The sequence below is a fragment of the Xenopus tropicalis genome, chromosome 4, assembly GCF_000004195.4.
Source record: "Xenopus tropicalis strain Nigerian chromosome 4, UCB_Xtro_10.0, whole genome shotgun sequence".
NCBI classification, from domain to species: domain Eukaryota; kingdom Metazoa; phylum Chordata; class Amphibia; order Anura; family Pipidae; genus Xenopus; species Xenopus tropicalis.
This window is the reverse complement of record NC_030680.2, coordinates 43513461-43989360: the sequence shown is the minus strand read 5'-3', so window position 1 is coordinate 43989360 and position 475900 is coordinate 43513461. Positions and strand designations below refer to the sequence as shown.

General features: G+C 40.0%; 6 protein-coding genes and 1 long non-coding RNA gene across 14 annotated transcripts in view; 5 read left to right on the top strand and 2 right to left on the bottom strand.

Moving 5' to 3' along the window:
• The window catches only part of heatr3 (HEAT repeat containing 3), a 33924-nt gene extending 30494 nt beyond the window's left edge, over nucleotides 1–3430 (top strand). Inside the window, 3 exon segments of the mRNA NM_001011439.1 lie at nucleotides 865–1008; nucleotides 2054–2230; nucleotides 2423–3430. Coding sequence (NP_001011439.1) covers nucleotides 865–1008; nucleotides 2054–2230; nucleotides 2423–2545 — 444 coding nt within the window. The 3' untranslated portion in view covers nucleotides 2546–3430.
• Nucleotides 3431–41727: 38297 nt separating this feature from the next.
• Nucleotides 41728–99868, top strand: tent4b (terminal nucleotidyltransferase 4B). 4 transcript variants are annotated; one of them, XM_018093478.2, is made up of 12 exons: nucleotides 41729–42784; nucleotides 63847–63970; nucleotides 64104–64150; nucleotides 65525–65645; nucleotides 66458–66565; nucleotides 68066–68194; nucleotides 75944–76157; nucleotides 76435–76561; nucleotides 83038–83141; nucleotides 84506–84678; nucleotides 87115–87306; nucleotides 93243–99868. In XM_018093478.2, exons 1-12 carry the CDS (start codon nucleotides 42321–42323, stop codon nucleotides 93417–93419), a joined length of 1980 nt encoding a protein of 659 aa, XP_017948967.1. In that variant the 5' UTR covers nucleotides 41729–42320; the 3' UTR covers nucleotides 93420–99868. The 4 variants fall into 4 exon arrangements, with proteins under 4 accessions (XP_004913601.1, XP_017948967.1, XP_004913600.1 ...); XM_004913543.4 differs by having other exon boundaries at nucleotides 87112–87306; XM_002937373.5 differs by having other exon boundaries at nucleotides 41730–42784; nucleotides 87142–87306.
• A 17985-nt stretch (nucleotides 99869–117853) lies between these two features.
• On the top strand, nucleotides 117854–121654 carry LOC100485864. The gene is made up of 2 exons (XM_012962256.3): nucleotides 117854–118149; nucleotides 118239–121654. The coding sequence occupies exon 2, from the start codon at nucleotides 118482–118484 to the stop codon at nucleotides 121560–121562; it is 3081 nt and encodes a 1026-aa protein (XP_012817710.3). The 5' UTR covers nucleotides 117854–118149; nucleotides 118239–118481; the 3' UTR covers nucleotides 121563–121654.
• A 12326-nt stretch (nucleotides 121655–133980) lies between these two features.
• On the top strand, nucleotides 133981–264830 carry adcy7 (adenylate cyclase 7). Of its 5 annotated transcripts, none has more exons than XM_012960538.3 (26): nucleotides 133981–134413; nucleotides 175890–176382; nucleotides 189063–189260; nucleotides 196812–196973; nucleotides 198871–199020; nucleotides 211175–211320; nucleotides 212750–212861; nucleotides 224536–224663; nucleotides 233701–233859; nucleotides 235302–235434; nucleotides 236270–236458; nucleotides 237867–237910; nucleotides 238874–238954; nucleotides 239117–239189; nucleotides 241045–241142; nucleotides 243585–243669; nucleotides 244617–244754; nucleotides 244839–244910; nucleotides 248660–248817; nucleotides 251788–251875; nucleotides 257058–257216; nucleotides 258998–259144; nucleotides 259223–259327; nucleotides 260861–260975; nucleotides 261514–261638; nucleotides 262862–264830. In XM_012960538.3, exons 2-26 carry the CDS (start codon nucleotides 176209–176211, stop codon nucleotides 263006–263008), a joined length of 3186 nt encoding a protein of 1061 aa, XP_012815992.1. In that variant the 5' UTR covers nucleotides 133981–134413; nucleotides 175890–176208; the 3' UTR covers nucleotides 263009–264830.
• A 1655-nt stretch (nucleotides 264831–266485) lies between these two features.
• brd7 (bromodomain containing 7) lies at nucleotides 266486–303182 on the bottom strand. Its single transcript, NM_001008007.1, has 17 exons — nucleotides 303021–303182; nucleotides 302469–302671; nucleotides 300736–300871; nucleotides 299366–299420; nucleotides 295591–295735; nucleotides 292489–292599; nucleotides 291833–292014; nucleotides 290633–290762; nucleotides 290101–290176; nucleotides 283889–283987; nucleotides 280178–280313; nucleotides 275434–275545; nucleotides 274768–274882; nucleotides 272605–272748; nucleotides 271315–271458; nucleotides 267931–268908; nucleotides 266486–267645 (listed from the first exon to the last, which is right to left on the bottom strand). The coding sequence occupies exons 1-16, from the start codon at nucleotides 303091–303093 to the stop codon at nucleotides 268844–268846; spliced, it is 1926 nt and encodes a 641-aa protein (NP_001008008.1). The 5' UTR covers nucleotides 303094–303182; the 3' UTR covers nucleotides 266486–267645; nucleotides 267931–268843.
• Nucleotides 303183–303206: 24 nt separating this feature from the next.
• On the top strand, nucleotides 303207–327183 carry LOC116410369. Its single transcript, XR_004222335.1, has 3 exons — nucleotides 303207–303503; nucleotides 325340–325473; nucleotides 326496–327183. It is a non-coding gene; the product is annotated as an uncharacterized LOC116410369 (long non-coding RNA).
• A 19934-nt stretch (nucleotides 327184–347117) lies between these two features.
• Nucleotides 347118–373713, bottom strand: nup93 (nucleoporin 93kDa). Its single transcript, NM_213714.1, has 22 exons — nucleotides 373706–373713; nucleotides 369608–369799; nucleotides 368772–368889; nucleotides 365484–365546; nucleotides 365184–365312; nucleotides 364418–364492; nucleotides 364149–364241; nucleotides 363546–363685; nucleotides 358721–358853; nucleotides 358268–358425; nucleotides 356167–356332; nucleotides 353891–353984; nucleotides 353607–353798; nucleotides 353055–353181; nucleotides 352686–352758; nucleotides 352559–352603; nucleotides 352045–352161; nucleotides 349768–349886; nucleotides 349540–349657; nucleotides 348054–348137; nucleotides 347725–347853; nucleotides 347118–347316 (listed from the first exon to the last, which is right to left on the bottom strand). The coding sequence occupies exons 2-22, from the start codon at nucleotides 369784–369786 to the stop codon at nucleotides 347206–347208; spliced, it is 2463 nt and encodes an 820-aa protein (NP_998879.1). The 5' UTR covers nucleotides 369787–369799; nucleotides 373706–373713; the 3' UTR covers nucleotides 347118–347205.
• Nucleotides 373714–475900: the final 102187 nt, after the last annotated feature.

The following is a 475900-nucleotide window of genomic DNA, read 5'->3' as shown; positions in this document are numbered from 1 at the left end:
TAAGCTTATGTGTCATTGCAAAATATTAAGTGGAAAATGAGACACGCATATCATAGAAGCTGATGATATAGGGCTAATTATTAAATTCTGATACAAATTGCTCTGAATTGCTGTGTAATGAGAAATTTAATTGCCTTGTATTGTGACTTGTGTTGTATTGTATATATGCTGTACACTGTGAGTAAGTCCCGAAGCTCAGATAAATGGCAGTTTAGAGTATGTGTTTTGTATCAGCACCATCAGTTAGAGAGCTCTTCCTGATAATTCCCATGTTTGCTGTGAAATGAAGGAGCAGTAAGCCATGCAGACTGACAGCGCTGTCCTTAGAAAAAAAACTCCTAGTGCGCACTGGCTCCTACTGTTGCTCTTTCAGAAAGGCTCTCCTCTTCAACTATCCTATAGTCAAAGAGATAAAGACAGCTTATGAGGAAAAGGGGGCGAGTCTTCACGCTGTACCAGGAAGTAGAGGAAAGGAGCTGGAGATTTCAACTTATAATTCAGAAACCAGATCAGACTGAATGCAGGGACAACTGTATGTTATTCTGGGGGTTGTTTTAGAGAGAGAAAAGAAAGGTTGACTTAGGCTGTAGTGTTTAAAGAATATGTGTATCCGGAAAGGGCTTCATTGCATAGCATGCTCATTTTGAATTGTTAAGCAGTATATTTTCTGTATTCTTTTCTACTTCATCCTCTTAAGATAATGCCATGCCTGACTGTCTTCTGCCTGCATTTAAACCCAGCTGAAGAAACAGCCAGTCTTCCACCTGTGTTTTAACACAGGCAAAGAAATAGCCGCATCTGGCATTATTCTTACAGCTTCCTAAATTCTTCATTATATAATTTTATTTTAATGCTTTATTGCAGTGTATGATGCCAGAACAGATCATGAGTCTCTGTGAAGTTTGTGTTCAGAGTAAAAACACTAGTGCAAGAGTGAATGCAGTCAGTATTCTTGGTATCACGGGTAGTGTCTTGGCTAAGACTGAAAACACATCAGATACATTAAAGGTAACCGCTTTTTAGAAAAATGTTTGAAGAATAATTCTGGTTAAGGAAAATGTATTTGTTTTTTAATGTTAAGAATTGTTCACATAAATACAATTCAAAATTGATATAACAGGCTTTTAAGGTTATAATTTTTCATAACACCTTGGCACTACAGGTCACATGGGAGCATGGCGACATCACAAACCTAGGCTTGCCCTTAATCTTATTGGTCAGCAGCAGCTTAGTTCTTATTGGCTGTGTACATTAAGCTTTACTGTTACTTTTTGTTACTTGATCCCAAACATGTTGGCAGCTTTAATCCGCACTTGTATCATAACCATAAGTCTATAATATAGAAGAACCGCTACTTCCTAAACATCTTGAACAAATGGGAGGAAATATGACTAGATGTGGACATACTCAGTTGATTCTGAAATTTCTGCTGGCACTACTCAGGATTACATGCAGATGCAGCCCTGTGTTGTTGCTCTGATCACATAAATTCAGTTAAGATGAGCAGTGGCACACAGGGAGATTAGTCCCCACATGGGGTGGCATATGAATGTAAATCGCCAGTGGGATGGCATACGCATCGCTGCGCTGTCCTGAAGTAGCCCGAAGTTGTCTTGAGAGGAATCTTTGGGCGACTTCGGGACATCGCAGCAACTCATATACCATGCGACTTACATTCTAGCCGGTGGGATGGCATTGTGGGGAGAGTAGTTGCCTGCGACAGCAAAGATTTGTATCACTGCCCTTAAGTGTCTTAAAGAGGCATTCTTTACCTATGAAAGTTTATATCCATTTGCTCTGTCTCCCACCACCAGTAAACATGGGAATAAAAAATCATGCTGTTGTCTTGTACATACATGTGTGTACTGTAGGAAAACCCCTTTAAAGTACACATTGGGAGAAAATCAGTGGTACATCATAAATAATTTATAGTGAAACCAACTTGACATGGATACTTTAGGTTAAATATTAATTTAATAGGCATTATTGGTAAATATAAAACCAAAATTATTCAAAACATTCAGGCATACTTAATATAATCTTTTTTTTTTAGGCAATTGGATCCTTGCTTCTTGGAATTGCTGCTAATGACTCCTCTCTAGTGGTGTCTGGGGGTGCATTAGATGCACTTATTGATGTATTTGCAGATGGAGAAGAATCTGAAAAGGCTGCATTAGAAATAAGTTTACTCCAGGAACTCGGAAAAATCCAGCCAGTTTTTAAAACAAAGGTATGCAAGACTTTCATTTTCCATTTTGTAGGAGTTTGATGTTGGTGGCTTTATACTGTTTAGAATTGTGTTTTATTTTAAGCACATCTACAAATAATCTTATGTTGCTGGGGTTTTTTTTTTTATGGCAATTATACAGCTTGTCCATCATAACCCTTAAGACTGACTTAATTTAATTACTTTATCAAACAGATACGAAAGGATGGAAGAGAAAAATACAACATGGATCAACTGTGCGTTTTGGATAACGTGCGAACAAATCTGAGGCGATTTATATCTTACCTTGAGAGCGTAGAGAAAAAGCACAGATCATGAGACTGCTGGGTTATCTATCTATATATATATATATATATATATATATATATATATATATATATATATATATATATATATATATATATATATATATATATTATAATATATATATATATATATTATAATATATATATATATATATATATTATAATATATATATAAAATACATATATATAATATGAAATATTCGTGTGTGTGGGGGGGCTTATAAATGTGTGTGTATATAAAATTTAAGGTAAGAGATTTGGAACTTGCCTCAAAACCCCAACTCCTAACATCAAGTGATGTTAATGTTTTTTATGTACACAAACAACTGTAAAATCCAACAACTGAATATCTCTGAAAATCTGACAATTAATTACATTACATATTTTAGGAGATATTCAGTTGTTGGATTTTACAGAACTTATTATCAACTACAGGCAGGGCCACCATCAGGAAGGGATAGGCTGAGGTTGTCAGTGTGTCCAGGCTGTTGTGAAAGAGGTTGGGCTTCCTGTCAGAAGGGTGTAGTTTTAATGAACCCAGAGTGGATTTGAGCAGTTTGGACACATTGGGAGCATAGCCATGCAGGCTGTACACTTTACCCTAACCTTGAGAGGCTTGTTTGCCTGGAAGAAATGATCCTAGTGTTTTGTTCCTATGCAACAGAATGCTCATTTAAGTGAGCATTAAGTGAGAAATTGTTGGAAAATCTTTAAAGCAAAGAGGAATTGCAGCTTTAACGCTTTTCTTCAACAGCTGGCTAACAGAATATCCATCTGTTACTCTTTGTATCAGTATTTTTAGCATTTTGATTGATGTGCTGACATCCTAGGGTTGTTACAATATAAAATCCCGTATTTATGAAAATACTTTGCCAATAAAATATTTATAATTCCTTGGCATGTTTTATCACATTAATGTTTCTTGATCAAGGTCTAAATTAGTTCAAGACATGAAAGCCTTGCTGAGAGTGGCTTGATCGGTGATGTGCATGCACATATTCTGCGGAAAGCATACATTGCTTCAGCATGAAACAAAGTAAGGGCAGGATTTTATGACTGCCAGCCCATAGGCAGTTCATTATAGTTGGTTTTTTTTTCCTTTGGCAGTTATATTAAACCCAATAGAATGAGCCATGGTTAATTTTGTTAGGCAGACTTTTTAGTCTTTCTGTTGTGGGTGGTTCACAGAAAAAGCCACTTCAGCTCCCAGAATCCATCAATTTAAGATGGAACAATGCGAGGAAAGGGAAAGGTGTTTGTTTCTTTTTTAAATAAGCTCAACTGAATGTCAAAAAGAGGAGGGTACATTTTTTTTTTTATTGATTTTGCATATAAACGGGTAGGGATACAGAAGGAAAAGGGGGGGGGGGGGGGGGGGGGGGATTACAGCCATAGTTGAGTTTTACATTTCATATTTACATACGTGAGTTTAATTAGAGGGAGCATTTTATTAACCAGTTCTATCCACCCAGTTTTTTTTGGGTGGCAAGAGGGCCATTCATTTCATGATCATCATTTTCTTTGCAAAGTACAATAATGATCGTAACATAATTCTGGCATAATTGGTGGGTATGAGCTCGTCAATAAGCCCTAATAAGCATATTTCAGGTTGGCATAGCGGAGGAAGGGCTAGGGTGAGGAGGGTACATTTTTACTTTAAAAAGTGAGGGATATATTTCACTTTAACGGGGCCTCCCTTGCAAACTTGAACTGACATTGTAGGTAAGATTTTTGCTTAACAGAAAAGTTCATTCAGCGCCGTTATTGTGGTATAAGACAATTGATTGCAGCTCCACCCTTATCAAATCCAGTAACGTCTGTATAATGTTTTAAGTGCACACATGCCCACACGTTAAGAACAAAATAAATTGCAAGTGCTACTGCCAACTTCGTATGTGCAAAAATATAAAGTTAGGTACTAGACTGTAGATGAAAGTATCCTTTCGATAGCAGGATCTCCCACTCTCCAGATGATCATCTACTCTCCAGGAATTAAGTATGTGGTTATGTACGTACTCCAAATGAAAGTAATGCATGTGAATTTTCTAACCTGCCAACTCTTTCACAAACTGAGCCCCCAGACTGCGGATAATTTTGTAACACCCCCTAACTGAACAGAGACCCCCCGAAATCTTTTTGGCAAGTACTCGTTCTGACAAATTAAACATGGGTAAGGACATCTTTCAACACCAAACTACAAAACAACAAAGCTTTCCTAAACTTAGTGATTTCGATAACATTTCTGAATATCAATTAAAAATGTTTGCAATTTGCTGCATTTACACCATTTTTTACAAACAATGACATATCTCAAATATGGACACCAGCAGTCTTCTGAACAGTACGATGCCCAATATGCATAGATATACAAAAGTATGTGGTTATCAATGGAACCCCAATAAAAGTAGTGTAAATGCAAACAGAGCATTCAGCTGCATATCATATGTCATAAGACTCCCTAACTGTACAGAGAGATTTTTGAAAAGTACACATGACATCCAACAACAATGCGTGTTACAAAGTGTAAAACTGCAATAAAAAATTTTTTACAATACAATTAGGCAAATCAATGAAATAATTATTATGTTACAGTGTGGTTAGTGGCGGCTTTTGCTATACGTAGGTACATTCTTGGCACGTGCTTGGCAGATAAAGACATTTTCTAAAATGTAGTATCTATGTTCTTGGCAGGGAAAGGGTTAAGGATACTGCTATACAATTAATATACAGTACCTTATATTTTACATGTTGGAAAATGATCCTTACTCCAACACCCAGGAAATTTGAAGAGGTTACACATAATACACAATATACTGTAATAGGCAGGCAAAAAGGACCATGCTATGGTCCCCTCTAGCAAGCACATGGCAGCCTTAGACAATATGGAAACAGCAAGAGAGCATGTACAGAGTTGACAGCAGGGACAGAGATCCCCTGGAATGCAAGGTTGGTAAAGTGCAGGAAAGGCTGCACTAACTGCAGGTTCCCATAAGTGTGTCAGTAAGGGAAGGATTTTACTCTCCTTGCACTTTAAGGCCATAGGTTCCAGTTCCAATAGGCTTTCACAGTAGTTAGTGAAGAATTAGGGCCCAATTAGGCATTTAAATTCTTTTACAGGGACCAGAAGGTTCATTAGTCAGGCCCCTCCTCTTATCACAGGTTAGATCCCCAGGATCCAGAGCCTGTTAGTCAATCACTCCTGCTTGGCTAGTGGCCAAGTTCTATCCATGAGGAGAACCAGGACTAAATATTGGACACTATAATCCCATGGAACTTGGATTGCAAGTTTAATATACTGGATCTGATGGATGTTACACCTTGGATTACATGCACAACAATCAGTTCTGAACTGTGTTATATGTGGTGCACCACAGGGGTTAATAAACTGTGTTACTGTATTGCTTTGTTCTTTTACTTGTACTTGTTTTTTATGGTTTTCATCTACAGTGAAAGGTTCAGCTGAGAAAACATCATGTTTAGTTAGACCAAGACTAGTGCTTTGCACAAATCTTCTGGAGAAGCCCTGGAATCCTCTATCCCCCTAGTGGAAAGAGCCTTAACATTTGAAGGTGTTGACACTGATTTAGCTTTGTAGGCTTTGAGAATGCAGAGTTTTATCCACCTTGCAATTTTTTTTTTTTTTTTTTTTTTGTTAACATGTTTTTATTTTGGTTTTCAGTTTCAAACAAAGAAGAGAGAAACAAAATAAATAAAAGGTATACAGTTATAATCTTTAACCAAATTACAGAAACAGTTGATAGGGTATTAGTTTTATATATATGATACAACTGGGTTAATTACAATGTTATTTTTAATTGTTAAATATCACACCGTAAATAAGCGAGTCAAATGTAACATTTAGTTACTTCTGTGGTAACATAGTAACATATTAAGTTGGGTTGAAAAAAAAGACATACGTCCATCAAATTCAACCATAATGCCTATATATAACCTGCCTAACTACTAGTTGATCCAGAGGAAGGCAAAAAAAACCCATCTGAAGCCTCTCTAATTTGCCGCACAGGGGAAAAAATTCCTTCCTGACTCCAAGATGGCAATCGGACCAGTCCCTGGATCAACTTGTACTAAGAGCTATCTACCATAACCCTGTATTCCCTCACTTGCTAAGAATCCATCCAGCCCCTTCTTAGTTATATAATGTATCAGCCAGCACAACTGATTCGGGGAGGGAATTCCACAACTTCACAGCTCTCACAGTAAAAAATCCTTTCTGAATATTTAAATGGAACCTCCCTTCTTCTAAACGGAGTGGGTGCCCTCGTGTCCGTTGGAAGGACCTACTGGTAAATAAAACATTAGGTTATTATATGATCCCCCTTATATATTTATACATAGTTATGTCACCTTAAGCGCCTCTTCTCCAGTATAAACAAACCCAACTTGGCCAGTCTTTCTTCATAACTCATGTCCCGTTTGAGCACTGGTGTTCGCTTCTCGTCTGATTTTCTCTGGATATAACGGTCTGTTTCCTGAACTAATGGGTTTTTTAATCGCAATTCTTCGTCATACCATGTAGTATTTCTGAAGGTGTATCTTGTGAGTTATCTTATTTGTGGGGGAAGAGATCTTATATAGTTTGTTCATGTGTTGAAAAATGTATCTTTTATTTTTTTTGGTGGTTGTTTCTAGCCAGTCTATATGAAATGGAGTTTTTGTTTAACCAGTGAGAGGGGTGGTGGTGGTATTGTGGTAAGCCAGTCGTGAAGTTCTGGCCTTTTTCAGCTTTTCCAATTGTGATTTTGATGTTAAGGGCAGCAAGTTATTATACTTTTTGTTGTTTAACTATATTCAAGTAGATTTTCAGGTATCTTGCTATGTAATAGCTATTGTTGAAAATTACTAAATATAAGTCCCTAGTTGGCACTCCATTTTTTTTGTTTTTTGCAGTTTCAGATGTATAACTGGTTTGATAAACCTGTTTACAAAGGGTTTGTAATACCACCCTATTCTTATATTGCCCAAAATTGTGGATCCTTAACTCTTAAGGGTAGGCAGACTGTGATTTTTTCTTTTTGTCCAACCCTGCCTATAACTCCATTACTGCTTCTTTTTTTTTTTTCAATTCTTTATTTTCCAATTTTTGTATACGGGAAAGGGTACAGAAGGAAAAGGGGAGGGTATGGGGAGGGGAACATTGTTATTGTACATCTTTTTCGTTTCTAACAATTGAGTTTCTAGCAATAGCATTCAACAAGTCATATCTACATATTCACTTATACAGTAAGAATTCTATATGCAATTTTCCGTAAAGTCAAGAGCTGATCTGAATGACCGAGATCAAATAACCATTATAAAGAGTTTAAATAATTTAACCACGGTGTCCAAATATTCCAGTAGTGTGCACTTTTATTATGTATCATACATGTTATTTCCTCCATTTGTCTAATGTCATTTGTGTTATTTAGCCATTCGGTAAAGGTGGGTGCCTCTGTGGATTTCCACTTTCTTGGGATTAGGGATTTAGCTGATTGTAATAGATGAAGGGTAAGTGGATCTGATACTAGAACGTTTTTACCTGGATATATATTCAGTAGTATTGGGGCCGGTTCTTCTATGGTAAAGTTGAAATCTGTAACTTGATTTATAGTGTGTAATATGTCTGACCAAAACTGTTGTCCATTACTGCTTCTTCAGTAGGGTTCTGGGCATCACAGTTAGTAGTTTTGCACTACGGCAGAAAAATCCCCCATACTTTATAAGAAGTAAAAGGTTTATGTACAACCAGCAGTGTGGTGATGGAAGGCTTCTAAAATTCCTGACTTGCTTCTCAATTCCCAAGCTGAACAACTGATCCTTGATCCAGTAATTTAGGATGTTAAAGAAGTCTGCATGAATGGTCTACTGACATCTGGAAAAAATCAGAGAACCAGCCTCTACTCTACCCTGATTTTCTCCAGTACTCTTGGTATTAGTGTAGGGACAGAAATATATATACATTAGGGGAAAGTTTAAAGGGGAACTATCATGAATGGGAATTTGCTTAAGGGTGAAGAAACTCTGAGCTACTAGTAGCAGCTACTTTTTCACGGCTACTACACTCCAGAAAATACCTTGCCATAGACAATACTGAAAATTGCCTCTACTTAATTGTCTCTACATGTGTTTATCAGTAAATGATTAGCATTGTCTATTTTAGTAGCCATGACAAATGGCTGCTACTAGTAGCTTTGTGTGCCTTCACCCCACACCTAGAATTTCATTTATTGATTATTTATGAGGGAAACATGAAAAAGCTACGTATCACTTGCTTTTTTGAGCAGCAACAATCTATTTTTAAATAAATCCTTTGCCCACCAACAGGTTTCCCCATAAACATGTCTCTGTGTTTTTCTTGAATCCCTATGGTGAATATTGGGGGGTCTCCTATGCATCATTTAGCTTGGGGTGACCAATTGTGTAACAGGGTTATTAAAACTGCAGGAGGGGCTGGTAAAAATGGCAGGTTGGGGTAAAACTGGGGTGGTGTTGCTGACACAGGGCTTTAGTTGAAAAACTAAATGGGTTAAGATCTCTGCAGGGAGTTGAGTCGGTTCTGCTGCAGAACATAATTGGTTAATATGTACCTGATGGGGCCGAAACATACAGGGAGCCATAGATACAGATATGAGGGCACCCTTCCTGCTATACAAGTATCCCTACTGAACTCTAATGCCAACATCATATATAATACCCACAGGGCACATATCCAGTACATGCGCATCAACAACAACATGTATAATTCCAACAGGACACACAGCCAATGTATATAAAATACCAACATCATGTATAATGCCCACAGGACACACAGCCAGTGTATATGCAGTGCCAACACCATGTATAATGCCCACAGGACACACAGCCAGTGTATATGCAGTGCCAACACCATGTATAATGCCCACAGGACACACAGGCAGTGTATATGCAGTGCCAACATCATGTATAATGCCCACAGGGGACACAGCCTGTGTATATGCAGCACCAACACCATGTATAATGCCCACAGGACACACAGCCAGTGTATATGCAGCGCCAACATCATGTATAATGCCCACAGGACACACAGCCAGTGTATATGCAGCATCAACATCATGTATAATGCCCACAGGACACAGAGCCAGTGTATATGCAGCGCCAACACCATGTATAATGCCTACAGGACACACAGCCAGTGTATATGCAGCGCCAACACCATGTATAATGCCCACAGGACACACAGCCTGTGTATACGCAGCACCAACATCATGTATAATGCCTACAGGACACAGCCAGTGTATACGCAGTGCTAACACTATGTATAATGCCCACAGGACACAGTAGAAAACGGGCACATTTCATGACTGATGCCCTTGAACACTCAATGAAGGAAAAAAGAAGAGTAAGTTGGTGCCACAATGCTAATTTGGGGCTGAGAAAGAAGCATGCCAGACAAAGAAGGTTATGTGAGGTGGAAGGGAGTTATTAGAATAGCAGTCAGGGAAACAGTGAGTTCATAGGGACGGCACTGTGGATTTAGAGAGAAGGTGGCTTATTTATCAAGAGGTTAATAGAGCCATGTCTGGGGGCTGAGCCAAAAGAGGCTGCGTAAATGTGTAGATTTACTGTGGGCGACTAATCTCCCAGTGTGTGCCTTGTGGTAGGCAGGAGAATAGCACCCAAGTAGGAGAAACCCTGCTTAGCTCTTATGAGACTTAGGCTCTATTGCCTATTGGCACCTACACACTGATATAAAAACTAAAAAAATTACTAAATAAAAAATTTGTTGGTTCAAGAATAAAAATCTGAATCGGTGAGAGAATTATTTGCAAAGTAAACTGTAATTTAGAAATAAAAATACTTCGTAAAGATCAAGACAGAATCCTTTTTGTAGTATAAATGTGGTGCCAACTAGTATGTATTCTGCAACTTTTTTTTCTCACATAAATTTTCTTTTTTCTCTTTCTCACTTCTACACTTCTTATTTGCACACCATATTCTTACAACTGCAGCTATTTTCTCCAAATACAGTAGAGTCAATGGGCAAATTTTCTTGGCAATTTTTTTTGTTGTGGCGAATTTACACCCCAGTTTCAGGAATAAGTTTGCCAATGGCGAATTGTAGAGTTTCACATTGAATCCCTCCCTGGTGAAAACATTCACTCATCACTACGTAGTGCCAACACCTTTCTTTGGGTGTGAGCTCTTTTAAATTTCAGTTCATAACTAAGGGTTAGAGGAAAAGGCGGGCAGATTATGCATTAAGGTATCCCATCTTGCTAAAATACAAACATTCATTCGGCTCTAACCATGATAAATGCCAATACCGAAAAGATATTCCCATTTAAGCCATCATATACACTCGATATTGAGCACTCAAGGGGACTGTATGGGGTCCCTACACAAACCAATCACTGACCAATTGAATTAACTGTGCTGCTAGCAATGTGGGGTTGGCTACTGACTCACATGAGTTTTATTACGCTAAGCATAGACTTGCTCTACTTGGCACATCGTTCCTATCAATAGAAGCTGAAATACTAAATGACTAGATTTTCCACAACATATCTAGCCAGGACCAGAGGTGTCAGCCGGAAATTATCCAATCAAAAGCAATTAATTTCCCTAGACTTAGCATGCACACAATGACCTGTCCTCTGGTCTCTCCTACCCACCTACCTGCACTCCTGTCCTCTGGCCTCTCCTACCTACCTACCCACCTGCACTCCTGTCCTCTGGCCTGTCCTACCTACCTACCTGCACTCCTGTCCTCTGGCCTCTCCTACCTACCTACCTGCACTCCTGTCCTCTGGCCTCTCCTACCTACCTACCTGCACTCCTGTCCCCTGGCCTCTCCTACCTACCTACCTGCACTCCTGTCCTCTGGCCTCTCCTACCTACCTACCCACCTGCACTCCTGTCCTCTGGCCTCACCTACCTACCTGCATTCCTGGCCTCTCCTACCTACCTACCTGCACTCCTGTCCTCTGGCTTCTCCTAACTACCTATCTGTTATTCTGTCTTCTGGTCTCTCCTACCTACCTACCTGCTATCCTATAATCTGGCCTCTCCTACCTACCTACCTGCTATCCTGTCCACTGGCCTCTCCTACCTACCTACCTACCTGCTATCCTATCCTCTGGCCTCTCCTACCTACCTACCTGTACTCCTGTCCTCTCCTACCTACCTGCTATCCTGTTCTCTAGCCTCTCCTACCTACCTACCTACCTGTACTCCTGACCTCTCCTACCTACTAACCCTGCTGCACTCCTGTCCTCTCCTACCTACTTACCTTCCTCCTGTCCTGTCTTCTGACCTCTCCCACCTACCTGCTATCCTATCCTCTGGCCTCTCCTACCTACCTGCTATCCCATCCTCTGGTCTCTCCTGCCTACCTACCTGCTATCCTGTCCTCTGGCCCCTTCTACCTACCTACCTGTACTCCTGTCCTCTCCTACCTACTGGCCTCTGGCTTCTCCTACCTACTAGCCTACCTGCTGTCCTCTCCAACCTACCTACTAACCTACCTGCTATCCTGTCCTCTGGCCTCTCTTACCTACTAACCTACCTGCTATCCTGTCCTGTGGCCTCTCCTATCTACTAAGCTATCTTCTATCCTGTCCTCTCCTACCTACTAACCAACCTGCTATCCTCTCATACCTACTAACCTACCTGTTGTCCTGTCCTCTGGCCTCTCCTACCTACTAACCTACCTGCTGTCCTTTCTCTGGCCTTTCCTACCTACTAACCTACCTACTAACCTACCTGCTGTCCTGTTCTCTGGCCTCTTCTACCAACTAATCTATCTGCGGTCCTGTCCTCTGGCCTCTCCTACCTAGTAATCTACCTGCTGTCCTGGTATCCATATAATGCAATGATCCATGTTGCTGATATTGGGCCATAAAATGGCTCTGCAGGGAAGTTATAATTGCCCCGGGAGCAGCCAGGTACCTACTGGCTGCAGCCGGAACCAAATGCACATTGCGTGTTAAATTCCATTATAGATTACCCCAGTAATCACCCCCTTAATATAAACCTGCTCCAGTCATGGTTTCCTGGGCAGGGGTTATCCTATGAAGGCAAAGGAAAATGGCCAAAGAGCAGCTAACTGATTCTTGGTCACGGTTTCCCCCACAGCTTCGGGCACCGTTTTAAACATTACCTGCTGCTCTCTTACCCGTGTACTAACCCTGTGGGTTCTGCCAATCAGCTGGAAGGGGCTTATTATTTCCTGACAGATTCTGCTTAATAGGAAATGTATATAGCCCGGGAAACCAGTGAGAAAAATTCAATTATTTCTGTGGATGTGTTACCCTAGGAAGTCACTTTTACTGAATTGCTTAGAACAGGGGAATCTCTATGCTGCTAAAGTTTTATGGTATCTCTCTGTACAGGCTATGAGCAAACTTAGGCGGCTCTTCCTGCTGAATTGTGCTTAGTACAGGAGGATATCTATGGTAGTACAGTTTTTATGATATCTCTCTGTACAGGTTACTTGAAAACCTAAGGGTTGGGGTCAGGCGTGTTTTTTTTTTTTTTTTTTTATAGTTTTTGAATGATTTGCCTTCTTCTTCTGCCTCTTTCCTGCTTTCTGAAGTCAGAAGACTATTGCTCCTTGAGGACACAGTCTTATTCTTACTCTTTCCTATTTATATACCTGTCTCTTATCCAAACCACTGTCTGGTTACTAAGGTAATCTGTATCCTAGCAACCAGATAGCTGCTGAAAGTAACAACTGGAGAGCTGCTAAACAAAAACTGAGATAATTAGAAAACTACAAATGATAAAAAATGAAGACCAATTGCAAATTGTCTCACAATGTTACTCTCTACGTAACACCTGTAATGTTTTACGGGACAGGATTGGGAGTGGATTATGGCTTTGAGGGTTAGGGAATATTCCGGTTTGGGGTCGGGTGTGGCTAAAGGATTTGCAGGTTACAGTCAGCTCACCTAGACTAGCTTTACGTACTCTACAACTTCCAGCCGGTTAAGGAGGGCTATCAGCACCAAATCTTTTCTATTACCCCCCACCATCACAACTTACTGTGGCTCCGAACTGGGCCAAACCATCCCTGACACATGGGGCACCCGTCCCCCCTTGTGGCACAAATAATGGGCTCCATGGAGGAGCCAAACAATCTGCTTTGCAGAGGCACTAGATATCCTACAGAATATTTGCCGCTAATATAAGCAAAAGCCTGGCAAACAGTAGTGCCGTACTACCCTAGAGCCCAACAATACTGCTTGGGATATACCCCACTGTGGCGTAACCGGCACATAAACACCTGAGTAGTACAGGCCCCACAGCTGTGGGATAGAATAGAAAATTACATACTTAACTGATTCAACAGAGAGAGAGGCGAAATTATGTTGTTCCAAGATCTTAAATCTAAGTTTCCTCTCCCCAACAAAATTCTTAATACCCCCCCACATCTGTCCTAAGGCAACCCGACAAGCTCATTGGGTGGTTCTATGGGGGAACCGATATCTTATTTGCCCTCAGACTTACCTGTTACCCACAACGCACCATCAATCCAAGAAAGAATACAGGCACCACTCTTGTCTTACTTGTTCTGTTAAGCTTTATTGTTAATAAAGAATGGCATTTTTGGGGTTAAGGGGGGTATGTGGGGTTGGGGCAGAATGGCATTTGTGGAGTTAAGGGGGTATGTGGGGTAGAGGCAGAATGGTATTTATGGGGTTAAGCGGGGTATGTGGGGTTGGGGCAGAATGGCATTTGTGGAGTTAAGGGGGTATGTGGGGTAGAGGCAGAATGGCATTTGTGGAGCTAAGGAGGGGTGGTATGTGGGGTAGGGGCAAAATGGCATTTGTGGGGCCCACTGGTCACTGGCGCCATTATAAGAGCATATATCAGGCAAAGGGTTGGGAGGGGCATCATGGAAAAGAGCAAATAGGTTTCTTCACTCTCACTCACTCTCTCTCTGTCTCTCTCTAACTCACTTTTTATGCCAAAGAGGACTGAGTGACTGGCATAGGGGGAGTAACCTAATAAGGGTTCCCTGTGATATGGGGGTTTGTGAAGCATGCACCGCATATTGTGTTACTGGCATGGGTCTGGGTGCAGTGCCACTTCCTGTTTCCCAAGATGCAACAGAGTCTACTTACTGTAGATAATAGTTCAAGGCCCAACAGCCAAGCAGCCCAGATTTGTGCTGCTGCCCCAACGATCTGCCCCCTGACTAGAAGAAACCTACCCCCCATACATACCTGTATATACCATTTCCCCTACTAAAGACAAAGTCCGGCCTATTGTTGAGGCTGAGTGTCAGAGTGTCACCCCCATCTCTCCCCACTATTCAGGCTAAGGAAGGGACACTCTACAAGTTAAGGACCCCCCCTTACACAGACTTAGCAACAGTGGTAGCAGCAGTGAGTGAAACCACGGCTGATGAATGAGCGGATCTTTCCAACAGATATGGCAGCACAGTAGTAACTGGTCTGACTCAATAGGCCACACGTACAAGGCAATGATCTGTGTACAGAATAAGCTATGTATGTATTGCACATCTAAGGGCAAACAAAGCCTATATAAACCTCGCTCATCAACAGGGTACACTTTACCTTTAACAGCAGCGCCTGTATAGTGATGATAGATGACTTCAAACCTAGGAATGTGACAGTTGGTACAGTCCGTTTGTTGGCATTGTGGTGAGAGGTAAGCATGCATCTCCTCTGATAGATGTTTTGCCTAAAAACTCTTATTTTAGCTAAAAAAGAGGGGCAATAGTTGGGTGACTCCCCCTCCCCAGACTAGGGGATGTTGCTCCTGTCACCGATTTTAGTGAATTTGGAGAATTTTCCCCTAAAATGGGCTTTGCAGGTGCCTTTACTCTTAGTGCTGGTTGGGAGACACAGACCCAGGGTTTGGCAGTTATGCGGGGCTGCCAGCAAATATACACATACACCCCAAAAAAAGTGTAACATTTGGGGAACCCCTGTGCCACACCATAAAATACTTTTGTTCCCGGTACTGACAGGCTCCTAAGAGTTTTGCCCCTCTGCCCCCGGGTATCTGCCCTGCCCTTACTTACCAACCTTAACGTGTAACTGAATGTAAGGCAATAAATGCCAATATTTTTTCCTTTTACAGAATAACATTTATTGTAAGGCTCATGCACTCTCCCGGCTGTGGGGGGCAATAGGGTACATGGCAGTGGCAGTATTAAATAAAGCAATATTTAAGGGCTACTCCTTAAAGTTACCCAGTAATACAGCCCTATAGCCTAGTTGCCCCTTGAGCACTTACTGTCCCATGTCACATTCCTATTTGCTATTGCAACTGCACTTTTGCATTTGGGTGCCTATGTTAGTAAATGAGCCCTAGTATCAATTTAATCCCCTAGGCACCACATGGAATCCCAGCCTGAGTGTCAGTAAGCGTGAGATTTGAAGGGAACACTTTGAATGGGGCCCCTGATCCAATGTTGCACCTTAAAAGGGTAAATGCATTATCCGTGAAGCTGACTTGTCCTTTTTATTCCCTTCTCTATACAGATTGCTGCAGTGTGTGACGCAACATCGTTGTGGTTTGCTGCTTTACAGGTTATCCTGCCCTCCCACCCCTTCCTTCCTTCCGCCCAAGCCCCCGCCCTCCCACCCCTTCCTTCCGCCCAAGCCCCCGCCCTCCCACCCCTTCCTTCCGCCCAAGCCCCCGCCCTCCCACCCCTTCCTTCCGCCCAAGCCCCCGCCCTCCCACCCCTTCCTTCCGCCCAAGTCCCCGCCCTCCCACCCCTTCCTTCCTTCCGCCCAAGCCCCCGTCCTCCCACCCCTTCCTTCCGCCCATGCCCCCGCCCTCCCACCCCTTCCTTCCGCCCATGCCCCCGCCCTCCCACCCCTTCCTTCCGCCCATGCCCCCCGCCCTCCCACCCCTTCCTTCCGCCCATGCCCCCGCCCTCCCACCCCTTCCTTCCGCCCATGCCCCCGCCCTCCCACCCCTTCCTTCCGCCCATGCCCCCGCCCCCCCCTTCCTTCCCCATCCCCCCTCCCCCTTCCTTCCGCCCATGCCCCCGCCCTCCCACCCCTTCCTTCCGCCCATGCCCCTGCCCTCCCACCCCTTCCTTCCGCCCATGCCCCGCCCTCCCACCCCTTCCTTCCGCCCATGCCCACGCCCTCCCACCCCTTCCTTCCGCCCATGCCCCCGCCCTCCCACCCCTTCCTTCCGCCCATGCCCCCGCCCTCCCACCCCTTCCTTCCGCCCATGCCCCCGCCCTCCCCTCCCACCCCTTCCTTCCGCCCATGCCCCCGCCCTCCCACCCCTTCCTTCCGCCCATGCCCCCGCCCTCCCACCCCTTCCTTCCGCCCATGCCCCCGCCCTCCCACCCCTTCCTTCCGCCCATGCCCCCGCCCTCCCACCCCTTCCTTCCGCCCATGCCCCCGCCCTCCCACCCCTTCCTTCCGCCCATGCCCCCGCCCTCCCACCCTTCCTTCCGCCCATGCCCCCGCCCTCCACCCCTTCCTTCCGCCCATGCCCCCGCCCTCCCACCCCTTCCTTCCGCCCATGCCCCCGCCCTCCCACCCCTTCCTTCCGCCCATGCCCCCGCCCTCCCACCCCTTCCTTCCGCCCATGCCCCGCCCTCCCACCCCTTCCTTCCGCCCATGCCCCCGCCCTCCCACCCCTTCCTTCCGCCCATGCCCCCGCCCTCCCACCCCTTCCTTTCGCCCATGCCCCTGCCCTCCCACCCCTTCCTTTCGCCCATGCCACCGCCCTCCCACCTCTTCCTTCCACCTAAACCCCGCCATCCCACCCCTTCCTTCCGCCCAAGCCACCGCCATCCCACCCCTTCCTTCCGCCCAAGCCCCCGACCTCCCACCCCTTCCTTCCATGGCCCCACCCCTTCCTTCCACCCAAGCCCCTTCCCACCCACCCCTTCCTTCCACTCAAGCCCCCCTTCCCACCCCTCAAACCCCCGCCCTCCCACCCCTTGCTTCCACCCAAGCCTCTGCCCTGAGACCCTTTCCATCCACACAAGCCCCTGCCCTCCCACCCCTTCCTTCCACCCAAGCCACAGCCCTCCCACCCCTTCCTTCCACCCAAGCCGCCACCCACCCGCCATAATATTTGTAATTGTAATAATAATAACATTTTCTAATTGGGACCGCAGGGGTCAGTCCTTGGTCCTTTGCTTTTTAACTTGTTTATTAATGACCTGGAGGTGGGCATAGACAATACTGTTTCTATTTTTGCTGATGACACTAAATTGTGCAAAACTATAAGTTCCATGCAGGATGCTGCCACTTTGCACAGCGATTTGAAAAAACTGGGCAGCAAACTGGAAAATGAGGTTCAATGTTGATAAGTGCAAAGTTATGCACTTTGGTAGAAATAATATAAACGCAAACTATCTACTGAATGGTAGTGTGTTGGGGGTATCCTTAATGGAGAAGGATCTAGGGGTTTTTGTAGATAACAAGTTGTCTAATTCCAGGCAGTGTCATTCTGTGGCTACTAAAGCAAATAAAGTGCTGTCTTGTATAAAAAAGGGCATTGACTCAAGGGATGAGAACATAATTTTGCCCTTTATAGGTCCCTGGTAAGGCCTCACCTTGAGTATGCAGTGCAGTTTTGGGCTCCAGTCCTTAAGAAGGATATTAATGAGCTGGAGAGAGTGCAGAGACGTGCAACTAAACTGGTTAAGGGGATGGAAGATTTAAACTATGAGGTGAGACTGTCGAGGTTGGGGTTGTTTTCTCTGGAAAAAAGGCGCTTGCGAGGGGACATGATTACTCTGTACAAGTACATTAGAGGGGATTATAGGCAGATAGGGGATGTTCTATTTTCCCATAAAAACAATCAATGCACCAGAGGTCACCCCTTTTGATTAGAGGAACGGAGCTTCCATTTGAAGCAGCATAGGTGGTTTTTCACAGTGAGGGCAGTGAGGTTGTGGAATGCCCTTCCTAGAGATGTGGTAATGGCAGATTCTGATAATGCCTTTAAGAGGGGCCTGGATGAGTTCTTGAACAATCAGAATATCCAAGGCTATTGTGATACTAATATCTACAGTTAGTATTAGTGGTTGTATATATAGTTTATGTATGTGAGTGTATAGATTGGTAGGTGTGGGTTGTGTGTGCTGGGTTTACTTGGATGGGTTGAACTTCATGGACACTGGTCTTTTTTCAACCCTATGTAACTATGTAACCCCACCCTCCCAACCCTTCCTTCCACTCAAGCCCCTGCTCTCCCACTCCTTCCTTCCAAGCCCCCACCCTCCCACCCCTTCCTTCAACCCAAGCCTCCGCCCTGAGACCCTTTCCATCCACACAAGCCCCCGCCCTCCCACCCCTTCCTTCCACTCAAGCCCCCACCCTCCCACCCCTTCCTTCCACTCAAGCCCCCACCCTCCCACCCCTTCCTTCCACTCAAGCCCCCACCCTCCCACCCCTTCCTTCCACTCAAGCCCCCACCCTCCCACCCCTTCCTTCCACTCAAGCTCCCACCCTCCCACCCCTTCCTTCCACTCAAGCCCCCACCCTCCCACCCCTTCCTTCCACTCAAGCCCCCACCCTCCCACCCCTTCCTTCCACTCAAGCCCCCACCCTCCCACCCCTTCCTTCCACTCAAGCCCCCACCCTCCCACCCCTTCCTTCCACTCACAGTATTCTGTAGAAACTACTGTTGGGTTTCTGTGGTTGTACTCTACCTCTGTTCTTTTATACCATTTTGTATATTTTGAGAAATTTCTCTGAATTTGCAAGCTGCATTAATTGAGGTAATCTCAAAGGATATCCAGCTATGGTTCAATCTGTCATAAGGTGGGGTGGTAAAGTAATACCCCAGCCACGCATAAAATTTGCTCACATACGGAGCACTGGGGACGGGACGTGCAGAAAACTTCAGCACATCCCATCCCCAGTGCTCCTTATATGAACTATAAGGATGTGAATGCGTGCCATCCTGAGGGAGAAGAGGGGCAGCCTCTGGGCTCCCTAAAGGGAAATTCGGCACTGGCTTCAATTGGTGCATCCCCTTACTATATAATCATCCTAAATTTGATACCTATCCTTCTGATTACCTACAGAACACGTATTAGTATATATGACTGCCAATTTCATCTGTAATGCCAACAGAAAATATCAGTATATATACAGTGCCAATTTCATTTGTAATGCCCACAGAACACAAAAGAAAATATTTGCAATGCTATCTTCAGTTTTAATGCCCACAGAACAAATGAAACACCAACTATATAATTATTGCCACATAACACATGAGAAAAGTAGTGCCAGTTTCATGATTAATGCAATTAACAAGAAATATGACAGACATTGGGGGTAAGTTTGGTGGGGTAGTTGGGGGTGATAATACAAACTGGTCAGAATAATTGGTAATTAATAAGAAGGCAACTGGGGTCAGCAAATCCCAAGGCTGGTGCATGCGCAGTAGGGTGAAAATGCAGACTTTCTTGTTACTTTGACTTTTCACTCTGCGCATGCACCAGTGGCACAAAGACAGAAGAAGGGAAGGGCAAAACCCCGCAACAGCATAATGTCCCAAAAAACAAACACCTTCACTTATAACCAGGTCCCAAGTCTCTGGTTCCTCCCAGCGTTCATCTGTTATTAATGCTGCCACCATTGCCTGCGCAAAAGCAGAAGAGGAGATGAAGGAAAAAATAGAGTGGGCACACCTGGAAGCAGAAAGAGCGCGTCTGGAAGCAGAAAGAACATGCCAGGAAGCAGAGCGTAAAATAGAAAGTGGTCGCCTAGAAGCATTTCTAGAGAAGTTCAATATAGAGAAGGAGGCTGCAGCAGCCACAGCTGAAGCAGAAGCTCTAGAGGCAATCATTTACCCTGACAGCGAAAGACACAGCAGGATGCCAGATCTGGAGACTGAGGCCCAAGACCCAATACAGCGCACTTCTGAGTATGTCCACCAACACTCCAAACAGGACACAGATTCTTTTTCAGCACAAGACCAAAACAACACGCTACCCGGGAGCCAGGCCAAGATTGCTACGTGACTCAACAAGTCAGCAGCGAGTCACAAGTCCACCAAAGAGACATTGCTGCGCAAAGTGATCTTGCTTACTGCAACACCTATGTCAACCAAGCACCTAAATCTATGGGTAACCCTCCAGCTGCCTCCTCTGCTATGTTAAAGCGGTATGTCACAAATCAGCATAAAGGAGAACCTCCAGACAGGTATGATTACACAACACCTTCTGACTATAACACTCATCCACTTACCTACCCTAGTGCCAACCAGGCCACAATGGACTTTGCCAAGTTATTTGCCTGGCTTGAGCTAATCACTAAAGGACTTGTAAAGTTTAATGACCACCCAGAAGGCTTCAGAGCCTGGCATTCCTCCTTTCAAAACACTATCAGAGACTTAGACCTATCATACAGAGAGGAGATAGACCTCCTAATTAAATACTTAGGTACTGAATCCGCAGAGCATGCCAAAAGGATCAGGGTGATCAACAGAAACCACCTAGAGACTGGTCTCAAAATGATCTGGCACAGACTTAACGAATGTTATGGCTCAGCTGAGGTAATTGAGAATGCACTTTTCAAGAGAATTGACGATTTCCCTAAAATATCTAATAAAGGTTACCAAAAACTTAGAGAATTAAGTGACTTGTTAATAGAACTTCAAGTAGCCAAATCTGAAGGTGATTGCATTCCTTGAAACAGCCAGGGGTGTTAACCCCATTGTGCAAAAGTTGCCCTACAACTTGCAGGAGCGCTGGATGACACACAGGTCTAGGTACAAAGAAATGCACAATGTTCCTTTTCCTCCATTCACTGTGCTTGTGGACTTTGTAAGCCAAGATGAGAAATGATCCCAGTTTTGACCTTAGTCTACCACATACCACTCCTTTAGCACTTAATGCTCGCAAAGCAACAGTAACAGTTCACAAAACTAGTGCTTCCTTTCTAGTTTCTTCCCACAGATCTGCTGTTCCTACACATGAAGAGACAAGGACCAGAGACCCTGGTAAGCAGTGTCCCCTGCATCAAAAGCCTCATCCTCTCCTGAAATGCAGAGCCTTCAGGGAGAAGTCCATAGAAGACCGCAAAGCCTTCCTAAAGGACAACAACATCTGTTACAAGTGCTGCTCATCAACAGCTCACCTTGCTATGGACTGTAAGGTCAGTGTAAAATGCACAGAATGTGACAGCACACATCATAATACAGCTTTACACCCTGGGCCAGACCTCACAACAATGGCGCCAGCAAGCATGGTGGGGAGGAAGGTGACACTGCTACAACTACACCAGAGGTCAGTTCACAATTCCAAGAAATTTGTAAAGAAGCAATAGGTGGCAAATCCTGCTCTAAAATCTGCCTTGTCAGAGTATATCCAACAGGCCACAAAGACAGACCAGTTAAGCTTTACGCAATAAGCAACAGATCTCTGTTGCTCATTGCGTAACCAGGGCAGATTAGAGTGGTTTTTGATTCCAGTTCTAAGTTCAAAGGTGTCTCCCTAAATGAAGTTCTCCTAACAGGCCCTGACCTCAACAACAAACTTCTGGGAATACTCCTTCGTTTCCGCAAAGACTTCTGCCGTTGGATAGCTGACATTCAACAAATGTTCCAATGTTTTCTTGTAAGAGAGAAAGACATAAATTTTCTGAGATTTTTCTGGTACAGAGACAACAATCCTTCCAAAGACATCACAGAGTACCGAATGAGGGTACACATCTTTAGCAACAGTCCTTCCCCTGCAGTTGCAATCTACGGGCTCAGGCGCTCTGCTCAGTAAAGTGAAATGGAGTATGGGTCAGATGTCGAGCAATTAGTTGAAAAGGACTTCTATGTAGATGACTGCTTAAAATCCTAACCTTTAAGTAAAGCTGCAATCAGTCTTCTCAAAAAGGCACAGGAATCTCTTGCTTGCTCAAACCTTAGGCTTCACAAAAGAGCTTACAACAGCAAAGAAGTGATGCAAGCCTCCCCCTCTCAGGACCATTTAAATGATCTAAGAGACTTAGACTTAGGAGCAGACTCTTTACTTGTTCAACTGAGCCTTGGATTTCTGTGGGACTTACAGTCTGATACCTTTGCCTTCCAAGTAAATGGGGAGGAAAAACCCTTCACTCACAGAGGTGTCCACAATAAATAGCCTATATGATCCATTAGGATTTGCTGCTCCTGTAACTATACAAGGTAAAGCACTTTTAAGAGACTTAACAATGGAAACATCTGACTGGGATGCTCCACTGGCACCTGATAAAAAGAATCTGTGGGCAGAGTGGAGAAGTTCTTTGACAACTCCTTCCAGTATCCAGGTATCGCGCCCATATGCCTTAATATCTTCTACAGAAATACAAAGCCAAAAACTGTATATTTCCTCTGATGCTTCTGTTAGCCTTAGCTGCTGTTGTCTACATTAGAACTGTGGGCATCTATGGACAATGTCACATTGGGTTTGTTATGGGCAAAGCAAAGCTTGCACCAATTCCAGAGCATACCATACCCAGACTGGAACTTTGTGCTGCCGTTCTAGCTGTGGAGCTAGCTGAACTTATTACAGCTGAGATAGGCATAGAACTCAAAGAGACTGTTTTTTACAGCAGGTTTAACAGATTCTCAAGTTGGAAATCACTTGTCCAAGCTATCACCTGTCTGACCCACATAGCTCGCTCCTTCAACCACACCTCATTTACAAATGTAAGTAGCTGCAAAGGATGGCATCACTGTAAAAATGTCTACACAGTAGCAGAACTTCAGCAATCAAAGAATGTAAATCTTCACACTGTACAACACAAGATTTATTATAAAGAGATCAACTGCATTTCAGAAGACAAACCTGTTTCCTAAAGACAGTGCTTTGAGAAAACCTGACCCATTCCTTGACCAGAATGGCCTATTAAGAGTAGGAGGATGTCTGAAAGCTGCAGAAATAGAGTTTGAAGAGAAACATCCTCTGATCATTCAAGAAAACCATCACATTGCAACTTTGCTTGTATGTCATTATCATGCTCAAGTCAAACATCAGGGCCGACTATTTACAGAAGGAGCTTTACGGACAGCTGGTTCGTGGATAGTTGGAGCAAAAACATGTGCGAATAGTGCAATTTTCAAGTGCATTACTTGCCTAAACTCTGTGGGAAGCTACAAACAAAAAAGATGGCTAATCTTCCTGCCGACAGACTTAGCCAAGACCCACCTTTCACCAGTGTTGGCCTAGATGTATTTGGTCCCTGGTCTGTTTCCACACAACATACTAGAGGAAACCATGCAAATAGCAAAGCTGGGCTGTCATATTTACTTGTATGACCATCACAGCTGTCCATATTGAAGTCACTGAATCAATGGACACTTCGTTTCATAAATGCCCTCAGACGATTCATTGCAATACGAGGCCCTGTGAAACATATTTGCTCTGACAGGGGCACTAACTTTGTGGAGAGATACCTAGCTGATCAGGACTGCACCTGGACTTTCAACCCACCTCACTCTTCTCACATGGGTGGGCCTGGGAAAGGATGATTGGCATAGCCAGGAGGATCCTCAACTCCATCTTCTTGCAAGTAGGAACTGCAAGGCTCACCCATGAGTCTTTAAAGGACGAGGAATACCTAAGTCACTTGGGGGTGCCAAAATGTTAGGCACCCCCAAGTGACTTAAATCGCTGACCTTGTACCCCGGGCTGGTGCCCCTGTTAAGAGAGAACAGCACCAGCCCGGGGTAGCTGCGAGCGCTTCCTTCTTCCGCGTTGGCATGCTGCGCATGTGCATTAGAGTGAAAAACCAGCTTTAACAACAAAGTCGGCTTTTCACTCTAATGAACCGGCCCAAGGAATTCGCCACAGAAGAAATGCGGAAGAAGGAAGCGCTTGCTACAGGTACCCCGGGCTGGTGTGGCACCAGGGGCACCAGCTGGGGTACAAAGTAAGCGATTTAACCCTTTAAATGCCACAGGACGTAGAATCTACGTCCTGGGTACCAAAGTGCCACAGGACGTAGATTCATCAAACTGTTCAGTAGACCCCTGGTGTTCATACTTAGAGTGTTTTATGTTGGTACGTTACAAAATGTGGGTGTACATAATGGGGCAACATGCAAGCTTTGTGACGATTTTCAGAAATGTCACATAAACCGTTCTGTTTAGCATAGCTTTGTAGTTTGGTAGTTTGCAGTAGAAAGTTGTATTTACCCACTTTTGTTTTGTCAGAATGTGTACTTTCGGAAAATATATGGTTTTCTAGGGTCTTTGTACTGTTAGGGGTTCTTATGCCACATAATACACATACCGGGTGCAAAATTTGTACGAGCTGGAGCGTCTTTTCAGAAAATATATGGTTTTCTAGGGTCTTCGTACTGTTAGGGGTTCTTATGCCACATAATACACATACTGGGTGCAAAAATTGCATGAGCCGGAGTGTCTTATGTGAAAATTCATATGCACTATTTTTATTTGTGTGCCCCTGTACGGCACGTAGTTTGGCCAATATATGCATATAGGGCATCAAACTGTTCAGTAGACCCCTGGCGTTCATATTTAGAAAGTTTTATGTTGATACGTTACAAAATGTGGGGGTACATAATGAGGTAAAATGCAAGCTTTGTAACGATTTTCAGAAATTTCATAAAAACCGTTCTGTTTAGCATAGCTTTGTAGTTTGGTAGTTTGCAGTAGAAGGTTGTATTTACCCATTTTTGTTTTGGCAGAATGTGTAATTTCGGAAAATATATGGTTTTCTAGGGTCTTTGTACTGTTAGGAGTTCTTATGCCACATAATACACATACCGGGTGCAAAATTTGTACGAGCTGGAGCGTCTTATGTGAAAATTCATATGCACTATTTTTATTTGAGTGCCCCTGTAGTTTGGTAAATCTATGCATATAGGGCATCAAACTGTTCAGTAAACCCCTGGTGTTCACATTTAGAATGTTTTATGTTGATACGTTACAAAATGTGGGGTACATAATGTGGTAAAATGCAAGTTTTGTGACGATTTTCAGAAATGTCAAAAAAACCGTTCTGTTTAGCATAGCTTTGTAGTTTGGTAGTTTGCTGTAGAAAGATGTATTTACCCATTTTTGTTTTGTCAGAATGTGTACTTTCGGAAAATGTATAGTTTTCTAGGGTCTCCTTACTGTTAGGGGGTCTCATGGCACATAATGCACATGCCGGTAGCTTATATTGCAGCGTATACACTTTGTATGCACTAACTTCCTTTTGGGGTCTCTAAATGCCAGATACATTGGTGATCCTATACACAATGGGCATCAAACTGTTCAGTGGACCCTTGGCTTTCATATTTAGGATGTGTTTTCTTGGTACCTAATGTTATGTGGGAGATAAGGTGCTTGAAAGTGGAAGATTTGATGTGATTTTCAGGTATTTCATCAAAACTGGCAATTTTGGGAAAGCATTGCAACTCTGTAGTTTGGAGTAGAAAGACATGGGTACCAATTTTGAATTTGTCCGAATGTGTACTTTCCAAAAATATATGGTTTTGGGGGGGCCAATGTATTTTTTTGTGTTTTTACCCCACAGAAAATGCAGTAAACGTGATTAATTTTCAGTAGCTAAAGAGACCTCTGGGGCAATTTCTATGCACTAACTTCCTTATGGGGTCTCTAAATGCCAGATACATTAGTGATCCTATGCACAATGAGCATCAATCTGTTCAGCGGACTCTTGGCTTTCATATTTAGGATGTGTTTTCCTGGTACCTAATGGGGGAGATAAGGTGCTTGAAAGTGGAAGATTTGTTGTGATTTTCAGGTATTTTATCAAAACCAACAATTTTGGGAAAGCATTGCGACTCTGTAGTTTGGAGTAGAAAGACATGGGTACCAATTTTGAACTCGTCCGAATGTATACTTTCCAAAAATATATGGTTTTGGGGGTCAATGTATTTTTTTGTGTTTTTACCCCACAGAAAATGCAGTAAATGTGTTGAATTTTCAGTAGCTAAAGAGACCTCTGGGGCAATTTCTATGCACTAACTTCCTTATGGGGTCTCTAAATGCCAGATACATTAGTGATCCTATGCACAATGGGCATCGAACTGTTCAGCTGACCCTTGGCTTTCATATTTAGTATGTGTTTTCTTGGGACCTAATGTTATGTGGGAGATAAGGTGCTTGAAAGTGGAAGATTTGATGTGATTTTCAGGTATTTCACCAAAACTGGCAATTTTGGGAAAGCACTGCGACTCTGTAGTTTGGAGTAGAAAAACATGGGTACCAATTTTGAATTCGTCCTAATGTGTACTTTCCAAAAATATATGGTTTTGAGGGGTCAATGTATTTTTTTGTGTTTTTACCCCACAGAAAATGCAGTAAATGTGTTGAATTTTCAGTAGCTAAAGAGATCTCCGGGGCAATTTGTATGTACTAACTTCCTTTTGGGGTTTCTTTATTCCAGATACATCAGTGATCCTATGCACAATGGGCATCAAACCGTTCAGTGGACCCTTGGCTTTCATCTTTAGGATGTGTTTTCTTGGTACCTAATATTATGTGGGAGATATGATGCTTGAAAGTGGAAGATTTGAGGCAATTTTTTAGAATTTTCATAATTTTTTATAGAAAATGCTAAATTCAGTAAAGCATTGCTGTTTGGTACTTAGGAGTTGGAAGACATAGTTACCCATTTCGGATTTGTCAGAATGTGTACTTTTCAAAAATATATAGTTTCCTGGGGTAAACCTAATGTTTCAGGATTTTTGGCTTTGGAATCTAAAGTATGCAGTATTCTGCTGTAATGCTTTGAAAATTTAGTAATTTACTGCTGGGAGTTCTTGATCTATAGAAGTCAGAAATCTCAATAAAACTATTCATATCAGGTATTGGCATGTTCGGGAGACATGAGGCTTTCCAAATCAGTTGAATTTTTGTCCATAAAATATGTTTCTGGTATAAATCCCTATATCATGAAAAATAGCATTTTTTCTTTTTTTTTTGTATTTCAAGTTCTAAATCTTGTTCCAGAAGTGGAAATACACAAAACCCTGCCCCCAGTAAAAGCCCCTAAATTGAGAGAGCACAGAATGTTTACAAAACGTCTGGCACTGAGGGGAACCGAAATGTCAAATTCTGCTGGCACTTAAAGGGTTAAGTCACTTGGAGGAGCCTAAAATTTTGGCACCCCCAAGTGACTTAGGCTTTCCTTATTCTTTTAAAGACTTATTTTGGGACAGATGGAGAAAACAATTAATTTCTACTTTTACAGCCACGGAACAAATGGCAAACTGCCAAACCCAATCTTAAGCCTGGTGACATTGTTCTTGTGAAAGACTGCCAGTCACAAAGAAATGAATGGCCTTTAGGTCTTGTTGCCAAAACATTTCCCAGTGAGGACAGAAGAGTCCGCAAAGTTGAGGTTCAAATCTCCAAACAAGGAGAATCCAAATTCTTCCTCAGACCAGTATCTGAACTGACCCTGTTGCTATCTCCTGAGGAATGAAGTGGTGGCATCTATAGATACCAGACGGAGAGTGTCATGTCTCCAGCATAGCTTCCATCATTTTGTTGTTTATTGTTGCTCATTAGCATTGAGCTCTGCTGGCTGTTTGCTGTAAATGCAGTGAAACATTTTTTGTGGGGCCTTTGACCCTTTGGAACCACCATACTCCCGACATATGACCTATTACAGTTCATTGTGGGAGTCCAGACTCCATTTTGTAGCCCATGCTGTGGAAGAAGCACACTACATCCACCTTCTCCCCCATGGTAGCATCGCTGATTCACCACACTCATTTTCCATAATCATCCAGTAAAGTTCAACAGATTTCACCCTTGGTCTCTTTATTGGAGTGTGGGAAGGTTTAGCTGTATGTCAAGCTACACACTACCTCAGAGGACAGAACAGTGCCTTCTTGATTTCTATATCTAAATTCTCATTGGTATTTCCCAAAGACCCTTGTTCATATTCTAATAAGATTTCATCAATCAAGGGAACAATTAGGGGCACATTTACTAATCCACGAAACCGAATGGGAAAAATTTGGATTGGAAATGAACATTTTGCGACTTTTTCGTATTTTTTTCGATTTTTTCGTCGTTGTTACGACTTTTTCGTAGCCGTTACGACTTGCGTGAATTGTCACAACTTTTTCGTAGCCGTTACGATTTGCTCGTATATTGTCACGACTTTTTCGTATTGAGCGTTCGGAAATGGCGGGCAAACCTTTCAGACTTTGCATGATTTTGGAAGCCTCCCATAGGACTCAATGGCACTCTACAGCTCCAACCTGGCCCAAAGAAAGTCACGATACTGAAGCTTGAATGAATCCAAAACTTGCGTACTCGGCGCAACGGCTACGAAAAAGTCGCGACAATTCGCGCAAGTCGTAACGCTACGAAAAAGTCACAACAATTTACGAAAAAGTCGTAACGGCTACGAAAAAGTCGCGACAATTTATGAAAAAATCGCAAAATACCGATCATTACGAAAAAACCACATTCGGCCGCTTTTCGGACGTTCGTGGATTAGTTAAAGTGCCCCTTAGTCAATACTTTTTCCCACTTATTACAACCAATGTGTGGGATGGGGAATAAGTGTCTCTAGAAACAATTCCATGCTGTATGTATTTCTTAAGGCTGGCCACCTCCCAGCAATTCTTAATTTGTTGCCTATTAGGGATAGGCGAAATGATTTGTGCAGCGGAAAAAATTGCAGCGTGACAGTTAACTTTGCTTTCTATGATGCGTGTGTCTGCATTTAACGTGTGTGTCAACAGAATGAAGCATGTGTTAAAAAAAACCTGTGCATGTGTCAAAAGCTGACACACGCATCATAGAAAGCAATGCCCACGTCTAAGGAAGTGACATGCGGCAAATTTTACTGTAAATCATTTTGCCCATCCCTATTGCCTATAAGTCTTGGTAATCTTTCAAAAAATTCCTTTGATATCAAAGGTAGAATTACTAGAGGGTACAAAATTACCCTTAAATGCATCATCTGCCTTCTTTTGCCAATCACCTAAATAGAAGCTTGGGGACTCACTGCTGACATGAACCCTGCTTGAGCATGCGCAGTTGAAGCTGATATCCTGATAGCCCCAACTGCGCATGCTCAAGCAGGGTCTGTGTCAGCGGTGAGACCCGAAGCTTCTACGATTGAACAGAAGATGGCGCCTAGGTACACAGCTGCGCTGCTCTGCATTTTTAGGTTGGGGTTTGTGACAGGGGCAGTTTTTTAAGTTGCAGAGTATGCGATAAGGGAGAGGTGAGGGGGGTCGAGGCAGGCCATTTAAGGGGGCTTTTATAGTTGGGGTGGTGTAGTACTTCTTTAAGATTCAGCTAGCTTGAGCACATGAAATAAATGACTGAGTGCTACGAGCAATAGCGTGAAAACTTGGAGTAAGTATGGGTTGATGGCGTATGCAGCTGGGGGGGGGGGATAAAAAGCTGTTTGGGCAGCAAATTGGGGTTAGGGACAGAAGCACACCTATCATTAAACCAATTAATTTAGTGTCTAACGAATTGGTTGATTCACTGTCCCTGGTCAAAACTGGGAGAGAAACAGGTACAGCACATGTGCACCTACTGACTGTATATTTCTACCAATTATTTTAATGTATAAAGAAAAGGATTGTGTATTCCAAAGTAAACTACAGGTATAATACAGTCAATTAAGAATCAGATTGTTTTTAATGGTTTTGATTTCTTTTTTCTTTAGCCTATTTCATTTCTGTAAATATAGATTTTTAATTGATTTCCAATAAAAGTTAAATTTTAGCTATAGGCACAAAACCTTATAGTTATAGCCTTTTGTAATGTATACAGTGGCAAACACCATGTGCTTAGCATCATATTAAAATGTTGTGTGAGCCATGAATACTTTCTAGTATTGTTCATGTGAAATAGAGAATCATCTGAAAAAGGATTTCCAAGGTGGAATTGTTTCCACCAGAGAAGAGACACTTTTGATAACTATGTTACAAATATATAACAGACCAAACACTAAACTCTTTGATGCTTTAATAATCAGTAAATTCTTACAAAATACACAAGAGAGTGAGATTAGAAGAAAAGGTCTTCCATCTTAAAAAAAAGAGGTGCCTGGTCCAGACGGTCTAACCTACAAATACTACAAACTATTCCTAAAAGAATTACTTCCTACTATGTTAGACCTCTTTAATGGATATTTGCAAGGAACACCAATCCTTAAAGAAACACTGAAATCCTACATCACAGTAATCCCAAAGGAAGGAAAAGATCCCACTTCCTGCACAAATTATAGGCCTATCTCCCTTCTGAATTCAGATTTAAAAATATTTACTAAAATCTTGGCAAATAGACTAAATCTAATTTTACCACGACTAATCCACTTAGACCAAGTGGGATTTGTGAAATATATACAACCCGGAGATAACACCCGACAGGTGATAGATCTTATTGACAGTCTGAATAGAGGAAGGGAGAAGGCCTTAATATTAAGCTTAGACGCCGAAAAGGCATTTGACCGTCTGGAATGGGGTTTTATGTTTGCCACTCTGGAGACCATAAAATTCCAAGGCCCATTTCTCCAGGCACTCAGAGCTCTGTACTCCCATCCTACAGCAATAGTTAAGACAGCAGGACTTCTCTAACAACCACTCCCCATAACAAATGGAACACGACAAGGTTGCCCACTGTCTCCTTTTTGTTTTATGTATAGAACCCCTAGCCACTCAAATACGATATAACCCAAATATCAAAGGAGTGACAATTAAACAAAAAGAGTACAAAATATGTCTATATGCGGATGATATCCTTCTAACAATAACAAGACCGCTATTATCTCTTCCAAATCTGCATCAATCAATAACTACATATGGACAACTATCAGGGTACAAAATTAACAATACCAAGACAGAAGCCTTCCCACTACATATTTCAGCCCCAAGATTGAAACTGCTCCAGATTAACTTTAACTACAACTGGCAGAAAGACACTTTGAAATACTTGGGCATCCACCTCACGACCTGCTCCGACACCCTATACAAACACAATTTTACCCCAATGTGGAAACGTCTGACAACAGAACTTAACACCTGGCATAGCTACAACCTCTCGTGGTTTGGTAAAGTAGCAACAATAAAAATGAACTTGCTACCTCGGCTACTATACCTCTTTGAAACCTTGCCAATACCAGTAGCAAAAACTGCACTTAAACACTTTCAAAGCAAATGCCTTAGATTTAAGTGGGGAAGGAAAAGACATAGGATACGGATACAAGTATTACAAGCAAAACGCACACAGGGAGGTATAGGATTCCCCAACTTCTATAAATATTATCTAGCTTCACACCTCAGACAAATAACCTACTGGAACCAAAAAACGGCACACACCAAATGAGCAGAAATCGAAATATTACAGATAAGCCCAATACACCTAGCAGCCATATTATGGTCTGGAGATATGAAAGGGGACATAGGACCACTATCTAAACCAGCTCAGTTTAACCTTAAGCTATGGTTTTCAAAAGATAACCTATTAAGACTTAAGCTTACGACATCCCCATAGACACCTTTTCTATATAACCCAAGGTTTAGCCTAAGAATGGAAAAACATTTTATTAAAATCTGGGAACATACCAAAACATTCCAGATTCAACAACTATTTGACTGGAAAACACACAAATTTATGGATAAGACAGAACTAACACAATATCACCACCTCCAGGGTCTAACAGCATATATGTACTACCAATTACGACACTATGTTGGTTCCCTGTGCCCAAAGCTGCAAAAACGAGGACCGACAAACTTTGAATATATCTGCCTACAGTCAACACCACAAAAAGGTATAATCTCCACATTATATAACATCCTTATACACCAGGATATAGAAAACTCATTGCATCCCTATATGGTGCACTGGGACACAGAGCTTGGCATCCACATAACATTAGAACAATGGGAAAAGATCTGGACAGTGGCTTCTAAAACCTCTATATGCACCACCCTAAAGGAGAACTTATATAAAATAATGTTTGAATGGTACCATACACGGTTCCTTCTCCAAAAGCTCTTCCCAGGAACAACGTCCACATGTTGGCGCTGCAACCATGACTCAGCCACGATATACCATATATTCTGGACTTGTCCGGTAATATCAACCCTATGGGACAAAACCACAGAAATCCTCTCAAAAGTCACCTGCCTCTCCTTGCAGAAAGACCCACTATCATACCTCCTAGGACTACCATTGCAAGGAATAGGCAAACGGACACAAAAGGAGGTACAAAGCAGGGGCGGGCCAAGCCGACCGGGCGCCCTAGGCAACCCGGTCGGCCAACTCCGCCCACCTCCCCGCCCCCCCGAACGGTGCATGCGCGCCACAGCACAGGAGGTGGTGCAGGGGGGGCGGGGCGATTAGATCGGTCATTGCCTCTGCCGCTAATGACAAGTGGCGGAGGCAATGACAAAGTAGCACTAGGGGTAGGCAGGAGAGGCTCCTGCCTGGCGCCCCTCAATCGTTGCGCCCTAGGCAGCTACCTCTTCTGCCTACCCCTAGTTCCGGCTCTGGTACAAAGTACATTACTAGGGACACGCTGCCTAATAGCAGCTCACTGGAAATCTCCCACAATGCCAACTATACCTGAACTGATTAACAAGATACAGCATATATGGAACATGGACTACCTAACGGCCATACTACATGATAAAGCATTGCCTTTTTCAGAGAACTGGTTTCTATGGGACTCGTACTATGGTCAACTACACAACCATGTGGATATAACTTAACTTGTGGCATGAGCATGGGGCAACCACCAATAAGACTGTAGACCCTAAAGTTAATCACTCTTACCCATTGAATGCAGGCTAAACGACTATGTGGAACCCTTGCCAACACTAGCTACAAATAACGAAAGTAAATATGTATACCTCACGTATTACTCTTTGCCATTTAACATACGCATTTCCTATAACCTCTATGAACAAATGTACTTACTTAACTTTAAAAATTGATATTGTACCTCTATAATGACTGTATAATGTCTTAACTTGTTTTTCTCTGAAAATAAATAAAAATATAGTTCCAAAAAAAAAAAAAGAGGTGTTTTACATTTAGAGTTGTTGAATTATCTCCCTAAAATGATTGTACAGGTACTAGCAGATTCACTAGATTGCTTTAAGATTGCCTTTTGAGCGAGTGAGAAAATACAGATTTACTGAATTTTAACTCTTAGTACAAAGGTGACTTAAGGGACTTGTCTGCTTCTCCTTTTGCACTGATGCAATCTAAAAAGTTCAAAACAGGCTGTCAGCAAGTTGGATTTATGGCTCTGAATTATTAGGATGCATGAGTGCTATTAAACCAGCATTTGTGGATGCAAAGTTGGTGGGAAGGACATAAAGGATTAATTCCTTCAATTCCTTAAGTCAATGCTGTCCAACTGGCGGCCCGCAGCCCTCCTCTGTGTGGCCCCCACCTGTCTGATTGCTGTGACTGCTTACCTTTGTGTAAATTTTAAATGGTATCAGTACTGAGATTAACTGCATTGTTAACACATCAGATTCAGGCTGTAAACCCCTGTATTGTTTAAACATTTAATCCCCTGCACTGTTCACTGTTCAACCATTTGGGTTTTTGCTGCACTACCACCATTAATGTGGGGATGGGTGGGTGGTTTGAAGTGGGTGCATTTTAAAAAAGGGGAGTGGTCAAAACTGGCTTCCATTATTGGCTGTCCACCACACAGGCCAGAAAAATTCTGAACCTTGCTACCACAAAAGTTGGACAGCACTGTCTTAAAGGACATGTAAAGCCTATATTTGCCTACAATGTATATCAGTTGGGCACCTCTCCCCCACCCAAATGGCATAATTTATACTGCATATATCCCCTCTGCTTGCCAGCACCATCACATTTACTAAAGCAAATAGCAGCTTTCATCCGGTGGCCATTTTTCCTCTGATACATAATCAGATACATTTAAAGGGGACCTGTCACCTTAAGAAATAATTCCAAATTGTTTTCTATTGTGTTTGTCAAGCAAAATAAACTTTACTTACACTGTATAAATTATTTTAATTTTATTTTCTTCAGCCTTGGAATTCACAATTGCAGCAAGCAGGCAGGCTCCATTTTGTGGACACTGTTATCAAAGCAGGCATTGCAACCTGCCAAAATCTTGTTTCTGTGCCTGTATGGGGGACCTGGTGCCCATATCCATGCACTGGTTACACAGTTACATGGTGAGGAGGGAGGGGGAATGTGAGTAGTGCAGCGACATCTAAAAAGTTCTGAATTGAAAGTGAAAGTAACTCTCTGCTCTCTGAGGCGGGGCAGGTAAGATATGATTGACAGGTGGGACTTTTAAATGGTTTTATTATGGGTATGGATGTGTTAATAAAAAAATGATTTGGGGTTTCTTGTTTAATTTGAGCAGGGCTTTTATTAAACAGATTTTTACGTCTGGGTGACAGGTCCACTTTAAATCTGCAAACAGCATACACAAACAAAGACCCTTATTCAGCATACATTTCATCAATAATACAGGCTCACACATGCAAACTGTCTTTGATAAAAGTTCTGCTTTGTTTGAGCTGAGTTCAGGAGAGGAGGTTAAGAGAAAAAAATTGAACCAGCCAGTTGTAGCTGAGTTTCTATGGGAAACAGCAATGCCATCTTTTCACTGGCTGCTAGGCTGGAGGGTGTGTTTAGTAATCTGAGCATGCCCACAAGCCAACAGCCAAAGCAAATTCCTGAGAGGGGGCTGAGTGGGTTACAGGAGAAGAAGGAAATCTAAGTAAGGGCTCTGGCACACGGGGAGATTAGTCGCCCGAAATCGCAGAAAAAGACTCGCGTGTGCCATCCCGCCGGCGACTTACATGTTCGCCAGTGGGATGGCGGGTCATGACAACTCGGGGAGATTAGTCGCCCACGAACATGGAGTTTTGTCGCGGGCGACTAGTTTCCCCGTGTGCCAGAGCCCTAATTAAAGGAGAAGGAAAGGCAAAGTCACTTGGGGGTGCCAAAATGTTAGGCACCCCCAAGTGACTTGAATCGCATACCTTTTACTCCGGGCTGGTGCCCCTGTTCAGAGAGAACAGCACCAGCCCAGGGTACCTGGAGCGATGCGTTTCCTCCTTCTGGCTTTGTTTCGCTAAAACTTACACATAGGCGCATGCGCAGTTAAAGTTCGGCTTTTCACTCTACTGCGCATGCATGCGCGAGCGATACAGGAAGGAGGAAGCGCTGCAGCTACCCCAGGCTGGTGCTGTTTTCTCTGAACAGGGGCACCAGCCCGGAGTAAAAGGTATGCGATTCAAGTCACTTGGGGGTGCCTAACATTTTAGCCTTTCCTTCTCCTTTAAGGGGACACTGCAGCCTTAATATTATCCTCTGGACAACCAGTGTGGCAGGTATTTAATGATTTCAAAGAGGCTGTTCACTGATTAAATTTTTGTGTGTGGGGTTTACATGTCCCTTAAGTAATGGTAATGACCTCTGATTTCTGGTTTACAGAAGGGATATTATCAGCTTTCTTACATCGAAAGAAGCTTTATGACTTCTTTTATCCTTTCTCACCCAAATCTTAATGGTTATTTGTTTCGTTGCCCTCTTAAAGTCAGAAAAGGTTTTCCCCCTTTTGAGGCAAATTGGAGCGGCTTCAGATGTATATTTTTCACGTTCCCCTGGATTAGCGGTTACACTTGGACAAAAAGCTTACCATGATGTACCTTTTTTCAGTTCAATTAAAGGAACAGTAACACCAAAAAATGAAAGTGTTTTAAAGTAATTGAAATATAATGCACTATGGCCCTGCACTGTTAAAACTGGGGGGTTTGCTTCAGAAACACTACTATAGTTTATATAAATAAGCTGCTTTGTAGCCATGGGGGGAGCCATTCAAGCTGGAAAAAAGGAGAAAAGGCACAGGTTACATAGCAGATAACAGATAAGACACCATTGTATTCTACAGGGTTTATCTGTTAGCAGCTACTGTATATAACCTGTGCCTTTTCTTCTTTTGAATGGCTGCCCCCATGGCTACACAGCAGGGTTTATATAAACTCTAGTAATGTTTCTGAAGCAAATACAAAACGTTTACCAGTGCAGGGCAGCAGTACATTATAGTTTAATTTCTTTGAAATATATAAATGTTTTGGTGTTACTCTTCCTTTAATTTGTTACATTCAAATCAACAAAACAAGTGTAAAGGTATATGAAATCCAAACAATACAGCAATTTTGCCTGATAAAGGTGGGGTGTTTCTTGCTAATGAGTGAATCAAAATTTGATGTTAAGGGCAGGGCCACTTTTACAGGCAAGGCGTGGACCTGTGTGGAGCTACACGGAGCGGTTAATTTGTATAATTTGCACTTCAACATTTGCTCTGTGTAGTTTTACAGAGGCTGATACCATGCCTGTGAATGGAGTCACAGGAAGGGCCACTTTCACAGGCATGGCGTCCTCCTGTGTGGAGCTACACAGACTGGTTACCGTATATACTCGAGTATAAGCCGATCCGAATATAAGCCGAGGTACCTAATTTTACCTAATAAAACTGGAAAAACGTATTGACTCGAGTATAAGCCTACGGTGGGAAATGCAGGAAGCTGCCATACTAAATATCAAGTACTTGCCATCCTGCTGTGTGCGCTCCCATCCTGCTGTGTGTGCTCCCATTCTGCTGTGTGTGCTCCCATCCTGCTGTGTGTGCTCCCATCCTGCTGTGTGACATGACTTGTGACATTGTTCTGGGTTTACTTTTCAGTTAAATTTGTTCATTTTCATAAGTTAGACTAGAGTTAGGGAAGTGAGCCTGAGGGGTGGGTAGAATTAGAGAAATGAGCCTGAGAAGAGAGTAAGGAAAACACACATGGGTTAGACACAGGGGTGCAAGCGCAACGGATGCTGGACACAGGGGTGCAAGCGCAACGGATGCTGGACACGGGGGTGCAAGCGCAACGGATGCTGGACACAGGGGTGCAAGCGCAACGGATGCTGGACACAGGGGTGCAAGCGCAACGGATGCTGGACACGGGGGTGCAAGCGCAACGGATGCTGGACACGGGGGTGCAAGCGCAACGGATGCTGGACATGGGGGTGCAAGCGCAACGGATGCTGGACACGGGGGTGCAAGCGCAACGGATGCTGGACACGGGGGTGCAAGCGCAACGGATGCTGGACACGGGGGTGCAAGCGCAACGGATGCTGGACACGGGGGTGCAAGCGCAACGGATGCTGGACACGGGGGTGCAAGCGCAACGGATGCTGGACACGGGGGTGCAAGCGCAACGGATGCTGGACACGGAGGTGCAAGCGCAACGGATGCCGGACACGGGGGAAGTTGTGCTAGCGCAACGGATGCTGGACACAGGGGGTTGGGGGATGTGCGAGCGCAACGGATGCCGGACAGTTAAGGTACATGTCAGCAACACCTGAGGAATACTCGAGTATAAGCCGAGGGTGGCTTTTTCAGACCATTTTTGGGGCTGAAAAACTCGGCTTATACTCGAGTATATACGGTAATTTGCATAATTTGCACTTCAACATCTGCTCTGTGTAGCTTTACACAGGCTGATGCCATGCCTGTGAATGGAGTCAAGAAAAGGAGCACATGACCCTGGGATCTGCTTTTCTCTGTCTGGGTGAAAAACACAGGCAGAGGAAAGCAGAGATTTGCTTCATGTGTCCCTGCCATAGAGGTTTCAACCAGAGAGCATAGTAGAAAAGACTGTATAGAAGAAGATTAATTTTACAAAATATGGGCGAAATTATAGTACAAGGACACACACATTCTAAAATTGCATGTCCTCAATAGAACAACCAAACATTACCTTGAAGCAATGTCAGGAGAATTTGTTAGGCGCAGCTGAAGTTTAACAAATAGTCAGCCTTTTCACTATTTTTCATCCACTTTAGACATGTTATGTGTGCTTGCTCACTTGTTACTAGGACAGACACCCGCAGCACTGAGGACTGAGCTTGGAGATTCAACTGTCAAAATCTCGCCAGTGCTCCATGTGTATGTAGGAGCAAAAAATTACAGATGTGGCCCTAGGCCCGGGCCTTTGTGGCCTTCCCACAAATATGGGCCTCTAAGTACTCTTGAATATGTTGGTGCTTTTTAGTATATAAAAATATAATTTGGGTAAAAACTAGCATTAGTTAAAACCTGCAGGTCTGCTTTAAAAACTGGAATTTTGGCTCTTAAATTTTTGACTCTTTTTGCCACTTTACAAACCAAAAGAAGTACTGACAAAATGTGCCTAATTATAACACATGTTATTAACAAAATTACATAGTATTAATTTTACAAACCGGATTCCAAAAAAGTTGGGACACTAAACAAATTGTGAATAAAAACTGAACACAATGATGTGGAGGTGCCAACATCTAATATTTTATTCAGAATACAACATAAATCACGGAACAAAAGTTTAAACTGAGAAAATGTACCATTTTAAGAGAAAAATATGTTGATTCAGAATTTCATGGTGTCAACAAATCCCAAAAAAGTTGGGACAAGTAGCAATAAGAGGCTGGAAAAAGTAAATTTGAGCATAACGAAGAGCTGGAAGACCAAATAACACTAATTAGGTCAATTGGCAACATGGTTGGGTATAAAAAGAGCTTCTCAGAGTTGCAGTGTCTCTCAGAAGCCAAGATGGGTAGAGGATCACCAATTCCCACAATGTTGCGCAGAAAGATAGTGGAGCAATATCAGAAAGGTGTTACCCAGCGAAAAATTGCAAAGATTTTGCATCTATCATCATCAACTGTGCATAACATCATCCGAAGATTCAGAGAATCTGGAACAATCTCTGTGCGTAAGGGTCAAGGCCGTAAAAACCATACTGGATGCCCGTGATCTCCGGGCCCTTAAACGACACTGCACCACAAACAGAAATGCTACTGTAAAGGAAATCACAAAATGGGCTCAGGAATACTTCCAGAAACCATTGTCAGTGAACACAATCCACCGTGCCATCCGCCGTTGCCAACTGAAACTCTACAGTGCAAAGAGGAACCTATTTATAAGCAAGATCCACAAGCTCAGGCGTTTTCACTGGGCCAGGGATCATTTAAAATGGAGTGTGGCAAAATGGAAGACTGTTCTGTGGTCAGACGAGTCACGATTCGAAGTTCTTTTTGGAAATCTGGGACACCATGTCATCCGGACCAAAGAGGACAAGGACAACCCAAGTTGTTATCAACGCTCAGTTCAGAAGCCTGCATCTCTGATGGTATGGGGTTGCATGAGTGTGTGTGGCATGGGCAACTTGCATGTCTGGAAAGGCAGCATCAATGCAGAAAAATATATTCAGGTTCTAGAACAACATATGCTCCCATCCTGACGTCATCTCTTTCAGGGAAGACCCTGCATTTTTCAACAAGATAATGACATTTTTCCAGACCACATTCTGCATCAATCACAACATCATGGCTGCGTAGGAGAAGGATCCGGGTACTGAAATGGCCAGTCTGCAGTCCAGATCTTTCACCTATAGAGAACATTTGGTGCATCATAAAGAGGAAGGTGCGACAAAGAAGGCCCAAGACGATTGAACAGTTAGAGGCCTGTATTAGACAAGAATGGGAGAGCATTCCTATTCCTAAACTTGAGAAACTGGTCTCCTCGGTCCCCAGACGTCTGTTGAGTGTTGTAAGAAGAAGGGGAGATGCCACACAGTGGTGAAAATGGCCTTGTCCCAACTTTTTTGGGATTTGTTGACACCATGAAATTCTGAATCAACATATTTTTCCCTTAAAATGGTACATTTTCTCAGTTTAAACTTTTGTTTCGTGATTTATGTTCTATTCTGAATAAAATATTAGACGTTGGCACCTCCACATCATTGCATTCAGTTTTTATTCACAATTTGTTTAGTGTCCCAACTTTTTTGGAATGCGGTATGTATTTGGATATAAAGTAATCCGTGGCTTCTTGAATCTGGCCTAACCAATGCCATCCCATTCCCCAGGGACCACATTGCTAGTGCGGAAATTACAGTTTTTAAAGTTAACAAAAGAGCGGCTTTTTACTGCCTCTGGTAACCTGTGGGCATGACCTCTGAGGCAAGTTTCTCAGCTTGCCTCATTGCAGGAGCACCCCTGCATTTACAGCTGCTCCTATGTTAACTATAGCTCACAGTTAAATACTGTGTAGGTCAGGCAGGGCTGCCATCAGGGGGGCACAGGGGGGATAGTCATCCCGGGCCTGGGCGTTCTTTACTTTTAAAGGGGGCCCGGCTGTGCTACAGTTTTTTGACTAGCTCGGCCCCCTTTAATCTATTACGGGCCCTGTCATCAATACTTGAATCCGATTGGTCGCGTCCCGTGCGTACGTGTGACGTCAGTACACATGGGGCGCAACTTTATAAAAGGGCCTGTCTTCTTTCCCGTGGAGACACAAGTGAGAAGGAGTTGTTCGGGAAGTATCGCTGGAGCCGCCGCCAGAGGAGAAAGACCCTGGAGGAGGCACTGTCTAACGGGGGGCACTGTCTTTTGGGGGCATAGAGTTAGGGGGGGCCCTGTATATGGGGGCAATTGGGGGCCCTGTCTTTGGGGAGAATTGGCCAGCATAGAGTTAGGGGGGCCCTGTGTATGGGGGCGATTGGAGGCCCTGTCTTTGGGGGGAATTGGCCAGCATAGATTTAGGGGGGCCCTGTGTATGGGGGCAATTGGGGCCCCTGTCTTTGGGGGGCACACTGGCCAGCATTGTAAGGGCGGGCCCTGGGCACAAATGTATTGGGGGCACACTGATGGGAGGGGCCATTGTGGGAGTAGCCCTGAGGGAGGGGCCCCGTGATTTCTGATGGTGGCCCTGAGGTCAGGCCATGTATATAGCTACCACTTGTAAACACAGCTTGGTCCTTTGGACCCAACAATATTTGCACATAGTAAGACTGTACATTTATTGCAGCATGTTTCCCAAGTCAAGTACAATGGCAACCATTTATTTAGAGAAACAAAGATGCAAAGGAGAAATGTTAACATTATGAGAAAACAATGCCGATAAATATCTACATTCCAGCATTGGTTACAGTTTTACCGTAACATTTCAGCTCAGTTGCCGGTCTTTTTAGTCAGCAACTAAAAATCCACGGCATTGCATAGTACTATTTATACGGTGTATGCAATCCCGTTGTTCGGTTGGATATTGTTAACTATGAGTACAGTTAATGTGAAAAATGAAACAAACTTTATCCTTAGCCTATAAGTATCAGATCAAAGCCTAGAAGAATCTGATTACGGTTGCCTTTTCTTTTGCCCCGCCTGTTGGTTAAGCTTCTATGTGGGGCTTATTGATTAGGAGGCGGAACAATGTAGCGCTCAGCTACCTTTAGATTGGCCCGCCTTTTGTGGGTTGGGCCGAAATTGAAGATTGGAGCATGTGCAGTAAGTAGTTAGAGGGAAGAGCCGCCATTGTTGTGCCCGGTGTGACAGTGGCAGAGATCAGGCTTGGCATGGGGACTACCGTATGAAGACGGATCTTAAAGCCCACGACGCACGGTGAATGGGGAGATAGTATTAAAAGAGTACAGGTCTGGGGTAACCTGTAGTCGTAGGCATTAGTTGGAGAGGAGGGTGCTGTCTGAATGCGAAGCGGTTTCGAACAGTTTGGAGAAAAACGGTTGTGAGAGTGTACACCACGGCCTTTAATTGAGAGAAGTGCCCATAAAGGAGAACTTTGCGGTTAGGTAACCCTATAGGGGACCAGGAGGGGCGTGTTAAAGCAGGGCATTTGTACCAAGACCGGAAAGGCAGGAAGCCATCGGGTTGAAGTGTTTGGTGATTTTGGACTTTGCACAGAGTAGCTGTATTTCGGGAGTAGAAGGGACTCACGTTTGTTAGGGCTGGGGTAAGAGGCATTACAGAGAGGGTAACTGCCCCAGGGGTGGTAGTTTGGGGGGGGGGGGGGCAGGTTCCATTTGATGGATCCTCGGATCGCCTGGTTTCAGCCAGAGCAGCTAGGCCCCTCCAACAGCCTGTGGATGCAGATCTGGGAGACCACGCAAGGATTGAGGAACCTCTACTTTAACCATAATAGTCCGGCCTCCCCCACACATAGCGCATCTTCCAGCAGCTCCTCGATCTGTGAGACCAACACAATGTACAGGGACAGCGGAACAGCTCAGAACAACCAGTCCTTGGGGGAGCAAAGAGATTACATCCCAATAGAGACCACCAATAATAACAACAACCAACTGCTGAGCCAGAGCCCTGGGGCGTGGGGGAAAGGACATGACCATATAAACAGGAATAAGAGAAAACGGGATAACAAGGCAAGTACTTTCGGACTCAACTGCCTTCTCCAATGTTCAGCTGGGAGCAGTGTGGTGGGGCTGTACAACGGGACTCCATGGAAAACACGAACATATAGTGAAGAGGTCATAGGGTGAGTATCAAAATGTGTGCCCCTCTGTACATTTAATGTTGTTCTCAGACTTATACGGTTGTTTAATTTTGTACTTTTGGATTAGGGAAATGAAAAAGAGGAATTGTGTTACATAATCTGCCTTTAATGTTGGTTCTGATGCTAGTGACACAAACACATTGTGACCCTGAACAAATCATTTAAACTCCTGTCCTGGTATACATAGTGTATCTATCATAACTGCCTTGATCTCTGTAAAGGCACTAATTTCTCTTCTCTTCCACTTATCTCTAGCTTAGCCAACACTGCTACCTATAGGATACTAATGCTATCAGAGTAGTTAGTGTATAATCCAAACGAGATATTTAAATTATAGCAATGTCCTGTACAGGATGAACCTAAAGTGATATGTGTGTATATATAGCATACATATGTATGTTTACAGATAATAAACTTTCTATAGGTAGCCTCCCCTTGTGGTGGACACTGGTTATGCAAGTTGTGGCCTCTAAATATGGGGGAGGGCTTATCATAGAAAGCTTTTTAATGTCCATTAATGACATAACTGTTTAAGTGGAAATCTGCTGGCCATAGTCACTGTTGAAATAATGTTAAGTTTGAGTTATTTCAGTTGTTGTACTATTAATTTTTTATCTGTCGTGAAATAAAGGACATAATCGAATTAAACTTTTTAACCATGTAAAGCATACCTATTTTTGAAGAAAAAAAAGTTTTGTACGTACCCCTAGAATCCGTGTGATGCCAAACCTGGTGCTCTTGGCCGGTACTCCTGTTATTATTAAACTGCATTGGCCCAGGTACCTGCAAGCAAGTTTTGCCTCCATCTTCGTGGTCCTGGGGCCAATGTACGTGCAGTGGCGTGAAAAGGCTTTTTTTTTTTTTTTTTTAAGTTCTACTTTTCATTCTACTGCGCATGCACAAGCAGGGCAAAAGAAGAAGTATGTGGATTGCTTACTCACAGGTACTCTGGACCAGTGCAGAACACCAACCTGGGTTATCAGGTAAATGATTCTAATCACTGGGGCAGGCCTGGCAATTTGTGGGTTCTGGCAAATGCCAGAGGGGCTGCTGTAAGATGCCATAGACAGTCACTATTTAGTGAGCTGCTGGGTTGGCTGTATTGGCTTCTTTGCATTTTATATGCCACGGCCTACTTTGAATCCTGGCCTGAGCCTGCATGATGGGGGGGGGGGGGGGGGGGGAGTAGTGCCTAACATCCCCCAGCGATTGTACCTTTCCTTTTACTTTAATTTTTTTCAAAGACAGTAAAGCCTCTTTTAGCATAATACTGAACAAAATAACTTTTTTTTTTTAAGTTTTAATCCCATTCTTACTTGTCCGCTATACAGAGATTTTAAGTAAACAAAAGTTGTACAGGTCTCACACAAATTTATCAAAAAAGCAATATTTTTTTAATCTTTATTTTCCCATCAGCAAAAGGTATTAGTGAATCCAACTCAAACCGCTTGTGTTTCTTCTTGAGATCTATACTTTTAAAAATATCATTTGATACCTTTTGCTGATCTCCTGGGGGATTAACCATGGAGTGAATGGTGATCTCACCCTGCTGCTCGATCAGAAGAACTTTTCTATAGAGGAAGCTAAATGTGAGAGAGGATAGAATAAAATGGTATGCCCTATACTATTGGAAATTTGATATTTCCAGTTAAATAGGTTATAACTTTCCTTGTCCTTTAAAATTTCTAATATCTTAAATAATGGGCCTTTCCAAATTCATTTGATGTGTTTGCTATGAAGGTTATTTATTATCTAAACATTGGCGACTGATTCCATTTTATTCATCCTTTTTCAACCCATGTCTTTTAGCACAGATGTTTGCTTTTTTCAAAGTAGCACTTCTTTATTATGCCATTAATACATTTATTTATCTTGCATTTAAGTAAAACCACACCTTTCTGATAATTGCATACATCTTCTGCTGCCACTCAGATCAAATGATCTTTTAAAAATTGCTTTGTTTGCATTTCTCCATTTATACTGTTTTCAGTATCCCCCTATTGCAAGATGTCACCCAGACATAAAAAAGCTTTACAATAAAAGTCCTTTTTATATTAAACATGAAACCCAAATTCTATTTATTTACAACACCCATACCTGTAAACTGATTTAGAAATCTGAGCTGTCAATCATATTTTGCCCTCCCAAACTCTATACCTCAGGCATAGAGGTGAGGCAGTTGGTTATTTTTACTTTCTGTTTAGCACTTCCTAGATGTCACTGCATTCCTCACATTCCCCCTTACTCCTTACAGTTTATAATTGTGTAGCCTGTGCATGGGTATGGACATCTGGTCCTTAACAACAGTGTCCACAAATTGGCACCTGCCCATTCTGAGAGTAGAAATAGTGTTTCGATTTCTGCAGAAAAGAAACGGTCACTTGAAAAAACAGTGTGACTCAGGCTTTTAGTATTATGGTGACTGCATAGTTCACTTTGTGAATGTTATAATAAATTTAATCCAATTGCTGCACATGAATACATGAACTACATTAAAACTCACACATGTATGTGCACACATTCACATATAGGTATGAGATAAGGGTTTTTTTTTTATGAAGCACTGTACCTTTGTGACTGATTAAAAAAAAATGTTACAAAACACAAGAAGATTGTTATGCAGTTAAAGAGAACAAATAAAAATATAAGCTCAGTCTCATGAAAATGATACCTTCTAAGTATAATCTATTTAAGATTACAAATTCCTGAAAAGAAACAATTTAATCAAAAATAAAGGATACTTATCTTAAATGAGAAACATAGGGATATGACATTGCTTCTAGGTATTCACCATTTTTTATCTATAATAATTTTAGGCATCCTGCATTGCTTGCTATGTTTTATGCATCATTTGTATAATCGCACCGCCGCGTATGCCATCCCACCGGCGATTTACAATTTCGCCGGTGGGATGGCAATCCGGGGAGATTAGTCGCCCGCGAACAGGTAGATTTGTTGCGGGCGACTAATCTCCCCGTGTGCCAGAGCCCTTAGAGTTTACATTCATGGTTGGAAAAGTAATTATTAGATGTTCAATAGTAGATAGGTGCACATTACCAACTTATAGTTAGAAGCCCATGATATGCCTGGAGGAGTATGTGTTACATAGACATTGTTATTATTAGTAAAATGTAAAAAGTACCAACATTTTCCACAGCACTGCACAATAAATTTAACATACAGATTACATACAAAAAAAACAACTGATACAAGTGGTAATGTGGCTCTGGCTCTAAAGTGCTCAATATCTAACATACAACACAATATAGGACCCAACCAGACCCCAATTTCCATAGAAAAATTGTAAACACGGTCAACAAAAACGATCAGTTACGATTAAAAGTTATCCTTAGATATCACTGTGTAGACACATGTCAGCAGTGGTTTAAATTTGCTTCTGCTAAATACTAAGGATTCATAAAATCCAATGAAGGGTTGAAAGTCAGCTGAATCCTAGATTCTATACATTCCTGGTCTTTTTGTTTTTTTTTGTGTTGTCAGTGGAAAGCCAACTTGTGGAAGTTCCTGGATTTTAATGGTCTAATTCTCACTGGTATCAGTTTCAACTAATTCATGTAACTTTCGTTCTTTTGGTTAAAATATTATCACCACCTTTTATGGAATTCTTGGCATCTTTACTTTCCCTGGGGCACAACATGTTCATTTACATGGCTTTATGTGGCTAAGCCACTTTTGCTGTTCTATTCAGCCTTTTACAATGGGTCTGGCACCTATGAGTATATCACTTGCATTTCAAGAACCTCCTCAGTCTTTTTGCCCAGTATTGAAGCTTCATCACATTTCCGTTGGTTATTATTTAAGGAGTAAAGAAATACATAATTTCAGTTTATCAGGAGATGCCACACAAATCCACAACTTAAAGGAACAGTAACCACAAAAAATGCAAGTGTTTTAAAGTAATTAAAATATTATGTACTCTTGCCCTGTATTTGTAAAAGTTGTGTATTTTCTTAAGAAACACTATATATGCTATGTTGTACAATGGTGCTCTACGGAGCTTATTTATTATCTGCTTTGTAACCTGTTATTTAGTCTTATTTGAATTTAAATAGCTACACAGCAGCTTTGTTTGTATAAACTGTAGTAGTTTTTGTTAAGTAAACCTACAACTTTTGCCAAGCTAAACTGGGGTGAATCCTAGGGCTAACGACTGGATTATAAACTGTGGCCTATGGAGACGCGGAAGATGAGGCCCACAACGAAGCACTGATATACTCCTCATCTGATGGGATTTCTAAACATGATTCAAACAAATAGTTTAGGAGGGCACACCACAATTGCTAAAGCAAAAATGGCTTTAAAGTAGTGCTGGGCGGTATACCGCCATATACCGAATACCGTTTTTAAAAAAAAAAAAAAACTGATATTAATTTTTTAAATACCCCCATACCGGTGTAGATCGGGGTTGCGCCCCGTGACCTAGGGAAGGACCCTTAGCAACTGTGCAACCCCCCACACCGGGTACCTTTATCCTGCTGTTCTCTCAAGAGAAAACCCAAAGTGCAACGGAGAGTGGCTCCCGGACACAGCCAGAAAGAAAATCTTTTACTGTTCCGTTACGAACAGGAATGCTTGAGCGCTGGCTGCGAGGAGCAGTATTGCTGAGGGACCGCTCCTCCCACACCCAGAAGTAGCGGCGCAGTGTGAATAGAATCCTAAACCAAAGCACGAGATTTTGAATATTTCCATTGTAAGTGGCTATAGTTCTATCAGGGCTTTGTCCGCTAAAGTAAGTAGTGATGGCAGTATCGCTGTACAGTATAAGGCAGGAGAGTGCAACCTGTGGCTTCTATAGTTCCCAGACTTGTAATGAAGCAGCCTGAGCATCATTGGTGTTAAGAATATACTGTCCTTACTGGCCTGGCCCCACACTCTAACATGGGGGAATGTATTAAAAGATGCAGTTTGCCGCTGGCGTAGTAACCCTTAGCATCCCAAAGGGGGGCCAACGTTGCTGGGGATATGTTTAAAAATAATATGGGTTAGTAAACCTGGGCAGGGTGGAGAACATCTTTGTGAACAGCTGCATACCAAAAAAAAAATACCGTCAAATACCGTGACACCGATATAATTTTGAAAAATACCGTGATATAAATTTTTGGTCATACCGCCCAGCTCTACTTTAAAGGAACAGTAACACCAAAAAATGAAAGAGCTTTAAAGTAATAAAAATATAATGCACTGGTAAAACTGGTGTGTTTGCTACAGTAACACTACTATAATTTATATAATAAGCTGCTGTGTAGCCCCGGGGGCAGCCATTCCAGCTGGAGAAAAGGCACAGGTTACATAGCAGATGACAGATAAGTTCTGTAGAATACAATTGTGTTTTATCTGCTATGTGCCTGTGCCTTTTCTCCTTTGAATGGCTGCCCCCATGGCTACATAGCAGCTTATTTATATAAATTATAGTAGACTTTCTGAAGTAAACACACAACTTTTACCAGTGCAGGGCAGCAGCACATTATATTTTAGTTACTTTTATACACTTTCATTTTTTGGTGTTACTGTTCCTTTAAAACAAAGACAGCAAAAAGGAGAAATAGTGTGCAAATGAGAATCTGTTCCCCAAGCCCACACAGGGGCAAACAGAATATTAATACAAATCAATCAATTACTCAATGCACACCTACTAACCACAAAAAGCACCAAATGGTATGTTTAACATATAATGGTCTTTATATGGAAAATATTCACAGAACCGTAAATACAATTACAATGCATAATATACATACCACCAGTTGGACAAAATGCAGAATACAGAAAAAGCTGACACGTGTGGATTGAGAGAACCCAACGCTTCGGAACACTGTCCTTTGTCAAGGGAATTCTGTGAATATTTTCCATATAAAGAGCATTATATGTTAAACATACCATTTGCTGCCTTTTGTGGTTAGTAGGTGTGCATTGAGTAATTGATTGGGGATTTTTAAACATGCCCAGTTTTTAATCTTTTTATTTATACATTTTTCAACAATAAAGGTAATAGAAAGCTAAAAGACAACAAGAAAAGAAAAAATAATATAAAAGAAAAAGGGAACATAGTAGGTAGCATTACAGTAAAACTGTTATGTGATTTGAATGTAATTTTATGTTTAACATCAGTTCTAAATATTACATCCATTAGAGACGGTAGCTTGATATGTGCAGAAGTAAATGAAAAAATGTAAGCAAGACTTTCCCTAATTTGTATTTCACTTCAGTCTGTAGGCACAATATTGTCTTTTTTTGTACTTTGTACTTTGGACCAAATTTGTCGAAATGTTTTTTTGGACATCTAGTGTGTCATCTAAACCAAACGGATAGGTAAGACCATATTTTGTATGTAAATAAGTCTTTGATACAAGGGGAAGAACAGAGGCAAGCCAATTGAGGGCAATCGCCCATCTAGCAGCTGCATTTTCTTATGAAGTAGGCAAAAGAGAGCTGATTCAAGGTTAAGTTCCACTTGAGTATTAAAGATATTTGTGGCTAATTGAAATACTTGAGACCAGAAGTTTTCCATGATGGGGGATTGCCACCATGTATGTAAATAAGTTCCTAAATTTCCACATCCTCTTGAGCAGTGCTGTCCAACTTCTGTGGTGCAGAGGGCCAGAATTTCTCTAGCCTACATGGTGGAGGGCCGCTAATGGAAGCCAGTTTTGACCACTCCCCTTTTAACCACATCCATTTCAAACCACACCCATTTTATCACAATGGTGGTAGTGCAGCAAAAACCCAAATGCTTGGTCCTCACTGCGGGGATATCAATTATATATGTCATATTAAGACATATGCCTTAAATCCATATGCCTCCTCCACCTCCCCTGTGGATAGCACAGCAACCCCCAGCACATAATTACACACCTTAGGGGCCTATTAATGGCTATTTCCAACTGCTAACAAACTCCCAGAACAAACCCCTGCCAGGTTCACCTCACACGGGCAGCATAGGGCAGGCAGAGTATGGCACACATAGGCAGCACTCTGCCTGCCTTATGCTGCGTGTGCCATACTCTGCCTGCCCTATGCTGCCTGTGTGTGCCATACCCTCCCTGCCCTATGCTGCCTATGTTACAACAGAGGCCTTACCGCACACCCTAGCTCTCCAAGTTTGACCGCCCGGTGCACACTGCCGCATCTTTTTCGCAAATAAAGATTCTTTAATAAGGAATTATTTTCCTCTAGCCCTGAGTGCCATCTTGCTTTTTGTTTTTCCTATGCTGCCTATGTGCCATACTCTGCCTACCCTATGCTGCCTGTGCGTACCATGCTCTGCCTGCCCTACCCTGCCTGTGTGCCATGCCCTCCCTGCCCTATGCTGCCTATGTGCCATACTCTGCCTACCCAATGCTGACTCTGTGTGCCATAAACACAGGCAGCATTGCTCAGGCAGTACATACAATGTCTGAGGTGTGAACAACCTCCCAGAACAAACCCCTGCCAGGTTCACCTCACACGGGCAGCATAGGGCAGGCAGAGTATGGCACACATAGACAGCACTCTGCCTGCCTTATGCTGCGTGTGCCATTCTCTGCCTGCCCTATGCTGCCTATGTGCCATACTCTGCCTACCCTAGGCAGCATAGGACAGGCAGTACATACAATGTCTGAGGTGTGAACAGGAGAACAATGTGGTTGATTGCAGCCTGAGCCTAGGGTGTGAACACTGCAGGGGTGAACAATGCAGGGATTATAAAGTGTGAACAACACGGGATTACATTTTTAAACAATACAGGGGGATTACAGCGTAAATCTCAGGTGAGACATAAAATCAAAAAAGCAAAAAGGAATCAAGCAGCTCCAGGCAGCATTTGAAAACTGCAGTGAATTTTAATGGCAGTGTCAGCACACTACATGTTTCGGGCAGAGCCCTTTCTCAAGTGTACAAGTACAAAGCATTGTGGGATTAAATACCTTCATGTGAAACAAACAAGCATTTCCCCAACCCTTCTTCTTAAAGTGACGGTCAGTGTCCTTAGTGAGTTCATTGTAATCTATTGGTGAGTTTGACCATTATCAGAATACTTTCTTGTGAAACAACAGCCTTTCCCCAGCCTTCCTTCTTAAAGTGACTGTTAGTGTCCATTAGTGTCCTTTTGTAAATCTGCTATAATCCATTCATAAATAACAAATCGGATACAAGATTAATCAGGGATACTGCATAAAACCAAGCCTATCCTCTGATATTGTTATTAGCAAAACATTTCAGAGAACAAAGGTACTGCCAACAGGGCCTACCTAGGGATGCACAAACATGCAGCATTATTTAAAGTGGACCTGTCACCCAGACATGAAAAGCTGTATAATTAAAGTCCTTTTCAAATTAAACATGAAACCAAAATTCATTTTTATATTAACACATTTAAACCTATTATAAATGCATTTAAAAATCCCAGCTGTCAATCATATACTGCCTTAGGCATAGAGGCGGGGCAGACAATTACTTAAACTTTCCATTCAGCACTCACATTTTCCCTACCTTCTCACCATCTAATTGTGTAGCCAGTGCATGGGCCTGGGCATCAGGTCCCCCATTCTGGCACATACACAAGATTTTGGGGTGATACAAAGCTTGCCTTACTAACAGTGCCCACAAAATGGCAGCTGCCTGCTTGCTGTGATTGTATATTTCCAAGACTGAAGGAAACAAGATTTATATAGTATGTGAAGTTAATTTTGCTTAACAAACACAATAGAAAAGAAATTGGAATTATTTCTTAGAGTGACAGGTCCCCTTTAAATAGCAATTCATGCCATGTACCATGCATGAAAGTATAACTGATTAGTAGGTTGCCAGCAATTTAACTATTAACTCCTGTATCAAAATACAATGGGATTATATTACCTCACATGGCAGGAGTTCTGTGATCAATTTCAGATCTAGCTGGCCATTAATACCTTTAGATTTGCTGCAAATGCACATTTTTTTAAATCTCAGGTGAGAACCATGCAGGGGGCCAGTTAATCTCGGTACTGATACCATTTAAAGACTACTCAAAGGTAAGCCATCAAAGCAGCCAGACAGATGGCCTGCGACCCCCCCTCTGTTTGGCACCCTATCAGTTGAACAGTACTGCTCTTAAGCATAAAAGTGAAGCAGTTTAGGTAATATACCTTTTGTAAGCTGTCTCTTTAATACTTACATTAGGAGACAGTTTGCGTATAGCTGTCCTGACCTTAGGCTACATTTCTTGTGTGTGTCTCCAAGTTGTAGATTTGTTGACCATTGAGTCATATATTAGCATTCAGAGTTAGGTGGTGGATCTATCAGTTGATTACAGATCTATGAAATGGAACCAAGCGTATGTAAAGAATGTTGGCATGCCATTTCCATTGGTGAGTTTTGAAGTGTAGCCACTTAAGGAGCTTGTGAATAGAAAAAATGTGAGGTTTATAGTGGAATCTTTCAGTTTCTGGAATTTGTGCCTCGTCTGGTAGATTCTGGAAAGATTTGAGGCCGCCATGAGTTAAGAGTTTATGGAGTATATGATAGCCATTTTGCTGTCCATCAAGTAAATTGAGATGGGGTGAGTCCGGGAATGAAGTCTGGGTTGCCCACAATGGCTTGCCTGTTACTATTTGGTTTCTGTTGAAACAATTGAGATTTTAATGCATACCAAAAAAAAAAAAAAACTATATAAACACACACACACAGCGCCTCCCATTTTCTAAACGCTACTGCTTTTTACAGTTTTAGGGGTACAACACCCAAACTCTCCACACTTCTTCGCCGCTCTGAACACCCAATTTTTCCATTCCCATACACCCCTCAACCTTGAATAACATAATAATGGGGTCATCCCGAACGAAACTGAAATTTTGTTGGATGACCCCAAAGTGGGAAGGGCCATCAACAGCCAATCAAATTTAACCCCTTGACCTTTATGGGGAAATTGAAACTGCTGCCAATCTTACAGCTTTGAGGCTACACTGCCCAAACTTGAATCACATAGTCGTGGGGTCAGCCTGAATGAAAATATGATTGTTGGATGCCCAAAAGTGGGTGGAGCTGTGAAGAGCCAATGAGATTTTGCGGAAATTTAACCTGCTGCCATTCTCGCAGTAATAACACCAGGGTCCCCAAACTTAACAGAGTTAGGCACCAGGTAACTGCGGTTCAAGGTTAGAAAATGTGGGTGGAGCCACCAACAGCCAATCTGATTTTACCTATTTACTTTCAATGGGGAAATTCAACCTGCTGCCATTCTCACAGTATTGACACCAGGGTCCCCAACTTTTCAATGTTGGTCACTAGAGGCTGCAGTTTTGAAAAGTGGGCGGGCCACCAACCGCCAATCAGATGTCACTTGTTGACTTTCAGTGGGGAAATTTAAATTGCTGCCATTCAGACACTATTAAAACCAGGGTCCCCAAACTTTGCACAGTAGTTTATACTATATAACTTTGGTCCAAGGTTAGAAAAAGTGCGCAGAGCCAACAACAGATCAGATTTCATTCAGTGACTTCACATTTTTCAACCCAACATGAAATTTGTTCTCAAACTTCTCTTTCTAGTTTCGTATTGCAATAGGTAAGGTGCGGAACAAATATAATATTTTGGGAAGTACTACCGTATGTATAGCTATAGCAATAAGGCCAGACCAAGATATCCGTAGTTTGTCCCAATCTGTAAGGAGACGGACAACTTGTTGATATTTTGATTTGTATTTATGTATATATAAGATAGTTTATGATTTAGAAAGCTTCATTCTGAGATAATCAACTCTCTTGTCTCTCCATTGAAGGGGAAAATTCAGTTTTTGCGGATTCCTTTGCAGCTGTGGGAGGTTTAAAGGAAGAGCTTCAGATTTATTTCAATATACAGAGATTCTGCGAAATTTATCTAGTATTTCAAACAAATTAGGGAGGCTTGTCACGGTTTTTGTAATGGTAAGGCAAAGGTCGTCTGCATATAAAAGGATCTTATGTTCTGGATTTCCTTTTTTATAACCTGATACAGCTAGGGAATTTCTTATCAAGTGAGCAAGTGGTTCTATCGCTAACACATAGTAATGGGGAGAGTGGACACCCCTGATGAGTCCCTCTATGAATTTTGATACCCAAGGAACGCATACCAGTTAGTGTAATATAGGCCATAGGGTTAGCATATAAAGTTCTTAAAGGAAAACTATACCCCCAAACAATGTAGGTCTCTATAAAAAGATATTGCATAAACAAGCTCATATGTAAAGCACTGCTTCATTTAAAAAAAAAAACCATTTTCATAAAAATGTACATTTTTAATAGTATGTGCTATTGGGTGATCATAAATAGAAAATTGACAATTTAAGAATTAAGCGCCGCCTTCTGGGATCATAGGATTCACAGTGCACACAAACAAGCCAATGCACACAAACTGCTAGGCCCCATCAGCCAATGAATGGACGGAGTTCTGCCTTTTGTTCCCACAATACTTCCTGTTATAGTTAGAGCTGCATCACTTCCTGTCAGGTGATCTCTGAGGCAGCACACAGCCCATCACAAAATGGAGGATCAAGGGAAAGGATGTAAATATTTACTGATATATATATTCCAGTTTGGTGGGATTAGGGTATAGTTTTCGTTTAACCCTTTCACTGCCAGCCGTTTTGGTTAAAGCGTATTTTGTATTGCCAGACAGTATTTGAACATTTTGCACTGTTTCACTTTAGGGGCCTTTCCTCGGGGGGACTTTTAGTTTACCCAGGAAAACAATATATTGTTTTTTTCAGGACAAACTAAGCTTTCAAAATATGGTAGAATTTTGGTGTAATTCCAATTCTGTAACAAGATATAGGCTTCCAAATGTCTAAAAATTTAAAAAAAATCATATTTTTCATAATATAAACACACATACCAGAAACAAAAATGATTTTGTGCACAAAAATACAACTGATTTGGAAAGTCCCATGTCTCCTGAATGTGCCAATACCAAATATATATAGTTTTATGGAGAATTCTCACTTGTATAGGTCAAAAACTCCCAGCAGTACACTACCAAATTTCCAAAGCACTGCTTCACAAAGCTGCATACTTAAGATTTCAAGGCCAAAACTTCCACTAACAGAAGGTTTATACCAGAAAATTACACATTTCTGGAAAGAACTGATTCTGGGGAATCCAGAGTAGGCACAATTGTCTGTCTACTCCAAACTACCAAGTCACAATGCTTTCCTAAAGTTATAGGTTTTTATCAAAATTTGTGAAGTTTTAAAAAAATTGCTTCAAAGCTTCGAGTCTATAGTATCTTATCTCCTACAGGTCATAAAGTAACCAAATAAAACACCCTAAATATGAACGCCAGGGGTCCACTGAACAGTTTGATGCCCAATATGTATAGGTTTACCTAAGTATGTGGCATGTAGGCCCCCCTATGATCTATAATTTCTGTCATTTTAGCTCCTGCAAAATCAACACATTTACATCATTATATGTGGGATAAAGCTAGTAAAAAGTACACTCACTCCAGAAAGTCATATATTTTTGGAAAGTACACATTCCCCCGAATCTAAAATGGGTACCCGTGTCTTTCTACTCCAAAGTACCAAGCCGCAAAGCATTTAGAAAGTTAGCAATTTTGATGACATTTCCAAAAATCCGCTCAAAGCTTCCACTTTGCAGCATCTTATCTCCCACATAGCATTAGGTACCAAGATAAAACACCCTAAATTTGCACGCCAGGGGTCCACTGAACAGTTTGATGACCAATATGTATAGGTTTACCTAAATATGTGGCATGTAGGGGCCCCAATGGGAACATACCCCCATATGATGTATCATTTCAGCTCCTGCAAAATCAACACATTTACATCATTTATGTGGGATAATGCTACAAAAAAGTACGCTCACCCCAGAAAGCCATATATTTTTGGAAAGTACACATTCCCTCGAATCTATAATGGGTACACATTTCCTTTTACTCCAAAGTACCAAGCCGCAAAGCTTTCCTAAGTTTGCCGATTTTTATGATATTTCAGAAAATCGCCTAAAAATGTTGCAGTTTGCTGCATTTATCTCACACAATATCTTGCGTACAATGGCAAATCACCCCCAATAGGAACACCAGAGGTCTACTGAACAGTTTGATGCCTAATATGCATAGATATACCAAAGTCTGTGGTGTGTACTGACCCCAAAATGAAAATAGCGTATATGGATTTCTAGCCTGCCAACTCAGCTTTTGCATACAGAGCCCCCTGTCAGCGTATTATGTGCTGTAACACCCCCAAACTATACAGAAAAACCCGGAAAACCATATATTTTTGGAAAGTACACATTCTGACAAATCCAACATGGGTAAAGAGTCCTTGCTACACCAAAGTACCAAGCCGCAAAGCTTTCCTAAAGTTAGTGGTTTTTATGACATTTCAGAAAATCGCCTAAAAATGTTGTGATTTGCCACATTTATCTCACACAATTTCTTGCGTACAAAGGCAAATCACCCCAAATAGAAACACCAGAGGCCTACTGAACAGTTTGATGCCCAATACGCATAGATATACCAAAGTCTGCGGTATGTACTGACCCCAAAATGAAAATAGCGCATATGGAATTCTCGCCTGCCAACTCAGCTTTTGCACACAGAGCCCCCTGTCAGCGTATTATGTGCTGTAACCCCCCTAACTATACAGAAAAACCCAGAAACCATATATTTTTAGAACGTACACATTCTGAGGAATTCAAAATAGATAGTTATTTTTCTACACCAAAGTTACACATGGCAAAGCTATGCTAAAAACAGATCAGGAATACTAATACAGGGATAAAAATGCAATAAAACCACAAAAATTGTGCAAATTAGTGAAACAACAAAATAAGTTACACAACAGCGTAATTAGTGGTCAGAATATCTTATCCAATAGACACTCTGTCATAATAAACAGTTTTTAAGGAAAAGAAACTAAAAACAAAGTGGTAAAAAAAAATAAAAAATTAAAAAAAAAAAGTATACATGTGTGTGCATGTGTAAAAGTTGTGTGACAGTGTGTAAGTGTGTATATGAGTGTATATGAGTGCATATAGGTGTATATAGGTGTATATAAGTGTGCAAAAAACAAAAACAAAAAAACCCCGCAAAAAACAGTAAAATTGTGTGCTGTATGTGTGTGTACATGTATGTAAGTGTATGTAAGTGTGTATAAATGCAAAAAAAATCACCCTTTATTACATTACATTAACATTTATTTATAAAGCGCCAACATATTCCGCAGCGCTGTACAATAAGTGGGTTACATACATTGGACATACAGAGTAACATATAAAGCAATCAATAACCGATACAAGAGGTGAAGAGGGCCCTGCCCAAAAGAGCTTACAATCTACAACCCTTACCTGTCTTCAAGTTTCCCTGGTCCTGGTGCTGCAGTTCTGCCCTCCATCTCGCGTGGGCGGCGCTGGAGAGGAAGCAGGAAGCCGGCAGTAAGCAGCAGACGCGATGCGTCTGCTGCTTGGGGGGGAGGCCCTGCGACGATCGCGTTTCGGGGCCGGCCTGACAGCCCCCCTGGCTCGTTGCCCAGGGGGCTGTCATGCTTTAAAGCTCTCTGTGGAAGCGACACATGCCGCTTCTGCAGAGAGTATGTTTACGTCGTTGGCATTTAAAGGGTTAAAGCATCGAGCAATGCACCATCTATATTGTATCTAGGTAATACAGAAAATAGGTATTTCCAGGACACCGTGTCAAACACCTTGTGAATATCTAACATTAATGTCAGCAATGTAGACCTGGAGGTATTTGCATCAGAGATAATACTGATATTTCTGTGTGTACAGTCGGTGGTCTGGCGGCCCGGAATAAAGCCGCATTCGTCAGGTTGTACCAAATGGCTGAGATGTTTTGACAAGTGGGTAGCTAAAATCTTGGAGAATAATTTAATGTCCACATTAAAGGAACAGTTCAGTGTAAAAATTAAACTGGTAACATGGATAGACTACGCAAAATAAAAAAATGTAATATAGTTAGTCAAAAATGTAATCTATAAATGAACAGGAGTGAATAGATGTCTAACATAATAGCCAGAACTCTACTTCCCCCTTTCAGCTCTCTAACCTCTTAGTCAGTGACTTTAGGGGGGTCCACATGGAACATAACAATTAAAGTTAGTTTGTGAGCACGCAGGTCAGATTCATATCTAGGGAATTGGCAAGAGTATTCCTTGACTTATATATTGATATATTGCATGTAATAGAGTGATAGCCTGTGTCTTGTCAGAGTTTTTTTGCAAGCAGACAGTCTGGTTTGTCCTTTAATTTAAAGAGTCTTTCCTTAGACAAGGGGTCCCCAAACTTTCTTTTTCATGAGCCACAATCAAATGTGAAAAAAATGATGCGGCCCAGTGGGTTTCCTGCAATGGTACAATATCTGCTTTCAGTTTTAAATCTTACATTTTATTGGGCTATTAAGACCATTCACATTATCTGTCACTATAGTAACTATCATATGCAATAATGAGTATGGTTGTTGCTGATGTACTATGTTTAAATTATTTATGGCATTTTGCAAGGTTAATGGAACCATCTGTGTTTGTTGCTGCCATCAAATCATTAAAACATTCAAATTTATAAACATAACAAAAACTTTAGCAGTGCCTTAGGGAAAATAAGTCTCAGGTAGGTTGAAGTTGCAGGAAATATCAATCCTTTTGTAGTGTCGAACCTGTGGTCGGGACCGGGAAGAATCAGGTGTGAGTAAAGGACAGGCTCAGTGGTGTGGCATCCGAGTGCGCCGGTAGAGTTTTATAATCCAGTGGATTTAAAATAAATAAATATTGCAAATGTGAGTGGTTCATTTTGTAAGTTGACCTCCTGATGATGTAATGAAGCAAGTGTCCGATTAGAAAGATCAGGTAGTGACCATGGGGTCGGGACATTTCTTAGATGATTGTTTACGCTTGTTGGCTTTCTTTTCTCACAGGGACTGTAATGGTTGTTCTTTAGTGTGTGGCAGTTTCGGTGGAAAGTTTGTCATCATCGTCAATGCCCAGAAAGTGGAGTGACTGGCCTTACATTGGATCTGTAATTGTGTAGAGGACTCCATTTTTCGAGAAACCCCAGCAATATTTGAGTCCCGCTTGTAAGCGTTGAATGACTGGCACAATTCTCTGCGTTTCTGCAGAGTTGATGGTGCAATATCTGGAAAAAGTTGTATGGGGTTGTCATCTAATTCCATTGCTCTGTGGGTTCTGACAGACCATAACAGGTCTTCCTCAGTTTTGTAATAATTCAGTTGTCGCCTGGTTTTGACTGGAGGGCTCTGTGGACCCTGTCTATAATGAAAAACTCGGGACTGTATTCTGGTAATAGCTTGGAGAAAAGCGGTTCCAGTAAATTCATTGAGATCTGTATATGATTCCGTAACGTTCAGTATCCAGAAATTATTCCTACGTTATCTGTTCTCCAAGTCTTCTGTATGCAGCTTGAGAGCTAACTGTTCTTTCTCACGATTCTACCTGTTGCTATAATTTGTTCTGGGTGTTAAGCAAGTTGTCGTATTTCGACTCTAGGGTGTCTGTACGGGTCCCTAGTGATATCTTTAGATAGGTCTGCTATTGCAGCTTTTATATCTGCTTGAAACAAGCTGGTTGTTTATGAAATAGATCAAGACTTGCAGCGAAATCACCTTTAGTAAGGCTTGATGTGTTTCCTGCAGCTTTGCGCCAGGGTCCTTAGATAAAGCCATCTTGGGATTTGCAGTTATCTTGCTGTATACGTTAAAGGAACAGTAACACCAAAAAATGAAAGTGTATAAAGGTAACTAAAATATAATGTGCTGTTGCTCTGCACTGGTAAAACTGGTGTGTTTGCTACAGTAACAATACTATAATTTATATAATAAGCTGCTGTGTAGCCATGGGGGCAGCCATTCAAAGGAGAAAAGGCACAGGCACATAGCAGATAACAGATAAAACACTATTGTATTCTACATAACTTATCTGTTATCTGCTATGTAACCTGTGCCTTTTCTCCTTTTTCCAAGCTTGAATGGCTGCCCCCGTGGCTACACAGCAGCTTATTATATAAATTACAGTATTGTTACTGTAGCAAACACACCAGTTTTACCAGTGCAGAGCAACAGTGCATTATATTTTTATTACTTTAAAGCTCTTTCATTTTTTGGTGTTACTGTTCCTTTAAAAGTATGAGCCGACATCTTTCTGGCTAGCACAGTGTTTGTTGCTTTTTTTGCAGGCCTAGCAGGGGCCTAAGTACATGGGCCAATAAACTGCCAGCTTGGTCTGGAGAGACATTGGGTAGAAGCTGGCCAAACCAGTATGTACTTTGCTTGAGTTTTTCTTTGTGTATGTGTAACGAGAGCCTTAACGAAACATGAACACCAGTGGTTGTTCAAAATAATATTACATCATTACTGTTCTCAATGTAGAAGCCTTAAGAACCACCTCGTGGCTTCATTCAGAAGTAAAGAAGTTAATAGGCAGTACATACAGCAGATCTCAGACCTTTGACATCAGTCAGACAGACCGAAACGCTGGTGATATATTTATATGCACTGCTCCTCCACTGACTCATACACTGAGAATACAGCGAGCAAGAGCAGGAGCTTCAAAGCTTCCCTTCTCCTTATGGTCCTCACATGTTTCCATGGCAATGGAACAGCTTCAGTTAAAGCAGGCGGGGGCAGAGAGGTCAGAGATCAGGTCGGCTATGTCATGTGACCTGAACATCATTTCTAGAGTAGGGAAAGCTAAGGCAGACGTGTGCATGTGCAGGACTCCACAGAAAAGAAATGCGCGTGCCCTAAATAGTAAGTTTAGACATGTTCTGCTAAGTGTACCTCTGCTGCAGTCCAAAAAATCTACTATTTAGGGCATGCGCATTTCTTTTCTGTGGAGCCCTGCACATGCACACGTCTGCTTTAAAACAGATTACACTGACATAATAACTTACAAATTTCAGGAAAAAACTAGAAAGGGAAGCTTGAGAACAAACTTCATGTTGGTTTGAAACTGTTGTTCCACCCAGTTTTTCTAACCTTGGATCACAATTATATAGTAAAAACCACTGGCAAAGTATGAGGACCCTGGTTTTTAGGGCTCTGACACAAGGGCAGATTAGTCGCCCGCGACAAATCTCCCTTGTCCCGGGCGACTAATCTCCCCGAACTACCATCCCACCGGCGAAAATGTATGTCGCCGGTGGGATGGCACACTCTGCGCAGGCGATTACGGCAAATCGTCTGCGCAGCGTGTGCCATCCCACCGGCGACTTACATTTTCGTTGCAAATTGCAAGCTGCAAGCATATTTTCAGTTCTCTCAGTATAGCCCTTAAAGGACAATAAAGTCAAAATCTATTAAGCACACTTTTAAATAGTACTACTATTGCTGTGTAAAAACACTATATTTCTGGCTTGCCTAAGATTAAGATTAACAGAGATACACTTACTACAAACTACATACTTGTTTCAGTGAACGGCGCCGCCATCTTTAAAAAAGGATGCCATACCCTTTCCCTCACCGTCTCTACTGCGCATTCGTCCCCAACATCGTGCGACTTTGACCAGCTCACAAACCAACTGCCCGCACCTGCAGGCACCCACCCACCAGTGTGCAGAGCCACCCTGTCCGAACTGTTTGCGCTGCCCGCTCCCCCTTCCCCCACCATCACTTGCCTGTCCTGCTGCAGAGCTGCCACCAACTGCCCCATCCCCCCCACTCCCCGCACCTGCCGGCACCCACGCCACCAACTGCCCCCCCGCACCCACCCACCAGTGTGCAGAGCCACCAGCACCCCCCCGTCTGAACGGTTTGCGCTCCCCCCTCCCCCCATCAGCACTCTCCTCTCCTGTCCTTCCTGCTGCTTCCACTTCAAATGGGCCGGCTCGCCGCTGTACGCGCTATTTATATAGTGCGGACACTTGCCGGTCTATCTGGGAAGGAGAGCACACCTGCTTGTGCTGCTGAAGAGGGACGTGTGCGCATGTGCCGCCAATAGTCCTGGTCACCAAGTCCGTGCAGGAGCGAGGCATTATGGGAATCCTCTTTACCCAGCTCAGCGTTTTTTTTTTCCTGTTTGGCTTCTGATCATCTGAACAGTGGCAATTTGGGGAGGTTTAAGGGCACTATTGAGACAACTGAAGGTATGCCTGCAGCTTGAGATTAACTCTTTACTAGCCTTTCCTTCTCCTTTATGTCTCCCCATATTTTTCCCATTCAGATGATCACATCTGAGGATACATTTTGATGCACCAATTGGGATGGGTCTCAATGGTGCATCAAAATGTATCACTAAACCCAGTTTTACCTAGGTTTTATTAGAATGCTGAATTAGCTACACAAGAAGATATGTTAGATCTTGTATTCACAAACATTCAGCATGCCCATAAGGCAGTACCATTTTCTTATATTGGGCAATTGGATCATATTTCTATATTGGTTTTTCCAGATTATAGAACAATAAATAGTCATTTGTGTAAGAAGTGAGAACCTGGATACAACCTAGAACAGCACCCTTATTCTTTTAAAATAAAATGCTGTTATTGCATGCTTTCAGGCCATTACAGAAACATTTCAGGCCTTATGTGTGGCCCTTTATCAAACTTAATAACAATTGAACACCTTCCTCTTTACAGTGGATATAGATACATTTACAATGGAGTGTATCAAAAAGAGTGTATCCATTATTGTATCATTACAAAACAGACAAATATATTGGATAAAAAAAAAAAAAAAAAGCTAATTTACCTCATATTAAAGAATTTGAAAGACCTCCAATAAAAGTTAGGGCAGTTGTTAGGTAAAATCTGATATGAGCTGTGAACTTGTGGAATTCTCTCCCTGAATCAGTCGTACTGGTTTAAATCAATAGGTAGCTTCAAGATGGGGTTGGATGGCTTTTTAACAAGTGAGGGAATATAGGTTTATGGAAGATGGCACAGAGAGAGAGAGAGAGATTCTTCAGAAGGGTTTTTTTTGTTTTTTTTTTTTGTTTGTTTTTTAGCAGTTAGGCAGGTTATGTATAGGCATAAAAGGTAGAAAATGTGTTTTTGTTTTTTTAACTAACTTACTATGTTACCAAAAAATGAAAATGTTTTAAGGTAATTAAAATATAGTGTACTGTTGTCCTGCACTAGTTAAAGCTGTGTGTGTGCTTTAGGAAAAACTGCTGTGTAGCCAGGGGGCAGCCATTCAAGCTAGAAAATAGGAGAAACGGCACACCATTGTATAAGGCCAGCTTTAAGGAGGTTTAGTTGAGGCAAAGTAAAGTTTAGGGTACAGGTATAGGACCCATTATCCAGAATGCTCAGGACCAAGGGTATTCTGGATAAGGGGTCTTTCTGTAATTTGGATCTACATACCTTAAGTCTACTAAAAAAATCAATAAAACATTAATTTAACCCAATAGGATTGTTTTGCCTCCAGTAAGGATTATTTATATCTTAGTTGGGATCAATTACAAGGTACTGTTTTATTATTACAGAGAAAAAGGAAATCCATTTTAAAATTCCGAATTATTTGATTAAAATGGAGTCTATGGGAGACTGGGTTTTCTTAAATTCTGAGCTTTTTGGATAATGGGTTTCCGGATAAGGGATCCCATACCTGTATAGGTAAAAATTTATGGAGTTGGAGTTTTTGTATTTTCCTTATGTTTACCAATAAAGGTTCTTGTCACAAGCAGTACTCCTGATGTAGGAAACTGTTTTTAAAATAGACCCTTGCACTTATGGGAGCGTCTCTATCTTTCAGGGGATCTTTTGTTTTATTTATCTTTCTCCATAAGGGAACTGCATATGCCTGTACTACCTCAAGTATGAATTCCCTCCTTACATGTAAGATTGAGACTTTCAATTGCTGTCCTAATAAAATGGTTAAGAGTTCTAACATTGCAACACTTCATATTTGTAATTTTGTGTCTTTATGTATCTAAACAAAAACATATTAAAACTTTAAAGTTTTGAACTGTTTTTGTTTTTGAGCCACTGTTTCCTGTTACTTTTATAGTCTACCACATGTTTACTGATTCGACAGTGCTGACCATGGATTTATAAATGTTCTTATTAGTTTAATGTGTTTAAAGTGATTTTTGTATTGAAATATTTCCACAGGCTTCATGAAGAAATAATGGACTTCTACAAGTACATGTCCCCTCGACCCGAAGAGGAGAAGATGCGAATGGAAGTTGTAAATCGAATTGAAAATGTCATTAAGGAGCTGTGGCCTAATGCAGATGTGTGTATTTAATGGAGTACTTTTGTAACTTATACAATTTTAGTAAAATAAAAACAAGAAGTTAAAAATTTAGTAGTATTTCTTAGTTTGAAAATAGATTTCATGTATCCCTTCTTTTATATATTTGTTTTAGGTGCAGATATTTGGAAGTTTTAAAACAGGACTTTACTTACCGACAAGGTAGGAACATTACTTTAAAAAAAAAAAAAAAATCTTAGCGGTACGGGATCCCTTGTACGTTTGTTAGTCATTCGTAAATGTAAGTTAAGTTGAAAGCATTGTGTGTCTTACTACTCCCTTCTTTGAGTTTCTTAATAGAGCCCCCCCATCCAAGACAAAAGTGCTAGTATTTAGTTGTTTTTTTATTACATTGTTTATGTAGTCTGACAATTTGGAATGGTAATAGGACAGACAGTTGCAATACAATTTACAAATGTTACAAAATCACTCTGTTTTCCTCCCCTGTAGTAAAAAGTTGATTAGGTTGAGATTTTCTTTCATTTTGCAAAACAAAAAAATAATTTGCTGGATATCCCCTTTACATCATTCAGCATTAAAATTCTTATAATTTATCCATAAAAACACAGCTGAACTTGAGTTCAGCTGAACTAAATTTGTAAAGCTCTGGATAACTGAATGTAAACAATTTCATCACAGGTTATGCAATTTAGTTAATCTTTCTCTAATTTAAATATGCAAGTTAAGGTGGCCATACATGTTGATATTCTCTCGTTTGGCGATCTTCACCCAATATGCCCACCTAAGGTGGGCAATATCAGCCTAATTTTAAATTACAAGGGCGGGCACAGGTGCCGTGGGCAAACATTGCCCAATCAACACCTGGCTGATTTTCAGCCAGATATTGATTGGGGATGCTACATGCATGGGCCCATAAGCTGTGGAATTGGACTAAACGACTCAAAATGCCTTTTTAAAGGGGACCTGTCACCCTAAGAAATAATTACAAATTGTTTTCTATTGTGTTTGTCAAGCAAAATAAACGTCATTTACACTATATAAATTATTTTAAACGTATTTCCTTCAGCCTTGGAATTCACAATTGCAGAAAACAGGCAGGCTCCATAACACTGTTAAGGCAAGCTGTGCACCCTGCTAAAATCTTGTTTCTGTGCCAGTATGGTGGGACCTGATACCCATATCCATGCACTGGTTAAACAATTAGATGGGGAGGAGGGAGGGGGAATGTGAGGAGTGCAGTGACATCTAAGAAGTTCTGAATTGAAAGTGAAAGTAACTGTCTGCCCCACCCCTATGCCTAAGGCATAGAGGCGGGTCAGGCAATATATGATTGACAGCTGGGACTTTTAAATGCTTATATAATGGGTATAGATGTGGTAATAAAAATATGACTGAGTTACATATTTCATTTGAAAAGGGCTTTTATTATACAGCTTTTTTTATGTCTGGGTGACAGGTCCACTTTAAGTGTTCATTTTTTGGCAGAGTCTTTAATAACCCTTTTACCATTTCCAGAAATAAACAGAATTGCAGAAAAAGGCTTAACCACTTACATTGCTCCTTTTCTACTTCTAGTGATATTGATCTTGTCGTGTTTGGGAAGTGGGAGAATTTGCCCCTCTGGACTCTGGAGGAAGCACTAAGGAAACACAAAGTAGCTGATGAAAACTCTGTGAAAGTTCTTGACAAAGCCACGGTGCGTTGGAATTTAGTACATGTGACTTGTACTCTGATAAACTTTGGTCACTCTTTATTGCTGCATTGCAAGTTGAAGTGACTCCCCCCCCCCCCCCCCCCCAGTAGTCAATCAGCAGAATAATGTGAGGTTAAAAAGACAACTGCTTCCTTTTAGCAACCTGTATTGCTAAAAATGCTCTCATTTCTGCCAGTGGTAGATATGAAAATAGCACTCAATAATAAACACCCAAGATCAGCCAGGAGAAAGAAAAGTATATCTAAATGCAGTTGCATTGTGAAGTGCAGGCAAGTCATTTTCTAGTTTTCTGTGTTTTGTTTATACCAGTTTTGTTTAGTCTAGTTTTGTTTCATGGTCTCTGGAAGGATTTATGTTTTTGGCAAGTAATTTTCTAGTTTTTAGTGTTCCAGTTTTGTTGAAAGCAACCAATGGACAATGGACCATGGACCGTTTAAAACCACAATTAAAGTAATAACTTTATTTCTGTAAGTTAAGCCAAACCGTGACAAATTAAATACTAATATAAACAACTAAGAAATGGTAGGTCTATTACTGCAATTAAAAGAGTAAAATGTATCTGCACACAGAAAGAGTAAATGCAAAAATAGAATTTATTAAATACAAAATCACATCATAAGAAACACATCTGTTTCTTATGATTTTATTTTGTATTTAATAAATTCTCCGATAGCCTTTGTTTCTTATGATGTGATTTTGTATTTAATAAATTATCTGATAGCCATTATTAGGAGTAACACTTTACAAAGTACCTGCATATTTATTAACTATTTATTGCCTTGTATCTCTTTCAGGTACCAATTATTAAGTTGACAGATTCCTTTACTGAAGTTAAAGTGGACATCAGTTTTAATGTACAGAACGGGGTGAAAGCAGCACAGCTTATCAAGGATTTTATCAAGGTTGACTAATTAATACACCTTTTCTATGCGTGCAGTGCTTAAATTAGGGTGAAAAAATAGAAGGATGCTATGTGCACCATGTGCAGAGCAGCTTGCCAAAAATACCCCCACCCCCACAATTATAAGCCCCACCAACAACACTCCCCACTCCCATTTTAAAGCAACACCATTACTATATTTTTTCTATCTACTGAACAGTTTTATGCCCAATATGCATAGATTTACCATGTGTGTGCCATATAGGGACCCAGAAATAAAAAAAAAAGGCATACAGATTTTCCTGCCTGGCAGTTCACCCTGCCTGTGTATTATGTGTCATAACACATCATAACTCCAGCATATTTTATATTACCCCACGTTATTTAAATATATCATCCTCTCACTGTTCCTCAATCTCCTCTCCAATCTACCTTAGTCTAGGGTTTGCTATATTTTCTGATTTTTTTACTGCTCTCTATAACCTTTTCTGATTCATCCACCTTCACATCCGTTCATTGTAAACTGTCTTATTTCACTTCTTAACTCTTTTCTATCATTTTATTCTGCTAGCCACCCATCTTGTCATTATTCACAATTTCCTCTTTCTCTGCTTTCATTTATATATTTTAATTTGCTCCCTTTTCTTATTTTAATTCAGTCTCTAATTCAGGCATAACTTGCAGCACAGCCATTTTCTAACTTTCTGCAGCTTTTTGGTTTTTTTTTTCATTGTGTAAGTAGTAGTACAACCACATGGGCTTTGTATAGGCAGGAGGGAGGTTCAGAGTTCATTTTTCAACCTGTCCAATTCCTGTGTAGCTCTGTCATGATTTACATTTTGAGAAAAAAAGATAAGCTGTAGCTGCTGCCTTTGGAAGTTAGAAAATCCCAGCGCTGCAAATTAGTGCTTAAAAGTTTGTGAACCTTTTAAAATTTTCTATATTTTTATAGCAATGTGACCTAAAACATCATCTGTCCTAAAAGTAGAAAACCCAGTGAAACAAATAAATCAAAAATTATATTTGGTCATTTATTTATTGAAAAAAAAAATATCCAAAATCTGCATGTGGCAGCAATAACTACAACTAAACTTTTGCACTGTTACAAATTTTACAGCTGAATTTCTCCTACACTGTCCCCTTCTCTGCTTCTTTCCCTACCTCTCAGACTATTGCTCCTCCTCCTAACTTCCTCTACCTTTTTCCTTTCTCCCAACCTACAACATTATTAACACATAGCACTTATATTCTTATTAAAATGAACAGTAATCCCCAACAACCCCATCTTACACATATATTGTTTTTAACCCATCAGCAGATTCAGACTGTGGTCTCCAGTGTGGTTACCATTACTGTCAGTGTCTGGCTACTAGAGAATGGCAAATCCTAGCTCATAAATGAGTACTAAGTCACTTATATTGTCTCAATTTTGGAAGCAAAAAGCTTTATTTCACATGTATGTAAATTATGCTAATTTGATCATTTTAAATAAGAATTTTTTGTATTTTTTTCACATTTTTAGAAGTATCCAGTTCTTCCATACCTTGTGTTGGTTTTAAAGCAATTCCTGTTACAGAGGGATCTTAATGAAGTGTTTACTGGCGGCATTGGCTCCTACAGTCTTTTTTTAATGGCTGTCAGCTTTCTGCAGGTGAGGTGGCTATTATAATTTTAAATAACTATTTAGGGGCATTTTAAGTAAAATAAAAAATATTTAATATGGCTTAATACAAAACCTCATTTATATCCCACCAGCCGAAGACAAGTTCTTTTGGGCAGTGCCCTCTTTACCTCTTATATCAGTTACACATAGACTTAAAGGATGCCTAATTTCATGTCCCAATCTTGCAGTCACAAAAAGTTTCTAAAGTTTGCAGTAGGACAAGTACATATTAAATTCATACCTTCCATTCAGTATTTCTCAGTTTTGCAATGACAGTCACCTTTGGAGACTAAGTAATGAAAGGATTGCAATCACTACTTACACAACATCCTGATCACAACAAAAACAGAGGAAGAGGCAAACAAGGTTATCAGTGTCCTCCAGACTCATGAAGAAATTATAAACAGAGGAAAAAAGCAATCTGTCATCAACAAAAACTCCTTAAGGGCTCTGGCACCGCGGAGATTAGTTGCCCGCGACAAAACTCCCTGGTCGCGGGCGACTAATCTCCCCGGATTGCCATCCCACCGGCGAAAATGTAAATTGCCGTTGGGATGGCATACGCGGCGGCGCGATTTCAGTAAAATCGCGCAAGTTGCCTCGAGACAAAACTTACGCGATTTCACTGAAATCGCGCCGCCGCGTATGCCATCCCACCGGCGATTTAAATTTTCACTGGTGGGATGGCATTTCGGGGAGATCAGTCGCCCGAGACACAGGAGATTTGTTGCAGGCGACTAATCTCCCCGTGTGCCAGAGCCCTAAGGGCTATGATCCAGACAGACTTAAATCAAGTAAATATATATTGGCAGACAAACAAATGAAAGTGATTCAAGCAATTTCAGATTTTATGAAAGGTAGGTAGTGTCATCAGTGCCTAAAAATTCATAGATTAATGTTATTTATGATCCAGATGGGCCAGGTGTAGACCTCTTTAAGCATTTTTGCTAATGAAACTATTACGAATGGAGGATGCCTCACAACTAGGTTAAGTTATTATGAGGGACTTCAATTATCCAGAAATTGATTGGACTAATGGGATGGCCAATTCAGAAAAATCTAGCAGGTTTGTAAATATTCAAATTGACAACTTTTAATTTCAGGCAGTCCAAGAACCTGCTAGGAATGATTCTCTTGTGGACTTGGTTTTAACTAATAATTCAATTGCTTGGGTGAGTGTCATGTTGGAGCAGTAAGGCTCCATAGATTTTAAATTTTCAATTTCAGTCTGGTTAAAATCCACATTGGAGGGAAACCCTTCCCAGTAGGGGGTAATTCACAAATATCCCCTAAAGACACAACCAGGACTGTGGAAGGTGACAACATAAACAACTTCATCAGACAATGCGGGACCAGCCCGCTGGGGCAGGAAGCTGGGGTCTTTGATCTGTTGATCAAAGAGAGGCAAAGTGTGGACCCAAGAACAGCAGGGGGGTGCAGCTATCAGAAAATATGGATTATAGAAATGGATCCATATCTCCGCTGCTTTAGGGTCCACATCCTCATAAATCACATAGGATTTATGAGGAAGCCGCAGGCTTCACAATGATACGAAACAGGGGCAGCCTATACCCCTCTCTGAGCAGGAATGGGTTCTGGGGGACTGGGACATGAGACCCCCCTCATGTTTGGTATCATTTTGATCGCCCATATATAGGTTAAAACAATTCCCTACTTTCATAATAATATTGAGTACTGGCAAGTACCAATATTATATGAAAAGAAACTGGCATGAGAAGTACAGCTCTCGAAAGAGGTGGGTGGGGACCACCCAAAGGGGCCATGTGACCAGTTCCTGGGCACTCCCTCCTCATGCATACGGTAATGAGGGAGGGGCCCAGTGGAGAATAAAAGCACGCATGCCCAAGTATTCTTTAGCTCATTCTGGAGGCCGCAACTTATGCATATAATGTTGGGGGATGGGCTCAGGACTTTCAACCTCTTGCCTCAGAGGGCACAGGATATTCGGTAACGTACTTAGGATTTCTCTGTGTTTTTATGCCCATTTATTTTATTGACTGTTTTGCATGTATGTTTCTCTTTTGTAACATCTTTTTGAAACTGCACTGTTTACCCTGGTAATATTAAATATAAAATTTAATAAGTTATGTCGTTCGGCTCTATATCAATTCCCATGTGCCTTGTATGACTGCTCAGGCCTAGAAGTGTACTAATTGTTTGGTGGTGTGTATGCTATTAGTTAGTGGACTGTCAGTAGGACAGTGTATATGCAAATTAACCGTGGCTGTTGGTGTGTGTGTGGAAGTAGTAGAACTATACCTCACAGCAGTAAGAAAGTTTGTGTGCTATATATTTCAGTAATTGGGTTTCTATCGCCTGTTAATGATAGATGGTGGCAGCGAATAGTTATTTGGGGCAGAGGTGTATTTGGGGGTGCTTGATGTTAGTCTAACCTGGGTGAAAGGTGACTGTGTGTAACCCCCTTGTACCCCGTCCCGGTGTCAGGCGTGTCTCTCGCAGTGGCGTCTCCCTGACAATGAGCATTTAAGCAAGTGATCATAACATGAGATTATGTATCAACTTTCCCCAGTTGATACATTCAAGAGATTCCCTTGTACTGGCAAAGTTTGCACATCTAAAGTTTAGTGTTTTAGTTACTACCTCAAAGGCTGTGACAGACTCGCGGCAACTAATCTCCCCGAAATGCCATCCCACCGGCTAGAATGTAAATCGCTGTGGGATGGGATATGCGGCGCCGCAACGTCACAGAAGTTTCCTCTCAAGGCAAACGCGGTGCTGCGTATGCCATCCCACCGGTGATTTACATTCTAGCCGGCGGGATGGCATTTCGGGAGATTAGTTGCCGCGAGTCTGTCACAGCCTTTGAGGTATTAACTAAAACACTAAACTTTAGATGTGCAAACTTAGCCAGTACAAGGGAATCTCTGAAATGTATCAACTGGGGAAAGGCCTTTCACATGATTAAACACAGAAGGAAAATGTATTATCTTTAAAACATTGCTAAGCAAGTATACAGGTCAGTATATTCTTTTAAATATGTAAATAGTAAAAACATGAAGCAAGAATGGGTGGGATTCTTGTCACAAGGGGTCAGTTGGTTGATGGGAATGCTTTTATGAATGCCTTGGATGATTTCTTGAACAAGGCTATTGTGATCCAAATCAACAATTAGTATTGATGTTGGTATATATATGTATGTGAGCGTATAGATAGGTCAGTATGGGTCTGTGTGTGTGGGGTTTGCTTGGAATGGTTGAACTTGATGGACTTTGGAGGTTTTTCATGCCAACTTAACTGTGTAACTATATATGAAAGTTAAATATTCACATTTACCCTGCTAAGGGAGATCTCGTTTTCTCAAGATGTGAAGGAGAGCACCTCAAAATCCAAACTTGACTGATGCTTCAGGGTGCCCACCTAGGAGATTCCTCCATTTAAGAAAAGTGTCACGCAGAGGGAATTCCATCAAACATATAGATTTTAGAGTAATTTAAAAAACATTTTATCCTTCGGACATATGCACATACAAAAATATGAGGGCACTAGAAGTCTTGGTTTCTCCAATTCTTCAGTGGGCAAAAATGTGTTAGAAAGCCTTGCAGTGATCCACCTTTTAGGAAAAGAGAATGTAAAAGTGAATTATCAGGGTCAGGAACCATAGCTTTAAGAGAGTGGACTCAAGATGAGGTTGTATTCCAAATGAAGGCAGTAAATGTAACAGCAAATGTCAGTAGGCTTAATTTATGTGTTAAATAAATGGAATACGACAAAGCAGATGTGACTGCAATAATTTCATTTTTGACCAAGAATGCCCTGGTTTTCTCCTCTGAATAGCCCTGGAAGATCCAGTGATTCCAAACTATACAGGTTGGCTAATTCAAGGTTCTCTTTAGCACCAAGTTAAGAGGCGGAAACTAAGAACTAATTCTGCAGGATGAAATAGTAGAGTTGCTTTTGAATTCAAGAAAAAACTCTTAAATCAAAGCAATTACAAAGTCTGGGTCAAATTTGCTGAATTTGCTCTGAGCAAAAGGAATTTCACTTGGTGGCCTCAGCATCATTGCTGATAGAATTGCTATCTCAGCCACAACGGGGAAAAAACTGGGCAATGGATCCTTTGATATGGATAAGACCATTCCCTTGGAACATTCTTACACCCTGGAGTTTACCTTTTTGTTCTGAATGTTTTGACAGAACCTCCTTTTGAACCTCTAGAGAAAATGGGACCATAACAATCTCATACAACAGCCTTTCAAGATAAATTTATGATGAGACCAACTTTTAATTAATAAGATAATGGAAAATACAGTGAGGAACACAAGTATTTGAACACCCTGCGAGCTCTCCCACTTGGAAATCATGGAGGGGTCTGAAATTCACATTTTAGGTGCATTCCCACTGGGAGAGACAGAATTTAAAAAAAAAAAAAAAATTCAGGAAATCACATTCTACGATTTTTAAAAAATGTATTTGTATTGCACTGCTGCACATAAGTATTTAAACACCTGAGAAAATCAGTGTTAATATTTGGTACAGAAGCCTTTGTTTGCAATTACAGAGGTCAAACGTTTCCTGTAGTTCTTGACCAGGTTTGCACACACTGCAACAGGGATTTTGGCCCACTCGCACACAGATCTCTATATCTGTCAGATTTTGGGGCTGTCGCTGAGCAACACAGGGTTTCAGCTCCCTCCAAAGATTTTCTATTGGATTTAGGTCTGGAGACTGGCTAGGCCACTCCAGAACCTTGATATGCCTCTTACGGAACTACTCCTTGGTTATCCTGGCTGTGTGCTTCTGGTCATTGTCATGTTGGAATACCCAGCCACGACCCATGTTCAATGCTCTGACTGAGGAAAGAAGGTTGTTGCTCAAAATCTCACAATACATGGCCTCATTCATCCTCTACTTAATACAGTGCAGTCGTCCTGTCCCCTTCACAGAAAAGCACCCCCAAAGCATGATGTTACCACCCCCATGCTTCACAGTAGGGATGGTGTTCTTGGGATGCAACTCATCCTTTATTTTTCCTCCAAATACGGCGAGTGAAGTTTAGACCAAAAAGTTCTACATTAGTCTCATCTGACCACATGACTTTCTCCCATGCCTTCTCTGGATCATCCATATGGTCATTGGCAAACTCAGATGGGCCATGTAATGACTTGAGCAGGGGAACCTTCCGTGCAATGCATGATTTGAAACCATGACGGCGTACCGTTCTACCGACAGCGACCTTTTAAACTATGGTCCCAGCTCTCTTCATGTCATTGACCAGCTTCTCCTTTGTAGTTCTGGGCTGATTCCTGACCTTCTTTATAATCGGTGATACCCAACGAGGTGATATCTTGCATGAAGCCCCAGTCCTAGGGAGACTGACAGTCGTCTTTAGCCTCTTCCATTTTCTAACAATTGCTCCAGCAGATGATCTATTTTCACCAAGCTGCTTGGCAATAGCCCCGTAGCCCTTTCCAGCCTTGTGGAGGTCCACAATTGTCTCTGGTGTCTTTTGACAGCTCTTTGGTCTTGCCCATGGTAGTAGTTGGAGTCTGACTGACTGTGGGGTGGACAGGTGTCTTTAAAGAGCTCAGACTGATTGAGTAGAGTAGAGGTGGACTATTTAAAGGCAGAGTAACAGGTCTTTGAGAGCCAGAATTCTTGCTGATTGCCAGGTGTTCAAATACTTATGTGCAACAGTACAATACAAATAAATCCTTTAAAAACCATACAATGTGATTTCCTGAATTTTATTTTTAAATGCTGTCTCTCACAGTGGGAATGCACCTACAATGTGAATTTCAGACCCCTCCATGATTTCTAAGTGAGAGAACTTGCAAAATCGCAGGGTGTTCAAATACTTATGTTCCTCACTGTGTGTAAGCTGATATCCTTCATTCCAAAGGCTCTTGAGAAAGGGCATGCACCACAAGAAAAACTCTTGAGCTCATGGACTATAGCCATTTTACACAAGCATTGGCAGGTTCCTGTTTGATGGAAGCCAATGTGACATTGTAACCAAGAGACTGTTCATTAAGGGCTCTGGCACTCGAAATGCCATCCGAAATGCCACCCCACCGTCGAAAATGTTACCTTGAGAGGAAACTTCCACGATCTCACTGAAATCGCTCCGCCGCGTATGCAATAGCAGGCGACTAATCTCCCTGTGTGCCAGAGCCCTTAATGAAGAAGGAACAGTCTCTTGGTTACAATGTCACATTGGCTTCCATCAAACAGGAACCTGTCGCCCGTGACTAATCTCTCCCCGTTCGCGGGCGACTAATCTCTCCCTGTTCGCGGGCGACTAATCTCTCCCCGTTCGCGGGCGACTAATCTCTCCCCGTTCGCGGGCGACTAATCTCTCCCCGTTCGCGGGCGACTAATCTCCCGTTCGCGGGCGACTAATCTCCCGTTCGCGGGCGACTAATCTCTCCCCGTTCGCGGGCGACTAATCTCTCCCCGTTCGCGGGCGACTAATCTCTCCCCGTTCGCGGGCGACTAATCTCTCCCCGTTCGCGGGCGACCAATCTCTCCCCGTTCCCAAAATCGCCGAAAAAAACTCGCGGCGGCTCGATTTTGGGAAATCACGCCGCCCGCGTGTGCCATCCCGCCGGCGACTTACATGTTCGCCGGTGGGATGGCGGCTCATGGCAACTTGGGGAGATTAGTTGCCCGCGAACAGGGAGTTTTGTCGCGGGCGACTAATCTCCCCGTGTGCCAGAGCCCTAAGACTACATTGTACCAAAACCAAAGGTCACTTTTCCATTCTAATCTTTGACCCATTGTCTGCGTTTGATATGGTTGACCTTTCCATTCCTATGCAAATTCTGTATTTACTTGGTGTTTATAAGGGTTCTGGCACACGGGGAGATTAGTCGCCCGCGGCAAAACTCCCTGTTCGCAGGCGACTAATCTCCCCGAGTTGCCTACCCCTGCCATCCCACCGGCGAACATGTAAGTCGCCGGCGGGATGGCAGACGCGGCGGCGCGATTTCGCAAGTCTTTTTCGACGATTTCCTGAAGTATATATATTTGTTAAAAAGCGTGTATATAGTAGTGAGTGTGTGACACTTACTTGGCAAGGCAGGCAGCGTCACAAAATGTAGATTTTACCTATTCTAAGAGCTTTTTATCCAGAGAACAGTCCATAGCACTTAAAGGAGAAGGAAAGCCTAAGTCACTTGGGGGTGCCAAAATGTTAGGCACCCCCAAGTGACTTTAATCACTTACCTTGTACCCTGGGCTGGTGCCCCTGTTAAGAGAGAACAGCACCCGCCCAGGGTAGCTGCGAGCGCTTCCTTCCACGCTGGCGCATTAGAGTGAAAAGCTGAACTTTAACAAGAAAGTCGGATTTTCACTCTAATGCACATACGCCGGACCAGGGATTTCACCACAGAAGAAAAGCGGAAGAATAAAGCGTTCGCTGCAGGTACCCTGGGCTGGTGCAGTTTTCTCCTAACGGGCACCAGCCCGGGGTACAAGGTAAGCAATTAAAGTCACTTGGGGGTGCCTAATATTTTGGCACCCCCAAGTGACTTAAACTTTCCTTCTCCTTTAAATTGTTGATTATTGGACACTGGTTACAGACAAACACTTATTTATATTTTTTTTTCTTATTAGAGTAATCCCATCATATAACAAGTTGAGTTTTTGTGGATAATGTTAGTGGAAACGGAATTTTCCTACAATACATAGTAACTTAGATTGATAAACCAAAAAAAGGAAACATCTAAAATTTTAATTGTATTGTATGCCTTACAGTTGCACCCAAGAGAAGATGCCTGCAGTCTAGATGCCAATTACGGTGTTCTGCTTATAGAGTTCTTTGAGCTTTATGGAAGGCATTTCAATTATGTGAAAACTGGAATTCGGATAAAAGAAGGGGGATCATATGTAGCCAAAGATGAAGTGCAGAAGAATATGCTTGATGGCTATAGACCATCCATGCTGTACATTGAAGATCCATTGCAGCCTGGTATGAGTTCAAAAAGTATTGATAGATTTTGTATTGTTTTCATATACTGCTTGACTGTTATGTATGTAAAAGGGATCTGAATGCTTAACAAATAAATGTTATTATAACATTTATTTATTTGCAAAATACTGTAAACAAGATATCTTTTATAAAGATTTTTATATACTGCTTATCCATTACATTATTTTAGAAAAATTAAATCTTGATTTTGTAGTAAGCTACTTTTCAGGAATTTATGACCTGCAAATTTATCAACTCGTGTTTGTGCTCCTTTAAGGAAATGATGTTGGCCGAAGTTCTTATGGTGCCATGCAGGTGAAGCAAGCATTCGACTATGCATATGTTGTCTTAAGCCATGCAGTGTCACCGATTGCCAAGTTTTATCCCAACAATGAAACTGAAAGGTATGTAGTAAGGTAGTAAGTGCTTGATAGCAAAATATGCTATGTATGAGTAAGGTTTTCACTTGTACTGGGATAGAGAACCGGTTGATGGATAGATTACAAAGTGGCAACTGGAAAGGGAAGTTTGAGAACAAACTTCATGTTGGGTTGAAAAACATGAAGTCACTGAATGGGCTCTGCCCACTTTCTCTAACCTTGGAGCACAGTTATATAGTAAAAACCACTGTGCAAAGTTTGGGGACCCTGGTTTTAATAGTGTCTGAATGGCAGCAACTTAAATTTCCCCACTGAAAGTCAACGAGTGACATCTGATTGGCGGTTGTGGCTCCACCCCCATTTTCTAACTCTGCAAAGTTTAGGGACCCTAGGATTAATAGTTACAGAACGTCAGCAGTTAAAATTTAAACCAATAAAAGTCAAAGGTGAATTGTGATTGGCAGTTGATGGGTGTGCTTTTCTAACCTTGAGTCAAAGTCACCCAGTGACACAGTGGGCACCCTGGCATAAATAGTGTGAGAATAACAGAATTTTAAATTTAAATTCAATGGATGAAATCTGATTGGCTGTTAGTGGCCCAACCCACTTTTCCTATTTTTGAACTGCAGTCCCCCAGTGACCAACTTTGCAAATTTTGGGGACATAAAAATTGTGGGACTGACATTTTACACTTCACCATTGAAAGTAAGTAGGTGAAATGTGATTGGCTGTTGGTGGCTCCACCCACTTTTTTTTTCCAACTTTGAACAGCAAATACCCAGTGACTAACTCTGGAAACTGTAACAACCCTGGAATTAATACTTAAATAATGGCATCAGTTTAAATATAAACCAATGAAATCTAATGGGTAGAAATGGATTTGCTGTTGGTGGCTCCTCCCACTTGTTAAAACCTAAAAATGCAGTCCCCTAGTGACCCTGGTGTTAATACTGTGAGAATGGCAGCAGGTTGAATTTCCCCATTCAAAGTAAATAGGTAAAAGCAGCTGTTGGTGGTTCCACCCACTTTTTCTAACTCTGAATTGCAGTTACATGGTGACTAGCTCTGCAAAGTTTGGGGACCTTAGTATTAATATTTAAAGAATGGCAGCAGTTTAAATTTAAACATGTGAAGTCTATAGGTGAAATCTGATTGGTTGTTGTTGGCCCCACCCACTTTTCTAAACTTGGAACATAGTCACCCAGTGACAAACTGTGCAAAGTTTGGCAACCCTGACATTAAACATGTGGGAATGGCAGCAGTTAAAATTTCCCCACTGAAAACAATGGCAGCAGTTTCAATTTCCCCATTTAAGTCAATGGGTGAAATTTGATTAGCTGTTGTTGGCCCCATGATTATGTTATTCAAGTTTGGGGGGTGTAGCTTCAAAGCTGCAAGTGTGGCAGCAGTTTGAAAATCTTCCCTTTCAAAGTCAATTTAAAAATTGGGGTGTTCAGAGCGGCGCCACAAAAAGACGGGGGGGCAGGATCACTTAGAAAAGCACAAGCAACCTGCTCCACTATAGGGCGAAGAAGTGTGGGGAGTTTGGGTGTTGCACCCCTAAAACTGTAGGAGGAGTAGCGTTTAGAAAATGGGGGGCGCGAAGAAGAAGAAGCGGAAGAATAAGCCAAAGTCGAAGAACAGTATGTTGGGGTTTTCAACCCAACACAATAAATTAAACATTTTTCTAATTGGACCAGTGTTGTTAGAGGTCAGTGTTTGGTCCTTTGCTTTTTAATTTGTTGTTTAATGACCTATAGGTGGGCATTGAAAGTACTATTTCTGTTTTTGCTGATGATAATAAATTGTGCAAAACTTAAAGTTCTGTGCCACTTTGCAGTTTGGTGAAAGTAGTGTATAACTTGCATTTATATCAAATAGTAGTGTTTTGGGAGTATTCTTAACTGAGAAGGATCTGGGGATTTTTGTAGATAACAAAGTATCAGTGCAGTGTCATTTCGTGGCTACTAAAGCTAATAAAGTGCTGTCTTGCATAAAAAAAGGACATTAGCTCAAGGGATGAACACATAAATTTGGTAAGGCCTCATTTTGACCTGTATAGGTCCTGCTCTAAAAATCTGCATACTTTTTCGAGACACATATTTCAATATTCATAGGTTTACCCCAGGAAAAAATTTTTTGCTAAAAGACACTTTCTGTTAAATCCAAAATGGAAAACTGTTGAATTGTTAAAAATGTGGATACATTTACCAAATATGTCTCATTTCAACTACTGCAAATTCAACATAGTTATTACACTTTATGTGAGTTAAAGCCACATAAGTTTACTACAGGAATCCATATATAGAAAATTATTTCACGACTGGCACACCGTATATAAAAAAAAAAAAATCACAACTTTATTGCACATTGAATTAGTCCAACGTTTTGGTCATCAACAGGACCTTTTTCAAGAATTGAGATATGGTAGATCTTAAATCATTAACATTTTTGGATACTACTGTCTGCGTGAGGGATGAAAGAACATATTTATTTGTGAGAGTGTTATTCATATTTATTTGTGTGTGAGAACTACGTACTTCACGCATCCCCGTATTCAGGTACAGGTATAGGGCCCCTTATCCAGAATGCTCGGGACCAAGCGTATTCCGGATAAGGGATCTTCATACCTTAAAATTCGGAGCTTTCTGGATATCTGATTTCCGGATAACGGATCCCATACCCGTATTATACATGTCTTAGAGTATGCAGTCTATCTCATTAAGTGCCCGTGTGGGCTGCTGTATGTAGGTGAGACAGTGAAAGCCATTTAAGACAGAATACCCTATATACTCGAGTATAAGCCTAATGTCTAATAACTTCTATTTGTGAGAGTGCATCAGGGTAGACTTACAGTTTGTGCAGGTTCACAGGGGCCTTATGCAGCTATGGAGAAGCCATCAATCGCATTTGTGCAGTGTGCACTTACATCTTATGAACCCGTGTTGTGTGTGCTCCCAGCACATGAATCTAGCTGTCCCTGAATGAAAGCCAATTGCAGTTACAGTGCCATGTAGTTTCTAAGTACCAGTATTTTGATTTATTTGGTTATTAAGCTGCATCATATATTAGGCTAAAGTACAGATTTATATGAGGGTGTGCATATGGTCCTTTAGAGAGCCTCAACATTCCCCAACTATGCCAAACGGCTGATTAAGCTCCTACTAAATGCCTAGTTATAATCCCCAGAGGTATAATCCCCAGCCTTTCATGCTAAAAGTAAGAAATATTTCTTAATAAACGCACAAACAGTGAATCATAGAAACAGGAAGCGTAACATTTAGTAAATCAATAATCCTTTACCTGAATAGCTTTGTTCTAAGTGTAGAGGCTGCAGAAGGCACCTGGAATAGTTGCTTTGCAAAAATGAGGAAGACTTAGGTAAAGGTTCTGTTGTGGAATATCCGTGCAGCTGACAGAGATTAAAACCGCATTGCGTGCGCGCGTACACAGGCACACATGTACCTGTAACGCCCTTTCTGTCATATCACAGACGCTGTCAGACTCCTACACGCAGATATTCCAAAGCGCTTCTCTGATTGGCCACTTGTTGATTCCCTGTACTAAGATGGCGATGTGCTTGGTCTTGCAACTCCTTGCCTGGCAAGGATCGTGGGGGGATGAAGGGAAACAAGCATTTTGTACAAGCTGGACTGTAGACCAGAGCCATTTGTACGCCTTTATATGCTGTTAATGTTTGAATACAAATACAGGTATAGGACCCGTTATCCAGAATGCTGGGGACCAAGGGTATTTCGGATAAGCAGTCTTGCTCATGCCAAGTCTACTAAAAAAATCAATAAAACATTAAACCCAATTAGATTATTTTGCATCCAGTAAGGATTAATTACATCTTAGTTGGGATCAAATACAACGTACTGTTTTATTTTTACAGAGAAAAGGGAAATCAATTTTAAAAATCTGAATTATTTAATTAAAATGAAGTCTATGGGAGACAGGCTTTCTGTAATTTGGAGCTTTCTGGATATCGTGTTTCCGGATAAGGGGCCCATACCTGTATGTATCTTTAATATGGGCTTTTATTCTTTGTATATGTAATGTGTTGAAATAACAATCATATTTGGCCATACTATATCTAGTGTTCTGTGGAAAGCGCTAAGGTAAAGGAAGGGTTAATTTATTGTGTTGAAGTGGGAGGGTGGGGCTGAGGGTGAACTTGAGATTTAAAAGTATGACTGTGGTTTTTAATTATTGTGGCTTGAGAAAGGAGCAGGAAGCTCTGAAACCATGCCTTTGTATTTTTCTACAATTTTTAACAATAAAGTGACTAAAGCGCACAGGACTTTTTGTTGATTGTTGATATATATGTTATACACTGCTCAAAAAAAATAAAGGGAACACAAAAATAAGACATCCTAGATCTGAATGAATGAAATATTATTATTATGATTATTAAATACTTCATCCTTTACGTAGTTGAATGTGCTGACAACAAAATCACACAAAAATTATCAATGGAAATCAAATTTATCAATCCATGGAGGTCTGGATTTGGTGTCACACTCAGAATTAAAGTGGAAAAAAAACACTACAGGCTGATCCAACTTTGATGTAATGTCATTAAAACATGTCAAAATGAGGCTCAGTAGTGTGTGTGGCCATGTGCCTGTATGACCTCCCTACAACGCCTGGGCATGCACCCACACAAATGGCTCAGGTAGTGCAGCTCATCCAGGATGGCACATCAATGCAACCTGTGGCAAGAAGGTTTGCTGTGTCTTTCAGCATAGTGTCCATAGCATGGAGGCGCTACCAGGAGACAGGCCAGTACATCAGGAGACGTGGAGGAGGCCGTAGGAGGGCAACAACCCAGCAGCAGGACCGCTATCTCCGTCTTTGTGCAAGGAGGAACAGGAGGAGTACTGCCAGAACCCTGCAAAATGACCTTTGGTGGGCCACAAATGTGCATGTGTCTGCTCAAACAGTCAGAAACAGACTCCATGAGGGTGGTATGGGGCCCGACATCCACAGGTGGCGGTTGTGCTTACAGCTCAACACCGTGGAGGATATTTGGCAGAGAACACCGAGATTAGCAAATTAGCCACTGGCACCCTGTGCTCTTCACAGATGAAAGCAGGTTCACACTGAGCACATGTGACAGTCTGGAGATGCCGCTGGAAAATGTTCTGCTGCCTGCAACATCCTCCAGCATGACCGGTTTGGCAGTGGGTCAGTAATGGTATGGGGTGGCATTTCTTTGGAAGGCCCCACAGCCCCCCATGTGCTCGCCAGAGGTAGCCAGACTGCCATTAGGTACCGAGATGAGATCCTCAGACCCCTTATGAGACCATATGCTGGTGCGGTTGGCCCTGGGTTCCTCCTAGCAAGACAATGCTAGACCTCATGTGGCTGGAGTGTGTCAAGACGAAGGCATTGATACTATGGACTGGCCCGCCAGTTCCCCAGACCTGAATTCAATTGAGCACATCTGGGGCATCATGTCTCGCTCCATCCACCAATGCCACATTGCACCACAGACTGTCCAGGAGTTGGTGGATGCTTTAGTCCAGGTCTGGAAGGAGATCCCTCAGGAGACCATCAGCCACCTCATCAGGAGCATGCCCAGGCGTTGAAGGGAGGTCATACAGGCAGATGGCCACACACACTACTGAGCCTCATTTTGACTTGTTTTAAGGACATTACATCAAAGTCGGATCAGCCTGTAGTGTTTTTTTTTTCACTTTAATTTTGAGTGTGACTCCAAATCCAGACCTCCATGGGTTGATAAATTTGATTTCCATTGATAATTTTTGTGTGATTTTGTTGTCAGCACATTCAACTATGTAAAGGACGAAGTATTTAATAAGAATATTTCATTCATTCAGATCTAGGATGTCTTATTTTTGTGTTCCCTTTATTCTCTTGAGCAGTGTATATTTTTTTCTTTACCCGTTTTGAATTTGGAAGATGGTATACTTTCTTTACCCCACCACTTGAAAAAAGTGTTTTTTTGTTTTTTTTTAGTAGAAGCAAGATTTTATTTATTTTTAAAATATTGAGTTACAGTGTATTTTATCGATCCGTATCCTGGTTCAATTATAAACCCTATCTTCCAAAGATCCTTATGTGCCAAGATCAGACTTACTGAAAATGTATGCTAAACAGTTTTATGCCTAATGTATGCAGGTTTAACAAAATAAATGTCATGTAGAGGCCCTAAAATAAAACTGCTTTGATGAATCAGACAAACAAACTCTGAATGCTTAGTCAAACTGAACACATACAATACTATCCAGTCCTGTTCATAGCATTACAGTCCCATAAATAATAATGTCTAAAAATATGAATTTTTCAGGTTTGCATTTAGATTCATTGAAAATGTTCAGTTTATCAGAATGATCTATCTGTATTTGAGTTTCTGTTGCTGTTAACTGGCCCAATAAGTGTTATAGTCCCTAATACATTTCTAGATAGTTGATTAGTTTTTTTTTTTTTTTTTATATTTGACAACCTCATGAAACATTTATTTCCTTTTTCAGCATCCTGGGGCGTATTATTAGAGTAACTCAGGAAGTTGTTACTTACAGAGAATGGATATCTAAACACTGGGGGCAGAAGATGAAGTCTGAATCTGCTTACAATGGTAAGTCCTTCTTAAGATATCTGAAATACAGATATGTTTCTTTCATCTCTCTTTAAAGGGATAGTGTCGTGATTTTTATGGTATACTTTTTATTTGTAAACTACACTGTTAACATAGCAAATAATTAACTTTACTATTTTAAAATGTTATGCTTGCACCAACAAATGTATTTTTTTTTCAGTTGTAATATTGGTGTGTAGGCAGCCAACTCAGTGCATTCTGCCTGAGAAGCTAGTAGTTTTGTACATCTGGACACTGCAGTTTTCTTTATTACTATTTTCAGAACATGCCAAGCTCTTCTTTCTTGCATGGAGATTGTGAGGGAAGTCAAGTCACAAATTTTGTGTTGGCTTTAAATCTAGATTTTGATTTGCTATTCCAGGATGTCAACATTATTCTGTGCACTTCTTGTACAGTTTTGACTTTATTTTTGCTTTGTTTGTTTTTTTGTTTTTTTTTTGTTGCTGTAATGCATAACTTCACTCAGGTTGCTTGCAGACTATATCAGATTTTCTTCCAGGACTTCACTATTTTTTTGCTGCAATCATTTACTTTGCCATTTTTTCATAAAGATGTGTGATTAGTAAAGAATTTGGTAAACCATTTATGTGTATGCATTGTTTCTCTAGTCTGAGCCACTGACTCTCTTGTAAATCCTTTAAAGTTGTTGGCTACCCTTACTTGCATGGACATTCACTTTTGATTTACAGCCATACTTTTTATTGATTAACTGTTCTCTTGCAGGATTTGAAAAGGCAAAGATTAACAGGAACACATGTCAACAGAAACTTTTTTTAAGGTTTTTATTTAATCCAGCATTTCAGTTCCATACTGGAACTTTTGTCAGTGGTCTCCCCCCATTCCGTCTGTCCAGTCCTACACTCACTCTCATCTGATTCATTATTAATTCTACTGCTGCATTATACATTTTACAAAGGGACTGGATTTTACCTGCTACTTGCTTGCTTTCAAGGTTAAAAACCCCAAATGGTTGCCCTTTTATTTGCTCCACTGGGATCACCTGACTGTAGCTGGAAAGGGTGGGAGCTGACCATATGGAGCTAACCACTACTCCTGTATAAACTATAGCAAAAAAAGGAGAAATTTTGCTCACCACTACATTTATACTAGATCCCATTCTCACAGTAATTAGAGATAGATAGTGCCATTTTTTTTTCCTCCTAATACAGGCCAGTGATATAAATTGGGATAAGCTGATGGAAGTTATTCTAGGTTGGACTGGGTGGAAGATCCTTTTATACTCTGGTGTGTTGTTCTGGCATTGCTAAATAATCTGCAGTCTAAATATTGTTATATTATGAATATAGTGTTTTACAATGCATATAATCTGTCTTCTTTTCTAGGAAATGAGGTGACGTTGATAAATTTGGACAAATGCAACAATAATGTGACTGAAGAGAACACTAATTCAGGACAGGTTAAGAATAAGATATCAGAAACACTTTGCAAACACTCCTCAAACTCTTCTGGTCCTCTGTCATCTTCATCCTCAACGCTTTCAAGCTCTAGTGATGTGGTAAGATTATGTATGATTGTTGACACCATGTTATTTTTGTTTTCTTTTAATTTTAAGCTATTTAAATCTATTTTGCACTTCACTTCTGCCACCTCTTAGGCCTAAAGCAAATGTGGGATTTCCTCTGCCAATATAAAATACTGGTCTGTGCCATACCAGTCCAATTTATTTAGTGAATAAATGCAATATGCCAGTCACATTGTGTGCAGTGACAAGCAGATTGTTTCTATTTTTGTCATTGCACATAAGAGATAAGTGTGAACAGGTGTGGAACTGATTGGCCTTTTGAAAAAAAGCCACGTGTGCCATATGCCTTATGGTTGCACTGGTTACTTTTTGTATTTCATGTGGCTTGTTTTGAAAAATTATAAAAACAAACTTCATTATGTAGCTCCATAATAAATATTTGATTATTACAATGTTAAAGCACTGAATCATTTATTTTAACAAAAGAAAGCACTCAAATGTTTATTATTCTCTCTGTTAAGAATTTATTGGTAGAATTAAATTTCATTTTTTGAGTGATTCATGCAAATTTCTGGTTTGTTAAAAAAAAACAAAAAATCCCCAAATGTAGATTTTAAAGGAAAAGTAACACTAACATTTTTTAAGTAAAAATATCTATTCTACCCTTCTCCAATAATTGCCCTATCCTTCCCAGCATTTATTATTTTAAATTCTTTATTAGAAAATACCTTGTAAAACGTTGCATCTGGTCACTTCAAATACAGCGATACAGCTATCCAGAAGATGCAGAATCCACTATGCGACGAACGATCAATGGATCAAATCCTAGATTTCCTTCTGTATAGGAAGGAGTTGGGCTAGGATCGATCAATCAATTGTCGCATAGTGAATTCTGCTTCTTCTGGATCTCCGTATTTAAAGTGACCGGAAGCAACATTTTACAAGTTATTTTCTAATAAAGTTTTTAAAATAATAAACGCTGGGAAGGATAGGGCAATTATCAGAGCAGGCTAGAATAGATTTTTTACTTAAAAAATGTTAGTGTTACTTTTCCTTTAATCTTAATCACGGTTATAGCTATGTAACAATTTGCACCAAGTCTCTTAACTTTTGGAAAATGACTGGTTAATCTTCCTAGTAAATCTAATTTTTGAATCCAAAGAAAATGCTTAAAAGAGGAGTCTAATTAAAAAATATTTTTGCATTATGAAAGAAAATGTACCTTCTAAGCAGCTTTCCAATATATATATAAATTTTAAAAATGTTCTGTGGTTTTAAAATTATAAATGTGATTGTGTTTGAAAGCAATGTGTGTTTATCCCTTTTTGTTCTCTGTGATCTACTAAAACAATGACCATTAAGTTGGCCATACATGCACCGTTATAATTTTGTATGATTTTTGGACTGTATGTGGGCTCCAATTTATCATCCCTATAATTTTCATATAAAATCTGTGCATTGACTCAAAGGAAGAAAACATAATTTTGCCTCACTTTGAGTCTAAAGTGCAGTTTTGGGCTCCAGTGCTTAAGGATATTAATGATATTAATGAGCTGGAGAGAGTACAAAGACGAGCAATTAAACTGGTAAAGGGGATGGAAGATTTAAACTATGGCTGTCAAGGTTGGGGATTGTTTTTCCTATAAAAAGGATCAGTGCACCAGAGGCCACTCCATAGGCTACCTTGAAGCCTATGATTAAGTAAGCATGGAACCCGTTAGGCGTTGTATATGGGGTGTAAGTATATTTTAATGGATTGCAATAAATAAATATTTTTATAACTTGAGCATTTATGCAGGCTTATATATTTAATGGAATTTTTCCTTTTTGACCACTAGAGAATATCCTTGCACTGGTGCATGTTGTTAGTTTATAGTATATAATATATATTCAATAATTTCCTTATAAATTGACCTTTCTTGCTTTGTTTTATGTATGTGAGTATAAAGATAGGTCAGTATAGGTTTGTGTGTGCTGGGTTCACTTGGAAGATTTGAACCTGACGGACTCTAATAATTTTTTTTAGCCCTATGTAACTATGTATTGAGTATCTTACAATATCCTTGTGGAACCTATGATGCATTTACAGGACTTCACTTTGGTAGTTTTTCTCCAGGTCATTAAACCAATTTAATTAGCTGGCTTGCAACATTGTTTTAGGAGTGCAGAAATTTTAAGCAGACAGAAAACACTGCCTTTAATTGCAAATATATTTTCATATAACACTAACTTTTTAATGTGTTTTTGGAAAGTTTCTTAGAATTACATTTTCTTGCAACACACACAAATTGTTTTTTGTAGATTATGAAATAAGTTTTCAATACTTATTTTCCAGTACATTAATATGTTTGAGATATGCAGTATTTTAACATATTCCGGGTAAAGGAACACTTGTCCTGTACACTTAGTAATATGCAGCCCACTTTGCCTGCTGTCCTTGCATGACACACCACGTGTCTTCCATAGAAGAAAGTCATTAAACGTCTGTGCATTCAGGACTCAGACGGAACTCCATTCAAAACTTCGAAGCAGCCAAGTTGCAGGCAAACCAGTGACAGCCGAATGGGCCATCAGGAATCCTGCACAAGCTCCTTGCAGCCCAGTGGCAAATCGCAAACTATCCAGAGCATCAGCTCTTCAAACAACAGCACCAAAGCCCAGGTGTGTAGCAATAAATACCAAAATACATATAAATTACTGTAAAATGACAGTTTGGAAAATGTTTAAATGTTTTAAATTTCTAACTTATAAAGTGATGCAATAAAGTTAGCCCCCTTTTTCCCCCACCCCCCAATTACAGAGCTGGGGTTTTTACAAATCAGGACACTAATAAAAAATCATTATAGCCTTTAAAGTCTCAACAGAATAATCCCTTTAAGGTCCCATCACCAAATTAATGTGTATTTTGAGTAGGTCATTCCCTGTCCTTGATTACCTTCTTTTTTTCACTCTATTTTTTTAAAGGCTGATTTTTATTCATTTTAAACGTTTATAAGACCAAGAGTGTAGAAAGAAAGAGAAAAGAAGCAAAAGGGGCTAGAGAGTAAAAAGTCATTTTATAGATGTAGCGGGTAATTCTAGCCTAGAAGACCAGATATTTTCAAATATCTGGTTTATATAGTTCCAGCTGTGAAGTTGATTAGGATAATCCATTTGCATAGTAATGGAGGTGATGGGCCCATCCAGTGTAAAGCGATAGTTTTCTGGACTTCAGGGCAATCCCTTAAGGCTATTTAGTAGAATCAAAAGCCTTGACAGTATTGTGAGACACTACTAGTCTAGACCCGTGCAGTATTTGGAATTAGGAATAATCTAAGGATGAAACTTGTCGATTTAGCTGGCATGAATCTGGTTTGATCCGGTTGATCTCAGATGGAAACTACCTTTTTTGCCAGGAATTAGCTAGGATTTCTATTTCCATAGTAAGTAATGAAATTGCTCTGTACAAGGAGCACAAAGTTGTATCTTTTCCAGTTTTAGGGATAACAACAATTGTTGCTTCTGAAAATGATTTAGGTAAAGAAAAGTTCTCAAAAGCATATGACAAAGTTTCATGCAGCTTTGTTCTCGATACTCAAGATACTGTATAAATCGAATACTATTTTATAATAAAGCCAACTGGGCCTGGGGATTTACACAAAGGGAAGGACATAATAGTTTCAGCTAATTCAAACTGGGTAATAGAGGAGTCCATATACTTGGTTTGAGCATGTGAGAGCATCCGTAGGGGTATCGTGTTAAGATAGTAATGAAGGTCTGTGTTGGGGGGAAAAAAAAGTACTCTGGGTAGAAATGTTATCTCTCAAACTTTTGGTAAAAGATTTGGGGAAAGTTGTCTATTCTGGAGAAAGAATGGTGTGCTGCCAAGTAGCAGGAGAATTCCTGACTAGTAGGTCATTTCCAGTGCCACACATCTACTAAATTGTATTCTGCAGGCGAGTTTTGTTTTTTTTTGCTAATTTTGAAGTAGAGGTTGTGGTTGAAGCCAGCCTATCTACGGATGGGTTAAAACAAGCTTTAAAATCTCCCATAATACATATTGAGGCGGAAGGTAATTGAAGCCTGAAAACTATAGGCCTGTTAGTCTGACATCAGTAGTGGGAAAGCTTTTGGATGGGGTATTAAGGGATAGGGTACTTGAATACATTGCAAATCACAATATTATAAGTTTGTGCCAGCATGATTTTTAGGCGTAACATATCTTGCCGGACTAATTTAGTCGCCCTTTATGAGGAGGTGAGCAGGAACCTCGATGCTTAAATGGCAGTGGATGTCATCTGGCATTTTGGTTTGATACAGTACCTCACAGAAAGTTCATGATAAAGTTGAGGAATATTGGCCTAGAACATATTTGTAATTGGATAAGAGAACTGGTTGAAGGATAGATTACAAACAGTGGTGGTAAATGGAACATTTTCTAATTGGGCCAGTGTTGTTAGTGGAGTATCGCAGGGGTCAGTCCTTGGTCCTTTGCTTTTTAACTTGTTTATTAATGGCCTGGAGGTGGGCATTGAATATTTTGTTTCTATTTTTGCTGATGATACTAAATTGTCCATGCAGGATGCTGGCACTACAGCATCTACACTACACTACAGAGTGGGCAGCAAATTGGAAAATCAGGTTCAATGTGGACAAGTGCAAAGTTATGCTTTTACTGGAGAAGGATCTGGGTTTTTTGTGGATAATAAGTTGTCTAATTTCAGGCAGTGTCGTTCTGTGGCTATTAAAGCAAATAAAGTACTGTCTTGTATAAAAAAGAGAATGGCACACACAGGCAGGGTAGGGCAGGCAGAGTATGGCACACACAGGCAAGGTGTGCTATTCTCCGCCTGACCTGTGCTGCTTGTGTGTGCCATTCTCTGCCTGCCCTATGCTGGGGGCCAGTTAATCTCACTACTAATACCATTTAAAGCTAATTCTCGCCGATCCCCTGCATCGCAACAGGCTTTAGAAATGCTTATTGTGGCTAACTGGGAATTGGCAAAGTGAAACTCCTAAACCATTTAACCAAATAACTCAGTTATTTTTTCTTCTTCCAACTCCTAAACACCACCTGCCAGTAATTTTTGTTTGTCTACGTTGAGACAAGTGGGGGCTAGCTGCAACCCACAGTTCACCTAAGCAGCTCTATGTGTTACATAACTTCATCAGGGCCATAGGTGATGGGCACCTTCAATCAGTTGTTAATATACACCATGGCTTTGATAATATGGGCAAACTAATAGTTTATGCTGTCCCTGATGTAACTGTCATTTTACACTGATGGCACTGCAGCATATTTATTGGATAGTTACATAGTTACATAGTTACATAGGGTTGAAAAAAGACCTGTGTCCATCAAGTTCAACCCATCCAAGTAAACCCAGCACACCTAACCCACACCTACCAATCTATACACTCACATACATAAACTATAAATACAACCACTAGTACTAACTGTAGATATTAGTATCACAATAGCCTTGGATATTCTGATTGATCAAGAACTCATCCAGGCCCCTCTTAAAGGCATTAACAGAATCTGCCATTACCACATCACTATCACTCTCACTTTCACCAACTGATAAATATGCTTTAAATAATCTTATAGATGGTGTACTTAAAAATGCACACAGATTCATTCTGATTGTAACTTAAACAAGAGTTAATAGTTACACTTAATTTTGCAGTTGACCTTAACTAAAAGTTGCCGAAAGTAAATATGTGGATATTTGTGGCTGTAGTATGAATCTCCTTAGTGGAGATGGGAGTGGAGTACGGGCAGGGCCCAACAGGGTTGGGGGTAGCATTTTTTTCCTGGTAGCCAGGTGGCCCAGTCTGACTCTTAATATCACAGACCAGTCACACTTAAAATATATCACCAGTGTGAATAAGCAAATGAATTCTGCAATATAGGAAGAAATGGTTTCATTGGCTCTTTGATTTCTTTTATAGAATTTAAATATTTGCAGAATGTATGGCAGATGGTGTTGAAGTAAAAGGCGCCTTTAGCATTTTTAGTAAAAAGTCTGTTTTTGTATTGGTTGGTGCATTAAGTGAATGAATGATTGCAAATGCATTAGCCACACAGACAGTGAGCAGAGCAGCACTTCCCAGCAGGATCACTTTTTGCATACATTTTCCCCTGTGTCTGGAGTGGATCCCACACAAGGCTATCTTTTAGATTGGAAGCTCTTACCTTTTGTATGAGAGGTGTTTTTGTATGTAATTTTTACATTCATTATATGCACATATTTAGGGTAAGGCCCCACAAGGTGGACTTTTTCTTGCAACCACTTGTTCTCAGATTACCCAGCTACCTGAGAGATAGTGGTTATTTAATACACACCCTTAAGTCCTTTCAATGGGAATAGGGCATTTACCAATATAAAATATCATCTCAACCATCACAGCACCTATAATGAGAATGTAATTATTTTTATTCTGAAAGCCATCAAATTTTTGCTAACACACAATTTTTTTCCTTTTTGATAGAAAGTACTATTTAGGGCTCTGGTACACGGGGAGATTAGTCGCCCGCGGCAAAACTCCCTGCTCGCGGGCGACTAATCTCCCCGTGTGCCAGAGCCCTTACAGAGCCAAGGAACAGCTATGGGAGCGAAATTCGCTCCTTCTTACACCAACCTTTTTTTTAGGTTGGTGGGAAGAAAGGCACATATTTCATAATAATGCATATCACGAGTATATCCAATACTATGGCCGCTTCATAGATGAAATCATTATTATATGGTCTGGGACTACCTGTCAATTCAAAGAATTTCTCACTATTTTCAATACTAACACTTACAATTTGAAATTTAGATTTAAACTTAATTGGAATTATCTTAACTATCTTGACATAACACTATCCACTAAAGGTGGCCATACACGCACCGATATTATCGTACGAAACCTCGTTTCGTACGATAATCGGTGCGTGTATGGCATGTCAGCGAGCCGACCGATATCGCAGGAAGCTGCTGAAATCGGTCGGCTCGCCGATCGGCCAAGTTAGAAAATTTTGATCGGGCGCCATAGAAGGCGCCTGACCAAAATTCTCCCTTCAGAGCTGAATCGGCAGAAGGAGGTAGAAATCCTATTGTTTCTACCTCCTTACCTGCCGATTCAGCCCTGAATGGTGTGTGGCGGATCTGACGATGTTTCGTGCGACCGACGGTCGTACGAAACATCGTGAGATCGCCACGTGTATGGCCAGCTTAAGAATGAACACATTATTACCACCATTTTCCGCAAAGAATGCTCTGCCAACACAATTCTAAATGCTAAGTCCAGTCACCCTAAACATCTGATACAAAATATACCATTTAGTCAGTCAGTCAGTTAAGTTTGAAGCGTATCTGTTCTAATGAGGATGACTTTATTGAAAAATCAAATGAATTATTTAAAAGGCTTAGCGAGAGAGGATATGCACAGAATATTTTGAGTCAGGCGTTTAAAAGAGTAGCCGCAACTAATAGAGAACATCTCTTTAGAAGATATAAATCCAATAATGTTAATGTTGCTTCTTTAGTTGAAAAAGCCAAAGAAAGTATACGAGACATGACAATAGAACAAAAAAGATGTCTCTATGACTTTATCTTGCATTCTCACTTATAGCCCTCAGTTCAATATAATTAAGAAGATTATAGATAAAAACTTAATTATTCTCAAGACTGACCCCACATTGAGATCCATACTAGAAAAAGGGCTCAAGTTTGTACCCAGGAGAGCTGAAACCCTGGGAAACAAACTATCCCCTAGCTTTATTCAGTCAATGTTTGGTTGTGGTTCCACAAGATGTATTACGTGTAATTTTGTTACTAAAACTGAAAGTTTTCTTCAACTGTTACAAAAAAGAGTTATTTTAGTAAGCATTACATAAATTGTAATATCAGCCATGTTATTTATCTCCTAACATGTACAAAATGTGGCAAACAGTATGTGGGCCAAACTAGCAGAAAACTAAAAGAATGAGTTTGCAAACATGTTCTAAATATTACGCATGATAAATCTAATACATCAGTAGTATAAATCTCCTTAGTGGAGATGGGAGTGGAGTACGGGCAGGGCCCAACAGGGTTGGGGGTAGCATTTTTTCCTGGTAGCCAGGTGGCCCAGTCTGACCCTTAATATCACAGACCAGTCACACTTAAAATATATCACCAGTGTGAATAAGCAAATGAATTCTGCAATATAGGAAGAAATGGTTTCATTGGCTCTTTGATTTCTTTTATAGAATTTAAATATTTGCGGAATGTATGGCAGATGGTGTTGAAGTAAAAGGCGCCTTTAGCATTTTTAGTAAAAAGTCTGTTTTTGTATTGGTTGGTGCATTAAGTGAATGAATGATTGCAAATGCATTAGCCACACAAAAGATACTCCAGGTAAATATTTAAAAGAACACACTAAATGTTACCGGTGGCAAAAAATGTTTGTGTGCCCAGTGATGTCCTAGTCATGGCTGCTGCTGAAACACAAGGCAGATGGCAGCAGATTGGCATTTAAACCACTGTTTGTGACATTACCTCAGATCAATTTTAGGTAATTGCAATTTATTAAAATAACTTTTTCATTGAATAATTATGAGTAATTATTTAATTTCAAACTTTTCCTTTTAGCATGGAACAACCAGATTATTTCGCTCCACTTCATCCAGCAAAAGTTTCCAGGGACATCCCAACACAAGCCAAGGTACATCAGTGCCAAGCCGGCACCCACTAAGTGGAAAAGCACAACATCAGCAATATCACAGCAAGAAGCGCAAGCACAAGCGGGAAACAGACCTGTGTAGATAGCTGCTTTAGAGACTTAGAGACAGACTTAAACATCTGCATTGTGCCGCAGAACAGTTAGTTACTGGGCCTTCTTCCTCCCAGAAGCTGTTGCTGTTCAGACTTTGTTTAAGCTTCTCATTTGTTTTGTTTATTTTTGTTTTTCATTTTCCCAGCTGGCCACAGAATGGATCATGAAGAATTGCAACCACAAAAAAGAGTGGGGGGGGGGGGCTAAAACAAAATAAATAAAAACTATAAAATAGCTTGCTCATTTGAAAAAAAAGAAACATACTGGGTAAAACCATAATATATTTGCACTGCCTATTGGCGTCACTATGCTGATTTGTAGAAATAGTGTTTGTTGGGTGACAGAACAAAAACAAAAAAAAAAAGTTAAAAAGGGGGGGATGGGTTATTTTGCAGCATGGTTTAATTTTAAATTTAAATATTCTACTATTTTATTGTGCATCCTGAAGGAAAATACTTTTTTTGTATTGGTGCATTTGCTTTTTACAAAAACAAAAAACTTAAAGGTTGTGTTATTGGACTCAGGACCAATGAGTTCACATTGGTAACCCCCTTCAATTCAGAGTTAGCCCCAAAACGTTGTCATACAAATAAACCGTTTTTAGTGCAAAATAAAAAAGATGAAAGTTTCTCAAATAGAACATGCTGATGTTTGCACACCTGTCTTTGTATAACATGGATGTGTTTGCAAACCTCTGCTAAAACAGATATATTGTATAGACATTGTGTTTTATAATTTCACTGTTGCAGAGTTTACTCTGTTTACTTGCAAACTACAGTACCTTGGGTTGGTAAACTTGAAACTTTAAAGTGTTATATGGATACACAGCACTGTAAAATATTTACTTAAAATTATTCATACCCAAGATAATTTTGTTATCTATGAAATCCAAAATAATTACTGGTGTGTTAAAGGTACTGGTCACAATGTATATGTCTAGTTAATACTCTAATATTTGAAATTCATAAATCCCATGTTCTGTCTCTCACACTTTCTCCCAATGTGCTCCTTGCATATTGTTTTACCATTCATTTGGGTTTTTTGTGTTCATCCTTTTCATCCCCATTAATTCAAAATATCTTAGTGTTCCAATATTTAGATTTTTTTTACATGTAACTTTCAAAAGATTTTACCCTCATTTTCATGTTATCCGCTTTTAGCAGTAAATGTGACTCTTGTCTCAACAACATTTTTCAAACCAAAATTCATACATTGCCATAACAGGCATTTGCTAGGTGAACCTCTATTTGGGGCAACCCTTAGAGTAATGTCCTTGTTGACCTTTCAGTGACAGATGCCTGAAGAATAAGTGTAGGTTATTTTAATGCTTTATTTGGTTTGTCACCCACAAGTTTTTCTGACCTTTGAAGTCCAGTTTGAAGATTGTATATCTTGATACTGGGATTATAGGTCTTGCTATTGTTTTTGTATCCAATATCTATAGCAGAAAAGGTAGGGCATATAATGCATTACACTAATGTACTAGGGGACTTTTGAAGCCTATGAGCTTAAAATCACTTTCCTCTTAAAACTATTGAAAGCCCATCTGTCTTGCTATGGGATATTTTAGAATGTAGTTCATTATTGCTAAGAAAAGCATTTCTAAATGCAGTTAGTAAAAGATTAAAGATACACCATATTTACTTTGTGTATTAGTCCTTTCTCACACCCACCAAAGCTGTTTGTCATGTCATTCTGTACAGACAGTTTCCTGGCTTGCTTCCTATTTGGTATTGGCAGCCCAAGAAGTAGTAGTGCTTACGCTTTGCAAGTATCCTCTTCAGTATCATTATATGTAGCACTTTTCGGGTTTGTTTTTACCATTTGTTGTGCTGTTTACAGTGCTATTTACTTGTTGCTGAAAAGACTGTCTTGACTCTAGAAACATGCATGCATCTAGATGTGTCAAGAATAGATTTGCTTTGCTTATTAGTACCCTGTGTCTAATTGGAATGCCCTGTCTTCCTGTTGCCGGACCTACAACTGCTGGAAATTTTACTTGACGTGTATCTTCAAAGTTAAGTGATCCTTAGCTTACAACTGTCTCCCATTATCTTCTTAAGGGTAGTGGCACACGGGGAGATTAGTTACCCACAACAACAAAGATTTGTCACGGGGCGACTAATCTCCCCGCAATGCCATCCCACTGGCTTTTATGTAAATTGCCGGTGGGATGGCATATGCGTCGCTCGAAGTTTTCTCTCATTTTCTAGCAACTTCGGGACATCGCAGTGTCGCAGCTGCCATCCCACCAGTGATTTAGTTGTGACTGGAAACAAAGTTAGAATGTTGGTTAGTGGCGAAGACATAAGTTCAGATTTACTCTACAAGCAGCTGCCTGTTGCTATACTAAACATGCATGTTTACATTAGGTTTAAGTAGTAGTATAAGCTTTCTTTAGCTTCCCTAGGTTAGGTTGGAGTTTCTGGTGCACCCCTCCCTCTATCAACTTCCCTGTGATAGTGCAGTTGTACTGCAGTAATGTTAAGAAGCTTAATTGGGCCATGTTTTCAGTATACTCCATTTAATGTTTTTAATTATTTTGTGCCTGCAACTAGCACATGCCTTACTGCCTGGACAATACATGTTATCCTAAGCAGATTTCTGCATGGTGCAGGGCCACCTGCATTAGACTCAAATACTTAGCTGCTAAAGTTTTAACAGATTATATATCTACAAAAATGTTTTATGCCACTAATGAAGAACGGAGGGGACGGGGGACTGGACACTAGTTAGGTTACTGGATACTAAATAATTTCACCAGCTTTTTAAAAAAGCAACATTTAATATTGCCAAAACCACACAAATGATACAGCAAACAATAGCAAATATTGCACTAGTTTGTTCTTGGACATTGAGTGACATTGAGGTGCGCTGATCCCTGTTGCTGCTTCCCCTGGCCGCCAATGTCCTCCCCTAATGCGTTTCACTTACGTGCGTCCGGGGATGCAGCCAGAAGGGGCACCTTGGGGGGGTGCCAGGGCACCGGGGGTGGTAGCCCCAGTGGGCCCTACACCACCCAGTCTGACCCTGCTATTTTGCATGTGTTTATAAAAATGTATGTAGTTACAGACATAAAGTATACACATTGATAAGAAAATAGACAATTTCTTGAAATTCCTTATTTTTTTTAGATGTTGTCTTTGGTAAGAAGTAGCCAATTGTTAAGGTCTTATGAGGGTAAGGGCCTTGCAGAGAACATTGTTTATCACTTGATAAGGTGATGATGTCCAAACCACAATTACTATTTAATTTGTTCCTAAGTCTTAAAGTTTATTATATAAAATATATAGCATTAACATTTGCAAATATGTTTTGTTTTTTTGACTCCCTGATTCCAGCAGTAGTTGTTTACTACTTTTCACTTCTAAAATTAACAAAATATGTAATTTTTTCAGGGTTGGCAAACATTAGCATTTGTCAAAAAAATTTGCAAAATAGCGAAAATTTGCAAAAACTCATTGAGGTCAATGGGTGTTTTTTTTTTTTTTTTTGTGGACATTGAAGTCCATGAATTATGTAACATGCAGTGCTGCATGTATGTATGTATGTATGTATGTAATACATACAAGCGCACTCGCAAAAAAAAAAGGCAAGAAAGTCCCAGGTGCTGCCGCAAAACATGAATAGCATGTAGAACACAGAGCACTCATGGGACTTGAATTATGTGCAAATATTTAATGGTGTAAGATGACGTTTCAGTCCTATTCAGCCACTACTGACTATTTCAGTTTGTTTGGGGAACGGTTTGTGATGTCTTGATAAAGGCCCTCTGTGAAGGACCGAAACGTCAATTTACACCATTAAATTTTTGCTCATAATTCAAGTCCCAGGAGTGCTCTGTGTTCTACATGCTGATATATATACGACACTCTGCACTTACCTTTTATCAATATATATATAGGACATTACACACATTTTGTGCATTAAGCTACCAAGCTATGCCCTCCCCTTTAAGCAAAACAGGGATTGTTTGTCCATATATTGCAATATACGTCAAGCTGGCCAACTACATTTCTTATCTCTGATATGGCCAGTTCTATGCTCACTTTTATCTGACTCACTAAGAATTCAACTGCTTCAATATACATTTTTATATAAAAATCTATTTTTTCCTAAATGAACAAAATTGAAAATTCTTCTAACATTTAATACTAGCTATTTAAGAGACGATTCTGCATGTCTGATTCCGTTAACTTTAGAGAGACAAGGATATATTGGGGTAATTATTTAAATCTATGTTTGTTGCTGGTTCCTCTTTTGGGGGGGTGGGGGGTTGTTTTTTCTACTAGGAAATTTTTATGTTAGTTAAATCAGTAGCAGTGGCACACAATACATTTTGATTACTGCTATTTTATTGGGAAACAAAATAAAAGCTATCATGCATGGCTTATACAATATGGGAAAACTGAGTTGTCTGAAGGTTTTACCTAATATTATTTTTATTTTATTTTTTTTTAACAAGCAAGCTCTTAAAAATAATGGGAGCATTTCAGCCTTGGCAGTGAAAATGGCCTTTATTCTATTATCCTAACATAGAAAACAAGTACCAGAAAAAAAAATGTAAATGCAAAAATAGAAAGGTTTAGTACTTGACGTTTCGGTCTCACACAGAAACCTTCACTTGACAGATTATTTCTATTTATGTAAAAAGTATTTTAAAGCCACAACAGTTCTCCAAATATTTATTTTGTTCTAAGTAGCATTGCACCTTTACAAAATTATATATTTATTTTTCATGTATCAAAAGTAAACTTAGCCATTTAAAATGAGGAACATTCTGGCAAGCTTGTTAAACAGTTGTGTTTGTGGGAAGATTATCTTGATTCCTTTGGAATCTACAGTTTACCTTACTTTATGGTTATCATAAATTTATCAGGATTTAATTTTTTTTTAATTTTCCTGAAAAGCTAAAAATCACCTTGAGGTAAATGGAAATTGTGATTTAATAAATATATACATCTATATCTATATATGTATACACTTACAAATGTGTTTTTTATTTGTTACTTCTGATAACCAGCATTGTGTCAACTGCATTTTTAAATACTTTGCAAAACTTTATTTAGCCACATTCATCATTTATCCTGCCACCAGGCTTAAACAGTAACTAAGCATTCTAAAATATATTTTTCTGTACAATTTAGAAAAAAGTTTTCAAACTTTTACTTGCCTTATGCTTCTTCATTGTACATTTTATCTCTGTATATCACTTGATCACAATTGACTCATTTTATATCCTTTTGCTTTGAATTACCTTTGTGAACACTTTTGTGAATTGAGAGGGGAGGGTAATAAAAGTTTAAAAATGGTTTTCTTCCTCTTGCCTATATATATATATATATATATATATATAATATATATATATATAAATATATATATATATATATATATATATATATATATATATATATTTGTTTTTAGACATTCTATTTGTTTTCATTAAAATACTTCAATTATTATGTTATTTAATCAACAAAAGTGTTTTGTTTCCTCAACAAATGTATCTAAAGGTGGCCATACACATTGAGATCCACTCATATAGAGAAGATGAGGATGCCAAATGACAAGTGAATCTTTTCCTGATATGCCCACCTAAGGTGGGCAATATAGGGCTAATTAGATCATTTGGCCTAGGGCCAAGTGATTGAATTATGATCTGTATATAAGCTGTCGCAGCGAGGACCACATCAATGAGCCAAGGCGATCCCCAATTTGAAAGGTAAAATCAAACCTGTTTGACAGACTCTTTTCCAATTTTCTTAACAAAATAGGCAAAAAGTATTTTAAACACACATCCTATGCATTGCATTAATGTTGATGCAGTTTGTGAGCATGCAGGTCATATTCAAATTAATACTAAGTGAACAGTTATGTCCTACGTAGCTAGGAAAGCAGAGTTCTGGCTATTATGTTAGACACCTGCCCATTCCAGCCTTTATAGATTACAGTTTTGGCTAAAACCTAGTTTAATTAAATTAAAGGCCAAGACCTATTCAGTTTTCCCCCAAAGAGATACACTGTATATTTTCTCCAAAAAAGCAAGGGCAGTATTTACTTAGTGAACAGTAAAAATATAGACAAATGAAATACAAAGCACACATTGTGTGCAGTTATCTCTGTTTTCAACATAAGCATTAAATTGGATAATTTGGGGGGATTTCACAAAAGTGGTAACATTTAGAAGTGGAAATAAATTTGTCTGATTTCATGCTATATTTACAAATCCCTATCTCTGCTTCTGTGAATTTGGTTTTTTGAAACAGTTTTTGTCTTTCGTATGACTTTTTAGCTCTTCCTAAAGATGTCAGTGTGCCATCTGGTGATTTTCGGCTGTTGACTGTTAACCCATTAAGTGCCAGCAAACTTTGAGTTTCATTTGCAGATGTTTTTTAAGTTTCAAAGTTTATAATTATTAAATAAAGAAATACAATAAAATGTCCACCACAGTTGCAGCAATGTCTTATACATACAGTCATAATAAAACATATACAACAAAATGTGACTTAATATGTGCTGATAGTGGATTAGGGAAATCAGAAAAAATAGAAGGAAGAAAGATAGGAACTCAGGAGAAAAGTTGAGAAATATGAAATGGGGAGAAACAGGAAATCACTGGAAAAGCACATTAAAGGAGAAGGAAAAAGCTGCACTGAGTCCTCTATCAAAAGAAACAGCATTCCTTGTTTTTTTTTTTTTGTAAACATGTTCTTGGAGTATCTGACTTCCTCTCTCAGTAAAATCCTTCATTTCCAGGGCCAGAGTCTGTGCAGTTCTCTCCCCTCTCCTGCCCCCCCCCTCCCTTAAGAATGCTAAGAACTCCCACCCCAATCCCTTAGGAATCTGAGCTGTAACAGCTAGAGCTATACAGCAGGAAACCAAGCTAAAATGGCAGCTGCAGTCTTAAGCAAACAGAGAAAGATTCTAGGGCTCTTTACTCAGGTATGATAAAGCTTTCTGCAGAATAAATAGTGTTCTAGGTGGCACTAATGTGGTGAATCTATTGGCAGTAAAATGCCAAAACTTTCCTTCTCCTTTAAATAGTACACCAATATAGTACAGCATACATGTAAAGCAAAAACGACTGCATACAGTGGCTTGCAAAAGTATTCGGCCCCCTTGAACTTTTCCACATTTTGTCACATTACAGCCACAAACATGAATCAATTTTATTGGAATTCCACGTGAAAGACCAATACAAAATGGTGTACACGTGAGAAGTGGAACAAAAATCATACATGATTCCAAACATTTTTTACAAATAAATAACTGCAAAGTGGGGTGTGCGTAATTATTCAGCCCCCTGAGTCAATACTTTGTAGAACCACCTTTTGCTGCAATTCCAGCTGCCAGGCTTTTAGGGTATGTCTCTACCAGCTTTGCACATCTAGAGACTGAAATCCTTGCCCATTCTTCTTTGCAAAACAGCTCCAGCTCAGTCAGATTAGATGGACAGCGTTTGGGAACAGCAGTTTTCAGATCTTGCCACAGATTCTCCATTGGATTTAGATCTGGACTTTGACTGGGCCATTCTAACACTTGGATATGTTTTGTTTTAAACCATTCCATTGTTGCCCTGGCTTTATGTTTAGGGTCGTTGTCCTGCTGGAAGGTGAACCTCCGCCCCAGTATCAAGTCTTTTGCAGACTCCAAGAGGGTTTCTTCCAAGATTGCCCTGTATTTGGCTCCATCCATCTTCCCATCAACTCTGAGCAGCTTCCCTGTCCCTGCTGAAGAGAAGCACCCCCAGAGCATGATGCTGCCACCACCATATGTGACAGTGGGGACGGTGTGTTCAGAGTGATGTACAGTGTTAGTTTTCCGACACACATAGCGTTTTGCATTTTGGCCAAAAAGTTCCATTTTGGTCTCATCTGACCTTCTTCCACATGTTTGCTGTGTCCCCCACATGGCTTGTGGCAAACTGCAAATGGGACTTCTTATGGTTTTCTTCTTGCCACTCTTCCATAAAGGCCACTGCTTTGTGCAGTGCACGACTAATAGTTGTCCTATGGACAGATTCCCCCACCTGAGCTGTAGATCTCTGCAGCTCCCCCAGAGTCACCATGGGCCTCTTGGCTGCATTTCTGATCAGCGCTCTCCTTGTTCGGCCTGTGAGTTTAGGGGGACGGCCTTGTCTTGGTAGGGTTACAGTTGTGCCATACTCCTTCCATTTCTGAATGATCGCTTGAACAGTGCTCCGTGGGATGTTCAAGGCTTTGGAAATCTTTTTGTAGCCTAAGCCTGCTTTAAATTTCTCAATAACTTTATCCCTGACCTGTCTGGTGTGTTCTTTGGACTTCATGGTGTTGTTGCTCCCAATATTCTCTTAGACAACCTCTGAGGCCGTCACAGAGCAGCTGTATTTGTACTGACATTAGATTACACACAGGGGCACTCTATTTTGTAATTAGCACTCATCAGGCAATGTCTATGGGCAACTGACTGCACTCAGACCAAAGGGGGCTGAATAATTACGCACCCCCCACTTTGCAGTTATTTATTTGTAAAAAATATTTGGTAATCATGTATGATTTTCGTTCCACTTCTCACGTGTACAGCACTCTGTATTGGTCTTTCACGTGGAATTCCAATAAAATTGATTCATGTTTGTGGCTGTAATGTGACAAAATGTGGAAAAGTTCAAGGGGGCCAAATACTTTTGCAAGCCACTGTAATTCGGTTAATAAATCAATTTAAATCGATCAAACATTTGTGGCTATCTAAATGTAATTAAAAGTTCTCAGACTTTAAGGATTTTTTGTATATCAAGAAGATTGCTAGTAAGTAAAACATTGGTCTACATTAAACTTCAAAACGTCTATCGATTAATGTGCCTGCCAGGATCCATTGTGTTGGCCTGGGTGCAGGCACATGGAGTGGATTTCCACACGTAATCCAGCAAAGATCCGCTCCATGTACCTGCATCCGGGGCAATGCAGTGTGCACAGGCACAATAATAAGCTTTTTGAATTCTAGGGCGAATGAATGCAGGATAAGAATCCCCCCTGTGTGGCAGGAGCCTAAGAGTTTGAATGTACTTCCTATGGGAATGTCCCATCAGGTCAGGTGCAGTACATCCCCTGTAGGGTTTGCTCCTGGCAATTTAGCTTTACGGTTTGGAATCAAATACCATCTACTTAATATGTATGTGGTTTCCTGCACTAATTACAGTAATGGAGCTATGAGCCATGTTTGTGATCATATCTTGACATTCTTGGTCCTTTGTGGCAGACGGGGAGATTAGTCACCCGCGACAAATGTTTATTGCCACGGGCGACTAATCTCCCCGCAATGCCATCACACTGGCAAGAATGTAAATCACTGGTGGGATGGCATACGTGTAGCAACAATTTGCCAAAGTTACCCGAAGTTGCCTTGAGAGGAAACTTTGGGTGACTTCGGGAAAATGTAGTGATGCATATGCCATCCCACTAGCAATTTACATTCTTGACGGTGGGATGGCATTGAGGGGAGATTAGTCACCCGCGGCAATGAGATTTGTTGCGGGGCGACTAATCTCCCCATCTGCCACTGCCCTTAGAGTTAAAAGATTGGAGCAGACTTGGCATTAACATATTTCAGAGAGACAGTAGGATAGGTATTACATAGTTACATAGGGTTGAAAAAAGACCAGTGTCCATCAAGTTCAACCCATCCAAGTAAACCCAGCACACCTAACCCACACCTACCAATCTATACACTCGCATACATAAACTATAAATACAACCACTAGTACTAACTGTAGATATTAGTATCACAATAGCCTTGGATATTCTGATTGATCAAGAACTCATCCGGGCCCCTCTTAAAGGCATTAACAGAATCTGCCATTACCACATCACTAGGAAGGGCATTCCACAACCTCACTGCCCTCACCGTGAAAAACCACCTACGCTGCTTCAAATGGAAGCTCCGTTCCTCTAATCTAAAGGGGTGACCTCTGGTGCGTTGATTGTTTTTATGGGAAAAAAGAACATCCCCCAACTGCCTAGAATCCCCTCTAATGTACTTGTACAGAGTAATCATGTCCCCTCGCAAGCGCCTCTTTTCCAGAGAAAACAACCTCAACCTCGACAGTCTCACCTCATAGTTTAAATCTTCCATCCCCTTAACCAGTTTAGTTGCACGTCTCTGCACTTTCTCCAGCTCATTAATATCCTTCTTAAGGACTGGAGCCCAAAACTGCACCGCATATTCAAGGTGAGGCCTTACCAGGGACCTATAAAGGGGCAAAATTATGTTCTCATCCCTTGAGTCAATGCCCTTGTTTATACAAGACAGCACTTTATTTGCTTTAGTAGCCACAGAATGACACTGCCTGGCATTAGACAACTTGTTATCAACAAAAACCCCTAGATCCTTCTCCATTAAGGATACCCCCAACACACTACCATTCAGTAGATAGTTTGCGTTTATATTATTTCTACCAAAGTGCATAACTTTGCACTTATCAACATTGAACCTCATTTTCCAGTTTGCTGCCCAGTTATCTAATTTTGTCAAATCGCTCTGCAAAGCGGCAGCATCCTGCATGGAACTTATAGTTTTGCACAATTTTGTGTCATCAGCAAAAATAGAAACAGTACTGTCTATGCCCACCTCCAGGTCATTAATAAACAAGTTAAAAAGCAAAGGACCAAGGACTGACCCCTGCGGTACTCCACTAACCACACTGGTCCAATTAGAAAATGTTCCATTTACAACCACTCTTTGTACTCTATCCTTCAGCCAGTTCTCTATCCAATTACAAATATTATGTTCTAGGCCAATATTCCTTAATTTGATCATTAACCTTCTGTGAGGTACTGTATCAAACGCTTTAGCAAAGTCCAAGTAGATGACATCAACTGCCATTCCAGCATCAAGGTTCCTACTCACCTCCTCATAAAAGGCGACTAAATTAGTCTGGCAGTATTGTGAACTGCAATGTATTCAAGTACCCTATCCCTTATTACCCCTTCCAAAAGTTTTCCTACTACTGATGTCAGACTAACAGGCCTATAGTTTTCAGGCTGAGAACGGGATCCCTTTTTAAATAATGGCACCACATTAGCAATCCGCCAGTCTCTCGGCACCATGCCAGACCTCAATGAATCCTGAAAAATTAAGTGAAGAGGTTTGGCAATCACAGCGCTCAGCTCATTTAATACCCTGGGATGAATCCCATCCGGCCCTGGACCTTTGTTTACCTTTACATGTTCAAGTCTCTTTTGAATTTCCTCCCGAGTGACCCATGCGTCAGTAGCTAAATTACTAGAACTGGGCATATTACAAGGGAAGCCTTCGTTATCTGGCTCCTCAGATGTATAGACAGATGAAAAATAAGAGTTCAAAATTTCTGCTTTTTCCCCGTTCTCATCAACCAACTTACCCCCCCGTGATAATAAAGTTCCCACCCCTTCTTGCTTCATTTTTTTACTCACATAATTAACAAAATAATTTTGGATTCTTTTTACTCCTAGCTGCAATATCCCTTTCCATTTCTATTTTAGCTTGCTTGATAGCTTTTTTGCATGCTTTATTTGCTTCCTTGTACCTGATGAAAGTTTCTGCTGTCCCAGCTAACTTGAATGCCCTAAAAGCACGTTTTTTCTTACCAACCTCGACAATAACACTTTTATTCAGCCATAAAGGTTTTGCTTTGCAATGCCTCTCCTTGCTTACAAGGGGGATATACTGTTGTGTATACCTACAAAGCAATGTTTTAAAGATGTTCCATTTTCCTTCTGTGTCTAACCCCATGAAAAGCCTTTCCCAGTTGACACATTGCAGAGATGCCCTTATACGGGCAAAGTCTGCACGTCTAAAATTGAGCGTTTTAGTTACTCCCTTATAGCGCTGTCTCTGCAGCATTATCTCAAAGGAGACCATGTTGTGATCACTGTTCCCCAAATGCTCACCCACACAAATTTTAGAGATGAGTTCATTATTATTATATATCACCAGGTCCAAAATAGAGTCATTCCTAGTGGGTTCTTGAACCGCCTGAAATAAAAAGTTGTCATTTAGCATATTTACAAACCTACTAGCTTTTTCTGACTTAGCCACCCCATTACTCCAGTCAATGTCCGGATAATTAAAGTCCCCCATAATAACAACTTGACCCAGTTTTGAAGCCTCCTCCATTTGCAACAATAGCTGGGCCTCATCCCCCTCATCTATTCGGGGTGGTTTATAGCATACACCAATGATCATTTTCTTTGTGACCTTCAGCCCTACTGAAATTTCTACCCAATATTAGTTCCTTTTTCTATTAAAAAAAAAAAAGTCATAACTGTGCCTATAAAAGTTCTCAATCTGGGATGTTCTAGAAGGAATATCCAGCTATTATCGTGCAATATAAAATGATGGATATGAGTCCCCCTCTCTATCCATCACTAAAATGAAGATTTGAAACCTAGAGAAAACTGGCTTGGGTAAAGATGGAAAGCCATATAGAAAGGATAGGGAAAATTAACTTTTTTGTGCTAAGCATAGACATTTCTTAACCTACACAAATTGAAAGCATGCTTTCTATAATTTAGACAGTAGGTGTTGCAGAAGAGCTTAAGGGTGGGTTGTGAATAGAGAATAGGAGTATAGGAGTGTAATTTATAATGCTGAAACAGAAAAAGAATACCATGAATCTAAACAATCTAAAAGGTGAATCCCTGTAATTAAGAACACTAGGGGGCAGATTTACTAATCCACGAACGGACTGAAAGCGTCCAAATGCGTTTTTTCGCAATGATCGTTTTTCTTCGTCCCCGTCGCAACTTTTTCGCGAATTGTCGAGCCTTTTTCTTGGCTGTTACGACTTTCGCGAATTGTCGCAACTGTTTCGTACCCGTCGCGAAAAAATCGTACTGTCGCGCCGAGTACGAAAGTGCTCAATGCAAAAAAGTCGCAACAATTAGCGAAAGTCATAACGGCTACGGAAAAGTCGTGCCAATTCGCGAAAGTCGTAACGGCTACGAAAAAGTCGCGGCAATTTGCAAAAAAGTTGCGATGGCGCCGAAAAAATCGCTGTACGTTTCCAATCTGATTTTTTCCCATTCGGGATTTGGATTTGTGGATTGGTAAATCTGCCCCTAGGTGTCATAGGAGTTTGTTTCAAATATGTTATCATGGGAGGGCCTATGATTTGGTAATATTAATTTTAAAGTTAAAGAAAGAGCTAAATTTAACGTTCCCATCATTCCCCATTCCAATATGTGAGCTGGACAAGTGGAATGGATCGCCTGGTTTGCCTGTTCCTTCCAGAACACTGTAGGCTCCCAGACCATACTGCAAAATCCTTTGAACTTGAAGGGAAACTCACATTTTTAATTATTTCTTTTGTACCTCTACCACACAGTAGAAAGAAGTATTAGCTAAAAAAATGGTTTTAAACTTTTAGGGGCACATTTACTTATCCACGAACGCTCCAATTGTATTTTCCGTGACTTTTTCATTGCTTGCACGACTTTTTCGCAAAAAAATCAGATCGGTTTTGTCGCTGTTTACAATCGTTCGGTATAACAATTTCGGTACTTTCGGATCACCAATACAATATTATCGCGACTAATATGATTTTTTCGTAAGTATTTTCGTGATATTTGCGATCTTCAGAAATTTTTGTTTCCAAACTGAATTTTTCACATTCAGGATTCAAACTCGTGTTTTGATAAATTTGCCCCATAGAGTTAAAATGGTTGCAGCAATCAAACCCATACCATTGCACTGGTATGAGTAAGACCACGTACAGAGAAATAATTTTAATGGATGTAGGCACAGGTGAAACAAGGAACAAGTCTCACAAATCAATTATGCTAATACTAAAAAAAAGCTCCCAACATAGAAAGGAAAGGAAAGTATGAAAAAAGTATGTTTCGTGCTTGGTAAAATAGATAACTTGGTGGTGATTTTTTCCAAAAGGTTGTCAGTACCTGATAAATGGGCTTGTGAGTGTGGACTGGTTGACATATTTAACCGTATGGCTCCATGGTAAAAGAATTTTGGGTGATAAATTGGACTGCCTACAGTCTAGAAGTGTCACTTATTAAAATCATTTGGAGAATTAATGTTAACATTGTTAACATAGAACATCTGCTGAGCAGTTTGATTACCAAAATGCATAGATTTGCTAAATTATGTGGCGTGAAGGAGCAGCAAAATGAAAATATGCTTCACAAAACTTTCATGGGCAAAAACAAGCAACCAAAAGCATAGCAGCATGAAATAAAAAATAACATTGAATTAAAACAATCAATTAAATGTGCAGGGTTTTATGCCAGCGAATAATGCTGCTGATTGTTAGAAATGATGTTACTCCCATTGGCAATAAAACTTTTTAGGTTATCATAAAAAAAGTCAAAAAAATTATTTTGTATACTTGAAAAATATTGTGTGTGTAAGTAGGCATGAGTGCTGTGAGTGCCAACCCCCCCCCCAAGATTGTATGAAATTATATGTGCGTGTGTGTGTGTGACCCCCATAACTTAACCTAACCCCCATATGTAATAAAAGGCACTAAGTTTGCCCAGGCGCAATAACCTGTGGCAAACAAAAAGATGTTTGCTGTTAGACATTTGACCAGTAAATTCTACCTGCTGATTTATTGCTATGGGGTTACTGCTCCTGGACAAACTTAGTGCCTTTTGTTACATAACCCCCCTAAGCCTTAGGGGGTTATGTAACAAAAGGCACTAAGTTTGGGCCTAAGGGCTAAACTACAAGGGAGATTTGTGACCCAGAAAATCTTGTCATGCAACAGTACCAAATTTTGTAGTATCCTACAAAACCTAATCCTCACAGAGACAATACAAGTCGGATCAGATTAAGTCGAATGGAGTGTTTTGTTCCTGTATCTTATTTCAAGTTAAGTGCAGGAAAATGCGGCATGTGGCATCTAAAAAAATACATGGAAACACAACCCTGAACCCTCAAAAACACAACCCTGAACTAACTGGCTTATGCATTTAGATGGCTCAAACTTGCATCCCAAATGCGTGGCTAGCACACAAAACAATGTTCATGTGTAAGAGTCCTTACAGTGAGCTTAACTCCATTTTGATAATGTCGTTTGGACTTTTTTGTTCAACCTTTTTGGTACAAGACAAATTCGCAATTCTGGTACTTTTATTGCCCTGCAGAAAATTAATAGTTTCTGCTCTTACTTTTCGTTGAGCTTTTCTAAAGACTTTTAGGGGCAGATTTATTAACTTGTTTCTACTAAAACCAGTCATTATTAAAATATTTGAATTCAATAAGCACAAACAAATTAACTTGTGAAATGAAAAGATTCTGACGAATCCAAAATGGATAAATGTCTTCTCCGAACTGCAAGGCTTTTCTAAAGTTAGCAGTTTTACATTTCAGAAAATCACCTCAAAGCTTCCATTTTGCAGCATCTTTTCTACCACATATCATTAAGCACAGAGATAAAAACATTCAAAATATGACCACCAGGGGTCTACCGAACAGTTGTATGCCCAATATGCATAGGTTTAACTAAGAATTTGACATGCAGGGGCCCCAACACCGTATATGATAAAACATCCTAAAAATGAATGCCAGGGGTTTACTGTGTTACTGAACAGTTTGATGCCCAATGTGCATAGGCTTACCCAAGTGTCTGGCATGTAGTAACAACATACTATACCTGGTGCATACTAATTTCATGGCTTACTTCAACTACTTCATGAACAGACTGCCTGTTTTATGTGTGGTAAAAGAAGAAAAGAAACATGTCCTCACACATCGACTGAGAAGCTGCTGACTCTGAAAGGGCCAAATGGGCAGCTAATATCTGTGTATGAGCATCTTTAGATATACTGCAATTAATAAAAAGCTTAGCAACAACATAAACATACTTTGCATTGCTTGATAAAAGATAGCAGTACCCATACATTTGCCCCTGAAAACCATATATTTTTATATACATATTCTATCAAATTCAAAATTGGCAAAGACCTATTTCTTTGTTAAACTACCAAACTGCAAAGCTATGCTAAAGGCAAATCAACATAAACTATAGATCAGTGCCACAAGTTATGGATAAAACAAATAACAGAACCAAGCAATATTACACTATGGGCATTGTCCCTGCTTTTCAGGGCAAGGGTGCACCAACCATATAACCTGCTTGTCTTTACCTGCGTTTTGTAGCCAGGAGGAGAGAAGCAGATCCACTCCTATATGCTTTGGGGTTTAGCTGCACTGTTATGGCCTGAGTGTAGCTAAACCCAGCACAGCTTTGGCCTGAGTGCAGATAAACCAAGCAGAGCAGAGATTGGTCCGAGATTGTTTTTTGTTAGGATAATGGTTCAGTATCCCAGTTGCTGATAACAGTGAGCAATTTGCTTGTTAAAGGAACAGTAACACCACAAAATTAAAGTGTTTCAAAGTAATTCAAATATATACTGTTGCCCTGCACTGGTAAAACTGGTGTGTTTGCTCCAGGAACACTACTATAGTTTATATAAATAAGCTGCTGTGTGGCCATGGGGGCAGCCATTCAAGCTGGAAAAAGAAGAAAAGGCACAGGTTACATAGCCGATAACAGACAAGACACCATTGTATTCTACAGTGTTTATCTGATATCTGCTATGTAACCTGTGCCTTTTCTCCTTTTGAATGGCCGCCCCCATGGCTACACACCAGGGTATTTCTATAAATTGTAGTAGTGTTTCTGAAACAAACACACAACTTTTACCAGTACAGGGCAAAAGTACATTATAGTTTAATTTTTATTTTCATTTTTTGGTGTTACTGTTCCTTTAAAGAATAAGGATTTCCCCTGTGTTAATGTCTGCAGGGAAGGCACCAGTTATGCAGAGCTGCTGTTTTCTGTGTATAACCTTGGCCTTGACTAAGAATCTGAATATCCCCTTGTTGCTTCTGTGAACTCCTGTGTATGACTTGGCTTCCCCTTGACCTTGCTGCGTAATAGGAGAGAAAGGGAGGGCTGGGCTGGGGCAGAACAAGTATAACCACAGTTAAGTTTAAAACAGTAACAGGTAATAGCTTAATTGTATGGTAAAGCAGATGCCAGTTATTGCAGTGCCAAGGGATTAGAATCAGAGTCAGGGCCAGGCTGGGTCATAACCAGTGAAACAAATTGAAAGCAAGGTCAGGGTGAAGCTGAGTCGTACACAGGAGTTCACAGAAGCAACAAGGGGATATTTAGATTCTTAGTCAAAGAGGCCAACGTCATACACAGAAAACTTGATAATATTAACACCAACTACTGCACAGAATCTATCCCAGGGTTGGTGTACTGTAGCTGAGTATGCTGCAAAATTCACGAGGTGGGTGGCAGATATCATCTGGTATGAGCCCAGAGCCCAGAGGTTTCATTTTCAGATGAAATTATAACCACCAGGTGTACCAAAGTTCATAATAAAAAGTTTTAAAAAAGTCCATTATCCTTATGTACCTATATTAATCAAAAAAAGTTTAAAAGCAAACAATCAGGACCCTAAGTACACCAGGGGGTACAGCGAGCACATTTAATACATTATTAATACTTTTTTAATATATTCCTCAAAGGCTTGCTTACTTCCATAGTAGCTTCGTTGTTCAATTTTACTCAGTTAGTATTCCCTAGTTTCTACATGTAAATTTATGAAGCTTAATTTCTACATTTACCTTCTCTGGTAGTTTCAAGATGAAGCTGCGTAGCTAATTAATACTTCTGTACCTGCAAGTGAACACCATTGTTAGTAAATTGATTTACAGTATTCACAGACAGGGTTGGAGATACCAGACCACATGGGCACTTCAAAAAGTACACCAAGGAGTAGGATTTGCAGGTAGCATAAGCTTGTAATGGGACTATATGTGCTTTAGTTGGATGAGTTATTGAGGGCCCTTTTATCATAGAATTACAACAATTACACCCCAAGCAAGGGAATGTACCTTTTTTTTTTTTTAGGATTCCTAAGAACCTACCCCTTTTGTTCAAATAACATCAGAGTGCATATCTTTAAGTGTACACTCTGTCCTTTAGCTGAATAAGGGGGATCCTTAAACAAGGTCCCAAATCATTCTGCATTAAAGGCCAATCTCCCTAAGCTCCCATTGCCTCCTTAACGTTGCTCGTGGCACAGGTAATATCTATGAGAAAATTACCTTGGAAGTACTCGCCCTCAACTTTTCATCTAGTTTTTTTAAATCGTTCTAGAGGACCTTCCCCCCTCCTCTAACATTATCCTTGGTACCTATGTGTACCAAGACTGCCGGGTCATCCCCAGCCCTTCCCAATAATCTGTCTATCCATTCCACCACATGCTGAATCCTAGCAAGCAACATACAGTTCAGAATGTAGGGCATGTTCCCAACTGTCTCAATTTTCGCAGGACAGTCCCAATTTTGACTGCTCAGCCCGCAGTCCTGGATTCTTGCTAAAAAGTTCCTTATTTCCCTTTGACCTCCTGCACTGAACACTAAAAAAGATACAATGTTTCTCAACTTAATTAAAAAAGCAGCTTTTGGCAGAGAGACCAGAAAACTAAACATGCTACACCTGCACTTAGATACAATTGTAACCTAAAAGTTAAACAGGTCTCTTGGGGGGTCTCTTGAGACTTGCAGCTTAAAGGGCAATTTCACCTCCATTAGCAAAACTGTAATATCACATAAAACAAGACCTCAAAACCCCTCAAAATGTGTTCAAACTTAACATATAAATAAACTGCCAAATTTTGTAAAATGGGAGTGGTATTTAGGGGGTGTGGTTGCAAAAAATGGGTGTGGCCAAAAATTTATTTTTGTCCCTCTTTACATTTTTCAAATGTTGGGAGGTACGATGTAGGGTCTTTGCGACAAATTACGCTATCCACCTTTCTATTAATTGAATCCCCTATAACTTCCCTTCCTAGCACTACTCCCCCCACCTGTATTAAAGGAACTGACCCTCAGAGTGCTCTGAGTGACAGCCTGCTCGATACATGCCAGTTCAGAGCTCTCCTCCCAAGCATCTTCACCAAAAATGGCAAATCAGTTGGTTTGGACAGCCTGTGGATCAGCCCCCCTACCCTTCCTTCCCCTACTTCCCCCCCCTTTGACTGTTACAAACTTGTCTCAGATTTTCATATTTACATGTTGTACTTTATTGGCTCATAGGAAGACCACTCCCTTTCACACTCTAACATAGGGGCAGATTTACTAATCCACAAACGGACCAAAAACGTCCGAACACGGTTTTTCGCATTGATCGGTATTTTTGCAATGTTTTCGTCGCCATCGCGAGTTTATCGTATGTCCCACGATTTTTCCGTCGCCGTTATGACTTTATCGTATATTCTCCACAACTTTTTCGCCGCCGGCGCAAAAAAATCGGATTGGTTTTTCCGCCGTTTACATTTTCTCAATATGGAAAAATTGCGACGGGGACGGAAAAGTCACGCAAAATACGATAAAGTCGCGACGGCGACAAAAAAATCGCGCAAAATATGAAAAAAACTCGAAGGCGACGAAAAAGCCACAAAATTTTCCTTTTTCCCATTCAGGATTCAAATTCGTGGATTAGTAAATGTGCCCCATAGTGTTTGCATGGCCTGCATCTGTTGAACCAGGTGGATATTCCACTGAGCCTGGGATCAACAAAGCCCCAGTAAAGCCATCTTACCCCAGAGGGACTATTACCTTTGGAGAAGTCGGGGAGCAGGGACCCAGTAAACAATGAATAGTAAGAACAGATTAGTTCTTGTCATAGAACTTTCTAGGAAAATGAGATAGTCAGCCTTATTTAGCTTTCTGGCTGGAGCTTTCTGAACAGCAGGAGTAGTCTCCTTTACAGGCTCTGCTGCCTTAGTATAAGGACCACAGTACTAACAAGGGTATCAGGCATAGTCTTCTCCCTGACCCACATCTGCTGTAGAGGATCCGGTCTATTAAGGATATAAATCTACTTAACCCAGCTGGTTCTCCATAGTGGTGCATCATTTGTTACTGCTACATTGTGTGTCTACATACCTGCCATTCCATCTGCAGTTGTATTTACTGCATAACCCTGTGGATTATCTGTCTTAGACAATAAAACTAGCTCTGTTCTGTTTTGCTGCATGAACCTTCTGACATCCTTTTTTTCAGTTACTTTGCACACTGCCAAGTGAGTTGTAGTTGCACTACCTCCCCCTTGATCTTTCCATGTAGCAAAAGCACATCCTGTGTGTCCGGTGTACATCCTGTGAGTGTACCCCATGCTCTATAGCAGTGATCCCCAACCAGTGGCTCAGGGGCAACATGTTGCTCACCAACCCCTTGGATGTTGCTCACCAACCCCTTGGATGTTGCTCTCAGTGCCCCCAAACCAGGCAGTTATTTTTTAACTTGGTGGCAAGTTTTTATTTGATTTACTACCAAATAAAAACCCCTGTAAGCTGATAGTGTGCACAGAGGCTGCCTGATTGCCAATTTTAGCCCTTATTTGGCACATCCATGAACTTTTATGGTGCTTGTGTTGCTCTCCAAGTCTTTTTTACATTTGACTGTGGCTCACGAGTAAGAAAGTTTGGGGACCCCTGCTCTATAGCCTATCTAGCTGGTCTTGTCTGTATTTCAGCCAAAAAGGGGTTACAAACCCATAAATTCACAGATTGGATTGTGCATTGAGATAAAAATTTTGAAGCAAAAAATATAAATTTGGGGTTAAGGGAATACTAGTCAACCTATGGGAAACATTTCCATATAAAAAAGCAGAAAAGGCATATGTCACTCTATCCTTATAAACCTGTTCAGCTGATGTGTTTGGGATGAGTGGGTAGCCAGGAGTACTAATAAATAGAAGCATCTCCCACAAATAACATCAGACCTGCTACAAGGAGAGCAGTAAAATCACGATTCAGAATCAAAATCCGACCAAACGTTGGGACAGGTTTCAAGCAAGGGATGCGGATGTTGGCTTAGGCAGCAATCTGCTTGGTCAGGAATGGAACCAAGAGAGAAACACTGAGAAAACAAGAAGTAAGGAGCAGGAATCAGAATACACAGGATCAATAAGAAAGCAAGAAAAACACCAATAAGAATAAAGTGTAAAGAACAAAGTGTTCAGTGCCCTTAAAATTGCACTGTCCAAGTACTACAGAGATAGGTGCCAAGTGTGGTCTGGCATTAACAGGGCTGTGGAGTCGGTAGATAAATTCTCCGACTCCGACTCCAACTCCTCAGTTTCTGATACTCCCGACTCCGACTCCACGACTCCGACTCCTCTGTTTTTAATATGCTAATGCAGTGCTGTCCAACTGGCGGCCCACTTTAAATGGTATCAGTACTGAGATTAACTGCATGGTTCTCACCTCAGATTCAGGCTGTAATCCCTCTGTATTATTTAAACATCTAATCCCCTGTACTGTTCACACCTTTTAATCTATGCATTGTTCACCCCCTGCATTGTTCACACCTCCTGCTCAGGCTGTAATCACCCACATTGTTCGTCTGTTCACACCTCAGACATTGTAAGTACTGCCTGGCCAATGCTGCCTGTGTATAGTATGGCACATAGGCAGCATAGGGCAGGGAGGGTATGGCACAAACAGGCAGCATAGGGCAGGGAGGGTATTGAACACACAGGCAGCATAGGGCAGGGAGAGTATATGGCACACACAGGCAGCATATGGCAGGCAGAGTATGGCACACACAGGCAGCATATGGCAGGGAGAGTATGGCACACACAGGCAGGGTAGGGCAGAGTATGGCACACACAGGCAGCATATGGCAGGCAGAGTATGGCACACACAGGCAGCATATGGCAGGCAGAGTATGGCACACACAGGCAGCAAATGGCAGGCAGAGTATGGCACACACAGGCAGGGTAGGGCAGAGTATGGCACACACAGACAGGGTAGGGCAGAGTATGGCACACACAGGCAGCATATGACAGGCAGAGTATGGCACACACAGGCAGGGTAGGGCAGAGTATGGCACACACAGGCAGCATATGGCAGGCAGAGTATGGCACACACAGGCAGGGTAGGGCAGATTATGGCACACACAGGCAGAATATGGCAGGGAGAGTATGGCACACACAGGCAGGGTAGGGCAGAGTATGGCACACACAGGCAGCATATGGCAGGCAGAGTATGGCACACACAGGCAGGGTAGGGCAGAGTATGGCACACACAGGCAGAATATGGCAGGGAGAGTATGGTACACACAGGCAGGGTAGGGCAGAGTATGGCACACACAGGCAGCATATGGCAGGCAGAGTATGGCACACACAGGCAGGGTAGGGCAGATTATGGCACACACAGGCAGAATATGGCAGGGAGAGTATGGCACACACAGGCAGGGTAGGGCAAAGTATGGCACACACAGGCAGCATATGGCAGGCAGAGTATGGCACACACAGGAAGGGCAGGCAGAGTATGGCACACACAGGCAGCATATGGCAGGGAGAGTATGGCACACACAGGCAGCATAGGGCAGGCAGAGTATGGCACACACAGGCAGCATAGGGCAGGCAGAGTATGGCACACACAGGCAGGGCAGGCAGAGTATGGCACACACAGGCAGAATATGGCAGGGAGAGTATGGCAAAGGCACACACAGGCAGGGTATGGCACACAGGCAGCATATGGCAGGGAGAGTATGGCACACACAGGCAGGGTAGGGCAGAGTATGGCACAAAGGCAGCATATGGCAGGGAGAGTATGGCACACACAGGCAGGGTAGAGCAGAGTATGGCACAAACAGGCAGCATAGGGCAGGCAGAGTATGGCACACACAGGTAGCGAAGGGCAGGCAGAGTGCTGCCTGTGTGTGCCATATACTCTTTCTACCCTATGGTGCCTGTGGGAGGTGAACCTGGCAGGGGTTTGTTCTGGGAGTTTGTTAGCAGTTGGAAATAGCCATTAAATGGTCCCTAAGGTGTGTAATTATATGCTGGGGGTTGCTGTGCTATCCACAGGGGAGGAGGAGTCATATGGATTTTAGGGTGTGTCTTAATATGACATAATATAATTTTTTCACATATGAATGATGGTTGATATCCCTGCAGTGAGGACCAAGCCTTTGGGTTTTTGCTGCACTACCACCATTGTGATAAAATGGGTGTGGTTTTAAGTGGGTGTGGTTTAAAAGGGGGAAGTGGTCAAAACTGGCTTCCATTAGCGGCCCTCCACCATGTATGCGCGAGAAATTCCGGCCCTCGGCACCACAGAAGTTGGACAGCACTATGCTAATGTATTTTATACATCCAGGAAGGGGCAGGGGGGAAGGGGCACTTAAAACACGACTGAACTGATAATAAACTGATAGACAATTTTATCTATACTCCTACTTCTAATGATTTCCCTAGAATCCCATAGTCATGTTTAAAGTTTAAGCTAACGTACAGCTGAATTACAGCAGTTTTTCAAATGTTTTAAAGCTTCAGTCTCAAACTATGGACTATCCATTCCCTTCACGTATACAGGTATTTCTAGTTATCAGTGAGAGTTAGGCTGGGTTCCCAGTGGAACCCGACGCAGTGGAGCTGCCGCACCGTAACTGTGCGTTACGTCCCATTTAGGGAAGCATACAGTCAATAAAAAGCTTCATGGTCACTCAACGTGTTCGTTTATGCACTGTGTGCATTGGGCTTTATTCTTATAGCAGAGAAGTAATTAATTATGACTGTTTGTGAATTGGGACATTTAAACTTGCTTTATTTTTTATTTTTTTTATTCCCATTTAAATTTAGTAGGAGTCGGAGTCGGTTCATTTTTTGCCGACTCCGACTCCGACTCCAGGTACCCAAAATTGCCTCCGACTCCGACTCCTCGACTCCGACTCCACAGCCCTGGGCATTAATCTGTGAGAAGGGCGCAAGTTCATGAGTACAGGTTATGTTTTTGCATATGAATTCAGAAATTAGGATGGACCATAGAGCAGATGTGGAGAACCTGAATACCTTGCCCCATTTGCATCGCACTGGTCACAGGGCAGATGAGGTGTAGTACACTTACGTCGTTTTTCCAGAATTTAAGTACTTTTTGTGCTGCCTGTATTTACGTTCACTAGGAACTTTGAAAATGTATTTTTAATTTACTAATACTATTACTGCTTTATATCTATTTATGACTAGTTTTTCTGTTAAATGGTGTTATTTCTATGACATTTATTTTGATTACACTTTGTACATGAACACTATATTGCAAAATTCACTAACACAGGCACGGGTAGTGAAAAGTGATCATTTTAACTGCACTACAGTTTTCAACAGAAGAGGGTGCTCCTCAGCAAGTTATGAAATACATGCTGAGGCTACGCTTCCTATCTTTCCTGTGCTGCTAGCTAGAATGCATCCACTTTTAAACCCTACAGTGGATGAAGAAGCACTTGAAAGGGGTATTGCACATATTAAAGCTCATTTACAAAGCATGTGCAAAAGTTATATGCAGTATGCCATGTTTTTATCTACAAAGCACTATTTCCCAGAATCCTAACATAATTGTAAATGCCTGTAACATAGAATGCCAATACACATTAGTTTTTAAAGATTTATGTATTGTGCTGTTTATACCTTATCTGATGCCAATTTAATGTTAGATTGTAAGCATTAATATTAGTTCAGCTGTTATGTGCTGCCACCTAGTGACCCCCTTTGGGATAGTTGTCCATATGTTAATTATACACATCATTCAAGGTTAAACCTCCCCCTAAAGTTCACAGGAAGTGGAAGTGTATCCATCTTGAGCACACACAGACAACTCACAAGAAGAGGGACAGACCCTAGGATCCTTCACCCTTACACAGGCCCTGGTTACATAACCGTCTGTAAGTAAGATGCTAGGTTTCCTGTATGTGTTTACATGTGTGAATATGTTGTACAGGTTGTGATGCAATGTTATTATATTGTTTTACAGTTTTACAAAATAAACTCTTCATAAGGATAAAGCATTCAAGTTATTCAACTCACAGAGCAGTCTGAGTATTCTTTGCTGAGTCTTATGTGGAGTGTGTTAAGCTGGCTGGTTAACCTATATTACGCAAGGCACAGTATAGTGTGGAAACAGTACAGTAAAAAGACGGTTGCAGCAGACCTGTATACAGAAGCGACTGCATCCTAAACATGAGTCTGAGATCGGGGAAGAAGTATATACCTGAGGATGGGCCCCCCCATGAGACAGCATGGCAGGGAGAAAGCTAGCACCCAGCAAGATGAGTTACGGTCACATGCGTCCAAATCATCTAGGTCTAGCAAGATGTCTGCAGCGAGTTCCCTAGCACTCAAAGCACGAGCAAAGGCAGAGGCCACACGTGTACAGCTAGCCTTTGCAGAAAAAGAAGCTAATGTGAAAAGAGAAATCGCAGAAAAACAGGCTAGCATGAATAGAGAAATGGCAGAAGCAGAAGCAGAGCTGCAAATTCTGCAGTGTCAGAGAGAAGCTGCCGCAGCAGCAGCTGAAGCTGCGGTCTACATAGAAACATATTCATCAGAAAGTGAGGGAACCCATGAAGGCCCAGAAATGCCGGAGAAACCTCTTTCCCCTGCAGAACGTGCAAGTGAGTACATTCAGCGGGTTTCTAGTATGCCAACCACTGAACGGTTGATTAAAACTGAGCCAGCAGAAGTATATAGGCCTAAGCCGGCAGCAGTTACAAGTACACCAAGGCAGCACTACAGCGCCAGTGACGTCAAACCAGTTAGAAAATATCCAGCAGAATACCCAAGAGACAGAATTCAGAGTTTCCCATTGCCTCAGCCTAAAGATTGTGCGCCTGAGCAACAATGCATACAAGATATCACTAAATATCTGCTACGCAAAGAAGCAGTTAACTCAAGCTTCATCAAGTTTGATGACTCCCCTGAAAATTACTGGGCTTGGAAGTCCTCCTTCCAGAATGCAATCAAAGATTTGAACCTTTCAGCCTCAGAGACGCTTGACCTGATGATAAAATGGCTAGGTACAGAGTCAGCCGAACATGCAAAAAGTATGCGCAGAGTGCATTTGTTCAACCCTTCAGCAGGACTTGATATGGCTTGGCAGAGACTAGAGAAAAAATATGGCTCACCTGAAGTAATTCAGCGAACATTACAAAAAAGGTTAGATGCCTTCCCCAAGCTGACCAACAAAGATGCCAAAAAACTAGAACAATTGGGAGATCTTCTTCTGGAGATAGAGTGTGCCAAAGAAGAGGGATATCTGAGAGGTTTAACATACTTGGACAATGCTATTGGTCTTAATCCCACGGTGGAGAAGCTACCATACCACATGCAATTAAAATGGGCATCTGTCGGAACCAAGTATAAAGCAGAAACAGGAGAAGATTTTCCCCCTTTCTTTGTGTTTTCCAGGTTTGTGCAGCAACAAGCACAGATGAAGAATGACCCCAGCTTTGCCTTTTACAGCAACCGTGATCAATCACCTAAACCTGAAAGGCCTTACAGATACCACGGTAAGACCTCTGTGTCCACACACAAAACATTTGTCCCTACAGAAACCTCACATTCTCAAACCAGCAGCAAGGAGGGCAGTATAGAGAGCCCTGATAGACAATGTCCAATTCACCAAAAGCCCCATCCTTTAAAAAGGTGTAAAGGATTCAGAGGCAAACCTATAGGTGAAAGAATGTATTTTCTCAGACAGAATGGTATCTGCTTCAAGTGCTGTGAAACCACCAAACACATAGCCAGAGACTGTAAAATATCAGTGAAGTGCTCAGAATGTGGCAGTGAGAAACATATTGCAGCTTTACACCCTGACTTACCTGCGCCACCAGCAGAGACTGTACAAGCCAGGACAGATCACGGCAGGGAGCTTAGTGACAACTCACCTCCTCCAGTTATGTCTAAGTGCACTGAAATCTGTGGCACAGGCAAGAGCTTCCGATCATGCTCTAAAATATGTTTAGTGACTGTGTTCCCCTCTGGACAAAGAGAGCGAGCAGTGAAAATGTACGCAGTCCTCGATGAACAAAGCAACCGATCTCTTGCAAAGTCAGACTTTTTCAACATCTTCAACATTAAAACTACTGTTGCTCCATACACTTTAAAGACTTGTGCAGGCGTTACAGAGACTGCAGGCAGAAGAGCCACAAATTTCATTGTTGAATCCTTTGACGGGAAAACACAGCTCCCTTTACCAGCATTAATAGAATGTGATATGTTACCAGATGACAAGGAAGAAATCCCTTCTCCAGAAGTAGCTTATTACCATCTCCACCTCCGTCCAATTGCTAACCTCATACCAGCTATTGATCCTGAGGCTTCCATACTTTTGCTCTTAGGAAGAGACATTTTACAAGCACACAAGGTGCATGAGAAAATCAATGGTCCCTTTAATGCCCCCTACGCACAAAGACTTGAATTAGGATGGGTAATAGTAGGAGAAGTTTGCCTGGGATCTACACACCAGACTAATAGAGTCAGTACCTTGAGAACATCTGTGTTGCCGAATGGGCGTACCACCTTGTTGAACCCATGTCAGAACAGGTTCACAGTCAAAGAAAGTTTTGATAACCTAACGCATTTCAGTGACTCTTCTGTGTGCAGCCAAGAAGACATCAGCTTCAATCCAGAGACTGATAAGCTAGGAACAACAGTGTTTCAAAAATCAAAGAATGATGACAAGCAAGCTCTATCCATAGAAGATCAAGTGTTTCTTCAGATCATGGACAAAGACACCTATCAAGATGACAGCCACAGCTGGGTTGCTCCATTGCCTTTTCGTACACCCAGGTGTAAATTGCCTTCCAACAGAGAGCAAGCCATGGTACGTCTCGCCTCACTTCGCAGAACTCTGCATGGTAAGCCAGGAATGAAAAGAGACTTCACAGAGTTCATTAAAAAGATGCTGGACAATGATCACGCTGAGATTGCAAGACCACTGGAACAAGGTAAAGAACACTGGTATCTGCCGATGTTTGGCGTTTACCATCCACACAAACCTGATCAAATAAGAGTTGTATTTGACTCCAGTGCTGAGTGTGAAGGTGTCTCTTTAAATAATGTACTGTTAAGTGGCCCTGACTTAAACAACACATTGTTAGGGGTTCTCATACGCTTTAGGAAAGAACCTATTGCCTTTACAGCAGATGTGCAACAGATGTTTTACTGTTTCTTGGTGAGAGAAGACCACCGAGATTATTTACGTTTTCTGTGGTACAAGGACCATGACATAGACAAAGAAGTAGTTGAATATAGAATGAGGGTCCATGTCTTTGGTTGCTATATACTGCATGCGTAAAGCTGCTCTGACAAGTGCAGAACAATTTGGACAAGATGCCAAACACTTTGTGTTGAGACACTTCTATGTAGATGATGGACTTGCATCTGCCAGCACCCCGGAGATAGCGATTGACATTCTGAACAATGCAAAACAGATGCTGGCAGAATCTAATCTGAGACTTCATAAAATTGCATCAAATAGCACACAGGTCATGAACGCCTTTCCTGCTAATGATAGAGCTAAAGACCTCAAGGACCTCTGCCTGGGTACAGACACCCTGCCCCTTCAGAAAAGTTTGGGACTGAGCTGGGACCTAGAAAGAGACTCTTTCGTCTTTCAGGTATCTTCCGAAGAAAAACCTTTCACTAAAAGAGGAGTCCTGTCTACAGTGAACAGCCTCTACGATCCTCTTGGGTTTGTAGCACCTGTAACTATAAAGGGTAAGGCACTAGTTCGTGAACTGTCATCTAAAAAATGTGATTGGGATGCATTACTCCCACGAGAAAAACTACATGAGTGGCTTCTATGGAAGGAATCCTTGCAAGCTTTGGAACACATAGAGATACCCCGGTGTTATGTGTCTACTCCTCTGTCAGCAGTAAGTAGAAAAGAACTGTATGTATTTTCAGATGCATCCAACACAGCGATAGGTGCTGTAGCCTACTTGAAAACAATTGATGTTTGCAATAAGTGTTCGGTTGGATTTGTTATGGGAAAGTCTAGGTTAAGCCCCAAACCAGCACACACAATTCCACGTCTGGAACTATGTGCGGCTGTTCTAACAGTAGAGTTGTACGAGCTCATCAGAGATGAAATAGATAAAGACTTAGATGCTGTGCGATTCTTTACAGATAGCAAAACTGTACTAGGTTACATCTGCAACACCTCCAGAAGGTTTTTCTTGTATGTTGCCAACCGAGTGAATAGAATCAGGCAAGTAACCCATCCTGATCAGTGGGCTTATGTGCCAACAGAACAAAATCCTGCAGACTATGCTTCAAGGCCTACAAAAACTATTCATCTGCAGAATTCTATATGGTTCTCAGGCCCTCCATTTCTCTACCACACAGACAGAGAGGAGTTAGGCAATTCAGCAGAAAATTACCCACTTATAGAGCCTGAAGCTGACCCTGAAATTAAACCTACAGTTGCAAGCTTCAACACCAAAGCTTCTGACACCTTCCTCCATTCACATGTCTTTGAGAGGTTTTCTGACTGGATGTCGCTGTGTAAGACTATTGCCAGACTTATCCATGTAGCTAAGAGTTTCCAGAAAGAGCTGAGCAATATACACTGTAGAGGTTGGAAATGTTTCCCAGAGAAAGTCAACTCAGAGGAGATCTCGCAGTCTAAAGCTACAATAATCTCTTCCGTTCAGCACGAATATTTTAAAAAAGAGTATACATGTTTAAGTGAGCATAAAGCACTTCCAAAGCAAAGTAGGCTTAAGAAACTCAGTCCTTTTATTGATAGAAATGGACTTTTGAGAGTGGGTGGCCGATTGTCCTTTGTGGCACTGACTGAACAAGAGAAGCAGCCTGTCATTATACCTCATGATCATCATATTGCCAAATTGATTGTGAAACATTACCACAATAAAGTGGCACACCAAGGGCGTCACATAACAGAAGGCGCAATCAGAGCTGAAGGTTTCTGGATCCTTGGCGGCAAGCGTCTGATATCCGCAGTGATCTACAAGTGTGTCATCTGCCGTAAACTGAGAGGGAGATTAGAAAGTCAAAAGATGGCAGACTTGCCTGAAGACAGAGTGACTCCTGAACCACCATTCACCAGTGTAGGCATTGATATTTTTGGTCCATGGTCAGTGGTGACCCGCCGCACAAGAGGAGGTAGTGCTGACAACAAACGCTGGGCGGTTCTCTTTACATGTCTGTCAACAAGAGCTGTACACATTGAACTGATCGAAACTATGTCAGCTTCCAGCTTCATCAATTCTTTAAGGAGATTCTTCTCAATTCGTGGTCCAGCAAAGTTGCTCCGCTCTGACAGGGGAACAAACTTTGTAGGAGCTTGTAAAGAATTAGACATTTGCATAGCTGACTCAGGAGTACAAGACTATCTTCAGAACAGAAGATGCACATGGATTTTCAACCCTCCACATTCATCTCACATGGGAGGTGCCTGGGAAAGATTGATAGGTGTAGCCAGGCGTATTTTGGATGCAATGTTACTCCAAGATAAGTATACACGTCTAACCCATGAGACTTTGAGTACCTTTATGGCAGAAGTTATGGCCATTATGAACGCTAGACCTCTGGTACCAGTCTCTTCTGACCCCGACAACCCCATGGTTCTTACTCCTGCAATGCTCCTGACTCAGAAAGTGAACTCTTTGTCAGCCCCTTTTGGTAAATTTGAAACAACAGGACTTCATGTAAAACAATGGAAGCAAGTTCAAAATTTGGCTGATACTTTCTGGAAAAGATGGAAAAGAGAGTACTTGTCCAACTTGCAAAGCCGCAGAAAGTGGACCCAAAATCGCCCAAACATCCAAGTGGGTGATGTCGTGTTAGTGAAAGACAGTCAAGAAAGCAGGAATGAATGGCCTGTGGGACTCATCATCAACACTCTGCCAAGTAGAGATGGCAGGGTTAGGAAAGTGGAAGTAAAGATTGTCAAACAAGGGACTGCCAAAATGTATACAAGGCCAATTTCAGACATTGTTGTTCTTGTTTCTGATAATACTTGAATTGTGTTCTGCATAGCAGTAAGTTATATAGTGGCACATTGAAATATGCCAGGCAGGGAGTGTGCTGTTTATACCTTATCTGATGCCAATTTAATGTTAGATTGTATGCATTAATATTAGTTCAGCTGTTATGTGCTGCCACCTAGTGACCCCCTTTGGGATAGTTGTCCATATGTTAATTATACACATCATTCAAGGTTAAACCTCCCCCTAAAGTTCACAGGAAGTGGAAGTGTATCCATCTTGAGCACACACAGACAACTCACAAGAAGAGGGACAGACCCTAGGATCCTTCACCCTTACACAGGCCCTGGTTACATAACCGTCTGTAAGTAAGATGCTAGGTTTCCTGTATGTGTTTACATGTGTGAATATGTTGTACAGGTTGTGATGCAATGTTATTATATTGTTTTACAGTTTTACAAAATAAACTCTTCATAAGGATAAAGCATTCAAGTTATTCAACTCACAGAGCAGTCTGAGTATTCTTTGCTGAGTCTTATGTGGAGTGTGTTAAGCTGGCTGGTTAACCTATATTACGCAAGGCACAGTATAGTGTGGAAACAGTACATGTATATTGAATTCACATTTTTATGGCATTGTTGTAGGTTCAAATGGCGTGTAGATAGAAATGACTTAAGGGTTTGTTCATTAGGTAGCAGTTTTTTACATGTGTATGTGCAACAGGCAAAGAGAGCCCTAGAAGTAACACCATCCCAAGGCAGGTGCAGAAGAAACCAGAAATTAGGAACAAAAAATAACATAGTAACATAGTAAGTTGGGTTGAAAAAAGACATACGCCCATCACGTTCACCCATAATGCCTATATATAACCTGCCTAACTTCTAGTTGATCCAGAGGAAGGCAAAAAAACCCATCTGAAGCCTCTCTAATTTGCCGCAGAGGGGAAAAAATTCCTTCCTGACTCCAAGATGGCAATCGGACCTGTCCCTGGATCAACTAGTACTAAGAGCTATCTCCCATAACCCTGTATTCCCTCACTTGCTAAGAATCCATCCAGCCCCTTCTTAAAGTTATATAATGTATCAGCCAGCACAACTGATTCTGGGAGGGAATTCCACAATTTCACAGCTCTCACAGTTAATCCTTTCCGAATATTTAAACGGAACCTCCCTTCTTCTAAACAGAGTGGGTACCCTTGTGTCCGTTGGAAGGACCTGCTGGTAAATAAAACATTAGAGAGGTTATTATATGATCCCCTTATATATTTATACATAGTTATCATGTCACCTCTTAAGCGCCTCTTCTCCAGGGAAAATAAATAAATAACAATGAAGACCATCTGCAAGATACCTCAGAATATCACTGTCTACATCATCCTAAAATGTTGCCTTTAAAGGTGAACTACTACCCCTTTAATTTCTTCAGCAGAGCATACTGCTGCTTACAAAATGCATTACCTTTATTTTGAATTGTGGTCTACCATTTGCACTGATGAATTATAATGATGTAAACAGGATTATTAAATAAATTAAAAAAATATGCAGCTCTTGGCTTGGCAGTGATTGCAAAGGCTAGAAGAATGTAATATAAAAAGTTATATATGTAGAATATATAGGCAAAAATATACAAAATTTTGGGTACTCATCTACAAGAAATAAATAGGTTAAAAAATCAAGCTTCTTCTAAAAAGACAGGAAGCCAGCCTAGCTTGTTCAATGAGATTTAAATTGCAGTATGGCATGTATTTATATTGATTAACATCATGTTATTGAGCAGTATTTTTATACTTACTTGGTTATAGTTTCCTTTAAGGCCTAACATTTGAATAGGCCCCTCCTTAGATCATTGAGGGGTGCTATACAAGAAGTAGAATGTATGTGAAGTAATAAATTGATATATTGTGGACAAGCACCATTTGTGAGACTCTAAGGTAAAGTGCAGTTTATTTGGACTTTGTCCACCCTTAGATCATAACAAGATTACAAAACAGATGAAAAATTTGCATTTTTAACAGTTCAGCCACAGTTCCAAGAATACCTAGGGCAAATATCTATTCAAATCGTGTTCTAACTGACCTTTTGGATAAACTTCTATGAGTATCTAGAAAAGCATACAGACATCCAACCAATATATGACTGAAAAACCCTAGAGGTAAGGTATCGCTCCCAGAAGTCGCTGAGACAACAGATGTTGGAATTAAGAACTCAGCACTTGGGAAAAAAGGGAAGTGGCATTGGACAAATACATCAGAGGCCTCATTTGCCAACCCAAACGCAGTGTGCAAAGTGTAAAAAAGGCTGCTAACTGCACTTCAATTGGTAACGCAGAGACCTGTGGACTATGGTAAATTAAAAGATGATACATGGGGTAATGTATAAAAAAGGCTGCTAGTTTTAGGCATGTCCTGATAATTGGGTCTTTTAACTACCCATATATTGACTGGAGCAATAGTACTACCCGGACACTTTATGGAAAGAAGTTTATAAACTTGTTAAATGCCTATTTTATACAACAAGAGTGGTGAGCCAACAAGAAAGCATGTAGTAGTAGAACCCTGGGTAATAGTGACCATAATATTATTTCATTTAATGTTTGTTGCAAAAGCAAATTTTCACTTAAAGCAAGTTTCCACTAAGAACACAGAAATGGTTAACATTTAAAGGAGAAGGAAAGGCTAGTAAAGAGTTAATCTCAAGCTGCAGGCATACCTTCAGCTGTCTCAATAGTGCCCTTAAGTCTGCCCATATTTCACCTGTTCAGAAGATCAGAAGCCAAACAGGAAGAAAAAAAGCTGAGCTGTGTAAAGAAAGTTCCCATAATGCCTCACTCCTGCACAGACACCCAGACCAGTGTACATGCTCAGTGTGTAAGACTATGAGTCAGCTTCCTGCTGATTGGCTAAGATCCACATTCCTAAGGGGGGGAGCAGGAAAGAGCAGAGAACAGAAAGCTGTGTGTCTGTGGCACAGGAATTACAGACACAACTAATCTTTTTTCAGAGAAGTCAGTGCAGCATTTCTGTGAGTGCTTATGGCTGTATTTACATAGACCTTTCTGATAAAGCTTACTTTCCTTCTCCTTTAAAAATATATATGGGACTGGCCTATGTGGCTTAATAGACAATTAAGGAAGCATGAGAAAAGCATTTAACTCCAAATCCTTTTCTATCAAGTTAATTGAACAAAATACATTTTACTTATGGTATATAAATTATATAAATATTGTTAACTTCAGTCTTGGAATTCACAATTACATCAAGCAGGTAGGCACCATTTTGTGAACACTGTTATAAAGGCAAGCTTTGCATCATCCCAAAATCTTGTGTTTACATTTGAATGGGTGACCCGATACCCTTGCACAGACTACACAATTATAGACGTGAGGAGGGAAGGGTAATGGGAGAAGTGCAGTGAGATCCAGCACTGGATTTGTCTTCCGGGCACCCCGAGGCCGAGGAGGCCAGTAGCAGAGATCTATTGTGTGCAACTAACTCACTTCCATGGGACATTAGCTTTACATAATTTGCAGAAAACTCATAAAAAAACATTTTGTTTAGGATAGCTTTGCAGCTTGGTAGTTTGAATTTATACGTTTTGGATTTGGCCTTTCAATTGCCAAAAATATATGGATTTATGTGGTGTTCTTACTGTTTTGTGAAGACAATATGTATGCATATTATATGTCAGCCATGAAACATTGTATATACTATTTTGGAGTTTCTTAATGGCACATACTTTGGTATTTCTAAGCATACCAGGCATGAAAATGTTCAGAAAACACATGGCATTCAAATTTAGGATGTTTTATCTTGGTATGTAAGTATATGTGGGGCATATAATGCTATAAAATGCAAATACTGAGATAATATTTAAACATTTTATTTTAACTTTAAGCTTTGCAGTTTGAAGTAGAAAAACATATTTATCCATTTTGGTTTTATATTAATATATGACACTATTTTATCTCAGCACATTATTAAAATTTTAATGGTGTTATACAACTATGTATACAGTTTATAATAATATTTGTAACTGGCTTAATGTTGATATAATTTGATTCTGCCACAAAAGTACCCATGCAGTTCAGGGCATCATTCTCAATTAAAGTCTTAATAATTTTACTTTCTGGCCTGCACTGGGTTGAGCCTCCAAAACTTCCATTACCTCAAATTAACCAACAATTTGCTACTATTTCCTGGGTAGTGTGAACCCTTTCATGGTTCTGCATGGAAACAAGAGGGTAAATGTTAAAGCTGCGGTGAAAACTGTGGATAAAGTAGCATATGCTGAAAACTAAGTTAAAGATCCTGATTTTTTTAGAATCCATATGGCTGGCATTAATATGCAAAAATAAATATGCATACAGTTTTCCAAATAATTGGCAGTGAACACTCATATATGGCAGTTCTGGCAGTTCTGGGCGGCTTTGCATATAGTTTTGTCTGTTATATAACTTGCACAATGCTGCACATCGGGGAAACAACTGAACTGTGTGGACTGCAGTATAGTGTGATTACAAAAATATAGCAACAAAATAGTACATAATTTATTCAGTGTATTGGAACCTATTGCCATACAGATTAAGATAAAGCAGTGTGACTTCACGTATAACATTATTTAGTTCAAAACTTGCACACTCTTGCACAGGAGAGGAGCAACTGCACATAAATCTACATGGACTGTAGTGTAGTGCAGTGTGACTATTCATACAGCACTCATTTATCATGCAATTTTTACAATGCAGCACATACGCACGTTATAAATAGTAATATACTGATAAGAATAATCATCAATATAGTACACTTATTGAAATGAATGCAGAGATTGCTCAGCTAAAGCTGGAATTGTATAATGCTAAATATCCTAAAACAAGTTAATTCAGTATAAATTCATTCATTACCCTTATAAAACTTCAAAAAATGGGTCAACAGTTAGAGGTTGGGTGTCTGAGATATCAGGCATCAGCGACATTATTTCTGCATTTAGCATGGTACTGCCCTCCAATACAGAACTTTGACGGTGAGGTAACGAAATACCTGGCGGATAACCTGGCACTACCGAATGTCTGTTCTCCAGAGATTTGTTTATTAGGCTTAGAGGAAGATCTAGTACCTTTGACCAAGGCTAGATTACTCATAAGAGTAACATTGTACTATGCCAAGAGCCTAGTTGTAATGAGCTAGATGGAAAAAATGCCCCGACGGTCACTCAGTGGGACAATTTAATTAACAAAACTCTCCCTTCTTTTAAGCTCATTACCTGGCCCAGACAAATTCAATAAAATATGAAGCCCATGGCTTGATATTAACCTACTTGAGCTTTTTGATTGTGGATATTAACCATCGCTGACTGAACAAACCCTATACCAGGATAGAATAGTATTTGCACATCGTATGAACACAAGATAGTATAATTGCGTTGTGTATTACTTCGATGATTACCAGTCCCTTTTTGAACTGTATCTTGGAGACACCACATACTAATATTTGTTAATGATTGTGAACCATGTTCGTTGTATGTTCTTTTTTACTTTTTTTTTAAAAAAAAAACAAAACAAAGACTTAAAAAAAGCTACAATGGCCAATATTCTGGGTTTAAAATATGATAGGCTCCTTCTGCAGTCTTATTGATTGTAGATCTAATTTTGTGGTACTGGTTGATAACATGCTAATATGTGTATTACTTATGCTATTTATATCTAGTAGTTTTCAGTCAAAAAGGGTGTTGATGCCACAATATGTGTTTTATTAGTATCTGTTTAAGCTATATAAGTTTATAATATATATGCATCTGTTTATTTATTTGTTTGACTGCAATAGCAATCGTTTCTATTTGCTGTTTTTTTCAGTCTAATATGTCGTTCTTATATTTTTCCACATTACTTCACCTCCCTCCATATACCTGTGGGTTCCCTTAGAAGTAGCAATAAATGTTGCCCTTAGTTCCAAGTGTAAAGGTGATCACTGGAAACATTTTGTTCTTAGGTGAACAGGTTATAAACATGACAGCACAAGGCATGAATCTGGTGCAAATTGTAGAGCTGGCTTTCCTAGGAGGCTTGAAGTAGTGCGGACAGGCCAAACTAAGCGCCAGTGGAAGATTTGGGGAAAATGGCTATTAAAGGACATGTAAAGCCTACATTTGCCTACAATGTATATCAGTTGGGCATGTCTCCCCCACCCAAATGGCATCATGTGTACTGCATATATCTCCTCCTCTTGCCAGCACCATCACATTTTCCTAAAGTAAATAGCAGCTTTCACCCGGTGGCCAATTTTCCTCTAACACATAATCAGATACATTTAAATCTGCAAACAGCATACACACACACACAGACCCTTATTCAGCATACATTTCATCAAGAATACAGGCTCACACAGGCACAACTGTCTCTGATAAAAGTTCTGCTTTGTTTGAGCACCTAAAGCTGAGCTCAGGAGAAAATAATTGAAGCAGACAGCTAGAGCTGAGTTTCTATGGGAACCAGCAATGCCATCTCTTCACTGGCTGCTAGACTGGGGGGCGTGTTTAGTAATCTGAGCTTAGAACAACTGAGCATGTCTGGCAAGCCAGAAATCAAAGCAAATTCCCCAGGGGGGGGGGGGGTAGGCGAGTGGGTTACAGGAGGAGAAGGAAAACTAAGTGATTAAGGGGATGCTGCAGCCTTACTATTAACCTCTGGACAACCAGTGTGGCAGGTATTGAAAGATTTCAAAGAGGCTGTTCACCGATTAAATTTTTGTGTGTGGGGTTTACATGTGCTTTAACTCTCCAAGATACTCCTGTAAGCCCAACTGCCATTTTAATTATGGTGGGATTTAGAGTGAACATTTATTTACTATCATAGATATTCTTGGGGGTTTAAACAAAAAAGTTTAAAGATGCTGCCCAACTACATCTCTAGGGAGACATATACATTAATAAATGTTGCATATTTCTCCTGTGGGATCAGAGCAGTACTGCTATTTATGTGATTGTATAAAGCTAGCCATAAGAGGCACATTTAAAGGAGAACTAACCCCTACCCATTCTCAGGGATAATTTTATATTTCATTACTATCCTTCATTACTGGAGACTGTATGTTTTAGCCTGGGCTTTACCAGTGCTTTGTAAAGAGGAAGAATTACCCCTTTACCCCCAAGGTGTGAATCTAAACTTTTGTTAATACAAGACAATATTATGCTGGCCCTTTTTACTGCTGACTGGTAATGCTTGCTAGAGGTAAGTTTAAAGGAGAAAGAAAGGTAAAAACTAAGTAAGCTTTATCAGAAAGGTCTATGTAAATACAGCCATAAGCACTCACAGAAACGCTGCACTGACTTCTCTGTAAAGAGATTTGTTGTCCCTGTTTTCCTGTGCCAGAGACATGCAGCTCTCTGCTTTCTGCTCTCTCCTGCTCCCCACTCCCTCAAGAATGCTAAGAACTCACTCCCCCCCTTAGGAATGTGGATCTGAGCCAATCAGCAGGAAGCTGACTCATAGTCTAACTAACTGAGCATGTTCACTTGGTCTGGGTCTCGGTACAGGAGTGAGGCATTATGGGAACTTTCTTTACACAGCTCAGTGTTTTTTCTTCCTGTTTGGCTTCTGATCATCTGAATGATTGAAATATGGGGAGACTTAAGGGCACTATTGAGAGAACTGAACGTATGCCTGCAGCTTGAGATTAACTCTTTATTAGCCTTTCCTTCTCCTTTAAAGTACCCCTCAGTAAAGGATTTGTCTACCTTTACCATTACAAGCACATGTGGCTTGGAAATTTTTAAAACCTAAATGCATAACTTTACATGTATCAACATTGAATCTCATCTGCCAGTTAACTGCTCAAGGTGGCCATACACGTGGCGATCTGACGATGTTTCGTACGACCATCGGTCGCACGAAACATCGTAAGATCCGCCACACACCATTCAGGGCTGAATCGGCAGGTAAGGAGGTAGAAACAATAGGATTTCTACCTCCTTCTGCCGATTCAGATCTGAAGGGAGAATTTTGGTCAGGCGCCTTCTATGGCGCCCGATCAAAATTTTCAAACTGGTCCGATCGGCGAGTCGTCCGATATCAGCAGGTTCCTGCGATATCGGTCGACTCGCCGACATACCATACACGCACCGATTATCGTACGAAACGAGGTTTCGTACGATAATATCGGTACGTGTATGGCCACCTTTAGCCTAGCAGTTTGTCCAGATCCAGTATGACACATCAGTCAAAACTGATTCAGGATGTGGATTTAACTGCACATGCTCCTCCAAGATCAGTGTCAGTGGTCTAACAGAGGAGTATCAGAAGACAGAGTAGATGGCCCCTTTTTTTTGGGGGGGGAGTGCTAGAGTTAAATTTTCCCTTTAAATTTTAATTTTGCTCAAAGCTATACTATCATTCGGCACCCACCCAGTTTTACCACTGTGCTAGTAATTATTTGTGTGCAAGCCCATATTTGTACAAAATGCATAGTTTATAATACACAGCAGGTGTGAAGCTATTCCAACGCTATTAAACATAAGCTCCCACCATCCAACCAACAGATTGTCAGATTTAAGTGCGCACTGACAGGGCTTCCTTTCTTATATCACAGTAAGAATTTCTGTGTGTGTACTTTGTACTCAGCCACCTTTGTATGAATTGAAGTAAATCTGCTGTAAATAGTTTTTCTGTATATTGTCAAGGGTCAAAGATCCATGTATTATCATGAAAGGTGGAATGATTACTTAATTCCACCATTAGAGGAAGCCTGATTTTCTGCAGAGACAATAAATGAAATAAGTACAGCTGAGCAAGACAGAGCTTTTCCAATTTCTTCATATTTTGTGTCATTTGCACTATATTAAGAGCAAAGTTTTTTACTGACAAAGGATTAACAGATTGTACATTTCCAACATCTTCTACTGTGTGTGTTGAAGGGGTAGTACACCCCATTGTTCAACATGACTTCAATGAATAGTGCTTGCTCCAAACAATATTGCTTTGCCTATTTTTTTGTCAGGACAAAAACTGTTTTTTACAGGGAAATTGAAGCTACTCCAATTTTGGTGCTTGAGAGGCAGATACTTAGATCATCAGTGCACAATTAATCATCCTGCATAATGGACTTCTGCTAACAAAACAGTCATAAGAACTGTGAAAGGGAAAGGTTAAACACTGGTATTCTTATTATCTGTCTTGCAAGAACCAGAATTTATGGACAAATGTTAATATATTCAAATACCTTACTGGAAGGATTATCTGCAAAGCCTGGTTCATCACCATGCTGCTCATATGGCAGGGTCACAAACAGATCAGATCTTTGTCTAATTTGCCAAATATATATTAACACCATTGATAAACATTTAACTGTAGGTTCACAGCTATTCATCCTGTGACTGTCCAACTTTTATTTGCCTGCATTTTGTTGAGTACATTTTTGTGGCAAAATAACACAGTGACCACTATAAACGAACTTTTCATCCGTGCCACCTGTAAAATGCCAAGCTCTGTTTATATATAGTTTTCTTAGGCTCCATTAAGACCCTTCCGGGACCTGCCGCGGAGAGGTGGAGAGACAGTTCTGCAATCCAATAACTGCATATAAAAAGTTCTTTTTTACTCATAGACTGTATACATTTCCTAAACACAGGGATCATATATTAAATTTGTCAGCCAAAACATAGCTAAATGTAATCATATTCCCGGAGCCCAACAGCGATTATGTACATGCGTCCTCGCTCACACGTGCTGCGATTTCCTGCCGGAGGCTGGCTCTACCCACCCCCTCCCCCTAGGCTGCTGGCAATATCTTCTCAGCCACAGACGCGACTATAGTCAGTGGCCGGGACCAGACTACCCAAAGCCACAGACTTGTTTTAGGGGCTAAATGCCCTTTACACTGGATTGGTTTCCTCCACAAGAATTCCTGGCGCAGCGCTGGTGCAGGAGAAGCTGACAGTATTTTTAAACCCAGCCTTAGCAATCGCCGGCAAAGGACCGGCACCAAGGATTGTGAGGGTATTTGAGGTCCAGAACCCAACCACAACATAGACATCAGGGTAGCCTAAAAGTAACCTTGGATGTTGCCTGAACTTTGCAAACCCCCTCTCCACGACGGTCTAAGAATTAATTATAGTAACTGAAGGACTGCACGCACCTCCAACCCTAGAGACAGACATTCTACGGCGCAGCTATCAAGACGAATAGCACCCCAAGCATGGTACACAAGGTAAGAGTTCGGATGCAGCAGTCTTTGGTACAGGAACATCACCCATGACTAGAGCCTTCACTAAGCTCCAGCTTAGGTAACTGACAGTTTTATTTCCTGGATACAGTTGAAAGCACAGTTTAGAATTAGATTTTGGGTGAATATGTATTTGCTGTACTAAATATCTGTGAAATTAATATCCATACAACATTCGTTCCTTATATCTGTACTCAAAGTTTAGACCCCCAAAGGGGAATTGAATTGGAAACGTTTTATAACAGGTTTACTAGGGATAGGTGCTTGGCTTTGTTTCTTTAAAGTACAATTTCGTGTTACCAGTGTAATTCCATATGTTTAAATTGTGTAAAAAAAAATTCTGTTATATATTGTGAAAATGTATGTCATGCAAAATCCAGTTTACTTATTGACTGGTTAAAGGTTTGTCATAGCCTGTGGTGTTTTATTGATTCAACTTTTCCCAATGAAAACTAGTTCTGAGTGTAACTATCCCATATCTAGACTCATCTCTTACATTATTAAATACATTTTAGCCTGTATATTTAAAGGGCTCCTCCATCCAAAAACAGTTTTTCAAAATTAATAATATTAATTACACATTTTCAGTGGTTATAAAGTTATTTGTAAATGTAGTTGGTACTAAAAGCAGTATCTGAAACAATGTAGCAGAAGCCAGCTGATTAACAGACAGGCTCGGATTTGTACACAGGCAGAGAGATTGAATCTGCTCCTGTGTGTAGCTCTGCTGACAGGCACAGTGCCGGCCTGAGTGCAGTTAGACAGAGTGGATATCGATTTGAAAATGCAAGCTTTTGTCTTTTTGTAGCTTCACTGGACACTATGCCCATCAGTGAGATCTTTTATGCCCTTAGCCTTGCAAATAAGTTAACCGTTTAAAATTGTAATTAATGTACCCTTGAAAGTTAATATTTTCTTCATTATGCAAAATAGGGCGGAGGACCACTTTACGTAGCAGGGGCCATCTATTGTAGATTTCCTTTCAATCTATGCAATTGGATATGTCAGAGTGAAAAAAAAAATATTATTGTTTAAACACTGTTTCTACATAAGTCCAACTGAATAAGCTCATGTCAAAAAAGAGGGGTATATTTTTCCTTGTAACTTTTATTGTCAGACCGATTTTGAATATTTTGTGCTTTTTCACTTTAGGGGCATTTCTTTGGGGAGGAGGGGCTTAAAAAACACTAGATTTTTTTCAAGGCAACCTGAGCTTTCAAAATATGCAATAATATTTGTGTAACAAGATGCATGCTTAATGTTTAAAGAATCGACAGGCCCGGATTTGTGGCAAGGCCACAAAGGCCCAGGCCTAGGGCAGCATGCCACCCAGCTTCTGCTTTTAATTCAGGTCTGAGTCACTGGGGAGGTGCGGGAGACCTAATAGTCTTTAATGCCCCACACACCAATCCCTAGTGCCAGATATCAAATTTCTGCGCTGCATTACGAATCCGGCCCTGAGAATGAAAGTAAAAACTCTTATTTAAAATAAAGACATTTATCAAAAAACATAATTTATATTATGCATGAAGATACAACTGATATGAAATTCCCATGTCTCCAAAATATATAAATACCAAATATTTATAGTTTTAAAGATTTCTGACTTGTATAGGTCAAAAACGCAGTACCCAACCAAATTTCAAAAACCCCACTCTAGAAATCTGCATACTTTAGGTCTTAGGGCCAAAAAATCCACCAATGCTAGGTTTATTCCAGGAAACCATATATACCCAATACATATTTTTGGAACGTACACATTCTGATGGTGAAAATGTTTTATACACCAAACTAACAAGCTGCAATTATTTTTTAAAGTTTTAATTTTAGAAAAAACTTCTGAAATTTTTGATAAATCACCACAAAGTTTTTGGTTTACAGGATCTTATCTTCCACATGTCATTAGGTACCAAGATAAAGCATGTTAAATCTTAATGCCTTGCCATTAATGACTTATTGCCCAGGGGGCTGTCATTATTCCTAACCCTCTCCACCACTGGCAAATGTCACTGGGTGAAACATGTATAAGATACATTTTTGGCAGTTAGAGCTTTCACCTGCCAGCACATAGGAGCTACATGCTTGGCAAGAAAATGTCTAGGACCTATAGCTATGTATGGTTATTAAAAGAAAAGACCAACAAAGCCTTGAATTAACAGCATTTTGAGCTCCCCAGCTTTTAAAGTGAATTGAAAACCCTGGATTTGCTCATCATCCTTTCAATAAGCAGGACAAGGCACAATCGCAGCACAAAACTTTTACTTTGACTGTGGGGGGGGGGGGGGGGTGGTATTGTTGACCTCCCTCAGAGAACGAACTTGCTGCAAATTGCCCCAGGTCTCATTACCTTTAATAGGGATAGTGATACATACGTTAATACTTCCCCTTTACAAAGCATTTGTAAGGCCCCATCCTGAATAAGAAGTGTAGTTTTGTTTTTCAGTCCTCAGATGGAATATTAAATTTGAGAAAGTTCAAAGAAGATGGGCTAAGCTGGTAAAGGGTGTGGAAATTCTCACTTTTGAAAACATGGGCACATTGGGATTGTTTACACTAATAAAGGGAGGAATATGACAACTAGCAATAAATATATAAGTGGGCCCTATAGTGAAAATGATTTTTTACAGTGAAAGCTATAAAGTTGTCCTGTACTGGAAAATACATAAGATAGACTTAAGAAGGCTCTGGATCTCTTTTTAGCAATTAAGGAGTCACATGGTTAGTAAAAGGAACTCTTATTATTCAGGCATCTTTTTACTCTGTTTCAAAATGCAGTTTGTTAATCTAGCAGTTAGGCAGGTTCCATTAAAACAACTTGAACTTGATGGGCCTGTTTCTTTTTCAACCTCAGCTACTATGTTACTATAAAGTTAAGAAGAACAGATTTTTTCAAAACTAACCACAATGTTGATGGTATTTTCTGTCAGGCTGAGAAAAGCAGTTTTGCTTCTCTTCATGTGCCTGCACGCACACGCAGTGGAGTGTTGTTTAGCTTGGCTTAAAAACACCTGCATATTTTTTGTTGGTGGATATCGGCTGCGTGTGCCTGCACCCAGGCGGATTCAGGTCCTCTGGGTGCAGTCATAACTAGAACATTTTTTGAGCGTAGGGGTGGATTGTCAGCCTTTGCTTATCTTCAGGCTGACAATGCACCCAGTGTGGCATTGAACTATAAATGATTTGGGAATTGATAACATTGTGCCATTTTCAAAAAGGGATTCTGTTCTCAGCCAGGAAACTACTTACCTGTTTATCATCTTTAGTAGGAAAGCTTATAGAGGGTGGTAATAAGAACTAAAGGTCCCCATACACATTGAGATTCTCTCCCTTGGCGAGATCGGCAAGTGAGCCGATCTTCACCCGATATCCCCACCTACAGGTGGGCGATATCGGGGAGCGTGTAGGTAAAAAAAAAATAATTTGATCGTTTGGCCCTGGGGCCAAACAATCGAATTATATTGGCAGCAATGGGGCAGTCGGTTCGGGGACCGCATCAACGAGCCGATGCGGTCCCCGATCCGAATGAATTTTCTAACCTGGCCGATTTTAGGCCAGATATCGGTCTGGCAGGCCCCCCTTTTTCCTGCCCCTACACGGGCCGATAAGCTGCCGAATAGGTCCAAGGGGCCGATATCGGCAGCTACTATCGGCCCGTGTATGGGGCTGCATTTCAAATCAGATTATTGTAAATATGTGTCAGTGACAAACGAAAAATAGTTTAGAACAGCACTATTTGTACAGTCATGGCCGAAATTGTTGGCACCCCAGAATATTTTCCAGAAAATCAAGTATTTCTCTTAAATAAAAATGAAACACTATGGCAGGAGACCCAGGAGGACCCCACTGCTGACACAGAGACATAAAAAAGCAAGACTACAGTTTGCCAAAATGTACTTGAGTAAGCCACAATCCTTCTGGGAAAACGTCTTATGGACAGATGAGACCAAGACAGAGCTTTTTGGTTAAGCACATCATTCTACTGTTTACTGAAAACAGAATGAGGCCTACAAAGTACCTACAGTGAAATATGGTGGAGGTTCAATGATGTTTTTGGGTTGTTTTGCTGCCTCTGGCACTGGGTGCCTTGAATGTGTGCAAGGCATCATGAAATCTGAGGATTACCAAAGGATTTTGGGTCGCACTGTAGAGCCCAGTGTCAGAAAGCTGGGTTTGCGTCAAAAATCACCCAGAAATGGATGGCAACAAAGCGCTGGAGAGTTCTGAAGTGGCCAGCAATGGGTCCAGATCTAAATCCCATTGAACATCTGTGGAGAGATCTTAAAATTGCTGTTGGGAAAAGGCGCCCTTCCAATAAGAGAGACCTGGAGCAGTTTGCAAAATAAGAGTGGTCCAAAATTCCTGGTGAGAGGTGTAAGAAGCTTATTGATGGTTATAGGAAACGACTGATTTCAGTTATTTTTTTTTATAGGGTGTGCAACCAAATATTAAGTTAAGGGTGCCAATAATTTTTTTGAGTTTTGTGTGACATTATGTCCAATTTGCTTTTTTTCCTCCCTTTTTAAACATGTGTATAGCAAAACATGTGTTACTGCAATACTTTTCTGTGAGAAATACTTGATTTTCTGGAAAAATTTCTGGGTTGCCAACAATTTGGGCCATGACTGTATTTCTTGTTTAAAATGCCTTTAATTCCAGCAACGTTTCAGGCCAGGTGTGGCCTTTTGTTAAGCTTCACCTTCCTTTTTATACCCTTGTGCACCACCCAGTGGACACAACCTTGTATATAGCAATATAGCAAACCACACAGTGTATCAAAAACAATGTATCAAACAAATAATATTTCCATCAGTATCAATTTTTCATCTTTAAGTGTTCTTTAAAATGCAGAGCAACAAAAGTCCATATTACAACCTGTAAAAAGATAAAAGCATAATAAAAACCACATAGAGGAAATTTATCTAAAAATAGGTCTCATATTCTTTGTTTAACCCCAAAGGACTCAATGTTTCTAATTTTCGTATCCAGAAGACTGCCCTATAAAGTAGTTCCTTCAATCTGTTTCTTCCTCTCCGCCTCAACTCAACTGTCTCAATGATTTGAAATTTGAGTTGATTTACTCTATGTCCATACTCAATAAAATGGTCTGCTACCGCCTGGTTTTTTTTACCCGTATTTATTGCTGATTTGCGTTCCCTTATTCGTTCACGGACCATCCTCATTGTCTGCCCAATGTATGCCAGTCCACACAGACATTTGATGACATACACTGCATACGTTAAGCCGCTTGAGTATCTTCCGCGAATCTTAATTGCATTACCTCTCCTGGAGTGGTAAAAAACACCCCCAATTGTACATTAGAGCAACAATTACAATTATAACACAGAAACATTCCTTTTTTTCCTAGCTATATTCTCTTTGGTGCAGTTTTCAGCAACCAAGCACACTAAGGGGCTGATTTACTAATCCACGAACGGTCCGAAGGCGTCCAAATGCGTTTTTTTCTTAATGATCGGTATTTTGCAATTTTTTCGTAAATTGTCCGACTTTTTCATAGCCATTACGACTGGTTCGCAAAATGTCGAAAATTTTTCGTAGCGTTACGACTACGAAAGTTTCGGATTAATTCAAGCTTCAGTATTGTGACTTTTCTTGGGCCAGGTTGGAGCTGCAGAGGCTTCCAAAATCATGCTAAGTCTGAAAGTTTTGCCCACAGTTTAAGAGCGCTCAATACGAAAAAGTCACGACAAGATACGAGCAAATCGTAACGGCTACGAAAAAGTCACGACAATTCGCACAAGTCGTAATGGTTACGAAAAAGTCGCGACAATTTACAAAAAGTCGTAACGGCAACGAAAAAATCGCAAAAAAAACGAAAAAGTCGCAAAATGTTTGTTTTCCAATCTGAATTTTTCCCATTCAGATTCGTGGGTTAGTAAATCAGCCCCTAAGGGTATTTCTGTAGAAGCACCATGGAGCAATTATCATCTTCTTCTTCCCTTTTTTTATTTATCAATAACCCAGTTGTTAATGCAGTCACTTGCCTCCAGGGACTGGAGATTTTCTTGAAAAAATGTAATTTTTATATAGCAAAGGGCCATCCCCTTAAAACTGCCACCCTAGGCACGAGCCCTTGGGTGCCTATATATAAATACAGTCCTGGCTGTAATTTTCTCTTTTCATTTGCTGATGATTCTGATTTTTTTTTTTTTTTTAAAAAGTGGTTCAAGAGCTAAACTGCATGGGACATTTTGTAGGATTTGTTGAATCAACACATCCTACAATTCAAGTGTAGAAGCATAGAATGAGACATAAAAATATGATGTGTAAACTACATTTGCCATCCAGCTATATATAAAGCTAAATAATTAAAAAAACACTAATAAAAAATAAAGACCAATTACTAAATGTTTCAGAATAGCACTTTCCACAACATACTAAAAGTCAATTGAGAGATGAACTACCTTTTAGATTTTGTAATTCATTGTGCAATTTAAACGAATATGAATGCACATTTCACATGTGGGGAAAAAACCTCAACTGCTACATTAGGTCATATATCTAAAATTAGAATCAGGTGCAGCAGATCAGGTGCTACTGAACTAGAACTTTGTTAGATCCTGGAGGAACCTGTTATTTAAACCTCAGATGTTGTTTCTCTTTGTTGAAGACTGGAGCTCACCTGAAAGTGGACATTGCAACATGACCCTAAATATTTGTCATACGGCAAAAGTTACACTGTTACTGGATCCCCCTGACTTGAGACCCAAAATAAAGTAACACGTCTGTAACTCATTGTCAGCACGATAGCTGCTAGGCTGACTATTGAAACTATTGTAACAACTCACAGCTCGGCTCCCAGGTGCAGCTGATGGCTTGCAAGGGACTGAGGGGAGAGCGAGAGGCAGCACCTGGAAAGTAGGGAAGCCACAGAACAATGCGTCCACATGGGCCCCATCAGGAGCAACTAGAAGCGGCTAATGCGGCATTCAGGAACTAGGCACCGAGTGCAGGAGGAATAGGGGCACGACAGGAGGCACAGGTACTAGCTGTGTGAGCGACAAAGGAGAGGGCGCGCAAGGGGTTTAAGAAACCTATGCCTGACGCTGATAAGCTGCGTGGCCAGTGCATATAATTCCTAACCAGCCAACCAACAACTCACCCTACAGTCTTGTATTCACTGTAATATTGCTAATATTACAGTGAATACAAGGAGCGGCTAAAAAAATAAATAAATAGTGTTTTGGAATGGTCAAGCCAATTTGAACCAGATTTAAATTCATCAAACTGCTGTGGGGGCTTTGAAACGGGCTGTTCATGCAAGAAACTCCTCAAACAATTCCACAGCTGGAAAAGCTGAAAAACAATTTTGGGCATTTCTTAATAGCTTAATAACAGAATGTCTTAAAGGAGTACTGTCATGGGAAAACATGTTTCCCCCCCAAAAAAAACACATCAGTTAATAGACCTTCTCCAGCAGAATCCTGCATTGAAATCCATTTTTCAAAAACACAGATTTTTTTAATATTTAATTTTAAAATTTCACATGGGGCTAGCCATATTCTTCATTTCCCAGGTGCTCTGATAAACTTCAGTCAAACTTTACTGCTGAGCTGCAAGTTGGAGTGATATTGCCCCCCTCCCAGCAGCCGATCAGCAGAACAATGGGAAGTAAGCAGCTCCCACTAGATATCAGAATAGCACTCAATGGTAATAAATCCAAGTCCGGCTTGGGACTCCTCAGCTAGAAGAGATTGTGGCTCTTGTGATTGGCCAGCTCTGCCAAATAAGAAAGCATCCTCCAGAAAAATGTCTGGAGGATGCCTGTGGAGATATTTTGTCTACTGCTTCTGATCAAATGGAATCTGTGATGTCTTGGATGATAGATACCTCATCCAGTTCCATGGCTAACATGGTGGCTCAAGTCACAGATAATGTGTTAAAGAACATAAAATCCTCACAAGCTGAGAGGAAGAGAGATATCCTATCCCTTAACAGAGATTTGTCAGAAATCTCTGATGGTGAAATTTCTGAATCATCAGAAGAGAGCTAAGAGGATTTAGTTAATTTTCTGATTAAGGCTATAAGACTTACACACCCTTGACAGCCCAGAACCTGGAACCTCTAAACAGGACAAAATGTTTTGGGTTTTTTTTAATAGTCAACTTTTATTGATTTATTTATTTATTTTAAAAACAAAGTGATGCTTACGCCTTCCCACCTGAAGGCATCTCTGGGAGATAATTTGCCCGCGGTAACCAAGATTTAACCGCGGATGACTTATCTCCCTGTGGGCTATGGCCTTAAATGCTAATTTCTAATCAGTGCTACATAAAAAATGTGCTTCCTTGACTTCAGTAAGGTTGTTTTTTTTTAAATTAAAGGCCCCCATACACAGGCCGATAGAAGCTGCCGATATTGGTCCTTTGGACCGACTCGGCAGCCTATCTGCCCGTGTAGGGCTGAAATGCAGCCCCATACACGGGCCGATAGTAGCTGCCGATATCGGCCCCTTGGACCTATTCGGCAGCTTATCGGCCCGTGTAGGGGCAGGAAAAAGGGGGGCCTGCCCGACCGATATCGGGCCAAACGATCGGATTATTATTTTTTTTTTTTTAACTTCCAGCTTCCCGATATCGCCCACCCGTAGGTTGGGATATCGGGGGAAGATCTCGCCAAGCGAGCGGCTCTTACCGTGTATGGGGACCTTAAGTCATGAAAAACGTGAAATTGTGTAAAAGAAAAAACAGGCAGTTGTTTAAATATTTGCTCAAATGACTGAATAGCTGCATTGTTTGTGTCAGATTTATGAGGACTGGTGCGTGGATTTGTTTGCCTGAAACCATAAAACAGAGTTAACCAGTACTTTAGAGTAGAACAGTATAATGTGGCCTATCACTGGAAATATTTAAAGGAACACTTACAGTAATCTAAATACTTCATGGCCAAAAATATGTGGACACCCCTTGTTATAAGGGCAGTTTACCTTTCAACCTTTTTCAACATTGGTTCAGTGAATAGGTGTTTTGCTAAAAACATTTTGCATATATTTTTCATTAGGAAATATAAATGTTTTAAATATGTCACATCAGGGCAGTAACTAAAATTGAAACTAATTCACATAATATGTCCCTATATGTACAAGAACAGTTCTATTAAAGTTGAAATCTGACAAATTGTTTTGTAGGAAGAGTCTGCATCAGAGGCGTAACTAAAGAGGCTCCCCACAGGATAAAAAAAATTATGAGCAATGTTGGAGTGCTCTACCTGTTACCACAATACTGTTTTAGGTGCCAGGTGCTAAACAGTCTATATGCCCACCTGCCCAAGATCCAAACAAGCCATAAGAAAGTCCAAAATTACTGTAGCTCACTGATCCTTCACTGTTATTTCATAAAGTGATTTATTGGCTCACAATGTTTCAAGCCTCTTTGGGCCTTTTTTTTGAAGCCTGAATTTATACACTACGGGGCCCATTTATCAAAGTACGATAGCTTCCGAATACAAAAAATTTTTTCAAAGTTTTCGTACTGTGCGTATTTTCGCCGTTTTTTTCCGCTAATTTGCATTACTTTTTCGTACTTTGCGACAAAAAGCGCAACAATTTGTGCGACAAAATTGTATTTTTTGTAAGCATTTTCATGACATTTCCGATCATCAAAAATTATCGTATCTAATCCGAATTTTACCCATTTCAGGATTTGAACTCGTACTTTCATGAATTAGCCCCTACGTGATGTGTTAAATAATGTAAGATAAGTCGCCCGCAATTAATCTCCTCTATCGGTGGTGACTAATCTCCTCCAAATGCTGATGGTAATGTAAATCACAGGTAGTAAAAGATAAGTAAGTCTGGGAATCACATTCATATGAAAGTAAGAAAAGTGATACAACTCATAAGAAAGAGATGGTGCATTTTTATGGTGAATTTTTTTTTAAAGATGCATTCAAAATTTTAAAGCATTAGGCACAATACATTTTCACTACGTGCCCTGGGGTTAATAAAAGTGTGTATTGTATTTTTAAGTACAATCAGCAGGGTTCAAATGCCAGGATGTTATACTGCAGATTAGCTGTCAGATGATCATACAGTACATATCACTGGATTTGTGCATATATTGGGCCTCCAAACATACTAGTGTGAAGTCTGGTGATTTCAGCTTTGGCTTTGTGCACCCATTCTGCTTGACTTTTGTCTTTGTTGCATAAAATATGTTGTGCAGAGGAAGTTCTTAAGATGCAGAAGATGAAACCGATAGTACATGTTAGGGCGGATCTTAGCAAGACCACTAGTCAAGTCAGCAGAGTAGGCTTGTTTTCAGAAGACAGCTGTACTCAGAGCACAAATGTTAAAGGAGTAGAAAACGTGCCTTCAGGTAATGGATTCCTTTATGCATATTTATCCTGTAAATACACACATACAAGCTTACATATTTGTTCTTCCTGTTAATTCAGTTTTGTGTGTCAGTCTCTCTTAATATAAATACATGTCTAAACCCATCATCGGAATTCATTCCTCAAACAGATTCTGCAATGGTTTTTTAAAACAAAATTTTGGGGTTTGGTTTTGCTATATTTTTGTCGGTTGAACTGTTATTGAGACATTCCCTTGCTTTATAAACTGCAGCTTGTATTATCCTTAGCCTGGTGCAAGTTTAAATGGGTGGTTCACCTTTAAATCAACTTTTAGTATGTTATAGAATGACCACTTTAAAGCAACTTTTCGATTGGTCTATATTATTATTTTATTTTTTTATAGCTTTTGAATTATTTGTCACCTTCTTATAACGCTGCAGCTTTCAAATGGGGGTCACTGACCGTGGCAGCCAAAAAAAAACTATTGCTCTGTAAGGCTACAATTTTATCTTTACTATTCATATACCAGTCTTTCATTAAAACCGCTACCCGGTTACTGAAACACCTAACTTAAAAGCTGCTGAACAAAAATTGGAATGATTAAAACATAGCAAGTAAAAAATAAAGACTAATTGCAAATTGTTTTAGAATATTACTCTTAACCTCATACTAAAAGTTAACTCAAAGGTGAAAAACACATTTAAAGAAATGTATTTGATGTTTTTATTGGTTATTATGAATTCATAATGGTGTTCTAAATTCTGATTCTAAATTCTTCCTTAATCTATTGAGAAGCTATATATAGCTTGCAAATAAGAATGTCATTAATCCTAAAATGTAACTGGTTCAAAGTAAAGTGTCAGAAAAAAGGGGTAAGAAAAGAGCAACTGAAAATCTCAACATGTCTTTGCAGGTAGTGAGAAATGTCTGTATTGTAAAAAAAAAAAAAAGATATTGATATAGTATGTGTGTGTGTGTATATATATATATATATATATATATAAGGATTACGCATCATGACAGTCCCTTTGCATAAAGTGAAATCTCTTTCAGCATTTATTTTATAGTTTTGTTCTTTACTTGTTTATCTTGATCATCAGCAAATAAAAAATAGTGATGGCATTCATCCCTTCTCGAGATAGCAATGTAAACCACTTGCATGCTTGTTGCTTAATAATTTGAAACAACATTTTGATATAGTTGTATTCTAGTTTTAGTTTATTTACTGCTGCCCAATTTACTGTCCATGAAACAGAATTACTTCAAAAACAGCCAGTAATGAAAGGGTTATCATGCCCTGGTGGTAAAAAGATAGCAGAAGTTAAACAGGGAACAACACATATATTCATGCTGGGGTGTGTCTCCAAAGGAAGTTATTGTGGGCCTGTCACTGAGAAGAACATGCAAAGATGCATTCATAACAGGGATGTATAACCTGTAGCACTCCAGTTGTTACTGGATTTAACTCCAAATATCCTCTGAAAGTCAAAAGCAGCACCCAGGTTAATGGGAAGGTTTAACTAATTCATGGAGAACCGGGAATACAAATGAATTGATCCCTGAAAAAACGTTTAGTATGCCAGAATTACTTTATCTTTAAATATTTTAGTATTTTTTTTTTTTTGTCTTTCCTTCAAAATACCATCTGGCTCCTAAGATTTGTGATTCTTTTATGCACTGTACAGGCTATGTTCTGTAGCTCTGTTCTCTGGCTTGTGCTAGATCTGCCATTTTAAGGTGACCAAAAATAAAAACAAAAACTAAACTATTACTCTTGTAGTATGCGTTGCTATTCAGCACATTTTGTCACCCAATCCACTTCCTACTAGGCGTATACAGATAGTAAATCACTCAGAATCCTCCCCCTTTCATTCCTATGATAATTACTTGCATCTGCAGGTGCACTTACAAGTCAGGCCATTATCACTTGAAAATGCATTACCCACCATTTTCAAAGGATACTTGCTTGCACTATGCGTGCACCTCCGTGTGCAGGCAATTACACATGGAGCATTTTGCTGCCTGCATCAAATTGCCTTCAATGTAAATTTCTGTGGTTAAGTAATTCAAATCTCATAGAATTTCTACGTGATGCAAAGAAGAAATAAAATTCAATGGGGGGATGCCAAATGTTTTCTCTTTTTCTGCTTCTATTTTCTTTGACCTTCCTGGGCAGCTGCATGCACAGTAGAGTGTAAATGCCATTTTTTTTATTTTTTTGCTTAGAGTACAGATTTTTACTTTACTGTGCAAACAGGTGTTAGGTAAAGGGCTCCTTTGCACCCTGCACCTGCTGAGCACTTCCTAACTTGGAGTAATGAATAATGCACAAATTGGCGGGAGGAACAAAATTAAAATGGTGGCCTACTGTCAGTAAATGAGCCCTCAAATGTCCTCTATGTGAAGCATCACTCAGACTACTAGTTGTGCAGAACCAGGCTTAATAACTTTAAACCACAAGATCTATTTTAAGAATTTTGTATATTTTTCTTAACCCAAACTGCAGACCATTTTAGATTTATCCGAAGTTTGTCAGACTGGGCATGGTGTTGTTTCTGACACTTGGCATTATTATGTGTTTGCATGTGATTTACTGGGCACAAGTTTGATGCATCCCACCTTGAAATCACCGCCAGCTTGAAGTTCACTTTTAAATTTAGCTCAAGAGTCACAGCTACACGTGATTCAGAGGAGTAAGTGGGCAGACACCCTGGTGATGAGCTGCAAGGAGCTTCTTTGGATGCAGGTACCTTTGATGAATAGCATCAAAACATGCAACTGGTGACATCCATATTTTCATGATAGCACTTGTGGTTGAAAATGAGCCCTAATATCTCTATTCTACATTCATATTATTGTCAATTTAAGAATGAGACAGTTAATCCTCCAGTATGTTTTTGCTAAAATGTTACTCCTGTTGTTTCTGCATTAGTTTAGTCATATTTAAAAGAGCACTTCACCCCCACCTATACGTATGTATATTCACGATTTCAAACAGGATGCCAAAAAAATCTAGCTTTTTAAAAGAAAAGTTTTGTTAGTTTGGTTTCCTTAAAGGAGCAGTTCAGTGTAAAAATTAAACTGTGTAAAATAGACAGACTGGGCAATATAAAAAATGTTTAGTTAGGAAAAAATGTAATCTATAAAATGCTGAAGTGAGCAGATGTCTAACAAAATGGCTAGAACACTTTTTTTCCTGTTTTACAGCTCTCTAAACTGTTAGCAGTCAGTAGCCTTGAGGGGGGGTGGGGGCAAATGGGACCTTAGGCTGATGCCACACGAGGCATTTTTACGATGCGTATTTTCTAATTTTATCAGTGGCTAAAAAACGCCCGATATCATCATCCATAGAAATAACTTGAAAAGACTCGAAGCAAACCACACAATGCGGAAATACGCTAGAAAACGCCTTAGCACAGATTTTTCAAGCGTTGGCTGAAATACGCCAGTATTTGCAAAGCAAGTTATTCCTGTGTATACACAAAGGCAGCTGCCAGACCTAGCTGAAATACGCAGCATTTTTTTACTATTTTGCACTATTAGCACCATGGAAACAGGATTTGCTACGTCACCAGTACTAGGCTGAAAAACGCCATAGTCAGGGGCTGTGTGGCTTGTGCGACGTTTTTAGGTTGAGAAAAAACGCAGCGTAAAAACGCCACGTGTGGCATCAGCCTAACTGTTCAGTTAGTTTGTGAGCATGCAGGTCAGATTCACATGCAAACTAACTGCACAGTTATGTCCCCCCTAAAGTCACTGACTGAGAGGTTAGAGAGCTGAAAGCAGGAAGTAGAGTTCTGGCCATTATGTTATACATCTGCTCACTTCAGCCTTTAAAGATTACATTATCAACTATATTACAAATATTTTTATTTTGTGCAGCCTGTCTATTTTACCTAGTTTCATTTCTACACTGAACTGTTCCTTTAATAGTGAATTAAAAGGGATCTTTAATTTTTTACATTCTAATGTTTTCCAAGTGAAGCAAGTAAATCAGGTTGCCAACTTTCTAAACTTATAAAACTTATCAGTTAATGCATTTCTTGGCAGCACTGAAGAAATTGCAGCAACTAATGTATCAGATTGTAATAGTTGCTGTGTTATAGATTATTCAGTTGGAGCTGACCTTAAAGTATCAATTTGTGTATTAAATTGTAACAGTTCAGAGAATCCATGGCCTCACATCCTTGCATTTACAAAACACAGACATTTGAATGTGGGTCTGTTGAAATGCATGTCAAATATGTCAATGCATGAATTTTAATTCATAGGTATTTTCTTTTAAAAGCTAAAAAGCAAATTCTAGTTTTGGTGAACTTTGTTGTAGTCTTATCAAAATCCTAAACAAACAAACAAACAAATCCTAAACAAGGCCTGAGCTTTCAGAACATATATGTTATAATTATATTAATAAAGTCCTCTACTGCAGTGGAGGCAGCAGTGCAGTGTCTTGTGGGGCTGATAGGCACGATCGGTAACCCAAAACCCAGAACAACTGCCAAGGTCCTGGTCACAGCTCACACTTCTGCCTATAACAGCCACTTTTGGCTTCAGGTGGAGCCCTCCGCTACTCAGGTGCCACCAGGTCTTAAAGTGAGAGGACCAGGGCAAAGGTTCTGATGGAACAAGATTGTTGAAGGAGGACTGAGGAAGCCTACTAGAATCAGGAAGTCTGGGTCAAAACCAGAACAGCAGTACAAAATCACGATCCAGAAGAGCAGTCAAACAGGCAGTCCAGATGGAATTCACTCAAAGTCAGGATACAGGCAAGGGTCAAAAACAAATGGACAGGACCCAGAAACTTTGCTAGAAAGACCTATAATGGGCAAAGACTGAGTGCAGAGCAGAGGGTTATAAAGGCGGGTTCATTGTTAACATAGAGCACCAGATTAACAACAGGTGAAACTAACCATGCCTACATGAATATACAAGGGTACCATAGTATGGAAATAGGTGTCTGCTCAAATAGAGCAGTGGTAAAATATACAGCACAGCAACCTGCGGGTCACTGGTTCAAATCTAGGCAGGATGCTATGGCACCGTTTGTCAGGCAAACAAAAGATAAACTAGTCATATAAAAAGTAAGAACATTGCTCTTAAAATATATTTTGTTTGCAGTTGCTTTAAGACAAAATTGCATTTACATTTACAGATTAATAATGCCCAACTCAAAGCATCTAATGAATTTCAATATATTTTACAGTATTTCCAGTGTCTGATATACAAGTCTCACCAGGGGGTATAACTAGACAGTTACACTCTAGGGCAAGAATATTTAGGTTCTCCTATTTCACAAATTACTGAAAAACCATTTATTTTTCACATATTTATGTGTATATACTGTATAAGTAAATGAGGCTGTACAGCTGTCCCTGCTACACCAAAGGTAGCTCTGCCTCAGTGTAATTAAACCCTGCACACTGTATCGCCTTTATTTATTATTTATGTTCTGTGATTTAGACAGCGGCATTCTAACACAATTTTAAATTTCGGTTTTGTGGTTTTTAAATTATTTATTTTATTCTTGTAGTTTAAACTTCTATGTGTCTGCTAGAGTTTAATTACTCTTGCAACTAGACAGCATTTGAATATTTAGTACACACGGTAGTGCTCTTACAAGTATTTTTGTGTGTATAATGTGGTTAAGTTGTTGGTTTGATTACATTAACTAACTCATTCCATTATAGTCTGCCTGTTTTTTTTCTTGTGCATTCCAATCGCATTTTATTGCAACCATGTTTCATTGTGCTTTAATAATACAGTAACATAGAGAGATGCACAAAACTTAGCGGCATTTGCATTTGATGAACTCAGCATTTATATTTAAACTTACAAAAAAGAGACTTTAAGCCCAAATCCCAATTTACTTTTTTTAATGTTTTCAAATGTTATAAAAAAAATATTCTTAATTCAGTGGTTATGCCAAATCCAGTATTTGGTTCTTATGTGGCCTTCATGTTTTCTAAATAAGTTTGTAGGTTTTGTACCGAATAAAAAACTGTTAAAATCCATCATTAAAGGCATCCTGTTATAGCTCTTTATTTCACCCTTGAGGGAGACATGAGGTAGGTCAGAACTATCCTATTAGAGGAGAGGAGTGGAGTGCAGTATACCAAAGGATTTGTATGGCTTGCAGCATGTCTGAGAGGTCTATAGACCGTTTTAAACGTTACATAATATTAACTGGGTGCAGGCCGTGAATGGAATGGAAAATTCTAGTCCTTATATAATGTTTTGCATTAATAATTCACGGTCTACTGCTTTTTAAGATAGTTACATTTTAATAAAGAACTGAGCCCTGTTTAAGGGGTGGATTATCTTTAAGTTAACTTTTAGTATGTTATACAATGGTTAGTTCTAAGATACTTTTCAACTGATCTTCGTTACTTATTTTTTTATAGTCTTTAAATTATTTGCCTTCTTCTTCTGACAAGTTTTCATAATAAACATACACAAAACAAATTAATTTATTGTTTTCTTTTTCATGTAAAGAGAAACATCACAAAGCAGAGAGTTGGCAAAATAACAACATAAGTAACACCTGTGTTGCAGCTGGGTTCCACATTGTGCGGTTAAACAGGAGTTGCAGTTTTATGTTCTGCCATTGGCAGTTGTGTGGTGCAATTTTAAGGTAGTATTTTTGGCCTTAAGTGTGTAGAGCCATGAATAATTGTGGATCGTTTTCATGAGCTAGCCATGGTAACCAAATCTTGTCATAGGCTTTCATATATTATTTTAAAATATAAGTGAGCTTTTAGCTTATGTCAATGTTTATTATTTTGCCTTTTTATGAAGCTCAGTGGTAACTCTGTTTTTTTGCAATTGCTAGCTATTATCAACCTAGCTGCCAGGATATGCTGTTCAATCTTTTTGCCGAGTTTGTAAATTTTTGTGTTTTTTTTCCCCAGTAGCATAACTGAGTCTTTGGGGAATTCTGGTATACAGCACAGAAGGCGAGTTACAGAGTCCCACCCACTCACTTACAGAGGTCACTCACGACTCTGTAGTCCCACCAGACATGGTTACTTCATCTGCATATCCTTTAAAACATTGTGGGTTGCAAGTGGGGTAAAGTTTATGCAGTCTTAAGGTGGCCATACACGGACCGATTTTTTACTTACAAACGACCGATTCCCGAACGATCCGATGCTATCGTTAAGTTATCGTATAGTTGGTGGTGTACGAACGATCGTCGGCCCACTAAACGAGCCGACATTATCGTCCCCAAAATCGATCGGCCAGGTTTAAAAATTTTGGTCGTTTAACGATAAAATCTGCCAGTTGGTGTGAGTGTCAGACATTTGTCTTTCAACGATTGTTCTCTGCGCATGTCACGATTGCCAGCAGCGGAAGTCAACGACATCGATCGTACGTAGATGTACGATCGTAGGTATTTTACGATAATGATGCGACAAAATCTTTCCCGAATTATCGTTGCCCGTGGATGGCATATCGTATGGGAACTCGATCGCCATACGATCGTTTGTCGATATAATCGTTCATCGCACAACGAGCGAAATCGCCTCGTGTATGGCCACCTTTACTGGGACTAGGTGTGTTCTGTGTAGAATTTTTATTGATCTTTCACTTATGGTCACACAGGTACTTCCTTTGTTAAGGTGCCCATACACGGGCCGACTATAGCTGCCGATATCGGTCCCTTGGACCGATTCGGCAGCTAATTGGCCCGTGTATGGGCAGAACAGAGCTGCCTGGCCGACCGATATCTGGCCTGAAATTGGCCAGATCTCGATCGGCCAGGTTAGAAAATCCGGTCGGATCGGGGACCGCATCGGCTCGTTGATGCGGTCCCCGAACCGACTGCCCCGTAAGCTCAAATGCCCCAGGGCCAAACGATCGGATTATTTTTTTTTAAAGCAGCTTGCTACCCGATATCGCCCACCCATAGGTGGGGATATCGGGTGAAGATCCGCTCGCTTGGCGACATCGCCAAGCGAGTGGATCTTATAGTGTATGGGCACCTTTAGCAGTGAGGCTGCATTGTGACCATTGTTATGTTGAGAGAGTTGTGTTAAGATCCCTCTTGCGTTTTAGCATATGGTTAGGTTTTTTGTTGATGGGGGAGGGTTGGCTAAGCATCTTGTAGACTAGGCTCAAGGTTCTGGGGGCTAATGGAGTTTGACAACATATGAGTTCTAAGGCTGATGGTGTGTGAGTGTTACGTTTACAGCGTTTTGCTTGTTGTTGTAGCCAAAAGTTTTATATCCAGATTAAGCAATGAGATCTATAATTTCTTGGGGATAATTGATCCTTATTGGGTTTGGGGATTACTGAAATCTTTGTTTCATTAATTTCCGGAGGGAGTGGATGGCCTGCGGTGATATGTTGGTAAAATTTGTGTAAGTGGGGGACTATAATAAATATTAGAGGGAGGAGAACCCGTCCGGGCCTGGGGCTTTGCCTGGTTTCAGATTTTAAATTGTACATTCAAATTATTGATGTGTAATAGTGCTCTCCAGTATTTGTTTAATTTCTGCTATGAGTAGATCTGGTGAAAATCTTTTTCTATAGCTGTGGTTTTCTTTACATTAATAGCACTGTATAGTCATTGGCAGAAGGCCATGAATGACGCTGTTATTTTATCAGGGGTAGTAGATAGTCTGTCTGGCTGCCTTATCTTGTATATTGGGTTTCTATTGTTATGGGGGTTTAGAAGTTTGGCTAGCATATTATCATGTTCATTTGCATATCTGTGGGTTGTTCTGTTGATCGCTTTTTCTGTAACTACAGTTTGACAAACTCTTCACTTATGCTTTGTTTCTTCAATGAGTTTTCTAGTGCTTGTTTTAGGGCTGTGATTCCTAACCAGTGGCTCATGAGCAACATGTTGCTCCCTAACCCCTTGGATGTTGCTCCCAGTGGCCTTAAAGGAGGTGCTTATTTTTAAATTCTTGGCATAAAGGCAAGTTTTGGTTGCATAAAAAACAGGTGTACTGCCAAACAGAGCCCCCTATAGGCTGCCATTCAACAGAGGGGCTACCAAATAGCTATCCACAGCCCTAATTTGGCTTCCCCATAAACTTTTAATGCTTGTGTTGCTCCCAAACTCTTTTTATATTTGAATGTGGTGCACTGGTCAAAAAGTTTGGGGACCCCTGTTTTAGGATGTTGTTCTACTGATCCATAGTGAGAGATTTTGCTCACTATGGATTTGAAAAAGAGGAGGGGAGAGACTGCAGGTGCGTATGTAGAGAGTATGATGTAAAGTTGGTCATACAGAGTGCCCTGTAATATGATATATTGCCCCTGGGTGTCTGGGGTCACCTTGTGATGACAAATGGAAAGTTATTGTAGAGAAATATATTTTGTGTTTGCTTGTTGTAGATGAAAGGAAATGTCTAGTATTGTGCGTATAAAAACATTTAAGGTAAGAGTTTGTGGTGAAATGTACGTATCTCCTGTAGACACAGTATGTCTGGAGAAGAGTGTTGAAAGGTCTGAAATGCTGCTCGTTTTTTGGGCGGGAAGTTGAAAAATCATTTTAATTGACATTGTATACAGTCGAGAGTGCACTTATTGTTACCATTTGTGTAGAACCGAAGTGGTGTCTCAGCTTCTTGCTTGGCTTTTACTTGTAACCACGCTCACAGTAGCATCAAGTTAGCATTTGGGAACCCAACCATTTGCCTGTAACAACAAACAGAAAACATTAGAAATAACTGTTAGGAACAGTGAATTAACTCTCGTAGGTGAGCACTAAAATGGTGTGGTCTCCTTCCACTTTAAGAAGAGGGGGTGCAGCAACATCCTGCTGCCACAATTTTGTATAAAGGACTGGGGGACTATTGCCCACTGTTGGATTGCAGAGGTAAGATTGGCACTATATTTTACCATCTAATATTGTCTGTGGTGTTGTGTACTATAGGAAGTCTGTTGGGTTAGGGTTAGGCTTGGGGTGTCTGAGTGTCCCGTAGTAGTATGGTGATCATGGTGTTTCCATTGAGGGCGGTCACCCTGGGTCTCCAGTGGGTTTTGGGTGAAGTAAATAGCACAAAAATACTGGCACAACAGGACTTGTTTAAGTGGGATAAACCCTGCTGATTTTTAATAGTAGCAAACCATATAACATTTCGGGGGCATGCCCCTGGAGTGAAGTATTCTTTGTGTGAGTTGTGCTTTGTGGGGGTCATTTAGGCAGTGTACTGCTGTGACTGGTTTCATCGTTTTGATGATGTCTGCATATAGTTGCATATTTGTGGCGGAGTTTATCCTTGGCCGTGGTGCTGGGGCTACTTTTAGTGCCAGGTTCCTTATCTCCATGTGATGTAGTTTGAGTACAATGTCTCTAGGGAGACTGGGATTGCATGGGCAGCCTAGAGCCCTATGTATTCTTTCTATATGCAGGTGTAATTTGGGGTAACTAGGTATTAAATAGTGAAGTATCCCTTTGATCATTTGGGTGAGGTGAGTAACTCATTCTGGGACCTCTCTGACTCTTAAGTTACCTCTTCTGGAGCAGTTCCAGGTCTCTTATTTAGCAAGTGAATTCAGTGATGGCTGCAGAGAGTTCAGTTTTAAACAACACCGTTTGGTGTACGGCTTGCGTCTCTGCTGTGAGTGGTGGTGATTTGGTATTGGAGTCTTGTTCTGTGCATGCAGTTAAAGATGGTGGCTGAGAGCTTTATGTTGTGGGGCGCTGGAACATCCGAGGCGTCTGCAGCTGTTGCTTGAGTTTGGAGTGTTTTTCTTTATAGGTTTGGGCGGAGTACTCCACTTATTGTGGCTTTTTATTGCGGCACGGTGCAGAGCTATTACAGACACATCCTGCCTGCTCAGCTTCGCCCATTTGCCCCCTTAAAATAATATTTTTGAACTATTCTGAAACAATTTGCAGTTGGTCTTCATTTTTGTTTGTGTTTTTTTTCAATGATTTCATTTTTTCATCAGCAGCTCTTTTTGGAATTGTTTTTTGGAATTGTTTGGTTGCTAAGGTCCAGTTTAACCTAGCAATCAGGCAGTGGTTTAAAAGAGAGACAAGAATGTGAATAGATGAGGGCCGTAATAGAAAGATAAGTAATAAGAAGTATAATTTACAAAGAAATTTTAACCACACAGAGCAATATTTTTTTGGCTAGTGGGGCCAGTGACCCAATTTGAAAGCTGGAAATAGAAGAGGAAGGCAAACAATTCAAAGACTATAAAAAAACCAAAAGAGTAGGACACTGTCCCTGTTGGTGACAGGTATGTTTGGGTTCAAAATCATGCATAGTTTCCATGTAGAAATATTCCTGTCATGGCATTAAACATACTGCTTATTTTAGATTTGGCTCTTCTCCAAAAGAATATTGTACATATAAATATTCATTAATTGAAGACTTAGCAGATTTAATTTATTTGTATTTGTAATAGTTGTTGAAAGCAACTCTTAAAACTGTGTAGTTGTCTTTTGTCAGGACAAGCTGCGCAGTAAATAAAAATGGCCTGACAGATACTGCTTTCAATAGCAATACCATTTAAAATCCTTTAAGTATTTTTTATTAAATCATTCCATTGCTTGCTGAATGTTTATTCTTTTAACAATCGTTATGAACAACTTATAATATTGGATGGATCTACAATTTTAGTACAGATATGGGACCCATTATCTGAAAACCCTTTATCCAGAAAGTTCTAAATTACAGGAAGGCCATCTCCCAAAGACTCCATTATAAGAAAAAATTCTAATTTTAAAAAATTATTTGCTTTTTTTTTTTTAACAGTACCTTGTACTTGATACCAACTAAGATATAATTAATCCTTATTAGAGGCAAAACAATCCTATTAGGTTTATTTAATGTTTAAATGATTTTTCAGTAGACTTAAGATATGGAGATCCAAATTGCAGAAAGACCCCTTATCCGGAAAGCCCCAGGTCCCAAGTATTCTGGATAACAGGTTCTATACCTGTAAGCCTATTTACCATTGCCGTGCACATCGATAATTTAGTGCACTCCTGTGTTTTAGCATCCAAGAGTGTTTATGTATTTAAGTAGAAGTTACTGTTTGTAAAGAGTCTGGCATTTAAGTAGTTAATAAGTTGTCTGGGTCTTCCTTTGATTTCAGTTACATTTTCAGCTTCCGCTTTTTTTTGTGGTTATTACTTTTTACTGACAGTGAAATTTGCTTCATTCTCAACTAATTCAAGTTAATTTGTGAGAGTGTACTGGCAAATAACAATGCTGCAAGTAGTTTAGTTAATTATAAGTGGGTTGTGAGGATCCTTTATTTTTGGAGCACTTTTCTGCTTTGCAAGCTTTTAGTGCTGCTTTTTTTTTGTTCACTTTAGGCTGATACCAGACTGAGCATATGGCGTATATTTTAGGCAAGCAGAAAACCACTTGCTGAAAATAGTGCTAATACGCTCCTACCTGTGCCTGCACCCGAATGAAAGAAATACGCTCGGGTGCAGGCACATGTAGCCAATATCTGCCGAAGATACGAAGTCTCGCGTTTTTTGGTGGATATCTGCTACACGTGCCTGCACCCAAGCGGATTTCATTCATTCGGGTGCAGGCACAAGGTAGGTGATTTTTAAAGTAGCGGGGCGTATTCTCTGCAAGCCGAAAGACGATTGCTGAGAATACGCCCATGTGGCATCAGCCTTACAGAATGTTGTCTTCTATGTCTCTCAAAAAGACTAAAGCTGGCCATACATGTTAAGATTTTTAACAGATCTTTGTAAAAACAGGACCAGGCTTATCCATTTCCACCTTTAAATTAAATTTTATGTTGTAGGGAGTGCTATTCTGAAAGAATTTGCATTTGGTCTTAAGTTGTTATTTGTGGTTTTTGAATTATTTAGTATTCAATTTAGTATTTAATTTTAATATTTAGTATTTAATTTAGTATTTAATATTCAGTAACTTTCCAGTTTGGAATTTTAGCAACTGTGGTATAGGAGAATAGGAGTCTGAATAGAAAGATAAGTAATACAAATTAACAATAAAATTAAATTGAAGCCTTAAAAAAACAGAGGTTTGAAAGCTGGAAATAGGGTTGCCACCTGTTCAGTTTTGACCGAGACAGTTTTGCTTTCCTTAGGCCTGCTTGGGTCTCAACTGTCTGTTCAGTTTTCAGCCTTGTGAAACCCGAACAATAATCTGAACAATAAATGAAAAACATTTAAATACTGAGGTTTTATTTTTATTAAAGAATAAGTAAACCTTTTTTTTTCTATTAATAAAATTACTCTAAACAGCTTCCCAGAATTGCCTACCTTTGTCCCTCTGTTCTTTCTGACCTGTTTCCTCAGTGACAAGCTGCTCTCTTCCTCTCCTTCCTTGTTCAGAGTGAAGCTCCGCCCCCACTTCCTGTTCAGGTCTCTCATCAAGAAAAAAAACCCTGCTAATGCACAGACTGGCTCCTGCTGCCTCCAGACATGAGCAGAAGGCTCTCCACTTCGACTACAGGTAGTCGATGTAATGAGAGACCTGAACAGGAAGTGGGGGCGGAGCTTCACTCTGAACAAGGAGAGGAATCCCCTAGCTTTATTGCCCCATCCTCAATACCATCAGCCCTGCCCCCTTCATTCGGGTTTAGCCACTGGCAAAGGTGGCAACCCGAGCTGGAAAGAGTCAGAAGAGGTAAAAAAACAATTCAAAATCAATAAAAAAATAAAGACAAGTTGAAAAGTTGCTAAGTTCTGGTCATTTTATAACTTTTAATACTAAAAGTCTACTTAAAGGTGAACCACCCCTGTTACTGAAAATAGTAAAAAGACAACAAATCAGATATTGAAACTGAAAAATTGTTTTGTTTTATGCAAAATATATGCATTTCAATTTGATGCCAGTGACCCATTTCAATAAAGTTGGGACAGGTGCATGTTTACCACTCTGCACTATTCTATTCTTGCCTGATACAGTATTTCAGCTGCTGAATAGTTTGGGGTCTCCTTTGTTGTATTTTTTGTGCATTTTTATAATGCACCAAATGTTTAGGCCAGATTAGAACCTGAACTTGTGCAGAATTTAGGCATTGTCTTGCTGAAATAAGGAAGGCCTTCCCTTCAAAACATTGGATGGGACCATATGTTGCTCCAAAACCTGTATATAACATCTTTGCAGATGTGCAATCTATCCATGCCATGTGCAGTAATGCACCCAATATCATTATCGAGGCAGGCTTTTATACTAATACTGAAAATAAGTTGTATGGTCCATCTCATCTAAATTTTTTTAACACTTTTATTAATCATACCACGGGACAGTTTTCCACTTCACCTCAGTACTTGAAACATACCTCCCAACATTTGAAAAATGAAAAGAGGGACAAAAATTTGGTGCAAACAGCACGGAAAATATTTGGCCACGCCCCAATTACCACACCCCTTTTTTTTTCAAAAAATACTCCTTTTATATAGTTGAAATGATGGGATCAGGCGCAAAATGTGCTATACCTTCATACTGTACTACATAAAGAAAACAATATAGCAACTCCTACATATAAAATACAAATATAGAGAGAAGGCAGTCAGTTATAAGTGAGTTATAACAGTGGCGTAGCGTGGGCTTTCGTCGCCTGGGGCCGACTGGAAATTTGCCGCCCCTCTATTTAGTTATTCTTAAAAAAAATAGACAAAATAAAAAAAGCAGCATTAAATTTTTTTTTTTTTTTTATTGAATTTGAAATGCGGTGCGCATGTCATAATTGTCAAAAGTGGATTCAGCTGTGCGTCCGTGGCTGCCCATGGTGGCAGGGCCGCCATCAGAAATCACGGGGCCCCTCCCATCAGTACAGGACACACAGACATAAAAAGTATTAGGGTCACCCTACCACAGTGCCCCCTAACACTATGCTGGCCAGGCCCCCCTAACGCTATTCTGGCCACGGTCCCCCCATACAACTGCCCCATAGACAGTACCCCCATACACAGTGCCCCCAATTGCCCCATACACAGTGCTCCCCACACACATTGCCTCCAATTGCCCATAGAAAGTGCCCCAATTTCCCCATAGACAGTGCCTCCAATTGCCCCATACACAGTGTCCCCATAGACAGCCCCCTCCACACAGTGCCCCCAATTGCCCTTAGACAGTGCCCCCAATAGGAAGTGCCCCCATACACAGTGCCCCAATTTCCCCATACACAGTTCCCCCATAGACAATACCCCCCAAAGACCTTGCCCCCCCCACAGAAAGTGCCCCCATACACAGTGCCCCAATTGCCCCATACACAGTGCCCCCAATAGGAAGTGCCCCCATACACAATACCCCACAAAGACCTGGCCCCCCCCATGGAAAGTGCCCCAATTTCCCCATAGACAGTAGCCCCCACACAGTGCCCCCAATTTCCCCCATAGTACATACCCCCAACAGACCATCGGCGGCGGCTCCTTCTCTCTTACAGGCAACAGGCGCTTCTATAAGGTTGCGCCTCGTCGCTGACGTGTGACGTCATACGCACGGGCGCAACCTTATAAAAGCGCCTGTTGCCTGTAAGAGAGAAGGAGCCACCGCCGCCCCTTCTGATACGCCGCCCGGGGCCATGGCCCCCTCGGCACCCCCCTCGCTACGCCACTGAGTTATAACTATGTACCAGTTTTGCCCCCTTCATACACAGTGCCCCATAGACAGTGCCCCCAATTGCCTCTATAGACAGTACCCCCCATAGAAAGTACCCCCCATACACAATGCCCCCATAGACAATGCCTCCCCAAAGTTGTTGTCTTCTTTTTCGTCTCCTTCTTCTGCGGCTCCTTATGCGGCTCCTTGTGCGGCACAAGGAGCAGGAGCGCCTGGTTTCAGCCAGCGCATATCACTGTCCTGGATAGTTCAATGAATGTCCCGCATTTCTGCAATCTATAATGGAAATGCTGGACATTGAACCATCCGGGACAGTCCCACGTAAACAGTTGGGGGGTATGCTTGAAATGAACTAGGGCAGAAAGAAGGCAGGAGTGTTTCTGGGTCATATTTATATATAGGTGTTTTTTTGCATGGTAGCATTGTGGATGAAGCGATAAACTGTGTTGACAGACAGTGGATTTCAAATGTATTCCTGAGCCCATGCAGTGGTTTCTACTACAGAATCCTTTTTGAAGTAATGTAATGCCTTTCATTTTAGGAGTAGATATTAACTTTCTATAATAATCACTGACGTAAACCCATCAAATTAGTAAAATATATTGTAGTACAGTGATGCAGTGGGTACTGATGCCAGATACTCAGGCATGCCCTCGCACTATAACACTGGCACTAAAACACAACATTGGTTTGTTTCCCAGCTATGCAGTTTTCATGAGGGTTCCACTGTTACTAACTAGTTTGCGCATGCACATTGAGGGGGGGGCCCCATTGCGGCGATCAACGGGGGCTGCCTAGAGGCGCCCGGAAGATAAATTCGGGGCTGCCCATTATCCAGAATGCTCGGGACCAGGGGTATTCCGGATAAGGGGTCTTTCCATAATTTGGATCTCCATACCTTAAGTCTCCTAAAAAATCAATAAAACATTAATTAAATGCCATAGGATTGTTTTGAATCCAATAAGGATTAATTATATCTTAGTTGGGATCAAGTACAAGGTACTGTTTTATTACTACAGAGAAAAAGGTAAGCCATTTTAAAAGTCTGAATTATTTTATTAAAATAGAGTCTAAGGGAGATGAGCTTTCTCGCTAACGGGTTTCCGGATAAGGGATCCCATACCTGTATTGAAAAGTTGCTTAGAATTTTGTTTTCTTTTTTTAGGCAAAAAATTACATTTTTGGTTAAATTGTCCTTTTTGATATTGGGAACCAAGAGTTACTTGCTGATAAGTTAACCTTGGAAGAGTGGCGCCATCTCTTAGAAGGTGCATTACATTCCATCACTTATCACCCTGGTTTCAAGAATAGAAAAGCAGGAGCTCTTTCTAGAAGGTTTCTCCCTGAAGACTGTCTCCGTGAAGACTACAACCTGATTTTTACTTCTAGTTGGATTATCGCTTCTCTGAGCAGACTGAACATACAGAATCTGAGAAGCAAACTGTGGAAACAGTCTACTGCTCCTCCAGAAACTCCCATTGGCATGGCCTATATTCCTCCTGAACTCCATCTCTCTGTTCTACAACTGACACACTGTTCTAAACAAGTTGGTCATCCTGGAGTAAAGAAAAACATGGATTTTTTTAAATTGGCTTGTATGGTGGCCACCCATACAGAAAGATATCAGAGACTTTGTCACTTCCTGTACCATTTGTGCCTCCTCTAAGTATAGTTACTTTTTACCTTGTGGTCTTCTGCAGCCCATACGAGTTCCCTCCTGACCCTGGACACATTTGGCCATGGAATTTATCATTGAATTACCTCCCTCTCCTGGCAGTATTGTAATTTGGGTGTTTATTGACTACTTCAGGAAGATGGTTTACTTTGTCCCTTTACGCAAACTCCAATTTGCTATGGAACTTTTCCAGCTATTTGTTCAATACATATGTCACCTCCATGGCTTTCTAGTGCAAATTGTCTCTGTCAGAGGCTCTCAATTCGTCTCTAAATTCTGCTGCTCTTTCTGCCAGTCCCTTGGGGTTAGTCTTCAATTTTCTTCTGCATGCCATCCTCAGTGTAATGGAGCTGCTGAAAGATTTAATCAAGCTTTGGAACAATTTCTGAAATGTCACGTTTCTCTCTGTCAAGATGACTGGTCTGATCTACTTCCTTGAGCTTAATTCGCCCATATCAATGCAACCCATGCATCTACAGGGAGATCTCCTTTTCTTTGTGTTTATGGTCAACATCCCTTAGCTTTCCCCTAGAATTTTCTTCTGTCCGATGTCCCCACTGCAGATGATATAGTAACCCACATGTCTGCTATTTTGATTACTACCAAGGCACGTTTGGAGAAGTCTACCCTTGTACAGAAGAACTATGCTGATAGGAAACGCAAGCAAGCTCCTTCATATTTTCTGGGAGACAATTTCTCTACCAAGAACAATTCTCAGAATCTCAGGATTCCCTCTACCAAATTAGGACCTAAATTCATCAGCCCCTTCCCTATCATCGAGATTATCAATCCTAAGGCCATTCGCCTTCAACTTCCTCCAGAGATACGGTTTCCTAATGTGTTTTATGTGTCTCTTGTCAAACCAGTGATTTTCAACCAATTTTCCTCAGGACAGCGACCATCTGCTCCTACTATTGTGAAAGGAGAAGAACAAGAATACAAGGTAGAAAGAATTCTTGTCTCTAGAGTTTCCAGAGTCTTACAATTTCTGATCTTTTAGTTCAGAAGAGTGTTCTTGGGTCAAGCACATGCTCCTTGCCTCATTTGAGACCTCTATAAATGGTTTATTCAAAAACCTGGCAATGGTCCTGTGCCCCCCCTTGGGGAAGGGGGTACTGTAACAAGCACCACAGGGCATGCTGCTGGATACACGTTTCCATGGCAATATGTCCTCCAAGATGGTTGCGCCCATAGACGTCATGTGGTTTCCCCGCCGACGGAACACCGCTGCATGCCAGTGTGGGACATCATCACATCATACTTTGGTGCCACATTCAAAATAAAAGGATGGTTACTACCCAGGTTCTACATCTGTGTGTTCCTGGGTGCACTTTTCTTAGAGTTCTGGTGCTCCTTCTGCATCTATCTTTTACCTTATCTGTGTGCTGGCTTTTTCCTTGGTCCCGACTCCTTCCTAATAGCAGTAAGGCTTGACACACGCCCTCTCTTGCACTGCTCTGTACTGCTGGTTTCCTCTTTTAAAATGGTGCTTTAACTCATTCCCCCTTACATGGTTTATAAGTGGCCCTTGCCTATCTGCTTGCCTTCTCTGCACTGGGGGTTGAAAAGTTAATTTTGCAAGCAGTCTTGGCACAGATCTTTTACATTTTTGCAGAAAAAGCAAGGGCCACACAAGTAAGGGGGAATGAGTAAAAAGCATAATTTAACAAAATCAAGCAGCACAGATTAGTGCAGGAGGGTTTTTTTGTATTGCAGTGGAGGATGCTTATTGTATAGTCACATACCTAAACATGAAAGAAGGCAGCAGCACAGTGATAACCAAGCTGTTAACTCTGACCCTGATTGGTCATTTGGTATATGAATAAACAGCAGAAATTTCAGTGGAATAAAAACAACAACATTTATTGGCTCAAATTAACAAATCAACAAAAAAACTAACATAAAGCATACTATACCAAACAATGGATAGAAAGAGGTCAAATTGAGAAAAATGGTCTGAAGGACATATAGGCACATTTTGTTGAAGAATACAATTCTGGTAGGACCTCAGCCGTGTTACTATCCCCTTAATGCAACACTGTCTTATTTGGAAAACCAGGCAGGAAGTTTTGACCCGGACAGTCCTTCTGAAAACCGTGTTGTCCAGGTCACATCCGGATGGGTGGCAACCTTAATAGCATATAAGATCAGATTTGGTGTACACTCAAAATATTGTGCTTTTGCTTGCAGTTGCATTACAAGATACTGTGGCATTGACAAATATGTCCAGTGCCTGCTGTGAAGTTCAGCCCTTTATATCTGAACAAAAAAACTCTCAAATCTGCAGGGTGAGCATTCAGTGTATTATGTTCTTGGCATCAGAATATAAAATGTTAAATGCATCAGGTTTTAGTCTCTTCCTTCTAAAATCATTGGTAAAGCAATTAGCAAATGACAGTAGAAATGTACTCTACCTCTTCAGATCCTGGATACAAAGCAGGTTGCTAATACCTTAGTACTCAGTCTGCTCTTCCTTATCATTATAAGACAAACTATAAAAACCCAAAAAAGTATTATTTTTTTAATTAAAAAGAACAGTTATTAAATATAATAAATTTACAGAAAGCAAACACTTTTTTTTAAAATCTGACAATGGAAAATTCTATTCAATATCCAGCTTGTACACACACAGCATCCAATGGATTTGCAGCCAAGTGGCACAAAAATAACCTAACATATGTATGTATGTATAACTTTATTTATAAAGTGCTACAAGCATGTGCAGCATTGTACAATCTTAAAATATACAACATTACACACAGGGAGGACAAGTGTTATAATAAATACAACAAATAAGTGTAAATAGACAGAGATTAAGTGCCATGTGGTTTGAGACACAGTAGGAAGGAGATCCCTGCCCCATAGAGCTTACAGTCTAAGTAGTTGGGTAACATAGTTGGGCACAAATTCGAAGGCAAGAGTGCACAAGGTATGGGCATTTGTCCTTAAAGGAGAATTAAAGTATAATAAAGAGTTAATCTCAAGATGCAGGCATACCTTCAGTTGTTTCAATAGTGCCCTTAAGTCTCCCCATATTTTACCTGTTCAGAAGATCTGAAGCCAAACAGGAAGAAAAAACGCTGGGCTGTGTAAAGAAAGTTCCCATAATGCCTCACTCCTGCACAGACACCCAGACCAAGTGAACATGCTCAGTTAGTAAGACTATGAGTCAGCTTCCTGCTGATTGGCTCAGATCCACATTCCTAAGAGGGGGGGTGAGTTCTTAGCATTCTTGAGGGAGGGGGGAGCAGGGAAGAGCAGAAAGCAAAGAGCTGCGTGTCTCTGGCAGAGGAAAACAGACACAACTAATCTTTTGACAGGGAACTCAGTGCAGCGTTTCTGTGAGTGCTTATGGCTGTATTTACATAGACCTTTCTGATAAAGCTTACTCTCCTTTAAGTCCAGGAATAGACAAAATAATGTTTAATTGCTCCAAAAGGAAGAATCTTGGTGTTCCATATGGAGGTATTCAGGGACAGAGTAAAGAGAGTTACCTTAACACTTGAACATGTTAAGGTAAACAAAGGTCCACGACCAGATGGTATTCATCCCAGGCTACTAAACAAGTTCAGCTCTGTGGTTGCCAGAGTAGTGTGTTGGGGGTATCCTTAATGGGAAAGTTATCTAATTCCAGGCAGTGTCATTCTGTGGCTACTAAAGCAAATAAAGTACTGTCTTGCACAAAAAAGGGCATTAACTCAAGGCTGCTCCCCTTTCATATCTCGCCCCCCCCCCCCCCCCCCCCCCACGTGCACATGCGCACAAATCCGGGCCTGATACTGTATATACACAGTATAAAAAAATAACAAAATAAAAAAGCTGATTAGTAACTTATACAGAAAATTTGTACATAGCAACTCAGAAACCAGTGCAATTAGCATCAGAATTTAACAATTAGCCCTGTAGCATCAGCTTATATTACAGACCAGCCTCATTTTCTGCTTGGCAATTTACGAAGACCCCTATGCTTAGCTTCTTAACAGCTACTCAGAGCACTCTGAGCATGTGAGTGTCGTAGACACTTTCTAAGATGGGGGCTCCTGTGACGAGTTTAAAGTCCTTAATTATTGCTGCTATTGCAGCAAACTTTAGGCTAGTGCAGTAAATACAGTATATAAAAGATGGTATTTTAAACTATATTCATTTATAGGGTTTAGTTCTCCTTTAAGGATATTAATGCGGGGGACACGGCACAGTGTCCGACCCCTGGACACCTTACCACTGCTGCAAGTTCCGGTGGAGGTCAACTTTAGGGTGAAGACACGCAGAGCTACTAGTAGCAGCTACTTGTCATCGCTACAAAATCAATAATGCTGATCATTTACTGATAATTGGCTCTTCGTGTGTTTCGCAGAGGCAATTCTCAGTTTTGTATTTTGTATTTTCTGGTGTTAAGTAGCCGTGACAAGTAGCTGCTACTAAGTAGCTCCTTGTGTATTCACCCTTACACCACTTCATCTGATACTGGATTGTTTGCTCCTTGTTACCCATAAAAGCCCCATACTCTGTACAAACAGTTCTTGTGCTGAGGAGCAGGGTTCTTAAGCGATAAAACAATGTGTTTTGGTAAAACGTGTGTTTAACAAAGTGCATCAGTTTATAGCGCTCCTCCAGCAGAATCCTGCATTAAAATCCATGTTTCAAATGAGAAAACAGATTTTTTTATATTTAATTTTGAAATTTTCATGGGTCTAGACGTGTTCTTAGAATAGCAATCGGTAGTAAAACCGCCAAGTCCATCCATGACTCCTCTGTTTACATTGAGAAGTAGAAACAAAAGCTTACCTAAAAGTGTTGGCTCTTTCTGAAAGCACAGTTATAAATATAACTACATTTTTATTATTGTTTCTAGAATAACAAATAATAGAATTAACTAGAAAGGGAAGTTTGAGAACAAACATGTTGGGTTGAAAAACGTGAAGTCACTGAATGAAATCTGATCTGTTGTTGGCTCTGCCCACTTTTTCTAACCTTGGACCACAGTTATATAGTAAAAACCACTGTGCAAAGTTTGGGGACCCTGGTTTTAATAGTGTCTGAATGCATACCTCCCAACATTTGAAAAATGAAAAGAGGGACAAAAAGATTTGGTGCGCGCAGCGCGCCAACATTTTTTGGTCACACCCCAATTACCGCACCCCATTTAAAAAAAAAACACTCCTTTTATATAGTTGAAATGGCGGGATCAGACGCAAATGTGCTATACCCTCATACTGTACTACCTAAGGAATACAATGTAGCAACTCCTAAATAAAAATATGAAATACATATATAGAAAGAAGGCAGTCAGTTATAAGTGAGTTATAACTATGTACCAGTTTTGCCCCCCAATACACAGTGCCCCCAATGGCCCAATAGACAGTGCCCCCCATACACAGTACCCCCCATACACAGTGCCCCCATAGACAGTACCCCCCATAGAAAGTGCCCCCATAGACAGGGCCCCCCATAGACATCACAGACAGTAGCCTCCATACACAGTGCCCCCATACACAGTGCCCCCATACACAGTGTCCCCATACACAGTAGCCCCCATACACAGTGCCCCCATATACAGTAGCCCCCATACACAGTGCCCCCCATACACAGTAGCCCCCATTCACAGTAGCCCCCATACACAGTAGCCCCCATACACAGTATCCCCCATAGGAGCTCCGCCTTTGTCTGCTGCTTTACTTCTTATGCGGCTCCTTGTGCAGCGGTGACAGGCCCTTTTATAAGGTTGTGCCCCGTGCGTAACCTTATAAAAGGGCCTGTCGCACTGCACAAGGACAGGCATAACAAGCAAAGCAGCAGAAGAAGTCGGAACTTTCGGGTCCAGCCAGCGCATCCTGCTGTGCTGGATAGTTTAATGAATGTCCCGCGTTTCCGTAATCTATTACGGAAATGTGGGACATTCATGGAACTATCCGGGGACAGCGGGATGCGCTATAAAAACCGGGACTGTCCCGCAAAAAGCGGGACAGTTGGGGGGTATGTCTGAATGCCAGCAATTTAAATTTTCCCACTTAAAGTCAACGAATGACATCTGATTGGTGGCTCCACCCACTTTTTATAACCTGGAACTGCAGTTACCCAGTGACTAACTCTGCAAAGTATAGGGACCCTAGGATTAATAGTTACAGAACGGCAGCAGTTTAAATTTAAACCAATAAAAGTCAATAGGTAAATTGTAATTGGTGGTTGGTGGGTGTGCCCACTTTTTCTAACCTTGAGTCGAAGTCACCCAGTGACAAACAGTGGGCATCCTGGCAGAATGGCAGCATTTTAAATTTAAATCAATAAAATTCAATGGATGGAATCTGACTGGCTGTTAGTGGCCCAACCCACTTTTCCTATTTTTGATCTGCAGTCCCCCAGTGACCAACTGTGCAAAGTTTGGCATAAAAATTGTGAGACTGACAGCATTTTACACGTCACCATTGAAAGTAAATAGGTGAAATGTGTTAACAACTCTGGAATTAATACTGGCATTAGTTAAATATAAACCAATGAAATTTAATGGGTGGAAATGGGTTGGCTGTTGGTGGCCCTACCCGCTTGTTCTAACCCTGAATATGTAGTCAGCCCGTGACTGACTGTACAAAGTTTGGGAACCCTGACATAAATAGTTTAAGAAAGGCAGCATTTTAAATTTAAACCAAAAAAATTCAATAGGTGAAGTGCAATCCCCTAGTGGCCCTGGTGTTAATACTGTGAGAATGGCATCAGGCTGAATTCCCCCATTGAAAGCAACAATTAGTTGCTGGTGTCTCCACCCACTTCCAACTCTGAACCGCAGTTACCTGGTGACTAGCTCTGCAAAGTTTTGGTGAAATCTGATTGGCTTTTGGCGGCCCCACCCACTTTTTCTGACCTTGAGTACGAAGTTACCCAGTTACTGACTGTGCAAAGTTTGGGAACCCTGGCACCTAAACAATAAAATTCAATAGGTGAAATCTGATTGGCTGTTGGTGGCTCCGCCCACTTTTTCTTACCTGGTACCTAACTCTGCAAAGTTTGGGGACCCCGGTGTTATTACTGTGAGAATGGCAGCAGGTTGAATTTCTGCCAAATCAATAGGTAAAATCTGATTGTTCACAGCTCCACCCACTTTTGGGCATCCAGCAATCATCATATTTTCATTCAGGCTGACCCCATGACTATGTGATTCAAGTTTGGGGGGTGGAGCCTCAAAGCTGTACGATTGGCAGCAGTTTTAATTCCCCCATTCAGGGTGACCCCGTTATTATGTTATTCAAGTTTGGGGGGTATAGCTTCAAAGCTGTAAGCGTGGCAGCAGTTTGAAAATCTTCCCTATCAAAGTCAATGGTAAAATTGGGGTGTTCGGAGCGGCGCCACAAAAAGACGGGGGGGGGGGGCAATCGCTTAGAAAAGCACCAGCAACCTGCTCCGCTATAGGGGAAAGAAGTGTGGAGAGTTTGGGTGTTTCCTTATTTTCTAAATTGAAAGTTGGTTTTAACTGAGAATTTCAGTTGTCTGAATACTTTTAACTAAAAATGTGTCTGGATACTTTTGGCCCTAGGAGCTTATGTAATATAAGGTACAATGTTTACTACGGGTCTAGTCGGGGTTAGACTGGGGTATCCAAGACCACTGGGACTGTCATCTGGGGACCCCCACCCCAGTTGCAATGTCAAACCCCCTCCCCCTGTTGTGTACCACACTTACTCTTTGTGGCCACAATGGGGGGAAGATGCGCTACCTGTAGTTGTTGGAGGGAATGGTTCTGGTTTGGTAAAGCCCACCAGATTTTTTCCTAGTGCCCCGCTGGCCCAGTCCAACCCTGGGTCTAGTCACCTTCAGCAGTCAACTGCCAGTTATCATTACATAGCATGTTTCCATATCCAGTGCATACCTCTTAGCATTTAAATTATTAATGAGTAGGTTACTTTCTCTGGTAAAAATACCGGCGTTCACTATTTTTTCACTATTATTAACATTGGGATCAAGAATCATTGTTACCTGCCAGAACAAATTAGGCCAGGCCCCAGGGCCGGAACTAGGGGTAGGCAGAAGAGACAGTTGCCTAGGGTGCAACGATTGGGGGACGCCAGACAGGAGCCTCTCCTGCCTACCCCTAGTCTGAGAAACGTTTCACTTCGCTTTGCATCGCACATCAGGGGGTGCGTGATGCAGGTGCAGGGGCGAGGTGGACGACCGGGTTGCCTAGGGCCCCCAGTCGGCTCAGCCCGCCCCTGCCAAGCCCCACTCCCCCTCAGTCACCCCAGAATGCCTCATCCACTCACAAATAGGGTTGCCACGTTTCTGAGAAAAAATACCGGCCTTCTTATATTTTTATCTTTTTTTTTTTCTCTCAATAACATTGTCATCAGGCATCATTTTACCGGCCAGGTGGTAACCCTATTCATAATTACAGTTTGCTAGTGCACCCAGAGTTTCATTTTCACTTATAACATTTGCCTTTTCTCAAAGCAAAACTTTTTAAACCGTGAATAGCTAAAGCAACAACGCACACAGAATAATAATAATGCTTGCTTGAATGAGACTTTTCTCATGTAGTTTTTTTTAACTGTTGTCAGAAATACAGAAATAAACAACTTTCAAAAGTTAAAATATTTCACAAAAGACATTTTTTTGTGTTTGAGGAGGAAGACCTTTACTGGAAATCTACCAGCCTCTTTCATTGTTTTTTTTTTTTTTTAACGCAAGGGTTTGTGGGTTAGATTCTACCACAGAAAGGGTTAACTCCTAGATCTCACCAGTTCTTTGTTAACTGAACATACTCTGTTACCATGGAGGGAGGGAAAGCAGCTTAGAAAAGAGGGGCGGTTAGGCTTTCTCTATTGTTCAAATGTGCTGCTTCTTTTTACACTCACTTATTGCTCTGCGGTCCAAATCTTCAGTTTTAGCTGTTTTTTTTCTTTACCGTCTGTGTCTCTGACTAAGATCTCTGAGCCGCAAACATACTTATTTTCATTAGCAGGGACACCGTTTTAATACAGGAGTTCCTGTTTCAAGTCACATTTTCTATTTTCTCACATAGTGTAATAATGTTTAGGGCAGGCCTCAATAATTGAAAGCAGAACTAAAGTATAGTCCTGCTCATAAAGTACAGCGCTTTGTTTAGGGCATCATTGTGTGTGCCCTTCCCCCCACGGCATTGTGAAGGAGGATGTTTGCAACAGAGAAACCTGGAAGATAGTTTTGTGTGTTGAGGAGGGAGAATGTAAAACAGCACCATATTTGTTGTTGGGGCGCCCCAAGGCTGCCCCCATTTGCCGTATGTGAGCAACATTGCTGTGCGGCTTGGGCGGCATGCCGCCCCTGCATTTGTGCCTTTGTGGCCTTGCCACAAATCTGGGCCTGTGTGAAAATGTACGCCATTTTTTCCCAGGCCTTTTGTTGCTTTTAAAAAAGTGACTTCCAATCAAATCCAACCCAGTCTTCCAAATAATTTTTAATTGTCTTCTTGTTGTCTTTTTCTAGGGTTGCCACCTCTCCTGCCTGGGAACTCAGGGCAGGGAGGCAGGGCGTGATGTCACAGGGGAGAGGCAGTGACATCACAAGGAGGGCTGCAACGTCATGGGGGACAGGCTATGACGCCAATCGGCATGTCAATCTTCGAGAATCCTACCTGGTTTTCCAAAAACCGGGCAGGTAGTTTTCACCTGGACAGCCCTACTGAAAACCAGGCTGTCCAGGTCAAAACCGGACAGGTGGGAACCCTATAATTTCCCTAGTGTACTGTGAAAAAACTCTTTCACAGGATTGCTAGACCCTTTACAATTTCTCTAACTGGGTCTTTTTTCCCTGATGAAAGCTGTGTATTTTTTCAAGTGTGCTGGCACCCAGCTAAAACCAGGATGGCAGGAAGCTCTGCAAAAAGGAGCACATTCACTCAGTTATATGAAATTAAAAATAATGTATCAATATGTATTATATATGTAATTAGTAGTTGAGACTAAGGGCAGAGGCATATTGAGCGGATTATCCACTTTCCTCAATTTTTGAAAATGATTTCCTTTTTCTCTGTAATTATAAAACAGTACTGTCCTTGTACTTGATCCCAACTAAGATATAATTAATTCTTATTGGACGCAAAAAGTCATATTGGGTTTATTCAATATTTAAATTATTTTTTAGCAGACTTAAGACATGGAGATCCAAATTATGGAAAACCCCAGGTCCTAAGCATTCTGGATAATAGGTCCCGTACCTGTATTACAATTGACACTTTTCTTTGAAGGACAGTAAACTTTAATGTATCATTTTTTTGTGCTTCCTTTGTCTGGATCGAATTGTCTTTAAAAAAATCTGACACAAACGATTGTATCACAGTGCAGTACTAGCAGGCCATTGGAGTGAGAACCAGTGAGCTGATGCGTTCTTCTCTCTGATGGGATTTTTAAACCTGCCCAACCTGCCCCATACATGGGACAATAAGCTACTGACACTCATCTGTCAGCAACTTTTATTGGTCCATGTATGGCCATTTTAAGTGCTAAAATACACAGGAGATTTTGATATTTGAGATTTTATCTGACCCCCCCAAAATTGGCATGCTACAACATGCAACAGCACGAGATTTTGTGGGATTCTACAAAATCTGATCTTCACTTCTGTAATGAAATTCAGATCAGATAAAGTGTGATGGTGCGAGTTGTCCATCAATGTAATTTAATGAGAAGAAAAAGCCACCATCAACTGTTATTATGTTGGATGCAGACAGAGTGCTGTGTTCTAGGCCTGGATTTGTGGGCAGGCTACAAAGACCAGGGTCTAGGGCAGCAAAGACTGGTGAGGGGCTGGGGGAGGAGGTTCAAATGTGGGCGGCAAGGGGGCCTACAGGCACAAAAATTTTAAATTCAGCCCTGCCTTCTTTTACACATCTTTTTACAAATCTTTTACACATCAAATCTTTTTTATCCATCCTAACTGCATTCAACAAATTCCCTTCTGTAATTTAATTATTTAGAGAGTTATTTTGTTAATTTTTTTTCTGACTATTACATTAGACATTCATTCACTCCAGTCTTTATGTACTATATTTTTGGCATTTCTATTTTGCATGGCCTTTCTGTTTGCCCACGCCCAGCCATTCAGCCATTATGTACAGTCAACAAACAAACCCCTAACTATACGCCCTCATCAAAATGGAGACAAAACAGTTCACAAGTTGTCATAGCAATACCTGCACACAATTAAACAGTGTGTACAGTGCTACATGTGTAAATCTAATAGATCCGTTTCGGTTAAAAACAAGATATATTCTAATTGTGTCAAAGAAACCCATACATAGTATACATGGAGAACATTAAAATGTGAACCAAATGAAATAATATGTATAAAGATAAACTCTGCTGATATCTGGCTTTATACATATTTTTATTGGGTTCATATTTTGATATGCAAACAGTCTCATTAAAATATATCTTTTTTTTACCTAAACTAATAATTTTACTTTACTATTAGATTCACACATGTAGAGTAAGACGGGATTTCTTGTGATTTTGAAAGAGTGGGCTCTAACTCATCTTCTTGGCAAAAGGAGCCCTAAAAATATATTTGATCTGTCATTCAAAATCAAACTCCCAACTGCTGCGTGATGAGAGAAGGTGATTAAGTGGGGATAGTAAAGAGTAAATTGATTATTTTAGAAATGGTCCAAATTTAAAAATATATCTAGAACATTTCTCATCTTGGTATGATAAAGATAATATTCCATTTTATTTTTATGATCTCATACCTCACTTGAAAATTGTAAAGAGGGACAAATAAAATGCTGTGCCCATTTTGCAACCACACCCCATAAATACCACTCCCATTTTACAAAATTTGCCAGGTTATTTAAAATTTGAACACATTTCTGGGGTTTTGGGGTCTTGTTTTATGTGCTATTACAGTTTTGCTAAAAAAAAAGGTGAACTTGCCCTTTAAGCTGCAAGTCTCCGTTTCCCCAAGAGACCTGTTTAGCTTTTTAGTTACAACTGTATTTAAGTGCGGGTATTGCTTGTTAATTAAGTTTGAGAAACATTGTATCTTTTTTAGTGTTCAGTGCAAGAGATCAAAGAGAAATATGGGACTTTTCAGTAAGAATCTGGGACTGCAGGCTGAGCTGATAAAATCTGGACTTTCCCATTATGTATGATTTTAAAAACCACATAGATTTGATATGTTGTGTCCAGAATGTTTTGGGAAGGGCTCTATATTGTAAAGAGTAAATTGATTATTTTAGAAATGGTCCAAATTTAAAAATATATCTAGAACATTTCTCATCCTGGTATGATAAAGATAATATTACATTTTTATTTTTATGATCACATACCTCCCAACACTTGAAAATTGTAAAGAGGGGCAAATAAAATGCTGTGCCCATTTTGCAACCTCACCCCATAAATACCACTCCCATTTTACAAAATTTGCCAGGTTATTTAAAATTTGAACACATTTCTGGGGGTTTTGGGGTCTTGTTTTATGTGTTATTACAGTTTTGCTAAAAAAGGTGAACTTGCCCTTTAAGCTGCAAGTCTCTGTTTCCCCAAGAGACCTGTTTAGCTTTTTAGTTACAACTGTATTTAAGTGCGAGTGTTGCTTGTTAATTAAATTTGAGAAACATTGTATTTTTAGTGTTCAGTGGAAGAGATCAAAGAGAAAAATGGGACTTTTCAGTAAGAATCTGGGACTGCAGGCCGAGCTGCTAAAATCAGGACTTTCCCAATATGTATGATATTAAAAACCACATAGATTTGATATGTTGTGTCCAGAATGTTTTGGGAAGGGCTCTATATTGTTTCTGAGTGCAAGGGATTCTTAACCTATTGGTCAGCCCCATACTAGACTAGCACAACTCCAGTCGACAACTGAAACCTGTAATTCAGAATTAAAAGGTTATATATTATGCCTTTGAAATTGTTCTTAGATTGTGAATGGGATTCCCAGAATTATTCTGAGCTATGTTCACAAAAGGTTGAGAAATCCTCATATGTCATGTGTTTGAAGCATGCATTTGCTTGTACAAATATGGGATCTGTTATATGAAAACCCATTATCCAGAAACCTGTGAATTACAGAACGGCTATCTCCTTATATATCACCAATAAATCAAATAACTGAAAATGTTTCTAAATGAATTCCTTTTTCTCTTTAATAATAAAACATTGGCTTGTACTTGATCCCAACTAAGATATAGTTACTTTTTATTGAAACTTATATTAGCATATGCCAATGCAAAAAAACTGAAAAAATATTTGACGCAGCATGCCTTGATGTAAATTCCCATGAAAAAATTGTTAGTAAACAAATACAAATAAGCACACATAAAACAACTTGAAATATTACTAGAATGTGACCAGACCAGCAACAACTAAAAGCTAGGTTTGGGCAGGTTGAACTTAATAACTTCTGTCTTAGGCCTCAAATCATAATGTAGTTATGTCAGTCTTATAACCTTTTACAATGTTGTGTACAATACACTGATCACGGTGGTGCTCATTTATAAACACTTGGCAGTGTATTGTACCAGTACAGCAAGTCATAGCAATCAATCTGTAACTACCTTGAAGTGGAAAGTTATAAAACGAAGACTATCAAATGGTCATATTGTCAACAAAAAATTCTATTCAGCAGAATAGTTGCATCCTATATGTGATGGTCACAGAACATACAATGAACAAGGGTCCTTTTTTAAGAATCGCAACTGATGACAACCAGATGGTAGATTCACTGCAGACACAGTACCTGCACCTGATGGGTTCATAGATAACACAGGTAGAGTAGTAATGCAGCTGTAATATGTCTCACATTCTCTTTTAAAGCTATATATTAGAGTATTCAGAAGATAATATTTATTTAACATAGAAAGTGAGACATATTTTGGTTATTCTATATGTATGATATGTAGTCTCCTATCTTTAATATTTTTAAATGGTGGGAGAAAAATAAATTACTATCTGATCTTAAACCTCCTTTTTGTTTCTTTTCACAGACTTCAAAGAACACAAAGCAGCCAGTAAGATTACACCGTGTAATGCTGTGTGATAGAAAGCTGCCCCCCTCTTTACACTAACAGGATATCACTCAGGCACAGCTTTGCCTGCTTGCAGTACTTGATAAGCTGCACATGTTTTCAGGGGAGGGACCTGATCTTACCTTACCCCAGCTGCAGACTTCTCACGGCGGATGGAGCCTTACAATGTGAATCGAACAGACAATCCACAAAATCCAGGGGCTTCAACAATCTTAGATATTTCCTATGTGCTGTAAATATTGGGAAAGCAGGAAAAGAGAAGCCTGGTGAAATTAAAATGCCATCCAAAGGGAAGTATTTTATTAATGACAATGAAGACTGGATGATTAGCCCTTCGCTTTATGAAAAGTACCAGTGCATTAGCCAACATTACCCCCTGCTGCTCATCTTACTCTTTGTGGTGGGGGCATCTTGTGTAACTCTGATTGTCCTCTTCTTCACATTCAGTCAAGTGAGTGAAACTTAATTTGCACGCTTTGTTTTCTCTTTCAATGGTCTATGTTGTAGCTTTTTCTAGAGTTAGCTAGGTGCTTGATTTTTGGACTTCACTGAACCACAAGTGGTTAACTGTATAAATTACCAATACAATGTTATACATAGGATTCTTCATAAATTAAGTATTTAATATTTCCTAGATAAACTCTGTAAGCAGGATTAGGATACTGCCCTAGTCTGCCGTTAAATAGTTTAGCAGCACTTTGTCTCATCTTGTTTTGAGACGGGGGTCCTGAACAATTGGTGGATTGCAAATAGGTGCTGGAAACTTGGAAGTAAACTCTGTAGTGTGCAAGGTGGTGAAAGGTACCAGAGTTGCAGGTTTGCAGCAGCCGTAGTAACTTAAGTTTGCTACCACTGTTATTTGGGGTAAGATGTTAATCCATCACATTCATACACAAAGGTAAATTTTATCAGGAGCCAGTTACTCTTCCTGTACATTATTGGAGTATGGCAGGAAAACACAGTACCCAGAGGAAACCCAAGCAGAAATGGCGATAGCATACATTACCAACATTTCTTTGGTGTATTTCTGATGCAACAAAACAGAATAACAGCCACACAATGGTTCCCAAGGGGACATTCTGACTGCAGCCTCTCTGGCATACAATATAGCCCCATAAAAACAACTCATTCTATTTCTTAATGACAGCATAAATGTTCTCTTTGCACTTGTGCACCATGTTGATAAAACTAATTTTGGATTTGGAAGTTTTAGTTTTTCAAGCGATTGCTATAAAAGTCATGAATGCAAAACTTGCAGCTACCTCACTGACATCAAAGCAACTGAACTGAAACTTATTCTGCCAGTATAATAAAAGGTTAAATGAATATTTGTAAGAGAATTATATTTAAAAGTGTTCTGGAAGTGGGACTGCTTTAAGTAAATCAATTATGGAGAGGTACCAAGGGAAACATGTACAGTAGATAATAAACTTGGCTGTAGCAAGCAATGCCAGTCAGCAACTGCATGGCCAAACAAGGTTTAAACTGTATTAAAAGGTTTATAGATTTGCAAGAGAAGGGGTCATTCTTCTACTTTACAAAACACTGGTAGGGCCATACGCCATACAGTTTTGCTTTCCAGTGCTAAAACAGGGTATTATATAAAACAGTACCTTGTACTTAATCCCAACTAAGATATAATGTAATCCTTATTGGAGGCAACACAATCCTATTGGGTTTATTTAATATGTAAATGATTTTTTTAGTGGAGGTATGGACTTCCAAATTATAGAAAGACCCCTTATCTGGAAAATACCAGGTCCCAAGCATTCTGGATAACATGTCTCATACCTGCAATGGATATAGTAAGTCTTTGCTATAAAGGAGAACAGGGGCTTGGGGGGAGGATGTTAAAAAAGGGGTTATATCCCTTTTTACCAAGTGAGAAGATAGAAGGGCTACTAAAAATAGCTCTTAGTACAAAGTTGATCCAGGGATTGGTCACATTGCCATCTTGAAGTCAGGAAGAAATTTTGCCCCACTCTGAGGAAAATTGCAGAGGCTTCAGATGTTTTTTTGCCTTCCTTTGGATCAACTAGCAATTAGGCAGGTTTCACTTAGACATTAAAAGTTGAACATGATGAGAAGGTGTTTCTTTTTTTCAACCTACGTTACTATTTTACTGAGTTTTGCACATAATGCTTATTCTAGCTAGCATGTACTTGTTTCTACAGGCTATGTTTTGTCCTCATAATGAACTGTAAATCATTAGGTACTTTTAAAGCTAATCCTTTCTAAGTAAAGCTGCTTGAATGCAGATTTCTGATAGGCAATACAAGCATTGTTTGTCTGCTACTAGTTTAAATCTACCTGGGTCAAGTACAGTGCCGGACTGGTCCACCAGAATACCAGGAAAACTCCCCGTGGGCCCAGGTGTCAGTGGGCCCTCCTGCTCCTGACCATTTGGCCTGCTTCATGGTCATTCCTAATTTCTGAATGGGAACAAAGAGGAGAAATAGATGGAAGAATAGATGCTAGCATATAAATAAAAGAGACTAGGAGAATAAAGAGATGGAAAGGAGGAAAAATAGTTTGGAGAGTGGGCCTATGATCTAAGGTTCTCAGGTGGGCCCCTGGGGTTCCAGTCCGACACTGGTCAAGTAGGAGTTTAAGGGTGAAGACAACACCAAGCTACTTAGTAGCAGGTACTAGTCATGACTACTAAACACCATAGTATACCTTGGTATAGACAATATTGAGAATTGCCTCAACTAAAACACATGTAGAGACAATTATTAGTAAATGATCCGCATTGTCTATTTTTGTAGCCATTACAAGTAGCTGCTAGTAGTAGCTCAGTGTATCTTCAACCTAAGAGTTAAGTATAAATAAAAATAATTTAAAGGTGCTGCTAATACTGGGAAAACCAGATCTCAGCTGTGGCATAGTTATAAAGCTGTGTTAAAAAAAAAAAATACATCAAACAATCAAAAACACCATAGTAGTTCATGTAAAATCATGCTTATTTATAAATTGTTCTGCAAACATGTAACCAAGCATAACATATTGGCATTAAAATAGCTGTAAAGGTTCATTTGTATCGGCCACACACCGTAATAAATAATGCAATTATAAATAAACATTATATAGCTTCTGTATACTATACCCATATCTAAAGTTGCAGTTCAGCTTAATCTCTGAAATACTAGATATGTGGTCAGTAAAAACAAACCCCCTAGGTAGTAAGTATTGTTGTCAGTGCCAACAACCCACTGCACTAAAAAAAAAAACTAACACTTTGTTACTTTATAGTTTGGTCTGTTAGACCAAACGTTAGCATATTGCATTGTTATATACCTTGCCCTTTTTTCCTGCCTGCAGTAAAGAAAGGGTTCAGTCTCAAGTGCTTAGCTATTCCCTACATTAACAACTCTATTTTTTGATAGAGTATTGAGTGACATATTAATATTTGCTAGCCCATAAAAATAATATACTGTAAAAGCCAAATGGAATTTTGTGGTCAAAATATCAGCAACAGTAGGCAGTCAAGGGTGGTGATTGGTTTCTGGCTTACAAAACTCTTTCCCTCCCTTCCTTGATTTACTACCATCTCATGCAAGAACTATGACATTGCTCAACACTTCAGGAAGTGAATCAGTGGTCATCATTTCAGTTCTGAAAGGGAGTATGAGTCAGCTGTGTGCCTGCTCAGAAACCTATTGTGGGTGTTGGTGCATGACTAATTTGTATTAGAATTATAGATACTGTAAAGAATAAATTAAAGTATCTCTCAAATTGATACTCTTTTACATAGTAACATGGTAAGTTAGGTTGAAAAAAGACGTATGTCCATCACGTTCAACCATAATGCCTATATATAACCTGCCTAACTGCAAGTTGATCCAGAGGAAGGCAAAAAAATCCCATCTGAAGCCTCTCTAATTCCTTCCTGACTCCAAGATGGCAGTCGTACCAGTCCCTGAATCAACTTGTACAAAGAGCTATGTCCCATAACACCGTATTGCCTCACTTGCTAAAAAGCCATCCAGACCCTTCTTAAAGCTATATAATGTATCAGCCAGTACGAGGAAGGGAATTTCACAACTTCACAGCTCTCACAGTAAAAAATCCTTTTATCAGTAAACTTTTGCCATGATAAATGAGAAGTATCTTCCTCCATATTTTATTATTAAATTAATCATTCCTTGTCAATCTGTTGGTGTCTTTGTGTCTAGAAATGCTGCGAGCACATGAACTCTATGGTTAAAAGTTTTTAATCAATGTTTATTGAAAAATATAATGGAAAGGATATGGCTGAGTGCTTAGAACCATAATATGAATTCTATGATATTACAGAGTCATTACTGACAGAGATAAGTGTGTGCAGTGGGTGAATGTAAGCAGCAGAATGAAATGGTAAAATTCTGAGAAATGGCTCTTAGACGTGGTTCTGAGTAAATATTTGGGGACTTTTGTTAGTGCAGCTGGTGTCTAAGCTCACTTCATTCCACCCTGACAGATTTCTTCATTATGTATTATTTAGAAACTCCCCAGTCTGTTGTGTTGCTCTGAATTGTTTATTTGTATAATATAAAAATACTTCTAAAAAGTATTCTCATATTCTCAACAGCATGCACAACTCATAAGTCATGGAAGCATTAATATAGCTATTTTTATGTATTCAAAAGCATCTGCATACTTGTTAGTATCGATATAATTCTGAAAACCTGGTGAAAAGAATGATCTCTTAAAGGAGCAGTTCAGTGTAAAAATGAAACTGGGTGAAATAGACTGCACAAGTTAAAAAAAATTTTTACTGACTAACTAAGAGGTTAGTGAGCTGAAAGCAAGTAGAGTAATGGCCATTATGCTAGACATTTGCTCATTCCAGCCTTTATAGATTACATTTTTGCTTAAATAACTATATTGCAAAAATAATTTATTTTGCGCAGTCTGTCTGTTTTACCCAGTTTCATTTCTACACTGAACTGTTCCTTTAAGGTGACAATAAAATAGTGACATTATTTTTGGAATAAGTGTAAGGAAGATACTTTATTTGAATGTAGGGAGAATTCTGTATTTGCATAATTTTTTGTTTAAAGGGCTTGTGTAACGTACTAGTTAGGAGGGAGCCAATGCGAGCAAAGGTAAGGGAGCGCGCCAGACCGGCAGAGCACCTTACAGCTTGATTTAAAGGAGAAGGAAAGGCTAATAAAGAGTTAATCTCAAGATGCAGGCATACCTTCAGTTGTCTCAATAGTGCCCTTAAGTCTCCCCATATTTCTCCTGTTCAGAAGATCTGAAGCCAAACAGTAAGAAAAAATGCTGAGCTGTGTAAAGAAAGTTCCCATAATGCCTCACTCCTGCACAGACACCCAGACCAAGTGAACATGCTCAGTTAGTAAGACTATGAGTCAGCTTCCTGCTGATTGGCTCAGATCCACATTCCTAAGGTGGGGGGGAGTGAGTTCTTAGCTTTCTTGAGGGAAGGGGGAGTAGGAAAGAGCAGAGAACAGAAAGCTGCATGTCTCTGGCACAGGAATTACAGACACAACTAATCTTTTTTCAGAGAAGTCAGTGCAGCGTTTCTGTGAGTGCTTATGGCTGTATTTACATAGACCTTTCTGATAAAGCTTACTTAGTTTTTACCTTTCTTTCTCCTTTAAGAAGTTAAATTTTGTTGTTTTAAATATTTGTTGTTATAGACACTTAAAGCTCCTGGATGGAGAAAACTGGAGAAAGAAAAGAGAAAATGATTAGATATTTTGGTCAGGATTAGTTTAACCTGTACTATTAGGTGTTTAGGGGAAATGCATAATCCCAATCTCTTAATTCTCACAGGCAAAAAAATAACGATGCACATTAAGGTTAGCATCACTTACAATATGTGCAGTTGGTCCTTTAAGGTAAAGCACACTTGAGATAATAAGGAACAACAGACAAAGCAAAAGCAGGAAGAATAAAGACTGCACACCAACAGTCATTACTGGTGGAAAACAGATATAGAAGCTGCAGGAACAAATCTTTTTTGGACCATATAAGAAGCAATGTATACCCTGCTGTTCATGGGCAGAATAAGTATATACATTTGGTAAACTTTTAACCCATCTGATATTCTAACTATTCTTCCACCTAAAATGTAGCAGATTCTGTTTGACATGTTGCTGAATATCTTTAAAACTAGTTAATTACCCTGGATGCTTGGCATAATTGCGGATTTCTAAATGTATTGACTAATTTGCCACACCATCCACCTGTCAGGGTTTTTACAGTGCTATGTTTGTGTTTTCTCTGTTGGGAAAGAAAGTACTTGGTCCAGGGTCAGACTGGGGGGAGCAGGGCCCCCCAATGGCCCCCGCTGACTTCCCGGTGCCCCGGTGGCCTAGTCTGAAGCTGACTTGGTCTGATATCAGCCTAAACTAAACTGCACCGTCCAAGAAAAACATATTGTGATCTGAAAATCTAGGTGCTTGCAGTCCAGTGCTCCTTATCCATCACCTGATCAGAAATGGCAGCATTTTAATTATTTTTGTTGTCAGATTTACTGATTCCAAGGCTTGGATTTGTGGCGAGGCAGCCATTGGGCGCCCCAAACTAAATCCAGCGCTGCTGATTAGCTGACTTTCCTGCCTGAGTTTGTTTAATCTCCTGGTTACCTGCCTATGGCAAAATAAAGTCTTGATCCTGATTTTAACACCAAAAGGACCGTACAATTGGGCCACTGACTTTACTGAGGAAGCTTAATCTTGAGAAGACTTTGCACAGTATGGTTGCACACTTGGAGATCTTTTGAAGCTTGAGAGTCACCTAGGGCAAGTTCTGTAGGCACAACTGACCCGACTGTCACTCCACAGCCTTTTATAGCTACAAGGGAACAACTCTGTAGCTACAGTGTGTGCGCTTGTGTTCGTGAGAATGCATACATGTACATGTTGGCCCCATATGAACACAATACACTTACATAAATAGCTGAGAGTGTAAACTAAACATATATTTTTGGTTCCTGAAGAAGCTTGGCGAATCTCCACGTGAAACGTATTGAACAACCTACTCAGTAAAGCTGTATACATCTGCTAATTTGTGAGTAGCCATTTGGTGGCAATTTTATTCATTTTAATGAAAAACTTTATTACACTATTTTGCAGTCCTGTTTGTTCCATGTGTTGCTGCCCTTTTGGAGTTCTGCAGCAGCCTTGATGGTGAGAGGCCGGGCGTAACATACATTGTTGTTATACACCTTGAGTACCGGTTGCATCTGGTGATTGTTTGACTTACTGGGTGCAATTTTCAGTCACTTTGGCACTTTTCTTTTGTTTTTGGCATTTTTTTTGTCAAAGCCAAAAGGTTTTATGGTTATATTTCAATATACACTTTAAATACTATACTATGTCTGTGCGCTTCCTTGTAATTCTATTACACCGTTTCACAATCAGCACGTTTAGTTTGAGTGAGCCACGGTTGGCTATTTTGTTGGTCCTGGACATGTAGCTATGCAGTGTGCTATAACATTTCAAACTCAGTCTGATTTTGAACTCTGAATTATTTGATAAATTAAAAAACAATTTGATGCCCAAATATATTCCTAACTAGTTCAAATTCAAATTCAAATTTTATGTGTCACATACACAGTCATACACATTATGATATGCAGTGAAATGCTTAATTGACCTCAAATTAGAATAATATAGAATATAAGAGTTAAGAATAAAAGAATAAAATAAATGAAACACAATTATGTAATAATTGAAATGTATGTAGTGCAATGTAGAACCATGGCCAAATAGTTGGCATGATAATGTGCAAGAGTTGCAGTTCAACTTCGCAGTTAGAGAATGGAATTGCTCAAATTGGACAAAGATAAATAATGTGGCAGATTCCAGTCTCACTTTGTAAACAACTCCAATGCCAAGATTTAGATGGGGGATTTCTCACATGGGTGGTATTGAACTCTCCCCATAAAGTTACACTTGATACCTGCTTTCTATACAATTCCAGATCTTCTGTATTGATTCTGGAGGTATAGGGAATTTCATGGACTTTTTCTTTGCCACTGCTCCATTTTTCAAGCAAACTCATGAGATCATGAGTATCTTTTAGAGGGTGATACTCAAGTGGGCAGAACTTTGCATTGTGGAAAAGGGCCACTTTGTTCAAAGAGACCTTTGTTCTTTTTTTGTCTGTTTAAAAGCAACTTTATTTGGGGCTTTATGGTCAGTTTTTTTTGGATCTTCAGCCCACCTTTTATGCCTATGATGAAGTGGAATCTGATTGACGAGGATAATTGTGTTGATTTCTTTGTTGATGAGGAATGATTTGGTGAGATTTAAACAGCTCTCTCTTCTAAGGTCAAGGTCCAAACTGCCATCAAGCTGCCATCTGCTCCCCTGCCTCTAGTCAAGCCACTGTCTGCACCTATGTCTCCAGTCAGGCTGCTGTCTGCTCCAGTTCTGCCTTCAGCTCCAGCCTCTGTGCCAGCAGTGCCCTCTAAAGCTCCATCCTCTGTTTGAGCAGTTGTGCCTGTTCCAGCCTCTGTGCGATTAGTCGTTCCTACTCCAGCCCTGGCCTCTGTGCCCAGGTAGGGACTCAGAAGTCTTTTCAAGCATGTTGTTGTGAACTGCTGTCTTCCTTGTTCCTGAGTCCCTGCCTGGTTCCTTGTTCTGCTCCAGTACCCATTTATGTCTCAGGCTTTCACTTTCCATTCAGCAAATCCTATGTCGCAGTGCTTTTCATATTCCCCCTTCCACCTTACAGTGTATAATTGTGTAGCATGCGCAGTTGCATGGTCATTAGGTCCTGCATTCAAGCATTCAAAGATTCTGGGTAATACAGAAGTTGCCTTAATTATAGTGTCTACAAAAGGTGCCTGTCTGCTTGCTGTTATTGTCAAGTCTAAGACTGAAGTAAATAAGATTTACCCTGCACAGTGATATTAGACTTTTAGGCATGTCTTGGTTTCTCTGATAATGCAAGAGTAGCAGGGAGATTATATAAAAAGGCAGGTCATGGGGAGGTTTAAGAAATTCAGGATAGAAAAGGTAGGATTTTCCAGGCATTTGGGCTCAACAGGGTTGGAATCAGAGGGCATTTCAAATTTACCAGCAAGCATATTGCCAGTAAATTTGTACGATCAGCTCTGGCCTCGGCAGCCTTAAACCATGTTGTAATGAAATTGCATATTGGCTTTTTTTGCTTGCATTGCAGCTTTGAATATTTATCCTAAGATGAGTATGCAACCACATTTTATTTACTTTGCATCACTTCCCCTAGCTTCTCCACGCTGTTTTTTCATGTTAGATTCTGCTCCTTTGCTCGCTGCTGCACTATGAAGAATGTGAGCAAGGAGATTAAAGGGAGAGTTGCTTTGGCAACACAATGTCATAATCCTTATTTGTTGAGCAAAGAAGACACCCAGGAAAGAGAGGTCAGTTGACGGTTGGGTGGGTCACATGACCTGAGCATCATCGATAGTCCGAGAGACATACATGGATTAGTGTGCATGCCCAGGGCACTCTGAGGATTTACTGTGCATGCCTGTGCCCTGAATTGAAACTATTCTGAAAGATAAGAAAAGTACACATTGAACTTCTCAGTTATTTTGGAAAAGATTAATGGTTCAGAAAGACACATAAGGTCTTAATGGTAATCACTTGTGGTAATTGTTATACAGTATATGTTAAATATTCCCTTTTTCTGTAATAGTAATACTGTACCCTGTTGTTGGTAGATACATGTTAATAGCAAATCATTTTTTGTTGTTGTTGATTTAATGTATTTTGATCCAAATTATGGAAAGTCTTCTCATCCTGAAAACATACATTGTTCCTGTAATACAAAAATCCGTACACTGACTGTTAGCTGTTAATCTTACCCTGTGTCATACCATACCTCCCAACATTTGAAAAATGAAAAGAGGGACAAAAAGATTTGGTGCGCACAGCGCGGCAAATTTTTTTGACCATGCCCACTTTTGTGGCCACGCCCCAATTACCACACCCCATCCAATTTTTTTTCAAAAAATTCTCCTTTTATATAGTAGAAATGGCAGGATGAGATGCAAATGTGCTATACCCTCATACTGTACTACCTAAGGAAAACAATATAGCAACTCCTACATATAAAATACAAATAGAGAGAGAAGGCAGTGAGTTATTAGTGAGTTATAACTATCTACCAGTTTGCCCCCCCATACACAGTGCCCCCAATAGCCTAAAAGACAGTACTACCCATACACAGTGCCCCCATACACAATGCCCCCCATAGAAAGTTCCCCCCATACACAGTGCCCCCAGTTGAGACAGTCCCACCCCATACACAGTGCCCCCAATTGAGACAGTCCCCCTCCATACACAGTGCCCCCAATTGAGACACTCCCTCCATACACAGTGCCTCCAATTGAGACAGTCCTCCCCAAAACAGTGCCCCCAATTGAGACAGTCCCCCCCATACACAGTGCCCCCAATTGAGACAGTCCCGCCAAAAACAGTGCCCCCAACTGAGACAGTCCCCCCAAAAACAGTGCCCCCAATTGAGACAGTCCCCCCATACACAGCGCCCCCAATAGAGACAGCCCCCCCATACACAGTGCCCCCAATAGAGACAGCCCCCCCCATACACAGCGCCCCCAATAGAGACAGCCCCCCCATACACAGTGCCCCCAATAGAGACAGCCCCCCCATACACAGTGCCCCCAATAGATACAGCGCCCCCAATAGATACAGCCCCCCCATACACAGTGCCCCCAATACAGACAGCGCTCACTTCTTCGTCCCCAGCGGCTCCTCGGTGTATGCGGCTCCTTCTGCGGCGGTCCCAGGCCCTTTTATAAGGTTGCGCCCGTGCGTAATGACGTCACCCGTGCGCAAGGGCGCAACCTTATAAAAGGGCCAGGGACCGCCGGAGAAGAAGCTGCATATACTGAGGAGCCGCTGGGGAGGAAGGGGCGCCAACGCATCGCGCTGTCCCAGGTAAGTCAATGAATGTTCCGCATTTCTGTAATTTATTACGAAACTTTCATGGAACTGTCCGGGACAGCGGGATGCGCTCTAAAATCCGGGACTGTCCCGCGGAAAGCGGGACAGTTGGGAGGTATGGTCATACCATGAATGATTCATTTTGCTGCAAAAAGATTTTCATAATACTTTCTGTGATCTGGGTATTCTTAGTTTGATTTCTTCAGTGTAGTTTGATGAAAGGGTTACTCTTAGCCTATCCATCAGAATTATCTTCCATGGTCCTGCTCTGTGGGTGTTGAGATATCTGAGTGCCGCCCCCCCCTCCCCCCGCACTGCGTAGAGGTCCCCATTGCTCCATATGGGAGAAAAATGGCAACACTTTGGTGCGGTGGCATGGCACCCGCCAATTTTTGTGCCGCCCTAGGTTAGCATTAGAAAAGTGACATTCTCAAAAATGTATCACTAATGAGCTAAGCTATGGAAGGGTTGTTTTGAGCGTATTATGATTCATAAAAATAAGATAAATAAACTGGGTTATAGGGTTGCCACCGTTTGATGGCCTTAAATCCGAGCAGGGGATGGGGAAGTGACATCACTGGGAAGGGACATGACGTCATGGGAGGGGCTATGATGTGGGGATTGGCCAATTTCCTCATCAATTTTGGAGACTCCTACCTGGTTTTACCAATTGGAAAAACTGGGCAGGCGGTTTTGACCCCGGAAAATCAGGCTGTCCAGGTCAAAATTGGGCAGGTGGCAACCCTGCTTGTGTTTTTTAAACATCTTATTAGTGGCATTTGAAGTGATGATAAACTTTATGTGCAGGCAGAGGGCTAATCACAGCTTCCTACTGTAGAAATAGCTAAGTATGCAGTGTTAGTCTGCCTTTATTTTTTTTACCAGACGTTTGTAGAAAAATTAATATAAACTGTACTTAAAAATAGGTTATATTTTGTTTAAATCTCTGTAGAATTATCTTCCCAAGTAAACATTCTGCTAGCCTGTGCTGGGAATCAGTCAGACAACACTATGCTTGATGAGACTGAGAAAAGAAGTCCTGGGTAGCTGTCGGTGTTGAGTGAGATGGTTTACTCCTTCACTGACCCATGTACAGACTGTGTTTAATGGTTTAACCACTTCACTTTTTCAGCTTGTATTAGAAAAGAATAATGTCTCATTTGTGTTTTGTTTTAAAATCCCCTAAAAAATACTCTAACTGGACCCCAGACTAACATGCTTTTCTGCCTGCATTTAGTCTCTTGTGGTTTCTAAATCACAAGACGCTCAGTTGCAGCTCTTTCAGCCACTTCCAATGCTAGTGTGTTTTTGAGCTCTCCTCTGTTTGATGACAAAGAAGGTCAATGGGGTGTCTACTGTGCATGCTTGCTTATTCCTCCCTCCAAAATGCCTTTCCAACAGTAACTAAGTGAATCTCTGGTGGAAAGGCATACACATTGCCTTGTTTCTCCTCCTGCAGGCAACTTCCTGTGGATTCGGAAAAATAAACAACATGTGTGCCGTTTCACGGGAGATTCACGTTGTTGCCAGTGGAAAGGCATTTCAGAGAGATTAGTTGCCCACGGTAGCAGAGTTTTATTGGCGTTGAATAATCTCTCAGTGGGGCAATAGCCATAGGCTGATGATGCGTGTTGCAGTTTTTCCATTAGCTGAGAAAACTCCAGTCTGTTCTGATTTGGCTGTCATCCATCTATCAATGCACACATGTGGCGGATTTCAGACTGAAAATGTACACTAGCATGTTTTTATGCTGAAATCTGCAATTAGGAGCAATGCCAATGGGATGTAGTACTTGTTAGTGCTAACTGAACACAGGGTAGATTGGAATGGACTGCTGTTTTCTCCAAGCCACATGTGACATTTACCTAAGGCTTTCATTCATCTTTTCAGATGTTGGCCCTACCCATAGGCAAACACAGGGTGGGGTCACAGACCAGACCAGACTATACAGACCAGAGACATACAGTATAAAATGTTTTATAATTAAGCTTTTGCGTGACAATTTTTAGTAATGTAGAATCATGGTAACCTCCTGTTTGCTTGTTAGGTTATTCAGTAGAAAAAATGCAACAATGTAATTGAGTAAAAATCAATCAAAGCAGTGTAATTGCCTGTGTGACTTTAATGATGTAAATACTTTTTGTTATTGTCCTTTATTTATATAACTAATTTTCTATAGTATTGTTGTGATGTTTATGGAGATTTTGTCTTTCTTTTCTAGGAGCCTTTTAGACACCTAGCATTTATAATCACAGTATTCGTTGCCCTGGTAGTATTCTGTGCTCTGTATATCTTGGTGTATACAGAATCATTTGTTCAAAAATGGCTGCGTGTGTTTTCCCTTGTGATCTACATATGCCTCCTGACCATCGGATATGTGTTAACATATGACTCTTCTGTTGTCCACGCTTGGGATCAGGTAATCAGATTTCATAATTCCATATTAAGCTCTTCTCACAGTAAATAATTAATTGACCGTTTCTTTTACTTTCTGCTCTTAAAACTAAGGGGCAGATTTACTAATCCACGAATCCGAATCCCGTATGGGAAAAAATCGGATTGGAAATGAACATTTTGCGACTTTTTCGTATTTTTTGCGTTTTTTTCATCGCGACTTTTACGTGCATTGTCACGACTTTTTCATAGCCGTTACGACTTGTACGAATTGTCGCGACTTTTTCGTAGCCGTTACCACTTGCGCGAATTGTCGCGACTTTTTCGTAGCCGTTACCACTTGCGCGAATTGTCGCGACTTTTTCGTATTGAACGTTAGTAAACGGCGGGCAAACCTTTCCGATTTTCACGCAAGTCGTAACAGCTACGAAAAAGTCGCGACAAATTACGAAAAAGTCGCGATGGCGACGAAAAAAATCGAAAAATACTGATCATTATGAAAAAAACGCATTCGGGCGCTTTTGATCCGTTCGTGGATTAGTAAATCGGCCCCTAAGCATTCTTTCTTTTAATTTTTCTTTGAGGAAATAATAAAAACAATGCTGAATTATTTTGTATAGCTTTTATAAATTTAGTATTACAGCTTTAAGTTGATAGCCGTACACAGGCAAATATTGTTTGAGCATAAGGCCTTTTTTATCAAAATGGCAGTTTATTAGCTATGTATAAGACATAATATCCTTTTTTGTCAGCATTGTCATTATTTTACCAGCCATGTAATTCCACTAAACAGTGACCACATGAAACTAGAGTTTGAATGTTAAGATCAGCCCCATTTAGGACGGCACATTGGTGCTGAAATGATCTTTTTTACAACTTGACAAGACAGATATTCACACATATGACCAGCTGCAGTCTTACAAATCATGCCATTATCTCAACCCTTTTTATTAAAGCCTTTTTTATTACCAAATGCAGCCCTTATTACACTTGTATTGTTCTAATTAAGGATTTCCTCAAGCACTCCTTGTGTCTCTTCTAACTTTCTGTGTAAGTTGGTCTGTGTCTGCCACCAAGAACAGTAAATAATGGCTCGGTAGCATGCTCTATGGGGGTGCCCCTTACCTTGGTTGCTGAAATACCCTGATCCGATTCTGGCTGTACGCTTGCTTTAATATAGTACAGTTATGGGCCTGTGATACAGAATTCTCAGGACCTGGGGTATTCCATTGTATATTTATACCGTAAATCTACCAAAAAATCATAAAATTATTAATTATACCCAATAGCATTATTTGCCTCCAATAAAGGTTAATTATTTCTTAGCTGGGATCAAGTACAAGGTACTTTATTGATATTACAGAGAAAAGGTAAATTAGTTTAAAATTTTTTAATTATTTGATTATCTGTAAGAGATGGTGTTCCCATAATTCTGGACCTTTTGGTAACAGGTTTCTGGATAACGGATACCTGTACTGACAATTTTGTCATTAGAGCCAACTGATTCATAATTAGTATCTTTTTCTTGTTTAAACAATTCAGGAAATACAGGAAGGTCATTTATTGTATAAAACAGTCCTCTGTGTGTCATTTTCATGTAATGTCTTTTTTTGAGGCAAAAAAAGTATGCAAGATTACTGTTATATATATGTGTGTTTATATTAGACTTTATTAGGGGATTGCACCTGTTTTTTACAATATTAACTCTATTAACTCTATCGTATAGTAAGTATAGATACACAGTGATTAATTGCCATGTGGAATGAGACACAGTAGGAAGGAGGTCCCTGTCCTATAGAGTTTACAATCTAAAATTATCAAGAAAGTTCTGAATTATGAGAAGGCCATCTTCCATAACAGCTTATTAAATAAATAGCATTTCTTGTACAGGTATGAAATCCCTTTTTACGGAAACCCATTATCCAAAGAGTTTAAAATTATGGGAAGGCCATCTCCCATAGACTCCATTTTTTAAAAACTCTTTATTTAAGTTTTCAACTTAAAAAAATATATTTTTTTGACAACATGAACAAGGGGGAAAGGGAAAGAGAAAAAGGAAACTTAAATAGTAAGAGAACAAATGGCAGTAGGCTAACAGTCTCATATTCCCCCCTTAGCCAACCTCTCTATTGGTAATTATCTCTCGACCAACTAAGGGGGGAATATGAATCAATCAGTTGTTTTCAGTAGGTAAGTTACCCAGGATGACCAAATATTATTATGAAGCTCAATCTTATCAGTCTAAGATAGCTGATAAGTAGTGCATGGATAAATTTAAGTCTGTCTTTGACCATTGTTATGGAGAGAAAGGGGGATAGCCAATGTAAAGCTATAGCCCATTGGGTACCAGCCAAAATTTGTGCAATCAACATGTGTCTTTTGGAGGGAAGGGTAGGGTAAGGGGCTAATAATAATGCAGTTTCTATGGTAAGGTGAATAGGTGTGAACAGAAGTTGTGAGATAAAGTGGGACACTTCAGACCAAAAAGCAGAAACAATTGGGCAGTGCCACCATGTATGCAGATAGTCTCCTCTATCGGGGCACACTCTAAAGCATGTAGGAGAGCAACTAGGATCAATTGCATGTTTTCGTGCGGGGGTGAGGTACCAGCGATATCCATAGACTCCATTTTAACTAAATAATTATAATTTTTAAAAGCGATTTCCTTTTTCTCTGTAATTATAAAACAGTACCTTGTACTTGAGCCTAACTAAGCCACATTAATCTGAATTGGTGGCAAAGCAGTCCAGTTGGGTTTATTAAATGTTTAATTTTAGATGGGGTTTTTGCCTTCCTCTGGATCAACTAGAAGTTAGGCAGGTTATTTATAGCCATTATAGTTGAACGTGATGGATGTACGTCTTTTTTCAACCTAGCTTACTATGTTACTATGTAATAGACTTGAGCCCACAAACCTTAGATGGGGAACCAATATGAATTGGGCCTTTTTACCTAGTTTATAGTTTGTTTGTATGTAAATTGGTATTTTCAATGTATACACAAATTTATTGTACTGGCATTGTGTTTCTTGAACAACTCTTCCCTACATTGCCCTCTTGAAGGCATAACCCAAATCAGATTTATTTTCTCTAGAAATGAATCTTTCTCTTAGCTCGTAGGATTTGTCTGTAGAAGATACAAAAGTCAGTACAGATTCTTCTTAATTTTCTTAAGAACAAAAGTCAGGTATTTGTTTACTTTTGGATATTATACCCACAGTTTTTGCACACTGAGTTTTCAGTTTCCAGCAACATGTTTCAATCCCTTGGATATTGCTCCCAGTGGCCTTAAAGCAACTCCTTATTTTTGATTTCCTGACTTCAAGCTAAGTTTTGATTGCATAAAACCCAGGAATACTGCCAAAAAAGCTTTATTTAGGCTGCCAGCCCATATAGGGGATACAAGAAGCTAATCAGAGCCTTTATATGGCATCTCCCAGGAACTTTTTTCATGTTTGTATTGCTCCCCAACTCTTTTTACAGGTTTGAAAGGTTGGGGACACCTGGTGAATTCCATCAGGCCCTGAAGTCTTTTTCACATTAAGTTTTCTTAATGTGAGTATCATGTCTATGTATTTACAGAGTGGGGGTCATTTCTAAAGTTCGCACAGCGCATATTTTCTTTGCAAATGGTTGTTTGCGCATGTTTTCCCCTAAATGCTTATACCTTGCACTGCTGTGCCTGTCTCTCCTTTTTTTGCAAATCACAGTGAAATGTGAATCGTACATATGAGATTGTGATTTGCATGAACATGCACATTTATTATGCGTAAATATAGCGCTGAATTTCTCTTTGCGAATATAAAATTGCAATTTGCAAAATCAGTTTAGCACATATTTTTCTGCCACTTAAGCTGTGGCGTAACTCGGACGCAGAGTGTGCACAAAAATATTTGCAATTTGCGAATATGCCATATTTAAAAAGCTCTAAGGACATTCGCACTGTGAATAAAAACTTTGACGTTTGAATAAAAACTTTTTACGTTTGACCATATATATATAAAACTATAAATATAAACACAGTCAGGGCAAATATGTTCACTGTGTGAATAATTCTGTGCTGCGCAAATTTTATAAATGATCCCCAGTGTGTCTTGTAACTCCACTAAAATCATCTGCATTGCAGAATTGTGTGCTCTAAAATCCTTGTCTAAACAAGCAGTATATGTATACTATATTTGAGTTTCTGAAGCAAATATATGGTGTGTACCAGTGAAGGGTAACAGTACATCATATTACATAGACTTCCCTTTAAATTAATTTGACATTACTTCTTTAATATGTATATCACCCCTGAAACTGTCAAATGTATCCAGCAGTTTCCCCCTATGTAATAAAGGGAAACAAATATGCCCATTTGCTTTAAGCAAACATCTTACTTGGTTGCTATTGGTTAAACTGGTGACCAGGAAATGCTACCTGCTGATTGGTCGCTGTGGGTTACTGCATCTGGGTAAACCTAAAACCTTTTATTTGATAACTCCAATACTGTGTTGGGCTAATTGTACATGAGTTGTTTGCTCTGTCAACAGAGAAATAATCATCACTGCTCATGCTTCCTGCATTGAAGCAAATGGCCTGCTGTTTTTAGGTCAAAAACAAACATGTGAATAATGGTGACAGGTGGTTGCTATTAAATTCAGTGGTAGGCAGCATGACCTGCAACAGACATTTCTCTACAGGTGGAAATATGTCTCTTAAGCAAATGCACTGTGTGCCGGTAGTTTTAACATTAGGATTTAAAAAGATAAAATCTATTCTTTGGTATCTTGATCCAGCAATAGAGTTTTTAAAATATATTCTAGTTTTAAATTTTGTCTATGCCATAAACCAGTAGATTGCCACTGCTGTTTCTTAGGAATAAATCTCAGCATTCTATTGTTTCAGCAGTATGCCTTGCAAAAACAATACAAAATGCCCTGGTGTATCAAAATACATGAGCATATGAGACAATTATGTTGCCTTTTTTTCAGTTAGACTGTCCTGCGTTTGCTGGTCCAAACAAATGTGTTTAAGGACCTGTAATGAGCAAAGTTACAGAATTAAAAATAAAAATAATTTTATTAAGTTTATATGGATAAAATCATAAAAACCTGAAGCATATTTAAAGGCAACACAATTCAGATGATTAGTAATCTGGAAGTTCTAGTTTCTACTCTATACTTGGCCATTTTAATGCATACTAAAAGTTAACTTAAAGGCGATCTACCCTTTAAGGAAGGCAGGTAGAAGGGATGATAGGGATAGTAATATAATAATAAAGTACACGCAATAGAGCTCTAAAAGACTTACATACTGAAAAGAAGCTTTTCATTCATAATGCAGATTAAAGAGCATATGTTGCTGAATGCTGTAGATCTGTGATCCCCAACCTTTTATTACTCTTGAGTCACACTCGGATATAGTAAGGTTTGGTGAGATATACAAGAATGGAAAAAGTTCCTTGGGGATTCTAAATAAGGGCTGTGATAGACTATTTGGTAGCCCCATGTGGTCTGCGTGGAATAAAATCGTGTCTTAGGGCTTCTAAAACTTCCTCCAAGCCAGGAATTTAAAATTGGGCACCTACTTTGAGGCCACTAGAAGCAACATCTAATGTGCTTGTAAGTAATCCAGCTAAAGAATATCAGCTCATTTTGAGTGCATTGCTGAATTGGGTGTTGTCTGCAGGGATTTAAATGAAAACAAATATGCTTTTTTTCCTGAATTTCTAGTAGTACCCATTATCCAACAAATAAGTTTGTTAATGAGAATGTACTTCTGTTTTCGGTAACATTTGTGTGTATAATTAAGTACAGTTTTTATGAAAAGTGGCAAGCATTTGTTTTCAATGATGTGGACTTCATTAAAGGAGTAGGAAAGTCATTTTGGCATTTTACTGCAAATAGATTTGCTACATTAGTGCCATATAGAACACTACATTTATTCTGCAGAAACCAGAGTAAACAGCTTTAGAAGATTTCTCTGTTTGCTTAAGATAGCAGCTGCCATTTTAAGTAGCTTCCTTCCTGCAGTCTAGCCATTATAGCTCAGATCACACATTCCTAAGAGAGGAGGAAGGGAGTTCTTAGCATTCTAGTGGGAGGGGGAGCAGGAGAGGGGAGAGAGAAGAGAACTGCACAGACTCTGACCCCAGGAATTAAGGATGTTTCTGAAAGAGGAAATCAGAGACTGGAACATCATGTTCACAAAAAAAAAGACAAGAAATCCTATGTTTCTTTTGATAGAGAACTCTTATGACACGAGTCACTGCCAGTTTTTTGCTGAATTTGCAAATAAAGGATTTGCAAATACACAAGTACTACCAGTTTTTTGTTGAATTTGCAAATAAAGGATTTGCAAATATAAGTATAGTCTCTGATTTTGAAAGGATTTGAGGATTTAGATATGAACATAGTCTTTTGGACAAGATTTTAATGCCAGTGAGCTCACTTGCACATACTGGACAGGTACATTGGCACTAAGCTTAGCTATGCAAACGCGCAAAGATAATATTTGGGCACAATTGCCTTTCATGAATAGCCCCACACACAACTTTGCATCCAGTTTAGTGAACCACCCTTGCAGTTAAGTCTGTAAATGAGCCTTATAATGGCTTCTGCTCTTTTATACTGTGTAATGTAAGATTTGGGGTTTTCCTCAAAAAGTAACGGATTTTGCAAAGTTTAAATGTATCTTAGAATGTTTGCTGTTGAGTTCCTCTGCCCACAGCTATAAAGGCATCTCATACTACCTTAGGGAAGCATTCATTTTTATAATGAAAACAAAACACTGTATCATTTTCTTGTTCAAAAGTGTAAAAATTTTGGGCCTTATCCTGCCTTTTCTTAATCATTGATATTTTAAGTAAATTTTGTGTTTAAGTATTTGTTTATAAACAGTTAATATAAACAGTTTATAATATATATATATATATATATATATATATATTTACAGAAACAGAAAGGAGCACACCCATCAGGCAAACGAATGCCCTTGGTGCTGGTCAAAAAAATTTAATAAGCAAACAGAGTACCGCACACATAGGGACTTTATGAAAAAACAAAAAAGGTTTATTGAAAGAGATCCGACGTTTCGAGCACCAAACTGTGCTCTTCCTCAGGGACAAACCTGAGGAAGAGCACAGTTTGGTGCTCGAAACGTCGGATCTCTTTCAATAAACCTTTTTTGTTTTTTCATAAAGTCCCTATGTGTGCGGTACTCTGTTTGCTTATATATATATTTATATATATATATAACAGTCACCTGGACACAGTCATCAAAATATAATTAGTGATTCAGTTGAACATATTCAGCTAGGTAGAACCAGTGATTGGATTATGGTGAATGTATATACTTTATTATGTTTTTGTTATTTCTTGTACTAAATCTGAAAATGAAAGTAAAATTGCATTCAACTTCCTGGGGCCAATGAGCACAATAAAAACAAACAAAACTGAGAAAATGCTGTATAATGAGCCACTCTTTACTTCACAAGAGTCAGCAGACTCTAAGAAAAATGTCAGTCATATTATTCGTATATAAATATATATAATGTTATTACATTGTTATTATTTGTCTTTTGTTTGTTTTTTTAGGTGCCCTTTTTCCTGTTCATAACCTTCTCTGTGTACACAATGCTGCCTCTGGGAATGCAAGCCTGTCTGATTGTCAGCATTATATCAGGAATATCCCACATCATTGTCATTAGTATCACAGTAGTACTGAGTTCTGGTTCCAATGATGCAATTGCCTTTCAGGTAATTTAGAAAGAACGCAAATCACCCTTTTAACAGAGTTCAAACAGTCTATTACTGCATGTATGTACTGGTAAAGTATAACAAAAAGGCATTTGGTGGGGCTTAATGGGCATAGATTTGTAATCCAACGGCTCTCCCAACAAATGTGGAAAACAGAGTTTACTCCATGCAGACAAAAAGCACAATAGGGGGTAAAATGCTGGGACAGGTGATGAGGGATAAAAGTACAACACAGAACAAAGAACAGAGCAAACATGTTGGACTCTCAGGCCAACCCTAATTATCTGTTTATTTCGAATGGATGAACTGTAACCCCAGGTCTAAAGCATTCTGCATAATATCACCTAAACCTGTACTACAATTGTGCATGTATTAGTCTGTATTAACAGTATAAACTTACCCCACACTACACTGCATTCACACTGTCCCCAAAATGTGTCCATACCACCCCACATTGCGCCAACATGGTCTCCACATTCTGCACAAGATTCCTCCACCATCTTGCCTACATTTATCCATATATGTACCAAGTTAGTAAAGTGGAAAATGTCCAAAAGACTTGAATTTTTAAAGAAAAAATATCAGAATAATTGATTACTAACAAAACCCATTTGTAAATCTCGAAAATATCTAGAATTAAAACAAATGTACCTTTTCTAAAAATTGCTTAGTAAATGTGTCCCTATGTTTCCTCTGCTTGCAAAACTCCCATACTGTTTCAAACCTCCTGTGAATTGAAATGGCAACCACTTATTTATTAAAATCTTAACCTGTCTTAACAGCTCACATGTAGTCAATGCCATGTAAGTCACTTGTACAAATTATTGGTAGCTTGGAACAGCATTCTTCTTTTTTTATCAAGATAGTAATGGGCATTCAGTAGTTATTTTCTTTGTTAAAATAAATGCGTGATTAGGCGTGTTTCCTTCACACAAGCTTAGGCTTGCATGTGCTGCAATGTAAGCCAAAGGTTGTTAGTGAGCTGAGAGTATTTTCTTAGTGCAAATCCACTTATATATCATTTTTTTTAAAATATAAAGCTAATAGCAGCTTCCTCATGACTTATTCCTTGTAAAACGTAAAATAAATCTAATTATTTAACTTATTTTTGTCAATGCGTAGTGACCTCATTGAGCCCCCCAATAGCCCATTTGTGGCAGCACTACAATTTCCCTTGAGATGCTACAGTTCCCAGCTGTCTTCTCTGTGAAAAAGGGAAAAGTTGCAATACTATTTTGGTACCATAATCTGAATTTACCTCCCTTTAAGCATATAAATTGTTTGTGCAGAGACAAAACCAAAACAAAATAAACAAATGGATTTTATACGAATAAACAGAATTTAGAAATACTATTTTTTGTTCTATATTGGTGTGTCAATGTGGAAAAAACCCCTTACTAAAAAGACTGCAGTGGTATTCTTGTAAACAGCTGTTAAAAATAAAAAGTGTCCGGTTTGTCAGCATGCTTATTCTATTCTCTCCTCCCATGACATATATGTGTGAAATGCAACATAAAATATCTAAATTTCAGACCATCTGTATTTATTAGTAATTACATACTGCTCCATAACTCATGCTTCAAAGTACTGTTGAAAGCAAACGTTTTAGCACCCCTGGCCAAATACAAAATAATTATCAAAAAGTGGTTAAACTTTTTTTTTACTATTATATATCTAAAAATGTTTACTACTCTCTGTACATGATGTAACTTTGCTCAATTACTCAATAAACTTTGAGTCAAAAAAAGTGGTTCAACTTGTTAAAAAAAACAACATGTGCAAGTGTTAATGCGCAGTTACATTTTTGTTGGTTAACTTTAAAACACAAGAAAATAGTGATCATGTGTGATCATATTTTGTGCTTAAACATTTTAAATGTATGTATCCTTTTTTACAGCTTATGGCCAATGCTGTTATTTTCCTTTGTGGAAATCTCATGGGGGCATATCACAAGTATCACATGCAGGATGCTTCCAGGGATTTGTACAGTTACACTGTAAAGTGTATTCGCATAAAGATGAAACTTGAATTGAAAAAGAGGCAGCAGGTAAGAACTATACAGTTATTTTCTTTTTCAAGAGTAGTGTTAATTATTGCTTTACAAAACCCCTGTGCTCATATGGTACAAAATTGTACATAAATCCTTATAAAAATTAAATGAAACTAATGCAGATCCTGTTAACAACTAGAAACACTTCGTGGAAATATGTTTAAAAAGGATGCACTGTCTGCAGAAGTAAAATTGTATCTTTTTCTTTTTTAGAACTAGATCTAGAACTTTAAGGAGGAAAACATAATTTTGCCTCTTTATAGATCCCTAGTAAGGAATCACCTTGAATATGTAGTGCTGTTTTCGGCTCTGGTACAATAAAGGATATCAATGAGCTTTTGAGAGTGCAGCTACGTGCAACTTAACTGGCATATTCAATCACCTTGAATATGTAGTGCTGTTTTCGGCTCTGGTACAATAAAGGATATCAATGAGCTTTTGAGAGTGCAGCTACGTGCAACTAAACTGGTATATGGAATGGAGGATTTAAACTATAAGGATAGATGGTCATGGTTGGCATTGTTTTCTGTGGAAAAAAGGTGCTTGCGAAGGGCATGATTACTCATTAAAGGGTATTTACATGTATATCAGAGCACCTCTTCTCCAGAGAAAGCTCTCAAACTTGAAAGTCTTACCTCATATTTATTTCATATTTCATTTTTATATTTGATTCCTTTTACCAGTCTAGCTGTTTGTCTTTGCACTCTCTCCAGACCATTAATATCCTTCTTTATGACTGGAGTCCAAAATTGCACTTGCACCATGGCCTTGACCAGGGATCTATCTACAAAATGATGTTTTTATCCCTTGATTTAATGCCCTTTTTATGCAAAACAATAATTTATTTTCTTTAGTAGCCACTTAGTGGCACTGCCTTGAGATGCGCAGCTTTTTATCCACAAAATCCCTCAAATACTTCTCAGTTAAGAATGCTCCCAACACCAGAGTGCATAAATATTGCACTTCTCAACACTGAACCTCATTTACCAGTTTGCTGTGCAGTCTTCTAGTTTAGTCAAATCACTCTGCAAAGTGACAGCATCCTGCATGGAATAGTTCTTGCATCAGAAAAAAGGAACAGTGCTTATTATGCCCACCCCCAGGTCATTAATAAAAAGTTAAAAAGCAAAGGGCCAAAGACGGACCGCTGCAGTATTTTACTAACAACACTGATCCATTCAGAAAATATATACAGGTATAGGACCCATTATCCAGAATGCTCGGGACCAAGGGTATTCCGGATAAGGGGTCTTTCTGTAATTTGGATCTCTATACCTTAAGTTTACTAAAAAATCAATAAAACATTAATTAAACCCAATAGGATTGTTTTGCATCCAATAAGGATTAATTATATCTTAGTTGGAATCAATTACAGGTATGGGATCCCTTATCCGGAAACCCGATATCCAGAAAGCTCCGAATTACGGAAAGCATGTCTCCCATAGACTCCATTATAAGCAAATAATTCATATTTTAAAAATTGATTTCCTTTTTCTCTGTAATAATAAAACAGTGCCTTGTACTTGATCCCAATTAAGATATAATTAATCCTTACTGGATGCAAAATAATCTTATGGAGTTTAATTAATGTTTTATTGATTTTTTAATAGACTTAAGGTATGGAGATCCAAATTACGGAAAGACCCCTTATCCGGAATACCCCTGGTCCCAAGCATTCTGGATAATGGGTCCTATACCTGTACAAGGTTCTGTTTTATTTCTACATAGAAAAAGGAAATCAGTTTTAAAATTCTGAATTATTTGATTAAAATGGAGTCTATGGGAGACAGGCATTCCGTAATTCGGAGCTTTCTGGATAACGGGTTTCCGGATAAGGGGTCCGATACCTGTACTACCACTGTTTGTAATTTGTTCTTCAGCCTGCTTTCTATCCAAGTACAAATATTGTGTTCCAGACCAATATTCTTTCTTTTATGTGGTACTATATTATTTCCTTTAGCAAAATCTAAGATTACATTCACTGTCATCCCAGCGTCTATGTTTTTGCTCACCTCCTCATTAAGATTAGATTAGTCTGGCAAGATCTATTACACACACAGTCATGCTGGCACAAACTCATAGGGGCTGATTTACTTACCCACGAACGGGTCGAAATGAGTCCGATTGCATTTTTTTCGTAATGATCGGTATTTTGCGATTTTTTCGTATTTTTTGCGATTTTTTTCGGCTTCTTTACGAATTTTTCGTTACCAATACAATTTTTGCGTAAAAACTCGAGTTTTTCGTAGCCATTACGAAAGTTGCGTAAAATCTGGCGATTTTTCGTAGCGTTAAAACTTGCGCAAAAAGTTGCGCTTTTTTCGTAGCGTTAAAACTTAGGCGAAACTTTGCACCTTTTAAGTTTTAACGCTACGAAAAATGCGCAACTTTTCGCGTAAGTTTTAACGCTACGAAAAATGCGCAACTTTTTACGCAACTTTCGTAATGGCTACGAAAAACTCGCGTTTTTACGCAAAAATCGTATTGGTAACGAAAAATTCGTAAAGAAGCCGAAAAAATCGCAACAAATACGAAAAAGTCGCAAAATGTTCGTTTTCAAGTCGGAACTTTTCCAATTCGGGTCGGATTCGTGGGTTAGTAAATCAGCCCCATAGTATTGCGATTTTCAATGTATTTAAGAATCATATCCCTTTTAACCTCCTCCAAAAGCTTTCCAGCCATTGATGTCAAATTAACAGGCTTATAGTTTTCAGGCTGAGAATGGGATGCCTTTTTAAAACATTAACCCTTCTATCAAACCATAAGGGTTTGCATTGCAGTTTATTTTTTTTGCTTACAGAGGGAATATATTGCTTATTCCAGTTAACCTTATTATGAAGCCTTTACCTTGAATTAGCATTACTTTTCTTTTTGTCTACACTAAACTTTCTGTTACCCAACTGACTACCTCATCATCCTGCTGCTGTTCCCTGCCCCAAAACTATTTGACTAGTTCTTGATCAGTAACCAAGAGATTGTCAGGATAAGCAGGATTGTCAGTTGACTGTAGTGATGAAATTTGTTGCTCAAGATCTCTAATGCGAGCTTCTAAAGTGGCAATTCGATCGCATCCACCACCAAGTTAAGCACTTTGGAACCTCTGTTTCATGTCAGTGCACATACAGCAGACTGTGCACTGAGTTAGACCTTCAATGTAGCTACCCAGTTACAAAGTGAAAAACAAAAAAATAGCACAGGTTATAACCATTTTTTTCCTTGTTTTCAACCCCATTTGTTTTTAACTCTCCTTTAAAAGTTCCACAGGAGCCCCAGTGGTTCTATTTATACAATAGGGCTGATTCACTAAAGTGCGTTACAACATGTGCTATTTATAGCATGCGGTAAAAATTTTATTGCCTCTAATTTTTTGCGTCTTAACGCACAATTCACTAAAAGGATACTTGCGTTAATTTACACGCAATGCTGCTTTTTAGTCGCAAAGACTATTTTTGTGGGGTATTTGACGGAACGCGTGCTAATTAACGCATCGCGCACAAATATTAGCCATACATGCCAGTACTTTCGTAAAACTACTTTTATGAATATGACCATTTCCCTGCAAACTGGAGGCTACATCACTCTAGGCCCAACACATACTGGAATAAATAACACTGCAAAGTCCATATTGTGTTGCCAAAAGCTCATTAACTGTACTTTTCTATAATTACCGCCTGCCTCAATTAGGTGTTAATTTTCGCACAGACTAATGCGATATTTAGTGCATCTAAGTGTTTGTAAATCATGCGTTAGTATTATTTCTGCGCGCTAATTAACGCAAGCATTAAAATTAACCCATGTGGTAGCGTGAAATTTAACGCATACGATATATGAGACTTAACGCATGCGATTATATTTTACTTTAGCGAATACTTTAGCGAATCGCACATTTTTTTTTTGCCTTTATTGACCTTTAGTGAATCAACCCTTATGTGTTCAGGTGCAACTAATCAAACACCATTTGCCTCAAACTAAGGGAAATTTAATTGCAAAGTAATGCAGCTTCTGGCAAACTTTCTGTATGCCCTTTAGCCCACCAAAATTGGAACTAAAATTAACCACAGCAACTTAAATAAACAGCTTTTACTTAAAAATAATGGGAAATAAGAATACTTCACTTTTTTTTTTAGTTTTTGTAGATGATTCATCGAGCTACCAGCCTGTTAGTATTAAAGAAACTGTAGAAGAATATTTGAAATGAAAATATTTGTGTTAAACACTTATCAGCATATATATCATTGAGAAATAAATGGCTTTTAAAAAAAGATTTAGCTTACCACTGATTCATAGGGCCAGGCTGCAGATCTCTACCTACTCTCATAACATTATTCTCGTCAGTTCCCTCCCATACCCCACCCTATCCCCTGAAAGCTCAGCCAGCGTTCCGTTCAGACAGTCATGCAGACTTAACCCTTTGTCCCCTATCCCTCTCCCTGGATAATCATGTGAAAACCCAGTTTGAAAACTTCCAGTTTAAACCGGAAGTCAAGCAGTGACCCAGTGGCCTGGAGAAGCCTGGAGAAATTCAATACCATATGGAGAACGTGGCTGGACATATAAAGTCTGTACATATGGAAAACTATTAATCCTGTACATCAATAACTGTTATCTTAGCCTCACTCCTCTCTTTTCTTGCGTTTCTCTCTCTTGTTTTTCTGTTGTTTATTTGAATAAATAAATTTGAAATAGACAAAATAAAATCTTTAAAAAAATAAGAAAACTTTGTCCAATGCATCAATGGTAATATAATGTATTCAAAAAACACTTATAATATTGCAATTTCTTTGTCATACATATCTTAATAAGTGTTTAGAAGTTACATAATTAAGTTGGGTTGAAAAAAGACCAAAGTTCAATAAGTTCAACTATTCCAAGGGAACCCTGCACACACTCACACACACAAACCTATACTGACCTATCTATACACTTACATACATAAACTATATATACCAACATTAATACTAGTTGTAGGTTTTAGTATCACAATAGCCTTGGATATTATGCTTATTCAAGAAATCATCCAAGCTCCTCTGTAAGGGATTAACAAAATCTGTATTCCACAACCTCACTGCCCTCACCATTTAAAGTAGCGTAGGTGCTTTTTCACGAAGTTTGGTTCCTCTAATCTAAACGGGTGGTAATTGGTGCACTTATCCTGCCTATAATCACCTCTAATGTACTTGTAAAGAGCAATCATGTCCCCTCACAAGTGCCTTTTTTAAAACAACCCCCAACAATGACAGTCTAACATCATAGTTTAAATGTTCTGTAGCCCACTTTTGCGGATTCAGTGCTGCTACTGCTATTATTTGGCGCAACAGGAGCCCTGAGCCCCGCTTACTGGGGGACAGATGTTTTAATGCTGTTTGGCGTGCCTCCACCCAGGGGTGATTCTGTGGGACTACAGCTCCCACCCTGGGAACTTGATGTGGTACTTAAACCCTTGACTGGGATCCACACAACTCCCGGCACCTTGCCCCTCCCTGGGGTAGTATCTTACCGGCCAGTAGGTGATCCTTTAGGTTATGAAATATCCTTACACAGAAAGTTATGTTGAACCAGATGAAGTGCTTTATTTGGGCTGACCTCTCCAGGAGTGTAACACAATCAGGGCACCTTCTCCTTTACTCCACTCATAGAGAACCTCTCTCCTATTGGGTCCCACGGTACTCCCGCCAGGTGATCTTATCTAGGTGCTCCCCCCGGTACTCTCTCCAAGAGACCCTCTCTAAGGGCTCTCCCCGGTACTCACGCTAGGCAGACCCACCACAAGGACTCACCCCGGTACTCACGCCTGGACACCCTCAGATTAGGAATCTCCCATCTAGCAGTGACTGATCCACCTACCTAGACACTTTGGTCCCTGATCTCCAGCAGATGGATTGCTGGGGGGTCTTAACCCCTCTAGCCCATTCTAGCTATTACTTTCTACATGGCACTCCTAGAGTGTCCTATAACATGAAAACTGCTCACTCAACATTGATTATATGGAGTACCTCTGTCTAGAGGCAATCCCCACATTAAGACTAACAGAACATGGCTGCATGCCCTTTTTTATTCCAGCACCCCATCTAGTGGTTGCTGGTGAGAAATGCAGGGGAAACTCCCTTTTAGCACAAAAACATCTAGGACCACCTTTAGGTGTCCAAATCCCATGAGGCCACCCTCTAGTGCCTGTCTAAATGGGAACCCACCTAAGGGGCTCAAATCTGGGGATCCCTACAGTTCCATCACCTTTACCAGTTTAGTCTCTGTACTTGTCAGAGACCTATAAAATGGCAAAAATATGTTTTCATCCCTTAAAGGAGAAGGAAAGTCAAAATCTATTAAGGACACTATTAAATAGTACTACTATTGCTGTGTAAAAACGCTATATTCCTGGCTTGCCTAATGAAAGATTTACAGAGATACACATACTAGAACTTACATACTTGTTTCAGTGAATAGCGCCGCCATCTTGTCCAGCGTGTCTGTATGGGCTGAAAAGCATAAGCCAGCCCCCCCCCTCCGCTCCCCGCTCCTGTCACAAAGATTCCGCAGCTCCCCACTCCTGCCACAAACCCCCCCCAAGCTCCACAACCCCCCCTGCTCCCCGCTCCTGCCACAAACCCTCCGCCGCTTGCAGCACCGCCCCCCCCCCCCCGCTCCCACCACCTGCTTGTCACAGAGTTCGGCGACGCTGCATCGCCATGGCAACCAGACGCTCCTGCTGTGTGCGCATGCGCCGCCTGCAGTAACAAGTCACCAAGTCTTGAAGGAGCGTTGAATTATGGGAATCTTCTCTACCCAGCTCAGCATTTTTTTTTTCCTGTTTGGCTTTTGATCTTCTGAACGGATGAAGTATGGGGAGACTTAAGGGCACTATTGAGACAACTGAAGGTATGCCTGTAGCTTGAGATTAACTCTTTATTAGCCTTTCCTTCTTCTTTAAATCAATGTCCTTCTTATGCCAGACAAACTTAATTTGCTGTAGTAGCCATTGAATGACACTGCCTGAAATTAGACAACTAATTCCCTGATCTTTATTAATTAAGGATACCCCCAACACACTACCATTTAGTGTGTAACTCGCATTTATATTATTTCTACCAAAGTGCATAACTTCAACATTGAACCTAATTTTCCAGTTTGCTGCCCAGTTTTCCAATTTTGTCAAATCGCTCTGCAAATGGGCAGCATCCTGCATCGAACTTATACTTTTGCACAATTTAGTATATGATCATTTAGAATATGATATATTTAAAGTGAAATATTTGCTACTGTCCCTTTAACATGACTAGCTATAAACAAATAAGGGGAGGAATAGTTTAAAAATGTAATATTAATACTTGTTATGTTGTGATATGAATGATGGCACTTAGCACAGCAAAACAGTAAAAATCTGTTTTTATAACTACTGTGACAGTCAGAGCAACTCTATTATACTTTCTTCACTGAATCCCAGTGATGGCCCAATAATAAGCAAATAACTAAAACTGCCAAAAACCATCATGTATATCATCACCTTGTTCAAAACAGTGAGAACATACCTGCTCTACATTTAGAGCATATTTTGAAACAATGGGCCTTTTACCCCCACCCTTCAGACTGACGTTGATTATAGTACTGTCACACCTGATGATTTTATTGTGGTTTGTCACCATCAGAGAATCTCCACTGGGAAAACTGAGAATAGCCCAGCTGTGCCACTGTTGCTTGAAATTGTGGCCATTTGTGTTTTTCAAACAAGACTTGCTTAGGCATGTTATATTTATTTTAATTCTCAGAGGACATAATTAAAAGCTTTCCACAATTCCTGTTTGTTTTTTAATGCTGCTTTCCTAGACAATAGTTGCAACCGTAAATTATAAAGCAGTTAACTTGGTATGGAAGCAAAAGAATATAATGCTAGTACACCCATTTTGTAAATTTGTATCATATCATCTTATGAAAAGCATAGTTAAAGTCATTATAGACACAAGGCTGCATTAATATAGCTGTTTAAATGTTTTTTAAAGGAGAAGGAAAGGCTAATAAAGAGTTAATCTCAAGCTGCAGGCATACCTTCAGTTGTCTCAATAGTGCCCTTAAGTTTCCCCATATTTCACCTGTTCAGAAGATCAGAAGCCAAACAGGAAAAAAAAACGCTGAGCTGGGTAGAGAAGATTCCCATAATGCAACGCTCCTGCACAGACACTACGACCAGATCCTTAGCTTGCACATGCGCACACAGCAGGAGCGTCTGGTTGCAAAGGCGACGCAGACGAGGACAGCCGGCAGGAGGAGAAGAAAGAAGCGAGGCGGCAGGTGCGGGGAGTGTGCAGCGCGGGGGGGGGGGTTTGAGACAGAAGGGGGAGCATGGCAGACACAAGTAGGAGGAGGAGATCAGCAATTTTACAGTATGAAAGTACATTGGCGGATCGGGGGGGGGGGGCGGGGTGACTATGGTTTGTGAGCCGGCAGGTGTGGGGATCACAGTGAGTGAGCCGGCAAGAGCGGGGATCAGAGTGGGGGGGGGGGGGGCGGTGGTTGTGAGCCGGCAGGTGCAGATCAGAGTGTGGGGGGGGACTGGCTTGTGCTTTTCAGCAATAGCCCATACAGACATGCTGGACAAGATGGCAGTGCCGTTCATTGAAACAAGTATGTAGTTTCTAGTATGTGTATCTCTGTAAATCTTTCATTAGGCAAGTCAGAAATATAGCATTTTTACACAGCAATAGTAGTACTATTTAATAGTGTGCTTAAAGGAGAAGGAAAGGCTATTAAAAAGTTAATTTCAAACTGCAGGCATACCTTCAGTTGTCTCAATAGTGCCCTTAAGTCTTCCCATATTTCTCCTGTTCAGAAGATCTAAAGCCAAACAGGAAGAAAAAACGCTGAGCTGTGTAAAGAAAGTTCCCATAATGCCTCACTCCTGCACATACACCAGGACCAGGTGAACATGCTCAGTTAGTTAGACTATGAGTCAGCTTCCTGCTGATTGGCTCTGATCCACATTCCTAAGGGGGGGAAATTAGCTCTTAGCATTCTTGAGGGAGGGGGGAGCAGGAGAGAGCAGGAAGCAGAAAGCTGCATGTCTCTGGCACAGGAAAACAGACACAACCAATCTTTTTACAGAGAATTCAGTGCAGCGTTTCTGTGAGTGCTTATGGCTATATTTACATAGACCTTTCTGATAAAGCTTACATTACCTTTAATAGATTTTGACTTTCCTTGTCCTTTAAAATTATTTTGTTGTCATTATTAATGTACATGGCAGCAGGTCACTGATGTGCGCGGGCTGCTTTTTTATTTTAGTCGAATGCTAAGCAGTTCTTGGCTTACGGTATGTAGGCGTAAGTAGCAGTGTGTGTGGAAGATGGTTTTGGGCTGGGGGCTGAAGTGCTGAAGTTCGTGCTATGTGAAAGTTTTCTAACTTCCCTAGCTCTCTTCCTGGCCTGCCCACATCATCTTCCAGAAATGGAGGTGGGGTGAAATTTCCCTCCTGTTCCAAATGCATTATATGTAGCGTTTACAGATCTAAGCTGAAATCTAGTAGAATCACTAGTATTAAGAGAGGAATAGGATCCTTTTTGTGTTTAGAAAATGAGCATCCGGTCTTTATGGGATAGCCATTTATATACTGAATGACTTTCAGTCTGTACACACAAAATTTCTTATCACTTACTGAAATAGCATTTCATGTCCCATGTGTAGTACCAGCTTAGACCTTCTCAAAGAGTCTAACCTTGACCTAATTTTCGATAACAGCAGCCTCTTTCCTGGAAAAAAGGGTTAGCTCACCTAGTATAGTGTACTTTTATTGAAGCACCCAGCCCACTGCCACTGTTTGCCAGTGGCAGATTAATGATATGAGCTCATGGCTTCTTGTCTACACTTTCAATAGGTCCACCTTCTAGGCAGCAGGCCACGTGTGCCTTGGGGTCCAGTGTGATCAGGGCTTATCTAACTTTTATTAAGATTATTATTTCTCATTCTTTCCTTAATATGTATTTTTACTCGTGCTGGGTGGCACTGGCTGGGTGCACCAATTGCCTGGGAGAAGGCAGCCAGTCAAGGCGTTCGTGTGTCCCTGGACGCTTGCAGGAGATCCAGGCCCACGTGCATCTGAGCTCTCTACTTTGGGACCCGACGTAGAGAGTTCGGGTGCTGTGCCTGGATCTTCTGCATGCATCTGGGTGCACACCTTGTCTGCTTTCTCCCAGGTGCACAGTGCACCCAACAAATGCCACCCAGCGCAAGTAAACATTTAAGACTCAAAGAGAAACAATCATTTTAATAAAAGCTAGGTTAGCCTGTGCATTAATCCACCCCTGCTGTTTGCAGGAATTTATCTAAGCACCTTCAGGCTGTATAAGCTTTAAGCAACATATAAGGCAAAACTTTCCACCCCATATGGTCCCTCATTGGAGCTGCAGATTGACACAGCAGAACATTTCTGAGCTTAAGCGAAACTGCCACTGAAAGTGTAATGATGAGACAGGCTTTACCTGGATCTGCTCTACCAACCAGTGCTCCACTGTTCACTGCCATCCCTTACTACACGCATGCAAATTTGGGGCCTTTGCATATTCATATTCCCTTAGTGTTATAGTTCACCTGTTAGATTAAAGGTATTGTGGGACTTGGGTAATCCCCAGATTTACATGAGCAGAGCAAGGTATGGCACTGCACAGTGGTGCACTGTGGCTGGCAGGGCAAAGCTTAATTGTATATAATGTTATGATTGCATGTACTGTATATTTTTCAAGTGTAAAGTAGAGTTTTGTTAAAGCCTACTAATAATTTATGAGTGTAGTTCACACCCCAACCACTAGAGAGCAGGATGGGGCAGAATGTATAAAATGGCACCACACCCAGAATTAGTGGTCTTTATCGGCGAACACAGAAAGAAACCAGCTGGAAGTGAAGAAGAACAGTATACAGGGTAAGGAGAGGTCAGAACAGGGCAGCTGATAGTTGAGCAGGCACTAGGTGTCAGGTGAGGGTTAGGTAGTAAGGGCTGCCTATTGCCCCACCAGGAGGGTAGAGGGAAATAGTTTTCCCAGTGGATCATCCACAGAATAGGGACCCGAGCAGATAGGGGTAGGCTAGAAGGGAGGGCTTGATGAGTTTCAGGCTAGTGTCGGCCAGTAGAAAAGGCCTGTTGGAATAGCAAAGGGGCACTGCAGGGAGTGCCGGATTGCTGAGCCAGGTGGGGACAGGAGATCCCATGGAGACTTTTAACAAATGTGATAGCCCAAATATACAGTATCTACCCCTGGTAAGACTGACGTCCTCTGGACACTGTGGGATTGTACATATTTTGTGGAGAAAGCACTGTTTGAAACATTGTGAATGTTTACCTGTATGCCGTGACTCCCTTGTGATGTGTGATTAAAGTTATTTTGCATTACTGTTTGAGTGCTTGCCTTTCCTAGGTACAAAAAGTGACACGGGGTGACCTTCTTAGAAACCTAAGGCAATTTATGGCAACTTCAGAGTTCTTGCTGTGTCAACCTGTAGCTCTGAAGCTAAAAGCCAGTGTACAAGAGGTGATCTTTGATTCTTCCACTAATTCTATGACTGGATTTGCCATTACTGCCCATGTGCCCACTGGCTTTCAGACATTGCACCCTACTTACTTCTTATAAGGGAATTTTACAACTACAAAAGCACTATGTTACATAGTTACATAGGGTTGAAAAAAGACCAGTACTGTCTATGCCGACCTCCAAAAGACAGTACTGTCTATGCCCACCTCCAAGTCATTAATAAACAAGTTAAAAAGCAAAGGACCAAGGACTGGCCCCTGCGGTACTCCACTAACAACACTGAGGTAATAAATGAACAACAGAGGCATAGACAAGATATGAATGTGAGCTTGTATCACCTTCATAGAAATGGTGATAAATAAAGCAAGAGGGAATTAGTTATCGATTATAATTATAGTAGATCTTGATTTTTTTTTTACTTGGACACTATAGTACAGCATTTGTACTACTGTTTCACAATGTCAAAATATGTTACAGCCAAGATTAATTTGGAGTGTATCTGGTCAGATTGAACATGGCATGGGCAGATATGCTAGAAAAAAACTTGATTTGATTGAATTTTGATTGAGATTGAGACTTTTTGGATGTTAAATTTTAAAATGGCTTTGCTTATAATCAATTTCTCTGTTGTGCCCATTTAGGAGAGCCTTCTGCTGTCTGTGCTTCCTGTCTACATCTCCATGGAGATGAAACTTGCTATTCAGGATAGACTTACTGAGACCAATGACAACCGCCAACCAGACAATAACTTTCATAGCTTGTATGTCAAGAGACACCAAAATGTCAGGTGGGTCTGCGCTAAACACACAGGAGTTAGGCTCCTATAGGCCCAATTTTGTAACCCAAACTACAGCAAAATGTGTAACATTTAATAAGCCACTGTGTCTTAAATTTTAATTAATTCAGTTTCATATTTTGTTGACATGTATATGTAAGGGCTTTGGCACATGTAGGGTTGTGCTGTTAATGGGAAGCAGAGGCAAGAGCTAAGGGCAGTGGCACATAGGTAGATTAGTCACAAGCGATAAATCTGCGTTACCGTGGGCGTCTAACCTCCTTGACATGCCTTTCCACTGGCAAGAATGTAAATCGCCAGTGGGATGGCATACACGTCGCTTCGGTTTCCCAAAGTCGCCACCCAGCAGTGATTTACATTCTTGCTGGTGGAATGGCACCTAGGGGAGATAAATCTTTGTTACCGCGGGCGACTAATCTCCCCGTGTGCCACTGCCCTAAAATGTATTTTGAGTGACTTCAGTGTGCTACAGCCCTAAAAATGCCCAATAATGTTTTATAAAGTCATTTGTAAGTAACCTTTTTGGAGTCCACAATAAAAGCATGTTTGAAGACAAATTTATAGCTAAATGTTAGTTGTGCCTCTGTTTTTTATTTTTTTTTGTTAGAAATTAACCTGAAATTAATCCTAGAGATCTTAGAAATTAATCTGATAAATCTATTATTTACGATAACCCCATAAGTAGTCTCCATATTGGTATAATTTAAAAAATATCAAATATATATGAAATATGAATACTTTTTCTCCCACCATGCAAAAATTGGCTTTTTTTGTAAAGAAAAAAAATCCAAGGATTTTGCCTACTTGTGAACCGGATTACACTAATTTAGCACAGAGTGCTTTGAGGCATAACATAATAATTTAAACAATATACACATTGCTAGTCTGGTCTTGTTTGTTGCTTTAAGAAGGAGGTATGGGGTTAAATATATGATAGCCAAAGTATTTCTTAAGAGCTTAATAGCATTACATTTATTTAATAATTCACAAGGTACACTTGGGAACTTGTTAATAGTAATGTACGTAACTCCCAAGAGTTTCTTTCAAAAGTATAAACTGGAAATGTAACACCTAGAAATATGACACAGAATTTAATGTCAGTAACCTTTAGGAAGTATACAAAAGTCATATTAATACCAGAAATAATAATTTTTTTGTTTTATTAATTTTATCCTTAATAAATCATTTTTTTTTTTTTTTAAAGTATTTATTTTATTTCAAAACAAACAAGACATATAACATTGCTAACAATCGTTTCTTATTCAGCGTATTGAATCGTCAGTATGCAGAGGGTATCTATACAGACCTTAATAAATCATTTCTAAATAGACTTTGGTCATTTTAATTTTTTAGATGTAACTGGTTGTCAGAAAACTTTTAGTTTATCTAAATGTGTGAATTGTCCTTTGCCTTTTTATAGTATTCTGTATGCTGACATTGTAGGCTTCACTAGACTTGCCAGTGACTGCTCACCCAAGGAGCTTGTTGTCATGTTGAATGAACTCTTCGGAAAATTTGACCAAATTGCAAAGGTAAAAATCCACATTCATGCCTGAATTTTCAAGAAAAGGGCGCATTGTATCCTATGACACACTAGTTTTAATCAGTAATTTAAGGCAAGGGACATCAAGAACCAACCTTAATTAGTGATATCATTAAGCCCCAATACAACTATATTAAAGGACATGTACAGCTACAATGTATATCAGTTGGGCATGTCTCCCCCACCCAAATGGTATATCTCCTCCTCTTACCAGCACCATCACATTTTCCTAAAACAAATAGCAGCTTTCACCCGGTGCCCATTTTTCCTCTGATACATAATCAGATACATGTAAATCTGCAAACAGCATATACACACACAGACCCTTATTCAGCATACATTTCATCAAGAATACAGGCTCACACAGGCACAACTGTCTCTGATAAAAGTTCTGCTTTGTTTGAGCACTGTAATGGTAAAGCTGAGCTCAGGAGAAAAAAACTGAAGCAGACAGCTAGAGCTGAGTTTCTATGGGAACCAGCAATGCCATCTCTTCACTGGCTGCTAGACTGGGGGGCGTGTTTAGTAATCTGAGCTTAGAACAACTGAGCATGCCCACAAGCCAACAGCCAAAGCAAATTCCTGAGGGAGGGGGTTGAGTGGGTTACAGGGAAGACTGAAATCTAAGTGATTAAAGGAGAAGGAAAGGCTATTAAAAAGTTAATTTCAAACTGCAGGCATACCTTCAGTTGTCTCAATAGTGCCTGTAAGTCTCCCCATATTTCTCCCGTTCAGATGATCAGAAGCCAAACAGGAAGAAAAAACACTGAGCTGTGTAAAGAAAGTTCCCATAATGCCTCACTCCTGCACAGACACCCAGACCAAGTGAACATGCTCAGTTAGTTAGACTAGAGTCAGCTTCCTGCTGATTGGCTCAGATCCACATTCCTAAGGGGGGGGGGGAGTGAGTTCTTAGCATTCTTGAGGGAGGGGGGGCAGGAAAGAGCAGAAAGCAAAGAGCTGCGTGTCTCTGGCAGAGGAAAACAGACACGACTAACCTTTTGACAGGGAACTCAGTGCAGCGTTTCTGTGAGTGCTTATGGCTGTATTTACATAGACCTTTCTGATAAAGCTTGCTAAGTTTTTACCTTTCCTTCTCCTTTAAGGGCCTTATTGCAGCCTTACTATTAACCTCTGGACAACCAGTGTGACAGGTATTGAAAGATTTCAAAGAGGCTGTTCACTGATTAAATTTTTGTGTGTGGGGTTTACATGTCCTTTAAATGCAACAACATTTACATATAGGTATATTTTAATTTATTATTAATATATAGGTAGCCCAATCTATAATAATGTCTGATAGATTGTTGTCATGCACAGGCTTGCACTTTATTTTTGTGAAAATGATAATGGGTATTACTTGCTTTTATGCTCTATAGCAGGTTATTCAGGGTCGGACTGGGCCGCGGGGACACCGGGAAAATACCTGGTAGGCTCCAGCGGCCCAGACCCAACCCTGTTGCTGCACCCCAGCCCTTCCCTGACACGCTTCACTTACGCACGCTCAGGGGAGGACGTTGAGTGGGGGGATGGTTTAGGGGGTCCGTGGCCGGTGGGGGCACCTTAAGGGGTGCGGGGCCTACACCCCCCACTCTGACCCTGTGGTTATTCATGACCCAGGGGGCCCAAGAGCATGCTTCTTTGTGCTTCAGATTGCATTCTGCATTGTGACCTGGTAGTGTTTTACTCCACTTTTTACACAGCATGATAAATATACCCCTTACTGGAGCATTGTAAATGACCCCTTATAGATATGATGTGTACAATTTAATCTTTAACTTCCTTACAATTTAAACATGTTCTGCTTTTTCTTATTAGGGAATATCCTAGGGGAGATTTTTAGTTTACCTATAAAAACTACATGTAGCCCACTTTAGTTGGCAGTGCTGCTACTTGCTATACTTTGGCGCTACAGGTGTCCTGAGCCCCCGCTTACTATGGGGGACAGGTGCTGTACAGTTCAATGGCGTGCCTCCACCCAGGGGTGATACTGTGGGACTATAACTCCCCACCCTGGGAACTTGGTATTATACGTTACTCCTTGACTGGGACTCCACACAACTCCCGGCACCTTGCCCCTCCATTGGGGTAGTTGTTTACCGGCCAGTAGGTGATCCCTTGGATATGAAGGAGTCAGACACAGGTGGTTATAGTGAACCAGATGAGTATCTTTATTCAGGGCAGGACCTCTCCAGGAGTGAAATACATTCGTCAGGGTACCGTCTCCTTACTTCACCTTAAAAGAACCTCTCTTGTGTTGGGTAACCCACAGTACTCCCGCCGAGAGATCCTATCTAGGACCACCTTTAGGTGTCCAAATCCCAGGAGGCCACCCTCTAGTGCCTGTCTAAATGGGAACCCAACTAAGGGGCCCAAATCTGGGGATCCCTACACTACATATTGATTTTCTCAGGTAAACCTGTGTTTTTTGTTTTAATCAGTAAAAGGATTTTTAAAATGTAATTCCACTCCTCTAACAAGATATTGAAAGAAATCCAAAAAACTTTCATAATATGTAGAAGCCAGGGCTGCTCCTGCCTTGCCTGGCAATCTGTGGAGAGGCTGCTGTAAGATGCATAGACAGTCATTGTTTATTGGGCTGGAGGGGGGCTGTTTGGCCCTCTGTTTACTCAAATGACAGCCCAGACCTGCTTAGAAAGCAGTTACTAGGGGTGGAAAAACCTTGAGGGGGCAATATCGAGGATGCTGTCTCTATTTTTCAAAAATCTGTACTTAAAGACTACTGAAACTAAATTATGAATGAAAATACTGATCTATAAAAAACGAAAATCTCCCAGGTGTACCAGGGGTGCAGGGGTGCCGGGGGGCCCTTCCTCTTTGCGGCCTCGATTCGGAGAGATTTTCATACATGAGCAATACATGAGGAAAAGCCTTTATTGAACTGTCTGTCAGAATTAGCCTTGAATAGTCAAAACCTTAGTAGAATCTGTAAAAATACAAATATATATTGTATACTGAATCTAGTGATCTGTAACGACCCAGAATGTATAGCAAATGGGCAAGTGGTTGAACCCCTGGGTAATAGTAACCATAATGTTATATAATTTAATGTTTGTTGCCCCAGTGTATATTTGTTTTTTTGCACCAAAGACACAGGCCAGATGTCGGTCGGGCAGGCCTGTTGTTTGTGTCCCTGCATGGGCCTAGAAGCTGCCGAATCGGTCTAAGGGGCCGATATCAGCAGCTACAATCGGTCCGTGTATGGCCACGTCTTATTTATAATGCTTAATGAATGTATTAGGGGATAACCAAAGTTGCTGCCTTGCAGATCACTTCTGCTGCCCAAGATTCTGCGAGAGCCCTCGCTCCCTTAGGTGGTGTTCTGCCCTATTCTTCAAATGCTTTGGATAAAGCGTTAACGATCCAAGAACTTAAAGTTGGTTTAGAAGCAGCTTCTGCTTTTCTCTTGCCTGACAGAACCACAAACAGCATTCTGGATTTTCTTATTTTCTCAATGTTAGGAGACCGAATAGGCTCATAAATTTCTTTGCTGATGTGGCTGAATCCCTCCTGAATTGTGTCACCAGGAGAACAATGCGATTGATCTTCTCCCTAGGAAGAAGATGCAAGCCCCAATGAGGTGTCTATCCGGGCTCCCAGATAAATCTGTTTTTGCAATTTGCAATGGAATTAACTGACTCAAATTTATGATCCAGCCAAACTTTTCTGGAACTTCTCTTGTTCTCTGGAGATTGGAAAGTAAAGTAGCTCAATCTCTGGCCACCAAAAGGAGATTGTTGAGATAGTGGTATATTTCAATATTTTCCTGCCTTAGCTTGGCTATAATTGCCACCAAGACTTTTTTAAACATTCTGTGTAATTTGCCTAGGACGAAGGGACAGTGGAACTGATAATGTCGATCTTAAAGAGACAAAACTGAGATATCTTTGATGTTCCAAAGCTATGGGGATATGCAAGTGTTAGGTCCAGGGGTACTAGCCAGTCTCCCGGACCTTTACTGTTGAAAGAGTTTCCATTTTGAATGTCTGCAGTTTTAAACATTTGTTAATCATTCACAAATCTAGGATGGGGCATGGATCTCTGTAGTCTTGGTCATCAAAAAAGAGGGGAGTAAAAGCCACTCCTTTCTTCTTATGGTGGAACTGCAGAAATTGCTTGCTTTTTGAGAAGCTGCTAAACATACTGGAAAATAATTTATAATTTTTGGGGATTACGAGGTAAGGCAGTAGGAACAAAGTGACTTGACAAAGTGAAGTCTTTTGACAGAACTCCAGACAATAACTTCTTTCATCTGTTGCGACCACCCAGGCATCCTGAATTTCTGCAGCCCAAACCTCCCAAAAGGTAAGTAATCTTGCCTCTACCGGAGGCTGAACGGAATAACCGTCATTGGGCCTTGGGTGAAGGCTTGGGGGATCTAGAAGATTTGACTCTTGGGGACACCAAGTAGAAGATCTGTACGCTCTTCAAGGTCGGTCAGACTTGGCATCATTTCTTCTTCTGAAGAAATTATTTGTTTGTTTCTTGGAAGATTTACGAAAACGCCTAGTCTGTGGAAGAAAGGTGCTCTTTCCCCTTGTTGATTTTGAGATTATGTCATCCAAAATTTTGCCTCATATGGCATTTTACACAGCTAGTTCTTTGAGGCAGTATCACTGAACCACGATCTGACCCACAGAGCCCTATGGGCCGCTACCACCCCAAAAGCCATTGAATGCGCAGATAGCTGAACAAGATGTAGTGAATCCTCCGGACAAAAGTTAGATGCCAGCCTAAAATTGTCAACACTATTAATTATTTGGATTTAACCCTTTTCAGTGAGAACAATAAGATAGAGACTAGGCTATATCGCAAAACAGCCATCATGTCCAGTGTATTAAAAACATTCCAAAAGGCCAGTTTCTGAGGGCCAAAAGAAATTGTTCCAGGCCAAATGATTTTGCACATGAATGCTCCATTTTAGAAAAGGGGTTCAAAATGACTTCGTTGAAGGAGGCCAGATGTGCAGCAGTTAATATTGATAGGGATCATTTATTGCACAAAAGCCCACCATCTGGACACACTTCTCAGAAATGCAGCTTCTATACCAAATATAATACGGCAGCTTATAGTATCAGGAACATTATCCAGAGGCATTGGAATGTTCTGTCAGCTGACCCTGTGCTGGGAGAATCCTGTTGATTGAAACCACAGGTCCATTTTAAGAAGTCCCTAACCTTGAACAACATGTTGGCACCTTCCAAAGTATGAGGTCGCAAAGACCACAAAAAACATTTGAATACGTTTGGTCTTAAGGGGATGTATAAATGCGGCAAAAAAAGGTGTGGCACATGTTGGTTTGTTGCACCAAAAACTTGAGTATAGAGGGTATTCTGAGAAGTGACTTCATCAATTGTCGTTCCATCTATGTTGTGTATCTATTGGTCTGCCCCTGCAACAAATTTAAGTTGGGAGGACCATTAGAGCTGTGGGTACTAGAATCAACGAACACATACACAACATTAAGGCAGGTAAAACCAACCATGGAGTCTCCCAACACTTTAAAGCAGACCTGTCACCCTAAGAAATAATTCCAATTTCTTTTCTATTGTGTTTGTTAAGCAAAATGAACTTCACAAACTATATAAATGATATAAATCTTGTTTCCTTCATTATTGGAAATATACAATCACAGCAAGCAGGCAGCTGCCATTTTGTGGGCACTGTTATTAAGGCAAGCTTTGTATGGTCCCAAAATCTTGTGTATGTGCCAGAATGGGGGACCTGATGCCCATGCACTGGCTACACAATTAGATGGTGATAAGGTAGGGGGAATGTGAGTGCTGAATGGAAAGTTCAAGTAATTGTCTGCCCCACCTCTATGCCTAAGGCATAGAGGCGGGGCAGGCAGTATATTATTGACAGCTGGGATTTTTAAATTCATTTAATGGGTTTGAATATGTTAATATAAAAATTAATTTTGGTTTCATGTTTAATTTGAAAAGGACTTTTATTATACAGCTTTTTACGTCTGGGTGATAGGTCCACTTTAAGGCAACACATAATAGTGACCCTAGGGGTTTTGTTTTTATTGGCCTTGAACAAATAATTCCCAACATTAGAGGGGGTGACCGTTTTATCAAATTGAGACAAAAAAATAGTCAAGATTTTCAGCCCGCAGAGAAAGACAGAAGACATACTCTTCACTTATTCACACTTCTTCAGTTCTGTTTCTATCCAATGATCCATAAGATGTTTTAAAGTGGACCTGACACCCAGGCATAAGAAGCTGTATAATAAAAGTCCTTTTCAAATTAAACATGAAACCCAAGCTCAATTTATTATTAACACATCCATACCGATTATAAAAGCATTTAAAAATTCCAGCTTTCAATCATATATTGCCTGCCCTAAGGCATAGAGGCGGGGCAGACAATTACTTTCACATTTAATTCAGAACTTCTTAGATGTTGCTGCACTTGGCAAGATACAAAACTTGCCTTAATAACAGTGTCCACAAAATGGCAACTGTCTTCTTGCTACAATTGTGAATTCCAAGGCTAAAGAAAATAAGATTAAAGTAATTTATATAGTGAAAGTGAAGTTTATTTTACTTGACAAACACAATAGAAAACAATTTGGAATTATTTCTTAGGATGACAGGTCCCCTTTAAGGCAAAGATATCGTCAATCAGCAATGCAGTTTTTCTTGAAAGCCTGGGCACTGGAGTGTCTACTGAAGGAGGTGTATTCCTTAGCTCCTGAATATCACAAAGGAATAGAATTTTTCAATCTTCCTCTCCATCCTGTACTTCCTTGGATCGGAAAGACAGACTTCTTACAGAACAGAAGTGAGGTGGATGTGTCCTCTATATTAAGGGTTCATCTGATAGCCTTGGTTCCTAGGGTCCAAATTACCTTGGGAGCAGTTTGATTGAAAGGATGGTAAATGAATAGAAAAACAAGTTATAAAAAGTAACAATAAAAATGAAACTGTAACCTCACTGAGAAATGGTTTTTAGGCTGCTGGGGTCAGTGAATCCCATTTGAAATCTACAAAGAGTTAGAAGAAAAAGGCAAATAGATTAAAAACTATAAGAAATAAATAATGATGGCCAATTGAAAAGTTGCTTAGATTAGGCAGTTCTGTAATATGGATCTGTATCAACTAGCAGTTAGGCAGGTTAGATATAGGCATTAAGGCTGAACCTGATGGACGTATGTCTTTTTTCAACCTAACTTACTATGTAACATTATTATGTAATATACTAAAACTTAACTTAAAGGAGAAGAAAAGGCCAAAATGTTAGGCACCCCCAAGTGACTTAGATCGCTTACCTTTTACCCCGGGCTGGTGCCCCTGTACGGAGAGAACAGCACCAGCCCGGGGTAGCAGCGAGCGCTTCCTACTTCCTATTAAACAAGAAAGTCGGCTTTTCACTCTACTGCGCATGTGCCGGCCCATGGATTTCACCGGCAGAAGAGAGAGGAAGGAGGAAGCGCTCGCTACAGGTACCCTGGGCTGGTGCTGTTTTCTCCTAACAGGGGCACCAGCCCAGGGTACAAGGTAAGCGATCAAAGTCACTTGGGGGTGCCTAACATTTTGGCACCCCCAAGTGACTTAGCCTTTCCTTCTCCTTTAAAGGTGAACCACCCCTTTAAGTATTATTTCTATTAAATTGTATTCTATTCAATTATTTCTATTCTATTATTTTTTATTTCTAAGCATTATATACCTTAAAGGACTGGAACTATTCTTTATGCCCTCTGAGAACAGGATAAGTTGTCCAGATCACCCTTTTTAGGCCACTTCCGGATTTCACATCCCTCCTAAATATTATCGTAAAGTATAAAGATTTAACAGGTCTGTAAGGCAGATTACTATTGCTGGAATATCTAATGCAACACATTTTGTATTCCATGCCCATTCTGATACGCCTTTTTTAAAAAGAAGGTTCTGAATTTAGTGACATAGTGATGCTGGTTGTGGGGAAGCAGCACATCACTCTATGTGCAAATATTAAAAGTCCTATCTGGCTTAGTTATAAAGCAAGTAAAACCTTAGAATAGTATAAGCGTGTTTCATTAGTCTTAGACCTATGGCACATATGACTCGTGTTTGCATGTTCTGGCTGCAATCCACCCTGGGTGCATACTGACAAGCAGATTGCATTCATTCCTGACACTACACACTAAGCACAAGGTGCAAGACAGATTTTATATTTTCATGTGGCAGAGAAAGTGGCATGTGTGTCTGGTTTGCTTATTTGTACATCCTGGTACTTTCTATCATTGTGCCTTTACACTTATTTTACTTTTAACCCTTTACCTGCCAACAATGTAGCTCCCACGTGCTGGCATAAAAAGTCGTTAGACGCCAAGCACATAGGAGCTACATTTTCTTTATCTTGCACTCGTTCTCTGCAGTCGCTGCTTAATCCGAGTGCAAGATAAAGAACCCCCTAGAGAACGAGCACAGGCGGCCCCCTAGAGGACGCGATCACCCAGGTATCACTAGGAAAAAAAACATTGATTTTAGCGATTTTTTTTATTTTTATTTTTGGATTTTAGCAATTTTATTGCATTTCACATTGTTCTTTGTTACTTGTCTTTGCACATGGACATTTTGTCTGGTGTATTTCAATTTGGCTTCCTCTGTACGCAACATAGTTTGGTAAACCTATGCATATAGGGCATCAAACTGTTCAGTAGACCCCTGGTGTTCATATTTAGAATGTTATATGTTGATACTTTACAAAATTTGGGGGTACATAATGGGGTAAAATGCAAGCTTTGTGACAATTTTCAGAAATGACATAAAAATCATTATGGTAGCATAGCTTTGTAGTTTGGTAGTTTGCAGTAGAAAGATGTATTTACCCATTTTTGTTTTGTCAGAATTTGTATTTTTGGAAAATATATGGTTTTCTAGGGTCTCCATACTGTTAGGGGGACTTATGGCACATAATACACATACCGGGTGCAAGAATTGCACGAGCCGGAGCGTCATGTGGAAATTCATATGCACTATTTTTATTTGTGTGCCCCTGTACGCCACATAGTTTGGTAAATCTATGCATATAGGGCAAACTTTTCAGTAGACCTCTGGTGTTCCTATTTGGCATTTATCTCACACAACATTGGGGTTCTCTGTATAGTTAGGGGGTCTTACAGCACATAATACACTGTTAGGGGGCTCTGTATGCAAAAGCTGAGGCAGGGGAGGAATCCATATGCACTATTTTCATTTTGGGCTCAGTACGCACCACAAACTTATGGTATATCTTCGCATATTGGGCATCAAACTGTTCAGTAGACCTCTGGTGTTCCTATTTGGGGTGATTTTCCTTTGTATGCAAGAAACTGTGTGAGATAAATTCGGCAAATTGCAACATTATGGGTCGATTTTCTGAAATGTCATAGAAACCACTAACTTTAGGAAAGCTTTGCAGATTGGTACTTTGGTGTAGAAAGGACTCTTTACCCATGTTGGATTTGTCAGAATGTGTACTTTCCAAAAATATATGGTTTTCAGGGGTCACCCTACAATTTCTGCAGTTTCTATCCCACATAAAACTGCCATGTGTTTATGAATTAGGTAAAGGTAAGCCATGAAATTAGTGTTTACAAGGTATATTTTGGGGTCTCTAAGTGCCATGTGCTTTGATAAACCTATGTACAGTGGGCATCAAACTGTTTAGTAGACCCCTGGGGTTCATATTTAGGGTGTTTTTATATAGCTACCTAATGACCTCTAGAAAATAAAGACATGGGTACCCATTTTAGATTTCGGGGAATGCGTACTTTCCAAAAATATATGACTTTCTGGTGTGAGCGTACTTTTTACTAGCTTTATCCCACATAAAATGATGTAAATGTGATAAATCATATGGGGGTATGTTCACATTGGGGCCCCTACATGCCACATACTTAGGTAGAAAGACATGGGTACCCATTTTAGATTTTAGGGAATGTGACCTTTCTGGGGTGAGTGTACTTTTTACTAGCTTTATCCCACATAAAATGATGTAAATGTGTTGATTTTGCAGAAGCTGAAATGACAGAAATGATAGATCATATGGGGTTCACATTGAGGCCCCTACATGCCACATACTTAGATAAACTTATGCATATGCATATTGGGCATATTGTGAATGTTCAGGTTCATGTGAAAACAAAATACCTCAAGTACAGGTATCGGACCCCTTATCTGTAAACCCATTGTACAGAAAGTTCCAAATTATGGCAAGGCCATCTCCCATAGACTCCATATTAATCAAATTATTCACATTTTTAAAAATGATTCTTTTTTTCCCTGTAATAACAAAACAGTACCTAGTACTTGATCCCAACTAAGATATAATTAATCCTTATTGGAGGTAAAACAATCCTTCACTCATTGGATTATTGGAGCACAAATGGGCTCTCTGTATTAGCAATGTTGGCCTTCCTTGCCCCGTCCAACACTGAAAAGTTATCATGGGGATGAGGGGCAAGAATCGGAAAGGAGGATTCGGGTAGCACAGGGTCCTGGATTGTCCTTGGTTGCACCTCTATATTTCTGAAAAAGGTCTCTGTGTTGGATTAAAATGCTCAAGTCAATAAATCTTATTCTGCTTTATGTTGCCATTGTTTTGCACCCATATATGTAATAATAGGTATAGTATAGCCTCATATCTGACATTTGTCTTTATTGTTGCTTATAAAAAAGTTTTGCTCCATACTTTATCAAAGGGGGGGGGGGGTAGGGAATGAGGTGTAATACAAGATTACAATATTTTTGTAGAGTAAATTCTGTTATATTGTTTAAGTACTAGTTCATGCTGTTAAGTAGACATAAATATGAGGTTTTCCACTGCATGAATAGCCCAGTGTCTGCTTAAAGTAATAAAGTTAAGAGGAGGATTAAAAGTGCCCTTAAGGGACACCCTGATAGCTTGTGATCCTATCTGGTATCAGACTTAATTGTCTTTTTGGACATAATTTTATCAAAAGGCCATCACTGTTGTAAAAGTGTATGCAAGTGTTAATTTGCTCTGTGGTAGCATTCATAATAACAAAGATATTTTTATTTCCCACTACCAGGCAGCTTAGTCATATTTGTTAAAGCAGACCTGTCACCTAGACATAAAAAGCTATATAATAAAAGTCCTGTTCAAATTAAACATGAGATCGAAATTCCTTTTTTTATTAAGACATCCATAGCCATTATAAAGACATTCAAAAATCCCAGCTGTCAATCATATATAACTTGCCCCACCTCTATGCCTTAGGCATAGAGGCGGGGCAGACAATAACTTTAACTTTCCATTCAGCACTTCCTAGATGTCACTGCACTCCTCACTTTCATCCTCCCTCCTTACCATCTAATTGTGTAACCAGTGCATGGGTTTGAGCATCTGGCCTTCAGTTCAATCAAATAAACAAGATTTTGGCATGATGCAAAGCTTCTCTAAATAACAGTGTCCACAAAATGGTGCCTGCCTGCTTTTTGGGATTTTGTAATTCCTAAACTGAAGGAAACTAGATTTATATTATTTATATAGTGTAAGTGAAGTTTATTTTGCTCAACTAACATGGTAGAACTAAATTTGGAATTATTTCTTAAGGTGACAGGTCCCCTTTAAGTCTAATCTACTTTTAAGATGTAAGTCTCTTGTTACTGGACTTTGGTTTTAACATTCTGTTTCTTTGCTCTACAGGAAAATGAGTGCATGAGGATTAAGATTTTGGGTGACTGTTACTATTGTGTCTCTGGCCTTCCTGTGTCTTTACCCAACAATGCCAAGAACTGTGTGAAGATGGGTCTGGATATCTGTGAAGCAATAAAGTATGTAGGAACATTAGAATTTTTTACTTGGGTGGGGCAGTAGGAGGGATCTATGCAAAATTATTAAACCACACCTACTTTATAGTGACAGGTCTGCATTTATAAACTCCTAATATATACCCACCAATAATAAGGCATGTGTTCACATGCAACCCATGGACATTAAACAGTGTGAGATTCTAGCACCCCAAGAATATTAAACAGTGGATACTGACACCCCAAGCAGTTTATAGACAACGCTAGTCAATAAGTACCCATACCCTATGCATTATACAGTTAGTGGAATGGGGCACTGACACTCATACACTGTATACAGTAAGAGATAGCTGGTACCAATACCCCAAGCACATTACACAGTAAGTGAACCAGGGCTGATTTACCAACCCTGGGCAAATTTGTACCTGGGCAGTGTCCCACAGCAACCAGTTAGTGATTAGATTTTGTTCAGACAGCAGTGGGTGAAACAAAAACAGCAACAATTTGGTTGCCACAAGATGCTGCACAGGCTCTAATTGGCTCAGTTTTGATAAATGATCCCCAGTGAGTAATGACATACCAATCGCATTATATACAATGAGAGGCACTTTGTGTTTATTAGCACACTAGTATATTATATACAGAGATGTTTGGCAGATGCTGAAAACTGGCATCAAATCATTATATGCAAAGAGAGACAGTGGGCATTGGTACCCCCATCCCAAGAAACAAGGTATTAGGATTTCAAGTAATGCTGCTTTCTAACTGGCAGGAGGGAGAACTGCACAAGGTGGGAAATTTAAACTTCTGTCACTGCACCCCTCTCCCTCCTACTGGGTAGTCAGCACAACTTTGTCAGATTATAATATAAGGTACAATTCAATCAAAGTACCAGTACTAAACCAAGACCAAGGCATTACAGATAAAATGGCTGCAGCTATCTTTTGTAGTTCCATTCTCTGTTTTTTTCTTATTTTCCTTTTATTTAATTGCATCTTGTTCCTTCCACATGGGTCATTAATGAGGCGCTCAATTGTACAAGTGCAATTGAATGGTTTTGAATTTCTCTTCCTCTCCATATATTTATTTTCTTCATCTTCTGTTTATCAATACACTTTTATTCCTTCTGTGCATTCCATTATGTTTTTCTGCTGCGTGCCGCGTGTAAGAGGAGCTCTCCGTTAGTAGTTAAGAAAGTTAAGCTATATTTAACCTGTTTTAAATGTAAATTGCATTCTGTAGCCAGCTTAAAATCAGGCAGCTGCTGGTGACGGGTTTCATTATTTAGGGGAGCACGATCCCCTTGGCGCCCCCTGTCCCCCGGTTTTTACGCCTATGCCTGGGTCAACTCAGTAAATTATTTCATATGTGGAGCATACATCTCACATTAGAATGAAATGATTCAAAGAAGTACAGTGGCTTGCAAAAGTATTCGGCCCCCTTGAACTTTTCCACATTTTGTCACATTACAGCCACAAACATGAATCAATTTTATTGGAATTCCACGTGAAAGACCAATACAAAGTGGTGTACACGTGAGAAGTGGAACGAAAATCATACATGATTCCAAACATTTTTTACAAATAAATAACTGCAAAGTGGGGTGTGTGTAATTATTCAGCCCCCTGAGTCAATACTTTGTAGAACCACCTTTTGCTGCAATTACAGCTGCCAGTCTTTTAGGGTATGTCTCTACCAGCTTTGCACATCTAGAGACTGATATCCTTGCCCATTCTTCTTTGCAAAACAGCTCCAGCTCAGTCAGATTAGATGGACAGCGTTTGTGAACAGCAGTTTTCAGATCTTGCCACAGATTCTCGATTGGATTTAGATCTGGACTTTGACTGGGCCATTCTAACACATGGATATGTTTTGTTTTAAACCATTTCATTGTTGCCCTGGCTTTATGTTTAGGGTCGTTGTCCTGCTGGAAGGTGAACCTCCGCCCCAGTCTCAAGTCTTTTGCAGACTCCAAGAGGTTTTCTTCCAAGATTGCCCTGTATTTGGCTCCATCCATCTTCCCATCAACTCTGACCAGCTTCCCTGTCCCTGCTGAAGAGAAGCACCCCCAGAGCATGATGCTGCCACCACCATATTTGACAGTGGGGATGGTGTGTTCAGAGTGATGTGCAGTGTTAGTTTTCCGCCACACATAGCGTTTTGCATTTTGGCCAAAAAGTTCCATTTTGGTCTCATCTGACCAGAGCACCTTCTTCCACATGTTTGTTGTGTCCCCCACATGGCTTGTGGAAACTGCAAACGGGACTTCTTATGGTTTTCTGTTAACAATGGCTTTTTTCTTGCCACTCTTCCATAAAGGCCAACTTTGTGCAGTGCACGACTAATAGTTGTCCTATTGAGAGAGATTCCCCCACCTAAGCTGTAGATCTCTGTAGCTCATCCAGAGTCACCATGGGCCTCTTGGCTGCATTTCTGATCAGCGCTCTCCTTGTTCGGCCTGTGAGTTTAGGTGGACGGCCTTGTCTTGGTAGGTTTACAGTTGTGCCATACTCCTTCCATTTCTGAATGATCACTTGAACAGTGCTCCGTGGGATGTTCAAGGCTTTGGAAATCTTTTTGTAGCCTAAGCCTGCTTTAAATTTCTCAATAACTTTATCCCTGACCTGTCTGGTGTGTTCTTTGGACTTCATGGTGTTGTTGCTCCCAATATTCTCTTAGACAACTTCTGAGGCCATCACAGAGCAGCTGTATTTGTACTGACATTAGATTACACACAGATGCACTCTATTTAGTCATTAGCACTCATCAGGCAATGTCTATGGGCAACTGACTGCACTCAGACCAAAGGGGGCTGAACAATTACGCACACCCCACTTTGCAGTTATTTATTTGTACAAAATGTGGAAAAGTTCAAGGGGGCCGAATACTTTTGCAAGCCACTGTATGTACAGCATCTGATTGTGTCTAAACAGACTTATTTAACTTACTTCCTCAAAGTAGTCAGCCCTGCTCATATATTCATATATGACATGAGCGTGAATGTCTTGAATAGACAGATAAAAGTTTTTTACAATTTTTTTTAATATATATATATATTTTTAAAATAAGGAAACAGATTAGAAAACTATACATTAAATATAGGGTTTCATTTCAAAAGGAACAGTAACACCAAAAAATAAAGTTTAATGTAATTAAAGTATAATGTACCATTGCCCTACACTAGTAAGAGGTGTGTGTTTGCTTCATAAAGACTACTATAGTTTATATAAACAAGCTGCTGTGTAGCCATGGGGGCAGCCATTCAATTTGAAAAAGGAGAAAATGCACAGGTTACATGGCAGGTAACTGATTAGCTCTAAGTATTACAGTGAATATAAAAAGTCTACACACCCCTGGTAAAATGTCAGGTTCCTGTGCTGTACAAAAATGAGACAAAGATAAATAATTTCAGAACTTTTTCCACCTTTAATGTGACCTATAAACTGTACCACTCAGTTGAAAAACAAAATGAAATCTTTTAGGTGGAGGGAAGAAAACCAAAAAAAACTAAAATAATGTGGTTGCATAAGTGTGCACACCCTTAAACTAATACTTTGTTGAAGCACCTTTTGATTTTATTACAGCACTCAGTCTTTTTGGGTATGAGTCTATCAGCATGGCACATTTTGACTTTGCAAGATTTGCCCACTCTTCTTTGCAGAAACACTCCAAAGAGGGCATCTCCTGTGCACAGGTCTCTTCAGATCACCCCACAGATTTTCAATCGGATTCAGGTCTGGGCTCTGGCTGGGCCATTCCAAAACTTAAATCTTCTTCCGGTGAAGCCATTCCTTTGTTGATTTGGATGTATGCTTTGGGTCTTTGTCATGCTGAAAGATGAAGTTCCTCCTCATGTTCAGCTTTCTAGCAGAAGCCTGAAGGTTTTGTGCCAATATTGACTGGTATTTGGAACGGTTCATAATTCCCTCTATCTTAACTAAGGCCCCAGTTCCAGCTGAAGAAAAACAGCCCAGTGCATGATGCTGCCACCACCATGCTTCACTGTGGGGATGGTGTTCTTTTGGTGATGTGCAGTATTGTTTTTGCGCCAAACATATTTTTTGGAATTATGGCCAACCTTGGTTTCATCAGACCATAACACCTTTTCCCACATGCTTTTGGGAGACTTCAGATGTGTTTTTGCAAAATGTAGCCTGGCTTGGATGTTTTTCTTCGTAAGAAAATGCTTTCATCTTGCCACTCTACCCCATAGCCCAGACATATGAAGAATACGGGAGATTGTTGTCACATGTACCACACAACCAGTACTTGCCAAATATTCCTGCAGCTCCTTTAATGTTGCCGTAGGCCTCTTGGTAGCCTCCCTGACCAGTTTTCTTCTCGTCTTTTCATCAATTTTGGAGGGACATCCAGTTCTTGGTAATGTCACTGTTGTGCCATATTTTCGCCACTTGATGATGACTGTCTTCACTGTGTTCCATGGTATATCTAATGCCTTGGAAATTCTTTTGTACCCTTCTCCTGACTGATACCTTTTAAGAATGAGATCGCTCTGATGCTTTGGAAGCTCTCTGTGGACCATGGCTTTTGCTGTGGGATGCGACTAAAAAAATTTCAGGAAAGACCAACTAGAGCAGCTGAACTTTATTTGGGGTTAATCAGAGGCACTTTAAATGATGGCAGGTGTATGATGACTCCTATTTAACATTATTTTGAATGTGATTGCTTAATTCTGAACACAGCTACATCCCCAGTTAGAAGAGGGTGTGCACACTTATGCAACCACATTATTTTAGTTTTTTTTTATTTTCTTCCCTCCACCTAAAAGATTTCAGTTTGTTTTTCAATTGAGTGGTACAGTTTATAGGTCACATTAAAGGTGGAAAAAGTTCTAAAATGATTTATCTTTTTTTGTATAGCACAGGAACCTGACTTTTGATATCCACTGTATATAGTATTACATGACCATATAAGGTCAAGAGGCTAAAGGCTTTTGTACAGGTCATGGAACACAAGTTTCAGTAAGTTATGTGACACAAATTACAACACTAAGCACAGATTATATCAGATTACATCACTAAGCAAGGTTTATAAGAATATAAATTATGGAATATTCATGTGTATTATATTACACATGTATTTATATATATATATATATATATATATATATATATATATATATGTATATATATATATACAGGTATAGGACCCATTATCCAGAATGCTCGGGACTGAGGGCATTCCTGATAAGGGGGTCTTTCCGTAATTTGGATCTCCCCTTAAGTCTACTAAAAAATCAATAAAATATTAATTAAACCCAGTAGGATTGTTTTGGCTCCAATAAGGATTATTTATATCTTAGTTGGGATCAATTACAAGATGCTGTTTTATTATTACAGAGAAAAAGGAAATAAGTTTTAAAATTCTGAATTATTTGATTAAAATGGAGTCTATGGGAGACGGGCTTTCCGTAATTCTGAGCTTTCTGGATAATGGGTTTCCGGATAAGGGCTCCCATACCTGTATGTATATATATATATATATATATATATATATATAAATATATATATATTGTTATTAACATTTATTTATAAAGCGCCAACATATTCCGCAGCGCTGTATAATAAGTGGGTTTCATACATTGGACATACAAAGTAACATATAAAGCAATCAATAACCGATACAAGAGGTAAAGAGCTAAGTAAGCTTTATTAGAAAGCTCTATGTAAATACAGCCATAAGCGCTCACAGAAACACTGCACTGAGTTTTCTTTCAAAAGAAACAGGATTTCTTGTCTGTGTGTTTTCCTGTGCCAGAGACATGCAGCTCTGTCCTCTCTCCCGTCTCCTGCTCCCCCTCCCACAAGAATGCTAAGAACTCCTTCACCCCCTTATGAATGTGTGATCTGAGCCAATCAGCAGGGAGCTTCCTCATAGTCTTACTAACTGAGCATGTACACTGGTCTTGGTGCAGGAGTGAGGTATTATGGGAATCTTCTTTACAGAGCTCAGCGTTATTTTTTCTATGAGGCTTCTGATCATCTGAACGGGAGAAATATCGAGAGACTTAAGGGCACTATTGAGAGAACTGAAGGTATGCCTTTAAATATCGAATATGTGGCTACATTCAGAAGTAACCAATAACATTCAGTCTCACCTCAAAGAGTAGTTAGTATACACCTGACATCAATTAAAGTGGCTTTGACTGAGCTCAGAAAATGTTTGACTGTTCCTGTAGGATTTTTCCTCTTGGTCTCATACTCCAAAAGCCATGCACCACAAAGAACTTTCAAAACATGACAGGAATCTTGTCATTGAAAGGTATCAGTCAGGACAGGGGTACAAAAATGTATCCAAATTATCAATAGTTTTATTAAGAACAGTGAAGATCGCTCAACAGTGACTGCACTAAGATCAGGACATCCCTCCAAGACTGATGAGAGGGCAATGAGAAAATTGGTCAGGGAGGCCACCAGGGGTCCGTGCAGAAGTGAAGGATCAGCATAATATCTTGGCAAGTTCTGGTTATTCTCAACAATCAGTCATATTCTTCATATGCATGGGTTTTGTGGGTGGATGAAAGCCTTAACATACAAAGAAGAACATACAAGCATGGCTAAAATTTGCAGAAAGGTATACCCAGTCTCCCACAACCATGTAAAAAAATGTATTATGGTCTGATGAGACCAATGTTGAACTATTTGCCCATGATTTAAAAAAATATGTTTGGGGCAAAAATACAAAGCACATTATTACAAGAGAGGATCTTTACCTTTCAGCATGACAATGACCTAAAGCATACATCTAAGGCTAATGCCAGACAAGTTGTAGGGCGGATATTTTCGGCAAGCCGAAATCCCGCCCTACGCCTCCTACTTGTGCCTGCACCCGAATGAATGGAATACGCTCGGGTGCAGGCATAAAAACGCAAGACTTTCGAACTCTTGTGTTTTTATACGTATTTCCGCTACATGTGCCTTCACCCGAGCTTATTCCGTTCTTTCGGGTGCAGGCACAAGTAGGAGGCGTAGGGCAGAATTTTCGGCAAGCGTTTTTCCACTTGCCGAAAATATCCGCCCTTTGCCTCGTTTGGCATTAGCCTAAATCAGTGGCCCTCCAAATGTTTGGCTGCTTTGATTGCTTACCTTTATATGTAAGCTTTAAATGGTATCACTGCAGAGATTACCAGGTCCCCTGCATTGTTCCCAAATGCAGAAGTCCCTGCCTTGTTTACAACTCCGGCTCAGACTGTAAGCACCTGCATTGTTCAACTGGTAACAACTCAGACAGACTGTAGGCGCAGCGCCAGCATTGTGCCACTGTATGTACTGCAGTACAAACTGTTCATCAATTACTTGCATAGTCGTGATATGTTTCCTTTCTCCTTCCCTACTCTGCCTGCCCTGCTTTACACTGCCTGTGTGCCATACTCTGCCTATCCTATGCTGCCTGTGTGTGCCATACTCTGCCTGCCCTATGCTGTCTGTGTGTACCATTCTCTGCCTGCCCTATGCTGCCTGTGTGTGCCATACTCTGCCTGCCCTATGCTGTCTGTGTGTGCCATTCTCTGCCTGCCCTATGCTGCCTGTGTGTGCCATACTCTGCCTGCCCTATGTTGCCTGTGCCTGTGTGTGCCATACTTCATTATCATTCAACTGTTGCAGGATTTCATTAATGTAGTATTCTTTATCAATTACAACTAGGGTTCCCCCTTTTTCAGCTGGCTTAAAAACAAAATTAAGATTATTTTTTAAAGCTGTTAATTGTTCTTTTTTACCCTAGATAAATTGGACTTTGTAGTAGAATAGTAGAAGTGCTTAATTCCTTTTTAAGACTTGTCATTGTATATAGTATAGTATATTGTACTTTTATTACAATACCCTATCTTTTTCAGACTGAGTTATGCCTAGACCCTGTATTTGTATATTCAAAATATGGAGAGCACTAGAGAATGATTTGTTTTGTCTAGTCCTGCACTTCACGGCCAACCCCCAAACCTTGTGCACTCTTATGCTCCACTTTGTGCCTGTTTGTTACCCACCCACTTAAAGGAGAAAGAAAGGTAAAAACTAAGTAAGCTTGATCAGAAAGGTCTATGTAAATACAGCCATAAGCACTCACAGAAACGCAGCACTGATTTCTCTGAAGAAAGATTAGTTGTGTCTGTAATTCCTGTGCCACAGACACACAGCTTTCTGTTCTCTGCTCTTTCCTACTCCTCCCTCCCTCAAGAAAGTACACTTTTGTACATTGTAAGATTGTTAAGCAATACATATCCTTGTAGGCCAAAGTTACGTACATACATAAAAAGCTTTCGTTCAACCAATGTCAAATTAACAGGCTTTACAGTTATCAGAATGAGAACAAGATCCCTTTTTGAATAATAGGAATATATACCAAAAAACATCCTTGCTAAAAATTGACACAATAAAATAAATTAACATTTTACTTATTAGTTTAAAAAGAAAAAAACTTTTTTTTTTTTGCAAAAACAATTTTTTTGCAATTTTAAATCACTAATTTGAAAGTTATTTTTACTGAACTTACCACCCCCTTTTATAAACAGGGAAGTTTGTTTAGAGCAGCTCTTTATAAGGGGCTTCTCATCTGACAGGTAATTGTTTTTATCTGCTTGTCTTATTTTCTTTGGGATCAGAACGTGACAGGAAGCACTAAAGTTAAACTGACTTCATATTCTTGTTTAGTGCTAGGAACAGAAACCATAACTATTTCTTAATTAAAAGAGACAAACAATATGTTCAGCACAAGCCCTATTCATTGAGATTATCTTGAAAAGCAGTATAGATATTGTCTCTATCTTCATATCATAGGCCTTTGTCTACTTTCACATATTCTTTTTTCAATCAGTCATGGATACTTAAATTTATTGAATTGGGTCTATTAAAAATAAAAACTTTCATCAAATGTTTTCTCAGCTTTGTAAACAGAAAAAAACCCTTTAAATATCATTTTATAAAGCACTTTAGTTCATTCTAATAAGAAGCACTTCCTTGTGCTGTTACTACAGTGCTCTTCTGATTTATGGAGTACCCTGTTCTTTTTTTGGTCTGGTTGTAATGTATTTTTTTTTATTTAATAGGCAAGTAAGAGAAGCAACAGGAGCAGATATAAATATGAGAGTTGGAGTACATTCTGGGAATGTTCTTTGTGGTGTCATTGGGCTAAGAAAATGGCAGTTTGATGTCTGGTCTCATGATGTCTCCTTAGCCAACCGCATGGAATCTGCTGGTCTACCTGGGTAAGAATCATTTTTTTCTAAAATGTAATCAGTCATCTTTTTTCTTCTAGAGTACTAATCTTTCTTACAGCTCACACCCTTAAACATTTTATCAAAGAAATCTAAGGGCTGCTGGCTAAGGCAGAAAAGCAGGAACGTAATATAGGTTAAACTTTGATGGTAAATAGAAAAAAGATAACTTTTCATGCAGAGTGTAGTAAGTAATTGCTGGGAGGGCATAATGTATAGGAAGACTGGTAAGCTGGCCACACATAATTACGTTACTTTTTTTTTTTTTTTTTTTTTTAACAAACCAGTAATTGTGTGGGCCTTTAATGAGAAATCTGATTAAGCAACCTGTGGTTCACCTTGGAGCCTCCTTTTCTTGTTACCTGAGTGGAAAAACTTTCAGTTGCATAGTATGGCATGGAATTTGAAAAGCCACATTCAGACATGGGTTTATTGTAAGTTCCTCTGTAAGTGCTCTGTTATTGTGTCTATGGATTATCTGGTTCTTGACCCTCCAACCTGCTTCTTACTACAACTCAGAAAATTGCCCAGATATCTGGATTAAAAATCCAGTTGGGCAAGAAGTACAATGTCACATTGATGTGAATCTTGCCCAGTGGGTTGCCATAAGGGGTGCTGCTGCCATGAGGCAAGTTGAGAACCTTGCTTCAGGCAGCAGCGCCCCCAAAGTTACCAAGGGTGGCAAAAAAAGCTGCTCCTGGATTGCAAACTGAAAAATTTGGCACTTCTAGCAATGTGGACCCCCATGAATCATCTTTGGTGCAGGAAAGGTAAGAGCTGGAGTGCAAGGGGGGGCAGAATTGCAGGAGTCCCCTCTGGGATGAGATTCGCCCCTGGTTGACATTGCCCAGAAGTTAAATCCGGTCATTGACCAAATCCTGCTTGTTTGGCCAGCCAAAATTGGCTATTTTCAAAGTTGTTTAGTGTGTATGGAAATGTGATGTTGGATAGGCAAGTATAGAAGCCTTTGGTTTGTTCATCAGCACAGTTCCACAGTATGGGCCTGGCATTTGTGCCCAGTTCACTAGATCATTTCAGTTATGTATGTAGATACAACCTGCAAAGGAAGCTCTTTTATCAGCAGCTCAAAACTGGTGTTAATTCCAGAGCTCGCTTGTCCTGTACTTGCACAAAAGTCATCAAAGCAGGCTGAGCTGGCACATTGGTGTTTGCTGCAAGATGCCTAGGAGCATGTATATAAATACAACTTTGTTTGAGAATGTTGCTCATGGGCTGACAATATTACATCTGCTTTAGTGCCTTGCATTTGCTGTTGTTAATAAGTTGTAATATCCATTACTACTTACTAAGCATTTATTGGAGTTTTATCATTTTCATAGGTAGTCAGAGGTATTTAACAGAAGATATTGGGTGTAAATGGGTTATCTGCAAACAATTTGTGTCCACTTAAACACCTGTCTTCCAATTGGCAGTCGTGTCCACATTACTGAAGCAACACTGAAACACATGAATGGAGCCTATGACGTGGAGGAGGGGCATGGCGAGCTTAGAGATCCATATCTTAAAGAAATGAACATTAAAACGTTTTTGGTCATTGATCCAAGGGTGAGTAACTAAGATGTAGAAAGAAACCATGATCTTCCAATTAACTATTTTTCAAGCTTCCTTAAACTGATCCCCTCCCTCACTTTGCTCCACTGTAAAGTAATTAATTTTGGAACTTTAAAGGATAAAGAAAGGGAATTTGCAGCAGAAGAAACACGGAAGAAGGAATTGCTCGCTACAGGTACCCTGGGCTGGTGCAGTTTTCTCCTAACAGGGGCACCAGCCCGGGGTACAAAGTAAGCGATTTAAGTCACTTGGGGGTGCCTAACATTTTGGCACCCCCAAGTGACTTGGCCTTTCTATCTCCTTTAAATCCCATTGCTTTTGTTGGTAGGTGGTGTGCAGATTCTTTAGAAAGCAGGGGACTTTAAGTGCCAGAAGCCACTTTACAAAGAAACAAAGTGAGGGAGGGATTCATTACAAATTCTCAGTGAGATGGGCAACTGGCAAACACACAGACAATCATGGTTTCATTTGAATCTGTGGAATCAGGTCTGTGTGGACTTCTTCTGGAATTTCAAATAGTGTTTCTGGACCTTTTCTACATAAGCTAAGCTGAATGAGCTCAAGTCAAAATGGGGGATATATGTTTCCTTAATTCTGTGCTAAATTCTATAAATAATATACAATAATTCTATAATAGAGCTTCTGAAAAGTATAAATTACATATACATAATTGTAATTGGGTTAGTTAACCATGTAACCATGCATTTGTGAATGTTTACTTTTCTGTTATTTTTCTGTGGTATGTTGTAGACGTTTCTCATAATTGCATGACTTGCATGTGTACACAAACTAAATTACTGACTTTATTAAAAAAATATTTTCAAATAAGGCAAAGAACAGTCGTGTCAAAAACAATCACCTTACCAGGCATCGTGTCAATGATGGGATAAAAGTGCGACCTTCTGTAAGGATGACTCGGTATCTTGAATCTTGGGGTGCAGCCAGACCTTTCTCCCACTTTGACCAAACTGATGCTTCTTCAACCGAAGTTCCTACCGTCAATGGAAAACCTAAACCGGTAAAAAAATAATCTTAGGTTTTTATAATCAACATAATTACTTTTAACTATTGGCTGTTTCATCCATTAACAGTTCTACTGGCAACCATTTTATATAGTTTCAAGACAGGGCTGGATAGCTCTTCACCCCTAGGCTTGTGTTACACAAGGTATTTTCTCTGCCAGCGAATATAGGGCATGGAAGGAAAAGCTGATTGGCTGATTTGCATCCAGTGGCACAACTACAAAGGAAGCAGACCCCGCCCCCCCCACAGGATAGGTGTCTTCTGCTGTAGAGGGATTGCTAGTTGTCCCAACTTGCGCATCTCAGGAAACCCGCAAATTGTTACGGGGGAGATGCGTTGTCATGTCATGGCGACCTGTGATTTTGTCTGAGCGGGGGCTGGGAAAAAATCTTGTAGGGGGACCTGGGCCACTACTACCACTACCCGTATCATTTTGTGTAGGTTGTGAATATCTATTCATTTTGACTGAATATAAGAAAATAATTGTAGCATCACATAAATATACAAACATAGAACTCAGGGTTACCATCTTGCCTGCATGTTTTTTCGGAATGAGTAGTATAAGAATAGCTACCAGGTGTGACTCTGCTCTCCAAACCACAGTAAGGCTGCCTTCTTAGTGTCACCCTGTTCTTACATTCTTGTGCTCCTTCAGGGGTGAGCAGGGTTTGCATACATAGAATGTCATTACATTCCTTGTATTAGAGAAGCCAACTTTTCAATGAAAAAAAACCCATAATTTCTGTTCCTAAATTTGGCAGGAGTAGATTTTTGTCATCCCTGTTATCTGCAGGGTACTGCCACCTGATGGGCAAGTTTCTCACGGCAGGAGCACTACTGCAGTGGCAATAAAATATGTGTGTACAATATTTTGTCACTATCTAAAAGAAAGTTGCATAAATACTGCTAGGCAGTGAAAAAAATTGAATTCCACATTAATTACATGCTCTAAGTAGTTATTTATATCAAACCAAAAAGAATAGCAGGTACTCCCACGGACAGGCCAGGTAAGAAAAAAGTAGACTTTATTAGGCAAACATAAGACCAAAAAACTATTTATATAAAGAAATATAACTCCTGTTTTGTGGGTATAAATATCCACTTTTCATAATTCTTAACAGTTCTATAATTCTTGGCAATAGCAGAGCCAAAATTCTGATTTGGAAATCAGAATTTCATGTCTTAAAGTTACCAGGAGCGGCTTTTTGTTGCCCATGGTAACTCGTGGGCTGCTGCCACTTTGGGCTAGTTTCTCAACTCACCCCATGGCAGCAGTGCCCCTGGCCTTAGTTGGCAAATAAATTAAGTACCCACCAGACAAAAATTTAATTTTAAAAGATGCATACCTATATATGAGAGTTGTGATATATATTTAACCTGCTATTTTTTACTTTATTATTTAGGAAATCCCACTGAAGGGAATGGGAAGAACAGTAAAAACAGAAAGGTATGCGATCTAGAAAAACTGAATATATATTGTTACCGGGAGGTGGTCACCGCCATCTTCATAAAGTGAAAAATTAAACAGACGTGTTGTGTTGTGGTTGTAATGGTTTTTAAGGCCTCATCACTTCTTTTTCAAACACCTTAATTTTAATGCTAAAAACCTGGTGGATTATTTTGTGTGAACTGTAAAAGACAGGAAAGGGAAATTACTCTGGGTCAGCTTGTTTCTACCTAATATTCTCCTTCTTCATTTTTATATATTATGAATTTGGTTAATTTTTTTAGTCCTTCGGAATTTTACTGCACTTGGTATGAATTCCAGAAAATCTACTTTTTTAAAAAAAAACAGGGCAATAATTTGTGTCAGACATGGAGGTGAAATGAAAATGTAGACTCAGACACAATAATCATCCCAGAATCTACACATGCTTTACCAAAGGAATCAAAAACAAGTTATGGTTTTTAATTCACTATTAACTGTCAAACAATTCCAAACTCAACACGTTCTGATACTGGGTTTTTCAGTTAGGAATATCTGGGCAGAGGTAGGTAACACAGCAGTGATTTTGTGTGTGTGTATGGAACCAGTAGGAAAAATCTTAACCAATGAATATCATAATTTCTCTTCTGTTATGTTATGGGCATTATATTCTTGGTCCAGTGTATATTAACGAGCTTATTAAAAATAAAAAACTCACGCTGTGTACTTCTAGGCCAGGCCACTGTTATATAGTCAGCTCTTGTGCCCAAGAGTTGGATTTACTTTGGGATAATATGAGCCACTTATATGGTTTTTGATATGGTCTTGATATGTCTTGTCACATTATGCCTCCCTATTTTTACTGGATAGAAGAACATTCCCAAGCAGAATTAGATAAAAAAAAGCTCACTAATCAAAATTATATAGTTACTGCCTACTTGATTTTTGTTTTTTCTATTTTTCTTTTTGGATATATCCCTGCAGGAATGTGTCTCAAAAGCGAAATCAAGAGGAAGAACTTCATGACAGGATGATGAATACTATTGATGGCCTCAGTTCTGCAAAGTAAGCACACAAATAACTTCATCCTTAGTAGAACAAGGAATCGAAAAGCATTTCAAAAATATCATGATGAAGGTTCAAGTTTTTCTTTTAAAAAACTGGCATATTTAAAAATGTTGTTAATATATTTTAGTATTAACTGTATACACATAATTGTTATTTCAGGCCATGGTTTGGAAAGACTGATGACTTCTATGGATTTTTGCTCTTTTTCACAGCAGATGGATTAGAAAAAGAGGTAGATAGCCTTATTTCCTATAATTTGCACTAATGTGGGAATAACATGTAATGTTTAACAGGGCCCTCTGCTGCTATCATAATTTTTTTAGTAGACTTAAGGTAGGAGATCAGAATTATTAAAAGACCCCTTTTCATAATTCTGATCTCCTACCTTAAGTCTACTAAAAAAATTAGTTAAACAGTAATTAAACCCAATAGTATTGTGTTGGCTCTAATAATGATTCAAAATATCTTAGTTAGGATCAAATACAAGGTACTGTTTTATTATTACAGAGAAAAAGGAAGCTATTTTTAAAAATGTGAATTATTTGATTACCATGGAGTCTATGGGACTTTCCGTAATTTGGAACTGTCTAGATAATGGTGTAACCCTTTCTTGGCATACTCACTTCTGGGCTATTTACTTGTTTAAGCAGGAGATTTTCGTTCTCTTTGAATTATAAAGATACACACATTTGCAGCAATATCAAACTTTATATAACTGATGAAATCGAATGTAGAACAACTTTAGGGATAACTGATTTTCCTGCTCTGAGGAACCTGTGCAGTCTATCCACTCCTGGCACAGTCTCTGTAGGTGCCCAGTCCCAACTTGGATCCGGATAGACCACAACCCTTTATTCAGGTCAGTCCCTTCCCCAAGAGCTGTTAAGTCCCCCCAGGTAGGCTACCTTCCCCAGAGTACCTTCCCCTCTGGAAAGGTGGCTGCTCCCACCTAGCAGGCAAACGAGCAATACCTGTTCTCACTTGGGGACACACACAGAGATTCCACAAAGGATCACTGGCAGCCCTGCAGACTCTTCGCTTTTCAGTCTCAACTCACAACATGTGGTACTGGCTGCTCACTCTGTATCTCTCTTCCAAAAGCTGGCAAAACAACAGGGGCTCCCTTTATCAACTGCTGGGCCCGCCCCTAGATTTTTGGCTCCAAACTTAAGCACACCTCCTACCAGAAGTGCGCTGGGGCATCCAGCCAATCGGGTCCCTCCCCAGTCTGTAGCTAGGCTGGATGATGTCACAGACTGAGAAACAGGGGACAGAGTTCTCTAATCCCCTACAATGGGTTTCTGGATAAGGGGTCTGATACCTGTGCTAGTGATATGCTAAATACCAGAAGAAAGCCAATAGAAATATATAAAGGGAAACACAAAGATAAACTCATGGGATAGTATTTTTAAATCACAACCCCTGCACCCTGTCAGCAATGCTGGGCACCTCTATCATTTGCATAATAAGGTGGCTTCTGGCTGGCAAGGGAAATCTATTACACTGTGAGTTCAGTGTTCCATTTTGGCAAAGCAAGGTACATACAAACAGATGGTGCCCTTTCCCATAAGGTGGGTACTTACAAGACCATTGTCTCTCTAGCTACAAGTGATGTAAAATGTTGGTTTAAAAACAAAACACATTTATATCAATTTTAATGGCACTTGACTGAAACATATGAATACATAAAATAATTGCAACAAGGGTATTGATGAATTTGGGAACTGGCAAGTTGCTTGTAAAAAGCTGATAAAAATAAATTCCATGATTTTAAAATATGAGGGGTTAATAATTGATAACATCACATTGGCTACAGTTATATTCAGAATTATCAATGTGGCTTAAAGTTGTAGTAATCTCTCAGGTGGTAATGCTTAGCTTCCTGGCATTGTGGTGTCATTTATTTTTTGGTTACAGTTATATTAGTGGGTATCAATTGTGGCTTAATATTTTATAAATATCTTCAGGTAGTAATTCCATTACATACCATTCTATGGTGCTATTTGTTTATTTTGCAGTTATCAGAAATAAATTGATGCTTCATTATAGAATATTAGTTTTTTTGTTTTTTTTTAATTCCCTTTCAGTACCGCACCTTCAGAATTCCTTGCATCCAGAGCTACTTCCTGTGTGCCAGCTTGATATTCTTGTGCATATTCCTGATCCAGATTTTAGTGATGCCCAGGTCAGTAAGTGAGCATTAACAGAACCAGTAAAGTGCTAAAGTTTATTGCAGATGCTAATTACATAATCTATAGGGCATTTTTTAGTTTCAGTGAGATTCATTTAGTATCATCTGATAAATTTGCTCTGTTTTGGAAGGCTTGAGATTGCTGTTCGTTCCATAATTTTCCTTATTTCTAGCCCGCTTGCCTATCTATCGCACTTGGGCCACCTGCTGCATCAGCTTGCTGTGCTCCCCTGCTGACCTCCTCGTCACTCTGCTGGGCCCTCTGCTGCCCTGCCTGCCACCCTTTTGGGCTCCCTCAACTGACTTCCTACTGTGGGTATGGGGTGTGATATACAGGAGGAGACAAAAGGGGGTATGGTATGTGATGCACAGAAGTTTGGAAAAGTGCTAGGAGTGTTATATACTCAAGAAGGCAAGAATATGTGCTGCAAAGTAGAAACATGTGAGATGGAACAAGGTGCAGCACACAAGATTTGATATTAAAGAGTGACACAAGAAGATGACACAAAAGATAGGAGGTATGGGGTCAAATGCATGAGAAGAGTGTAAATGGCATGACCAACAGAGTGGACAAGAAAGTAAAGGGGGAAACAGGACGAGGTGGCAAAAAGTATGGGATGTGAAGCACGCAAAACTAAAAAATGAAGGGGTGTGAGGCACAGACGGGACGAGTATACTGTAGAATGTGGTGCCCAAGAAAAGGTGGAATAGAAGGAGACAAAGTGGAATGGATGCAATGAAGTAGGAGTTTGACATAGAAAAGAGCATATGGTGTATATGGTTTGAGGCACAGGATAAGAAAAGAAGCTATGAGATACAACAGAGAAGGCGGTAAGGAAGGGTAACACACAAGGGATGCACAGACCCCCTACTGTGGGGCTGAAAATATTTATCTGCTTTGGAAGGTTAAAGATAACTGTGGGCACAGGCAATTTTTGGGTGGGAAGTAGAGCAGCTCAAGGAGCATGGGAGTGCTAAGAAAAAGAATAAAAGTTGGTGGAATTCTTTTGGTGGTTTTTTTTGTCCATTTTTTGCATTGATATTACTGGCTTAGTACTGACTGGTACTCGAGACCAAAGGTCACTCTTGAGAACCAAGTCAATCAATTGTAATTTTTTATTTTATGCGGTATAAAATGAAAAATTATGATTGACTTGGTTCTCCAGAGTGACATTCTATGTAGTTACATATAGAAGAATCACCAGTGTTCCCTGGCCCAGCTTATAGACGTATGCTTGGTGCTTTGTGTGAACTGGGTCAGCACCTTTTTTAGTAGTAATAATAAAGGAACAAAAAGTGGTACACTAAGGGGCTGATTTACTAACCCACGAATCCGACCCGAATTGGAAAAGTTCCGACTTGAAAACGAATATTTTGCGACTTTTTCGTATGTTTTGCGATTTTTTCGGATTCTGTACGAATTTTTCGGATCCAATACGATTTTTGCGTAAAAACGCGAGTTTTTCGTATCCATTACGAAAGTTGCGTAAAAAGTTGCGCATTTTGCGTAGCGTTAAAACTTACGCGAAAAGTTGCGCATTTTTCGTAGCGTTAAAACTTAACGCTACGAAAAATGCGCAACTTTTCGCGTAAGTTTTAACGCTACGCAAAATGCGCAACTTTTTACGCAACTTTCGTAATGGATAGGAAAACTCGCGTTTTTACGCAAAAATCGTATTGGATCCGAAAAATTCGTAAAGAATCCGAAAAAATCGCAAAACATACGAAAAAATCGCAAAATACCGATCATTACGAAAAAAACGCAATCGGACTCCATTCGACCCGTTCGTGGGTAAGTAAATCAGCCCCCAAGGCAAGTAAATGCAGGGTACACCTTTTATGTGAACATTTAAGGGTTTTACCCTGCATTTATTTTCCCTGTTTTTCCCTTTTTTTGATAAACCATAGCAACCTTTCAATATAATGTTGGCAAAACCATGAAACTAAATGGCTAGATAATTTTTATGCATTTGAGAAAATACAGTAGATAGTTGGGGGTAGAATATGAAGCATGATTTTTAGAAGAGCAGAGGTTGTTTTTTTTTTTTCTTTTTTAACAGTTATCCGTAATGGTAATTGGTTGTCTTATTCATGAGGCTTGTTTTAAATGTTACTTTTATAATTGAGACTTAGTGGCATATTTATTATGCTGTGTAAAACGAATTCACAGAAAAAACAGAGTAAAAAGCTGTGTAAAATAAACGAAGAAGATCGCCATCTCAACACCAGATTTTACATCGGTATTTTATGGAAGTTCTGGCGGAAGAAAAACATGTAAAAATTACGCTGATTTTACGCCGTTTTTACACAGCGAAGCCTGGCGATGTGTGGTGAATGTTCTTGCCAGTTTTTACACAGCATAATAAATATGCCTCTTAGAGAATAGTTTGTTATGGTATATAGTTAAAAATCAGTTTTATAAATGTTTGATTTCAGGAGTGCAAACTTAGGAATTTCCTTTGGAGTGGTGTCAGTACTAATCCTTTGGGTCTTGCTTATTTGCTATGTGGATAAATGTGCGGTAAGTGCAAGTATGAGATTTTTATTGCTGTTGGATAAGATATTAGCAAAAGTCAGTCTAGAGATGCTGCCACATAGCCAGCTGTATTTAAAGCTACACTTTAATAAAACAAATTCACTTTGACAACTGATTTAAGCAAGACACATCACGTTACAATGATTAATGCATTTTAATGGAATAACTGATATTATAACTTGTGAAAAAAGCTCAAAAAAGATACAGTGACATATTTGATTTATAGTATGTTCTAGAATACATGGAAGGTTAATACAGAGTTAGTTCCATATAAAATACCCCACAACACATAGTAGAATAGCTAAAGGACCAATTCCATGTATAAAAAACATGGTAGGATAAATGCATTGCCAATTTTATGTATAATTATTATTATTACTATCTGTTATTTAAATAGCTCCAGCACATTTATGCAGTGCTTTACAAAGATTATACACAGGGCCAGACTGGGGGGTGCAGGGCCCACCGGGGCTCCTGCCCCAGGGGCCCTGCAGGTGCCCCCGCCAGCCGCGCCCCCTAACCCCACCAGGGGCCCCCCTAAACCCCCGCAGGATCCCCCACCCGACGTCCTCCCCTAGCGCACATAAATTTAACGTGTCAGGGGAGGAACAGTTGGGCTGGGGGAGCACCGGCAAGGGTCAGGTCTGGGCTGCTGGGGCCCACCGGGATTTTTCCTGGTGTCCCAGCAGCCCAGTCTGACCCTCATTATACATAATTCACACTAGTCTGTGCCCCAGTGGAATTTACAAGCTAAGGTATAAACTTACTAGGGTAAATAAGGTTCAGTGGTGTTGTTGGTTTAAGGAGGCTTATCAACATCAAACCTTTATTAAAATGCTCCTCAAAGTAATGAACTATGTATTAAGGTCATGGTAATGTTGCGTGTTAAAACATTGCTTTGTAATATAATTGTTGATTTCTCTGTTCGTCAGCGATTTTGTAATGAGAATGCTCCCTTCTCTCGTTTCTTGTGTTCCTTGGTGGAGATGATAGAAACTCGTCCTAGTCTGCGAGTTCCTCTTGTAGCTCTTACATTAGGATCCCTGCTGATTATCTCTATAGTGAATCTGGTAAGCTCTTTATATGATTCTTGCTTTTTAACCTTTTAAAATACTGAATATATACATTTGACTCCGATTATGCTTTTTCTAAAGCCTCTTGATCAGACTCTCCAGACCTGCAATACATCAAGCATTGCAACTGAAAGCCAATGTCAGAGTATTCCGGTAAGTGATAAGTTAAAGAGAGCCATAGAGTTATGAGGAATAGTTTGCAACTTCCCAGATTTTTGTAATCGCAGTATTCGCAAGGGAGTTGTGATTATATCATATAATGCAAATATCCATCCAAGTAACTCCACTTTTTTGTAGCACAGAATTTTCTGTGAACATGAACCTGATTCTCATTGGACAAATCACAAAGTGCAAGAATAAATATTTTTATTGGTACCTACTAAGAAGAGGACATAGTAAAGCCAAATATACCCAGGTCAGATATTTTATAGATTTTAGTAATTTCCAGCAAAAGTGTATGATTATCAGTCTGTGCATGGGTCACCTTTACAAGCACACCAGTTTGGACTGCCCAGTATCAATAGGCTCAACAGGAACATATATTGGCTTGGGTATAAAATCAGTAGGGCATATATAAAGGCTTAATCTCCTTCAGGTTATGAAAAAGATAAATTATGTCTAAGAAGAATTGACTTGCTGAGTAATATTGAAAACTTTTCACTATTCATTAGAGATGAGTGAATTATTTCGCCAGACATGGATTTGCAATTTTGCATGAAAATTGTATTTTGCCATTGGTGAATTGTTTGGCGAAACTTCCGCAAGATTTTGTTGCGAAAATTCATGGTTGCTTCAAAAATAGGTGTGCTGCGTCAAAAAAGACATGCTGCACTTGCGTTTTGCAAATTTTCCGCCATTCCGGAAATTTTTCCTAAGTTTAGAAAGTTTTTTTAGCAAAACAAAATGATTCACTCATCACTACTATTCATCCAAGTGGCTTTTTTAGTACAATCGATTGTACAGAATTTCCATCATAATTAATATTGTTCAAATTTATACAAATCATTAAGGTGGGACCCCACCATCAGTTATAAGAAAAAAGTTTATGGACTTTTTACAACTGCTTGAGATAAACTATTCGCATAGCCTTGCATCACTAGTTCTATTCCAGAGAAGCAAGTGTATATGTATATGAACTCTCGAAGATAAACAAAGACAGAACCCCTCTCAAGTGAACTTTCAACTCAGATATAACATCCTTAACTACTTTATAACCATCCTCACCCCCTAAATTATTGATTGTGCACCACATTCAATACTAGAAGGATTGTTTTAAACAAACTTTGCAGTTGAAGCTAGAGACTAAAAGACAATGGTTTCCTGTGATGTCACGTTAGTATTCACTTGCCTACCTCCTAGAGTAGGGGTCCCCAACCCGTGAGCCACATTCAAATGTAAAAAGACTTGGAGAGCAACAAAAGCATAAAACATGTTCCTGGCTATTTGTTCCTTGGCTATTTGGTAGTCTCTATATGGACTGGCAGCCTACAGGAGACTTTGGCAGTAAACCTGGTTTTTATGCCTCCAAAACCTTCCTCCAAGCCAAGAATTCAAAAAAAGACTCCTACTTTATTCTGCTGGGAGCAACATCCAAGGGGTTGGCTACCTCCAAGCCAAGAATTCAAAAAAAGACTCTTACTTTATTCCACTGGGAGCAACATCCAAGAGGTTGGAGAGCAACATATTGCTCATGAGTAGTGATGAGCGAATCTGTCCCGTCTCGCCATAAAATTCACAAAACAGCAAGAAAATTTGCGAAACATATATCGGACGGCTGCACCATTTTTGACGTGGAAGCACCTATTTTTACGCAAGCGTGCCTGTGAGTTTTTTTGACGCGCATCGATTTTTTTCAAATTTTTAGCGGAAGTTTCACAAAACAATTCACCAACGACGTAATGCAGAAATTCGCTGCTAATCCATGCCTGCAGAAAAAATTCACTCATCACTATTTAAGAGCCACTGGTTGGGGATCATTGTCCTAGAGAGAGAATTGACAGTTAGAAAGCAACTTCCCAATAATGCCCTTGAGCACAGCAAAGCACAGTCCACATCAAGTATGTTCTTTTTTTTATTATGTATCTAGACACCACTTTTTGGTTATGGATAAAATGCAGCTCTGCCATTGATTCACCAGTATCTCTCATCAAAGCCAACCTTTAGAAGGGGGAAGTGGAAAGAGCCTTGAACTAGTTCAAGGAAACAGCACATAGTAATCGGTTGAGCTATGATGATTCACTTGAATCAATATCAGAACACATAAGGTAAAAGCCTTTGCTAAACTCAAAACTCAGCAGACTGCAAAAACAAGGGAAAAAGTACAATGCACAAAAACTGTCCTTTGGACTGTGTAATATAAATCACAAAACAAATCGATCTTTGCCCATTGTGGCTGCCGGTGTGCTGGACTAAATCAGACTAATTGAATTGTTTGGCCCCTGGGACAACCTTCACATCATAATGAAGACCTCTGCAGACCTATTAGGACAGTACTGCTTTTACTGGCCCATGTGGTCCCAGCCGAACAGGATATTCTAACCTGCACAATAGATATCTGGTCAGATAACGTCCATATATATTGATCAGGCAGGCCATTATGGAGCTACATGCAAGGGTCAAAAAAGTTGCCTTCTCAGGAGGATGAGGTACCACCTCATATAGGTTTGCTAATTTGTATGTCAACTTTAGACTCAACATTACTTGGTGGCATTAGCATAGGCTTATCTTTCTGCATACAGAATAATTGTAAAAGTCTTTCCTTGTTATGCCAGTTTTACTGTGTTCTGATATACAACACTGATAAAACTGAGAAGTGATTGGTAGCAAAAAATCTAATGGAATCAAAATTTCTGTACCTTTGGTCTAGTGATAAAAGTTCTGCACATCCTGTCTCACTAGAATGGTATTCTACCACTTGCCTCTAAAATCATAGAACATATATTGTGTGCTCTTGTATTACTAACTTTCTACCACCTATAATCTGTTAGACCCATTGCAGTCAGGTTTTGGCCTGCACACTACACTCGGACAGCCTTAAGTTACCAATAATTTTTCAGGTTGCCAAAGGCAAAGGTCACTTTAACTATCATCTGATTTGATGTGGTTGACCACTCCCTCCTTAAGCAATTCTGTATTCACTTGGTATCCATAATAAGACTGCATTATGGCTCTATTTCTTACCTATCTAACCAGTTGTTTACTGACTCTTATGCTAACAAAACCTCATCTCCAGTTCCACTAAATATAGGGGTACCACAAGGCTCTGTATGTGGTCCATTGTTATTCTCCCTATATACTCTGTCTTAAGGAGATGCCATCCCCATCCCCTCATTGGGCTTTAAATATTATCTGTATGCTGATGATGTCCAAATATATTTATCAACCCCTTTATTAACTGCTGAAACTGAGACTCAAATCTCTAACTGCCTTTTAGAAATCACCACCTAAAACTGAACTAATTATCCCTCCACCTAAATCTGGTCCTACTTCCTCCTTTACTATATGTTCATGCTCATTAACCCTATCAACTAGGCACATTGGCTGGGGGTAATCTCCCATCACTCCTCACAGTCTGTATTAAATACTGCTGCCAGAATTCATCTCCTCTGTTCCAAAAGAGTACAGTACCCTTTATTTTTGAAGTCCTTACCTTGGCTTTTAATAAAGCAAAGAATAGCTCCTTTCAAGCCCTTCATTTCTCTGAGCCTCACTTCATCTCTTATTTTATGTCTCCGTATGTTCCTGAAAGACTCCTCCCAGAGCAACCGCTTGGTTGCATCCCCCACTACAAGTACACATATACAGTTTAACACATTTATAAAAATTGTAACCCTATTTGTTTTGATTTTCGATCAGTGAACATGAAATATGTGCTCCTGAAACAGATATTTTTAATTTTACAGTATTATGTATACTGCTGTATTTTGGGACTCGTTGCCTGCTCCATGTTCCTGCGAATGTGCTTCGAGTTGAAGATACTTCTTTTGACAGCTGCATTTACTGCATATAATGTTATTATCTTTCACACTCATTCCAGCATATTCAGGAGTAACCTGAACAGGTATGGGGTTTCAAATTAAACTCTCTAATAATATAAAGTGGTATATATTTCTGTTGTGCAAAAACCTTTTAAAATGTATGTATACCCAATGAATGGAAAGCATAAAGAAATGTTTTGGCATAATCAACTTCTAAGCAAATTTTTGTTAATTAAAAATGTTCAGTTATTTGAAAGATATTTTGTACTCTTAATTGCTGTTGAAAACAGTTTTCGTCTCCCTTTTACTATTCCCTTCTTCAGCCAAGTCAATGTTCTTACAATGCCTTGCACATTCTATATAAATTACAATTATAAAGGGGAGTTAATTACTCAATTTGTGGATGGGGGAATCCCCTAATAAATTTAGGGCAGAATACCAACCTAAATCAAAACCACAAATAAAATAACACAGGAGCTACATCATCCTCACACATGTAATATGTATCTCCTGAGCGATCATTATATTGTGTAATTATTATTTTTGGTGTATACACGCTTCTATGTACAGTGCTGTGGAATTAATTTACACTTTACTAATTATAATGTAGTGTAATAAATGGGTCTGAGAACAAGGAGAATAACAGAATCATGCAGCTCACACATGGGGACAGGACGTGCAGAAATCTCCAGCATGCCCAGACCCTAGTACTCCGAATATAAGCAATGTCCAGATGTGGCTGGGAGGCATGCAGCTCCTAAATTTGTGCTGCCCAAGGCCCAGAGTTTGTGGCCTTGCCACAAATCCAGGCTGAGCTATAGTTATCCTTTAAATCTGGCCTAAAATTGGGCAGATCTCGATTGGGCAGGTTTGATTTTTCTGGCCGATTGGAGACCACTCCCCGATCCCGCTCGTTGATGCGGTCCCTGAACCGATGGTGCCTATACCTGCCATTCTAATTAGCCCGTTTTAATTAGTTCTAATTAGCTGATATCGCCCACCCATAGGTGAGGATGTCAGGAGAAGTGAGCAGATCTTACCATGTATGGCCACCTTAACTTTACAAATAACTTAACCCTTTCACTGCCGGCCGTTTTGGTCAAAGCGGAACTTGTATTGTCAGACAGTTCTTAAACATTTTGCACAGTTTCACTTTAGGGGCCTTTCCTCAGGGGGACTTTTAGTTTACCCAGAAAAACAATATATTGTTTTTTTCAGGACAACCTAAGCTTTCAAAATATTTCGGAATTTTGGTGTAATTCCAATTCTGTAACAAGATATAGGCTTCTAAATGTATAAAAAAATGTAAGAAATTACATTTTCCATAATATAAACACACATACCAGACACAAAAATTATTTTATGCATAAAAATACAACTGATTTGGAAAGTCCCATGTCTCCTGAACGTGCCAATACCAAATATATATAGTTTTATGAAGATTTCTCACTTGTATAGGTCAAAAACTCCCAGCAGTACACTACCAAATTTCCAAAACACTGCTTCAGAAAGCTGCATACTTTAGATTTCAGATTTTAGATTTCCACTAACAGAAGGTTTATCACAGAAAATTACACATTTCTGGAAAGAACAGATTCTGGGGAATCCAGAATAGGCACAACTGTCTGTCTACTCCAAACTATCAAGTCACAATGCTTTCCTAAAGTTATTGGTTTTTATCAAAATTTGTGAATTTTTTTAAAAAATCGCTTCAAAGCTTCCAGTCTATTGTATCTTATCTCCTATAGGTCATAAAGTAACCAAATAAAACATCCTAAATATGAACGCCAGGGGTCCACTGAACAGTTTGATGCCCAATATGTATAGGTTTACCTAAGTATGTGGCATGTAGGGGCACCAATGTGAACATACCCCCATATGATCTATCATTTCTGTCATTTCAGCTCCTGCAAAATCAACACATTTACATCATTATATGTGGAATAAAGCTAGTATAAAGTACGCTCACCCCAGAAATCCATATATATTTGTAAAGTACACATTCTCCCAAATCTAAAATGGGTACCCATGTCGTTCTACTCCAAAGTACCAAGCCGCAAAGCTTTTCTAAATGTAGCAATTTTGATGACATTTCCAAAAATCCCCTCAAAGCTTCCACTTTGCAGCATCTTACCTCCCACATAGCATTAGGTACCAAGATAAAACACCCTAAATTTGATATAACAGGGTCCACTGAACAGTTTGATACCCAATATGTATATATATATATATGTATATATATATATATATATATATATATATATATATATATATATATATATATATATATATACAGTAAATATATCACATCTGCTGCTTGGGGGTCAGCCCTGTGACTATCGCATTGCAGGGCCGACATGACAGCCCCCCCTGTCATGGCCGTACGTCGTTGGCAGTAAAAGGGTTAATAAGTCTAGTGCAGTTTGTTTTGACCTTTTCTCTTAAGCCCCCCCCCCCCATTTTGAGGACAATAAAACACACATATATACCTGTATATATTGTACATATATATCCACACAAATATACACAAGTGGTAATGTGGTAATGTTATGGTACTCTAGATAATATCAGAAGTATTTATAAGGCTTTTTTATTTAATCTGTGCAAATATATATAGTGTAAAAGGTTTTTTTTACAAAACAGAGACTGCTACTTTTAACATTTTTTTTTTTTTTTTTACACTAGAATTTCTTCTTTCCCATCAGAATTTGTCCCCATTACAAATTAATTGTGTCAGTTCTAAAGCAGTGTAAACTATTGTAATTTTATGCATGAATTAGATGTAATAAATAGGACACTCATTTATAAACAGGCCAGTTAGCTATTTATGAAATTCCTGGTCTGCATGGCATTAATGCAGAGGGGTTTATAAATATTCCATTTATTTTGCCATAAAATACACACTTTTATTAATAACCCTTTGCAGAGAGAAAAAGTGTATTCTCGTGACTGATTGCAAATCTGTTTTATACAGCATTAACCAATCATAACAGAATACATGAATGTGCTTAAAAATGAGTCTAACTGACTAATTACAGCCCTTCTCATTTCAGTTCCATTGGTGTCCTGGAAGATTTTCAAAAAATGTCTTGCTTTTATCTTTCTCTGTATTATTTAACCCTGGTTTTACTGGCAAGGCAGGTGAGTAAAATAAATCTGTAGACTTAATTTTATTCAGTTTGGTCCATATACTCCAATGCTTACTCATTTCATCCTGTATTTTATAACAAGGTTGCAAATGTTTAAAAGTATCATTAAAAAACTTGAAACACGCATGCAGCAAATGGATAGGCAAATGTCACTGATAACATAGACCATGCAATGAACCAGTTGGTTGGATCATCAGTTGGAGGTGCAGGTGTGTAAGGTTCCTCAGGAATCAGTAACCCTTTAAAGACAAAGCTGTACCTTAAAAATGAATACTTAACAAATTGATGGCTTATTTTAATAGTGTAAAGTGCTAAGAAATCTTATCAAATTGGCACATACATATCAGTAAATATTAAACTTTTTACAATTTTTTTTACCTTTTTTGTGAGGTTTTGTGTGGCTTCCTCATCACCTGACAAGAAATATTGCAGGTTCTAGCTGTTATAGGAAGTAGTGTAAAGTAGAGTAAAAGACACAGCTCTGTGCCTGATTCCAGCCATGGTATATGAGTGTAGCTGCATGTGTGGCTGCATGAAAATTATTGCAACTTGTTACTCCATTCATTGGAGTTACTCGTGTCTTAAAACACTAATTGAATTTCCCTATAGTTGAACTTTGCAAAGTGCAAAGCCTTTTAGTTTCTTAGTGTTATTGATTTTTTAAAGGAGAAGGAAAGGTAAAAACTAAGGAAGCTTTATCAGAAAGGTCTATGTAAATACAGCCGTATGCACTCACAGAAACGCTGCACTGAGTCCTCTATCAAAAGAAACACAACATTTCTTGTCTCCTTTTTTTCCTGTGCCAGAGTCTGCGCAGCTCTCACCTCTCTCCCCTCTCCTGCTCCCCCCTCCCTCAAGAATGCTAAGAACTCCCCCCCCCCACCCTTAGGAATGTGTGATCTGAGCAATACAGCAGGAAGCTTCCTCATAGTCTTACGAAGGGGTTACAGGGGTTTTGGTCTTGATGCAGGAGAGTGGCATTATGGGAATTTTGTTTACAGAGCTCAACATTTTTTTTTTTCCTATGAGGCTTCTGCTTATCTGAATAGGTAAAATATGGGGAGACTTAAAGGAGAACTAAAACCTAAAAATTAATATGGCTAGAAATGCCATATTTTATATTATAAACTGACTGTACTGGCTTAAAGTTTCAGCATCTCTATAGTAGTAATGATATAGGTTGTTACAGTTGTCACACAAGCTCCCCATCTTGGATTCTGTTTCCCCCCCCCACATGCTCAGTGTGGTCTGAGCAGTTGTTGGGAAGCTGAGCTTAGTGGTCATTGCAAAATATCAAGCAGAAAATGAGGGTTGTCTGTCATATAAGCTGATGCTACAGGGCCTGGTTTTAGATCTGTCATGTAATGTGAATCTGAATGAATTACTAATCAGCCTTTTACTGTTACATTTATACTCTCTTTATGCAGTATATTGGTCCCTAAGCTCAGTAACTGACAGCAGCACAGAGCATGTGTAGGGAAGCAGCAGAAGATGGGGAGCTACTGAGGCATCTTTGGAGGCACAAATCTTCCCTGCTAAAGGGTTGTGGTCACCTTGGGCTGGTACAGAAACCCAAAGCAAAATGTACAACATTTTTGCCCTATTTCTTTATTTGGGCTTTATTTCTCCTTTAAGGGCACTATTGAGAGAACTGAAGGTGTGTCTGTAGATTGAGATTAACACTTTATTAGCCTTTCTTTCTCCTTTAATAGACATCAGTAAATGAGACTGTTTTACTGCACAACATACTGCTGTACAGTATGAAGGGTTTTTATTCTATCCATTTTTTCTGCACTTTTATCTGCTCTCTCTGGCCCAAAAATTGAATATTTTGGATTTTTCAATGGCATGTTTAGACTGCTTTTAAAAAGCATTTTGGTGTATAAACTTGGCAGGCCTGGTAATTCTGATTTCCCTTGTTTTATTTTTTTTTTTTTAAAGGTTTTTATTTTGCATTTTTAACACAAAACAATAACATACAAACATGTAACATTAATCATCATGCGGTTTTACAAAATGTTGTCTTGGTTTTTGTAAGGTAGCACATACATAGACATTTACTATTGGCCTAGTCTGGGGTAGTGGACTTTGCGGTGGGGCTGTCCCCTGGAGCATATGGGGGGTGAAGAGGGGAGGTACAGTTCAGACAGTGGCATCTATCCAGTTCCTCCAGATTTTTTCGTATTTCTGGGGGCACCCTCTGGCAGCATACGTAAGTTCAAATAGAGGTAGCAACGTTCTTATGAGGTTTAGCCATCTATCTAATGTGGGAGGGTCTTGGGCCATCCAATGCAACAGTACAAATTTCCTGGCATAGAACAGTAGGCTGCGAAAGAGGGTTCTCATGTGGACTGCTGGGATGAGATTGTCAACCACTCCCAATAGGCAGACCTTGGGTGTTAGGATATTTGGGAGGAAGGTTTTCTCTTGAATATAGCTCATTACTTGTGCCCAGTAGGATTGAATGGTCTGGCATTGCCAAAGGAGGTGTATATAATTTGCCTCTGGGGCATTGCATTTGGGACACCGGGAGGATTCACACCTGGTCATATGATGCAGTCTCAGGGGAGTTATGTGGAGTCTGTGTATGATCTTAAATTGTATCAATCTGCCTCTAGTTGAGACTAGGTGGTCGTAGTCATTGTTGTCTATTTCTGGGAAGTCCCTGTGCCACATTGTATAGGCTGTACTGAATGGGGACTTAACTGTTGTCAGGAGAAGTGCGTATACGGGGAGGGGAAGTTTTTTGGTTGAGGGGCTTTGGAGCGTTAGTTCTATATTGGATGTGGTAGGGCGTGGTATTGTTTCCCCAAATTGTGCTTGGAGGACGTGTCTTAGTTGGAGATATGAGTATCATGGGAGTGTTGCTTGGGTTTGTGAGTGCTTGAATTGGTCCCTTGGTGCCAGCACACCTTCTACTAGTATATCTCCCAATGTGCAAATCCCCCAGGTGTACCAGACTCTATATGGTGTTATTTGCTTGAAGTGGGAAAGGGGGGAGTTGGCCCAGAGTGGTAGTCCAGGGGGAAAAAGGGGGGGGGTTTAGATAGCAAAGTTTTAGTGCAGTGAGCCAGGCTTTATATGGCGTAAGCATAATTGGGTGTGTTGTGTGGATGTCTACTGGTTTCCGGAACGGTATATATGTTAGTAATTCTGTGGAGCTCGCTATTGTGGCTTGGAGGGGGAAGTTGGGGTTCAAGGGGTCTGGGTTGAGCCACCATTGGATGCAGTATATTTTTGATGCAAGGTAGTATAGGTACCAATGTGGAAGTCCCAGACCACCCTCTGTGACCGGTGCTCTGAGTTTGGTTCTAGCAAATCTGGGTGTTTTACTTGCCCATAAGAATGCTGTTTGTGCAGCATCAAGGGTAGCGAAGAATTGTTTGGGGATTGTGGTTGGGGAATTGTGGGAGATATAAAGGAACTTTGGGAGGAAGATCATTTTTATTAGATTTATCCTACCCCAAATAGTGAGGGGTAGGTTGGCTCATATTGTTAATTGTTCTTTCATCGTTTTGAGGATGGGGTCTAGTTTGTTTGGGAGGAAAGCCTCTATTTTCCTATAGATATTAATGTTCTATGGATATTCTAAATGGTTCCAGAAAGGAAATAGTGAGGGGTAGGTTGGCTCATATTGTTAATTGTTCTTTCATCGTTTTGAGGATGGGGTCTAGTTTGTTTGGGAGGAAAGCCTCTATTTTCCTATAGATATTAATGTTCTATGGATATTCTAAATGGTTCCAGAAAGGAATTGTTCGGCCATTCTGATGCAAATTAGAGCAGCTCAGGGTTTTTTTTTGCCCTTTTCTTCCTCTGGATTAGCTATATATTTGGTAGGATTTACTTGGATTTGGATTTATGGCCCTTTTTCAACAGCAACTGCTATGTAATTTAGTATGTAAATATAGAGCAAAAAATCACAATCTAAAAATCTTTAGGTTTTGTTATTCCTTTCAAATGGAAACTGAAGCTACTCCATGTTTGGTTCTTGCAAGGTAGATAACATGTAGTGTGTTCTTTGCTGCTTTAATTAAATATTGCAGTATAAATAAATACTGAGATTATGCTGTTTGAATCCGTATCCAATATTTCTACAGTTGACTACTGTGAGGAGAGCAGATACCATTATGCTAATGTTCCACGGAGAGATTAAGGGGCTTATTTACTAAAACACGAATTCGAATCCGAATTGGAAAAATTCCGATTGGAAAACGAACATTTTGCGTCTTTTTCGTATTTTTTGCGATTTTTTCAGCGCCTTTACGACTTTTCAGAAATTGTCGCGACTTTTTCGTTACCAATACGATTTTCGCGAAAAAACGCAAGTTTTTCGTAGCCATTACGATTCACTCGTATCTTGTCGCGACTTTTTTGTATTGAGCGCTCGTAAGCGGCGGCATGACTTTGGAAGCCTCCCATAGGACTCAATGGCACCCTGCAGCTCCAACCTGGCCCAAGAAAAGTCACCATACTGAAGCTTGAATGAATCTGAACGCTACGAAAAAATCGCAACATTTTGCGTAACTTTCGTAATGGCTACGAAAAAGGCGCGACTTTTCGCGCAAGTTTTAACGCTACGAAAAAATCGGCAGATTTTACGCAACATTCGGATGCCAACGAAAAAGTTGCGATAATTTTCCGAAAAAAACGCCAAATACCGATCATTACGAAAAAAACGCATTCGGCCGGTTCGTGAGTAAGTAAATGGGCCCCTTAGTCTCTCACAACAGATTCTCTGAAATGCCTTTCCACAGGCAAGAAAAGAAATCACTGATGGAAAGGCCTACCCAACGCTTCAGCTTTCTGAAGTCACACAAATGGATAGCAGGAGGAAAATTTGCGCGACTTTAGAAAAGTGAAGCCATGCATAGGCCTTTCCACTGGCGAATTCCCTTTGTTGCTGGTAGAAAGGCATTTTTTTGAGAGATTAGTCATCCACAGTAGCAGAGATCTCTCGTAGGCAACTAAATGTCTCAGAGGGACATTAGCCTTAGGACCAGCAGTCTTACCGTTCCTTTAAAGAAGATTGGTGAGATAAACTCGAACTATTAAATGCTTGGAACACATGTTGAACAAGGGATATACAAGTGTTAGGTGTTCATCTTTTGATCTGCTCTTTTCCCTCTGCTGTTTAGGGCTAAAATGTCATCTATTTTCTCTTCCACTCTATCCAGGTAGAATATTATTCGAGGCTTGACTGCTTGTGGAAAAGGAAATTTAGGAAAGAAGATGAAGAAATTGAAACAATGGAAAATCTGAACCAACTCCTCCTTGAAAATGTTCTCCCAGCACATGTAGCTGCCTATTTTATTGATGACAACAGATCCAATGAGGTTAGTATACTTATTATGAACAATTATTATTTCCAAAGCTTGAATCTCCAAAATGAATAACTTTACTCTTTGTGATGTTTAAATCCAGAGAGTTCTGCTTTATTTTGTTTGAGGAATCTTGTTGGTATTTCTGTAACTAAAGGCTTAGGTTTTGCTTCATAAATCTCATGTTGGTTACAACGTTCATGTTTGTGCCTCTTTGTTGCTTGTGTGAACCACTTAATTGATATATATAGATTGTAAGCTCTACGGGGCAGGGACCTCCATCCTCTTGTGTTTTGACTTTTATTGCAACTGTATCTTTTATTTATTTGTCTTTATTGTAATACTTGTGTATGTATTTATCTATTGTCTTAATAACCCCGTTTGTATTGTATTCTACTGTACAGCGCTGCGTACATAAGTAGCGCTTTATAAATAAAGATATACATTGAGAATAATAAAACCAATTTATTTTCTGGTCTGGGTTCCATGAAGCCTGTTACTATGAACTAGCCCTGCTAAATTGCTTTTGATTAGTGTAGTATATAAATATTTCAATGTTTCTATTCAGTAACATACTTCCTGCCCCCTTGTTTTCAAAGGCTAATACCAGAATATGAAGCCCAACTTTATGGGCTAAATGTAATGCAGATGCATGTATGCATGTATATTCTTTATTTATATAATAATTATTTATGTACACAGCACTATATAAATAAAACAATAAACTAATACAACAAACAGGTTATTACAATAAAAGATAAATGCAAAGTATGATAAATACAAATAAATACACTGTACAGTTGCAATAAGTTAAGGATTAAAGATACAAGAGGAGGTTACAATCTAAATGGGAGGGTAACTTACAGACACAAATAGGATATTATCAGGGGCGTTTCTAGCCCTTAAACTGCCCTGAGGCGGCTCTTGCGATGCCATCCCCCCCTAGGACCCGAGCTTACCATTACAGTGCTGGAGGTGGTCCGTGGGGGGCTAGTGTAGCGAGTGCAATTGTGCTCTCAGAACTAGCAGAGACAAATTTCCTGCTGCAGGTTACAGAGGGTGATACTGTGAAGTGCTAATTCCCAGATCATGTACTGTGTGAGAGCTCCAAGGTAGTCTTTAAGTTTAGTTCTAATGTAAGGAGCAGCAAGGCAGAAAGGTTTAAGGTGGGAAACAGTAGTAGCAGTGGGGGGTGCAACCAAGGTAGAGTATTCTTAAAATCATTCTGTTCCTTTAAAGTAAACAATAATAGGTGCTACTCTCTTAAAGCAGTATGATTCATCCTGCAAAAGGCTTCAGACTTGTACAAACCATGTAAATGGTCATTTGTGTAGTTCTCTAGTTCTGAGTGAAAAATCATGGATCCAGATTTATGTAGAGATCACAGCAGGCAATTCTGGGGGTTACAGTGCCCCCTATCGGTATTTTTTTATTCATCTAGCAAGTGTATTTTAATTTGTTTTAAATCAAAAAACAAACTAAAATACACTCGTAATCTCAGGTAACCCAAGGCACACACAGAACTGCAGGTTACCCAAAATTTACATGTTGAGAAGGTCACGCACAAAATCCACAGAATTGTGGGTTACCTGTATGTGCGTGGAGTGTGGGAGGACACCAATGTAACTTGCCTGTGTATTTAAAGATTGTAAATGCTTTTTATTGTTCTGTTTATCAATATCCTTTATCATTACAAAATTCCTATAATTTATTATGCAGTCTATCTTACAGATTTGTTAGTAAGAGGGTGTGTTTCTTTCTTGGATTTAATTTCCATATTTTTTGTTTCTGGATAGGACTTGTACCATCAATCATATGACTGTGTCTGTGTTATGTTTGCATCAGTCCCAGAGTTTAAGGTCTTTTACACAGAATGTGATGTCAACAAAGAAGGTCTTGAATGTCTAAGGCTGTTGAATGAGATTATTGCAGATTTTGATGAGGTATGTATCACTGACATGATGAATGGTATTAAAGCTTTTCTGGATGATTTGAATATTTGACTTATCTTGTTTCAACAGCTACTGATGAAACCCAAATTCAGTGGGGTTGAGAAAATTAAGACGATAGGAAGCACTTATATGGCAGCTACTGGTCTAACGGCAACTCCTGGACAAGAAAATCAGGTAACTAGCTGGCATTTTTTTAATATGCTCGCAAATTTTTATAGTTTTAATTTGGCAAAGGCTGCAGTTTGGAACACAGAAGGGTTGATTCTGCAAACTATTGTTAAAGGATAACTAAGGTTAACTAAAGAAGTAGGCTAGAAATGTTATACTTTGTGTTTTGGGCTTCTGTACCAGACCAAGGCAATCTCAGGCCTTTAGCAGTTAAGCTGCATGCCTCCAATTATGCCTCAGTAGCTCTCCAACTTCAACTCCAACTTTTCTGCTGATTCACTGCACATGCTCTGTACTTATGTCAGTTATTGAACTTAAGGACCAATGCAAAATATACTGTATACAATTTAAATGTCATGATAAAAGGCTGACTAATAATTTATTCAGATTCACATTATATGTCAGCTGTGAAATTTGTGCAATTAGCATTAGAACATAATAATCAGCCCTGTAACATCAGCTTGTATGATAGGCTAGCCTGATTTTCTGCTTGATAATTGGCAACAACTCCCAAGCTTAGCTTATTAACAGCTCTCCAGAGCACACTGAGCATGTCTCACTGACACTTCTAACAAAGTTCAGGATGGTAACCCCTGTGACAACTGTAAAGGCCTGGATCATTATTATTGTAGAGATGTTAAAACTTTAGGGTGGTGCAGTAAGCTCAGAATATAAAATATGGCATTTCTAGGAATATTTATTTTTAGTGTTTAGTTTTTTCTGGCTCATTCTTGTTCTTTCTAGTCCACGATCCTGAGTCTCATCAAGAAGGATTGATTTTTGGTGTTAAACCACAGAAAGTGGCCATGTTTTCTTGCACTTCATGCCTGTATATGTCAATGAGGTGCAAGGAAGCCCTTACTATTGACTTTAAACTGCCAGATAAACTGACAGATACCCCTGAAAACTGAACATGGCCACAATTGTTAGCTATTTAGACTTCATCTGACAGTGTCTGTATACCCTGCCCAGTGATAATTCATGTAACTAATAGTAAGGGAAGTGCAGGCATCAAGAACTTCGGAGCATGTCTGTTTCCGTTCAGCTTAATTTACAGTATACGTCAGTGATGCAATTAGCTAATTCACATGATGATTCCTGTGTTTCTTTTTCTGTGTGTTACTCGACACTAGGCAGGAACTGCAAATAAAGGTCTTTTTTGCATTATTATATCTTTAACTGGAGTGTAACTGTTTTGACCAAGTTGGTGCAAAAAACAATACAATTGCATTAATTAACCACATATAATTATATATAAATAATTAATGGCACTTGTTTTATGAGTACTATGACAAAGGATAACTTCAGAGGGTTTTTTCAATTTCTTGACATAGGTCTGAACAGCTGAATTCACTCTCCACTGCCCCTGGCAACTGCCTTTCCTAGAGGTTTATATGGGCCAATGAAGGGCAATTTTGTTTTTGCACTGCATGTTCATCTACTGTGCAGTCCTATGGAAAGATTTTACCATATTGAAAACCTTTCCTTAATTATTTTGGGTCAGTGTTCCATAGTTTCTTTGTTTTTTTTTCATGCCAGGATCAGGAAAAGCAGCATGCCCTGATAGGAATCACTGTAGAATATGCAATGGCACTCATGTCAAAACTGGATGGTATCAACAGACATTCGTTTAACAATTTCCGCTTACGTGTTGGTAAGTTGCAAAAGCTTGTTTTATACACAGTGTAAACTAAAGAAACTGTATAATCCAGGAATTCTTTAAAACATTCTTTTTAAATTAAATGTCCTGAAAAATATCTAACCAGATGATTTCTAACTAGAATTCTAGCATTTATTAAATGTCAATATTTCTAGTATGGGGCAATGTTTAACTCTCTGCTGCTATGCAGCATTTGGGTCCTAGGTTTCATTCCAGCCAGGGCACAATCTGCAAAAAGGTCATGTTGTTTCCTCAAGCTTCTGTGGCTTTCTACTTACTATAGTCAATTATATTAAGAGTATTTGGAGAGACTCCTGCTCTCTAAATATAATTCACTATAGTGTGATAATGTGTATGTAGATAAAGGTACTAATCTTAATTAGTAATTAATAAATGGGTGATTCTTAGAAACAGAAATGAATGCCTTGCATTCTCTGAAACTTTTTGTATTGAATGATTTTTCTTATATACATATATGCATTGCCATTGGTGCTAACATGCTAAATATATAATTTGGTTTCCATTTACTTAGGGATAAACCACGGACCTGTAATTGCTGGAGTAATTGGAGCAAAGAAGCCCCAGTATGATATCTGGGGTAATACTGTGAATGTGGCCAGTCGAATGGAGAGCACAGGGGAACTTGGAAAAATTCAGGTAAACTATCCCAACTAGGTAAACCGCTGCTCTACATTTTTTTTGCCTCATTTGGATCCATTTCTACCTACTGTCTTTGCAGTTTTCCTTGACAGGAAATGTATCTCTTTTACTAGGAAGGACTTGTAAAATATAAAATATCTGTCAGTCTTTGTATCTATCTATAATACCCATAATATGACAGAGTGAATCCTTTGGAACTGTATGCAGTGTAATTTATGATAATCAAAGCTGGCCAGGGGTGGCATATTTACCTAATATTAGTGCCCATTAGTCATCTAATGGATCAGTCTGTCAGTCGAGCTCAGAATCCCACCCCATGACCACAGGGTCTGTTTCCTCTATAGTTATGCCACTGGTCAAACTTATTTTAATGTTTTTTTCTGTTGCCAGCATGTTTGTTATGCAAAATAAAGGAGCCACATTGCAATTCAGATTCATCAAATTGTTTGAAGCCCCATGTGTTCCCAGCCCGAACACCCTTTGCTGTATTGATGACATCAGGTCATCTAACACAACCTCATAAATAGCAAATGCTTTTAGCTTAGTAAGCTGTATGGAGCTGAAAGAAAGCAGTCTATTCCCTCTGACTGTCACTGCAACTCTAAAGTCCCCAGGGTACAGAGTGTGGTATGCAGATCATTGAAGTTTCATGTAATTTAATGCAAGCTTAATAAAATTTGATTTTCTAATTGCTGTTCTGATACATGTCTATTATACCATGTAACCTTTTAGTTACTTTCCAAATGTTAAAAATGTGGATGCTTTTAAATGTATTAAAGTATTTGTTTTCCTCTATGTAATATCGTATATTGTATCTAGTAAAAAAATATAATATTACTGAGAACATTTTATAGCACTCCAAACCAAGATGAGTCATCATATTTGCCATTTATTTGATTTTTTTTAAACTTCAACCTTTATATTTTTACTAACACTGCAATAAAAAAAAGACCAAGGGGCAGATTTATCAAAATCTGAGTTTAACACTTAATAAAAAAAAACTCATCCACATTCTATTCATTCCTATGGGATTTTTAGTATTTAAGTGTATTTATCAAATGGTGACCTCTAACTTTCACCCATTGATAAATACACTTCTTAAAATCCCATAGAAATTAATAGAACAAGGTTGAGTTTTTATGTATTAAGCTCTAAACTCACATTTTGATAAATCTGCCCCTAAGTGTTTATTTTCTATAACATTTGTAATTCTCTTGCAGGTAACAGAAGAAACCTGCCAGATTTTGGAAGGTTTGGGATATTCCTGTGAGTGCAGAGGGTTTATTAATGTCAAAGGAAAAGGAGAATTAAGGACATATTTTGTTTGTACGGACATGGCCAAATCTCAGAGCATCGGAATGAACTAACACCAGTCTCCTTGTTTATTTGCTGCCTAGTTATACATGGAGTAGACATTTTTTATGCATCTTGGAAAACCTCCTATTCCAATGGTACTTAAGAAGAGTATTCTGACATAGTGAGCTTGCGCTGTTCCACAGACATGGAGTGAGGTTGTGGCACTGATTTACTTTTTCTTTTACCAAGCAGACAGTATTTTGTAAAATTAATGATGCTCTGATGTACAGAGTAGAGTTTTAATAATAAAAAAAGTTTAGATTTTTAAGTTTAAAATGTAAATCCAGCAGTTACAGGGTTACAAATAAAAATGATTATGTGGCCACAGTGACACAAAAGTATGAAGGATGAACACTTTTTGTAGATTCTGTGCCTTACATACCAAGTGTGCCTTTAACTATGGTAAATATTTAAATGAAGGAAAAGTGTGAAACACAATTGTAAAACTTTACTGCTCCTATTTTACTTTACAACCAAATGACAGGAAATGTTGGTCTGTACACAACATGAATGGTGCACTGATCAAAATAAAAGTTTTGTCACTCTAAACGTTAAATGGTACTGAAAGGCTAATTTTCCCATATTTGTGTTCCCCGGTCAAAAAAAAAAAAAAAAAAAAGACAGCCTGTTTAAAGAAAAAAGTGACCGGGACCGGGGTTTATTGCATTAAAAAAAAATGCTTAAACATCAGTCATTAATATTATCTGTATATTCTCTTTATACAGCAGTAATTAATATTTGCAATACCACCAAGTGTTTTTTTTTTCTTACAAGAAAGTTGTTTTTCTTATCTCTTAATTGTTTTAAGTGGTTTTCATAAAATATTCTAGGTTAAGCAAATATAGTGTTTCCTAACTAGTGTGTCTTACACACTGGGAAAGAGTGTCCCCACTGTCCCTATCCAAATAGAAGAATTACATTTAACCTTTAATATAGCTTTAGGTATAACAGGGCTGAAGGTTGTTTTCAGAGAAAAAACTTGGTGATACAGATGGAGCTACTAGTAGCAGCCACGTGTCGTGGCTACTAAAATAGGCAATGCTGATCATTTACTGATAATTGTCTCTATGTGTGGTTTAGCAGAAAGTCAGTAGAATGTCTGTGCAGTACAGCCCCACACAAAACAAAAATACTCCATATAAAGGTGTACCAAGGACTGTCTTCATCAATATTAAAACTATTGCATCCAAATTCATTCAGATAACTTACTTGATTAAAGCGTATTATAGAGTAAAAAGTTTGGAATGGTAGGGTGCAGGCTCCAGAGGGAACATGTACCTCTTTATCACCTGTGTTCACTAAAACTACCATTTTGAAATAATGCTAGTTTTATTAAAAATATTATGTCTATGTCTTAATTTGCTGTATGTTGTTCTCAGCTGCTATTGTATTTGCCTTTTAACATACTATAGTCTACTGTAACTACCTTCTCACAATTAAAGAGGAAAAACGGGTATAGGATCTACTATCTGGAATGTTGGGACCTAGAGTTTTCCAGAAAAGGGATTTTTTCTGTAATTTAGAGCTCTGTAACAAAAAAAAAGTCTACTAAAGGTCATTTAAAACCAATAGTATTGTTTTGCCACCAATATAGAATAGAATATTACAGAGAATAAGGAAATCATTTTTAAAAAATAGAATTATTTCAGACTGTATGGGGGTGGCCATTTGAGCGTTCTGGATAATAGGTTTCTGAATAAGAAAATATACCCGTATTATGAAAACAAATATGTAAAATCATCATTCCATGGAAATAAGGATCTTTCATAATAGTTAAAAATTCTGTACCCTTTTTTTTTTTTTCTCAAAATAAACAAGCTAGTCTTCACCATCCTCTTCTTGGTCCCTTTATATACAGAATTTGCATTTGTGTTCTCTCTTTTGCTGAACATATGTTTCAGCGACATGTGCTCACTTTGCCGAAGGTCAGTGGAATCTAGAGCACTTTCATCCAGCAGTTGAAACAATGGGGCCGGACCTATGTGTGCAGTCTCTTTCCCTTAGCATTTACAAATGGCTTTGAATAGCTAGTACTGTGTGCAAGGAGTGAAGATTTTAGCTGATGCTACATCTGTGTTGCTTGCTTCTACAGAATAATATTGGGGGGGGGGGTCAGGTACTGAAGTGTGAACTGATAGGGGGGGAATTCACAAAAGTTTATTTTTTGGAGTAAAAGTGGTGGAAAAACTGGTGGAAAACACTTTCTCCAGATTCACAAACAGAAATCAGACTCAACCGCCAATTTTCCGTTTTTGGTGAAAGAAATACAGTTTACAGAAACTTTTGTGAATTTGTCATTTAAATGACATTTTTTCCCGACGTTTTCAAAATGGAGTAAAGCTCAGTGTAACTCTGTCAGACCAATTCTAAGCTCCTCTGTTTTGTTTGGTTTCACCCAGTCTCCATTTCACACCTAAAGTAGGGGACCCATTGGGGGGTCATTAACATATTAATGGGGATTAGCAGACTATTGTTAGGGGACAAGTTTCTGTCTAACCCTAGAACAATAGGTGGAAAAAGCATCATTAACATTTTATAAACAAGTAAAACACTTACTAAAAAAAGCTTAATTTATATCTTATGTATAAAAAGTTTTTACCTCACATTTGCATGATTATGCTAGTTTTAGCTTAATCAATGAGGCAATAATAACATTTTGTGTGAATATATTGTAAATATTTTTATTAAAAGGAAAATTAAAGCCTCCCAGTGCCCCCTCTTTAATCACTTCACTGACATTTGCCTCAACTTATCTGTGCCCCCATAGCATGTCCAGAACTACAGAGCTGCCTAACAGCACTGCCCCCACCTGTTCCCAGCAGCCATCTTGGTGATCAGCAAACAGCACATTCACACCGGCCCAACAGGGCACTGGATAAAGACCCGGTGGGCCCTAGTCCTGTTGAACCTCTATTCACTGGGCATGTTAGTGTGTGGGCCAGATTGCTGCTGCCCAGTAATGAGTAGGGGCTAGAGAAGACTGTATGTAGACCCTTAAATCTTGTTACAGAAGTAGAATTACACAGAAATATAGAAACCATTAGAAAGCCCAGCTTGTCCTGAAAAAAATGATGCATAGTTTCCCTGGGCAAACTAAAATTATCCCTCAGGAAATGCCCCCAAAGTGAAATGACAAATGGCAAATGAAATGCAAAATCCTGCTGGCAAAATACTTACCCCAAGGCTCCTGTAGCTGTGGGACTGGGTTTGATGGCACCGACAGATTTACTAAGAGCTAAAGGCAAATTCTTAAAAAAAAAAAAGTCTGTAAAATGACAAAATCTGAAAACAAATTCACAAAAGTGGAGATAGAGGTTTGTGAGGTGGAAAATCCGACAAATCTATCTCCACTTTTATTATGTCTCAATATCACTACTTTTTTGAATTCCCCCCCATAGAATTAGTGGCAGCGAGTCCCCAGATAGGGAGCAATTTATTTAAGCAGCATCTGAAAGAAGTCTGCATAGTCATGTAAGAGGCTCTGGGGATAGGATGCAAGAAATGGAGTAACATAGATCTTTATTGAGCTAGTTGTGCCCTGTACCCTCCCAAGGAAAAAAGGCAGATACATAAAAACAAAATACAATTAGCTTTTCTAGAAAAGTTAATATAGCATAATAAACAAATCTTCTTCCCAAACCAAGATACTAAATGGTCCGTTCTGTCCTGTTATAACCAACTATTTGGTCTTCAATTTTTTGTTTTCTTTTATGACAATAAACATGAAAGCATCCAAGGGGGTGAATACATTTTATAGGCATTGTAGTAGTGATGCTTATTTGCCATCACCCCTTACAGAGATCATCAGTGACGTTATCCACCATGATCATTTACCCACGTCCAACCCCTGACATCTGTGATGTCAGTAGGGAGGGCATGCCTTTCTAAACAGCACCAGTAAGTTTCAGCTGTTATAAAGAGTAGTGGAAAGGGAAAGTATGGGCATCAGGCCTGGCACCTACTGGAGAAGCAATTAGCCAGCAAAAATCAGCACATAATTACTTTGTAAAAAAAAAAAAAAAAAGAAATGGTTGCCATTTTTCTTGATTTCCCTTAGCATATACAAACTAAATAATCATTGCTCTCAGGAAGCACCTTTCAAACCAGGCATCATCCAAAATTTGAGTAGTGAAAAGTCCCCTTCTTAACTAGCTGAATAGTTTAGTCCGCATTTATCTGGTGTGTTATAAAGGCTATACCTATGGCACACACTCACAGATTCCACACAGTCGCGCATATTAATCATAATAATCAGTGCCCGGTGCAAAAAATGCATGGTCTTATGTTTACATAAAATAAAGGTTGCAGGGGTTTTTTTTTTTGCCTGTGTGGGGTCTGCCATTTCTTCATGTGCACCCAGACCCCACGTGAGTACTCATCAGCTGTTTCACTTTTGTTTTTGGCTACACACTAAACATCTATTTTTTTTTCCTGTGATCCCATTGCTGCCCTTATAGACCAATGACAAATAACTGTGAAACTATGTTTGCAGGAGCCAGTGTCACCTTACAGTGATTATGAAGGGTTCCACTTTTATAGGAACATGTTTGCCTAATCTAAGGCTAAGGCCTACACTAGTATGGCGCATATTTACAGCAAGCCGAAAAACACTTGCCGAGAATACACTAAATACGTTTAAAACTCCCCCCTACCTGTGCCTGCACCCAAGTGAATTGAATACACTCGGGTACAGGCACATGTAGCAGATATCCACATAAAAACGCAAGAAAATGCTAAATCTCGAGTTTTTTATGCGGATATCGGCTACATGTGCCTGCACCCGAGCTTATTCAATTCATTCGGGTGCAGGCACAGGTAGGGGAAAGTTTTATGTGTATGGAGCATATTTTCTGCAAGCGTTTTTCGGATTGCAGAAAATATGTGCCATGCGCTTCGTGTGGCATTAGCCTTTGTTAACCCCAGACCATCCCCCCTCACAGTTACGGTGCTGTGTACACTTTTACAAGATGTGGTATATTTGTATATATTACTTGTAAATGCATGAATTGTATACATATGATTTTTTATATAAAACCTATTTACAATTTATAGGCAAGGGTGAATTTGAGACACTGGGTTCTACCTCAGGTTTAATTTCAGAAGATAATCTCTGGTGTTCCAAACCATAATGTCTAGATAATGTTAATATGCATGGGAAATGAAGCTGTGTGTGCTTCATAGCCTTAAAATGTGCAGCAGTAAGAACTGCAAGTTTTATCCCTTTAATGTTAAATTGTTGTGTCCTATTTTGTACAGTTTAGAAAGCACCTTTGTCTGATCGTAGAATGCCATGCTGACTCACTTAGCAAACATAAGGTATTACACGTTAGAACTGGACCCTTTGTAACACTTATAATTCATTTTGACTTACTGGATTAACAGTTTGCCCTGCACAATTGAAAAAAAGATATAACTGAAAAAAACTGTAATTACTTTTTTCTAAACTGGAAATTCAATATAAAAAGAGTAAAGTGATTTCTGGCCTGCAGCATTTACAGTATATATAAAAAATTGTACGTTTATTAATGTATGAAATCATTTAAGAAATAATTCAATCAAAATTCCTATATTCATTAACAGATACAAAAATACAATACATTACCCCAAAGATTAGCTAAAATAAAAATGGAATTGTAAGACACCTTCTTATTGGTAACTAAAAATTGTCCCTGAGGTTTTGTTTTCCTGCTGCATAACTGCATGTCATTTTTCATTTCTATGTTGTAGCTTTTGTTTGTTTTTATGTTCCATTGCGAAAGCAATAAAAATCAATTTTATAAAAAGCACATTCTGAAATTTATTACAGTTAAACAACTGATCAGTATTTACAGGTCTTCATAGTTTCTTTATGTACCCAGGAGGGGACAATCACTTGCACGTTCGAGGATACTGGTATTTTCTTCTGTATTGGCTGCAAAGAAAAAGGAATAGAATGAAAGCTTCATTATACAACCACACAAATATGCAGTGTTTCAGGAGGACATGGTGACATGACTTTTCTGCAACTTCACACAAAGGTTTCATTTTAAAGGGGTACATAGAAGAATTCTTAAAAGCTATACATGGCTTGGCGCGTACCAAGGAGTGTTGTAGAAATTATATATACCAGGCAACTTGTTTTTTCATGAATCGTATATGTGGTACATAATTGGTAGGTTGTTACCTTCCTTCTGCGAGCAGAAGCACTCTTTTCTTATAGACTAAACAAGAACTCTGGACTAATGTTCCAATCCAAGAAAGCCCAGTGGCCTTGCCACAAGACCATGTCACCTTTCTTTTTCCCCATAGGGAACACCAACTTAGGGAAATTCACCTAGTGATAACTTGCACCCCCATCTTCCGAGTAAATAAGGTTTTCCTTGTCTTTTAAAGAATAAGTAAACCTTTTTTTTCTATTAATAAAATTACTCTAAACAGCTTCCCAGAATTGCCTACCTTTATCCCTCTGTTCTTTCTGACCTGGTTCCTCGGTTACAAGCTGAACAATGCCTCTCCTTCCTTGTTCAGAGTGAAGCCCCGCCCCCACTTCCTGTTCAGGTCTCTCATCAAGAAAAAAAACCCTGCTAATGCACAGACTGGCTCCTACTGCCTCCAGGCATGCGCAGAAGGCTCTCCACTTCGACTACAGGTAGTCAATGTAATAAGAGACCTGAACAGGAAGTGGGGGGCGGAGCTGTTTAGAGTAATTTTATTAATAGAAAAAAAAAAGGTTTACTTATTCTTTAAGGCTATTGTAGGGAGCCGCCATCCCTTGCTTTAACACACTGGTTTGGAAACCTATCCAGAATATCACAGTGGTTAGAAATGCAGTTCCATTAAAATTACTTTGTATGTTTTGCTAGCACAATTTTGTATTGTCAAAGCATTCAGATCTCATATCTCAGGTAGTGTCACTCTTTATTAATATGGTACCAACATCTTTCAGTTATGATATGCACACTACAGCCTAAATAAACCATGAACAACAATAGGGACCCTTGAATCTTTGAATGATCTATAACAGTGCAGTCCAACTGGCGGCCCGCGACCCCCCTCTGTGTGGCCCCCCACCTGTCTGGCTGCTTTGATGGCTTACCTTTGAGTAAGCATTAAATGGTATCAGTACTGTGATTAACTGGCCCCCTGCATGGTTCTCACCTCAGATTCAGGCTGTAATCCCTCTGTATTGTTTAAAAATGTAATCCCCTGTGTTTTTCACACCTTTTAATACCTGCATTGTTCACCCCCTGCAGTGTTCATACCTCAGGCTCAGACTGTAATCACTCCCATTGTTCACTTCTTCACACCTCAGACATAGGTACTGTAGGCAGAGTATGGCACATACAGCCAGCATAGGTCAGGGAGGGTATGGCACACACAGGAAGGGTAGGGCAGGCAGAGTATGGCACACAGAGGCAGCATAGGGAAGGCAGAGTATGGCACACACAGGCAGGGTAGGGCAGGCAGAGTATGGCACACACAGGCAGGGTAGGGCAGGCAGAGTATGGCACACACAGGCAGGGTAGGGCAGGCAGAGTATGGCACACACAGGCAGGGTAGGGCAGGCAGAGTATGGCACACAGAGGCAGCATAGGGAAGGCAGAGTATGCCACACACAATCAGGGTAGGGCAGGCAGAGTATGGCACACACAGGCAGGGTAGGGCAGGCAGAGTATGGCACACACAGGCAGGGTAGGGCAGGCAGAGTATGGCACACAGAGGCAGGGTAGGGCAGGCAGAGTATGGCACACAGAGGCAGGGTAGGGCAGGCAGAGTATGGCACACAGAGGCAGCATAGGGAAGGCAGAGTATGGCACACACAGGCAGGGTAGGACAGGCAGAGTATGGCACACACAGACAGCATAGGACAGGCAGAGTGCTGCCTGTGTGTGCCATACTCTGCTTGCCCTATGCTGCTTGTGGGAGGTGAACCTGGCAGGGGTTTGTTGTGGGAGTTTGTTAGCAGTTGGAAATAGCCATTAAATGGTCCCTAAGGTGTGTAATTATGTACTGGGGGTTGCTCTGCTATCCACAGGGGAGGAGGAGGCATATGGAATTTAAGAGTGTGTCTTAATATGACATAATTCTTTCACATATTAATGATGGTTGATATCCCCACAGTAAGGACCAAGCATTTGGGATTTTGCTGTGCTACCACCATTGTGATAAAATAGGTGTGGTTTGAAGTGAGTGTGGTTTCAAAAAGGGGAGTGGTCAAAACTGACTTCCATTAGCGGCCCTCCACCATGTATGCTAGATAAATTCCGGCCCTCGGCACCGTAGAAGTTGGACAGCACTGATCTATAAGATATCTGTCCTATTTAAATAGCGAGCATACCATCTGTTAGGTCAACCTCGGCTTCTTCTGAATTCAGAGATGGAAGAGTGATCCCCATTGCCTTTCGGAGTCCAGGAATGCTGACAATATCCCCTGGCTGTACCTGCTGAGCTAGCAACTTAAGATTGTCATTTACTCGCTCCGCTGAAAGTACAAAACGGGAAAATTTTAACAGAACAATTGAACAATTAAAAAAAAAAAACCATCCTCTAAAATGTTTACCAATACCTGCTGAGTTAAGTAATCCAACCTGCATTAAGGACCTTCTTGTGAGGCATTTATCTTCTGTTGTATTGCTAATTCTAGATATTGTTGTACAAAGAAATAAAAGCACTTTGTGTCCCTAAGAACATAATTAATCTTACATTTCCTCAAGTAAACCGATATGTTATGTAGAAAAAGCAGGATGCTTCCACAAAGATGCAACTCCTGAGGTAATATATTATTTATAATTAATATATAATCACAATTATAGTCATGTCTAGTGATGAGCAAATCTGTCCTATTTCACTTCACCATAAAATTTGCGGAACTGTGGCTATGGGCAACTTTTTGATGTGATTGCTACTTTTTTCTCACTCCATACACATTAAAGTTAATAGGTGTTTTTTTTGTATTGGCATATTTTCGCGAAAAACATCTCAGATCCTTCCAGCCCCTTTATCAACTAGTAGATATTCCTTTAGACTCTTTTTTAGTAAAAATTTTGCATTGCATATTCAAGGTAGGACCTTACCAATGTTTTGTAAGGAGATTGAATTACACTCTCCTTCATTGATTCTATACCCTTTTTAATACAGCATGATGCCTTGTTGGCGTTTCCTGCTCCTGACTGTCATTGCTTGCTACAGCTAGGTCTTTTCTTTATTTATGAATGTTTTATAAAACATAACAGCAAAATAATATCAGTAAAGTGAGCAACATTACTATGGAGAAAGACATTTTCATTAAGGGGGGGAAGAAAGGTGCATACTCTTCCACCAGGATCTCCATGCCTTGGTTTGGCAAACAAAACATACAAAACAAAACAAAACAAAACATTAGATCATTTGGCTAGTCCCTAAATCAGTATTTTCTTTATTCTGGCACCTACCTGTACAGAAAGGTTAACAGCATATTAAATTCATGTGTACTATGGACTATAACAAACAAAAGCAGATCTACGGCCCTCTAGAACTCCAACTCTTGATATCAATAACTGCAGCAACAGCAAGTAGTTTTTAGGCTGGACATGTAGGTACTAGAGTTAACATAACTCTGACTTCCCAGTGCAACTGTAGATGTACATACCAATCTGGATTTCCTTTGCAGATGGTGCCAGCAGACAGACCATATTTGGAGGAGGCTTTGTACTTAAGCGATCATTCTGAACCTCCTGTAAGTCTTGCAGGAGCTTTGTAGTCTCATCAAGCTTTCGTTGAAACCTTTCTGCTTCTGTAATGAAATTAGAGATTTTACTTTCAGAACCTTAGTGCTACCAAAGACTTAGCTGCTGGGCTGTAATTACATACCTCCTTAACAATTTTAATCAGCACAGCATCTTTTAGCATCACAGCATATTTGTTTTAATTAAGAAAAAAAAAACTTAAACCTGACTGCAGACCCCAGCACGAGGAAATAAATTTAAAAAGAAGCATACGCCATTTGAGTTAATTAATTTAAAAAATTACCTAGAACATTTTAATACAACAACCACTTACTGACTCTCACATTCAAAGCAGTCCATAACTTTGCCCCACCCAACATCTCTGAACTTATCTCTAGACTCCAACCTGCTCCTCTACTGATCTTCTCCTCAAATCCTCTCTCATTACCTCCTCACACACTCGCATTCAAGACTTTGCAAGGGCTGCCCCACTTCTCTGGAATTTACTCCCACAATCTGTCAGACTTTCTCCCAATCTCTCTGCCTTCAAAAGATCTCTAAAAACACATTTATTTCGTTTAACATAACCTCAAGTGTACTGCTAAAAGCAATAACCTGTGCCACACCTTTCACATTGCTTAGCTCTGATCTTGCCCATTCCCACACCAAGGGGCAGATTTACTAATTCACGAATGGACCGAAAGCGCCCAATTGCGTTTTTTCGTAATGATCGGTATTTTTGCGACTTTTTGTTGGCGTCGCAAAAAAATCAGATTGGTTTTTCCGTCGTTTACAATCGCTCAATACGAAAAAAAATTGCGACAACGCCGAAATAGTCTCGCAACATATGATAAAGTCGTGGCGGCGATGAAAAAGTTGCAAAATTTTCGTTTCCAATCCGATTTTTTCCCTTTCGGTATTCGGATTCGTGGATTAGTAAATCTTCCCCCTTGTGTCTCAACTAATTCTCCTTGTAAATTTTGTAAGCTCTTTTGGGCAGGGCTCTCTTTACCTCTTGCATCAGTTATTGATTGCTTTATATGTTACTCTGTATGCCCAATGTATGAAACCCACGTATTGTACAGCACTGCAGAATATGTTGGTGCTTTATAAATATATGTTAATAATAATCTCCTACCTATCATACACTGGACTACAGAATATGCTTGCCCCTCACCACTTAGCCTCTGTCACAGTGATGAACCTGCTTGCTCCCACAATTACTCACAGTTAACAGAATGCATAAAAATGTGGAAGGCGGCATTTGTAAGAGATTACTGTGGTTCAGCCACATATAATTTTTTGCATGCATCGATTTCAGTTCATTTGAATGGGGAGGTATTTTTTGGTGGGTTGTCACTTGTGGGATAGACAATTTCCCAAAATGCCAAAGTTTCCATCTGCCGTCAGCCCCATGTAGTTAAATTTGAAATTCAAAAATGACTTTGCTGTAAGACCCAGCAATAATTGATGGCAGGATTTGAAACTGCTTAGTAAAGTTTAATTAGTATTAGAGAGAGAATTTACTAAGCATTACTTTCATGAGAGAATCTATCCTTTAACATACAGTGAAACTGGCAACAAGAAGACCTTAAAAATTTTGTTGATTTTTTTTCTCACGTATGTCAAGTTTGTTTGCATTTGGTGTATGTGTCCATGTGGTCAGTCACTGTTTGTCGCAGGAATGCACAAGTGAATTACTGAGTAATGTTACCGACCACAGAGCATTGTAAATAGGTGCTGGGAAATACTGTGCCAGTATAGCCATCAATGTTCCCTCTTAGCTGTGTACGCGAGTTAAGTTCAATTAATGACATGAATGCACACATTTGGGAATACAGAAAATCCCATCCACATCCCTGTGCTTACAGCTTTTAAGCATAGTTTATAAAATATTTTTCTGTGCACACAACCAACAAAATAATTAGGGAACCTTGGGCAGAGGGCAGCAACACAAACCATGACAGTTTCCAGAATTGCATGGGAGAATGTAAAATAAAACACCAGTAAGATAGATACATACATAAATAAAAAGTTCATACATTAATTTTCTTATCTCTGTGTAGTCTGCTAAACAAGTTTCATACCTTCCGAGTCAAAGACTTCATCAAATAGTCCCAAACCAAACACATTCTTTAGGCAAGCAAATTGGTCTTGTACATTGGTGAGTCCCTGTCTTGCTGAAAATTCACTAACCGCTGCCTTTAATAAAAAAAAAAACAACAACTCTGATTAACACACTATATGCCTCTGGGAATAACATTAATAAAATGACTACTAAAGTAATAACATACTGGTCACCCACTATATAAATGAATATTTGCTTCTCCCTGGCATTAGGTCTCCTGAGATCTGCTTGTTAGGAATAATAGACAAATAAGTGCCCCTTCAGAAATTTAGAACATTATTAATGAAGTGGTTGAGCCCCATTTCTTCCACACTTCAACAATGGGTTGAGCTAATAAAAGGTACATTGCCACTGATCAAATTGACATACAACATCTGGAGTACACCCGGGAAATTTGAGAAAATATGGGAACCCTGGATGGATGCCAACCCCAGCATATCTCTACCAGATGACTAACCCACACAACTCTTTGTGTACTCTGACAACTTGATGCTACACTGCTTTTCAATCTTAAAACTGTCACTTAGTATTTGATATATGTGACTGTACCTAATTATGTTGTAAGTGCTAACTTTTTATCGGTTTATTTTTTTTTCATTTTTATAAGTGAATCAGATATGCTTACTCTACTCTCATCTCTTTCTGTTCTTGAGTACTCTCCATCTGTGAATGCATCAAGTATACAGTCTGCCATCCCATAAGGTTTTTCAAGTGTTTTCTCCAAAAACTCCTGGATACTAACAATATAAAAATTGCAAATTACAATCAGAAAAGAAATAATTAGTATACAAACCAGCAAGGTATTATGGACAACATCATAAACGAAGAGGAGAGCATCATGGACAACATGCTAACAATAGAATGTTATATCTCACACAAATAGAAATAAATATGGCATTGAACAGGTATACAGATACTGTAGTTTAAAAAAAATACATGTTACATTGCATTATACAACTCCTATACATAGGATTACATTTTTTGAGCTGATTTTAAGAATATTTCGCTAAAAGGTTAGTTGCTACTAGCTTTTTAGGGAATTTTTCTTTAAAGGAGAAAGAAAGGTAAAAACTACCGTATATACTCGAGTATAAGTCGATCCGAATATAAGCCGAGGTACCTAATTTTACCTAAGAAAACTGGAAAAACGTATTGACTCGAGTATAAGCCTAGGGGAAATGCAGCCGCTACTGCTAAGTTTTTTTTTTTTTAACTGTCAGGCAAGTTTGGGAAGGCTAAGGAAGTAATGATAGTAATGATAAGATGGAAATCCAAGCAACTGGCAAGCTTTGGTAAATATCATATATACCATATATGCGGATTCCCAAATCATCAGTGTCTGCTGCCTCTTCCATTGGCTTGGCTTGTGAGTGAAGCACACTGTGCTCTGCATGTGAGCCACACTGAGTGGGAGCATTATGTGCTAGAAAATATTGGCCTCTGTTCTCATAACATAGCTATAACAGTTAACTTATTCCTTGTCCTTCAGGCCCCCTGGCTCATCTGTATACTGAGACACCTTCACTGCTGGTTCTGACTCTTGAGACCATTACATGGCTTAGAGGGCACAGCTTGCAAAGTGCTGGGAATTATAATGGTCATTGCACCAATTTTTGGATTCCTCGGGTTCCACCCGATCCTCTGTAGCCACCTATAAAGCCCACAAGCCCCCTGGCTCATCTGTATACGGAGAGGCATTGCAGCATAGGCTGGTGGCTTTGAAGGGGAGAGCAGGAGACCATATTTAGCCCAGTTAGGATTTATATATATTTCTTACCTATAGCTGCGAGGAGAAGGAGTAACCCACGCTGTGTACGCTCCCATAATGTCCTTCCAGTGCATGAAGCTGGCGAGCACGAACGCAAATGACACAATACAATGCAGGCAGTGGGACTTGTGTGAATGGTTTGGGAGGGAGACATGTCTGTGCTGGCGCTGTTCCTGGGCAGGTCTCCGCTGGCTGCGCTGAGAGGCAGACATGTCATAGCGGAGAGCAGGAGCCGGGGCCGCCATGTGCTGCGAGTTACTGCCCTCAAGTGCCGGCAGCTGTGCGGCCCAGAGCGGGCATGGATGGGGGGCTGGACCCTACTCACAGACCCACTGCCCCGCCATCAGCTACCAGGTCGGACTCCTACACTCGGACAGGCCACATGGGGAGCCGGGTAAGATACCGTATATATGCTGCGCAAGTTACAAGTGCCGGCAGCTGTGAGGCCCGGAGCGGGCATAGATGGGGGACCCTACTCACAGACCCGCCATCAGCTCCCAGGTCGGACTCCTACACTCGGGCAGGCCACATGGGGAGCCGGGTAAGATACCGTATACCGCCTGTCAGTTCTTCCACGGGGGGTGATGGTGCGTCTGTGCGCAGGGAATGACATCTATATTACTCGAGTATAAGCCGAGGTCGACTTTTTTAGCACATTTTTGGTGCTGAAAAACTTGGCTTATACTCGAGTATATACGGTAAGTAAGCTTTATCAGAAAGGTCTATGTAAATACAGCCATAAGCGCTTCCAGTAATGCTGCTATCAAAAGAAACACAGGATTTCTTGTCTTTTTTGTAAACATGATGTTCCAGTGTCTGACTTCCTCTCTCAGAAACAGCCTTAAAGGGGATATATACCATAAATTTTTACAATTTACTAAACCATGTCAAATAACGTAAAACAGAAGGAAGTGCTTTTATTTTAATACCTTTGGCTTCAAATATGTCCATAACTGCTTGAAAACTGTGCTCTACCCAGACCTTTTGCCAGCTTCCGGTTTAGACTCTTCAGTATATCACTCAGAGCCGCCGGCCCTCATATACTTCTATGACACCCTCACCTACTTAAAGTGAATATTCATAGTGGGCTTAGCGAGCTCACAGACAGTCTGTTCCTGCTCTACTCGCTCCTCTCCCCCCCCACCTGGCAGAAGCACAAGCAGAGAGACACAGAAGGAGGGAGGGGTTTTCCCTGCTACTGCTGAGTAAAGCCTGTCAGTCAGTGCTGTGACCAGTTCCTGTGGGAGACTAAAGGACACTCCCATGTCTCATTTTGCTCTGGCTTCAGACTTGAGTGGTTGTCTTTGCAGCTCTCATATAATGGCAGTTTTAGGAGGTAAAATGCTTTCAAAACATCTTTATTTCGGCATCATTTAACATTTTGAGGGAGGATGAATATTATAACTGAATATGAACTTTATATAAAATGTCTACTTTAATTCCTGAGGCCAAAGTCTGCACAGTTCTCTCCTCTCTCCCCTCTGCTGCCCCCCCCCTCCCACTAGAATGCTAATAACTCCTTCCCCCCTGCCTTAGGGATGTATGATCTCAGCTATAATGGCTAGAGCTTCAGGCAGGAAGCTACCTAAAATGCTGTCTTAAGCAAAGGAAGAAAGTTTCTAAAGCCGTTTACTCAGGTATGTTAATGGTTTCTGCCGAATAAATATATTGTTCTAGGTGGCACTAATGTGGCAAATCTATTGGCAGTAAAATACTAAGATGACTTCCCTTCCACTTTAAATCAGCTCAAAAAAAAAAAATCTACTTCCAGCTAGCTGCTTTCTTGGGCTGTGCTCTGTGCACTTTGCAAGCCAATCAGCAGGGCACTAATCTTTCTTTGTGTAAACAAACAGCTGTGATGGGGACGCATCCAGTACTCAATTGTAACCAAGACCACAGAGGATATAATAAGTGCTTCAATGAAACGGTCAGACTTAAATCAGGCACCATACAGTATTCAGCATTGCCTACGCAAAAATAATTTTTCAAATTCTACATGTTTCCATTAAAAAGGTAACCATCACTATAATACAATACAATGGCACAATAAAGAGAAGTCAGTGTGGAGCATGTCTGGATCAAGATTCAAAACAGCACGACAAAGTATATAAAAGCCAACCCAATTTAAAAACAACCTTTATGGGGGCATTTACTAACTTTTTTTTACGATTCAAATTTTTTGCTCCAAAACTCGAAAAAGTTGAGAGAAAAAAAAAAAGGTTGCAGCTTTTTTTGAGATTTACAAAACCTATAAACTATAAACAGCTGAAACCTGTCGAGATCACATAGAACTCAATGGCAGATGTCCCTTCCCTGAAGGATCTTGCTTTGCAACTTTAGAGTTTGGGTTTTTGACGCTGGTTTTTTTGTGCAACAATTCTAAAAAGTAGCGATTTGACAAAATTAGATAACTGGGCAGCAAACTGGAAAATGAGGTTCAATGTTGATAAGTGCAAAGTTATGCACTTTGGTAGAAATAATATAAACGCAAACTATCTACTGAATGGTAGTGTGTTGGGGGTTTCCTTAATGGAGAAGGATCTAGGGGTTTTTGTTGATAACAAGTTGTCTAATGCCAGGCAGTGTCATTCTGTGGCTACTAAAGCAAATAAAGTGCTGTCTTGTATAAAAAAGGGCATTGACTCAAGGGATGAGAACATAATTTTGCCCCTTTATAGGTCCCTAGTAAGGCCTCACCTTGAGTATGCAGTGCAGTTTTGGGCTCCAGTCCTTAAGAAGGATATTAATGAGCTGGAGAAAGTGCAGAGACGTGCAACTAAACTGGTTAAGGGGATGGAAGATTTAAACTATGAGGTGAGACTGTCGAGGTTGGGGTTGTTTTCTCTGGAAAAGAGGCGCTTGCGAGGGGACATGATTACTCTGTACAAGTACATTAGAGGGGATTATAGGCAGTTGGGGGATGTTCTTTTTTCCCATAAAAACAGCGCACCAGAGGTCACCCCTTTAGATTAGAGGAAAGGAGCTTCCATTTGAAGCAGCGTAGGTGGTTTTTCACGGTGAGGGCAGTGAGGTTATGGAATGCCCTTCCTAGTGATGTGGTAATGGCAGATTCTGTTAATGCCTTTAAGAGGGGCCTGGATGAGTTCTTGATCAATCAGAATATCCAAGGCTATTGTGATACTAATATCTACAGTTAGTACTAGTGGTTGTATATATAGTGTATGTATGTGAGTGTATAGATTGGTAGGTGTGGGTTAAGTGTGCTGGGTTTACTTGGATGGGTTGAACTTGATGGACACTGGTCTTTTTTCAACCCTATGTAACTATGTAACTATATGTGTGACAGTAACACATTTATTTTTTAGAGATAAAGCAGAACATAAACATATTAATGAAGACGAGACTCTCTGAAACTGAAAAATGGATACATAGTGAAAACTGATGAAAGGAAAGGATTTTTTTTTTAATTAAATTAACAGGCTATGACTTTTGGTATGGATTTTGCAGTTTTTGTTTAGGTGCCTTGTTATACCAATTAATAAATAAAATGAAACTTGCTTTGACAATAACATCAGTTGCTAAGGTAAAAAATGTACACATAAAATTTTAAGCCACTAAAAGAACAAAGCTGAAGAACTACCTGAATGTTCCATGGAGGCTAGGCTCTTCTCCGTAGGTTGAGTAGATTAAATCAGAGTCATCCTTGCTGACATTTGCAAATGTTGAGTCATAGCATGGGGCATAGGATGTGAATGGTCCATAATTCAAATATAACACTATAGATAAACAATTGAGATATATTTAATCATCACTAAAATCATGCAAAAATGGCTTGCACAACTAAAAGGACAATAAGCATGTTTATACAGTTTCATTGTGAAACAAGGAATTCCACAACAGTTTCCGCAACATATTTAAAAGGAATACTGTTGGGAAAACATGTTTTTCAAAATGCATTAGTGCTGCTCCAGCAGATTTCTGCACCGAAATTTGTTTAAAAGAGCAAACAGGTTTTTTTTAATTTTGAAATTTGACATGGGGCTGGCCATTTCTATACACTCCCAGGTGACATGTGACCTGTGCTCTAATAAACCTCAGTATCTCTTTACTGCTGCACTCCAACTTGGAGTGATATCAAGCCCCCCCAGCAAACAATCAGAAAAAGAACTGGCAGGTAACAAGACAGCAACTCCCCAACACCTCTGCTTAAGGATTTAGCTCATGGAGGCACTATCAGTTCATGCAGCTAATAGCATTGCTGGTAGTGTGCTGAAATTTGGGAAGTTGGTAAACGTGCAAAACTGCCTTTACTGCCCACAATAAATTTAGGGTAGCATTAAGCATTTTTCTTCAGCTAAAAAACACTGTGGAAAAACTGGCCCATGTGACATTTGCCACAATTAACTTGTACAGTAAAGCGTATATAGATATATACACATGGAATGCACTTGTAAATAATGGTACACTGACTGGCAGAAGTAGTGGCACCTAAAATAAATTCATTACAGTGAGAGACATTGGGTAGTGGCACCAAAAATAGATTAAATACAGTGAGAAATAGTGGGAACTTTAGCCTTAAAGGACAAGGCAACACAAAATATAATGTTTTGCCTAATAAAAGAAAACATAATTCTAAGCAGCTTTGCAATATACATTTATTACAAATTTGTAATGGTTTTTGAGTTATTTGTATATATAATTGCTATTAAAAGCAGTGTTTGCCTGTCCTTTTCAATTCTCTGCCCTGGTGGCTGACTGTTGAAACAATGTAACACAAGGCAGCAGATTGACAGACCTGTATTGCTGGAGAAGACTGACAGTTGCAACATTGTTTAAAAAGTAACAACCAGGAGTTCAGCAAATGCTGCTTTCAATAGCACTTACATTTACAAATAACTTTTAAAGCCCTACAAATTTTTGATGATTTCATATTGGAAAATTGCTTGGAATTATGTTTTCTTTGGGGTTTACATGCCCTTTAAATACATGAAAAACAATGAGAGGCAATAATTTCTGACACACCAGTCCCCTCCCAAAAAGCAGGTTTCCTGGATAAGGTTTTAGCATTGTAGAGGCCAAAATGAAGTCATTGTGCTCACTTAGTGGTAGACCTGAGAATAGCACCCAAGCAGGAAAAACCCTGTTTTACTAATTATGTGACTTAGGCCCCAGTGGAAGAAACAATAGCTTATCTGAAAGCAGTTCTATTGTGTAATACTGGCTCCTTCTAAAAGCTCAGAATCAGGCACAATGCACTGAGATGTCTGCCTACACACCAATATTACAACTTAAAAAAACAAAAAAAAACAAAGGGTAAGGGGTCCAATAATGCAGTAGAAAGATGTATTTACCTATTTTTGTTTTGTCAAAATGTGTACTTTCGGAAAACATATGGTTTTCTAGGGTCTCCATACTGTTAGGGGGTCTTATGGCACATAATGCACATGCCCGTAGCTTATATTGCAGCGTATACACTTTGTATGTACTAACGTCCTTTTGGGGTCTCTAAATGTCAGATACATTGGTGATCCTATGCACAATGGGCATCAAACTGTTCAGTGGACCCTTAGCTTTCAGATTTAGGGTGTGCTTTCTTGCTACCTTATGTTATGTGGGAGATAAAGTGCTTGAAAGTGGAAGATTTGATGTGATTTTTGGGTATTTCATCAAAACTGGCAATTTTGGGAAAGCATTGCGAGTCTATAGTTTGGAGTAGAAAGACATGGGTACCAATTTTGAATTTGCCCAAATGTGTACTTTCCAAAAATATATGGTTTTGGGGGGGTCAATGTATTTTTTTGTGTTTTTACCCCACAGAAAATGCAGTTAACGTGTTGAATTTTCAGTAGCTAAAGAGATCTCCGGGGCAATTTGTATGTACTAACTTCCTTTTGGGGTCTCTAAATTCCAGATACTTTAGTAAATCCTATGCACAATGGGCATCAAACTGTTCAGTGGTCCCTAGGCTTTCATACTTAGGATGTATATTCTTAGTACCTAATGTTATGTGGGAGATATGATGCTCGAATGTGGAAGATGAGGCGATTTTTTTAGAATTTTCATAATTTTTTATAGAAACTGCTAAATTCAGTAAAGCATTGCCGTTTGGTACTTAGGAGTTGGGACACATACAGTGGATATAAAAAGTCTACACACCCTTGATAAAATGTCAGGTTCCTGTGCCGTACAAAAATGACACAAAGATAAATCATTTCAGAACTTTTTCCACCTTTAATGTGACCTATAAACTGTACCACTCAATTGAAAAACAAACTGAAACCTTTTAGGTGGAGGGAAAAAAACCAAAAAAACTAAAATAATGTGGTTGCATAAGTGTGCACACCCTCTTCTAACTGGGGATGTAGATGTGTTCAGAATTAAGCAATCACATTCAAAATCATGTTAAATAGGAGTCAGCATACACATGCCATCATTTAAAGTGCCTCCGATTAACCTCAAATTAAGAGCAAACTAGAGCAGCTGAACTTTGTTTGCCTACCTAAACTTAGCCCTTCCCTCAGTAAAAGCCCCTAAACTGAGAGAGCACAGAATGTTTACAAAAGTCTGGCACTAAGGGGAAACGAAATGTGAAATTAAAGGTAAAAATGAAGTTAGCTTGATCAGAAAGGTCTATGTAAATACAGCCATAAGCACTGCACCGACTTCTCTGAAAAAAGATTAGTTGTGTCTGTAATTCCTGAGCCACAGACACACAGCTTTCTTTTCTCTGCTCTTTCCTGCTCCCCCCTCCCTCAAGAATGCTAAGAACTCACTCCCTCCCCCTTAGGAATGTGGATCTCAGCCAATCAGCAGGAAGCTGACTCACAGTCTTACTAACTGAGCATGTTCACTTAGTCTGCATGTCTTGTACAGGAGTGAGGCATTATGGGAACTTTCTTTACACAGCTCAGCGTTTTTTCTTCCTGTTTGGCTTCAGATCTTCTGAACAGGTGAAATATGGGGGACTTAAGGACACTATTGAGCCAACTGAAGGTATGCCTGCAGCTCGAGATTAACTCTTTACTAGCCTTTCCTTCTCCTTTAAAGGGTTTTAAAAAAAAAAAAAAAAAAAAAAAAAAGCAGACTGAGCATGCATTTTTCCCCTAATATGAGAATTGCCTGGAAACAAAAAAAATTAGATTGGGTTCACTGTGGGGAGGCCGAATATATTATCCTTTAACTATTCCATGAACTAAAAAAGTTTCAAAAGGCAGTCAGGTGTGGGTAAATGAGTTAGCATTTTGTTCGATAAGAGAATATTTGTGCCAGTAATAGTGACTTCTTGAAATGGCTTTTTGAAATTTTTAAATTCAATCACAACTTCAAGGACAAGGTTTTTTCTTTCACTAACCTGGGGTGACCTTGTTGCGTTTATCTTCTTTAAACCCCTGGAGTGAATTTACTCCCGCTTGCAGTCTTGTTGTGGATCCAAGGATGCCATGACCAGCTTCTAATAAAATAAAAAATACTTTTTAAAGAACTAAAGCACAACAAAAAATAAAAATAAACTAGAAATGGTTTACCTTATGTTTTAGGTTTCTGTACCTACCTAAGACCACATAACCCATGTTGCTCATGAACCACTGGTTGGGGATCACTGATTTACAACAACCCTTAAGTTTAGTTTGTCAGCAGCAAACCAGAGTTTACTGAACATTTGCAGTGCCACGGATATTTAAAAGATGGTCCAACAAGATACAAGAATGGAAGCTGCTATGGACTATTTTGAAGTCATGGATCATTACGGTTATCAAGATGAGGCAACTACTGAGGATTGTACAGCAAGTTCACTATAAAAAAAAAAAACAGCTTTTCTGGCCGTATTCTTAGGCTGTAGTTCTTCTTTAAACCGTACTGTACAGGATTAATACATCATAAATCTCCCCAAAACCACAGAACAAGTCTCTCCTGAAGTATGCAGTCCAGTTTTAGTTTCCAGTACACAAAAATGACATTATAGGAATTGAGGGGGAAGATATTATTGTACAGGTATAGGACCCCTTATCCAGAAGGCTTGGGACCAAGGGTATTCAGGATAAGGGGCCTTTCCGTAATTTGGATCTCCATACCTTAGGTCTACTAAAAAAAAAAAATATAAAAAAAATCAATAAAACATTGATTTATTGCACTTTAAGTGCAATACTGCAAAAAGCATTTTTTAAAGAAGAACTAAACCACCCTAGGTACAACAGCCCCCTTCAAATGCTCCCTATCAGCACCCCTTACTTTTCCCTCCCCTTAAAGTCAATTATATAGAAAAGTGCTCTAATTTAAGTTTATGGTAGCAGGTGCAGGTCAATATATTTGTTAAAGGGGTATTTCAGCTTTTTAGTTTATTGCAGAATTTTTTTTGCTTTTTATTTTACTTTCTGTTCAGCAGCTATCCAGTTAGAAATTTTAGCAGCTATATGGTTTCTAGGATACAATTTACCCTAGCAACCAGTAAGTGGCTTAAAACAGTGGAATATGAAAAAGGAGGGAACCTCAATAGAAACATAAGTAATAAAACGAAGCAAAAAAAATCGGACCTTATTGAATCCTATTTGCGAGCTGGATAGGGGCAGGCAAATAAATTAAAGGTGAACCACCCCTTTAATCCACACATGTGGATTTCATAGGTGGGTAGCAACTTACCAAAGATAAAGGAAAAGTTCACCCTTACAGATTTTATAGCTGGACTTGGATTTTAAATTATCCATCCTAGACTATGTACAGAAGGTACCACAAACATAGAGTCTGTCTTTCTAAATGAACAGGTTCGAGAGATGTAGGTCCTAAAAGCTCGTACTACATCCAGTGCAGTTTAGCTTTCTTGTCATTCATAAAGGAGAATGCAAGTCGAAATTTAAAAAGCATACTGCCCAATAGTCCTCCTATTGTTTAGTAAAAACGCTACATTTTGGCTCACCTAATCAAATATTTACTCAGTCACACTTACCGTATATACTCGAGTATAAGCCGAGTTTTTCAACCCCCAAAATGTGCTGAAAAAGACAGCCTCGGCTTATACTCTAGTATATACAGCAGCACCAGCAAACCCAGCGCTGGCGAGTACATGCGGCAACAGCACCCCTCGTGGCCGTACGGGTAGATATGGCAGCAGCACCAGTACCCCAACCGCAGCCCCCCTGGACGGACGAGTACATACGGCAGCGGGTCCCGCCGGCGGACGCACTCGCGTGCATATACGGCAACGCTCCGGACGGGTCCCGCTGCACGGCGCACAGGGAACTTGTGGCAGTAATAGGAGCCGCTTTGAAGTGCCAGTGCCCGCGAGTTACTTACGCATCTCTCCCTTACGCAAGTGCTGACCCGCCTTCCCCAAGTGGCACCACCTGTCTCCCTGTGACTGCACCGCGCTGAGGGGCAGCTCCGCCTGTGGAACCCACATGGACTCACGTAAGTCCCGATCTGCGGGGGTGCGAGGTTAGAGGTCACACTTGTCCCCCATTATGAGTCCCTTCTCCACAGGGGTGCCCCCACTGCGTCCCTTACCATAATCTTCCTAATGGCTGCCTTCTAGGATTCGCACATAATATTTCAGATTTACTGGCTGTTACAGACGCTGTGAGCCGGTAGTATTTCCGCTCTTACTAAAGTATTTCAGATAGCAAGAATAAATCAGACTGCAAATGTTTAGAACGATCCATGTGCTGCGTGTCCCTGTTCCCAAGTTCCCCCAGTATCTTCCCCAAGTGCTTCATTCCTTCTCCCCAAGTACCCCAGTATCTTCCCCAAGTTCCCCCAGTATCTTCCCCAAGTGCTTTATTCTGTCTCCCCCAATGGGGAACATGAGGAGCACGGGGAACTTGTGGCACCCATATGTGAGTACATGGGGTCCACACTTCTGGCCACAAGTAGAAGCTTTGCTGTCAGTTGTGCTGGGAGACATGTTGCATTGCGATGGGAGCACACAGCAGGATGGGATCGCACACAGCAGGATTGCAAGTACTTGATACTTAGTATGGCAGCTTCCTTAGCCTTCCCAAACTTGCCTGACAGTTAAAAAAAAACACCCTAGGCTTATACTCGAGTCAATAAGTTTTTCCAGTTTTCTTAGGTAAAATTAGGTACCTCGGCTTATATTCGGATCGGCTTATACTCGAGAATATACGGTACTTCACATTTTCTGTTTTCTTGAACAGGCTGCCATCTTTAAAAAGGTATTCTCCCTTCCTTTCCCTCCTTGCTTCATACTGCACATGTGTTTCATTCCCTCTCCCCCCCCCTTCCCCTCTGGCAGATCCGCTTCTGATTGGCTGGTGGGCATGTGTAGCTCAGAACAGGAGACAGGATCAAGTTACACACGTGCATTGCTACTGAAGGCTGACGCTGGCAGCTTACAGGAAGGGGAGAGAGATTTCAGTGATGTCACTGGAGTCTTCTAACTGCTGCAGGCTGCCAGCACCATATCTCAGAGAAGCAAGCAGGGATCTGGGAATTTAGATATGCAGTAAGTACTTAAAAAGAATGCCTTTAGACTTACTTTTAATTTATATTAACCTTTCCTTGTCCTTTAAGACTATTACAAAATGACAGCAGAGTAATTTCTGTATTTATGTGAAAAGCACCTTAAGTAGAAAACCAGGGACTGTCCTTTACCCTGTTATTGTGAAACACCAAAACCAGTTTGGAACAAGAAAGAGCCCCCAGCTCAACTGCCGATATAGCGACCAAGAAAACAGTCTTCCAGCTTAGAAACTCTAAACCTACCTCCTTGATAGTCCCTTTGAAACACTGAAGTACGTTAGGACTAGGTTAAGAACCCACGGATTTACCGGGTGTCAGAATGGAGGTGAGATTCTTATAACACACTAAAGAAAGGTATGGCATCATCCAAGAGAGCTATTCACTCTTGAACAAGTACAGACAAGGCTGATACCGGAGATTTTAGAGATCCTAAGCTAAGCCCCTTCTGAAGTACTGTTTGTAGAAATTCCAAAATCCTTGGTATTTTGAACTCCGCAAAGTCGAATCCTTCTGACTCACACCACAACAGGTTGCACTCCCACACCCTACTGTATATCCTGGATGTGGTAGGTTTTCAAGCCTTAATCACGGTCATGATAAAGTCTCCAGAAAATCCTTTCCATCTTAGTACTGCCGCCTCAAGAGCCATCCCGTTAAGGAAAAGAGTTAAAGCTTGTGGTGGAGCAAAGGTCCCTGAGACAGAAGCCGTAGGAACACTGGGAGTTCTACTGGAGGTTCCAACAACAGGTTTAAAACGGAATACCAAGATCTCCTGGGCCAGCATGGGGCCCACAAGGATTACTGTGACTGGTTCTCTGGAGATCTTCCACAGGACCCATGGTAGCATGGGGAAAGGCAGGAACACGTAGGGAAGTCGAAATTGCTAGGGAACTATCATTGTGTCCACGCCCTCTGCTAGTGGGTCTCGACACCTTGCAAAAAAACAAGACAGTTTCCAATTGTGTCTGGACGCCATTAGATGGATTTCTGTATCCCCCGAATCTTTTGGCCAAAATTCATAGTAACATAGTAAGTTAGGTTGAAAAAAAGGAGGAGATTGTGATACTCACCGTGGGACACAGGGACCATGAGGTATAGTAAGTATTAGCAGGAGGCAGGACACTAGAATAGGAAAAAGAGGACTAAAGCCAGCGCCGGATTTCTGATCCGGGCGCCCCAAGGCCGCCCCCTGCGCGAACCCCGTAAACCCCCCTCCCCTGCGCAGCAGCGAGCGCATGCGCAAACTCCCTCGCTGTCCCAGTAACTCCAGGGTGGGGGATGGAGAGTGGCAGGAGCCTTCAGGATGAAGAGCGTTGTGAGGAAAAGGTGCAATCCGGACGGAGGAGGCGTGCGAAGAGAAAGCTCGCGGAAAGAAAAAGGGCGCGAATGTGCGCTCCAGCGAAGAGGCTGACATCGCAAGTGCAGGAAGTGGAACGCATCTGTCTGTCTGTCGGGTCCAGGGGAGCCGGAGAGGCGGTGAAGGTTGCTGAAGTCTGTGAGTACATTGGCAGGCAGGGCTAAGTAGTGAGAGAGGCAAGGCTGGCTGCACAGGGGAGTATTAGTAGCAAGGCTAGGTTGGGAGCAGGCATGGCTGAAACAGGCTGGGCGGCAAGGCAGAGCTGTATGGCAAGGCAGGGCTGATGGTGCCAGGACTCGCTGGGCAGCTTCTGCGCTCTATCAGCAGAGGCAGGGTATCTGCAAGGCTTGTTGTATGCATTAAGCTTACGTGAATGGCCCCAACGTCCTGCATTTTTCCCAACATAGGGATTGGTTTTGGAAGGCAAATCTCAGGAATTGCTGATGAGGAGGGAATATTGTGACATGCAAGTATCCCAGAGAGGCCAGAAAATCTCCCAGTTCCAGTGCCTGTATGATGATTGAATCAACCCCCATCTTGAACTTGTGGTACACAATTCATCAGTTCAGGAGCTTTAGGTCCAGAATAGAATGGAATTGTGATAAAGAGGTTGGAGTTAAACCCCTGAAACTTCTGGGTTGGAGAGAACTGGTATGATGACCCCTGTCTTGCGAAGTGAGTCTATTATGGATAAAAAAGCCTGGACATGAAGTGTCCTGGGGTACCTGGCAAAACACTGGTACAGATAACTGGTACAGATGGTCTGGACCACCCAAGGGTCATCCACGTATTCCTTCCAGGTGTTTGCAAACATACAAATGTATCCTCCTATGATGTTAATGTTTGGTTCCCCCCCCCAAGGATACTCAATATATTATTGCTTAATACATAGAGGATGATATGATGTTGCGCATTAAAAAAAGTTTTGAAATTTTTCATCTCACAGAGCACACACACCTACACAATTTGTCAGATATATAAACATTTTTATATATTTATATTTTTTAATGTTTTATTGCTAGTTTGAATAGCACAATTGCTACTTGCACTGGGCAATTGTGTATTTTATTTTGGTAATATGATAGAACTTTATTGTATTTTTTGTTGTTACTTTCCAGATTGCAAAAATAAAAAAACCTGAGCATAAGTATGATTACAGTGTGACCTAACATTTCAGACATCTGCACAACATTTATATGTATAAATATATATATATGTATAAATATATAAGGGGATCATATAATAACCTTTCTAATGCTTCCATTAAAATATTCGGAAAGGATTTTTTACAGTGAGAGCTGTGAAGTTCTGGAATTCCCTCCCCAAATCAGTCGTACTGGCTGATACATTATATAACTTTAAGAAGGGGCTGGATGGATTCTTAGCAAGTGAGGGAATACAGGGTTATGGGAGGTAGCTCTTAGTACTAGTTGATCCAGGGACTGGTCCGATTGCCATCTTGGAGTCAGGAAGAAATTTTTTCCCCTCTGCGGCAAATTAGAGAGGCTTCAGATGGGGTTTTTCGCCTTCCTCTGGATCAACTAGTAGTTAGGCAGGTTATATATAGGCATTATGGTTGAACTTGATGGACGTATGTCTTTTTTTTCAACCCAACTTACTATGTATTTTTAAAGTATGCCCTTTTTTTCGCCTTTGAAACATTTGCTTTTCTAATCCTTTCATACATATGAAAGGAATATCCCTCTCCTCATAATGTGTTTGCAGCAGTTACATACCAGCAGGATACAGGTCTCCAGGACTGAGCAGTGCAAGTGTTGTAGTCCCATCCAACTTCCTTCTCTCAAATTCAAACTGCAGAATTAGTACATGAATACAACAGAAAGCCAATGTTACATAAGCAAGTGTAAAGTGGTAATTCACCCCTAAATTAGCTAATATTATCCACGTTATGCGCTTGCATGGGTTTCGTTTGGGATCTTTGGATTCCCTTTACACTTCACTGGTAAAAACTTGCGTGCAATTGTGATAGGGACCTTAGACTGTAGGAGCTACTGGGGCTGGGACAGATGTAAATAAAGTATAATCTTTGTAAAGCACTGCAGTTCATGTTGGCCCTATATTAATAACAACAATAAATAATTATACTAATGCATACCTGGAGCAATCAGATGGGAAAATCAAACTGGACATTAGGTATTCATGTATCCACAAAGCATGTGCCCTTTGCTAAACACAGCACAGTGTGTGCAGACATCCTTCTATCACCCTTCTATCTATGTTTTTCAACAAAATATTTGCCCTGCTCACCTGGCTATTTACTACTCTCTTTGAAAGCTTGCCAGATGACTCCCTGATTATCTGTTCAATTTGCTCTTGTTCCTTCTCAATTGCACCTTCGTTTGGCTTCTGTTTGTCTTCCTGTAAATCTTTTTCTTTTCTAAAAAAAAAAAAAAAAAAAAAGAACATAAAATTATTAATTCTCATGAAAAAAATTAAAAGAAAGCATGGTCTCACATTCATAAGACATCAAGTATCACATGACTAGCAATGTACTGTAAGGAATAACGGATGAGAGGTATTGGCTCAGTCACCTAGATATAACAAGGCTGTCATATCAGACAAGTCCATAAACAATTGTACCATTACTGCCTACTAATGAAAGACAAAAGCTCTTATTTATAGTAGACACAGCACAAATCTGCACTTCATTACTGTATAAACCTTGGACCTGAGCAAAATTATTTTCTGAATGCAAACATCTATCTGGTCTGTCTTATAGTGCTTGTTACTATTTAATGCTTAAAGGAGAACTAAACCCTAAAGATAAATATGGCTAGAAATGCCATATTTTAAATACTAAATTGACTGCACTTAAAGTTCCAGCATCATTATAGTAGTCATGATATAGTTATTTACGGTTGTCAAAGGAGCTTTCCATTTGGATTGTTAGAACTGTACTGGACTGTGCACATGATCAAAGTTCTCTGAGAAGCTGTCAGAAAGCTAAGCTTAGGGGTTGTTTAAAGTAGAAAGTGAGGTTGACCTTTCATACAAACAGATGCTCTAGGTCTGATTGTTAAATCCTGGTGCTAAATGCACTGTATTGTGTGTTTTTCCCTCCTTTGTTGCTAGTTCGACTAACGTGAACAAGAATTGTTGGGAATTGTTGATCTATAGATATCATAAAAAAGTGCCTGTACATATTTTGTATTGCTGTGTTTTGGGATTGAGTAGCCTTCCAAATCAGTATTTTTGCAAAAAGGATTAAATAGGTTTATGATATATGACTCTATATAAGTGCACAGTAAATGACTAAATATTCTGAACTTTTCATCTTCATGTGGAATTGTGTTTTAAAGGCAGCTATCAATAGTATTTTTTGAAAAAAAACCTCCTTTCCGAATGCACTGCCATGAGCATCTATATAAGGGTACACACATAAAGAACAAGTGACCCAGTTCACCCAGTACATGCATGAGTAAAATGTTGGATTGGTTGAGGCCATACCTTTTTAGATCTTTCACAGGGCTTTTGAAAGCTGCCACCTCATCTTTATCCATTGAATCATCTTTATGCGGTTCATAAGTTCCATCTCCACTAACTTGTGGATCCCATTTGTCTTTATCCTTACCACTGTTTTGCAGATCAGACATGAATTCTATACTCTGATTTAAACTCTGGATTCTCTCCTGAATGGTAAAAAAAAAAAGTACAAACAGCTTAAAAAATGAGAAGAATTCATTTGCAAACTGCTGATGTATGGAAACTACTGCTGCTGTCCACTAAGTGCATTTTGGGGTGTGCCAATCTCTATCACATAATTACATATACTGCCATTTTGTGACTTGTTCATGCATTGTGAGCTGTGTGTGCCATTTTTCAGGGCTCTCACTGAACATAATTTTTGACTACTCTTTTCATATTGTTTTTTTTTTATTTATAGGGGAAAACTTGGTAACTGAAATTCAAGTCATTCTACTTCTGTTCAAAAGAACACAATCAATCTCCCTGAGAATCAGTTGGACTGTATAATGTACAATTACAATATACTGTAATAAAGAAAAACAATACTATTCTCTAATGTATTTCTTGTACCTATCATTTAACATATTAACATAGTGGGTTACAGTTATATGTTGCGAGTTCTACTTAAATAAAATTACCTGGCTTAAAATTTTAATTCCAGAATTTAACAGTTTCTTTGCAGCTCTGTAATATATGGTTCCGGGTTTGTTGTAAATCATGGCATTGTGGCATATCTGCTTGAAGTTTTCCTGAAATGATATTTACAGTAAAACATAAACCATCACACAGAACACAACTGTGTAGGAAGACAGGAATTTAATCCCTTAGTAAAAGATTAAAGTGAAAGTTAGCCCACTTAAAAATATCTTTTAGATATTTTCAACAACTTTTTATATGGCTGGTCTAATAATTTGGCTTAATACAATTGGAATTGTAAACACTATTTTGTTGCTACTGGTCAATCTAATTTTAAGCATAAATGTGTCTGTGGGTTTTTTTGGATCTGTTCACAACCTCAACCAATTATAAAGCCAGTCATATAAACCCCTACTTGGTTGCTTGGATTAGTATCCTGTTCCTATGACTACATATCTCTTTGTTTTAAGATCTCAACAATAAAGACAAGTTTTAGTGGACCAATACTTGGAATTTGTATCTTAGCCTGATGCAGACAGTGGTACACTAAGTTCATTTTAAAGTGATCTTCATCTAAGCAGATGCACCTGAATAGGCAGTGCATTATTTAAGTTGAACATTTACGAGGATATGTTACATGTCATCTGCTGTAGCTATATGTTAGTGTGTGCACAGCAGTACATATGATGCATAGAGGACAAAGCAGGATGCTATAACTACCCCTTTGGATTCTTCAACTAAACCACACAAGTCATCTTAAATACTAAACTTAAAAAAGTTTGTTTTGCATGAAACAAACATGTTTGTTTTGAAGCAGCAGCCCCCCATTTCTCACTTCTAAAAACGCCCAAGTAGTATCAATGTAAATAATTATTTAAGGCACTGGGCATGGCAGGATATTTAATTTACAACTGATGTGAAAATGAGAAATCAAAGCATATTAGTATCAATGTAAATAATTATTTAAGGCACTGGGCATGGCAGGATATTTAATTTACAACTGATGTGAAAATGAGAAATCAAAGCATATAACAAAGGGAAAATGAAACATCTTTTTACACCAAATCGTAAAATGCCAGTTATGTACCCATACATTTAAAGGGGAACTATCATGATTTGGAATCTGCTTAACTTGGCTCAGTTCTGACAGGCAGCTTGTGTTCTGAGCAGAGAGGGGTGGAAGTGGTCCAACCATTCTTGACTGACATCTACAGTTTAACCTCCACCTGCACATCTTTCCTATCTGATAGAAAACCAGGAAAAGACTTTGAAGAAGGTCTAAAAATTCAACCAAAATCACTTACAAACACCAATAACGTCTTTGTTATTTATGAGAAAACATGAAAGAAGCCACATATCACTTGCTTTTTTGAGCAGCAACAATCAAGTTATTTGGCACAAAGGCAGGGGATGCTGGGAGTTGTAGTGAAATAACTTTAGGGCATTTTATCTCTATAAAACTACAATTTACATGTTGTTGGAACAATAACTTGCAACATTGTTTCCACAATAACATTGTAGTCACTCTATATATGTATGTAGGCTAATCAATAGAATATATGGCAATTTCTATCACGGACTGGCTATAGAGGAGTAAGTGCTACAAACTGACCAGGTGACCCTAATTAGACTCAGTTGGCCAATCAAGAACCCTGAAAGCCTGGCTAATCAGTCTATAGGAGAGCTCTGACTGAGAGACAGAGGTGTCTGTGAATCCAACATACAGGAATCTATGTGCCTGTGCAGAGGTCTGTAATATTGCTGCAATTGATGTGTAACTGTCGCTGGAATGGAAAAGTCTCTTTTATACACTCTTTTGTTACAGCTGTATCTGGCTATTGAAGTAAGATCTGTATCTGCATGTGTAAATTGCAGGAGGGTGACTGGTAGCGGATCTAAGGCTGCTGGTTAGCACCACAAAACCCAAATGCAAAAGAGCCCAAAGTGCTGTGTATATGTGGATATAAACAATAACCTGCTTTACATTTATATGTACAAATGCAGCTTCACTAGCACCCAGCCTGGCTCCATTCCTTTACTTTCCCTTTGCACATGTATGCTGTTGAGGGGTGTGGCCACATGACATGCCACAGAAAATCAGCTTTCCCTTGCACTCACACATTTCTGTGTCACTGACGCAGACCAGGGAGCCAGAGATTCTGGAGGTTGGGGGATGGGAGGCTGTGTTAATAAATAGCCATTACTTTGTTACGGTGCAAAATTTTTAAAAGCTATAAATTGTCAAAATGTCTAGACTTTATATTTTCAATATTATAAAAGAAAATTTCATGATAGTTCCCCTTTAATGCTTTAATAAAAAGTACTCATTTGTAAGCACAGGAGTTGTAAATAACCCATAGTCTTATTTCCTATGAACTTCAAGACATGTATCACATATTTATTTCCTTATTGCTCTGCCAGAAAATTAGTAAAATGGATAGTATACACTCATGTTGAACATGAGTTCAATGAGCAGGGCTCTTTGCCTGTTTTAATCACATAAAATCTAATGTTTCTTGTTCATTTTGGTCCTTAAGAGGCAGATAATGGCCACACATGCTACAATTATGATCTTGGTCCACTGGTCATAGGAAAGATGTTCGTCCACTCTACTAACGTTAAGAGCTGAATTGTCAGATATGCAGGTAAAAACAAAGAAATTCTTTATCTTATCAGACAATTCAGCATTGACGTTACATTTGGGCACCTTTAAAGGCGCCCATCCAAATTCTCAGTCATGCCCGATCAGCAAGACAACCTATATCCAAGGTTTTTACCGATATCGGTCACCTTGTCTCCTACCATACATGCATCGAGGTTTTGTACGATAAGATCGGTGCGTGTATGGCCACCTTTAGATTACCTGTATACAACCCCATCCATTCCTCTTTGTTATGGCTATTTTGTTAGCAGGAGTCCATTATAAAAGAGGATTATTACTGCTCTGGTAATATCTACCTTGCATGGTAATTTAAACAATAAGCAAAACGTATGTTTTCAGTTCATGGGCATACTGCCCCTGGAACATAAAACTTCTGATTGCCTCTGCTACATAACTTATCATGTATCGTACATTCATACAAAAATATATATGTGATGTGTACCTTAAACTCCTCTATTGACCGATATTGACAGTTACGAATCTTTTCCTTCATTGTGCTGAAATCCATTGGATTTTTAATTATCAAAGAGTAACCAGGAGCAATGAAATCTGTGACCGGAAAGGAAAAGAAAGCTCCAGGATCTTTTCTGCATTAAAAAAGTAACAGTTAAGTAAAAACATACAGACTGCACATCACAGATATTGATATTCACAAACAGATAAAAATGTTTAGAATAATTCATAAAAGAAAAAAAAAAAGCAATACAGTTTAAAGGGCTGGAGACCATGTCTCCCCCCGCCCCCCGATGAGATTTAATGTGGATAAATGTATGGTCATGCACGTGGGATGTAAAAATATGCAAGCCAATTATACCCTTAATGGGACTGCACTAGGTAAATCCATTATGGAAAAGGATAATAAACTTGGCTGTAGCAAGCAAAGCCAGGAAATTTACAAGGGACATAGATTCACTGGAGGAGGGTGTTATCCTTCCCCTTTACAGAAGAATATGCTGTTCAGTATTGGTTTCTAGTGCTCAAACGGGACATTACTGAATTAGAGAAGGGTCTAGGGGTCTAGGGGGATCTAGGGGTTTTTGTAGATCACAAGTTGTCCAATTCCAGGCAGTGTCATTCTGTGGCTACTACAGCAAATAAAGTGCTGTCTTGTATAAAAAAGGGCATTGACTCAAGGGATGAGAACATATTTTTGCCGCTTTATAGGTCCCTGGTAAGGCCCCACCTTGAGTATGCAGTGCAGTTTTGGGCTCCAGTCCTTAAGAAGGATATTAATGAGCTGGAGAGAGTGCAGAGACGTGCAACTAAACTGGTAAAGGGGATGGAAGATTTAAGCTATGAGGTTAGACTGTCGAGGTTGGGGTTGTTTTCTCTGGAAAAGAGGCGCTTGCGAGGGCACATGATTACTCTGTACAAGTACATTAGAGGGGATTATAGGCAGTTGGGGGATGTTCTTTTTCCCATAAAAACAATCAGCGCACCAGAGGTCACCCCTATAGATTAGAGGAACAGAGCTTCCATTTGAAGCAGCGTAGGTGGTTTTTCACGGTGAGGGCAGTGAGGCTGTGGAATGCCCTTCCTAGTGATGTGGTAATGGCAGACTGTGTTAATGCCTTTAAGAGGGGCCTGGATGAGTTTTTGAACAAGCAGAATATCCAGGGCTATTGTGATACTAATATCTACAGTTAGTGCTGGGTGGTATGACCAAAAATTTATATCATGGTATTTTTCAAAATTATATCGGTATCACGGTATTTGACGGTATTTTTTTTTCCCCATGCATGATTAGATGACCACCCCAAACACCCGCCACCCGCACCCCCCCCGCCACCCCAAACACCCCCCCATCCGCACGCAGCCCCCCACCCCCCCATCCGCACGCACCCCCCATCCGCACGCACCCCCCCATCCGCACGCAGCCCCCCCATCCGCACGCACCCCCCCACCCCAAACACCCCCCCATCCGCACGCACCCCCCCACCCCAAACACCCCCCCATCCGCACGCACCCCCCCACCCCAAACACCCCCCATCCGCACACCCCCCCCACCCCAAACACCCCCCATCCGCACACACACCCCCCCACCCCACCCCAAACACCCCCCCATCCCCTTCACATAAATATAACCCCCCACCCCATCCCACCCCCCCAAACACAACCCCATCCCCTTCACATAAGTATAACCCACCCACCCCCCACCCCCCATCCCCTTCACATAAATATAACCCTCCACCCCACCCCCCCAAACACAACCCCATCCCCTTCACATAAAATATAATTACTGGCCAGGCACCCCCCCCCCCCCCGACAGCTCACATTGGTATCCGACTCTGAATGCGTCCTAGCGATGGCGCTTTTGTAGAGTGTGCGCGCTGACGTCACATGCGCGCTGACGTCACGTGTGCGCTGACGTCACGTGCGCACCCGGAAGTATTCAGCACACCGGTATGTAGAAAATTCATATCGGTTTCAAAAAAAAAAACGGTGATCGGTTTTTACCGGTATACCGCCCAGCACTATCTACAGTTAGTATTACTGGTTGTAAATATATAGTTTATGTATGTGAGTGTATAGATTGGTTAGTATAGGTTTGCTGGGTTTACTCGGATGGGTTGAACTTGATGGACAATGGTCTTTTTTCAACCCTATGTAACTATGTAAGAGAGGGTGCCGAGAAGGATAACTAAGCTGGTAAAGGGTACGGAAAGTATCAGTTATGATGAAAGACTGGCCAAGTTAGGGTTGTTTACAGAGAAGAGGCGCTTAAGAGGTGATATGATAACTATGTATAAAGGGATCATATAATAACCTCTCTAATGCTTTATTTACCAGTAGGTCCTTGCAACGGACACAAGGACACCCACTTTATTTAGGAGAAAGGAGGTTCCATTTAAATATTCATAAAGGATTTTTTACTGCGAGAGATGTGACGTTGTGGAATTCCACCCCCCCCCTGAAATAGTATACTGGCTAGATAGCTTTAAGAAGGGGTTGGATGGCTTTTTAACAAGTGAGGGTGAAATGCAGGGTTAAAGGAACAGTAACACCAAAAAATGAAAGTTTTTTAAAGTAATTAAAATATAATGTACTGTTGCCCTGCACTGGTAAAAGTTGTGTGTTTGCTACAGTAACTCTACTATAGTTTATATAAATAAGCTGCTGTGTAGCCATGGGGGCAGCCATTAAAGCTAGAAAAAAGGAGAAAAGGCACAGGTGACATAGCAGATAACAGATGACCTCTCTAGAATACAATAGTGTTTATCGGTTATCTCCTGTGTGCCTGTGCCTTTTCTCCTTTGAATGGCTGCCCCCGTGGCTAAACAGCAGCTTTGTTTATATAAATTTCTGAGGCAAACACACCAGTTGTACCAGTGCAGGGCAGCAGTATATTTTACTCTTATTACTTCTATACACTTTCATTTTTTGGTGTTACTGTTCCTTTAAGGGACTTAGGTGTTAGTATAAGTTGATGCAGGGACTGGTCCGACTGCTATCTTGAAGTCAGGAAGTAATTTTTCCCCCTCCTTATGGTTGGCATTATGGTTGAACTTGATGGACATATGTCTTTTTTCAACCTAACTTTTTATTTTACTATGTTACTATTAGAGAAGGAAGAGGATTGCTCGTTCGCAGCACCCCCCAGTGATTTTACCTTTCCTTCTACTTTAAACAGCTCCCAAATGAAATACCCCTCTCTCTTTATTAAAGTCTGATGTCTAAGATGAGAAGCGGAAAACTGAAGATGAAATCAGTTACATTCTAATCTAGCATAAAACTCTTTTTGGTAAACCAAGTCTTCCTTCTCCTTTGAATAGGAAGTTGGTCAAAGAGCTGTCTACTGCACATACTTTCTGTCTCCTGCTTCAATGGAAGTCAATCAGGCTTTTTAACTGACCACCTCTATCCAAAGGAGAAGAATACTCAGTATACAAAAGGAGGCAGAGCTTTCCACTATATAAGGAAGATAATGATTGCAGCTGCAGGTTTATGATTCTCTTAGAAAAGGCATCTGACTCATGATGTGAGAGGTGTATGTAATTTTGGGTGTTTGGGTGTGGGTAGATTCTTTTTGGGATTTTAAAATAACAAAGATGACATCCTTAACAGGTAAAAATACAAACAAGTATTTTTATTTAATTCCATGCACAATATCAGGCTACAAAAGAAAACATGTCAGCAAAACAACTAATGTGCAAGATCTTTACAGTTTCATGCAATAAACAGTTTTCGCTTTTTTCTTAAATAAGATTAGCATTTACCTCTGCAGTTGTCGAACCAACTGATTTAGTGCTTCTTGCAGTGGTGTTTGCTCTTCTACATAAACATAAGGAAACCATGTATAAATGAAAAGTTAATTAACTATTATTAATTTACATTTCTTTTAGCAGACAGCCATTTATAGAAACATAGATCGAGATTACAATTTCCAAACCCCCTTTGAACTGGCCAGACTCCAGATGACTGTTGCAGGTATATAAAAATATAGTTATAGTAGTCACCCTGATATTATCATATCACCCCCAATTGCTTTTCATCCTGCACCCTCCTTAGGGGTGACAAGCCACATAGTTTGGAAACATACACTCTAGCCTAGCTGGTAAGCCACTGACCAACGGAACTTACTGCAAAGTAACTGCAAATGCTTAACAAAAGCAACATAAAAGGCATAATTTACTAAGATGGCTTAAAGGAAAAGTAACACTACAATTTTTTAAGTAAAATAATCTATCTTTGCATAGTGAATTCTGCATCTTCTGGATTGCCATATCTGAAATGACCCGATACAACGTTTTTACAAGGTAATTTCTAATAAAGCATTTAAAATAATAAACGCTGGGAAGGATACGGCAATTATTGGAGCAGGATAGAATAGATTTTTTACTTAAAAAACAGGCACAAAGAGCTATGTTTCTCCACAGTGAGTGATTTACATTCAGATATCTGTTGGGGAGGATGTCAGAGAGGGCCGGTATCAAGAAGATAAGGAGCTGACTTGGTCTGAAGGGGCCAAACCAGCAACTTAAATCTGGCCGTGCATGGCAAGTATTAGCTAAAGAACATTCTTCAATAATGAATTTTCTTGTACAAATGTGTTTTAAATTGTTTGTTCACCTTCAAATGTCCAAATCTTATTAAACCACCAACAATGCTCTGAGCGTGTTAGAAAATCAGTTTTCCATAGTAAAAGTAAAATGGCCACTGTAAAAATCTTCTTTTCTTATACCTGTTAAATTAGCCCTTCTGTCTTTCTGGTCGGTTTTCTGAAGACATGATAGTATAAAATAACCAGCTGCATAAATTCAAAGGTCATTACTTTCTCCCTATCAATGGCATACACAGACAGACTCAGCATAGCACAAATCTGACATACTGTTATATTAAAATTGCAGCTCTCTCTCACAGGCACAGGAAGTAGTGAGAATGACAGGAGAAATAGCCAATAGGAGTTAAGTCTGCTTCCAATACTAATTGTGACACCATATAAGGAAGTAAAAAAAAAAAGCAATTGTTTATAGGGTCCACTGAAAGTTGTAGCATTATAAAATGTCACAGAAGACACAACTTAACATGCAGCACCAGTTTCAATGGGACTTCTACAAAATCCATAAAACTTAGAACATTTATTTACCTTCTGGCTTTGAAAGGGAAGATTCTGGCACAGTTATGGCAGGAATATCCCCACCTAATGATGAATGCATCTTATGTTCTTTATCTGCTGCATTTTCATGTTGATTTTTTTTTTGATCTTTCTTCTTCTTATCATCCTAAATTAAAGACCGATGAGAAATATAAATAAAGAAAAAAATCTTGTGCACTGTTGCCCTGTGTAGCCATGGGTGCTCCATTTAATATGAAAATGAAGCAGTGGCACAAGTTACATAGCAGATAACAGAAAAGCTCTGTAAAACACCATTATATTCTACAGAATCACTCTGTTATCTGCTTTGCAACCTAATGCCTTTTCTCTTTTTTCAAGCTTGCATGGCTGCCACTGTGGCTACAGAGCAGTTCATTTAGTTAAATTATAGTAGTCTTTCTGAATCAAATACACAAGTTTTAGGCCCCACAAGTTATATTAGTCGCCCACGGTAAATCTCTGCTAGCACGAGCAACTAATTTCCCCGACAAGCCTTTTCACCTGCAATAAAGGGAATCGTAAGTGGAAAGGCCTATTCATCTAATTTTTTCCCAAAGTTGTACAAAGTTGCCTTGAAAATGAAAATTGTGTGTGACTTCAGAAAAACAAAGACACATATGCCTTTCCACCAGCAATTCACTTTGTTGGCGGTGAAAAGGCATTTTGGGGAGATAAGTCACCCAAGGTAGCAGAGATTTATCGCAAGCAGCTTATCTATTCATAGGGCATTAGCCTCATCAGTGCAGGGCAACAGTACATAGTATTTCAGTTATTCTCATTTTTTGGTGTTATTGTTTTTTTAATCTCCACATAATTATAATTACTGATGTAAGGTAGCAAGACACCAAACAAAATACAAAAGTCCTTTAAATCTCATTCAGTTGGACAATGACACAGATCAGTCCATGTTGAATTTTATTAGCCAATGGCCAGAGCGTGTTTGGTAATTGCAAGTTGGAAAAGTTTTTAATCTTTTTATAGCCTTCCCCTTTGTAGGCATCAATAAGCTTTACTTTCCGATCCTCACTCAGTTGTTTAGAGGAGCTCATAGTTAAGTGATAGGCCAAAATTTAGGGTGTCGGATTTTATGCAGCACTGTACTGTTGGTAAGAGACAACATGTAATGGTTATTAAGGGAAAACTATACCCTCAGAATGAATACTTAACCAAAAAATAGTTTATGTGGCCTATTAAAGAATTCTAGCAGTCACAAGTACAATTTCTCGATGAGTACGCACTCCAGACACGGGTGAAGGTGGTTTAAGAAACAGCTTTATTCACATTTGTCCTGACGCGTTTTGTGTTTTTCAACACATAGTCATAGGTAACTATGACTATGTGTTGAAAAACACAAAATGCGTCAGGACAAATGTGAATAAAGCTGTTTCTTAAACCACCTTTCACCCCTATCTGAAGTGCGTACCCATTGAGAAATTGTGCTTGTGACTGCTGGGTCTCCCTTTGCTACAGGTCTGGGGCGCTTTACGGGGACCACTGGATCAGTGGGGTGAGTGTCCATGAAAAACTGTGATTTACATGATAATCTAATGAAGAAATAGTCTGTACTACATTTGTTGTTGTACTACATTTTACTTACAAATTAGCTAGTCATGTAATGTAGCATAGGGTGTCCAAATATTTACACTTGAACAGTATTGTGTGTAGCAAAGGAAAACTGATTAAGCCAAATTGTAATACTTGCTGTTTTGAAATATAATAATAACCTTTTTCTTCTTCTTTTCCTCATTAGGTACTAAAACTTTTTCAGTCTTCTTTTTTTTCTTCTTCTTCTTTTCTTTGTGTTTGTCATGATCAGACTTATCCTCATGAAAGCCCTGCAGCAGAGCTCCAGCACGGGCTGTTGACAACTCTTTCACTTCTCCAGTACCAACCTTCAGTACAAGTTTTAATGGCTTTTCTACATATTCTACAAAAAAAACACACAGAAAAGATAAGCAATATGAAGTTAAACTGTAACCTAATTAAAGTAGTTGGAACATGATGAAAGGTGCACGACCTCCAAAGAGTTGTGTGCTGTGTAGCAAACAAAAGTTTTGCCTCACCAGCTTGCATATGCTCTACTGCGTTCCCTATTGTCAGGACAGATACTACAAAGGAAATAGCATTTCTCCATATCACTTAATACGGCTATATTATAAAGAAAATCTAAGAACGCACAATGAGTTGTTATACAGTGTCCATATAAGACCCGGCAGTTTTTTTTAACACAGCAAGGTTTGTGATTATTAAGAAACGCTAATCTTTTTAGGTCTCACCGGCTCCTCGCACGTCCCCTTTCCCCTCATATCCATTTTTCTCCCCTTTGTGCTTCTTATGTTTTTTCCCCATTGCGAGCGCCTGTCTTTAACGCAGTGCTCTCCACCAAACAAAGACGTCATCTACCCGCGACGGTAGCAACCTTTGTTGCAGGCCCTGAGTGTTGTAATAATAGAGTTTACCGCTGCTGTAGAAAGCCTTGCTTGTGTTTTGTGTATAAAAATGAAGAGAGCTCCTCGTGTGGACAGAGGGTCGCACTGAAAGATGCTAAAAGGGTGTTATTTACGTGTCCGCTAGCCTTTAATACTTGCGTATAGAACAACGGTTCCGGAATGCTCTTTTGTGTAATATATTGCTGATCCATTAACTAACAAATTATAGTTGTCAGTTTCCACTTAATGATCAAATCTTAAATAGGAGAGTAGTTTTTTCTCTCTTAATGGTAACATGAACTAAGGTCTTAATCGACATCACAATAAAACGTAAGTTATTTTAAATTTCTTTATTAGGTCACAGCAGATCCTATGAGTAGCGGTGGGTGTTAAGGAGAAGTGGAGTAATTACTACCAATACCATTTCCAATATGCGTCATGCACCCCTGGAGTTGAAACCTCGTTCATTATTTTAATTCATGATGCATGTAATTTTTCAGCTTGTCTTATAAACAAACGCAAGGGAATAAACAGCTCATTTACTTTGTATAAATGAGTGTTGTCCAACATTTTTTTGATAGCTAGTCATCCGATATACTGTGCCATACACACGTCAGCAATATTATGATAAAATGACAATGGCATATAAAAAGTGATTTGGTTACATCCTGGAGGAAATGAATTTGCCTGCGTAGTTTTGTGTCACAAACACAGATACAAAACTTACGACTTATATCTTATTACATTTTAAACGTACTCTAAATCCTTCTCCAATGGACAAATTAAGCAAAAATCTAATCCAATAGGGGACTCTGTGACACCCTGCTAAGAAGCCTATGTACCACTGACACCCATCCTCTGTACATGATCCCTTAGCCAGATTCCTATCCTTGTGGAAGCAACATTACAAAAACCATAGTTTAGAAAGCAGCTGTTTGTGTGGCAAAAAAATCAAAATAGATCATATCTATTCCAACCCCAATATCCAAGTCCCTACTTACTTAAAAATCAAATACATTTGTTTATATAATCTGTCCTTCATAAAGCCATGCTGATTACTATTTATAATGGCATTCTTCAGAACATAATGTTTGAAAAAACTTGCTTACCACAGATATCAAACTTTATAATTACCAGGCTGAGAACATAATCCCATTTTATGTACTGGAATCATACCAGCTTTTCTATAACCCCTTGAAATCCTATGTAGTTGCTCCATACAGCCCAGTAACAACAGTACCACTACCATAAAAGGGTGGTTCATTTTCAAGTTAACTTTTAGGGGCCCATTTACTTACTCACGAACGGGCCGAATGCGTCCGATTGCGTTTTTTTCGTAATGATCGGTATTTTGCGATTTTTTCGGAAAATTATCGCGACTTTTTCGTTACCAATACGATTTTTGCGGAAAAACGCGAGTTTTTCGTAGCCATTCCGAAAGTTGAGATTTTTTCGTAGCGTTAAAACTTGCGCAAAAAGTTGCGATTTTTTCATAGTGTTAAAACTTGCGCAAAACGTCGCACCTTTTAAGTTTTAACGCTACGAAAAAAGCGCAACTTTTCGCGCAAGTTTTAACGCTACGAAAAAATCGCAACTTTCGGAATGGCTACGAAAAACTCGCGTTTTTTCGCGCAAATCGTATTGGTAACGAAAAAGTCGCGATAATTTCCAAAAAGTCGTAAAGGCGCTGAAAAAATCGCAAAAAATACGAAAAAGTCGCAAAATGTTCGTTTTCCAATCGGAATTTTTCCAATTCGGTCGGAATTCGTGTCTTAGTAAATCAGCCCCTTAGTGTGTTATAGAACGGTCAATTCTTAACAACTTTTCAATTGGTCTTCATTTTTTATAGTTTTGAATTATTTGCCTTCTTCTTTTGACTTTTTCAAGCTTCCAAATTGGGGTCACTGTCCCCAGCAGCGCATAAACTATTGCTCTGTGAGGCTAACATTTATTTTTTTTTGTTACTTTTTACTACTTATTTTTCTATTCAGGTACTCTACTATAAATATATCTGTCTCATTCAAACTATTTCATTTAGTCTAAACACAAACAAGGACTATGATTTTTGACTATATATCCCCTTTAATTCAAAGGTGAACAACCCCTTTAAGGTTAACGCTAGCTATGTAAGTACCTAGTGGTTCCAGGGCCGGAACAAAAGGTAGGCAGAAGAGGCACCTGCCTAGGGCGCAGAAGTGAGGGGGCGCTAGGCAGGTACCTCTGTTGCCAACCCCTAGTCTGGGGTCTCTTACCCCTACCGCTAATTTCCTGGCGCTCCCCCCTCTGCATGGCAAATGCATGCTTAACTTACTGCGCTCCCCCCCCTCCCAACGACACGCATGTGCGCATTCGTGCACGCGCAGGGGGGGGGGAGTTCCATAACAGGCGAGGTGGCTAGGGCGCCTGGCCGGCTTGGCCCACCTCTGAGTCTCCGAGTGGTTCAACTTACATAACTAGAGTTAAGATGCATGTAGCAGCACTGTGGAACTGTTGTGGAACTGTTATGGAACTATTACAAAATGGCAATATTTATCTGGAGTCATAGTTATAATATGTTTTAGATGACCCAGCTATTTTTTTCTTATCAATCCAAACACTGTATTTTTTTATGAAATCATAAAGTTTTTGATTTACTTTGTATTCTTTTCTATCCAAAGGGGATATACAAAGAGGTATATTTGATTAGTAGGTTTTATTTCTTAGAGTGTATTGAAATGCAAAATAACATTACAGTGTGTAATATATCGCTATAAATGGCAATGGTGTAATAAGGGTATGACTGAGGTAAAAAATAAGCAATGTAACTATAGAGAGGGGGTAAGGATCAGGTGGGGTAACAAGAACAAAAATATAGGTAAGAGAAGAGGTAAGAGAAGAGAGGAGTGGATTAAACATACCGTATATACTCGAATATAAGCCGAGTTTTTGAGCACTAAAAATGTGCTCAAAAACTAACCCCTCGGCTTATACTCGAGCATATGGTATGGATGTGCCCGAAGTGCCCATGTGCCGATGTGCCCCCCCGACGGACTTGCGTACCTGTGCCCGCGCTCTCCCTATTCCAGCTTCCCAGAACTGCCATCCTAACTGTGCGCTCTCTTCTCCTTTGCGCTCTTCTCCTGTGCGCGTTTCTGATCTACTTGGCGCCGCAGTCGCGCCAGTGACGTCACACGCCCCCTTCGGTTACTCGTGGCCTCATCTTGCAAGGTCTAAGATGAGGCCACGAGTAACCGAAGGGGGCGTGTGACGTCACTGGCGCGACTGCGGCGTCAAGCAGATCAGAAACGCGCAAAGGAGAAGAGCGCAAAGGAGAAGAGAGCGCACAGTTGGGATGGCAGTTCTGGGAAGCTGGAATAGGGAGAGCGCGGGACTGAGGGAACTTTAAGTCGCTTGGCAGTAGCTGAAGGGCAACCAATTGGGGAAACAGATATAAAAGCGTTATGTGCAAAATTGGTAAGTTGCCATTTTTATCCCATAATGCAACCTTTTTTACTCACAACTGCTCCTTTTCTGCACCTGCCTGCTGATCTGAAATAGTGAAATCTTATCTTTGTAGCACTGACATTGGTTTAATAAAATAGGTACATGTTTATTACTCTTATTTGTGTCTTATGGATATAGCTGTGCTTGCTGAACTCATCTTACTCTCTTACTGGATTGTGTCTACAAACAAATCTTTATGACTTTGATTCTGACTACCCAAACTTGCTGTCCCTTAGTTTTGTGATTCACAAGGTAAAAAGATCTTCCTTGTTGTAAAGTGAATATCTTTTGAACTTTTTATAACTCTACTCATCATTTGAAGTTGTGACCACTTACCTAAGGTACCTGTGGCACCAACCTACAACCAACAGAAACATATATACAAAACATTCCATCACCTGTTCACCTGTTATTACAATGTTGAGAAAGTCATTATGGTTGTTAGAAGCTGAGGCATGGGCATTTATATAAAGTTATATAAATAAAGTAGGGATAAGAATTCAATATATTCCTTGTATTAGCAATGTAAATGCTATAATGCTGAGTAGGGGATTATCTAAATGTTCCATCCTGCTTTTGTCTGTCCTGTTTTATGCCTGTTCCAACTTGCTCCTACCTGTCCCGCACTTGTCAGGCCAGTTGTTCCTGCCTTTTGTTCTTTGCCTTTTCCAGTCTCTCCTGATCTTTGCCAACTCCACCATGTCTAGTCCCTTTCTAAGGCCACCACTGTCTAAAACACTCTATACCCTATATATATTTCTTAAGCTAGGCAATTTTTGGGATACTCAATTAAACCAAAGTATGAGCACACTTTGTGTGCTGGCTCGCTCGCACCAGCCCTACTGGTGACACCCTAGGCTTATACTCGAGTCAATAGGTTTTTCCACTTTTCTTAGGTAAAATTAGGTACCTCGGCTTATATTCGGATCGGCTTATACTCGAGTATATACGGTAAGTAACAAATATTATTGAGTAAGAGAGGGCCCAGAGAAGGGTATGGAAAGTCTCAGTTATGAAGAAAGACTCATCAAGTTGGGGTTGTGTATTCTGAAGAGGCAATTAAGGGTGCATATTATCAGGGCTCGGTACATAAATCCTTTGACTCCAACTCTGATTCCATGTACCCAAAATTGCTTCCGACTCCATGACTCCACAGCCCTGGATATGAAAGACTGATTTATAAATAGTGAGGATTTGAATAGAAAAATAAGTAGTAAAAAGTAACAATAACAATTAAACTGTAGTTTCACAAAGCAATAGTTTTTTTGTCTACAGGGGTCAGTGACCTCCATTTGAAAGCTGCAAAGAGCTAGAAGAAGGCAAATAACTCTAAACAATAAATAATGAAGACCAATTGAAAAGTTGCTTAGAATTGGTCATTCTATAACATACTAAAAGTTAACTTAAAAGAGAACCACCCCTTTAAAGAAGAACCAGCAGAGCCATGTTACAAAATGTTTGGTAAACTTCTCTGGTGTTACATAGTTACATAGTAGTTACATAGTTACATAGGGTTGAAAAAAGACCTGTGTCCATCAAGTTCAACCCATCCAAGTAAACCCAGCACACCTAACCCACACCTACCAATCTATACACTCACATACATAAACTATAAATACAACCACTAGTACTAACTGTAGATATTAGTATCACAATAGCCTTGGATATTCTGATTGATCAAGAACTCATCCAGGCCCCTCTTAAAGGCATTAACAGAATCTGCCATTACCACATCACTAGGAAGGGCATTCCATAACCTCACTGCCCTCACCGTGAAAAACCACCTACGCTGCTTCAAATGGAAACTCCTTTCCTCTAATCTAAAGGGGTGACCTCTGGTGCGTTGATTGTTTTTATGGGAAAAAAGAACATCCCCCAACTGCCTATAATCCCCTCTAATGTACTTGTACAGAGTAATCATGTCCCCTCGCAAGCGCCTCTTTTCCAGAGAAAACAACCCCAACCTCGACAGTCTAACCTCATAGTTTAAATCTTCCATCCCCTTAACCAGTTTAGTTGCACGTCTCTGCACTCTCTCCAGCTCATTAATATCCTTCTTAAGGACTGGAGCCCAAAACTGCACTGCATACTCAAGGTGAGGCCTTACCAGGGACCTATAAAGGGGCAAAATTATGTTCTCATCCCTTGAGTCAATGCCCTTTTTTATACAAGACAGCACTTTATTTGCTTTAGTAGCCACAGAATGACACTGCCTGGAATTAGACAACTTGTTGTCAACAAAAACCCCTAGATCCTTCTCCATTAAGGATACCCCCAACACACTACCATTCAGTAGATAGTTTGCGTTTATATTATTTCTACCAAAGTGCATAACTTTGCACTTATCAACATTGAACCTCATTTTCCAGTTTGCTGCCCAGTTATCTAATTTTGTCAAATCGCTCTGCAAAGCGGCAGCATCCTGCATGGAACTTATAGTTTTGCACAATTTAGTGTCATCAGCAAAAATAGAAACAATACTGTCTATGCCCACCTCCAGGTCATTAATAAACAGCAAAGGCCCAAGGACTGACCCCTGCGGTACTCCACTAACCACACTGGTCCAATTAGAAAATGTTCCATTTACAACCACTCTTTGTACTCTATCCTTCAGCCAGTTCTCTATCCAATTACAAATATTATGTTCTAGGCCAATATTCCTTAATTTGATCATTAACCTTCTGTGAGGTACTGTATCAAACGCTTTAGCAAAGTCCAAGTAGATGACATCAACTGCCATTCCAGCATCAAGGTTCCTACTCACCTCCTCATAAAAGGCAACTAAATTAGTCTGGCAAGATCTGTTACGCATAAAACCATGCTGGCACAAACTAATAGTATTGTGAACTGCAATGTATTCAAGTACCCTATCCCTTATTACCCCTTCCAAAAGTTTTCCTACTACTGATGTCAGACTAACAGGCCTATAGTTTTCAGGCTGAGAACGGGACCCTTTTTAAATAACGGCACCACATTAGCAATCCGCCAGTCTCTTGGCACCATGCCAGACCTCAATGAATCCTGAAAAATTAAGTGAAGAGGTTTGGCAATCACAGCGCTCAGCTCATTTAATACCCTGGGATGAATCCCATCCGGCCCTGGACCTTTGTTTACCTTTACATGTTCAAGTCTCTTTTGAATTTCCTCCCGAGTGACCCATGCGCCAGTAGCTAAATTACTAGAACTGGGCATATTACAAGGGAAGCCTTCATTATCTGGCTCCTCAGATGTATAGACAGATGAAAAATAAGAGTTCAAAATTTCAGCTTTTTCCCCGTTCTCATCAACCAACGTACCCCCCCGTGATAATAAAGTTCCCACCCCTTCTTGCTTCATTTTTTTACTATTCACATAATTAAAAAATAATTTTGGATTCTTTTTACTCCTAGCTGCAATATCCTTTTCCATCTCTAGTTTAGCTTGCTTGATAGCTTTTTTGCATGCTTTATTTGCTTCCTTGTACCTGATGAAAGTTTCCGCTGTCCCAGCTAACTTGAATGCCCTAAAAGCACGTTTTTTCTTACCAACCTCGACAATAACACTTTTATTCAGCCATAAAGGTTTTGCTTTGCGATGCCTCTCCTTGCTTACTAGGGGGATATACTGTTGTGTATACCTACAAAGCAATGTTTTAAAGATGTTCCATTTTCCTTGTGTCTAACCCCATGAAAAGCCTTTCCCAGTTGACACATTGCAGAGATGCCCTTATACTGGCAAAGTCTGCACGTCTAAAATTGAGTGTTTTAGTTACTCCCTTATAGCGCTGTCTCTGCAGCATTATCTCAAAGGAGACCATGTTGTGATCACTGTTCCCCAAATGCTCACCCACACAAATGTTAGAGATAAGTTCATTATTATTAGAAATCACCAGGTCCAAAATAGCGTCATTCCTAGTGGGTTCTTGAACTGCCTGAAATAAAAAGTTGTCATTTAGCATATTTACAAACCTACTAGCTTTTTCTGACTTAGCCACCCCATTACTCCAGTCAATGTCCGGATAATTAAAGTCCCCCATAACAACAACTTGACCCAGTTTTGAAGCCTCCTCCATTTGCAACAATAGCTGGGCCTCATCCCCCTCATCTATACGGGGTGGTTTATAACATACACCAATGATCATTTTCTTTGTGACCTTCAGCCCTACTGAAATTTCTACCCAAAGAGATTCGACGTTTTCATTGGTAATGTCTTTATTACATGGCTTTAAGTCTGACTTTACGTAAAGACAAACCCCTCCACCCTTTTTAATCTCTCTGTCCCTCCTAAAAAGTGTATAACCATTTAAATTCACAGCCCAGTCGCATTTATCATCCCACCAGGTCTCAGTGATACCTATTAAATCATAATTTTCAATACATGCAATAGCTTGCAGCTCCCCTAATTTACCCGACAAGCTACGCGCATTAGCCAGCATGCAGCGGAGATTATTACTTCTCCCTCTGATGTTTACATTAGCTAAGGGAGAATTAGAGCTAAGGCAATTATGAGACTGCTTTCCTTGTAACGGAAGCTCCTTATCTGATAAACTATATGCCCCCCTCACTCCTCCCCCACAACCCTTTGCTAGTCCCCCTACCCCGTCTACACTAATTTTCCCATGGAATTCTAGCTCACCCACCCCCCCCTTGTCTAGTTTAAACACTCCTCCAGCCTCTTAACCATTCTCTCCCCTAGCACAGCAGACCCCCTTCCATTGAGGTGCAATCCGTCAGGGCTGTATAGATTGTACCCCAAGGAAAAGTCAGCCCAGTGCTCTAGGAACCCAAACCCTTCCTTCCTACACCAAGACTTTAGCCACGCATTTAGCTCCCTAAGCTCCCGCTGTCTCCCTAAACTTGCACGTGGCACCGGCAAAATTTCCGAAAAAATGACATTGGAGGACCTTTGCCTAATCTTAGAGCCTAGATCCCTGAACTCACTCTTTAAAGTCCCCCACCTACCGTTCATTTTGTCGTTAGTACCGATATGTACCAAGACAGCCGGGTCATGCCCAGCCCCTCCCAATAATGTGTCAACCCGATCAACCACATGCCGAACCCTGGCACCAGGAAGACAGCAAACTGTCCGGTTGAAGCGATCCGCTTGACAGATTACCCTGTCCACTTTCCTAATGATCGAATCCCCTATAACCACCATCTGTTTAGGCCTAGCTCTGCTCTCCTCCCCACCACTACTAGTGAAACTGGTCTCCCGGCTGTTAGAGAGATCAGCCTCACCTAGAACCGCCAATCCAGAGTTCACACTCCCATCTTCTTCACACAATCTGGCAAATCTGTTGGGATGCGCAAACCCTGGAGCAGCCTCCCTTTTCCTTTTCCCCACACTAGATTTTCTAACTGTCACCCAGCTTACTGCCCTATCATCCTTTTGCTGCTCCCCTCCCCCCCTACTATCTGACCCCACTAGTTCTTGTTCAGTTAACAAGAGACCCCTCTCAAGATTGTTGATTGAACGCAGTGTTGCGACGTGTTCCTCTAGGACTCTAACGCGAGCCTCTAAAGTGGCAATTCGCTCACATCCACAACAGAGGTATGCACTTTGGAACTGTTGTTCCACAACTGCATACATGTGGCAGGCTGTGCACTGTGTCAGACCTTCAATGTTGCTACCACTCATTCTCCCAGTTACAAGAACAGTTAAACAAAAATAGGTATAAGGACTTGTAGTAAATACCTTGTTTTACCTTGTTTTTAACTCCCTTAGTGTTTAACTCCCTGAGTTTATAACTCCACTTACAGAGTCCCCACTAACTCCTGAGTTTATAACTCCACTTACAGAGTCCCCACTAACTCCTGAGTTTATAACTCCACTTACAGAGTCCCCACTAACTCCTGAGTTTATAACTCCACTTACAGAGTCCCCACTAACTCCTGAGTTTATAACTCCACTTACAGAGTCCCACTTAAAGAGCAATCACTTACAGAGCACCTACCACCAGAGCAAGCTCCACTGGAGTGCCTGTGGTTCTATTTATGCAGTCTGTAAAGGTGAACTAATCAAACCCCACCCTCCTCAAGCTGAGGGTAATTACAAGGGAATGTAACCTGCTGTAAGCCTATGGATCCCACAAACTTTGTAAATTAGCTCCAAAAACAACAATTACTTATGAAAAAAAATAAATAAAACCCAACAGTAAAAAAACACAATGGTTTTGATAAAGTTAGTAAAGAATACTTATCCCTTTTTAGTTGAAATGAAAGCAAGTTGATTCAACCAGCCACCAGCCTGTTAGTAAGCGGATAGTTCTTTAAATCTGGACATTTCAGTAAGTTCGTGAAACCATTCTTTGGCAGTGGAGGGATGTGGCAATTTCCAGTTTAAAGGAATCATAAATTTTGCAGTGTTAAGAAAGTGAGGTTCTATACAGGACATTAAAAAACTGAACAGGCATAGAATAAGAAAAGATTCTGATGGTGACCCTACAAACAGATTTAACTTTTAATCCCACATTTGACAAATTAGTGGACCAAACTTCCAAATGTTATGCTTAAGGAGGATATTTCAGAATTTCAGGGTGCTGCCTTGCATACTTCTTCCATGTGAAGCATTCATTGCCCTAGTGGAATACTCATTTATGCCCATTGGAAAACATGTTCCACTTTCTTGATAAGCCGACTAAATTCAGCTGACGATCCATCTACTTACCCTTTTTTATTACCAGCAGGAATAACATATATTCTATCAAACTTCGTTCTAAGCAGATGGTTAGACACCTTACCGTGTCTATATTGTGCCATTCCTTTTCCTGTTCTGTTTCAAGATTAGGGAAGAAAGAAGGCAGAACAATTTCCTTGTTTATATGGTGTTCAGTAAGGAAAAAATAACTGGTACCAAAAATACTGGGGGTTATTTTAAAAATTTGCCCAGCACAGAATTATTCGCATGGGGGGGTGTGGTTTGGGCACTGACAAAAATGGCCCCCTTACCGGGTTGCTCCTCTGTTTCAACCCACCACTATCCTACATATGCCCCCTAAATTGGTCAGATACACCCTCTACCCTAACCCTCTCCCAATACCTGGTAGCAGCAGAGCGAAACATGACCCACAGCCAGGACTGTGCCGGTTACATTTATCACATCCAAAGCAGAGTTGCCCAGCTGGGGAAACCTATATATCCGGCCCTTACAGCAGAGATTTAGGAAAAGGCAAAAACTTGATCCACAGGAGCAACAGGGATTAGCAGGCCAAACTCAACAAGAAGCCTCTCAAAGACAAGTAAGCAGAAAAAGCACTATACCTTAGCCCCTACCACAAGACATGGGGAGACAACAGATCTCAATCCACAGGTACATAATAATATATCCAGCAGCTCCAGAATGTCTAGGGAAGCGCAACTTGCTACCGCTGAGCACCAGGTCCCTCTGGAAGTTGACCCCAGAGACAAACTGAACCTGCAAACTGTGACTGAACATAAATTAACCAGGGCTGTGGAGTCGGAGTAGAGGAGTCGGAGGCAATTTGGGGTACCTGGAGTCGGAGTCGGCAAAAAATTAACCGACTCCGACTCCTACTAAATTTAAATGGGAATAAAAAAAAAAAAATAAAGCAAGTTTAAATGTCCCAATTCACAAACAGTCATAATTAATTACTTCTCTGCTATAAGAATAAAGCCCAATGTACGCAGTGCATAAACAAACACGTTGAATGACCATGAAGCATGCTTTTCATTGACTGTATGCTTCACTAAATACATTAGCATATTAAAAACAGAGGAGTCGGAGTCGTGAAGTCAGAGTAGGAAGTATCAGAAACTGAGGAGTCGGAGTTGGAGAATTTATCTACCGACTCCACAGCCCTGAAATTAACCCATACATATTGATTTGCAATCCAATGACATACCTGTGACAGGATCATAATCCACTGAGCCTTTGTCACCACTGGCTTTATTACAGGGGCAAACGAAAAAGCAAGGCATAAGAGCTCTGAGACCAACTTTGTATACAGACTCAAACAACCTTTGCTCTAAGCCAAGAACTGAAATTAAGGCCATTACATAGCCACTTCAAGGGAAAAGAAAATACATATACATAACATTAAAAACAAAACAAAAAACTTTTTATTCCTCTTCCTTATATACCCGCTTACAACCACAACACACAGTGCCCTCCTCAAGTGTAGCACTGAAATATAAACCCAAGGCAACAATCTCTGGCAAGTCCAACCCGGATAACTTGTATTGGCTTCACTGCGCTACCTTACTAAGCACAATGACGGGAACAGAAACAAACAAAGAATGTTTTCGAACAACAGACTTCTTCGAAAGCGGAACCACATTCACTTAACACCACAAAACAACCCAATTATCCACGGAACAGGACCCAGAGTACCTGTGCACCAGAAAAGATATACAAGAACTAAAAACATTACTACTCAGCTTCAAAGATGAGATACAGAGCGAAATACGACACTAAGGGGCACATTTACTAATCCACGAATCCGAATGGGAAAAATTCAGATTGGAAACGAACATTTTGCGACTTTTTCGTATTTTTTGCAATTTTTTTAGTCGCCGTTACAACTTTTACGTAAATTGTCGCGACTTTTTTGTAGCCGTAACGACGCCGTTACGATTTGCTCGTATATTGTCGCGACTTTTTCGTATTGAGCGCTTGTAAACGGCAGGCAAACCTTTCAGACTTTGCATGATTTTGGAAGCCTCCCATAGGACTCAATGGCACTCTGCAGCTCCAACCTGGCCCAAGGAAAGTCACGATACTGAAGCTTGAATGAATCCGAAATCTTTGTACTTGGCGTGACGGCTACGAAAAAGTTGCGACAATTCACGCAAGTAGTAACGCTACAAAAAAGTCGTAACGGCTACGAAAAAGTCGCGACAATTTGCGAAAAATCGCAAAATACCAATCATTACGAAAAAAACGCATTTGGATGCTTTTCGGACGTTCATGGATTAGTAAATTAAGTAAAAATCAGAAATTTATGCCATTGATCACAGAGTCCAACAGCTAGAACAGATTCAAGAATTCACCCAAGAAACGACATCCAATATGGAAACACAAATTCAGAACTTACAGGTGAAAATGAGAGATTTACATAATGTGCTTGAGGACCTAGAAAATTCCACTAGGAGGAACAACCTCTGCTTTCAGGACAGTGCAGAAACTGGACACTTTCCTTCCAAAATACTTCAAAGCCTTACTCCCCAACATTGAAGAGAGGTTTCTTCTACATGACAGAGCCCATAGAGCACTACGGGCCCGACCAATCGCACTATTGTCAGCTGTTAGAGCTTGCTTTCCCAGCTCTCTTGAGCTCGCCCACTCACTTCCTGCTGCAAAGACTCTGAGATCCTGGGACCCACTGTGTAGCCATTGACCCTCCTGCTCACAAAAATTGTAAGTGGCCTTTTTTTACTTATATACAGGTATGGGATCCCTTATCCGGAAACCTGTTCTGAATTACGGAAAGGCCATCTCCCATAGACTCTATTATAACCAAATAATTCTAATTTTTAAAAATAATTTCCTTTTTCTATGTAATAATAAAACAGTGCCTTGTACTTGATCCCAACTAAGGTATAATTAATCCTTACTGGAGGCATTCTGGATAGCAGGTGCCATATCTGTACATACATTTACACATGCACATACATGCATTTACACACACAACCCACCTTTTACTAAATGTAGCTTTTGTTTCTGATTTTCTGCTTTTCTTTGCTTTTCTGACTTTGTTTTTTTATTTTGTACATATTTACACACTTACATACTCATATACAAACTTTACACTCTTTTTAGAGGTGTACACACAAGTATACACAAACAGACACACATAATTTTGTTATTTAATTGATTTGCCTAATTGTATTCAGTTTTATACTTGCATCATTGTTCTTTGCATCTGTTTTAGCATAGCTTTGCGGTTTTGTAGTTTGGTGTAGAAAGATATCTTCCCCTGTTTTGGATTTGTCAGAATGTGTGCTTTGCAAAAATATATGGCACATAATATGCAGTCAGGTGTTCTGTTTGCAGAAACTGAGTTGGCAGGTGAAAAAATTTATATGCACTACTTTTATTTGGGGCCCATACATAACCACATACTTTGGTATATCTATGCATATTGCCCATCAAAATGTTCAGCAGACCTCTGGCGTTTATATTTAGGGTGATTGTATGGAAAATATTGTGTGAGATAAATGCAGCAAAACGCAACATTTTTAGGTGATTTTCAGAAATGTCATCCAAACTGCTAAATTTAGAAAAGCTTTGTTGTTTGGTAGTTTGGTGTAGAAATATGTCCATACCCATGTTTCATTTGTCAAAATGTGTACTTTCCAAAAATATATGGTTTTCTAGGGGTCTCTGTTCAGTTAAGGGGTGTTAAAGCACATAATATGCAGTTGGGGGCTGTTTGCAGAAGCTGAGTTGGCAGGTGAAAAAATTCATATGCACTACTTTTATTTGGGGTCCATACATAACCACATACTTTGGTATATCTATTTATATTGGCCATCAAATTGTTAAAGGGGAACTATTGTGAAATTATTAATCATTAAAATGAATCATATGAAGTTATGAAAGTCTCTAAATATAATGTATTAAAAATGTTATACGGTTTTAACATATATCAGCTGCTTCTCTTAACCCTGCTCCTAGCTCCTAACCCGGGGTCGGGTTTATCTAACTGACAGGTATGCCTTTCTCTTTTTCGCCACCAGTGCTATCAATCTGGAGCTATGGAAAGCCAGCATTGGTAGTCCAGTGGCTTCAGAGGCTCCGTTTGACAGATGTACAGATTCATGCAAAACTCCTGCTCTTTCCTTTTGCAGTGCCCTCTCCCTATAAATGTTTGTAAGAAGTAAGTCAGTGGCTGGTGAGTATTACATGCAGGACATTCAAACTGGAACATTAAAGTAGAGGCAGGAGTTTTGCAGGAATCTGTCCCTACCAATGCTGGTTTGTAATACACACGCTTTTGGGAGGGGGCTTGGTCAGGAGAGAGCAGGAGTTTTCTGTGAAGATTTCAGAGAAGGGACAGAGCTAAAGTTGCTGCCTTTACAGGTGCCTTTTGGGAGGGGGGGGAGAGGTATATGTCTCTGGGTATGTGTGTGTGTGTTTATATATGTGTGTGTATCAGTGTGTGTGTGTGTGTATATATGTGTGCGTGTATATATATATATATATATATATATATATGTGTGTAGTGCCACGCAGGGCTGGATTGTCTGAATCAAGACCAAGAATCAGCCCCTCCACTGGGGGTGACAAATAAGGACTATGATTGGCTATTTGGTAGCCCCTATGTGGACTGGCAGGCTACAGGTGGCTCTGGCAGTACATCTGGTTTTTACCCAAACAAAACTTGCTTCTAAGCCAGGAATTTACAAATAAGCACCTGCCTTAGGGCCACTGAGAGCAACATCCAAGGGGTTGGTGAGTAACAAGTTGCTCACGAACCACTGGTTGGGGACCACTGATGTACAGATTAATAATTTGGAGTATTGAGTGTAGTTTAGTACTATGGTTCAGTGAGCTTAGCGCAGTGGGTTGGTTCACTAAGTATAGCTCAATTGTCTGGTTCAGTGAGTAAAGCTCAATGATCTGGTTCTTGCAGTGTAGCTCAATTGTTTAGCTTGTAGAGTGTATCTCCATAGTCTGGTTAACGCTAGCTCAGTAGTATGGTTCAGTGAGTGAAGCCAGTGGCGTTGTTTATTTGAGTATAGCTGTATTGTGTGGTTCAGTGAGTGTAGCTCAGTCGTCTGGGTTAGTGAGTAAAGGTCAGTGGTCTGGTGCATGGAGTATAGCTCAATAATCTGATTCAGTGAGTGTTGGTCAATGGTCTGATTCCTGGACTGTAAGTCAACGGTCTGGTGTTTGTTCAGTGTAGTGTAGTGTAGTTCAGTGCTCTTGCTCAGTAATTGTAGATCAATAGACTCGTTTATTGACAATAGCTCAGTTGTGTGTTTCAGTGAGTGTAGCCAGTGATGTAGTTTAGTGTGGTGTATTGAGTGTAGCTCAGTAGTAATGTGCAGTGAGTGTTGGTCAGTAGTCTGGTTCAGTAATTGTAGCAGTTGTCTGCTTCAGTGAGTGTAGCTCAATTTTTTGGTTAAGTGAGTATAGTTTTAATGTCTCGTGTAGTGAGTGTAGTTTATTGGTCTTAATCTTGGATCATTGATCAATGGTGTTGTTCAGTAAGTGTAGCTCTATAGTTTGGTTCAGAAGGATTGATAAATAGTTTGGTTTACTGAGTGTAGCTTTGTAGTATGGTTCAGTCAATATAGCTAAGTGATCTGGTTCTTGCAGTGTAGCTCAGTTATTTAGTTTATAGAGTGTAGATCAATTGTCTGGTTCATTGAGGGTAGGTCAGTAGTATGGTTCAGTGAGTGTAGCCAGTGGTGTGGTTTAGTTCAGTGAGTATAGCTGTATGGTCTGGTTCAGTGAGTGTAGGTTCACAATCTGGTTCAGTGCCCTTCTTCCAGTAGTGTAAGTCAATGGTCTTGTGTATGGAGTGTAGCTCGGTCGTCTAGTTTAGTGAGTGTAGCTTATTAGTCTCATTAATGGAGTATAGATCATTGGTGTGGTTCGGTAACTGTAGATTAATAGTTTTTGTTAATGGAGGATAGCTTAGTAGTCTTTTTCATGGAGTGTAGGTCAGTGGTCTGATTCAGTGAGTGCTGCTCAATGGTCTGGTTCAGTGAGTGTAGGTAGTAGTGTTGTTTAGTTCACTGAGTATAGCTGTATGGTCTAGTTCAGTGGTCTGGTTCCTGTTATGTAAGGCAATGGTCTGGTGTATGGAGTGTAGCATAAAATACAGTAAGTGTGTTGACTTTGCAGTAACTGAAATGACAGAAATGATACACCATATGGGGTATTTTATTTTTGGGGCCCCTACATGCCACATAATTAGGTAAACCTAGCATCAGAGTGGGGTGGCAGGGACCCACCAGAAAACCTTAGATTGTGGGCCCACTCTTCAAAAATTTTTCCTTCACTCTTAACTCACTTTGTTTATTCTGTTAATCACTTCTCTGTACATATTATTTGCTATCCTATCTTTAATTTACTTTCTTTGTTATCATATAGAAATGAGGAATGACCATGGAATAGGCAAACAAAGCAAACAGCTGGGTGAGCATGAGGGCCCACTGGCACCTGGGCCCACTGGGAATTTTCCTGGTATCCTGCTGGGCCAGTCCAGAACTGGCCAAACCTATGCACATTGGGTATCAAATTGTTTAGTGGACCCCTGGAATTCATTTTAAGGGTGTTTTATCTTGGTACCTAATGATATGTGGGAGATAAGAATCTGTAGAGTGGAAGCTTTGAAACTATTTTACAAAAATTTCACAAATTTTTATAAAAACTGGTACATTTAGGAAAGCATTGCAACTTGGTAATTTGGAGTAGAAAGACGGCTGCATCTATTCTGGATTCATGAGAATCTGTTTTTTCCAAACATTTATTGTTTTCTAGGCTAAACCTACTCTAATATTTGGCCTTGAAATTTAAAGTGTGTAGATTTCTGGAGCAGTGCTTTGGAAAGTTAGTAGTGTACTGCTAGGAGTTTTTGACCTATACAAGTTAGAAATCTCCATAAAATATTTGGTATTGGCACTTTCAAGAGACATTGAACTTTCTAAATCAGTTTCTGATATATGTGTTTATATTATGGAAAATATTATTTTTCCATTATAGAAGCCTATATCTTGTTACAGAAGTGGAATTAAAAAAAATTAAAACAAAAATTCTAGCATATTTTGAAAGCTTAGGTTGTGCCAAAAAAAACAATATATTATTTTCCCAGGTGAACTACAATTACCCTCTAGGAAAGGCCCCTAAAGTGAACGAGTGCAAAATGTTCAAAACGTTGCAAAAACAGTCTTGCAATGCAAATTCCACTTTGACAAAATTGGCTGGCTGTTAAAAACAAACAATGGCCTTTTCAAATTATGCCAAAGAACAAAAACATGTCCTGTTACTACAAGGAGACAAATTTCATCAACACATCATACACTGAGGGGCAGATTCATGAAATCACGAGTTTGAATCCTGAATGGGATAAATTTGGATTGGATACGAAAATTTCCGAACATCGCAAATATCACGAAAATGCTTACGAAAAAATCGTATTAGTCATGATAATATTGTATTGGCGATCCAAAAGTCACAAAATTTTCGTACCAAACGATTGTAAACAGCAGTAAAACTTTTCAGATTTTTTTGCGCAAGCGGACGAAAAAGTTGTGCGGGCATCAAAAAAATTGCGCAAGTGACGAAAAATCCGGCAAAAATACGCTGGGAGCGTTCGAATGAAGAAGCCATCCAACCCCTTCTTAAAGCTATCTAATGTATAAGCCAGTATGACTTACCCAGGGTGGGAACTCCACAACTTCACAGCTCTCACAGTAAAAAATCTTTTCCAAATATTTCGATGGAACTTCCTTTCTTCTAAATGAAATGGGTGCCCTTGTGTTAGTTGGAAGGACCTACTGGTAAATAAAGAATTTGAGAGATTATTTTAAATATATAAGGATCCCCTTATATATTTATACCTAGTTATCATATCACCTCTTAAACGCCTCTTCTCCAGTGTAAACAACCCTAAGTTGGCCAGTCTTTCTTCATAACTTCTTACCAGCTAAGCTGCCTTTCTCTGTACCCTCTCTAACTGAATAATTTACGTATGAGCACTGGTGACCAAAACTGAACGGCATATTCTAGATGGGGCCTTACAAGCGCTCTGTAAAGTGGAAGAATAACCCCCTTCTCCTGTGAATCTATGCCCCTTTTAATACAGCTCAAAACCTTGTTTGCCCTTTCAGTTGCTGACTTGCATTGCTTGCTACAAGCCAAGGTTATTATCAACAAGGACTCCAAGGCCCTTCTCCATTAAGTAGCTTGCATATTTTTACATCACAGGTGCATGACCATACATTTATCCACATTAAATCTCCTCTGCTTCTTAGCTGCCCAGATTGCTAGTTTGTCAAGATCCTTCTGCAAGGTTGCCACACCCTGGATAAAACTGGTTGGGCTCGGTATAGAACCTCAGAGGGACACCACTGAGAACCTTACTCCCAAGTAGAGAATGTACCATTAACAACCATCCTCTGTACCCGATCCTGTAGCCAGTTTCCTATCTATGTGCAAATGACTTCACAAAGATCAACAGACCTTTAGAAAGCAGTCTTTTGTGGGGCACAGTATCAAATGCTTTAGCAAAATCCAAATAGATCACATCTGCTGCAACCCCATTGTCTAGCTTTTTACTAACCTCATCATAGAAAGCAATCAAATTGTAAAACTGAACATAGCTCTCTCAGTACCCAAGGGTGTATTCCATCTGGCCCTGGTGCCTTGTTCACATTAATTTTGAGTAAACCTTTATGTATCATATCCTGCGTCAACCACTGACTAGATTGAGCTAAGCCAACATTGTAGCTATTGGGTGGGTCTTGGCACTCTGGCTCCTCTACTTTATACACTGCAGAAAAGAACTGGTTTTCTTTATCCGTTGTAACCATATTGTTACAATAATTCAAAGATGGATCCCAAACAGCTGACACAGTCTTTACTGGTGGTCTTCCTCCAGGAAAATCTTGATCACTCTGGGGTTCTTTACCCACTGAATCCACTTTATAGCAGAGATGGCAGAGGTTTGAGGTTTTAAAGTCAAATACTTAGGTTACTTTCCAAGCCACTTAAAGAAAATCAAGTATATGTAACACTGTTCAGGAGTAGCTCCTCTTTTAAGTAACCAAGGCAAAAAAAATCTTTCAGACTTTTTCATAAGTCTTATTTGTAGTGGGTTTTATGGATGCCAACATAGTATTTATTACTGAAGAAGAAAAATTACAGAAGAAGAAAACCCTTTCTATTAAACTGTTTCTTTCAACCTCCAGACCTTTATATATAGTGTTTGAGGATAAGGATGCTTGGCTAGACCCTGAATCAACAGGTCTGATCTCCTGGCCAGCATTAAAGATCTGTCCACCACAATGGGTATCACACCGTTCTGGGCCAGTCTGGAATTATTGTCACTCCATTGGCCTTCTCAAACTTTATTTTCTTCATGACTCTGGATTAGGGAAAACTAAGAGAAGACATACTCCAGTCCTAATTCAGAGCATCTGTCGATTCCACTTGAAGACATTGAAAATGGGAGTAAAATCTGTTCACTTTCTGATTCCCCAATGTTGCCATTAGATATCTTTCTAGGCGACCCCACTTCTTGACTACCTGGATGAAAACTTTCTAAATCAACGCACTGAAAATCTATCTGATCCAGATGGATTCCCCAGTCCAGAGGACTGGAGTCTGTTGTCAGAGTCTTTGTCTAACAACCACCACTTTATTTCTTGTTTTACATAATGACTTTTTCCCAATGTAAATTCAGTTTTCTCCACTGCTAAATAAAGCATTGTTGCAATGATCCTATATGCCATCTGACCCACTTCAACATTGTAATTGTTGGTCCGTCAGATGTAAAAGAGGCCATTCATGTTAAAGTGGAGAAACCATCCCTAAACAGAGGTGGGGGACTTCGACACCATCTGTCTGCTACATACAATGCTGTTCTTATATCTGTACCCCGGCAGTTTCAGAACTCTTCACACATCCATTCAGGCAAGTCTAACAAGTAACAACTGTTTTGAAGAGTTGCATGATACTTTGGTAATCCTTTCAAAGGATGCATTCACATGTCTGTGAGTTTCAGATGTCACCTCTCTGAATAGTTACAAAGTGCCATTGTGATTGGATTAGTGGAAGAGTATATATGCTGAGGACTTCCCATACCAGTCAGTTGAACTGAAGAAGCTGCTCGGATGAGTAGTGAAACGTCTTCAATGATTACCTAACATAGTTACATAGTAGTTACATAGGGTTGAAAAAAGACCATTGTCCAACAAGTTCAACCCATCCGAGTAAACCCAGCACACAACCTATACTAACCAATCTATACACTCACATACATAAACTATATATACAACCAGTAATACTAACTGTAGATATTAGTATCACAATAGCCTTGGATATTCTGCTTGTTCAAAAACTCATCCAGGCCCCTCTTAAAGGCATTAACAGAGTCTGCCATTACCACATCACTAGGAAGGGCATTCCACAGTCTCACTGCCCTCACCGTGAAAAACCACCTACGCTGCTTCAAATGGAAGCTCTGTTCCTCTAATCTATAGGGGTGACCTCTGGTGCGCTGATTGTTTTTATGGGAAAAAAGAACATCCCCCAACTGCCTATAATCCCCTCTAATGTACTTGTACAGAGTAATCTTGTCCCCTCGCAAGCGCCTCTTTTCCAGAGAAAACAACCCCAACCTCGACAGTCTAACCTCATAGCTTAAATCTTCCATCCCCTTTACCAGTTTAGTTGCACGTCTCTGCACTCTCTCCAGCTAATTAATATCCTTCTTAAGGACTGGAGCCCAAAACTGCACTGCATACTCAAGGTGAGGCCTTACCAGGGACCTATAAAGAGGCAAAAATATGTTCTCATCCCTTGAGTCAATGCCCTTTTTTATACAAGACAGCACTTTATTTGCTGTAGTAGCCACAGAATGACACTGCCTGGAATTAGACAACTTGTGATCTACAAAAACCCCTAGATCCTTCTCCATTAAGGATGCCCCCAACACACTACCATTCAGTAGATAGTTCGCGTTTATATTATTTCTACCAAAGTGCATAACTTTGCACTTGTCAACATTGAACCTCATTTTCCATTTTGCTGCCCAGTTTTCCAATTTTGTCAAATCGCTCTGCAAAGTGGCAGCATCCTGCATGGAACTTATAGTTTTGCACAATTTAGTGTCATCAGCAAAAATAGAAACAGTACTGTCTATGCCCACCTCCAGGTCATTAATAAACAAGTTAAAAAGCAAAGGACCAAGGATTGACCCCTGCGGTACTCCACTAACCACACTGGCCCAATTAGAAAATGTTCCATTTACCACCACTCTTTGTACTCTATCCTTCAGCCAGTTCTCTATCCAATTACAAATATTATGTTCTAGGCCAATATTCCTCAATTTGATCATTAACCTTCTGTGAGGTACTGTATCAAACGCTTTAGCTGCCATTCCAGCATCAAGGTTCCTGCTCACCTCCTCATAAAAGGCAACTAAATTAGTCTGGCAAGATCTGTTACGCATAAAACCATGCTGGCACAAACTAATAGTATTGTGAACTGCAATGTATTCAACTATCCTATCCCTTATTACCCCTTCCAGAAGCTTTCCTACTACTGATGTCAGACTAACAGGCCTATAGTTTTCAGGCTGAGAACGAGATCCCTTTTTAAATAATGGCACCACATTAGCAATTCGCCAGTCTCTCGGCACCATGCCAAACCTCAACGAATCCTGAAAAATTATGTGAAGAGGCTTGGCAATTACAGCGCTCAGCTCATTTAATACCCTGGGATGAATCCCATCCGGCCCTGGACCTTTGTTTACCTTTACATGTTCAAGTCTCTTTTGAATTTCCTTCTGAGTGACCCACGCGTCAGTAGCTAAATTACTAGCACTGGGTATATTAAAAGGGAAGCCTTCATTAGGTGGCTCCTCAGATGTATAGACAGATGAAAAAATAAGACAAGATAAAACAAGTCCAGTTGCTTTAGATTTATTTATACTAGATAAAAAGTGACTGCGTTGTTATGGCTTGCTTATTGTAGGCAACACAGTAAAAGCATTCATATATTTTATTTAGGTCTGGAACTGGAGGTGACCCTTCGAAAAAGGTGTACTACACCACATTTGAGGAGCAACTGCTGCCGTACATCCACGGAGACAGTGTCAGTGGTGTTGCCGGCATCTATGATTCTGACAGGAATGTCGGCAAAGGTAGGTGTAATGACATTAATACAAGTGTATTTTCTCTTGCAGAGAAGCCTTATTGGTTAGGTGGGGTCAGCCAATCAGGGCTGACTCTGCCCTATTTAAACCCAGCCCTCCTCACACACGTCGCCTGAACATTTGGTTAACATCAAGCACTGTGGCCTGTCCCTAGTTTGTGTTTCCTGTTCTGGCTCCTTTTATTGTTTTCTTTCTTCTCGGTCCTAGCTCCTCGCCCTCTCCGTCCCGTCCTGTCTAGTCTCACCTGGTCTACGCCCTCTCCATCCCATCCTGTCTAGTCTCGCCTGGTCTACGCCCTCTCCGTCCCATCCTGTCTAATCTCGCCGGGTCTACGCCCTCTCCGCACTGTCGTGTCTAGTCCCGCCTGGTCTACACCCTCTCCGTGCTGTCTAGTCGCGCCTGGTCTACACCCTCTCCGTCCTGTCATGTCTAGTCCCGCCTGGTCTACGCCCGCTCCGTCCTGTCTAGTCCCGCCTGGTCTATGCCCGCTCCATCCTGTCCTGTCTAGTCCCGCCTGGTCTATGCCCGCTCCGTCCTGTCTAGTCCCGCCTGGTCTATGCCCGCTCCGTCCTGTCTAGTCCCGCCTGGTCTATGCCCGCTTCGTCCTGTCCTGTCTAGTCCCTCCTGGTCTATGCCCGCTCCGTCCTGTCCTGTCTAGTCGCGCCTGGTCTACGCCCGCTCCGTCCTGTCTTGTCTAGTCCCGCCTGGTCTATGCCCGCTCCGTCCTGTCTAGTCCCGCTTGGTCTACGCCCGCTCCGTCCTGTCTAGTCCCGCCTGGTCTACGCCTGCTCCGTCCTGTCCTGTCTAGTCCGCCTGGTCTACGCCCGCTCCGTCCTGTCCTGTCTAGTCCCGCCTGGTCTACGCCCGCTTCGTCTTGTCTACACCCACTCCATCTTGTAACAGCCCCTGCCTAAAGGACTCACCTTCCCATCTCCCCTTCCTGACACAGTTTTGCAGGCATCATGAACAGAATTCCATACACTGAAATTATTTTATTTTTTTTCCAAAAGGTGGCCAACGGTGCTCTGCAGGACTGAGCTCCACTCTACCCACCGAGATGATTCTGAAATGGAAGCAAAGAGATTAAGTGGGGATGAAAGTGACATCAATGTGCATTGATGTTGCACTTTTTTCAGAGCATGAGCCCTCCTAAACTCCCCAACAACACCAAGTCACACAGAAGCCCAAACCCGCCCAAAAAATGGAAGCTGAGAAAGATCGCTTCCACAGATCACTAATACAGCACATCAAGTCGTGGATGAAAAAATGCACACTGTCCATCTTGACTTGTGTGTTGCCACCAAAGCCTATAATGACAGTCAGGCACAACAAGCTGCATATGAGGCAGCTATGTTAACCCTGCATCAGAAGCACTTGAAGGTCCAACAAGAAAAAGTGGCATTGTTGGAAAATCAAAATTTACTCTTAGCCAAACAAAATGTCCTTATTGAGAGCATGACACATGCCCAAAAGGAAATGAACACAAACTTAATAAGTGTTCTACTTCTAGAGATAGTGCTGATACTTCAGCAACCACTTCTGAAGCTCCCAGTAGACAGCTGCGTAAAAAAAAAAAATGTGCCTGTATTTTCAAGTCATCTTTGATTTTTTTTTTTAAGTGGCAAATTTTGTATTAAGCAATAATATTGATACACATTAGTTCTAGGTGCTTTGCAAATAAACATTTCTCTTTTTGCTATTTGTGTTGGGGGTGGGGGAATCACCTGCTCAAATCAACATCAGCCTTAGTTGCCACTCGCTACTGCTGTGAGAAATAAAAGAAAGGAGCATTTCTTTTGTTAGCGGGCAACTAATTTCACTGTAAATAAAAATATTTTTAATTGTAGGTACTAACAGGAAAAGTAATTGCTAACGATTTCTGCCCGGACTTAATTCCGTCTGTCATCCGCACCTTGGACAGGATCTTGGGGATGTATGGGGTCATCCAGGGCCACATTGCCAGGTAATCAATGCCAGTTAGCCAGATTGTGCAGTACAGCACATGCTACCAAAATTTGGGCAACTTTAGAGGGGCTATACATCAAGCTGCCTCCTGACTTATCCAGGCTGCGGAAGCGGCTTTTAACCACCCTGAATGTTCTCTTAATCACAGACCATGCTCTGACATGTGCTTCATTAAAAGCACATTCAGCCTGTGAATGGGGGTGATCAGCCACCTAGAGCACGGGTAGCCAGCATCTCCTGAAATAAAATAAGATGTAATAAGATGATGAAAACAAATAAGCTGCTTCCAGTCTTCCTCTGTCAAAACACGGCCCTTTTGCAACAGATGTGACAGTGTGAGACTGATAGGTGACACTACAAGTAGCTGCTTTGACTCTCCCACTGGCAAAAGAGGGCACTTTTCCAATTGCAAAGCTAGCTTATGGCAGGCAGGGCCTGGTTTGACAGTGGGAGACAGAAAGCAAATGTGGGCAAGTTGTGCTAGACATTACACAAATACTTACCTAACAGCCACCCATGAGGCATTTGTCCGGTTTGAAAAGTATCATAAAGCCTGGACTGCCTTAAGATGTAAGCATCAAGCACACACCACTTGTATATTCAGGGAGTGGTAGCTCTTCCTGTTCCGGAAAATATGCTCCCTGTCTTGGGGGGGGGGGTTTAATGCCACATGGGTGCAATCAATGGCACCCAACACATTATGGATGCCACTCACGCCATAAAACTGCCTTTTCACGGTGTTCCACTTATTTCAATTTGGGGAAATGAGATGTAATTCCCAGACACCGAGTGGATGCGATCCAGGACCTGGCCTAGGCACCGTGAAAAAGTGGCCTGTGACACCCCCCTAGACCCCTCCAATCCTCTGGAAACTTCCTATGCTCAAAAAATGCAGGGAGCACAGAAGTTTAATCTTGCCAGGAACAGTGTGGCTTCTGCATGTCAGTGGCTGCAGGTAAGGCTCCAGTACCTCATACAGGCTGTATATTGCAGGTTTATTTAGCTCAGTTAAGCCCTCTAGAGTGGATCTTTCCCTAAAAAGTCGAGGTCGTATCACTCTAGGACGTTCACAGACTTGCTGGTCCTCCAGCAAAAATCGCATTGCAAACTCTTCTTTCATCTTGTCTTCACAAATGCTCAGAAATCACAATGTGCTATGACTAACGCCTCCCCCATTTAGGTGTTAATATTCGCACAGATTATCACGTTATTTAGTGCGTTTAACGCTTCATGTGCTTTTGTGAATCATGCGTTAGTATTCTTTCCATTCGCTGAATGCAATGCGTTAAAAAAAATGCATTCTGGTAGTGCGCTAATTAACACGTGATATGCGTTTTAACGCATGCAAAATGACTTTCATGAATCAGTACTTATTTATCGCGTGCTTTTTAACGCAAAAAAAGCATGCGATAAGCATTATCGCCCTTTAATGAATCGGCCCCATAGTGCAGTATGTTTTTAAGTAGCCATATAGAAAGCTTTTCTGAGTTTTTCTTGAAAATGTTTCACCAGTCATCCGAGTGGCTTCTTCAGTTCAAATGACTGGTAGGGAATTCCCCGGTATATAAACTCTTGATGGTAGTAGAGTCACAGACATCCAATCACAATGGTTCCATTGAACTTGTTCAGTTAGGTGTTAGCTGAAACTGACAGGTGTAAGAAGGTATGATCCAATCACAATGGTACCAAGATTCTCATTGATGAAGGTGTTAATCCTTCAAAGTACATGACTGGAAGTGTGAACTGTTGTGAAACTGCCGGGGTAAGGATGTCAACGCGCCATTGTATGTTGGTGACAAGCGGTGTCTCAGGCCCCCTCCTCTGTTCAGGGATGGTTTTTCCAAGCTGGCATAAATGGCCTCTTTCACACCTCTTTCGAACCATCTGTCCTCTCGGTCCAAAATATGCACGTTACTGTCCTCAAAAGAGTGACCTTTTTCTTTGAGGTGTAGATAGACTGCTGAGTCTTGTCCTGAGGAGTTCGCCCGCCTATGTTGGGCCATTCTCTTACAGAGAGGTTGTTTTGTCTCCCTCTCTGTAAGAGAATGGCCCAGCATAGGGGGGAATTGTGGAATAAACAGACGTATCAGAATGAAGCTCAACACGTTTCACATGACTGTCTAGTATTTACAAAGCTCAATACTTACCGTTTCTCCACATCACTTCCACATCCAAAAGGCGGAAATGATGTCAGTGTGTGCGCATGATGTAAAATCAGTATTTGTAGGTGTGCTGGCAGAACTAAGGGCGCATGCGCACATTGTAAAATCAGTAATTGTGGGTATGCTGACAGAACTAAGGGTGGAAGTGGTACTTAATGCACACTAGAATACTATACAACTACCAGAATTGGGGCAAACTGAAATTGCTTATAGGTTTGAATGCTATGTGACTAACAATATTGGGGCAAGATAAAATCATCTGCACATATGAAAATGATAACAGTGCATGTGCACTGACCAATAGACTTCAAATGCTTTGACAAAATCCAAATAGATTATATCTACTGTATCCCCACTGTCCAGCTTCTTACTTACCTCATCATAAAAAGCAATTAAATTGGTCTGACATTATTATTATTAACATTTATTTATAAAGCGCCAACATATTCCGCAGCGCTGTATGACCTGTCCTTCATAAAGCCATGCTGATTACTGCTCATAATGCCATTCTCCACTACATAATTTTGTATGTGATTCCTTAACAAGCCTTCAAATAACTTGCCCACCACGGATGTCAAACTTACAGGCCTATAATTGCCAGGCTGAGATGTTACTTTTTAAATATAGAAATGACATTCGCCTTCTTCCAATCCCTAGGTACCATACCTGATGAAAGTGAGTCTGAGAATATCAGAAACAAGGGCCACTGTAATTCTGACCCTAGCTCTCTCAGTACCCGAGGGTGATTCTTAACACTTCTACTTTTTCTTATTAATGGAACAAATTGAGAACAGTAATGATTTAATATTTTAAATGACAACCATTTCTGCTCTGTGTTTTTATCAGAAAACATAATGCCCCAATCTATGCCCTGAAGCACTGCCCTTAACGAGCTAAAATTTGCTTTTCTAAAATTCAGTGTCTTTGTTGCCCCAGTGTAAATTTTTTTTTCCGCACCAAACATCAAATGAAATAACATTATGGTCACTATTACCCAGGGGATCAACCATTTTCACATTTGCTATACGTTCCGGGTCATTAGAGATCACTAGATCCAGTATAGCATGGTTCCTGGTTGGCTCCTCAACAACCTGTGACATAAAGTTTGTCATGCAGCAAGTTTATAAACTTGTTCCCATTTACTGTCCTGGTAGTACTATAGCTCCAGTCAATATCAGGATAATTAAAATCCCCCATTATTATCACTTGCCCCAAACTAGCAGCCTTTTCTATTTGCAACAGGAGCTGAGCCTCCTCCTCCTCACTTACATTAGGGGGTCTATAGCATACCCCTACAATTAATTTGGTAAATTCTTTACTATCTGTGAGAAGCTCAACCCATAAGGATTCAGCTCCCTCTGTTACCCCCATCACTTCCTCTTTAATATTTGCTTTTAGTTACTGCTTAACAAACAGACACACTCCTCCTCCTTTGCTATTGCCCCTGTCCCTCCGAAAGAATGTATAACCCTCAATATTAACTGCAAATAAATAAATCAGAACTCATTTTTTTTTTATATTTAAAATGCCGCTAAATCGAAATCAACCCGGTCCCATACTTTAGAGGGTGCTAACATATTGTTTTGCATTTTCTACGCTAACCTGTGGCGAACCTGTGGATTCATTTTGATTAGTTCTATTCATATTAAAAGCAGCTTAATTGTATTTAGTATACAAATTAAACTTTAAAGGAGTCTTTTTATGTGTGGGCCTCTGCCCACACATAAAGCACTGCCCTTAACGAGCTAAAATTTGCTTTTCTAAAATTCAGTGTCTTTGTTGCCCCAGTGTAAATTTTTTTTTCCGCACCAAACATCAAATGAAATAACATTATGGTCACTATTACCCAGGGGATCAACCATTTTCACATTTGCTATACGTTCCGGGTCATTAGAGATCACTAGATCCAGTATAGCATGGTTCCTGGTTGGCTCCTCAACAACCTGTGACATAAAGTTGTCATGCAGCAAGTTTATAAACTTGTTCCCATTTACTGTCCTGGTAGTACTATAGCTCCAGTCAATATCAGGATAATTAAAATCCCCCATTATTATCACTTGCCCCAAACTAGCAGCCTTTTCTATTTGCAACAGGAGCTGAGCCTCCTCCTCCTCACTTACATTAGGGGGTCTATAGCATACCCCTACAATTAATTTGGTAAATTCTTTACTATCTGTGAGAAGCTCAACCCATAAGGATTCAGCTCCCTCTGTTACCCCCATCACTTCCTCTTTAATATTTGCTTTTAGTTACTGCTTAACAAACAGACACACTCGTCCTCCTTTGCTATTGCCCCTGTCCCTCCGAAAGAATGTATAACCCTCAATATACTTTAGAGGGTGCTAACATATTGTTTTGCATTTTCTACGCTAACCTGTGGCGAACCTGTGGATTCATTTTGATTAGTTCTATTCATATTAAAAGCAGCTTAATTGTATTTAGTATACAAATTAAACTTTAAAGGAGTCTTTTTATGTGTGGGCCTCTTATTTAGCAAACATGCCCTATCTGTTTTCAGGGCTGATTCTTTAGCCTGACACCCATGTGTACTTGTAGCCCTTCTCAAAAAACCTATTTTTTCAAAATGGAACATTCCCTCATAAAGTCATCTTGCTTAGAACAATTTCTTTTAGCCCTCTGAAACTGTCCCTTAGGGATGTTCTTAATACACTCACTATGATGGCTACTGGATGCATGTAGTAAACTATTATGGTCTGTTGCTTTACAGAATAACTTAGTTTCTATTTTAGTGCCCTCACTCATTAAGGTTATATCTAAGTAGTTCATCATTTGTTCATTAACTTCTGCAGTAAAATGAAGGTTATATGTGTTTGTGTTAATATGTACCATAATTTCATTTATTGATTCTCTCGAACCATCCCATATAAAAAGATGCTCGTCTATAAAACGAGTGTACAAGATAATGTGTTCCCGAAAAGCGCACAAACCCTCATCATCCCACACCGCCATATAGAAGTTAGTGTACGAAGGGGCAAACTTACTACCCATGGAGGTACCATGCTTTTGTAGAAAGAAAGCCCTATCAGCTTTCTAAATGGCTATTTAAAAAGGCACTGCACTATATCTTTCATATATACTTTCACTTTTATGCACTAACACTGGGCTCCACTTCCTGTGCACTGGAAGTTGTTTCACAAACGACTAGGCAAACCTTAGGTCTACTCCCCAGTGCGTGCCTCCTACAAGAAAAATTGCAATGCACACTAGGCGACATTGTCCAAAACCTTACCTAACCAACAGAGAGTGAGAGAAAGAGACAGAGATTCCTGGTGCCGCCCAATACCCTGTGTAACATGCAGGTATGTGAAAACAGTGTCCCATCACCAGATTAATCCAGGTGCACACTGTGTGGAACTGAAACAAGATAAATCTACCCCAGGCTGCCAACAACAATGGGGTATTTGGATTGCAGGACTCCTATAAGAGGAGACACAATGCCAAGCCCTTCCAGTGAGAGAGGTTAAACTCCCTAGGTGATAAGTCCCATCCTGAGACCTAGCAAGCAATAAAAGAAAAATATATTAGAGCCAAAAGATCTCCCAAAAGACACTTATCCTATCAGATAGTCAGAATAGATAAAAAGACATGAGCAAAAGGGAGGAGAGTGTGTGTAATTGGGTAATTGAAGTTTGCAATTGGAGGTGATTTTTTTGGGAACCTGTCCTATCAGCACGGGGGTTGGGAAATCTCTCTTAGGGGCAGTTTTATCAAATTTTCACCCACATTCTTTTCATTCCCATGGGATTTTTAGAAGTGTATTTAGCAAATGGTGAACTTTCACCCATTGATAAGTACACTTCTAAAAATCCCATAGAAATAAACTGAATGTGGGTGAGTTTTTATGTATTAAGCTCTAAACTCACATTTTGATAAATCTGCCCCTTAGTATGATAGCTGTTATAGTGACCAGGGAAAAGAGAATATATGCTGGGTCCCTGGGAATATCAACTTCTCAACCTCTAGAATTTGGTTATTGTGCAGACCTCATCTCAGAAAGGCAGCAGAGTGGCACAAGACCAGAAAATGCAATTTTACATTAGTTTATAATGAAGGGGTCATTAAAATAATATATCAAACATGGGTTATAGAGTCTCCTACACTTTGATAGTAGTTAGCTATCTGTGCATATTTGATGTGGTCAATTTGCATAAATTAGTTGTAATTTGAGTGTTCTATTATCCAAGTAATTAAAAATTGGAGATTTTCCTCCATGAGCCAGTGTTTCAGATCAGTAGGTTTCATTCCTGGAGGAAAGGCTGGGTTGTTGATTAATGGTATCAAAGGAAAAGAATGATTAGTAAGGGAGCACTAAGTTCCATATTATATTTATTTATATTTATAAGTATTTATAAGAAGTGGGTGCTCTTAAAATGTCAAGTCCTTCTATAATTTTAATCTATCCATGGGAGGTGTATAAGTATGAATAGGGGGATTTTTGTTCAAGATCTACCCATAATTTTGTATCAATATGGTTATGGCAAATTGATAATCCTATTAGTAGCGTGAGTCTATTAGTGATACTAAGAAGCATATTCTTTGTGCATGCAAAGTTATGTCACCTGAAGGGATCCAGTGAGTGCCTTTTGGCGCATGCAAAGTTATATAACCTAAAGGGATGTCACGGCGCAACACGCATGACATCGTTAGTCAATCCCCTACCCCCCACCTCTGCTGCTGAATTTGAGGTTGCTGAGTTTTACACATGCAACAATATTTTCTAAATGCATTAAAGTCATTTGGCAGTTTTTCTAGTGATGAGCGAATTGTTTCGCCAGGCATAGACTTGCAGCGAATTTCGCCTTTGACGGTTTGTTTCGCTCATCACTAAGTTTTTCTCTTTTCACGACTTATTAGCCTAAAACATTTTTTAAGAGCAACAAATTTTTTTCACGTGTAACAATTTTTCTTATGCGCACAACTTTCTTCTCCCTGCAAAGTTTTGCATAAAAATTTTGCAGATGGCAAAATGCGGAATTTCACTAATTTTAAACAATACTACTTCACCATAAGTAGAGCACACAGATACACTTATTGCTGAATATGTGTATGGAAGTGGTTTTAGGACTTGTGTGCCATACTCATCGAAGATTCACACTGATCATGAAGACTGACTAATACCACAACATTTTAGATCTGCTGTATCTCTGCACTCCAAAAACTATTTGTTCTATGATTGATAATACTTTCAGATGCATTGATGCTGCTGTTGGGAGCCCTCATGCAGCTGCCTTCTGTGTCCTTTAGCTTGTCTGAAGGTTATACATGCTCACAAATACATACAAAACACGTTTTTTTTACTTTTACTAGATTTTATTTTTTTACCATTACCTTTTTATTGTAATACTGTTTATTGCACAGTGTGATCGTGTATTTTAACCACTGGTTAATTGCTTTTTTAAGTTATGTGAGTAGTTTTATTGCATTTTTACTTTTGCTTTGTTGACTACTTGGATTTGTTCATATAACTTTAGAAAATCCAGCTGTAGAAGGGCTGCACTGATTACAATTAAATGTAAATGCAATCAGTGCAGTCTTGCAACATGCATTTATTAGACGTGTCCCTGAATTTTAAAGTGATCTGGTCACCCTATTATAGATGGCTTGGGTGCTTATAGGGGTTTATGGATTTTAGGTCATAAAGATTAAGCAATTGGTGAAGAGCCTAATTGAGGCCTTCTACTAATTATTGCCTTGAGATTCCCCCACTGGTTACAGACCCTACAGTAAAGGTAGGTACCACTAATTTTTACATCATAGAATTCTATTTATTTATTTCTTACTGATAAAGGATATGGTCCACTATCTAAATACCAAGCTATTATTTCAACAATCCCTTATGTGAGTACACACAAACTCAGGCATTATACCAGTGTAAATGGGATGAAAAAAATGTTGAGGATCACTTTAAAAATTGTTCTACTCGCAGCCATAAGCTTAGCATCATAGGGCCTAGCATCCTTGTTTTTAGTCACAAAGCCCAGGTTATAGAAGTATAATGTATATATATACATTTTATTATTACTACTGGGATGACTTTTCCCATGTAATATCAGCATGCCATATCCGTAATGACAGGATTCCTAAATTGAGGGTCCTGTTCTTTCATTATAACTGTGATGTGGCAATTGACGCAGGGCACTGTGGGAATGCAGCTACCGCTATCTTAAAAAAAATAACCCTTCAAAGATCCAAAAGAAATATATGTATATATAACATCATATAAAACTACACTCACAGGTGAAATGGAAATTTATTGAATCAACCTTTCAGTTTCAACAGAGACCTTTCTCAAGGTTACAGGGAAGGAACAGAAGCAGACATAAATAACCCCCTAATAACTGGTAGTAGAAAACAGCACCAGCCCGGGGTACCTGTAGCGATGCGCTTCCTGCTTTGTTTTGCAATGACTAAACGACAGGCGCATGCGCAGAAGAGTGAAAAGCCGACTTCTCTGTTTTTCACTCTACTGCGCACGCGAGCGAGCGAAGAAGGAAGGAGGAAGCACTGCAGCTACCCCGGGCTGATGCTGTTCTCTCCTAACAGGGGCAGGGGTAGAAGGTAAGCGATTTAAGTCTCTTGGGGGTGCTTACCATTTTGGCACCCCCAAGTGCCACTCCATTAAAGTGGATCAATGTGATTGTTTAAAGTATACCATAAAACTATACCATAGCTACTAGCATGGCACTGCATTCTTGTTTTACATTCCTGGGAGGTTTACTCATGAATTATGTGTTACGCATAACTTAGATGTGTAAAGGGATGTTTAGTATGCTTATCTTTGCCACCCACCCCCCCACTCTTATTCTGCCTGCTTCCCTTGAAAATGTCCAATGCTTCTGAAAGCTGCTACCTGTTGGTTACCTCGTGCTGTTACTGTAATTGCATTCTCTAGGAAACTGTGGCTTAGCAATAGGAAGGATCTTTTATAATCTATTCCAGAAAGCATGAATAGAAAATTGTGTTTGATCAGTTTGCTATAAGTTAACATCATATTCCCTGCACTTAAAGACATTACTATTATTTTTTGTTTATATTTTAATCATAGTGTCTTCAATTAAATGAAAATGTATTATTGAGAGCATTTTTTCTCTGGCTTCAGATTACATTACATTACATTAACATTTATTTATAAAGCGCCAACATATTCCACAGCGCTGTACAATAAGTGGGTTACATACATTGGACATACAGAGTAACATATAAAGCAATCAGTTACCGATACAAGAGGTGAAGAGGGCCCTACCCAAAAGAGCTTACAATCTACAAGGAGAAGATTGGGGGCTCAATTATTAAGGAGGTACAGAAAGCTTAGTGGCCTAATCATACATAAGAAACTGAGAATTCTACATAAAAGGCTGCTTACTGTAACCACCAGCTACTGGTTCCAGCTATGTCTTGATTTTTTTCCCCCAACATTTTTGATTTTTATTTTCTAAATTGATGCAATGAGATACACATGCCTTGTACTTAAAGGAGAAGGAAAGGCAAAGTCACTTGGGGGTGCCAAAATGTTAGGCACCCCCAAGTGACTTTAATCGGCTACCTTGTACCCTGGGCTGGTGCCCCTGCTAGGAGAGAACAGCACCAGCCCGGGGTAGCTGCAGCACTTCCTGGTTTGCTGTGCGCGCATGCGCAGTAGAGTGAAGAAGCCGAACTTTAACAGAGAAGTCGGCTTTTCACTCTAATGTGCATGCGCCTGTCCCGGCAGAACGAAGCAGGAAGGAGGAAGCGCTTGCTACAGGTACCCTGGGCTGGTGCTGTTTTCTCCTAACAGGGGCACCAGCCTGGAGTACAAGGTAAGCGATTAAATTCAGTTGGGGGCGCCTAACATTTTGGCACCCCCAAGTGACTTAGCCTTTCCTTGTCCTTTAAGTGCCAATTCATTGCACATCTTTGCCCCATGTTATATCATGTAAAATTTAAAATAGATAGCGCTACTGATACAAATTATTGGGCAAATATTCTGCCCCTTTTAAAGCCCATGTACTTAGGGATCCACTTTAAAAAAAATAACATTACATAAGGCAAAGTGAGTAAAATAAATATTAAATTTAACTGGTAAAAAGAAAGTGTAACACAACCCAGTTAATGTAGCATCACACTTCCAGTGGTTTAAAACAAATGAAAGTAATAGGAGAGCAGATCTTGCTTTTGACGGCTTATACTCCGAAGGCCGAGAAGATACAAGGAAAATTGGTTGATTCTGTCTGTTTAAAGGAAGCATATACACATTTATTCTATTAGGGTAACTGAATAGTTTATATCAATGCAAATGTTTTTCTTCATAATACAAAAATTGTAACCTGGTAACCTGTAACTTTTTCAGTTTGTTAAGCACATGTCAAACTGTACTCATAGGAAAGGGTTACACAGATCAATAAGCAACTACCTTCATGGTAAAATGGCCATTTGATTTCATTATAGCTGAATTCATACTCTGAAATCTAAGAGGAGCTGTGATATAACTCAAATCAGTCCCCCATAAGATTGGATAGGTGTTCTTGAAACTTCTGATGAGAACACATTAAAGACAAAACCCAAATCAACAAATCTGCCAGCCAGCCATCAGAGCTTTGAAGAAAGTATTTCAATCACTTTATGATGTCTTCATGTCAGTTTGCCAGATGGCTCAGCTCTTTCTAAGGTCCCTTTACCAATGGGGGTTACACGGAGATGCTGAAGCTTCAAAGCTGCTTTTAATCTTCAGGAACTTCATAAGAACTGAGAAAATGCCTGGCTCCCTGAAGACTTTCCTACAAAAGAGCCCACGCAGGTCTTGTAATGAAAGTCAGATAAAGGAATAAGGAACAGAATGTAAGGAAAGAGGGGAGGAGGGGAAAGGCCAGCGGCTCTTAATTTTACATTTTTTTATTTTCCTTTCCTGTTTTTTATTAAGGGATATTGTCATGGGGAAACAAGTTGTTTTATGCATCAGTTAATAGCACACCCCAAGCAGAATCCTGTATTAAAATCTATTTTTTAAAAGAACAAATACATGTTGTATATTTTTAATTAAAATATTTGACTTAAGGGAAGACATTTTATTACTTTCCCAAGGCTCCTCAGCTTTGTTAATTCTGCTCTGATAAGGTTCTGTCTCTCTTTACTGCTGCACTGCAAGTTGCAGTTAAATCCCACCCTCTCCCCATCGAGGATCTGTTTTCATGCAAACACAAGCAAATCTGGTCAAATTATCAGCAAAACGATGAGCAGGTAGCAAGACACCTCTCCTAATGGATAGTATACTGAACTGATAGCACGTCCATGTTTTTAAGCTGCTACCAATACTTTGATTTGGGCTAACAGCATGTTCTGGTGAAGAAGTAACCTCATATTTTAATGGAGAAATTGCCACAATTGCTGATGCTGCTTCCCATTCACTTTAAAGGAGAACTAAAGCCTAACTAAAGAATTAGGGCAGAAATGTTGTACATTATGTTTTGGGTTTCTGTACCAGCCCAAGGCGACCACAGCACTTTAGCAGGGAAAATTTGCGTCTCCAAAAATGCCTCAGTAGCTCCCCATCTTCTTTTCTGCTGCTTCTCTACACATGCTCTGTGCTGCTGTCAGTTACTGAGCTTAGGGATAGATTATAAATGTAACAGTAAAAATCTTTTCTATGTATGTATTTTTTGGCTTAATAAAGGAAAGTGTCGGTATTTGCAATTTAGAGTCCTGTTGTTTGTTTACAGAGACTGAGCAACCCCACGTATAAACTTGGCTCTGCATTGATTTCATTATGATAAGTTTGGATATCTTGTATGTGACAGTCAGTGTGAACTCACGCATACATTCATGGAGAACCAGACAGACGCACTGAAGTTTGATCTTGATACAGCATGAAAATTCACTTTTTCACAAGAGTTGTATACTGTTTACTGATTCAGCTACCTCGCTACGCTTAGGTAAATTGCCTAAAGATATATTTTACACAACTTAACAAATCTTAAAAAGTGGGAGGATGATTTGTATTTGCACAGATTGTATTTATCCGAGTCTTACCGGCAACAAAGGAACAAGATTACAGAGGTTGGAGAGTATATGGCTTGCTAATTGTTAGTGGTGGTAGGGCCAGGAAAACTGAATACAGATAAGAAAGGGGATGCAATTTGTCCACGACTGACTGTTCTGGAGATTCTAATTGTTCTCATAGTTAGAGTGCTAAAATAAATACATCATATTTCTCAAATGCATTTTTAGGAGCTGCAAGAGGAAAAGGAAACACAATAGACAGGGGTTTAACTTGCAGGGGAAGAACACCCAAAAAAACAAGAAAGTGATATTACATGATTCCTCTCTTACATGGAAAACAGCCTAGTAGTGACCTTAGATCTAACTGTCCATTGCTTAATGTAAATATCTGGGAAAAGTAGTAATCTCCGCTACATGCTAGCTAATGCATAGAGCTTGTCAGGGAAATTAGGAGAACCAGTGTTATAAGGCAAAAGTTACACTATTACTGGATCCCCTTGCTTGAGACCCGAAACAAAGTAGCAAGTCTGACTCCTTGTCAGCAGGATACCTGCTCAGCTGATTTGGAAACAATTGTAACAACACACACAGCTCGGCTCCTGGGTGCAGCTGCTGGCTTACAAACAGAATAACAAGTCTGTAACTCGTTGGCAGCACAAAGCTGCTAGGCAAACGTTTTGAAACCATTGTGACTACTCACAGCTCAGCTCCCAGGTAATGCTGAAAGTTTGCAAAGGTACTAGCTATGTGAGAGATTTGATTGAACTGGCAAAGGGGAGTGCACGCAGGGGGTTTAAGAAACCTATGCCTGACTCTGATAGGCTGAGTGGCTAGAGTTAACTCATTCCTCACCAGCCAGCCAACAAATCACCCTGCAATCCTAACAACCAGAGTCTATTGCATGTACTGACAATTATGATATAATTGGTATCACTGAGACCTGGTGGGATGAAACATGCAACTGGGCTGTGAATTTAAATGGTTACACCCTTTTTAGAAGGGACAGAGGGATTAAAAAGGGTGGAGGGTTTTATCTTTATGTAAAGCCAGATGAAAGCCATGTGCTAAAGTAATTACCAGAGACAGCAACGGGGAGGGTGTGGAATCCCTTTAGGTAAAGTTCTCAGCAGGGCTAAGGGCTCTGGCACACGGGGAAATTAGTCGCGAGCGACTAATCTCCCCATGTGCCAGAGCCCTAAAGGTTACAAATTATCATTGGTGTATGCTATAAACTACCCCGTATAAGTGAGAAGGATGAGGCCCAGATTCTATTGCAAATAGAGGAGGTCTCTTTACAATGGGGGACTTTAATCATAAACACATTGACTGGAATAATGGGGTGGCCAAGTCAGAAAAGGCTAGTAGCTTTGTAAATATGCTTAATGACAGCTTTTTATTTCAGGTAGTTCAGGAACCTACTAGGAACGATTCCCTTTTGGACCTGGTGATATCTAATAACACTGAACTTATCTTTAACATTTGTGTGGGTGAGCATTTAGGGAATAGTGATCATACCATGGTCTCCTTTGAGATAATGTTGCAAAGACAGCTCTATAACGGATTAATTAAAGCACTAAATTTTAGACGTGCACATTTTGCCAGTATAGGGCATCTCTGCAGTGTATCAACTGGGAGAGGCTTTCACAGGGTTAAACACAGAAGGAAAATTGAATACATTTAAAATGTTGCTTAACAAGTATACAGATCAGTAAAGCCAAACCTTTATGGTTGGATAAAAGTGTTAGTGTCGAGGTTAGTAAGGAAAAAAACATGCTTTTAAAGCGTTCAAGTTAGCTGGGGCAGCTGAAAATTTTATCAAGTACAAGGAAGCAAATTAAGCATGCAAAAAAAAGAGTTGGAAATGGGTATTGCAGCAAGGAGTAAAAGGAATTATTTTTTAAATATATAAATAGTAAAAAAAAAAAATGAAGCAAGAAGGGGTGGGACCCTTATCACAGGGGGGGTCAGTTGGCTGATGAGAACAGGGAAAAAGTAGAAATTCTGAATGCTTATTTTTCATCGGTCTACACACCTAAGGAGCCAGTTAATCAAGGCCTCCATTTTAATAGACCCAATTCTAGCAATATAACTACTATTGCATGGGTCACTCAGGAGGAAATTCAAAAGAGACTTAAACACATAAAGGTAAACAAACGTCCAGGACCGGATGATATTCATCATTCATTCTATACAGGATGCTACCACTTTGCAGAGCAATTTGACAAAATTGGAAAACTGGGCAACAAAATGGAAAATGAGGTTCAATGTTGAAAAGTGCAAAGTTATGCACTTTGGTAGAAATACATACATGCAAGTTATACACTAAATGGTAGTGTTTTGGGGGATCCTTAATTGAAAAGGATCTAGGGATTTTTGTAGATAACAAGTTGTCTAATTCCAGGCAATGTCACTCAGTGGCTACTAAAGCAAATAAAGTGCTTTCTTGCATAAAAAAGGGCATTGACTCAAGGGATGAAAACATACTTTTGCCTTCTATAGGTCACTGGTAAGGCCTCATCTTGAGTATGCAGTGCAGTTTTGGGCTCCAGTCCTTAAGGATATTAATGAACCGGAGAGAGTGCACAGATGTGCAACTGGTAATGAATTAAAGATTTAAACTATGAGGTTAGACTGTCACGGTTGTGGTTGTTTTCTTCCGTTTAGAGGAAACTTTTTACATGCAGCAGACAGCGCCGCCTTAGGGGTCCCACCCCCCTCACTTCCCCCGTGTTGAGCTTTTTTGCATCAGAGAGAGGGGGCACATTGCTAGTGCAGCGAGTGCTATTGCACTCTCTGAAGTAGAAGAGCCAAAATTACAATCGGCATTTTAAGTTACCAGGAGCTTTTATCCTCCTGCTTTGTTGAGATCAATTACTTACTCTCAGATTTTGCAGGTGACGGCAATAATTCTAATATAGAGGTAGCCTATGACCAAGCTATGGATTGTTCACACCTGGAAAAGAATTGAAGAAAGCAGATAGTCTTTTTCTTGAATGGGTGTTCTCTAATTTTTTTGACTAAGAGTTTAGTTTTTACTTTGTACGATACACTAAGGTGTAAAACAGTGGGGGAGATTATTAAAAAGAATTTGCAAATTGTACAACTGGACCCTAACTTAATGTTTTTGGGTATACCACCGCCAATTTGTGTGTTTCGAAAAGGAAAATCTTTAAGGGACCTATTGATGGTTACTGAAAACAAAAAACAACATAGTTGGACTGTATATGCACTGCTCAAAAACAAAAAATTAGAGAATGTAGTCTAGTGGAGTAGATAATGGATGGTACAGTTTGCATAAACCCTCAGTCAAGGGTAGAACATGCCTATTTAAATAGTTCAAAGGCAAAAAAGACCATGAATAATTATCAAGGTAGTGTAAAGTAAAATTCAAGTAATCATTTATTAGGACAAAAAGAGAACAGCCTAATGCGTTTCGTGCCTTATAGGGCCTCTTACTCATAGGCTCAGCCCATGCCCTACAAGGCAAGAAACACATTAGGCTGCTCTCTTTTTTAGTCCTAATAAATGATTAGTGAATTTTTAAACTGAATACCTATATCTCTGGACCATGATTCCAAAAACGTAGGTTTGGTGAATGTATGTGACTGACATAGTAGTTTATGTATTTGTGAGATAGCGTGCCAAGGAGGGAGTGTTGTAGCTGTAGCACAAAGGGTTTCAAATGGGAGCAAGGGCCTGACCAGTGGAGGAACCTCCCAGGCTTTGCAAATAAAGTTTTATCTGGGCATATTTCAGATGGTAAATTTTCGAAAACAGCTTACCTGTCTGAAATTTGTGTTTATCTATGAAATCTCCATTGTTAATGAAGTGAATAAGTTGTAGGTTTTCCTCCAGTAACAAATGTGAAAAAAATTTGGCTGTTGTCCAACAGGGAAGGCTGGGTTGTTAATTAGTGGCAGGAGGGGAGATGGAAATAGTGTGGAGTTTATATTTTAAGCAACATTTATCCCAGATCGAAAGAGTATGTGTAAGTAATAGATGTATGTATTTGATTCTTCTGTGTCTCCTATCTAGCCATGGAAGGTGTCATAGCTATAGGTTTCTTGTAATTCTCTTGCAACCCACAACTTAGAATCAACGTGGTGAGACCAGTCAATGACACGTCCAAGTACCGAAGCAATATAATATAGCCTACAATCTGGCAGTGCTACTCTGCCTTATTTTTTCTTTTAATATTTTATAACTAAGCCTAGATTTTTTTTACTCTGCCGTAGTATACAATGGCTAATATTCATTTTAATTCATACGTCCAAACCATGGACTTATTTAACCAGTTATCAAGGTCTTTTTTGATATTTAACAAAAGATCTTTCAAATTAGCAGATGCCCAATTTTCATAATCTTTAGAGATTTTGACTCCTAGGTACAATAAAGTATGGGTGATGACCATTTATATGGGAAATTTTGTGATAATACCTGAATGGTCTGTGGCAGTAGAGAAATATTTAAGGCCATGGATTTAGAGAAATTGATTTTAAAATTTTATGGTGACAGTTGCCAATTGTATATCAGGTTTTAACCGGATTTGGCATAAGAGTGGTTCCAATGCTATAACAAATAATGTGGGTGACGGGGCATCCTTGACCTGTACTGTTTTGAATACCTATGTAGTTGGACAATGTAACATTAACATGTATGCAAGCAGTGGGGTTATTATATAAAGCTTGTGCCCACCTTAGGACCTAAACCAATAGAACAAAAGTATGTAAGACCAAGTTTACCCTATCAAAGGCCTCTACCTTTTCTTTATCTGAGAGTTTTGTTTTTTGACCATGCGTAAAATGTTTATCAATCTGTTAGTATTATCTTGTCCTTCCCTGCCTGGTATGAAGCCCACTTGTTCTGGATCAATTATTCTGTGTTATATAGCTTTTAGCCGATTAGAAATATTTTTTGCAAGTAGTTTAACATCTACACTTACAAGGGAAATAGGTCTGAAGCTTCCTGCTTCTTGGGAGTTTTTCCCTGGTTTAAGTAGTAGGCTGATATGGGCTTCTAGGGGAAAATGGTTCTTTGGATTTTTGTTTCATCACATTTAAAATGTTCTAGAAACAGATATAATATTTGGTGCTACAAACTGTGTGTAAAAAATATCCTGACACATGCAAGGTAAGACTGAAATACACTACAAAGCAGCAAGTAGTTATTTCACTGAAATAATCTGCCCTCTTACTACTGACCATACTAAATAGCATGCCAACCCAAAAATAAATGCACAGTGTACTGTAGCTTGTGGGGATTGGGGAAATTGTTGGTCCTTTGATGAGCAGGATGGATACCAGTTATTCTATGTCAATAGTAATAATAAGGTGTTACTGTATTATTCAGGAATCTGTCCTCTTTCGCTTTGGCAAAAAAAAGCTATGAAAATATTTTCAAAACAAGAAATATGTTGGTATGCAATAAAGTATCTTATCTGTACTTCTGTTTTAGGGGTCTCGCTGCCAAGCATTTAGGGAACAGTGATGATAACGTGTGAGATTATGCTGCAGATACAACCATATAATGCAAACTATATAATAATGGCAACATAAGGGCATATTAAGGGCAATATATTAACTGGAAAAGATATTTCAAAGGGTTAAACAAAGAAGCAAAATGATATACAGATATACTTGCAGGTATATTCCCCTTGTAAGCAATAAAAGATGAAGCAAATTAGAAAGGTTAGCATTATGGTAATGAAAAAATATGTGCATTTAAGGCACATTTAACTTTTATGAGGTACAAAAAAATACAAATAGACCAGAGGAAGAAAATAGCATTGCTGCATAAAATCCCAAATTATTTTTAAAGGGATTCTGTCATGATTTTTATGATGTACTTTTTTATTTATAAAATTATACTGTTTATGTAGCAAGTAATTCATTCAGCCATTTAAAATGTCGTTCTTAATCCAACAAATGTTATTTTTTAGTTGCAATATTGCTGTGTAGGCAGCCATCTCAGTACATTGTGCCTGATTCTGAGCTTTCAAAAAGAGCCGGTGCTACACAGTAGAACTGCTTTCAGATAACATATTGTTTCTCCTACTCCCATGTAACTGGAGAAGTCCAAAACCAGACTTGGATTTTTTACTATTGAGTGCTATTCTGATATCTACCACAGCTGCTAACTTCCTATTCTTCTGCTAATCGGCTGCTGGGAGGGGGGGCTGATATCACTTCAACTTGCAGCTCAGCAGTAGAGTGACTAAAGTTTAAAAAAACACAAGTCACATGGCTGTGGCACCCTGGGAAATGAATATGGCTACCCCCATGTGAAATTTCAAAATGAAATAAAAAAAACAAAAACAAATTTCAAAACATGTTTTCTCATGACAGTATTCCTTTAAGGATGTAAACAGTAATAAGTGAAGTAAAAAGTATTAAAGGGAGGTAAATTGGTTGATGACAGCAAGGTAAAAGCAAAGATTTTTAACTGCCAGCTAATAAACTGGTTACTGTTATACAGATTTTTTTTATAACAGTTGGATCTCTGTAACCCCCCAACCCCTCCCCTGTGACTTCATTCTAATCCCACAGCCCTATCTTTACTAGCTTCCCTATAATGTGAACAAATTACCACTTTAAAAGCTAGAGTTATAGACTTAAATCAGGTCATTACTACAGTGAGGTTGTCCAACAAATTAACAATCTCTTTGCTCACCAAACCAGATAGTATTGGGGCAGATTAGTCACTCTCATCAAAGCAAGACCATGTTGCCACAAAGTAGGGATCACAAAATTGTTACGAATATCGTTGTATGCTGTAGCCTTAGGGCTCTGGCACACGGGGGAGATTAGTCGCCCGCGATTAACTCCCTGTTCGCGGGCGACTAATCTCCCCGAGTCTCTCGCGAGTCTTTTTCGGCGATTTCCGGAAATCTCCCCGCCGCGTCTGCCATCCCGCCGGCGACTTACATGTTCGCCGGTGGGATGGCAGGGGTAGGCAACTCGGGGAGATTAGTCGCCCGCGAACAGGGAGTTAATCGCGGGCGACTAATCTCCCCCGTGTGCCAGAGCCCTTAAGGTTTGCTTTCAATGAGACCAGGGAAAAACATGGAAAACAGCCCCAGCCTATTTTTTCTCCTCATCCAAACTTTACTCTAGAGTAGACATTATGCATTTAGACAGTTATGTGACCTCCTGTTATGTCAAACCCAGACTTTTTGGTCAGACTGGCAGATAGTGAAATCACACACAAATGACTTTTACTTTGTAAAAGTTGAAGGTAAGTTGTATGAGTAAAGTATGTCTTGGGGGTTGGTTATCTAAGTTATAATAAGGATGGATTAATGAGGAACAGATTCTGTCATAAAAAATGTACTTGTTTTTATAATGTATTAGGTAGGGAGTTGACAGTGATGCCGAAACACATGTGGTCTACTTTTTTAGAACAAGAGACACTCATCAAACTGGTAAAACTATTTTGAAATAATGTGTGCTGTCTGCTGTAGGCATTTACTTAAATCCAAACTGCAGTATTCGTATTTTTACTCCAAAGAAAACAGAATATGAAAAATATTTATTAAGGATAATGGAACATATAATCTATGCATACTGGAAAAGGTGGAATAGACTAAGCTAGAATCTCTAAATCAATTCATGAGAACTTCCATCTGTACAAGTCGGGCATTTGTGTCCCCAGACATCCTGTATGGAATCATCCCTGCAAAGGTGATAAGAGCACGAGCTTGACTGCGTAGGACCTGAACGAGAAAGCAGAATTTTTTTCATGTACTTAGAAGTTCTGAAAATTAATTATGAGCCGGTTAACCTGAAACCAGCATGTTCCGCTCCAAGTACATTTTAACGGTGTAGAAAATTATTAATGGCAGGCCCAGACTTTACTTAGCATTATCTATGAACTAGCGCAAAGTGACTCATTTCATTCTGTTGTGCAGTTGGTATTTGTGCCTTGCAGCATTGGAGTCTTAGTGCCCTGACTGGAATTGAACCTATTTGCAATAGTTAAAACTTCTGTGTCCTCACAGTTGGTTTTGGGCCAAATTAAAATGCTGCACATTTAGTGAGTTCTAATGCAGTTTAGGGTCAGGTCTGATTTTTTACTTGAATACTCCTACTCCTATTCACAGAGCAGGAAAAGTTCTACTCACCGAATCCTTATCCTCTTGTGCTCTCTGTGGACGCCCTAAAGTATTTGGCCCACTACCCTTCAGCCTCTTGTATTGGGTGAATAAAATATTCATGGTTGCAAGAAGAATTTCAGACAGGTTATGTCTGATCTGTAAGAGGGAGATAAGTGACCAACAGTATATCAATATAGTAAAAAAATGAGTGCAGGGCTACATGCAATCATTGAATATCATAGCACTAAACTGCTATGCACAGTTACAGTTTGGGATTTCAATACCAAATGATACTGTGCTTCCAAACTACTGACATGGGTCATTCAAGAGTTATGTCTAATCAAGTGTTTAATCACCTCATCACTGAAGTTCCGGAAGGCTGCCACTCTCTCTTCTACACTATCCTGACTCAAAGGCACCAACTTTAGTCTTTCAATAACCTGCAGAATAATGAAAATCAGGTTTTATACTCAAGACAACAACTGTGTGTAACATGCCTACTCTTGGATTTTGAGGCATGTTTTGGCATGTTTTACAGAATTTTGATAAACACCACCATTCCTTTATTCAGTCATTCATACATGTGAACCCTTGATTGACTCTCCAAACAATTGTACTCCTTAACACTGAAACTGAATGAAATAGCATCAAATGGCAAAGTAAATCAATTCACAAACTAAATGATTTGACAATGATCAATCGCACAAATGAACTGTGTGCGTCTCACATTGAAGTGTGAGATCTCCCACACATGCATCTATGGGACATCGATGTGTGTTTTCCACTTTAAAAGATGGCCACATTTAATACACATTAATTTACAAAGCCTGAAGCTGTTTATTGGCAAGATTCTTGCCATCAAAAAAGACCTCCCCAAGTATTAAATCTAAATGCATTAACGGTAGGCAAATAAATTTGTCCAGTTTTTACAACCCGGGCTCTGCTCATTAAATGAGCAGATTTCAAATAGTGATATTGATATATTTGTTTGGCCGATAATCATGTTTCCACATGTATACAATAATCAGCTGACCTGGCACTTTAATTTGTGCAGTCAAACAGGCCAATGCTGCATGATTAACAGTCAGACTATAATCTCAAAGTTGTTACTTGGTATCCGCTTTTGCATATGTAGGATAAAGTTCTATTCTGATAAAATTTTTATTTGCTAACAATATTATTTACCTTTTATGACACAAAACAAGTAAAAAAAAACTCAAGTATTTTTACTTTATTACACAAATACAAAAATTCTAATTTAGTTAAACTAGAGTTTACAAATTAGATAGCAAATGCTCTGTTATTTTAAAGGAAAAAGAAAGGTAAAGTCACTTGGGGGTGCCAAAATGATAGGCACCCCCAAGTGACTTTAACCGCCTACCTTTTACCCCGGGCTGGTGCCGCTGTCAGGAGAAAACAGCACCAGCCCGGGGTAGCTGCCGGCGCTTCCTCCTTCCGGCTTCGCTGCGCGCGCATGCGCAGTAGAGTGAAAAGCCGAACTTAAACATTTAAGTCGGCTTTTTCGCTCTACTGTGCATGCCCGGCCACCGGCAGTTTAGGAAGTGGAAGGCGGAAGGAGGAAGCGCTGCGCTCCAGGTACCCCGGGCTGGTGCTATTTTCTCCTAACAGGGGCACCAGCCCGGGGTAAAAGGTAAGCGGTTAAAGTCACTTGGGGGTGCCTAACATTTTGGCACCCCCAAGTGACTTTGCCTTTCCTTCCCCTTTAAACATTCAATAATTTCTCCATATCAAAGACAATACTAATGAAAAACATATGCAAATATGTATAGTATATAGTGGTTTTGCATTTTGTAACCAACCAATAAGAAATGTTATACTTACATCAAAAGCAAGGTCAACATGCCCTGCATGATACTCATCAAAAAAGGTTATCAAATCCAGGAGAAGGTAAAATGTTGAGTTAATGGATTTCTCTGCACTTACACCTTGACTTTTGTATCTGTTAACATAATAGACTCTAATTACATCTTTTACAGTGACACTGGTAACAAAAAGAACACAACTGCATAAAATTACAATATATTTTGATTTGAAGCAAAATTATCAAACCTCTCAGCAATAGCTAGAGCCATGTTCTTGAGCCGCTCTCGGTTAGACTGTGGGGCACTGATCTGGGATACCACAGGACTTAATAGTTTATTGGTCAGCTCCAAAACCTTGTCTGGGTTCTAGGAAGGCACAAACAAAATGCATTTTTCTTTTTCACTAGTGCAAAGTAAGACAATTTAGGGGAGATAAAACATACTCTTGCCATTTATTATAGTACTTTTGCACTCCACTTTTCCACTCGTTTGCATTATTTTGTAGTACTCAATTTTGACAATACACAATCAAACATGGGTAGAAAACATTAACTTGCTAGAAATAGCCCAGGTTAAAGTCAATCTCACAATTTACTATTGAGCTATATATACAGCAGTAGGGAGACAGGATACCATAGGGTTAAACTGCAAAGTTAATTCCACCACATGTTTCGAGCTTCACAAGCCCTTTATCAAGTGTGAATATACAGATTTTAGCCTTTTTAAACCCACCACCCCCTTAGTGACATCATAGCTCCTTCTCCAGCTGTAATGGGTTTCATAGTCCAAATACACATTTCGGTCCATAAACTGCCCGTGTGAAAATTTCCATAATCAGAAAGTTAATATGGTACTGCCACTTAAGGTGGCCATACATGGGCCGATTGTAGCTGCCGATATCGGTCCCTTGGACCGAATCGGCAGCTTATCGGCCCATGTAGGGGCAACGATGACTGGCCTGCCCAAACGATATGTGGGCAGATATCGATCAGGCAGGTTAAAAAATTCGGTCAGATCGTGGAACGCATCGGCTCATTGATGTGGTCCCTGAACTGACTGCACCCATTACAGTCGTTATAATTGGATTTTTTGGCCCCAGGGCCAATGAAGGGAAACCTGCTATATAGGTGTAAATAACAATACAGTGTACTTACTAATTTCAAAAGTGAATTTAATAGTGGGATGGATGCTTTATCAATCATTTTGCAAAACATTTGTTTGGTCCATAAATCTGCAATATTTTCACAAGTGTTCAGCAAATTTGCTATTAAGAAACATATTACATTCCAGTTTATATACTTGGTGAAAAGGGGAGCGACCTCAGCTCCCGTGGACGTCTCTTGGCGCTGCCAACAAAAAAATATACCTTATAGTATGGAATGTTTATCTCAAGCATAGACTCTTCTACATATGCAATACCTTCCTGTTGAGGGATAGACAAACTTTGTATATCTACTGTGGCTAGAAAGATTTCCCCTACAGGCAAGGCTAAGTTTTCAATTTGGCAGAGTAGATCCTTTCTACCATGGGAGCTGCTTCCAGGGGGTGTCCATGGGAAGTTGCTCCCTCTTTTACCAATATTTTTGTACATAAACTGGAATGTAATATGGCAGATGAGACTTTTTGTTGCCCCCTCCAGGACGGTGATAAAACGTCCAAGTTGCATTCTGACATTTGTTTAAACTGCCGGTGGTAAAATAAACACATGCATTGCATAGCCAAATGCTACCTTGGGAGGCAACTTTTGATTTATTTATTTATGATTTATTACCCGTAGTTTACTCACAACATAAATACCATACAACAATCAAATACCAGATGGGGGGACATTAAACATAGCCACAATAACACATATAATTTGTCATTTTCAAGAGTTCTCACCATCAAAGTTTAAGGGAACCTAGCACAATTGGTGAACAATTTCACTAGAGAAAATTGTAATGACAAATTATAAATATAAACTGAGACAAGATTCATTCATTTCATTTTAAGATAACAGCACTTCTGAAGTTTTTATATTCAGATCCCAGATCCTGTTTGAGATTTGGACTAATCCTACCCATTTTTGCCAGGATTTAGTGGAGTCCAAGTATCTGACCAAACCGGATTCAGACCCATTAAAATCATGTAGATTACGTAAACTGCTGCTTTTTCTGCATGCACGACACACATTGCATTCAACCTCCCCCCACCCCCACCATAGACTTTAGAAACTTTGATCCTTCTTGACTAAACTTTTAGGTACACAAAAATTGCTAGGTACCCTTGCTAATGCTTGAACACCATATTTGGTAAGCTATGCTTTAAAATGGAGAATTCAAATAAATCCTAAGGGGTGGGTAAATGAACAATCTGATCAATATTTTGAAACCAAAAAAAGAGACACAAACAACAACACTTGTAAATAGAAAATAGAGAAAAGTGCTAACTCTTCATTATTCTATTCTTTTTGAAAATATGTATGTTTGTATATCCAGTACATAAATGGAATACTTTTATAAAATGGTATTTTATAACAATTTACCTTTGCAAGGTCATACAACTTTGCAGCTTCCTCAAACAGTCCCTTGTTTTCTGCCACAGATGCTACCTTATTAATGATTGTCTTGGTATCTCTTGTGAATTTATCAATTGCTCCAGGCTGCCAGTAATAAAAACTGAAATTACAATTTCATACAAAATGAACTAAACATTTTTTATGAACAACATTCAGTGGTTCAGTGGTTTGAGGACTGTCAAAAAGATTTTTTGCAGGTATCAAGTAAAAAGTCAGTGCCTTCCAATAACATAAAACACCACAGCGAATAAAAACAATGTTTCAATATGATCATTTATCATAATATAGAAAAATATTTATCTTAAGATATATTTAATGCTCCTTGTCCAGGGTTTTGACAAGTGTTGAACTAGATCTGATTAAAAAAAACAAACTAGATCTGAGTTCAAAAGTCAATACAATATCAGGAATGGCTTCTGCCCAAAGCTTTATGTCAAAAAAAAAAAAAAAAAAAAGAAAGAACCCTACAAGAGAATCCTACCTTTCGGCTTCCATCTTTTTCTAATTTCCCCAGAAGCATGTCAAACTAAAACAAAAACATTATATCATTTTACAAAATGTGCATAAACAAGTGCTAAACAGTACAAAGACCAGGATTACATTTGTACCTCTCGACTTTCAATCACCAGCTCACTGACACATCGGAGGAACATGCTTTCACCTTGACTGTCCTTCTCATTCCTGCAAATAATAGCAAACAAGCTAACAATTGTAAGCTTCTTGTACAAAGCACAAGTTACTTTTAAAGCACTCCTTTGAAGTTCTGGATATTTCTTAATAATAAACTATGCACTTTCATAGCAACTGAGTTTGATCCATTATTCCAATAATCGATTATTTATATTTGTATTACTTTTAACAAGCACCTGCACTTTATCTACAAGTCCATTTGTGAACTCACAAGGGTAGTTATTGCTTTAAAAATAAAAATCACTTCACCAGCAAGAGAAATCTCTTGAACATTTAATTGTGCTTACCTGAGAAAATAAAAGTATTGTAAAGCTTCCCTGGGGTCCGTGGGCTCAAACTTCCTAGTATAGAGCATCAAAAGACGGATGAAATTTAGGTGCCTGACACCCTGAGGGTCACCTGGTTCTAGACTCACTGCACAGAAACCAAAACTAAGCTTTAATTACAGAGATAATGTGATGACTGATATATAAACCATGTGTCCAGTATAGAAACCTTCCATTTCATGCTCTGTTGTAAGGGGACTTGCAGAAATAATTATAATGAACATACTAGTGATCTGAACAACACATAGAAGATGAACAATCTATACTCCCTGACAGAAATAGACCCCCACTGAGAAATGTGTCTTCCACACAAAAAGCCCACTAGTGGTGTGGATGGCATTGCTAGGGCCTTTGCATGCACAGCAAGTGTTTCGGCTCACTAAATATGTTCATGTGTGTTGCCTGATTTTAGGACCATGCAGTTTGTGACACAAACAAAGAAAATCCAACTTTTTCAAACATACACTACAAAAAGCCATTAAGCACTGAGTGAATGCTTGCAAATTTACTTACATAACTGTGCACTTTGCCCTGTTGACTTCAGAAGCAATTTCAGCTCAAACAGAGCAAGTGCCACATGCACAGCATGACAACGTGTACGTTCCAAACGAAACAAAAAAGCAATAGCTGCCTCAAACTGAGCTGTCAGGAAGAGGACTTGGAAGTATAGGTACGGCTGTTGATTAACAGCAAAGTGAGATTCACCTAGAAGTACAAAGTATAAATAATATTAAGATCATGCGTTTTATGTGTATGTATGTGTGTACATATATAAATATATATATATAATATCTTACCGTAGTCCTCAAATAGCTGCTTTTGAAACTGTGGCAATGTCAGCCTGTCTTGAGGAGAACTGTTAGCTTCATCTTCAAAACAAACCTGACTTAACTGGACAAAAAATACAAAATTGTGAACACTGGAATCCTTGACCTTTAAGATGAATAGGTTTGGTTTCAAACAAAACCTGACAACTGCACAGGGAAAACCATAGTGATTGGGCACACTGGAATCTACGAGTGAAAGGTTAAAAGGGTTCCAAAACAGGCAAGCAACCAATAAAATGGAATGAGGTGCTTCATAAAATTAGAGGAAAAAAAATCAGGGGATACCAGCAGATACACAGACAAAACGATATATACCAGTCTTAACCAAACATAATATTAATTTGTAGTGTCTCCCCACCAAAACATAAGACTGCTATTCAGCCTTTACTCTTCCTATTCTCTATACTCTGTACTCTATACCTATTCTTCCATGAATCTATCATCAGCTTTATTTATATAGCACCAGCAAGTTATGCAGCACTTTACATTAATACAGAACAAATGAGGAACTTACATTGATTTAAGAAACAGGTTACAGCAATGCTGTCCAACTTCTGTGGTGCCGAGGGCCGGAATTTTTCCGGCCTACATGGCGGAGGGCCGATAATGGAAGACAGTTTTGACCACTCCCCCTTTTTTAAACCACACCCATGTTATCACATGAGCATACCCATATTAATGTTGGTAGTACAGCAAAAACCTGCCATGCTCTGCCTTCCCTACCGTGCCTCTGTGTGCCATACTCTGCCTGCCCTATGTTGCCTGTGTGTGCTATACTCTGCCTTCCCTACCCTGCCTGTGTGTTCCATACTCTGCCTTCCCTACCCTGCCTGTGTGCCATACTCTGCCTGCCCTATGTATGCTGCCTGTGTGCCATACTCTGCCTGACCTACCCTGCCTGTGTGTGCCACACTCTGCCTGCCCTATGCTGCCTGTGTATGGGACACACAGGCAGCATAGGGCAGAGTATGACACACACAGGCAGTATACAGTGACACAATGCTGGCACTGCTCCTACAGTCTGCACACTAACTATATATTAAAACAACTTTTTAATTTCAGTACCACCTCAGTAAATGTTCTTTTTGTAGTGTGCAGGGTTTATTTGTGGGCATCTACTGCTCCTACAGTCTGTCTGAGGTGTGAACAGGTGAACAATGTGGGGGCTTACAGCCTGAGCCTGCAGTGTGAACAATGTAAGGATTAAAAAATGTGAACAACACAGGGGATTACATTTTTAAACAATACAGGGGGTTTACAGCCTGAATCTGGGGTGTGAGCAATGCAGGGGGGCAGTTAATCACAGTACTGATACCATTTAAAGCTTACAGAAAGGTAAGCCATCAAAGCAGCCAGACAAGTGGGGGCCACACAGAGGGGGGTCATGCAGCCTGCGGCCCCAAGTTGGACAGCACTGGGTTACAAAATAAGAACTCATTGCCCTGTTCAAAGCTTAACTTAAAAGCTAAACCTATGGTTTTCTGCTATTACCCAGCAATTTTATGAGTTTGTGGTCTCTATTGTTTCTTCGATCTTAGAAATATACACACACAAAAGGACTGGAATAGACAAACTACTGAGGCCAATATCACATGGGGAGATTTGCTGCCCTCGGTTAAATCTGGGATACCGCAAATGACAAATCCCCCACAAATGCTTTCTTACGGCTTGCAAAGAAACTTCAGGTGACTTCAGAAAACAAAGTGCTGTGTACGCTTTCCCACTGGCGATTTACTTTATTGATAGTGGGAAAGCATTTGAGAGATTTGTCACCCCCAGCCGAGGTTTAACCACGGGCAACAAATCTCACTATGTGTTATTGGCCTCAGTAGTTTATCCACTCCAATTCTGCTGTGCAGGAAACATATACAAATGTAATAGTTGCCCTTTTGTGATTAACGAACAGTTTACTGTGGGCACCAAATCTCCCTGTGTACCAGTAGCCTTAGGGCTAAGACACACAGAGCTACTTAGTAGCAGGTACTTGTCATGGCTACAAATCACCAGAAAATACCCTGCCATAGACAATAATGAGAATTGTCTCATTATGATTGCTAAATCACACGTAGAGACAATTAGTAAATTATCAGCATTGTCTATTTTTGTAGCTGTGACAAGTAAGTAGCTCTGAGTATTAGCACTAATACTACACTATACTGTGCCACTTTTGTTGCCTACAGCACTGTGAATATTATGCTTACATATTGAATTTTTAAAGAGACAATACTTATTAAAGCATGACTCACCTTTAGCCACAAGTAATCCTCTGTCTTATCAGCCACTTCACTGTGGTTATCGGTTACATCACATCTTCCAATTATGCAGTACACAACTCTTTTGTAAGGGTCAGTGCTTGCCCTTACAGCTCTTCTGTAATGTAGGCGAAGCTTGTTCTCTGTTGTTGGAGATAACCTACAGGAATAAAATTCATACACTATAAAAAATTCTTTGAATCAACGAAGTGCAGCACAGAAGAAAACACTGTGCTGGAATATCTTTTCACCACTCCTGATGTTGTAATTCTACAGGTGTAATATTTAATCATCTAGAGTGTTTTATGTGGTTCAGTTCAAGGAAGAATTAACAAATTATTATGGACATAATATATAATTATATTGGAAAGTCCAGGCAATTTCTAAGATTCCATTAAAGGAAAAGTAACACTAAAATTTTTTAAGTAGTAAATCTATTCTACCCTGCCCCAATAATTGCCCTATCCTGCAAACCATTTAGTATTTTTAGAAAATACCTTCTAAAAGTTGGCTTCCGGTCATTTGAAATAAGGCGATATGGCGAAGGAAGTAGCAGCATCCACTATGCGACGATCGATTGATCGAACCTAGCCTGACTCCTCCCTATACAGGAGGAAGATCAATCGATCGTCGCATAGTGGATGCTGCTCCTTCCTTTGCCGTATCGCCTTATTTCAAATGACCGGAAGCCAACTTTAGCAGGTATTTTCTACTAAAGCATTCAAAATACTAAGTGGTTTGCAGGATAGGGCAATTATTGGTGCAGGGTAGAATAGATTTTTTACTTTAAAAATTTTAGTGTTACTTTCCCTTTAAGTCAAAGAATACAGCAAAGAAAAAAAACATCTCCAGCTGCTAACAAAACATTTAATTGGGAGTAAAATATCTCCCACTGAATTCAAAGGGAAAATGTGATCAGGATCTGCTTCTAGACGAAGAGTTAAAGAGAGATGCAAATATTCACCATGATCATGTAAATTCTGGCATTTGCGGGAAGAAAAATCTTAAAACAAATAAAGGAAGTCAAAGAAGTGTTTAAATAGACCCAGCTGGCCATAGACTGAACCATCTGATCGTTTAGTGAGGTTGTCAAAGGAGCAGATCTTTCCCTGATATTCCCACCTTAAAATGGGTAATATTGCACTCTATATCCCCCCTGCCCACCACCAACACTAGCTTGCGGTGGCTGGTAAAGTTTTCAAGGACATGTAAACCCCACACACAAAAATGTAATCAATCAACAGCCACTTTGAAATCTTTAAATACCTGGCACTCTGGTTGTCCAGAGGTTAATAGTAAGGCTGCAACATCTCCTTAATCACTTAGGTTTCCTTCTCATCCTGTAACCCACTCGGCCCCCTCCCTCAGGAATTTACTTTGGCTGTTGGCCCCTGGGCATGCTCATTCTTCCCAGCTCAGATTACTAAACACACCCTCTACTCTAGCAGCCAATGAAGACATGGCATTGCTGGTTCCTATAGAAACTCAGTTCTAGCTGTCTGCTCCTAATCGCCTCTCCTAAACTCATCTTAACGGTTACAGTGCTCAATCCAAGCAGAACTTTTAATCAAAGTAAGATCTGCAGCATGGAAGCTACGGAGACCAAGCTAAAATGGCAGCTGCTATCTTAACCAAACAGAGGGAGCTTCTAGGGCTGTTTACTAAGGTTTGGTAAAGCATTCTGCAGAATAAATATAGTGTTCTAGCTTGCACTATTGTGCCTAATCTATTGGAAGTAAAATATCTTTACTTCTCCCTTAATACAGTTAGTCTAATGTAAAAACTGAAACCCACATGTAGAGAGAGAAAGAAAGAGAGACTGATGGTGAGGTGGCCACGGAAATGTAACTTAATTGTATCAGAAATGGCAAATTATTGATTATGTCTAGAAGGTGCAATACCCAATAACTAACTTTTTTAGAAAAAAATTAAGATGTTTTGATGTTAGAAAGTCACAAGTCATTGTTAGTCTTTAACTAATGAAAGCAAAATAAAAAAATAAATTAACAGTAATACTGTGCCTTATAAGAAAATAAACACTCAGTACTTATTGTGTATTTTAGATGCATGATTGGTGTTTTATTTTATATTTTACCGTCTGTCTTTACTGTGCACATATTCTTGAAAACAATTCTTGAAATCTCCTAGCTGATGCTGGGCCCTGTTCACCACTTGCTGAGCTGCCATAAGATCTCCACAGCGCATACAGTAGTAGATCAGAGCCCATACTGGGTAACCTTCAACTTCTCCATCCTGGAAGTAAAAAATATGAAAGGTGTCTTAAAGCCTGCAAATAGGTCACATTTAGGTTGATTGCACATTAGCAGTTTTTTCAGCTGGAGCAGAAGAACCCAAAATCTTTCCCACTTATTCCGAGGAAAACCTACAAACACCAGTACTGGTGGTACGAGGCCTGCATTGTGTTTTTGGGCTGAGGATTCCCAGTACTTGTGGTAGTCATTACAGTTAATGAGAAATGGTAAGGCAAAACAAAAAAACACCAAAAATTCTTCACGTGCCATCAGACTTGGAGTTATTCCCCACAAACCTGAAGGCCTGGGATCGGTGCTGGCAATCTAATATTCAGGAAGCTTCTCACAAGATTGTAGGTTCCAGGAACACCTCCGAGCTGAGCCTGCTGCAGGTTGGCAAATACACTCATCAGAGTATAATTTTTATAGCTAAAGACAAGACAAGACAGAGTTTAAAACACTAATAGCACTTTTACATAAGTATTAAAGTTATGTTTAAAAAATGCAAGCTTTACCAAATAAAACAGTATCCTGACCTGGCTTAAAGGTGTGATCAACCCAAAAAAGCTTCCTGGTCAGTTGGTTATTTATTTTTTTAATAAAAAATGTTTTTTAAGAGCACATCGACAAGCCTTTCAATCACTGCACGAATGTTCCCAGAACAAGGTTATTTACTACAGTTAGAGCAGTATGCAAAGTAATTTCTTCAAATCAGGTAAAAGTTGCACCTAGCATTTGCAAAGTAAATTTTGCTGCTTGCCTACTAGTGAAATGAGAGTCAACAAAAAAATTGAGCCAATCAGCAGGAAGCTTCCTCATAGTCTTACAAACTGCGCATGTACTCCGGTCTTGGACTTGGTGCAGGAGCAAGGTATTATGGGAACTTTCTTTACAGAGCTCAGCATTTTTTTTTCTTATGAGGGTTCTGATGAACGAGAGAAATATGGGGAGACTTAAGGGCACTATTGAAAAAGCTGAAGGTATGCCTGCAGCTTGAGATTAACTCTTTATTAGCCTTTCCTTCTCCTTTAAATCCTTTTGTCTTCTCTTCTCTACATTGGGAGACACAGGCACCATGGGGGAAGATCCCACAGCTGGAGGACTGTCACTAAACAGTTTCAGGCTTCATCCCCTGCCTACATCCTGTTCTCCTCAGTTTTCGTACCCGAAGAAGGAAGGACAAGTTATTATAAAGGAGGCCTAATCAGAGGAGGAGTCTCACCCCGGAACCCCTAGTTGGCACAGCTTCGTGAAAAGAACTTATTGGAGAAACCAATGGTTACCAATAACCTAACCTAGAATCGAATAATCAACTATCACTTAATCAACATTACTGTTGTAATCACGATGAAACAGGGAGGGAAGGCCTGTGCCAATTACTGCCTTGGAAGCTTTGTGGCTCTCTCCATGGGCCAATCAAGAATAACAGAAGGATATCAAGTCCGAATGTTGCACGTCGTACTGCAGTAGGCCTTAAGCGCTTGGACCAAGTCTAGATTATTCAATCTTTTCCTCCTGGTTGGTCTTGGGCTCCAGAAAGAAGGAGGGAAACACTGTATCCTGATTCACATGGAATTTGGAGACTTCCCTAGAAAGACATTCCAGGACTGGTTGCAGTACCACCCTATCAGCATGGAAGATAATGAATAGGGGCTTGCACGACAAAGCCAACAGCTACAAAACCAGTCTGGCGGAGGTAATACAGGATTGAGAGCGCTGATACCTGCACCTTCAGGAAGCAATTGTCCTTGGGCAGGAGGTAGAGAAGACTGCCTTCCTCAAACACCTGAGGATCTTTGTCATTATGTTTATTTCAGGCAATAAGGACTTTTCATACCCTGTGGTAAATCCTCACTGATACCATTTTTCGAGCTTCCTACCTAGTTGGTATGACAGAGAAAGATATCTGATGTGGTTGTGACGAGGGCCTCAAGAGCCATGTCGTTAAAATCCTCTGAGGTGAATTCAGGTGGACGACTGGATCCTGTGATAGCACAGCAACCCTGATTGGAAGGTGGAATTATTTGCCTGCCGTCAGGCAGACAAAGTTTGCACTAGTACCACGATCTCTGGCTTCTGCTATGAACCTGGGCAGTTTGCTAATGTAATCTGGACACCATGAGATTCACTTTGGGTATTCTTAATCGTTCTATAATCATGTGGAAGACCTCCAGGTGGAGGCTCCATTCTCCAGGGTCTTGAAACTGAGGCGTCTGCTATCCAGTTGTCCACTCATAGAATGTATACCGCCAAGATGTTGGGTGCTGCATCTCTGCCCGCTTCAATATCCTCTGAGCTTCTCTTAGCACTGCTGGACTTCTTGTGCCCTCCTGATAATTCACATACACAACCGCTGTCACATTGTCGGATTGTATCCTGACAGGTTGGCCTCTCAGGAGTTCTGTCCACTGCGACAGTGAGAGAAAGATAGCTCAGAGTTGGATGGGATGAGACTGTTCCATCCTGCTACACTGACCCAAGACGGGGCCGGAGCCAACACTAGAGACTCGCATCTGTGGTTATCCCAGTCCATTCATGGCTGTGGATGGCCTTCCCGCAGAAATATCTCCCGGGAAAATGGAATATCTTTAAAACATTACTTAGCAAGTATACAGGTCAGTATATTCCCCTTGTAAGCAAGAAAAGACATTGCACAGCAAAACCTTTATGGTTGAATAAAAGTGTTAGTGTCGAGGTTGGTAAGAAAAAACTTGCTTTTAAAACCTTCAAGTTGGTTGGGACAGCAGAAACTTTCATCAGGTACAAGGAAGTAAATAAAGTATGCAAAAAAGCGATCAGGCAAAATAAAATAGAGATGGAAAGGGTTACTTACTGCATCTAGGAGTTAAAGGTATCCAAAATTATTTTCTAAATATGTAAACAGTAACAAAAAAATTAACCAAGAAGGGATGGGACCCTTCTTATCACAGGGGGGTCAGCTGGTTGATGAGAACAGGGAAAAAAAGTGGAAATTTTGAACTATTATTTTTCATCTGTCTACAGATGGGTCACTCAGGGGGAAATTCAAGAGACTTGAACATGTAAAGGTAAACAAAGATCCAGGACTGGATGGTATTCATCCCTGGGTATTAAATGAGCTTAGCACTGTGACTGCCAAACCACTTCACTTAATTTTTCAGGTTTCACTGAGGTCTGGCATGGTGCAGAAAGACTGGCGAATTGCTAATGTAGTTCTGTTATTCAAAAAAGGGATCCCATTCTCAGCCTGAAAACTATAAGCCTGTTAGTCTTACATAAGTGGTAGGAAAGCTTTTGGAAGGGGTAATAAAGCATAGGACACTTGAATACATTGTAAATCAGAAGCGTGCGCCAGCATGGTTTTATGCGCAACAGATTTTTCAAGACTAATCTAATTGCCTTTTATGAGAAGGTGAAGAGGAACCTTGACGTTGGAGTGACAGTTGATGTCATCTACTTGGACTTTGCTAAAGCATTTGATACAATACAACACAGAAAGTTAATGATAAAATTGAGAAATATTTGTAATTGGATCGAGAACTGACTGAAGGATAGATTACAAAGGGTGGTATTAAATGGAACATTTACTAATTGGGCCAGTGTTGGTAATGGAGTGCCACATTCTTTGCTTTTTAATTTTATTAATGACCTGGAGGTAGGCATAGAATGTACTGTTTTAATTTTTGCTGATTATACTAAATTGTGCAAAAATATAAGTTCTATGCAGGATGCTGCCACTTTGCAAAGCGAATTGAAAAACTTGGAAAACCAGGCAGAAAAAAGGAAAATGAGATTCAATGTTGAAAAGTGCAAAGCTATGCACTTTGGTAGAAATAATATGAATGCGAGTTATACATTAAATGGTAATGTTCTGGGTGGATCCTCAATTGAGAAGGACCTGGGGATTTTTGTACATAACAAATTGTCTAATTCCAGCCAATGTCATTCAGTGGCTACTAAAGCAAATAAATTGCTGTCTTGTATAAAAAAGGCACTGACTGAAGGGATGAAAACATAATTTTGCCTCTTTATAGGTCTCTGGTAAGGCTTCATCTTGAGTATGCAGTGCAGTTTTGGGCTCTAGTTCTTAGGAAGGATATTAATGAGCTGGAAAGAGTGCAGAGACTTGCAACTAAACTGGTAAAAGGGATGGAAGATTTAAACTAATGTTAGACCGTCAAGGTTGGGGTTGTCTTCTCTGGAAAAAAAGGCACTTGCAAGGGGATATGATTACTCTGTACAAGTACATTAGCAGGAAATAGACAGATAGAGGATGTTCTTTTTTCCCCTTAAAAAAGAATCAGTGCCCCAGAAACCACCCCTTTAGGTTACAGAAATGGAACTTTCATTTAAAGCAGCTTAGGTGGTTTTTCACGGTGAGGGCAGTGATGCTGTAGAATGCATTCCAATATTGTGATGGCAGATTCTGTTAATGCCTTTAAGAGAGGCTTGGATGATATCTTCAACAAGCATAATATCGAAGGCTATTGGTATACTAAAATCTACAATTAGTACTGATGTTGATAAATATAGTTTACGTATGTGAGTGTATTGATAGGTCAGTTTGTGTGTTCCGTATTCATTTGGAAGGGCTGAACCTGATGGACTTTTTTCAACCCAACTTAACTATGTAACTATATGGGGATACTCTCTATGTAACTGTATATGGGATTCTCTGTATTATTGGCAAATGAGCCAGTATTGAGGCTCCTGTGTGATGTGTTTCAGGATGGATGACTGTTCAGGGGAACTAAGTTATGTAAATGCCCTTTGGTCTCCATTATGGGGCTGATTTATCACTCTTCTGTTATTTTTAATCGCTTGGCAAACATTACCATGCGTTTTGGATTTAACAATTTATTTTCAGCTCTGGAACGATTTATAAAATATGCAAAAAGAATCGGAATCTTTTGCCCCGCTTGTAATCAGGAAACAAGGATTCAATTGGGCCACTGAGCACTAGTACCGTATAGACCTATAGAAAATGAATTTGTTTGACAGCCCAAAGCAATTTTACCCAATCTGATGAATAGATACAGGTAAGTTTTTATAAACCCAAAACCAGTTGGAACTGCTGGGAATACTTTTGGATACTCCAATTCCATGTTTCATAAATCAGCCCCTAACTATTCTGACTGTTACCTTTGCTCTAGAAAATGTAATGCTTGACGTAGGAAAGCCATCTGCATCTGAACACTACAACGGCTTTTCAGAGAGTCAGAGGCTGGAATCAATGGAACATCTGTCATCTGCTTCACCATAACCCATAAATCCGACACATTCTGCACAAAGTGAAAATAGGATCAGATCTCAACAGCAAAAAATACTTTTTTCATGGCTTTATAAATGATAATGGATACTATCCTTATGCCAGCAACATCTGAAAATGCTTCCTGGCATTAAACAAAAACAGTTGTATTGTTACTGTATGTTTTGTATTATTAAAGTAAATGTTCCACCTGATCAGAAGTATCAGTATCAGAAGAATCTACTATCTGCAAACTACTACTGCTACTACTGCTTCGGTAAAGCTATTTTGTTATTCTACTCTCTAGAATGGAAAGTTAATATCAAACATGTAGGTTATTAAATGAAAAATATTATTTTACTTGTGTAACATTGATGTTATAGTCTAATTAGCTTAAATAAAGACATGGGTTATTTACCATAGGCTGTAAAGCAGACTCAAATCTATGCTATAGCAACAAGAATAATGATACACTGCTTTCCAAATGTTTTCAGTACCTTGTCATCTAGTCTTTCAGCAGCCTCTGTGCACAGTTCAACCAGACTTGGCTGCAGATGACCACTCACAACCTTCTCATTGTACATATAAATCTGCAATAAAAGCCAGAGAGTTTAATACTTCATATTCAATATAAACAACTTTTGCCAGTATGCTTTTAAATTGGTGTAAACGCTGCATGTTGAGTGTAGACTTCATTTAGTGGTATTTATACACTTTATGGGGTATAGACATATACCCCATAAACACAACTTTTAGTTGCACTTACCTGTCGCGCATATGCCATTTCCACATTATCTAGTGAACTGCGACCTGGTGCTCCAGACTCGCTAATATAACTTGTCTGTTAAAGAAGAGAACAAAAATGTTATCTGAGACCTAAAGGTCCATGTATGAAAGGCAGATAAAGTGAACACAAAAAATGTAATGCTAACTCAATATTACTACATTAAAATATAGTGCATCATGCTGCACTGGCAAGAATTGTGTGTTTGCTTTAAACATTTTGCAACAGTTTATGTAAAAGAGTTGCTGTGCAGCCATGGGGCAGGCATTTAAGTTGAATAGGAGCCAAAAACAGTTTTATCCAACCGGGTACACCAACATTTCGTTAATGGAAGAATTCTATCTGCAGATTTGACTGGAGTTAAATAAATCCATTCAATACTAGTCTATGAGAACATCTTGTAAATTTGTATAAACACTTTCATGCACATTTGTGCCCAGGAAAACTGACACAAAATAATACATGTGAGGAAAATAAAGTAACTCAGCTGTTTATTTGATTTCTCAGGTTATATGAAAAAGAACAAGAAGTCCTTTAATTTTTATAAACTTGCCTTGCAAAATGTATAGCTTATTTATCAAAGCACACATATTTAAATATGGACACTATTATAGGGACATGTGAGACTATGGCCTAATGCACTGTAACAATTTATATGCAAAATAAAAAGGACCTTCTATATTACAATATATTTATCATGGTAAAGCTAGCATTTAGAAAGATGGTTATAAAGATTTTTTCTATATACCTCACTTTCCTGTGTAAAGTCTAGCGCATCTTCTCCTGAAGCAAGCAGGGTGTGTAAGACTCTCTGTTTTACTTGTTCCCACTCTACAAGCATGGACTCCCTGTGGTATTCTTCAGCCATCACAAATGTCTGAGAATCAAACATTTACCAGTAGGAAATAGAAGAGAGACAATCAGACCTTGCTCACAAAACTGTTTGGTATGACAGTGTCAGATATCTATGAGGGAAACATTATTCATATGAACCTTAAAATGACAGACCTGAAGATACACAAGAAACAATATGGACAAAGATACATACTCTCTTCCTGGATTCTTCAATGGCAGACAGAAGAGCATTGTCCTTCTCATTCTTAAGAAAACCCTAAAATGAGAATAAAATGTCAAAGAACTACAACTGGAAAACACACAAAGACTACTGTGTTATTTTTTGCAAGCAGCACTCTTTTGTGTTTTTGCACAGACTGGATGTAGGCCATTTCCTTAAAACATATAGGAGCTTATGGGTTTTTTTTAACCCCTGTGGTTTATTATGTTCCGGGATGGTTCTTATTGTCTTCTATGTACTACTGTTAGCTAGTATAATAAACATCTACATAGAGTAGGGACACAGTGAATTCTGTTCAATAGCGTGATTCCCTATAATCTGCCATAAATCAAGTACCGTTGAATTTAAATGTTAGAGTACCATTTGTTAAAGAATATGTTTAGTGTATTTTTGAGTTGATTTTAAAGAAGCTCTGCAGGCAACAAAGAAGTGGCATATTTTGCAAAATATGGCACATGCAAAATTTTGTGTACCTGGACAGTACACAAGAATTGTTTTTTGCCTTGCACCTGCAACCTCCTCTGTAATTACCCGAGTTGTGAGTGTCCATTATTTCGGGGGGGGGGGGGGGTGGTGAAACGGAGCACTGGAAATATGATTAACTACCTTAAAGGACGTTAGAAACATGGAGTAGTTTCAGTATCTCCGTTTGCCCTGTTCATGAAATAAGGCAAAAAGTATGTTCAGCACAAGCCCTATCAACTGAATTTATACTGAACAAGGTGGTATACTAACACTAAGATTCTTCAGTGGTTGTATGGTGTTAGCTTCCAGTATTCTTTGTCAAGTAGTAGAATCCACTCTTCCCTCTACCTGTATAATCGTTCCTGTGCAACTTAACCCCATCAGATAATAGCACAATTCCCACATGTAACAGAACTCCATGGTGTTTTGTATGAAACCGAGTTATCAGCAAAACCCTTTGATATCGGTCGTATCGTCCATTGGGCAGGACTGCCTGGGCGCCTTTGAAGGTGACCAAAGATCGGCAAACCTTAATGCTGAATCAGGTGGGGTAGGATTCTTTTGTTTTAAACTGCATATCTGACGATTCAGCTCTTAACATTAGTGGAGTGGACAAACAATGTTTATTGTGACCAATGGTCAAAATTCGTAATTTTAATTGTGCCACCTTTACACTTCAAAGTGGAACAATTGGTTCCATAATGGTTTATTAGAGTTTTGTGTTGCATATGTATGGATAACTTGTTTTTTTTTATCAAGAAGTTACATTATGTAATGAGATCACAAAGCAAATGCCACACAGGGCATATGTGAGCTGTTTTGCTCCAAATTCTGCTCAGTGTGCCTGCACCTGGGCCGACACAAGTCTCTGGGTACAGGCACAACAATAAAGGGATTTCTCTCTAGCCCTATGGGGGACACAGGAACCATGGGAATAAATCCCCTCCCATCAGGAGTCAGAACACTTGCAAGGATCTTAATCCTTCCCCCTATATAACCCCTTTCACCATCAGGTACTCCAGTTGTTTCAAAAACCCAGCAAACTATATGAACCGGTAATAGAACTATTAACATAAACTGGCTGAGTAGGAGAGAACTTCCCTTGTTTCTGGAAGGGAGGTCATGTGTCCCCCATAGGACTAGAGAGAAAAGGATTTAACGGTAAGTAAATAAACCCCTGTTTCTCATACGTCCTGGCAGTCCAGACACCCTGTGTGGTATGGCCTAATGAGTATATGAAGATCATATTGTTCAGTTAAAGGTGTTGTTTACCATTAAATTAACTTTTGTTGTAAAGAGGGATATTCTGAGACAATTTGTAACTGGTTTTCATTTTATATTATTTGTGTTTTATAAGTTATTTTAGCTTTCTATTCACCAGCTCTCCAGTTTGGATTTTTGACAGCTATCTGGCTAGGGTCCAAATTACTCTAGCAACCAGGCAGTGATTTGAATGAGAGCTTAGAATATGAATAGGAGAAGCCTGAATAAAAACAAAAATAATAAAAAGTAGCAATAATAATTAAATTGTAGCCGCGCAAAGCAAGTTTTTTAAATACTGGGGTCATTAACCCCATGAAAGAGTCAAAAGTACAAGGCAAATCATTCAAAAGGTAAAATAAGTAACAACTGAAAAGCTGCTTAGAATTAGCCTTTCTATAACATACTAATTGTTAACTCAAAGCGCAGTGCTCCCCAAGCAGTGGCTAGTGAACATGTTCACCAAGTATAATGCCAAACAGGGCCTTCTGTAGGCTCCCAGTGCACATAGGGGCTACATAGCCAATGATAGCTCTTACTGTCACCCCCAGGAATCTTTCTCATGCTTGTGTTGCTCCCCCACACTTTTTCCATTTGAATGTGGCTCACAGGTATAAAAGGTTGGGGATCGTTGACTTAAAGGTAAACCAACCCTTTAATACTGCACTGTAGGATGCAGCACCACTAAAATTTTGCACATACCAAATGTAATTGTTTTCTAGTCTAAATTTAGCAAAACAGTAAATATATACTGTATATATACACACATATATAAATACATATATCCACTGTTAAGTTAGTTAACCCCTAAAATTTCTTTGACAAAACATGTCATTTACCCAAAATTTGCCTATCCCGGCTATTAGCAGATTTAAGGACATGTAAACCCCACACACAAAAATGTAATTAGTGAACAGCCTCTTTAAAATCTTTCAATACCTGCCACACTGGTTGTCCAGGGGTTAATAGTAAGGCTGCAACATTCCCTTAATTACTTAGATTTGTTCTCCTCCTGTAACCCACTCAGCCCCCTCCCTCAAGAATTTGCTTTGGCTTGTGGGCATGCTCAGTTGTTCTAAGCTCAGATTACTAAACATGCCCCCCAGTCTAGCAGCCAGCGAAGAGATGGCATTGCTGGTTCCCATAGAAACTCAGCTCTAGCTGTCTGCTTCAATTTTTTTTCTCCCAACCAACTCTCCTGAACTCAGCTCAAACAAAGCAGAACTTTTATCAAAGACAGTTGTGCCTGTGTGTATGCCTGTATTCTTGAGCCTGTAATCAGACGAAAAATGGCCACCGGGTGAAAGCTGCTATTTGGTTTAGGAAAATGTGATGGTGCTGGCAAGCACAGGGGATATATGCAGTACAAATGGGTGAGGGGGATGTGCCCAACTGATATACATTGTAGGCAAATGTAGCCTTCACATGTTCTTTAAGGTTGCACAACCATTCTATTTATTTAACTTGTCTTTTTAAGACTAAATGGACATTCCTCACCATTTTCTCTACCATTTAAAGTAGATAAGGCCCCTTTACCTGGATATCCGTGTCTTTAACAGGTTCCAAAGGCTCGAATGTTGTGGCTGCACTAAGACTCTCAAGCCTCTGGGAAATGTGAGAGATGTCAAGACCTCTTGATCCCAGCAGAACAGACCTTTAATAATTATAAAAAAGCGGTATATTTATTACTATATACTGTCCAACATTTAAGTAATATATAGAATGTTCTGAAAAAGGGAGTTTTGTACTTACCATAAAATGAAAGGCTAATAAATTGGCAATAAGTTAGGCACCCCCAATGAATTAAATCAGACTAGCGCTTCACAAAAATCCACCAGCCCCAACTTGGTCAGGCCCTGAGCAGGAGTCATTGTTTAAAGTCTGCAGGGTCTTTATCTCAATGGTTGCCTGTGCCCACCAACCTATGCAAAAGAATATATTTTGCTACACTGCCCTCCACTGTACTAAGATTTCACTCCACAACCTTATAGTCACTACTGTTCACATCCAAAACCTGAAAGCCCTTTCTCAGCACCTTTCCTCATAAACATCATCGGTGCCATGTGTAAAGCAACCACTTTACAACCTAGTATTCCTCTGTAATGTTGCTCCTAGGAAAAAAACACCACATTTATTCATGCAGCATTTATTAAAAGGGTTGTTTAGTAATTGCTACTTGAAGCTGTGCTCAAAATGCCTGTAGTAGATCTTTCAATTACCATGATCAGAATTTTTTTCCAAAGTTTGCCTGTATTGCGATCATCATCCAAAAATAACTGGCCTTATGGGATGAAACCCAAGCTTCTTTAGCAAAGTTATAAGTTATCAAAATACCATGTGACAGTCCTTAATCAAAAATAACTGGTACTTACGCTTTCACATTGGCTGACTCCTGAGAAGTGCGAGTCATGGTTTTGGAGCGCAACCTCTCACCAGCCTGCTGGATCTCCTGTAGGTTCCTCTCTACATGAGGTAGTTCAGTAACTCCTTCTGTTTCTGCAGCAAGCTGCTCAGCCTGCTGCAGAAGCTCTCCAAACCCTTCTCCATCCATTGTCACAGGAGATCTGCAAAACAGAGCATATAGAGTATACTATTACAATGCACTTCCAAACAGGCTTTATGCCCAGTAAAAGCAATGCCATCAACTTGAGAAGGTTATATATATACCTTCAAATTGATCGCCACAATTCCAGCTTCAGAGTTCTGGCATCTCTGGATGCCACCAAAGCATTTAACTTGGTCAAATAGTCATATTTATGGAAAGTATTTGAAAAATTAGGTATAGGTATCATTTTTTATTTCCTCGATAACCTATGCCATAATGGTCCACCAGTCCCCTAATATCATCGGGCTCAAGTGTAGGAGATTGGATGAAAAGGTAGCTTTATATGCAGATGAAATCCAATTACTTCTGGAGGTCCGAAATGTCAAGCCATGTTTTAGAACTAGCAGAAAGGTTCAGCGTATTAAAGGAAAACTAAACCCTAAAAATTAATATGGCTAGAAATGCCATACTTTATATAATAAACTGACTGCACTGGCTTTAAAATTTCAGCATCTCTGTAGTAGTAATGACATAGGTCTTTACAGGAGCTCCTCATCTTGGATTCTGTTAGATCTGTCTGGGACAGTGCACATGCTCAGTGTGCTCTGAGCAGCAGTTGAAAAGTTTAGGGGTTGCTGCAAATTTTCAAGCAGAAAATTAGGTTTGTCATAGAAGCTGATGCTACAGGGCTAATTTTTCAATTAGATGCAATTGCCCTGGTTTCAGATCAGCCTTTTACTGTTAAATTTATATTTTTATTTATGTAATATATTTTGAGCCGGTCCCTAACTGAAAGCAGCACAGAGAATGTGCAGTGAATCAGCAAAAAAGAAGATGGGAAGCTACTGGGCATCTTTGGAGGCACTGATCTTCCCTACTAAAAGGCTGTGGTCGCCTTGGGCTGGTACAGAAGGCCAAAACATAATGTACAACATTTCTGCCCTAATTCTTTAGTTAGGCTTTTGTTCTCCTTTTAGTGGGCTCACTATTAACAAGGGTAAATCAACCCTCTACTTCCGACCTAGAGAAAGGCAAGGTCCAGGGCTGAAAATGGGTTATTAAGTTTAAATATCTAGGTATTACTATCTCCCAAAATACCAACGATTATATTATTTATGTTGAACCTATGATGCATCATTTTAAAGCAATGAGTGGCCAGTGGGTGCACCTCCCGCTACGGGATATCCCAGAAAAGCCAAAGACACCCAAGATACCCCCTATATTGATGAACTCATAGAAAGCGAGGACACTGACCTCTACACTAGTTACAAAGGCTGCCCTCCCACCACTACCCTGCTCTCCCTTATGGAGAAACACCAATTATCACAATTTCCTGCTTCTGCTAGATTTTCAGTATTTGTGCAAACTAGGGATCTGGTACTTACAAGATCTCCTGGTCGAGGACACTTTTCCAAACCTGACTAAACTTACAAAGAAAATAAATTAGCTGACTATTATCTTATAACAATTATACTGCTACCGCCATACATTCATTGCCGAGGTTGGTCCCCCCAGCTGGTTACCACTAAGATCTTATCTCTTAATTTTAGATTATGGGACCAAAACCCAAATAATTTGAAATCTGACCTATTTAAAATACTGCTATCCTCTTTAGAAGCACCATTTGAGATGGCTAAACACAAGTGGGAAGGTGATTCCCACTTACATAATAATATGTGGGACAATATGACAAATGACCTCTATAACTACTTCATTTCTACCAAAGAAAGATGGTGCAATTTAGTATAATTCATAAGACATATATCACACCACTGAAGCTGAAAGCCATGGGCAGCTTTTCATTTATTATTGGCATGCCCTACAATATACAATTATTTCCAAACCAAAATTTGTTAAAGAGCCCCAGAGAACACAGAAACCCACAATATACCTATCACTGTAATCAAAACGTATAAATAAACCATTTTTATATGCTGAAAACCAGCTGCAAAAAAATTCTACTGTTTCTGTATTATTTGAAATCCTGGCAGGGGAGGAGACATTGATGTTACAAATAACTTTTCCACAGTTTACAGGAACTACATGGCCCCAATGCATTGCGATGTGATGTTCCTTTCCTTATTGACATCAAGTGTGCAGGGAATAGTGGGATAGAGGATGCAGGCTGAAGGCAGCCTACTACTATTACAATTTATTTGAGTCTCAAAGTAGTCAGCCAGATCAGCAGAAGAACAGGGGTCTGACCAAATTATTACATTAAAAATCATGAAAAGGATGCATATTTTTTTAATTGATGTATATTACAAAGTTGGTTGACATTATGTTTGCTTTCAAAAAACTTAAAATTGTTTTGAGAGTTCCCCTTTAATGATCTGGCCCACATGAATAAATCCAGAACTCTTCTAAAAACACTATATTTCTATGCCAAAAAACTGGTACAATAAAGTGGATGACTCTTCAACCAACCACAGGTCAGCAATTTAAAGGGAAACTATACCCCCAAACAATGTATGTCTCTATAAAAATATATTGCATAAACAAGCTCATATGTAAAACCCTGTTTCTTCTAAATAAATAATTTTCATAAAAATATACTTAATATACTTCTTTAGTAGTATGTGCTATTGGGTAACCCTAAATAGAAAATTGCCTTTTGCTCCCACATTATTTCTTGTACCCACAGCGCATCTTTAAATGGTGGATCAAGGGAAAGGATGTAAAAGAGCAATATTTACTGATATATATATATATATATTCCAGTTTGGAGAGATTCTTCAATAGGCCACTTATTTATATGATATTAACTATCTGTTGGTTACGTATTCATTCTGGGAGTATAGTTTTCCTTTAAGCAAATCTAATTAATTGCATTCTATCAGTTATAAAACTGGCACCCCTTACTAGACGAAGCCCCAAAAAGTTTGAGGATAGGATTCCTGTTTTAATGCCTGCCTTGAGGCAGATCTGTTTGCCTAACAGGTGTCTAAATTGTGTATGAATATAATCTGAACCCTTGTAATTACTGCTTTGTTCATATAATGCTGGGTCACTGTCTGTTTATGTTGTTGAGAAAACTAATTAATACAAATCTTTAAAATAAATGTGTTTCCAATTTCATTTTAGACTTTTTAACCTGGGGTAATTAGAAAACAATCTTTCAAAAAGGAAACTGAATATGAAGCATTTTGATGGATAACAACTGCTCAACAATTGGGTACATTTTCCCAGTGGAGGAAGAACATGAACAATGACAACTAAAACTCATCTCTGGAAAGGCATTTATATCTACAATTATCAATTCTTGCTACTGTTTAACCATTTCACCTCTATAATAAAAACCACTAAACACTAATTAAACAGTATTAGATGTGTATAAAAATTGATTCATAAATAGTCTTTTGAGCTGATAAAGGCCTGACCAATTTAAATTGACCAGCAATCAAATTTCAACTTAATAAAACTTTGACAGCCAATGTTTATTTTCTATGCTGGAAAGATTCATTCCAAAATGGACCACTATGCATTGAAGATGATCTCCCCACAGAACAGAATGGCATCTGGCTGCCAGGACAGTAGAGTTTTGTTAAATAGAAAAATAATGCATTGCTGGGAATCATTCATTATTCCACTAATGTTCAGCTCCACGTTTTTAAGAATTTTTTTTCACATATTTTATTACCTATTAATTATACTATTGGCACAAAAACATAAATATGATATTCAAAGCACATACTGAAACAAAAGGAATCCCTCAGAATGCATGTATTTGACTGTGAACGGATGATACACGTGACTAAATAGACAGAAGATAAATCCCTATTAAGGCATTAATGGGTAGTAACTATCGCTGCTACCTTCAACCTTTATACTAAACACATTTTGGAACCCATTTCATACTGCCCAATAGTCCCTCTTTTTACAAGACACTCGCATTTCCTAACACAGCCCTAGGAACACTACTCACACTTTCAGCAAAGATGTCAATTGCAAGCTCCCGCCTCCTGTATTACAGAAAATCCCGACACCAAAAGTCTCGTCACGCGAGACTGTGACGTCTGGCTAACGTAACGCACGCAAACGTCATGTAGTCAGTCGTGTTGTGGGAAGTGACAAGCAGAGATAGCGTAACTGAGCGGTACGTTATCGTAAGCTGTTAGTAAGCGGCGCCAGGTCTTATCAAGTTGGGTTTTTGCCCTGCTCGCACCTCCTACTCTTGTTAAAGAACAAAACAGACTTCTTTCATGTTTTTTTGCCTACTATTCCTTTCGCCACCGTAATTCTCAATATTATCAGAAGTAATTTCTATTTTCCACTCAGAGCTGAAGCTTGTGCTAGGAAATGAAAAAAAGACACATTTTCCTGATTGCCAACAGTATTTACCGCTGTCAGAGCCTCTTCGTCAAATTTGACCGAAAAGGAAAGTGTTTTTGCTGGTCCCAGTGTATTGTAAACAAGAAGCAGATTTTTTACAAACTGGCTGATTACCAAGAAGGCAATGGGTGACTTTCACCAAAATGAACCTTGGTATTTTCTGCTTTTTTATGGTGGTTTTAGATCCCAGTATGTTTGTGCAAACAATGGGCAGGATTTTCACATTCCAGGGAGGGTACATGAGCTAGTTTAGAAGGCTATGGGTTAGATCAACCAGAAGTACTTTTTTTCTTGTCCTAATTCAAAAATGTGCAGGTTCCCTGCCAATTTCCAAACATAAAGATTTAGTGCCCCCAAAGCACATCCAGTGTTTTATGTGAAAAGTTAGGATGTTTTTTTACAATTTAGGGACAACATTAAATATTTAGTTTGAGAGAAGACAATGGGTACCAATAATAATCTTTAGTTTTTAGGCTTTTTATTTTTAGTGGTGTTGGAGGGTCCCAGACTTTTGTTCATGGTTGGCAACAGTAATTTGTGCTTTTCAATTGTAATTTTAAAAGCAATAAAAAAAGATGACATGCAATTTTCTGTTTTTTTCATTTGTCACTGTGTAGTAGAATTTGGTTCTGTGGGGATACTGCAAGGCCTGCTCTCTTTATGTGATGAGAGACTGGCCAATAGCCTACCTATCTACTTATGGTCAGTTTCTATATTTGGGCTGTAAATGTATTTTAAGAACTAGTTTAGAAGTTGGCCATGGGTGCAATCAACTAGAAGAAATCTTTTCTTCTTGTCCTAATTCATAAACATGCCGGTTCCCTGTCAGTTTTGCAGCAGAATGATCCAGGGCTCCAAAAGCACATTTAATGTTTTATATGAAGACTAAGGCAATATTTTCCACAATTTAGAGGACAACTTTAAAGAACAAGGAAAGTCAAAATCTATTAAGCACACTATTAAATAGTACTACTATTCCTGTGTAAAAACGCTATATTTGTGGCTTGTCTAATGAAACATTTACAGAGATACACATACTATAAACTACATACTTGTTTCAGTGAATGGTGCCACCATTTTTAACCATCTCTACTGCACATGCATCCCACCTGCTGCCTTCTGGCTCACAAACCAACTTGCCACAACCCCCCCCCCCCCCCGCTCAGGTCCCCGCTCCCCCCACCCCAACACACTCAGCATGGCACTGAAAAGCACAAGCCAGTCATCACCACCCCCTGCTCCCTCCCCCCATTCAGCATGGCACAAAATATAAGCCAGTCCAGCTGATCCCTGCTCTCACTCCCCCCCAACACACTCAGTCAGCAGTCTGATCACCCCCCCCGTGCTCACCGCTCCTCGATCCTGCCAGCTGCGTCCTCCTCTGCGTCGCCATAGCAAACAGGCGCTAGGGGGAGCGTTCCTGATGTGTGCGCATGTGCAAGCTAAGGATCTGGTCATAGTGTTTGTGCAGGAGCGTTGCATTATGGGAATCTTCTCTACACAGCTCAGCGTTTTTTCTTCCTGTTTGGCTTCTGATCTTCTGAACAGGTGAAATATGGGAAGACTTAAGGGCACTATTGAGACAACTGAAGGTATGCCTGCAGCTTAAAGGACAATTAAAGGTTAATATAAATTAAAAGTAAGTCTAAAGGCATTCTTTTTAAGTACTTACTGCATATCTAAATTCCCAGATCCCTGCTTGCTTCTCTGAGATATGGTGCTGGCAGCCTACAGCAGTGTGAAGACTCCAGTGACATCACTGAAATCTCTCTGTCCTTCCTGTAGGCTCTGAGCATGTGTGTAACTTGATCCTGTCTGCTGTTCTGAGCTACACATGCCCACCAGCCAATCAGAAGCTGATCTGGAGGGGGGGAGGGAATTAAACACGTGCAGTATAAAGCAAGGAGGGAAAGGAAGGGAGAATACCTTTTTAAAGATGGCTGCCTGTTCTAGAAAATGTGAAGTAAGTGTGGCGTTTTTACTAAACAATAGGAGGACTATTGGGCAGTATGCTTTTTAAATTTTGACTTGCATTCTCCTTTAAGATTAACTTTTTACTACCCTTTCCTTCTCCTTTAAAGGAGAAGGAAAGACATTTTTTCATTTTACTGCCAATAGATTAGCCACAACAGTGCAAGCTAGAACCCTACATTTATGCTGTAGAAAGCTTTACCATACCTGAGTAAACGGCACTAGAAGCGCCACTTCCATTTAAGCTTGGGAGGGGGAGCAAATTCTGGTAGAAGGGGGAAAAGAAAAGGGAGAGAGGAGCAAACTGAGCAGACTCGTGCCCGTGCCCTAAAGGAAAGAGCACGAAGTCTGAAAACAAAGAGCGTGTTATCACGTTGTGATAGAGGACTTTGCAGCTTTTCTTTGAGTTCTTATGGCTGTATTTACATAGAACTTTCTGATAAAGCTTGGTTTTTACCTTTCCTTCTCCTTTAAATACTTATTTTAAGAGACTGTAATGGGATGTCCAGGGGTCCCAAATTAACATGTTGTAGTAGTAGTATAGTGGAGAGGTAATGCACCAATCTGGTTTTTAACTGAGAAATAGCTAAATGTGGAGCAAACCAGTTCAAAGCACTCACCCAAGCATGCAGCTGCTACAAGTTGTAAAGCCAGTCTATTCTGAGTTTTAGATTTTTATCTGAGATTTCAGTTTGTAACACTTGTTGTAAGGCCCAACGGCAGCAGCGCGGCCGCCCGCCTGGCCACAAGGGGGCGCGCAATGACGCCGGCGCGCGCCTTAACGCGAGTGCGCGTCTTGGCGCCGGCGTGCGCCTTGACGCCAGCGCGCGACTTGACGCCGGCGTGCGTCATGACGCCGGCGCACGCTCTGACGCCAGCGTGCGTCCTGGCGCATGCGCCTTGCGTTTTAAAAGACGCCAGAGGCCTAGGATCACTGCAAAGTGATCTTTTTCATCCTGGAAGACACTGAGCGTTGTTATCCTTCTGAAAGACTTGTTTTGATCCGGCTTTCCCTTGACTACGAATCCTGCTGCCTGTACCGACCTCTTGCCTGCCTGACTATCCGTTTGTCTCCCGATTCTGCTTTGACGCCTGGTTCGGCACACCTGCCACTCCTCCACTTGGTCCAGTCCTGTCTCCAGCAAGTTCTTCCAACAACACTTCTTCCTTGATCCTGACACTTGTGTAGTCAGTTGAAAAGTTTGAGTTTAAAAGTTATATACTATGGGACTAGTCCACCAGGAATGAAAATAATCTCCATGCATCTTGCAACCTCTGAAGCAGATTGATGGATAAGAAGGTAATTTACCATCTAGAGCAGTGATCCCCAACCAGTTGCTCGTGAGTAACTTGTTGCTCACCAACCCCTTGGATGTTGATCTGTGTCCCCAAATCACATACCTCCCACATACCTCCCACATACCTTTTTCCACCCTGTCCCGCAGTCCCGGATTTGTTCTGAAATGTACCGCTTCCTCTTCTTCTCCCAGTGACGTCTCTCGGGAGAGCCGCTTCTTCTGCTTCTTCCGCTCAGTTCATTTAGGTTAATGCGGTGCAGAAGAAGCGGCGCTCCTGAGAGACATGGTCTGATATCACTGTGAGAAGAAGAGTCGGGGGACACAGCCGGAGGAAGCAGGTGGACACAGCAGGCAGGTGGTGGGGGGAGCAGGGGGAGCTGCAGGAAGAAGGGGGACGCTGGGGAGGACGTTGCGGGGGAGATGAAGGATGTTGGGGAGGACTCTGGGGGAAGCTGGAGGAACTTAAGGGGGAGCTGGAGGACGCTAGGACGCTGGGAGGGAGCTGGAGGATGCTAGGCGGGAGCTGGAGGATACTAGGGGGGAGCTGTTGGATGCTGGGGGGAGCTGGAGGATACTAGGGGGGAGCTGGAGGATGGTAGGGGGAGCTGGAGTGTACTAGGGGAGCTGGAGGATACTAGGGGGAGCTGGAGGATACTATGGGGAGCTGGAGGATGCTGAGGGGAGCTGGAGGATGCTGGGGGGGATCTGGAGGATGCTGAGGGGAGCTGGAGGATGCTGGGGAGAACACTGGGAGGGAGCTGGAGGATGCTAAGGGGGAGCTGGAGGATGCTGGGAGGGAGCTGGAGGATGCTAAGGGGGAGCTGGAGGATGTTGGGGAGGATTCTGGTGATTTTCTGAGTTTTGAATTGTTTAGAAATGGTTATTAGAGATGCTGAGGGTCAATATGTAGCATGGGATGCTTGTGCTACACTGAGTCTGTCATGATATACAGGTGCCACAGTGCGTAATAAAATCCTTAGGGCCACAATATGTCATAAAATGATTGGGGCCACCGTGTCTGTCTTCTGGTGCACTTTGTGCATGTTATGGTTTTCAGGTGTGGGTTTGTAAAATGGGCCTGTTTTGGGGCGTGGCCATAAAGGGGGCGTGGCCTGAAAAAATTTGGCCACGCTATGCCCCAGATATTCTTGTCCCTCCTTCTATTTTTGAAATGTTGGGAGGTATGAAATCAGTTCTTTTTTAATTCCTGACTTGGTGGCAAGTTTTGGCCCCCCCATGAACTTTTATGATGCTTGTATTGCTCTCCAAATCTTTTTACATTTGACTGTGGCTCACGAGTAACAAAAGTTGGGGACCCCTGATCTAGAGAGAAGCTTATATGCTGTTTCTTTGATACTTATGCAGGAAAAATTATATTTACAAATTGCCATTAAGATATAATTTGAATTTGTGTATACATTGTAACATAGTAAGTTGGGTTGAAAAAAGACATACGTCCATCACGTTCAACCATAATGCCTATATCTAACCTGCCTAACTACTAGTTGATCCAGAGGAAGGCAAAAAACCCCATCTGAAGCCTCTCTAATTTGCCGCAGAGGGGAAAAAATTCCTTCCTGACTCCAAGATGGCAATCGGACCAGTCCCTGGATCAACTTGTACTAAGAGCTATCTCCCATAACCCTGTATTCCCTCACTTGCTAAAAATCCATCCAGCCCCTTCTTAAAGTTATATAATGTATCAGCCAGCACGACTGATTCGGGGAGGGAATTCCACAACTTCACAGCTCTCAAAGTAAAAAATCCTTTCCGAATATTTAAATGGAACCTCCCTTCTTCTAAACGGAGTGGGTGCCCTCGTGTCCGTTGGAAGGACCTACTGGTAAATAAAACATTAGAGAGGTTATTATATGATCCCCTTATATATTTATACATAGTTATCATGTCACCTCTTAAGCGCCTCTTCTCCAGTGTAAACAGACCCAACTTGGCCAGTCTTTCTTCATATATAGTGATAGTATTCTGAAGGAGGAATCTTATAATTTACTTTTAGGGTTTTTAGTGATTTAAGGCCTTGGGGAGTAATGAGGTTTAGTAATTTGTGATAGTTATTTTGTGTCCAACAAGAGAAAGTTTTAGGGGATAACCCTGGTAAAAAATTTGGGTTCCCTATCAAGCTTTGTAAATTACTGTGTGTATGGTGTGTTAATATTTTAGACTTCAAGGAGGTCCAGATTTTTAGGTGAGGTAATATTATGGGGTTCTTTATACAGTGTGAATATATATTTTGTGTAACTGTCCATAAGAGGGATGATGTCTGTAAGGGAGATACAGAAGTATTTTCGAAGTCTACCCATGGTATTGTATTCGGTGGAACATGCCATTGGATGAGTTGAGCGAGTCTAGCTGCCTTATAATATGAAAGGAGGTGAGGGACATTTTGTCTACCTGGGTGGTAAGATCTAAATAGTGTATCTTTGTTTATGCATTGTCTTTTTTTTTGTTCCTTTTGAATATCATAATGTTTCTCTGGAAATAATTAATTTCTTTGGTGTTAATTGGAATGGGGAGAGCCCTAAATAGATAAAGGAATTTTGGTAAAAAAATCATGTGGACCGCCGCTATTTGCCTAACAAAGAAATCTGTAGTTTGGTCCAGTCTGCAAGTCTCCCACGCAAGAATTAAAGAATGGAGTGGTAGTTTGCTTTATAGAGAGGTATATGGTTTTGTCATTTTAACGCCTAAATATGTAACAGTTTTTCATTTCCATTGAAGAAATTAAGTTCTAAGAGCTTTATTTGACAATTTTGAGTCTAGTGTGTGTGTGTGCTTGAGCATACACTCACTCTACTCTGGACTCAACACATAGTACCAGTAACATGTATGTAGGAACAAGTGTATTTTTGTTCTAAGCACTTGTTCAAGGCTCTTAAATTAGTACTTAACCCCCCTATTATTTTAATTCTTAGTACAGTATCATTGCATAAGGGCCCTCACCAAAAGCATTGTTGTGACTTATAAAATAACCCATGAGGCCAAATTACCTTTACTCTACACACATAGTTGTGTAGCAAGGTTGCCAGGTATCATCCCTGGACACATTACATAGGGTTCTATATTTCCTGGTTGTGATTACTGACCAGAAGGTGTGTGCAGTAAAACCCAGGACCAGGCCTGCTTACATTGCACATTCACCTGTGTTTAAACAAACATGGCTTATGCCAATGCTGCTGTTAATCTTTACATATAGGCAAAAGGGCAGTGATTAGTGATGTGTGGGTTGACCAGCGGGTTTACTCTTAGGTCAGGTGGGGTAGGGTTGAAATTTGGGCGACTGTTGCGGGTTCAGATTTTGTGCAGGTCAGACTGGAGAAGTGCACTCTTCCTCTGCTCCCAGAGTTTTCCTGTCTTGAAATCTAAGGCTTGCACGGAAGTATCATAAAGACACGGATACAGGTTGGGTGCGGGTCCTACAATGGCAATATTTTGTTACGGATCAGGTGTGGGTTGAATTTTTTTGTTCTGTTGATTTTGTTGGGACGAGTAGGCAGGCTTCATGTTTAGTTCTTAGATTTATAATTGTAGAGTGGAGGGGTATTACTCTTTAGCCTAAATGGCTCCCTTTAGTGCTGCCAGCTTGGGTTGCCACCTTTCATTAGAGATAAAACTGGTGTGGGGATAGGGAAGGCGGCAGCGGGGTTATGGCACAAAATGGAGAGGGTTATTATGTCAAAGGGGTAGGTGGGATAGATCAAGCTCCTGTAGACAGTAGTGGGCAGACCTGTGGGTAAGAATAAGGGAAGGGCCAGGGGCAGAACAACAGGAGATTACAAATTTACAGGCAAATACTGTACATTGCGGGAATTTTGTAATGATTATTGGCTAGGTTGATAAAATACCAGCCAAGTGGTACCTACAGCCACCGGGGGGGACAAGGTATAGAGTTGTCCCAAGCAGATGGCTTGTTTTGGCCGGCTGTGCCACACTTACTAGGATTAACCAGTACTGTGCTGACTTTACCTTCCCAGGTGCTGTCTGTATGCACTCTTTGATCCACCTGACTATAGTACTCTTAGAGGTTTTAACCCCTGGATTTTTGCCTGCAGACGACTAGCAAAGAGTGTATTTTCCTGATGTGGCTCACCTTATCCAGGTAAGTTATCAGGTAACTCTGACTCTCCTCTTTCCAAGGAAAAAGAGGGTAGAATAAGTTCTTGACTCTGGTGAAAACTTGATGTGACTTTTGGCATTAAGTTATCCAACTGTTGGATTGTTCTGTTAGATGGTTTGATAGAAAGGGCATGGATTTCTCCAACCCTCCTGGTTAATGTGATTGCGATCAGGAATATTGTTTTAAGACACACCAGCTTGAGAGATTCTTTGTCCAGCGGTTCAAATTGGACTCTCATCAGTGCATTAATCACTAAAAAAAGATTCCCTTCTGGTCAAATAATATGGTGTAGCTTTTTTTAGACCTTGGAAGAATCTTCTAATTAGAGGATCTGCAACCCAATGTACTTGTGAATGATAAAATAGCTTTAACCTGACCTCTGATAGTTGACCCACTAAGGTTATGATCCACTCCTGCTTGTAGAATATCCACCAAACCCACTTTAGAAACACTAAAAGAATCCAAATTCTTGAGTGAAAACCAGTTTGAAACGTCTCCCAAGTTTTGGAATACTTAAGGTGAGTTAAATTCTTTTTGGAAGCCAAATTGTAAGAATCACATTATCTGAGATGCTTTTATAGCTCAAAAGATGGCTGTCAGAGCCCGACTCCCTGCATCTGGGTGATTAAGAGAGCAGATGATACAGGAAGATGGAATGGCTTGTCCTGTGTCATCTGGAAGAGGTGAGGGAACCAGGGTCTTCTGGGCCACCATGGAACTACCAAGATCACCTTGACTGTGTCCTCTCTGTCACCTGTATCATCTGGATTCCAAGGGGGGTCAAAAGATAGGGTGCAGCTTTTTTGGACATTGGAAGAATCTCCTAATTAGAGGATCTGCAGCCCAGTGTACTTCTGTGAATAATGAAATAGCTGTAAATTGACAAGGTTGCAATCCACTCCTGCTTGTAGAATATCCACTTCAGAAACACTAAAAGGATCAAATTGAGTGAACACCAGTTTGAAAATGTCACCCAAGTTTTGGAGTACTTAAGGTGAGTTGAGTTCCTTTTGGAAGCTGAAACTGTAAAAATCACATTAGCTAACATTATCAACCGATGCCTTTCAACTTCCAGGCTGTCAGAGCACAACTCCCTGTGCATCTAGGTCAGGGGTCCCCAACCTTTCTTACTCGTGAGCCAAAGTCAAATGTAAGAAGACTCAGAGAGCAACAATAGCACCATAAAAGTTCATGGAGGTGCCAAATAACGGCTTAAGGTCCCCATACATGGGCCGATTCTAGCTGCCGATATCGGTCCCCTAGACCGATTCGGCAGCTAATCAGCCCGTGTATGGGCACTACCGACGGGCCTGCCCGACTGATATCTGGCCTGAAATTGGGCAGATATCTATCAAGCAGGTTAAAAAATCTAGTCACATCGGGAACCGCATCGGCTCGTTGATGCGGTCCCTGGACCGACTTTGCCTATGCCCGTTGTTATAATTAACAGCTAGCCTGGATTCTCCCGATATCGCCCATCCGTAGGTGGGGATAGTGGGAGAAGATCCGCTCCCTTGGCGACATAGCCAAAACTTACCACCAAATCAGGAATTCAAAAATAACTACCTGCTTTGGGGACACTGAGAGCAACATCCAAGGGATTGGTGAGCAGCATATAGCTCACATGCCACTGGTTGGGGATCACTGATTTAGATGATGAGAGACCCCTGATAGTAACATAGTAAGTTGGGTTGAAAAAAGACATACGTCCATTACGTTCAACCATAATGCCTATATATAACCTGCCTAACTTCTAGTTGACCCAGAGGAAGGCAAAAAACCCCATCTGAAGCCTCTCTAATTTGCCACAGAGGGGAAAAAATTCCTTCCTGACTCCAAGATGGCAATCGGACCAGTCCCTGGATCAACTTGTACTAAGAGCTATCTCCCATAACCCTGTATTCCCTCACTTGCTAAGAATCCATCCAGCCCCTTCTTAAAGCTATATAATGTATCAGCCAGCACGACTGATTCGGGGAGGGAATTCCACAACTTCACAGCTCTCACAGTAAAAAATCCTTTCCGAATATTTAAACGGAACCTCCCTTCTTCTAAACGGAGTGGGTGCCCCTTGTGTCTGTTGGAAGGACCTACTGGTAAATAAAACATTAGAAAGGTTATTATATGATCCCCTTATATACTTATACATAGTTATACCCTTTACCAGCTTAGTTGCCCTTTTCTGGACCCTCTCTAACTCAATAATGTCCCGTTTGAGCACTGGAGACCAGAACTGAACAGCATATTCTAGATGGGGCCTTACCAGCGCTCTGTAAAGGGGAAGAATTACCCCCTCCCCCCGTGAATCTATACCCCTTTTAATACAGCTCAAAACCTTGTTTGCCCTTGCAGCTGCTGCCTGGCATTGCTTGCTACAGCCAAGTTTATTATCTACAAGGACTCCAAGGTCCTTCTCCATTATGGATTGGCCTAGTGCAGTCCCATTAAGGGTATAAGTGGCTTGCATAGATTGCCAGTTGGTCAAGATCCTGCTGCAAGGATGCCACATCCTGGATACAATTGACTGGTCTGCAGAGTTTTGTGTCATCTGCAAACACTGATACATTACTTATAAAACCCTCCCCCAAGTCATTTATGAACAAGTTAAACAAAAGTGGACCCAGTACAGAACCCTGAGGGACCCCACTGAGAACCTTATTCCAAGTAGAGAATGTACCATTAACAACCACCCTCTGTACCCGATCCTGTAGCCAGTTTTACTTACCTCATCATAAAAAGCAATTAAATTGGTCTGACATGACCTGTCCTTCATAAAGCCATGCTGATTACTGCTCATAATGCCATTCTCCAGTACATAATTTTGTATGTGATCCCTTAACAAGCCTTCAAATAACTTGCCCACCACGGATGTCAAACTTACAGGCCTATAATTGCCAGGCTGAGATCTTTCTCCCTTTTTAAATATGCATGCGTGATGCAGCTACTGCCAATCCCATGGATTTTGCAGCAAACTTGACTTATTAAAAGAAGCTTTAAATGTAAAATATTTCATTGTTTTAACATCTTGATGTTGTTTGCACTGGCCAGAGAAGTAATAGTCACAGAGGTCTTGTAAGCCATTCCCCCAACTAAATAAAACTTTTTCTGGATGGCGTCCTGTCTTCTTTCCATAGCATCTTTAAGAGTGATGCTTTTATCAACTGGTAGCATGGTATGTCTGGCTACCCTAGTGATGGCAGCATTAATGTTTGGAACTGAGATCCAATGATGTACATTGGATACATTCTCTTTATCCACTTGGATTTCCCCAATTTTTTGTCTGGGGTTTCCCATTCATTAGTCAGCAAATTAGAAATTACTTCATGGACTGGAAACACATGATCTCTCTTGCTTCCTGACTTAAACATTTTATCCCTTTTGGGAGACGGATATCTTCAAGATCCAGATCCAGTGTGGCTTTCATATGCCTAATAAGAGGCTCATTGAACTCAATATTATATGATATGTCCTAAGAATCTTCCGCTTCCAAATGGAGACTTCACCCTCTGAAGTACTTGAGTATCTAGGTTCTTATTGTGGGCTAGTGTTTTAAATTGAATACATTTAATAATTGTATAGGGCTTATTATTGTAAATTTGCTATTCTGTGGTAGTGTAATAACTTACTGTATTGTATAGATCATTATGTAATTCCATTATTTCTTTATTAAGGTTTGCCTGAAATCTACAGTACTTTTAATCAACTTTTGGTTATGACATGACAGTTCACAGAGAGAGTGGAGTGCAAAGTGACTTTTGGTTTGTGTGCAAATGCACAAACCCCAGGTAGCTGAGTGGCCAGTGATGAGTTAATTTAAAGCAAGCTGCTCTGCTTATAGTACATGATAGCAAGAGGAAAATTTGCATTCACTACAAACATCTTTAAATGATAAACAGGTGTTTAATCAAAAGAAAAGTTTATTAAGCGCTTTAATTGTGGTATAAGATAATTGAATGCAGCTCCTCCCTTATCAAATCCACTCCGCTGAATCTAAAAACCAAGAAAAGTATCTACGGGGAAGCGCAAACACTAGATCCTGGCGCAATAACTTCTATATAATGTTAGAAGGAATCACAGCCAAACGTAATGCATGTGCACAAAATATATTAGCTTTAGAGAGACATGCCAAATAGTGTAGTAAAATTGTAATATCTGAAAAAAAACAAATGTCAGTAACAGCATTGTACAGAGGATAAATATCCTTACACTTAGGTATCTAAGTATTACATCTGTGCAAGTGCAAAGTTAACCCTAAACCTCTGAATGTTCTATTGTATATATTAAAGCAAAGAACTAATTAAGCACATTTGCTTATTTCTGTTGTTTTAATGCAGCCACACTCTCAACTGCATCTATTTATTATTCAACTAATTTACTATTTAACTTACTAGTTAGTAATGCCATTTAAGCTGAGATTGTTTGCAAAGAAGAGTAAAAAGTATTTTTATCAGGAAACTCCCCACAGCTGCCCTATATTCAATATCCACTACAAAGCATTCTTCTATTTTTTCAGCTGATAGCACTCTTCTTTTGTCATTCCTACATTATGCTAACATTTTTAAGGTACTCTGATCTGTATGATTTTATCCCAAGTTGTGTTCTTTAACAAGGTTTTCAGATTTGTTATATCTTCATTTTTATCAGTCCATTTAGCTCCTAAATTGATAAAATATTATCCATTTCTAGACAAATGTGTAAGTCATGTCCACATTCTCCTTTTATACCTTCTAGTCATAGCAGCCAGTGCTTTTCCTGGCTTTGATTTAAATATATTCCTTTGTTATTTAAATTTTTATAACATCTAACATTTTGTCCATCATAGCATAATGAGCATCTCTTAAGAATACTACAGATAATTCTTTCCTCCAGCAAAAAACTTTGGTCCCCTACTTTATCAAATCATGAGATGTGTTTTCCTATCTCAGGGGAAGACTTGTGTAATGTATTACAAAAAAATCAAGATTTTGTCTAAAATATGTCAGTCTGCTTTATCTTGAAAGAAAACATACCTTTTTATCATTCCCTGTCATATCTCCAGTGTCTTGCCTTCTGTTTTAAGATGCAGAGCTGAAACAAAAAGACATAGGATCTAATTTAATTCTAAAGCTGTCATGCATTGGCCTGTTTGATATTTCTTTCATTGTTCCCCAATCCATATAATCCTAATTATTTTCTAAGAATTACAGTGCCCCTGATTTGATTTGATTTGTATTGCTTTGCATGAAAAAAGAAGATTTATCATTTGGTGTCCCTTTTAATCTGTGCTAAATCCTACAGATATCTATAAATATTTTTTTGTATTCTCAATATAAAAATTTAAAAGAGCCTAGAAAGGGAACTGAACCATATTTAATCTTTTACAATAGGTTAGTTAATATTTTTTGAATGCTTATTTGTATGTTAAAACATCCTGCCATAATTTCAGCAGTGCTTAAGTTTAATTTCACCCATCAGGTTTTTTGTCCCCCTCTGTTCTGGAACCAGTGCTTACCAACATATAGTCTTAGGGGATATTGCCTGTGTTTCATGCATGTAGGTTCTTGTGTTGATTCAGTGTTGTTTCCTGCTCTCATGAATACAGACTCACAATACAGGCAAATATTTATAGCTATATAGCAAGCAAGACACAGCAAACACAACTTTTGCATCGGTACTTACTGTTATGGAACGTACACAAAAATATTCAAATGTGCATCAATTCAAATGCATTTTTAATGCACAAAATCCAAGTTATTTCTTCTGTTTGCAGTTTTTTAGAGAAAGTTACTGTGTTTTGCATTTGTCATGCATTTCTCACCAATAAAAATGTTTGCTGGTACAAGCAGGTTGAATAACATGGAATCAGGTCATGTACTCACAAACCTGCCTATTAAACATGTATCAAATGCCAAAATAAATGCCTTTGTGTATGACTCTTGAAAATTTTGATCTAAATATAAGAATTTCATAATATATTAGCAATAAATAAAAAGCAATAATTCTAATAATACATTCCCACAACACACTAGGCTTAGTTTCATCTGGAACCCTTTATCCTGTTTCATGTTTACTTTTCTATTCCAGCACCTTTCATGCTCCTTAATTATCACTACCAGTTATTGACATGTTTGCAAAATTGTGCTGAATACTAATGAAGCATCTCACACACATGGTGGTTGATGGCCTTTTGTCTCTGTCTGTACTCTACACCCAGGGAGTGATATCACCCCCCTTCCTTCCCCCACTCATCAGCCAATTAGCAAAACAATGGGAAGGTAGAAAGATAGCAGCTCCCAGTAGATATTAAAATAGCACATAAGTAAAAAAGTAAGAAGTAAAAAGTTTAAGTAACAAATACAAGTCTAGCTTGGGACTCCACCAGTTACATGGGAGTAGGAGAAATAATAGGTTATCTGAAAGCAGATCTAATGTGTAGCACTGACTTCTTCTGAAAGTTCAGAATCATGCACACTGCACTGAGATGGCTACCTACACATATACTAATGATTGCAGGGACACAGAGGGGCCTATTTAGTGCTACAGCCAGTGCTACACATTAGAACTGCTCTCCAGTTGATCCTAGAGCAGGAATCTTGGAGTCAGGAAGGAATTTTTTCCCCCAGCGCCGGATTTCAAATCCAGGCGCCCCAAGGCTGTCCCCCATTCACGCCCCCCCCGCGCACGCATGTGCAAACAAACCTCCCCCCCAACCCACTGCGCCAACGAAAGCAGTTGGGGGAAGTCCCCATTGATCATATGGGAGCAAAATGTAAACATTTTGTTGTGGCGGGGCGGCAGGCCGCCCCTAAATTTGTGCCTCCCTAGGCCCGGGCCTTTGTGGCCTTGCCACAAATCCGGGCCTGTTTTCCCCTCTGCGGCAAATTAGAGAGGCTTCAGATAGTTTTTTTTTTGCCTTCCCCTGGATCAACTAGAAGCTAGGCAGGTTATACATAGGCATTATGGTTGAACGTGATGGACGTATGTCTTTTTTCAACCTAACTTACTATGTTACTATTTAGCAATTTAAAATATTGACTGAAGGAGAGCTGGCTTCTACTACATTGTTTCAGAAACAATGCAGAAAGAACAAATACTTCTTTCACTTTTAATTACATGTACAAATAGCTTTCAGAAATTAAAAAAGTTTAATGTGTGTTTAAAAGTTTTTCAGAATTACATTTTTTCATATTCAAAAACTTGAATTTGAGTGCAGTCCCCCTCAGCTCTTACACTGCATCGACAGAATGGTGTTTACCTGCTCAAGCAGTTAAATAATTGTAATAAATTATTACATTTATCTGCTTATAAATGCCTCAGTTTATTAAGTAGCCATGCTTAAGTTTGTACAAGTCTGGGGATTTGAATATGTGCCCCTGTGAGCAGCCACTTCTGATTTTTCATATGTAAGGGATTATTGGGAGAGAGAGCGAGTCCTTCAGGCAAGAAACAATTATTGTGTAACAGGAATTGAACAAGGGGCAGCTGCAGTCAGAAACTAAATAGGCAGAAGCGGGACACAGCAGGTGTAAAGACAGGTACAGCCAGGAGCAGAATGGAGCAGGCAAATAGACAAATACAGCCAGGAGTGGGCAAAGCAGGCAAAGAGCCAGGTATGGTCAGGAGACTGCCAGGACAATAAATAGGAACAAGGTAATAAACATGTTGCATGACAACTTTATGTCACAGATTGTTTAGGATCCAACCAGAGACCATGCTATACTGGATATAGTGATCTCAGACAACCCAGAACGTATGGAAAATGTGCAAGTATTTGAACCCCTCGGTGATCATATAGTTATCTCATTTAAAATTTGGTGCAAAACAAAAAAAAACAGATCCTGAATTTCAGAAAAGCAAATTTTAACTATTTCTGATTTTTATAGACATGCTTTCATCTGGTATGGTACCTGTGGATTGAAGGAACGCTGATATAATTCCTGTATTTAAAAAGGGATTGTGATCTCTGCCTGGCAGTTACAGGCCATTCATTTTTACATCTGTGGTAGGCAAGTTATTCGAAGGCTTGTTAAGGGATCACATTTAAAATATGTTCTGGAGAATGGCATTATGAGCAGTAATCAGCATTGCTTAATCAAGTATAGGTCATGTCAGAAAAATGTTATTGCTTTCTATTATGAGGTTAGTAAGAAGCTGGACAGTGGGATTGCAGTAGATGTGATATACGTAGTTGGATTTTGCCAAAGAGTTTGATACTGTGCCCCACAAACAACTGTTCTAAGCTAAGGTCTGTTTGTCTTAGTGAAAGTGTTTGCACATGGGTAGGAAACAGGATCGGGTACAGAGTCCCTCAGAGTTCTGTAGTGGGTCCACTTTTATTTAACCTGTTCATTAATGACTAATAGTCACATTTCATGTATTCCCCCGCCTTTGTTCTCTTTCATCTTGCAATAGCTAATGCCTCAGAACACAAGTAATTCATTCAGATGTACAACTTCATAAACCATATGTATTTTGAAGTGAGTGTATACAGGAAAGATTGGTTTCTCAGACAAACTCCCTCTGATCTTTTTATCCAAAATTTAGATGTTAGAAAGATAAAGATATCAGACTGTAAGTATTTTCTTACTTCATTTTTTGACCTACTTGTTATTTAAAATTGTTTCTTTGACTGGTATTATGTAAAAAATCTAAAAAAAAGATTTTTACATCCACTCACACTCATTTCCGTTATGGAATTTCAACTTTTGATAACAGAACCACAAATTTGCAAAATATAATTTAAACATTAAATAAACCCAGTAGTATTGTTTTGACTTAAGTATGGATATATGCAGCTCAGTTAAAATTAGAATTATTTGGTGAATTCATTTATGTAAACATATTTAGGGGCTGATTTACTAAGACACGATTTCGAATCCGAATTGGAAAAATTCCGATTGGAAACGAACATTTTGCGACTTTTTCGTATTTTTTGCGTTTTTTTTCGGCGTCTTTACGATTTTTGCGAACAAACGCGTTTTTTTCGTAGCCATTACGAAAGTTGCGCAAAGTCGCGATTTTTTCGTAGCGTTAAAACTTGCGCGCAAAGTCGCGCCTTTTTCATAGCGTTAAAACTTAAAAGGCGCGACTTTGCGTTCAAGTTTTAACGCTACGAAAAAATCGCGACTTTGCGCAACTTTTGTAATGGCTACGAAAAACTCGCGTTTTTGCGCAAAAATCGTAAAGACGCCGAAAAAATCGCAAAATACCGATCATTACGAAAAAAACGCAATCGGACGCATTCGGCCCGTTCGTGGGTTAGTAAATGTGCCCCTTAGAGTGGTCCTCTGAGCGCGTTTGACTTTTTACATTCAATTTCTATTCTGATTTCTAAAGTGGTTTTTGAGATATAAGCGTAACTCTACATGCTAGACAGGCTTCAGCTTAACAGCTTTTTGAAGGCCAAGAGTGTCAGCAACTCTATGGGGCATTTATTTATTATGGCATATAAGCCAACATCACCGATGATGTTGCCCATAGCAACACAGCTAGATGTCCAAGTTTAATCTTTAAAAGACTGACACTGAGAAAAAGCAAATGCATAGCATTTTTAAAGTTCAGGCAAAAGTAAGGCAGAAATCAGGACAGCCAGAACCAGTAAAAAGGGAGTAACTGACATTGATAATATCCAGGAACTCAGCAGGCAAACACCTACAATCAGGACCCCAGAATGTGAAGCTCTTTTTATGTCATATATGGTGCCATGCTGTCATGGGCAGCACCAATAAAGTCATGTTATCTCATATTGGAGCTATCTTCTTTACAGTTAGCCATTAAAGGCATGTAAAACTGATTGTTATTGTGCCTCCCATTTAATGTTATAATGCTATTTTTAAATACATTTGTACATAAAATTCATCTTAGCAAAGCAAACTATTATCATAACCATTTAATTTAGGCACAAACAATTCTAGAATCTAGAGTTTGGCCTTGCCTCCATCATGTTTAGACTTTCTTCTCCCCAGATGCCTATATATCTCATCTCTCTCATTTTATAACTGTTTGCTCATCTCCATCAAGGACTGCAGTGGAGGTACCTATTGCAATTCAGATAACCAAAATTTTAACTAAATTTGGCTAGGCAGCCTTTAAAAAAGATATTTACTTTCTGTAATAGCATGCTATAGTTAGTCACAGTGGGTTAGGTTGGGGATCAAATGGATTTCTATGTTCAAAGTATTGTTTTACAGCTCAGAACAGCATGTATAGGATGCACAGAGGAGTCCTTTGGTGTACAGGTGTGGGATCCACTGGAAACCCGTAATTCAGAAAAAGTCTGAATTATGGGAAGGCCATCTCCCATCTAGTCTATTTAAGCAAATAATTCACATTTTAAAAAATGATTTCCCTTTATTTGTAATAATAAAACAGTACAGTGTACTTGATCAATAATTAAATTAATCCTTATTGGAGGCAAAACAAGCCTATTGGGGTTATTTAATATTTAAAAGGTTTTTAAATCTCCTGAAGTCCCATGGTGAATTCCATAGTATAGCTCTAAGTGAAAGATGAAATTTAAAAGAGTATGTTGCAGAAGTCAAATGGGAGATATGAAACTAGATAACCAAAGTGTTTTGGTTGCTTCTGAGCTAAGGTAATGACATATGGACAACATTGTACAATAAATATTGAAAGTGACAAGATTTTAATGTAGGGTGTAAAAACAGATGTTGATTCCAAAATAGCAGGAGAAGATAATAGTGGAAATTCAGTTTTAGGTAGTGCTGTGACATCCAAAACAGAAAAGAAATCTATAACTTTTTACATAAATACATATGTCCTTCAAAGGAAATTGCAAAGTTAGTCACTGGATGACTACATATTCAGGATTAGAAGGTGGGGGAGGAGCCACCAACAGCAAATCCCTTTCCACCCATTAGATTGCATTGGCTTATATTTAAACTGATGCCATTATTAAAATATTAATTCCAGGGTTGTTAAAGTTTCCATAGTCACTGGGTATTTGCCATTCAAAGTTAGAAAAAAGTGGGCGGAGCCACCAACAGCCAATAACATTTCACCTATTTTCTTTCAATGGTGAAGTGTAAAATGCTGTCAGTCTCACAATTTTTATGCCTGAGTCCCCAAAATTTGCAAAGTTGGTCACTGGGGGACTGCTGTTCAAAAATAGGAAAAGGGTGAAAAACTGAAGTTTTTCAGTTGGGCTCGTGTGGCGGTAGGACCTTGCCAGAGTACTGCACAGGAAATTTTAGAAGAGGGAGAAAGGAGCTTCTCTTCTTTGACTGCATGGTGGGTTGATTGCTACAGACACTACTACTGCTTGTGCTAGGTGACAGCCTGCTTGGATTTCCTATCATCGAGGCACTGCAGATTCAGGACTGGCAGCAGGGCTGCTGAACTTTTCTCATGGTGGGAGATGCAGCTCCTGCTAGTAGCAGAGTTTGGGGCCTTCCCCAATTTGAATGTTGCCTTGGGGTGAGGCTGGCAAGGTCCTATTTATTTGATAAATCCCCTTGTCATGTGTCTGCGGATCTGTGTGTAGTTCTATAGTGCCACAACAACAGCTGCTGTGCTTTTTTTTCTGTAACTCCCTGCATCCACATATGTGCCAACTGAGTGATTGCCTAACTTTGCTTATAATACAGATTTTAAGATGTATGCTAGTGTGAAAAGTTGCACCTGATCATTTCCCTCTTATGTTACATATTTAGGCAGCAGCATATGACGACAATGTGCAGGATTGTAATACAGAAAGACAGAGGCAGGAATGTGGGAGGAGTTTTTCAACCTCTCAGTCAGTGATGTGACCACTTCCTGTGGGAGAATGAAGAGACACTACCACCCCTCATTTCAGTCTAGCTTTCGACCTGAGAGGTAGTCCTTGCAGATCTGATATAATGACAGTTTTAGGAGGTAAAGTGCATTCAAAATGTTTTTTTTTCTGCATCATGACATATTCTGAGGAAGGATTATTCATTTAACAGAATAGGATTGTAATGCAAAATATCTCCTTTAAACAGAAAATTAAACAGTAAATCAAACTCATGTTGGGTGGCTTGGAAAACAGTAATTTTAGGAAGTACACTTTTGCAAAACCTTGGTATTCCTGAACAGGGAGATGGAGCATGTCACATTTTCCTATTTATGAAATATCAATCTTGTTCTCTTTGGTTTTGCATCTTTTTTTCAGTTTACCCACATTTACATAATAATTTAGTAGTAGTAATATTTGTAACTTTACAATTGTGTTATTGCTTGCTTTGTTGTTGTCACTGGCAGTTATAAAGAATACAAAGAAAAAACATCAGCATATTGTTAAGTTTTATGGAAATTGTAGTAGTAAAGTAGTAAAGTAATGTGGATATTATGCAAACTGTCAGATATAATTTATCATAACATAATTTATCATAATTATGGTACACTCTTTATTTCTAAATTACACTGTTTACATAGCAAATAATTGACTCTACCATTTAAAATGTTATTCTTAAATCAACAAATGCATTTTTTTAGTTGTTATATTGGTGTGTAGGCAGCCGTCTTAGTGCATTGTACCTGAAAAAAAAAGAGCCAGTGCTGCACATCAGAACTACTTTCAGGTAACCTTTTGTTTCTCCTACTCCCATGTAACTGGAGGAGTTGCAAGCCAGACTTGGATTTCTTACTTACTGAGTGCTATTCTGATATCTACTGGGAGCTGCTATCTTGCTGCCTTCCCATTGTTCTCCTAATCGTCAGCTGGGATGGGGGTAATATCACTCCAAATTGCAGCTCAGCAGTAAAGTGTGACTATAGTTTATCAGAGTACAGACCACATGGCTGTGGCACCCTGGTAAATAAAGAATATGGCTAGCCCCATGTGAAATTTCAAAATTAAATATAAAAACATCTGTTTGTGTTTTTAAAAAAACGGATTTCAATGCAGGATTTTGCTGGAGAAGCTCTATTAAATGATGTACTTTGAAAAAAACATGTTTTCCCATGACAGTATTCCTTTAACACAGCAATCATTTTAAGCTTCCACCATCCCGTGCCTGAGAACACTGACCCTAGAAATAATTTCACTGGATTTATAACCCTGTTTCTTTGTTCTGTTTCAGAAATGTTTCCCACTTCTTTTTATGTTGCTAACTCTAGGCATTCTGCCAGTGAACCATGTTGCCAAGAACATGCTCTGCAGCTTTCTTCATATCTCTGAGTAATTTCCCAGCACAAATGAGAAGTCCAGTTAGTACACATTACACATCTGCTTGCTGTGGCTTTTAGGAAATGCAAGATGTAAGATGTTTGGAGCCACTATAGCACTATATATTTCCTGTGTGGACAGCTGGTGGTCTGTAAAGATCAAAGTAGTAATATACTATTAAATTCTACCACTTCCATTTATATTTTTATTCTGCATACAAGAATAAATGGTATACATTATCTTAGAAAGATATTTAATGCATATATCCATACAATGAAGCAGATTTTATGGTATTAAAAAATGTTACCTTCTCTAAACAGTTTCTATAAAAGAAGAGAGAAATAGAGACTTATCAAGGTAAACAAAGTGAAGGAATTTCCTAATGTTTATTATGTGCATAAACTATTTATAATTTAACAACTTTAAATCAATGACATTCATTGTTCCCTAATATGGAAAGCCAGGCAAAATCATAATGGGGAAGAAAAGCTACTGAGGCCTTTTATTGCCAATAGATTAATCAATCAACAATTTATTCTGTGAAATAAACAACCATTTATTGACTCAAAATCATACAAAACAACTCAAAAAAGCAAACATACTATACCAAACGACAAACAGGTGCATCCCAGTGTCTCATGGTGCCCATACTCCACTCTCCTAACACATTTTGCACCATTGGGTGCTTCATCAGAGGAGGTGTGGCATATTCATGTCATTTTGTTTATATACCCCCCACCTATAATTTATACAATATACAGGGATGCAATCAAACCCTGTAATGGGCACATCATATATCAAAACTTAAAATATACACTCCCCAGGCACCTTCAAACAACAGATTAATCACAATAATAGATTAATTACAATAGTGCAAGCTAGACTGCTATATTTATTCTGTAGAATGCTGAGTTTGTTAAACATAGCAGCTGCCATTGTAGCTTGGTCTGACGTCACTTGCCAACAGCTCTCAGCTCAGATTACAGCAGGGATGGGAGGGGGCAGGATCATGTGTACAGAATATAAGAAAAGAAAGACAGCAGTTCTGTAAGTGTTTATGGCTGATAAAGCTTACTTAGTTTTTACCTTTTCTTCTCCTTTAACTGTATATATAAATGGACTATAATCTGTCAGATTTGACCTTCACCAAACCTGTGTGCAAATGTGTGCATGAGCATGTTGACAAATGCCTTTAAGAGGGGCCTAGATGAGTTCTTGAACAATCAGAATATCCAAGGCTATTGTGATACTAATATATACAGTTAGTACTAGTGGTTGTATTTATAGTTTATGTATGTGAGTGTATAGATTGGTAGGTGTGGGTTAGGTGTGCTGGGTTTATTTGGATGGGTTGAACTTGATGGACACTGGTCTTTTTTCAACCCTATGTAACTATGTAACTAACTATGTAACTATGTAAGTGAGAGGAAGGTTTAGGAGAGTGCAGGGGGTTGCTGAAAGTGTCAGCATTTAAGATCGTCCAGGGCCCGAACCCTGCAAATCTCCCACTTTGGGTTGGAATCTACTTTCTTGTGCCCCAGCGTGACCCTGAAAACAAGTGCCAAGAAAGGGTTACATATAGTTTTCTGACATTTTAAAGGACGGGATGTAAGCAGCCTGACAACCAGACGTGAGCAATTTTTCCCTTTTAAGTGGTTAAAAATAATGAAAGAAAAAACAAAAACAATCAACAGCTGAAACTCACAATGCCTTGATTCACCAGCACAAAGGAAAAGTATTCACATGATAGAAACGTCAAAGGAAGTGACCATAGGAATGCAGACAAATCTTACATAATACTGTGATTTTTGCTTTGAAGTTTTATTTTCATAAAAATAACAAAGACTGCAAAAAAGCCACTACAATTAATAGAAGACAGGCACATATGTACATAAAACAGCAGTTTGTTCTATTTGTTGCATTCAATTTGTGATACCAGTTTACTTTAAAGAATGGTAAAGCATACACGTACATCTCCATTACAACATTCTTAATGAGATCTTAAACTAAATGTAAACTTAAGGTGGCCATACACAAGCAAATTTCAGCCTGTGTAAGGGGACCCCCGACTGCCCTACCCGAATATTGGCTAGGTATCGATCAGCATGGTCAAACGAAAACATTGAGTTTATTGTTCTTAAATCTCCATTTTTTCGAGCCAAAAAATTCCTCTGATACATAATCAGATACATGTAAATCTGTAAACAGCCTACACACACAGACCCTTATTCAGCATACATTTCATCAAGAATGCAGGCTCACACATGCAGAACTGTCTTTGATAAAAGTTCTGCTTTGTTTGAGCTGAGCTCAGAAGAGGAGGTTAGGAGAAAAAAGTTGAAGCAGACAGCTAGAGCTGAGTTTCTAGGGGAACCAGCAATGCCATCTCTTCACTGGCTGCTAGACTGGGGGCGTGTTTAGTAATCTGAGTTTAGAACAACTCAGCATGCCCATGAGCCAGAAGCCAAAGCAAATTCCGAGAGAGGGTGCCGAGTTGGTTTCAGGAGGAGAAGGAGATCTCAATGATTAAGGAGATGTTGCAGCCTTCCTATTAACCTCTGGACAACCAGTGTGGCAGTTATTGAAATATTTCAAAGAGGCTGTTCACTGATTACATTTTTGTATGTGGGGTTTAACTGGGTGAAATAGAAAACAATTATGTGATTAACTTCCCCTTGAAAATGTAGGAAATAGAAAGCAATGATGGGATTAACATCCCCTTAAAGGAGAAAGAAAGGTAAAAACTAAGTAAGCTTTATCAGAAAGGTCTATGTAAATACAGCCATAAGCACAGAAACGCTGCACTGAATTCTCTATCAAAAGATTTGCTGTGTCTGTAATTCATGTGCCAGAGACACATCGCTCTCTGCTCTCTACTCTCTTCTGCTCCTCCTCCCTCAAGAATGCTAAGAACTCACTTTCCCCCTTAGGAATGTGAATCTGATCCAATCAGCAGGAAGCTGACTCATAGGGGCACATTTACTAATACACGAATCCGAATGGGAAAAATTCAGATTGGAAAGAACATTTTGCAACTTTTTCGTATTTTTTGCGATTTTTTTTGTCGCCGTTACGACTTTTTCGTATATTGTTGCGACTTTTTCATAGCCGTTACGACTTGCGCGAATTGTTGCGACTTTTTCGTAGCCGTTACGATTTGCTCGTATATTGTCGAAACTTTTTCGTATTAAGCGCTTGTAAACGGCAGGCAAACCTTTCAAACTTTGCATGATTTTGGAAGCCTCCCATAGGACTCAATGGCACTCTGCAGCTCCTACCTGGCCCAAGGAAAGTCACGATACTGAAGCTTGAATGAATCCAAAACTTTCGTACTCGGCGCGATGGCTACGAAAAAGTTGCAGCAATTCGCGCAAGTTGTAACGCTACGAAAAAGTTGCGACAATTTACGAAAAAGTCGTAACGGCTACGAAAAAGTCGCGACAATTCACGAAAAAATTGCAAAATACCGATCATTCCGAAAAAAACGCATTTGGACGCTTTTTGGACGTTCGTGGATTAGTAAATGTGCCCCATAGTCTAACTAACTGAACATGAACACTTGGTCTGGGTCTCGGTGCAGGAGTGAGGCATTATGGGGACTTTCTTTACACAGCTCAGCGTTTTTTCTTCCAGTTTGGCTTCTGATCATCTGAACAGGTGAAATATGGGGAGACTTAAGGGCACTATTGAGACAACTGAAGGTATGCCTGCAGCTTGAGATTAACCTTTCCTTCTCCTTTAAAAATGTGTGAATATAGAAAATAGAAAACAATGATGGGATTAATTTTCCCTTGTGTCAAGGACAGGCTGTCACTGACTATTCTATTCCACTACTATTCTAAGCCTCCATAGGACTCAATGGTTCTCAGCAGCTTGAACCCCGCATACCATTTGTCAGTCTAAAAAAGACATTTGTTCGTTTCTCTAATTTTTCAAGAAAATACTGTTCCTGCAAGGCAGTTGCCTTATTAACTGGAGATATTCATCCTGCTGTTGAATCTCTCAATCCTGTTGTTATATCTGCTGATCCTGCTGCTGTATCAATTTTATTAAAAATTTCCATTTTTGTGTTAGGGCCTCTCTAACTCCCCAGATGAATAGCACACTTCTGATACCATGTATGGCAGGGTCACGCAGAGTAAATGCCAGGACAGCAAAAAAGTCTCTTAAAGAAAAATGGCTTTTATTCAGGCAGCAGCAATGTACAAAAAAAATAAATAAAGACAATTTTCTTTGAAGAACCACAAAAGTAGTTTCCAGCAGCAATAAGACATCAGACAAAACACAGTATCAGCAGTGTTACAGACCTCAAACCTGGTAGGTGTGCGTGGTAAGGCACATAGACCTCTATGCGTTGAGATCCCAGACCTCTCTCAATGTCTACTTTATGCCAAGAGCTTGAGAGACTGACCAGCCAGGGTTTTAAGTAGCACTTACTCTGCTACAAGGCCAACATCTAGCAACAAGTATATTTGGTTAGGGCTGAGCTTTGTTCTGCTGCTGAGAGTGTTATCTTGCGGCAGTTGATTTCTTACATTCTCAGTTGCCTCTGTGGTAGGTATACATGTGAACAGTGAAGTGACATCATATGATACCATTGTTTCTTTGCCTCTAGCTTGACTTCATGAATCTTGGTGACAAAGTCTTTGGCATTCTAAATGACATTACACCAAGTCACTGGTTCAGGTATGTAGATGACACTTTCTAATGAAGTGGCGGCCTTTACAGGGCACATTAACTCAGTGGACAATAACACCATTCATGCAACTCTCACAAGTAACACCTGTGAGTTGCATGATACTTTGGTAATCCTATCACAGCAACCCCACAGCATTCACACCTCTGGTTCAGGTGTAAGCTCTCTGAAAAGTTACAATGTGCCATTGTGATTGAATTAGTGGAAGAATTTATATTAGGGATGCACCAAATCCACTTTTTTGGGTTTGCCCGAACCCACCCTGATGGATTCTGCTGAATCCTGAACAGAATCTGAATCCTAATTAGCATATGCTAATTAGGATCGGAAAGGGTTAAAAGTTGCCACACGCGCAATCATTTTTTCCCTAAAATGTAAACCTTTCCGAATGCTAATTAGCATATGCTAATTTATGCTAATTAGGATTTGGTTTGGTTGGGACCGTGGATTCGGCCGAAAACGAATCCATCGAAAAAAGGCTGGATTTAGCCCGAATCCCAAACCGAATCCAGGATTCAGTGCATCCCTAATTTATATGCTAAGAACTTCCCATACCAGTCAGTAATGATTTAGTAGTTTTTCTTAGAAGTAAATGTCTACATCTCTGCAGGTAATCCACACATTCTAAACGTGACCATAAAACTAGTCAATACTTTCCAGTATCCAGCTGCTTTAGCTACACCCTTATCTGCTAATGCACTCCCTAACATGTAGTATCAGTAGATAATAATAATAAACATGTTGAATAAGCATGATCTGATGAGATGAGAATCATGTTTGGGCAGTACAATCATAATCAGAGTATGTATGGCCAATTACCTGATAACTCCCTAGATGATGTGCTGCCATACAGAATTTTGTAAGGGTCTAATAAGGCTTGATAATTATTATTTTTCCAGTACAAAAATAATTTTTTTATGTGGTGAAAACAAACGCCATGTTTTTGGCCTAGATCTTTTCGCAGAGCTGTCGTTAGGGGGTTGCAAAAAGGGGCAGCCCCAGGTCCTACACTTAAGAAAGACAGTAGGTGAGGCTGCAGAATTAACAGATTATCAACTTTCATGAATATGGGGGTCTTCCACTGAATAGCTTGCCCATGGGCTCTGAATCACTGTCCTGCTTTTATATTGATAGTTTTTCACATATCCGGTGGTTTCAGCCTTGCATAAGCTACCACCATTGGTAACACTAGTGTATTTTTGTAATTCTTTTATGGCAAGCCAGAAGGTGGTGTGGCCAAGAATGATCCTTGGAGCAGACTGGTGTAAAAAAAATCTTTTGGAGGGCTTCATCTGGCACACAGGCCTCATGTTGGACAGCAGTAACCTAAATAATTACAGCGATTACTGTCAAATATTGAACTACAAGAGCCATCATACTTATGCTACTGGTTAGTGAGTAGATTAGATAGTTAACACAAAAACACAAGTTATGATTTTATTAAATTTCTTAACTTTGACATGTTGCTAATTAAACATAATAATGCACACATTGAAAAGGATCTAACTTTCATACTTTCTCCCTGCCTTTGAACCTATATGTGTGTTTTTCTATGGAAGCCACTATTAGGATGTTGTACAATTTTACAGAGATTGCAACTTTCCGTTCTGTCTGTGCAGTGCTATATCACCATCATTAACTCGCTCCCTTACTGTGCAGAATAATATGCAAGGAGAGGAAGGAAACTGTTTCTATTTGAATATTCTATTAGTTCCCATTGTCTTTTCAAACCTAAATATATTTACAGATTCAATACTGATAGTGACCTATATTTTCTTTCTCTCAGAATCTGAGGCAATGAACATAAATAGAAAATAAAAGCTGTCCTCTTCCTTTGAGGTGTCAAGGGAAAGACAATCATGTGTCAAAAAGTAAAAAAGTAAGAGAAAATGTTACCTACTGCAGGGATGTTTTAAAATCGTTATGTGTTTAATTTGTCTATAAGCTGAAATGTGTGAAAAACAGTGTAAAAGTCATAGAGCATAATAATGTTTAAAACACTGCCCAACACTGTTATACCAACATATATCAGATACTATAATATAATGTAGGTTTCATATCTGAAGAATTTTAGAATTAGGCCATGCCATTTTATTTTTCATCTTTTTATTTTGCTTAAAAACAAAGTATAAGGTTTCTTATATAGCTTCATCTTTTCCTGGAGTTCTGCCTTTTTCATATACAAATGGAATTATTCCCTGCTCTTGTGATGAATATGCTAAAAAGTATTTTGAAAAAACAACAATATGATACATATAATTCTCAACCCCATCTCTCTGTCAGGGCCCCAAGGCTGTCGAAATTAGAAAGTGAGGACTGGGAAGAAGTGTGGTACTAGGAAGCAGCATTACAAAATCTCAAAGCAGCAAAGTAAGTTAAACAGCATGCAGAGACGTGCATGTAGGCTGGTAAAAGGAATGAAAGAATTAAACTACGTATGAGGAAATACTGTTGGGGTTGTTTATTTCTGAAGAAAATGTGCTTGTGAGGGTATATGATTACTGTTTATAAGTATCTTAGAGGACATGAGGGGGGATCTGTTTCCCTTCAAAAAGATTTGAGAACCAGAGGTCTCCCCTTTAAACATGGAAAACTAACCATTGAAGATGGTTCTTCATGATGAAGGCAGGGAGGCTGTGAAATGCCCTGCTGTGTGATGTTGTTATGGCAGATTCTATTCTATAATGCCTGTATGTGGCTTGGATGACTTCTTGAACAAGTATAACATTCAAGGCTATTGTGATATTAAGAGTGGTTGGAAGCAAGAAGTAGAACCAGGGATGCATAGCAAAACATCAGTACAAGAAATGCCTATGCCTCTAGCCTGCCTATGTAGGCAGGAATGACGTGTTTCTTTCACAGAAGACTCAGAACAGCAGGACAATGAGTGTGACTAGGTGTATTTACACAGACCTTTTTGATAAATCTTACATGGTTTTAACCTTTCCTTCTCATTTAAATTATCCACTTGCTCTGCTGCTTGATAAGCCCTTTATGAATCTAAACAAAGTAGTTTTATATTCTGTTATGATATGTTTTATATTCTGATATGTTAGTACATCTAATCATGTTTTTGTTATACATTAAAGGAGAAGGAAAGGCTAGTAAAGAGTTAATCTCAAGCTGCAGGCATACCTTCAGTTGTCTCAATAGTGCCCTTAAGTCTCCCCATATTTCACCTGTTCAGAAGATCTGAAGCCAAACAGGAAGAAAAAACGCTGAGCTGTGTTGCCATAGAAAGTTGCCATAATGCCAAACTCCTGCACCGACATGCAGACCCAAGTGAACATGCTCAGTTAGTAAGACTCTGAGTCAGCTTCCTGCTGATTGGCTTAGATCCACATTCCTAAGGGGGGGGAGTGAGTTCTTAGCATTCTTGAGGGAGGGGGGAGCAGGAAAGAGCAGGGAAGAGAAAGCTGCATGTCTGTGGCACAGGAATTACAGACACAACAAATTTTTTACAGAGAAATCAGTGTAGGCGTTTCTGTGAGTGCTTATGGCTGTATTTACATAGACCTTTCTGATAAAGTTTACTTAGTTTTTACCTTTCTAAGGGATCCCATACCTGTACCAGCAGGGGAATATAATAAGAGCCCATATACTAGGTAGCTCTAATTTAATTAGCGTTGAAGTGCTCTCATAACCACCTTTTAGTGTAATGTATGTACCATATATTTATGAGTAAGTGTACTGAATCTGAAATACTATGTACTGTAAAGTTACATGACTAAGATTGAGAATGTCGCGTTAAAACATGGAAGTTTTTTTCAACATCATCAAGTACTGACTGAGTAATTAAATTAAAAATAACTCAAAAGATTGTAGAAAAACTTGTTTACTTTCTACATATTAGACACATATTAGAGAAGAAGTCAAGACAGGAAATTAAAACAAACTTTCAAATAAATGCATCCGTGAAAAATTAAAAGTAAATCGCTGTGTAACTTGCTTGCACTATATGGCAGGGTCATGCAGAGTAAATGCCGGAGCAGCAAAAAGTCTCTTAAAGAAAAATGGCTTTTATTTAGCTGGCAGCAATATAGGGAAAAATAAAGTCAGTTTTCTTTCAAGTACAACAAAAATAGCTTCCATCAGCAAAAAGACATCAAAAATAACACAGAAACAACCGTGTTACAGACCTTGGACCAGGTAGGTGTGTGTGGTCAGGCACATAGATCTCATTGAGTTGAGTTCCCAGACCTCTATATGCCTAATTCACTCCAAGAGCCTGTGAGACTGACCAGCCAGGTTTTTAAGTATTAACATCTTTTTTGTAATTAAGAAAAAATATATTTTATTAAACAATTCTACCTTCTAGCTCATCTTGGATTTCCTTTTCCAACTCTCAATGTCCAAGTTTCCCATGACTCCAGATTCTTTGCAGGATCCAAAGCTCAATGTCAAAACCAAACTTTCTTTCCAGTCTCCTGCCCAGTCTCTCCAGAAGCCTTCTATTTTCTGTTGTACCCCATGGGTCCTACAAAGGGAAATTATCATACTCTGCTGATGGAGCTTGAAAAAAGCTTGAAAAAGATGATTCCAGCCATCCTCACTAAAAATGTTTTTACCCAAACCCCCATGTGCTGGAGGCGTTTTTTTTTCTGTATACGTTCATCAAGCATCTGCTATTGAATAAAGTAGATATCAAAGTCAATTCGGCAGTGACACTAAATACACATATGAAAGATTTCAATCAATACATATATGATTCAGCAGCACTCATTTTAGAGACTGTTACTGGTATGATTTCAGATTGCTTAGAAGCTGTAGGACTTGGCTAGTTGCACTAGGCCACATGACAGAAGTTGAAAGACAATGCAGAATGCAGGTGTCTCTAGAGAGCACAAATTACAGAAATTAGAGTGTATCTAGTAGCACTATGCCACACAACATCCGATTAGAGAAATTGAGCATTCTTTAAGAAACTTCTATTGGTTTAAATGCAGGTGTCCCTACAGAAAAAAATTAGAGTATATCTAAAGTTAGAGTATATCTAGTAGCACAAGGCCACAACAACAGTTTAGAGACTGAGCACTCATTTAAAAGAGTGCTACTGGCACATTTGCCAGATAGCTTTTACAGATAATAGCCAGACAGGCAACTGCTTGGGTGACGACTAGCCCCCCCCCAAAGTTGCCCCTAGATAAACATTGCATATTACTTATGTCCATTTTTCCAGACAGATTTTACAGATGGCAGTGAGACAGACAGTCAATCACAGACAGTAGGACCCAGCTGATTGACAACTAGGCTCCCTAAGACAAAATCATATTACTGTGGCTGCCCTGTGCTTTGCCACTTTGGTGTTGCACCCATGTCATCCTGTAATGAAGTTATAAATGGGAACTAACGTATATAGTTCCCATATGTGACCCTGGTGCACCCTACAACTCTTCTACCTGCAAAGTTTGCAAACTGCCACCAACTGGTCCTCAGACTGGGCCTTGCTTGCCTTGGTGGGCTTGGGAACAAAATGTTTTTGGTCCCCTGGTGCAGTACTGTCTCTCTGCCTTTTCCCCCTAGTAGTGGTAGTTTGGGTCTCTGGCCTTTGCAGAGCCACTTGTTCCTATCATCATAATCATCATCATCATCATCATGAATAAATATCATCAGCAACATGCAGTTCCAGCAGACTTTGAAATCCCCTAGAGCTGGGACCCAGGATCTGTCCCCGTTTTCACCAAAATCCTCCCCTGGATCAAACTCTGCATCATATGTGGCACCCTCATCCTGCATGTTGGCCTGCACTTTAACATCAGCTACCTGATGCCCTGCCACTGCCTCCCTACTGCTGAGATGCTGGTTTGTGCCACGATCTCCCGCAATCTGTCTACAATGCCCTCTAATTATATAATAAAAGTTATATTTTATATTCTTCTATGGAGTGCCATATATAGTGTACTTTCTAGCCTTAGGCAATTTGAATGTACTGTATATACACTGAGCACCCTATTATAATAATAGGGTTAGGGGCTTCTTTCCCTTCACCTTATTGGGGGCTCCAGCACAGGGTTATATCTAGACAAAAATATACAGCTACAGTATATCAGCTAAATACCACAGAAAGAGACCAAAATCTAATCAACCTTAGACAAACCTTTATTAAAGAGATACTGACACCAGAAAGTAAATCTTTTTTTTACATCTATCATAACATTGTCTTTGCAAGAACTTGTATAATTTTGCCATAAAAATATTTGCCTGATGCGTTTACATTACTTGTCTGATCCCCTGTGTTCCTCTATGAGGGGGCAGCCATATTTGTCTGTTAGCATTAGAAGCTATAACTGACAGGTTGGGAAGGGACAGTCAGTTTGGCAAAACAGTCAGGTTTATGAACTTCAAGTAACAATTACTTACAAAATCAAACCTGTCAGCGAAAAACCGCCAACACGACCTATAGGTAGCTTTTTATGTATATTCATATTTTGAAAAGTAGTTTTTTCGTGTCAGTATCACTTTAACTAGGGATACATACGCAAGACCATAGATCAGTCAGAGAGTCAACCAGAATTCCAGAGGTAACCTTATTGGATACAAGTAGAAACAAAAGGATACTCTCCTTGTGGTTCCATACATCTGTACAAAATTACTAAGGAGCTGCAACCAATACTCCATAAAGATGAAAAAAATATAAAATATATATTCCCTGCCCGTTCTTATACAAACACGCCATTTATGGTGTGGAGTCTCATTAACGGCCGTGACAAATTATAGCACAGATTTACAGATAACAACATGTAAACAAAATACCCATTAGAGGCACTTTCCAGAAGCTGAAACTACTTTAGGGTCTATGTGGCAAATACAAATACCATGGTATTATGCAATGCTTTCTTTCTCTTTTCAGAAATATAAGGATCTCCCACAGTCAGTATATATATACAAAAAATCCCAGCACTCTCAGCTGCAAGAGAGCAACAGGAGTAATATGGTGCAGTACTTATTATTATTACTCTAGGGAGGGTGCCCAAATTGTGTAAAAATGTTTTAATAATGCTTCCATATTTCACATAGGCACTTAGTAAAAACCACAGTTCCAGGGTCCAGGATTCTGGGGGTACAGATGGATACAGTTGCCGGCTTCCCCTCTACCATCTTTGAGAGGGCGATGCATCTGACACAGGTGTGGCCAAGGTGTTAAAATAAGCACATCTGAACATGCACTGAAAATGTTCAGATCATCCAGATGGTGTCACTTCCAGTGTTTGGCACCAAAATGACTCTGCAAGTGTGCTGTGTCTACTGAAACAGACCCCTGTGGTAATCTTGAAGTTGTCACCACCTTCTGAGGTGGTGGTAGTTTTAGGGCTCTCTTGCAGTATTAGACACATGCAAAATTTGTAATAGGCGGCTGAAAAAACTGATGCAGTGCACAGCTATAGGGAAGTGCAAGGAGCTTCTATTAATGTTCATGTTTCAACAAGTTCATGCAATGGCTGTGCCAAAAATTAAAAAAAAAAACAAAACAAAACCTGATGAAGAGATATAATTTTTAACTTTTTAATCTCAAAAACTTGCATTTTTACATGCATCAATTAGCTGATAAATAGTGTCACATTACCACAAGAACACTCTTTACATGTACACCAACGAGTTTAAATGTACTCCAACCTTGGAAAAGTTTCAAAGCAAGCCATAACGCCTCTGAAATAGGTATTCTAAATGTTTTATCATGCCCTTTCTCTTTATTTTATCTTGGAGCCCCTTAGCTATGTCAAAGCAATCTTTCTAATGTCACATCTTTTAGACATTAAAGAGCTTTAAAGGATGATTTCATAGAAAATAAATGTTGAATGAGGCATTTGGATGTATGTATATCTTTATTTATAAAGCACTACTTATATACGCAGCGCTGTACAGTAGAATAGATAAATACAAACATTAAATTAATAATAGATAATAATAATAGATAAATACAAAGTATAACAATAAATACAAGGTACAGTTGCAATAAGTTAAGAGACAAGAGGATGTAGGTCCCTGCCCCGTACATCTTACAATCTAGATGGGAGGGTAACTTACAGACACAAATAGGCAAATATAAGTGCTGTAGGTTACAGCGGATGACACTGCAATATAAGTGCTAGCTCCCAGAAGTTTAGTTTTAAAAAGAGTGAGAGTGAGGATTCTCTCCGGAGGAAATCAGGGAGGGCATTCCAAATGTAAGGGGCAGCAAGGCAGAAAGTTTTAACCCTTTAAGTGCCAAGGGACGTAGATTCTACGTCCTAGGTACCAAGGGACCAAAGTGCCATGGGACGTAGAATCTACGTCCAATGGCACTGTCGGGTTTACAAGCGCTGCGCTCGCTTTTAAAGCAGCGCAGCGCTTGTAAACCCCTCAGATCCCCCTAGGCAACGAGCAATGAAGAACATACTCACCGATCCGGGTCCCCCAGCCGCACCGATCGCGTCGCCAGCCAATGACAGCAGTGGACACGCGTTGATGACGTGTCCACTGCTGTCCCTTTAAATAGCGCCGCCTACTGTCGGCTCCTCACTCCTGCTGCGCACTTCGGACAAGATGGAGCTCCCCTGCTGCCTTCCTGCTGGATTGATCGCCCCTGATCGTCTGCCTGCCTTGGGTAAGCTGAACTACAACTCTCTACCACTGTTTATTTTGCTTATTTCTATCTCAACTGTCTAAAAAATTTTTTTTTTTTTTTTGCATTTTTTCTTCTATCTTTGTCATTATTACACTTTTGTACACATACACACTTATTTACAACTTTCCCAAGCACACACAGACACTCACACACACACTTACACTTACACTTTTTTTTTTTTTTTTTTTCTTTCTTTCTTTTCTTTTCTTTCTGTCTTTGCTTTCTTTGGCAGTCTTTTTTTTTACTAAAACTTTATTTCTGATCTTGCTCTATAATTATCTGATTTATTTGGTTGCATTTTAGTGTTTTTTTGGCATTTTCATAATTGATTTCTGTTTTTGAATTATTCTATTGCACTGTAACTTTTTTTATTGCTATTTGGTGCTGAATTTGCAGTGACGTTGGTGGATCCAGGGCTCTGACCACCGATTTCATTGCAATTATTGTTCTTCTGTTGGTTTAGGTGGTTTTATTGGATTTTACGGTGTTTTATCTTTGCATTGTTCTTTATTGTGTGTTTAGTGCCCCCAAAAAGGTTGCTTTTGCAGTGACATTGGTGGATCCAGGGCTCTTACCGATTTCATTGCAACTATTGTTCTTTGATTGCTTTTAGTGGTTTTATTCCATTTGATTTCAGTTGTTCTAGAAAGGTCCAGAGGTGCTAAGATTGTTCTGGTAGTTTCTATTGCCAAGGGTTAGGCTGATGCCACACGAGGCGTAGGGCTGATTTTTTCAGCAAGTGGAAAAACGCTTGCCGAAAATTCAGCCCTACGCCTGCTACTTGTTCCTGCACCCGAATGAATGGGATACGCTCGGGTGCAGGCACGTGTAGCCGATATACGCATGAAAACGCGAGACTTTGCATTCTCACGCGTTTTCATGCGTATATCGGCTACATGTGCCTGCACCCGAGCGTATCCCATTCATTCGGGTGCAGGCAAAAAAAAAGGGGTGCATAGAGTGCAGCCCCAATATTATGCATTTTCAGGTTTGGCGGCCATGTACTTATGTGCAACCAGACATAGGTATCGTTTTATTCAGGGGAACTTGCAGATTGATGGTTAGTAAGTTTTTGGTAGTTGCCATGGAGATTTTGGGGAGAAATCTAGGTTTTTTATCTGGTTTTTCCTTGATTTCTGACCAAAATCTAGGTTTGTATCTGGTTTCTCCTTGATTTCTGACCAAAGCGCTGACTTCTGCAAGGGACTGCGGCCACAATTTTCCATGTAGAAAGAGAAGAGTGGCGTCTCTGAATAGCTGAAGGTGTGCACTTTTCGTAAATATATAGATTGTGGGGGTTATCTCACAGGTAGGGGGGGTTAACACTGAAAAACTGCAGGTAGTGCACATAGAGCGCAGCCCCCAAAATTTCAACTGAAATTGCCCTTATGCATTGCCCCTGTTTGGGGGCATTTGGTGGCCACGTCTTTATGTGCACCCATACATATGGGGTATCGTTTTATTCAGGGGAACTTGCAAATTGAGGTTTAGTAAGTTTTTGGTAGTTGCCATGGAGATTTTGGGGAGAAATCTAGGTTTTTTATCTGGTTTTTCCTTGATTTCTGACCAAAATCTAGGTTTGTATCTGGTTTTTCCTTGATTTCTGACCAAAGCGCTGACTTCTGCAAGGGACTACGGCCGCAATTTTCCATGTAGAAAGAGAAGAGTGGCGTCTCTGAATAGCTGAAGGTGTGCACTTTTCGTAAATATATAGATTGTGGGGGTTATCTCACAGGTAGGGGGGGTTAACACTGAAAAACTGCAGGTAGTGCACATAGAGCGCAGCCCCCAAAATTTCAACTGAAATTGCCCTTATGCATTGCCCCTGTTTTGGGGCATTTGGTGGCCACGTCTTTATGTGCACCCATACATATGGGGTATCGTTTTATTCAGGGGAACTTGCAGATTGATGGTTAGTAAGTTTTTGGTAGTTGCCATGGAGATTTTGGGGAGAAATCTAGGTTTGTATCTGGTTTTTCCTTGATTTCTGACCAAAGCGCTAACTTCTGCAAGGGACTGCGGCCACAATTTTCCATGTAGAAAGAGGAGAGTGGCGTCTCTGAATAGCTGAAGGTGTGCACTTTTCAGAAATATATAGTTTGCGGGGGTTATTTCACAGGTATGGGGGTGTTTAGACTAAATAACTGCAGATAGAGCACAGCCCCCCCTTATGCATTGCCCCTGTTTGGGGGCATTTGGTGGCCACGTCTTTATGTGCACCCATACATATGGGGTATCGTTTTATTCAGGGGAACTTGCAAATTGAGGTTTAGTAAGTTTTTGGTAGTTGCCATGGAGATTTTGGGGAGAAATCTAGGTTTTTATCTGGTTTTTCCTTGATTTCTGACCAAAATCTAGGGTTGTATCTGGTTTTTCCTTGATTTCTGACCAAAGCGCTGACTTCTGCAAGGGACTGCGGCCACAATTTTCCATGTAGAAAGAGAAGAGTGGTGTCTCTGAATAGCTGAAGGTGTGCACTTTTCGTAAATATATAGATTGTGGGGGTATCTCACAGGTAGGGGGGGTTATCACTGAAAAACTGCAGGTAGTGCACATAGAGCGCAGCCCCCAAAATTTCAACTGAAATTCCCCTTATGCATTGCCCCTGTTTTGGGGCATTTGGTGGCCACGTCTTTATGTACACCCATACATATGGGGTATCGTTTTATTCAGGGGAACTTGCAGATTGATGGTTAGTAAGTTTTTGGTAGTTGCCATGGAGATTTTGGGGAGAAATCTAGGTTTGTATCTGGTTTTTCCTTGATTTCTGACCAAAGCGCTAACTTCTGCAAGGGACTGCGGCCACAATTTTCCATGTAGAAAGAGGAGAGTGGCGTCTCTGAATAGCTGAAGGTGTGCACTTTTCAGAAATATATAGTTTGCGGGGGTTATTTCACAGGTATGGGGGTGTTTAGACTAAATAACTGCAGATAGAGCACAGCCCCCCTTATGCATTGCCCCTGTTTGGGGGCATTTGGTGGCCACGTCTTTATGTGCACCCATACATATGGGGTATCGTTTTATTCAGGGGAACTTGCAAATTGAGGTTTAGTAAGTTTTTGGTAGTTGCCATGGAGATTTTGGGGAGAAATCTAGGTTTTTATCTGGTTTTTCCTTGATTTCTGACCAAATCTAGGGTTGTATCTGGTTTTTTCTTGATTTCTGACCAAACCGCTGACTTCTGCAAGGGACTGCGGCCACAATTTTCCATGTAGAAAGAGAAGAGTGGTGTCTCTGAATAGCTGAAGGTGTGCACTTTTCGTAAATATATAGATTGTGGGGGTATCTCACAGGTAGGGGGGGTTATCACTGAAAAACTGCAGGTAGTGCACATAGAGCGCAGCCCCCAAAATTTCAACTGAAATTCCCCTTATGCATTGCCCCTGTTTTGGGGCATTTGGTGGCCACGTCTTTATGTGCACCCATACATATGGGGTATCGTTTTATTCAGGGGAACTTGCAGATTGATGGTTAGTAAGTTTTTGGTAGTTGCCATGGAGATTTTGGGGAGAAATCTAGGTTTGTATCTGGTTTTTCCTTGATTTCTGACCAAAGCGCTAACTTCTGCAAGGGACTGCGGCCACAATTTTCCATGTAGAAAGAGGAGAGTGGCGTCTCTGAATAGCTGAAGGTGTGCACTTTTCAGAAATATATAGTTTGCGGGGGTTATTTCACAGGTATGGGGGTGTTTAGACTAAATAACTGCAGATAGAGCACAGCCCCCCCTTATGCATTGCCCCTGTTTGGGGGCATTTGGTGGCCACGTCTTTATGTGCACCCATACATATGGGGTATCGTTTTATTCAGGGGAACTTGCAAATTGAGGTTTAGTAAGTTTTTGGTAGTTGCCATGGAGATTTTGGGGAGAAATCTAGGTTTTTATCTGGTTTTTCCTTGATTTCTGACCAAAATCTAGGGTTGTATCTGGTTTTTTCCTTGATTTCTGACCAAAGCGCTGACTTCTGCAAGGGACTGCGGCCACAATTTTCCATGTAGAAAGAGAAGAGTGGTGTCTCTGAATAGCTGAAGGTGTGCACTTTTCGTAAATATATAGATTGTGGGGGTATCTCACAGGTAGGGGGGGTTATCACTGAAAAACTGCAGGTAGTGCACATAGAGCGCAGCCCCCAAAATTTCAACTGAAATTCCCCTTATGCATTGCCCCTGTTTTGGGGCATTTGGTGGCCACGTCTTTATGTGTACCCATACATATGGGGTATCGTTTTATTCAGGGGAACTTGCAGATTGATGGTTAGTAAGTTTTTGGTAGTTGCCATGGAGATTTTGGGGAGAAATCTAGGTTTGTATCTGGTTTTTCCTTGATTTCTGACCAAAGCGCTAACTTCTGCAAGGGACTGCGGCCACAATTTTCCATGTAGAAAGAGGAGAGTGGCGTCTCTGAATAGCTGAAGGTGTGCACTTTTCAGAAATATATAGTTTGCGGGGGTTATTTCACAGGTTATGGGTGTGTTTAGACTAAATAACTGCAGATAGAGCACAGCCCCCCCTTATGCATTGCCCCTGTTTGGGGGCATTTGGTGGCCACGTCTTTATGTGCACCCATACATATGGGGTATCGTTTTATTCAGGGGAACTTGCAAATTGAGGTTTAGTAAGTTTTTGGTAGTTGCCATGGAGATTTTGGGGAGAAATCTAGGTTTTTATCTGGTTTTTCCTTGATTTCTGACCAAAATCTAGGGTTGTATCTGGTTTTTCCTTGATTTCTGACCAAAGCGCTGACTTCTGCAAGGGACTGCGGCCACAATTTTCCATGTAGAAAGAGAAGAGTGGTGTCTCTGAATAGCTGAAGGTGTGCACTTTTCGTAAATATATAGATTGTGGGGGTATCGCACAGGTAGGGGGGGGTTATCACTGAAAAACTGCAGGTAGTGCACATAGAGCGCAGCCCCCAAAATTTCAACTGAAATTCCCCTTATGCATTGCCCCTGTTTTGGGGCATTTGGTGGCTACGTCTTTATGTGCACCCATACATATGGGGTATCGTTTTATTCAGGGGAACTTGCAGATTGATGGTTAGTAAGTTTTTGGTAGTTGCCATGGAGATTTTGGGGAGAAATCTAGGTTTGTATCTAGTTTTTCCTTGATTTCTGACCAAAGCGCTAACTTCTGCAAGGGACTGCGGCCACAATTTTCCATGTAGAAAGAGAAGAGTGGTGTCTCTGAATAGCTGAAGGTGTGCACTTTTCGTAAATATATAGATTGTGGGGGTTATCTCACAGGTAGGGGGGGTTAACACTGAAAAACTGCAGGTAGTGCACATAGAGCGCAGCCCCCAAAATTTCAACTGAAATTGCCCTTATGCATTGCCCCTGTTTTGGGGCATTTGGTGGCCACGTCTTTATGTGCAACCATACATATGGGGTATCGTTTTATTCAGGGGAACTTGCAAATTGAGGTTTAGTAAGTTTTTGGTAGTTGCCATGGAGATTTTGGGGAGAAATCTAGGTTTTTATCTGGTTTTTCCTTGATTTCTGACCAAAATCTAGGGTTGTATCTGGTTTTTCCTTGATTTCTGACCAAAGCGCTGACTTCTGCAAGGGACTGCGGCCACAATTTTCCATGTAGAAAGAGAAGAGTGGTGTCTCTGAATAGCTGAAGGTGTGCACTTTTCGTAAATATATAGATTGTGGGGGTATCTCACAGGTAGGGGGGGTTATCACTGAAAAACTGCAGGTAGTGCACATAGAGCGCAGCCCCCAAAATTTCAACTGAAATTCCCCTTATGCATTGCCCCTGTTTTGGGGCATTTGGTGGCCACGTCTTTATGTGCACCCATACATATGGGGTATCGTTTTATTCAGGGGAACTTGCAGATTGATGGTTAGTAAGTTTTTGGTAGTTGCCATGGAGATTTTGGGGAGAAATCTAGGTTTGTATCTAGTTTTTCCTTGATTTCTGACCAAAGCGCTAACTTCTGCAAGGGACTGCGGCCACAATTTTCCATGTAGAAAGAGAAGAGTGGTGTCTCTGAATAGCTGAAGGTGTGCACTTTTCGTAAATATATAGATTGTGGGGGTATCTCACAGGTAGGGGGGGTTATCACTGAAAAACTGCAGGTAGTGCACATAGAGCGCAGCCCCCAAAATTTCAACTGAAATTCCCCTTATGCATTGCCCCTGTTTTGGGGCATTTGGTGGCCACGTCTTTATGTGCACCCATACATATGGGGTATCGTTTTATTCAGGGGAACTTGCAGATTGATGGTTAGTAAGTTTTTGGTAGTTGCCATGGAGATTTTGGGGAGAAATCTAGGTTTGTATCTAGTTTTTCCTTGATTTCTGACCAAAGCGCTAATTTCTGCAAGGGACTGCGGCCACAATTTTCCATGTAGAAAGAGAAGAGTGGTGTCTCTGAATAGCTGAAGGTGTGCACTTTTCGTAAATATATAGATTGTGGGGGTTATCTCACAGGTAGGGGGGGTTAACACTGAAAAACTGCAGGTAGTGCACATAGAGCGCAGCCCCCAAAATTTCAACTGAAATTGCCCTTATGCATTGCCCCTGTTTTGGGGCATTTGGTGGCCACGTCTTTATGTGCACCCATACATATGGGGTATCGTTTTATTCAGGGGAACTTGCAGATTGATGGTTAGTAAGTTTTTGGTAGTTGCCATGGAGATTTTGGGGAGAAATCTAGGTTTGTATCTAGTTTTTCCTTGATTTCTGACCAAAGCGCTGACTTCTGCAAGGGACTGCGGCCACAATTTTCCATGTAGAAAGAGAAGAGTGGTGTCTCTGAATAGCTGAAGGTTTGCACTTTTCGTAAATATATAGATTGTGGGGGTTATCTCACAGGTAGGGGGGGGTTAACACTGAAAAACTGCAGGTAGTGCACATAGAGCGCAGCCCCCAAAATTTCAACTGAAATTGCCCTTATGCATTGCCCCTGTTTTGGGGCATTTGGTGGCCACGTCTTTATGTGCACCCATACATATGGGGTATCGTTTTATTCAGGGGAACTTGCAGATTGATGGTTAGTAAGTTTTTGGTAGTTGCCATGGAGATTTTGGGGAGAAATCTAGGTTTTTTATCTGGTTTTTCCTTGATTTCTGACCAAAGCGCTGACTTCTGCAAGGGACTGCGGCCACAATTTTCCATGTAGAAAGAGAAGAGTGGTGTCTCTGAATAGCTGAAGGTGTGCACTTTTCAGAAATATATAGTTTGTGGGGGTTATTTCACAGGTAGGGGGGGTTAACACTGAAAAACTGCAGGAAGTGCACATAGAGCGCAGCCCCCACATTTTTAGCTGTAATTGCCCTTGTGCATTGCCCCTGTTTTGGAGTGTTTGGTGCCCATGTCTTTATGTGCACCCATACATATGGGGCATCATTTTATTCAGGAGAAGTTTGTCTTTCAAATATGCCTTTGTTAGAAAATTTTTATGAGATTTTTTTTTGTCAAATCCACATTTGATCATGCGTCCAAGTTTACGTTTTAGAAAAAAAAAAAAAATGTCATAAAAAGTTCCAAATTTCACAATGCACTGACAAAAGGTATTTGGCTTTTGAGTGAAAACTACATTGCACCTAGAAACCTGAAGGTCTGTAGTTTCTAAAGATACCAAACATGAGGGGATATTTTAGATTTACATATAAGTTATGCTGCATTAACTGTTACAAGCGCTTTTCTGCTTTGTTCTGGTGTGATATTGTACTAAGTATTGCCTTAGTTTGGGGGTTACTTCTGGACAGGAACTGTGGGGTACCACCACATATTTGGTATCGTTGGAATTGGGAGTATCAGGGCTTTTACAAACAATAAAAAAAAGTGAGTAAAATTAACTTTTCTATGGAAAAAAACCTCAAAATATACAGAAATTTTTCATAATTTTATTTTTTTTTTACATATTTCACCCAAAATACACATCATATCTCCAGAAAAGTTATAAAATTTGGTATGTATGTCGAAGCCCAATTAGTGACGAAAAAAACGATATATAATTTCCCTAGTTTCGTGGAGGTTTTCCTACCAAAAAACATTGTTAAAGTGAATGAGTACAAAATGCTTAAAAAACGTCTGGCACTGGGGGGAACCGAAATGACGAATTCGGCTGGCACTTAAAGGGTTAAGGTGAGAAACGGCAGTAGTGGGGGGCACAACCAATCGATTGCTCTGTGAGGAACGGAGGACTCGGACAGAAACTTTATGGAGACACAGGAGAAGAGATGTAGTGAGGAGCAGAGGAATGGAGATGTTTGAAGGTTAAGAGAAGGAGTTTGTAACATATTCTTTGTTTAATAGGAAGCCACAATAAGGACTTTAGTAGGACTTTAGACCCTAATAGGACTTAGGGTCCTATTTAAATATGCTGCGTAAAACACCAGATGTTACCCTGTTATTTTACGTAAATTCCTGTGGAAGAACACAAATAAAATACACTGTGTTTTTACACAGCAAAGCCTACCAATATGTGGCAAATTTTGTTGCCATTTTTTTATATAGCATAATAATCTGCCCCTTAATCTGGGCTGACTCCAAATGCCAATATTGCCTTCCTTGCTTTAAGATGATGGCACATGGGTGACATCTCAAAAAAATACCTTTGCATTAGTGTCAGTTGATAATCTATTTACAATAGAAAGCGGCATGGGTGCCTTATACCTATATACTAGGGCCAGATTTGTATTTCTAAATTCCTGTGGAAGAACACAAATAAATTACACTGTGTTTTTACACAGGAAATCCTACCAATGTGTGGTGAATTGTGTTGCCATTTTTTTTACATAGCATAATAATCTGCCCCTTAATGTATCTGTGCTGATTTCAAATGCAAATATTGCCTTCCTCACTTAAGGATGATGGCTCATGGGTGACAAATCTCAAAAAAATACCTTTGCATTGTTGTCAGTTGATAATCTATTTACAATAGAAAATGGCATGGGTGCCTTATACCTATATACTAGGACCAGATTTGTATTTCTGATGACTGTAGGTCTGCACACTCCCCCGTTCCCATTTTCTCAAGTGCACACATACACAATCCATCAGCACTGAAGACTTTGTATGCAGGAGATTTACACATGTATGAATACATAAGAATTAGGCAAAACTGGGCAAATAAGCAGTACATTTCACTCTGGAGAACCATGTAAATCATTCAGTCTTCATTTCATTGAGTAATACAGATGTGGCATGCCAGCCCTAAAATTGTGGTCCCTAAGCCCAGGCCATTGTGGCCTTTAGACAAGTCTGGTCTAGGTTTCAATGTATAGCTCAAAATGAAGTCAGAAATTGTTGGCATTGCCAATAATGCTCCCACCTAGTGATAGATATGAGAATAGCACCCAAACAGAAGAAATATGAGACAAGCCATGTTATCGAAATTACTTGGAAATTAAAATTGAGTAGAAAAAACAATGGCTTATCTGAAAGCAGCTATATTGTGCAGTGTTAGGTGTTTCTGAAGGCACAAGATCAAGCACAATAACCAGAGATGGCTGCCTACACACCAATATTACAACTAAAATACTACTAATAAATAAATATTGGTTTAGGATTAACATTTTAAACAGTAGAATGAATTGTTTGCAATGTACACATTGTAATTTAGTATTAAAAACTATTCCATAAAATCATGACAGAAAGGATGAAACAGTTTAAGAGAGTGTTGCTCCGTTAATAATAGGGCTAATAATGCAATGAATCAGTTTCCAGTTACTTTTATAGATATGCACAATAATGGTATCAGAATTTCAGGACCTACTTTGTAGAGGTACATATTGCCCAGCTAAAAAAATGTTGCCAGCGGCTAATACAGGATATGGTACTTGAAAGTTTAAGCAGTAAATGTTAGGACCCTGGGTCCTGATAGAATGCACTCTTGAGTACTTAGAGAGCTTAGTTCCGCTTAAAGCTGCCATACATGCACCAATATTATTGTTTCTTTCGATGTTCGTTGTGTGAATGGTGAATTGACGAGGCGACTTATATTGCGAAAGCCTTGCATATTGGTCATCTCGTCGATCTGGTGGGACAAAAGATTTTGATTTGGCGCCATTAAAGGTGCCCAAGCAATGCCTGCTTTTAGGGCTGAATTGTCAGATAGGGGTAGAATTCCTATTGTTTCTACCTCCATATCAGCCTGATTCAGTCCTGAATGTTAGTGGGGGGAACGAACAATCTTTCCTGCAACCAATGGTAATATGTATGGCCACCTTTAGCCAGGCTGATTACTTCAGACTTACTTTCATCTAGTACGGTACCAACTAAATAGAAGAATGACCTCCTTGAGGAAAAGTGAGATCTACAGCTTCAGAGAAGAGATTCTCTCTTGCTTGATAGAAGATAAATCGGAGATTTTGAAGGCTTTGGGGAACTGTTCTCCACACTTATCAACCAAATGTGAGCCATCAGGACAGATACAACTCGATCTAGTTTAAGTTCAGATAATCCTTCCAAAATATTCCGGATATTAGCTCTATCTTTTGAGGCTTTATACAAACTACCAATCGATAGTAAATGTCTTTATCTTTCTCTGTTCTGAGTCATCAGTACAGAGAAAGATAGTGTAAAAAAGATATGATTTGGAGAATCTGGAAGAGAGAGAGGAATTAAAAACTCTTTTGGATCCTTTAGACCATTCAAATTTTAATGAGATCTGAAACGTTGGGAAACATAGGGAGAAAGATCCTTGGCTTAAAAGAACAAAGTAACATTCTGGATTTCTAAAATAAGCTTAACTGCCTGAATAAGAAGTCTAGCCAAACTTATGTCAAAACAGAAATATTTTTCATAGATAATTTGAGGTCACATGCAAGAAAGTTTGCATTCTGTACCCCTGCTTAAAAATCATCTGTTAATTTATTGGGATTAAACTGAACACAAATTAATTGAAGTATATTTTGAAATAATATATGTATGTTCCATTAACCATAAGTGTATATTTTGCTTTAAATTTTGCAGTTTAGTTCACATAAAAGTTTCATAAGATTTAACCAAAAACTTCTATTAAGAAAACAATATCCTGTTTACAGATGGGGCTGAAATAATTTGAAATATTTCAATTTATTACCGGTTTTGCCGCAGGAAAGACCTTTTCTAAACACGCACCCCTGTTGATTTCATAAGAAAATGTGCTACAAAAGCAAATTAATATATTCTATACTGACATTTTCAAGGAAATTTAATTCATAAACATTGACAACAGAGAGGAAAAAATACAGACATCAAAGCATTTTATCTCCTAAGAAATCTGGGTTAGAATAAAGAAAAGGAAATGATTTGCCTTCTAATAAACCATACTGTTACAACAGCCTTAAAAGTATGGAAGTTTTTTCTATAGAGTTACAAACATAATGAAGACCACAGGTATAGAAAAAGACAATACCTACTGGCTAATATTTCTGATTCTCTACTAACTTTGAAGAGTTTTACAATCTCACCTCATGCTGTGTTCAAAAGACTTCCTTTGTTAGTTGATCGAAAGATGCCATAACATACAGCAAAAAAGCAAGCGGCGGGAATCTGCCCAATAAGAAAAGATAAAATGACACATCTAGCATTTACTCTGTGTGCTGTTTCCTCTTTCATCCAAGGTCTGTTTTGGAGCTACAAGTAGATGGGTTGGGGAGAAAAATATGTGGTATATATAATAGTGGTGTAACCCTTTTAATTCAAGAAGAGCATATCAGCAAGATGGTAGGAAAACATTAGCTTTAATTAAAGAACCAGTAAAACAAACAAGAAAAAGAAACTTGAATGTGAATTTACATGCCAGTTATTCCTGTTCAAAAATGTTTCTTTCAACGAGAAACTCCGATTTACCTGCAGTATTTTTGCTACCAGTTTGGGCATGTTCAGACACTTACCATAGACTTAATTCAGCATATTGTGGAGGCTTGGACAAATATTATTACTTTTCCAAGATTTGAATTTGGCCAAGTCTAGTTCAAATTACTATCCCCTTAAAGTAATCTTATTATTAGGGAGCACTAACTACTCTGAAGGCTTACCTCTGTGCTCACATGTATATCATGACCTGGATAAATGAGAATCTTCATAGACATGTAACATAGATAGAGTACATGGTTACATAGTTGAGTTAGGTTAAAAAAAGAGCAAAGTCGACCAAATTCAACATCCAACCGAACCCCAGTGCACATACAGTATATACACAGGTTGTTACCAACCTATCTATACACTTGCATATATAAACTATATATACCAATATCTATACTAATTGTAGATGTTAGTATCACAATAGGCTTGGATATTATGCTTGTTCAAGAAACCATCCAAGCCCCTCTTAAAGGCATTAGCAAATCTGCCTTCACATGGAAGGGCATTCCACAACCTCAATGTCTAATCTAAAGGGATGGCCTCTGGTGCACTGATCACCCCTTTCCCTAGACTCACTCCATGTCAGTAATCACTGGAATAGCCCCTTCCATCTACTCCCATCAGATGGACCCTACCCGAATCTTTAAAGGACAAACCACGCCCACTTCTGCTCCTATCAAAGATCCTTACCAAACTGGCATATAGATGTGTGTGTATCTATATATGCACAGATATGTAGTTATATGGATATTACACTTTTTTGAAGTAACATATTGGGATGTTATATGTGTTTTCTCTGTTAAATTGACATGAAGTGTTGCAGGTTCTAACTGAGAAAGGACACAGCTCTTTTAATTCTTGGCTGGGATAACCCTACATTTAGGTGTACCATTAGTTGTGTGGGTTCTTTGACTCCTACAAACCTTATTTTACTCAAAACATCTAAAACTTTTGAGTTTTACAAAATCAGGAAATTTAAAGATTTATTCTATTTCGTTATGTTTTTTTAAAAACAGAAACAATCGTATATTTCCAAAAACACATACATAAATCTCGAAAAAACGAAACATAAAAATAAATTAACATATTCAACTATCAGTTAGGCAGGTTTTATATATGTAAAAATAGTCAATATATAAAAGGAAAAGTAACACTAAAATTTTTTAACTAAAAAATCTATTCTACCCTCCCCCAATAATTGCCCTATTCTGAAAACCATTTGTTATTTTGAATGCTTTAGTAGAAAATACCTGTAAAAAACTTGGCTTCCTGTCATTTGAACAAAGGTGATATGGCGATGCTGGGGAAAGTATCAGGAGATGCATCAACTATGCGGTGATCGATTGATCAAGCCTAGCCTGACTTCTGTATAGGAAGGAGTCACGCTAGGCTTGATCAATCGATCGCCGCATAGGTGATGCATCTCCTGATACTTTCCCTGGCATTGCCGTATCGCCTTTGTTCAAATGACAGGAAGCGGAGTTTAACAGGTATTTTCTTCTAAAGCATTCAAAATGACAAATGGTTTCAGGATAGGGCAATTATTGGGGGAGGGTAGAATAGATTTTTTAGGTAAAAATTTTTAGTGTTACTTTTCCTTTAAGAAAGAAGACTATTAAGACTAATAGCAATATGTGGAAAACTGTAATAAAAATTTGAATGATCTTTTTCAAGGATCCAGCACTTTGTAACAATGTCTGTAGTTGTTCCATAAATTTGGTTGTTAGATCACTCTTAAAGGACAATGAAAGGTTAATATAAATTAAAAGTAAGTCTAAAGGCATTCTTTTTAAGTACTTACTGCATATCTAAATTCCCAGATCCAGTGCTGGCAGCTTACAGCAGTGTGAAGACACTCCAGTGGGAGAATACATTTTTAGAGATGGCTGCCTGTTCTAGAAAATGTGAAGTAAGTGTGACTGAGTAAATATTTGTGTCACGCACGGTGTCCCAAAACTCAGAGCAAAAGCCAAGGTCCCGGTCTGAGCTCACTCTTCTGCCTATAACAGCCACCTTTGGCTTCGGGAGGAGCCCTCCGCTACTCGGGTGCCGCCAGGACTTAATGTGAGAGGACCAGGGCAAATGCTCTGAGCAGGCAAGGGAACCTAGCGTATGCAGGATTTGGGATTAAGAGACAAGGTGATCAGGCCGAGGTCAAACCAAACGGACAGCGAAGTACAAAGTCAGATACCGGAAAGCGAAGTCAGGACAGGCAGAGGGTCAATACAGGCAGCAATCAGCAAAGTCAGGGTCAGGCAAGGATCAAAACACGAATCAGAATCAGGAACAATGAAAATAACACTCAGGAGGCGAAACCGAAGTTGGGCGATCAAAATACCTTAGAGGGACCTTTAAATATTTGAATTTGGCGCCAGCGCGATGACGTCATGCGCGCGCCGGCCTTTATAAGGATGCGCGCGCACACCTTCGCGCGCCAGAGCAGCAGAGGACGCGCATCGGCGCGGGTGTTCCTGCCTGGAGAGCGGCGGGCGTCCCCGCCGCTCAGGTATGACATTACCCCCCCCTCTAGAGGGGGCCACCGGACCCCTAGGTTTATCTGGAAATTTAGCATAGAATTGTCTGACAAGGCGATCAGCCTTAACATCGGTAGCAGAAACCCAAGATCTTTCTTCAAGACCATATCCTTTCCAGTGAACAAGAAACTGTAACCCCCCTCTGGAAAAACGTGAATCAACAATTCTTTGTATTTCATACTCAGTTTGACCCTCAACCACCACTGGAGGAGGAGGAGAACGTTGGCGAACCACCCTAGCAGGCTTTAGTAAAGAGACATGAAAAGTATTTGAAATTTTCAGTTCAGGGGGAAGTTTTAAACGAACTGAGGAAGGGTTAATGATCTCGGAAATGACAAAAGGACCAATATACTTGGGACCCAATTTGGCAGAAGGAACTTTAAGCGAAATATTCTTTGAAGATAACCACACCCTATCACCAGCCTGATATTTGGGTGACTCCTTCCTATGTTTATCAGCCGCTCTCTTTTGCGTATTCACAGCTGAAGACAGAGAATTTTGAATTTTCTGCCACATCTGTGAAAAATGTTCTACCATAGAATTGGCAGCCGGAACGGCAGAAACGTGCTCAGAAAAAGAAAAGCCTCTAGGATGAAGACCATAAACAATAAAAAAAGGAGATTCCCCAGTAGACGTATGAGTGGCGTTATTAAAGGCAAACTCAGCCCAGGGAAGAAATTCTGCCCATTGAGACTGATTATTGGATACGTAACACCTTAGATACTGTTCCAATGATTGGTTTGTCCTTTCGGTTTGACCATTTGTCTGGGGATGATAGGCTGAGGAAAAGGACAACTCAGTACCTAAAAGAGAGCAGAATGCCCTCCAGAATTTAGAGACAAACTGAACCCCCCTATCAGAGACAATATTCAAAGGGGCCCCATGATATCTGAAAATATTGGCAATGAAAAGTTCAGCCAGAGTTTTGGCAGAGGGAAGGGCGGGTAAGGGAATGAAATGACACATCTTACTAAAGCGGTCTACAACCACCCAAATAACAGTATTACCATTAGAGGATGGTAAATCAACAATAAAGTCCATAGCAATATGAGTCCATGGTCTCTCAGGGATAGGGAGTGATTGTAATAGGCCCTGGGGTAGAGACCTGGAAGGTTTGGAACGTTGGCAAACTGCACAAGAATTAATATAATTACCAACGTCTCGTCTCATAGTAGGCCACCAAAGGGAACGGGATAACAATGAACAGGTCTTACTCTGACCAGGATGCCCTGCTACTCTAGAATCATGAGTTTCGGATAAAACCGCCTCACGTAAATTTTCCTGGACAAAAAGCCTACCAGATGGTATATTCCTAGGCAAATTATTCTGAGCTTCAGAGAGAGAGGCCAAAAGGTCAGGACTCAGGGCAGCCACAATCACTTCCTTAGGAAGAATAGTGTCAGGTTCAAGGTGCTCTTTAGGGCAAGAGACAAAACTCCTGGAAAGGGCATCGGACTTAATATTCTTGGACCCGGGCCTAAATGTTAGGATAAAATTGAAACGGGTAAAAAACAAAGCCCACCTTGCCTGCCTAGGGTTCAAACGTTTAGCAGATTCAATGTACAGCAAATTCTTATGATCAGTGAAAACGGTAACAGGATGTTTAGCGCCCTCTAACAGATGTCTCCATTCCTCAAAGGCCCATTTAACTGCCAACAGTTCTCTGTTGCCAATATCATAGTTAGCCTCTGTAGGGGAGAATTTTCTAGAGAAGAAGGCACAGGGATGTATCTTACAGGTAACAGGGTGACGCTGTGACAAAACTGCCCCGGCACCCACCTCAGAAGCGTCAACCTCCACGAGGAACGGTAAGGTGGAATCTGGGTGACGCAGTACTGGAGCAGAAATAAATGCTTCTTTAAGAAGCTTAAAAGCTTTAATCGCTTCACTGGACCAAATGCTGGGATCAACCCCCTTCTTAGTAAGGGCCGTGATTGGAGCTACCAGGGAAGAAAACCCCTGAATAAATTGTCTATAATAATTGGCAAAACTTAGGAATCTTTGAATAGCACGTAAGGAAAGCGGTTGAGCCCAATTCAAAATGCCCTCTACCTTGGTTGGTTCCATTTCTAAACCCTCTTGAGAAATGATGTACCCCAGAAAATGAACAGAAGGAACCTCAAAAATGCATTTTTCAAGCTTAGCATATAAATGATGCTGTCTAAGTCTCGATAGCACCTCTTGAACATGACAACGATGATCTACTAAATTAGATGAGTAGATCAGAATATCATCGAGGTACACTACAACATGGCGTCCCAACAAGTCACGAAATATATCATTAACAAATTCTTGGAAGACAGCAGGAGCGTTACATAACCCAAAAGGCATGACCAAATATTCATAATGCCCATCACGAGTATTAAAGGCCGTTTTCCACTCATCCCCCTCTTTAATCCGGATTAAATTATATGCACCCCTGAGGTCAAGTTTGGTGAAAATCGAAGCACCTTTCACCCTGTCAAAGAGCTCTGAGATCAAAGGAAGAGGGTAGCGATTTTTAACAGTAATCTTATTCAGACCTCTATAATCGATACAGGGCCTAAGCCCACCATCCTTCTTACTTACAAAGAAAAAACCTGCCCCCGCAGGGGAAGAGGATGGTCTAATGAACCCTCGTTCCAAATTGTCCTTAATGTACTCTTCCATTGCTTTAGTCTCAGGAAGGGAAAGTGGATAGGTTCTACCTTTCGGAGGAACAGCCCCGGGAACCAATTCAATTGCACAGTCATAGGGTCTATGTGCAGGGAGTGATTCAGCCGCCTTCTTAGAGAAGACATCAGCGAAGGCTGAATATGGGGTAGGAAGACCCTTCAAAGAGGTTGTGGCAATGAGAACAGAACCTTTAAGGCAAGACACTTCACAGTGTACACCCCAACCTTGTATGCTGCCAGTAACCCAATCAATTTGTGGGTTGTGTTTTTGTAACCATGGGAGGCCTAAAATCACATTGTCAGGACAATTGATTAGATAGAAAAATAACTGTTCCTTATGAGAACCTTCAATGGACATAACTAGATTCTGGGATCTAGAAGACACAAACCCACTCCCTAGTGGATTCCCATCGATCGCCAGTAATCTGACTGGAGGGACGACCGTGGTACAAGAAATACCCAGATTACAAGCAAACTTAACATCTAAGAAATTCCCAGCCGCCCCAGAATCCAGAAAGGCCGGAATCTTCACATTACCGTACTCCCAGTCGAGGAGCACGGGAATGAAGATTTTAGAGGAAATATATTGGGGAGTAGAAACTGCATTACCCAAACAAGACTCCCCAGACTTGCTTAGGCTTTGCAGTTTCCCGGCCTTTTTGGACAATTTTTGCGGAGATGACCCCCCTCACCACAGTACATGCATAACCCATTAGAGCGTCTACGGAGTCTCTCTTCCGAGGATAGACGCGTAGAACCCAATTGCATAGGCTCCTCTACTGGCATAGGAATAGCAATGTTAGGTATAGATTCGGGCACCAGGGAAAGAGATTGAGTTAAAGAAGAGGCTGCTCTTTCCTGACGCCTCTCTTTAAGTCTCCTATCTATTTGAATAGAGAGGGACATTAATGCATCAAGGGATGAGGGAGCAGGATAATTAATGAGACTGTCTTTAACGGCATCAGACAGACCAGTACGGAACTGACTACGAAGGGCTGAATCATTCCACCCAGTCTCTACCGCCCAGCGGCGAAACTCCGTACAGTACTCCTCAACAAGCAGAGGCTGCCCGATCAGGGTCATCATAGATAATAGCCATAGCTTTAAAAAAGGCCTCAAGAGAGTATCGGGCTGTGTCAGACGGGGATAGAGTGAAAGCCCACACCTGAGGATCACCTAACAGTAAAGTGATCACAAAATTAACTTTCGCCACTTCAGTGGGAAAAGACTGAGGCAAAAAACTAAGATAAAGTTTGCATGCTTCCTTGAAAGCAAAAAATTTACTCCGATCCCCAGAGAATTTCTCGGGAAAAGGGATCTTAGGCTCTACTAGGGAAATACCCCTAGAGAGCGGAACAGGAGCTGGGTCATCTGTAGCAGGTTGCTGTTGGAGAGTATCTAACCTAACAGCCAACCCCTGGAGGCATTGAACAATTTGATCTTGTTTAGTCTCTTGTTCCCTAAGACGCTGGAGGAGGTTCCTAAGCATAACTTCAGGAGAAGCGGACGAAGCAGTGGCCCCTTCAGCATCCATTTTTTCGCGCCCAACTTACTGTCACGCACGGTGTCCCAAAACTCAGAGCAAAAGCCAAGGTCCCGGTCTGAGCTCACTCTTCTGCCTATAACAGCCACCTTTGGCTTCGGGAGGAGCCCTCCGCTACTCGGGTGCCGCCAGGACTTAATGTGAGAGGACCAGGGCAAATGCTCTGAGCAGGCAAGGGAACCTAGCGTATGCAGGATTTGGGATTAAGAGACAAGGTGATCAGGCCGAGGTCAAACCAAACGGACAGCGAAGTACAAAGTCAGATACCGGAAAGTGAAGTCAGGACAGGCAGAGGGTCAATACAGGCAGCAATCAGCAAAGTCAGGGTCAGGCAAGGATCAAAACACGAATCAGAGTCAGGAACAATGAAAATAACACTCAGGAGGCGAAACCGAAGTTGGGCGATCAAAATACCTTAGAGGGACCTTTAAATATTTGAATTTGGCGCCAGCGCGATGACGTCATGCGTGCGCCGGCCTTTATAAGGATGCGCGCGCACACCTTCGCGCGCCAGAGCAGCAGAGGACGCGCATCGGCGCGGGTGTTCCTGCCTGGAGAGCGGCGGGCGTCCCCGCCGCTCAGGTATGACAATTTGATTAGGTGAGCCAAAAGTGTGGCGTTTTTACTAAACAATCGGAGGACTATTGGGCAGTATGATTTTTAAATTTTGACTTGCATTCTCCTTTAAAACAGCATTATACTCCCTTGTTCAAAATGAGTGCAATAAACATAGCTTGTGCTAAACATATTTACCAATTGCTTTAATCACAAAAATTTATGTTTTTTCTTATTTGTTGAACCAAACAGGGAAATGAAAGCTACTCCATGTTTGGTCCTTGCAAGGTAGATAGTTTGATAAAAGGAGCTTTGAGACCTGCCAACAAAACAGTGAAGGGAGGAAAAGGTAGTGATGAGCAGGCAAAATACCACATTTCGCAAAATGGCTGCAAAATATTGGCGCTGAAAATTCACAGTCGCGTCAAAAGATGTTGAGATCGAGTAAAAAATTGCAGCATTTTGCAAATTTATCTGGCAAAACAGGACTGATTCCCTAAAGGCCAACTCTATAATGATCAATCCATAAATCATTCACAGAGCTATCCCAAGAATTTCAGTTACCTAGAACTGTGTTTAAATCTGTGCCCAAATTAGAGCTTCCAGCTTTGGAGAGTTTCCTTGAGAGAAAACATCGGGTGACTTCGGGAAAATGAAGTGGAGTGTATGCCATCTCATCGGTGATTTACATTCTTGCCGGTGGGATGGCATTGCGGGGAGATTAGTCACTTGCGGTAACGAAGATTTGTCGCAGGGCGACTAATCTCCCCGTGTGCCACTGCCCTTAGAGTATAAGTGGCTTGCATATTTTTACATCCGAAATATATAACCTTACATATACAGTATTGTATGGGTCTTGCAAGACAACATTGGATTTCATCTGCCGCTTACCTACCAGTACCTACTACCTACTAGTTTGTCCAGATCTCCCTGCAAGGATCCCTCATCCTGGATTGAATTAATTGGCCTGCATAGTTTTGTGTCATCAGCCAACACAGATACATTACTTCCAATGCCCTACCCCAAGTCACTAATTAACAAATTAAATAAAGGTGGGCATAATACAGGACCCTGTAGCATCCCACAAGAACCCTTCTCCAGGTAGAGAATGTTCCATTAACAGCCACCCTCTGTACATGATACTTAAGCCAGTTTTCTATTCATTGATGATGATGAAATAAGAAAAGGAAAGCAAAGATATGATTGGTTGCTTTGGTTGCACCAGTGCAATTTAGCACCTATGTCAGTCAAAGTACTGTCAGTGTAAAAATGGTCCTACATTTATAAAGAAGATAAAAATATTTTTTATAAAGTAACTTATTAAGTGAAAACAATACAATGACAGCATATTAAGATTAAAATAGCATTGGCATTTTTGAAAGTGAAACTGCAAATTTTATTTCATAGGGTTAATTTTAAAAAATGGAAGTGCAAACCACAATATACAGATATACACAAATATATACAGACTTCTGCTTGTACTTGCTTTTCTTTATGCGTGACCTGCATCAAATGAATTGTACCCTAATACCATTTTTCATACTCTACACACATATAGTAAATTTGGCAGCCAGCACAGCCTCTGAAGCAATCAAGAGTGCAACTTGTATATAATTTATCAATGCATATAAATATTAGTGCCTGCATTTGTAAATAGTATGCAACTTTGTTGCCCACAATCAGTGGCGTAGCGAGGGGGGTGCCGAGGGGGCCATGGCCCCGGGCGGCGTATCAGAAGGGGCGGCAGCGGCTCCTTCTCTCTTACAGGCGACAGGCGCTTTTATAAGGTTGCGCCCGTGCGTATGACGTCACACGTCAGCGACGAGGCGCAACCTTATAGAAGCGCCTGTTGCCTGTAAGAGAGAAGGAGCCGCCGCCGATGTTGGGGGTATGTACTATGGGGGAAATTGGGGGCACTGTGTGGGGGCTACTGTCTATGGGGAAATTGGGGCACTTTCCATGGGGGGGGCCAGGTCTTTGTGGGGTATTGTGTATGGGGGCACTGTGTATGGGGCAATTGGGGCTCTGTGTATGAGGGCACTTTCTATTGGGGGGCAAGGTCTTTGGGGGTATTGTCTATGGGGACACTGTGTATGGGGCAATTGGGGCACTGTGTATGGGGGCACTTCCTATTGGGGGCACTTTGTATGGGGCAATTGGGGGCACTGTTTATGGGGGCACTGTGTATGGGGGCACTTTCTATTGGGGGAACTGTGTATGGGGCAATTGGGGCACTGTGTATGGGGGCACTTTCTGTGGGGGGGGCAAGGTCTTTGGGGGGTACTGTCTATGGGGGAACTGTGTATGGGGAAATTGGGGCACTGTGTATGGGGGCACTGTCTAAGGGCAATTGGGGGCACTGTGTGGAGGGGGCTGTCTATGGGGACACTGTGTATGGGGCAATTGGAGGCACTGTCTATAGGGAAATTGGGGCACTTTCTATGGGCAATTGGAGGCAATGTGTGTGGGGGGCACTGTGTATGGGGCAATTGGGGGCACTGTGTATGGGGGTACTGTCTATGGGGCAGTTGTATGGGGGGACCGTGGCCAGAATAGCGTTAGGGGGCACTGTGGTAGGGTGACCCTAATACTTTTTATGTCTGTGTGTCCTGTACTGATGGGAGGGGCCCCGTGATTTCTGATGGCGGCCCTGCCACCATGGGCAGCCACGGACGCACAGCTGAATCCACTTTTGACAATTATGACATGCGCACCGCATTTCAAATTCAATCAAAAAAAAAAAAAAATTTAATGCTGCTTTTTTTATTTTGTCTATTTTTTTTAAGTATAACTAAATAGAGGGGCGGCAAATTTCCGGTCGGCCCCAGGCGATGAAAGCCCACGCTACGCCACTGCCCACAATAATGCCCGTCTAAGTCTGAGAAGCAGAACAGCATTATGGGTAAAAAAACATGATGATTCACATCTGTTTTTACATTTTGCACACTGCAGCTGCATTAGTAAATTAACTCTTAGTAAGTATATGTCTTTTTTATCTCTTTTTCAACACTGTTGTAAATATATTTAAAAGTAGTAACCACACAAAATTAAGCTATTAACCATATTAATAGCACAAGTTGTATTATTTCAATTTGCAGCTAGACTGCAGACTTGCAGAGTAGTTCAGTAACATGATAAGCTATGTTTCTTTTGTTCTTTTCTTCATCCAGACACCCCTTGCTGCTCTTCCCAGCATGCACTGCAGCTCACGCCTTCACATCCAGGAGTAATTAATTGTCTTAGTGTCACAATGATCTTTTGGCTTTTCTAATCTTGCTTTACTTTGTTCTGCCTTTAAAGCCACCTTGCTGGAACCCTTTTCTATCGCCTGTTACATCTGTCCAGAGTGCAGGATACTGTCTTTCCAATGATCCTAGAGTTAAAAGGAACTAGAGCAGTCAGATATTAGCCCCAGATTGTAACAGAAGGCACTGGATGGCTGTATGTGGAAATTAAGTAAAGTGACAAATAATTTATTCCTAAAACAATCCCACCTCTCTCTCTCTCTCCCCCCCCCCCTCTCTATAGCAAGAGTTTATTATCTATTATTTTTCCCTAACAACTATATAGGTATAGCAAACAGTCTTGGTGCACGCTATCAGATGTCCTTATAACAAAAGCATTAAATAATTTAACACATTTTCTGGAAATGTTAACAGAATTTTCTGACAAATATAAATAATTGATAATTGATGATTGCATATTTATTGATGGTCTTATTCTATGTTCTATGTTGCAAATAGAAAAGTTAGTTGCTAGTTTGGGGAAGGTGAAATTAATGGGCGATTTTAATTACCCTTATATCGACTGGAGCAATAGTACTGCCAGGACAGTAAATGGTAACACGTTTATAAACTTGTTACATGACAACTTTATGTCACAGGTTGTTGAGGAGCCAACCAGGAACCATGCTATATTGGATCTAGTGATCTCTAATGACCCAGAACGTATAGCAAATGTGCAAGTCATTGAACCCCTGGGTAACAGTGACCATAATGTTATTTCATTTCATGTTTGGTGCAGGAAACAAATATACACTGGGGCAACAAAGACCCTGAATTTTAGAAAAGCAAATTTTAGCTCCTTAACGGCAATGCTTTAGAGCATAGATTGGGGCGTCATGTTTGGTGCTAAAAACGCAGAGCAGGAATGGTTGTCATTTAAAATGATATTAAGTCATTACTGATCTCAATTTATTCCATTAATAAATAAATGTAGAAGTGTTAAGAATCATCCTATGTGGCTTAATTCTGAGTTAAAGAAGTTAATAAGGAAAAAAAAGGGGGACAGAAGTTGCATTTAATGAATATAAACACTATAAAAAGGAGCCTATTCATTAATGTACGGATTGGTCCAAATGCTAAAAATTCGTATTTCTTATAAGTTTTAGAACTGTGCGTATTTTCTGCGATTTTTTTCGTTAATTTGAGGGACTTTTTCATACTTTGCAACAATTTGTGCGACAAAATGGTATTTGTCGCAACGAGTACGAAAGTTTTAGAAATCATTCAAGCTTTGGTATCATGACTTTACTTTGGCCAGGTTGGAGCTGCAGAGTGCCATTGAGTCCTATGGGAGGCTTCCAAAATCATGCACTGAAGGATCAAAGTCAGGAAGTTTTTTGCACCGTTTTCGATCGTTCAGATACGAAAATTTCGGAACTTTGGGATCATACCACAACATTTTCATACAACCACTATACGAAATTTTTGCGCACATCAGAAATTTTCGGATTTGATACAAATTTTTCAGACTTTGATAAATGGACCTCATAAGTGTTGTAAAACAGCAACCTGGAAGGCAAAGATAGAAAATGAGGAGTGCATTGCAGCAGAGGCTAAAACTAACCATAAAAAGTTTTTTAAGTATATTAATAGTAAAAAGATGCAGATTGAGACTGTGGCCCCATTGACTTATAGTAACAATACGGTTACAGCGGATATAGAAAAGGCAAATGTGCTAAACCAGTTCTTTTCTGCTGTGTATAGTGTACAGAAGCCAGAGTGCCAAGACCCACCCAATAGCTGCACTGTTGCCTCAGCTCCAACTAGTCAGTGGTTGACACAGACTATGGTGCTTAAAGGGTTACACAAGATTAATGTGAACAAGGCACATGGGCCAGATGAAATACTGAGAGAGCTAGGGTCAGTTTTACAGTGGCCTCTGTTTCTGATATTCTCAGACTCGCTTTCATCAGGTATGGTACCTAGGGACTGAAAGGCTAATGTCATTCCTATATTTAAAAAGGGAGTAAGATCTCAGCCTGGCATTTTATTCCAGTAAATTCACATATAAAATTATGGACTGGAGAATGTCATTATGAGTAATCATAATAGTAATCAGCATGGCTTTATGAAGGACAGGTCATGTCAGCAGGCCCGGATTTGTGGAAAGGCCACAAAGGCCTGGGCCTAGGGCGGCACAAATTGGGGGGCGGCATGCACCAAAATATTAGAGTTTTTTGTCGTATACGGAGCAATGGGGACCTCTCCCCCACTGCTCCGTATGCGATTGAAAATACTGCACATGCGCGATCGCGAGTTCGCGCATGCGCAGGGGGGGGGATTGTGTGCGCACGCCGGTCGGGCATGCGCAGGGGGAGCGCGATGTACAGGGGGCGGCCGCGGGTGCCCGGCTTATAAAGCCGGCCCTGCATGTCAGACCAATTTAATTGCTTTTTATGATGAGGTAAGTAAAAAGCTGGACAGTGGGAATGCAGTAGATATAATCTATTTGGATTTTGCCAAAGCATTTGATACCGTACCCCACGAACGACTTTAAGGTCTATTGGTCTTAGTGAAGTCATTTGCACATGGATAGAAAACTGGCTACAGGATCGGGTACAGAGGGTGGTTGTTAATGGTACATTCTCTACTTGGAGTAAGGTTCTCAGTGGGGTCCCTCAGGGTTCTGTATTGGGTCCACTTTTGTTTAACTTGTTCATAAATGACTTAGGGGAGGGTATTATAAGTAATGTATCAGTGTTTGCAGATGCCACAAAACTCTGCAGACCAGTCAATTCTATCCAGGATGTGGCATTTTTGACCAACTGGCAATAAGGGCGGCTAAGTGGCAGATGAGATTTAATGTGGATAAATGTAAGGTCATGCACCTGGTATGTAAAAATATGCAAGCTACTTATACGCTTAATGGGACTACACTAGGCAGATCCATAATGGAGAAGGACCTCGGAGTCCTTGTAGATAATAAACTTAGCTGTAGCAAGCAATGCCAGGCAGCAGCTGCAAGGGCAGACAAGGTTTTGAGCTGTATTAAAAGGGGTATAGATTCACGGGAGGAGGGGGTTATTCGTCCCCTTTACAGAGCGCTGGTAAGGCCCCACCTAGAATATGCTGTTCAGTTTTGGTCTCCAGTGCTCAAACAGGACATTATTAAATTAGAGAGGGTCCAGAGAAGGGCAACTAAGCTGATAAAGGGTATGGGAAGTCTCAGTTAAGAAGAAAGGGTCTGTTTACACTGGAGAAGAGGCGCTTAAGAGGTGACATGATAACTATGTATAAATATATAAGGGGATCACATAATAACCTCTCTAATGCCTTATTTACCAGTAGGTCCTTCCAACAGACACAAGGGCACCCACTCCGTTTAGAAGTCGTGCTGGCTGATACATTATATAGCTTTAAGAAGGGGCTGGATGGCTTCTTAGCAAGTGAGGGAATACAGGGTTATGGGAGATAGCTCTTAGTACAAGTTGATCCAGGGACTGTTCCGATTGCCATCTTAGAGTCCGGAAGGAATTTTTTTCCCCTGCGGCAAATTTGAGAGGCTTCAGATGGGGTTTTTTGCCTTCCTCTGGATCAACTAGAAGTTAGGCATTATGGTTAAACGTGATGGACGTACGTCTTTTTTCAACCTAACTTACTATGTTACTATGTAAGTTAGGTTTGTTTACACTGGAGAAGAGGTGTTTTAAAGATGATATAATAACTATGTATAAATATATAAGGGAATCATATAATAACCTCTCTAATGCTTTATTTATTCAGTAGGTCCTTCTAACTGACACAAGGGCACCCATTTCGATTAGAAGAAGGGAGGTTCCATTTAAATATTCGGAAAGGATTTTTTACTGTGAAAGCTGGGAAGTTGTGGAATTCCCCTCCTGAACCAGTCGTACTGGCTGATAAATTATATAACTTTAAGAAGGGGCTGGATGGCTTTTGAGCAAGTGAGGGAATACAGGTCCGATTGCCATCTTGGAGTCAAGAAGGAATTTTTTCCCCTCTGCTGCAAATTAGAGGCTTCAAATGGGGTTTTTTGCCTTCCTCTGGATCAACTAGTAGTTAGGCAGGTTATATATAGGCATTATGGTTAAACCTAATGGACGTATGTCTTTTATCAACCTAACTTACTATGTTACTATGTTACTATATTATTAACCAGCATTTCCGATGTTCAATTTCAAATACCACCTAATGACATCAAGGATTCATAAATAGTGATGAGCCAATATGTTCAATTCAGCGAAAAATTCTTGAAACGGCGAACAATTTGCGTAATGCAAATTTTTTGACTTGACTGACTTTTTTTGACGTAACCACAAATTTCCCACAGCAAAATTTTGCACCCATTTTGTGAAAAAAATTGCCAATGGCAAAATGCAGAATTTCACTGTGAATCGATGCCTGGCGAAAAAAATTTCCCATCACTATTCATAAAGTACACTATTAATTTAATGCAATGGTGAATTATAAGCAGGGCCGTCTAAGATTATTGTAAAATATACATATATTGTGGGTTCCTACATTTTAGTAATTACATTTAAATCTGACCCAGAGAGGAAGCAGCCATATTAGTTGTCACCTGGTTGTCTGGTCCAAATAATAGGAGTCATCCTTAATTAACATTAACAAAGGGTCAAGTGCACTGGAGCCAGCACTGAATGGATCCCTGTTGATATGCATTATCAGTTAGTCAGGAAGGACAATCTTGGTGGAGACACAGACAAGGAGATTGGAATGGTGGATGGGTGACTTCCTGTAAATAACTGTTGTATGCTAGCATCATTCAAACGGACCAATCAGGAGAGACTTCTAGAAAGTGACTGGCTGGGTCGCCTAGGGTGCCCAGCCGGCTTGGGCAGCCTCTGATTATAAGCCCTTTTTATGAGCGTAGTTCTACACAATGCTGTATTTGGCCACTTTTTTAAATCCACAATGCTTGTGTTTTTTCCCTGAATTCCAGCATATTATGGACTTAGTCCATAAGTTATGACCCCTACAAAAAATGCATCTGTGTTTTACAGCATGATGCTACCCTTACTTTAGTTATCTATAGGTATAGCTCAAAAATATATAATAATGTATAATATTAAAGTAGGGTGCCACAGTAATCCATTACACTTAAATAACCAGGTTAGAGGATGTCTGGAGTTAAAAAACACGAGAGACCCATTTGCCCAGTTACATTATTGAAAAATGTAAGAACATGGAAAGTTCATAGCAATATGTCTAATGCAAAACCACCTCTGCCCTCCATACCTGCAGTAAAGGGGCCCCATAATAGAATGAGGCAGGAGTTAGGGCACGGGGCCATGATAATGTTAGGAAAAAGACCGGGGATAAGAGTTTTGGGTGTGAGGCATTATGGGAAATGTAGTCCAGAAGGGGATTGGCTGAGATGAAGAACGAACAGAACAAACGTGGAGGAGCGCAGAAGACAGGGGCCATTTTGATTCTAGCAGCTCCCACCCTCCCTCACTTATTAACATAGTCGCAGTGGGGGGTGTACATAAATAAAGGTGATCTGGGCAGAAGGTTAGGCCTGAGGATAGGGATTACAGCCATAGGTCGGTGGTAAATGGGGCTGTGTTGGCTAGGGAAAGGGGGTTTCTAACCTCAGGGAACTGATTACGGCGGGGGCAGATACAGCTTCCACAAAGCAGCCTTCAGCGGCTTATTGTTATGTTATTTGTTAAGTTATGCTATTTAATGACATTAAAGGAGAAGGAAAGGCAAAGTCGCATGGGGGTGCCAAAATGTTAGGCACCCCCAAGTGACTTTTTTTTAAAAATGTTTTTATTTTCCTTTTTTTCCAAACAAATAAAACAAATATAAGAGAGGGGGAGAGAAAAGGGAGAAGAGGAGAAGGGAAGAAGGGTTGGTAGGGAGTTTGCACATTTGCTCGCATTGGGGTTAGTGAGACTTAAGGGGTTAATATGGTAAATTCGGGGTGTCTGCTGTTGTAGGCAGGGGGTCCCCTTCCACATCCAGCCATGGTTGCCATACTTTATCAAACTTTGCTGGGCATCCTCTGGCAAGGTATGTCAATTTAATGGAGGGTAGAGCTCCGTTGATGAGCTTGATCCATTGCTTTTTCCGGGGGGGTTTGGGTCCCATCCAGCGAAGTATAATACATTTCCGAGCATAGTAGAGTAGGGATCGGGCAAATAGTCTAGAGGCGATGCTTCCTACTTGGTCCTCCAGGATGCCGAGTAAGCAGGCTTATGGTGAGAGGAGGGGAGGATAGGCAAGGTGACTTGACATATGTGTGGTGATGTCTATCCAGAAATCCTGGATCCTAGGGCAGTTCCAGATCATATGTAGAAAGTTTGCTTGGTCTGTTTGACATCTATGACACTTGTCAGTTTCTCTGCGGCCAATTTCCTTTAGCCTGACCGGAGTAAAGTAGATCTGCATCAAAAATTTGTATTGAATTAGCCTATCCCTTGAGGATATCAAAAAGTGATATAGGTTCTCTGTTACCTCCTCCCATTGCTCCTCTGTTAAGTCGCCCAGCATTGACCTCCATTTGAGGTAGGTTCTGTGGAAGGGGGCCTGCGAAGCTGAGTTCAATAGGGAGTAAAGCCTAGACACCAGCTTGGGGGCGCATTCCTGGGTCAACAAGTTTTCTATGGGGTAATTCTCATATACTAGGGATGTTTCCCGGAATTGGTCCACGAATGCCTCCCTCAGCTGTAAGTATTGGTACAGCTTAGCATCAGTCAGCAAGGGCCTGCTTCTAAGATCAGTGTATGTGGGGAACAAGTTCTCCTCAAGTATATCCTCGAGCCTTTTTATACCTGCTATAGGCCAGATTTGGAATTGATGTAGTTGCGTAAGGTGAATTAGGTTACTATTGTTCCAGAGGGGGAGCCTGGGTGAAAGCAGTGGTGGGTCTATACCTAATTTGCGCAGTGCCACGAGCCACAGTCTGTGCGTGAGCTTTATGATAGGGGTAGTATGCTGTATGTCTCCTTGTGTTCGGTATGGGGCGTTTTCCATGGCTTCAACCGAGCCCAGTATTGTGGCTTGTAGTGCCATATTTGGGTTTTCAGCATCTGGGGCCAGCCACCAGTGGATGTAGGCCGCTTGGGAGGCAATATAATACGTTTGGAGGTTGGGTAGTCCCAGCCCTCCTCTTTCTTGAGGGGCGCATAGGGTCTCCTTGGCTATTCGTGGAGTTTTGTTGTTCCAAATAAAGGAGGTGGTAATCTTGTCTATTCTTCGAAAGAGTTTTTTGGGTAGGTATATGGGGGTGTTACAAAGTACATATAAGAACTTGGGAAGGAAAATCATTTTAAACAAAGTTACCCTTCCCCAGAGTGTAAGTGGGAGTCGCTGCCACACCTCTGCTGTTCTGGCATAGTGTTGGATTATGGGCTCTAGGTTTAATGCTATATATTGAGATAAGTCCTTATGTATATTGATGCCCAAATATTTGAAAGAGTCCGCTAGTTGTAGATCAGGGTGCGGAGGTCTGATAGGGGCTGTTGGTTGGTCAATTGGGAAGATGACGGATTTCCTCCAGTTCACCTTGAGCCCTGAGTGTGTACCATAGGTTTGTATCAGTTCCATCGCTATTTGCAGAGAGGGTCCTGCATCCTGTAGGTACAACAGCACATCGTCTGCATATAGCGAAATTTTTTCCCCCACCTCCCGGAGTTTGAGCCCTTTATAGTTTGCTGCTTTCCTTACAGCAATTGTGGCAGCAACTCCCATAGGTAGGTCCATTCGACCGAGTCGAAGGCCTTTTCCCAATCTATAGAAAGTATTGCTCTGTTCCCAGAATTCTCATGTGTGACTTGTAAGTTGGTGTAGAGCCGCCTGATGTTGATGTTGATGTCGGGGGCTTTTTGTGGCATAAATCCTGCCTGATCCGGCTCTATTAATGTGGTTATTACTTTGGAAAGGCATGTGGCTAGTACTTTAGCTAGGACTTTAACATCCACATTGAGGAGGGAGATTGGTCTGTATGCCCCACATTGTGAGGGATCTCCACCTGCTTTGGGTATTACCACTATAATTGCCTCCCTCACTGATTGGGGAAGTTTGTCCCTGTCTTTGGCCTCATTTAAGGTGTCTAGTAGGTGTAGGATTATGTGTTCCGCGTGTGCCCTGTACCACTCCGCAGGGTACCCGTCTGGGCCTGGTATCTTTTGCGGGGGTAGGGCTTGCAGGGCTTGTAATAATTCACAATACTATTAGTTTGTGCCAGCATGGTTTTATGCGTAACAGATCTTGCCAGACTAATTTAGTTGCCTTTTATGAGGAGGTGAGTAGGAACCTTGATGCTGGAATGGCAGTTGATGTCATCTACTTGGACTTTGCTAAAGCGTTTGATACAGTACCTCACAGAAGGTTAATGATCAAATTAAGGAATATTGGCCTAGAACATAATATTTGTAATTGGATAGAGAACTGGCTGAAGGATAGAGTACAAAGAGTGGTTGTAAATGGAACATTTTCTAATTGGACCAGTGTGGTTAGTGGAGTACCGCAGGGGTCAGTCCTTGGGCCTTTGCTGTTTAACTTGTTTATTAATGACCTGGAGGTGGGCATAGACAGTATTGTTTCTATTTTTGCTGATGACACTAAATTGTGCAAAACTATAAGTTCCATGCAGGATGCTGCCGCTTTGCAGAGCGATTTGACAAAATTAGATAACTGGGCAGCAAACTGGAAAATGAGGTTCAATGTTGATAAGTGCAAAGTTATGCACTTTGGTAGAAATAATATAAACGCAAACTATCTACTGAATGGTAGTGTGTTGGGGGTATCCTTAATGGAGAAGGATCTAGGGGTTTTTGTTGATAACAAGTTGTCTAATTCCAGGCAGTGTCATTCTGTGGCTACTAAAGCAAATAAAGTGCTGTCTTGTATAAAAAAGGGCATTGACTCAAGGGATGAGAACATAATTTTGCCCCTTTATAGGTCCCTGGTAAGGCCTCACCTTGAGTATGCGGTGCAGTTTTGGGCTCCAGTCCTTAAGAAGGATATTAATGAGCTGGAGAGAGTGCAGAGACGTGCAACTAAACTGGTTAAGGGGATGGAAGATTTAAACTATGAGGTGAGACTGTCGAGGTTGGGGTTGTTTTCTCTGGAAAAGAGGCGCTTGCGAGGGGACATGATTACTCTGTACAAGTACATTAGAGGGGATTATAGGCAGTTGGGGGATGTTCTTTTTTCCCATAAAAACAATCAACGCACCAGAGGTCACCCCTTTAGATTAGAGGAACGGAGCTTCCATTTGAAGCAGCGTAGGTGGTTTTTCACGGTGAGGGCAGTGAGGTTATGGAATGCCCTTCCTAGTGATGTGGTAATGGCAGATTCTGTTAATGCCTTTAAGAGGGGCCTGGATGAGTTCTTGATCAATCAGAATATCCAAGGCTATTGTGATACTAATATCTACAGTTAGTACTAGTGGTTGTATTTATAGTTTATGTATGTGAGTATATATTGGTAGGTGTGGGTTAGGTGTGCTGGGTTTACTTGGATGGGTTGAACTTGATGGACACAGGTCTTTTTTCAACCCTATGTAACTATGTAACTAACTATGTAACTATGTAACTTTTAGTTATGGGTGCGTTAAGGTAATCGGATTGGTGGTTATCTAGTGTGGGGAAGGGGATTGTAGAGAGATATCCTCGGATTTGGTCAGTTGTGGCTCCCCCTCTGGAAGTATATAGATTAGCATAGTATACAGCAAATTCATCGGCTATAGCCTTTGGGTTGGTAATATTCCTACCATCAGTTGTTGCTATCCTTGCTACTGTTACTGTTTCTGTTGGGAGTTTCGCTAGCCTAGCTAGGAGCTTACTGTTTTTCTCACCTTGGTCAAATATTCTTTGTTGGGTATAAAGGAGTTGTTTTTTGGTAAGTTCACCCCCAAGTGACTTTAATCGCTTACCTTTTACCCCGGTCTGGTGCCCCTGTTCGGAGAGAAGGAACTTAGCCTTTCCTTGTCCTTTAATATGTTATTGTTAAACAAATGTGATACTGTTGCAAATAAATGGGCTGCACCCTTTTCTATCCAAAAAGGTTGTCGTGTGAGTATCTTTGGTAGGAGCAAAAGAGGTAAGCAGAAGGGTGAGGGGTTGTATGAGAGGGCTGCCCTTATCAAGTGTGGTGCTGGTAGCATCATGTTGCATGGCTGCTTTTGACCCCTATTAAAAGGATAATAATGACCCTCCTGGTTGGGCAACAAGGCATTGTGTGGGTGAGTTAATGTTACTGACTCTCTAATCTTTTTATCAGCAGAGTTTATGCTGCTTGCTTATATATAACGAAGAATGCATGTGACTGGCCCCATCTAGAATATGTGGTTCATTATTTTTTTCTTCTGGGGTTGCCTTGATTCCCAAGCTTGCTGCCAGTTAAACCTTCTGCACCCATTTTTGCATCTTTCAAAACACCACATATATTCATCAAAGTAGATAATACTTTGTTTTTATTTTGAATTACTACAAAGCATTACCATGTGAGAGATTTATTGGATTTCCTTATAAAGTTCCTTCTGCCTACTGGTCTAGTGCCTGCTTGTTCCTAGAGATTTTAACTGACACTGATTAGCACAGTTAGCTGTTTACACAGAGTTCCATTTCACTGACATATGTTTCAAAGCTTGCATGCTTCTTAATTAAGCTGTTTTCCAGATTGCTTTTCTTCCAGTCTGACAGCTCTTTTGATTTAGAAGGATTGTGGCCGCCTTAAGACTAAATTACACTTGACCTTATTAAAAGATGAAACAGACACATAAAACGATGCATGACAAAAACATTAATGCTATTAGAATATTCTGAAGTGCCCGATATGCAACAATTCACTTTGAAGTTTCTGGTTTATATAAAGATATCCTACAGTTCTTTGCACCCTTTTGTCATTGTGTATGTGTGTGTGTGTGTGTGTGTGTGTGTGTGTGTGTGTGTGTGTGTGTGAGGAAAAGATAGAGACATGTGGCATGAAGTGGAATGGAGGGCTGTTCACCATTTTATTGTTTTGTGATAAGACCTAAATCAGAACTCATGCAAAGGTTCTCTACCATGATGCAATCCATAATGACACAGTGCTCAGGTCTGGGGTTTGAATCTACTAAGGTGGCATTTTTATGTAATTAATAATTTAAAAAAACACACTGGTAGGTTATCTTTCCTCCTGATGAAACTAACCCTTGTTTGCTTAATTTTAGGTATTATGCTCCACTGAACCTGCAATTGTGTTAAAATAACAATGCAAAAGGCTTGTGCTACAAAATGAAATAATACAATAATATGTGTTCCTAAATTATAATTTTTACATTTTCATTTGAGATCAGAACTTCAACTTGAAAAAAGACACATGCCCATTGATGTCAATGTATTTTGTCTATATAAAATCTGCCTAATTCTGCTTCCAGTGGAGGGCAAACAACCCCAACTGAAGCCTCTCCAATTTGCCTTAGAGAGAATAAAAATCCTTCCTGAGTCCAATCACACCAGTCCCTGTACCAACTTTGTACTAAGAGTTATTTTCTGTAAACCTATTTTGTCACTTTCTTAAGGGCCATCCAACCCCATACTGAAGCTATATAATTTACCTGCCAGTATAACTGCTTCAGGCAGTAAATTCCAAAACTTCACAGATTTCACTGTAAAAACACCTTTTTCAGTATGGAATCTATTGCCCCTTTTAGAAGTAGAAGTTGATCCAGGGACTTGTTCAATTGCCCTTTGGGAGTCAGGAAGGAATTTATTCCCCCTCTGAGGCAAATTGGCTCCAGCTTCAGATGGGTTTTTTTTGCCTTCCTCTGGATCAACTACTAAATAGGAACCTTCCATCTACACTAAAACTTAAACTTAATGAAATTAGTCCTTTCCAACCTAAACTAATATGCATAACTACATTATATTTAAATTATAAATATTTTAATACATATTTGAATGTTGTTTTGCATTTTTATAGAATTACTGGAGAACTTTAGAGAGGAAGGAGACCTGTGGTACAAGGGAAAAGGGTAACTAAAAAGAGAAGGTGGAATCATGGGGCAGGGGTGGGAGAAATGGGTGAGGAGAGATCCTAAGTTGAAGAAATGTAAACAGGGAATAAGCCATGTTTGAACCCAGACCTAGTGACCTTCACTGAGCTCCGAGCTTTGGTCAGTGGCCAAAGTCTTAAGGGGCAATTTCAACTCAACACATATTTAAAATTCACATAAAATGATAGATAGTGCATATAAATATATCACTGGGATTAGTACATCTTGAGACTGGGTTTAGGAGGAACAGACTTATTATTAAATTAATACCCTTAGTACATTTTATGCTCAAGAACCATCCCATAAATATGTCTCTGCCATTAGTGATCTTTGGGCCGTGGAGAAACACACCCATAAACATGTCTCTGCTATTTGTTTTCATAAAGGCTATATTTTTATCCCCTCCAACAAATCACTGATCCGGAATGCATGTATTAATCTTAGTTGGAGAGCTACAGGAAACTTCAATTACACTGGTAAGTTATTATGCTCCAAATCATCCCCAAATATTTAGTTACAGCTCCATAATTATAATTTTAATCTATACCAAGGGTCTATCCCCTTTTCTCCCCAAAAAGCAGAGCAAATAGTTTGGAAATTAAATCTCCTTCACCTGAAAGCAAGTTATAGAAAACTCCTTGACAGTCCCTTTACAGTAGGGGAAGTCAAACAAGCTATCAAAAATGTAAATTTTTTTTTTTTTTTTGATTTTTAAACATTTTATGTTTTGCAATAAACATGTAGGATGAATAATGACAAATTATTTAAAAATAGGTTGTATAACAATAGTCACATTTGACAGTTCATCCTCCAAAAAGATAAGAAATGAAGAAAATAAAATGCTTACAGAGAAACAAAATAAGTAATTTAAATAGAGAAAAACAAAACAAAAACAAATTAACTAACTATGCCCAGTGGATAAAGTATAAAAAGAAAAGAAAAGTTTCCTAGAGAGCAAAATCAAGGATAATTTTGCTTATATGTTTGTGAATTATTGAGATCAGTCTATATATGCAGCATTTTATAAATCTGATCCTTACTTATATCTATAGCATTAAAGAAAAATGACTATGTATTTTTAAAAGGAATCCTGGATTTAGGTTCACTTGTTTTTGCTTTGATGGCCTCTTGCCAGCTAAGCTGATTAAGATAAGAAATAATTTCTGTTATAGGAGGGGTTTCCTCTTTTAACCAATAATAAAATAATGCTTTTTTAGAGGCAGCCATAAACAAAAACAATAATTTATCATTTTTTTGTGCTAAGGAGACTGGTAAAATGCTTGATAACACCTCCTCTTTTTTAATGTGTAATAGAGCGAAACTAGGAGATAACTTTATATTTAAATTCAACCTGTGGTTCAAGAATCTTTCAACCATGTTCCAGAAGTTACAAATCTTTGGACAGAACCATAGGTAGCGGAATAAATTAACACCAGTTTCATTACATTTGGGGCAATAAGAGAGTTTGTTTTAAAGCACTTATTACAAACAAAAAGTTTTCCATATCCTACATGGACAAGTTTGAATTGCTGAATCCTCCAGCTTTCAGCAAAAATCAGATTGTTGAATTCATGCATAGACTTAACCAATTGCGAAGGGGATATAAAGTGTTGTAGATAAACAGATCACTTACAGACACATTCTCTAAGGGATGATTATCTTGGGTAAAAACATCCCAGAATGTACCAGAAAGTATGTGGTTTGTCTTTAAATTCTAATATTGCCTCAGCCAGTCTATGTTTAGCGACAACAAAATTGTCTTTATTGTGAGTCACTGATAAACCACATTGGCAGGCTAAGTAAAAGTATTTATCAATTTCAAGTAACTCAAATTTTTCTTTAAACAATGGCCAGGGAATTAAAGAATAATTGTTTGGATATAGTAGGTATTCAAACTGATAAACATTAATGATCTAAACTTACAGTTTACACACACATTTTAATATGAGGAGATTGAGGTCCTGGATCTAAAACTATTGGCTAGAAATAAAAGCTTTAATTCTACGATTTTTCGCAAGTCATGTAGTGGCAATATGCTACTTCAGCTTGCTCTTGCTATCCAAGGAACCTTATTGGTGGTATACCGGACAGTTCCTTTGTTTAAGAAGGAACTGCTCCACTGATGCTAATAATGATACTTCTCTAATATGTTTGTGAACCTATGTAATTATATTGTAAACTTCACTGAGGAAGGAACTTATGTAAACTATTAAACATTGGGCCAGATTCAGTTCAATAAGAAGAATTTTTTGCAACTAAAAATAAGGGATAACTGGAACTGAATCCGAAGATGTTTTTGTCACTGAATTGAATATGCCCAATTCTTGACAAAGTATATAAAGGTTAATAGCCATATATTCCCCTTCTCCAGTTTCAGTTAAGTTCCCCCATCCCAAGTTATGAAAAAACAAAACATACTACTGTTGCAACATTTAGGAACAGATTAATCAAAGTACGCCAGGTCCGAATACAAAAAATTCATATTTTTTCTTAAGTTTACAATTTTCGCGTATTTTCTGCAATATTTTCGCACATTCGTGCAACTTTTTCGTACTTTGCGGCAAAAAGCACAAAAATTTGGCCGACAAAACCTTATTTGTTGCGCCGCGTACGTCAGTTTCGGATTCATTCAAGCTTCAGTATCGTGACTTTCCTTGATCCAGGTTGGAACTGCAGAGTGCCATTGAGTCGTATGGGAGGCTTCCAAAATCCTGCACGGAAGGATCAAAGTCAGAAATCTTTTTCTGCAGTTTACGATCATCAGATTTTCATAAAAAGCACAATACAAATAAATCATATTTAATACGATTTTTTTGCATCATGCTTTTTAAAGGTACAAAAATCGTACTTTGATAAAGCCTTTTACTGTTTATCGATAAATACAAATTTACAGATAACAATGTTCTTTACTATACCATCTCAACCACTGTTAACGATTGTAATACTGCAACATTATAAATAAAGTTAAAAAAAATAAAGGTTATAATAAAAATAATCATTACCTTTATATATATTTGGCTTTCCTAGTAATGTTGCATTCTACTACGAAAAAATGAATATGCATATAGTGGAAAAAACCTTTTCTTGTTCCAATGAGTGCTTGGTGTGCAGAGCTAAGCAAACCACAGTAGTAATGATTTTAGAATGATTTTATTATGTTGAACAGTGGCTACCTTCAGAAAGAAAACATTTTCCCATGAATAAGTGGGCAGGAGAACACTGGACTGCAGCCAGATGACATCACTAAATCAGCAGTGCAACAAAGGACTTAAGCTGTGTCTTTTTAGCTTTTTTAGCTGCCCACAAAAATGTAACAGTAGGTAGACAAAAACTGAGATTTTTAAGGGCTATAACAACTTACTGTTATGTATACTGACCTATTTTTTTTAAGAGGCACACCAGGCAGTGAACACATTTAAACAAAAATGTGTAGGATTTTTTAGATATTTATATAATCTAAATTATAAACATGTCCCTTTTGGTGGTAAACTAAAAAAAAAAACTATTGACATAACTGTACTTACTACTAGGAACATAAACCATAATAAACAGAATATATTTATATACTGTATATATATACAGTGGAGGAAATAATTATTTGACCCCTCACTGATTTTGTAAGTTTGTCCAATGACAAAGAAATGAAAAGTCTCAGAACAGTATCATTTCAATGGTAGGTTTATTTTAACAGTGGCAGATAGCACATCAAAAGGAAAATCGAAAAAATAACTTTAAATAAAAGATAGCAACTGATTTGCATTTCATTGAGTGAAATAAGTTTTTGAACCCCTACCAACCATTAAGAGTTCTGGCTCCCACAGAGTGGTTAGACACTTCTACTCAATTAGTCAACCTCATTAAGGACACCTGTCTTAACTAGTCACCTGTATAAAAGACACCTGTCCACAGAATCAATCAATCAAGCAGACTCCAAACTCTCCAACATGGGAAAGACCAAAGAGCTGTCCAAGGATGTCAGAGACAAAATTGTAGACCTGCACAAGGCTGGAATGGGCTACAAAACCATTAGCAAGAAGCTGGGAGAGAAGGTGACAACTGTTGGTGCGATTGTTCGAAAATGGAAGGAGCACAAAATGACCATCAATCGACCTCGCTCTGGGGCTCCACGCAAGATCTCACCTCGTGGGGTGTCAATGATTCTGAGAAAGGTGAAAAAGCATCCTAGAACTACACGGGAGGAGTTAGTTAATGACCTCAAATTAGCAGGGACCACAGTCACCAAGAAAACCATTGGAAACACATTACACCGCAATGGATTAAAATCCTGCAGGGCTCGCAAGGTCCCCCTGCTCAAGAAGGCACATGTGCAGGCCCGTCTGAAGTTTGCCAATGAACACCTGAATGATTCTGTGAGTGACTGGGAGAAGGTGCTGTGGTCTGATGAGACCAAAATAGAGCTCTTTGGCATTAACTCAACTCGCTGTGTTTGGAGGAAGAAAAATGCTGCCTATGACCCCCAAAACACCGTCCCCACCGTCAAGCATGGGGGTGGAAACATTTTGCATTGGGGGTGTTTTTCTGCTAAGGGCACAGGACAACTTATTCGCATTAACAGGAAAATGGACGGAGCCATGTATCGTGAAATCCTGAACGACAACCTCCTTCCCTCTGCCAGGAAACTGAAAATGGGTCGTGGATGGGTGTTCCAGCACGACAATGACCCAAAACATACAGCAAAGGCAACAAAGGAGTGGCTCAAGAAGAAGCACATTAAGGTCATGGAGTGGCCTAGTCAGTCTCCGGACCTTAATCCAATAGAAAACCTATGGAGGGAGCTCAAGCTCAGAGTTGCACAGAGACAGCCTCGAAACCTTAGGGATTTAGAGATGATCTGCAAAGAGGAGTGGACCAACATTCCTCCTAAAATGTGCGCAAACTTGGTCATCAATTACAAGAAACGTTTGACCTCTGTGCTTGCAAACAAGGGTTTTTCCACTAAGTATTAAGTCTTTTTTTGTTAGAGGGTTCAAAAACTTATTTCACTCAATGAAATGCAAATCAGTTGCTATCTTTTATTTAAAGTTATTTTTTCGATTTTCCTTTTGATGTGCTATCTGCCACTGTTAAAATAAACCTACCATTGAAATGATACTGTTCTGAGACTTTTCATTTCTTTGTCATTGGACAAACTTACAAAATCAGTGAGGGGTCAAATAATTATTTCCTCCACTGTATATATATATATATATATACCCCCATATGATCATTATATATATTTTTGGAAAGTACACATTCCTCCAGATTCAAAATGGGTACAAATGTCTTTCGACTCCAAAGTACCAACTGCAAAGTTTTCCTAAATTTGGTGATTTAGATGACAATTCCAAAAATCACCTCAAATCTTCCACTTTGCAGCATCTTATCCCCCACATATCATTACGTACCAAGATAAAACTCACTAAATATGAACGCCAGGGGTCCACTGAACACTGATACCCAATGTATATAGGTTTACCTAAGTATGTGGCGTTTAGGGGCTCTAAGTTGAACATAACACTTATGAGCTATTATTTCTGCCATTTCAGCTCCTGCAAAATCAACACATTTACATCATTTTATGTGGGATAAAGCTACAAAAAAAGTACACTCACCCCTGAAAGCCATATAGGTTTGGAAAGTACACATTCCCCTGAATTCAAAATGGGTACACGTCTTTCTACTGCAAAGTACCAAGCTGCAAAGTTTTCCTAAAGTTGGAGATTTTGATGACATTTCCAAAAATCACCTCAAAGCTTCTACTTAAACACCCTTATGTGCTATAATTTTAGCTCCTGCAAATATCAACACATTTACATAATTTTATGTGAGATAAAGCTACAAAAAAGAACGCTCACGCCACAAAGCCATATATTTAAGTACACATTCCTCTGAATTCAAAACAGGTACACATGTCTTTCTATTGTAAAATACCAAGCCTGTAAATGTGACATTTCCAAAAATCACCTCATAACTTTGCAGCATCTTATTTTCTACAGGTCATTGGATAACCATATAACCCACCCTAAATATAAACCCAAGAGGTCTACTGAATAGTTTGATGCACACTATACATGGTTTATCAAAGCACATGGAACTTAGAGACCCCAAAATATACATTGCACACTAATTTCATGGCTTACATTTACCTCATTCATAAACACATGGGCAGTTTTATGTGGGGTAAAAGCTGCAAAAAAGTAGGGTCGCCCCTGAAAACCATATATTTTTGGAAAGTACACATTCAGACAAATTCAAAATGGATGAATATTTCTATTTCCCAAGCTACCAAACAGCAAAGTTTTCCTAAAGTTTGCGTTTTTGTCAGCATTTCTGAAAATCGCCTAAAAATGTTGCAATTTGCCGCATTTATCTTATAGAATTTCTTACATGTAATGACACATTACCCTAAATATGAATGCCAGAGGTCTACTGAACAGATTGATGCCCAATATGCATAGATATACCAAAGTATGTGATATGTACGGACTCCAAATAAAATGCAATTTCTGCAAAAAAGAGCCGCCTGGCTATGTAATATGTGTGGTGAGACTCCCTAAATATACAGAGACCACTTTAAATCAGATATTCTTGGAAAGTCCGCATTCTGATGGATCCAACATGGATAAAGACACCTTTCTACACCAAAGTACCAATCTACAAAGCTTTCCTAAAGTTAGTGTTTTTTTTACTTTTCTGAAAATGTTTCAATATGCCACATATATCTTACATATTTTTTTACATACAAATGTATTTTTGTACATACAAACTGTACAGTTTGATGCATAGATTTACCAAAGTATGTGTACAGCCCCTAAATGAAAATTAGTGCAAATAATTTTCTTCGCTGCCAACTCCGTTCCTGCAAAAGAAGCCACATGACTGCGTATTATGTTGTAAGATCCGCTAACTGTATTGAAATACCTATAAAAACATATATTTTTGGAAAGTACACATTCTGACAAATCCAACATGGGTAAAGAAGCCTTTCTACACCAAAGTACCAATCTAGAAAGCTTTCCTAAACTTAGTGGTTTTTATGACTTTCTGCAGCCAAAATTAGAAAGCAGGCAGAACTATATATGTATATGGTAGAGTAACGCTACACGAAGAAGGACTATTAGCATTCAATTGCATGGGAAAGTGGCTGTAAAACTTTAGAAATTATGAGTTGAGAGTTATGGGAGTTGGGAGTGTTTCTAGGGTTAGTAGCACAGTAAGGGCAAGACATGTACAGAAGTGGATAGGCTGGGAAAGGGGGACTATATATTTTGCCCTGTGAACATGCTCATTGCAGGCATTTACCTCAGGACTGGCTTGGAGAAGAACCCCATCATGTGGTGCTGCGTCTTCACAAGCATGCACAGAGCTTCCATTAGATTTACAGTAACTATGTTAAAGGAGAAGGAAAGGCTAGTAAATAGTTACTCTCAAGCTGCAGGCATACTTTCAGTTGTCTCAATAGTGCCCTTAAGTGTCCTCATATTTCACCTGTTCAGATCCATCAGAAGCCAAACAGGAAGAAAAAACGCTGAGCTGTGTAAAGAAAGTTCCCATAATGCCTCACTCCTGCACAGACACCCAGACCCAGAAGTGAACATGCTCAGTTAGTAAGACTATGAGTCAGCTTCCTGCTGATTGGCTCAGATCCTCATTCCCAAGTGGGGGGGGGAGTGAGCATTCTTGAGGGAGGGGGAGCAGGAAAGAGCAGAGAACAGAAAGCTGCATGTCTCTGGCACAGGAATTACAGACACAACTAATCTTTTTTCAGGGAAGTCAGTGCAGCATTTCTGGAAGTGCTTATGGCTGTATTTACATAGACTTTTCTGATAAAGCTTACTTAGTTTTTACCTTTCTTTCTCCTTAAAAGAAGAAATTTTAAAAGTCAGTATGTCTTTATGGTTTCTATACTGCCTAGTGAAGGAGACCTGTAGCCAGGATATTTACTTATCGGCTACCAGCCTTCTAGATTTATTGTACTATTTTAACAAAGAAACATCCAGAATTAGCCACTATGCTTTAAGCACTTGGCAAAAGTGTTTGAAGCATATATAAGGATAGAAGAGTGGCTTGGAATAGACAAAAGAATTAACACAAATATATAGATTTGTGGACAGATGCATGTTAATGCCTAGGCCACAATCTACATGTCAAAGTCACAAAAGGCCAGCAAATACATGTAACAGTTCCAATACTTGCTGAGCATGACATTTATCCCCAGAAGCAGATTGCCCAACAAATGATGGATTTGTAACTTTGAAAAAAGAGCTGAGATGCAATCAAATTCATTCATTCACACATTGCCTTGTGATTGGCCAAACGAAGGGGGCAGGATTTATTATAATAAATATATACGTTCCAAGCACGTGACAAGGCTGTTGCGTTGATCTGTGCAGGTAGGCAGGGCAGCATGGTACCGGGACTTAGAGTCAAGCAGCAATATAGAATAAATGAAAACTATTTGCCATTAAGCCATAACTGCTGCTTGGCTCTGAGTCCTGGTATTCTTGCGTGTGCTGGAGCTTGATGGGGTGAGTGGGGTCATAGCGTCACAGGGGTGGTGGGCGAGTGGAACAGGAGAGGAGCCACTCGTACATCCTCCACATTCCACTGTTGCATTAAAGTCAGAGGCTGCTTAGTATAGATTTGTGGCAGAGGAGCAGCCTAACTTTGTGTGCCTACCCCATGTTTTAGTTTTGAGCGGAGGTGAGTTCCCACTTTGCAGATTCTTGAGTGAAAGGAAGAGTGAGGAGTAGTATGTATGTATGTACTGTATGTATAACTTTATTTATAAAGCGCCACAAGGGTACGCAGCGCTGTACAATCTTACAGAATACAAAATTTCACACAGGGAGGACAAGTGATATAATAAATAAATACAATAAATATATATATGTATATATATAAGTGCCATGTGGTATGAGACACAGTAGGAAGGAGGTCCCTGCCCCGTAGAGCTTACAATCTAAGTACCATATATACTCGAGTATAAGCCGATCTGAATATAAGCCGAGGTACCTAATTTTACCTAAGAAAACTGTAAAAACTTATTGACTCGAGTATAAGCCTAGGGTGGGAAATACAGCAGCTACTGTGGCTATGAGTTCCTGGATTGTTATACATGGAATTGCCACTGTGGTAATGTTGCTATAAATTCTGGCCAATTATACATAAAACTGACTTTTATTTACTTACTGAGTATGTATCAGTAAAATGTAATAGAGCTGCTAAAGCTTGAGTTTTCCAGCTGATGCATAACTCAGTAACTCAGTCATAATATCCAGTCATTCAAAGTTGTCACATCAAAGATCATATTTAGCATATATATACACATACACAGTATATATATATATATATATATATACTCACAAACACCATCCAGAAGTCAATGCCCCTCAGGAGTCAACCACAGTACATAAGGGAACTGACCCATTATGTACCCCACATTTTGTAACATAGCAACCTAAAAACTCCAGGGGTCTACTGAATGATTTGATGCCAAGTATACATAGATTTACCAAACTATGTAGAGTACAGAGGTACCCACATGAAAATAGTGCATATGAATTTTCACCTCTGAAGCTCTGACTGCTGCAGTATACGCTCCCGGTATGTGTATGGAGTATGGAGACCCTAGAAAACCATATATTTTCTGAAAGTACACATTCTGACAAAACAAAAATGGGTAAATACATCTTTCTACTGCAAACTACAAAGCTATGCTAAACATAACGGTTATGCTAAACATAAAAATAACCAAAACGTGTTTCCTTACATGAAAACATCACTAAATGACATGCTAGAAAAACATATTTCAAGACATGTTAATCAAAATGTATATAGTAGTAATTGATTATGTAGTTAAAATAAAGTTTGGATCTAGTTGCTATGGTTAATGTACCATAGCAACAACATAGTACATTGGCTCAAGGTATTGAAATATTGTGAAATATTGGTTGATTACAAATATTTAAAATAAATATTCTAAAACATTGTAGACGCAATGTTAACACAAAAGAAACTTAATCCTTTTAGAAAAAAAAATGTTCCATACACCCACCTTTTAATATCAGCCAATATTAACACTTGGGGCACATTTACTAAAACTATGTTTTTTTTACCTTGAAAGTGACATAAACTCATGGTTGGATAAATTCTTATTAAACTCGATCATTGTCGTATTTATAAAAGGTCACAATAATATTGGAATCATCTGTACGAAAATTTCCTGAATTTTCGAGCCGAAAAAAATTTTAAACTCAAAAAATTTGAGTTTAAATGGACGTTCATTACCATTTCTAACACTCTGATATGGATGAGGTATCTGGTAGACAGTTTTGTCAATCATGCTAAGCATGGAAACAGCACAATCTTTCCATACCATTTATTTATTTCCTGTATTTATACAGCACCACACATTTTTTGCAGCTTAGAAATTATACATCATTCACTGCCCCAGTGGAGCTTACAATCTAAGTGCACTATTACATTCATGCACAGAGGACAATTTTTATCAGAAGCCAATTAATATGCCTGTTTTTTGAGACACGTGGAGAACATACAAACTCCTTGCAGATACTGCCCAAACCATAATTGAAGGCAGATGTGCTAGCCATTGAGACACTATAGATGGAGCAATAGCGGAGGATCTCACATGGTCTGTTCACACGGACAAAACAGTGAAGAAAGCGCAGCAGTGCCTCTTCTTTCTCAGGAGGCTAAAGAGATTCGGCATGCTCATCATGCTCATGCCCCTGCATCCTCAGGACCTTCTACCGCTGTGCCATTGAGAGTGTCCTCACTGGATGCATCACTGACTGGTATGGCAACAGCACTGCCTATGACCACAAAGCTCTGCAGAGAGTGGTGCGGTGTTCCGAAAGGATAAGTAGAGGTGAGTTTCCCTCCCTCCAGGACATCTATAGGAAACAGTGCCTGAGGATAGCGGAGAGGATCATTAAAGACTCCAGTCACCCTAGCCATGGACTGTTCAAACTACTTCCGCCGGGCAAGAAATATAGTAGCATCCGGTCCTGAACCAGCAGGCCGAGGGACAGCTTTTTCCATCAGGCCATCAGACTGCTGAACACTGACCACTAACACTTCATAGACACTTCAGCAACACTATGGGGCACATTTACTAATCCACAAATCCAAATCACGAATGGGAAAAAATAGTATTGGAAACGAAAATTTCGGAAGATCGCAAATATCACGAAAATGCTTACGAAAAAATCGTATTAGTCACGATAATATCGTATTGGTTATCCGAAAGTCACAAAATTTTCGTACCGAACAATTGTAAACAGCGGTAAAACATTTCTGATTTTTTCGCGCAAACGTCCGAAAAAGTCGGGCGCCGTACAAAAAAGTTGTGCGGACGCCCGAAAAAATCGGCAAAAATACGCTCGAGCGTTCGTGCTTTTGTAAATGTGCCCCTATGACACTATTCATGTGCACTCATTCTTATATTCTTATACATGCCTACTCATGTGCATATTTATTCTATATTTTGTACTCCACTGCTGCTTGTGAAATTGCACACAAGAATTTCACTCACATGTACTGTACCAGTTTACCAGTAATATGATGTGACAATAAAAGTGATTTGATTTGATTTGAATATTTACACTCGAAAAATTTGAGTTTAAACGGACGTTTGTTTCCATGAGTCCTCTTTATTTTTCAAAAACAGGAATTGCCCCAGCAGCCAATTAAGGAGAATTGGTGCATATTCTTGGAAAACAATAATGTGTTTAAGTTTCATTTGAAACTGGGTGAAATAAAAACAATGAGGGGATTAACTTCCCCTTGAAAATGTGTCAACTATAAAACAATGAGGGGATTAACTTCCCCTTGAAAACGTTTAAAGTATAAAACAATGAAGGGATTAACTTCCCCTTGAAAAAGTGTGAAATCGAAAGCAATGATGGGATTAACTTCCCCTTAAAGGACAGGCTGTCACTGACTTTTCTATACCTCTACTATTCTCAGCCTCCATAGGAGGCTTAATGGTACCCAACAGATCAAGCCTGCCAAATTTTATTTTTACAAAAAAAAGTTAACTAGACCTTAATAAATCACAAAATTTCTTGGAAAATTTTTCGAGAAACAATATCAGAAAAATCGAGTACTGGCAAAAACCCATTAGAAAATTTCAAAAGTATCTAGAAGTAAAAAAAAAATTGACTTTTCCTCAAAATTGCTTAGTAAATGTGCCCCTTAAACTCCAGTCTATGAAATGATTGCACTGCTGCCAGCCTAATGTCTTCTTGCCATCTAAACTAATTAGGGAACATGGGATTTTCTATTTTTTAGCTGCATATATAACATTTAATAAATTTCATATATTTCTGACACCTGATCTCTTCTTCACAAATCCATTGTGTTTAGGAGAAATAATATCAGGCCGGATCTATTTTATCTGCAAGGATTTTTGTAGAGATTTTAAAGTCTTACCATACAATAATACAATAATGGATCCTTGCCTTCTTTTGGGAATAATTGTAATAAGACTAGATTGTAAGCATGTCTTATAAAAAGGTCTTGTTAAAGAAAATTGCTTAGAAAGGGGCTACCTAGGTTATTAATAATGTAAAATATGGTTTACCTGATGGACTTGCCTGGGGATGTTCCATTGTAGTTTAATAGTCAAAAGTGTAAACACAACATTTCAAGGGTCTGTCCCACAGGGGAACATCCCCAGGCAAGTACTTATGTGTGCTGGTTCTGTTTGTGCATGGATATTGTGGAGGGTGCCATTCTCTCCCAGTACTACAGCACCGGCTAGCCATGACATGGTGTGCCTGTCGTCATTTCATATTACCTAATTGACTTAACTTTCCTTTTGTTAAGGTTCTCTGTTATAAGTTTGCCTTTCTTTCAGATGTGGTGATTGGAGAAACCTTAGCTAGATCTTTAAAATAAATTGCATACCCTCTTCTTAATTATAAGTAGGAAGAGAATAAATATTTAGATGATATTCTCAAGTATGTTCACTATAGATCTTGGAGAAATGGATACATTGTTATGATTGAATGAGTTTTAATTTTTGCACTGATTAGAAAAAAAATTGTTTTATTATTAAGATTATTAAGTCTAAATTTAGAATATACAGATATATAGAAATGTCCCCATTTTTTTTAAAGTTTTGAAAATATGTTTGTACTTATCACAATTTTGTTTTGTGGGAATATGTTAAAAGTTAAAATATGATTTTTTCTTTTTTTTTTTTTTTTTTTTTAACATTCTCTATTAACCCAAAGAAATTGTATCTTACAAGTTGTGATTTCACCTCTAATTATACCTTTCTATGTTTAGCATATTATTAAAATCTATCCTATTAGTCAATACAGAGTGAACATGCCATGATGCCATGGAAGATAAGATCTGGGAGGAGATTGCAAAAAGATAAATTTTGCCTGTATTAGAAAAAAGTGTTATTTAGAATATCTATTTTACACAGATAGAATATCTCTTACACAGATAGAAAAAATAACTGAAATCTATCTCTTTCTTTCTTCAAATATTAATTAATTTAAATACATTTAAAAAATAAATAAATAAAATAAATGTATTTATTAAAAGAAGGTCTTTAGGTCTGGTTAGGTCCACATCTGTCCAAAGATCTATGAGATTAAATAAAGTCTTTTTCCACCACCTATCTATTCTGAGAATAGGAACTGATTTTCGGAGTGATTATAGAATAAAACAAATTTTTGTCCCTTTTGGGAGTATACAAATTCCTTCATACAGACCCATACACCCATAAAAGACCCGCTAAACTCTTGGGCCCCCTGGAGTCAAAGGTTGTGCTGCAGATATTTTTTTTCTCTGTAAAACAAAATAAAAAGTCATTGCGTGACTCAAGCAACAAGATAATGCAACAAAAATGAGTAGTGTACAAAAATGTTTCACTATTTATAAGTTACCTGTAAAACAGCCACTGAAATACTAACCAGCATTTCGGATGGAATGTTATTTGTTGATAGTATACTGTAGTACCTAGAACCTAGCTTCCAAAATTAGCTAAAGTGGCATATGCTGTGGACCCCACAGAACACACCATCAGTCCTTTAATCTGCTATTACTTTTGAATTAAACATCCCTGGCAAATGTCAGATTTGTTTTTAATTAAATTGGCTCAAAAGCTTTACAAAATAAACATTTTAAATGTCTTTATTAGTTTTCCTTTTTAACTTTTTGTTGGAACAAATAATACTAAGCGATTGTAAAATGTTGTCATCTTTACCAAAAGTACTTCATTTAGTTTGCAAGGCAGTGCTTGTTTTCCAGCACTTTAAGTAATATCCCATAGCATTGAAAGAGTTAAATAAAAACTTCAATGGGTTATGAGGGTCAGGATTTGTATAGGATTTTATGAATGAGCTGTGCAGTGACACAGGCAGACCAGCTAAAATATTTTCAGACTACGGTGTCGCCTTTTTTATACTAATTGCAAGCCTGTTATTATGGCAACAAATATTACACACTGAATATGATATCCATGTTTATGGAACTATGTTATTACCTGAACATTAAATCAGACAGCACCAATTAGGTTTTTTGACCAAACAAAGCAATGAAAATGTAGCTTCTAAAGCTAATGTATCATAATCATTAATGCACATGGAACCAACATGTTACAATACACAGTGCTTTATAGAAATTGTTTATCTTTCATTCCAGTTCTTGCCCTAAGACACTAAGCTCTCAGGCTAACATAAACTCTCACTAGAGTTAAGGGACTCCCATACAACTACAGGTTTTAATATTCACAGCAACCTACTATTGCAAAAGCTTTACGCTCTCTTTTCTACACTATTAAGTGAACGGCTAACTTATGCAATAACATATTGTTTACCTTTGTGCTGGAACCAAGGTCATATGGACTGGCATCTACTATCAGTTCAGTTTATCTGAAATATGACACTTGTTAGGCTTTGTTTCAGTGTCTGGAAAGCTTGTGATTGTTTGATTTTGCACTGGGTAGTGGCAACAGATTTATATTTGTTTTAATTACTGGAACTCTTGCATTTTATTACTGTGTTGGCTGTGCTTTGCTGCACTTTGGTAGAAGGATGTGATTCACTTTTTTTAAACAATTTTGTTCTGCAAAATAATAAATTTTCCAACATGCTACACATTTCTATCCTTTTGCTAGACATAGGGGCAGATTTATCAAAACACGAGTTCGAATCCCGAATGGGAAAAATTCGGATTGGAAACAAAAATTTCTGAAGATCGCAAATGTCACGAAAATGCTTTAAAAAAAATTGTATTAGTCACGATAATATCACATTGGCGATCCGAAAGTCCCAAAATTTTCGTACCAAACGATTGTAAACAGCAGCAAAAACTATGCGCTACTGTGCACTAAAAATATGAAAAAGTCGCGCAAGCGTTGGAAAAGTCGTGAAGCGCTGAAAAAGTCGTGGAAAATACGATTGGACCAATAGAACTAACGCTCGGAGCGTTCATAGGTGCATGTGCCCCATAGTCTTGCATGTGGAAAAGAACCATTGCAGTTTCTGCATGTAGTATGCGGCTTCTGATTTTATATGGTACAATGTGCTGTGGAACATGCTTCATTGGTCCTATTTACAGCAAACAAAACAGTAGTGGATTTACTTTCTTACCGGCACTTTGTTCATCAGAGATCTCGAAATATCTGCTACAGTCCAGTAAGATTTTTAAAGACAGCTTGGATTCCCTCTTGTGTATATCCTGGAGAAATGATGAGTTTTGTATTATTTTACCTTTCATTTTTTTCATCTGTATTAGAGAAATTGCAGTGTTTTATCAGGCTGTGTTGGTTTTTTTTAAATATATAGCTTTCATACTGTGTTCCTGTTAGGGTTCATGTATGTAGTCAGTTTTACTTTCATTTCAGTGTATGTAGTAAAATCATAGACTTTTTCTCCATACAAATACAGTAGTAAAGCTTTCTTTCTATCAGCATTGATAACAATCAGATCATTTTTAATTCTCTGTACCCATTTTATCCACTTGGTTCTGTGGAGTTAGGTTCAGCATCAGAGTCAAATAGTGGAATTTATTGCTAATGGTGGGATATCCCACCGGATGACTTACCTACTCAAACATAGACACGTCTACTTTATTATTACTAATACGTGGTGAGCATCAGGGCCGGAACTAGGGGTAGGCAGAAGAGGCAGCTGCCTAGGGCACAATGATTGAGGGGCGCCAGGCAGGAGCCTCTCCCGCCTACCCCTAGTGCTACTTTGTCATTGCCTCCGCCGCTTGTCATTAGGCAATGACCGAGCTAATCGCCCCACCCCTCCTGCACCACCTCCTGTGCTTTGGTGCGCATGCGCCGTTCGGGGGGGCGGGGAGGTGGGCGGAGTTGGCCGACCGGGTTGCCTAGGGCGCCCGGTCGGCTTGGCCCGCCCCTGGTGAGCATTGAGCTAAATGTACTGACCCTAAATATAAGGGTCCTAAACTAGACCCTGAAACTAGAACTAAAAAGAAACAACATTCAGATAGTAATGGTCCAAGAGATTAATTTCAAAAGTAACTCAATCCCCAAATTCCACTTCAAAGGCTTCAGCAACAGCTATACCAGTAAACCACAGCAAACTGAAGCCTGTGGTACGGCAATATTGATTGTCGACCTTATAAATGGGGTCTTCTTAGATCAAATTATGGATAAGAATGGACATTCTCCAGAAGTATCAGACAGATGCTGGCAATGTGGACAATCACCAAGTACTCTACTTCATATATTATGGGACTGACCCTAGTTACAAAAATTCTGGACCGAACTTCTACAAATTTGCAACGACAAACTACATCTGGAAATAAATAATGATCCAGTAACAGTCCTATTACATCACAACGCCCAGCCTGTCTCAACCTACAAAAAATCACTTACCCAATACGCACTCAATGCGGCTAAACTGTTAATCCCCCGGAAATGGAAATCTACAACATTACCCACTGTTACAGAATGGATCCAAGAGATGGAGGACATACACAAATTTGAGGAATTACACACAGACTCATATATGGCTAAACAAAACCATTGGGCTACATGGCGATTATGGCAAGCATATCTGGATACATGGAAAACAAGCTAACCTAATGCTGATATGAGTGTTGACTCTGCCAGACCTAAGGGCTAAGAAACTACATAATGTTGGTACAAATGCTAGTCAGGCTTTGAAAATATTATAAATTGTGTTTTTTGGTGATTACCCCTTTATTTCCTACTAGACAATCTTCCGTCTAGAACCCTCTCCTCCCTACCTTTCCCTGACATAACAACCCAATCCAACAATCATAAGCAGCTCTGACAATGGACAGTTTTTTATTTCTTTTTCTCTGCATTCTTATGTAAAAGGCAAAGGGAGCAACACAAAGCTCCCCAAATCTACCTCATTATGACTAATATGCATGTTATTATCTCTGAAATGCTACTTTTTCTTTTTTACATTCAGTGTAAGTTGGATTGAATATAAAACCCAATAAAAATCTCAAAAATTAAAAAAAAAAAAAAAAAAGAATGGACATTGTAATGCGGTCAGAGGTATAACTGAAGGCAAGCAATACACTTTGGCCTTATTATATCTCCCCAAAGTGGGCCAATATTGGACACTTTAATCTATTCTTCATTCACTGGATCAATTTTTTGAAGGCACTTATTATATGCAGAGATATGAATTTTGCTATGAACCTACCAAAAAAAATCCTACCCCTTAGATATATTTTTAGTTTGTATTAACTGAAATTCATATTAAACTCCCATCACATCATGGATGTATGGAAAAAATTAAACCCAGACACAAGGGATTATTCTTACTATTCTAGTGTACACTGACAATATTCTCAACTAGACTATTTCTTATTACCTCACCTGCATCTTCCTACAGTTGGGTTAATCTTTTAGGCCAAACTCATATTAAGCATTGGTTTTGCTTCTCTCTGCAGGAGAGACTTCTCCTAGTCAAATAAAACCAATTGCTGCTGGGCATTTAATAAAAACATTTACATGAAGCAGGAAAACACCCAGCCTTTGGATTGATTAAATGCATCATTACAGAAACTGTGAAAGCAGCAGCTAAAGAAATTTTAGTAAAAAGCGAAAAACACCAGTGTGACTGCTAGAAATATTTGAAGGTGTATGGGGTGCCGTTTGTCCAAAGTACATTTTGTATATACAAAAAGCAATCCCCAGTAAACACTGGTAAAAAATATACAAAAGATATATTTCTAGTGAAGAATGAGAATAAAATCAATTTTGCACACAAAAGGATATTATTATATTACAAACTTCTGTAAATTTTAACAAGCATTCTGTCTCACAAATGTATAACATCCAAACAAAAAAACAGTTATGTGTAAAGTTACTTACAGAATGAATAATGTAAAACAAAACTTCAACGAAATATATAATGGTGTAACTGAATAGCATATTCCAGCTAGATTTTCCTGACAAAATAGATGCGTGTGTCAGAAAGCAATATTCTATAGCACCGAATTCATTCTATCAACAAAATGAATGCACAGTTCCATAAGACTGATAAAATATCCATTCTGTGAAACAACACTGTCAATCAAATTCATGAACCAATAAAAAACAAGCATATTCATTATCCAATAATATGCAGGTTTTAACTGGAGTTTGTTGGATTTGTTTAACAATATAAAAAGCTGCCAGCTCTGCCCCACAAGGCTGCATTATTTCTAGTGCTGAGGATACTGTCTGGTTATACATACATACAAACATATTCTACTAGTTAGCTTACAGCAGTCTCTTAATAATGTGCTTATCCATAGTTTAACTACTACACTATATAGCCACAGGGGAAAAAAACAGTGGGCCCCACTTTGGGTGCACCACCCCCAACCCCAATAGCGGCTGCAAAGTGGAAGAAGGGGGTGCACAGTGTGCATTACACACAGGGTGGGGGTGAAGGTTGGCAGAAGTGGAGAAGTTGGTAACTGAGGTAAGGGGCTCCTGGGGTGGCAGCCCTGCTGGACCCTGGACACCCCAGTGCAACACCACGTAGACACATAATACATCATATAAATAAATGCTGATCCTTCTGAAGTACCAATATGTAAATGATCCCTTTTGTTTGCACATAGTACTCGTAGTAGTTAAACTACAGCTCACAAGGACTACACACTACTACTATAAGTGGCTGAATCACATGGCTACAAGTATTATGTAGTAGTTGAACTATAGCTAAGCACATTATTAATAGAGTCCTATCAGCTAACTGGTTCAGTATTACATCTAGGAGGAGGACAGACATTGGAGCCTAACAATCATTTACAAAGTTTATTAGGGTCACTACTACAGTGGGGGAATTATGCAAACTTGTTCAACTTCATATTGCAGTATAAAGATATGAGTCAGCTGGTATTCTTGGAGGGAGGAGATTATGATATATGGGTTTGTGCTCAACTCACTGGTGTATTTATAAGTGTCTCACATATACTGAGTTACATTGCTACCATAAATATCTGTTTGGTATATTGTACTATAACGAGGGGCCCCCACAGGAGTGGTTATTCGGCTAATGTTAGAACTTTTTAAAATAATGCTATTAATATCTTGTGTTTTATTGACTTGTCAGGGGTAGGGTTGCTACCTGGCCAGTATTTTGCCAGTCTAGCTAGTAAAATACCAGGCAAGGCCAGGGCCAGTACTGTGAATTTACCAGTCTACCTGTCATTCTACCTCTGGCCTACCCTCAACCTGCCCAAAATTCCGAATCAAGCCAGCTTGTTATTGCCCATACACAAAGGGTTTCTGTTGCTCCGCCTCCAGCCTGCCCACTTATATTACTGGTCCAACTCCTTCTGCATCACCCCTCCTCCCCCATTGTTGTCTCACTCCCTCCATGTCACCAATTTGCCCCTCAGGGTCCTACTGCCACTACCTCAAAAGGGGGGTAATCATAATAAAGGTATATTACGCCTATTATAATGATGGGAATGAAGACACACGAGCTACTAGTAGCACCTACTTGTAGTTGCTTCTAAAACAGACAATGCTGATCATTTACTGATAACTGTGTCTTCACCCTTATATTTCTCATCCACCAGTAAGACATTCCATTTAAGAACCTGTAGGGTTTAACAGCTGCCCTTTTAAGAGTGTTTGTTCTTTGTTAATGGTTATTCCTATGCAGCACAGCCGACATTAGAGGGCGCCCTCTATATCAGGCCACACATCATCTACGCACTGGGGATGGTGCAGCCATGTGGGGCAGAGCTGGCAGTTTTTTACCTTGTTAAATAAATCCTACAAACATATCCTCCTTTGTGTGTTTGTGTGTGTGTGTGTGTGGGGGGGGGGGGGGCAAGGTCAACACTTTATAGAAACAATTCAAACAGTGGGAATTAAAACTTGCATGTAATTGGATAATGAATATACTTATTGGTTCAGAAATTTGACTGACAGTGTTGTTTCACAGAATGGATATTTTATCAGTTTTGTGGAACTGAGTATTCATTTTGTTGCTAGAATGAATTTTGTGCTATAGAATCTTCCTTTTTGTAACAAGCACCTATTTTATCATAAAATCTAGCTTGGAACATGCTAGTCAATTACACCATTATATATTTTGTGCAAAGTTTTGTTTTACATAATTCATTGTGTAAAAAACTTGTTCTGCTGTATGGATGTTATACATTTGTGAGACAGAATTCTTGTTAAAATTTACAGAATGGAGTTTGTAATATAATTATATCCTTTTGTGCATAAAATTGATTATTTTCACAGAACTGGTATTTGTTACTGTTACCAGTGTATATGGCCACACATTTATTCTGTTTACTGGGGATTGTCCTTTGTTTACAGAATGTATTTTTTTTTGACAAAATGTACTTTGGACAAATGGCACCCCATAAAGGTGTACCCAAGGCAGCAGAAGACACAGTTACTATTTAAAGGCTTCCATGAAGGATTTGTTTTAAAGGGACCTGTCACCCACACATAAAATGCTGTATAAAATTATTTGCAAATGAAACATGAAACCCAAATTCTGATTGATTTCCTGGTTTTCAACTATCCTGCCTGATTCTAATTACTTTGATCACTGCCTGACCCAACCTAAGTCTGAATTTCGAAGTGACTCTTTATCATTTGGATGTCATGTATTAACCCATTCTTCATTGCTGGAACTCTGCTTCAGACTTTTCGGACTGTCTTTGATGCTCCTGGGCAGGTAGCTGCCTCCTCTTCTCATCTCATGTAGTTCTGCTAAGGATTCCACAGTGCTAGCCAATATGCTTTTGAATTTTGAACACTGGCTGCAGAGATTGCCTGGAACAATAAGGAATATGTGGCAACCTATTGGCAGAGGTTGTCTGACAAGCTACAAATGACCTAGTCTCTAGAAACCTTCCTGGATAGCTGGAGGGTGTGATTGCTCTCAGTATCAAGTTTGACACCCATCTCAGGGAATGCCAAGTGGATAAAGAGCATGGCATGGCAAGAGATTTTAGCCCATCTTTTCGAAGACCTCTATGCAAGAGCTCTTCTCCTCAGTCCACTTCCTCTGAGGAATCTATGCAGATCGGAAGGGCACACTTCAGAAACTTTGGAGGTGTTTCTCTGACCTGTGCTTGCACTGTGGTGGTGAGGCTCATTTTACTTAAAACTGTCCTTAGAAGCAGGGACACTACTGTAATGCCTATGTAAGATAGAGGACTCTTATCTGGGTGCCATTGAACCTTTTCCGCAAAAGAATACTCATAAGGGTTGATTCACTAAAGTGCGATAAAACGAGCGCTATTAGCCATACACGCCATTACTTTCGGAAAACTACTGTTCTGAAAATGACCATTTCCCTGCAAACTGGAGGATGCATCACTCTAGGGCCAACACATACTTGAATAAATCACACTGCAAAGTCCATATTGTGTTGCCAAAAGCTCATGAACTGTACTTTTCTATAATTACCGCCTGCCCCAGTAGGTGTTCATTTTCGCACAGACTAATGCGATATTTAGCACATATAAGTGTTTGTGAATCATGCGTTAGTATTATTTCTGCACGCTAATTAACGCAATGCGTCTTTTGACAAAGCAGTCAGGGAAGGGTGGGAAGACTGGCTTGCCCTACTGACCACCGAGTCAGCTTTTCCCAGCTTTTTGCCATTTCCTATGGTGCAATTTTTTTTAATGAGAAATGCCTCTCCATGGGATTCTCATTGTCATTTCATTATTTTGAGGTGTTTTAGTGCTGTATTTTATATGTGAACACCTTGTTTTTATTTAAAAACAAACAAACACCACATCCTCTGTCAGTCACATCTGCTGGTGGAGCTGAGGGGGAATTCCTCTCTTTTGCAATCAGCAAGAGTATGGTTGAATTCCCAGTGCCTAGGAGCCCACTAGACCCAAATATAAAACTAGGCATTTGCTAGAATGCATCTGTCCCCTCTCATGGCCTCCAGATTCAAAATACATTACTTAGAGACAAGTTTGGCATTCCCCTGTCAAAAGATAAGTCTATCCTTCCCATGCAAAACATTGTAAAATGAAATTTACAGTAACCATATGAGTTTACCTACAGAGAAGAACATAAACTGATATATCTAATCACATCAGCAAGAGTGGCCAAACAAATGAACAATTCAAATCTGGGATTGAAAATTAGGCCCTTGCATTTCATGGCTGGCAATTTGCAGCAGCCCCTCTGGCATTTTTCAGAATCCACAGATTGCAAGTTCAGCCTGAAAGCAAATGCTAATTGGCAATAATTGATCATCTGAAATTTGCCACTATGGTTATCCCCACAGGGTGGGAATTTTAACAAACAGTTTATATTATTAAAAATTTGGGGGACTCTCTGACACGCAAATATTGTTGTTGACAATTTAGAAGTAGTGCATGTAACTAATAACCTTTCAGATAAATCTTCTTATTATGATAGTTCAGCAATTGTTCTTAGGCCCTTGTACAAAGTAACTTTTTTTTATTGATTCCTAAACTAGATACAGTGTACTGGAAGTAAGTTAAACAAAGTTATGGCTTTCATGGGAAGGCGCAGATTAGTTTAGCTATGCAAATGCTGGGAACGCTTTTATAACTAAATCCAAATCTGTACTGTCAGTAGTGTCAAAAAGAAGATTTATTTCTTTCTGGATTTTTTAATGCTTAATATGAATAACTTTACCAAGGCAAATGTAGTAAAGCAAATGTTAATGGGTCTGCCTAACTATGCGAGACGCACATAAACTAATGACTATGTGTATTTTAGTTAAGCTGATTCAAGTTTTTATTGGGGCAGTATACCCCTCGTTCAGCACAAGTTACTGAACATACTTTTTGCCTATTGTTTAAATTAAAGAAACTTATGATTTTTGCTATTTCTCTTAACGCTGTTTTTACTGGAATTGGTTTTTACAGTTGTGGTAAAGAAAATGCATGTTACATATGCTCATTCACATATAAAGTATAATAAAAATTTGCATTTATCAATGTCATTTGTCTGGTTTTTACTTTTGTTGAGTGTTTTATAACTAAGTGGCCCAATTGGCCTAACTTATAACATGGTGAAGGAGGGAAGGGGGTATATTAAGTGTAGTTGAGAATTACAGTTTCAGTTGTGTGTGGCTAAAGGTTATGTTACAAACCCTGTTTATATACTGTAACTATACTGTATATTGCACACTTTTTTAAATTTACTCAGGTTGTGGTTAATTAGTGCTGTAAGTTTTTCCATCTCTACTGTCCACCGTAGTTTATTTGGTATTTCTTGCTTCGTTGGGGGCATGCCTTTTCACTTCTTAGCTATCAAGCATCTAGTTGTGATACATAGATGCATGCAGAATCTTTGTTCATTGTGTGTGAGCTGGCTCGGTTTATTTAGTAGGTGGGCCATCCAGGAATCAGGGGTTATATCAGTTGCTAAAGTTTCGTTTATGATTTTTGCTATTTCTTAAAGGACAAGGAAAGTCAAAATCTATTGAGCACACTATTCAATAGAACTACTATTGCTATATAAAAATGCTATATATCTGGCTTGCCTAATGAAATATTTACAGAGATACACTTACTACAAACTACATACTCATTTCAGTGAATGGCGCTGCCATCTTTAATAGGGATGCCCATTTCCTTTCCCTCACTACTCTCTACTGCACATGCGTCCCCCCCCCTTGCAGGCTGCGTCTGTCTCCCCCCCCCCAGCACCTGCAGGCTGTGTGTGTCTGTCACACACTCCACACACAAATCAAAAGGGAAGGTGCCCCCCAGCACCTGCAGGTTGTGTGCCACCACCACCCCGCTCCGCTTGTAAAAGGAGCCGGGGCAGCAGGAAATAAAAAAGGGCAGGACCACCACCCCCCACCCTCCGCTGCGCTCCACTCCGCTTGTAAAAGGAGCCAGGCCAGCAGGAAATAAAAAAGGGAAGGTGTTTTCTTTTTTTGTGCCTACTGTGGTATGTTCTAATAAGTGTTCCTTAGACTTAAGGGAAGGATAATTAAATATATAGGAATACCCTTAAAGAAGAAGGAAAGTTACAATCACTGGTGATTACAGTGATTGTAATCGATTACCTGAAACCCCTGGCCAGTGCACCAGCCTGGGGTAAATGCAGGGGAGGAATCCTCTTCATTCCTTCTCCTTTTGCAGCAATCCTGTGGCCCGCACATGCGCAGTTGAGCAGAAAAGTCAGCTTTTTGGTTAAAGTTCAGCTTTTCACTCTATTACGAATGCGCTGGGGGTTCATGTGCTGGGGTTCATTTGGTTGGCTGAACTTGATGGACTTTTTTCAACCCCAATTAACTATATAATACTATTTAAAAGTGCTGGACTGGCCTGCTGGAGTACCAGGAGTTTTTAGGGTGGGCCCCTTGCCCTTTCTGGAGGACAGAGCCTTAACCCTTTTCTAACTTTTACAGGTTATACTTAGTTTATATTGTGATGGGGTCAGGGAAATTACTGATGCCAAATTTATTGCCACAGGTAAGCAGTAGATTTTAGGGAGGCTGTTACTTATACAGAGCTGCCAGGGGGCATTTCCCATGAAGAATGTGCACAGTGTAAATTGAAGCAAGAACTAATAGATTTCTCAAACAACCATATAATATGAGTTCTGCCTGCACATAGTGTCTGCAGCCTGTCTGTATTGCTCTGTGCTCTTACCCATCTTGTACTAGCAGTAATGTGTCATTTTGAAAGCAGTTAATCGGGTTGCTGTGATATCCCTATGTATAAGATGTTTTCCATAGATATCAGTAAATGGGCAAAAAAACAGTGCTTGAACAATGATCTTCTCAAACTGGCTGGTGGGTCCTTGGTATCAGGTCAGGTTCTCTGGTGGGCCCTAAGTTTCCCAGTCCAACACTGCTTTTTATACTTTTTCCATAATGCTGTGAGTTATGGGTGCATAAATAATGACGTTAAACAGTAGATCATCTAAACTATATATTATAGGGGACTATAGGGATTGATAAAGGCCCTAATGTGAGCCGAAACATTGGATACACAAGTATGCTGAATTAAACGATTGATTCACAAGGAAATGGAATACTGGGCCATATGAACATTTTTATAAAGTAATTTGAACTAGCGCCTGTTATTGCACAACACTTTACAAAGTTTATTGCACAACACTTTACAAAGTTATACATATACAGTATATAATTTTTAAAGGAGAAGGAAAGGCTGTCAAGAGTTAATCTCAAGCAGGCATAGCTTCAGTTCTCTCAATAGTGCCCTTAAGTTTCCCCATATTTCACCTGTTCAGATGATCAGAAGCCAGACAGGAAGAAAAAACTCTGAGCTGTGTAAAGAAAGTTCCCATAATGCCTCACTCCTGCACCGAGACCCAGACCAAGTGTACATTCTTAGGTTGTAAGACTATGAGTCAGCTTCCTGCTGATTGGCTCAGATCCTAAGGGGGGAAGTGAGTTGTTAGCATTCTTGAGGGAGAGGGGAGGAGAGGGGAGACAGCAGAGAGCTGCGTGTCTCTGGCACATGAATTACAGACACAAGAAATCTTTTGACAGAGACGTCAGTGCAGCATTTCTGTGAGTGCTTATGGCTGTATTTACATAGACCTTTCTGATAAAGCTTACTTAGTTTTTACCTTTCTTTCTCCTTTAAAATCCATAAATCAATGGAGTCTTTTATACAAGAAATCAGCAAACCTTCTCCATTACCACGCGACTGACTGACTGTACTGACTTTCAGGGTCATACTTTAATTAAAATTTGTATTTGCAAGAAAAACAATTTACAGGCTTTCATGTTTATTACTGTTAATAAATGGGGTTATCCTGTTTTTTGTAATCATGGGAAAAATAGGATTGAGTTTTTACTGCAGCATAAAAAAAATCCAAATTACATACTAGTTCCCATTGAATTGTATGGCATCTCAAAAGGTTTAAGGTGTCAAGATTTGAATTTTTTGTTTAAAATTTCTATTTGCTAAATTTTAAATACTTGCAGTGAAAAAACAAGCTCTAATATTTAATGTAATTGCTTTTCTCACCACTATTGTCTAACTCCCTCTACTGAGGTTTTGGAAAAAACTTTTAAAGATGATGTTGGAATTGAATAATTTCAAGTTTCTTGAAAAATTAACTTACTATGTTCTGGGACAGAAAGGATCATCATTGGCACCTTTATATGTATGCGTCATGCAACCACAGCCCTAAAGCCCCCAGTATATCCCCATCTTCTTCTCTACTGATTCACTGCAGCTTAAGGACCGATGCACAATATACTATATATATATCTATATATATATCTATATATATATATATATATATATATATATATAGATACATATATATAGATATATATATATAATAAAAATGTCACAAGATAAGGCTAATTAGTAATTAATACAAACTATGCATGGCAGAGCAACTGGCAGCAGAATTTAATTACCAGCCCTGCAGCATCAGTTTATATGACAGACTAACCTCATTTTTGTTTGATAATTTGTAACAACTCCTAAGTGCTTTAAGCATGTGAGTAATAAAATCCAAGATTGGGAGCTCCTTTGACAACTTTGAGGACATGTGTTGGTACTAAGGGTTAATGTTGCGAATAGAAATGCACCAAACCCACTTTTTTGGCTTCGGTCGAATTATCTTATGCTAATTAGGAAAGGATGGGGTTAAAAAATTTCCCCCTAGCTCAGGGGTAGGTAACCTATGGCTCGGGAGCCAGATGTGGCTCTTTTGATGGCTGCATCTGGCTCACTGCCAAATCTTTAATAAAAATAACAGGGGCGTGGCCTACGCTTGGCGGATAGAAGACGTGTTCTAAGCCTTAGAACACGTCTTCTATCCGCCAAGTGCAGGCCACGCCCTCCTCCGCATCGCATCCGGCATCCTTGGCACCCACCCTACCATGCCCCTGCGCTCGGCGGATAGAATACGCCTTAGAACACGTCTTCTATCCGCTGAGCGCAGGCCACGCCCTCCTCCGCATCGCATCCGGCATCCTTGGGACCCACCCTACCTTGCCCCGCAGCATCCACGGCCAAACATATTGTATGGCTGTAAATAAAAAAAGTCACTTTTATTCAGTCTTCTAGAATTTAACAGTGCATGTACAGGTGAACCATGTGCCTAATGCATTTTGTGGCCCCTCGCCACTTCCTCAGAAGCACCTTACAGCCCACACTTAGGCAGACTATATATGGTGTTTATAGCCCCTCCTTCTCAACTAGGGATGCACCGAATTTGGTTCGGGATTCGGGCCATATGCAGGCTTTTTTTATTAGCATATGCTAATACGGAGAGGGTTACGGAAAGGGTTAAATAGCTAGGGCAGGGGTCAGGAACCTTTTTGGCTGAGAGAGCCATAAACACCACATATTTTTAAATGTAATTCTGTGAGAGCCATACAATATGTTTGGCCGTGGATGCTGCGGGGCAAGGTAGGGTGGGTCCCAAGGATGCCGGATGCGATGCGGAGGGGGGCGTGGCCTGTGCTCAGCGGATAGAAGACGTGTTCTAAGGCGTCTTCTATCCGCCGAGCGCAGGGGCAAGGTAGGGTGGGTGCCAAGGATGCCGGATGCGATGCGGAGGAGGGCATGGCCTGCGCTTGGCGGATAGAAGACGTGTTTGAAATGCCTCACGGGTGGCTGTTAGGTAAGTATTTGTGTCACCTATCTAGCACAACTTGCCCACATTTGCTTTCTGTGTCCCACTGTAAAACCAGTCCCTGCCTGCCATAAGCTTGTTTTGCAATTTGTAAAGTGCCCTCTTTTGCCACTGAGAGAGTCAAAGCAGCTACTTGTAGTGTCATCTATCAGTCTCACACTGTCACATCTGTTGCAAAAGGGCTGTGTTTTGACACAGGGAGACTGGAAGCAGCTTATTTGTTTGCAGCATCTTATTACATCTTATTTTATTTCAGGAGATGCTGGCTACCCGTGCTGTCGGTGGCTCCTAACACCCATTCACAGGCCGCGTTCATGGGCCGAGCGTGCTTTTAACCAAGCACATGTGAGAGCGCGTTCTGTGATTGAGCGGACATTTGGGGTCCTAAAAAGCCGGTTCCGCTGCCTGGATAAGTCAGGAGGCAGCCTGATGTACAGCCCCACCAAAGTTGGCAACATTGTCGGTGTGTGTGCTGTACTTCACAATCTGGCTAACCGGCACTGCTTACCAGGTGATGTGGCCGATGACCTGGAGGACCCCATACATCCACCAGATCCTGTACAACTTGCGGATGCCCGAGAGAGTCAAGTTCGGGGACAAATTGTTACCAATTACTTTGCCTGTAAGTACCTACAATCTTTAATCCAAATACACAAGAAGTACACAACTTTTCCAAAAAAAAAAATATTTAGTTGCCATAATATTCGCCACTATAGCAGCAAATATTTTGGCGACAAAATTAACTTTGCGACTGTTCTTGCTCTAGAATAGTCTACTTTTATGGCGTTAAAGTCCATAGTGCTATGCTTTCTGCTAATCCCTATGCCAATGTCAATTTTTAACTTCTCTGTGAAATCAAATCTTCATAATGGTTTACTTTAAACTTTTTCTCATTTTCCTCTAAAAAAAAGCAAATTTGGGAGTTACATCAGAGAGAATAAAGTTCTCATATAGGGCAATGAGAATTTATTAGGGTGTTGCATTTTCAACTCCTATAATGCAAATATGCGACTAATTTGAGCGTATCATTTTAGGCACCCTTACAATAAACGCAAGTATATTTGGCAACTATTCGCACAAATACATTACAAGGTATATTTTGGCGACTGTTCGGTCGCGATGTTGTAATCTCGTGACACGCGCGACTTGCGGCCATTTTGTCTCATAGAGCCTACAGAGACATCTGGTGCAAGCATGCCTGGGGTTTCAGAGCTGCAACCGGAGGAGAGGCGCTACATCTGCCGCTTCCTCCGGTGCTCAGGCTATGACAGGCTGTCGCTGGGGACCATAGGGGTCCTTGAAAGGAAGAAGGCAATCCTCCGCAGGCTGATAGGGAGGTTGCGCCACAGGTTTGCCCTCGACATGGACCTCCGCCTTCTCCAGCGGATATGGTCGGACCTGAAGCTCAGGAATTATGATTTGATCGCTGAAATAGCGGAAGGGTAATTATTGTACTTTATTAGGGTTTTAAAGAATACGTTAATTAAAAGATTTTGCAAGTAATTTTAACTAAAAGTGTAAGAAATGTATATTCTATATATATATATGTATATATGCATGTTTTTCAAAAACCACACACAATAAAGTGGGAATTTTAAATATGTTGTGGCATTTTGAAAAAAAAAATCCATATACACACACACATATATATATATATATATATATATATATATATATATATATATATATATATATACATCTATTTTCCAAAACATATGCATAAATAAGTTTAAAGCAGGGGGGAAGCAGCAGGGAGCGGCCCATAGCATGAGTCATTTGGGAAAGGACCACAAATGTTTTAGGGGGCCCTGGCTAACAATGTCTGTGTGTCCTTTGTATTGATGTGAGGGTTCACAGGGGGAGGGGCCATTGGGGGCGTGGGAGGAGGGGGGGCCCAAAAAATGTTGTTGTGCCCCGTTATTTATGATGGTGGCCCTTTGTGTATGAATGTATATATAGTTACATAGGGTTGAAAAAAGACCAGTGTCCATCAAGTTCAACCCATCCAAGTAAACCCAGCACACCTACCAATCTATACACTCACATACATAAACTATAAATACAACCACTAGTACTAACTGTAGATATTAGTATCACAATAGCCTTGGATATTCTGATTGATCAAGAACTCATCCAGGCCCCTCTTAAAGGCATTAACAGAATCTGCCATTACCACATCACTAGGAAGGGCATTCCACAACCTCACTGCCCTCACCGTGAAAAACCACCTACGCTGCTTCAAATGGAAGCTCCGTTCCTCTAATCTAAAGGGGTGACCTCTGGTGCGTTGATTGTTTTTATGGGAAAAAAGAACATCCCCCAACTGCCTATAATCCCCTCTAATGTACTTGTACAGAGTAATCATGTCCCCTCGCAAGCGCCTCTTTTCCAGAGAAAACAACCTCAACCTCGACAGTCTCACCTCATAGTTTAAATCTTCCATCCCCTTAACCAGTTTAGTTGCACGTCTCTGCACTTTCTCCAGCTCATTAATATCCCTCTTAAGGACCTGAGCCCAAAACTGCACCGCATACTCAAGGTGAGGCCTTACCAGGGACCTATAAAGGGGCAAAATTATGTTCTCATCCCTTGAGTCAATGCCCTTTTTTATACAAGACAGCACTTTATTTGCTTTAGTAGCCACAGAATGACACTGCCTGGCATTAGACAACTTGTTATCAACAAAAACCCCTAGATCCTTCTCCATTAAGGATACCCCCAACACACTACCATTCAGTAGATAGTTTGCGTTTATATTATTTCTACCAAAGTGCATAACTTTGCACTTATCAACATTGAACCTCATTTTCCAGTTTGCTGCCCAGTTTTCCAATTTTGTCAAATCGCTCTGCAAAGCGGCAGCATCCTGCATGGAACTTATAGTTTTGCACAATTTTGTGTCATCAGCAAAAATAGAAACAGTACTGTCTATGCCCGCCTCCAGGTCATTAATAAACAAGTTAAAAAGCAAAGGACCAAGGACTGACCCCTGCGGTACTCCACTAACCACACTGGCCCAATTAGAAAATGTTCCATTTACAACCACTCTTTGTACTCTATCCTTCAGCCAGTTCTCTATCCAATTACAAATATTATGTTCTAGGCCAATATTCCTTAATTTGATCATTAACCTTCTGTGAGGTACTGTATCAAACGCTTTAGCAAAGTCCAAGTAGATGACATCAACTGCCATTCCAGCATCAAGGTTCCTACTCACCTCCTCATAAAAGGCGACTAAATTAGTCTGGCAAGATCTGTTACGCATAAAACCATGCTGGCACAAACTAATAGTATTGTGAACTGCAATGTATTCAAGTACCCTATCCCTTATTACCCCTTCCAAAAGTTTTCCTACTACTGATGTCAGACTAACAGGCCTATAGTTTTCAGGCTGAGAACGCGATCCCTTTTTAAATAATGGCACCACATTAGCAATCCACCAGTCTCTCAGCACCATGCCAGACCTCAATGAATCCTGAATATATATATGTATAATATATTTAAATAACATCTTGCAATACTATCTCACAGAACTTCATCTGGATGTAGCGCCTCATCACCTTCCAGAGGCCCAACCTCAACCCCAGGCCCCCCAGGCTCCAGAGGCCCCACAGGCTCCAGCAGCCCCCGAGGCTAGAGCGGCCCCCAAGGCTCCAGCTGCACCACAGGCTTCAGTGGCCCCCCCGGCTACACCACCGGACTCTCCCCAGGCCCCGGACACTCCCCAGGCCCTGGACGACTCTCCCCAGGCCCTGAAGTTCTCTCCACAGGCCCCGGACTCTCCCCAGGCCAAAGACTGGGCACCAGGTCCTCCTGCAAGACGACAGACCGAAGATGTGGGGACCCAAACAACACCTGGGTGGACTGACCCCACACTTCGGTCAATGCAGGAGGATCTGGACACCATCAAGGCCCAGTTGGCCCAGCTCCAGCGGGACATGGCCGAAATCAAGGCCAGCAAGGCCTAAGTTTTATTTTTTCTATTTTTATAAAATTTTGAAAATTTTATTCTTAAAATAAAAGTTGTTAGTTTTGTACTTTTGAACTGGGTAATGTCTAATTATTTTGCCTTCATTGATATGGTATTCTATACTTTCATGTAGTTTCTCCTCCACTCTTACATTTATCAGTAACAGCGTTAATATGCTATATGGGTTAAATTTTTGCAAATATTCTGGCAACAATTTTGTCTTTAGGCCATTTTGCTGAATAGTAAAGCTTGCGTTAATTGGTACGTATTAAATTATAACATATTTTCTGGCGAGTGTGATAACTGCCAATCAAATGTTTTGGTGCCAGAATAATTGCAATATTATATTTGTCCCCCTTTAATAAACTGGCCATAACCTATTTTGCATTTATTCTGTGTCTAAAATGTCCACTAAATTTAAGCCACTTTAGTAAACGGACCCCTAAGTATTTGGCAAAATATTTCCCCCCCCCCATTTACTGGCCTAATTTGTTGTTGTACTCCACAGCTTTGAGGACATAAGTTGCACACATAATAATAGGCGTGCCATACATACATTACATACAAGTAAAGTAAGTAGGAAAGAAGCCAAAAAAGAAGGAAAGACAGTAAGCCAAAAGGAAAAGCCAGTAGAAAAGCAGATGAGCAACTGTTAAATAGAAAGATGAATGTAAGATATTTACCTGTATCTGGAGTCCTCTGACAGATTTTTTTTTAAGGACACGCTTGATGTCTTGATAGTGTTTTTTGCAGTGTTGGACATTGCGGAGACACACACCCACGCTGTTAACGCGCTCCGCAATGTCCTTCCAGGCCTTGCTCTTTTGGGCTGTGGGTGTCTTCGTGGCATATTATTTTATCATAGACTGGCACCAGCCCCTCCACCAGTGCCTCATTTTCAAATTCGCTGAATTTGATGTTACGCAGCCTGCTCTCCTGCCTCTTCCGTTTGCCAGATGAGGGTCCAGATGAGGGGGGGGAAGCTCCTCGCTCTCACCGGTGGCTTCCTCCGGACGGTAGTCCCTGTCTGTGCCCTCAGCGTCAGACACATCATCAGGGCTACCCAGGTACACAGGCCTCTCTTCGGCATCACTGCTGGAGCTGGGTGACACTCTAGTCGGTAGGTGCAGCCTCTTCTTGCCCACCTTTTCCCCACCCACAGTGGTCTCCATCCTTTTTTTTTTTCCAGAAAAATAGCACTTCTGTGCTCTCCCTGCGCAAATGCGCAAAATGGCGCCAGTTTTATGCTGCCGCGTGCGTCAAGTCGTGTGGTAATTGCTGCGTGCGTCAAGTCACGAGCAACAAAGTACCGCACGTGCGTTAATTAGTATGCACGCCGAAAAGTACCGCACTGCGCGTGCGTTAATTAGTGCGCATGCGGTAATTACCGCTCTGGGTGTGCGTTAATTAGCGCGCATGCGAAAAGTAGCGCACACGTTAGTTAACGCGCATTGAGGTAATACCGCATGAAGAAAGTCTTCGCAACTAAAATAACTCATGCAGCATTGCGCGTAAATTGCCGCAAGTATACTTGTGAATTGATTACTGCTGC

Coding starts and splice junctions, on each gene's coding strand:
- nup93 (NM_213714.1), bottom strand. CDS start 369,786: ATGGATGGAGAAGGGTTTGGAGAGCTTCTGCAGCAGGCTGAGCAGCTT. Junction 365,547..368,771: donor TTAAAGACACGGATATCCAG/GTAAAGGGGCCT, acceptor TTCTCATTTTAG/GGTTTTCTTAAGAATGAGAA. Junction 353,985..356,166: donor AGGATTACTTGTGGCTAAAG/GTGAGTCATGCT, acceptor TTTTTTGTCCAG/TTAAGTCAGGTTTGTTTTGA.
- brd7 (NM_001008007.1), bottom strand. CDS start 303,093: ATGGGGAAAAAACATAAGAAGCACAAAGGGGAGAAAAATGGATATGAG. Junction 295,736..299,365: donor TTGGTTCGACAACTGCAGAG/GTAAATGCTAAT, acceptor TTTTTAATGCAG/AAAAGATCCTGGAGCTTTCT. Junction 272,749..274,767: donor TGAAGTCTTTGACTCGGAAG/GTATGAAACTTG, acceptor ATTTCATTACAG/AAGCAGAAAGGTTTCAACGA.
- LOC100485864 (XM_012962256.3), top strand. CDS start 118,482: ATGGGCCCCCCCATGAGACAGCATGGCAGGGAGAAAGCTAGCACCCAG.
- adcy7 (XM_012960538.3), top strand. CDS start 176,209: ATGCCATCCAAAGGGAAGTATTTTATTAATGACAATGAAGACTGGATG. Junction 189,261..196,811: donor TTGTCCACGCTTGGGATCAG/GTAATCAGATTT, acceptor TTGTTTTTTTAG/GTGCCCTTTTTCCTGTTCAT. Junction 244,755..244,838: donor TTATCTCTATAGTGAATCTG/GTAAGCTCTTTA, acceptor CTTTTTCTAAAG/CCTCTTGATCAGACTCTCCA.
- tent4b (XM_004913543.4), top strand. CDS start 42,321: ATGGATCCTCGGATCGCCTGGTTTCAGCCAGAGCAGCTAGGCCCCTCC. Junction 63,971..64,103: donor AGCTGTGGCCTAATGCAGAT/GTGTGTATTTAA, acceptor TATTTGTTTTAG/GTGCAGATATTTGGAAGTTT. Junction 65,646..66,457: donor AAGTTCTTGACAAAGCCACG/GTGCGTTGGAAT, acceptor TATCTCTTTCAG/GTACCAATTATTAAGTTGAC.